We start from the raw sequence: 568,980 nt of genomic DNA on the forward strand, positions 1-568,980 counted from the left end.
ACACTGATGCAATTTGAAGTCCATGCATTACAGCTCATTGCACAGGCCCATGAAACGCATGCAGCCCGTGCCAGGGCATCAGCGAAACGAGATTTAAAGATGAGGTTTTTATTGCTCATTACGCGAACCGTAATTGCTATTACACGCACTTGTTCGACGATGAGCCGAGAGACCGAAGCAGGAAAAGCAGGTAGACTACGTTCTGTTTCTGTGTGTGCGTGTGTGTGGTAATTTGATTTAATTAATTCCGAGAAATGAACGATTTGTGCGATACCCGCCACCATTCTTACGCTACGCGTGCAAATACGTTGCCGCTAAGATTGTTGCAGTTTAGCAACACAGCGTCGCAGCCTCACTAGCGCTAACGTGTGCGACTCATTACAGATGCATCAGTGCTTTTATTGCAGTTATCAGTATGTTTGATCACAGCAATAAAGCGAGAAAGGTCGTGTTGTCATATAATTCATATACTCTTGCTTTCCATATCTTTATCTGTCATGCAACATTAAGGCTTGTATTAGCTATTACTTAAACCATTTCGAATTGTTTTTGGTTTTAAATAGTAGTAAGCACTGAAAATAATTATTTCAAATCACAGAAGAACAACAGGAATGTACACACAACACGAATGTCTTGAATAACGTCATAACTATTAAAGGAGTTCAGATGGTTAAGTATAGACTTATTTTGGCAGTTTTATCGTTTTGACGCAGAGTCCGTGTTAATAAAGTTATACAAGTTGAATATGGAAGTCACTCGAAGGATAAACTTACGTCTCAAACAACAAACAACTTCAAAGAATTCTTGCTTTTCCTCCAGGGAAACTGACAGTTGGCTAACAGGACTTACAGCTCAATTTTACTGCATTGTAAGGCAATAAAAATTTAGATTAGCGGAAAATGTCTTACGTAATTTTATAAGGACAATAGATAAACTCGAAAAAACTCCTTCAACTCAAATACAAAGGAACCAAAGGCAAAACGCATTGCGAGGATGATGCCTTTTGGAGGTCTATTTTTGAGTTCTGCCGAGCGCATGGTATAGTACTTTAGTACCTTTCTTTCATTCCATTCCCACTGTTTGTCTGCTATTTGTGTTATGTGTTATGAATGAATGAATGTATGAATGATTCCTACGATAAAGGGGTTTGGTATGGCATAGGCGAAATATCTTATGTCCTGAAAAAGGAACACACTACATTTTTGCAAGGACGTGTTGCAACGGTTAACAACTGTAGACACAGTAAAGTGATGGAAGAACACTGGATCTACATACCCATGAAAAAAAAACCGAAAAGAACATTCCCCAAGTATTGACGAGATTTGATGTCCCCGCACGATACCGAACCACGCTAACAAAACTTCTACGAATGTTGAGGACTGAATTACAATCAACGGATCGGCCGAACCCACCCTGAATAAGGTACCCTTTTACGGCTAGGAGAAAAAAATATCTCAAAACCAACGTGAATTGTACAGTATTTTGTCACTTAATTTTAAGCAATACGGTCACGCTGTCCTTAAAGATTGAAAAAACATAGATCAAACCTTTTCCTAGTTATGGTTAATATGCACAAGAAACTCTGCGCAGCCACAGCGAATTATAGTATCTTCCCATCGCAAAGCTCAAGATAGACCCGTTTAAAAGAATAGACGTGGAGTTTTGTTCTAGAAGAAGGACAGCCTGAAGACACCACCCGCAGAACGACATCCTACAAAAACTAAGCATAAATGTTTATGTTGCTGGCGTTTAGTTTTGAAGAATTGATATAGCAGCTAATACAACATCTATCTTTAACAGCAGTAACAGGATGTTGAATGAGGCGCGAAACACTTTCACTCCCGAGTTTGTTGAGATCTGCAACGCGGAGAGAGAAATCCTGTTTGCCAAGCTACTACTTTGCCAGACATCTGAACCTACATAAGCATACTACTGGTACATAAGATACCATACCAGGAGCAGAAAGCAGAGGACAACAAATAACAGCTTTACACCATCAATAAACGAAGTTATTAGCACCATCAAAGTGGAAGAGGAGTATGATCATAACTTTGAAAAATTTGTTCAGTAACGAAAGTTCTGGATTATCCAGTTACTATATACTCTACAAGCGCATGTGATCAAGAAGTCAATGCTCACGATGCACACAAATGCACTCGTAGATTTCGTGCGGTGGGAGAAAATGTACCACGAGCTAGCTGAGCTGATGTCTTGCAGCGCCTGATACCTGATCTTGACGATAGAAAAAGCCTGAACCATATAATGGTTAAGGCATGTGATGATGAAGTCGTACTCATGCTCTACCTGGAATGTGCTCGTGAGCAATCCGTGCGGTACAAGGCAAAGAAGAACACTAGTTCCACAACCACCACCAAAAATCTTAAGGTTTTTTCTCATAAAAAACAGGAACGATGATATCAGCGTATAACAGCACAACACTGATTTCATACAATTGCTTCAACACTTTTATTCTCCTTTAACTTTTTTTATTATTTTGTTTCGTATTTCAGCTTTCAACAGTTGTAATTAGTTTGCTCACAATCTCGCAGTCGATTAACCACAGCATAACTCTACTATTCATTCATGCCTGCAGGACACCAATCTTAATGCCCCACTGATCATCATCCTATCAAACTCTTATCACTGAGTATTTTTCTGGCTCAAAAGAACAGTCAGCACGAAGAACGGTCAAGCGGGATTAGTTGCGATCAGTGTTATAGCGCATAATTATTTCCGATTCGATTATTATTATTTCAACGCGGTAATCATTGTACGGTCATCACTTGCCCGCTTCGAATGCATTTCCTGCCTCCTGAAACCTCACCAGTCCTCCGGTTAAATGCTATCACTAGCAGCCAAAGTGGAAGAACAGCGTCGAGTGGCCACAAGCGTCACGCTTGCTCTGGATGTCATTAGTAACGTCTTATCGTGTGGATTCGCTCCGGGACCGCTCTAAAGGGCTATATGCGGAACACTCCTATCACCAGGGGGTCTTCCCGAATGGCTCAGTCGTTGCTACATTCGCTGGCTCGAGCATATACTGTAGAACTTGCATTTCCAAAACGAGCGAACCATGTCCATCGATCCGCACCGCCCCTTTCATACCATACCAAGCAACATCCTCGAACCGTGCACAACGGACATCCCGTGGTGAAATCACTAAAACCATCAAGCTGCCGGCATGCGGTAGAATCGATATTTCGGCTGCGCTTTATGAATTCGCCAATCATTCAAATCATCCACCCTCGTAATGAGCGGTAGATTGAGCGTCTCGTGGATATTATGCTTTAACTTGCGTCGCCACTACCACTCGCGTTCTCTCTTTTTCTCATGCACCGTTTGCCACTAGAATGCCGGATTCGATTAACAGTGGCGGAAATTTATGATCGGATCGTGCCGCCAGTGTCGAATGGAATTAATTGAACGTGGCGGGATATAATAATCCGCTGATTGTGGATAATCGTTGCGAATTAAGCGCCATTAACACTGCACAGTAGCGACACTGGAGACGACCGTACGAACCACAGCCTGAATTTCTCGATTGATCATCGACCGTCTGCAATAGGTAAAGTATGGAGCTGATGCTTTTTAAAGATTCGATTGATGGGTATTTTATTTAATCAACAAAAACAATCATTGCCAAATATAACCCCCATGAAATGATAACAGCAAAATTCATTTTCTCTTCATTTTTTCCTGTGCAGTAACTTACATTCATGTTCATCTTCTTACGAGTTATAAGCTTTAAGATGTGAAGGTTGTGATGATATCACAGTTTAATTAAATAACTTTTTCAAAGGCAGTTTTGTAAGGAAATCCTTTAGCCTTCCATGTACTCAAAGTTCACAGAATCGGAAGAATCTTCATGTAACAAATATCCCTTACAAGGCCGTTCGGTAAACCAACAATTAATAAAACGGGCACTGGCTGACGGATTATGGAGAAATATGAAAATGTTTTATGATCGTTTATTATTGTAAAAATAATTTTCGTTGCATGCAAGTATACAATTTTTATCAACAGTCGACAGCATGAAGTTTTTTTTTCAGTAGAAACGGCGAGGTATTGCTTGAAGCCTTTTATAATGGTAACATAAATAATACAGCATGTTGAGGCCATTTTAGCGTTAAAAGAAATTTGTAGATGGCGCCGTTCAAACAATTATTTTTTGTTAATTATTTATTAATGTATTTGAACTAACTAAAAGTATAACATCTTTTCAATTAGAATTCCAACAAATCATCAGCTATGACAATACGGCGTCTGGCCGTAATAATAAATTTTTTTTTTCTTCATAAAGAACGGCCTGGCCGTATTGCTATAATAAATAAATTAATAAATAAATAAATAAATAAATAAATAAATAAATAAATCATTCAGCTAAAGGACTTATCATGATATAGTAACAAATAAAAATATACTTTGGTAATGAAATACTTGCTATAATGACGAGCTGTACGGTGATCTCACCATCATGCAACGAATAAGACTCACCAAGCTCCGGACGACCCAGCCCCAAAAGTCCTGTCCGGCCGTCCACTCGTACAGAGAAGGCATGATATGCCCAAACTGAGATGGAATGATGGCGTTGAAGCGTCCGCCAGAACGGCTGGGTTAATGGATTGGCAGACGACGGCGCTAAACCGTAGCGGTATTGAGGATTGTTGCACCAGGCCAACACCACGAAGCGGTTGTAGTGCACGATGAATAAGTAAATAAGCACTAAATAAGACAAAATAACAAAATACTTACTCATGATTTACTTATAAATATACTTTACGCAGTTTCTGTGATATTCGAAAATGTTTCAATTCACAACAAAGTGTTTTCGTTTTTTTGTTTCTTCATTATTTATTGTATATATTTTCTTTTCTGTTCTTTTCTTAGTATTCTCAGTGTTCAAATCACCAGCATATTTGTATCTACCCTTACACACTAGCACTTACTGTTGCAAATGATATTCGTGCTTACGCATCGCTTTTTGCTTACCTTTTTCCTACGTGTTGCATTCGGCTTCGGGAAGCGACCAGTTAACATAATACACAAAAACTTCTCACCGTCCGTCTTCATTACAGATTGCCGTTTCGTTCATCGAATCTTTACACAAGCGCCCTGGGGTTTACTAATGCGAGTACGTCACTGGGTGAGTGAGTGCGTGGATCGAAGAAGACAATCCTCCAAGCTCGAAGTTTATCTTGTGCTTTGCCCTACACACTGCTTGCTTTCACACTCCCTCAGACCTGCCTGAACCATTTTCCATTGCTGGTGCCTGATTCAATTGTTTATGAGTTTAGCCTGCGGCTTCAAATTAACCTTGTTTGCCTTCCACTTAAGAGCGGGTTTTCGTTCGGTTCTTCGTCTCACACTCCGGCCTCTGTACAACTTTGGCAGCAATTGGATAAGTAATGATCGAGATCGGCACACGACACGCATACATCGGAGACCTCCTCAAAAACGGCACCTATCCTGTTAGCAACTCATATGGCGAGGAGGCTGTCACATTCAAACAAACGCCTTACTGCCGTTTGTAGCCGTAGCCGTGGTCGCCCCCTTTCCCGCATGCCTACTCGCACCACTACCACACTATATACAACACCTTCATTCACCTGATCAATCGATCGAATGGACGCACAACACTCCTCACTGATCGAAATCTCCATGAAACACTCTTCTCGCTCCGTTCTCTCCTGTTTGCCTTTTTAAGCTTTTCTTTCCTACCTCCCCCCTCACTAGTTGGCGTTCCAAACGTTTCGTGGCCCGCGTCCTCTGCGTTCGTGTGTCTCACATTTTGGGGTTGTTATTTACAAAAAATTAAGAAATTAAAACCGTGCACACTTGAGGGTTTTCCCTGCCCCATTGAACGCCTTCCTATCGAAAACGCTCGAACCCGTATTGTCCAACGGCGTTCACCGAAGCCGAATTCGTTACATTGTGCATGCTGTGCAGGGTGAGGAAAAGAAAAGGAACGGAGGGGCCGGATCGCCAGGATCCGCCCTGTGCACAAACAACAGGGGAAGGAAAGGGAGCAAATTGCCCGAAAAGCGTTTCGCACGCTCCCTTGGCACGCCAAATGCTTTTCGTGGGATAATATTTACAAATGGCGATTTTTGAGAGCGTTTTTGTCTTGCGGCACTCGGAGTGTTGTTTGGTCCAACACAACGCCCAACACACTCACTCAACCATCACCCTTGAGAGTACCGTGCCGTACCGTACCGCACCGAAACTGATTGATATTTACAAAATCTTGACTGACTATGACGAGACCTACGCGGTACTGTTGTCTGTGGATGCTGGGAAGTAAAGCGGGACTGTTTTTTTGGGGGTATGATACCAATAGCGGGAAAACGCGTCAGTGAATAAATAAAATTAAACTCTTCTCGCCTACCAGGGCGCCTATGGACGGGTCTGTGCCTTGGGTGCGAAACGTACGCAGACTGAAGGAGGAAGATAAGGAGGAAGAGGAGGAGCAGGCATTTGCTTTACTTTGGCAGGAAGACCGGAGGAATTTCGATCTCCGGGGCCTTCGAAATTGGACGAGTTAGGGGGTTGAGAACTAAAATAAATACCTAATCATAACCTCACACTTGGGCAGTACTATCTTAGGAGTATGCAACAGTCGTTTAGCAATAGACACTTAAATGCTAATATTCACAATGGTTGATTGGTTGGTAGGTTTTGTTGGTTTGTTGGTTTGTTGGTTGGTTGGCGTCCGGAGCCAAACTTGCCGGCTTATCCTAGGTGCATCGCACCCCCCATTAAGCTCGGGTGGAAGTAGCCCATGTACAGTTGGGCTCCCGGTGCCCGTCCTAGCGCCGCCATCTTGATCTTTTCAAGCTCCGCTTCCTGCAACCGCTTCGCCTTGGCCCGTCGGTTCTGGAACCAGATCTTCACCTGCGTTTCGGTGAGCCTCAACGAGGAACTAAACTCGGCCCGCTCCGCTATACTCAGGTATTGCTTTTCACGGAACTTCTTCTCGAGCGACAGGAGCTGCTGGGTGGTGAAGGGAGTGCGAGGTTTCCGGTTCGGTTTGTGCTTTCGTAGGTTGCACTTGATGCGGGGCGGTTCGTTATCTGTTGAAGAAACAAGCGAAACAAACGATCTGATCAGTAACATCCTTTTTTTGCGTACACCTCTTCCAACTACACGTGATTAACATGCAAATATTCAATCACCCGAGAACTTTTTTGCCCTCGCGCCACCATGGGGAACAGTCTGTCAAACACCTCAAGTAACCGGCAGGAACATAAAGCCGGGAGTCTTTCAATCATAACAACCCTTGCGCAGGGTTGGCCCCTCGTCCGAGTGTATCAAAGCAGTTCGACACTACATCGTAATCGCGTGCCAGCTGTACATTCGACCCACGGATGCACCCTCCATAACATGTGCTCGAACATCGAAAATAAAATGCCCTCATCATCGCGTAAGTGATGTATCTCGTACATCATTCCGTGTGCACGGCCCCGAGCGTCGTGAGAAAAGTTCCCGCCGGGTGCGTGTATGCGCCACAGACACATTACAATATTTCAAGTGACAGTTAATGAAGTTGCCGAAGACAGCTAGCAAAATACAAACACCACGCGACACAGATGTGGTCTCCCGGACCATCGTCATACTAATAAATATCAGAGGCCTATTCCGACTGCCAGGAGTATGCTGTTGAGAGACCATTTACTTCGACTCCTGCGTAATGCTCGCACTGGATGGATGTGTAGAGTGGAAAAAGATTTATAACGATTTTTAAATTTTCACGTATTTTATGAACATCGAATTCGAGGTTATGTCTGGTATTTACTTCCAGCGCGGCCGGGGAAACGATGCAAAAGTCTTTAACACGTATTCGACAAAAGACACGGCACCCCTCGCATAGAGTCACTCAGACATTGCCGCCCCTTCGAAATGCATGTCGAACTTCTCTAATGTCTCATTAGTCAAGTGTGGCTTCTGTGTACCGTGTGGCAGAACTGGTAGAAATTCTTCTGTTCCGTTTGTACCGCAGTACAAAGCGAACACCGGCAGGCACCGTGCTCAGTGACAGCGATATGTTTATTTTTAACAAAAAGACAACACAAACGCAAACGAACCAAGCGGAAACACGGAAGCTGAAGCTGGTGGTTGAAGTGACTCGCTCGTCTCCCCGAGAGGAAGCTAATAGTCTATTAGAGACATTCAAGCAATCGATACCGTCGGCCGGAATGCACACAGCGCAGACAGAACGAATCTCAGACTTGGTGCGCGCTGAAACTCCAACCCCATCCAGCGGAGTTAATTGATAGGAACGCGCACCGAAGTCAAGAGAGCGCACAATAGTCAAGTGGCTGCTGCACTGGAGCTGTTGGCAGCGGGTAAGTGACACATTAAATTATAACCTCAATCAGCGTTAATTGACGACGATCGACGCCATTGAATCGGCTTACCGGGCTCGCGACAACATCCGCACTCACACAAACTCAGCAGGTTTTGCTGCCGGAGAGTACAGATTCATGGATTTGTGTACTGCCATCCGATCAACCGCATAGGACATTGTAAAGTAAACCCAACTGCGGCAATATTACGAGTACACTTTTCAATTCAAATTGGTTACATACGGTAGACCCACGTAGACAACATGCTAATAAACCACCATTACACTTTGGACGTCCTCTACATTGCTCCCGATTCCTCGAGTTTTTTTTTTTTGCTGACCACACCCCAACCTTTGTAATGTGACGTTACGGTCACCGTGCTTGGAAAACGTGGCTATATTTCATGCCTTGTTCCACCAGCTAACCAAACACACTCTTACACACACACACACACAAAACCCACACCCGCCACTCCTTTTCCCGACACTTCCTGTTAAAAACCGCGTTCCGGTTGGTTGCATCCGACACGGAAGTTCGCATTGTCCTGTCCCGTGTTGGTGCCACTGCTCCTGTAGGTGGCGAAGCAGTAAATAAAGGTTTGACCCCAGTTCCCGAGCGCAAGCTGATAATTTTCGCCCGCACATACGTACATAGCACCACCAACTAGCAGTGTGCATCGATTCGCCGAGCGCACTGGAGCGAAACATTGAATGGGGCACACCAGTAGTGCTCCTGCTTGCTGATGCTGTTTGCACTGTGCGCCGTCTCGTTCGCACCATTTTGCGCAATGCGCGGTTTGGGACTGGTTTCGTAATGGTATCGAAGACGTGTGAATTGCAGCTTAATAAATTAATTTCATTCGTTTGTCCTTTTCCGCCACGCTCCAATGTACGGTTCGGTGCCGAGAAGCCCCGCGAGTCCATTCGATTACCTCGGCGCAGTACCTATCTGTTTCCTTTCGTGTTCGACGGGTAAATAACGCTGGTACAAACAGAGGTACCCGTATGAGGAGCACTTTGGCTGGCACTCTGCTTGCAGGCTTGCAGTGGTAGTTGTTTGGATGTTCTACAACTCGCCTGCAATTTGCAAATGCAATGCAGTCTCCTTACTGACCGACCGATTGCTGCCTTCGTCCGTTTGCCGCCCAATGGCCCCCACAGTGGATGGTATTCCAAGGGCACGAGGCGAAGGTTCACGGGTGGTGTGGTAGCAGCCGGCGGGTGTCGGGAGGACGAGGTACGAGCAAAACCTTGTGTGCTTTGCTTTTACTAATTTGTTTTGCACAAGAGAGCGAATCGATTAGTTCGGGTTCAGGTTCAAATGCGATTGCTTTTGCTCGGTGTTTGTGTAGCATTTTTATTTCACCTTCATTTTCCCTGCGCAGTAATCGACTCCTCTCTCTCCCCGACAAAGCACGTCGCGATACGGACATCACGGTACAGCCCTGGATGCAGTGTGGCGGTGTGTTATGATGAAGACGACCACGTAGGCAGTTGTGGGAAAATTTGCATTCCATTAGCGTCGATTAGTAATTGCTTGTTACCGTGCCGGGTGCGATCCGTTGATCGCGGATTCTTATACACAAGATCTAATCTTGATCGCAAACACTCGCAACGATCTGCACCTTCTGCGGTGATCCTTCCCAGAAAAGGGCATTGGAATACCGTTCCCACAATGAGAATAGCTTTGAGCGAGTCTACCTGGGCTAATGAACTAAATTTATTTAGGAGGTCCTCAAGTCGCGGTCAAAATTCCTCACTAAATTCCTGATGCCTGGACTTTCTAGATCAAGCACAAACAGTAACCAATATTAGTTATGTTCACTGTCTTCGGTCTAGGTAAAACATCGTATCATGCATCGCTTATCTAAATTGCTAATGTTCTTATGAGCATTGACGCTATCCGCTTGCCACCATCATCGCCACCGACCCATCAAGCCCTTGCTACCTTTGCTTGTGAAACGGCCAGCAATTCATTAACTGCAATCAAATCAATTTGCTGTTGCGCGTTTCACTACATTGGATACACCGTGACGAATTCCATCTCCCCGCCGACACACAAACACACACACTCGCTCACCGCCTACCTAACCACCTTTCGATCGCGATCGCTGTGCATAGCCCCAACCCCAACGACACGCTTTGTCACACACATGTTTCGCTATTCCAAGGCAAAGCACGCCGATTGTCGTGCCAAACCACACCGCGAGACCGGCTGAAAATCTCGTTCCCCGCATCAGGTTTGACAAATGGTAATAAGATAATCTTGGTCGCAGCCAGATCACTCGCCCCTACTACCTCCCAGCTTGTCTTGCCTTTGACTGTGGATTGTTCCTTGGTGTTTGTTACCGATACTGCTTCGGCGATATTTGGTCAACTTCCGTTACTGGTTGTACCAGAAATCACACCGTGCTGATACGAACACAAAATCAGCTGCGAACCGGCAGATCAGACGCACTGACGTTTGGAGGGATATACGGCTCGGGATGCAGAGACGCTACCGATTCCGTGCCGTGCGATTCCTACAGCCCCAGGAATTTCTGTCCCCAACCGGTGTGCGACGCAGTACGACGCACGAACTTTCCTTTGATGTCGCTCCGAAGCGCTCGCTTCGGACAAATGGGAAAATGGCCAAACGCAATCCGCTCAATCTGCCGCAAACCTCCGCCGCGCAAGAATCTGCCTGTCTAATGGTACCAAACGTTCTGCCAAATGTTTATAGCTAAAGGGCAAAACACAGGGTTACCGCAGCCGCAGCAGCAGCAGCGCGACAGTGTGAGGAAATAAAACAAATGCTCAATCAGACGTATCGGAATGCGCTAAATGCTACGACCAGCAGCACCCGGGCCGCACAGGCTTCCCAAACGAATTCATCAACAGAATGCAGGTTTGGGTTTAGAGCGGCAGCATTGTCGGAATGGCGTTCTTTTTCTCTTTGTCAACACGACGATCATTGGTTTGCAAATTTTGTACATTTTAATTTGAATTTTATTGAGCACTTCTGCACCACAGCAGACTTCGGTACACAAATCTTTTCTTAAAAAGGGATATAAAAAATCTTCATTGTTTTGGATTTAAATATGTGCTACACATAAAATCCTTTTATCGTTAAATGGTAAACGCCAGCATGATTAGAGAAAGGCCATAAACTGCTGATATGGGCAGGCAGAAACTTTTGTGATTTAACATTTCGGAGGGAATGAGGACTTCGTCTCAAAATTGTCACAAACCACAAGATTTCATCGAGAGTCCTGATCGCTGAACCTTTTTGTATGTTCTGGTGAGATTATAAAACTGTCTCCCCCAATCTTTCGGCCGCTTTTCATCACCAATTTAGGAAACTAAGCCTTTCAATAAAGGGACACCCATATCCGGGGGTCACATATTAGAGCGGCATAAAACAAGGCAGCAAGCAAAACACATAAAAAAGGCTCTAACAACTCCCCGGAAAAAAGGGTTCATCGACGTCCGTCATCTGGCCAACCAGCTTCAGCCGGTTTGCCATAAAAGCAAGGAAGCGGTTCCAGCAAAAGTTTGGTGCACCCGCGCGACGACGTGACCCCGGATGGCATTAAAATGAAACATTATTTGAGGATTCGAAGGCGCCTGAGTCACGGCGCTCGGCTTTATCTGCTGTCGATCGAGGTGAAAAAAGGATTAATTAACACCCCGGCTGGGGTCCTCGGGTCCTCGATTCCTCGGTGAGGCATCATTTTCAGCACCAATCGTCGTTTAGGGAAAGAATTATGGTACCTAATTGAATTAAACGGAAACGATTGGCCTTTACACCCTTTGGCAGCCCTTCGATGGAAACCAATTTTGAAGGACCGGGCCTTGCCGTCCGTCTTGGCCCTTAAGCTTCCGACCACTACCAGATGCTTCGTAGCGGAAGTTACGTCAGTGGCACCTCGAAAGAGGTCAAAAGTGACGTTCTATTTCTGTCAAGCCCTTTCCTTCATTGAGTTCTCGCCGGCTCTCGTACCCGATCGGAGTTCAAGCGAAAAGAAACAATATCTCTCTGTTCGCCTTTTCATCACGCGCATGTTTGAACGATTGCATACACGCAAGACATTTAATAAAGCAACCAGCACGACTCACGCACACATACACTCGCAAACTGCCGATACTGGCCGGTCGGAAGGCGACGAAGATTTTTGCAATTAATTAGCCACCATTTGCATACAAGCACTAATTGGGTTGAACTGGCCGAAGCGCGCTAAAATGAAACGCGCCTTTGCCGTTGCCTTCTGCTGTCAGCAGTTTTGTGAAATGAATTTTTAATTTTTTCTCCTACCGTACCAAACTCTAGATCTCGTGCCCTCGAGTACGAGTGGAGTTGGTTGTAATTCCTGTGCCTTTACTGGCGCGGTGACATGCAAACGTTGCAAAGGCGAAATGGGAGAAAAGGAAAATCATAAACATTGAACGACATGACGTTTATGTAACACAATAAAGAAAAGAAAACGTTCCCTAACATTTACCCGTTTGGCTAACTAGCGAGTCCTGCCTTGAAGCGGTCAATTGTGAGAAAAACAATCGCAATAAATTCGATTCGATCAAACCTAGCAGCGCCCTGCAATGGGGATGCATACAGGCCACGCAGGAGCTGCCCAACGTTAATGGACTAATTAAATCAATTACACCTGTGATAAACCATTTTAATGACTATATATAACTTATAAGCGCGTAATTTATTTCTCGTCCCCGGCGTTTTGCTTTCCCTACGCTCGATCGGCCTTGGCAAGTGGCCGGGAGTCTGAACGCACGCAAGAACCGTGCTTATCGCAAATGTCACATTTTGCGCGCGCCAATGCCACCGGTCATGGAGGAAAACCATCAGCCAACAGCTGACCACCACGTCCCTTAAGTGCTCTCGTGTGGGACGAGGATCTGTTTTTTTTGTTTTGGGACCGACTTTTTTAGGAACCTTGCGACCTTCCACCATTCACATCATCCTTGTCACGGGGGTCCGTTTAAGATTAGATAAGGACACAGTTTCCGATGGTTCAGCTGCATACTCATCCGCTGAGAGCGGCAACAGTAATTATCGCTGCTTTGCACTTGTCTGCCGGATTGATTCGATGCATTCGTGCAGTGAATTTCGGTTTTTTATGTCTCTCTTTTTAAGAGTTCCGGTATTTTTTTCCTGCTGTTGTTGTGTACGTGTATTCAGTTTGTTTTTGGCTACACATTGAAGGTTTTCGCGCCCTCGTTTCTTCAAATCGTCCAGTCCCTGCTCCGTGGTCGGTTGTGATCGTAGTATCTTAATCGGCCGGAATCGCTTTCAAAAAACGACACTCCGACCGAACGGAAGGCGTTATTAATTGGGCCGGATTATGTGACCGATTAAAATTTATTGCCAAAATTAGCGATTGACACGCAAATTTGCGTACTCGAGCGAGCACTCGAAAAAAAAAAACACGATGCCGCAACAGCATCACCATGCAGCGATTGTTGAGCACAAATTATTCAAACAAACCCGCGCCCAGCCCGTGATCGGACAGCTACGGATGGCTATCCGGAGGAGGGAAGCGTTAATCCTCGTTATATTGTAAATCTTCACATAACCACCATCATCATCATCGTCACCACCAACACTAAAGGGATGTGGTCGAGCAATGGAGAAATTTCTCTCCTTGCCTTATTCTCTTTCACATCCTTTTTCTTCTGGACCGCTTCAAACAACGGGAAATAGAAAATGATTGAAATAAATTTCCATTCCTCGTCCAAAACACGCGGTGAGGTCGATCCCCCCAAAGAGATTGCAACGATCTCGAACGGCCCATTGTCACCCAAAACACCCAGACCGGGTCGGACAAGAGAGTCAGAGAGAGAGAGAGAGAGAGAGAGAGAGAGAGAGTTATTATTAATTTATTTAAATTCTAGTTCCGGTCTACAATTGTTGTCCGCGTGTTGAACGACGCTGGTCCCACTGTCTCTAGCCTATCAGTCGTCTGGGTGTCCAACAACTGCCCCCAGAGTCTGGTTTCCATATGACTCTTTTTCTGCTGCCGTTCGCGACACGGAGGAAGATACTAACTCGCATCGTTCCCCTAGCTCCGCACAACCATCATCATCATCATCAACGGATTGATTACGCTTTAGGGCGTGTGCGTCTCAATCACGCTCGATTAGGTGTCGTTGTAACGGAAGTAATATAGTTATTAACTTTTCAAATAATCAACACTGCACCAGTTTCCGGAACGCCACACTCGACTCCGGAACGAGACCGAGCAAATGAAAGTATATCCGTTTGAAAATAACGACACAATAAGAATCAGTGAGGTTGGACCAAGTAGTCCAATGTTTTAGGAAATTCCTTATTGAATGCAGAATGCTTAACTGTATCAAGCATTCTTCTTAAACATGCGGGAAGCTTTTTAAAATGAGCAAACCCGTACACGGTTGGTGAATGTGTACAGAGATGCTGATAAAGTCACCAGGCTCTCTCGAATCCTACAGTTCAAATATAATTGACAAAGGAAGGAAAAAATAATTCATAGGCTCCAAAAGCAACTCTAATACACTGGCTGCAAATTACCTTATATCAGAACTTCGAAGAATTGATTGATTCTGAAATTGTTTCAAAAGGCGAGGCCATTTTTCGAAGTTCAGGATTTACCAAAAGTAGGGAAAACATCCACTAGTCGCGATCGAAAATATAACAATATAATATTTTCGAATAACACAAAACATCCGATAGAACTATCCTACTTAGTTGCCCACCTAAAAATTCATAGAAAAAATAAGGTTACCGACTAAAATCTCTAGATTAGTAGAAACAAACGCGTTCCGTTTTTGCTCCGTACGCACAAAACATAAATATTTCATTTCGGCCTCATCCGATTTTATCACCCAAAACGCTACCGACTGATAATTACCAAGATCCAACACGCCGCAGCGACGTACCAGCAACAGTAAAGATTCTTATCCGACCCGGTAAATGCTAGTTTTGTAATTCCATCCATCGCCCACCACCATCACAAAAACCGATGTGCTGGAACTGACCAACAAAACACCAAAAAAATCCCCACAACAACCAAAGCGACGAAACACAACAGCACTAAACAAATAATATCGACGTGCTTGCTTGCCTGGTTCCTTCTGGCCTATAGCACCTGCGTGTGAAAAGCGGCCAATTTTCGGCGGGATGGGACGGGGTCCCACACAAAAACGCTCACACACAGACACACACACACACACACACCCAGCGGGGCCACAGGGAATGGGAAAGAAATTAATTTTCAAATCATCACCGAGCACGGTGTACCTTTACCGGTACGGCCAAACGGCGCGCAGCTTTACACGGCGGCCACGAATCACGATGAGATATGCACGGTGCGTTCGCGGTGTGCGCGCCAAATTCGCCGTTACATAAAACAAATCTAAATTAACAGCTTCATTAGCAACGTCGGATGCGCGCAAATATCGTTTCGACATGCGCCTCCTTACCTTTGCCCGCCGCTCACCAATTTCTTGCCGTCCGGTATCGTTGCCATTCAGACAGGGGCGCAACATGGCCCGTACCGCTAGGCATCGGGGAGTTTGTGTTGGAACATTTGGGGAACAACGCACTCAACGTCACCCGGCCAGGATAACCCTTAAAGGAGCACCCTCGAACCACATATAACGTTGTTCTGTTAGCCTTTTACCTCAACATTCATTCGTCTCATTAATCTGTACCATATGGCTAGAAGTAATGGAAAAGAACCCTTTCTTTAGATACTTAAGCTTTATTCCGTCCCCATTCATCACTATCACTGTAAGGGTTCAGGAGCATCTCTTGCATACGTCCTACAGACCAGTGTCGTTATGGATTGAAATTTATTCATCTCATTTACACTGGGCTTCGGGTGCGTTCCTAATGATGGTTGTCATTTTATGGCATACCGGCAAACCCACCCGTTGCCCCGCGGGATATGACCCCAATGTTATGTTACTGCCACTCTGACATCGCACCACAGCTCGATGGTGTTTAATTGTTTTGAGGAAAATTGCATTTTGTGCCCACGATTCGCTTGCATTTTTAGACTCATTTGGCAGCACTCAATTGCCCGCAGCGTGTTCGAGGAATTGGCGTCCCCGAAACAGTGCCATCAACGCCGCATCAACGGATGTAGCATTCTTAGAATTGTTCTGCAGATCGTTTCCATTAGTAAACGCAACTCCCCGATAACTGGCCGCATCAGACGTCGCCGAAAGTGTGCGCGCCTAGCAAACACAAATGTGTCAAAAATTTGAATTTTGCAGCTGCAGGCAGCAAACAAGCCAACGGGAACGAAAAAAAACCTCATTTTCCGTTTTCTTGCTCATACATCCTCCAATAAAATTCTTACTCCATATAGCCATTCCAAAACACAAGCTCTGCTCGAGACGGTCGAACACGTTAGCAAGCAAGGAAAATGTGCTCGTAAAAACGGCTACATTATTATTGAATGAATTAGCGACCGTACTACGGCGTGGTACATGTGCCGAACGGTACTACGAGACATCTCGAGGCAAGGCGTGTTTTACCATCGGGACAAATTAAGTCATTTAAAATGTTGAACAGGAAATCGGTAGCCCAACCGGGGTCGGTAGTACATTTTTCAACCCACACCGACTACCGCTTTACATAATCCAATTTCTACATGCCTATGCCTCAGCAAATCGGTAACTACAGCGAAGTTATTCGTTCTCCCAATCCAAAACACCCAAAACAATCCTGGCTCCAGGATAAAGCCACGCGATAGAGACGACTGACCGGGGCTGGCAATAACAGCAGCAAAAACAAAAACGCCCAACTTTCCGACTTCCTTCCCCTGTTCGACTTCGGGAATTTGTTCGCGGAAATCACTCGTTTCCACGATGGATTTGCATTTCAAATTCTTCCAATCCAACCCGATGTCCATGGGTCCTCGTCATGGTCTTCTGGAACCTCGAAACACTTCTCCCCAAAGCCCCTGCTTTCCGAGCTTTACGCGACACACATATAAAAAAAACTACACAACACGAACAATAGTGTATATCCATAACCTCTCTTTTATGACCACCTTCGGGAGGGAGCTGCGACGACTCCAAAACATCCCCCCGAAGTAAAGCTCCCAGAGAAAAGTTTTGTATTCTTTTTAAAAATTTGCAATCTCAATCGATTGGCTTGCACCGTTTTGCACCGTTCGGCCGGATCATCATATGCACACAAACACACGCAGCGACTCACAACGGCTCACGGCGGTCAAGGATCGTTTACAATCAAATCATAAACCATTTCACCGTATTCACTTTTGCAATGGTGGCCGGTTCGATAGGGGAAGCCACCGAAACAATGGCGTTGTAAATTATTTTCAAATGCATCGCCACGACTATTCCACCAAGAGGACTTGCTAGCGCTCGACAAGACCGGTCGAACGGGCGAGCGAAACGATCGATCGTCACTGCTGGCAGCGGAGGTCTTGGCGCTGGTGCTATCGTTGACCTTCGGAACGTTAATAGAAATGTTTCAGCATGTCCGAAAAGCGATAGTGCCTCAAACGGGCGAGAAGTCATATAAACTTGCAAGCTTTACCAGGACCAGAGCAGACTTCGTTGGGTTAGATTTCCAGCTACATCTTCATTAATATTGATTACAATTAATGCGTAGCTAAGTGTTGCTTACGGTGGTTGGCCAGCCATCTACTTGCTAGCGTACATCTTGCATTAGCGAGAAGAACAATTTTTCCTCACCCAGAGTAGAGTTCCAACGCTTCCATTTTCCAAATAAGGCCTTTTAGTTCAAAGATAATTGAAACAGCGAAAAAGCTCACACAATCTGGGCGTTCGTTCAAATAAGGAAATTGAAACGAAAAGCCCAAATGGATCAAACCACGGCCACGCCGCAGTTAGTCGCTTTTATTTTCCATTCCTAGTTTTGTTGATTTGCTGTAGAAATTAATATTAATTAGTGGAAATTACAATAAATAATAAAACAGCTCACCGGGCCAAGCGAATTAACAACAAAAAAAGCCTAACTACTGTACACAGGAGAGCCGAACAAACTGCTTTAAGTGAAATGGTCCTTCGTTGGGTTTGCGTGTTGAGAATCTATTATCAAACCTTGCCTCCCCCAACTCCCTTTAGGACTCGCTTCCGTACTTGCGGCCCATGTCCAACCAAGCGTCTTCCGGTGCTAATTCATTCGCTGTCGATGGTCGCAACGCATCGCGCACGGGGGAATGCTGAACGCGGGGAAGTGATTTAAAATTATTATTACATTAATTTGATACTTGTTTATAATAAAAGCGAACATGGAAAAGTATTGTTGTTAATTTATTTGTTATTGTAATTTCACTGCCCCCGCGGGCTCTTAATTTGGCCCTCGGGAAGGGAGACCAGGAGTGGCGTAGATCCGCCAAGGGGCATCGAGTGGATCCACCACATTAACACCCATTTCGCCCGAAATGCTCGAAGAAAGGAGGTGGGATAATAAAATGCACAAGCTGTGGAAGCCGCGAATTAAGGCCTCTACACAACTCACCCGGACGCTCCCGGTGGTGAGCCTCTGCTGGCCGGGTTTGTTGGAGACTGGGAAGGAGGTTTCCAGTTTTTCAAGCCGGACCCCGGACGAGGTGATGTTATGCGATCTCTCAAGACTCATTAGCGATCGGACGTTTTAGGGAGCCCAGGTTGCAGCTGAGTGCAGCTTTACACTCGATTATCTTCCGTCCTCTCGCTCATTCGCTCGTTCGGTTACATTCTTCTCACAGCTCGCCTTCAAGCAAACACGGTGCAGCACACGACGTGGAATGGAACAGAGCACACTATAAAAATGTTTTAATTTGTTTTAAAAACCGTCTGCAACCGGCGTGCATCGTGCCAGCAAAACGACGCAGTGCTGAAAAATATAATTTTTCCGTTTTCGCAGTCGCTTTCGGTAGCTACTGTGCATCGAGCGGAGCGAGCTTTATAGCAGCAAGCATATCCACACGGTGGCATTGGGAAAGGTTGCGCACAAAACTCCAGTAGTAGTTGCTGATTGCAGATAATCACGACATGTCGTCTGAAGTTTCATTCGATTTTGGCCACCACTCGTATCCCGTACTTCTCGTAGCTCGGAGTTCTTGCCAACCTGCGCAAGCAAAGATTTGTCGTCTTTTTCTCTTGGTTCTTGGGATAGGTGCAAATCGTGAAGGTGAATTCCGCTTTATGACAAAGCTGTTAGCACCTACAATGATGAATGCATCAATATCCAGTGTGTGGGATGGTTGTAGAAAAAAGAAACAAACGTTTATGCGTTGCACCACCTATGTACAATTCGTGCTTCTTGCTTAGGTCTTAGATATCACCGCTTACCAAAAACTTTACCTAATTCATACCGATTGTAAATTTACTTTGCAAAGCGCTGTTGCTAATTTGTATTCTTGATGAAATTTTATGGCGAGCAAATGAATAGGGACAACAACTACCATAAAACAAACGGTTAGGTTTGAATCTTTGGGTAGAGTTGCAGGCTGTTTTTTTTTTGTAAAATATATTTTAAATTAATTCCCAGCCGTTCCCTGCCCTTGGTGTCCCCAACTGTTCCCGTTCAACTGCTGCTATTTGTTATCAAACGAAGCACTTTAAATACTTTTCTTCTAAACAAAATTTAAAATTATGCTACCAGAGTGCCTCCAGCAGCAAAGCAGCAAAAATAAACAAATGCGAATTAATTTCACGTCAGGCGCTGTGTTGTTGTGTGTAAAAAGTGAGCATGCGTTAATTTCTTTCGTCCAGTACCCAAACCAACGAACGGAACAACAGTTGACATAAAAATATATCAAAAAGGCGCCACACGAGCTAATTAAAACACTTATCAAATTTTCACCACCCCTTAGTCCCGCACACACAAGCACGAACTAGCTCCGCTGCAAGAAACCTCTGGCAGCAAATTTCCAGCTGCTCCATAGTCCGATAGGCCTTTCAGCGCCCAACCGCTCGTAAGCTCCCACCGGAACATCGGCGTGGTCGGCAGAGCGAACCGGGATGGGCGAGGAGGGGGCTGTTTTTGCTTCCAGCAGTTAGATCGCGCTGCCTTGTTTCCCTAATGACTTAATTTGCGCGCAACGTTCCGACTGCTTGGACAATGGCACACCGATGTAGGTGAAATGAAACAAAACGAAACTAAACGAGAACGAAAACAGAGTCGGATGGAGCAAAGCAGAAGAAGCACCAGCACGCACGAGTACCTGCAGCAAAAACAGCATCGTCAAATGCTGTTCAAATTGAAAAACTCGCAAGAAATGAAAGATGGCGTCAATGTGTTGTCCAAATTTAATTCACAAAACACCCTCGGTATGGGACGCACGACAGCAACGGCTAGAGGGTGAAAAATTCTCCCGGACTAATTACACACTCCAGCAAACGGCACCGTCAGCTACCAGTGACGACGTGACGACGTGAGTGGCGGACGCCGAGAAAGGAGAAAAATAAACAAACTACAACAACCCTAATCCTAAGCCACGAAATAATCCGTCGATCTTGACACGATCACAAAATGGTGCTCCAAGGAAAAATCCAGTGGAGAGAAAGGGAGAGATGAGAAGCCGGACAGTGTTACTGCAGAACTTCCAAAGAAAAAGGAAACAATGAGACCAGATGGAAGTAGCGATCGATAGAAGCTACGAAAAAGCCTCCGATTACGGTCTCGATCGCGACCCTACACGCCCCGGGGAGTCTAGTTTAATTAAATTATAGAATTTAAACGGTGAAATTATGATAATACACACGGCTAGATACATTTTAGCTCATTTCATCTACTTCCATCGTTTCGTTGATGATTTTCCTGGCTTCCTGTTTCTTGGGACAACCATTTCTATGGCATGGAGCTTTGGAAGTGGGCTGAGTGCTACAAGAACATCAAACAAAAACAGCTTTGCTAGATCTTTGCGATCGCTGCTCGCACACAAACACGCAAGCATCAAACAAAAAATAGTACAACGAGAACACAACAACAATAAAAACAACACACATAACGAAACGACAACACACAAAAACTAACCCGGTGTGTAAACTAATTACAAGTTAATTAACCGGCCATCACCGGGACACCGGTTTCACTTCCTGTTTCAGCTTCCTCCTTCAGGGTGTTGGTGGCAGGCGGCGGAGGTGAAGTTGGTGGCGGGGAGTACAAGGAAGGCAAGCTTCATCTTTAGCTGACGAATCGAACCCAACTGCCGAACAGGCGCGGACACACCGCATCTCTCCACGATCATCATGAGATGAAAATAAAGTCATGAAGACGTCCCTCAAATTGCCTTTCTTGTGTTGTCGTCGACGTCGGTTTTTTGTTTTATACTCCATTTCTCTTTGCCCCTGCTGTGTCGTGCTAGGAACCCGGTAATCGTTTGTTTTTCCCACGAAAACGATTCCTACTAAACTGCACTACTTTGATTCTGTTCCGATTTGTTGGTCCGATCTTCCGCAGCAGACCAAGGGTTGCTTCTGGGTGCGATCATCATCATCGTACGATCTTTCTCCCTCTCCCGCGGCAGGCGAGATGTATCTGAAATCTATTAATTAATCTTTCTTATCGGTGTACCTCCCGCCTATGCTTCTGCCCTTGCAGAGGAACCGATCGACCCAGAAGGCTACCAGAAGCAGTTTAAAAAACACCCATCGCAACAACCCCGAAACCGAGCCTAATTAATTGTTTTCTTGCCTCCGTTCGGGAGGGATTGATCGGGTCGGCATAGGCAAGACCCGTAAGACATTATAAGAGGCGTACGATCGAATGGGCCGAGAGAAAGGGAGCAAGAGAGAGAGAGAGAGAGAGCCGTAGTAAAAAAAACACCGAAGATGCTCAGGTCTCGGTCAGGTTCCAGGAAGTGGACAAAGTGATAGCCGGCCGAAAAGGGCCGTGATTAAAAGGAAGAACGAAAAAAACCTTCCACGACACGAAAAACTGAGCGAAAGGCGTTTGGAAGAACGGCGCAGAACTCAAAACATTCCTTCCGAAATTCTCCGTCCCTGCTGCATGTGCGCCCGCTCGGGGACTTCGGGGGTAAGAGCAACCCGCTTGGTGACCCGGATAAAATATGTTTATATCTTTCCCGACCGCTCGTTTGTCATCTGCGCTGCGATGACGTTTATCCGATGCCGACGCCTTCGCCTTCGATATTTCGTTGCGTCTACCATCCGTTTATTAGACATTTTTTCGAAGATCTCGTTCGTTGCTCTCGTTCACCCGATCGATGATTTATTGCGATTAGTGTTGTGCCACCGATGGAAGCGCACTAGAAACGCGATCGCAGAATCGAATTAGCTAGGCTTCCTTGTCGTGCTTGCCATTATCGCATTCCCCGCAGTGAACGACCGTGCTGCTTCATTAGGAAAGTATGCGTCCCAGTGCCAGGATAAAAGCATTGAAAATTGTATAAAATTTCATTTTTTATGTTCCCTGAGATCATTCCCGACCTAAATGGATGTCTAATTTGACGTTAGTTTTTTTCTGCTTCAGTTTCTGCTACGTCAACAAACTCAACCCATAAGTCTTTCATTGGCACACACATGTGCGAAATATCAGGCGTGTAATTATCCACGTACGCAACGTGACAATCGGACAGCGTTTTGTGTTTTGCTTTAACCAAAACCAAAAAAAAAAACGAAAGATCCTTCAGCATCAAATAGTCCCGATGTGATTTTGCTTTTGACACACAAAACGCCTTGTCTTACTAATTTAAACCAAACCAACCGCACCATTTCGCCATATGTTCACCGGTTTTTGCCGTCGGAAACGGGTGACACTTGCCAACGTTTTCAGCATCCAGCGTCAGGTCGGATTCATTTCAAATCGCTAACCAAATCGCGGCCGTCTTCCACCGTCTAACCACACGCATGTGTGACTTTTCGTCAGCTTTTTCGACTCTTCTTTCTTCCTCGGCACAAACCACGGCCGGCCAAAGTTACCAGGCTCTCAAATATTGCCTTCGTTTCATTCATTTCAATTCCTATTAGCGTTTCGCTCATCAACCAACTCAATCGCAGGGTGTATGGTTCGGTCGTGTCCCATCTTATCTTGTTTCCTCTTTTGTTTCTCCCATTCACCAGCACGCATCGAGGAATGAGTTAAATGTTTCTAATTTGTAGGCAGCCCACCGTGCCGGGTTTTGAGGTCCCAGCGCATCCGACCAGTGCTGTATCGATTTCATTTTAGTGCCCCGGTTTCGATTCATCCTTTCCGTTTCGATTATCCAACGATGCTATGCGTTTGCTTCGGAAAATTTGAACAAGACACTGGGAAAACTTTATTACACAAATACTGCTTGTAATGGATGGCAGGAATAGTCCAAGAACAAAACAAAACACATACGCGCTTTGCCGCCTATTTCCACATTAGTGCCATTGTACCACAACAGGGTGCTAAGGAGTTGGCGGCCGAAAACGCACCGAATCAAATAAAATGAGTAAGCACAAAAAGCGAAACATGACCGGATCGATTAGGTTGACCTTTTCGTCAACGCACATTGTTCGGCTTCGGGGTTCTTTCTTCTTTCTTTCCGGTGCCGCTCGTAAGATCAATATTTGCTTACTGGGAATTCTTTGAACTCTTGGGTGTCAAGTGATGGAAGATTTCGTTACACAAACTACACGTGTCCGTCTGTTGTTCGAAGCGCTAGGAACGAAATAGAACATCGAACTTCCAAATTATCAATGCATTGATAACTTCCCAAGCGCCCTAAGTCCAGCGGATCACCGCAATGCGCACAGCGACACCGAAAATCTGTCAGCAGTTGGAACAGAAATTCGGCGCCACAATTAACCTTCCACCTTGGCTGGATTTTATAGGCGCAAACATAACTCCAACCATGCGCTACATAGCAAACAAACACACACACACGCCAACCACGACTAACTATAGGCACGATTAAACGAAATTAATCTTTCACCTTCCGCTGTCACCGAACCTTGGTGCTCCACGCGTTCTTTGCCCGCCGCTCGCTCGGTGTAATCAGGTCGCCTAATTTCTAATTCGCCCCGGAACCAAACCCCCAAAATGGTACACGCGAAAACACTTGGGATGCATGTGATTAACCTTCCGAAAGAACTCGCCACCAAAACAACCGGTGCCGGTTGCCGGAACCGATTGCTAACTTATTGCTATCGCACGAAACTTACCTCCACCAAGCTGGCCGGCACCGAAACCCTGTCCGGGGAACAGGCCGGGTGGTCCGAACGGTGGCATCTGTCGGGCACCAGGCCACGGTACACCACCGCTCATGCCACCCCAGGCCGCTGCTGCCGCTGCCAGGGCACTGAACGGTGTGGGTCGGATTGGGACGTGACCGGCCGCTGCTGCTAGGGCGGCAGCCGGTGGTGATCCGTGCGGCATCCCCATCGTTGATGGCGATCCCGGTGAGCCGCTGCCTTTGCGACCCGGCTGGGAACCGCTTTCGCTCAGCTCGTGGTCCATATCCTCGATGTCCACGATCGAGTCTTCCTCCTCGTCGTGGTTCGAGTCGTAATCGTCCGATTCGAGCAGGCTGTGCGGTGTGTCGGCCCGATCCGCGTCGACGTTTTTCAGCGAGCTGCCATCGTGCTGGGATCGCGGCGAGGAGGAACTGGTCGTGTGGGAGGACAGATTCGCTGGCAGCAGGTCGCCGGACGGTGACGCACCGGGTAGTGCCGTCGTCGTCATCGTCACCGACTGGTGCAGCATACCGTGGGGACCATGCACCATCAGTGGACTGTGGGGGGTGAGTGTGGGCGTGGGGGTGGTCGTAGTGGTGCTGCTGGAGGTGATGATGGCATGGTGCGCGTTGGGCGTTTTGGGCCGCGTGTCCGCCAGCAGCGACGCGACGCTGAAATTGCTAATCCGAGAGTTCGTTTTCTGCTGCATGGGCACCGTCGGGCTGGTCATCGCCATTCGTACCGGAGTTACAGTCATTCCTGACGATTTTAGCATGAAGATTTGCACCGAACTACACCACCAAAGTTACCAGAGACACACTTTGCACTAGACGAATTCAAAATCGTACCAAAAGGGGGTTCGTTATTCGTGGTTTGCGCTGATTACTCTTATTATCCACGCCTTTCCGTTGGTGGTTCGTTAGAACAGAATGTTTTGCACACTGTTAGGCTTGTCGTCACACATCACCACTAGCAATTGATGAACAGCGCACACTGTGAAGGCAATCGGTGGCAACTACCATCATCTGACATAGTTGACCTCATTTGATACGTAATTTGACGTTGGAAATGACACTACACTTCGATCGACGGCGTGTATGTGTATGGGTGATTTGTTTTCCTTTGCAATAGCTGTCACGATTTTGCTAAACTATCACTAAACCGTAACTGCAAAACTGCACTTCTTTTCACCACAAATCATGAATAGAATCATGAATGGCTGCTAGTAGCTCAACTCACTAAAACACAACAGTAACCAATCGACAAAAAGCAAACGATTGCATCGATAAAATCCTTCCCGAATGATGCGTGCGTGTTGATAAAATACACCGAAAACTTCACTAAAAACACACACAATCACTACGAACGGATAACCTTCAACATCATCCCGAGGAACTCCGGTTGCCGGTCGCTTTTTCTTTACCGTACACGTTCGATTTCGAGAGGACACGTTGAAGATCGTTCGGGACGCGCGTGGACGTGCGTGCGTTCGAGTCTGCGTCTGTCAAAGAATAAAAATTGAATGAATTCGACGAACCGGGCTGTGCGCCGAGAGATGACCGTTTTCATTTCTTTTTCACCACAGATTTCCGCACGCGGCACCAAAAGCACCCTAGCAGTCTCTTTTACTCTAAGGTTCGCCTGCTGATGTGCACCACTGGTGCCATTTCACTTCCACCCAAACTGGTTTTGTTTACATTTGTGGTGTATATACCAACCCCTCTTATATACTTCACTGTTGCTATGGAAACGTCTTTAGTAGGCGGGGCTTACAGCACACACACACCACTCACAGCCAATGACGAGCAAAAAAGGGTCGAGTGCCAGCTGCGCTTAGAGAGGGGTGCAGCACAAATAGGGGAGAAAAAAATGAAGTTGTTCATATTTTATGATTTCCCTTCTCAACCACTTCACACCATTTAACCCCCTTTTGTAGACGACGACTCCTGTACCCGTTTCTATATACACGATGGCGTTCGCTCGTTTGGCTTGCGTTCTAGTGGAATATTTTCTGCGCTATGCACATGCGGTGACAGTGGCGGTAGCAGCTGCTAGCCTCTATAAAAGCTGTCCTTCTTCAGGACATGCCTCTGTACACGACACCACCCACCCCCTTTCAGGACAGTCTCCCCTCTTCCTCCCCAACCACCCCGGATGCCTTTCAGTGACCGAAAAACCAACAATGGAAACGATGAAAATCCCTCCATTCTCGGTCGCAGGAGACAGGCTGAGCTGAGCTCTCGCCGACCCAGTGGGACTATTCAATTTTCGTTCCATAATTTCTTATTTACTGTGTAATTAATTTTCGGACAAAACGGTCACCCGGTCCCGGTGCTCTATCGCGCACTCGTTCGTCCTCGGTCGGCGTGCACACAAAAACCGACCCGTAGCCCGATATCTTTCCACCATTTTGTGTGAGTAATTTTCGCTCGGTTCAAGGCTCATTTTATTCTGGTTAATTTTTAATGGGTTCACTCTCGCTTCCTTTCGCACAGCATCCACCCTCCATTGCTTGTGGCGTATTAAATGTCATTCTAGGCGGTAAGACACGTTCTTTTTTTTTCGAATACTTTTCAGCGCTCGAGAAAGAACAATCCTCGGACTAGGGATTTTCTTTGGTCTTGAAAAGCGACGGCAACCCATAAAGTTGGGGTTTGGATGTTTTTTTTCTGTGAGTGTGTGCAAAGAATTAACTTTTTTCATAGCTTTGGATTAGGAAAGAAAATGGAAAAAATAAAGCTATACATTTCACTGATTACTCGACTCTGATAACTAGTGATATACCATTGTCCGTAGCATGTGTTCGTGTTTCATCAAGTTCAACTAATTTTACCGACTCGATGTCTCATTTGCAATTGCATTAAATGTTAATCTAGAATTTATTTGATTTGGTTGCGTTCAATTATGGAACCGTAACAATTGTCCCTTGATGAGCCTCTGTGGTAAAAAACTGACCACATAATGCTGACAGTTACTGTGAAGTCAATCGATACATAAAATCCCACACAACCTCACTCGCTTTCTTTGAATATCCCACCAAACACCTAATAAGCAATTTTTCGCCTTCATTTCAACAAGATAAATTGAAACGGTAGCACATGTAAATGCATTAATGGCGAACTTTGGCGCCCACGACATTGCATCTAGCAAATCATGTCTATTGAAAACGGTACGTGTGTGCGTGTTTGTTGCTGGAACCGTAGAGAACATGTTTAAAACGGTGATCACACAGAAAATGTGTGCACCATGAATATGGAATATAGCAACATACACATAATTTATCCATCATTCGTTGTCATGAGTTGGTAAGAAAGGGAGGACCATCGTCTATTAATTGTAAACTATGATGTGAATTGTAATCAGTTGAAATATAATGCTAAATATTTCAATATTTTATGGAAAAAGTGATAAATTTTCCTTGATCTGGATAAGTCAGGCGATCAATATAAATAGCTTATTTTACTTAGCTCCTACAACACACGACTGAACTTTAACGCTCCTTAAAAGCCGCTTAACAGAAAATTGAAATTTTATAAAAATTTATGTGGATTCGAGGTATAACACGTACATCACCGGTCTCCTGCACGACATGACTGATTTACCTTTTTGGCCTAGCGACCTCTTAGAGTATACCTGCCAGTTCTGACTAACTAGCAACTAACTGCAACACTATCCGGATAGCGTTTAATCAAATCGTTTTAATTTTATTTGAACTTGAAGAACTATACTTATCTACCTATAAATAAACTTTCCAAAAAATACTTTACGGATAAGTGTAAGCTTGTTATTTTGTGGATGATTGTTTAATCCTGTACTGTGTCCGGTCAAAAAATATATATATATATATAGCAAAATAATGATGTAGATATTTGCTCTTTGATATATTCGTAGTGATGATAAATATTATAATGTACATGTGAAAACACATTTTATTTAAATCGTACACTGTAAAGTTGCATACAATGCCTTGTATCTAAACAACCGTATTTTACAATTCCAGTCACTTCCTTTCAGAACGTAAGAAAAAATATCCATTTCAAAGCAACCAGTCACTCTTACCTGCTAGCTCCTGTTTATCCCCGTTCCAATTAAACAGCGGGTCTATCTCGAGTGTATGCTTTAATAACATACACGGATCACACGCTCACTGCGCTTTTCCACAGTTTAATGAATTCTTCGTGTTCAGCAGCATTCAAAACCTCATAAACAACGAACACACCGTCGTACACCGAGTACGCACGCAGCCGAGTGCAGCGCGACGCCACCGGCGTAAAACCTCCCATTAGTGATCACATTATTAATCAACCACTTAACATGTAACAAACCGATTTAAAACGGCGCTCATCATTATGTGCCACTCTGTGCCGCACATCCAGTCGTCGGCGTTTTCTGTTCTCTGATGATGCCGTTGCAGCCGCAGCAGCAGCCGTCGTTCTTCGCACTTCATTTTGTGCTGTCCCAGTTTTCACGGCTCTTTGAAGAATTTTGACTACATTCTTGCTTCGCTTTTGTTTTCCTCCAGCCTGTGCGCATTTTCCGTCTCCACAACCTCCACTATTTGGATGCTGCGCGATTTACACAGCAAAGGGAGGAAAATGAAAAATTCTCTCTTGATTTTGGTTCATCTTTTTCATTCATTCTGCATCGGTTGCGTTACCCTGTATCGGGCGCTGTAAGTTGTTTCACCACAAACATTACACCAAACATACCGGTCCGGTCCCCATGAACGCACGATAGATGCATTTTGTTTCCTTCCTTCCGAAACTTCCGCCGAACGAGCACAGAAATCCCAGAAACTGTTTCGTGGACGATGGAATCATGACTTTACCAAAAGTTCAAGGCGCCTCTCAGTTCCAGCCGAGCGGACTGAAGTCAACCAGGAAAAAGGGGTTGTTCTCCAGTGTAAGGTTTTGGAGTATGCAAGACATAGCAAAACAGCAAAGGAATGAAATGGAAGAAAAAAAGCTTGAAAACGGAAATTGATTTATTACACCCGTGACACTAAATGAAAAGGAAAACGCTCTTCAAACATACCCGCTCCTATTGCCCCGAAACGATGCATGCGATGAGCATGAGGAGCAGGGACAAAATGTGTCATTAATTAGATCTCCGGTCAACTGTGACGTGTCTTGTTCTGGTCTATTTTACTTTCTGCTGTGAATCTCCTCAAATTGGCGCCATACATAGAGCATTGTAGAGGAAATGCCAGCGTTCTTGAGTTCGTAATTTTTTTCTCGCAATGGTGCTTCTCACACGCTTCAATAGACATATTTTAATTATTTTAAACTATTTCCTGCTTCCTGCAAGATGCACAGGACAGCAATATCCGCGTAAAAATCCACTCCAAGATATGTCCAGATATTCAGGAATTGTAGTAAACAGACTACAAGGCTCTTTAGACACGTCATACTCAACCAACTTTTTCAAGCAAATTAATTCTTCAATACTCAAAATTGCCCAAAGAAACTTACATTATCATATTTGTTAACGTTGTACAACGGTGTTCGAATAAAGACTTAATCAAGGTCCTACACAAACGATATTTGCCAGCATCACATCTCCAATATCTCTCCACTCCAACAACGGTATCATCAACAATAAAACTCCCCACTTCCCGGCCCGTTTTGTAAATTGCTGCGCACGTGCCAGATTTTGCTGAAAATGATATCCCGATTCCCTATTCTAACCACACTATCTCGGCCCCGACCCAATGATTTGGTAGGTGGTGGTGTTTGCTATTGCCAGAACTGAATCCTTGTCAGTGTACGTGTGAGTATGAGCATTCTTTCAGCATTGAGCAGCACGCAGAAGAGCATGGAATGGGTATGGGATGAACGAATCATAGCCGGCGAAGCGTACGCCAGTCGCAACCAAACGAATCGGTGTCACATAAATATTGGCCCTACAGAAACACTCCAGAAACACACACACACACAGTTCTAGGCTGAGCCAAGGCAGCACACAAAACGATGCTGGGAGCGATGAAGCCAAACACCATTTAGAGACTCGTTTATCTAAATCGGCTAAGGGCGATGGGAAAACCCATCGTGCGAATGTGTGTGATTTTATGCTGGGGGAAATCTATTTGCGGGCGATGAATTTTTCATCACACCCATCCCTTCTCACTACTCATGGAGGGAGAAGAAAACGACTCGTCGTCGTGCGCAACCGTACTTCCGGAACCGGTGCCATATCCTGCCAACGTATGCTCGATTTTCCTAGCATTATTTTCAAACAAATATTTTAACAAGATAAGTGATTGTAATTGAGCGTTGGTCTCGTCTTCCCTCGTGTCCTGTGTTTCTTTTTCCTCTCTCCCTCGGAGCAATCTTTCCCCAGGGGATGATTGAAGACGAATATACAGGAGTTTTTATTCGGACAGATTTTCTCTGCATTATTTTCACTGTTTGCTGGTTGGGATGAGGAGCTATGCCGGAAGGAAAGGTCTTGTAGAGACGTGAGTTTTAGAGTTGATTTAATTGTAGTAAAATCCGTTTTTTTTAATGGGTCTGTCATGAATGGTTGTTATATTGTGTATTTTATTTGTAAGAAACCAATAATCTTTTTTTAATGATGAATACAATAAGACATAATTTAAAAAAAACTTAAATCCAAGGTAATGGCTTAGATTTTCATTTTTATTTATTTATTAAGTATTACGGTCTGATGCCATATAGCCACAAATTCACGAAAAAAAAAAACAATTAAACAAAATCAACTAGGCTTTTCCTCCTAGTTATTTGCTATATCCCGGGTATGCTCGGTTGTGACGGAAGATGGGTGGTTGTTGTGCGAGCCGTTTCTATTGTGTGTGTGAATATGCATGTTGTTGTTTTTTTTTTTTTTGGTCCGGATCTATTGTTGTGGCTATGGCTTCGATGGGGGTTGGTTTGTTCGGGTTGTCTATTGTGGGACTGGACTGAAACAAACAAGCACAGTTACTTGGACAGTACAAACATGGAATTTCTGCGTGCTATGTTCTCCAAGTAGCCCAGCAATGACACAGCCTATGATCGACCAAGTCAAGATCGAACTAAAAAGCGATCGGCGGATTTCATCTCGCAACAGCAGGAGTGACTCCACAGTTTACGAGGCTGTACCCGCCAACCATTCCCGAGCCCAACGCCAGCACAGGTTGACCCGCTGTATCAAAGCTGGACTGACCTGCAGCACACATCTACAGATGAAAAAGCTTGCCTCCTTTTTACGGCAGTATGGAAATCGCCCTCGAATAATATTGCCCCATCAACGCCGTTAGCCGTTGGACAACATAAAACACTTAAGACAAAGACAACACAACGAATAACAAAAAAGGAATGGCGGATATGGATTGGAAGGATAATAGGGATGCGGAATCAAAGGATAAGACCGTTGTCCCTGGCGAATCGATAGATAAGCCTCATGTAGGCGAGGTCCCTAGTCGCTAACACTTCTATTATTTCTATACCCGGTCGTCTGCCGATGTTCTCGACTGCGCCCAACAAGGAGGGTCTTGCGGTTTCAAACTCCTCGCAGGACCACAGAAGGTGATCCACATCGAGAAAAGGAATAGCACCAGATCATCTGTGTCAAGCGAAGAAACTCTCGGGTCGAGATAGGACGGTCGTAAAGGGCGCCTTGTTGGACGCCTGTTTTGGCCAGTGAGTTTGCCTTCTCGTTGCCGGGAATTCCACAATGAGAAGGTACTCAAATAAGCGAATTCCTGAACGCCTTGTCAAACATTGAGCCAAGTTGTTCAATGATTTTAATGGTAAGTAAATCCTGACTCTTAACAGCCTTTGGAGATCTTAGTGCTTCAATAGCGCTAAGGCTATTCGTAAAGATGAAGTACTGATCCGAAGGTCTCGCTGTTATCATCAATAGAGCGTACAAGATTGCGCAGAAGTCTGCGGTGTAAACACTAAACGCATCCCGCAATTTGAAGAATGCTTCGGCGGACTCACTAAAAACACCGAAGCCCGTGCCCTCCTTAGAGGATGATCCATCAGTGTAATACTGGCTACTTTGGTCTAAATGGCCATACTTATCCCAGAAAATGCCCGGAACTACCATCCCGGAATGCCCGGAAACTGTAAGTCTCAGGAAGGGCAGCACGGTTTAATGCCTGTGGGGCGCTAGGATGCACTTGTAGGGCAACAAAATCTTCATAGATTTTCAAGATCTTGCTCTTAGAACCTGTCTCTAGAAGCGCTTTAAAATTTTCTTCGATCAAGGGATTTGATACTGAAGAACGGACTAGAAGGCGAAGCGACAGCATTTCAAAACGTAGTTTCAGCGGCATCACTCCGGTCATCACTTCCAGGGACATGTTGTGTGTTGATTTCATGCTCCCTAGTGCGAGTCTAAGACAACGATACTGTAGCCTCTCTAGTTTGAGGATATGCGTGATGGATGCCCAATGGAAACATATGCTTATGGATGCCCAATGGAAACATATGCATTTATTCCAACACGGATAGTACCGTTGTAATGGCTTAGATGTTCAACGAATAAACGTAGTATTTTCGTTAAACTTAGAAAATCTTGGGAAAAATACGATGTTATTAGCAATACGACCAGGTCGCTTCCAATGAATAAAAAATGACGATATTATTGCATTAATCAGGCAGTCAAACTTCATGGTGGACAGTGAAATAAGAACATTAATGAAGCTTAAAGTTTAATTTCGACCTCTCCTTCTTACACTGTGAAATTATTTCTTAAAAATTTTTAATATAAAATGTTCTTTTCTGGAACAATATTAATGAAAGTACTATTTACAGAGGACCATTAGCATCATCTCCTTTATGCTATTTTTCGAAAAAAAATACGCGATATCAGCGTATTGTAACAGATCTAGGAGATGAGCCGCTTATATTGGTCCTAAATGCTCACTATAGATTTGCTCAGCATGGGCAGCAAGTACGACCATTCATAAAATTCATGCGGAGTAAGGTTAAGAGAGCAGGAAGGTTATAACAACTTTTCGTGAAAATCAGTCAATTCATGCCAACATCATCCTTCAATGATATTTGTCGTATGAACCGGTGCGTCGTCAGCTTGAGAGTCTCAATCATCCTTTATTTGGAAGTCCTGAAATGCCATGCCCATAAACTTCTACAAAATCTCGATACTTAGGGCGTAATTTGTTAATTTTCGCATACATCTTGATACACATCTGTGAGGGCTTTCTATATATAATACGGCCCGCCGATCATCACCGATGTGACGTTATAAATCGCAATATTGGATCGGTGCCCTCAATACACCATTTTAAGCATGGCTCGATAAAGATCAATCTTATAAGAAAATACTAACTCCTAATGCGCTCTCTGACCTGGTGTTCTCGTCGAGGGTATCTGCACCGATCTCGGATACATGGTTCTCAGTCCAAACAGTCGTCCGGTAACAACGATTGGTAGTATGGATAAAATTTCGCATCATCCCGTGCGATTTCAATTGCCAAAATATTTCGCAAGGTATGACTCACCTCTGGCAAACAACATTCCTATGACTACAACAATTTAAATCGCAAGTTGAAAACCATGCGCGTTGATTTTCCTATATATGAGGCTAAAGCTCACAAAAATTTACCCAGAATGCACATGGTGCTTTCATACCTAATACAAGAATCGATAGCATTAGTTTCAAAACCAAATATAAAGATAGTCTTAGTGTTTTATTCTTCACAATATTTCAGTAACTGTAAATTTAATTTAAAAAAATACAAAATGTCAACCACATGGTCGTTTTGGCACGAGTCTTTGTCTACTTGTACTACTTCCTGCCATGAATCTCTTCCCACTTCACTGAACCATTATTCAATCTGCCCACCTGTAATTTTAAACAATGTATAACCTTTCCTTTTTTCAAGTGTTTCCATAAACGGATGGAAGTCAATTACTTTGTGATTTTCGACTCTTTTTTTTCCTACCTCCATGCCATCACCTTTCGCTTGATAGGTTTTTAAACGATTTACCTTTTCCCCAGATGTCTTTGCTTTCCAATAATGTTCCAGTTGATACCTTTTCTGTCTGAACCGGAATGTAAAATTCCTGGAACGTGTCCACTTCAGTGCGCCACTATCCACAGTTTGTGCTCATGCTGCGCTAACCTGCCTGCAGACTCGCCATAGAAACATGCTTAAGGGAAAAGGACGAAAACGGAGCGACACAGTTGGACAACGGTTGAGGTCGAGAGATTTCCGATGAATTTGCTTTAAATTTGACATTTGACAGTTGGCCATCAGGGGTAGGTCGGTATTTCCTAGTGCAGCAGTCCTATTTTTGCACCTTTATGCGATGAGCTTACATGCAATCGATATCTTAACATGGGTTGCGAGAATGAAACAAAAACTACAACGAAACCTACCAGGCAATAAGCGAGGATGCTTTGGCCAATTTGAATGAAAGCTGACATCGGTTTTTGCACCAAAGCGTTTCGGAGCTGTGCGGGTGGCGAACGGCTTTGTTTGAATGCGCATTTGTTCCTTTTGTGAGCTCGAGAGTGTATCGAAGCGGCCCAATTCCGCCCAATAATGCACATTTGATGAACGTTAATAACGTTCGTATTGTTTGGCACAAAAAAGGCACACTTACTTCATCAAGTGTACTTTAATCCTCTTTAACGACTTCAAACGGATGTAGAGCATTCTTTGCTAAAGCGATTAGAGGCATCGTCGCTGATGGAAACTTCAAAAGTTGACATTTTTATTCTTCATCCACTCTTCAACCATTTGTGCTTTATTTCACAATTGTTTGCTTATGCGTGCAGTTTTGCATTGCACAATAATGGAAATTTTATAAATAATTAAATGAATTCTGATGAATAAATTAAACGATTTAATGAATATGCAATGTTCCGTCCGAAATTTCAAAAATACAAATGTTAGAACTTATTTTTCTTGGCTGATAAATCGATGGTGATCCTTACAATACGGCATCAGTCCGTAATAATTAATAAAATTAATCGATGGTGAACACTGTAGCATTTCACAGTCGCTCAAAAGTTTATCAAGCGCCAAGTCCTCGCTTTTCACAAACCACAACAAAGATGTTAAAACATAATTTTACTACGCTACAAACCATCCGTGTGAAACCGATCCATCAAATAACATGTCATCTATACTTATAATCCAATCCGTCGCTCATTGGTTTGATTGATCGTTAAATTATTTAGTGCGAAAGCGATCGGTGGCTCTGTCCCACAATTATCACATGTTTCTGTGTTCAAGTAAACTTTTCTCATCGTTTCTGGCAATGTGCTGTATTTCGAAAAACCAATCATACCCCTTGGGATCCCTTTGTTTCTCTCTTTTCTCTGATTTATCATCTGATCGAGCTGGTTTAAACAAAGCTAATCCTTAGGATTTTTGTTTCATCCAATACTCTTGCACGAGTTGCATTCCCTTTTTCACAACACTCAAGGCTTTGCTAACTGAGGATAATTAGAGGGTAATTAATTTGTGATAGACTATCTCAAAACTACATACCACCACTTCAATCCCTTGTCTAGCTTCGACCACTGCAACACATGGTCGGGTTTTGCTTTTGCAATGCGTCATTTTTAGGAACCGTTTATAGGGTCAGGTAAACGAAACGCAACGCCATAAATTGTTGTCTATTCTTTACCCGTAGCTTGCGGTTTTGTAACCAACAATCGGCCTGGCATTGGCATATACGATCCCTTCCAATTAAAATGGTACAGCACGGGAATGATGGTTAGGGACGGACCGACGATTGAATCCGCACGAGATAGCTCCGATAGTCGTTTAACAACAAACAAATGACACATTCTACAAGGCCCCCGGTTCAAACACGCTGATTGGTTACGTTTTCCAAATCGCTGTCCCATTTGACAGCTGCTCAAAAACTCATAGCTCTCGGCGGTCGGAACGGTGCTGCCGTAAGAATATCGGCCTGCGACCTCACAGCTTCTTGGAGAAACAAACGTTGAAAAGCGTATCGAGAAACCGACAAACTGATTTGAGCACACATGACAAGAGCTTCAAAAATCAACCACATCGACGCCAGCTAAGAAGTCGATTTTTATGACCTTTACCGCACTTCAACGGAGATTCCTGTGCGATCCCTTTTGCGGAGATGAATAGTAAGGATCAGTGGAAGCTTGCAGCAAACGAGGACCACTCACAGTGCGACACGAATGATGAAGCCAACACCTTGAAGTCTCGTCCCTTACGGTATACTGTGGCCAGCAGCAGAACAAGAGACACTGTGACGATGGTAAATATGACTTTAATGAGTTGAAGCACTCGAAATGGCACAAAGGGCATGACAACCGTTGTCCCACGAGGGAATAAGAAAGGATCTCTAGGCCGATTTGACATGGCAGACACGAGTATCTGTTTTGCTGGTGCATTGATGGATCACATTTCCTTCAAATTCTCTGCACAAAATTGTGTGTCGTATACATGCATAAGCGTTGCAATAATCCCAGAAATCTCAGAACACGCATAGCTGTTTGTTACGGTTTGCTATTATTTTATGTGCTTTTTTCATTGTGTTAATAGTCTTTAACTAAATGTGTAATAAAGACTAAAACAGAAAACTCAAGTTTTCTTCTATTTCTTCCTTGCCACTACAACCTCAAGAATCGACCGACCATTTCTGGCTTTTCGTGACTTGTTTTTAACCATAGCTTCTATGTACGGGGAGGTGGTCTGGATGGTATTTGATCCTTCTTCTTCTTCTTTGGCACTACAACCTCGAGAGGTCTCGGCCTGCCATTTCTGGCTTTCTGTGACTTAATTTTACCCGTAGTAAAGTAGTCAGCCTTACGTACGGGGAGGCGGTCTGGATGGGATTTGAACCCCGGCCCTGCCGTGTGAAGACCAGCGCCGCTGTCGTCTCGGCCACCGGACCGCCCTTAGATTTGATCCTTAGTTCCCGTAAAATACAAGTATTACGATAATTTTAAGCACGCCTACAATTTCTGATCAAAAACACAAATATTTCTATACGCAAACAAAGCCTAATCTTTTTTAATACCCATTCCTACCTCGTCAGTTCTTTAGGATTAATTCTACACCGTATATGGTAAGGCAGTACACAGTTTTCTCTTTTATTTATTTAATGCTCACGCATTCCATATTTACCAGTCAGTTGCAAAGTTCTTCCCTTCAAAGACCGTCAGATAGGAAACACCAGCATAGGACCAAAACCATGGTGATTCGCGTGCTATCAGTAACTTTTATTTTCGTTCGTTATCAGCAGCACCCGATCGTAATCCGCTTCTAACGAGATGGTTTGTTTGCTACGAGCCATGGGACTCCGTCTGATTCTGTCCATGCTGGTGGACATTTCGCAAACGAAAAGATCTTAACAAACCTTTAATTGTCAAAACTCGATTTCATAACGCTGATTTTTAACTTCAGAACCATATGGTGGCTGCCTGATGAGCGAACAACTCTCCGATTGGGATAACCAGCCTGAACCCAACAACACGTGCCTCTACGGTAAACGGTAACCGTATCTCAAACGCGTTGAACCATTGCGACTCGCCGTTTGATCAACCGTTTGTTTATCATCGATCTATCTAATATGGATGCCGTTTGTTCGAACGTGATATGCTGTTTCGAATAAAACTGTAAACAATACACACACACACACACACACACTAGTTTGACCTCCAGCATTCCACGTCCTGATGCTGAGTGAAATTGACAGATTGGTTGATCAGATAAGGGTTGAGAAAGACGCCGTTCATTACGAGGATAATAATTGATGCTGATTAGGGCGATCCATAAATTAAGAGAACGTATAATAGGCACTCCCGTTACGGCTGAACAGATCGGAAATGACGATTTGTGCTACTTTATGCTAATTAGTGACGAGTGCGAGGTCTTGGAAAATCCATCCAGCACGTTATTGATGAAAACACAGCGTAATCTCAGACCCAGCCGACATATTCATGCGATGCGATTATCGTCCTGATAACTGTAAAACATCATTGAACATAGATGAATCGTATCATTGTTCATGCCATTTTATACAAAAATCACTACGCTACTTTACACTTTACTTTACTTTACTTTACATGAGTACGTAATACAAACGACACTTCTGCCTTCCATTGTCAAACTTTCGTGTTATCCTTCTACTCATTTCTTGTACCATGCCTTCTTACGCGTTCCAGAGTAACATCGAACGTATTGCAAACCGTTTCCATTTGTTTCGGTACATCATTACCGAAAGACGCGGCGGTAATTTGACACCGTACACAAAGCCCCCGAACACTTACGAGAAAGTGAGAATAGTGATTAATTGCCCACAGTCTTTGGCGGTATGTTGCCGCCCGCAACAACCTCATGCTTTGCAGATTTCGGAGAACTTCAAATTTACAACAAATTTGGTTTGAAATTGGACATCGATTGCAGCGAAGAGTATATTGACTAAATTATACACTGCGAGCCGTTTCCATATGTTGACGATTATCAATGAGTAATATACATTATCGAACACACCATATTGCGCTAATCTGACATTTGTTTGATGTCTCGGGTCCTGGTGGCCCTAGCATCTGCAATAACCGACCACCGAAACAAGCTATTCCCAACCGGCCTTGATAAACCGTAACGGACCGTTCAGTACGAAGGAACGCGTAGCTTCAAACTTTGACCAAACCTCCTGTTATACTGGTTTAGGAAAGCAAAAAAACATATGTTTTGACCGCAACATAAATCATCGGATCATCTCCGAGCTTGTTTCGTTTCTATGCCACCAAAAACCTGATAGCTTCAGGTTCCTAGCTCTTGGACACTAGCCCAAGTGGACCATCTAAAGAACCGCCACCATACGCTATTGCAAGGGAGCTAAGCAAGATGCACCAAATACCACAACGCTCCGCACAGTGACTTATGGCCAATGTTAGTGCACACTTGTTCTCCAGATCGTGTTGCAGTGTGATGTCCCTCGAGCGATGCAACATGAGTGCATTTACCAAAGGATGCTCTAGCATTCGTTGCGTCCCTTTCGGACGGTGATCACAGAGAGCGCTAATAAGATGCCACCAAACTTTACACACTACGCATGTTAGGCCAAAGCCTTTAGCGACACGAGGCAGGACACGCCCTTGGCGCCAACAAGATTCTTTCAGACACAAAGGCTATAGAATGCGGCAGTAATTATCCCAGAAGAGTAGGCTCACAACTCGCGCCACCATTTGGACAGCGCCGAAAGCCGTAGTCAAATCGTTAAATTTCACGGATTGTGCCTTTGAAGTGCGTGTTTTTTTTTTTCTCTAGCGTTTCTCGAGCTGGCATTTGTGTAGTTTTACTCATAGCTCGAGTCAAATTGGAAACGAGCCGGAGGCAAAAATTAGAAATGAATTATTGACTCCTTTTTGTGCGATAGTTTGACACCGTAGCTTAAACATTGCACTTCAAGTGAGTTGCTAGAACAAGCACAGTAAATGGCGTCCTCAGATGAAATTGTTGGAATCTGGGAAATCTATTTCGTTTGGTGAGATTCATAAGTCCAGTGACTTTTAAAAGGCATTCGCGAGTAGAACATACTATTAATTCCCACTGCAATTTGTTTCTATTTCAATTTTCTCCATCGCCCCAAGTTCTGCCAGAACGCAATTTGTTCGTTACTCTATCAAACTGCAAAGTTAAAGAAGAAGAAAAAAATGCAATCCTTCTTACCTCACCTCTGCTCGGCTGCGAATCCGCTAATTGCACCACAATAAGCCATAAATTATCATAAAAATTCGAAATTATTTAACGATGTCAGCAAATTAAATTTATGTCAAATTTGCATCAGCTCGCTGCTTGTTCCATTGCTGGGAGCTCGTGCCGTTACGCCTCGATTACTGGCGGTACGAGGATGTAAATGAACCGGCCACGCAGCCGGTGGACCGATGCGAGCAACCGGCCGATATGACAATGCCAAGAAGCTAATTCCGAACAGCGGAACGCGATTATCAAACACACCTCACCGTCCAGGAGATGGCCTTATGATATCCTCTCTTCCTGGAGAGCAGCAGTAACAGCATCGAGCGACCAAGAAGCTCCAAAAGCCGGTCAGCATACGAAGATGCATAAGCTACGGAGCCCGCGCCAGAATCAAATCGGCACGGGTGAAACGTTATTAATAAACAATAATTTATGGCACCTGGGGTGACTTAAATCGCTGCTGATCAATAAATTAAATTAATACGATTTTAAATAACCGCCCCACCCGACGGTTCGATTCCCGTTCTTCAGCTGCTGCAAGGGTCCTGCCAAGACAGCTGTACTATCGGTGGGCCCGAACTGCGGCGGACTTGGGCTTGGGACGTTTGTCATCGGGTCGCCCGGGTGCCGGTTGCTTTCATGGAGGCTTTTCAGAAGTTTGTATTGGAAATTGATTGCCCAAGCAGCGGGAGACCCTCCACGCTCGTTGCTGCCAAGGTTTGGTGGGCTCGCTACGCTCCGGATTGAAAACAAAAAAATCTGGAACACAGCATTACGGCAAACCCTCCCGTAGATTTGAAAGACACGTTGGAAAGCGTAAAGCAAAAAGAATGCCTGGTGCTGGCTCGCTTTATGGCGAATGCAGCCAAACGTGTGCTAAGCAAATTAGTGTACCAAATAAAACATTGGCCCATCCTGTATGTTTGTACCCGGAACGAATGACAGGGTGCTATTCGCAAAAAGGTGCCAGTTTTCTTACCCAATAATGAGGAACGAAAAGGCAGCCCATTGTCACAAAACAATGGGTAAGATGGGCAACATCCCGGGGCGGATACTTGAAATTAACCACGGGACACTTGGTCACCTTGCACCTCCGTCACCATAAGGAGTCGAGATTCCGGCAAATCGGTGCCTGTGGCACCTTTTGCAACTACGTTCCATAGGCACAAAGAGAAATCAAATGTGCCGTCCGCTCCAATTGTCTTCCATTGTAAACAAAAAATCGAGTTAAGGTTAAGGCACATTTACCAAAAGGAAAAAAGGAAAATATGGCCATATGTGAGGTCATTTAACCATCTACTCAAAACCAAGAATTATGACAAACTATTCAACAACTGTCGGCTTACACGTCAACTCCTCAATCGAACGATCAAATAACGGCGAACGATCGCAAACCTTGTGTGTGGCCGTTGTGTTGTGCTGTCGTCTGTGGACACAGCTCTTTAACACATTTCCACCCAGAGTCATTAAGCATATCGCGAGGCACATTCTACATTCGCTCGATCAAACGGTTGCGTTGTTTTTGCTGGCTGCAAATTGTCGTTTCCTCTGTGGATCGTGAGAAAAGTCACACATTGTGCAGATGCGTCATCCACTAACCCATCCCTCAGGTCTACCAGGTGCGTCCTTTTTCTTGCAATTTCGTGGGAAGTAGCTGCGCTGGACAAATAGAACGAGCTGTGTCCGAAACTTCAGTGAAGCCACCAGCGTACGTAGCTTTGTAGACAGATTCAACAAATGGTAAGTAATTCACTGATCAACGCTCGAGCAGGCTGCTGATCTAATGTAAATAAGATCTTTATTCTTTTTTTCACACTCTGACATCTGTTTCTGATACGTTCTAGAAGGCATCCAGTCCACTAACAAGCATTTTTGTTTGATTAAAAACTGCTTGATTTGAGGTGAAGAAACAAAGTGTCTCGGTTGGCAGCAGCTGCAAAATAAACATCATGCTTATGAAAACAAATCAACCGATTTGCGTGCAGAGACCTGTATCAACATCCATCCAGCAGCTTCCAAATTTAGTATTCCGATCAAATCTTCCGATTTGAAACAATGTTCAAAGAAATAACATCAACATCCGTTCCAAAACATCACAACTTCACCAATGCGCGCAGCGAAATTGCGTCAGTGTTTCATGCATTGCCAAACTCCAATCAAATCTCAAACCGTGCCTGTCATGTGATAGAGCGGGCGGCTTCTTTGCCGACTCATCAATTTATTGAACGTCCGATTTGCTCCGACAGTGGTTCACATCACCACATTTGAGCGGTTTTTTTTTAAAGTTTGGCAATAATTAAATGAAGCAAATTCCTGTCCACCACCAGCGGCTGCCGGCTCTAATCAAAATAACACGAGTCGGGATGAAGTCATCGTTATATTTGGTGCAATTAATAATTTTAATTTCAATCTCATCCCGCCGCGACCCCGGGGGTGCAATGATGAGCTAGAAGCTTGATAAGAAGCACGAACACAACCATTGTATCAGTGCTCAAAAGCAGCCCTCCGCTTAGCCGTCTCCCCAAGCTATATGTATGACCCAACAGGGTCACACGTCTTAATCTCCCTGTTCTCAACTCTTCGAACCATGTACAACTTTTCGTCTACATTTGTCTAATGGATGCCGCACTGCTGTTTTTCGCTCGGGTTGTTTGGTGTAGTTTCCGTTAATCATTCAAACGTGTGGGTTCAATGTGAGTCGTGGTCGTGTTTTCGCTACGAAGTGATAACATTTAATTGCTTGATTACCGGACCGTTTTCTGAGCTTTTATTTTTGGATCCGCGTCACTTTTCAGATGCCTTGATTTGTCTTCGAGTGTTTTGATTTTTTTGTTGCTTCTTTCGCCTTCTTACCACTTCTTCGAATTCATGTTGCTTCCCTCGTTCTGACACAATCTGACTTGCTGTTTCGTAATTATCGTCAGCACTGGTGTCCAACACTTTTTCACTGGCTCCTCGAACCGTTTGTACATTCAGCCGACCGCACATCGGCATGCGCTAATGATTGGGCTGCTGTTCTTTTATAAAAAGGTTGATAAGAGGCAATTTGAAGCTTACTAAACCCAAATGTACTTCACGCTGCAAAACTCACTGGCATCGTTTGGATCGCTTGAATTACTGGATTTCCGTTGTTCCGATGTTCACACCACACATGGCACCTTGTGTTTAGTGTGCGACGATCGCTTGTACAAGCGATGATTACATACTTGGCTTTCCGTTTTCCTTCAATCTCTTGCCGCGGCCTTCGTTTGAAAATGGGCCACTTCCGAAGAATTCATAATTTCCTGCACCTTATTTGACTCTAGTCTGTCACCATCGTCATTAGTTGCTTATCAGGCGCGAAAATTGGGAATTGAAATGCAAATAGCTTCCTCGGTAATCGGGACCCCAGTGCGAACCTCCTTTGGCCGACCATATTTCGCTCATTAATCTGGTCGTCAGAATGGGCTCCTGGTGTGGGTTAACGCACGTTACATCAAGACTCTTCACCGTAACGACTATCGGCGAGTGATTGCGCAAATCCTACGCATGTCGCCAATTAAACAAAAAGCACATGGGCGCAGCATGTACGTGCTGCTGCTGCTGGTGCTGCCTACGATCAATTAACAAATCGTCATCATTAACGAGCCCCTCTTTCACGAGCGTCTGCGCGTTAAAAGTGTTTTAATTGCGCAAAGTGCGATACGCAGACGCATCCTGTTGCTCGTCATCGCTGTGCTGGTTTGGCACATGGCAAGACATATTGATACTTTACAGCGACACAGTTTTTTGTGTGTGCTTCACACGTCGAGTTGATGAGAATTTTATTCTGGAGATGGACAAAATCTATATACAATAATCCTTCATTAATAATAAACATGAAACTTACTTGTTTAAACACTTTATTATAAAGCAAATAAATGAATTACCTAGTAAATTAAAGTCTTTTGTTTGCTAATATTTTAATATTTTGTAGGTACCATGTTTCTATAAGGCATGGGGTCTTCGAATTAAAATTTCTTCTTTTTCAATTTTATAACACCGTATCGCTCTCGAAAATTTCATTCTCGATATAACCAACTCTGCAGCCACTTTCATTAACGATCAATAAGCTACATGCACTTACGAGCTCATTTGCTCTCCCACATGCAATCGAGCCAGACATCGCTCCAGCGAGCTCCTCTCGAGTTTTGTGGCGAGTTTCCATGTATTTTCGTTTAACGAAGTATTCGGTAGTAAAATTGTCTTTCCACGCCCAGCATGTCCCGACTTCACTCGGTTGATCACTTTTGCGTCGTCTTCTACTATCACTACAGCTTCACGCTGTCCGGTATCCGAATGGGTCGTAAAAGACGAGAGGCACAACAAGCCTCGACACCGCAAACACGAGCGTCAGTATTTTTGCAGCACCAAAACCACCACGACGCATTATGAATTTTGTGCGCTTGTAGTGTAGAAGATGCAGCCAGGGAATAAATTGCGATCGCAACACTCTTTACCATCCGTCAGCGGGGAAGAGCCGACGGTTTGTCAGTGGTTTGGTGAGGAAGTTTCATGCACAAAGCTAAAATGCATCCACATCCTGGACCGAGTTCTTCTGCGTGCGCAAAAACCGTGCGGAAAGCGTAAAGCCGTGCTGCAAATCATCTTAATTATTCTTTCGGAACCGTCGCCCATAAAACTGAACGACGTTATGCTTCGCTGGTAGGGCAAATATCTTCATTACCGAAAGGATTATTGGACCCGGTATTAGCCCGAAGAAATTTCGACCGATTTCGCTTACCCAAGATCGGGTTCTGGTTTGATGATTCTCGGTAGCAGAACGGCCGACAAACGTGTTGTGCTATCCATTTGCGAGATGATCTGCAGTGCAGTTTTCGGGAAATGAGCTTCAGTTTCCCCGTTTTGTACACGACTCCACCCTTCGAGCATCGTTCAACCGGAAGCCAATTAGTGTGCGAATCGTCAAAAATGGCCGCTTTTACGATTGGCATGAATAGCACAGCCAAAACTGCATTATTCCTCATATGGATTGCGTTCTGTTTCTTTGGGCATGTCCAAAACTAAAAAAAAAAACCAGAAACACACGATCGTGTTGCAATCAATTCTGCTGCTAAAGTCGATTTTTATTAATGAGTTTTTAATGGTTCACAAATTTGCGTTTGCAGCGTGCAGTCTTGCAAACGGCAGCAAGGCGCCTAAAAAGGATTGATTGCTGCATCCTGGGAATGTCCGTTGTTGTGGCAGCTCGAGTGACCAGAGATAACGTACCGCGTTTTATAGCCCAATCATCTACGAAACATGGGAACGCGATGGGAACCGAAAAATTCGATCAACTAAATTGGATATTCTGCTCAGCAATAACTCTTTCCAATTTTTGGTTCTCATTCCAAACCCGGTATTAGTTTTAGTTCAGCGGAACTTTTAAAATTTTATCACCAGCCGTTTTCTTTAGAACGGATTAGATTGGATTTCTAAGCCAGTTTTATTATCTTCGTTAACTAATGCCGCAGGGCCAGAAACAATTGGATGCGGCGCTGACTGCAGCAGTCCTTTTGGTGGATTTATTTATTAGTTTTCCAAGCAGCGATGGTATTCGGACCATCCATCTACCCGACCAAACATCTGCTGCGATTTCACCAATTTCAAAAGATTAAACCAAACAGCATGTGTCCTCTTTTTCATACAAATAACAATAAAAACCAAACGCGACGACAACCTCGACTAAACGGCGAGTTCCCTAGCGTAAACGCTTCTAACTGTTGCTCGGTGCCTATTGCCCCCTCTTCCATTATCATCCAACAGTCTAGCTTACCAATATCGACAGCATGGCGTAGTTGGATGCTCCTTGAAAACGCTTCCAACTCTGCGCATCTTCTTTCCCCCGCCAGGTCCTCGTCTGACTCGTTGACTTTTGCGTTCGATATTTATTATTAGCATCATTAACTGGAAGCCTATTATTGCAATCGTTTGGTTCCTTTTTTCCCACTCTGTTCGCTTAAGGACCTCTCTCTTGGCATAACGCACACACACATAAACACACAGATATATGGCACTCAGCAATACCCCGGAGGAAGCGCACCTAACAAGATTAACTCTCAATTCAAGTATCGTTTTATAATTAACTACACTCGTAAACGCGTATCAACGAGACATTAAACGGTTTCGAGACAGTGGCAAGGATGGAACGGTCGGTCGCTACCCAAGGTACAGAACAGAGAGAGAAAAAGAGAGAACACAATATGTTAAACGTCGCCAGTGCCAAAGAGTCTGAAAACACAAACCCGATCCGCAACACTACAGCGGAACCGTGGCGATTGAAAGGGAAAGAAGTCCGGGTGCGTTATTATTTTGATTCATTTGAGGAAAATGAACCCCGAAACGGTGATTAAACGATGCACTTCAAAAGGACCTTCGCTTTTGTGTCACCCAAAATGTGTGAAACGAACGTGGCAGAGAACGTGAGGATGAGGACCAAAATCCGCCATTCACCTCGCTTAACGATCCTCACAAAAGAGCAAGAACGGTGCGCCGGTTTTCGTTCAGTCCGGCGTCACTTGCGAGCAGAAGTGGTTGAGCCTTGAGGTCGTGGAGTTGGGAGTGGGGTACGTCGTGTACAATTTATAACAATCAAACACCAAAAGCTACCTTCAGTGTCGAACATCGGGCCAGTTCTCCCTCTTCTCAGCTCACACTCCCTTGCAGACGCTGGTACCGTACCGATGCGTGCTAAATAGAGTCAAGTACGAATACATAAAGGCTGCAACATAAATGCAACCCTCGGCCAACATTAAGCTTGGCACAGGGAATGGCGCAGGCGAAACATGGTTGGCTGTAGTTAAAAAGCTATTTAAGGGTAATTTTGTTCAAATGTTACAAAAGGTGTAGCACTTGAGCCAGTACAAAACGATGCATGGTGACCAAGGGTAAACCTTTTATCGTGTCTGCGGGTAGGGTGCGAGTGTGTCACACCAGTTGATCGTGTCTTTATGTGATTAGCAAACGTATTGAGCTAGCGCTAACGCTGCTGCCATTCGGGAACTATGTACATTAGAGCTGAGGTGTATATGATGCCATGTTTTTTTTCCAACGCAAACGATTTATTTAATGACAGCCTGTGCTGGTTGGATCAAATCTTTGTGAAAGAAGTTTAAAAAGATTGATTTTTGAAAAGCTAAATTAATGAACTAAAATGTCATTTTCATCAATTAATGTTGAACGTTGAACATTATGTTTTAAACGATACTATAGTTATCTATTTTATAGAGGAGATTTTAAAGGGGCTATGTTGATAAAGCTTGGGGTCTTCCTCTAAGGTAATGTGAACTAGTTAAGATGACAGAATTAAGCAGAGAAAGTATGAGAAATATTGAAAACTGCTGGACTTCTTTATATAAGCATACATTAAAACGCAAGTTAAGTAAATTAATTTAATTAAAAAACCTTTTTGTAAGAATAAAACATGCTCATCCTTAAAATGCTTTACCATTATCGGGTTGGATGTTGTTCGAGTGCTAAAATTTTAAATACTCTGTTGACGCATACATTTGAGGAAGAACGTGACTGCTCCTCAAAGAGGGCTATGCTTTCAAGCTGTGGCATTTTATGAGACGAGACAAGAATAGTATTATTTATTGCGAATTCCTGAAAACCCGGTATATTATTACAGTAACACTACACCATACACTATGCATGCAGTTAAGTCGAGCATCAGTCCTACTTGTCACATTACTCTTCCTGGCAAAGTTCCCGGACTCCCGAACAGGTTTAAATTCTAGGTACAACTAGTCCGTTCTAAGCTAATTACCTAACAAACTTTTTAGAAACCTTTAACTTGAAACATTGCGATAAAACTCGAACAATTTAGTGACAATCTCTGTGAATAAAATTTCTATTTAAAAAACTGTTACAAATGCAATATAATCCTCATACTAATCAGCGACTCGTTAGTGCTGCTCATCATGCTATATTTGAACAACACATGCTTTAATAAGTGATTCATAAAATCGCAAATTGATAAGCTTTCATTAAACTACATTCACGCCATCGCCTCTTCCTACAAAGCAAACAACCAGTAATCCGTGCGCATGTTGAATGAATAATGGGGCATGTGCGACCACAATCAATGAACAGAACCAGCCGCATGATCTTGATTTCCAACATGTTTGTTTATTTTGACTATCGGAAACGGCCCGAAAGTCATCAGGTTGGAACACACTTGGCTGGTTCAAATAAAATGGAACTTTGTGTTAAGAATAAAAAATCACCTCCAATTGCTGCAACTGGTCAAACAAACAATTAACTCCAAATTTTCAATCTTCTCGACACAATGGTTCCTCATCATAGGATAGTTTGTTGCTGAGAGTCCTCTGATCCCTTCAATTCTTATCCGTCGCTAACCGACACCCTGCCGTGTCGGCGCAATCGCCCTTTCTGCTCCTAACCTTCCGCTGCTGCTGCTGCCCGGCTGGCTAGGCAAAATGGTAGGACGATGATTAACATTATCGTTATAAATGCGTATAGTAAACATTACTGCCACTAGCACACAACCATCGGTAACCCGTATCCGTGGCATTCTGTACGGGAGAGATGACCATCCGTCGAGTGAGAAAGCGAGTATGCACAGTTAGATGAAGGGGGAACATTTAAATGAATAGCATGGTAATGATCGGGAATTATCCGGGCGATGAGCAGCAGCACAGTCGGTATAGAATGGCGGTAGTAACGAAACTATCTTGCGCTATGCGATAAAAACCGTTGAGATACACGCTGTTTGAAAGCCCGAAAAAGGAGAATGGACGTGAGATTTAAAATTAAGATTGAACACACATGGGCACGCATATGTTCGGCCAAAGGATGATGGCACGAGCGTGTATAACAATTGCTCATTCGTTTGCTTGTTTGATAATTGAATAAAGTGTAAAATTCATTACTGAAGGAGCGATATTAAGGGGTAGACAACACCAAAAAAAGGTAAAAGTCAAATCCAGGCATTGATAAGAGAATATTTGTAGGATTTATGTTGATTACTTACTTACTTATCAGGCGCTACAACCGCTTTGCGGTCTTGGCCTGCTGCAACAATCCTCGATACCGCTCACGGTTCAGCGCCGTCGTCTGCCAATCCGTTATCCCGGCCGTTCTGTCGGACGCATCAACGCCATCACTCCATCTCAATTTGGGCCTACCACGCCTCCTCTGTCCTTGTGGACGGCCTAAAAGGACTTTACGGGTTGGGTCGTCCGGTGTCATTCTCATGACGTGACCAGCCCACCGGAGCTGGTAGAGCTCGTCGTAGAGCTCGTCGTTGTAGCGGTTCCTCCATTGTCCGTCCACACATACGGGGCCAAAAATCCTTCTGAGCATCTTCCTCTCGAACGCGGCTAAGAGGGCTTCGTCAGTTTTGGACAGAGTCCATGTTTCAGAGGCGTATGTGAGTACTGGGACTATAAATGTTCTGTACAGTCCCAGCTTCGTCCGTCGCGACATGTATTTAGAGTGGAGAAGTTTCCTCAGGCTGTATTATGACCGGTTGGCAGCCAGCACCCGTGCGCGTAACTCAACATCAATGCTGTTGTCGGTGCTGACTTTTGACCCCAGATAGGTGAAGTTTTGGACGACTTCGAAGGTGCGGTCACCTATCTGTACATCACCCCTGCGTAGATCAGTGTTTGTTAGCAGGGCCGCTGGGATTTATATTGATACAGATAAATAAATTATTTGAAGTTCTTATCATTCCTAGAGACATACACCTATGTGTTAAGCTTGCTAAGGGACTAATAATTGACGAGATACGAATGGTTTAAAATTTTATTTTATGCTGATTATATCCAATAACAGCAATGTATATTTCAGTACTAGAATATTCATAAAATCTAATGTTGGAAGTTGGCATGAGCATGTTTGAAGTTGGAGCTCTGAACAATGCTAAAATTATCTGTATACTTTAGTTATTCGCCAAATACCATTGGCATATTGACGGCCATTCTCTTCGCTGCATTGCTGAGTAATGGAATCCTCCAGCCTACATTGAAGTCCACCAACCAATAGTAAATAGTCGCTTCACTAACAGCTTAATTTAACAGCGCTGGTGTCGAAAGTAGCGCACCACCGAACGTACTGAACGGGCAACGCGCGCTCCACTGCAATCCGTTTCTCTCGTACTGTTTTTATTTGCCCACTTTGAGCGGGGGCACCTCACACACCTTGATCCTTAGCAGTGGCTGCATTTGCTGCGACTGCAGCGAGCGAGGATCGTTGCGTAGTGATGCATCACCGATGCGTTTGTTAAAACAATTAGCGTCAGTCGCGTTTGAAGCTGAATAATTATATTGTTTACCCGTGTTGTGTTGCGCGCTATTACAACAATGGCCATTTAGCACGTCATATGGCTGCACCTTTCGGGTACGGTCGATGCGATAATTGTGCCAACACCGACATCCGGCAAAACCCCGGTGCGTCGACTACGCCGACACCGCCGGAAGCGGACCACACACAAACCGAAACCAATACCAGCAGCGGTCGCCACCGAGGCTTCTACACCAGGGGAGGATGAGGTGCTAATTACGTTATTATGTATGTTTGATTTGAAATTATCCAAACGCACCAAACACAACAAGGGATAAAAGTGTTTTTAGCTACTTGGCCACCGCGACGATCCCACGCTTTGGTTTTACTGTAACCATCGGTAATGGTCAAGGTGAAGCTTCAGAATTGAAAATTTTAATGAGAACATCTTATTTGATGTACCAGATATTTATAATTTAGAGAATCAATGAGAGAATGGTCTCGCCGAAAAGATGGCCAATCTTCCAAGCATAAAGAGTTATCAGCGAAATTGCTTTCAACTAATTGCTAATTGCTTGCGAAATTGCTTTTAATAAATAACGGAAGCAGTCAACCTGAATCAAATAATAATGCTATATTCAACAAATAAGTAGTTTGGATCGAACATAGAGCGGATTTAACAGTAATTGAACGCCAAGGGCATCATCGCTCAATATAAAACCCAATATATATTAATATATATATATATATTTATATATATATATATATATTTATATATATATATATATATATATATATATATATATATATATAATTACAAGTCGTGTTTCTAGTTCCCTGTCTTTATTCGTTCGTGGTCGGACTAAGAATGATGGCCCGTCGAGGAGCCTGTCTGTGTGTAGCCGACTGACGATGCACAGATGTCATTTGGCTAAGGTTTTCTAAATAAGGTGTGATGAAATATTATAATGAAATATAATATTCATCACCTATCTATTATTTCTCCGGGGGGTAGAGATCGGGCGTCCTCGTCCGAATATTAACGACAGTATTCAAAAAAAGTTCAAATGGTTTCCTAGCCTAATTCCTTATCCTAATACAATTGACATACAATGAATTTGCGTTTCTTAATTTAAGTACCGTATACAAAAAAAAAAAAAAAATGGTTTCATTCGAATTCTTTTTACGCTATTCCTTACTGGTTAAATTTTTAACCTCTTAATCTTTTTCTTATGTCTCTTAACGCCTCTAGCATTTTCAAATGTTTTGTCCTGTACGTTTTTCACTAGTATTTTTGTTGCTCTAGGTTGCATCTTAGTTCTTATGTTAGGTATAACGAATACTGCTTGCTCTTCTGCTAATGTTGGAGGGACACATTTCGTATCGTTTTTATTAGTTTGCTGTTTGGCGGCTTTGCTCATATTCTTATACGCCTCATCATACAGCACTTGAGCGTTTCTAGATATTTCTAAAAGATTTCTATTGTTAGTGTTGTTAAACAACAATTCGTTGGGCGTAAATTTAGTTGCTGAGTGTACACTATTATTGTAAAGAGTTACAGCAATTTTTGTTAAGGTTCGTGTGTCCGCTCTTTCATATTTGTACTTATTTGTATTTATAATCTCTGTTATTGTGCAGTGTGTTTTTTCAATTTGGCCGTTAGACTCTGAGCAAGATGCATACTTCAACAAAACTCCTAACGATGAAAGATAACTTTTTAGTTGGACAGACATGAATGTGGTCTCATGATCTGTTATAATTTCTTTAGGTAATCCTATGGTAGAAAAGTAAGAAGCTAATTTTTTTTGAACTTGCACAATATTTTTGTTTTTAAGATACAGCATTTGCAAATGTTTAGAAAATGAATCAATGATAGATAAGAAACTACAACTATTGATTATATAAATGTCCATATGAACGCGATCTAATGGTTTCCGGGTGATCGGTCTAGGGGAAATCTTAATATTATAACGTTTTCGTTCATACTTATTACAACTACAAATTTCACAACTGTTCACATAACGTGTAATCATTTTAAGCATACAAGGAAAAAAATACGATCTCCTTAGCTGTTGCTCTACTTCGCATATGCCTCTATGGGCCCTATCATGTTCAGATGTTACAAGAAAGTTTTGTTTCTCAGAGCTTGTCACGTCTTCTACCATATGTGTTGTAACTACGAAATGTCCTTTACTAAAGGAATGGTTACTAAGTGTTTCTTGGATCACTTGCATAAGATTTTCTGGGGCAAAAATCGCAGTTTGCTTTCCGTTATGGTACATTCCTAAAAGCTGACTAACATTACATGAATCGAAATTATTCTTAGTGATTACAGTTCGTTGATAATTCGTGAATGGTGTTTCTTGTACAATAGAATCCGTGTCTCCCAACTTGAATATTAGCTGGTTACGATACAAATTCACAGGTCTTGTTGTGTAGTGGACGTAGTGATCGTTGGATCTATCCGCCGAATGAATCGTGCCACTACTTTGGTTTGTTCCACTTCTTGGTGAATCTGAAATGGAGGAAGCATTAATATCTCGTATTGGTTTGTCGGGATCAATCCTTCTACTCAACGCATCCGCTACTACATTAGTTTTTCCTTCTTTATACTTAACCTCGTAGTCAAAATTTTCCAGCTCTAAACGCCAATTCAGAATTTTTGAATTTTTAAAAGAAGTTTTTATGAATGTGAGGGGTTTATGATCCGTGATTAACGTAAACTTTTTTCCGTAAAGATAAGGCTTGAATTTTTTGACTGCCCAAATTATTGCTAAGGCCTCTTTTTCTGTGGCTGGATAGTTAGACTCGGTGCTATTCAGTGTCCTACTTGCAAATGCTATAGGCCTTTCACGATTATCCTGAATTTGAGACAACACCGCTCCTAAGGCGAAATTGCTAGCGTCTGTGGTAAGAATGAAGGGTTGTTCAAAATCTGGATAAGCGAGGACTTGATCAGAAGCAATAATTTGTTTTAATTCTTCAAATGCCTTTTTATAATCTTCTTCATCATAAGTGACTTTAGTGCCTTTTTTCAGGCATTTTGAAAGTAGTCTACTTAGCTTGGCATAATCTTTCACAAACTTGCGATAGTAACCAGTTAGCCCGAGAAACTGTTTAATTTCCTTTTGATTCGTGGGTATTTTCCAATCTAGAATTTTTTGAATTTTATCGGGGTTAGGTTTTATCCCGTCCTGAGTTATTAAATGACCTAAAAATTCCGTCTCTCTTTTTAGAAATTCACATTTGTTAACTTGAATTTTTAAATTGCAAGCTGCTAATCTTTTCAAGACTTTATCCAAATTTTCCAAATGTGATGTTAAACTATGACCTGTAACAATAATATCGTCCAAGTAGACAAAACAAATTGATCCTATGTATCCTGCTAATACGTGATTCATTGCACGTTGAAAAGTCGCTGGGGCATTTTTAAGCCCAAAAGGCATTCTCGTAAACTCGAAGTGTCCTTGTGCTGTAGAGAAAGCCGTTTTTTCGCGATGTGCGGGATCCATTTCTATCTGGTGAAAACCAGATTTGAGATCTAATGTGGAAAAGTATGTAGATTTTCCCAAACTATCTAAGATTTCCTCTATCTGAGGAATGGGGTATTTATCATTGATAGTTTTTTCATTTAGTTTTCGAAAATCTATTACGACTCTGATCTTTCTTTTTTGAGAGGCATCTGGTTTTTTGGGAACAACCCAAATCGGAGAAGAATATGGGCTGTTGGAGGGAACAATTATCCCATCTTCGAGCATTTCTAAGATTTGCTCCTCTACATCTTTTTTAAAATGATTTGGAAATCGGTACGTTTTGGAATATGTTGGTTCATCGTCTTTAGTTATAATTTTGTGCTTAACTACGGTAGTAGAAGAAAGTTTTTCATTGCTCTTGAGGAGTACCTGTTGATTTTTTAATATTAAATCCAAAAGGTTTTCTTTTTCATAAGGTGTCAAATGGTCAACCCTTATTAACATTTCTATTGTTTTTTTATCAATTGGTTCATCAATGTTTAATGGGATAGGGTTAATGGTTTCAAAATTATTTACATTTAGATGAAAACTTGTCGTAATAGTTGGTGCAATATGAGATTTGCTTATGATTTTTACGGTAGACTTATTGTTTTCTGATTTATATAATCCAGGCTCTATTATAATATTATTACAAAGAACTTGATGGCACGGAACAAACCAATCTCCATTTTCCAGAGTGTCAATTGTTACTATGTGATAAAACAATTTTTTAGATGGAAAATATTTGCGGAATGCAATCGAGTTACCAGCGATGGTTACTGTTTCTTCACTATAGCTGATAACAGAATCACATTCGGCTAAATATTGTGAACCGATAATTCCATCAAAAAACTTATGGAAGTCATATTCATAGTACATTTGGTCTGGAAATTCTGGTCCAAGCAAGTTTATTGATCCTTTCCGTGAAACTTTATGACGACCTGAAGTGTTCTTTATAACTGTATCAACAGATTGTAATGACTGAATTATACCCGGTTTCAAAATATTTTTATTTGCACCACTATCCAAAAGTAATTTAAATTGTCGTGAAGTTTTCGGATGTGTTCCTATTATGTATGGAAGAAAGTCTAAATTGGTAGATTTGTTTCCGTAGTCTCCCAAAAATTTACTGTAATGTCTTCCTCCTCATCTTCAAACGATCGAGTTAAGTTCGTATCAAACGTTTCGTTTGTATTTAAATTTTTCCTATTTAGTGTTAGTCTTGTTCTGCTGGTTTCAGTTTCCATTGGAACAGGGGCATTTGTGTTAGAAGAGTGCACATTTCTCGTGCTTCGGTTCATTGAACTCGATGACGATGCTTGATTTGTAGGTTTTGATCTATTGGCGTTATTATCAAAACGCTTTTGGGATCCTTCACTGTTTGAAAAATGCTTCGTCTCTGCAATTTTCCTAACATTCAAATTTTGTGCTGTCACCTCGTTGGATTTCAATTTGCATAAAAATGCATATGCCTCTTCCAAATCCTCAGGGCGTGCTGCTTGAACATGACCAAAATATGGTTCCTGCAACCCTGCAATAAATGCAGCTAGACTTGTTTCGTCTATAAATTGGTTTATAGCAGACCAACTCTCCTGATATTTATCGGTTTGCCTAGCTATCTGTTTAATCTTTTGTACTAATTCTTTTGTGTGTATGTAATAAGTTTTTAAATTTGCACTGTTATTCATCTTGTTATGCCACAGTTGGCTCATGTGCATTGATAGATCATATTTATCACTGAAAGCTTTCGTCAAAATATCTTTGATTTCTTGAAAATCAGCAGGATTTCCTTCTAAGCACAACGCATCTTTTGCTCGACCTTGTATTTTATTGCTAATAGCATCTTCATACATGCGATAAACAGCAGGATGCACGTTATTTTTAAAAATATTCAATACACTCTCAGCTGTCTTCAACCAAGCAAAAAGCTGTTTTTTGTTCCCATCGTACACTGGTACTGCCTTTATCGGATCTGGGATTTTATAAAAGGCATCCAAATTAGCACTAAGGTTAGCGCCATGCGGTTCGCTACTACTACTAGCTTGATTATTGCTAGACTTGTTCTCTAATGAGAGAATTTTTTGAGATTGCTGCTCGTGAGAGACAGCGAGAGTTTGCACAAGCTGCTTAAGCTGCTCAAGTTGCGCTTGTATTTGTTCCATATTATCTGCTAAGGATAAATTCTCGATAGGAATAACTACGTTTGTGGGTATGTGCGAGAGGCTACCGGAATCGTTCGATATGGAATCGGAATCCGAAGAAAAAGCCTCAGCCGTTGGATCTCTCCACATAAAAATGTGTCGGTTAAAAACGTCTCTCTAAGAACGCGTTTTTAATACACTCAAATTAAAGAAATCGAATAGCTCTATTCAATAGTTACTATTCGAAGCACGGTAGCAAAAGTTTTTTTCCTCTGTCACTCGGACAAACAAAAGATATTAAAAACTAAAAGTTTGCTTACCTGTGCGTTGGTGTTGAAGAACACGTGAGGATCCTAACCTCAATCCGACACTGGATGATGAAAGAGGGAAGAGGATGGTCCTTTCGATGAAAAGAAAACGGCGTTGCCACAAATCGTCCGCACTTTTGGAATCGCACGGAGATGAATATGAAGCCCTATCTGGTAGTAGCTACAAATCCGGACAAACTACGTGAGCTTTTTGTCACTCACTAGCACTGTTCTTTTTTCTAATCACCTAATACCGGCTGCGCCAATTACAAGTCGTGTTTCTAGTTCCCTGTCTTTATTCGTTCGTGGTCGGACTAAGAATGATGGCCCGTCGAGGAGCCTGTCTGTGTGTAGCCGACTGACGATGCACAGATGTCATTTGGCTAAGGTTTTCTAAATAAGGTGTGATGAAATATTATAATGAAATATAATATTCATCACCTATCTATTATTATATATATATATATATATATATATATATATATATATATATATATATATATATATATATATATATATATATATATATATATATATTAAAAGAACCTTGTCGTTCGAACCGTTCGTTTGTCTAAGAGGCCATATTGTCTTCCAAGAGATGTTGTAATCGAAAATTCAAGAGTATGTAATGTAAGAGTCCTCTGAATGTGAATTCTCAATTTTACTCAATATTCAAGTTATAAATAGGGTACCACGTTCAATAATAATCTTCTAAAATCACTGAAACTTTGTAAAAATAATTTAATACTTGGAATATTAAGCTATTATCATACTTTTGCAACCAACCTCCGATTCCGAACCTTTTGCTCCGATACCGATAACACGTCTTTTTGCGCAATATTCAATTTGTCGCTAACGGATCCAACGCCTTGTTTCCATAATGATGGTAATCGATCAACAAATTTGCTGATCAATTTACGCCGTGCTTTAGCTGCAGGCCTTCGGACTGCAGACCACTTTCCTATAGAGTCCGTCAAGGTGTGCGTAGTATGATGGGATAAAAACTCAATTTCAGTTCTACCGATCGATAATGATATTAATGACTAGGTACGGGAGAAGAAGATTGGCAATCAAACAGTGCCTGGCATTTTCGTACAACGAAGCGTTTGCTGATTTTATTTTTCTAACTGCCTGTCGTTTATAGGACATCTCTCGATCGATCCTCACGAACGCACGAAGGAATGCAAGAGCTGTACTTGCAACAACGATGACAGACAATATTTAACCACTTCGTGCTGATAAGGAACGATTGTGCGATCGTCGTGTTATCATCGCTGTGTTCATGCAGTTTACCATCCACCCAGCCAGATCTGTGACAACCAGTTCCTTGGCTCACTTTCAATAGCTTGTTTCAACATCCTGCTCCACACTTACACAGGCAACCCATTTCAACGGGTTATCGCTGGTGCATAAAACTGATAATTAGTGTCAATTTGATTGAACTTCAGGTCTTAATTATTCAATCGTGCCGCCAACTCATTCGTTGTGTTCGAAGGTTGATTCATGACCGCATCGAACCATTGATTCTCCAACGCTCTCGATTCGATTCATTAAGCTCCACGTTGTGCAAGAAACTCTTTATCAATCGGCTTTACAAACCAAAGCTACGTGAAGCGGACATCGTTTGGAGTATGTAGCGCATAGCATTCTGAAGGCTTCTTCATGTAGCGCTATTTAAAATTGACTGCAACACGCTACTTTTTTATTTTTGGAGTTGGATTTTAAATCTCTCCTAATTAGGATTTGACAATTTTACCCCCATCAAACGAAGGCCGTCGTCGCTGGTGCTACGCATTGGAAATGCTTTCGGATCAGCTGTAGGGCAATCGAATCTGTTCAATTAGCATTAACTAAACTTCCATTCCATATGATCGGCTTTTTACAAAGGTATTGCCTTATATGGAATAGATTGGAAGTATCATCGTTGTGTGAAATCAACAAATGCCATGTATGCCCATCATCACTGGTCCCATGCGGTTGACAAAAATCCAATCACCACCGTCAGAGAAAGCGATGACGTCATTTCACTCGTCGTAAGCCACTCGGTCCAAGCTTTGAAGTGCTCCGAATGATTAATTGAGCATGAGCCAATTAGCGTAAATTAGTGGAGAAATTGAAATTCGTCCATATTGTCGTCCGAAGATGGGCCGCTGGTTTCGGAGTTTGATAAGCTTGATGTGTTTTTTCGTAGGATTCCGTCAATTGCTAGATCGCTATGCTACGTAAAAAGGGTAAGCATTTTTTCCTAAGTTTGGCATCTTTGTTGACAGGAACCCGGCGGTTTGAATATTGTTTTCCTTTTGATAAGCGCCATTGCTGTGTTCCAGTTTTGATGACAGATTATTTTGTCAAGTATTTTTGCCTACGTAACCCGATCGCGATGCGATGAATGTACGAATGTACGGTATGAAAAAGACGGGAAGGCATCGCTACTGGCGGCTGCGTTTGGCGGCAAGCATAAAAGAAACGAATAACTTCCATTCACACTGAATATATTGACTAATAAAAGCTAGCTAAAATCCGGACCAAATCTCCAAAACAATATTGCCTTTACACCGACTGTTTACTCTATTAACTCGAACTAATTAATACCGGACCGTGGGCACGAGCGGAACAGACAAACATTTATGAGCCCATATTGGAGCTAATATGGCAATAAACCTCTGCCTTTAAAGTAACCGCAATAGGACCAGTTTCAATCAACAGGATTTTAAACGTCGTAAACATGCTCCCTTTTGATGAACGCTTTGACATAGTTTAATTGACAACTGATGCTTTTAGAAAAACTTCATTATTTGATTTGTTGTTGATCATTTTAAATCTTATCATTACTTCACTATATCAGCTACACTTTCCTATCGTCAATTGCAATTTCTTTCATTTGGAATTCTACTCGTAACAATAGTCCTCCGAACATAATTGATTGGTTTCAACAGTCAATCTGTCAATCAATTTAGATCGTCTTTTCATTTGCAGAACTTTGCAATCCTTTCATTTTCGTCAATCATCAACTAAACGGCTGCGCTTTTTGGAAACACGCCAAATCAATTCATAACGACTAACGATGAGCATAATTTTCACAAATTACTATTTTCCCTTAATTTGAACGAACGCTAACGCACGAATTTCATGCCTGAAACGTGTGTGAACCAATCGGGCTGAGTTGCCAGCGCGCGAAAGATTGTTCAATAACAGGTTTTTGGCGTGGCGATGGTCATTCAAGGCAAACGATCAATTTTCCCGCGATCACAAATTTAATAATGTAATTTTATGGTCGAAGATCACAAATTGCAACACCGCGTATTATTGATTCCCCCCTTATTATACTGGAGGTTGCTCGAAAAGTCTGCAATAGTATTTAATTTAATGGCTAATACGTGATTTACTCTGAAAAATGGAAAAACTCAGCAATTTATTTCTTCCATCTGATTTTATTTATTGCTCAGTACAACTTCAGAATTTAAAACAAAGTTAAACTACATATATTTATTACTGTTCAATTTTTCTCTTTCCAAAAGTTTGATGTGACTTTTAGCATAAATTTCCGCTCCGATAGAGTTATCCTCTTTTCAATTCTCCCTTTTGTTTCGAACCTCATCAATATAGTGCTTCTCACACTTACACCGTGCAAGTGGTCTCTTTGAACTTATGTTACTGGTTGACTTGAGCGACACAGCCATCATAACCAACATTCAATCCGTTATCGCAGGCCACGTTTAATGGACCAGACCAAAACTGTGAACCATCAGCAGCCCTGCCTGCCAACCTCATCACCACCATCACTACCCCTCTCGATCGCTGTTCTAAATTACTTATCCTGCACCACTCGACCCGGCATCAGCTCTCTGGAACGGCTGATTACAGTGATCAAAGTTAATGATTTTATATAAATTTTTCAACACATTTTTGATTGGAAACGATAGGAAAGGGCCGCAAGAATCAGCACCCTTCATCAGTACCGACATCACCAATATCTGAAGCCCGAACGAGCATCACGAACAAGGACATGGTGGCACTTGTGATAATGACGATAAATCGTTTGCTCTATCTCTCTATCACTACGTAGCAGTCATTTTTGAGTTTTCGCACTACAGCCCACAAACCACTTGGAAATTATCCACCGCTGAACGGTGCGGCTCCCTCGAACCGAAGAGAAAATTGCGGAAGCTGTCGCGTTTGCTGAGCCTCTTCCGATCGGTTCCCTGTGCCTGATTTCGGGTACACACACTTTGATTGGAAAATCGCTTTATAAGCTACGATTATCGTTATGAAGCATTAATGCACCGGAACTGGAGTATGAATAAAGCACGGGCAAGAAAAAATTCTTAAACACAGCAATTGCCCAAGAACCCAAGCCGATAACACGTTTGGAAGAAAACACCAACCAACCAGCGGAGAGTAAATCAAGTTGAAGATGCCAGAAATAGAAGGATACTTTGGGTATCATGCCAAATTGAATATTCTTGGTCAACCGACAAGAAACGAGTCCCCCATTCCTAACTCAATACTCAGTAGCTAACACAAAAACCATGAAAAACAGCAATCGTCCTCAAGATAAGCGAACACAATACACTATACAAATTATATTCTTGAGTTGCCTCCGTAGAAATGAGACAGATGTGGAATCCCAAGGAGTGAGTTGCTCTAACAAATTTGCTATAAATATTTGAAGATGGGCATAGAAAGGATGAGAAAACATATAATCGAAAATGTGTTACCACAACCTGAGCCATAAATCATCAATCCTTTTCCATTTCAGTTTCAAAGCTTCAGCATCTACCTTAAAAGTTAAGTCTTAATCTCACACAAAACAAAAAGAAACTCGTGTATGTGTCTTCAATTCCTCTTTTCGCACCCAGGCAACCCGTGCTTATGTCCACGGGGTGTCAAATGTTTGATTCTGGGAAGGCGTTACATCTAATTATTACATTACCGCCCCCGAAACATCGTTCCGAGTCACAGCACACACCATTTTCCCTTCCCTATTCGCTTACCCTTCGTACACGCTCTTGGACTAATCCGCTTAGCGATGGGATCCTTGATTGGATTATCGGCTGACCCGACTTATCACACCAGGAAGTCAGTAAGTCGGGTTATCACGTGCCATGTTGACCACCTTGGAAGAGCAAATATTTTGCATACAACTGTAGCCGATATCCGGACGAACAGCTAACGGTTCCAACTCTTACAGTTTGTGTGAAAGCCTTCGGTTGCGTTACGATAAAGCCAGGTAGCTGGCCATATGTAGGTAACATATGCGTGGAATATCTACACCTAATTATGAGTTATTGGGCACCATGCTCAAAACACGGCCATGTTTAAACAGTCGTAAATTAGCTATCTTCTCCGACGATCGATCGCACCTACTAACCTTCCAAATTCCAACGGGCTTCTTCAACAAGTAGCAAACGATGTTGACCATGCCTATGCACAGACTGCTGGATTTAATCGTGCGACGAACATCCAGTAGTCAAACAATTTCAAACTACCAAACACTCTGTTCCCAAATACCATATCATTCTAATGTGCGTAGGGGATGAATAAATCAACGCTTATCGGTCCCACGAAAAAAACAGCCTGCACAAACGGGTAGCCCTTTCCAAAGCTAAACTTCAAACAAATTAGAAATCAAAAATCCGAACCATTTTCTACCGGTGTTTCAACCGATGCGCTCTAGATTTTTATAGACCAAAACGATCCGCTGTCGCTGTACGCCGCTTAACAGAGCCACAATTGGAGAATGCTCATTAGCATCAAAATAGTGGCGTATCGGTTATTCATATGTAATAATTTATGATTTTATTATTGCACCCCCGGCGGCATTCGAAGCGACGATGGGAAATGTCCGTAGCCTTGGCCAAACCCGAACGACGCATGCGAAGCAGATTCAACGTATCCCTTCCGCTTGTCTTTTGATAACTCCAAACCGTTTGTTGTTCGCTGGTCGTGCCATGGGTCGTAAATCAATGAGAAGTTATTAACTTGCTGCTGCTCGTTTGGGATTGCTTCTGAACGAACACCCGCTCATTCGACTGGCTAGTCGAAGGCGCGTGTCCAAACGACTTTAGATGTTCAGGAAAAAAACCTTTCCCTTTCCAAGCTGTATTCAAAAATGCATTATCGCTTTCGAGAATCTTTCGAGAAACGACTCAGACGTACGGAGTGAAGCAATGACCATAACAAAAGACACTCACTAATGATCCGGATAATGTGTTTTATGTTATCGAATTTGTTCTTCCGGGATGATATACTAGCTGAGCTATTACGAAGATAGGAAAAAAAATGTGATTTTTTGCTATACCTTTTAGTTGTAAAAGTCAATGTGTGGTATCAAAGTCCAACATAAATTGTTCGTAATGTGTTTTCCTTTATATTTTTATTTAAGTGTAAAATTGTTTTTTTTTTTTTATTCGTAAGGAACGGCCTGGCCGTATTGCTGTAAAATTGGTTTTTATAGCTATAAAAAACGATATCAATAATTCATAAATTGCACTAATAGTAGTCAACTATCAAGCCGTCTCCTTCAAAATGGACCTTCAGTATTTTGTCGGAATCTTAGCCACAGCTTTAGCCTTTGGCTCAAAAATCTGTATTGCGCTGTATAATTATTGAATAATGTACCCCAATTCATGTCTATCCCCAAAAAACGATTGGTAGTAACTTAAGTACGTAGAGAGTCAATGCTATCGACAATGCTTCCACCATATTTAAATAATATTTTTTACACGTCGGCCGATGCCCTCATATTTCAAATGATTGTCACATGAACGGCTTCATATTGGACAGCTATTTTACAGGGATTTGTGTAACAATGTGTCCTTTATGTTCACAATGTTCATCTCTGTGACCTTTGAATCCAAGTCTCACGTCTATAAAGACACCAGATAATTAAACGTTCGTTTCCTCAGATGTTTCTGCTTCTCTTTATAAAGAGTCCTATCCTAGTCCTATAACACTATCGGGTGGCCGCAAACTGTCCGCTGTAAGATGTTTTCGTCTTTCGTTGGAAATTATAAGATGTTGCCAATCACTAGAACATAGAGCTATTAAGGTAACAATCAGATTAAAAATGGTAGAATTGAATATAATTTTAAGGCATACAATAATATCGCGAAAAAAGCCTATAAATATACTTCGATAGCTTCTATTCCGTGCAGTTCAGAAGCTAATTAATCCTAACCCTAACTATCAACGATTGCATCAGTAGCAGTTTTAGCAAACGGCGGATGTAAAACTGGATTATCAAGTATGTTACATTGTTACATTGTAATTATTACATGTTACATTGTAATTATTCATTTATTTTATACTGAATTCCTCAATCTTCGAAGCATAACAATTCATTCACAACGAGAAGAATTTCACTTCTCTCACGACCAACACGATTACACCTTCTATCGTGTACAAGAAGAGGATAGCTTGAACTCAAAATTGTTTCCTAACCCGTTCGCCCGCTGATAGAAGCCACGACCCTCAGTATGGTGGTTTGGTAAACGGCAATACTGCTCAATTGCAACACACCGCTATAAACATTTTGTATTCAAAAGTTTCAACAATGCTCCCCGCAATGCACTGCACTGCTTTTCGCATACACTTTAGGCTGCCGAGTTTACCCACACATTGCACTCCAAGGCCTTGTCAACTTGGCAGCATGACTGAAAATGTCTTTATTAACAGGCGATACCTTTTTCACCCGGTTTTCCAACCAGGCGTTTTTACTCGCAATTTATTTGTTTTCCATTTCTCTCCAACCTCACAGCCTCACGATTGTCACCCCTTCGCCAACTCAACAAACGGAACACTCCTTCGAGTTGGAAGCATTTTTGCCTACCGCAGTTGAGTGCCCTGCAAGCACTGAGCAATGTTTGAGCCTCTCCCAGTGCATAAAGGCAACTCTTCAGACACGGCGCACGAGAGTCGTTGTTGATCGAGCGGATTTTGTCGCCTGGTTATGAAAATGTGCCGCTTTTATTTGAATATGCAGCCGATATGTAACTGACCAGTTTGCGTTCTTTTGAAATTTTTTCAACATTGGTTTAGTTTATGTTGAAAGAGCTTAATGAAATGATAATAAAATAAAACATAAATAATTAATTTTTTCAGCTATAAGGAATCTAAATCGTTTAAACATTTATATACCTTTTTTAAGCTATTGACAAACTCCATTATACCATATAACATTGAATCATTAAAACATGTTTCCATTCCGTTAGCTCCGTTCGCTCGTTTGCCGAATTTTTGCACTTTCCGTGAATATCTACAGGCACCATTTTGAAAGCAACATTCCTTGGGCAGGTTTATGATTTATTGGGCACGACTTTGCATTTATTTCGTGTGTTGTTTGCTTCGTTTATGTTGAAGCGTAAAGCAATACATTGCTCCCTTATCGTTACCTTTTCTCTTCCATCCAGCATTGCTCTTTGCTCGCTTTCTGTACGCTTTTACAAGAGTAAAACGGCAGGAAAACTCCGCTTTTGACCACTCCTAAAGTTTATCTTCTGAATCAATTTTGAATGGACCGTCTTCATATGTATTTACGGCTTGTGCCGTATTATTGCTTTCATCTCTGCTGCCGTTACCAGTCACACCAATTGAGATTCTTCGTTAGGCGATTGGCGGTATTAAACAATCGTAATAACATTACCAAAAACGGGGTTTTGCATACCTCGCAGGAACTAGCCGGACAACGCGATATGATAAACACCCCCGGGCCCGGCGCGTTTGCGAAATAAAGGTGAAAACAATTTGCAAGCTTATTCATAAAACGATTGTTTTCTCGTTGACACTTATGCACGAATACCACAAAACAATGGCTATTATTGCCGCTTGTTTTCTTCAAAAAGGAAAGGCATTGATATTCTCGAATGCAAATCACGCTGCTGTTTCTTACACGATCATTCAATCTCAAGCTTGGTTCACAATCCGAAACATTATTTATGAAATTGATATGTTTCACTGTGATTGTTTAGCGCCAGAACGTAACCAGGATGGCGCATTAAAACGATGCATCCATAACAAATATTGCGAAGTTGTTAAGATCAAGTGGAATGTTGACATTAAACACACTGTGGTTGATATCTTTAATTAAGTTAAACCTAACGTGTAATGTTTGAAATCGCTTCACACTTGAAGAATGAGTCTGTCATATGCAGAAAGGCAGAAATAAAAAATTCAAACCAAAAAGATAACAGTCTATAAAACAACAATGACAGCTGTCGTCAAGCTGTCTCTACCGTAATCTTAGCTCATCATCCTCTTCTCAAACATAACCCGGCAAACCGTCGTAAAACCTTGCTCATTACGCTAATCCGCCTCCAGTACGAGGTTGACGTGATATTCGAGCTAGCACTGTCGCAATGCATCTTCATTGGACGTCTTCCAAATGAGACTTGCCACCCGGAGCAGCTATAAATCAATCAGCTCAGTACAGGCGACTTCAAAAGCAAATCGTGTCGAATCCTGAGACGAGCGACACAATCCACAATTTTACATCCCTAGCAGTCGCGTTCATTGAAGAACGGTGTAAGGAATGCTTCGTAAAAAGCATGTTTCCTATTTGTTTTGGATCTTCTTTCCAGTGTGTCTTAAAGTAAGGTCTCCTCATCTTTTGGTAAGGTGCAGGATAACCTTTCCATTGCACTGCACATCCCGTCAAAAGTCAGTCCAAAGTTTTCCGTGACTTCGTAGCGGGCTTTCTTTCGCTTATCAATGTTTGGTGTTCTTCTAAACCATAAGCAGTTTTTCGTTTTCTTTTCCTAAAGAGCAAGGTGTGGGAAATATTGAAAGAACCCAATCAGAACGAACCAACTCCGGACGCATCCTGTCCCTCCGTTGGCAAGTACTTTTTCATAAGAAGATTACAAATTTCGCTTCAGTTCGATTTTACAACAACTATCGCCCGCAACCCGTCGGCAGCAAAACGCAAGCGTACGACACCAACAAAAAAACGAGCGAAAAGGCAACACAAATCCCGGGTTGCAAATGGGTCCGGTTGTAGGCGAATGGTCCGTCTTGTGTCCTGGAAACGCTATGAAACGAGAGGCGACCGTAACGAGATAACAACAACAAACTTAAATTGGATTTAGTGATCGACTTAGGTTTAAGCCGGTCGTAATCCTGTTTTGCTGTTGATTTCAACTTCTTTTTTTCTTTGTTTCGCCTACACACTGCTCCCTGATGTTGAGCTCGTGGCTGAACTAGGTAGCAAAGCCATGAGCTAAAGGATTTTCACATCAAACGATTTTGATTTTTAACTACCATTTCCAATCGCGTGGAGGAATTCAATCCAATCCACCAACAAGAACAGAACAGTCGATTACGCGGCGCTACCAAAAACGGCGAACGTCTCCACGACGACCAGAAAAACAATCGACGAATTGTCCGAGGGATTAGTTGTTAAATCTTGGGTTGCAAATATTGTCTTGTACGTGATTATTTGAAGCGTGATACCCTTCGAGACGCAATTATGCTCTGACGATGAAGAGGGCGAAACAAAAAATCGTTCACTCGCTGGACGCCAGCACACGGGAAAGAACGGAGGTGGCCAACTCGACTCCGGAGGGTACAAATAACGGGCACGAACGAATGTCTTAATTTGATTTAATGGTTATGTTTATGGTACGGTTGTTATGTCAAGGTGTTTCAGTAAGAAGAGCAACAAACAACAACAATCGAGAATGCCAATCCTATGCCACTAGACCCCTTATGTGTAATCGGCCAGCACCACCGGCAGCTACGAATCGATCTCCCCAGATCGTGCACACACACGGCTGCCCAATCGTGGTGCGCCAGAAGCACTCCCTCTTCCTACGAAAGCTTCAAAGCTTCACACCACTAACGCCTTATATACTTCGGGCCGTATATTGGACTTGTTCCCCTCTTTGATGCACGTGCTTTCGATACGATCAGCATCTCGCGTTAGCGCTGTTGGCACCAACACACACACACACACACACCGACTCGCGCATCTGAACAGCGGCTCCGGGCGCTAGTGTGTACGTGGTGGTCACAGATCGATGCTCCACCCTTGTTACCACCCTACAGCAGCGAGGGAAGGAAATAAGTCGCGCTTATCACGCAGGGGGCGCACAGTTGCACGCTTCAACGCGATCGATGTTTCGGTGTAGGGCCGAGGTACAGCCGGTCACAGTAGGCACACGACGCGAAGGGTACGCTGGGGAATGATCTTCACGTCAAGCCGATGGCTACGGTGCTGGGCAGCAATGGCGCTTTAACGCTAAGAGTGCTACAAATTGCACCCTCTCCAACATACGCACTCACACACAGACACATTAGTGATCATGAGTAAAATTCACTCAATCGGACAGCCAATCGATGCACATCTTGCTAGGGTAGGGTAAATCAGAAGATACAAGGAATAATTCAGTTGATCAAAGTCTGAATAAGATGCGAATGTTTTGCGGCGATTATTCAAAATATTTAGATAACTGTCATGAAAAATAGTTTCTATGAGATGGTTTAAACTTTAGGATCTATGAAAAATGTTGACTTTTACTATATAACAGATATTTAGGATTTTCAGATCAAATTTATTGAAGTTAGAATATAGAAGAATAGAATTTGTTTTATTCCATAATCACACTTGCTATTTTATGTAAACTTTCTACAAAACGAGAAATTCAAAATATACCATAGATTGGGCGGTTCGGTAGTAGATGCGACTGTGGCACCGGTCTTCACACTGCATAACCGGGGTTCAAAACTCATTTGGGCCGTTCTCCCATAGTGAGGATTGACTATCCAACTCTGCGGTATCAATAAGTCTAGTGATAGAGATGTAACGGGCATGATCTAAAAGGTCGTTGGCCAAAAAAGAAGAACAAGCATACATTTTAAATCAATCGCAATATTTTAACATGAAATTTTATTTTCAAAAACAATAACTCATTTTTGTTGTAACAATAACAATTATGTTATTATAGTATTGAAATTAAATTATGTTTAATCGTAAATTATGTATCTAATATGGTTATTACTATGTACGGTTATATAAAGTTTGTTTTTAATTCTAATAAAATAAGATAGTCTGGTAAACTGGTTAACAATTATCGTTACAAACTGTTACAAATTATTTTGATTAAAACATACGTCTTATTATGCCTAAACTATCATCAAAAAATATAATACTCCAGGGCATTATACATTAAAAATTTGACATCTCGAGGAACCATCTAATTAAAATTACAATGAACTTCATTAGTACTACTTTTAGGCAGCAAGTTACATACAGGATTCTGTCAGACTGTAGATATATCATTCATATCATTTAAAATTGTATGAACTAATTTTACTTTAGCAACTGCAGAATAGTTCCAACCTAAATAATCTAAATACAAGTGTTTAGTATCAACATTATTTTGCATTTGTTACGCAGAATCTTCCGTCCTTTAATATAATTTTAAAAGATTTGAAGGTTTCGGAATGAAATAAATATGTATTTTATTCAATACAAATAATTAAATTTTATCAATCGCATTCGTCTCAAAACTCAAGGTGATTTAATATTGCAAACGCCCCTCTAGAATTATATTTTATTTTTTCTTTGGTACTAAAACGCCGAAGTTTAACATTACCTTGGCTGGGGGTTTCCAATAACTGGATAGTCTGCTCGCGTACTTAACGACGGTCCAGAACTGATTCAATACTCGGTCTCACGGACACCGCTCCCGTCTCCGTCGGGAACCGATTTTTTTAACCAATTTCCGAATTATTAGTGCCCTAAAAACGCGAGCAAAATATGCTTCATAACGTGGGCGAGATGTCAAATTTAAAAAAGTAAGGATCAACAATTTCTGTATTAAGTATATACGTAATATATATACATGGTGAATAGTATATAGTAGTATATCTTCTTCTTCTTTCTTGACACTACAACCTCGAGAGGTCTCGGCCTGCCATTTCTGGATTTCTGTGACTTAATTTTACCCGTAGTAAAGTAGTCAGCCTTCTACTTTTCTACGGGTAAAATTAACTCACAGAAAGCTAGAGCCCGAGACCTCTCGAGGTTGTAGTGCCAAAGAAGAAGAAGAAGAAAGTAGTCAGCCATACGTATGGGAAGGCGGTCTAGGTGGGATTTGAACCCCGGCCCTGCCGGGTGAAGACCGGCGCTGCTGTCGCCTCGGCCACCGGACCACCCCGATAGTAGTATATAGTAAATACATAAAATGATGTTTATTTATATTTTAAGTATGACGTCTGTCACCGAATTGTCACGCAAAATGATGTGTAAATCAATGTTTTTCTATGATCGTCGTTTTTCGAAACAGTTTTTAAGAATTTATTATAATTGTGTCTACTTGTTCAATATCCTTTGCTCACGCCCTCTCTCCCGCCAAACGGTTTATTTTTTGTCGATCACATTCATTGCAAAACTAAACACACCATTCTTGAATAGCTTTGTCCTCCATAAACGCCTTATTAGGGACCTACACGAATGATCGCATGAGAGAAATGGCATTCCATTCAACAGTGTCAATACACACTGATTGCACGCTTATGTAAAAATGTGAAGCGTACAACAATAACGCAAACCCCGGTCCCTCTACCGAGAGACACAAAACAATACACAGTCAAATAAAATGATGACAATTTCCCTATCTGCGCTGACCGATCGAATGATTTATTTTATTTTATTATAAGCCTGCTATTATTTTTACTAATTGGCATATTTATATTGCTTTATAATGATCTGCATGCAGTGCATACATGGTGCATGGTGTTCTCGTGTTACGCTCCGGTTTCATTTCCAGTGGAAAAACAAAAAAACGGTTCTCAATTCATCCGTTGCGACCGTTGGGACAGAGGAAAGAAAACAAAGGCCCTTGAACGATGGGCCCAAGACGAGCGTCAGCGATAAACGTGGACACTGGGTGTCACTCTCGGTAGGTCAACAATAGCGATGAAAACGATGAGATTACACGACTCCTGGCAACGGTGGGCCAAGTATTAACCACAGTCACCGAGATACTATTGTTATGTCTTAAAGCTGCATCCCAACGGATAAACACAGCAAGTAGAGGAGGAAACATTCTCGCATAAGTAGCATAAGTAGCGAAAGCGTTAACACACTGCGCACTACCTGCACTACTGTGAGAAGTTCGTTAGAATAATTTATGCAGCGGATCATGCGCTGTTTCTGTCACCCTTTTCCAACGTTCCGTTGCACTGGTGCACTGTCAGTGGTGGAGCATCAAGTTTGTTTTCTTGCTATTCCCTGTTAACAAAAAAGCCATTTGGCTCGACATAGCCATACGATTGATTGATTTCCTTCCAGGAAAACTTTGGTAAGCAAAGGTAGACAATTAAACTCACAAAACGCCATCCATTCGCAAACTCAGCGCAGCGTCGTCTCTGGACACTTTCATTCCCAGCACCGCGGCCACCCCTTTCGTGCGCTTGTACATAATCTGTCTGACTTCTCATCTTTGCAATACTTCAGCTTGGTTAGCCGTGCTGCTTAAATTGACTGTTGTTAATAAAATTCCAATCATATCTTTCTGCATACAGACGACCGGTAGTAGCATATTTTTCCTGGGCCTTCAACGAAATCTCCGATCATAAGCCATTCCGGAAGAAGCAGTGATGTGGTTTTTTGCTTAATAAAAGTATGATTGAATATCGTTTAATTTCCTGAACTAGTGTTCGATCCTGCGCTCAAAGTGTGTTGATGCGGGAAGCTATATTAAATCAAAAAAAATTACCAGAAATTACGCAACGTGCCATTAGAATCAACGATACAACAGTTCAATTTCACTCCATGTCAAATCACGCAACCATCTTTCTAGCTACAAGGACACTGCGCCCGTTTAATGAATTCCAAGAAGCACTTGATGGAAGGTCCTGAATCTCTAACGTCGAAGCGCCCCAGCACATCCGTTGCTCCGTCCCATGGCAATCCCTTTTGTTAAAGGGAATCCTTAAACCTACGTACAGCCGCGCCATTACTCTCGACATCTGATCGCCTTTCAGACAACCTCAAACACAACGACCATCAACAAAATGCGAGAATAGCTACATCACTTGGAAACAGCAGCAAACACACAAAACGGTAGCAAATTTTCAAACGCGAATCGACGCGATGAGATTTACGGCCACAGTTCGGAGGAATTTTGTCCAATTAGTGAAGGGATTGTGAATTTCTTGCCTTAAGTTTTTGCCTCGGTTTGCTGTTTCCTTTGCTTAAACTGTGAACTGAACATCGAAAACAGAACAAAAAGGGTCTCTCATGTCTTGGCACGTTATTTTTTCTATACAGCTAAGATATTTGGAAGGTTTTATATGTGGATTTTGAGTACGAGAATGATGCAAAATATAAGGCTAAATCTTTAATCTCCAATAAAACTTGATAGGAACTATTATAAGTTTTATTTTGTTTGATTATTTTAATTTTTTTTTTATTTTTACTTCGATGTAAATTAAGATATTTCATCATCAAGGTTTGGTTCAGTAATACTAAAGACCCCTCTTTTCATTTGCTTATTTTCCCGTATTCTTGACATTAACGGTTATGATTTAATTTGTTGAAAGAATCTATGATGATGAGCAGTCGAAAAAAGATTCTTCACAGTTTTTATTGAAGTGAATGTTTTGGAATGCAGTCTTCATCAAACGCGAAACATGCACAGTTTATAAGTATAAGTTTAGAAGTTTATTGAGAAATTATTAACTTATTGCAACGGCTTACTAGCCTTCGGACATTACCACGTGGTCAGATTCAGTCGATGTTAAGAAGGAATTATGTGTAAGAAGAGATTTGTTACGAGTACTCACGAGGGATTCCAACATGCTTAACTACTTTGCTGCTAAAACCTCGAAAGGTGTTGACCGAACATTTCTGGTTTCCTTACCCATCACTGGATAGGTAGTCCCATACACGGGGTTATTTCGAATTAAATTGTACGGCCAACCCTGCCATTAGAATAATCAGAAATGCCACCGAAACAACAAAAGATTAATTCGTAAATAAGCAGGGAGATGTAGTCAACAATCGAACAACACAAATTTCATACGTTCTGTATCACTCAAATCCATTACAACCCAGACTCACCCAAGACCAACTCTTGACCCACAAAATATAAGTATGTATGTTCAGTCACCTGAGTTCTTGACATACCAGCAGTGGTTAGAATCGGAATCACTGGACTTCAACGCACCACTCAAACAGAACGCCCTACAAACGTGCCAGTTTTCACTTGCCATCATACTTTTGCGCCCGACAATCTCATGGCCGACTGGTTTACGTTTTAGCAGCGCGTTAAGTCAATTACATTGTAAGCGTGTCGAAGTCGCATAATAAACCATCGAGCGGCACGCAATCATCGACACCATTAGCGTCAAGCTTTTGTCGAGGTGAATTGCAATGTTTGTTTTTTTTTGCTTCTGTTTTCAGCCGACTGTGTTTCGCTCATTCGCCCATAAAATGTGACTATGATATTAATTATGAGATAAGCGAATGTGTCATTCGTTTGCAGCAGCGTTTGGTCTTCTCCGTACAAGTACGTCAAGCGAGAGGTGGGCGCTGCAGCAGTACAGCACCAAGCACCAGTGTCGTTCGAGCGGGTGAGATATGCATTAAACGCTAATTAAATTATGTTAACCTAGCGACAGCATCATTAAACTTCTTGTGCACATCGGCTTCCATCGCGGGCTGCATTGTCAACTCATTTGAGAATTATTAATTAACTTTAATGAATGGCCCTCCCATACTGCATCAAGAGTCCGGCAAAAAACAACCTGGCCAAGCGAAGTACTGCACTGCACACTATGGCTAATTTACCATTGAAGGACTGTTTCATCAAACTGTTCTTCTTGGAAGTGCTTACTTTTCGCTCCGGGTTCGTGTTTTGCTTTTGCTTGTTTTCGTCCCATAACAGTGGAGCAACCGATTGGGAGGGTTGGTGCTCATGCGAATTACACAAATCGTTGCCATTTCCTCAACAATCATGACCAGCTTGTTCGGTTCGATGTTCTCCCAGTATATTAATGATTAAAATGTGCACCACAATCTCTAGCCAGCACGCAATCCCAACTGCTGAAAATGCAAAGCAAAACGATCGACTAACACGGAGATCGGTGACCATTTGTCAGATTGTTACGGGGCGACTGTCATTCTTGCTGTGCACGGACCTCGCAGATCGCGCAAGTCTTTCGACGCGCCGCAAAGCGAGATGGAATAATTTGAATATTTTATTATGCTCACCAGCGGCTTATCGCGATGGATGGTTCGCTGGAATGGTAGCTCTTCCGTGGCCACTAACGTTCCTCTCGTGATCCAATTAAGTGTCGCCCGTCCGAGCTCCATCCCTCAACAGTTGTGCCCCTCAGGCCAGTTGCGCGTGTTACGAGAAACAATATCATTATCCGACCTCCAACGAGCGAACGACCAACACCCTCCTGCTGCCACATTCTTTCCACGACCGAGGCTCCACTTCAAAAGGGGAACGTAATGAAACAACCAAAACTGAGCTGGCTGCTGTGCGGGACAAACTCCCGAAAACCCCAAAGAGGTTCTGAATTGGTACGGTTTAAGATTAACGTCCACCAAATCGATCGCGAAAGACTTTCGATCGCCGAACTCGCGTACACAGGTATCATGTTGCGCGGGTTCGGCGCATTGATCCATTCCGCTGGGCTGGAAAGCTGCCGGAAACGGGCTGGCAAACAGCAGGATGCCGGAGCGGTAAACAAGACCCACAAGAGCCGAACACATCGCCAAACGCCGAAATTAGCAGACCATTTGAAACTGTCAGCTACTGTTTTTGCTAATTAATAACAATGTTTAGAGCCTGTGGGACTGGCGGAATAAGCGATCGTAGCGCGCGAAAAGAAGCGAATAAAACGATTGTTTCGTGCTCGTTTTGTGGAGGAATGTCACATTTCGTTCGGCGGGTTTTGTATCCTGCTCAACGAAACCAGGTAAAACTTTATGCACTGATGTAAATTTGTTAATTCTTCCGCTGCTGCTGCTGGCTGGCGGCTGGGAACGGAATATTTGATGGCGTAGTGTTCAGGAATACAATCGTGTGATTGCAATTTGAATACAAATCTGTTGAGCAGTAAAGGAAAGCTAACTTTATGCTACTTTTTTTGTAATTCATAACAATAAACAAAAGCTAGATAATATTTAATACTAAAACTGAGATCTATTATCTAGTTCTATAAAAATAGTTTTAATATTACAGTTACAGTGTACAATGTAAATCAATCACAAGCAGAACTTTTATTATAAAAAAAATATCCTTTAAGTGATTAACTCAAAACTGTCCTGTTTACCAACAACAAAGCAACCAAAACGAAACAAAAGTCACAAGATTGAAGTGAAACACAACAACATTTTCCGAGCCGCATGGTAGGCTCGACGATCGTAAAAGCATCCTCAGCTATAGGAAAAAAGGCAGACCACATTAGCATTGTTCCAGGCATCACAATCTTGTGCTTAACTTTCGCAAATAAAATGTAAATTGAATTCACAGAATGTAATAAATTAAATCAATCGCCTGCGCTTCACTGTAAACGTTCCGTCCGCTGGTCATACGTTATCACACTATCGCGCCCAGACAGACGAAGGGCTCTGTTGTCACTGCCAGCTAGATGCCGGGAACTGTGTCGCTGTGTCCGTCGCCCGGCAGCCCGACGAGCGACACACAAAACCTCCGGAGCGAACAGCGAACATGAATGTGATAAACAATTATGTCACGATCTTTTTATAATTAAAATATTTCTCATTAGCGAGCCCCTGGGACCGAAACGGTTTACCAATTAAACTTAATTTGTAATTGCTTAATACCTCTGCACCATAGCGAGTGTGTATGTGTATTGTACTACTCCCTTCTCGGTAGGTGCATACCGGGTCGTGTACATATCGAAGTGATAGAGCAAGACCTTTTCTGCATTTCTGCACCGTAGTGCCGCTGTATGTGAGCTGCAAAACGGTAGCCAAGCGGTGGCTGCGGATGAGTGGAGCAGAAGACTCGAGGCAGCGGGTGCTAAAAGTCGTAAAAATGTAGTAAACGTGTGATTGGAAATGCAAAGCTCGGCATCAACTCTACAACCCCTAAAGGTCGGGCTCGGCGAAACGCGGCGCATGCATGCCTGGAGCCGTTTGCCGGAGCGTCGTGGAGGCATGAGATTATGTTTCGATTTTCCCATTGCACTTCTCATTTGCCTCATTTTCTTGTGCTAGCTCAAAACCCGAACCGTCTGTCCACTTCCAGGTAAATCGTTGCATCTCTGTTACCATATTATATTGGCTTTGCTTCCCGAGGCGATGCGGGACGTTTAACCATTTTATCTGGCGAGCTTGCCTGCCTGCTTCGTTTTGCGTTTGCACAAAAGTTGAAAGCTAGCATCAAATCGCAAATCGCACCAGAGAGCCCAGACGTCTTTCGTGACTGCTTCTCGCACGTTTGCCTCACTAACAAGGATGTCGCGGACCGTTTTCTCCACGAGCGTTTCGTTTTGACTGCAGACACTTCTTCCTTGCTTCTTGTCTGGCCCGTTCTGTTTCCCGCTGCAGGCGGGCATTTTCTTGGACCTCGGACCAGTCAACGCTACCACAGCCGCAGGATAAAAGCCTCGATCCAGGGAATACGGGACGACCGCGACGGGGCCGATGTTTTATTATTTTCACGCTCGATTTAGTCGCTTGATTACAGCAAACCTACCGAGCGCAGGAACTGAACCAAACGATTGCAACTTCGAATATACAACTTAACCTGACCAGAGATGAACTGAAGAGACTGACGGTAGCAAAAGCAACTAAATAAAGTGTAGTAAACCTTCCGGCCCCGCGGTACAAGTGGGGAACGCTTGGAGAACAAAAACACAATCATTTAGTTTATTGCCATCAAACTCTATCAAACGTCAGTGAGCTTGCAGCAGCTACAAATGTTGTGCTGTTAAATTGTGCCGTTAAATTTTACGATATTATCTATTCACAGCACCGAGAAGGATGTGTTTGCACGTGAGCACAGCTGATCGTGAAGGCGATCATGGTTTTAGCTGGCAGCACTTACACCACAAGTGGCATGGTATTATTAAATAATGACAACATGAATCGATTCACGGGTCAACTTTGTACTATGGTAGAAGGCAGAGAAATAAATGCACGATTTTAATTTCATTTACATTTACATTTACGATGTACATTTTCCGAAACTGAGAAGTGCCTTTCTCCTAAGTCTATATGAACAACTCAGTACGTTACGGACTGGCTCGTTTGGTGTCATTCTCGTGACATGATCAACGCTTCATGTCTCAGAGGCATATCAATGATTTACAACAGGTGTTTGGAATACAGCAGATACGGCAGGGTTTAATTTGACCGAAGGGCTACCAGTAACTTGTATATATCTCAAGATCTATATTGTTGTCGCTACGAAGCTTTGTCCCAGATACGGTGGAGTTTTGGGAGACTTCACGGGTACAATCTATTATTCTATCTTATGCAAAATTACAGGTTTTAGAAGTGTGTTTCAAATTGATTTTGGCCATCGATAATTTCCAATCTGAGGATTTCTGTCATCAGCTCAATTGTTTGACACGCTTTTACTATCTAGACATGCTATGGATAATTGATATCTAAATCAGCAAAGAATGTCATTATCTGAATTGACTTATCTTACTTTTCTTCAATTATTGAGTATCCTGCACGAAGCATGACATATGAGAGCTATCTTCCTGATATTAATTCTGGGAATCGAGGCATCGATCCCATCGAGGCATCGTGTATTCTACCTACATCTGGAATAGGATATTGATCATTGTATTTCTTCCAAGCTTGCTAGGCTTTACCAAGTTTCCAAAATACCACCACCACCGGGCCTCCTCGAACGGTGAAGGGGTATATTTTCTAATGACAGATAAAAGAAACATGATCTCCTGCTTGTTGAGATCGCCTGTTATACACACCACAAAAGCGCCGAAACAGAGCCTATCAGTCCCATTCAAACGCATAATTATCAGCAATCAACCGCAACGAAACTATCCCTGAATAGTCACACCAAGAAATGGCTCTAAATGATGTCGTACAACTGTGACACCAAAGCTTCACCGGACGAGCCTCACGCACGGACCGAATGTCCAATCGTGAAGCCGCCCTGCTAAACAAACCCAGTGTAACAAAAACACTTTCCATCCAAATCACCAACCAACCAGCGATCCACTGATGTCCCCGTCATCGGTACGGGTCAGTTGGATAGCGTACCTTAGCATTAATGAAGCCTGCCAGCCGGCGATTACGTTTTGCCCGAGCCCTTGCCATCGCCTGCTGGAGTTGTCATGCCCAATAGAGAAAATTTATGCACATCAAATACCGAAGCGAATCGAACAGCCCTTTTCGAGTGTGGTGTGCCGAGACAAATTTGCTACTGCTTCCCGGCCATGCCGGAGCGAACCTGCGAAACATCGCCATCAGTATGCGAATGTACGACACCATAGGTTTCACTTAATTAATTGTATAATTTTTATCTCTCTTACTTACCTCTCACACACCTACCGGTGGTACGGGGAACAGGGGAGGACGTGCAGGGACGAACAGTTCCAAATAGGTAAAGGGCCTTCCAACGTAGGCTACGGTGAAGATTGGCTACCGCAACGAATAGAGTACTTCAACCTCATTATCGTTCTCTCGCTGACCACTTTCGGCGTTCGGTTGTTGTCCAGTTGTGGCAAAGCGTTATGTGACAGCAAGCATCACCAGCGATTCAGCATCGATGAATGTCATCGAAGTGTACGAGTGCAGCTGCATATATGACGCTCCGGTGCGAAGGTTGATGTACAATCAGTGCTTGACTTGCATAAGTTTATTAAAAGTTTTCTTTATTCATGCACTTCACTTTTTATGCCTTACTTTACCTCTTTTAACGTTACTTTATTTGAAGTTATACTCTTAGTTTTGTAAAAAGTCCAAAGAGAGAACCTTAATGTCGTTAAGGCAATTTAAAAAACTCCCGCATTGGTATTCAGTGTAAATATTAGTAGCACACGAACCATTACTGACCTATTTGCAGTGACGCAAATGCTCACATTGTAATTATCTTTCCTAATTTTTTACTGCTCTTACCATATCGATAGAATACCCGGTAACTCATACCTAATGTCTACCGACTCTAGGTACAAAACTGTCATCATTAACAAACACGGTGCGGCCAATTATCGTCGCCCACGTCCCGACCAGTCTGACCACAATTAATCAATAAAAAGTAAAAATTGTGTTCGCCCGATTTGAGGCATAACAAGATGTCGTCTCGTTTTCCAACCACGATTAAAGCGAAGCTAATAATTTCTTCGCTCACTCTTTGCTCAAGCTCTCCGGTCCCGTGTAAGATCAGTGAGGACATAAGGAGAAGAAGGAAAAAACGGTAGAAACATTTTAGATCCAAGGTGACATAACAAATCGTTCCGCCAGGTAGTGCCATTCCGTGACAGTATTCGTTCTAACTGACATTATTTTTCCTCCATTAAGAGGAATTTCGTCCACGAAGACGTACAGGCAAAGGTGTGGTGTGGATTAAATTAATGAATTTTCATCACAGCGCTTGTAGGTTCCACACAGACCAACCAAGCTAGTGGCGCATTTCCCAAAAACTCATGTGACATGCCAATTTTGTGCCTCGAAAATGGTTGTGCGCTCTGCTTGTTTGTCAATTAACACACAACAAGAACAAACTAATCCCAACCCGGGACCCGGGAAACGAGCCAGAGACGCGATCACGTCTTCTGACGCCATGGGTTTTCGACCGTGATTAATTGTCCGATGTGAACACCGGCATACCGAGCGGTAGCTGTCGATATTTTCGAAATGTCAAGCATCAGGTTCTATGAATTATGATCTTGTTGAGAATCTTAAGGGATGATCTGGCTTCAATTCCCTAAGTGTTTTTTTTTTCTTTCTATCTCATAACCATCCTATCGTCCTCCAAGCTCATCCATGACGCTCGTCACGGGTCCTTTAGCTCGCAGCGTATGCATGTGTTTTCTGTATTTTGTTTTAGTTCTTCCTTAACAGCCAAATAACATCATTGCGAACGGACATCCTATCGATCAATTCGAACGATCGATCGATCGAAACTCTGACGCCACTAGCTGATTGGGAACCTGCAACTTCTGCTGCTTAGCGGCTCTTATGGTTGTCAGACAAAACGCAACGACAAACGTCCATTATTGAACGCCACCAAACCTTGCAGCGGCTGGCTATCACCCGCGCGACCGAGCTCCTGTGCACTTCCAAGAAAGAAAACCAAACCCTCCAACAAACATAACGCATCGACAAGCACCAGTTGACATCCAGCGTCTGGTGAAGAAACGTATTAAAAAACCTGTACCTTTTGCGGTGGAATGAACGAGAAAAACACGCACCACGCACGCTCGCACTCCGTTTGCCAACCTCCGAGGTTCCGAACGTACGGGAATGAATTATTCCAATTTTAAAAATTAAAATTCTTGGAAAATAACTGAACAATTAATTCCCGATTGCAGCTTCGACGACGCTCGAACGAGCCATGGGATGCACTAACGGTAAGAAAAACACCGCCCCAAGGGAAGCCAGGTGAACGTGAAACAAATGAGTCGTCGGAATCGGAATAATCGGCAGCGTTGCTAATTTTTTATTAATTTATGAAACATGTCCCACTGGAAATGATCTCATCAAACCGTTCGCCAGCCGTCGATGCTGCTCTTTGGCTGCTGCTGTTGCTGGATGAGAAAAAAGCTACGGGCGAAACGTCCGCTTTCTGATTGATGTGACGTTGGCCTCGTTCGCTTCGGCCAAACCGGGACAGTTTCCCGTTCTTTTGTGACGTGGCTGATCGATTTCCGCTGCACCACGGCAACCGGTGCGGTGTGCAATTGCAATGTGCGCGAATGTGTCTGCCCGGTTCCGCCTGCCAATGGCAAGCGCAAGTCTCGTATTAATTCCTGTATTAACTCATAAATTATTAATCCAATTATGGTCGAACATTTCACTAGCCGGTAGCAGCCATTTTGCACTCTAGGCATGGCGATAAAAATGCACTCGACCACTTCTTGTAATGTGATAGTGAGTGGCCTGGACGTATCTTACAGCATAGCTGGCTTTTGCTTATAACATATAAATTACTTGATAATAGAAATTGGGCTCACATTTTTCTTGGTGACTATAGCATTCAAATTTTGTCTTCAAAATTTGTCGCTAGGTCACATTCAGATGTCCTAAGTGGTTGATGCTGAGCTGATGCTGACCTTGAGGAAAAGTCAAATGCTACAACATTTGTCATACCCGGCACACATGATCAAATGCTCATGCCCCTTTCGCTAAACACTCGCAGAGTGAGTATGGTAAAATTGCTCTAGCTCTAACATAGTTTAAACCCGTTCGTCCATCTTTCCATCACGGACGAGAATTCAATTAGCGAAGGAATCCACACATCACACTAAACCAACACCCCGGACTAGTCATGATCATCACGATCGCGCATCTACAGATTTTCCCACCATTGCGCTCGGACACGTCTGGACGCTTTCCACATAATCAACCAACCCCATCACATCCCGGATTGCTTACTCGTGACTTTCAGATTCAGCAGCTGAACAACGGAACCGCAGATGGGCTAGAGCAGTGCGTGTGTGAGAGGGAATAATTTTCCGAAAAGAAAAGCTCACTCGCCAATCAATCGCCTGTCGTCCGTGGTGCCTTCCGTTGTGCCCGATTGGTCGATTTGACTGATCTGCTTCAGCCGGTCAGCCTGCCAGCCAGCCAGCGATGTACCGTATACTTTCATATTTCGCTCATCAGCAGCCATCCCTGTGCTTCATCTTTAATTCATACGCATTCCGTAATTTGTTCCGAAGGATGATGATGTGCCGACACCGGCCAGTTAATCTTCGACTCTTAGCAAGGGAAAGAAATCTTCGATTCGTTGCCATTTCCCAATGCTGATTGTTGCAGGCCCTCACCTGAGCCCTGCGTGACATGGCGACGTGACGCATTCAGCGGACGGCGTCCGCTCGAACAAATGAAACAACACATCGCAATGATGCTCTTTTGATCACTCTCTCGTTTCAGCGTCACCTTGCGTCACTGCCCTTTAGAGCAGGTTTTATCTATCAAATTGCGAAATTTTCGCTCAATCCTTCCCATACGCCGCTTCTCGGGAACGTTCCCGGTGGCAACGTTCGTGTTTTGTGATAAGTGAAGCCGTGTGATAGTGATCGTCCGGTAGCCGTAACTATGCACCACACGCACGGGAAAACTTCAGTACCATTCTTTACCGGACCGTGATCAGCATCAACCACTTGCAGCCACGTTGCAGCACACTGCTGCCCCACTGCAGTCGAAATTAGCTAATTACCACCGGTTAAGAAAACGGTGCACCTTCCATATCGTGCGTCTTGGCGCACAACGTTGCATCCGTCTCCGGGCCGCGTAGCCGCACCAACAGGTTCGAACGATTCGAACCGCAATTGCAGTTGCAATTAATTAAGGAAAATAGCTTTCCGTTGTCCAATGGTGCAGAGGTACATAATTGTGTGTGACGCTGGAACGAAAGTGCTCCGAACGGTGATGCGTTGCATTAAGGGAAACCGTGCGACAAGGCAACGATGGGCTACAGAAATAAATTAAGAATCAATAAAATCGACTACTCAAGCGCACCGCATTACGAGGACAGCCAATCGGCAGCTATGCAATTGCTCAATGAACCATTTGTTGTTGCGTGTCGCGTCATGCATGTGCAGGTGTACATGTGCTGCATGAAAACCATCATGTGCGTTTAGGTTGATGCGATAGTTTACAGTTTGCCAGTTTACGGAAAGGTGTAACCACCCGTGGAACCATATGCAATAGTACATTTGTGTATTAAAAATCACAAAAGTTCTCTCACACGTCAGACTGGTCTTCACACGGCAGAAGCAGGGATCGAACCCAAACCGGACCGTTCCCTCGTAGTGCGAACTGACTTTCAAAGCTGGACAAGGATCTTCAGTAGAAAATTATGACACTACAGGATTACACAGAACTGGAACGGGTGGTTGAGATGATTGCGGTGGTAACCGGATGTTATCACGGAAGGTAGTGATGGCAGACCAAAACCGAGAATACCAAGTTGGGTTAACAACAAGAAGAAAATAAATTTTGGATTGACAGGCTATTGGAAAACACATTAACCTAACCTACATATTTTCACACTAAATCAGACGAATTTTGTTTGATTTTTCGCATTTGATTCCATAATTTGCTCATGAATGGATTTAATTTTATGACTATTCTGTGCGTTAATTATTGAAAACAGAAGAAAGACTCTCTACATTATGGACATCAGATGTATCTCTAATCAACAGTTTGTACCTGTCACTGCAAACTAAATCATGTATTTTATGAATGCGTACTGATTTATTGTAAACTATTCAACCGGTAGAGGTTGGTAGCTCCCCAACCACCCCACAGAACAACGCTTCCAACGGACTAGCTTTGCATGTTGGTACAAGAAAAAAAGTTGTCCGATCAATTCTCCACTTAGGGCAATGGCGGAAAAATGGAAATTTTATATTTATTGCTTTCGCATAAGGAAAAACCTGGTGTGGTGCCAGTCATCACGTAAACTACTCACTTCCCATTCCCATCGCCGAGCCCGTCCGTCCGTCGCAGTTTTTACACCCGCGTTCTGTTCCTCAACTGTCACATTCGTCCGTTGCGTTTGAAATGAGTTTTCATGTGAATTGTATTAAGATGTTATCGATAAATTAGTGATTCAACCATTTCTATACCGTCCAACCGTTGGGTGGAGGAGGAGGAGATGGAAGGGGAGGGCAGAGAAGCGTAAGTTTGCGTAAGGCAATACCGGACAAGCCAGCTGAAAAGAGCCATTCGATCAGCTTCTGCCAGGAAGCTTCTGCCCCTTTGTAGATGAATGCAAACACGGCTACCCGCGGAACAGGCGACCGAGGAAAAACGGACCTAAAAGTAAACGGCATATGGCTCCTGCGTTGAAACCATTTGTAATTGTAATTTCTTTATTTTTCGCTACTACCCACCATCCCCATCCACCAACCTGCAAATTGTCTGCACAAGGCGCAGCAAACCAGTCGCACCGTGAGTTTCCCCGGTTGGACTGCTGGAAAATCAAGCAACCAGGACGAGTAGCCTGCCTTCCCCGGGGGACCGGCACTGGGCCTGAAGTTGTGCAAACTCGTTCCTCTACCGTGTTGTGGTTGCACCATTCCAAAAATGGGTACGCCAAATGAGATCTCACCTGTGTACCATTCTACCCGATCCTCGAATCCTGTCCCGAAATGCCCCTCGCTCGATTTGCCCAGCTCCTCGGGGTGGCCACGCCGCGTACGTCGCGTTCGCCACGTTCGGCTAATTACTCTCGGTAGCAAAATTTAAATTCAATAAACAATTAATTGAACCGCTTCGGTACGCATCTTCCCGTCCTGTTGCTGCAACGCTGCGTGGCCGTTCGCTCCTTTCTGGTAACTTTCCACTTTTGGCCATCCCATGCAAGGCCAGTGAAAGGGACCCTGTTCGTGATTGGGAACGAAGAGTGCGGCCCCAAAACGCAAGATAATGTCAATCGATAATAGAACCGAGACTTATTTGGCTTTAAACGCTGACGATGATGATAATACCAATGATGATGATGATGATGATGATCCCACTCCTGCCTTCCAGAAGATGATGCTTTCGTTATGCGGTACATCGCGAGACTGGCGCAATTACAGAAAACTGTTGTTCCTGGAAACTGTTGCCACATTCCCAAGCGAACTTGCACCGTTCGTATTCTGTGGCGGGCCCCTTCGGCCGAGTCTCGAAACTCCCGCCCGCAGTAGTTATTATTATCTCCAGAGGGCTATAACGACATGCGAATGAAGTTTAAAATGGTGATTGTGAATAGTTTCACACTTTACTAACTCACCCGTACCGGCGACGGCAGCGACGGGAACCGAGCGTGGATGGAATGTTGTACAGCTTTGTTCTTCGGCTACCAGTTACACGGTCTGCCCATGCGCACTGCGCATACGCAACAAAACCGGCGATCCGTCGTCGGTGGTGCTTTTCATCGCGATCATGCGGCCTGAATACGGGATACCCTGAGCGAACGCACGAACGAGCCAACGAACGAATCGGATGGACGGTTGTGCGTTAAAGTGCGCCAAAAAAGGACACACCGAGATAATCTTTGGTAGCCATTTATTTGTAACCTTTCGTTCGTTCGCTGCGCAATCTGCTTCTGCAATGGCAACCGGCAGAGCTCCTAGCCGCTCGCACGCACACACATACGCAGCCAACAAAACAAGCCTAACGGATACACGCATATTCAAAGGGTTCGTCGCGCACCGGAGGACGAGTGTGCAGCACTTACACAAATCGGTTTATCGGTTCACTTCCAAATACGGTGGCCCATCAATGATTTTACACATATTTGCACCCATTTACGGAGCATGTATTACAATGAGTCGTTTGCGTGGTCCGCAAAAATTATCCTGTGATCGTGTGCCTTCTTCGTGTGCCCCCTACCCAACTCTTCGAGCGTCCCACTTGCACCCACGAACACTTGCCGTTTGTTACGCCTGCCAGCGGCCATTGGTGCGGTTGCATGCGAGTACGCTAGTAAAATAAGTTTGAAAATTACTTACATTCCCTAGAGGGGGCACATTTTTCTCCATCTCGCCCGACTCGCCTGGATGTAGCTGCGGCTGTAGCTTGATTGAGCAACCGAACGGAAAAGGCTTATCGGGGATCACTCATCGCGGAGAACTTACTGCTGAATGATTTATTGTGCCTCAGGTCGGGTTGAATGTGTTTAACGAAACTACTGCGCGTTCGCATGTTACACCGCAAAAGATAAAAGGCTATTTGTATCGTAAACTTTAATTTTGATCTGTTTTACAGGGAGAGCTCGGTAATATTTATAAGAGTTCCACAAAAAATCCATGATATAAAATGGAGCTATGATGTCCTTAGATTTGGTTTCAAATGACTATTTTATAATATTACGTAGAAGAAAGCCTCGAAAATCCACACGTTCGCTTTATCGGCATCTTCACGATTTCTTGTAGAAGCCCAAAAATGGCGAATAAGGATAATCTCTTCACCTCTTTACACTAACAATCGACCAACGCAGGCTAACACCAGTAGTTGCTTCACACACACAAAAAAAACCTGCACAGCCGCAATACAATTATCAATACCTGCGACCTAGAGGAGATCGCTTCCTCCCTGCCCGTTCAACATCTCCTTTAAATCGCGATCGTTCCTTGCTACACCGATCCCAAATGCTTTCCAATGTTGCAGCCCTTAAAGAGGACAATTTATTATCCCAATTAGCAGCGATAAATCCGAATAACCTTTTTGCTGATCTCCTCGTACCGGTGCCAATTTCCAACTGCCGTTTTCACCATCCCCCCCAGATCGGATCCTCTTTCTCATCGCCCGAAATCTGAACGACGCTTCTCCGGAGGCTTACATTCTCCCTGTGCTGTGGTTCCTGTAGCTCGGTAGCACATTGTCATCCACCTTCACTCTCGAGGTGCAACGAGGTTTTCAATCCGGCACGACCTCTATTGGTGTGTCATCCGCTTTCAGCTGCGTCGCATGCCTCCGGTCCGGTGCTCCACGCCACAGGCGACGGCTTTTTCTTGCAATTTCTTAATACCGCATAACATCGCCACCGTTTCGCGAGCGATATCACGATCGCTCGATCGTTAATCGATGCTTCACAACTTTCAACATATTTCAGTTTGCACTTCACTTTTAACTACCATTGACTTTGGCTCAACACCAGCAGCAATTCAGCGAAAAACGTCATCACCCTTTGCTTACGAGCAAACAGCAGCAACAACAAAATCCGTCTCATTCTTTTAACGAAAAAAACACGCACACACACAAACACCAAACTGTCCATAGTTCCTGCTTATCGATAGTGCGAATGCTTTCGGGATACGTGAAGCAACACGGCACAGTTAGCTGCCTAATGATACCATCTTCATCCGCGCGAAGTAAAACCTAACGAGCAACAACCAAGCAAGTGGACGGACGCTGCAAAATCCTCCACTGTACGCCCAATTCCAGGAGCTGCCAGGCTATTTCAGGTTGAAACCGTTTTGTAAACGCTGATATCAACCGGCGCAAGTACACCGAACGCAGTCCTTTTAAAATGAGTGTTGAGCGGGTGAAACTGGCCAACACCACCAACCAAATCCCAACTGGCACCCGGTACAAACGAAGAAACACAGACGAGAAAGGAAACCGAAACGGTCTCGGCTATCACAAACTTCCAAATCCAACATCACCTACGTCTTCCGCTCGGTATAAGATCGGCTGCGAACAGTGGTAGCAATTGTTTTATTTTAATTTAATTGGATGCTGCTACCATGCGTTCGCATCCACTTGCTCCAAGGCTCGCCGGACCACGGTGTGTCTCGTGCAACGGCAGCCACGAATGAATGACGAATCGCTGAACCAGGGTGTGGTTTGTGCGGTGCGAGGCTGCGGTAGCCAAATAAAAGTCAAACGAGCGAGCAAAATTAATTGCCCTCGTCTGGGACAAGTCTTGGGGCCCGGGACTCGTCCCTATCCGGCGACTCCCCATTGGCATTCGGCTCCCGATCCAGGCAGCGCAGCGATTAAACGCCGAATAACGAGGTTCGAGGAAATCACTCGATAGCTACGAAACGAATCTCTCTAACCTATTGACAATCGAACGCCTGCCTGCCACGTCTGTAGGTGGCATACACGGACAGGGTGGGTCGAGATCGAGCTTTGGGTTTGTGGAACCCAACAACAGGAAATCAGCTTTCATTCAGCAGCGACGGAAGTGCGACTGGCGGTTTTAATTGACACCCAGCGCGGTCAGCACGCGGACCTTTGGATGTTTGTTCAATGTTCTAAAGTATAAAGTTATTAATCATCGTTTGCTTTTCGGTGATTAATTTGAGATTAACAGTTGTTAGACAACTTTTCACATGTTTGTATCTATTTGATTGTACTATAGAAACTCACGATAGACTACCTTAGAATGCTAAAATAGACCAAGATAAGGGGTTAAAATTTATCTCACTACAGACTTAACAAAATATTTTATAATGGGTTAGTAACTAGAAACGAGAAATTGAGTTAGGGAAGTCAGAAATAGCAGGCAGAGATCATTCAAGTTTGAAGTGAAAAATAAGATCAAGAATAACAGTAAGGCCGTTTGTGTTACGAATAACATTAAACCTTATGAAACACACAATTCGGGTAAAAAAATATAAAGATCCCAAACTCAAAGCTCAGAAACAGCTCAGTATTAAACACGCCTTGTCTCGGGTAAACTTGAAAAGTATATGAATTTGCAACTAACTTCTTTAAAACTTTCACTCATGCAGGGTGAAATGTTGAAAAGATTAATTATATATATTTTTTAATTTGGTTAAATAAATTCTTACTTATTCTGTTCCAGACTATCTTCTTCCTCTCCCTAGACACTACAACCTCGTAAGGTCTCGTCCTGCCAGTACTGGCTTTCTATGACTTCATTTTAACTGTAGCTGAACAGCGTACTTTATCTTAAAAGATTTAAATATTATTGTAGAACAATGTAAGACAATAAAAATATACAAGACACAAGCATCAAATACAATAGTTTTTTTTATATTGAAATAACATTCTAGGGATTGTTTCCCGTCGGTACCAGACAAATCAAAGTAAAAGTGAATAAAAGTAAATCATTAATAAGTTTTCTTTTGTATAGAAAATTTCGAATTTTCCTAGAGAAGTTAATTAGGAGAATCTTCCTGACACCTGAAGATTTTCGTATCTATTGTTTTAATTATATTATTTTTTCTACATTGCTAAAACATATTTTTACAGGTTAATTAAATTTCTTTCTTTCAAATCGGTTAAATCAAAATTTGTTTTTAAAACTATTTTCGTTCTAGATTATCCCTTTGGTAGTGGTTAACAATGAACAACATTTCAATACAGTCTAAAGTTAATACATTATTTACATTTATGTATGGTATTTAAATTAAATTAATTTAGGTATTAAGGAGGTACATTATACCATCAATAGATGAACAGTTTGAAAGCCTTCATTAAAAACAAGCAAAACCTCATCATCAAAGAAATTTTTGCTCCAAACTCAGACAACCCTAACGCTAACATTGTCTTCCTCTAGCGCATTATTAAAACATACGTACTGATCGACGAGCGTACCGTTCAATCGATCACAGTATTGGCGTTTGTTTGCCTTAAAAGCCAATTCTTTTGCAGCATCGTAAATCACCCTAGAACATGTTATTTAAGCGACATCGAGGAAAAAGTCTCTAGACAACTCGCAAGGAGCTGTTTCATGGACAATATTTTTCTCGCATACTTAGGAACATTGAGCATGGTCATCCATTACGAATGTCCGATCTTCTTCACGCGCTGCTAGCCGGACAATGGTCCGACCGGTCAAATCCGCCTTGCCAATACAATAAGAAACCTGAACCGAGATTCGGCCCAGTTGCAACGTGCTGCTATCTTTACTTTTCACACTCCGCTGAATGGGATTTGATTCAAGCTGCGTTTTCTTCGTTCGGCAACATATTTCATACCGTTCCACAACGTTCGCTAGATTGTGGGAAATTAATTGCTATCGAACTCATCACCAATGTCGTTCTGAATGAAGCCATGAAACTTTCTTTCCCTTTCCGTCCGTGTCCGCAACCGACTTCAATGGACGACCGAGTGATCAATGGATCATGCGTATTAAAGCGCTAAGCTAGCCATACGTAAACTAGAATGAGAGGCAGAGTGGGAAAAACTGTACCGTGAGCACCCGTTTTGGGTCGTTATGTGGCCGGTTATGAGCAAGTCGTAAATTTTTACAACCCCCGGAATGGGACCTGTCCTTCTACCTTTGGGTTGGGGTAAAGCAAAAGGCTCTCAAGCAGAATGGACGAGGGCCACACGACAAATCGGATTGTGTGCGTGTGTACTTTTTATTTATTTTTTATTGTATCAATTCGACCTCGAAAAACTTTAAAAATATCCTCGGCGACATTGGAATGAATGAAATCATTGAACATCGATCCGAGTGAATGATCGGCGATGCTTACGGTGTGAGAAATATGCGATCATAAAAGGAACTTTTTACGAAGCCCGATCCGTACAAATCGATTGACCATTAAAACGATTATTTCTTCTCTAAAGCTGCCTCTTCACGATCTTGGTTTTTGTCTTTCTTTTTCAAGCAGATACGAATGTGGAAATCATTCATGATGAATGAAATAATTCAATTCGTGCTCGCTGGATACCTTTTTTACGTTAATCCTATTTCCAATTGAATCACAAAGGGCGATATAATGCACCAGATTTTATAATTGTATTTATAGTAAATCAAATTATCAATAAATCAATTCAACGGCAGAGCTAAGGATAAAGTATTGAAGGCAAATACACTTGAAAGAAAATGTAACAGTTATGGTGTTCATAAAGCACTATTCGGTGAGTTAGAACAGTTTAGATAGAAAACTCGAATATGAGATGTCTGAAAGGACTAACATCTTCCTGTTATTTTAGCCCAAAACCATGAGCGGCGGGATCAGGTGATAGGTTGAACGAATTCCAAGCATCTTATGCCTTAATCTGACACAGTGAATAAAAGAGAAAAAGTTAAAAAATCGATACGAAACCTTGGTTTCTTACATCTTCTTCTTCTTTGGCAGTAGAACCAAGATACTTCATGACCTGCTGTTTCTAGATTCCTTGTCTAATTTACACTCGTAGCTAAATAGTTAGTTTTGCATACGGTAAGGCGGTACTGACAGGATTCCAAGCCGGATCTCGACTCCTTATGCGTGAAAAGACAATGTACGCCATTACAACGACAAGCTCTAATCAGTGATACGATGATCTAACTATTTATTACAGTGAATTGGACTCATAAGGCTTTGTGACCCCAAGATTCCTTTGGCAGGGTAAAACCGCTTATGCACTTGTAACCAGGCACGGATCCTAGGAATCTCGATCCTTTAGAGGGCCCCGAACTCCTCGTATCATATCTCTACTTGGACTTTAATCTAATTACCAGATTCGACGTATAAGGGTCCTCCAACTTTCGTTCTCCGTAGTGCCTTCTATGGACATATCACTGCTTATAGCACCTTGTAAGCAGCTATTTACTAATAGACAAACATTTACAAGTACATATCGTACTAAAAAAATGCATTCTGAAGCACTCTCGCATTGTCCTGTAGCAAAAACATTTTAAGGGCGTCACAAATTTCAATTATTTGTTTCTCGCTCCAGATCCAAAAACTCTTGAATTTTTTGTATTTTGCATTTGTTTTACAACTGAATCTCATTATTAACACAAAAGGTATATTAACCTTCATTTAAAAAGATTAAGGAAATAAAATAATGATTTTGAACATGGTATATTTCTATTTTATGAATAGAAGGACAGAGTCTGTTGTGCCCACACGCTGTAGTTAGCTAGTCGGCTATCGCGAGCAAGACAAACGATCTGTTTAACTTCCCCGAATTTCACCATCAGTAACAAAAAACATGTCCAACGCCAGCATATTTTTATCCTTCAGCATCTTTGCGCCCATTCGCTCCTGAATACCATCCAATTAACGCATACCAATAATAACAATTTTGTTAATCGTCCCGAGCCCTAGGACGACAGAATAGATCAGGATATCTGAATTTGAGAGAGTGCGCTTAAGAAAACAGAAACAAAATGAAACGAGAAACACACGCAAACACACTCGACGACTCAAAGTGACGTATTAACTAATAATCAAACGCTCGTTTTCTGGTAGCAACGAAGTATACGAACAGATTAGACAGAGAAGTAGAAATGCTACCGTTGTTGGGAGCAACTTATCAGATCATAAATTATCATAACAAGAACAATTTTCCAAAGCTAAAGACTACCTGTGTTCCGAGAAATAGACACGTTCTGGTGGAAAGGAACGCACCGGTGACGTTATCGAATTGATTTTAGTTATGTGGAATAACCTCGCCGGGGAAACGGCAGGATTGTGATCCGCCTAAGAAATATGTTAAGAAAATATGTTGGAGGTTGGGTTGGTCTTGCAGCCGTTCTCTCACCCACCGCCGAACCGTTCTACCGAACCGAAGCATGATTAATTAATCGAAAATGCCACAATTGGTGCCTCCGATTTCCTAATCCCAAGAAACTACTGTATCGCAAACCGTATTCCCAGCACCTTGCCACTCCGTGTTACTGGTGCGTTCGGAATGCGCTGATCTATCCCCGGAAAGCCTTTTTCTTAATATCATTAAAACTTCATTCCTAAAGATCTCAATTCCGACGAAACACTGGTTAAACGGCAATCAAGACCGGGGCTTAGTAGAACACCTCCCTTTCAGCACAAATACCCGCGAGCTATCGCCGATAAAAATGATCTAACTTTCGGTCGAACATCAAATATTCATGAGGTACAAATAGGAATATAAATTTTATGTTATTTTCCTTGCCTCGCTTTCGCACACCAGCAAAGGTCCAAAGGAAAACTTACGGCATGCTCGATGGTCCTCCCGATGGCGGGTCGATCGACAAAAACAGATCGGTTGATCGAGCATTGGGCAGCTTTGCGAACCGGAGTAGTGCTCCGCGCCAACACCAAGAACCATAAATTACATCAATCAAATCCGTCCAATCTATGCTCCTTGAGGTTGATGCTGCTCCCGCGTGTAGAGGGTGCTGATTGGACGCACAACGATGGCGCACAAAATGGATCCTCATCCTCATTAGCCGCACCGATCAAGCCGCTGTCATATCATTCCTCTCGGAACGATGAAAAAACACGGGAGGTTGTTTTGGGATTTGGGAAACGAGGTCCTAAATAAATTTCGGTAGCACCCAAATTCGTTATCGACTTGGAAACACTGAGGGAAACAACCGCATCTACCCTGCGCCGGGTTTATCAGTGCCAAACGATCAGCAGATCGCCTCTCTGATCCGTCAGGATCGTCAAGCTACCGTTTTTCGGCCTGCCGAGCATATCACGCTGTTCGCCTCGGGAGAATCTCGCAACGCGTTTACACCGGACGTGATCTTCCCAATTGAGCGCCGATTATTTCTGCTGATATTCGAATTGCCTTCACGAGGGTCCAATAATATATTAATTTAAATGCTGCCATCGGGGGTGACCCACGGTCACGACGAAGCACGAGAAAGAAGGAAAACACATATCTCCCGCCGTCCCTATGCCTATCTTTCCGGCACACGGGTGATGGAAGGATTTATGTAGAGCAATATGAATGAAATAGACTGTTGTATCACGGTGGCTCATTAGTTTTCCGAGAAATTGTCTAATTGGGTGACCGTGTTCCGATGTTCCTCGATGTCCGAGAAGCTTGTCCTGCAACTGATTGGTGTGTGACTTTGCCTTCTTTTTGACATGCTACTTGTGATTAAAACAATATAAACAGTGCTGACGATTATTTTAGATGAAATTTAATTCTTTAAAATTATTATTATGTCCATTTAAATATTTGTGAGTATAAAAAAATTGTAACTACTCACTTGTGCATTACTTTGTTTTTTTTTTATTTATTCATCTAAAATATTTAAAAATATATTACTTTTCTATGGTTTATGTTTTACCCCTTCTTTTTCCTCGGCACTTCAATCTTAAGAGGTATTCCATTTCTGCCATTTCTGGCTTCCTTGACTTGGTTGCACTTGCAGTTGGATAGGCAGAGCTGTGTAGACTTTTTGCTAGACAGATGATCTGGACAGCGCGAGGCCGCTGGACTGTCCCGAAATTGTAGTTTTTATTTCGCTATGTTCCTCCCGCTGTTTAACTGTTTAAAAATAGTTAAACCAATTTAAATAAGAATTGAAAAAAAAAACTTTAATGTATTCGTGTATGATGATTAGCTTTGCAATAAACGTGATCTGCTAATGAAAACAAAAAGCGCGACAAACGCAAATCTGACATAACCTCAATAAAAAAGCAAGCAAATCACAGCAAGATTCCCACTTAACCGAAGTCAATGGAAAACAAAGGATATCGTCATAAAATTATATTGTATATGGTCAACAAAACACATAGACAATCATGTCAGGGATGGGAAAGCTATGAAAATAAAACAACCAACCGTACCGCACTGCCAACCAGCCATCCAGCCAGCGAAGCACACCGAAAGGAATGAAGATTCGTCGAGACTCCCGCTTGTCAAACGTGCGATGAAGCCGTAAATTACAAGCAGTCACAACACAAAATCGATCGCTACCAACCGGATCGCTTCCGCGCACGAACGAAAGCGACAGAAACTTGCTTTCGGTATAATCGTCATCAGCACCACCATGGTCGAACTAAAAACCCAGGGACACACTGGGCTCGGGATGAATGGTTGGTTGATCTGTGAAACCGTTGCTTGTTAAATCGTTATCGAATCTTTATGATTATTGGCATACCCGCCCCCCTACTCTCCGCACCTTTGCCACCCCCCGGGGTGACGGGGAAAAGGTTTCGGAAATCGGGGAACAAAATTAACAATAAAGCCCCAACGACACAAAATTAACTCCTTCTCATCAAGATATGGATCTGGAAGCCTAACGGAGAACCCATCTCCGGAACTCGCACAAGGCAGGCTGGCAGCCGTATAGCAAATACTGGCTACCAGTTCAGGTTCGCTTCTCCACCTTCCGGCCGGTCCAACACCAGAAGCGAAGCGCTGAAAATTAACTGAAATCACCTCTACCCACTCAATCGCATAAACATCGAATCAAACCCATCTCTACACGCAACCTGTGTAACGCGTAGAAATTTGCCGTCCAGGAAAACGGAACGCACAAATAAACACCCCTCGCACAGGAACTTTCGCCCGGCGGACCGGACGACTTTCGGATGGGCGAACCGGGCGAACGAGCTTCTGCAGTAAATGAATTTCCATCGGCTCGTTACCTACTGCTCGACCTATCCGAGACAATTAATTAATGAAACAGTGCCCTATAGGCTTCTAAACTGTTTACAGCCCGTCGTAAATTACGGGCTCGAGTGGGTGACGCTCTGTGCGCGAAGTGTACGGAGGAGGAACGAGTACTCTTCGTATTTATTCGTTCTTTTTTCACCCATTTTCAGAACCCACCTCACAACGTTTTGGCCAAAAGTTGCGTGCCGTTTTACGAAATCATCGTTTAACGATTTGCTTCACTCTTCCCGTTACAGCGTTAAAGAGCAAACTAAAGCCTTACCTTTAAACGGTCTTGATCGGTGATAATTTCTTCATGTCTTGAAGACATTCTTTCCGTTTTTCTTATCTCGCTACCAACGTTCTGTTACTGTCGTCTGAAAGAAACAAAAATGATCGATTGCGTCGAGGAAAAACTCCAACGGGTTGTGCCTCATCATCAGGGCCAGTGGATGAGTGGCGGAACACTACGAAACAGAACGATGGTAGAAAATTTATTTTCCATCCATCTCTGCAAAATTGCACATTGCGTCCAAAAAAAAAGCACACACACACACCATTCCCAGCGCTGGTGTCTGGTGCGGTTTGAGGGACCCATAAGCCAGAGACAGGTTGGCTGGGATCGTTTTGTCGCAAGACATGCGCCCCATTACGGTACGGCCGGGAGAAACTGTCGAACAAAAACTATTAGGAATAACAAATCTCTAACCATGTGCACTGCGCAGAAACCATTCGCCGCCGCTCAATAAATGGTCACCGATCGCCATTTTGCTCCATTACGCGAGCGAACCGCGAAAACGTGCGCAAGATCCGCGCGGCAGATAAGCCGTCAAGCTATACCGGCGACACTCCACGCGGCAATCCATGCAATCTGGATGCGATGCACTAACGCGCAGGACTCGGCGGCGGCACAACCCAACAGCCCCCATGATTTCAGAATCGAGCTTGAGGTGAGATTTTTATCACCAATATTGTGTGGTTGATTGCTTGCTTTGACGGAAATTTATTGTGACCGATCGGGGCTGGTTGGATGGCTGGCTGGCTGGCTGGCTGGCTGGCTGACGGTGGTTCTTCGGTTGGCGTTTATGGTGACACAGATCGCGATCAAGCAAAACCAACCAGATATCCAGGTGATGCAACCTGTTCGTGTTGACTGGACAGGATCGTTGCAGAACACATACGGTGGCTGCGTTGGTACACCGAACAAACGAAGACTAATTTTAAAGTTGATCATAAAAAACGACATCTTTTTCAAGACTAAGGGAACGTTGAGAACTTATCATTCAACTTAACAATTCACATAATTTTCTACACACAACGTTGTCCTGCAAATCAGTATACGCACTTCTTTATTATTAAAAAAATCGGGTCTCTCTAATTTCTTCCGGGGTCCAACACATATAATTTCTCCGTAAAGTGTCTGAACGAATCGCGTTAAAATACATCAGCTTACACCCTCAGTTATATGCCATGTAATGTGCCTCATTAATCTCCACACATTCATTTGCAAACACCAATCCTCTATTGAATAGGCGCTGCCTGCGAAATAAGACTTCAACGCAAGCAATTGGATCGTGCATGAATAAATTCATTGAGAGGCTAAGCTCGATTTTGATCTCTTTATTAACAACGGTTTGGCTGTAACGATCGCGCATAACTAATTCTCCACCATGTGACACTAGCTTGAATTATTCCGCTATACTACGATTTCGATAGCAAAGACCCAATGTGTCGAGGGTTTCTTGCCAAGACCGAGAGCCAACCTTAATGGTCAAATAAATAAATAAGGCGAGTGATCGTGCAAGTGCACGATGGATACACATACACTCACTCTCAGGCACACAGATGGAGCTGATCGCAAAGTAGGCCGCAAAGACGGGAGGAATCAATTAAATTAATTTATATGCTCAATCTTAAACGGGTTCCCAACTACTACCAACACCCTTCAGCCCTTTGAGCCTCTCTAGCCAGGAAGCAAACTCTTTGTGTGTGTTTGTGTGTGTGTGTGCATGTACTTTTGTTTGTTTTAGCTGCACAGTTGCATCTCATCGTTCTGTTTGCCCAACGGCTCCCGGCCCGTCTGTACCAACCAACGTTTTGACAGATCGATCGGGGAAGATAACTCTGCTGTCAGATCGATTCCGTTCAGCTTGGTTTTATGCTCAGGTAATTCAACCGATCCCAATCCAATCGGTTGCTGCCGCCCGATCGCTCCAAAATCGGTTCCGATCGAACAGAAATAAATCAATTGGCCCGATCCAAGCAACTGGTTCCCTGGTTCGGCGCAAGCTGCGATAGCAATCGAACGTCATGGATGTGCTTCACTCTCGTCCATTCTGGCGTGTTTTGGTGATGCACGCATGTACGCGTACGCGCTTAGCGCACTGTGCTCGGGTCAGTTGTTGCAGAAATCACCGTCTAATGAACGTAACCGCATAAAACGAGTACTTGCCTTTCAAAGCGAACCATTGTTTGGGACCGGATGGATGGGCTGTATCAAAGCACGAAGAATGACGTTCAGTCGGGTTAGGAGCAAATTAGTAATGGTTTGTACATTTTCGCAACTCGTTATGGTTTGTGGTGCAACGTGCACGCTATTCGTACCAGTGTTGTGGAATGTCAATCGAGATACTGGAAAAGAGAGGAAACATTTGAAAATGTAAACGAGAGGAAAATGTTTTCTTTGATTTATAGCATTCATAAGCAGCATCCACAATTTCCCACAATAGTGTTTTGGCCCCACAATTACAGGGTTGTCGGGATGAGTTGGCCAAATTTATGTGCTACTTTCAGGATAAATTTGAAAAAAAAATTGCTAGAAGTGCAATGTTTTACGTTTTGTTGACATTTTTTCATGTTGAAATTGAGTGTTTTCAGGAATATCTGGAGCGAATAATATTAATCATTGCTAAACCACCAATGATTTGAAAAGTATCTGTAAAAAAAATGATTTAAAAGATAGACTTCTAAACAAAAAATACATTGGAAAAGAGTTGGAAATAAAGGGTTTATGTTTGACCCAAATCTGGTCTCTGCTCAGGATGAAGGTGAACAGTTTTTTTTTAAATAGAATTGAAATCAGTAATTTAGATCTAAAATGTCTAAAGCACCAATATTTATAAAATTCAAAACAGAAATAAGTAGAGCAAGCAGCAATACCGTCATTTTTCGAAAAGAGTTCATGTTTATGTTCGGGATAACGTAAAATATTTTCAGGTTGAAGGATTTTATTCCAATTTAAGTAACATGTCGCGATTCACGCATGGTTCTAGTTTTTCCTGAAAGTATTTCGATTAATCCTGAACAGAATGTAGAAATTGTTCCAAAATTGTAAACTTCATATCGCAAACCCTGTCACTTTCGCAATCCACTAGTTGCAACGTTTCGAGAGCAATTTCAAACCAGATGCATCCAAAAATTAACCTTTTCAAATAGTGTATGTTCAAAAATGTCCAAAAATTAAATTAAAATCGTTTAAATGGCTGAACATTTTTAAACAATTCACCGTCAACTTCACCGGTACACATCGGCCGCTAGTGCATCATTTCTGTATTGCTGTTGATATTATTATCATTATCGATCGTGCACATGAAAAATCGTGACGCTTCCCCCAGCCGATCGACCAAACTGCTCCTAACACTATTTTCCAGCCTTCGTCGTGTCTCACTAAGCTGCATGGCGCACGATATCGGCGGTACCTCCGGTAAATCTCCGGTGAACTGTTGTACCCATGGACACTCATCACCTCACATCAACTGGGGGAGAGGGGAAGAGGAACATGCAGGCCAGTGGTATCTTTTTATTTCATTTTTTTTCCTCTCCAGCTGCCCGCAGAACATACATGAATCAACCGAGATGACGATAAATACGACAGCGACGACGACGACGACGTCGACGACGTTAAGGCCGAAGCAAACGAACTGTCATGCCATTTTGTTGAGAAATAATCAATTAATAAATCATGCTTGTCAACAATTTATTCAAACATTTATTAGCTCATTAGTATATTTTAATTACCCCGGGCTGCAACCGGGTCCAACAGTTGGCGATTACCCCGATCATGTCGAAACAACTACTGGCTCCACCGCGACCGCTGGCAGGAGGCGGTAAGGTGACGGTCTCCGCACCATCGACTACCGGGCGTGAAAGAGTTTATTTATAGTCGAACACTAGCTTTATACCCTTTTATAACTCTGTGTATCAGGTGGGGTGGGGGAGCGAAGGATCGTGCGAGACGGAAGGGAAGCATGGTTCAGTTGGGCCCGTCCAGCGCGCATGAAGCCCATCAAGCAACCAATCATTACGAGACGTTGCTGCCAGACTTTGCGGGAGCGCCGTAGTGTGTTGCGCAAGGCTTGTGCATACCGACGGCAATATGTGAAACATTTATTGCTTTCCGTACTTCCTGCAAAAACTAACACTTTTTACGATGTAATTAATGTTCGTGCATTACGCACCGTTCAAGCCATGCTGCAAGAGAAAGCACTTGCTCGTTTTGTTGATTAGTTCTAATTAGGAAAATGCATAAATTTTACATCCTAAAATATTTTATATGATTCACAGCATATCAATAGCATTATTTTACTACTTAAAAAATGATAATTTCGTAAACTACAGCTATGCTATAAAATTACTTTAAGAATACTGTTTGTGTCCAGCCTGCAAAAAATACAATAAATGGAGCAAAATTTCAACGCGCATCAAAAAACAAGCACACAAAGTAAGCAAGATGCTGGGATCCAGCACAAGCGCAAAAGGGAACAACGCAAACAAAAACTTGCACTCCTCCTGAAGAAGCATGAAGCAAAGGGCAGGCTTACATTCAGAAAATTAGATTATAATATTAACATAAAAGTGTAAATGTAAATTAAATTTATCTTGTATTATAATTTATTAGTAGACCCCGCATTACCACGAGATTTCTTCGCTTCTTTGCGCCTGTGCTTCGCACTGTCCGTGTTCGTGCTGTTGGCGAATCAATCGCGATGCAGTTTCACGATCCGCTACCCATGGGAAAGCAGCTTTGCTGCTGCTGCTGGCTGACTACTATTTTTCACCGTACCCCTATTTTTGCCTGGACACCCTGTTTGGTTAAGCTCACGGATAGCAGCAGACGGCGAACGGATGGTGAGCAGACGGCTTCGGTGTTTTGTGCACCAGCTTAATATACTTGTAAAACGAATAGCTGCAATGCAAACGGAATGGTTTTGCCACCGTGGGTATGGTGATCCAGTGAGTATCCGTAAGGTGAGGCAAAAACAGTACACAAACAAACTCTGGGACTCTGTGAAGAGCTGCGAACCGAGGGACGAAACTGAAGTTGCAGACAGCCGTCGGTACGTAGAGGCTGCTGGCCATACATTGAACCCACGTCACACCTTGGACCACATCGATCGATCGAGCGATCGATCGGTCGGTCACTTGAGCGCAACCCCAATGTGGGCATAATTTATTTACTCTATCGCTAAGACGACAAGTCATTGGTCTCAATAACGTTAATGAATTCCAAATCGCCAACAGTGCTTACAGCAAAACACACACATCAAACCGTTCCGTTTGCTGCTGCTATCGGAAAATTCGATCACACACTACAAACTAAACACGCGATTACAATGTGGAACGAAAAGCTTCAATAAACAGAGATAGGTTAATCATTTCCATCCCATTTTGCATTATGCCATTTTTTATTTCAAGTGTTCCATTTTGATTTGGATATTTGGATTTTGGTATTTGGATATTAAAACGGGCCAATAAAATTTTTACAGTCAGATATCAAATTACAGAGGAGAGCATAAATAAAACAATTTATCAACCATATAATATATTCGTGCTGAATATGTGTATTATCAATTTGCATCAGAAAAATTAAAGAGTTTTTAGTAATAATATTAATCTAATTAATGAAATAGTATGTCACATACCTAAGGCATGCAGATTTTTTTAGATGAAATCTTTAAGCAAAAAAAAATGTTTAGATTAAGTTAGAGATAAAATCGAACATCAGACATTACTGAACTGATAATATATGCACTTCAGCAAACCAGAAATTTTGGAACTAACAAATCATGTTTGGACTCTGTTTAGGAAACAACAGATGGTTTAAAAATGAGCTTATTAAGAGCAAGTGTCATGCAAAGGACTATCTCTTTAACAATGGTGTTCCTTTCAACATACCTCCTAGTCAAAAGAACTCGTAGCCCAAAGCCCTTATTGCCCAGGGACATGGTCGACCAAGAGCTTAGTTAATTAGTTTAACACTTTTAGTTCATTACTTTTAGCTCTTTTTTCCTTATTTGTCTCGTTTGTCTACCAAGAGACCTCGATGGGGTTGAGTCGACTAAGAAATTTGTACCAAAAGATCTCATTGTATAATAGGCTTCGCCATTCACAGAACTCTGTCTAATAAGAGTCATCGCAGTCAAAGGGATATCATAGACAAAGAGGTTTAGTCATTATCATCTACCATGAGACCATGTCGACTTAAGTCCTCTCAATACTTCTTTTTCTTCTTCTTTATTGGCCTAATAACCTCTTACTCTTAGGTCATGCCTGCCATTTCTGGCTTATTAGATTTATTGATACCGCATAGTTGGATAGTCAGTCCTCACTATTGGGGGAATGGCCCAGATGGGATTTGAACCCAAGTGCTGTCGTGTGAAGGCCGGTGCCACTTTCGCATCTACTACCGGGCCTGTCAATACTAAAGTTCTGTAAATTTGTCCCGCCTGGCCCTAATTATCCTGTTGAACAATTTTTATTTATTCCGAAACTTCTGCACAACAATGTTGCATGACGTTTTAAAGAATTAATAGATTTATTTGTATATGTATTTTCTTTTTAAGCTGAAAAACGAAAACAAATCATTAGTGCATTTTTTAATTAGAGCATTTCAATTATTTAGTACAAGCAATAAGACCAGGCCAACCTACACGAATGAAAAAATCGTCTTCTTCTTCTTCGTCTTCTTCTTGGCATAACGAACTCTCAGATCATGCCAGCCATTTCTGCCTTGCTAGACTTATTAATACGCATAGTTGAGTAGTCAGCCCTTCAGGTGGTGGGGTCAGTCAGTCCAGGGGGAATGGTCCGGATAAAATTTGAACCCCAGTCCTGCGGAGTGAAGACCGGCGCCACTGATGCATATACCACCGGGCCGGCCCTAGTAAACATATGTATGTATAGTATTGCAACTAAATAATACAGAAAAGTAATCCTGTCGGTAGATTGGTTCTTAGCCATAAAGTAGACCAAAACATACACAAAGTGAAAGGAAGCGAGCTGCAAACTGTCATCGAAGAATCTACCATCTTTGATCAAAACGGAAGAAGTACTCGTTCCAATCAATATGTATGATAATTCTCTCTTTATGATCCAAGACAGCAGCACTGATTGGAGATTCTAATGAGTTGTATTTATTTCTTGTTAATTAAAAAACAATCAGATTAACTGATTCCTCTGTCACAAACTGCCATGCGAACCATCTCCGGTGAACGTCTCCATGAACGTCCATCCGCATGTAGGGAGTGTGAGGCGATAAGACATCATTCCGCTTATCATCAACCGTGGGGACCTACCGCAATGTATTATTTCCGTTGCTACAATCATTTATCGTCATCGACCCCATCATGACGATCGCCGCACTCCCATTCGATTACTCCCGATGGTTAAAAGCATGGCAGTTAATTAGGTACTCGCCAACAGCATAACCAGCGTACCCCCAGCCGGCCATGTTCTGAAATGGTCGTTCCATAAAGGACCCCTCTAGGGCTCCGGTAAATTAGGCTCCCACAGCTCTAACACCGCTTAATAACGAATGTCTCATTTCACACCTTGGCATCGGTGGTAGGCGCGGTGGTAGCGATTTTTCCAACGGCTTGCGATATTTTCGCAATTATCAGCAAACGGTCGCAGGATATCCTCAATCTACTTTCAATTAATAACGATGTGACGGAATGCGAACCAGGTGAGATCGACTCGATCACGAATTACGATACAGATATAATGCGAGGGCGAGGTGAGCCGTGCCGAGAGACCTATCGGATAATTATCTATCATCGTTGACGCGGACGCGATACAATGCTCTCTTTCTTCCTGTACAAAAGTGTGGAAAAGTGCTTTTTTAATAATTAAAATATTTAAAATTTAGTAAAATAAGCTTTTCGCCATCTATTTACAAGGCACTTATTCTCCAGCTACAAAAGAATGGTTTAAAGCCAAATGAAAAATATACGCAATTTACAATTTACCTTCCGAGAACATATCAATTCACAGCACACAAAATTGTCACCAACGAACTGAGTGCGACTGTGCACAACAACAACAAAAAACCATAAATCAAACCAACTAGCCTCAATCTGGCTGGCCAACCGAGGTAATGGGAACTTTTCCCACAAATCGCGTTTGGCCAGATGTGCTGGAATTGCAATTGCAAACGTCGCACTCGCTGGTAATACCTCATTTCGGCACGTTTGGCAGGACGAGGCCAATCACGCAGATACTCACGTATCGCACGCACCTAGCGACGATTAATGTCGTCGATTTTTAAACTTTAACTCCCTTCCAAATAGAGCTGTAACTAAGCGATCGATTATTGATTGAGTGACACGTAGGAAAACGCTCAACCATTCCTGGTGTGGTAAGAAACAAGGTGGAAACTGTTCTCGTTAGTGTACGCACCCTACTGTTGTACAATAATTAGAGTCTGCAGTAAACGATACGTGTGAGAATACTTGTAATTATTTTAATAACACTATTTAATGACATTGAAATAAGCGAAAACAAAAAACTAGCCCATTTTTGCAGTGCGTGCTACAGAGAGTGAGACCTATCACTATTTCTAGTAGCGTTTGAAATGATGACCAAAGCGGATCAGGAATTAAAAAATTAAAAGTTTGATCAGGCTTCAGAAAAAAGGTTCGCGTAGAAACGAAGGAAAAGAAAAACCTGCAAAGTCACACAAAACGACGGCTTCTGCATGTGTACACATTTCTTATTGTTCGAAATAAAAATAAACATCTTGTTAAAATTCCAACCATTTTTTGCGCACACCACACCGCCCTTCCCTCATTGCCGTTTTCCCGCACAGCTATTCATAGCCGGCACAACACAACGCTGTCACCGAAAAGGACAAAACGGCAAAACAGTTTGGTGCAAAACGCGAAATAAAATAATATCACCCCGCTGCACGGTAGCAAACTGCCGTTCAGGCAGAGCCAACAATTCCTGAATGAAAGACAAGGAAGCTTTCGCAGGAACATTTCACCATTCGCTCGACGGTCGGTCCGCCATTTTACACAACGCGTGCACACAGCTTCCGTCTGGCGAAGGCTCACGTGTTTTAACGCTCCAATTATGAACAACAACAATGTGACACCGGGACCGAAGCTGCTCAGGACATCCCAAATATAAGGCGAAAAGGGGAAAACAAATAGCGAAAGATCGCTCAACGTTGGTCAGCCGTAAAGGGAAGTTCAAACGCAATTGGTAGAATCTGCGAACCGTGCAGTAGCACAGCAGAGCAGATTTGATGAAACGGGACAGCGAACGGGAAACGAAAGCAACAAAAAAAACGCTTGACAAATTACGACAAAAATGCAACAATCACTTTGATGACGGATGCTGGCTTTCGTGTGGACCATAGCTTCATTTCCGAAACAACTCATTAGCGATGTAAGGCGTCGCTTCCATCCATCGAATGTAGCTGGAAAAATTGTTGGCTTCCACCAGAAGCGCCCGTTTTTGTCGCTCAGTTGCGGTTCCGAAAGCTGAACGGACGACGCAGGCCACAAAGCGCGATATTTGCGATAAATTGTTTCTATATTTTGCGCAGGACTCTTGCCCTGCAATGCTACGAAAGCGCGCAAAAACTTTATTGGAATTAAAATATTTTGATTGGTCCCCATGGTTGGCGTTTTTCCATTCTTTCTTTTTCATGTCTTCCCGTTACTGCATTACGTTTAGCCTTTGAGGTGGGGTCACTGATCCCTAACGCGCCAGTGTGCCAAATTTTTAACAAACTACTGATTGATTTGGAACACTTTTTGTGGACCTTCTAACTTGTGCTCGGACGTAAGAAGAATTGTTGGTAAAAGATGATCTTCTCGGGTTTTACGATCGCTGCTCTTATGCTGCTTCAGTGTCACCATACTACCACAAAGCATCACAAATCATCATTCCCGCTGCGTAAGATTTCAATCTTTTTCCTGGAAATCTCGACTATCCTCCACCCCCTTCCCGCCTCCTCTCCTACGCCGACACGTTTTTGTGCGGGGGCAGAGCTCAACGATACATAAGTCACATCACATGCGTACGGGGAGTTTAATTAAATCACATAAATTTACAACTCAATTGCGGCCTGCCGCTTGTCAGCAGATAGTTTTTTTTTAGTTTTGTCAATTTTGTTTTCATTTCACTCCCTTGTTAACGGATGTCACACAAAACGCACACACTACAAATGTCGGCTGTGAGGATCCGCGCAGCACAAGCACAACGATCGGCTAATTGTGTCCAATTGAAAGTTTATTACATTATCATAAATAAGTCACTTTAATTAATTGTGCAATTGCTACACCACTCCACCACAATAATGGTGTACATGGGCAGTGCTGAATGTCTGTGCAAAATCGTTGCAATGACGACGCAACGGGCTATGGGGGCAAAGAAGAACAACAACTGCAAACAATTCCCTCAGCCACAAATAGTTAGGGGGCAGCGATGCTTCAGTTCTGTAATTATAAGAAAAATGTACTGCTAGAATTAGTGTGCAAATTCACGACACGGGTTGAGTCTTGGAGCATGAAGGGGAGGGGGGGGGGGGGTAAATCTTAGTCCGATATTCTACTCATTGCACAAGGACGTCAACTGTTGGGAAGTGTACAAAAAGTAGTTGGCTGTACAATCGCATGGCAAACGTACCTTTCAGGGCTCAAGGGTCAGATTGTTGGTTTTTGCCAAGGATGCTATGGGACACCGGTGCTACGAAACTGCACATATTATCCCGAACCATCCCACAGCATCTCACGGAATGCAGGCACTGATCACTGCACTGCATCGCTGCATTGAAGCAATCAACTAATGAAAGTTATCAGTAATTATTTGAGTACTGCCCCATAACAAAGACGGCACAAAGTTTTCCGTGTTTTGAGCCTTTAACGAAAGGAAACCCAGGCAAAAAATGCTTTGAAACAAAAAAATCTTGGTGAATGCTCTTTTTAAATCAGCAACATTCAGAGTAAATTCCACTCATCAACTTACAACATCAACTGTCGTGTGCATGTTATTCTAAGCGTCAAGCTCTTAAAGTTAGAGGGAGATATTTTTAAGATTCCAATTTCAATATCTCTCGAAATAAAGAATTATACAGATTAGGACCTGAACTACTTAAGCCCACAAATCTATGGCCAAAACTTCATCTTGTCCATTAGCCATCATTAAGTCCTATTTGATGTATTCTCGATCTATTTCGAGGAATAGGAATTGCTGGGATTCTTTAAACATCCCTAGATACAATTCTTTATTTTTGTTAAAACTAGAGTCAAATAAAATAATTAACATTTTTAAGCCGTTAGACGCCACAAAGTCCAACACCATGGCACAAGCCAGATGGCTGGTTTGAAACATAAACTTTACTTTTTCTAGTATATCTTCCAGCTTTTCTGACAATATGAAACTTTCTGATTCATTATTTGTATTCGCTTTCAAGCATTTTTTTTTTTGTTGTTGATAATACAGATTTTTTTACAAGTATTCTACACAAGCAGCAAATTAAAATGGTGCGAAGTGAGATTAATTTATAGTGGCACATGGTACCCCAATGTTTTCGCAATTTTTCCTGCCTAATCCAGAAACGTGCATTCTAGAAATTACCCTTATGGAGCTGTTGAGTAAATTTTGAAAACTTTTATACAGTCTCTAAGCAGCTTATGCTGTGCTCGTTAAAACAACAAATTGAAAGGAAAATGATAAACCAAATTAAGATAAGCTAAGAAAGGCTAGTATATCATGCGCTTATTTAGGATGTTTTACCACTAGACCACTGGGTCTCTATAAGAAATAAATAATTTCCTTTGTCCTTTTTCCTTTGTTCCATTGTCAGAAAATATTAAGAAAACTTGAATAAAATAAGAAAACAGAAAGTAGTTGTGATATTTGTTTGTTTAATGCAATATAAATCGCTTGATGTTGATTTAGATGAAGCAAGACTGTGATATAAAGCAGCGTTCGAATGTCCAGTCACACATGAAATAAAATTCTATAATTGATTAATTATTAATCACTGGCAAGTATCTGTCTGGTTCAAATAAAACCACAGTTCGGACTCCTAATCCATAACCTTTTGCCGCATCAACATTCCACTCAAATCAACCGAAGAACATTATGTTTAAATTTATTTTTCCCCCATTTTAGGAGGCCTTAGAAGTTCATATGCGTTCGGTGAGTTTTCATACAATTATCATTCAAAATCAGCTACAAGTACTTGCAAACTGCTAAGGGAATCATTTATCATATAGGATTAACATTCCACCTGGTAACTCTTTCATTCACAAAACACTTTACACATTTCTTTCGAGCATGCATCCTGCCCGAGTGAGAGCGTGTCAAAGTTTCGAGGATTCATTCAACGATTTCATGGCTCAATGGGATAAAAATCTACATTCTCCTTCAGCGTAAAAATCATTGTCCTTTCGCATCGGAACTCATTCATGATATCCTAGCAGGTCATTCCGTTTTTTTTCGGCCAGCCGACCGCGTTCGACCACCTTTCAACAGGCCCAACCACGTTAGAAAAGTCATGTTCGGTCATAAATCTTTTTTCCCCTACCCATCAATGTCGGATTGCTCACGGTCATCATCAATCGAACAGTTTCTATACGACTTTGGGATCCTTTCGGAATGGATCAAGCAGCTCATTTATTAGTTTATAGTCGCTGAAGGACCCTTGAGAATTGTGACTGTGACTTTGTTACCCGCGCTTTCGGTATTCCCACTTTCCTTTTGACCGTGATCGCCTCTGCCGACTTAATTGCCCACCCTTGCTTCACACTCGACGGGCATCACTGTTGAGCATCTTGAAGTGGTTAATCATTAACAAATAAACAGCCGGTAATGATACGCCGAAATTTCATTCATACTTGACGACATGCCAAATGCCATGTGCGAAGCCGAAATTCTATTAGGAGGTCATTGTCATGAGTCAGTCAGTGCCTTCATTTAGATGCTAAATGCTTCTTCACTTCGGTGCACCAGCGCAACGGAAGGACCATACCTCACACCGGCCTACGCAAATGCAAAGCGAAGGACGGAAATTATGAACAGAGAGCTGAACAATGTATCATTTTAATCTCGTGTTATGGAACGAAGGGTATTAAAAAACGGTTGAGTAGTGTGGTTTCTTACCCGATGACTTGCCCTTCAGCAAGTATTTAATGCAACAAAACTGTTTTGAATGCTTGCTCTATTCCTGCTTATGATTCGAAAATATTCATAATCTCATTAAAGTTTCATTAGGATGGAGGAAAGCTTGATGAAATCAAATACGAATTATTACAACATCTCTTGAAGCAACTTTCTTCGAGGAATAAACGATTGGAAGAGTTATCTCAATAAAAGAACCAGCTATTCAGTGCTAGATATATTTTAAATTTCGGAGATCTGTAAAATATAAACATTCGCATATATATAATATAATCTTGTCGCAAGTAAGTTTGTCCCTGCCCGATCAACACGCTAACGACCTACGATGCGCGATAATTTCATCGCACCAAGAGATCATGTAATGAAGCCATTACTTCCTGACGATAGCGGCAATCCGTGCTACTGGTTTGCTTGTAACATGTCTATTATTTTCCCACAACCACACCTCACCATTCGACCAGCCAGTCAAGGACCAGCGTAGCAAAGATAGCACAAATCGCATCCTCGGAATAACAATAAATCAACCATTCCTAAATAACGCGATGCACACGAAATGGCCCAATGGTGTTTAACATTGTTAGAAACCGTCCGGGACCAACAGAACCAACCCTCAATGTTCCGGATAACGCCTCAGCGCTCTATCAAGCTTTCAGGCCTTCAATTCGTAAGTGATAGTGGAGCTATAGGTTATGGTGAACGATGGGAACGATTGCCAAAATTGGCTGGAAATTGAATTAAACTGCCATTAAGCGTGGCTATACGGTTGAGTAACCCCTCGTTTAGGGTCGTCCACAGTATTTTCGAACTGTTCGTATTTTTACTCGCATATTGCGCCACCCTCGGTACGAAAGCGCAAGACATGTATCACGTACCAGGGCAACCAGCAGGACCGACAGAGAAGGAGTCAGCACGATACGAATGGTTGAACGAGCAGCAAACGACACAACGCTGGCATTCACTCCAATAGGCAGCGAGTGTCAAATTTCCACCAACACGGGGCACACTTCCGAGTTATGTTTATATTTTATGTGGAACATTTGGATAACTTCATCAACAGACCGAACAAAACGGAAAGCTCATTACAGTTACACTAATTTATCACGTCCAAAATATAATGCGTAAAGTTTGTTTTATAGGCTAAGAATACGAGCGAAAGGAGCATTAAATCATAGCTGGGAGTGATTTTTTGGCCACGTTATCTATTGATATGGCGATTATAAAATATTTAAATTGATTTTAGTTAAACTGTTTGCAAGCTGAAAATTTCAATTCAGAATTTGAAGACGAATTTCTTTAAAACTCCCCAAAATCCACATTCTCGAATATCAGACCAAGTCGTTCCGCAAGACAATTCGTTTGATGGCAGAGAACAATTCCTAACGCACCATTATAAGTTGATTTATTTCATTGGCAGTTTCATGATTTACGGTCCTTTATTACCTTACCTTAACGGCGGTTTTAAATATTCTTTTAAGTACAGGCAAGTGAAAAAACCACCAAAAATGATGTCAAATAGATGACAAAGATTATTTAAAAATTCTCACACATTGTTATTCTTTGACCATGATGACTATCCTATTAAACTTGACAGCAAAATAGTTGATAAGAGCGCTAAATCGACGAAATACTTGTATCAAATCATCGATTTAGCACTCTTATCAACTATTTTGCTTATGTCATCAAATCATTGGTTATCTAAACTATCCCTCAACAACGAGTTCATGGTTTTAAATCAAATTGCCCAAATTCGCAACTGGAGTTGGAGAGCTAATAACTGTTCTTTACACCCCTTACGCCGAACTCTTGGTCATCTAACTCTCAACTAAGGAATTTATCACAAGGTGTCCGAATGCCTATGATGGAAATTGAGGATCCGTTACAATAAAGAGCCCTGTGACCTGTACGGTGCTCTCACTATTATGCAGTGAATTGGACTGGCAAGACTTCGGTGGGCTAGTCATGTTATAAGAATGGCACCGGACGTCCGAGATCTTTAAGACTTTCTAGGCCACCCATATGGACAGAGGAGGCGTTATAGGCCCAAACTGAGATAGGGTGACGCGTCCGTCAAAGCGGTTCGGAGGCCTGTGAACAGTTGCTGCCCGTGGTAAATACAACGCAATTTCACACAAGAAATTAATTAAAGTAAAAATGTCCCTATCATTTTTATGTGTTCAAAAATATGATAAATCAGTCAGAACTAAATGTTCGAACAAGACCAATGGTCTTTATCATACTTCAGTTCATCTTTGTGGTTGGACTCCAATCATATACCAATTCCAACCGATCATTGACACCTTAGCCGACCTTTGGGTTTGCATTCATTATTATGCTAATACGTGTCCCCTCACGACCTGTGTTGTTTGTGCAGACGAATTCCAACATGCTAATTTAAAAATTCAGCAGCAATCGAACAATCGTGATATTTATAAACTTATGCGAAAACAGAAAAAATGCTTCCAAAAACTTGCTTCCAACCAACAAAAGGTTAGTTACGCACCCATGGTTCGGTCATGAGCTTCGGAGCCGATTTTGATGATTTTATTCCATTCTTAATAACCATTTTAATAAGCATCGGTACAATTCACCCGCTTCGAAAGCGAACTGCGGCAGGCGTTGACCTACGAAACAGGAAACTGCACACCCGGTAAGGGTCAGGCCGGTTCAAAACTGGCGTATCATACGGCTTTCACCACGGCCATCACCATTGAGCCCCGGCTACTTCACTGCTCAGACACACTCACAGGGACACAGAGTTTGCCTTATGCGGAAGCAACTGACGGGACCGAGATGGACTTTCGAACCTCGCTAGAGCATCCTGTTGGAATCGTAATTGCTTCGCATCTAAGGGAATTGTCAGCGGACCGATTTAAACTGTCGAAAAAAGTACGACAACTACAAAAAACTGCACCGATTGCTGTTCGATCGTGAAGAAGAAAGCGGGACAAAATGTCGAACAATGTGTACGATCGCCTGTTGTCGATGTGCTCGTTTTCTTCGGTCGGCCGAAAACAACAAAAAAAGAACCCACCATCTCCACGATCGGCTTGAGAATGTTTTATAAAAAGAATTAATTTATATCAATTATAGCATCGGAACCATTACTGGCCGCCGTGGAAACTGTCGGCGAACGACGGTACGTTTTGCTTTGCGGAAGCGAAAAGACATGCCATCCACGTGCGAGTACGTCGGCCATCGGGTTCGGCCGATGATGGAAGTACGCCCGGGGGGGTTGAGATTCCAAAACGAAGCCTCTCCACATCCATACCGGGAGCAAATGTTCCTGCGGGGAGAACCCTCGAAGAACCCGTTGATCGTTCTGCCAATTCGTCCATGTTGAATCAAGCATCCGACCTGTTGAAGATGATTCGGCCCTGCCGTTCATATCACTTCCAAACCCGTACTCGGCAATAATAAATAACGAATGCGAGCGCATTGAAGTCACTGGCTCGTCTCGGGACATGGTTAACTACCAAGCATGGCCAACCTCCGATCGCATCAAGCATGACACAACGACTGATGGAAACAAATTGTTATAAGAGCGAAACGAAAATGCCACGGCAAGGAGCAGCAGTCGGCGCGTCATCAACAATGGACGAATGTTGCCAAAAGCTATTTTTGATGGCCTCTCCGGGTTTGAAGGCAGCACATCGCTACCGGACAGAAACACAAAAATGTCAACGACAGAAGCACACCAGCACACCGCACATCTGTTCCGCCGTAGCGAATATGTTCTCGTCAGCGCACCGTACTCTTCGAACATGGAAACCAGGCCAGATAGCCCAAAGAAGGAACGGTAGCCGAACAAGAATGGATCTGCCGGACAAAAAAAAGGGGGGGGGGAGGATGGGGGTTTAACACGCCCGTTTGCCGCAATGCCAGCAATGTAGAGTCATTAAAAATTAAAGATTTTCATTTTATAGCTTATTAAGCTGGACTCTTTTTTCCAATCATTTTCACCACCGAGTCCGACCGGTGTTTGGAAGAAACGAATGTGTCCCCTGATCGAACTGGAATGTGGAAAAATTTTAATAGGCAAAACGACGACGTCGCCGACGTCCTTCTTCCCCAACTTTGCTCCCTGCGCTTATCTGTGTCGCTCCAAGGTTCATGTTTTTACACCCTTTTTTGAAAATGTTCGTTTCCTTTTTTTGGTTGTTGAGCAATGAGCAATGGGGATGTATATGAGGCTGCAAAAGCATTCCTACAGGAGGCAACCAATAGGCTAGGAGGAAGGGAAAATTACTCAAACGCCCGCTTTTGGATTACAATAGGGACAATAGAAGTAGCGAAGGGATCGTGTGCTACCTTTGATGGCTTTTCAATTGGGGTTTGTTGTTTACTTTCTATCAAAAGTATTTACTGACCCAATTTTATTTCGCGGCCGTCTAACGGGCTTTGCGTTACTATTTTGTTCAAGGAATTTTAATGGTTGATACTGATTCTTGGAAAAGGAAAACCATGATGGAGGCGATGTTTGTGGGTTGTGGGATTTAATTTTCTAGAAAAACTAATAAACAATCTAACCAAGTCCAGAGTCTAACCAAATGATGTCGTCCGGTAATTGAGCCATCTTCATGTCGCAGCTCCAAGCAGTGTACAAGCACCATTTGACACACTTCACACTACTTTACGTATCAACACATGTTTTAATGTCGTTTAAATGTTCTTATGCTCTCATCCACACAACTTCCAATCCCGTATCAAACCCTAAAGATAAACAAAAAAGCAATCAATAACACGTCGGTTCATAGAAATAGCTATCGACTAACCATTAGCAGAGCTTGTTAGCGCGTTTTTTTCTGTTTGCATCATTCTTAACCATACTACACGATCAGATATGGGCATGCGTTTGATCTGCCTATCTGGTATCTAACAACCGAAAAAAGTTCCTTGAATCAGTTGTCGATGCAAAACACTGTACAAAACCAATTACGATTCATTTGCGCACGCTCCTCGCAAAGTCCTGCTTGGTTATTGGCCGATGGATTCTTCCGACTTAACGTCTTGCTATCAGACCGCAGTGTGGGGCGTCAAACAACTACCAAGTGAGGAAACGGCTTGGTGACCACATTGCCGTAAATAAATAATTGAACATAACAGCTGACCAGGTCCCATTTTTTTCCACCACGCTTTAAGTTGCGATCAGGCATTATCGTACCGTTCGGTTGGAGTTTTCATTGTATATCTGTATATCTATATCTTTACCCGGGGCGAGCGTGATTCTTGCGAATGACTCTAGTCCCCCTGGCCCCGACCAAATTGATACAAATCCCCATCAACCGCTTTCGCGACGATCCCACCTTTCTCGACGATCGCGGCGGCATCCACTTTAGATCCCCGAAAAAGGAACGCACAACAAACTCGCGTCTCTAATGCACACACTAATGTCTTCCTGTGCGGATGTTTCGCAGTTGAAGGAGAGCCTCGACCAAACACTGTACAGTCGCGCGGGTTCAGTTCATGAAACGTTCGTCAAACGACAGCGCTTCCATAAACGGCCGGAAGAACTGGGGCGTTGGTGGTGGTCTATTGACGATCGCCACACTACACGAATGGCAAGATGCGATCGCCAGCACGATCGCCATCGCGAAGCGGTTACCCATCGCAAGATTTCTCCCCGACGCGTTCTGCTGTCACTCAAGGTGCGCGCGCGCGGGATGACCGAGAGAGGTGATGCATGTGCACACGCACGTCCTCCTTCTTGCAATCGTAATTGGGTTTTTGTAAGGATGTACACCAACCAAAAACAAAAACTGGCCAAAGGACAACTCAGACTAAGTGTTGAAATCATCGACAGCTTTGGGGGTTGTCCTGCCGTTTCTGGCATAGTGGAAAAGAGTGAGGCAGTGTAGCCTGAGAGTGGCAAAGGGTTGACTAATTAATTCGACGATTGACAACTCACAACTCGGGCGTTGTCGGTGCCGCCGCGCGACAGAAAGCGATCGTCAACCAAAGAGACGTGCAGTAGTGCAGTATCGTGATGCTTTTCATCAACGAGCACCGACCTTTGCGGGAAGGTTAAGATGCGCTGTCCGCCCCCTCCTCCTGGTGGATCAATTGATTTCGAATTAGCCGGATGGGCAGTGTGAAATGGCGGCAAATATGCTACAAACTACAGCGTTCTAGCCTATGGACGTTAAAGCTATTGGCTACTGTGCTACTGGAACTGCTTCGTATAGGGACGGTCATGGCAAGGCATACAAATCGTGCGTCCATTTAACACCTTCACCAATTGCGTGAGCAATGCTACAGAGGTTAGGTTTCTGCATAGCCAGTTCGTGCGATCAGGTCGTGTGGCTGCTGACAATGAGCTTTTAATTAATCATTTACCTCTTTCGCGATGATGGTCAACCGACAATCAATGCGCGCGCTTGATGCTATCGTTTCGATCCACAAGTGGACACCATCAACAGGAATGCCCTTTCCGGGCTATCCAGAACACGATGGCAATCGTCCCGATTGATCGACAACCGAAAAAGGATCGGTCTGGGTTCCTTGTTCGAACTCCGTACCTTAGATTTGCAACGCTAAAACTGTCTGACTGCACATGCACCGATCGAGAGAAACATAATCAAAGCGGATCCCATCCTTTTTTTTGCTTCCAATTGTGATTTCCAATATGCTAATTCTCTTCTTTAAGAAATGTTTCAAAAAAAACCTTCACTTTCAACACATACACTCTGAAGACTCTGTTCCTGTTTTTAGTTTGACCAGTTAATTGGACAGCTCTACCATATAATGGTTTATTGTGCTTGTATTGGCCATTTAGAAATAAAGTAAAGCGCTTGCTATGGCAATATAGTATAGATCAGATTTCATGTGACGACCCTGATCATTATTTGGTTGACCATTGTATGAGATCATCAAGGGCCTTCGGACCATTCCATTATACATTTATTGCTGTATAATAAAATGGTATAGTGGTATTAAATAAGGATATTGCTGAAGATTTTTCGATCACTTTTAGTGAAGCATAGAGTAATTATTTTGATAGTCTTAACAAATATCCACATCTTTTGGTGAACTTATGGATATTGGCATGAGCAATCGTCTTTCACCCTATATTCCGTCCGTCGATTTCATTCGTCTTTGAATGGTTTAAAAAATGTTTTAACCTTATTTTGTGTCCTTAGCACAACATAACCAGGATATCTTGTTCCATCATTGCCGGGACTATCATTGGATAGTCAATCCTTAGGGTGTAAGATTGGATTTGATGACACCCGCTGTTATTGCTTTAAGAAAAGGCCTGTAAATAATCATATTCCATCAGTGAGCAATCCCATTTGAAATATAATTGTGTGAAAGTGAGTATGAAAGTAATCAGACGTTCAGATAACGTTTAATAAAATAAATGTTCTCAATATCATATCCTTCTCAACGACCACTCCTGTTACAAGATAGGCCCATTGTACGAACCACACAAAATGTTTAATAAATACCTGATTCTTCGTTTATAAACCACGTTCAGTTACAGTCAGTGTCTTATACCTATCTCACGTTCAAATTGTTCAGCCTTTAGAGTACCATCTATAGCTTCGCAGTTTTCATTGAATACACTGTACGCACTTATCTCGCCAGGTGCCTTCTTGGTGCGGGTATTAAAGTAGATACCGAACAGTGCCGAAAGCATCAAAAATACCACTCCGAAACGCAACTCTATCGCGATGGCGTATAGTGTTGCCCAGAACAGAAAGTACACGAGATAAGTTATGTACGTCAACCAGGAGGATCGTCGTTTTGCTTCGGGCTGCTCCGTCTCATTCGATATCGCGCTATCCGAAAGATCCGGATCCGAGAGTGTTGGTTCAGGGCTCGGACAAAACCGTACAGTTTTTACATTTGTTTTGGCCGGTTGATTAAAATCGTCTTTTTTCCTCTTGGATGGATTTTCTTCTGCCGGTGGATCATTCTGGAAATGTAAATACCAACGTTATCAAACACATTTCCAGTCGACACAGTCACACGTTTACTCACATCTGCCTCTATAATGACGTGGGATGCTTTCTCTTCATTGTGCACTTGGTGGAAGGACACCATATTGTAGATCCGATCTTTGACGTCGTTCAGAAGAGCTTGACGACGTTTTGTCTTTCTGTAGCTATCTAGCTTGGATTCCATGCGTGTTTGGGTGATTCAAAACATTTAATTCGCGAAATAAACGATTTAACACAGTTTCATACTTTCGCATTCCGGAACATTTTCACAACAAACAACACTGGCAGTTGTCAAGATCTATACAAACAAGGTATGGTGTTGTCATTCCGTTTTAGTACAATGGTTTTTTTTTCTCTAGAATTTAGAGCACCTAATTTTTCTCATTATATTTTGTTTCATAATTGTTGGGAGTAAGTAACATATTGAAGCACATTTAATCATATTTAAACTCTGAAAATTCCCATATTTTTTGCAGAATTATAAAAACAGAACGCTATTAGTACAACTCACAATGGAATCCATGTGTCATTCGTTGAAATGTCATCATCTCGCCTGCTGTCCAACACCAGCAAGGTGTATGTATTTAGAAGGTGGATTTTTATCGATTTGACAGGGCGACATTTTAGTCGAGTTATGTCAGAGTTTGTTTACAAAAACATATGGTATGGGGCTACCAACATGAACAAACAGCCTCGATTCTCAGTCCCTTGAGCAATTTCACTAATTTATGGGTCATCTTCGCATATTAAATGTTGTTCCACAGACGATTGACGATATTTGGTTGCATTTTTCGTCAAAAAATCGCAAGCGATACCACCACCGGCGCCTCCTCCGACGCTGCCGTCACTCTTCTCAATACCCTTCCCCTTGATCACCACGGAACTGTTATGTCAGGTCGAGAAATGTCAATTTGCTCTAAACAACTCTACCTTCTACATCCATATACCTTGAACACCAGCTGTCTCTACACAGTTGGCTCAATGAGAAAAAATAACACCAACGAAAACGTTTTTTTCTGCAATCCTGCTAAATTACGACAAATCGATCGAAAAACAAAAGCACCCATACACGAACGTGCTTAAAACGAGTGTAGATTAACCCAGTGTACAGTATGTTAGTGAAAAAATGATCCGAAATTGAACAGTGCGAGCGACTGTTGCCTCCGAACCGCGCTCCGAACTTGCACAGCTGTAGCTCCCGTAATGGAAGGCCCGAAACTGCTGCAGTGATGTTGTGCGGATCTATTCGATCAATTACTGCGAAACATTGTTCTACCCAGTCGCAGTTCCCCTCGGTCCATCGAAATATCCAAATTGTAAACATTCTAAAACCACCAGCAGTGGACCAACGGGTGTAAAGGTGGAACCAAAAAGTTAGATGTGCGTGTGTGTGTGTTTTTTTCTCTCCAACATTGAGTGCAAATAGTTCGTCACACAGCCCCCCAAAATGTCCGTGGTGCGAACGAAGGTCCTTGGTCTGGTGGACGTTATAATGCGCGTTCCCAGCCTGTTCATCATCGATGAAATCCTTAAGATGGGCATGGGCGTGCCGATCGCCCAATCCGCCAGTCAGGTTGCGAACAGCACCGCCATCAATCTCGACCCGCCAGTAGCCGCAATGCTGCCAGACGATGACCGAGGAATGCAGGACAGTATCGAGGTGTACAAATTCATCTCGCTCGCGGTGCTAAAGTTTCTCTTCTGTCTGTTCGGTAAGATACGACGACGACTGTCCGGGGACAGGCGCTTTGGTTTATCTTTCGCAAATTCTGCACCACCGTGTTGTCTTTTCCAGAAGACGACGTCTATACTATTAAAGAAAGTCACCGTCATCCATCTTACCTGCGGTTTATCTATAGTGTTAACTGTACTTCCTGTGCATTGCCACCGACCTTCCGTCGTCTTTCCTTCGCCGCCGTCGCTTCGATACGGTCAACCACCAACCTGTTTGCAAAGAATATGCGAACATCAGCTACTATTCCTCACCTGACAACCTTGCGTAGCCTTGGCGTTCGGATGTGGGTTATTTTGTATTGCCATCTCTCTCTCTCACACTCTTTCGCCACTCAAACGGCTCTCTGACCTGCATTCTGGTACACGGTGGCCTTCTTCCCCCGGCTGGCCAGCAAGGATGCAGCAAATGTCCCAACGTTTATCAAATGATTCTTTCATCCCATTGACGTCACTGAATAGTATTTTTTTGGTCTTTTTAACAAGCGTTTTAAAGGCACCGATCGGAGGAAGCAGTGCTCTTTATTTCAAAACGATATTTGGCCAAATGGTTCGAATCTAAAGCATCAAGTTCAAATGCGTCACAAATTCGCAACACCACGTCGGTTTTGTTTTTGCGACCTTAAAATTTCTGCTACAGAACCTGGAGGTAAAGAACCGCATCAAAACGAACTATTTCCTCGTCATTCCTTGCGGTACGGCATCATCTTCCGTTTGTGCGATCATCTCTATCAATGTGGTCGTTTTAAAACGGTTCCATAGTGAAATAACCCTCTCGTTTAGAGTATTCATCCTTTTAGAAACGTATGACCTACTTACAATATTTTCTTTGCTATCAATCAATCTAATACGATCGTTATCAGCATAATAGAAACGATATCATCCTGACTGTGTTGTTTGCTCATCGCATTTGAATGATTATTTATTAATTGTTATCTAGTTATGAACGTTGCGTGACAAAACACAAACGGTTGATCAAATCAAGGATTGAATGATTAATCTGTTCCTGTCCACGACATCGGAAAAGAAATTGAATGTTACGAAATTTTGAAACCTCCGTTGTGTTCTCACCGTGCTATACCGCATGTGTTAGAGAATACACGAAACTAAAACCCCTTTAATGATTTAAACGAAACGACAGCGACTTTGGCCCCGAATTGAATGGGCCGTCCGAATGTGCGTACAACGAGCTACTGTTGAATGATTCAGCATGTTTCCTGATAACGTTTCTGCCTGCCTGTCTTCTCCCCTATCGACTGCTAACCATACGATAGGTAGTTTGCTGATGGTAGATGGTTCCACGGATTACCACATTTGATTTGGCCTCACACACTTCTACACCGGTAGAAACCATTCGCAGCACAACTACTTGAAGCGGTAGAAATGTCCGCGACATTGTAATAGGGCATATAAGCAAACACAAATGTACAAATGTTAGCTTTGTTTGGGTTACGTTGCCGTATATTGTGCAAACAGTACGTAGTTCAACTTGTTTCTTGTATAAAAGGTATCGCAATAGGGAGGACAATGCTTTTGTTTCATTTTTAAGTCCATTCCGTCTATAATACGCACTCAAATTATGATTAAACGATTCTGTACGTCAACGCTCAGGATCTCATGTACAAGATGATGATCCTGATAGAATCCGAGTGATAAGGGGCTTTGAAGATGCTATGAGTTTTGTATCCTCATCACGTATCCCAATTATCTTATCGTATATTATTATCTTATTAAGCACACAACAATGTGTACGATCGTCAAGTCGATCGGTGACACCAGGATCAATGACAAGCAAAAGTATCCATGTAAAAGCAAGAAAAGTGTAAAGGCAGGTTCATTCTGAGATCGCTGAATAGCACAAAATTCTAGAACAAATAGTATTAAGTTGGTAAAAGGTTTCAGGCTCATTCCCATAACAATGAAGTATTACTGCACTACTAGAAACAATTGTTCTCATATCTATTGTGATTAGCTCTTTACTATATCGTTTTCCCTTATTTTCTTCATTCTACGACAGGTGCCATTAGTGCAGCTTGTGTTTTCATGCTATGGACCCGGCATTTAGTTATCGTGTACATGTACATCGTATCCGTGGGATTGATCTTCTTGTCCTATTGGAGCAACGTCTCCGCCCTATCGGTCATCTCCGACAGTCCTAGCTTGTTGGAAGATGTTCTGTCGCTCAATATGGAACGCTTGCTTGATCCTGGAGGTGTTCTGATCTCAATACTGCCACATCTGCTTGCCCAATGGTTGATGGGTGTCATTTTCGCCTATATTCATTTGGGACCACGGTACGCAAAAAAAGCAAGCAATCTATCTATAACACATTAAACTCGTATATTATCACTCTCTCTCTCTCTCTCTCTCTCTGCTGATTTAGGCACAAAATCGTCCAAAAGGCGCTTCCGTTCAGTTTCTTAATGCCACTGTTGCTTGCGATGCTGCCACTGCCGTCGGTAGTCCTTAAACATTCCCCTGCTTTTGCCGCCATCCTGCCTCTCGTGCTGTCGAAAATTGCGCTCTGGAGCTCCTCGTTTGATGTCGTGAAAACAATCCTTAGCGGTTACCAGCACGCTCGCAACTTTGCAAGCAACTTTGGCATTGCGACGTTGATCGAAAACGAATGGCAGCGCTTGAACGTACCGTGCGTGTTGCGCGTGTTTTGGACCATACGGCTGACGGAGCATCTCATCAGCTTGCTAATGTCCACGGAGGCTCCACTGCGCTTTGCTGCCACGGTGCAGAGCGTCCTTGTCAGCGGGTGCGAAACGCTAACGGCCGTGCTCGGCATGACCAGCATCATTTCACTGATTTGCCACTACATCGGCAAGATGTTTCAGCTGTTCCTGCTTTCCGAGGACTATGATGAGGATAAATCGATCGGTACGGTGTCGGCGATACTTTTCTACATTTTGGCCCTACAAACTGGGCTCACTTCGCTCTCACCGGATAAGCGCATTATTCGGTTGTGTCGCAATATGTGCCTGCTAGTGACGGCTTTATTGCACTTTTTGCACAACATTGTTGCACCCATACTAATGTCACTGAGTGCTGCCCGCAATCCATCACGGTGAGTACTAAGGACCTCCTTTCTCCGACCAGTTGCCACAAGCGCAATGCCATAACAAACACAATCACAACCATGTTTCCAGTCACTGTGTCCACTTAACCAAGTTTTTTTTTTCCTTGTTTTGTTCACTTGCCTCGCGTATGTCCGGGGGTATGTTTGCCGTTTCACAGCAAGCGTCACGCACGGGCATTAATAGTGTGTGCTTTCCTTCTTATTGCGCCCGGATCACTGCTGGCCGTACTTTGGGCCAGCCACTCACCCTCCACGTGGTTGTTGGCAGTGACAGCTTTCTCGGTTGAAGTGATTGTGAAGGTAAGTTGGGCATTGTTTTTATATTGAGAGAATAAGGTATCTATAAAAAATACTGTACTAAGTCTAGGTCAAAGGATAGAAAGGACGTACCAAGAAAAAGCGGAAGCATCGCATATTGAGGCAAAATTTAGCTGTATAATGAAAAGAATTGCTCTCCAGTAGCAATTAGCTACTGGCAACTGTCAGAAATATTGCATTAATTGTAGTTTAATAGGAAGATAGTATGTAGATTGGATGAAATAGATATTTGATGGGATATTCGTCAAACTAGGTAAAATGTTTGATATTATTAACACGACCTCCTTCGTTCCCTCTACAGGTACTCGTCAGTTTGGCAACGTACACGCTCTTCCTGCTCGATGCACGACGCCAAACATTCTGGGAGAAATTAGACGATTACGTGTATTACATACGAGCGTTTGGCAATTCGGTGGAGTTTTGTTTCGGAATATTTCTCTTTTTCAATGGAGCCTGGATACTGATCTTTGAGTCCGGTAAGCATGATCTCATTTGTTTGGAACCACATTTCCAATTATCTAACCTACACGAAAGGAGATGTTGTCTACTGCACACTTCCAGCAGACACCACCCTCGGCGCTTGAAATTTACTGTCGTTTTCCATTCCCGTAGCTTGTTGTTTGGTAGTTTATTTCCCTATTAAATTGCCACAAAACTATTGTATTTTTGTTGTTGTTAAATATCATACATGTTTTGTTTTATTTATTATAATTATTATCGCAATCTAAAAATATAGCTTTTATTTTTGCTTACACTAACACTACCTACAAATTTAGCTAGGCACTATTTATTCACCACGAAGAATTTTGTTGTAAAAGTAGACTATAGGAATTTCTACAACGGATACGTTTCATTTATGTATCTTCGGTTACTCGAATATTCAGACTCTAGCTATTTACATTATTATATGAAACAATCTATTTGGCGAAATTGTATGTACTTAAAATGTGACTACATGAAACCAAACATTTGCTCCACTTTTATGGTGATTTTCTTAACTTAGGACTACAAAAAAAAAAAAAAATCCTGACATCCTTATCTACATCTTCCTGCCAATTAATAAAACTCACAAAAATAATCCAAAGGCCAAAAGTTTATAGAAAGTCTTAGTTTTCCAAGCCATACAACGGATTTTTTTAATTGTTTTTATTGATTAAGAATTGCCTTTTTGACAAATGCAAATATTTTTTTGAGTTTCTTATAGTTTCTACTACAGCTTTTATGTATTTTGGAATTCTTTCTACATATGTTTAACGTATATTACCTGTGTTCGGCTGTTTTGAGGTTTGTTACAAGTAGCCACTATAATTTGGTCAAACATATTACATATTATAATTACCACATGCATATTCAATAATGATATGTGTTCAGGATGGTACTGGTACAAAGTCTTGGCATATTCTAAATGTCCCTACACTTCCTGAAGGACTCTTTTAGTCGGACGGGTACCGTAATTGAATAGGCTTTATATTTATAAAATTTATATTATTATTTTCGTTATTTGATAACAATCAAAACATTATTTATTATTAAAGCCCGCGAAGTAATACGTTCTTTTTGCTTTTAAAATGAATAACTGTGAAGTCTATCTTGTTCATTTCGATTTGCTAATTTTTACGGTAAAGACGAACTTTCTGCAATCTTTTAGATTGTTAAATATAGGCCAGATGGGAAGAGAATTGTTAGAACAATTTATTACCAGTGGTTAGTTACAAGCCTTATGATAATAAAATCGTCCTGTAACAGTCGAGCAACAATTCAATGAGAAGGTATCAATTCATATAATCATTGTAATTCCAACTTAATTTAATTTAGTAAACAAAACTAAACTATTTGTATTATTTTTCCTAACCATTTTTTCTTACATGACTCAGTAGCACCTCACTAGAATGATTGTTTTGTTTACGATTGTTTGTTGTCTGTTTTATTTACGAAAGTTTTCCTTTCTTTCTCATTCTTTCCCTCCTTTTCATTCTCATTTGTGCTGTGTTTGTGGCTTCTTTTATCTGGTTACTGTAATCATTCCCTATCGCACTAAACCACCAAACAACAATTATGGACACGACATTGGGGCCCACTGTAAAAAAAATATCCTTGCCCCTCCTACTTCCCAATACCTTTCTCCGATTCCGTCACAATGTCGGTTTTGTACTGCTTGATGGCTCGCTTACATTTAGAAATGATTCCAATAGGCGGTGCGATACGGGCACTGATGATGGGCATCCATGCGTACTTCAACATCTGGTGTGAGGCTCGAGCCGGCTGGGTAGTGTTTATGAAGCGCCGCACAGCAGTACACAAAATTTCCTCCCTACCGGAAGCGACCACTGCTCAACTGCACCAATTTGATGACGTATGCGCTATTTGTTATCAGGTACATAGTTTGTGTGGAGTTCGAGGATAGTCTGCGATATCTTAACGGTATGTATTTCTTTTATTTTCTTCAGGATATGACATCAGCCAAAATCACACGATGCAATCATTACTTCCACGGTGTCTGTCTACGGAAGTGGCTGTACGTACAGGATCGTTGTCCGCTGTGTCACGAAATTATCATGAATCAGGACGGCAACGCGGGAGACGATAGCATAGAGGAACACGCACCCAACAACATTGACAATGCAAGAGCCGAAGGCCGCATTGGTAGTTCCAACAATGAAACTAACAATCGGCAACCCCATGTTGCACCCGCTACCATCTTGCACGGATCATCCGTTGGCCAAGCAGATGAGCACAATCAACCGTTGTTTGATGATGTGTTTTTGGAAGAACAAATAACCAATCATAATCGTGCGACCAGTGCCAGTAGATCGTTGGGTGGAAATACAATCGGTTTGCAGGACGCACAGATGGAAACGTCGAGAAGATCAACTCTGCTAGAGCAACTCGCTGGGGAGCAAAGGTATAACCGTGAGCACATACGATTCGATCGGTCACAAGGTGGCAAAGTGACGAATCTTCTGCAAGCAACAAATACAACAGAAATGGAACAATCCAGTAGCGATTTGCTGATGCCGCTGCTGTTAGACAATGGTGCGGAGCTAACTGCAACACAGGGCGAAACACATCCGAGCGAAAGTGGGAGCAGCTATGCAAGCACTTCGGATAGCATCAGTAGCAACAATACGGAAGCTACCGGAGGTAGCAGCAGCAGTGGAAGTAGCAGCAGCGGCAGCAGCAGCAACAGCTCCGGAAGTGGCACTCTGTCCGGGCTGTCAAACAGTTCGCTGGTGTCGGCTGCTGCTATTTCATTCAACCTACGCCGACATCACGTACTTTTGCAGCAGCAGCAGCAGCAGCAGCAGCAGCAACAGCAACAGCAGCCAAATGCACCAAGAGAATAACAACCAAAACGGATAGCTACACACGCAGACGCACAATCGCGGAATGATAGATGCATACGAACGCGGTCATTTTCTATCGAATAATCAAGCTACACAGTAACGCTTGCCAATGATATGAGATTAGTTTGACCGGGCTAGTTAAGTAGGAGCATACACTGCGAATGAAACACTGCAGCAGAGGAATATGACCGATGACTATCCGTGCTGGAAATTTATGGACTGAACGAAAAAAAAAAGACAGTGGTAAGGCTTTATCGGGTAAGAGGTTGTGTATGATTGTACATTTCTAATAAGTGATGGTATAAAAATGTAGCGTGTATATTTATATTAACTCGTTTATAATGAACCGGAACGTGAGGGCTTACACAATAGAGGTGAGAAAGGAAAACGATCCTACTACTGAGCATGGTACTGTCTTTCTTGCCTCACTCACAACAACGGGTTGTTTTGGGAACGGAGTAAATTCACACTAACGAAAAAGGGGCTTACTGCTTGCTGGAAATGAAACGTGTACAGCAGGGAACACAGGGATTGTTGGGTGTGCAGGAAGGAAGTACACCCCTGATAGCCGCGCAAATAGTGAAAAAGGCCGGACACCGGAATGGGCAAAGGGAAAAGCTTTGCTTTTGTTTTCATTCATTCTTCATCCGACCGAGTTCGAATATTAAGCTGACCACCTGTTGCTGTGTATCGATGTTCTTTCTCTCGGCCAAAGCATATCGCAAACTTAAATGCACATTGTCTCGAATCGAGCACAAATAATCGTTCGGATCGTTTCGATTGATCGGGCGGGCGATACATTATCGGCGTTTGCAAATTTACGTTCCATTTGTTTCATTACCGTCCAATGTGGTAGTTGGTTAAAAGGGTTGTGTCCTAAAACTCACGGTGCAGTACCTAACTATACCGCAGGCTCTATCAATTGTACCGAAAGGCACAGAGGTAAAAACCAAATAAAACAAACCAATCGAGGGAAAGAAACAAATAATAGGGAAATTAAAAAGGGCACTTAAAACGATCAATTAGCCGATTTGCCGTGGTTTAATCGCTGCATTGCATAATACGGTTAACACAATAACCTTCCCGGTTCGGTGGTGCACAATGTGCACAATCCAGCAGGTTCGGAATGCACAAAACTGCAAACACATTTCCTACAACTATCCAGATGTAAAAAAAGATGGAACATACTCCATCTAAAGCAACGTCAATGCACAAAGGTACGGTTTTGTTTCGAGCTCGCATTCAACTTGATGATGGTGATGTGTTCATGTTGTTTGCATATTTTACTTCTTATGCTAACATTTCTGCTGGGTGCGCTAAATTTCACCGCTGAACCATTTTAACATTTTCTACTGTTAAACTGCAGTAGTATCAATTTTTTTATTTGAGAAGCAATTTCTGGGCAATATTTGTACATAGTTATGGTCTTTAAAACAGTTAACCAAAAACGACCAGACAGAAATCAGAAGAAAAAAAATCAGCTGTGAGATAATAAACAAAGTAGTAAAACTGTTGTAGGTAAATTCCTAATAACTGTGACCAGGCCAATGATCAATGATTGGAACATCCGAAATATTCATTTCCGTAGTAATAAAGTTCATTACTACGGAAAGACATAACATAGACATCATTGGTTTGAGGCTCTCCTATGTAGCAGAAGCTTAGCAAAGGACCGAGCGGGCGGCACAGAACCTTGGGTTGGAGATTAACGAGGCGAAAACCAAAATGATGGTGGCACCACCAGCGGCCCTGCTAACAAACACTGATTTACGCAGGGGTGATGTACAGATAGGTGACCGCACCTTCGAAGTCGTACAAAACTTCACCTATCTGGGGTCAAAAGTCAGCACCGACAACATCATTGATGTTGAGTTACGCGCACGGGTGCTGGCTGCCAACCGGTCATACTACAGCCTGAGGAAACTTCTCCACTCTAAATACCTGTCGCGACGGACGAAGCTGGGACTGTACAGAACTTTTATAGTCCCAGTACTCACATACGCCTCTGAGACATGGACTCTGTCCAAAACTGACGAAGCCCTCTTAGCCGCGTTCGAGAGGAAGATGCTCAGAAGGATTTTTGGCCCCGTATGTGTGGAAGAACAATGGAGGAGCCGCTACAACGACGAGCTCTACGAGCTGTACGATGATCTCACTATCGTACAGCGCATTAAACTCGCCAGGCTCCGGTGGGCTGGTCACGTCATGAGAATGACACCGGACGACCCAGCCCGTAAAGTCCTTTAAGGCCGTCCACACGGACAGAGGAGGCGTGGTAGGCCCAAATTGAGATGGAGTGATGGCGTTGATGCGTCCGCCAGAATGGCCGAAGATAATCGATTGGCAGACGACGGCGCTGAAACGTGAGCGGTATCGAGGATTGTTGCAGTAGGCGGTTGTAGCGCCTGATAAGTAAGTAAGTAAGTAAGTAATAAAGTTCAATTTAACGAGTATATTAAAAAACTGATATTCACGATGTGTAAGCGGATTATCCTAGGCGTCCTAGGTATTAACACCCAACCTTCCATTGCCTTTAAGGTGCAGCCAAAGTGTTACCGCGAGTTAAAACTTTTCTTTCTGAATAGATAGAAAGAGTCTTTTACAGTTCGGTGTCTTGAAATTAACTATTTTATTGAATTCAGCCGATTCCGTTATCGGCCCATAAACGGCCCAGCAGCGATCGCCGCATCAGCATAACTCGTCGCGTTGGATACAACACGACACTCCCAATGCTGATTTAGCGATTACCGACGCTCGTTGCTAACTCGCCCCCCCTCAGATGTGAACGTCCACGATTCACTGTGTTTGTTTAGGAAATGTGACGTAGTCGGGTGTCTGATTTGGTGACGAATTATGTACTGTGACTACCGTTTGCGTGTTTTTGCACCTCTTTGTAAACCAGTAAAGCAATGCTACTCCCAGTATAATGAGAGGAAAGATGATACCTCCGAAAATGTTTATCGTTGGCCAGGTTATTTGAAAAGAGTTGTTTTGTAAGCGAATGTGCTCCAATTCTTTACGTGTCTCGATGTGCAGATTATGTAAATCTTCCAGACTTATGTTCGAAATTTCCAGCTGTCTTTTAATAAACACTCCGTCGAGTGGATATAAGTTCAACGTTCCAACTAGATCGGTGAGTTTGGATGAGTATCTCACGTCGTTTATGTAAATATCGCATGTGTTGAAGCTTATTACGAACGATCCCTGAAGTGTTCTGTTGCTTATACCACAGTTGGAGACGAGTGTAAATTTCTCTACAGAGTTAATCAATATGGCGTGATTATTAATCTGTAATATTTCAGTTTTGGCTGGACTCTTCGTAAAGTTACATTCTGCTTCTCGACCTTCCATTAATCTTGGAATGCAATCTGATTCATCCAACTCTATTTCATTGATTTTATAGATTTTCGGGGTTAGAGTGCTAACACGGTATCTGATTGCTTCGTGAGTTATGAATCTGTCATACTGGAGGTGAATCTTGCCGTCGTGGTACAGGATTGGATAAATTTTTATCTTACGGAACGTTCTTGGGTCGAGTTTGGGTGTTTTTATGAGCAGCATTATTTCTTGGCGGTTGGTGGCGATAGAGGCGTCGGCGTAGGAAAGCGCTTCTAGAGTTGTGTCGAACGGAATGTTTTCTGCTGCCAGGTTTTTTTCCAAACAATTGATTTCATATTTTGACAATATTTTTTCGTTTAAAATATTCGCTTTCGTCATAACTATACTATCAACTATTTCCTGCAGTGTGTCTATCATCTTTTTTAGGTGGAGATAAATATTGATGGAATGAATTTCTAATGATTCTGATCTGAATTGAGTTATTACGTTACGAGTTTTTTCTGTTATTTCTTTAATCTGGTTGTTAATATTCCTATTGATTGTAACTTGTGCATTATTGTCATCGATGAGATTATTAATTGTTTTGTTAATAACACGAAGATCGTTTGCATCTGGTGTTCCTGCAATAAACTTCCAAATTGTTCCTATGGAATCCCAACGTTTGAATCTTTTAGTGGGAAGCATTCTTTTCAATATGGTATTCAGTTCTTCGAATTGGTTTTGGATAATACTGGAAAATTGATTATTGCTCATTTTTTCGAAATCGTCCTTAATTGCTTGAATATAACCCTTATACGCAGTTAAATTGTAATGGTGTATGTAAATATGGCTATCTATCCTTATTCTTGCCCAACCTTCGTCCATTGCAACTATAGGTTGGTTGTCTACCTTCAGAATAGAGATCCTCGGCTCAGCTAGGGTACATACTACAAATAGAAAACTGTAAGAAGAGAACAATGATGTTAGAATGACGGTATTGTTAGCTATCTTATTTTTATATCGTTTTTATGAATTTTTCGTGAATCATTTGTGTTTATAGTGCTTTTGTTTACTTTGTTAATCTTGATTTTCTTGTATCTCGGCTTGTGTTTTAATCTGGCTCTGGTTTTTTCATAAACTGTCATATCCTCTTTTATATTTATTTCCTTTTTTCTCTTATTGTAATATGAAATATCTTTCTCCTGTTTCTTTGTTAAATTTTTGTAAACATTTTCACAAATATCTGATGAACGGACAGACGGTAAAATTATCTCATAAGGAGTATATTTAGTAGTCGAATGAATGGATGAATTATATTTGTGAAGTGAAAGCTCGATTAGATCAGAAATAGTTAAATTGTTGTTCTCAAATTTCGTTATTCGATAAATTTCTAATATGGTAGAATGGAACCTTTCTATTACTCCATTCATTTCACTTCGACCTGTAGCTGTTAAATATATTTGGATTTGGTGAGTTTTATAAAAATCTATTAGATCTTGTGTACCAAAAGATTTTTCGCCGTCCATTACTAATATTTTAGGAGGATGGTATTTTGTAATTATTTCTTTAACTGCCGGAACAATATCTAAGGCGGCTCGCGATTGAATTTCTTTAATTTGAGCGAATTTTGAAAATTTATCGATGTAAGTTAAAAAATAATGTTTTTCGAGAAACATTATATCAATGTGTGCAATTTGGAAAGGGTGTACGGGGATTGGAGTTTGTTGTTGAGGATACCGGATAGGGTTTCGGTCATATTTGTTTTCATTGCAGATACAGCAATTGGAAACAATTTTTTTTATCTTGGCTAGCAGCTTTGGAAAATAGTATTTACGTAAAATTTGCGACTTATTTTCCTGGGCTCCACGATGTGCCCTATTGTGCTCTGCCGTGATTATTTCTCGTTGTTGATCTTCGTCTGTAATGTCTTCCAGAAGATTTTGAGTAAATCGAATCTTAAGGAGCTTCTGACTTCCAAAATACTTCCTATAAACCTCTTGAAATTTTCCCATTATGTCTTCACTCGTGAAAAGTCCGTTTACTTTTGATATTGTGAAATGATCCTTTAGAATCTGTAAAAGAGATGATTCGGTTATTATTTCGGAGTAAATTGTTGTACGTTTAAAATTTTGGAATGGATATTCAATTACTGTGTTTGGTTTCCCTTTTTTCAACACGATCTGGTTGTGAAAAGCATTAAGTGGTGCTTCTGTAGAGATAATGTAAAAATCGTCACTAGTTTGTGATGAATGTTGCGTACCAGTCATAGAGAAAACTATTCTGCTGAGGGCATCTGCTACAACATTGCCTTTGCCTGGTTTATACAAAATCTCGTGGTCATGCTCCTCTAAATATGCTTTCCAACGTTTTAATTTTGCGTTAGTATTTTTTTGGGAGAGGGCAAAAGTAAGTGGTTGATGATCAGTTAATATTTTGAGTTTAGCTCCATACAAATAATTGCGGAAAGTTTGTAGTGACCAGAAAATTGCAAGCATTTCTTTCTCAGGGGTGGAATATTTCTCTTCAGTTTTAGATAGTGTTCTTGATGCGAAGTGAATTGGTTTATCTTTGCCTAATTCACCTTGAGAAAGAACGGATCCAATTGCATAATCTGAAGCATCGGTTGTCAAAATAAATGGTTTGTTAAAATCTGGATAGATGAGAATATCGCTCGATGATAGTATTTGCTTCATTTTATTGAAACATTCGATTTCTTGTTGATTTAATGTAATTTTCTTTTTGGATGTGTCAGATCCCTTTCCCCTTAAAATGTTTGTCAAAGGTTTAGCAATTTTGGCAAAGTCTTTGACAAATCGTCGATAGTAGCCCATTAATCCTAGGAAGGCACGCAAATCTTTAATGGTTTTGGGCACAGGGTATTTATTTATAACTTCTATTTTTTTATGGTTGGGTTTTATTCCCTCTGTGCAAATAATGAAACCAAGAAATTCAACTTCTTGGCGAAGGAATTCTGATTTGTCTAATTGAATTTTTAGTCCTGCATTATTTAATGTTGTCAAAATTGTGTCCAAATTTTTCAAATGATTTTCTAAATCATCGCCAAAAACTATTACGTCGTCTATATAAACGTAACATATTTTTCCAATAAAATTTCGAAGTACATCATCGATAGCCCTTTGAAATATAGCCGGTGCGTTTTTTAAACCAAACGGCATCCTAGTAAATTCGTATTTACCGTTATTAATAGCAAAAGCCGTTTTTTCAATATCTGATGCTTTCATCTTAATTTGATGGAATCCCGAAGCTAAATCTAAAGTCGAGAAATATTTTTTTCCTTTTAATTGGTCTATCACATAATTTATCTCGGGCATTGGATATTTTTCGGAGATGGTTTTAGCATTTAACATTCGATAATCGATAACCATTCTAAATTTCTTTTGTCCTGATGCATCCGGTTTTTTTGGCACAATCCATACCGGTGAAGTCCAAGCTGAGCGAGACGGTCTGATTATTCCATCCGCTAATAGCTTGTCAACTTGCTTATTTACTTCGTCAGCATATGCTGCAGGATATGGATACACTCTTTGATGGATAGGTGTATCGTCTGAAGTGTGTATTGCACATTCCACTTTGGTTGTACATGTTAGTTTACTGTCTGGTTTGTAAAATGCATCTCTGTTTTTATCTAAAACCTGGTTTAGTTTTTCTAGCTCTAATTTGGATAGATGAGATGTTCGGATCAAATTGTGGGATGACCGATTATGTGGAGAATAGTATGAGATTGGGATGACGAATCTTTTAGAGTTTCTACTCAATGTGATTTGGTCATTTTCTAGATCAATTTTAGCTTTCAATGTTTTCAACATGCTATTTCCAATGATTCCATAAAAAAAATTGTGAAATTTGTGTAACAAAAAGCGATCTTCAAAATCAATTTTGGGATGGAAAAAATTTATATTAATTGCACTAGTAGGAGCAAATGTACTATTTGCACAACTTATTTGACCTACTGAAAATTCGTACGGTTTACTGATTTCATATGCACGTGCCAATTGTGGATGTATTAAATTAATATTAGCACCTGTGTCTATTAAAAACGGAAAGTTTCCAATGGTAGTTTTAAGATAAATAAAAGGAAGGCTGGGAACTACCAACTCATCTTCCACTCTAAAAAATGGTTCTGACCATCGCGACTTGATCCCTCCAACGGATCATGCTCGTGTTGCAAATTTATGTTTTGTAATTTGTCAACAAGATTGTTTTGCTCTGTGAGCTCAAATTCATTTATTGTTTGTCCGTGACAATACCTTGCGTCGTTGGCATTTTTATTCATTTGATGAGCATATAATGGGTGAGCTTGCCTCTTTACCCACGCTTCTTGACTTGATGGTGGTCTTGGTCTTTTTTCGCCATATGTGGGTCTGTTACCATAGTCAATATGACGTGAATTTATACTTCTATCTACCTCCATTGGCTCGGGCTGTTGCCTCTGTGGGGTATATTGCTGATTAGGCAGGTAATGGGAATTGTATCGTGGAGCTGGACGAGGCGCTGCTCTAGGAGGGGGTACTGGTTGATAAACAATTTTTCTGGGTGCTACCCTAGGGGGTTGAGGCTCGAAGCCTAAATCTCTTGGCTTGGGAATATTAAGAGAATTTTGATTTCCATATTGATTTTTAAAAGGTGCTGATCGAACGTCCATATTAAAGTAATCAATGCAAAATTGATATGCTTTGCTAAGGGTCTTCGGGTCAGCAGTTTTTAATAAAGTGGATAATGGTTTTTCTAAACCTCTAATAAACGAATCCAAAGCTTTCTCTCTGAAATAGTTTATGTGGACATTTGCATGCAGAGAGTACTTACTGTCAGTTTGAACTTGTGCTATTATAGCGGCTAACAATTGGTTAACCCTGCTATAATATCCGGCGAGGCTTTCCGAATTACCCTTACGAATACACGTCAATTCATAATCCAGGGTCTTCACGTCACGCTTATCTTTATAGTAAAGCATTAGGATAGATTTTATCTGATGCCAACTACATGTTGCATTATTTGCATTTAACACATCGGAAGCTTCTCCACGGACTTTCCTTCTGATTGTTCGTTCGATCAGATGGAACTGCACAGAGTCGTCAGGAAGATCTCTATACATGATAAAAACATCTTCCACATCCGAAATCCAATTCATCAACTCATTTGGGTTTCCATCAAAAATAGGAACATCCCTCAAAAAGTCAGGGGTTTTTCCCATCTCCACGAAAGATCGTAGAACCATTTCAGTGTTGGGATTGGTCATTTTTGTGTTTTAAATGCTCACTTCACTTAACACTTGTCACGATCACGATTCACCACTAACAAATTACAGCAGAAGCTATTTAATTAAACACCAAAATTTCACTGATTTCGGATTTTTTAGGTTTTTACTTACAGTATGGTTGAGTTAATTTCCATGGGCATCTGACTTCTTTTTCTTCGGGGGAAAATTGGGCAGCTACAGCAAGATGTTCCTTTTTATCCTTCTGATGACTGGGGGCTCGCTGGCAGCAATCGGGAATTAACCACGGTGTCCCAAAGTTCGCTTCGTTATTATGATGGCTCCTTCAACCACGAGATTAGCCACAATTTTTAAATGGCTAACTTTATAGGATTTTTTTTTAACTTATACACTTCCCGCTGATTTTTTTGTCAGGTCCCTATTCGGGCGCCAGTTAAAACTTTTCTTTCTGAATAGATAGAAAGAGTCTTTTACAGTTCGGTGTCTTGAAATTAACTATTTTATTGAATTCAGCCGATTCCGTTATCGGCCCATAAACGGCCCAGCAGCGATCGCCGCATCAGCATAACTCGTCGCGTTGGATACAACACGACACTCCCAATGCTGATTTAGCGATTACCGACGCTCGTTGCTAACTCGCGCCATATGTCGTTATCTAAAGCGAAGAAGTGACAAGAAAGGCATTGTTTTACAACACTCACCATCCATCATACCTAAGATGAAGCATTGCCAGTGACAATCACTCAAATAGCCTGACGACACTCAAATATGGCACTCGGGAAAAGTGTCTTCTCCAAGGCATTTCATTAAACTGATCACAGCAGCGCTCCGGAAGAGCCCAAAAAATGGATTAGTTTTACTACAGCCATGGCTAAAGTGTGCGGTAATTGCCATAAGGCTTCTCGGTACCGGGAGCGGGATATTATTGTTACAATACTTCCTGCACGAAGCATTCAAGCAATCTTTAGCCGATTAAGTTATATGTTAGGCATTTAATTGCATCCCTATCCAAAGTTGGTACATTTTTGTAATGCGTAATTTATATGCATTTTTTCTAAGTAAGAAAAGCTGTTCCTCTTTATACACTCATTTCTTTTCTAACAACATCTAACGAGCAAGACTCATTAGGGACTGATCTTGAACCAGTTTTATTTCGCGACTGTAACGAATTTTCCTTTTCTATTTGCAATTCTTAACCTTCCCTCTCACCCAGCTAAAAATTCAATTCAAACTGTAGCGCCATTTAATAACACCCAGTTTCGCGCCTAAATAAGGGAACTAGCCAACACTTCAGAAAAGAATGGTACGATGATACAGATAGGTCGTCGGTCGTGGCACTAAATAATGCGTTCCGAATGGCTCTGTTACAAACGACCCACGACGAAACCGACTAACGAAACCCTCAAACCCAAGACTCTGCTGCACTGCTCCTCTGTGTCTGCATTAAGATCACCGGAGCATTGTGTGACTTCTTGATCGTGTGCTTTTTAAATCCAGCACAGCATTAAAAAGATAGCTACATAGAGTACGCTCAAGACCTGACAGCGGAAAAGCGAAAAGGTACAAACACAAAAATTGCGTCCCCATCGAATCAAAAGCTACCCCACACAAAAACTCAAATGTGTGCCATTTAGGTGAAAATCAGATGCTTGATGAGGCACCAACCGTTTTTATTTTCCTTCGTTCGTTTTTTTTTTTTTTTTGTTGAGATTCCCGGGCGAAGCAGCAGGCAATCGCAGTCGTTGCATCAGTTACTCGGCGTACCGGTGGTGGTGACCTTATTTCACTTTCTGCACCCCAAACGTGTACGGTTCACCGACTCATTCCAAGGGATGATGGCCCACTTGCGGGTTAGAAGGTGGTGGTTCTTGAAATTTTAAATATGTACCTCATTCGCGCGGCGCGTTTGCCACCTTTTCTGTAACACCTGCTGCGAGCGCGAGATGGATCTTCTTCCGTTTGGCAGAAAGCTAGTTCTCGCAGCTGCCCCGAACGCTCGCTCTGTTGCTGCAGCACGCCACACTATGCAGATGTATATCACGGGTTTCCCACCTTCTCCCCCCAACACGAGATGATCATCAATGTAGGAAAGGCAGTTCATGAAAAAAGGCGGCAATTCGGGCAAACCGTATGCCCGGCTTACCGTTAAACGACGAGAGGAAATGTTTGCCAAATGGGGAAGGCAAATACATCCCCGCAAGAAGGCGGTTTCGCACTGTCATGAATTATAATTAAATTACAATCGACCCTAACCGTACTCCGGGCTTTATTAATACTTATTTTTATCACACATTGGCACGACTTGACACATATTTTAAAGCACCTTTTTGCCAATTCCGTAACCTATTTTGTTAGCATGAACTGTGTGCTACATTGAACATGTTCTCCCCATGCATTAGGTAGGAAGCTCTCCTGACAAACCTTTGGCCTTTGTACACGTTGGCTTTGGTGAAGAAGTTCTCGATACCGCTCATGGTCTAGCAACATTGTCTTGCAATCCAACTTGGGCATCACTGACCAAGTCCTTGATACCAATCAAGATCTAGGGACGTTGTCAATATTCTGGCATTTTTGGAGAGCACTTGAACGCCATAAATCATTCTTATCTAAGCGTACTCTAACAGATCTGCACAAAATAGGCAAGTAGTTTAGCTCATTCAATTCAAGATAGTTCGATCGTTCAGAGGTAAATGCTATGCGCCAGTCAATTTTTGGCACCATCAATCTCCTCACTCATAGATTCTTAGGATCATTGGAAGCAAAAGGGGTTCAAAATCTGTTTGTACAATTCTCCTGTATTTCCGACAGCAAGAGCAATATTGCAATAAAGAGCCACCTGAAACGATACAAAGTTTGCTCATGATCAAAACCATGATTTAATTGGCATATTTTATTAAAGATATATCGATCAATTTAGAGGGCACGATAAGCAATGATGCAATTCTTATTCGCACACGTAATTGTGCATCTGTCGCAACACTATTGCTTAATACACAAACCAACCACACACCTGTTGCCACATAGTTTGTGCAAATAATTGCAACGCTTAACACACCCAACCGATAACAATATGCATAATATCTGACAACGCAAGTGACATTGTTCATAGAGAATGATGATGATGATGATGATGATTACACACCACAAACTCGTCCTTCCCGCCTATTGTTACCGGTGAAAATAGGCGCAGCAGTACATTGGTTTGCTAAAATTAGACGATAATGCGACGTGTCGAATTGCTGCAAAACGAGCAGAGAAACGTGGCTGCTGTTTTCCTCTTTCTTTCGCTTTCAGATCTTCGTTGTGCTGCCACTGTATGATTCAAATTTTCTCTGGCACATTGTCGCCAGAGCCAGGCCAACCATACTGCATGGGGGCGCCAACAAAAGCAGGCAGCTTCAAAGCTAGCGAATGAGGTACACAACCCACACGGGGATTCTTTTACAACTCACAATCAGATTCACTTTCTGTCGATTTTTGCTGTTAGAGAAATGAATGCCCATTGTCTTGTTTTTTTCAATTGGAAGGCAATTTGTTTCGCGACCGTGTGTCTGTGATTAGCCACATTTTCGCCCTCCGCCCCTAGGGGGGGACCAGGGTCACATGGTGTCTTTCAAGCGAAAATTGGTACTCTTTTACTTTCCTATCGTTCCGGTGGCTTGACAGATGAACAGCTTCTTTTTCACCTGTTCGCTTCACGTCATGATTGTGGAAAGACCGGTAACACTCTTTATTTCCGCGCTCCCGTAATTTCTACATCTACTGGCGGAGCTACTGGAAAAACTGTTTGGTACCGCCACCGTGACGTGACCCCCAGGTTCAGGTCTTCCCACTTCGCATAGGCGTTTTTTCTTTCTTCTGTTTTCCCTAAACGCTCTTCATCGTCTCACGATTCCAGACGCTCTAATACGCGTACCAAACGATCACTCTGTCAGCAGTACACTGCTCGAGACAAACTGCTTGGCATATTTCTTGAAAAATTGAACATGTCATCTTAAATTATAATAAAGCTATTTCCGGTGGCTATATGATCATTCCTTGATGTAGAATAACTCCCAACAACAGGCATTCTGCAGCTATTCTCCAGGTTCTAGTACGATCTTTTTACACATAAATTCATTCTCCCATTTATAATCTTCAAATCAAGCATTTCGTAAGCCTTGATTGGGATTGGGATGGAACAAAATATCTCCTAAACAGTGTACCGTGGTGGAATTTTCTGCATAGCTAACGCTACTAATTCAACTGTAGCAATTAGCTTCCTTTTGCAAATATTAGAACGCGCTCTTAAAAGGATTACGCATTATTCAACACCCCCTCCTGGTGGTCCTCACTACGGGAGAACGTCCGCGTCCGCTCGGCTGTCGCCTCTACCGCAGGGGTCTATAGTTTCGGGTATTTTACATTACTTGAGCTGAATTCTTTCATTCGTAGCACAAAGGAAAGTATAGCAATACGGCTGGGCCGCTCTTAGTAAAAAAATGAAAGTACAACATTTAAATACTGTTTGCTGCTCTTAATAACTAGTATCATTTATCTGAGAAAATAAGTAAAAGTAAACTCATATACCAGATGGAAATTAATCTCATCCCTTTTTTCTTGTTTTACCTCGATCGTATCTACAAATTGCATTCGCATTGCATAAAGTCACGAACAGGCGTTAAAATTTTCCAGTCTCATGTAACCAGTCTCAAACCCACTAACGCGTCATTCACGGTGCACTAGTTAAGAGGTTACAGGGAAAATTCCCCTACAGCAGAACGACGCCACCGACAGTCGTCGTCAGTTTACTGATCCAAAACGAAACGAGAACCGGCCCGAAGCCGAAGAGTATGTCCAACCTAGTAAACAGCTATCCAAACGACCCATCCGGGCGCTAACACTCAGACATTTTTCCTCAGCATTGGGGGCGGAAGACGCATTTCACGCAACGTGAGCTGTATTCGGTTTTCTCTGCTCGTCTTTTCTTCGGTTGCCTACTCTTGATTTCCAGCAGGTTCAGCATTTCAATGCCAGCTTCGCTGTGATCGACCAAACGACCCGTTGCACCTGGCAGTTGCAGCAGCAAACTGGCTAAGGGAGAAGGCAACGGCGTCGCCAGACTGTGGTGGCGCTGCCAAACCAACCAAATCCCAGGCTGCCACATACTGGGTCCGGGTGGAGCTTGTCCTCCCTTGCAGCCCTAACAAAGATAATGCTCTCCCCCCCTTTGGATGGGACGGAAGATGTACCACAAAATGGAACTGGAAATAAAAAGCATACAACGAAAAAAAAGGGTACAACTGCAATCGCGGCCCCCATAAACGAGGAGGGCAGCCCATGTTAGGATGCAAAAGCTGGGAAAAGCTTTTCTCGTGTGGCTTTATGGCGGTGTGGTGGTGGTGATGGGTGGTGGGTGGTGGTTTGGTTTCGGTCGGAGGTGGCTTCCATTTCGGTTCGCAGTGCTTCAGTCTACCAATGACTTTCGACGACGAAACTCTTAGAGTGGTGCTTATGCGATTCACGACACCTGCTCGCGGTTTAACGATACACAAGTGTTTTATTCGCTGTATGACGCCACAATTAAATAGGACTGTAAAAATTGTTCGATCATTTCCCCTGACTCGGATCAGCCATCAGTGAAAAAGTGTGAACAGCATTCGGAAGTTGTACAGTGCATTTGAGGAGTGTTTTTTTGGAGTACTGAAATGTATCGTCCATTCTGGATCTTTCTTTTATGTTTCTGCACGTCTGAGTTAGCTTTAGGTGAGTTTCGCGTCACTGGACATGCAAGGACTGTGATAAGAAAGTAAAAAATGTGTCATTATTTTCTAAGGCAATATTGTAGTGCATGTGTTTTAAGTAAAACGCATAAAAACCCGGTTACTATAAAAAATCTATCGCAACAGATCTTTTTAAACTTTATGTTGTGTGTCTCAAATGGTAGCGAAAAGTGATCATCTGCGTTCAGCGCCCTGCCGCCCATGGGAAAGGAGTGATGTAATTGTGGAAGTTTGCTGCTCCCGTGTACTTTCGTACGGCCATTGTTTTAGTTTGGTTTGGCGGGAAAATTTGAGTGGATATTGTGTTCGTGAAAATTCGAGAAAAAACACAATCGAGACAGTTTGCCAGTTAAAAAAGCGCCAAAAGAAATACATTACGTAAAGATTTTTAAGAGATTCAGAAATTACCACAAATACCTTGCTGTATTTAAGTTTTCTGTTCAACACATACTGGACATACTGGTCAAAATAGTTTTTTAAAGTCCACCTAAACCTTTGAAAAAAGGTTAAAAAAAACCTTCCCCAATCTATTATCTGTTAGTGACCCCTATCAGTCCCCAATTGGATTTTTCGCAAATGTTGTAGAACTAAATGCGGTTACAAACGGTCATCAGGATATATCTCAATATTTCCTTACGCTTTATTTTTGGTCAGGGATTAAGCTCGTAGTACGAAAAAATCATCAAACTTCTTTGACTGCGTTAGCCATAACTCCATCAAATCAAAGGATGATGCAGTAATTTGTAGTGTATACGTAAAGGGCTTGTAACGATTTTCAGTAACAAAGATTTATAAAAAAAAAACATCTTTTTTAAATACATTAGCATTTTATGTATAGTTGATTACTTTATCAAAAGAAAGCGACGAGAGATTGAAGGATTCGTGTCTAATTAAAACCACACTTGCCAGAAACAGTGCTTTACTCAATTGTATAATTCAGCTAAACAAGCGTCTCATTAACTGATTTTGATGCAGCCATAACATAATAGTTCTATAAAATGAGAACCATTTTGAGAACCACAATATTCGTAGTTTTTTTAGTTCTTTGAAGAACAGCCAGCGCGTATACCTACATACATTCGTGTATTGTTATTCTACGTGTTTCAAATGAATCTATACTATTTCCTTGTTCTTAAACAATCAATAAGAAACAGTTATTTACTGCTTGGCTCTGTCCAATTTCAAGCGTAGTATTTAAAATTAAGCCCTAGTAGTAATATCAGTGTAAGGAATCGTGATAAATCTGTCAAATAATGACGTGAGAGCAATGTAACGAGCTTCACTTTTGCCAAAGGATCGTAATCTCGTAAAAGGGTTTTTAAATGTATGCACCATTCAAATAATAAGACTGCCACCTTAACGCTGCTATCGTTTAACAGTTACACCAGCAGTAACGTAGTATAGGGCAGCACTTCCCGTGTCGCGTGCGCGAAGCTAGCCTCGCGGCGCGTTTCTTTAGACAGGCGCAGGTCACGACTAAAGACCACTAATACTCAGACTCGTTCTGATGGTGAAATGACTATCTTTATTGAAACTTATTCGCGTTTTATATCTTATTATTGCTGACCGATCGCGGTCAGCAGTTCGTCGGTTGTCCGTTGGCGACCGATCGCGGTCAGTATTTCTTATTCTTATTGTACCGTTGTGCCGTCCTTTGGCGACAACCCGATTATACGATTTTAATTATATACGAATAATTTGATAAATTAAGCAATTTACCTTATTTTTTTAGGAAGCACAAGAGCCATTCGCAATCTTTATGGACAAAGATGTGCAAATCGTTTGGAAACGGCTCTTGACACAACACTCCGGCGAAGTCAGCAACGCTCCGGTTATAGCGTAAGTCCCACATCCTTGTGATCCTGCTTGTCGAGACGCACTTACGAACCGATTTGATTAATAATAGTTTTTCTTGCCTCACTCAATTACTCAATAGTCGATTATAGATTTTTCCGATAACGGACCACCGCACAGGCCAACCTTATTTGATGCTGCTGGAAAACGGTCACCATACAGCAACAATAATTACAACGAAGAAATTCAACAGATAGTCTCCGAGTACAAGCACAAGCTGGGCAACCCTTCTGGAGGCGGTGGAGCTTCTTCATCCTCCTACTTTCAACCGTCCACCAGCCCCACCAACTCATTGGCCGCCGCACAAGTTGAGGTGGCAAATTTGAGAGTGAGAATACCGCAAAACAATCACTGGGTCGTGGTCGACCGGTGTCAATTTATCGAACACAATCGCACATTGGACACGAAGCTCGAGTTCCCTGATCTACAGATAAGCGGACGCGTAATCATGCACCCATCGGGTGGCCGATGTGATATGATTTTACGGCTGCGTCGGGCAGGCATCGAATTTCGAACTATTCCGCTTATACCGTCGGGTGTTGGGGAACGAAGCCGACAGGCGAATGTGCGAACAGATTCACATTTCTCGGAACCAGGCTTCATTTCCGTGTTTGCCCACAGCTGTGAAGGGCCAAGTGGTATAAAGTATCGGATTAACTCGAAACGACGACACTTTTTCAACCGCCAGCCAGCAACAGCACCTTCGTACTATGGACGGGATCGACAGCGATCGCTCGACTACATCGATGAAGATCTGGTCGCCAACGATGGACTGAACGATGTGTTTAAGCTAAATGACGGCGACTCCCTTTTTCTATCCCCTTCCACGTTCGTCAACATAGACGGAGAAGATACTCAAGATGGTCCGAGTGCGAATCAGGATCCGAACAGCAGAACATTCTTTGCGGAGCGAAACCCATTTTCTTACTCGGCGTTCGGTGGTCCCGCGAACATTTACGCACACGAGCAAGCTAACCCGGACAAAGGGTGGCAGAATGTAGAAACGAACGAAGCACTAGATGATGCTTACTCGAATGAAATCGATAACCTCTTTTCGAAAGGCGTGCGCGGTCTGCTCACAACCTACATGCAAAAAGCCCTCCAGCCAGCGATCAAAGAAACACTGATGGAAAGCATGGGATACACGCTGTCGTACGGTTAACAGGCACAATGCCCCGTGTAGGTACGTTTATATGTAATAAATTATTTTTACTTTCTAACGAAGAGCTATTCTCGTTTTATTACGTTTAGTGCGTTGGGATTAATATTGGATAGTACAGAAAGAAAGGAAAATTATAACGAATTCTTTGTAAGCGTGAAATTGTAAGCGTATTCGTGAAATACACACGCAACATATACACCTCACAATGCGTACGCTATGGTTAGGTGCTTATCACAAAGCTTACAATTTACTTACAAATTTTGGATTCGATGCTAGAGAATGAAACTTTGCTCATTGTCCAAGTGGTAAGACACCTGCGAAAGACAATTAAAATCAATTTAGGGTCATGCAAATAACGTGTAAATACTTACATCAAATTCATTGTCAGTGCTGGACGCTACGTGCGCGGCAGCTGGTTTGGGAAGAGTATGCACCCGCGCTCTTCCACCGAACTGCTGAGTCGGATTATTCTGCAATGAGCCGTTGTTTACATGGACCGAAGCTTTCAGATTGGCGAGTTCGTTTTCCAGCTTTAAGTTTTCGCTGTTAACATCCTCTAACTCATCCGCGATCTTTGACACTTCGGCCTCGGATTGTACTGCTTCCTTCTCTTGTTCTGCGTTCTTGTTCATTAATTCACCGATCAGCTGATCCAGCTCTTCAATTTTCTGTTTGTATTCGTCAGACTTTTCAACGAACACACGATCAAGCTGAATCTTTTTCCCTTGAAAGTTCTGTTCCAATTGATTCATTTCATTTTGCATCTGTTGCGCCAGCTTGGCATTACGTTGCTGCATTGCAGTTTTGTCCGACACCATCTGACGGCACCCATGCATCTTTTCTGCGGCTTGTTGCTTTACAGCTTCTAACTCTGCCAGAAGATGTTCCAGTTCTTTTTCACCTTCTGCCAGATCAATCTTTATCTTTCTAACATTCTCCTCGCAACTATGTTTTAGCTTTCTGATTTGCTCCATTCTTTCGTGATTCTCTTCGCGAAGTTTAGCTCGTTCATCTGATACAGCACACAACTTTTTGTGCAATTCGTCTGCTCGCGCCTTAGTATCAGAGAATGATTGGCACAGAAATTTTCCTACAAAAGACAATGTTTTAAAATATGAACAGAAATAACGAGGATGTTTGCATGTACATTACTTACCTATTTCTTCTTTCTCGTGCATGTGTCTCTTGATATCATCGATGCCCGACCGGAAACCCATGAGCTCTTTCTTCAGCTGTTTGCGCAGCACTTCGTTCGATTTCATGTGCATACGAATGGAGTCCACTTTATCTCCGAGCTGCTTCCGGGTGGATTGATTCTGGGTTTCACTGTCGAATCGATAACGAGAAAATCATTTGAATTCATGTAAATGCCCAAGAAATTACCAGTAAAACCTAGCGAAAATACTAACATATTGCTCAGTAACGATTCCATTACCGGTTGATCATGCAAATCTTTTAGCATTTGGTCCGTCTGAACGACCGCTTCTTGCAGTGTTTGCTTCAGCATAAAGATAACTTGCCGTTGTTGGATATTCAACACCAACAACTCTACCGCCTTCACCAGAGCGGTGTTTTTGTCTTTGTACAACAATTCGCGAACGATTTGCACCATTTCGTTGGTTGTAGCCGACTGTTCTGATGCCGGTGGTGTCGGGGTTTGCTCTTGCTGCTGGTCGTCAGCCATTGTACTGGATTAAATACTTGCGTGTTTGCCCTTGTCTCACCGATTTACTGCGCTTAAAAGGATGATTGGATGATATTATTCTTATTTCAGAATCATCTACAGTCGACTAATGTATGGATAATTCACTTTCCCCAAAAGGGACGCCACAAAGCTAGATACGCACTAATCCTAAAGCAGGCATTGAATGAAAATGGCGCAAATCTATAGTTATAAACTCATGACCAAGGTTGAGAGTCCAACACAATTTGTATAACCTCGCCAAATAGGTTAATTTGTTATTTAATGATTTCCAAATAATCCAATATTAATATTGTCCCCTTTGTTTTGTTTTGCCTTATTTTTTCAAATATTTCTGGGGCGTGAAATTAAATGAAATGAATTATTACACCAATAAGAATGTTCTCGATGAACGCACCACCTTGCATATAGCTACCTTGACAGGCAGAGCTCTTCCAATGAACTAGCAACGCCTACTTAAAACTTTGTGCGTGCTGTACAGGAGCGTTCCCAAACTAGCAGAAGAATTTTCCATTCAGCAGGACGTGACGCGTTGTGCAAAAGTTTTATAAGCCATTTCCTAATTCCTGTACGAATTCCAATATTAGTATCAAAGGTAATGGCGGACAGCAGTCAGGAAACTACAAACGACAACATGGAAATTGAATGTGGTTCGCCCGAAGAACAGCCTTCGCAGAACGTGATTCAGAAGGTGATGGAACAGATACAACAAATGGTAGAGCAGAATAAGTTCACCGTGCTGCATCAAGTAATTCAGCAAAGCATCCAACACGTAAACCAGAAAAAGGAAATCATGAAGCTGCAGCATTCCATCAAGAAAGTGCTGGAGGAGCGGATGCAGACCAAAAGTGATCTATTCCTGCAGCACAATTTTCAGAAAAATGTACAACAAATGTGAGTATCTTTGTCCTGCCCTGTTTCATACACTTTAACTACCCCCAATGCAGTGTGTAAAATTTTGTGGGTGATGTAATCTCTTTACAGCGAGGATCTGAAGCACACCACTTCCGTGCGTGTACGCGAAAAATTGGAAGCCATCAATGCACTCATAAAATCGAACGAAGCGCTTCGCGCACAGCTTAAAGAAGACGATGCTATGGCCCGATCAGAAATGGAGGAGATAAAGAAACAGTTGGACGCAATAACTGAAAAAGGTACGTGTTTGGGTGGTGCAATAGAATAAACCCGCCTTGCTCTCTCTTCAACTCGCAACAAACTATTTCATTCCAGCCAATTTCCTGGATCAGGCGCTTAAGAGAGGGGAACAACGTTTGAAAGATTTGTGCCAACAGGTCCATAATGTTTCGGTAGAGAAAGACAAACTGCAACAAGAATGTAACGCAAAAGCATGTGAAATGGGTGCTGCACTATCGAGACAGGCAGAAGTTACGCAGAAAATCAAGAACGAAATTACGCAAAACCAGGCGAAAATCCAACAGCGCGTCGAAGAACTGCAGCGTGAACAGCAAAAGTTGCGCGACCAGTCGAATGCTTTCGATCAGCTCCAAGCCGAGAAAGAAACGCTTCAAAACAACTTCCTGCAGACGAAGCAAACGGCCGAAGCTGAACTGGCAAAGAAAAAAGAACACTACGCCAAACAAATCGAATTTTCAGAAAAATCATTGGATGATTTGAAAATGGAAAAAGAAAAGCTGATTGAAGACATGACAAACAGCGTCCAGAATCTTAACGCAGAAGGCAAAGCAACTGACGAACGCATCAAGCAGCTGAGCGACAAGCGATCCAAGTTGGCGGACGATTTGCAGAGCTCCAAAGAACGCAACAACAAGCTCAAGCAGGAACTTGATAACCTGAAACGGAACAAACAGCAGGACATGGAACTCGCACGACTGAAGGAATCGGTCAAATCGGTTAAGATTGAAGCGAAAGAGGCTGCTGCAGCTTCTAACAAGCCGAATAAGCTTTTGAATTGCAGACCGAAGAGGAACGTTTTCATCAAAGCAATGGAAAACCATGGCGAGAAAGGTGCCTCGTCGAAGAATCCACCGATATGTGTCATTAGCGATAGCGATGTAAGTTTCCCGTTTTTAAGGCACGGTGACACAATTAAAATGTTTTCGTGATTGTTAACGGATCTTCTCTAATTGCAGCAATCTGATGCTTTCGAAACTTCGGCATACTTTGACGGTAAATACTAGCTCGTATAATGCTCACTTTTCACTTTCTTGCTCATTACTCTTCATTTCAAAATAATCTACATTCATTATAATGTGCCATGCGCTTACATACACAGATATGTGTACCTAATGGCACTATTAGTTCATAGCGCGTATCATTGGCAAACTACTTGGGTAATAATAGATATACTGTATTCGTCGATATAAAGAACTCACGGTGTTTGTAACCAACCTTCTTCCTTTTAATGGTTGAATTGATTTGTATGACATGGGGTATGTTCCTTAGGTTTGAGAGTAGGGTACATTTCATCCCAATGCGTGATCAGGTTCCCTATAGACGATCGCTTTGATCGATGGCTTTTCTACTAAATTACTTTGCTCCGCGGGTATTAGTCGAGATAAATAGATCCCACCGGACCGCCCCAGCAAGAGTATCACATAACTAGAAAATCACATGTAAACTCACATTAAACCTCGGCTCGATCATGTTTTTCGAAGGAATATCTATTCACTTGAAGATATGTTAGGCCACACATACTCACCGACATGCATGTTAAAAAGCCTTAAGGCTTTAATTATCCAAAACATTAACAAAACTTATCCCAATTTAGTATTCCGCTCAGAAAATGCTACACCAGCTAGCTTTCAGAAGTTCCGGCCTACAAAATCATCGTGTGGACAAGGGTTGATCAGATGGTTTAGTCAATTAATGTTTGATTCAGCAAATATGTTCACTTGCACTAAAACACTGCCCACATTTGGCTAGAAAATAAAGGACCCAGAAACTAAGAGAATTTATTGAATCGTCAAGAAGGAAGAAGGATTAGGCCCAACACCACATTGGTTTACATTGGATGAGCTAATATCAGTTACTTTGCAATTATTTTCATTAATTCGATGTGTTTTAAGCATTACTTTGAAATATCAGCAAGAATTCTTGCATTAGCATTCTGTACGGAAATAGGTAAATGCTTCTGGCATTAAATTTTGGACGCCAACGGGCAAATACGGCTGATATGTAGCACGATGCGCAATCCTCTTAACATGCGCATGAGATAAAACGCAACCTAACAATAATCTTTTCATCCATTGCGTTTCTTCTGATACCACTAAACCTTAACTAATCTTTGAATCTTTGTATATGGATACATATGCTTCCATTGGGCAGCCAAGACGCCTCTGATCCGTCTAGAACGCATCCAGTATCGTTGTCTGAGAATCGCATTGGGCTGTATGAAATCAACCCACACGATGTCGCTCGAAGCGATGTGTGGAGTGATGCCGCTAGCGCTCTGTTTTGAGTTACTCTCGCTTCGCCTTTTCATACGCTCTACTGTCTCAAACCCATCGATAATCGAGAGCTTCAACACACTGCTTGAGATAGGGTCTAAATGCAAAATCATGAGCACATATCATGATTTTGCCTCTTTACATCGATTCCGAAGCATTTTTTCAACTACGCCGACCATGCTCAATATATATATATATATATATATATATATATATATATATATATATATATATATATATATATATATATATATATATATATATATATATATATATATATATATATATATATATATATATATATATATATATTTATAGCGGAGCTCGCCGCAATCTTTTACACCTTATTGATCATAAGTGCTTGTCCTCCAGACGAATATTTCATCTTTTCCGAAAGCTTAAGCGCTGTCGAAGCACTAAAGTCTGTGAAGGCAAATAAGATCCCAGACTACTTTATGAAAGAAATTTTAAAAGACTTAAGCTCCTAGTTTGAAAAATCTTTCCGAATATCTCTTGTTTGGTTGCCCGCTAATTGCGGTATTCTAGGCAATGAAAGGGCAGGACAATTGGCCAAAAAGGGTGCTTCGGTAGGGTCTCTTTTTGATAGGCTGATCCTACCTAACGAGCACATGCGTGCCCCACAATCTCTCTGCATGGCTCGGTGGCAGAGGGTATGTGGGACACAGATGAGCTTGGGATATTGGATAACTCCCCAAGTTAGCTTGAAGCCCTGGTTCCAAGGCATCTCAGGAGATCGTGCGTTCATGCGAATGATGTCTAGGCTTAGGTCTAATCATTTCGCATTGGGTGCGCATCTCCAGCGTATAGGACGGGCTGACTCCAAAACATGTGACTGTGGCCTCGGATACCATGACATAGATCATATTCTATGGTCTTGTCTGGAGTACGAGGCAGCACGACGCTCCTTATTGGACGCAGTTCGGGACATCGGTAGAACGTCCAACGTTCCAATTCGAGATCTGCTGGGAGGCGGGGATGATGCCTACCTGAGGACTATTATTGAGTTTTGCCGAGCGAATGGTATTTTAGTTTAGTACCTTACCTTCTTTCCTTCCACTTCTACTGTGTGTCTGTTATATGTGTTGTATCTTGCTTGTGTGTATGATGATGATTGAATGTATGAATGAATGCGATGAAAGAGATGGGCTTGGTATGGCATAGGCGGAATATCCTGGATGATCCAGGACCAAAAACTACACCGTTGCAATGGCGTGTTGCAACGGTCAATGAACGCAGACAAACCAGAGAGATGGAAGAACGCTGGATCTCGACACGCAGAATACTGATGATGGCATATCACAAAAACAAACGGGATGAATTAAATGAGCCCTCACGATACTAACCCTCGCTACCAACAAAACCTCGAATTTGGATGACGGAATTATTATTAACGGATCGATCGAGCTCACCCGGGATAAGGTGCCCTTTCACGGTTTGGAGAAGGAAACCATCGTGAATTGTATTAATTTTTGTAATTTAGTTTTAGCAATACGGCCAGGCCATTTTTTATGAATAAAAAAAAAATCTTAACTAAAAGTTAGCTTTGTACATGTGGTGTCCAGCCCAGTAACCATTAAGTAACCAAGTTAGTTAGTTTAGAAGAGTTTTCATTTAAATTAAGCCTTGGTGACGGTAATTTGCACACATGAAACTGTGTTTGCTCAGAAAGCGTCATAGAAGTCGCGACAGTGAACCGTTGAACAGTAACCTACAATTCAAACATGGAAAAGCAAAGAAAAGGGACCCGTCCCATAAATTAGCAACATGCGCCAGCAGTATGTTCAACTCTTGGCCGAGCGATCTCATGTAAAAACCCACCATGCTCCTCCGATGCTTTCGATGTATCGGCCAACGATGTGGCACGCTGATGCGATCCCGTTCTCGCGACCATAGCGCCAAAACAAGTTTCACTTTCACTGCGTGCGCCAAGCGCAATAGGCGATCGAGTGGCGTCGTGTGTGCCTGGCGGAATGTCAATTTGTGACTGGAGAAATTTCTTCCAGTTCCCCGAGTGGCGAAAGATCAGTGCTAGTCGGTGATTGACTCCGGGCTTATGTGGACTGACGACAGTGCTGTGGCTATCCGCTTCCCATTGCGACGAATACCTGCGACGGGCGAGGACGCGAGAAAAGACTTTGCACATCTACCGCTTTGCTGTTGAAAATGGCCACGCTCCGGTGGTGTATCGCGTTCGTCTGGGTCAGTTGTGTCGTTGGTGTGCAGAGTGCTGTGATTTTGCCTAAAATTCCGGATGTCCTAAACCCACCCGTACCGGACGGTATCGATCTGGTGCAGCAGTCTGCCTTTCTCGAGAGCACCGAACAGGATCCCGAGGTAACGCCGGGCCTGTTTCAGGGCGACATGGCGATGGACAATCGGATGTATCGATACTGGCGCGTAGGGCTGAACTGGGACGTGTTTCCGGAACGCGTCTGGCCGAACGGTACGGTGCCGTACGCGATCAGCCCGTTGTACGACGTGGATGATCAGGTGACGATTCTGCAGGCCATACGTACGTTGAACTTTATGACGTGCGTCAACTTCGTACCGTGGAATGGGAAAGACAAAGACTTTCTACTGATTTGGCCGATCAAGTATCCGAAGGGCTGCTGGAGCTATGTCGGTAAGATTGGTGGTACGCAGATCGTGTCACTGCAGCCGCCGGACGATCGCAGCCCGAACTGTCTGGGCAATGAGGGCCGTGCCATACACGAGCTGATGCACGCGCTCGGCATATTCCACGAGCAGTCACGTGCCGATCGGGACCGTTTCGTGAAGATCATATGGGACAACATCATACCGGGTAAGCGAAGCAGACAGCGCGGTCGAGCAGGAGAGGAGTGTTGCAGCGACGATTTTTACGGATATTCTTTTTACGCTTTGCATTGCAGCTTTCAAGTCAAACTTCGAGAAGCAATCGCTGAAAAATACCACCTACAGCTTCGAGTACGACTACAACAGCATTATGCATTATGGCAAAAATTACTTCAGCATCGGCAAGGGAAAGGCCACGATCGAGACGAAGATGCCTGGCATCAAGCTGGGACAACGTCAGGCACTGAGCAAGACGGATTGCTTGAAGATCAACGATCTGTACCGGTGCCTGGATAATCCTAAAATTAGCAAAAAATACTACAACTTGTGCAAGACCCTCGGCATCTAATGTCGCCACGATGAAGAACAGGAAGAAATGTCTATCCACTTCCGGTTTGTAGGGGGTACCATTAGAAAGTTAATTTATTATCTACATTTAACACACCATCACTCTCCTGTGTCTTTTCTTTCCGTAAGTTAAGTCCAATAAACGAAAAGTGAACGCAACACATTCTTTTGTAGTGTTTTTAAAATTAAAATATCTTTATTTTTGTATCTTTTCCTTTTTTTTCTTGTCTGATCTTCTGGTTGGACATATTTCATTCCCAGGTGGCGGGGAATCCGAGATAGGGATGGTGTGGGCAATCCCCATACAAATGAAGGATTTCAAAACGCCTCCCCTTTTCTCTCTTTGGCTCTCCCCGCTCGATCAGTAGTGACTCCCCCCAGCATTGGGGCATACACATTCCTCCTCCTTATGGGCAGCAATCGCCAACTGGAAGAGAACTTGTACCGCAAGAAAGGATCATCAGATAACGGGTCGATTCGAGGATAGGAAGAGATCAAGGGGAAAACGTGATTTTTTTTTTCGCGAAAGCCGTGAGTGTGTTAGATCGAGTTCGACGACGACAGCGCCAGCGATTTCTTTTTAGTCCCTTGTTTTCAATGTGCAATAATGTAATGCTGATGGGAAGGGGCGCCAAAAATTATACCTTACTCCTTCTTCTTCTTCTTCTTCTTCTTCGTGTGGATCGTGTGGACGCAACATATGCGCGCAGCACTGCGTAAGTGGGTGGCTTTCTGTTTTGTATACGTGCTCTTGCTAACACTTTTGTCATTTATCACAGAGTAATATAAGAAAAATTACAAACAAAAACCCTTCGCATGCTTCTGATGGCTAAGACAGAGAGGTGATAGCCCTTGTTCCTCTAGAAAATGTTCAATAATATTAAGAAATCGACCCAACGACTTCGCACACTGAGCTCTGAGAAAGTTATTCAAATGATGGTCTACTTTACCTTGCTTGCCTGAGAGAGATAGAAAGTAATGTAATAGTTCTAAATAGGTCGTTCTATTCTTCTGTGTTTGCTAAATTTCACCTGAAGTTGTTACACATCAATACCGATGAGAGACACTTTTCAATGATTTCTTCGATTTTTTTTTCATTTCTGTTGCGCGCTGCGGAAAAATGATCCTTTCTCTATACTTTTTCTTCTCCTGCAACAAGAGAAGAACTGGTGGATGCAAGTAGAGAGAGAGAGAGTTCGGTGTCTAAATTACAACGATCGTGTACCATACATACATGTAGGCGCTTTCCAAAGGAAACACTCTATTCGTCGATGTGTGAGTGTAAGTAGGTAGAAAAGGACAAATCACTTGTAACTTAGGTGGGGTGGTGGTTAAAACGTAACTTATGATACTTGGCGGGACGTGACGACCAACAACAAAAAAGGCTTGAATATGATTTATATAATCAAGGAATAGAATTGGGGGGAATAGTAATTAATCTTATCTTTCTATCATAAGGAATTAAGTGCAGACGAACGAATGCATTACAGATTCCACCGGGCGCATTCATTCTTCTCTTGTAAGTTAAAAAAAAAATGTTACGCCCCGATCGTGTACGTGGAGCGCGCGTACTACTACGGTCTTACTCTAACCCTATCTACTCAAGCTGTTCTTAGTCGTCGAAACGAGTGTGCTTCGTGGATCGGGAATCGTAACCGTTCGAACTACTGCTGGCAGCTCCGTAACCACCGCCGTTCGAGTAGCTGTTGCCGCCGCCATAACCTCCACCGTGGCTGCTGCTGTCGTATGGTCGTTTCGCACCCATGGCCGAGCCGCCATTTCGGTAATCGCCACCACCACCGCCTCCAAATCGGTTGCCACCACCATATCCGCTGCCTCCCCGGAATGATCCGAATCGCGAGAAGCGGTTACCACCACCGCTGCCGCCGCCGAACGGGCGCCACTTGAGCAGCTCCGGCGGTACGACTTGGTTCGCTTCCTCGAGAATGCCAATCAGCTCTTTGGCCATCTTGCGCTCGGCAAAGGTGAAGAAGGTGTAAGCTTCGCCGGTGGCGTTCGAGCGTCCGGTACGGCCGATACGATGCACGTAATCCTCCGTCTGCTGGGGATAGTCGTAGTTGATGACTACCTTTATACCGTCAACATCTGCAAGAACACCACACGCGCGCACACACACACACGTTCAGAGAGAAGGGGGAAATGAAACATAGAGCCAACAGTTAGTTAAGTTTGTTGCCATTCAATTATCGATAGCGTGTGTCGTTTGATTTCTTTTTAAATATTGAGCTAAAGATCAGAATAAAACAAGCAAATTCAAGCGCCCTACTAGCTAAATGTACTACTACCAAAACTGAGTATTGAAGGGTGTACGTTTCGACGGGGGGATGATAAGTGGATCGAAAAAGCCAGTTATGTATGGAGAAAAACAAAGGTGGTAAGGAAAAAATTGAACCTTTAAAAAGATTGCATTTTAAATATCAAATTTCGACGAGCATGGTCGATGTATCTTCTGCGATAAAAATATACGCTGCAACGACATCAAGATTCGTTGAGTTTTGTTTGGGCTGAAGATAGTAGGTTATTATACGAGTAAAATATTTTTAGCACTGGCAGAACACGGATGCTGTTGACATTCGTACCAGCGACTCTAAACTCGATCATGTGTGATAAGATTTGGAGACATTCGACATTCGAAAACCTACCACAAAAGGGGGGAAATAATGGTGAATGATTTGTGTGGCACGATGAAATTGGATGCATTAGCACGAGCAAAAGCATGAATAATGTGGATAATGTGGAATTTGCCCTGTACAAAACCAGATGAACCCATGAGACGAGACTACCACCTACTGCTATCCTTATTATTGCGCTATCGTTTAGGCAACATGATTGATTACGAGACTTATCACATGTAATCAACTATGTTAATAATCTTTTCTAAACAAAACATTTTGTCCAGAGAGACCATCTTTCGCATTTCTGTCTTTTCGCATATGTGATTAGTGGTAAATAACTCTAATATAGTAAAGGAACTTCGAAATTAATATGAACAGCACAAAATACAAACCGTCACTATGTATGTTTTTCTTCAGAGCCTTTCCAGAGTGAGTAAACAGATTTACTCCTTTCTATCTCTCTCTCACACACCCACGCAGATACACACGTAGTGCTCTTTCCACAATCCCCTACTTTTTCAACGAAATCTCGGTACGCGTTTCCCCGCATGTAATGAAGATGCGGGTTAGTTGGAAAACACACACGGGGATGAGATATCCAGACTACCCGTGACTACTAAAACACGCTTAACTAGGTAACGCGCGCGCGGAAGAGGAGTACTTGTTGTCGTGCGTCTTTCTCTAGGGTGCCGCCACACTACTACTACTACAGCTGCGATTCATACTGCGCGTTGTCGATCAGATACAGTAGCCCAGCGCCGCCAAACACGGCGTTCATTCACGGTGTTTTTAGTTCGATCGACGACTTAGGGCCACCTGGGAAGACGCGACACGTCGGTTTTGCTACTACTGCCCCCTCGTCAACACTATTTCGACGTATGAAGAAGGGGTATGCAGTATCGGTGTGTATATGTAGGAGGACACCAAGCGCGTTCCTCCGGTTGTCGTCTTCCAATCGTATTGATCTTGTGTCGCAGTATTCGGTGAGACCGCATGTTCTTCCGTACGCATTCCGGCACACGTGTATCATCGTATAAATAAGGACGACGGCTATTGTCGGATCCGCTGTGTACACTTCTCTTCTCGCAGTTTCACAGGTTCAACAAGTCAAGGATACTGAAGATTTGCCATTTATGCCGACTGATAAACTTATAGAGACTTTGAGTCATTAAAGACTTGCTTGGTCTATTTAACCATTTATGACGACCATCAATGCATTTCGAAGAGTAGGAAGTGCTGGTGGCAGCGGTATGCAGATTTTTGGAATCGTTTCCGATCGCTTTGCCATATCGTTGGCTTGTTGTCTTGGTACAATACATTAGAACCAGCAGGTGTGCGTCTTGGTTGCCGCGTTGCAATTTCCCATTTCAATCAAAGTAGCTTCTGGCAGATTTGTTGCACGCCCGCACACACACACATGGATGTTTATCCATACTGATATGGTTCATTGAAATAAAGCCTTTTCGTTCGGAGCTGACGACATTTGATACGTGTGTTTGCGCGCGTACGAAAGTACTGGTAGTAGTAGTAGTAGTCGAGTTTTTATCAGCGGTGTTTATGTAGCCTTGTAGGTGAGCTAACCTCTGCGCGAGTCATTGAATGGCTCTCACGCGCATAACAGCCCACCTACCTACACTGTGACCACCACCGCACAGGCACAACACCCGTGTTTTTTTAAGAGGCCGTTTGAGAATCGGTAACCTTTTGCACCTGGCGAGGATATTGTTTCGTGACATTGCATTATGCATCTCTCTCACTGTCCCCCTCCTTGTACAGAAGGGCTACGTGCAAGGCTCGCACCGTGTAACATACACTTTTCCCGTTCATTATTTTCATGTGTTTTTTTATCCATGAACGCACCACCACACACAGCGTTCCGCGTGCGCCAACCAATACCACCGGGTTATGGGTAGAGGCGGTCGGACGCGGGCTTTCTGCGAGTCGCGGAGTTGGTGCTCATTTTCATTGTACGGGCGAAACATATGTATAACAGCGGGCCGAGATGTACTTTTGCTCACTATCCCCACCACAGCAGCAAGATGGTCCGGCCTCTGTAATAGAAAGAACGACACGAGATCGGGAAGAAGAGAAAGCAGAAAAGTTGAGTAAAACATTCGTCCAACATGGAGAACAGAACGCTAAAGGAGAAATCTACTATGCGCGCACACACACTATGATTTAAATTCCATTGCTCTCATACACAAATGTATTCCGATGATGATTTCTCCATCACGCGCCCAAATGGCTTGGGATTGTAGTAGCAAGATGATCTAAATTTGCGGGAGAGGATACGAACATGGATACGTTATTGCTTTCTTTTCCCGTGTCTTTAAGATATGGTGAATGTTCGCGAAGGAACGGTTAATACCAATCAAGTAAACTAGACTCGCAGCGCACGCGGTTTCAGAGATAGGGGGGATTGGAAGAACAAAACATCTGCCGTGTGCACGAGCATGCTCTTCGGTTCCAAAGCCTGCTGCGCGCACACTGTGAGGAAAGGCTCACCACATACTGCACAACACTCCTCTGCTGGTTCTGGTTTTATGATTAGTGCTTTTTGCTATCATCCACACATCACGCTCACACACAATTACTCTTGCACTCAGTTCCTATCTTGCATTCATCTCACTCATTCACAAACATTACATTTACTATGCATTATAAAGCCGTTCATATACATTCAGTGACATCATTTATACCGTGCCGTTCTTCGTTCATAATCTCGGATATCATTTAATGTTTAAAAAGGGCAATCATTCAAAGCTTCGTTAGCGTCAAACACTTACCTAAACCACGGGCGGCCACATCTGTTGCTACCAGTATGCAGGAGCGCGCATTTCGGAAGCGGTGCAGCGCACGCTCACGTTCCTGCTGTGATTTGTCTCCGTGCATTCCAACCGAGTCGTAACCATAGCGACGGATTTGCATACTTATCTGATCGCAACGGCGCTTGGTTGTGGTGAAGATCAGAATTTTACCAGGGTTTCCACCACGGTACAGTTCCTCCAGAAGGTTGCCAAGTCTAGTGGGAGAAAGTGGGTAACGTAACAATAAAATGCGCCCTACCAAGCCCGCAGAAAAGCGAGCTCAAAGATGCTTCTTGTTGAAACTTACTCTTGATTTTTGTCCTTTTCTTCAACAACACGGACATGCTGCGTGATGTTGTGGTTCGCCGAAAGTTCCAACGAACCGACGTTGATCTGCACGTAGTCTCCGAGGAAATCGCGTGCCAAACGCTGCACCTCTTTCGGCCAGGTAGCGGACCACATCAGAATTTGACGGTCCGGGCGCACATGCTCGAGAATCTTTCTGATTTGCGGCTCGAAACCCATGTCCAACATACGATCGGCTTCGTCCAACACTAGGTACGTTACGCGCTGCAGCGTAGTCGTACCCGATTCGAGGAAATCAATCAAACGGCCAGGTGTAGCGATGACGATCTCTACGCCACGTCGAAGATCCGATGCCTGCGGTCCCTTGCTGGAGCCACCGAACAGACACGTGTTGCGAATGTACGACGACGAACCGAAGTCCGTGGCGACCTGTTGGATCTGCTGCGCAAGCTCACGGGTTGGCGCCAATACGAGCACCAGCGGTCCACGCACCGATGGGTCCGGCTTTTGATGATTGATGTGCACGATAGCGGGCAGCATGTAACCGAGCGTTTTTCCCGAACCGGTCTTCGCAACACCGACCATGTTGAGGCCGCTCAGAGCGATCGGCCAACCTTGGGCCTGAATCGGAGTCGGCGACTTGTAGCCCTGCTTTTCGATCTCCCGCATCACGTAGTCTGGAATGTCGATCTCGTTGAACTCGGTGATCGGTTTCGGGCACTGGCCGATCAGTGTGATATCGTGCTTGGCCAGGAAACGGTCGACATCTTTCTGCGACCGGTTGCGAACGACCGAATGTTCGCGGTAGAAATCTTTCTTAAACGGTGCAAGCGTCATCTTGCTCCAGTCTATCTTCTGGAGCGTACCGGCTTCCGCCCACTTATCGCGACGCCCACCACCACCTCCTCCGCCGAAGCGGCTTCCACCGCCGCCACCACCATATCCGCCGCCGCCGGAGCCGATGGCCCCGCCACTACCACCGTACCCACCACCACCACCACTGCGCGAACCGGTTCCACGCTTGAACTCGGTTCCGGTACGCTTCACACCGTTGTACGGTTCCTTCTTGTAGTCTTCTCGCTCGAATCTCGGAGCCCTTGAAGATAAAACGATAAAAAATACAAATCATGTGATATTTTCTCTCTCTGTCTGAAACATCTTTCGCTCGGTTACTGTCACTGATGGGTCTCTCTGTTTTGCTCTTTTTTGCGTTGTTGCGTGGTTGCGATTAAAGATCGTATGGTTTTAATTAATAGCTCTTGTATGGGGTTGGTGGTTGCAAGCTAGGAGAGTCGATTTACGCCTAATGGTCATGATAGTTAGGTCAGTGTACATGCGTGTGCGAATCAGAATTTCTAATATTATCATATCTTCCACCACTAGCAGCAGCAGCAACAACAGTAGCAGCGCATGCTCATTATTTCATCTCGACAGACTGTGCGAGAACTCGCGCGAACTGCTCGGCGGCACAGAAGAAGAGGACATACTTTTATCGCTCCCGTATCGGTGCAATCGCTGGTGAGGGGGTAGCTTCGCGAAGAACGGATGATCAAGCGCCTCGGCCAGCGTGATACGGTCCTTCGGCTCGTACAGGAGCATCTTCCCGATCAGGTCGAACATCTGCATGTGCTCCGGCGCGTCGGACATGGCACTGCGCATCAGTGGCTTGCAGTTCTGCAGCACGTATCGCGCCTCGGAAGTTTTCTCGTCCCAGTCCAGCTTCCCGTGCGGGAAGTATCGCGTTGGCGTCTTCTTCGCCATATTATACGGTATCGGCCCGAGTATTCGCTCCATCATCGCCAAATGTTCTCGGTTGTCGTGCGTTTGGAACAGCGTTATGCCCAGGTACAGTTCGTAAATGATACAGCCGATCGACCACACGTCACACGGTTGTGCCCAGCCCAGCTCCAGTATCACCTCCGGCGCCCGATAGTGTCTGGTCGAAACGATCGTGCTGTGATACTCGTGATCGAATATGGCGTTACCGAAATCGATTAACCGTATGTCGCTACAGTTGACGTGCCGTAGCTCGCGGTTCTTGCGTGTCGTTCTGCTAACTACCGTGGTGTATTCCGAGTTTACGAACAGTATGTTTTCCGGCTTCAGATCCGTGTGCGTGAGCTTGACGCTGTGCAGAAAGTTTACCGCATAGCATAGCTGGTAGGACATGTGCCGGACCTGCTCCATCGGAAACGGTTGGTATTTATTGTCCTTCATAAAGTCGTACACGCTCTGTCCCAGCATTTCGAACGCAATGCATATGTGCCCGTGGTAATCGAACCAGTCCAGCATCAGGATGCAGAGATGGCGACCGGACGGATCTTTCGCTATGATCTCTTCCAACACATTGATCTCCAGCTTGGCCGTCTTACGATACTTGTCTACGTTGCGTATGATTTTCAGTGCGATCGTGTCCTCTTTTTCCGTGTCCTTCGCCTTCACGACTCGCCCGAACGTACCTTCACCTAGGGTAGATAATAGTTTGTATCTATTATGTATTACATCACCCGGTTGGTAGATCAAATGCCCGTGGGAGTCGTTCTTAATGGGGCTGTGCTTTTTCGTCCCTTCCGTCCGATGCTCTCGTTCGCGTTCGCGATCTCGTTCGCGTTCTCGCTCCCGCTCCCTTTCTCGGTCGCGCTCTCTCTCTCGCTCTCGCTCCCGTTCTCGATCACGTTCCCGCTGTTCACGCTCCCGTTCTCTTTCGCGGTCTTTCCGGGATGTTCGATGCTCGTGGCGCCGCGACGTTTTCTCTTCCCGATACCTGTTCTTCCTGTGGCCGCCACTGGTGGAACCGACACTGCGCTGGTGGTGGGACTCTTCTGAACGCTTCCGTTTTCTACGGGACGAGCTTGTGTTTGATACCCTCGCACTCTTATAGCAGTCCCCGGACTCTGTATGCTTCATACGCTTCTCCTCGTACCGGCCGCCGACAGACGCCCTGGACCCGGACCTCGAATGAAGCCTGCGTTTTGAGCGTGGCATCGCAGTCTGTGTGATGGTTGATGCTGATATGTGGACAGATTTACGAGAACAAGCACCAAAAAACGTATCATAACCGACTCTGGACGGTTGATGGGTAATAAATTATCGTCAAAAAGTTTGATTTTACTCAACGCGAGTGGGGGCACTAACAACTACACTGCCCGCTCGGTCTGATTCAAGAAGCCAACACACTATGCCGCTCAAGGCGCAATGGCGCTAGGCCGCTAGGCGTACGCACGCATGCACTCTCACACACACAACTATCCATGATTCAATTTTTACCCCTAGACGAATCGTTTCATCATCATCTCACTAACACATACACACTCAACCATTCCATCTCTTCGCACGCACGCATGCACGCACACACACTTACGCGCGCAGTTGGCGAGCCAGCGAGCGAGCGAGAGAAAAACGTGCCATCAGGCAACACTGCCCTCCCTGCTGCATCAACACCACCATACCAGCTAATGACGCCTCGGTGGTGGAACAAGCAAACCCATCGACAAAGCAAAGATGTGTGTGACTAACGGGCCGCCATCTTGTTTCCCAACATGGAGGCCCAAGGCCAAATAAAAACCACATTTATGCTGCTTTCTGGCACCGTTCACCCATTTTCCCGCTGCAAAATACACCCGTGCACCCGAGTGCTCAACATTACCGTCAAGCATAAATGACCCAGCTAGCTTATTTTCCATTTTTCAACCTCTGTACAACCACGCCATTACCACGTGCAAACCACACACGCTCTGCACCTGGCCCATATTCCTATTCATGTTTCACCGATTGCTTTTCAGTTAATTCACATTTACTTACATGTCAAATTCGTCCACAAAACCTTCCTGGATGATAGGAGTCGAGTAAAATCGACTGCCACTGACGGATAGTGCCGTAGGAAGTAGAATATGCGAACGATCGCAGCGAGACAGATGTCGGGATGTAGTTGCTGCTGCGCTGACTTCCGGGATTCGCAAGCGACTACCGAAATTGGCCGATGACGATGATGTACTGCAAAACGAGCGAAGAACAGTCGTTAGAGACCGACGACACGCTAGCCCCAACATTTTGATGCGAGCTTTGTTGGCTTTTTCCACCGACGGATTTCACTATTGCACCATTCACTAGCACACCTCTCTCGCTAGTCCCAGGCACAACTTCCAGCGGAAACACACCAACCGAGATGCTTACCTAATCACGGTCAATATTCGAAAGAAAGCCACGCTGCTATACCATGTGAAGAAACCTTCCTGCTCGTGCGAGTGCAAGTTAAGACTCTTCTACACTGTCAAACGTCAGTGGCGCTGATTGTCAGCGATCCAATGTGATGTTTGAACAATTCGTAAAACGATTTTGCTTTTCTCATTTTAAATCGATGCATTTACTACAATCAAATTGTTGTTTTTAAATGTCCTTATTTCTTGTCGTGAACAAAGTATAAAAGGACTTGTTTTAAATAACTCGATTTTTGTCTCCCTTTTTGCATAGAACAATGACGAACCAATATTTCGGTTAAAAATGAGGCTAAAATGGCAAAAGCGTTATTAAAGGCGATTTCAACGATGATGTAACATGAGAAATATCTTAAACAATGTTCCTTTGTGCACAAAGCAATAAATGTTGCATCAAATTAATGGCCGAGCTTGCAGATCCACGTGTAGACATAGCTTATTCTTGCCACGTCCACCAAAAACGTAAACAATGCTGACATTCATGAAATGTCAAGCGGAAAAAACAAAACTTTTCCTATTCTTGTTGTACGGATCTGCTGCGTTTTGGGTGGTGCGTTTTATCGAAATTCTACATCACTTTAATTCAACATGGAAACACCGGAAGTTCATATCGATGTGAGCGGTGATATGGAGACACCAAAACAGGAAGCCAAGTCTGGATTCAATTTGGCCTCGTAAGTAAATCTTGGCTGTTTCCCATGAATACGTATGACGCATCGACAATAATAACATTTCCTTGTTCCTCTGTTCAAGGTTTTCCAATTTCTCCACCCGTATTCCGAGCCCGTGGGAGCTGCTGCGGCTAAGCCGGCAAAACATTCGTCCCTGGTCGGAATTCTTACAAACATCTAACTTTAAAACGGTGGCAAACGTATCCCGGTTGACGAACCGTATTATTCGCAATTTGGCCTACTTCCAAAGCAACTATCTGTTTGTGTTTCTTGGGTTGATCGTTTACTGTTTGTAAGTGCTACCTTTGCAATGTCTTTCCAATCTGAATCCATTCTATTAGCAATATATGTGTAATTGTGTTTTGCAGGTTGACCTCTCCGCTCATCCTGATAGTGCTGGGTGCTGTATTTTATGCTTGCTACAAAATCAAGCAGAACAGCACACCTGTAGCCTTCTTCAGCAAGCAGTTGAACACGAACCAGCAGTGCATTGCGGTCGGGGTTGCGTCCGTCCCCGTGCTCTATTTGGCCGGGGCTGGTGCCGTCATGTTCTGGGTGCTGGGTGCTTCATTCTTTGTGATATCACTTCACGCGGCCTTCTATAATATCGACGCAATAGTTACTGAGGACATGGAAACATTCCTGACCGAAACGGTGTAATGGGCATACATGGCCGAGATTTTCAAAATTGACTGTGAGTTCTTGCGCTCTTGGCTAATGTCGTAACAAATTGTACAGAACGATTAGATTTGAAAAATCAATCCCCTTTCCATAGCGATGCTTATGGTAAACGAAATCAAAGAACCTACCTACATCAATTAAAAACGAACCTAATATTGGAATATTTACTATACCTTTTCTATGAAACGCTATTGCAGTTAACGAAAATTGCAATTTGTCAGGTGGTAAAAAATTACTAAAAAGAACTCGTACACCAAAACTATAAGATCATTTTTTAGAATGAAGCTCTAGGTTAGCATGGCGGATTCGCTTAGATTAAATTACATCACCGAAACAGATCCTTTACAATAAGCTTTCTTTGGTTTTGTTACGAATCTTCTTTGCTTTTTGATTAATGGACTGGAATAATGCTACACCCCCGGGTCGGCCCCTTAATTTATTTTCTCAACGAGCTAGCTTTGACGATGCTAAAATGTTAGAGATTAAAAACAACATTTATTTCAACAATTTCTCACATAGTTTACAATAAAATGAAGTTTTTTCTGTTTCGAATGAACGAACTGCATCTGAAATTAGTAACTGTAAAAAAACACCGTCTTTGGATATTATAAGCGACAAAAAAAAACTCAATTGAAAACCAAATCGTTGTAATTGCTCAACACATGGTACGCCGACACACGACAGCTGGTGGTGGTGCGAACCACGGTCGTCCGGTCAGCACGTTCAAAGTTGGCTTTCACCGTTTCGTAGTAGCGCCCATCACTGTGAAAACAGAATGGAAATCACATTACTTCTAAGCCCCAACGGAACGTGCGGGACAGTGTCGATACTAACCTCAGCACAAGACAGCGGAGCTTCAAACACTTTACACGCAGTAAATCGATCGCTTTCTGACTCTTGTCCGAGAATCGTAGATTTTCCGGATCCCAACGAAGCTCCAAACGTTCCAGTTTGGTACAGTGCGAACCAATCGTATCCATCAGCTGGTCCACGTGTATGTTACCACCAAGCCGCTCCGTTGTACCCATCACGATGATACGAATGTTGGTCAAAATTGGCATGATGGTCATCCACAGCTGATCCGTGATGTGCGTCATGCCAGAAAGCACGCATGCCTGCAGCTGCGCACCGTAACGCGTGATGAACCGGGCCAGAGCTTCGTCTGACACATTGTCGGAAGAGTCCAGATCTAGCGCGATCAGGCTTTTCGGATTGCCACTTTCCATCCATGCCTTCAGCACGGAGTCGTTAAAGCCATTAATCTGACCAGCGCTCAAAAAGCGCAGCGTAGGGATTCTCGTCAAGACATCGATAAGACACTCGGTCGACAGATCGGTGCCCGAGATGTCCAACTCTTGCACCGAACATTTGTCCCACTCTGCTTGCATCACGTACTCCGACTTCAGGTTTGTACCGTTCATCAGTAAGCATTTCAGCTGCTTCGATCTCGCCAGCAGCGCCTTCAAGGTCGATCCAACGACCTTGTTGCAGTAGTTAACAGCGAGACACTCGAGCTGGATACAGTTGGAGCTGAATGCATCGATGTGCGAATCATCGATGAAATTGATGCCGTATAAATTGATCACGCGCAAGTTCGGTGTGGCAGATTTGAGCTTATGGACGTTGATGACCTCATAGATTTCCTCCTCTTCCTCCTCACCTTTCTCGTACGTGCCGATCAGATGCAGTACCTCGAGCCCGTTGATAAAGTTGTAAATTTTGCGCATGAAACCCTCCATGAAGATGACCTCCGACAGGCAGATGCACATGTAACGAAGCTTAGCCGGGAACGCTTGCATTTCGCTGAAGTCATGCAGCTGCATGGCTGAAAGTATTTTATCGCGATATTATTTTACGTGACATTTCAGGATATATTTCAATCGTGGCTTACTTACCCGTAGAGAAATCCAAAAGCATGTGCGTCAGATTCGGACATTTCGAGGACAGCTCATGCAGCACGGTGTGCGTGATAAGCTCTATTGGCAGCTCGATGTAACGCAACGATGATCCGAATCGCACCGAGATGAGCTGCAGCAATGACTCCAGCGAACCGACGTGCAGCCCCGAAACTTCCGGCCGCAGCGACACATTTTTCCAGAGCTGCGTGTTGTACGCTATCGTGCGCCAACGGCGGCATACCGTTGCCATGCGACATATCTCCAAGTGGCTCAGATAGGAAAAGATATGCAGGATGACCTTATCCGGAAGCTTCTCAATGGACTATGATGGCGGAAGAAAGAGAAATCAGCAGTTAGATGATTGACCAGTACAAAGTGATGCTGTGTACGAGCACGTCAATAGTAGTGGCATGCAGCAAATGTAACATATAAATGGGAAGGAAGATTTTTTTTTTAGCAAACCGTATTCGCGAACGGGCTTTTGCCATCTTCGGTAAAGTAGAGCTGCGATGCTTCCAGTGCCACTTGGTTCCACACGTCACTCGAAAGATCCATCCTAAATCACTTGCTGCAAAGTTTTAGCACTCAAAGGTCAAATTTAGGAGAAGAATCAGCTAATGCAGGGGATAGCAGCACAACGCACGTCCAGATTTTCCGAAAGAGAGTGAAAATTTTGACATTCGTAACGATGAAAGTGTGCGATCTTGCTGTTTTCTCGTGTGTGCGTTCGATCAGCATTGGGAAGCAATGTGGAGGCCTTGCCAAGCTCAGGTCGTTGTTGTCGGATACAGTAGAATATTTGAGAGATTCTGTGTGTTTTTAATAAGCATATTTGAAACCTTCAACGCTCTCCCACAAAACCCGAGAGCAACGGTATGTGTGTGTATGTATGGTATGGTATATGCTAAATTTAAACAATGCGGTGCTTACAGGAAAATCCTTCGTTTTGGTAGAATATTGCCCATGCGCAGTTCGGCTACAGGTTGTTACGATCCGGATCAGTCAGAAACTAGTTCAGAGAGTGTTAGTAAGGAACATGCGGTCCAGTTACCAGTTTACCGGTGGTAGGAAATTTACAAACAGTTATTGCATGGTTGTCATGGATACGGTTAGTAACAAATCTTCCCTAGCGCATACTAACCGTTCCGTCTGAAGCGCCAAAAAATAGCTAGAAAGGATAAAAGAAAGCTCTAAAGCATTACAGCGAAGCCAATATTTTACACGCATAAGCCTTAGTTTGTAACTCGGCTGTTAAATTAATCCCGAAACATTGGTTTTTGCTCGTGTGTATTAAACCGACCACTTACCATGCGGCTCTGACGAATACTTCCGCTAGAAAAACTATCACTATGAACCAGTGATGAAGAGAAATCGATCGCATTCCATGCTAGCATTCTTTTGGCTTTATAAAATAAATCGAAACTACGCTAGATTTAAATGATTTATTCCTACACAATCTACGGCACTACAACACTTGCACAAAAACTGTGAATTTTTCTATTATTTATTTATTCAGCTTAAAAATATGCACAGTATAACTCAGCGTTAAGTATTAGAGGCCAAGTACACTTTTGTATGTTCTGAATTATTGCACAAACAATTAGCATTCGTTAACAGTGTATATTTTTCTCTTCTCTTTCACATAAAACTGCAATTATGAAATTTCTCCACCTCATGAAGCACTACTGCAGAAGCACTTTATGTGCGAAAAGATTTATGAATGATACATCGCCGGTGCGGCATTTACGAGACCGAAATGATTTACGATCTGCCACATTGTACCATGTCAGCTAACGCTATCAGAACGTGACGTGTGATCACTAATAACCTGATCATAAAATACGAACAATTCACCAAACTCACCAGCAAACACTAAGTTATCGCGACGCGTACTTTACGCACAAGCTTGATGCCACTGTCTAATGTGATCGTGAGTTCCGACCCAACGCCAAACCGATGTCAGGAGGGAGTTCCGCACAAGAAATTATAATTAAAAGTGATACTTCCTTCGATGTATCGGCTCATCTTCTGCGCCTCTCTTGGGGAAACAGAGACAACAATGAAAGTGCTTTTTTGCTCTTCTGCTGCGATGTTATCTTTCTTACAAGCCATCCGTAACTTTTGATGGCAGAGTAATTTTCTACTTAAAAATATTGATTATTATGCCAAAAATATTCGTTTTCTTGCAAAGCAAACAAAAATAGTTATAAATCATTAAGGGTTTTACACCCCCAATGTTTAAGACCTTAATTTATGTTTGAATTGCGAAAATCAATTTCCTCAACCAAATTTTCCATACAGCCCAACACTTGCGATTTCGTAAGAAAATCTACGATTAAAAAGAAGCACATGTAATGTTCACAAAACATGTTTATTTATCATGCACATTTTTTCGCTCAACAGCTAAATCTTCTCGCATTTTATCAATTTTTCTTTGCGCGCTGTTTCATTGAAAACAAAAAGAAAACTCTCCCCCTTTGTGTGCGCATCACCATCATCGCAGAATTGTAAGTGTATACCTTACGATCATCGAAAAGACAAGATGTCGTCACGTCTGGTAGTAGTGCCAATTGATGTTTTCCTTTTTTTTTGTTTCTGCTCTTGGATTCAACACGTTGGACTTTCGTCAACAATTTTAATGGCGAGAGAGGAGAAAATCGGGATTCCCGCTGGCATTGAAACACAGTGCACGCTGTGAGCTCGCGGCTTTGCACGGCTACGAGTGGAGTATAATTTACCATATTCTTCTTTACTCGATCATATTGCCAAAAGGTATGTCAATCACCGGCATCGCGGTTCAAATTACGCCTAAAAATAGAACTCGCTTATTCGCCATCAAATGACAACACTTTTTTCATTCCTCCGTTTAATTGCTGGGGTATTTTGACGACATTAGCAGACTACCTTACGAACGTACCTGGGACGGGCGCTTTCGGAATGTAACCGGAAAAAGTAAATCCATTGAGAAGTATAGGAACGGAAGCACAGGATCACAGCTATTGGAACGTTCCGCACTCACTGATCGTATTAGTGTAAATTGATCTGTCACTCAAATGAAGAGCACAGCCGCTCTTCGGTGATCGGTTCGTTGATCGGTTTGGCATCCGATCGGTTCATCGCAAGCACACGGGATCGGATTACGAAAGACTAGATGTTTTGTTCGGTGACGATCGTGGCACGATAAAAATGCTGTTACTGGTTTGACGAATGGCTGCAGTAATGGAGATGCCTGGTGATTTGTACAGATTAGTACACCTTGGAACGTTATTTACTACTTCACTGCATGCACAAGTATTATTGTACAATTATTTTGGAAAAAAACGTATGTGGAAAGATCAGTATATTAAAACTCCAAACTCCAAACTTTGCATAGCACTTCAGTTTATAAGTAAACCAGCTTGAAACTATTCTATAGTCGAGAATATTCCTAGATAATTAGATTTCATCTGGTATGATCACAAACGTCACTGTTTTAAACAGAACCAAAAAACACAATCACTCTTTAATTAAACTAACTTGATTACTGGTGCATATATAAACACTTTGCGCTGCTGCTGATGACAAAGATGATCTGTTATCCATGAAACGGTCGCGGCTGCCGTGTGCAATCTAACAACCGAACACCGTGGGCTGTGAGCGAACAATGATATTTCTCACCACACTACTTACACAGTTCGATATGAAAATTGCTTTCCGGGCGTCTTCGTCATCGTTCATGTTTGTCCCCAACAACAAATTAGCAATGCTTTGTCGCTGTTTAAACGCACTCATTTTCTTCAGAAACTGTTTGGTGTCGTAACTGTAAGTTCACCAAGTCAGCAGCAGTCGGCAGGATCGGTTGACAGTGTTTCGCGTCCAACTTTACTTGAATCCGAAGCAATACTACTGTGAACCAAATTCATGCACCGTTGAAGATGGCCATACCCGATCGACGGGGATCTTTGCCACGTTTTGTAGAGAACGACACCCCGAACAGAATGCATTACAAATCCAACCCCAATCGCCATTTCCATCGATCGTGGTACGATGGTGTGAGGGCATAGGCGATCCTTTTGTACGATCGAAGAGGTGGTGAATAAGTATCATCGGCATTAGATATATATGTATTTATAATTATTAAACTCATCGCTATTTTTCCTTCACACCAACGGCTCGCTTGCTGTTCTACGGCCCTGTGCCGTTGGCAAAGTGTTTCACTGCCAAGGTGGCTTGTTTTCCATTATGGCATGGCATTTACCAGCTGCAGTATTGATCAGCGACACGTTGAAGGCTTTGACATGCTAAATTAATTGCCAACCTGGCATGTATCATGATCGTCGGTGAAAGGGTAGCTCTATGACCGTTGGATGACTCGTAATCTGAACGAAAATATGTACACCTCACATTTGTTAGGTAGCGTAATGACCTATCCTGTCATGCCTGCTTTGGAATCACATAACTATAGGGGATATTATTACTGTGTAGCCATCAGGATAAGCTGATCCGTATCAATCTATCAATATCAGTTATTTAATAAGGGATTTATTTAAAATAGTAACTTTTTAAAAATGTGTTTTGTAATTTTTTTGTGTTACAGCTAGTAATTTTCATCTTGTGTTTGATAAATTCAATAACTTTTGTGTTTCTTTGGGACTAAAACCACGAGAGGTGTTGTTCTATTATTTTCGGCTTCCTTGACCTAATATTACCCATAGCTGGATAGCTGGTCACAGTTCTGCGTATCGCGAGAGACGACCGTGGTGGATTAAGAATTTCGGTCCTGCCGTGTGAAGATCGGTGCCTCTAACACATGCACCATTGAACACCGATCCTACAATATTTTATTTCAGATGAATCCGACCACATCAGTCCTTCACTAGCGTGATGTAGCTAGAAAAGTACTTTATATCTGTATTCCAATTTGTTGCAGACCGCGTGCTTTGTAAAATCCTTTGAAACCTTCCGATAGCATTGATGGTCCAGTCAAAGACCATTTTTGATAACGGGTTAACTGAAATATACAGCTAAACAATAAAAAATTGTTTAAATGTGCAGATTTTTATGTATTATTAATTAAAAATTCACAAGTTATGTATTATTATTTTATTATTATTTATAAACTAATAGCAATGCGGCCAGACCGTCCTTCATGAATAAAAATAAATCAAACTAGTAAGATTGTTGCTATTTTTCTATAACATGTTCACTTTCTCATAACACAATTTTCATTCAGGAAAATTTGCATGCATTTACCCACACTGTGTGTGCTTTTTTTTCTACGGTATTGGTCACAACATACATAACGAGAGAAAAATGTGAGCTATAGAGTGAAGAGCGAACAGAGCGGAAATGAGAGAAACGCCGCACTATGGGTAACGGACAGGACATACCCGTACACGTCGAATTCTTGGTGTGAATATAATGATTAATTGTGGGTTATGATAGTTTGACTGTAAATTAATCATTTAACAGACAGAAAGTAAAAATATGTATTAACAACCATGACATAGTGTAACATGCAATCAAAACACATTATCGTCTAACATTATAATCGTCTATGTTAAAGTTTGGCTTCTTATAACTTGTAGTTAAAAAAACACCGTAGCAAATATTTTTAATAATAATTTTCTCAAAAATAAATTATTTGTTAAATATATTCGCCTTTGTTGCTTCTCCCAATAAACAGAGCATTGCCTCAGCAAGCGCACTTGGTTTCCCCCTTTGCGTGAGTTTAATGTTGTGATCACAAACGGTTCGGTTTGCTCGTGAGCGCAGTTGTTGCGCGTGGCGCGCGTTGTAACGGTCGTTTTTATCTGTCTCGCGCGTATATTGTTGTGAGGTGGTCGCTTTTTTTGATTTCTGTTTTGTGTGTCGTGGCGGTTCCGTTGATTAAAAGGGCGCAATAGTAAGGGTGCGTAAAGAGCTATAAAAATACGGTTGCTCTACATTTTACTTTTGACTTTTAACTAGACGTACTTCATGTTTTTGGGAGCTTATTACAGTGGTTGTTTTATAATGTGTAACTTTAAAATGCGGAAGAATACTCGTCTTTCTTTGCAAAGTGTATTAACATTACAGGACATCTGCCTACTCGCTTTCTTGGTGCATCTTTGTTGAAATAAACATGCAAAATAAACAGATTCATGCAGGTGCGTGTGTTAGGCAAACAGCAAACAGTGTTAATCTGGGTGTCGTTTTATTACTGCCGGTCGGAAGATGCAGTCGGGATGTTATGGATTTATTTGTGGAGGGAACGGTATACCAAACGAATGTGAATGTCTTCATACCAATGTAACTATTTGCCTTAAGCTGTTAAAATGGCAAGCTCGCACTGAACGCCTCTTGCATTTTCGAGGGGATCGTTTTGTAGAGGAACATCGGCTTTGTAAACAGCAATAAAAGATCACTGTGCGCAAGATAGTAACTAAAGAACAAGAAGAATAATGTGATCATCTAGGAAAATTCTTTCAACTTACGTTGTTGAGTAAATGGAGCCATATTTTGTGTCCCTCACGAAACTACTAATTGTATTCTTCTATTATAATCCAAAAAAACAGCTATTATCATAAAATTAATGTCCGTCTGTTTAGTAAAAGCTTAAAATGTTATAGCTTCCGCTAGTCATCTCCCCTACGATCGTATACCCGTACCCGAGGTATAAAGGCCCGCGGTTAACCGGTGTTGGAGTGGTTTCCTTCATTATGATATTGCCAAAAATGAGCCGAATTCAGCGAAACCGGTTTTTCTGAAATCCAAGCCAAGTTATGTGCGCTTGCCGGTTTCTTGTTGAAATCTTCGTTCTACCCTCCCCCCATTGACAGGCAACATTTTCGTAATGCCTTTTAAGCATATTTTGGTTTTTACATACATCCACACTTACACTCCAGCGCTAGCTGCCGCTGGTACGGTTTGTAGCGATCGGCAAAGCGGTTTTGAAGCAACTGGATGGATTGGATGAATTGAATAATTGCTAGCAAACTATCAGACCAAAGCGATTAATCAATTTATGAATCAGCAAAATGATCTGTTACTGCTGCTCGGAGAAGCCGGTGTTGAACTCGCGGAAGGTGTTAAAATAACCGTTTAATGAATGGTAACACGTCCAAAACAACCTCGTTTAGCTATGGGCACGTAGCACGGCGGAGCATTTTCAAGAGATATTAATATGGAAAATTTGCTTTATAGAACTATTTATTGCTCTGTTTGGTCTCTTATGTTCCGTAATACAGGATCTTTCACAAAACCTGTTTTATTAAACGCTCATTAAGTACAACAACGGGATAATTATCATCTTTGCTGTACTCATGTACACATGAGAGGTAACATTACACCGGAGAGGTGAATATTACATCCTTGATTATGTATGGAAATTATAAACAGGGAAAAAGTAGGTTACCAACCATAGTACATAACATTATACAGTGTCTGGTTGATAGTCTTGTTTTGCAGAATAGTGGTAGAGTCTGCGGGTCAAAATATTGCTGGTTCCATAACGCAAGCTAGCAAGATGATAGTATTTACCTCATGTTACAAAAAATGGCAAATTTTTTATACCAAAATTTGTATTCGTTGTCTTTAACCATTAACTGTCGTTAATAATAAAACAGCAGTTGTTTGGAAACCTTTGTGATTTTCTATTTATTAATCACAACACAGCCCATCTCAGGTTCCGTCTGTATGGACATTCATCAATCGTTCAGTTCCTTTTAATTTTCCTATTGCACATAATTATTACCAACCATTCAGCAATCCAGTTTATGGCGGCATCTGTCTTATTTTCCTACGTAATTTGTATTGACTCTTCCCAGTTTTTTTTGCTCGTCGGGGTTGTCTTTTTCCTCCAGTAACAGTATATGATGCTTGCTATTCAGATTCAGGGACAGGTGGAAAATAGAGCAGTCAATCATGTTGGAAATGGGTGAGCAAAAAAGAGGTAAGAAGAAATTGAAAAAAACACGAAAGAAGCAGTACGCGCAATAGAGGTTACGTGCTTAGGTGTTGTTTCAATTACTGGATCGCATCATCTGGCTAGAGGACGGCGTCGGGGTGGGGATGGGACCCGATTTAATGATGCTAGAATATAGATTGGCATAGCCGTAGAATTAATTATGCGCCAGCACAGATTATAGACCTGTTTGTTCTATTTCATTTCCTCCTGATTGAGCAAGCGAACCGCGGAGGATGGCTGCAAGTCGCAGCATATTACTGGCCCGAGACAGCGCGCGCGCGCACGCTGTGTTTAGGTGGCCGGATTTTTCACGTTCCGCTCATATGCATGCTGGTCGTCGCTAAAGGAACAATTTTCCTACGCTGCTGACCGATCAGGTGCAAAGACCCCGTGTGGAACGAGAAGCTTTCCGGTTTCCGGTCAAACTCGCCCATGGTTTAACCGATGTCCGCTGGACAGTTTGCTCGCTGTACATGGGGTTGGGTATGTGTTTTTCCCTGTCTTTAGTTTACTGTTCTTTCGCGATGATGCGATGTTCCCACTATGGTCGGTCAGCTTAATTGTGCTGGCTATCTTCTATCTGGTACAAGGGGTTGGGCACAGTCTTTTGCCGACATTTTTTTGTTGCACCCAGACGTGAGGGAAAATACATTCTACAATCCATAGCATGGAGTGAGATGATGCACTCTTTAACTATTAATAAAATAGAAAAAAACGTTTTTTCTATAAAAACGGTATATAACAAAATTGACGGAAAATTGAGCAAATGAGTAATGAGTAAAGACCCAAAAGTGATGAACACCATTCCATACCGGCATAACGATTTACTAAGTATTTATCTCAAGCATCTCGGCTACTCTTGCAGCGTCCTCCGTAATCATTCACATTTCAGCATGGAACAATAATTGTCACTCAATCGCTTCCGGCATTACATCTGAACTGGGGTAACAGTGACTTCTGATTTCATAACTTTTTCCCAGCCAACATTTGATTTGGAACAGCTCCACCGTGAAGTTCTCGGTAGTGGAAGAGTTGGAGACCTCATGGTCGATGCAGATATTCGTACAGCGCCTATGGCCAACTTCGTGAAGAAAATGAAGGTAGAAATGGTTTGCTGTTTCCACCGTACACAGGCCAGCTTATCATTAGCAGAGAGAGAGGAATTGCTTTAACATTTTTTCCCATCGTTCCCAACTCTCGGATTCAATTATTGTATTTAGCGTAGTGGCCGTCGTGCTACGGTTATGCCATTCGGTACAGGTTGCAGCAACGGCAGAAGAGACACGGCCATTATCATAAATCCTTCGGCTCTTCGGACCCAGAATCGACCTGGAAAAAAACACCTGCCTTGCATCACCCACTACCGTCAGTAAGGTCAGTTGGAGATCGTGGAAAATCTGGCCTGCACTGAATGTAATGAATTGGTCCCCAACATTCCCCACCAATCGTGGCGATGCGACGGAATGTGTTTCTATTTCGTTGAGAAACAAATACAAAAAACACTCTTCCAAAACACAGACATTTGTAAGTATTAGAAGCGGGCTCGTTTGGAAAAATATTAGTTGGATGAGTTTTGAGCTGGTGAGTTCAGGTTCATCAAGGGATTGCGCAAGGTGTGAAGATGATTTGACCGACGGAAGATGTGTACGCAATGGTGACCTTTTTCTCGGCCGCCGTCGGTAAGGCCACCATTTTTATGGCATACGTATTTTAATGAGCTGTGGGTAATAATGGGCCTGATGGTTGAGCGTTTCAAATTTGGATGACTTTATTCTGTGAACCTGCAGAAGTGTAACGGTAGTGGATTCAATTCAAGCCTACTGGATAATTTGATTCGAAACGGGAGTCGGTGCTATCACTAATGAATGACATATTTTTAAAACTATTCGGTACGGATGTCGGTCGCCTTGCCTAACGGTGGTGGGGTTTTAAATTTGAATCCGTAGAGTGGATTAGAAAAAAAACCTCTTCAATCGGAGAGCGCTACCAAATTGTGTAATTTTGCATCTTTAAGAAGTGAAGGTGTGCTGTTCAGAGGTAACAGTAAAATAGATATTTTTTTTTGTTAATTTAGCTTACAAAATTCACTCAAGCAACGTTGCTAGAAGACAATTTTCAACTGGTCCCTTTTTTTCTAAAATATAGGTTAGTTATGCAACCTCTCACGACGACTAAATCAAAGAACTTTCGCATCAGATGAGGTTGCTTCACCTTCATCAAAAAAGTAAACGCCGGATAGGAATGTTGTAACGCACTAACCATAAAACAAAACCCCAAAACTCCGACTCACTCGGTTCGAAAATATTCGGAACGAACTGTGTAAACAAACGAACTCAACATCAACCGGTGCAGGCCGGTGCAGTTTGTTGGGAGATGCACCGCTAGTGGTGGTGGTTCCGTGCTATGTGTTCCGAAATGTTTCGTTTACTTTCCGGTTGCCTTCCTTGTTTTTGAGCGCACAAAATTTGATTGAGTTACTGGACAGTGGTACAGTTCATTGGCCAGTAGGATGTTGAATGGTGGAAGAAGAATGGTGTTTAAAGGCTTTCCCCCCTTCATTATTAGCTTTCGGGTATGGTTATGGCCCATGAGGTTGCTTTGTAACCGGTATTGAAGCCATTCATCTGCAACTGACGGAAGCGGGCACCGTTGTGCTCCAAACGGTGTCACCAAACTCACCAAACATTACACTGCAATTATGGTTCAAGGGTTTCGACTGTTCGAGGTAAAACGAAAATGGATATTGTGCGTAATTGAACTGCACCTTGAGGCTTTCCAATGTTTGAAGATTTATAAAATAAATCGATTTTTTGCGGTTCATATTCTATTGGAAATATATTTGGGGCGATACGGTGGCTGAGGCGACAACGGCGCCGATCTTCATACGGCAGGACCGGGGCTCAAATCCCATCCAGACCGCCTCCCCGTACGCAGGGCTGACTACTTTGCTATGGGTGAAAACCAAGTCACAGAAAGCCAGAAATGGCAGGCCGAGACCTCTCGAAGTTGTAGTGCCAAGAAAGAAAAGATTCTATTGAAAATCTACTTCATAATTCATCAGGCTTTAAAGATTATTTAACAGAAAAAAATATTGCAAATTACTTTTGGTATCTCGTTTTACCAAATACGAAACAAACTATACCTCAAAGGGTTAATGTACGTTTTTCTTCCCCATTTCTACGGGGTAGATAATGAAGGTGATGATGATGGATGCACGCAAAGACCTTTCAATCGGTATAAAATGATACCAACACGAGATGCGAGATGCGAAAACACCTTACTCAGCACGATTGAGTTGCACTGTTACTTTGCTTGTCGTACGAATGCATCTTTCGTCCCGATCTTTTTCCACTTGCAGGAAAAAAAACACCGAAGGTGGCGAAGAAACTGCAGGTTACAGGTAGCTGCAGCAGGTGAAAAAGAATCGTGCCGAAGGATCTCCCGGTCAACCGTTATCGGACGAACATGATGATCAAGGGATGACCTTTTACTCACACACCAACGTATGGGTTTGGGATTGTGTGTGTGTATGAGTATGGTAGCACCTCGAAGAACATCGTTCAGCCGTGTTCCTGCGCAAAGCAACGGAAAAGTGAGATAGAAAGCAAAGCGCGCGAAAAATGTCTTGTGGAATGCGGAGAAAGAGATCAACATGTGCCCAGTTCCAGTGTGCCTTTTTGCACAGCCACTTTAAAGTGTCTGTTCCGATTCGTTAGAAGGTTTACTTGCGACCACTAATACCGATCTTCTCATAAGCGTTGAAAAGCGTAATAAGTCGTAACGGAGCTGGTTAAACAATTTCGCTTTTTTTCTGGTTACTGTACTGCCCTCGATCGTCATCTTGTTCCCGCTCGGAAATCGTAAATGTTTATGATCTTTGCAATAACAGAAAAAAAGCAATTCGGAACAGGAAAACTGTGTGGCATGTTTGACACATATTACCGGTTCGGGTGCGGGCTGCTGTGTCTTGATGTTGGTAACTTAAATCTACGGCAAAGAACCACAAGCAGGAATGGCAATTTGAGAGAAAGAGCCTACTCTGCGGAAGAGCTTTCAGAGGCCTTTCGTCGAGACGATACATCGCCGCAACTCACCTCGACAAATACATGATCTTTTCTCTCTCTCTCTCGCAAGACGGATTGGGCATAAGACGGAAGGTAAAATACCTTCTTTTCCCATTCTGGCTCGAGCCCAGACTCAACATCTTAAACGCTCTCTTCTCGTGGCCACCCGAAAGGGAAGACAGAACGGACGGCTTCTACCTGTGCGCGCCCTACGCGGTCACACGCATACACAAACATACCACCTTCAATGCAAGGAAGTGGATGCCCGTGGGAAAGGCGGCCAAAAGACGTGGCTGGTTCATGAGTTTCTTCTACGTAGTAACCACGGCCAACCAACCACTCGATCGGTCATTCTTTCCACTCCAATGTTGTGGACGCTTCTGAATGGAAAGGCAGCGGTCTCGTTCGCTCATGGTGCGATTCCAGTTTTCCATCGAGCCTGTCGTTGTTGTTGTTATTCTTTAGCTCATTCTTCTTCCCTGCAACCGCATTCTTTCCACAGATACGACACCCTTCTGCTGTCCTACCATTTGTGCAGGGTGCGCCAAGAATCGGGAGCTCCATCGTTGAGTCGTTGGGCGGCATGATCGTCAGCATCATCCTGGCATCTTTCCGGACATCGATCGCAGCAAAATAGACAGCTCCGAGGAAGCCGTGTTGTTAGGGCGTGCAAAAACGCTCACCACCAAAACCCGAACGGTTGCAGCATTCGAGACGTCGAGGATCGCGCCGAGGGTGGAAACCCGCGATCCCAATTCCATTCGACTGCTAAGACCGCGCGCGCGATCCACGCTCAACCCAGCCCGGCGGGAGAAACGCGTGACTCTCGCGAGAGACAGAACCAGTTCGTCTCGGTGTGTCGTAGTGGTCGTCGCAACGGTTCAGACTCCCTTCGAACGTGGTAGCTTCTTGTTGCGGCTCGAACGCGGTTGCTCCGGCAACGCTTCTGTGACGTGGTACATTTACCAGTGCTCGATCGGAACGGAATCTAGCGCGGCGTGAACGGCGAAAGAAGCGAAACCATCTCGGCCAAAGAAAAGTTCACAGTTGGTAGTAATATTAACACACCGATTAAGATGAGCGATAGGCCGTACGATTCGTACTAATTTGTGTTCGATAGTGCTGTGCTTCCGTGAGACGATCGATCGTGTGGTGAAATGAAGTGCTTCTCAGACGAGTTTGTGTGAGTGTACAGTGCCGATAAAATAGTTGATTTTATGCCTTTGGGGATGCTGAATTGATAGTGTCACTTTGAGTGCAAAGTGCTATTGGATGGTCTTTTCGACTCGTGAAAAGCCCCTGCCAGTTTCGATAGTGACAGTGGCGTATTGCAATTCAGAATCGTGAAAGTTCCGTTACAATCTGCCTACCAGTTCGCTTGGGAAGTTAAGGTGTTCTCGGGCCGTGTAATTCCACTGCGTTAATTCCATCTCACACACATTCGTTCGCTCGTTGGATGCTGCTCGAAGAAGCAAACAAGTCTCGTTCTCTCCGCTGAGATGCTACGTGTTTATCGCGTGCTGCTTCATTGGTGATTTTAAGTTATTTTGTGTGAGTGTTTTTTTGCTGTCTTGTTGCGAGTGAAATTGATCTGGGCAAAGGGAAGCAATTTGAGAAACCTACGCAACATAGCCAAGTTAACCGAGCAGAAGAGTGGTGTCCAGGATAAAACGATTCGTCAGTATATGACGATGTTGGTGTTGTTTATGCCCGCATAATATAAGCTAGAAATGTCAAGCGTTTATTGCGATCAAGGCCACCTGTGCATTTGTTGATCGAGCTATCACCCTGGAGAAAAAACAAAAATCACGGGCGATCGGTGGAGTGAAACAGTGTGCTAGTTTAGGTTTGGTTCCAGGTTCCGATTAGTTACGATCGGTATGTAGTGCCGGCCTTTGATGCGTGCGTACGTGACATCGCAAAAGTGAACATGAGCTTGCGATAGAAAAGCCGTCCAACACGAGCGAAACCCGGGGAGGCTACATTTTCGAGCGCCCGGACGGACCGATCCATTACATGTTCAATGCTAAAACACATACATACCGGGCCCGTAACGACGGGCCAAAACCGTTCGATGCGCGGTACGGCCGGCGGTGGTGGTGGTGGTGGAGGAGGTCTCGGTCGACCCATACCACCCCTGAACGTGTCCACCGTGTCGGCCAGCTCGGCCGCTACGGTCAACTCGACCAACACCGGGCCATCCGGTGCAGTCGGAACGAAACACATGAACGGCGGACCACCGGGACGGACACTGCTCTCATCCTCCTTCATCACACCGTCCACCGGCAATGGGACCGGCAACAACAACAACAACAACACCAACAACCTCCTACACAACGCGTCCGCCCTCAGCGGTTTGTCGGTTGCGTTGGGCAACGGTGCGATCGGTGGAGTTGGCGGCGGCGGCGGCGGCGGCGGAGGAGGAGGGGGTGGCGGTGGAGCGATGGGTCTGGCCGGATTCAATCACAACAACTCGACGACGAATAACAACATCCTCAGCAGCACGATCAACATGAACAAGGACCGGTTAGGAGCACGGGAAGCATTGACCAGTCTCGGGTTGCTGTGTTTGGGTATGTGTTATCGTACGCTGGGTGTAACTGTGTGATGATGCTCATGATGATGATGATGACGTCATTCTTTTCTGGAGAGGAATCCATTTGTTGGAAGCAACATGTTTCTCATGATGCTCCAGATGGTCACAGGAATAAGCTGACTCATAGTGCTTGTCGGCTAAAGTGTTCCCGCAAGCGCCACCAAAATGATTTCCCAGGCCTTAAGCTAAAGGGTTTTTTTCTTGTTGCTATTTTGCTTTGGTGAGCAGTGCTATTTTTGGGGAAACACAGTTGAAAAACGGAAAGGCAATAGGAAAGTGCAAATCAAGCGTGTCGTTGGAGATTGCAGAACAACATACACACACTTTGTTGTGTCACTGTTGGAACATGGTTCTGCCCAGTATGGAAGATGTGTTCGCTATATGCACAGCTGTTGTTTCGTTTATTACCACTCCATTCAAATGTTTGTCTAGTCATTTTTGAAAATTCTGATTGTTATGTTGGAAGTATGTGTTAGTATTATGTCTAAATTTTTGGGGCTCTTGAGCGCATATAGTGGCATCGTGCTTCGAAGTAGCATGTAGTTGTACGATATATTTAAAAAAGTATTTTTATAAGTAAGTAAGAAACGAAAAATTGTGTGGTATTACAACACTATGCAAAGAACAAAGAGTACAGGAATTAGTTTAAAACTCCCACATCGCTCCATATGATTCCTCCATTCGGCGAACAAGTATGTGGAATAATGAAAAAATGCAAGGACACGTCCTCTAACAGAGGCGTATTCTGGTTATATTGCACGTCAGCCACCTACGGCCATTTTTAAACTTCGCATTAGTGTGGGTAGTGAGCAGGAAGGAATCTGGTTTTTTACTTAACATCCTAGATTCAAATTAAACGGCACATGCATTGAGTTTAACTTATCAAATTGCACACAGACTCGATGGGGCATTTAGGCTACTTCGGGCATTTTAATGAAACATTTAATTAAATATTAAGGTGATTTCAAAACTGCAACGAACAAATTTGAACTAGCAAATGAGCTGTGAATGTCGGCTACGTTTTGTATATAGTTGTTCTCAACTTACAACAACTTAGCGGCTGACGTCCATAATAATGTGTTTTACCTAATTTGAAACACTCTATCCTTACTTGTGGCCTTATTATTATAACAGTTGCAGTAATGGCGAAGACTTGAAAAATTGAATCCCCAGGGCTCAAGTCAAGCAGCTACTTCCTTTCTAAGTACACTAACATCTCACGCTGTAAAGAGTTCTTGCAATTTACAATAAAGTTTAAGCGATTAGTAAGCATCAATTCTCAGTTTAATCATCGGAAACGTTACATTTATTGTATGCTCTTACTGTAGTAAAAAAGGATAGTTAAAACGATAAATGTTTACTGTATAATCCCCAAAATGATGCCATCGAAAACCTAAGATGTCATTGTACTTAAGCAAACGCTCAAGAGCCTTTCCAAACCGTCGTAAGAATTTCAAACTTTCCACTCACAGCTTTTAAATCAATTACCATCGATTATTGGATGTAGCGAGATCCTTCTCTTCGTCCGTTTGCTTTACCTTTTAGACATCTTACTGACATTAACCGTTCCCATTGCTCCTGCTAGATTCCGTTTGAGCTAATTGGTTTATGGTTCTTCCGATGGGTCAAAGATTTTATTTGTTTCGTTCGTTGTTTTTCATGCGGGATCAACAGCTTCAAGATGTAGGGTGGTGTTTTTCTTTCAAAAAAAGCATGTACACACACATTCACACACCGTTACCCACGAATAAATGGACAAACATAGACCGACGATACGACTAACGAAACTCATTCATCTTTTTCTATTTCATTTCATGTATGCTGGTTTTGTGCTACAATCGTTCCTACCAACCATCTGGACCTGGACCGGATGATTCGTACCCATACAGTGTCACTTCTGTTGGCTTTGCTTTCGTTGATATTTCTGCTGAAAATATCACCCGGTGGCCGTGATCCACCGCCACCGACAATCGGTCCCGCCGTCCTGGAGGATTACGCCATCGTGTACGACGTGACGTTGGCCCTGTGCGCGCTGTCGCTGTCGCTGAACCTGTGTTGCCTGCTGGTGTGTGCCATTCAGTTCCTGTTCGCTGTCAAGCTGGTCCGCGCACCTGCCACGACCGGAAGGTAAGTTGTGTTTGTTACAAACGCATCCCGAGGGGTGCATATTTGCTGTTGTTGAAGAATACAATCGTTAGCAATACGGCCAGGCCGTTCTATATGAATAAAAAAAAAAAAAGAATACAATCGTTCGAACATTCTTTTTCTGCGTCCTGTTCATTAGGTGTGTGTGCGTCCATGGCAGGAGGGCAAATATGTGTAGGGGGTTCTTAAGTTAGACCAGCTCGGAGAGGGTAAAGGATCGGTTTTATTTGGTTCCCCTTTTTATTGAGCACACCAGTCATCATGGTCCCCGGCTCGGTCAACAGGACATCGATAAGAAACTCTTTCTAGCAGTAATAACAATAACGATTCAAACACGTGCTGCATTTTCATCTTTTTTGAGTATTCCTTACAGAACATAGCTGCTCATCTGAGAGAAGATTGAGCTTCCATTGTTCCTCTCACTCGAAAAATACCCTTTTTGCTGTCCTTTTAATTTAGAAGTTTTTCGTTGGTTTCCATTAAGCGTGGAAAGGTGATACGACAAATACTTTTGCTGGCGCACGTGGTAGCTTTTTTACCATTTAACGGAAAATGTCCACCGAACCGTGAAAACTAAAGCTAAAGAACGAGTACAGAATGAAGGGAAATAAATTAGGCCCTTACGTCCTGGTGACGGTTAATGCACCTTGCACCACAAAAAAGAAACAAGAGGGTTGCGTAGATTGGAAGTTTGAGACAGTTTTGCCATTATTTTTTTTTGTGTTTAAAAGAACTTTTTTCGGATAGCGTGTGGCCGCCAAAAAAAAAAAAAAAAAAACGGAAGCACCACACTAGGCAAGGTTAATATTTCTGATGAATTTTACTTTACTGACGGCTGGGTCTGTTAGTCTGCAGCGCTAGTTACAGCGTTAAGCATGCTCATTTTCCCAGCGTATGGTGTGTTGATGCGTTGCGGGGTTTTATTTTCGCCTTCGCCATAGACTCCACATCCAATTGCAACTAACAAGCAGCAATCGAACAATTTTGTCTGCTTACCACCACCCTCGCGGCACCCTGTCTCCTGCCATGTTCTCGCCGAACCGAACCGCACTGAGGATTGAGGAACGAAATTTTTAATTTATTACCAGCAGTAAGCGCGCGTAACACCGACCGGCAAAAGTACCGTTTTGGTCGGCGTTTGTTTGGTTCGCGATTGTAATCTTTAATGAGACGGCACTGAGGGTGGCTGAGGAACGGAACCTTTAAGCTCGCTCGGTTTGGAGAGTTTGAACGAGAAAAAAGGCCAACGAAAGGGTTACATTCCTTGCGTTTTGGGTTGCTTTTTGGGAGGTTCTTTTAGTGGGGTTTTTTTTTTCTCCATTCTGTTTCGGCAACTAAATTTATCCCATGCGCCAGCATGCAGCACCTGCTGTACCTGAGATGATGCGAGATATTGAGTTGTTTGTGGTCGATCTAGGTACACACCGCGATAGGTATATAGCGATCGGGATATCGGGAAGAAGATGTTATGCCCGATTTGCTGGTGTATTTCTTATGGTTCGATTCCTGGTATGACACAAAACTATCTACAAAGTTGATTGAGTTTTCAGTTTGCTGAGCTAGATAGTCTACCAATTTGGTATGGAAATTGGTTTCAAAAGTGTTGGCACCCATGTTGGAAAATCGGGTCCACAATAAATCAAACCTGGGATTAACCTGTCGACCTACATCAACACCACACTCCTAGCATTTCACTAACAAATCTCACAACTCGAAAGCAATTTTATCAAGCTTACATAACTGACCTCGGATGTTGGCATGTTCGATTCCTTGAACACGGCATTACCTCTCCCGGTACACACATTAATTCGATTACCATACGTGAAAGGATTACGTTCCGCTGGTGTGATTGCGTAGTGCGCTCCTTTAGTAGAATGTGTTGCATTGTTGCATTACCCTTGATGTGATACGGTCGACCGGTGCAAGACTAATCCGGATACCAGCAGGTCCACCAGGGCCGGTTTTAGCCGCCCGAAGTTTTGATCCATGTTTATGTGGCTCCCTTTGCCCCGTTCACCCCCTATCGCATGCTCCCTCTGTATATGGGGTTAGTGTTTTCTTTGAAACTTGCTGTAGCTAGTAGGGCTTCGCCCGTTTCGTGTATTATTAGCACATTCCGAGTACGAGTACGAGCGCCCGTTTTGTTCGTTGTTGAACGTGTGGTTTTATTGATTCATTAGCTAAACGGTTCGGAACGGAATGAGATCGATTAAGACGGATCGGCAGCGAGCAGATGGCAGAGCGCCTTTGGGATTTAAGATTTAATTATAGATAAATTAGTGCGTTGCATCCATCCGTGAACGGATTGGTGTTGTTGAGGAATGTGCAACATAGGGTAATCTTTGTAAATGGGAGAAAGTTTGCATCAGTGTAGTGTATTTGTTGCATTTAGTTTTAGCAAGGTATGCACTGAAAAAAAGAAATCAAATAGTAGAGCGTCGTAGATAACATTTTTGATCGATTCTAAAAAATCAAATGGTAGCTGCTGAGGTGTGTTCTAAGATCTCTTCTATGAACGACACGCTCATTGTCAAAAAATATGTTCGAGCACCATTATCAGCTACTTTGGTAGGTCCGATGGCCGAGATGATAGTGGCCAAGATTATCACACGACAGAACCGGGAATCAAATTAATCAATCTTTCCGTAAAACTAAGTCAAAGCAAGCTACAAATGGCGGACCGAGGCCTCTTGAGGTATTCATTATGATCACTTAACACATGGGAAGCGAGTATTCTATAACAATGTCTGACTCCTCCAGGGTAGTCTGCATCGTTTAACTGGATGCTCTAACTATATGATCGGGGTAGCCTGGTAGTAAATGCGGCTTCGGTGCCGGTCTTTACACGGCAGGTCTGGGGTTCGAATATTTTGAACATAACCGCTCCAAATCTACTTATAAGGCTGTAATATTTTGTCTGTATTCGTTAGAAGGAAATTTGTTATTAAAAGTAAAAAGAGTTACTAGTTCTCGTTATTGTTTTCCATTTTTACTAATTTCAGTTTCTTTCTAATTTTCCAGGGGGAACAAGTACTTACAGAAGTCCAGCGTTAGTCGCGTGTGTGCCGTTGGTGGATTTTTTATTTCGATACCAATATTTTTGACCGGTAAGTAATGTTGCGTAAAATTGAAATCGCTAGCAGTCTATTGGTTTTTCTGATAATTGGTTTTCCCCTTCCTCTCCATTATAGGTATCATCCTGTACACATTCACCCAGTTCCACTCGACGCCGGCCATCGTGACCAGCATACTAATCGGCGTTGGGATCGTGTTTTGCGGTGGTGCTATGGTGCACAACGTGTTCGTCTGGCAGCGGGAAAAGACGATCAGTGTCCGGCAGACGCCGCTCAACCTAAATCTAACCCTTTCGCCACAGATAAGCACGATATCGGCAACAGCTGCCGCGGCCCACCAGTACCAGAACGGCCATGCACCGGGCGCGCATCACCACATCAGTCTGAACCACGTGTACAGCAACCACAACCACACGCCGCTCACTCACAACTCACAGACGAGCCACACGACACCGATCACACAGCTAACTCCGGTGACGCCCCTGTCCGGGAACCATTCGCACATCAGCTTCAACCATTCCTACGTTCCGCCACCGTATGCGGGAGTACGGGCAGCCACGGCTACACCACCGACGCCGAAGGTCATCGGTTCGTTGCTAAACCGGGATGCGTCTGGGTCGGTCAGTCCCGGCATGCCTGGCAGCGGCGCTAACAATAACAATAACCTAGACATGAGCAATGTTACAACTGCCAACTCGCCTCACGAACTGTCGACATTGGTTTGACCGTTGTGACCCACCGCAATAAAACCGTTAATAAACTGTTGGTCGATGTATGGAGATAACCACATAGAACACTTGGCGTATCGGCGGTTTTTGCGATACGTTTAGTCCGTTGTTTATGTACCATGTAAAGCGCAATAAGGACGATTCGAAGTTGGATATTTTTTTCAAAGAAATATTCTTGCTATCGAAAAGACTGCGAATCCTACAGAAAAGCTATGCGAATTCAAAGGAGCGAAAGATTCTGATTCGTTCGAAGACTGGGTTATTCCCTCAGTTACGTTGGGGAATTAAAAGAAGAGACAAGTTTTACACGAAACCTCCGAATTTCGTTAAGATTATTTTAAAGAACGCGTTGCAGCTCGTCTTGTAATGTGCTAGACACGTTGCACAGAAATTTGTACAAATTATGTTCGCCTCAAATTTGCCTTTTTATTTAGTAGGAAACCATGAAGCATGTAGGGCAGATACTGCTAGATATTTCGGGGACAGAAAATGCGCTCAAACGCCCCTTACCGGACCGGCGAGTGGTAAATGTTTAAGAAGAGTATTTATTGTAGCTGTGCTTAGTTAGTTGAAGAGGGAACAGAGTCGATGATACTGTTGGCACTGCGCGGTGCGTATTTGTGTACCTTAAACTCATGAAAATGTGTAATCAGCTTCGTATCAAACGGCAAAAAAACAATTCGACCGTTTTTAATACATTAATCGACTTCCGAAAGATGCGATTAATGTATAGAGTTATTGTAAGTTTTACTCAGTGCAGCTGCACAGGCTGGATATTAATGTTGTTTCGGCTGTTGTGGCAAAGAAGGGCTAGATTATATTATTTTTTATCATATAGAAATACAAACCTGTCGTCAATCACAAATGTCCATAAGTTGTTGTGTTTTCTGTTGTACATGATTGAGTAAATAATGATTTAATATGAAGTTGTTACTGGATTCTCTCGTAATATTGAACAGAAAAGCGCCATCTAGAGTTATTAACAGAAACTATTTGGCCGAGTGAAACATTTCACGTGAACCGAACCTGAAATATTTCACTAGCATATTTGTTTAAATGGCAGGGATTTGCAATGTTTATGCTCCTTGTATGTAGAAATATCGAAATACACCTTTGTATTCAATGTTTATTATGTTGTGAATATTAGTAAACATTAAAAAATTAAATCTGGCGGTCTGGTGGCCGAGGCAACAGCGGCGCCGGTCTTCACACGGCAGGGCCGGGGTTCAAATCCCATCCAGATCGCCTCCCCGTACTTAAGGCTGACTACTTTTCTACGGGTAAAATTAAGTAACAGAAAGCCAGAAATGGCAGGCCGAGATCTCTCGAGGTTGTAGTGCCAAAGAAGAAGAAGAAGAAAAAAATAAATCACAATCAAACATAATTAAAAGAATAGTTTTTAATGATTCACGGGAGGAGAGCTAGTTTAATTAGTACATGCTGAACACATCTGTATAATTTTTACTTTACTACGTATGCAGTTTCCAGAATGTAAATTTTGTTGTGTAAATTATGCATTGAATGAATGTTCGAATACTGCTTGACAATTCTTTCATATTTTAATCATACCTTAATCAAAAAGGCCATGATTTTTTTTTATTCATTTAGGACGGGCTGGCCGTGTAGTCAAGATTTTTTTTCAGTAAAAAATTGTTTCCAAAAACTAAGTACATTAAAGATAGCGCAAGAGAAAAACAACTTTAGAAAACCAAATTTATAACAAAATGTTTTTACGGCAAAAAATAGCAAACGAAGCATGTGAATGACGTGTAAAAATTGAGATTTTATTGTGTTTTTTTGTAACATCATATCGAAACACACATTTTTTTGTACACATTAGATTTCTGCTCCTCATTTTTACGATGATATAAAGGAGAGAGACAGATTTACAGCATATTGAAGTTGAAATATATTACATTCCAGACAAAATGATGTTTGCATAGTTATACTACACAATTGTTTAATGGCGATCAGTTGAGTTGGTAGCTTAGTTAATAGTTGATATAACCAGTGTTAGATAAAATGGATCTTCTTACATATAAAAACTTTCTTACGCTTATCTTAAACAGAAAAGATCTTTTTAATGCACTCCTTGCATCGCAAAACATTCCGATATCGCTTCCTCAATTTGCAACAGGTCCGACAGGATGACCAGAAGATGCCATCTTTACCTAGTATTTTAACAACAACCAATAACAGAAGTTTGAAGTGCTTTTAGAACATTGTGGTTGGCATATTTACACTCACGGACACTTGACTGGAGCGTAACAAATGTACTGGTAGATGTTTAAACTTTTAGACACACGCACATCGGAATGCGTGTTTGTATTAAATTAATATCTACTTTCTCTCCCATCTCCCATGGTGCGTGTAATGGACTTCAGTTCTTCTCGTCCACCAAATCGTCCAGTATCGCGGGCAGGTTGTTTATGTACGATCAGATGAAACATCAGTCCATCGCTGACGTCAGCTCGCGCACCACGGGTATTGTGGCAAACAATGATGAGCACGAGCTAATGATCTGTGGCACCATAAAATGCGCCATTGCCCCAGCAGGTTGTCGCGAAATGGATGCAGGAATCAACAAGATGCGGAGCGCTGGAAATCTTGCGTACCCGACTTCCGCACACGGAACATGGCACACAACACCTGCAGATAATTTCGGACTGTGACTTCATGTCAGTGGGACCTGTTTTACACATCATTTAGCACCAGGTTTAGTGTGTTCGAATTCGGCTGTTTGAGCATTCGGAACGAAATTAGACGTAATAGCTAGCGGCAATTAATGACCATCAATCGTACGCTGCGTCGATAGGCAAATCACTTTTCGGTTCGTGACCATTTGCTGCGTGCGATTTGCTAATGGGAGCACGCTTCCTTAGCACCCGGGAGGGCTATATTCTAATCATTAAGCAGGAACTTCATCTCGTGCGATTATCTCGTTCGGGCGGTTTGGCGCTGCTGGATGCAGACAGTAGACTTTTACTACTTAATAGGCTTATAATTAGAAATCATCGATCTGCTGCCCGTAGCCGGCGCTTCGGCGTCACACCAAATCAAACGTCACGTCCCAGCGCTCCGACTGCTTGCTGATGGTACCATACCAAAAACCATTAGTCTCCCGTTCTGAGCGCTCCCCGGAAGCGTTTAGCCGTACTGATTAGAAATCCGGGAGACGCGGATTAGGTCGGCGTTATCACTTCCAATTTCGCCGGCCCTTGGCTCGACCCCTGAAACAATGTCATTACATGCTCCCAGTGGGCGGTAGTGGGAGCACGTAATGAAATCGTGTGAGTCACGGTCCGCACATCACAACACAACTGTCACTCGTTCATGTCAGCCACAGATTTTACTGGAACAATCCGGGCGTAAATGGTGGTTCCCGACAGTAACTGCGTACGTTTGTTTGTTTGTTTACTTGCTACCTTCTAATGCGCTCATAGACCTCCTCCAGGGAAGATGTTACATTTAGTTGCAGAATTGCGGTGCAACCGTGGAAGCAGGAAGGTGTGCTCTCCGTGTGGAGATTGTTTGACGCAATCAATCGCCACCGGTTGGCCGCTCAAATCAATCAGCCGCAGTATTCCACCACGATTTAGCGAGCATTCCGATAAACCTGTCTGGAGCAACGGGGCCGTTGGGAGGACGCTGGGCGAAGGAAGGACGGAAGGACGGATAGCGACAGTCCACGACCACCACGAGCTCAGACAGGCCTCCGTGTCCGAAGAACTCAGGGGGCTGATAGCTGAGGTCTTCGGCTGTCGGACGAGGTACCTCGAGAGCTGCGGTGTCTCGTGGAGTGTTCGAGGTATCGCCTGGATACGGCACGCGTTTGGCATTCTTCTGCGCTCTTCGCAGAAGCGCTCTAGAATAATCGCCAAAGTTTTTCACCCGCGTCATACTACTAGTAGTGTGGGTGCTGGTAGGAGGTAATGCTATTTGTTGATCGCAAGATGCTTTAAATTTGGGCAAGTGTATTTATCTAGCCGCTCTAGTTCTGTTTGGTTGTCCGTTGCCCTCATGCAAGCAACACAACAAAACAAATTAATATTTACAGACCTCTGGTTCGCTGTGGCGTTGGCCTCCGTTCGGATGGTTTTAGAAAAAATCAAAACGCTCCCGAGCAACGGAAGCGGCAGGAGGACGCCGGGAGGCCGTCTCTCAGACGCTCGCGATTTCGATGTACTTCTCCACCATAAATCTGCCCTCGTCGACGGCCGGTTCCTCCGCTCATAAGGCATCCGCGTTCGATGTGCCGTTCCCGGTGGTGCGCGTAGTTTTGGTTTGGGCGGCAGGTGGGATGGTTGGTGGCGGTGGCTTACCACACCATACGACCTGCGAACGTGTGTGTGTGTGCGTGTGAGAGAGTATGGAACAAGAAACATTTTCTTTAGTTACCATTGTGAAAAGTGGTCGAACCGTTTGTTTATTGCCCACGGTGGCCATGGTGTTCTTATTGGCTATAAATCACGCGCTGGGATGCACGCGTATTGAGGGGCAAGCAAGTGGCAAGGGGGTGCCGTAAATGAGTGATGGGGTGCGAGGAAACATAGTGGAACATAAAATGAAGGCTTTAACTTTTTTACAAAAACACATAACATTCTCAACGGAAAGCGATCGAGACGATCGTTATCGTAGCAACCGAGAACGGAGGATGTGAAAGATGATCTGCAAGAATCGATAAATCATTTCGACAATTGACGAACTCCAAATGGCCAACAACTCAAACTGGGCTAAACCGCAAAAAGGGAACCTTACCTTGCGGAACGCTTTCCGGAAGTTGTCCGACAGAAAGGCGTACAGTACGGGGTTGATGCAGGAGTTGGTGTAGGCCAGCACGTGTGACACGATCTGGAAGATGATGCTGGCGTGGGTCAGATCGTACAGCTTCAGTGACTTCAGCAGCAGGATCACCTGAGCACGTGCAAACCGAGTACAAGGTTTTTGTTCAATTAGTTTTCCCTTTCAACGGGTTACACCTATTCCTCCACACCCCATTACCTGTATGGGACACCAACAGAAGGCAAAAACCAACACCACAACAACGACCATTCGGGTTACACGCTTCTTGCCTCTCCTGCACGGGGAAGAAGGAAAGGATTAAATGAATGTCGGTCGATGCAAATTGTCTTGGGGAGAAATGTGGACGGAAGTGGCTGCGGAATGAAAACGCCGGGTGAGGGAAATGTGCGTCAAGGTATGTTTGCACATACATCACACGATAGACATGTTTCTATTTGGAAGGCTTCCTTCCAGGAGGTACGGAACGGTAGCATCTCGTTCCTGGGAGAACTAGTGACAAAGTGATTAAGTCAACTCGAATGCGTTATACTACGTCGTTACATTTTGTTGAGTAGGTGCTACTTTGGCGAGCGGAATGTTGGGTGTACCAGAAAGTCGAGTGTATTTTAAGTCGCTATGAATGGGTACTTTTTGAGTAATTTTCATGTCAAGGACACATGAGTAATAACAGGACATAACATGTACATGCACATAAGTAACTAATCCAGGTTTTATAATAAAATTGAAGTATTGAACAATTATATAATCCTAAAATTTTTATCAAATGAATAATAAATGAACAGTATTTTAATCCATTACTTTTTTGCAAACCCTCCGTAATTTCGAAAACTGATGACCAAGAGCAGATGTTAGAGATACCGAGGATGTCTGATGCAATCGACTGATGACACTGAGCGATTGGAGTAAACCGAACCATGCTGACCTAGATCAATTATTGTTCATTTGTGTGGTCGAATGCGTACAGTTTTTCTCAGCAGCATCAACTCGTTATGCAACTACTAACGATGCCCGATGGTCCGATCTGGTCTGGTCATATATGGTAGTTTCATCCTGATAGTGCCGAACCATCACCAGGCCAACTTCATCCAGCTCTCAGATACAGAGTTATAAAGTACGTTTCACTGACCACAAAGTTCCGTAGGCATTGTTTAAATAATTGCCTGGTCGGGTTCGTCGTTGTGGTACCACTCTCGAGCTGCAAACTGAATTTCCGTCCAGATGTAAAAATAGGTCGAAAGCATCCGACGTTGCCCCCTCCTTGCAAACAAACTATCCGACCTCAAAAGAGTCATCCGAGGGTGGCCAGCGGGTTTGAAAATAGTTCCGTTCTTGTACTTGTGGTAGTGGTAGGTTTCGTTCGCAAGCCTCACATATCATGCGAGAAGAGTCCACTTCGACGGTGCAGCAGTAGTCCGTGTCCGTGTTGGATCAGAATTTATTACTGTTTCGAATTGTGCCGGTGCTGGAGCGTAGCATCGACACACCCTTTAACGGTTCGATATCGCTTTCAATTCAGCAGCTCAACATTCTGCTGGATGAAAATTGGCCCAAAGCCAATAGAACGCCAACGAATCGCCTGAAGGCAGCGGCGCAAGAGGAAAGGAAAGTGATGTCTGCTGCGTGCTCTTCCGTTCACACTTTGCAAACATACAACAGGTGACCCGTGGTTGTGATTCGTCTGGCCTTTTCTACTGGGTATCCGTCCAGTATGCAATGGTGTAAAAGTATCAGGGAGTAAGGGGCTTGAAAATAAATTAGTTTATGACAGGAGGGGATGTGATGCGGATGCGGATATTCAGCACGTGTACGTGATTTGGACGCTTGCTGCTTTCCTTCAAAACTGTCCGGAATGAAAACAAATAGAACCGGTGCTAAAACATACTAAAAAAAACGTTCAAAAACGAACTGGAGCATATACATGTATTAAACATGTTGAAATTGAAGCTGCACTTCTGAGCAAAGGCACTTCCACTTGCGTACATGGAGGCGCCTGGTGGTTGACGCTTGCCATGACCGTTTGAACATGAAAGAGTTCGCGCTTGGCCTCACATAACGGGCCATGTATTCTAATGGAAATTGATAGTTAAATACATTTTGATTCACGGCAATCAATGATCAAAATGAATGGAGCTTCGAGAGCCCTCCGTTTGTCGTCTTCCCATTGGTGCTTGGACTTTCTTAACGATTCTTTTACTGACGCTTTTTACGTGGGTACGCTGCTCTCTGAGGGGTTTTTTATTTTCAACTATCTTTGTAAGCGTCAGCCTGCGTTGTGTTATTTTTGTGTACTGTTCGTGTTTCTTTGACATTGTGCAACATACGGCTATCAATAAATTGAATTAAATTTCTATTCCTGCCGGTGATTGAATCGAGGGGCGCACTCGGACACGGTCATGCCAATTAGTTACAATAATGGCTCGAATAGCCGTACACCATTTTCCTTTCTGTTGTTTGGTTCGTCGCCGTCGAATAGCAGCTAGTCTTGTGTTGTCCATGGGCAAGATTTTTCCGCCTGCGGGCCTTTACACTTTTCGCACTTCAAACAACAATTCCCAACCACAGCAAAACTGATGGCAATCAATGTAATGCAATCAGCAAGAACCCTGAGCATTGATGGACAGAAATTTGCTGGGTGGTGGAAAAATTAATCTTTTATCTGTTGGTAAATACGCTGGAAAAAATCGATCGTTTGAGGAAATTTTTCTTCATTTAATTATAAATGGATTTCTTCTTTGCATTAGTTTAGCATAAACATCTGATAATTGCCATATTTTGAGAAAGATATATAAAAATATGTGGGAGGATTTTAGTCGTATTTTATATTTTTTTATAAAGATTTTATACAGTTTTGAAAGTCTTAAACCATTTTTTTGTAATATTAGTAGCGATCTATCACAAAATAGGATACAATGTAACTTGAATTTTGACTTTCAGCTCAAAGAAGTACCAAAAATGACCTATTATGATATATAAAAAATTTTCACCTATGATAGTTTAACACCAAGAGCTACTTTACTTAGCCCCGAACGACCGCCGTATTTCACATCAAACGTGAACCATGTGGAGTAATTTAGCGGGTTTTTTTGTGTGCACCCATTCACTAGTATCCATCTTGGAGCAGCTAAAATTGCTCTAATGAAGACTCATAAACATGCTCATCTTCTGAGCAACATCCACCCATCGCACTGCAGCCTTGCGCGTCTGACGGACCTTCACGCGGCCTTATGTACTGAGCTTCGTCCTTTTAACTTTTTGATGGCACGTAAATCAAATTGGTGCACCTAAATACACACTTCAGTGGCAAGTGTAATGGTAATGGTGTTCTAGGTCGCTGGGAAGCCGACGTTACGTTGGCCCTGCACATCCAAAGAGCGAGTGAGTGGCCGCTGCGCTAAGGATGCTAGGCAGGAAGGATGGTACAATAACAGCATGTTGAAAAATTAAAGATTAAACTTTTAAATATTTAAACAGATGATGGAATGCTATTACCGGTTACTTCAGCGTATCGCATCCCAGGCCAAACAGCAATTGCCTAGCATTGAGGGTAAGTGGAAGTAAGTAAAGATCCGTCTAATGGTACTAGTACGGTAGACAAGCGCGAAACGGCATCAGGGAGCTCGATTACGGAGCAAGAGGGTAAGGCCGCGAGGACAGAAAATTGAATAATACCCAAATTGGTTGATCAGCCAAACGACAGTCCTAAATATGCTACAGGTTCCTGTGTGTCTGCTGATGAGAAAGAAAACAACAGGTAGGCAGCAAGATTGATGTAATCGGGCCTGCAGCGGCCGTGTTGACAGCCACATTAAATAGGGCAGGCCGGTGGCTTTGCTGACGCTTCGCAAAATGTCCCCAACAGCATTGTGATGATTTTCTGGCATTATGGCTTGTCTCGTGGGAAGATACCGTCATAACGGTTTGTTGTTGATTTTTTTCCGCTCATATATTGCTGACATATTCTTCAGGAGGTGCGCGTGGCTTGTGGAAATGTAAGAAGAAAACAAAAAAACAAGCTGTACTGTACACATACCTGGATTCGGCTGATGCACGACCTCCGGGGGCACCTTTCCATAGGCGTGCCAGCATGCCCATGTACAGGAACGATATTAGTGACAGAGGTACCACGTACGATGACAGGAAAAATGACACCTAAAGGATAGAGGAAGCAGAAGAAACGGAAAACTCAGTCATGAAAACAAACGCGCCACAAGCAGAGCGTGTGCCACGCGTACACGGAGATGATGCGTGCGCGTCCGAGAAGATGGCAGGTGAAGTGATTACACTGGACGGGTGGATTTGACAAGGGCAAATACAGGTTGATCCCAGGAGGAGCAAATGTGATGGTGAGCAGGGGAGAACCATTGATATCGGTGGAGACTACGAGCAGGCGTCTACATTGCGTTGTGCTACGTGGACGCTAGGACACTGATTACTTGTTGCGAATGTTTCAATCAAGTTGGGGTAATAAATAATAATATAAATGTAAATGAGATTAAAAATAAAAATCTAAACTTGAGTTCTGGTTTGCTCAGTGCATAGATTATTGTGGGTCAGTTAATAGTCAATATGTACCCTTGATTTGAAGAGCATTTTTTAATAAAATTCTTGAAACATTTGAACAGTTGTGAAAACAATAAGATTAGCAATTAATACGCATCATAAGAATTAATGCGTACAATCGTTTTGAGCAACATATGTTCAACTTTGAGTAGGTTTTGGCACCTGACATCATTGCTGTTTGGTTCAAACCCCCGAGCAACAAATGAATGAACACAGTAAGTCAATCTGTTCAGGGAATTTGTCGTAAAAGATTATGGCATGATCGTGGCAGCAATTACGTTTCCCTTTCCAATCGATTTGTGAATTTGATCCGCAAAGGGCGAGCGTTTGAACCCGAAGAAAGTTCCATTGAATGTTATGTCGATTTTCAAATAAATAAAGGTAAAGATAATTTTATCTAACTCTCACTCCCTTCGCAAAACATCAAACAAGTTTTATAGCGCGCGAGCGGTTGAATTGAGCGGAAAATCGTGAGCCTGTAGCTGAAGCTTGATATTGAAAATGTACAACCTACACTGAGTGGCTGAAAGTTAAGAGTTAGAAAAAGAGAAGAACCTTAATAGAATACGGCAATTGCTTCGAAGGGGAGACGTTTGGATGGCACTTTGCTGCCAGCGTGCGTGCCTTGCCGAGGCGCGCTGTGCGTTCGTAGGGGTCTATGTTTGTTCTCCTGAAGCTTAAAATTTAATCATAATTTCTGAGTAATTAGCGTTAAGCGGATTTATAAGAAACATGTTTAGTGAAGGCAGGTGGAGGATTTGTGTTAAGCTATTTCGTTTGATTTTACGGGTGTTTTGTGTAAAGCTGTCGATGGAAAGTATTTCTTAGTAATATTGAGTGCTAAATTTCCAAGCATACAGTTTTTTTTAATTTCTATAAATCTGATCTGTTTCATGTTTCACATTCATTTAAAGTCTATGTCACATAACAAAAAATGCTCTCTTAGAAAACGATTTGTGCCATTCCGATGAAACGACGTATTTCTATGTATGCCGATGGTATACTTTTACTCCACATATCGTTTTACACTTTGACTTTTGAATCAAATCAATACGCCAGAAGTGCCCACACAAGAGGATAGGTTATCGGAATAAATGATATTTTTTTCCTGTACCGAGAGAAGAGTTTTTGCACCTTTGTACAAATGGAAGCTCGGTTGGGAAGTAATCGCACCAAACATAATACAGTCACATTTGATCGGTTTCTGTACGTATGGCAGGATACATGCATGCAAATAGCGCTACGTGCTGAAAGTGTAGTTGGCTTCGATGGTGGCAGAAATGTGAATGTTTATGTTATGGTACTTATTTTTCAGTACAAGTCTGTGCATCAGGCTCGGAAACAGTTGGTTTACTGAACCGTGTAATGTTAAGATCACATTATTGTATCTATTTTATTTTTTTGTTATGTTGAATTGTGTGTATTTTTAAATATAAATATTTATTAAAAAGAGCGTACAGGTTCAAATCTTTTTTTTAATAAACAGCTTAACCTAATTGAAAATGCATTTTTTAATTTGGTACATTGTTTTATCTTCTTCTTCTTCTTTGGCACTACAACCTCGAGAGGTCTCGGCCTGCCATTTTTGGCTTTCTGTGACTTGATTTTACCCGTAGTAAAATCCTGCCCTGCCGTGTGAAGACCGGCGCCGCTGTCGCCTCGGCCACCGGACCGCGCCCACATTGTTTATAATTACTAATAAATATATGAAATGAATAATTGGAAGTATTGAACTCAATAACATTATTTTTAGAGTTGAAATACTACACACAGTTTTATAAAATTCTTTCCCGAAAACATTGCCATAATTCGACAACAATGCTTCTCCCATTCCACGCAGCATGTACACGTGGTACATGATAACCGTGAATTGTAGAATGCGCATAAACGTTTAAATAATTCTCTCCAGTGTACCCATTTTATCGTAATACAATTAAATTTCGCAAATCATCATTGGTTCATTTTCTACTGGCTCCGGGGAATTGTTCGTTCATAGAAAAAACGAAGGTACAAAACGGAATACAAAACAAACTGTAACCCAAACCACATCATTCGCCAGTTTTGTTTACTGCCAGTGGTATACCTGCCCTAGCTAACGAGATCAGTTTGTTTTGTTATGCCATTTTGAGGATTATAATTACACCCCATTTTCCTTTTTTGCGAGAGAGAAAATGCTGCATGGTATTTAAGTCACCACTAAAAACACGTTAGTGAGAGGTACATTCTGAACGACTGATTAGGTAGCAATTTAATTTTAAAGCTTGAGCAGTTTGTGGTGGTATAGAATTGCTTAATAAAGTAAACCACAATTACAGTCGAAAATTTACTGTTTAACGCGAGGCAATTTTTGCCCTGACAGTAACTATTTGGTGAAGAAAGTGCCAATGAGCGTATCTTTTAGTATATTATTATGAGTTTCTTTTTAATGGAGAAAGTATAAGAGTATTATTCCTTTGCGAAGAATTTTGAAATAGCTAGGCACCAGACGACCAGTTAACTCCACTTCGAGCTTTGCAATATGTTCTCACTTCTAAAAAACGTAAAAATTTAATAAAGACTAGATTCCAAACATCCTGTTTACAACACAGGGACTGTTTAATGGACCAAAAATGTTGATAAATCCGAGACTTTCACGACAGATGGCTTTATCATTGTAGCTCTTTCAGAACATTCCTGTCAGAACATTTGAAAAATATGCTGAACAATAAGGTCATAGTTATACAAAAATCGCTGTCCATAGCAAAATCATGACCAGCTGCCGGCACTTGAGTGAAATATATTAGAGTCCGAGGACGTGACGTCGATCGAAAAGGCTCAGAAAAATATTGTTTTTGGATAAACTTCATCAAAGAACCATATCCAATCATTCTGCATAGAAAGGATTGACTCATTAATTTAAAAAAGCCACCTTAAAAAAAGCAGGTGGCTCGATTTTTGTAGAATGTTTATTGGATATAGGATTCCAGAAACTTTTAATCAAATAAGTTATCTGTAGTAGTGTTATTTGCATTTCCAACCTAAGAGCCATACCTTATAAAGCAAACAGGTACGCAATGGTAGACTGACTGTTGGATAAATTATTTGATGAGGAAAATACTATTAAGTCAGAGATTTTTAGTCAAATCAGTTCATGAATTTTTATTGGTATTTAATTCATGAAGTACGTTTATCTGCAAAACCACATAATTTTTGAACATTTTAATATAGTTAACTTAATAAACTTTGCAGCGAGGACTCTTAAAGTAAAAATATCATCTAACGTTGAAAATGTTTGTAAATCAAAAATCGATTCGTTCCAGTTGCCAGTATTGGTTCAATCAATCGGTAAAGAATGTTTTACTCTTTTTCGTGAATTTCTAATAATTTCACCAACCAAGATTTAATAAAAAATATCCCCACCCTGTCGTATAGACCGATCTCAAGTCATGCTTTCTGGTACGGCCATCCCGGGGATACGAGCTTCGGTATCAAAAAGAAACCAATGATGCAAAATCATTCCGGTTTCCATGAAACACATCTACAGGGCCAAAAAATTGACATGATAATACTGCCAGCCGGTACTGGCGGAAAGGTCGGTGGTTATCCTGTTCTGGTTTCTAGCTTGTATGTGAACATTTTTAGGAAATTTGAAAATTCGTCCCAATACACGCCCGAAACTCACTCACTCTCTCTCTCTCTCACACACACATACACGCACGCACGGTCGTACGCGGCAGTGTAGCAATGTGGAAAATTCGTTTCCATGGACGGATGGAATTTGCGCTAATCCGGTAAAATGTGGTGCTTGGCTGTCCGTACTCATCCATTCCAGCCACACTACCACAAGCCGCCGTGCCGTTCATAATAGATGCATTTGATTTGGAGTTTTTTTTCGCTCACACTCTCCTCTCACTGTCGAGCTTTATATTAGCACGTGCAGCTCATTCGAACGGAAAAAAGGCAGGCCCATAAACCCGAGAATGAACGCTAAACGTACGGCCGCGGGACGAGAAAAAAGGGAATAGGTTTGTGTAGCTTAAACGTATGTGCGTGAGCGACAAACTTTACCGTGCCGTGCTTTGAAAGTCAAAACCGCCGAAAGGGGTTTGGCTTTTGTGGTAGTACGTACATGTGGCGTCCAATTTACATACATTTTTCCCAACCCACAACATACACGAGCGGAAAAGTATGCTCATGTATGAAAAATGGGTGTTATTTGGCGAAAAGGATGAGTATCGTTTCGTCTCACGCTTTTTTTTTGCCTGGATGTTAACACGCAAGGCGAAGATTTTTCCATGCAACAATTTCACGCCATCGTACACATTACCTTCGATAAGGCCGTGTGTTCAATGATCGATGCAAGCTTATACCGTTTATTAGATTGAGCAAAACGAACGCGCAAGATGTGCCTGATAAGGCGAATCAATTAACCTTCCAGCCATGTTAAGGATGCTTCGTGTGGGTTGTGTACAGGGTACGGTTGTTTCTGGCTAATGATAAGGTAAGGTATGCAGGATGCTAGATGAGATTAATTCCGTTGATTAATTTTGATGAATTCTTCATGCTGGAAGGATCTCGACGCCGTGTTGTGTGCGTTGATCTACGGCTAGTTTTGGTCTATTATTGCAACTTGCAATGTAGAAAGCTTTTTTCTCCTTCAGGTTGTAAGGCGGGGATTATTTTTGTACACAGGGAAAGCTTAAGATAAATGAGTTGGAGTTAACGTAAATCTTTGCTTGTCAAGAGTCAAAAGTGATAAAATATGCACATTACACCAATGGAACGTTTAAGCGCTGATTTTTACAATTTATTAATGAGATGATGTATAACTCAACTTGTTGGAGGGAAGATAAGCCGCTATTAGCTTTGTGATTTTATGTCAGTTTATGTCGGGTTGGGTTTTTTTAAAGTCAGTAAGTTGAAGCTAGTATTTTTAGACTCCACAAATACCATGAGAAGTGTAATTGAAAAGTTGAAAGAAAACTTTACCCAACAAAAACCCAATCCAACAGTTCCATCAATCAATAAAGTTCATTTCAAGGATGTTTTATTTTTAGCATCAATCGCACAGACACACACACACAACGAAAGAACTTTCCAAAGAAACCGTAAGCACTTTAAGGCAAACTAATTTTGTAGAAAATCTTGAAAGCCAAGCTAACATTTGTCCGGATAGCGCTGCCAAAAAAAGGAAGAGTTACGAGCAAAGAAAAACCTCAACGTTCTAATTTGCTCCATCCAAGGACGGGAAAGAATTACCGTGCGGTACGCAATTTGCCCCGCTGTGTAATTTCGCAGATGACCGAAAAACTAGAGCACAACTCATGTCTGATGGCACCGTTATCATTTCACCATCTCCGGGCAGGATAATTTGACACTTCGGAATGCGTGATGAAAGCGCACGAAAGTTTCGTCAGAACTCTAAAAACAGGCGAGCTAATCATCCGACCCCGGTCTCATCCGGTCCGGGGCAAAACTTTTACCCTGACAACGAGACAACAGCAGACAGGATCTTCGGTTGGTTCCAGAGTTCGTAAAGTTTAGATTCAAACTTTTTGCCCTCGAAAAACCCTGGTGTGCAAGATTTTGGTGCGACCGGCGCAGCGTGGCCCCTTTGGGATTTGCTTATTGCAGTGACACGCAAGACAATCTCCGAGGCCAAACGCTCAGAAGAGAACTTCCTGCAGCACAGTCTGCCTCTGTGCATAAGTGTGGATAAGTCGGATGTTGGCCAGGAATGTTTTGGTAAAGATTTGTGCGCATCGAAAGGAAGTTTTTTATGTGTTTGATGTGACCACCGGCGAAAAACTTCCAAACAGTTGATTGTGTTGAGTGGCACAGTTCTGGTGGGAAAACACTTTAGACAAGCAACGGTCATGGGTAGGATCGTAGGATGTGGTTTTTGCCAGCGGAAGCACACACAACCAACAATCGAAAGCGAATTGAAACAGACGTTAGAGAGGAAGGTTTTAGCAAAGCAGAGAAACAATTAATATCGTATGCTGCACGATACGTCAGTCACGGTCCGCAAGTGTCCCGTACGAGTTTCCTTTTGTTGCTTAACAGATTTAAACCCGCAGGCACTTTCTGTCGTCCCAAAGCGTGTTTCTTTTCCTTCTCATCTCTCATTCCCAATTCCTTTAAATTAACTTTAAAACTTTTGACAGTTGCATGATTTGTTTTGTTTTTATTGTGCAAGAAACATGGGACCCAAAACCATCCCGTTGCTATGGAAATGTTGTGAAATGTTTCTTTTTCCAGAGAGTTGGAACACTTTTGAGTGACGACACAGACTACTTCGTGCCAGACGTTCTGAAGCGACAACGAGAGCGAACTACGCACGAATTAAATAAAAAGATATCCTTCACAATTCGTTCCATTCCAGCTACTATTCAAACAATACTTGGCAGGGCTTCACTTTCCCAACATACGTACATTATCGCCAACAATGGTGGATAATAATCATCGCCAGCGTCGGAATTCGTTCCGAGAACACAGTGGGAACACAAAGCACCGACATCCACGGTTACGTGACCTTCCCGGTAGGTCAGCATCGTTTCATTTGGCGCTAGGTTCATTACCGGAAGCGCGCATCGATAAATGGATTAAAATGTGCAAGCATACCAGGATGCTTGAGACGAGCTGCGCTGAGTCGCGCGAACGGACAGTCCCGGAATATCCCGGCGGTCACATTCCCAAGTCCAGGGCCACGTGTGGGGACCTATTAAAGGCAGTGCTTTTTGTGGTGAACCGTTCATTTTAATTTTCATTCGCACACTCCTTTCGCGGGTGCTGTCGAATCGCATCATGAACGATGCACACTGGCAGCCATAATTACAAGCTGATCTAAGAACGTGCGCTGGATGAAGTAGGGCGCCGGACGGAAGCGCTTCGGTGGAACCGGATATACCGAGAAGGCACTTTGCTGAGATGCGATGCACTTTAATTTAATTAACGTTACTGTGATCGTTGATAAAAAAGTATAGGTTCTAACCTTTTTTTCCGACAAATACTTGTCCTTCTACCTTTTCTGTGTTAATTAATGAACACATCAAGCTTGTAGTGCCACCCCAAAGCCTTTCCTTGAGAGTGTTGTTGTGATATATTTACTAGAAGTATTTCAAACGAATTTTAAAGCATAAAAAAGGAAATAATGCTCTTTTTCTGCTAACTAACTCCAACTCTAAGCGAGAGAAACAAATTAAAATTTCAAACTATTAACGATTACCACTAAAGTGTAGCTGGTGTAAATTTCCAAATAACTTGCTGAAGAATGTTTGGAACAGTAATAAACTGTTGTCCAAAACATGGAGCACTTGAGACGAAGCTGGGACTGCATAGACTAAAGTTCTCTACACGCCTGCAAGACATGGACTTGGGCCTTTATGTGTGGAAGGACAATGGAGGAACCGTTACAAGGACGAGCTCTACGAGCTGAACGATGATCTCACCACTGTGCAGTGAATTAGAATCATCAGACTAGGGTGGGCTGGTCATGCCATGAGACTGACACTGGACAATCCAGTCTGTAAAATCATATTAGGCCGTCCGCACGAACAGTGGAGGTTCCTGGTAGGCCTAAACTTGGATGGAGCGATGGCGTTAAAGCTTCCGCCAAGGATAATGGATTGGCAAACAAAGGCGCTATACTGTGAGTGGCATTGAGGTTATAATAAGGTTGTATCGGCTGAAAGATGAGTAAATAGTCTAGTAAAGTAGTCTGTTTTTCTCAAAAACAAACTTTTTCTCCTTCTTTATGTATGGTTATTATGACTTCCTTGACTTAATTTTGCCTTTAGCTACATAGTATGCTCCGAGAACGGGGAGAGTTTCCAAATGCTATTTGAAACCAATTCCTTCATGTAAGCATTTGGCACCGCTACTACTTGGACTACTGAGCCATGTTTCTGGGCTAAGCTTGTATGGGAAGAATTATTCATACGACTGAGAATTTATTCCGTATCATTAAAGGAATAGTAAATTACAAAAATAAAAAATGTCTTAATAGTTTAAGCAAATATTGGAAAAATAGGAATATTTTAAAACCATTGATTTAAAATATCATTAGAATTGAAATTTTTCCGTCAATTGTCAATGTCATTCTTCGCTTACCCTGTATCATACAGCCATGTTTGTGCCATGAAACAAAATGAAACTTAACTGAAAGCGAAACCCACATGTTGTGTCATTCGTAAAACTTAAATTCAATAGATAGCAAATGAGAATATTGACACTCAAATCCTTCAGTGACATTTGTCAATTTTACCCATAATGTGACAAGTTACATGATTACACGCTCTAATATTGCAGACAACCCTCTCCCCACCTCCTCCCCCCAGTCTATTCCCCGCTCCTTCCGATCCTTCAAGCATTATCTGTTGCAATCATCTGGTAGTTTTGGAGCTTCGAACCGGCGATTCGGGTCATGAAACATGGATCCTTGCGGTCCGGTTGGGACTGTTCGATAGAAGCATTCCAAGCTAATCCTTCCCAGAACGGTCATACCATTGTCGTCTCGGTTAGCTCCACCGCACTCAAGAGGTTCCATGTGAAAGTGTAGCAAGCACTTGTCTCATCTTCTTTGTGTACTGTCGGACCAGCAGCAGCAGCAGCAGCAGTTAAGCTTGTCCAAATTTTGTGCCACCTCTTGTGAATGTATCAGACCAACGTACTTTATGGTGGAATTTTCCAACCGTGACAGGACGCTGGGACGAAGTGGATTGACTTTTCCATCCGGCCAATGGATTGGCTCCTTAAAAATGGAATGTTGTTGCCTGGCAACGATGTAAATGTTGTTACGCTAGAGACGGTAGTTTGTGTGTTTGGTTTATGGTCGGGGTTAACCACAAGGTTAAAACAGGTTTTGTGACGTGATTGAATAAAAAAAGGGGTTAGCAATAATTTCATAACTATTTAATTTTTATTGCATAACCATGCAGACGATCGGGTCCGAGAGAAAGTATCCGATCAATTACCACTTGATGAAATTTAATATTCACTTTTTGTTTACGTTCATCAACAATCGCTACCATGCAATTAAAGTGTTTTAATTGAACTCACTTGCATACCGACAGTTAATATGCATTGCAATACGCAAGGCACGAATAATGAATGATTAATGAGCAGCCGTACATAACATTGTAGCGCACTACTGAAACAAATTGTCCCATATTTTCCACCTAGTTGAGCAGTGTGCTACATTGATAACAGCACCGACAATTCATTTGATCTTTGTGGTGCAAAATTGTGTGCCTTCCGGGGGTTTTTGAAGGTACAAACAGCGTGAGAAACACTTTCCGGCCGAGGGCTTTTCCCACGCTAAGCTGGGAGATTTGGAGTGACCGGATAGGCGCAGCATAAATTTTCCATTAAATTTTGCTTAAGTAAACCAAAAAAACAGCGCAAATAAAACGATGTAAATGTTGTTACGCTAGAGACGGTAGTTTGTGTGTTTGGTTTATGGTCGGGGTTAACCACAAGGTTAAAACAGGTTTTGTGACGTGATTGAATAAAAAAAGGGGTTGGCAATAATTTCATAACTATTTAATTTTTATTGCATAACCATGCAGACGATCGGGTCCGAGAGAAAGTATCCGATCAATTACCACTTGATGAAATTTAATATTCACTTTTTGTTTACGTTCATCAACAATCGCTACCATGCAATTAAAGTGTTTTAATTGAATTCACTTGCATACCGACAGTTAATATGCATTGCAATACGCAAGGCACGAATAATGAATGATTAATGAGCAGCCGTACTTAACATTGTAGCGCACTACTGAAACAAATTGTCCCATATTTTCCACCTAGTTGAGCAGTGTGCTACATTGATAACAGCACCGACAATTCATTTGATCTTTGTGGTGCAAAATTGTGTGCCTTCCGGGGGTTTTTTAAGGTATAAACAGCGTGAGAAACACTTTCCGGCCGAGGGCTTTTCCCACGCTAAGCTGGGAGATTTGGAGTGACCGGATAGGCGCAGCATAAATTTTCCATTAAATTTTGCTTAAGTAAACCAAACAACAGCGCAAATAAAAAACGGTTGAAATTTTCGGTACGAGTCTTGCCACCGGCTAATAGAGGAAAGAGGATTATTCGCCAACCCTTCATGCCCCAGGCCATGAAGAAGAGGGAGTTTTCAACATGTCCGCTTGTCTAGCGAGGTAGATCGTAAAACCCTTTGGACGGAGTGGTTTATGGGCTGTGTTTATTGTGGATGTCTTTTTATTCCATAGTTAGGTTTGGGATACAAAGTGTGCGAACATTTTTATGATCTATCGGTTTCGCTGTTGAAAATATTATTCCCATATATTATTTTTTCCTTCATCAGGTAGTCCTTCTTAAACTGAACTTCAATAAAAGTTGGTAATTTTTAATGAGCATGAGCTTGTGGTTTGTATATTTGCCATTCAAAACTCAAACGACGACGACTGTTCCATTATTTATTCAGTTATGTATGCCGGAATAACATACACCAACTTCATGGGAAACTGGGTGGAAACCGATTTTATTGGAACTATTGAAGTGAATCATTCCGTATCGGGAAATGCAGCCATAAGCAATCAATTTGTTTTTTGACAACATTGTATTCGATGTATGAAACGTGTTTTTTATAGAACTTGTTTTTCTACGGATGCATTTCATCAAAACACCGACTTCTTGTGAATACAGCACGTTCGAAGCTTGATCTGCTGAGGCACTCGTGTGACAAAGCGAAAACATTACCATGCCAAAGTGTGCCGTTCGAACCCCTTTTTTCGGAAAAGTCACAATGGAATATACAATGCAACTCTTCATTTTCCCATTCATTTCACCATTTTCGATTCGCTTCTTTCTCCCACCGCCCGAGCGAAGGCTAACAATAAAACGGAATACAAACGTTCAAAGCTAATAAAGTGGGCTTCCCATTCCACAAACGCCAGACTCAAAAACTCCAATTGAGGGTGAATAAATTTACAACTCATTGCACATTTTGACGATACTTTTGGCATCTTCGGTTCCTCGGTGAGCGGTTCTGTGAATCGTTCCGTCGCCGGTGGTGTCAAGTGTAAGAAAATAATATCAAGCCAGCGCTATCATGACAAGCTTTCTCCAGAAATGGGAAACCAAAGGCAGGCAGGCAGACGGAAATCCTTTACCACTTGTGCCATCCTCACGAACTACAAACAAGATCTTTTAAAATTATTTTTCAATCGCGACCGAAACGTGAGCCAAACTTTCAGCGTAAGAATGCTAGTGCTAAGCCGTTCGCTGCACGAATCCTCATGCTCCGGATGGAGACAGATGCTCGTCGCAACACAGCTTAGTCAGTTTTTCGGATGATAAAAATAATCTTTACCAAGCTCCAACCGAGTTCCTGCGAATTGTCTGCACGTGGGCGTTTTATGTGTGTGTGCCACTTTATATTCCCGCTAGTCTTTAGTTTTGTGTTCTTCATATGTTGGCATGCTTCTTACCAGCCGCTGGGTGGGCTTGGCTCCATTTTGAATGCACCACGTAACGATCATAATGGTCGCTGAAGTATGTGTACGTGTATCTATGTGCTTTGGAGGAATATCCACAAGTGAGTGGATTTTTTGTTATACTTCCAACGGCATTCGTCTTGGGACATTTTTCAGCAGTATTCCTATTTCGACAGTTTTTTATGGAAGTTTTATTGGCACAAAATTTCACGCACCAATTGCCGTAATGTGCGATGTAATTTTATGGTTCGTTTTTTTTCTTTTTCATTTTGGAAGGACAACGATGATGGAGCAGAACCCGATTTGATGATTACAGTTGAATGGGTGATGTAAATTGCTTTTCGAGGAAATTATTCTCTCTGCAGTCTACTTGCGTATTCTGTGCATAATTTAGCAAAATAAAATTATGGTTTCCAACCGAGGGCTTAGCTGGATTTGCAAATATAGTTTAGTGTATTGTTTGTGTGGCGGTGGCCTGGTTTTTGTCTGATGATAAGGAGAAAAAGTCCTAGCATGTCACTCATGGTAAAAGCATTTGCGCTAAATTCAATAAGCGGGCGCACCTGCACAACGAGCAAAAACCCCTTTATTTTGCTACTGTTGACGAACAAATTCTTCCGATTGTGCGTGTGCACGAGTTTGCGGGAACCCATTTTCCCATAAAATCGAGGAAAAGTCCAATCAATCGGAAATGCATCGAAGTGTGTTAACGATGCTTCTATCTTCTCCCAGCCGGGCGCGCTGTGCTTTCTGCTTCAGTACCATTTAGTATCGTTCTATAGCCTTCTATAGCAGCAAATGGGGATCGTTTCGGTGTGACCACGTCGACGCGTGCCTGGTTTTTGGTCAAATGCTGCTGCTGTAGCTATGGTAATGAATGAAACCCTCGGTCCAAAAGGTCCGAAAGATTCGATCCAATTTCATTTAATGGGTTTGAGAAAACGGAATCCCGCGCTGAGATCATCGAGTTGCGATTTGGTGCTGGTTTTAATGAGCACCGCCATTACCTGAAGTTGCGATACGGGTTATGCTCAGCTTGCTGCAGGAAAACTAATCATCAACGGTAGTGGAAGAAGCTATACTGGCGCATAATGAAACGGCGAGCTTCCCGGTACGATCCTTACATTGAGCCACGCAACATGTACATCCCAAGGATATGTGGAACGTGTGATACAAGCGTGTTTTTGCGCTACGCTCTTACACTCAATGGGTAAACAAGTTTGGTTTCAATAAATAATAGCACATCGTTAGGAAGACTCTTTATCGATCTTCGATACAGTTAAAAAACTATGCGCATGAAACGAATGTTGTTTGAAATAGTACACACGAATCGTACCGTGTATGAACGAAGAAAACAGACTGGATTATTTCTTATGACCATGTTCTTAAGGTGGTTTATCGTGAGCAAAAAAGAAAAAAAAAGATATTGCTATTCAAACAGTGCAACGGATATCCACCGTCGATGGGAATATGTGGCGTGTTTGCAATATCGCTTGATGTCCTACGATCAAAGGACTACCCACGGGTGGCTTTTGGTGATGGAGATACAAGGTTCCTCAACATGGCAAACAAGGCAGGCAATTTTTTACCAACGAAAAAAACGCCTTCAAGTATTCTTGAAAATCGTTTCTTAAGGTTTGCGTTACTTTTTTTTTATTAATCATTTTAGCAGATTCTACGGCAGTATCATATTTCTCAATAAATAAGACGTGTAGCTGGTTTTCAGTTGAACAGTAATTTTATATAAATAAAGTCCACAATCGAAGCCAGTTGTGGTGTACTGTCCTTCTAAGTTATGCACTCTACCCGGTCAGGTTCAATGGTCTAGAAACTGGACCGTTCAAACCGTTCTTCCCTAACATGGATTAACTATGCGGTTACATGATATTCAAGTAAGTAATTAAATGGCCATCATGACCTAGCAGGTTATTTAGCCCCAGAGAAGAAGTCGTGTGCAAACGAACATGGAAGTTGTGCTTCATTTCACAACTCTTTTTTTGCGCAATAATGCACAGCTTTGATAAGACAAGATACATTGCTAATATTGGATTGCTAGCAATGAAATAATGACCTCCATCTTCATCGAATCCATTTCGCACAAAGGTCACGGTCAACGTAAATTTGTATTACGTGCTGAGACAGGAAATATGCAGCAAAACTTCTTTTGGTTTGCAATTAGGACACGTATTTCTTAGTTGTGTCACAGCTGTTCTCTTTCCATATCCTTCTGTGAGTATGGTAGAGTGTTAGTGAGGTTTATTATAATTTCATCTTATCTTACTTTTCCACTCAAAATACTTGGACCATTAGATGAAACTCGAACGGTATAGAATGTTTATAGTAATAACACTTGTCTCTAAGACATTTCTCCTCTGTTTCTGCAACTGTGGTTCCGTCGAAAACTGAAGAATTCCTCTTAGTTGTGTTTGAAAAAACTGATTTTTGATCCTATATGTATAGCATGGGGACAAACTGCTACAATGACGCGCTCTTGAATGATCCCACTTTATTTGCAACTAATGAGAGTCACCAGGTCATGTCAAGCGAATAACTATAGAGGCCATCCACTTTGATAGAGGTATCGTGCTAGGCCCAACTTAAGATGAAGTGATGTCGTTTCTGCGTCCTTCAGAACAATCTAGACATCCGAATGGTAAACAATGCTACTAGACCGTGAGCAGTTAAGAGAATTTTTGCAGCAGGCCAAGACTGTGGAACGGATATAGTTCCGAATTGCTAAGTAAGTGGTTTGAGAATTAATTTACAATGTTACTCATATCACAAATACTATCTGTCAAATATCTTATACCATTTGAAACCCTTAAGACGATAATGGCTGTACCAAAAACTTTCATCTCAAACAACGAAGATAAATGACGTTCGCAATCGCTTCGAACCGTGAACATCCATTCCTTTACCGATGGTATTAAAATTGACATGTACGAACTGAAGCATGAAACCGCTCACCGGCATTGGTTTCACTACACTACACGTTCAGATTGTGTAGCGCGATGTAACTAAGCATGTCCCGGAGCTTAATGTCCGTTTCGGGGTGAAGTTCAACCACACCGCGGGACCGGGAATGCTGTGAAGCTGATTTTATTTTTTATCTTTTTCTGTCCAGCAAAACCACCCTTTTCACTCCCTTTACCCTATTTTTGTGGCGATTTTTGCCTCGAAGTTGTGTGTATGGGGCCAGCTAGTATGAAACTGCAAAACGTGTTTATCTTGTCGCAGCGTGTTGAAATAGAAGCACTTTACAGGGAAGGAAGCATGTTGTGCTATATTTGCTTCGTGTGTATTTGTTTACATGCAGTGTTTGTTTTGCAAGGGGAGGGAGAGCACGAGCGTGTACTGGTGGGCAGAATGCATTCCATGTATGGGTCTTCGGACCACATTCCAAGGATAGACAGCCGGGACGGACGCAAGCCTAGCGAGCAAAACCGTAGGAGCATTGTTTATTTTCTCATTTTCTCAGAGGTGTACTAATTCGGCGACCTAGTGGTGTTGCTGCCGCCAATGCTTGCATCCCTGAAGGTCAATTTGGTGCGAGATCACAATAGCGCTTGGGGGCCGTGGTAAACCGAACAGGCTTCTCGGGTAATGGAGGCCATTCACAATGTTGTGTCCGGAATTTCTATCGGGAGGTCTTTTTATGCTTTCCGTAGATCTCCTATTCGTTGCGCAGGATGAATATTGCGATGGTTTCTTCGCTTTGTCCGAAGCGAACTGACTCTTTCCCGCCCGAGCATCAGCACCGAAGTATCGTTTTATGAATATTTTGCTTGACCTAAGCAGGAAATATGCTTCCTCCGTCGCAAAGTGCGGATGCGCATTATTGCGGATACTATTTGTTCATTAAACTGTTACACCGGACGAGCGATAGCGGGTAAGGCTCATCTGTGGGGATGTGTTTTTTCGACTGCCTGGTACACTGTGCAAGGATGCAGGAAATGGGAAAATTGCGAACAAAACGCATGGAAAATTGAGGGATAGAAATAAATTGGATCCATGATATTCTATAAAAGTATTCAAGATAACGAAAGGTACATTCAGTTAAGGTATTGTGGTTTTTACTCGAGAGAAGGTAATAGTAATCCATACAAAAAATTCGATTCATTATCAATAATAGGAATGGAATTTGAACTAGTAATAGAATAAATAAGAATTGATGGCGTAAATGCAATTTTATATCTTAATTATTACTTTTTTTTAACCCTCATCGAAGCCATAGCCACAGCAATAGAACCGGACCAAAAAACCTACAACACACACACACACACCCACACAATAGAAATGGAAAACAACCAACCATCTTCCCTGCACAACCGAGCATGTCCGGGATATGGCAAATAACTAGCAGGAAATGCCTAGTTAGTTTTGTTAATTGTTTTTTTGCGTGAATATAATTCACAGTCACCACATGCGGTGGTGACAATACGGCATCGGACCGTAATAATTAATAAATAAATAACAAAATAATATTACTTTTTTAACCAATAACCAAATCACATTCAACTGGATGGAAATGCATAAAATTCAGCATGAAGTTCATCTCACTCTATACCATTGCAAAATCATCTTACGTATGTAGTGAAATATGTATTAATCGCATATTACACATCAAAACCGATCGAAGAATAATCCAATACTTGTATCCACCATAAACGTCTTAAATGAATGAATGAATAAAATATACGGAATTACTTACATGAAAGGCAACTAAACTGTATCCTTCATTGTGCAGGAAAAGGCATGCAGTGTAGTATCCACCTTGTCTTGGATAGAACAGCACACCATGCGAGATGGCCACCGGTATGGCCGTCGTCAGGATAACAAACCACGTCAAACAGATAGCGCTGTGCAGTAGAGGAAGAAAAAAGAAGCGTAACAGAAAATCGATTGAGTTAACCATCGAATGTTAAACAAGAGTGAATCGAAACGGATTGTCATCGTTTGATTGCTTTTGGCAACACGTAGATACTATCGTACGACGTTCTATTAGTGATGATGAGCATTATTCATTATGCTAAGTTGTAGCATGCAAGCGAAGCAGAATTTAGCAGCCTCAAATGGACAAGGAAATCAATTGAAGCCGTCAATGGAGCACGAAGCAGACGTATTAAGCTCATAGCATTCGTTTCGAGGACGAATGACACGTGCCAAAAGGAAAAAAAGGGACCATTTGAGCAGAGCAGATGATTACTTACATCGAAGCATTCCGTTCGGTACGAATCGACATACTGGTAATGGGATGTACCACGGCCAGGAACCGATCCAGTGACATCAGGACGAGCGTGTACGCGCTGGCATGTGCCGTGACAACGATCATGTACTGGACCTGTCGAAAAGCGTGGGAAAGGCACAGAAACAACCAGAGGCTATTATACACCGCAGTGAACGCACGAGCTGAGGGTTTGCATATACGTCACGTACAAATTTGCACCAATATTCGCCAAATGGCCACTCTGGCAAGACATAGTCGACAGCGGTGAAAGGCACGCAAAATACGACGAACAGCAGATCGGCGGCAGCTAGGTTGATGATCAGCAGGTTGGTCGTCGATCGCATACTCTGGTTTGCGGCAACCACTGTTCAGATTGGATGAGAGAGAAGAAAACTCGTCAGATTAGGACAGGGCTTTGAAGTATGTTTTGTAAAAGTGATTATTGAAGTTTAATTATTTTATAATGATACACTCCAAACGGTCGAATTTGGTATATTTTGCAATAATAGCTGCTTAATTTGAAAAAGAAAGTTTTGTTACAACATAATACTTGCAGAATGCTTTATACGCGAGAACCTAAACACGGTTTTTTTATGTTATACTTCGCTAAAAATAACTACTCCACTTTTCCTTCGGCCGTCAATACGTGCGCATGAATTAAGATATTATTCGCACCTCAAGGGATATTGAGCAAGGTGGCCTGTAACGAAAGTGATATTTTGAACGCTCCTTCCCAGCACCATCGAACGATCAATCATTTTTTATTATACTTTTCCCTTCGGCGACATTGGAATAAATTGAAAAACGTACTTCATCCCATTTGGTGCACGCTGCGATGCGACCGTTCCGGGTGTTCATTTTCTAAAACATTCGCGCAGGGAATTTTGCACGGTCGAATATTATCTTTCGCTACCCGTCGATGGTTTTTCTTCCTTGTAACAAAATGCTCGTAAGACGAGACATCGCTTTCAATTTGCATGTTCTCCACGGAGGTAAGTGTCCAACCAACCACCGGTGGGAAAAGTTTTATCCTATGTCAATGCAATAAAGTAGAGCAAGTTAAATGCAGATTAGATCACGGTCCCTTTCGTTGGATGGTGTGTCAAATGGAAATGAATATTTGCTTACTTATACGGAAGGCTGCGAGGACAGGAAGCTCAAGAAAGTGGTGTAAGCGAGATAGAGGACGCCATCAATAGGTAAAACGACAGAAAGTAAACCAATCAACGGTCGGTGGATGTGTTCGGGACATGAAAGCAAAGTAAATGGAAAGTTTCTGTGAGTGACGGCGTCGTGAGAGGGTAATTCATCAATAGCTAATCGGTTTGCAGTAGACAAAGCTTGACTTTTCGGTATTGGAACATTTTACCGAGCTTTAGTTGGAAGGGTGTTGAGAGAATAAAGGTTGTTAGGGAACATGTGGAAATAAATTTATCGATTGATTTGTAAAAGATTTCTAGAAATTACAATCCAAGCCTTTTTGAGCTCTGCTGACTCAATGGCAAAATTGAGACATTCTAGAAGATTAATGTTCCTCTCATTTCTTTACTAAACTGCATTGTATTTTCTCAACGCACATGTTTGAAATAGCAATGGAGACGCCCAGTCATTCTTGGATATCATACCCAAGCTTCCCAATTCTGTACGTTCGGATTCTCATGCCAACTATGAGCTACGGCAGAAGCTGCACTATTTTCCAGCATGTGATACTGTGAACAAGATGTTGCCATTATACTGAAGTACTGAACTTCTGTTTTCAATTTGAAATGCAATGATTGTGCACTAATATCATACGAGGTTCATGGTACGGTTCCCGGAATTTCCAGACCTTGCGTGGAAGATCACATAGAGAAGAGCGCTTTGGTAACAATTTCTCATACTTTGCATCCCATTTTGAAAACGGCATTAAGCACATACGAGTGTTGATGTATAGTAGTGTAAGGCTAGGGGAAAAAAGTATACACACTTGTCATAGCAGTGGAATCTGCTAGAATGTTTCAAATGCAACATAGTTGAATGTAAGATACTTCTACGCGCTGAATAGTATGAATAACCACATTCTCTGCTTTAGTTCAGTCAGCAGTGAAAGATTCCAACTGCCTTGTACCCGCGATTTCATTAAATCATACCAGCATCCCACTCTATGAATATTCTTCGCTGGAGATTGACCTTCCGTGTTTGTTGGGTGGAAGATAATCTCCTCCTTGCGAGAAGACCTGCAACCATTTCCCTTCGATAAAGGGTTGCCGCAAGTGGAATGGTTTTCTTGCTCGAGGCTTTTGTTGTGCGTCCCATCCTGCGTTGGGAGAGACAACTTCATTCATCACTGTGCCGTGAGTCAATGGGCCCAGTTGGATGAGATCAGCGAGGTGCCAACGATACTGTTGGCCGGCCATCATTCATACGCTCACGTACGGACACCACTCTAGGGACCTGGCAGTATACGTGCATGCTACGGTGAAGGTTATATGTAATAATACGCCGTGGAGCGTTCGTCGAGGGTTAAATCAACCCCGGTACGGGCGCATTCGAACAAGATTAATTACCCTTATCATACCGTACCGTCGATCTTCACACAAGCTGTGAACGAGCGTCGAGAGGCGCTAATGGTGCGGCAGAAATCGGACGTGTTTGAATCATATGCAAAGAAAATGGGAGGAACAAAAAATGAAGCAGGAAAAAAGGCAACAGCATGTTCATAAGAAGGCGGGTTTGAAGATTGATAGGGTACCGTAATGTGTGTTGTTTGGTTTCGAGTTATCGGTTTCCCGTGAAGTGTAAGTTACACGAAGTGAGCTTAACAACACACATTCACCATGATGACGATGTTGTTTTCTTAACAAAACGAGCTTTGAAGAGCCGTGAAAGAAGATCATCGCTCTGGGGTTATTAAAGAACTAAGAGGGATTTCTTTAAAGAGCATAATATATAGCTTTGTCTGCACTTCAAAGATCTCTTATTTTAATATGCAGTATCGCTTTCGCTGGGGGGCTCAAACAAACTTTTGCGTTTTTTTTTTTTCTAATGTATCGATTATCCTAAGAAATCTGATCTGTCGATAGACCACTAGGAGGATAGGAGCGTTGCATCCAAGAGTTCTTATGTCAGCACTCGTTGTTGGTAAATCTCAATTCGAAAACTCACCTCCGTCACGATGTAAAAGATTTATGTTTGCCCCGAATGGGTGTGTTTTAGCTGTATTGGCAAAAAATCAACAAGTCTATCAATTGATGGCCCGAGAGCTTGCACCGGCCTGGCTGAGTGGGTTTTTGAAAAAGGCAATGAATTTCATTCTACTTGAAGGGTCGATTTTATAGTTTCCGTTCTATCGGCTCGCCAAAGCCGACCGCTGTTTGTGCTTCGGCAACATCAGTGAGATTGATTTTTAGTATATGGTGTCGGGTTTCGTTCGGCTGAGCCTGACGGAAAGCACTTGCGGCATCGAACACTGATACGCCCATACGAAGGCAAGATGGATCGGTTTCACGGTGCTGCCCGACGGCACCAGCTTAGCAGGGGTAGTGAGAAAATACCTTCTTTTTTTCGTACCCATACTTTAGCTCAGCGATGGCACCGATCTTTAAAGCTCGAGAATGGTATTGAATTTCATTACTGGTACACGGTCCACGGGGGGTACAGCAACTCGCAGTATCTGGTAAGGTATTTTTTCGAATTTTTCACCATATCTTCGGAGAATTGTTTTTCATGTTGGGGCGTGTTTTTGATAGCAGACTAAATTAACATTTCAGCCCAACATGTGGGGGTGTTTTTTGATAAGCTTGTCGAAAGCTTGCTACATGTATTAGCCTTCAAAACAGGTTGATATCTTACTTGTTTCGCCTTTTACTCGAGATGTCCGCATTGCCGGCTGGATATTAATCACAGCATGCATGAAAGCCGTGTGGGTGATGAGCCAAATTACTATTCATAACAAAAATTGACGAAACCAACCGTCTAAACGGCTCGTAATGCTGGTGTGAATGTTTTGTTCCTAGGCGAGCAATGAGCTTCAATATTATTGAAACATTGTGTCAAATAATATTTACAGTAACAGAAATCGTAATATTGAAGAATGGCTTGAGTTATTACTCATTCGTATACCACTAGTCGTACAGACTTTGTGAGAGATTTGACAAAAGAGGAAGGAAGAATCGAATTGACTCAGTTTTTTTTATAAGAACATTGAGGATTTGTGGAAAACGATCCTATTATAAGATCCATTAAAAATCGATCCTGAGTACCTTTTTATCATTGTGATGAAATTATGGCCAAAATGTATTGTATATTAAAATTAGATTATTCATAAAACTTCCAATTTGATGCATTTTTTCCTTTTTTTCAACCATTTTGGGCATATCCTCTGTCACGGTTTCAACTTTTCAACAGTCCAGTTTTGTTATTAAAAAAGTATGTTTTGTTTTTGTTTTTTAAATAAGTACGCATGAAGTGCGACGCTTTTGCATATTTTGGTTTGATTGTGCCTAGAAAACTACTAAAACTCGAAGTAGCTCCAAAACAAGCAGTTTGGCTAAATCGGATATAACAGCAGTCTTATTCTATTGTCCTTATTTGTATAACTAACTGAGTTATACGGCCAAGAACCCCTTAAGGCCTACAATATTTAAAGCTCGATTTTGATGAAAATAGTTTATTTTATTAGCAAAAACTATTGTAACTTAAGCTGTAAAAAATCTTTCAAAGCAAAATGGGACTAAAACTATCCAGCTACGGGTAATTTACAGTGTTCTACAAATCATACAGAAAAGGATGAAAGAATTTGGGTGTTTGGTTGGACGAAAAACTACCGGTTGACGAACATGTACCTATGTTAGCAACAAAGCAAATCGAACTTTGGGTTTCTTAGCCAGGATGGCCTCTGAAATTCGAGACCCATTCTGTCGGAAGGTATTGTATTGCTGCTGGGTTCGTTCCGTCTTGAACTGTGCAAGCGTCGTGTGGACCCCAGCCGGAGTCACCTCTATACAGAGAATCGAGAGGATTCAGAAGCAGATCCTACTCGCTTTGCTGTGCGTACATTTCTTCATGGCTGCTCTAACCCTGTACCCACTTATTACCTCCGTTGCCGAATGTTCGGTCTGTCTAAAATCAGATCCCGACATTCACACACCCATTCCTACTTAGACTTCTTGATAGACCCCTTTTCTGAAACCCTTCCCATCATTCGGTTTATGGCCAGAATGACCGCTGGTTACGAGCATGTTCTGCATTTCATAGTGTGCACCATTTTTTCGACTACAATCTATTCCTTTCTTACTTCTGTTACAGACTCCTCAATTGTTCTTCACCCCCTTTCACAAAGTTTTTTCTTCCTTTCATAGTAATTATGACAACCATTGTTAAATCCTTAGTAGCAGACACTTAAAAAAATGTAATGTTTTGTAGCTATGTGCGGTTCTAGATGCAACATTAATAAATATTAAATAGCTTAGATTGATCAATGAATCTAAATCTTAGATAGTTTTGAATATGGAGAATCATGTGTGTTAGTATTAAGCCGGTAGGTTAAGAAAGAGTGTGTAATAAAGGAGTCGTTAAGTAGCAGCCGCTGTGAAAAGACTATCAAACTCAGTTTTTGCACATGTATTATGACCCGAGAAGTACTGTGAGTCAAGAAACGTGTTGAACAGTACAGTGGCAAACAGACGCTTTTCGAGATTATAGTGCTAAAGCAATCTTTAAAAAGTAACGAACTTATTCTTCTTTCTCCTTGGCACTACAACCTTGAATGGTCTCGGGCTTCTGGCTTTCTGTGACTTGATTTTACCCGCAGTAAAGTAGTAAGCCCTGCTTACGGGGAGGCGGTTTGGATAGGATTTGAACCCTGGTCCTGCTGTGAGAGACCGGCGCCACTGTCGCCTCGGCCACCGAACCGCCCGTAAGTAACGAACATGTTTTCATAAATTGTTTGGGTTAAGGGTACGATTGAGATGATTTCTAATAAATTCTTTTTCCCAGTCTCTTTTTATAAATTTTACTCCATCATGCATTGAATGATTGTAACATAGGCGACATATTAATCGCTGCCACAAGCAATATAAACTATGAAAATAGATGAAAGTTGCGTACCCTGTGAGAGAAAACCAAATTCTTTAGACCCACACAATTTAAAATGTTATGTTGTATCTTAAACAAACCTTTTAAATTGTGTTAGCAAACAAATTTTAACTACCACGCAGGCAAACATTTTAACAAATGCTTGCAAAAACACTGTAGGCTGAAAAGTACTAGGCGCCTCCATCGATATCACATTTGAAGTGTAGGTATAACGAATGTGGCTGGATCATATCATATCAAATGACTACAGGTGCACAATACTTGCTTGCTTAAAAAGCAGTCACAGTGACGAAATATTCATCAATCTATAACCAAAATCAACAATTGAAATTCTTGTTTTAACTTAAAAATACTGTTGTTAAACTTGAGTCAATTAATACATTAATACGGTAAGGAGTTTTCCTACTGAAAGATAAATATATATAACTAAAACAATTTTAAGCTGTATTCAATTAAACTTTTACTTTAATTTAACTAGCTTATATTTTTATTTACTCATATTTCTAGTTAGACGGCTTGACGCCGTATTGACCCAACTAGCTAATACTTAATTTTATTTTTCGTCTTCTGATTTACACTTGATGTAAAGCTATTAAAATCGTGATTAGTGTTTATAAAAGATATGCAACAACATAAGAAGCATTATATTGTACATAAAATTAAGAGTATCAGTCGTATTGTGTCGTATTAGAAAGTGACGATACGACGATACGGGCCCACTTCTATTACCATTATGCAGGTAATGCTTATTTAAGAAGCAAAATACATATAGCACGAATGTTTTAACGAATTCAAACAAAGTTTGCTTACTCGAAATGATAAAATAAATATTAGTTTCATTAGCAAATGGTTCACTTACCCAACACAACTAATCCATTACCGAGTAATCCAGCCAGTCCAATGAAACCAAAGAACACCGGCACCATCATAGAGACGATCCGCTCGATGGTCGATGTGTTGACGTGGTAGAGCGCCTCATTTTCGAAGGTGTAGTTCAACAGATCCGACCACGAGCTATTGCTCATCGTCCCATCCGACATTAGCATCGGCAGCTGATGATGCAGCCCGGGTGCCTCGGTGGACGTAATTTTAGAATCGTTCATCATCGCCGATGTACGGTGCGAAGATTTATTCGAAACAATCCGCAGATTATCTGGTTCGTGAAGAATGCACACCACCTGCTTTCGTTTGGCACGGTGGTAAAAAATCCGTATTCCGTTATTTATGTTGCGATCATTCACTTTTCTCTACACTGCCGCGGAACACTATAATCCGCGAATCCGGAACAGATGTTTTTAGGTGTTCTTATTTTTCATCACAACAGTCGATACTGCATTCGATACAATTGCACCCATTTTCACAATGTTTTTAACTACGAAAACATGAACTCGTAGTCGTAGCTGCATTTTCACTGCTATGGTAAATAATGGCTTAAAGGCGCTTGTTTTCTGTTGCTATCTACGTGATCTTGCGTTGGAATATTTTATCCCGTCTTCTCTGTGCTGCCATGACGGTGTTGGTTCAATGTATTAATGAAAATAAACAAAGCACTAGCATTTGCTGCAAATGCTGGGGTGATGTGAAGAACTGTTGACAATGGTAAAGCTGTTGTGGGCCTGCAAGATGTACAAAAAAAGTGTTTCACATTAAGCTTGTTGTCCTAAGCAGAGCACAAGTGTTTGGTGCAGCTGAGAATTTGGACCATGGCTGCATTTATTCTTGTAGATTCCAACGCTCTCGTATTGAATAAAAGATTTTATTTCCATTTGATGAATATTAATTCATTCGCATTTGATTTTTAACACAGACTCTGATTTTGTTTTATAATTCAGTGGTTTTAACGTTTCTCCAAAAAATCACAATCTGAACAACAACATAAAATTAAATTTGTCTGGTAGCTATGTCAATGACGTTAGATATAACAGGCTGTAACGCAAATCTGTATGATTGAAATGCGCAATCTCTCGGGTGATCTCGTGTAAAAGAATAAAAGGTATGGCAGAAAATTACTGACTGGGATAACAATCACTAACAACAACGTAAGAAGCAACAGTGAGAATGGGCCAGTTATCTGACCTATGAGCGATTATCATACATGTCAATCTGGTTGGCATTATCTGACAATGCTTCATGATGATTGATGACTATTAAATGAGAAACATCATGAAGTGAATAAAGTCTCGGCACCTACTTAATGCGGTGAAACAGGTTATATTGACCCAATTAATTTAAATATTCGGAATGGAAATAAAATATACATTTTTCCTGATAGAATAACCAGACTGTGAGTGAGAGAAAAATTAATAACAAGAGATATTTTATTGCATATTTTCTGGTTGATTCAATAGCATCGAAAGGATTTAAAATTTCTCCACTTTGTTGAAAAGTATTTGTTTAGCATGATTTACAATTACCACAGCCGTTTGACGCCTGGATCTCTAGAATCAAATAATACTTCTTTAAAGCTGACCCCTCAAATATACTTAGAAAACGGCATGACTTAAATAACTCTTAAAGCTGAAAATATAACATTGAAAATACTAAAAGAACGATATATTTCAAGGGCACTTAATGGAATGTTTCCCGGAAAAAGCTATTTCAAATACACTCAGCAAGCTTGACGAGACCTAAATAGGCGGCTACGGTGAAAGTCCTGAAACTTTCAACTGAAAACTATTACGCGATATACACCGGCTTAACTTTCTCCACCAACGATCACCAACGATCAAGCATTCGCAAGAAAACTCCATTCTCCAACCCAGGGTCGATCTCGAGCTCGAGAGCAAAATGTAAATGAATGTAATTGTACTTGTTGAGCAGTTTTTGCCATGAACGCCATAAATTACAACCCTCATCAATCAAAGGCACCGTCCCCGTTGTGGCTTCTTGCTTGTTGTGTGTCGCAACATATGGAGCGTGATGATTGTGATTGGTCCTGGGCCGGTATCGGATTTCATTTCGTCGAGAGCCTCCCGTTGCCCGTGGTACGCAATTTGGCTCACAGTTTGCTCAAAACGTTTGCCATCGCATCGTTTGCTATCCCGTGTTCACTGGTGTATTGCTTAATGGTGGTGTTGCTTTCTGCCCTTCCATCTCGCACAAATCCGGTCCGTGTCTGATCGTGTTTCCGAACAAAACTTTCGTTCGATGGAAACGTGAAGAAATTAGCTGGCATCAAAGTGACGCCATAGTTGGTGGCTGATTGAATATTCTGAAGCTGGTTTCGCTCGTTCATTTGGGTGTTGAGATGGCGTGGCGGATAAAAGGGTGAGCAGTGAGCATAAGCAGGGATAAATTAATTGCGAAAACCAGTAAGCAGTAAGCGATTGCTTCCGTTCGCCCGGCGGACACCCGTGCAACGTGTGAAAAGTTAAAGTCTGTTTACTTTGTATATTAAAACCGGGTAGCTGCTGATCTTACGCGAACACGTATCCGAAAGCATTTGTGGCCTCGGTTGGTGGTTAGCGTTCGGGAGCTTTACTGGATTATGCCCAGCCCTCACCGTGAAGAACCTAGTGAGGTTTCGATAAAGCTTCCTTTAGGTTAAAGTTGATGGTGGCGTACTATCAAGACCGTTTGAAAGCGTGTGTTCGTAACAATATTCCTCATTAACAGGCTGGTGAACGCAACGCGGTAAAATGTATTAAATAGAGAAGCGGGGCAAACCATTTTAATGAGATGAGGGGAAATATTGGAAAGGTGCCAGCGTATGTCATTTTAGCATGAGAAAAGCTGGTAAGAACTCTACCCACATGCGCAAAAGTATCCCGAGGGCATGCCGGAGTCGCAACAAGGGACGCAAAATGCAAATTGTGTCCTTTTCCGTCCAGGGTTTATGGTTGGCACCACACGCAACTAGAGAAAATAAGTTTTGTGCTGAAAGGTTTTCATTATTGTGAAGAAAATTTAGAAATGCTATTCCAGCTGGGAATTCTTTTTGCAGACGGTTAAGGAATTCAACGGTGCTGAGATGTAACTTTTTCGCTGTGAAGATTACGCTTATGTTGTTTGTCTTGTATAAAAATATTGAAGCTTCATTGAATCAGAGTGTTTATTTATTCACTAAATATCGATCCGATAATGCCGTTAGAGCTGTAACAGTATCTCTGAACACCACGGAAGTATACAAAGTTTCGTGCCTGGAGGTGACAGTTGGAGATCGTATTCAATTCTACGATTAATAAATACACAATAATCTTCTTCTTCTTCTTGTTTTCCCTTGGCACTACAACCGCGAGAGGTATCGGCATGCCAATTTCTGGCTTTCTGTGACTTGGTTTTACCCGTAGTAAAGTAGTCAGCCTTACGTACGGGGAAGCGGTCTGGATGGGATTTGAACCCCGGCCCTGCCCCGTGTGAAGACCGGCGCCGCTGTCGCCTCGGCCACCGGACCGCCTCGCCGCGACACAATAATACAATTGAAAAATAAAAATCCCCCAAAAAAAATATACACAGCGATGAGTTGTTAAAGTAAAATTTAAGACCTCTTTGAAACAAAACTGATAACCTAGTTACAACATTATTTTCTGTAGTTAACAACAAAGCAAAGCACAAATCAAGACTCCAAAGACTCCATCAAGATGAGATTGGCACCGGGTGACCCAGCACGGAAACTCTTTTAATGCCGTTCACATTGACAATGGAAGCAATGTTGGAAGCCAAAAGAGACAGAGTAATGGCGTTGATAACTTCGTTCTCCGGAAAAGCCACGATAACAGCTTGGCGATGATGCTCGACCATGAGATAAATTATGTCTGACAAGACTTCAAAACGGTTTTTAGTGGCGGATAACTGAGTTCAAAAATAGTAAAGACAGTAATGGGGGCCTTAGGCTCTGGTCAGCTACGGATGACAGTAAAAATTAATGTTTGCATATTTAAAAAAAAAAAATCTTTCAAGCCCTTAACGATCAACTGTTGTTTCATCTTGGCAGAAAAATGATTGGTCCGATAGTCTTCGTCGACAAAATACCGTCGGAAAGGTTTAGGCAACGTCAGTCGCTGATTTCGATTGTGGGTCACATGGGTAGGTTTTGCCTAACACACATACAAACAGCACGTTTTGTATAACAAAGTTCATATTGTCCAGGACCGTGTCAACAAACGGAACTGAACCACAGATCAAAGTTTCACAACGAGCCAACCACCAGTCTATAAAGTCTCGGTTTTCTTCCTCGCTTTCTGCTGCGCAACACTATTGGGTATACGGAATCTGTCTGTTTCCAGCAGTGAGAAACTGGAAAACTCTAAAAGCTCGAACTTTTTTCAACTTTTTTGCTCAGGTTTAAAGCTGGTAGTACGGAAAACTCTTCGATCGTAGTTCCTTGATTGTTTTGGGGATAGTTACCGCAAATCAATTGATTAAGTTTTTAGTTCTTTGCAGTAAAACCTAGTATAAAAAGCGTTTGACAGTTGGACCCAAGACCATTGAATGGAAAATCGTTAAATAAAATTTAAATTTTAATGCATTTGTTATTGGAGAACAAGAACAAACCTCTTTTCAAGGCAATGAATTAAGAACACGAAAATTAAAAAAAGTAAATAATCTAGAGAGTAGGGGTTAGCACGAGACACAAATGCCTCAAGCATCTAGTGAGCGGTTTCATTGATTGGTTTATGACGACAAATAAGTTCCTTTGTGGACGAAAAGAGTATAAGAAACGATGCATTAAATTAAAAAATTAGGTCTTAACGCTTTAATTGTTCATTTTGTAGTTGCCTACTACCTCTAACGTTATGTTTTGGGCAACGGAGCCTAAATCATTCCAAGCACATTCTGCAACAAGTGTGAAAACGACATAAGTGTCCTTGCCCACCTATATACTCATTGTGTCATCTCAATCGTACACTGATATCGATTAAATGATTACACTTAATTCAACCCAAAACAAATGACGCAGTTTAGCAATCCGGTCCATTATCAAAAACTCCCACCCACCCCCCCTAGTGCTTTGTGCGTGTGCCAATAAAGACGAAGCTACATTTTTGTTTATAAAAGGATTAACATGGCTGCTGTTTATGTATATTTATGTAAATCACGTTTTCCTTCAGCGTCGACCTCGAATTTATTTCATGTTGCAGGTCGTCTGTGCCACGTAAGAAATAAAGAGCGACAGACTGCGAGTAGGTGTGTGCGTGAGGATTAATCCTTTCAGGGTATCGGAAGCTGGAGGTAAAATTTCTTCATTACGATTATGTCACCTATCGTCGGCACAAGCGCCCAAACGCTTCCCGGCACAAGATGTTACAGCGAGTTCGCTAGTGTTGCAAAACTAGGCAACACATACACGGTTGGCACGTTCGGCACTGGTTCATATGGGAAAGGCATAAACCGTTACGTGAGCATATCCTTGGCAGCTTCCACCGAATGGGGAGCTTTTTGGTTGATTGCACAAATGAAAATAGAGTGAGCAAGCCGCCTCATATCGATGGAATGGAAGCAGAAACTTCATTGAAAGGTGTGCCGCGAGCAAACGAGTACGGAAAGAATAATAATAAAGGAAATAATTAGACGCAGCTGCTAATCGGGCTGGTAGGAGAAATCATCCGTTTCCCCCGCGTTACCAGGTCCATTCAGCCTGAGTAGTGAATTGTTTTCCCTCGCGGGAGGCCCTCGACGCTAAGAGCACATTAAAGGCGCTGGAAGCAAGTTTTCCAGATCAACCAGATAAGGCAGCTGCCGGGGTTGCGTGGCAGAAAAATGAGAAATTATAGGTCGTGTCCATTTCGTAGCACGGATGGGGTAGATATTTTTACCGTCATACGGCAAAAAAGCATCGAGCCATGTCAGCTAGATTTGAGGTAGGCAAGAGATTCAATGGCTTCGTTTACTACAAGGGAGCGAGAAGGGAATTGAGCGGTGACCCCACCACACCGGTAAAAATATTCCAGTTCAGGACTAACTAATAAATGAAGATAAATATTTGTTAGTAGCTTTCCATCCAACGAACAACGGCGTGTGGACCAAGGGACAGGCAAAGAAATGTCATTTTTGCTTCACCGTTGTCTTGGAAACGGCACGCCAGTACGCAGCTTTAAGGAAAGCTTCTTTTCCAGTTTCCGTTGCGGAATAGAGTCTGCTGTGTGTGCGTGAACTGAAGCATCGGTCGTGAGTGTATTTGAAATGGCTGGAAGCCATCTTCCGGTCAACGTTCGACCAGTGTGAAACGAATTAAATGATGAATGTGCCTACCAGCGGGCAGGCAACTGGCACTGTTGAAGCAATAATAGTCGACAGCGTGTCCATCATCATTAATCGGTCTCCATCCCACCGAACCGAAGTAGCAAAAAAGACCTCACAGCCACTTCCGACAGAGCGTAAGAGCAAATATGTTTGTTTGATTTGGAAGGCTTACGGCAAACACACTTCAAGCAGGGATAAGAAAAAGGATTACCGCTTGATTGGGGACGATTTTTCTTTTCCGTGAAATGGGGCTAGCGTGTTGCAGGTCACAGGTTTTCTACCAGCAGGAAGTCTTTACAGGTTGAATCTCCTTTCCGACAAACGGTTGCCCAATTTGCCCGGAATACGAGTACTGATTGAAAATTGGAAAGCGCGTTGGAATTGGGGTGTCTGTCGCTTGACACACTTTCATCGACTTTAAATTCATCAAAAGGGATAGGATGTGTGTCGGTGTCGACCCTGGTCTCCTAATCTCGACACCCGGGATCGTGATCCGCAACCGCACGGATACGACCGAAGCGATGCGCCGTAAATGGGTTGTGGAAAAATTAAATCACTTAATGGAAAAAACGGAACGACAACGATTGTGGGGAACGAGTCCCTTCACACGTAGCCGTAAATCATTCCGTATCCATTACGGTTGATAAGTTGAACCGGTAATAGAATTTGTCACATCCTGAGTGAGTGTCTTCCGATAGCGGCAGCCAGAGCCAGCGCCGTTTCAATAATAAATGTTTTGCTCGCATTCCGGTGCTTCGGGAACGGGACATTGCAGACGCTTGAAACGCTACCACCATCAGCGTGGTGTTGAAAGGGCACAAAAATGGCAAAGCAAAACAACCGAGAAATGACCCAATCGATGATGATAAGGGTGCGTGTGTTGTGAGATAGGAGAAAACCCTATGGTGGGGAAATGATATCGTATGAAATGAACGCACTGGTAGGAAAAGTTGGTTGCACAAATTCCACATCACACATGGTCGTGAGGACACGAGTGGGGTGGAGTCGAGATTTTTCGCCACGTGTTACAGCGCTCGGTGTGTTATCTTACACCATCGGGTTTCATCGACTGAGATTCTTTTTCCTACCCGATTACCTACTACGCTCCAGGTGCTCCTCTGCTCGCCGTGCTGAGCCCTTCCATTCTTCCGAGCCTAAGTAATTTATTGTTCCAAGCCAAGCCAACGCACTGTAGCGAGTCCAAACCAAGCCGAACTCCGTAAATCACCGAAAAGCCGGTGGAACACGGTGCTTGCTAGTTGTTTACAAAACACTTCACACATTCTGCCATCATTTTCACCAACTTCGCACGGCCTTCACTAAACTTAGACACACACTGGTTTTTTTGTCTTCCTGTTGCTTTGCTTCCTGGAAAGAAAACCCATCATTCCGTGGGTGGGTATTGTTATTGCATTGTTTACACAATCGAATCGAACATTTGCAATCACTCACATGGAAAGCGCGTCGTTTTCTGTTTTCTTCTTTTTTATTATCAAATTGCTTTTTTCTCCCGGTACGATGCAAACGAAAGAAATGTTCGGTAAACACAGCAGTAGACAAACACACTCACAAACTGCAAAAAAAGGTTCCCGGCACTGACTGAAGGCACAGCACTTGAGCGGGTTTATTTATACACCGAAAAACTGAACCACGTTAAAATGGGAAAAGTTTTTAAATATACACTGCAAAAAAACTCATAAAACCCAAACAAAACTTTCACATTGTGCAAATATGTGGAAGCCAATAAACCGCAAGATATGCACACACACGAACCGAGACGGTAGTCACATTGGTAAAGTTTAAGGACAACCTCAAGCTAGGTCAAGTCACTCCGACGGTTGCTTAGATACTAAGCAATGTGCATGCAACTGGTGCGCTTGTGTGTGCGTTTGGTGGTACAAGTGGCGTACTCGCCACCCGAGAAGGCCGACTAACAAAAGCTTACCAGCGAGTGTGGCGCTACCTGCTGCCGTTTCGTGAGAGGGAAAACCGTCTCGTTGCCGTTTTCCGTCCCGACTGATACGAAACACAAACGCAAACTGACACCCGGTCGGTTGTGACGGATCCGTGGCGTAGCGTCCGCAAATGGCGTGAACACTCTGCGCTCACCGAATGGCGAACGAAGCGTTCCGGCCTCGGTATCTGGAGTGGGACTGAGCGTCTGTCTCAACCAGACATGACAGTGAGGACGAGTTCGAGTCCGTTCGGTTTCCAACATGATTCGGAGTCCAAACATGATAAAGAAGCGTATTACTGTGTCTGGAGAGAAAATGTGAGAGATGAAGAAATGAGAAATCTGTATTGTAGTCGTAAGCTGTGAGTTGGTAAGATATTCCTGACGATGCGTAACGGTAATGTAGAGAAACGTGATAGGATGGAAAATTTAAAAGTTCTGAAAATCCTACTGAGCAAGAGGCAATTCGGAGCAAGATTGTGGAGAAAACAAAAATTCGAAAAACGCACTCAAAACAACAGACAATGGAGGGTTTCTTGCGGACTTTTTTCCGTGTATATCACGTGAGCAAGTTAAGAGTAACGTTCGCGTAAAGTAAGGACCAAAGGGAGAGAAAGCTTTCGGTTAGGCTAGATAAGATAAGAAGTATGGTTGGTCTTACTTCTCTTTCAGACAGTCCGAAGTGGAATCAACAGGTGAGAGAGCGTGAGCAAATTTGAAACTGTACCAGGCTGTTCCATGTTGTAGCTCTCACGAAGTTATTTGCGCGCTCTACTGTAACGTGTATGTAAAATTATTTAAATGTTGTTTAATTCATAAAAATATCAACCTATAGGCAATTAGGCTCGTAAAGTTTTTTTAAGAGAGCTTATTGAAATTTAATAAAACGCATCACAAGTTATACCAAAACTCTCTTCGAACACAGCTTTAAACGCGTCACTGGTTAAACACATGTGATTCTCGATCAAAGCCACATCCTAGCAGCCGTTGTATACGGTGTCGCAGTAATTAATAATTAAATTAAACCAATTCTGAACACCAGTTTAAAGCACCAAATGAAAATTATCCGAACAGTCTCGGTAATTTATTGAAGCATTCATATTTTTTAAATTCTAAGGGAGTGCTCATTGCAAACGATTCAATAGCAGTGCTAATGAGAGTAGCAGTTTGTAAATTAATTTTAAAAAGAGCCTTTTTAGCTAACCCATTTTGGTCATCTGCTACAGTACATCATGCGTGTGAAGCCCGCGGTATAGAACGGACGACCTAATGATATTAACGTAGATCGTGTTTATTGAACGAATTCAATTCATTCGGCTAATTGCGCTCCGAAAGCTCACGTTCTAGTGGCAGGCAGCCATACCCGGTTCGAGGTAAATGCAGCAACTAACGTGAGGTACTCCCATTAGATTTGAATATCAAATGAAGCTAATAGGTGTGAGAATGAATTTATGTACCACTCAAATTATGCTACAATTTTACGCTAGTGGTTTAAATTATTATCAAGTCACTCGACAAAGAAAGCAGTTATGCTTTGATGATAAATGTTAGGGAATAACATACCAAATGATAAATTATATGAAGCCCTTTCTAATTGATTATCTTGAGGGATGAAAATTGGTTTCACATGTAAATTTTTCATAAAATCTCCAGTTACACTTGTAACTTTCTCTCTCTCTCTCTCTCTCATCATGGCCTACTGGCCTCTTAAAGGTCATGACTGCCGTTTTTGGCTTACTAGACTTAATGATAGCACGTAGTTGGATATTCAATTCTCACTACGGGGTACCGATCCGGATGGGATTTGAACCCTGGTGGTCCTGCCGTATGAGGACAAGCACCGCTGTCGCCTCTACCACCGGGCCGCCCTTGGCAGTTTCAAGTTATATTTAATATTTTACAACAAACAAGCGACGAAGGCTTTGATGTAATAATAAAAATTGAGCAAACAGGTGATATGCAACATTTAATTTCGTCATAATGTGTTCCAGGTTCCAGGAAAACGCTCTCCAATTCCTAGACATCGCAGGCAATAATCCTGTGGACGGAAAATGCATTAATATTCTCATTATATCGGCCGCTGGCGAACCTGTTTGTTGAGCGATGATGTATTGGGAGCCAGGTCATTGCATGTTTAAATGTAGTCGCGTAAAGCAGAGACGCATGGTGGGCGATTCTTGATAAATGTGTTGCAAAGTTCAAACCCGTATAATGTACTGCGGAAAAAATTGCATCTGTGTGCACTGTTGCTCATTTCAGCATTCGTTCAATTATTGTGAAATGCAAACAGTTGTGGGAAATAGTAATCATAGTCTGCATCTGGACTCGTTGCAAAATCCTTCGGTTGAAATTAAATGTGAGCTATTTCTCGTGGGAACAGTGAGGATAATTGGTGATTCCGAATGGTAACACGACGTTTGCACAACATCGTTAATAAACATTCCAAGGATGCTTCTTGATTTTTGCAGTTGGAGGATGAATTTGAGGAAAAGCTTCAAATACATCCGTTAGCATGAACATATGGTAAGAACAAAGAAACAAAATCGAGTGAATATAATTTCAAAATTGAACAAATCATTCTCTGGGATTGGTTTTACACACGGCAGGACGGATGAAATTCTCATCCGAACCGTTCTCCCGTATGCAATATAAACTTCTTTTTTTCTTTAACTTCTTTGGCACTACATATTTGTAAGGAATAAATGTAAAGCTTTGTAAGGACATGTTAAAGATGTGTGATACCGGACCACCCCGAACTAATCATCAAAAAAGAAGTAAATAAAATATGGTAAAACAAAGCAACTACACTAATTTTTAAACGGCAGGACAACGGGGATCGAATCCCATTCCGACCTTCTGTCCGTACGCAAGGCTGACTGCCTAGCTACGGGTAAAATCAAGTCAAGGAAACCCGGTAACGGCAGACCAAGTCTCCTCGAGGTTGTAGAGCCTAATAAGAAGAGAATATCCTGACCGGAAGTAAGCATGATCGAATATTAGTTATTATTCTTACACCATTCAGTAACTCAAGTAAAATTCATCTAAAGGTGTTTAAGAGGGTAATTTCTTCTGATAAAAGTACAACAACTAAAGTTTAACTCTAATCTTCTTTCTTCACGCAACAACTTCCATTCAACAACCGTTTACCATTTCAAAATTGGGGTAAAATATGACAACATTGACCACTGTGAACAACCCCTGTTAAAATGGTTTGTGCAGCGGCTTTGGAACAGTGGAACGCGTTCATACAATTAATGGTCTTACGAAGTACTTCAATAATTATAAAACTATTTTCTTTATTTTGCTACTTCAACACTGATACTGAATTCTGATGATTTTTTGCAGGTTTCCCGCAACAAAACAATGCATCAATAATATTTCATAACGAATTTTCCACCCAATTTAAAAATGTACACACGTCAAACTCAAGGTTTATACAGCTGCCATGCGCTCGTCAGATCAGATTTCAATAAACAATTGCATGCACATTTCCCGCACAAAACACTCGTCGTGCGGTTGCGAAATTCGTGGCACAGTTTTTGCTCATCATTTGTAGCACACACACACACGCTCTCGTAAAAAATGTGCATTGTGCAGTGGTAATCAATTGTTTGTGACGATGGTACGAAAGTAAACAGAACGGCTCTGTGTGTGCGAATACGAGTGTGCGCGCGTGTGTGTGTGTGTAGTTTGATGGTCGTGTGTGGGTGTGGATTCTAATCAAAATAGTCGCGAAACAATGGACCAATTGTTACGCCGTCTCAACCTTGTGATCGCGCAGAGCATTGTTTAACCGGAAGCGACCTGCTTCGGTCCCGTAGGTGACGAACTGGTAAAACTGGTGCATCCTCCAACAATTTGCTCATCAAAGCCGATCGGCTGATGGTGTGGTCATTCCGCACCGACGTGATTTTTTCGCACTGATTGAGATACTGGGAACTGGTTGAATGTTTTGTTTGGCTAGCGGTCAAAAGTGTCGCGCAAGTGTTGACGCATGATTTTAGTGAATTCTGGAACCCCGAAAAAGCATAACTCCGTGTGAAAATTGTGCGTAAAGTGAGATAACTATCGCCGGTAGTGCCCTGTCCATCGTGTCCAGCCTAGTTGAAGCGCACACTGTTGCCGGTCGCTAAATGAGTAGAGCGCTTTTTGTCATTCCGCAACGCTTGCTATCAATCGTCCGATGTAACCAGGTTTCATTGATAACGCGCCATTCGAGCAAAATGAGCGAACAAACGGAGAGTAACATTGTGAAGGGTGCTGATAGTTGGTTCAACAAGTAAGTACAGACGGTGGATTTTGCAAGCGCCGTAATCCTTGGAGGCCACGGTCTAATAATATCGTCATGGTTGTGTATTGTTTACTGTGTCAATCCCATTCCGCCGCAGATACACCACGGTAGAAAGTTCTCCCGAGGGCACGTTTAAGGGGGTGAAGGATCGGTTCAATGGCATCACGGTTGACTCTAGCATGGAAACCTGCAGTCTCGATAGTTTTCCAACCGTGCTGAAACGTAAGTCGGGTTTACGACACGGTGTTACAAAACAAATGACCAGAGCTTTACCTTGAGTTTTTTTATATTATCTCTCACCATACAGGTTCCCTAGAGCATTGGATTGAAGGTAAACACCGAGGCATTTGGTTCAAAGTCCATTTGTCCGCCGCCAGTTGGATACCGGAACTAGTTGATGTAAGTGAGTTTTTGCTGTGTCGCATTCATGATTTCCATTTCATATGTTATTATGTTTTATCGTTGATCTATTAGAATGGATTCCAATTCCATCATGCCAAAAATACGTTCGTGATGCTGTATCGCTGGCTGCCGACGGATGAATCGGCAAACATTCCACCGTACTCGCATACGATGGTCGGTGTCGGTGCGCTTGTCATGAACGATCGGAATCAGGTGCTGGTGGTAAGCGAAAACAATGCCTTAATTGTCGGATCATGGAAGCTACCGGGAGGCTATGTGGAACCCAGTAAGTGTAAGACGTAAGTGGAGGGGAAACGCAAAACGATCCACTTAATCTGCATGTTTACCTTTTAGATGAGAATTTTATCGACGCCGCTATTCGGGAAGTGGCGGAGGAAACGAACATTCGAACCCAGTTCGAATCGGTCATCTCGATTCGACACGCACACGGGGCCGGTTTCGGCTGTTCCGATCTATACATCGTAATGGCACTGAAGCCACTATCGGAAGAGATAACCAAGTGCAATCGCGAGATTGCCAAATGTGAGTGGATGGATGTAAACGAGTACTTGCACCATCCGAAGGTGCATGAAACGAATCGGAATTTCGTCCGTACGTACCTGGAGTACCAGCGGCTCGGTTTACGCATCGACTGTACCGAGGAAATGCACCAAGTGCTGAGAAAGCGGTACAACATTTACTCAATTGCCAAAGTACCCGTGGGTGGACAGGCTGACAGCAGTGCTAGCAGCAACAGCACCACCAGCACGTTAAAGTTATAGCGATCGAGGAAGCGATCGATGAGCAACGTTAGCCCACACCGTTGGTGGAACAGGTATGTTGTTACGCGATGGCTATGACGCAATGCAATTCAGTTGGTATGTCCTTGTTTTACCAAAAATTATATCTGCTGCTGCTGTGGATATGAATTTTCCGTTTTCCTGTTTCCACTGTGCTCGAATATCACTCTCACGTTCTTTAGTAGGGTCTCTCTATCGCGATATTTTTTATTAGGGAGAATAATAACAAATTAAACATTAAACGGTAGCGATCGTACTCGTGATCCATGAATTGTAGGATGCCACATTAACGTAAACACCCGGAATGCCGTTTGCACCGCAACCGATACCCCACGCAACCAATCCTACCACATACCAGCGTCCGTTCAGTGAACACACCAACGGTGAGCCGCCATCTCCGGTGCACGCATCCTTGCCCAGCTCACCGCCGGCACAGATAAAGCTGGTTGTATCGAGCACAAAGCTACTACCGAGCCGTGTCGTTCGTAGTGCCGTTTGACAGTTGGCCGCACTTACGATCGGTACGTCCACCTCTTTCGGGATCGATTGGAAAGCACCGCTTACGAAATCGTTCTTACCCCATCCAGACACCCAACAGCGGCTGCCAACAAACGAAGTGACGGGCAGGCAAGCGGTTGCAATCGTTGGCGTGGTTCCGAGCGTTACCGTCCCGGAAAGGCGTAGTATTGCGATGTCATTACGCAGATTAGCAGAGTTGAAGCTCGGATGCACAAAGTAGCGTGCCACATTAAACTCCTGCACGGGCAATGGTTCGGACGTGGATGCTGCATCCCACTCGCCAAGACGCACCTTCAGCGTTCGGCTACCTGAACTGAGTTCGGGAAAGACGGGTAACAGTGGAGGTAATTGGGTGATATTTCTTTGACCCCCACACACACACACACACTTACGTGTAGTCGGAAATTTTATGCGCCGCTGTCAACACGTGTAGATTGTCGATGAGCACACCGGAACCGACGTAAACGTCGCCCGGACCGAGCAGTACCACTTGCCAAGGATATTCCCCATAGCTGGCCTGATTAGCGGTGACGGCTGGCGAGTTTGCAATGGGTGGATACTGTAGACCACACTGGTAACTACCGGCCAGGCAGCATCGTTCCAGTCCCGATTGACAACTGGCCGGTGAGACGATATTGACCGTTATGACTTGCGCGATTGTGCTTGCGGTGGTGGTTGTTGTTGTTGACCCAAGCGTAACTCCCGTGTTGGCACTTGGCTGTTGGTGTGGAGGAAATATCGTTAATTATGGAAACAAAATTATTTGCTAGCACTTGCACTCACATTAGATACAATTCTAACGTCTAACTGGCCGGCACCGTCGGTTGTGCCACCTCCGGTGGATAACGCATTACACCGGCCAGTGGGCACACAGATGCACGTCTGCCCTGAAGGTACGCCTGTGTTAACAATATTCGGTAGTATACCTTGAAGAGGCACCATTGCGCGTGGCACCAAAAGCGGAAGCAGTTAAAAATATGGCTGTACGTGTTGGAAATGTGGGGCAAAAGAGTTTAATGGTGGCAAACTAACCTGTCTGCAGTGGTACGACACCCGTAAGGACACCGCTTGTAATGCCATTGCTCACATTACCGGCCTGTCGTGTGAGGTCTTGGCATGTGGTAAGCAATCAATCGTAAAGAAAGGGGTAAATAATAGAAAGGCAAACATAGGAACGAACTTGCGGAAGCATTTGAACATGGTTTATTCTATTACCATTGCCTGGTGTAGCACCATCCTGTGGGAAATTGAACGCTGGACTACGTTCAACGGTGGAAAGGGCAGCAACGGTATAGACACCGCTAGCCCAAACGATCACTTTAATGAGACTTGCAACCATCACGTTCGGGACTCTGTGTTTTTCAGTTCTCTACGTGATTGTCTACGGTCATTTACATGAAGGAAGTAAAAACGCTTTAATAAAGCCCGCTAACTAGTGCGCTAGCGAACGAATCGCGTGCACAAGCGTATTATTAACTAAACACGAGCGCGCGGACGAAAGTGAAGATAGGTTTGCTTTCGTAGATAATTGATGGTACTTTTCTAATCAATGACAGTATTGAGGTTCCAAGGGTTAGCAAACTTTAGTGAAGAAAGCACCACCAGTTTTGAACGATTACTCTTTAGAATATTTGAAATCACACTCAGTTTTTTATTGCAAATATTCCAAAATCGGTTGACTGCTCTGTAATTTAATTTTGCACTATCAATGACTATTGTTAAACGTCTACAAATCCTTCACACAGTTTATCTGTTTGGTTAGTCCTTCCATCAAATTCACGGTACGGATCGAATATGAAACAACTGAAAATCTTCACTTTCTTCGGCCCGTCAGAATCGAAGTATCTGCTGCTTCGTGTAACGAACTTGGAGCCACTGAAACGTGCTACGGTTTGCACGCCATCCATTTATAGTAATTCGTAAGGCTGTGTTTCGATGACGGATGACCAACCAGATTCAATTACACCTGTCTATGCAGTTGCGCGGAACAGTCCGTTGGTTGTTTTGGACCGTACCGGACCGTCAGACGTACAAACCACCGTGTCCGGGGCAGGGGATCCAATTATCCCGGTGAAGTTGGAACAGAAGGGAAGGCAATTGGGTGCTTGGTACGTACGCAAACAATGGTCCCTTTTTTATCAACTTTGTCGACCAGTTTTTACCATTTTACTAATGTGATTGCAAGCAGGCGATAAAAATATGAACCCAAATCTTAATACCGAGCAACACCCCATTCAAACGGATGGGCGAGCAGCAGATTTATTGAACTTTGTTTGTGTTTGAAGATGATGCTGCTGCTTGCTTGCAGCACTGTTCGTTCGTTGGTGGTAGGTTGTGTGTTGCGCACCGCCACAAGTACCACCGGCCAATGGTGTTGTTTTCATATTACAAAGATAAAAGAAAGAAAAAAAACGAATGACACGCATCAAAGGTTTTATGAAAAGTTTGCATTCGACCGACCAACCTGCCAATGCTCAATTTCACTTTAACCTTCCGGAACTTGCTTACTTACACGCTACTATCTGTATCTGTATGTTGCTTGTTTTCTTTACGCACTAGTCTCTAATTTCGCTAATTCCGTATCCTTGGGCAGGGGCGATAGTTTTTGTTTTGCTTTTCTTCCCAACCAATCGTTCGTGGTAGGTGCCCAACGGTGATGAGCCCTTGAGAGTTTTTGTGAACGCGATTGTTCAAAAACCGGCGCACGGTTAGCGCAAGGTTAGCGTATTGAATCGCATGTGCAAGTCCTACTTTACAATGGCTTATCGTGTACCCCTTCCCAGGATGGCCAATTGTTCTGCAACGGTGTGGCGTGGTATGTACCATTTGATCAAGATAAAAGGGGGATTTAAAAAAATATATTAAGACAAAGCTTGTACAATGATGCAGGCTGGCTGCTACCCAACAGGTCTTAGGAGATGCTACGGTCCGTAGTACTCGTCCCACTGGTTTCGCTTCCGTGCGATGCAGTATCTGCGCCACCGCTGCCACCTCCCTTCGAGATTTCCCACAGCACGTTCGCCACACGCTCCTGGTACTGCAGCATGTTCTCGTCCCCGAACACGGTTGCCATCTGTTCGAACGTTTCGCGCAGAAAATCGTCCCGCTTCTGGCGTGTCCTTAGCATCCGATCAATCTCGCGCTTTATCCGTTGCCGCAGTCGGTTCTTCGTTTTTTCGATCGTGACGCGTATGTCCTCCTTGTTCTGGCGACGCCTTCGATTCAACTCCGCGTTGCGCATCCGACGTGCTGCCTTCTGCTCGGGCGTTTCGTTCTCGCGCTTGATACGCTGTTGCAGCGTATGTTTGGCGCGTATCAGCTGCTTCACGGAGAGGTTCTTGATCGATTCCTCGGGCACGTTAGGTGAGTGTTTCAGCTTGAACGACGATGAATCGCTGGACGAACTGGTCGTCGGGGTGGTAGGTGGTGCTTGCGATGATTCCTTGCTGTAAACGTCCGGTTTCTCTTCCTTCGCAATTCGCGGGTTGTGCACTTGCTGCGGGGGATGGCCTGATACGGGAGAGGGTTGTTGTGGCTGTTGCTGCGGATGTGGATGCTGCTGGTGCGGCTGCTGATGCTGTTGCGGATGCTGCGGATGCGGATGTGGCTGCTGCTGTTGTTGGTGCTGGTGGTGCTGCTGCTGGGGGTGTTGCGGTTGGTGCTGTTGCTGGTGTTGCTGTTGCTGCTGCTGCTGCTGGTGGTGCTTGGTGTTGTGGCCTTTGGACTTGTGGGTGCTTCGGGAAGTGCCGTTCGGGAACATGGTACCGGACAGCGACAGATGGTTCATGTACAAGGCATTCTTATCGTAATTCATGTGCGGTGGATACCCGTGATGGTGGTACAGGTTAAACTCCTCTATGCTGAAAGGTGGCGGAAACTCAATCGGCGTCGGATGTTCCTGAATGTCCACTTGCAGATAGCTGTACGGGGGCTCCATCACAAGAACCGAGCGATATGAATCAAACTTTTCACTGTGCCGCTGATCCGCCCGATCCTATCGCATAATCGCACTTGCAGTACCGAATACAGATACGCTGGTTGCTTTTGTTGCCAATTTGCGGGGCTTATTTCGCGAAAAAGGAAAACATAATTTCCGAAACTGTAGCAATTATTATTGTTGCCAAGTATTGTAGTTGACAACTTCACGTTTTGCTTGGGGTGGAGCTCTACAAAGTGAGCGTGTCTTGCGGAACTGTACAAAGTCATGCCATCGCAAAGTCATGCCCAAGGTTTATATGACCACCGTGTTTGGTGTGCGTGTTTCACCAATATTAATATAAATATACATTTTTTAAATTGATATCGACCAACATTTTTGGTGGATAAAGTATTATTTAACTGATCAAATTGATTTTTAATTTATTTTTTTTTTTTAGCTGAACGTGTTGAGGTGAATTATGCCCGGCGGTTCAGCGATACCGTGCAGGTGGAGAAAGGTAATTGTAAAATAATATTTAAAATTCAAAAATCATATAAAAATCACAAAAATGGCAATTATTTATATAAAATATGATGTGCTTGTGATGAGAAAAGGAATGTCGTTGAAAGGAATATGCTGCTTTTATATGTTAATACTTACCGTACTCAACACCAGATGACGCTACACACATTTCGGAAAGCTCATTTTACTTTCCGTTCGTGTTTCGGCTGATGCCTTGTTCTGCCACCACTCCGCCTCATGAGCAGTCTGTTAGGGTGTAAGTTGCTTATGAGAGCCGGCCTATTTTTCAAATTATTCCTCTATCCTGCACCACGTTTGTCCTTCCTTTATCTCCTGAAGCCACGTCCACCACAAACATTGAGGCTTTTTTCTGTCACGGTCAGTTCGCCATGTCGATCGGCCATTATGGATCACTGATTTCACTCCAAATTAGATCTTCCTCGAATAGCCTTTGAAGGACGGCTTCCCAGCTCCGTCGCTCGCGCCAACGGATTACTCTGACTCGAATCGTTTAACGGCAAGTAGTTGGTGTTGCTGGCGGTAGGCGATATTGGTGATGTTGGAGGCCGACCAATCCGGTGTTCCTCTCTGCTCGTCGCACTCTTTCACCCGCCTTTATTGGCATTTTATCTCTTACGACGGTCTTAGCGCACAGCTAGATCCGCAAGATCCAGACACGCGCTATAAATATTGTTAGATTCCGATCTCAACGTGTTCGAGCCACCATAGCCGAGAAGATCGACTCGAACGCCAGCGAATCGGGGATACTCGAACAAAACGGGGACGACATGAGCTCTTTGATGCTGAGATACGAAATGCGAAGAGAAATCATGTGCCGAGAGCTCCTGAGTCAAAGACGGGAACTTTGGGCCATTCGTCTGTAAATTTTCTTTCTGTACTAAACGCATTATTTTCGTGAACTTGTGCATCCAAAATAGTAGCTTAGTGCAACAGCGTCATAGTGTCGTTTTACATTGACTATTGATTTTATTGTCATAATTGATACGAAAGTAAACGAGTGACAAATTATAGCTTAGTTATCTGAGTCCCTTTCTGGTGCACCCAAGCTTCGGGATGTTTGCTGTTGTTGCTGTTTAGTTGCTATATGGTCATCAGAGTTTTATTCAATCTTTCTTCCTCTTATCTGGGGTTTTCCCGCTTTCTAACATATCGAGCGTACTTAGTGTAAAGAATTGAAGACCATCATAATGGGCAGTTAGTTGAATCGCGAATGCCCCTCCATCATCCGTGGTGCTTACGGAGGAAACAATTTCGGTCATTAAACACAAACAAAAAGCTTTGCAAAAGGATTAGAATATGGCGAGTAACAAAACTTTGAGATTGGGATTTTCAATGAAATCTGTACGAGCGCGTGGTGTCTAGCTTGCACTTGTCCCTTGAGCTTACAGGATAAGGGTGATTTATCTAAACGGAAATGAACACAATCGTTTGTTGTGCAGAACGGTTTGTCTCAACCTGACTTCAAACTGGATTTGTGGAAGTGTGTTCACTGCACTGTGTTTGGTCGTTACCCATTACATTTCTTGGAAGTAATTATAAAACAACATATTAGAGCAAAATAATATCGTACGTGACACGAAAGCTGGCAGTGCGAAAAAAAAAAAATATATATATATATATATATATATATATATATATATATATATATATATATATATATATATATATATATATATATATATATATTATACGTACACGTGTCCGGGTTTCTCTGCACGTGCACAAGCGGTCTCTCGCGGTATGTGAAAATGTCCGCGAGATGTGCGGAAAGTTCAATCTTGTTTGTTTACTATAATCCGGACGCCGGTCAAACGCGATTTCGTTTTCGTTATTGTTTTGTTTTTTTTTTTTTTTTACATAAATACTACAATTATTTGGCACATTCGTTGTTCGTTACTGTACGCGTGTTTTCCGTTCTTCGTGCACATTTCTGCGTTATTAGGTATACGATACAGCTTTCTTCTTTTTTTTGTAGTATGCATTGTTTAATATGTTATTTCACTGTTTCACTGTTGTTCGCCCGTCTGTGTTCTCCATAAAAAGCATCGTTGATTAGTTTGTGACTTGGCGCCACATCCAAGAGTGAACAGTTTGAGGGTCATTTCTTTTCCTATTTTTTTTTTCTTGCGTGGAAGAATCGAATCGAAAGCTGCTTCTGCTGCTCGCGGGAAGAAATGAGTTTTACACTACGGGCGGTTCCGTTCCTAGATTGGGTCTGCAAATTGGGATGGAAGAGGGAGTAAGAGTTGATTATAGTTATAGTATCAAGAGAAGCCCTTCCTTTGATCAGTTTGGTGTTATACCTAGAGAGTTTGTGTTTTGATTTTCGTACATATGTTAGGACTAGAAATTAATTAGACTAATTTTTACATTAAGACTGGTATCTTCTAATTTCGATATGTAGTGGTCGTATATCGTTAGTGCACTATTTACATTCGTTGCTTATTTGACTATTGTGGGAAAAGTGTATGGAAAGTTTGGGAAAAGTAAGGACTTGGGGTTTTCATATCGATACAAATGGTGAAAACAACATCTCTGGTATTGTTGGCAGGATATACGATGCGTTTGCTAATTGACTGTCTTGAGCCACATAATTGGATATTTAACTGGCTCAGTTACAATGACAATAATAATTTCAAAGATTTAAAGCACACTATTTGTGGCAATTCTTTATGAAATTGTCAAACAGATAGTGAATTTTCTGTTTTTCTGAACTTTATCCGAAATAAAACTCAAATGATCGTAAGGCAAGATTCTAATGATGTTACCAAAGCATTAGAGAATGGTATTGTATGACACATGAAACGCCTAATGATTGCTTATATGTACATCTTTACCACATAACATTCACTGTCATAACTCTCTGGTCCATCAGTCTGGGTGGTTGTGCATTTGCGAGCCCGCGGACCTCGCCCTCGATAACGTGTGATTAAAATATGATTAGCTTATATCTCAACTGTTCTGCATGAAAACACCGTCTTTGTTTCGGGATAAACCACACAGAAACTATCCCCATTTGCCTTTAAACAGAAAACAATCGCAACAGGACAAACCGAACAGCAACGATGATCAATCAAACAGGTCCATAATGGCACGTGAAGGTAAAATGTACAAACTGTTGCTTCCCTCTTTTTCGCGCGCGATGATGAATTCGTTATGCATTAGAACTAGCTAACACTACACAACGGAAACGGTTGCCCTTTCCTGAGCTTAGGATCTTTAGGCGTTTCATAAGATATGGTTTGGCGTTACGTTACGGGCTAGTAAGAATATCGTAAGTTGCAATATAAGAAAGCTAGCAATGCAGCCCGCTGACGGGGCCCCAAACCGGGCACCATTGTATGGACGGGGATAGATTATGTGCACTGGCGGAGGTTCCTCAATCTTATCAAACTCATACGGACCGAGCGAATCGCCCAGATCATCGAAATCGGTGTAAAGAAGCGAGGACGGTATCCAGGAGGGACTGGATTAATATGGGTTTGTTTGTTAATAGTTACCAAATTTCCGTACGATAGCATGTGTGTATAAGATGGAATCTTTGTTAGACAAGCGATTTAGATATGGACAGGATGAGCTGATAATAATCATAATTGATTGACTATAATCGTACTGTTTATAACTCGGTGTTAATTTTATAAAAACTTTAAACCAAAATAGCAATACTCACTCATCGCACACATCCACGTTTACGGTGCGGATGGCATAGTCGCGCAGCTCGATCGACTTGCTCTCCTCAATGTTCTCCACACTGAACACACATCCGTTGAAGCTCTCGTTGTACCGGTTTCCGGTGATACGTTCAATGTCCGGCACACCACCTGAAAATAGGTGTTTTCGATTAGCACTGAGCATCTGAGCTGAACTGCATGCTGTCTCTCTGCTACTTACCGACATAGATGCTGCCAGGGATCTCCATCGTCTGCTTGCCGGTCGGACGCGTCTCACCGTGCACCGTCATCGAGTCAACCTGCAGATGGAACTGGTTACGCTCACGGCGAATCAGTGCCACGTGCCGTTCGTTATCGACGACATATACATCGCTGTTGCGTACGTTCGATTCCTGTCCATCCATTCGGATCGTTAGCTCGACGAAGCCATTCTGTACGGCGAGAGCAATATAATCATTGCCCAGGAACTCCTCGTCGTTGCGCTGTCCGTACCAGATCAGCAAACCGTTCGGTTCGTACGCGCTAAACATGATCGCTAGTTCGGTGGTGACTTGGTTTTCGCTGTTCTTGAACGCCTTCGGATTGATCTCGATAAAACCATTTCCGCTGAAGCGGGATGCAACGAGCGTGTTGTACTGCACCTCGCATCGCAACCCGAGATAGCCTGCCAGACAGGTGCAAGTATAGTTTTGGCCACCATGGTGCGTTTGACAGAGCGCTCCATTCTCGCAGGGACGCTGATCGAGACAGATGTCGGTGATGACTTCGCAATCGTATCCACCACGTCCGGGTCTGCAGGTGACGGGGCTTTCGTCGTCCGATGGATCTGGTTGGGGTGCGCCTGCGTGACCACAGTGGTACACGTTCGCCGAGTCTCGAATATCGTCAATCATGTTCAGCTTGTTGCCGGATGTTTCGAGCTAGTAAGGACACAAGGTATTGGTTAGTAGACAGTAGGCCGTGAGGGTGATCGCTCCACCAACTTACCTCCGCTATGCAACCCTCAAAGCCACGTCGTACTCCAATTTCTTGACTGAGCAGCAGCCGCTTGTCGTAACCACCGGCATACACCTTCGTTTTAAGCGCGATTGGTGTGTTGCGGTTGGACATTTCATTGTTAACAGCTTCATCATCGACCTGCAGGTATCCGATGCCAGCCTTGCTACGTCCTGCCGAAACCGTATGCCACTGACCGGCCTCAACCGGCACAACCGAACGTACTATGAGTGGTTTCGTTTCTGTGGGCGAACGATCGTGGTTAGAAATGGTAATGATTGAAACGCACATGTTTTTAACATACTTCCGGCCACACTGTAGCGCAGCTCGACGAAACCATTATTAAGGATCACTGCCATAAAATCGCCGTACGATTGTTCGTGTTCCGCCGCATAGAACATGATACCATTCTCCAACGAGTCTGGCTTGAAGCGGAAGCGAATGCTACGCTTCAATTGGAATTTGCTACAATAACAAAGAAACGTTAGAAAAGTGAGCTCATGATTCAGCCGCATGTGAAATGTGCTACTTACTCGTAAGCTGCGTAACTACCGTCCTTGAAGGCTAGCGTTGCGTCCGTGTAGTGCTCCGTGTACTGGCAACGATCGCCAGTCTTGTGAATTGGGCAGTAGCACTCCGTTCCACTGTCCGTTTCCTCGCAACGTCCGACACCGCACGTGTCTTCGCTACATCCGTCACCCTCATTCTGACAGTTCTTGCCCGTATATCCATCCCGGCAGAGACAGCTGTAACCTTGGGCCGTTTGTGCTTCCAGACAAGTACCGGAGTTCTTGCACGGATCTTCTGCACACGGTTCGCACGTTGTTATGCCGACCGTTTCCAGCGCATCCTGGTACAGCTGCACCTCCTTCTCGTTCAACTTCAGCCGGCTGATGCATCCGACGAAGCCTTCCTTGTACTCCAGGGCTGATGCCGGTACCTGATCAAACTGTGGCACACCGCCAATGAACAGATGATCGTCCAGGTTGAGTCCGTAGAACTTAAGCTTCTCCGGGAAGTTGACCGGCGTTTGATCGTCCACTAGCAGGAAACCATTGTTGCGTACGCGATTAACCTTCACCGTGTGCCATTTACCCATGTGCACCGGTTTCTCTGGCTGCAGCACCACCTGCTGGCCGTCGAAGTTGAAGCGGAACTGTGGGTATCCGTTGCGCAGCGACAGTGCAATGTAGTCCTGGTTAGGGCGACGCTGCGAAGCGTACAATATGAGACCGTTCATCTTTTCCGGTTTGAAGGAAATCTCGAAATAGAACTTGGAGTACACATTATCGAAGGACTTGAACTCCATGTAGCTGCGGGGTGATTGTGGGAAGAACGGGATCACGTTGTTGACGACCAGCGTGATGACGACGTTCACGGATTGACCGCCGTGTTTGGCCGAGCAGACGTACTTTCCGGCATCCGAAGCTTGAACGTTTGTCAGCGTTAGAATAGACTGTGCGTGTGAATGGAAAAAGGCAGAACATAAAGTTAGCTTGTTTGAAGCACCAAATCAAGTAGAAAGCAGTACGTACTCCGCGCGTGTCTCGATCGGATGGCAGATCTCCGTCAACACGAGACCACTGGTAGGATGTTGGGTGGAGCTCGGTGTTGCACTGCAACCTCACCGTACTTCCACGTTCGACAAATTCCAGGCGCGATGTACTACGGGGCGGTGCATCCGGGATTGTGTTTTCTTCCACATCCAGCTGGAAGTCAGTAATGTATCGCAACCCGTCATCGGTGTAGCAGATGCAGGTGTACAAACCGGAATCATCTTCGCGGGCATTTTGAATGTACAGACGGTTTCCTTCTTGCTGTTGGGGTTCAAAGAGTATGGGATTTGTATCGCTATTAAATGACTTTAAAATACTCGCCGTGGATGTTACTTACGCGAATGTTGTACGGTAGGGACGATCCGTCTGATTTCTCCCACCGGATCGGTACGCCCGTACCGTCAGATGAGCTACAGTCGACTACGAGTGATTCACCGGGCCGCACCGTTGAATACGCAGGTTCGAGCTGTAGATAGGGCAGTGACTCTGGAGCTGTTCCGGAGCGAAAGTGTGAGCGTAAAGGAAAAGTTTATTGAAACGTTCCTCGTGCAATTGAGGGTGCTGTGGGATTTTAGGCTAAAAAGCACCCTCCGAATTTGACAACTGATGTTACTAGGCTGTTCGATACATGTTGGTTTTATAACATTCACTACTACTGGCTTGTTGCATTTTCTGGCATAATTTAGCTGCATTTAACTCTTTGGTACGAATTGAATCCTTTTGCTCTACCACCTGTTATTGATCTTAGATTAGCTTAGATTAGACTAGTATAGGGTACACCACCCCAGCTGGATATTATTAGCACACCTTTCCCACCGGTTAGTACCACAACCTTGCGATTAATGTCATGTTTTTTTGCAGGGATAATAAAACTAGGTTACGATGAAGACCATTAGCACGGACGAACACTAGCTACTGATGAGGGTTAGCAGTCAGCACAGTTTTACAATACGGTTATAATCGTTTTGAAGCAAGCATGGACAATATTCTGTCCTTTTGGAGAGTTGTTGAGACTTGAGGTCTCACTCATGTCATTATTCTTTAAAGTACTTAGAGTCGTCAATAGCAGTCTTGGTAATACTGATTTAAAACATTCACGATCAGAGTCTGTTGCTAACAAACAGAGCAGAAGGATTATTCCGTTCAGAAAAAGAAGGCATGAAAAAGTTTTTTTTCGTAAGGCATGAAAAAGTACAAACATATAATGAATGCAAGAAACGGAACCAAAACAGTAGAAAAAGTCAGAATCAATAAAGAAGAAGAAAAAATAAGGCGATACCTGGAGGATTATCCTGTTCAGAGGATAACAAGTAAAAGATAAGCAATGGCGCAAAAGTAACAGAAACGAGAAAAGGTCTGTAAAAAAGTCGCACAAACACGTAAGCACACAGCAAATAACAGTAGACACACAGCACACACAGCAAAAGCATAGTTTGAAAAATACAATATACCTTTCGCCAGCACAACAGTACACTTCGGTACCGTGAAACGCACACAGGAAGTACACAAGTAAGCACACAGAACGGATAATTATAATGTTTTACATACCCTCGGAGATCGGATCATTTCATGCGCGCCATTTTGGGGAATGTTGGGAATAGTTATTCACAAGCGTTTGTTTTTTTTCGGCTTCTGGCGCTAGTACACAGATGCGCTCATTTTTGGCGGCTCACAAAACGTGGAGATTGGTGGTATCTCCTGAACATTTGTAAAGCATTTAAGAGCAAAATTTGCAAACGAAAGACGCTAAAAACAACGTACAAAAAGGGCAAAACAGAGAATTCTAGTGCTATAGCTGCTTGTGACCACGAACGAACGGTGACTGTATGTGGGTTATTAGTCGACGTTGCTTACTTAAAAGTTACAGGACTCATTTTACCTAACAGCTTTAGCAGACATTGAGCGAGACGTTAAGACACTAGGAAGTGAAACTATCTAGAACACTCAAATATATGCTACTTCGGTGAACACAGACACAGGTGGAACACATATGGGTGCTTAACACAAGAAATGACGTAGATACTCCACTGAACTGCTCAATGCTTATGCGAGGTACTTCGATTGGGAAAAGCCTATTGGAAAACCGGACCAGTAGCGATCATACCGATGTAGACGATCAATTTGGAATTTGGAATTTGGAACATTCGACAGTGGAGCGTGTAGCGGAGTAGCTGTCACGAGCTGAATCGACGATGGTTGTTTTGTTTAAGGGAGAAGATCTGTAGTGACACTGACAACGAGACTGACTAACTACGGCGTCTACTACCAGTTTTGCTATAATTGCTATAATTGCACGGTAAATATATAAAAATGTATGGGATAAGTAAACGCACTATAGTAGGGTACACATGGTACATATGTGAACTAATACGGGGGACAGACAGACAGTGAAGGAGAAATAAGAAGTCATATGCATAACAAACCGAACTGGTACGTTGGCAGGCGGTTCGGACGCTCGGCCCCCGCGTCTATAACCGCCAACGCAGCATCCTTAACGGTGGGCCTGTTGACACCGGCGACTCGGTGTCTCCATCGGGCGTTGCGCTTTCGGCCGCGTTGCATTCGCGGCCTGTCAACCCTGATGCAGCAGATAACGAGCTCTAGACAGTATTTGGGCACGGCGGGACAAGGTTCTAACGTAGGTCTCTGCACATCGGTTGGACGGCCTGCGTCACCGAAGGGATTGTTTCGTAACAACGACAAATAGAAGAAGATGGAAATGGAAATTGGTTCGCAAAACATTCGCGCACCAAATAGGTAAAAGTTGAGGACGGCTTTGATTGCGTATATGTGTCGATCGCGTTTCGCGTACTATGTTGCTACTGGTAATTGCGTTCAAAGAAGCGAAATGCATTACACGCACTGACACACACACACACAAAATACTGTTCCGGCTTGAGATTTTGAATTTGCATCGCGTTCGCTTAGCGTACTGGAGTGGGAAAACACAGTGAGGATCGAATCATGATCAGCCGAAGCATTGGCGGTGGCAGTATTCGCAATGTGTGCTAGTGCTCCCCTACGAGATTGCGTGTAACTCTTCCCGAGAAGAAACTCCGGAAGCTCTAGTGCTCAGTAAATTTGAACAACCAGCACGAAAGAGATGAGATGAAGTGCGAGCGATTGATTGTCTGTTGGGCTGTGAGTGCGTTTGTGTTTGTACGTGTGTGCTTGGGTGCATGGGCTAAAGGTGCAGGTTGGATCGCATATGAGGCACAGGTGCCAAGTTATGTTGCCTACAAGCCGTATGAAGTTGAGATGAGTCAGTGGCAAAACAACAACACACACGTACGTATAGCTCTACACACAAACAATCACAAACGAATACACATACACTCACATGTAACGGACAGGCACATGGAGGATGATAAAACAGGACATCAGTAAACTCTTGCATCTGCCATGGAAATGGTTGGTTTGGCCTGTGCAAATTTCGTTAATGATCACGTTCAGCACAATGGTGAAGAAGCGCAAGTAGAACAAGGCAACGACAGTGGAGGTGCTAGTAACAAAACTACAAACTGAGCTGTGTGATTTTGTGCCTTTGCGCTTATCGTCCAATAATGGTGGTTATAAGACATATGTGTTGTAGATCGTGTCCCATGACATGAGCGGAAGTGAACAATATGGATGAGCGTTGCAATTAACACACACACAAACACACTGGGGTCGAACAAGTCTTGCAAGTGGATCGCGTTGAGGGAACAGGACTAGCAAATGGTTCTAACGCCAGGCAGCTAATAAGGTGTATTTTGAGTTTGGCTACTAGAGATACTAGCGTAAATAGAAACCACTCGCAACGAATGGTGCTTCAGAATTGGTGTAAGCAAATGACGAGAGAGATTGGAAATGATTTTACATTAGTACATTGGTGTTTGTTATTTTATTTTCCCATTTTGTGTGTGTGTTTTTTTTGTTGTATCTACTATACTACTCCTGTTACCCGGTTGGTTTTCACTACACCTGTCAGAAATCCTTGTGTCTCAAACGGGGTCGGTTAGTCATTCATAACATAATGGATATATGGCGCATATGCTTCAACAAGTACACGTGTCAGTATGTATCGCTAGTGTGTTTGGTGTGCGTGTGCATGTGGGTGGGTGTTTGTGTGAATGTGTGCATGACAGGATACAGAGTACGGATGCGGGATGCAGTACTCGTTTGCTAGTGACAATGTTCTACATTAGGGCATATCTAGTAGATACAATGTGCCAGAGCAAAGATTCGCAACCTTCTGTCTACGGCGGATCTTCGGCTGGCACAACGGAACTAATTAACTCACTACTGCTGAAAGAATTGCTACGTGCACTCAAAAGAATGCTTTTTTGCTGATTGAACATGCGGTGGCTGAACGCTACATACTACTGTTAATCACCTCTAACATTTACTGACAAACTGCTAAGAACACACCGCACGAGTATGTCAGCCGGCACTAGGCAGTTGCTTGTTTCTAACGATGTGTACTTATCGTGTTCAGTGTTTGCCATCGGTTTGGCATATGATTTTGGGTGGTTTTTGGTAGTGTTCTGTTAAAATGTTTCTACGAGTGTACTATACATTGGCTGGTGGCAGTATTTTGTTTGTTTTTGTATGTTCTGTTCTAAGTATCTTATACCATTGTTATGTGTCGTTCCGAAACCAAAGCAGAAATATCAGAGACTTGCATGATGCATGACCCTGTACGTTGCATCACTACGAATGGCAATTAGAGAGTTATTCGATTCATTGCTTTTTCCCACTTTCTTTGCTGGTCTCCACTGTAATCTATTAGCTTCTAAACATCTAAATACTTAGCGTATGCCGCGGATGCCATTTGTAGCGTTCCGGCATACGTGTGTCGATTACAAGGCTAAAGTGTCAAGGATCGACACCATCGTCGACAATTCGGGCAGTGAAACATAATGGTGTCTCGCACAGTAGAAGGGGCCTGCTAATGTCTATGTACATTCACTGGGGGTAAAAAATGCAGCCTCTAGCAAATCGTGATCGTGATCGAGCAGATGCGATAAATATCAACAATCGTTCTATAACATGTGGCTCAGCAAAATGGTTCTAATTTTCTACAACAATATATTATTTCCGGATTCGTGAAAACGAAGCATTAACTTTTGTATGTTGCTCTACTGTAACTACCACTACTACTTTCTTTGTGCTAGTAGCTTACTACTTCAATAGTGCTGTTGACCAGAGGAATAAAACTAAAAGAAGCAAACTCTAAATACAAAAATATTATAGGAAAACTGATAAGAGTTTCGTCAAAAGTAAGTTATCGTTAACCGTTTCTCTCAACTTTCCATGAAGATAGGAAACTGTTTGCTGAATTTGGCTTTCCCTCGGCCTGCATTATTTGAAACCTCTACTAGAAGAACACTTTGCCTGTTTGGGTTTAATTTTGCTTAAAGCCCCCGCCACCTCATTTTCTATAGCTTGTTCAGGCCCCCGTTTAGCTTCATTTTTTCCTATAGCTGAAATGCGATGCGTCAACGCTAATACTTACCACCGATAGTGAGCACTATGGAATCATTTACAACGGTGCCGTCCGGGTAGGTCATACTGCACTCGTACGTGCCGGCATCATTCCTGGCCAAGTTTCTGAGGTGCATCACCTTGCCGTTCCTTGAAATGTACGTGCTTGGTGGCAGACTTTGTCCCCGACGGTGCCAGTTGTACTGTTTGTAGATATAAAGTTCACAACCAACCACCATCAGTATTATTCAAATGCTTTCACTTGCATGAAATAGGTAGCGAAGGTTAGTATGTTTAGTGGTATTTGTTAAATCACTTACCCGAACGTTTACGTACGGTGCACCAGGTGGTAGCTTACATTCCAGCTGTATCGAGGAACCTTGCGCCACGTTGATGTTGCGGTTGCCTGAATGCGAAGGATCGTGGACGAGCGCTGTTTCTAGCGATGTGAATAATTAATCAGTTAAAGTTTGTCTTACTGTTTGCAATACCTTGTAGATAACACTTTACACAAAAGGTTTAGGGAATGAAAAGTATGCTTACTGTTAACGATCACTTCCGCAGCCTTCGTAATGGTTCCATGTCGATGCGTTACGTTGCACAGGTACCGACCGGCATCCTCAGGCGCGATGCTCGAGAATCGCAGATAGTTTCCGTGCACATCCACCGTCGGCGGTAGTGGACGTTCATCCTCGCCGTGCCAGCGAATATTGACCGGACCTTCCACACCCGTTATGTTGCAGTAGATATCAACCATGTCGCCCGGTCGCACCGTCATCGGCATCGATGGGCTGAAGGTAATCTTTGGCATCGCAACGACTTCGACCATGATGCGTACCACCGTCACTGGTAGCTGGTTGGGCAGCGGGTACGCTATGCAGTCGTACATACCTTCCGCATCGTAGCCCGTATTTTCGATAGTTAGATTGCCTCCCCTAACAGTGGAACCGTACGGCAGTGGACGTCCGTCACTGCGGCGCCATTCCGTTCGTGCACTTTTCAATTCTTCCTGACACAGCAGTGTGGATTCCTCTCCGTAAACAGCCTTATACGTGTGGACGAATGGAGGCTGTGGGTTTGGACGAGGGTTTGGGCGGGGAGATTGTGTTGCAGTAGGACGTTCGTAATCATCGTAGCTACCAACATCACCACGCTTCATGTCAACCTGCAACGTCAAGTACTGAGAGTCCTCGCCGGCCGCATTCTTGGCGGTACACTCGTACGTTCCAGCGTCGTTCAGTTCGGCTCGGTGTAGATGGAGCGTTACCTCACGCAAACCTTCCGTTTGTTGGCCAAAGTGCGATCGCATAGCACCGCGTGGTGGCGTTAGCATAACCATTGGTGCCGGCTTTCCCGTCGCAGAACAGTGAATGGTAAAGTCGTCGTTCTCCGTTATCTTGTGGTACTCGTTCGGCTCTAGTCTAATAATTGGAGGCTGCAATACTTCGATCGTTGTTGCAATCACGGCCGTACCGGCTACGTTCTCTGCACGGCATTCATATTCACCCGCATCCTCCAGAGTGGCTTCCCGCAGACTGGGGGGATAGTTTTAGTAGATGATCAATTGTGATAAAGAAGTGAGTGGATAGTTTAGGATACTCACGTTATAACTCCTTCTGCATCGTTGGTGAAGCGAGAGGATAGCGGCATACGATCCTTACGGACCCAAGTGATCGTTGGGTACGGTACACCAGCAGAAGCACGACAGCTAAGACGCACCGATTCTCCAACCTTAATCGTTTGCGGTTCGCTCGGATAGATTTCTAGCGTAGGTCTTTCTCGACCTGGAAGATAGGTTGAAGAAGAATTCATTATTAATTGGTACAGTTTTCGCTGATCGTATGGAATAAGTTTTGGTGAACTATTGTTGCAATGTTACCCGTTATTGCCTCGAGTGCTTGCAATGAAAATAATCGTTGTATAGAAAATATCTTATCCGCTTATTACTTAAAACCCTCTTAATCAGTTTATCGCTTTTGCTTTAATCAGTTTAAGTAAGCCTTTTTTTTTTTTGAAAACTTACGATCAATTTCTACGACAGTGTAGGATCGATCCATGCCCTCCTCATTGTTGGCCACGCAGATGTAGACGCCACCGTTGCTCGGTTGAGCGTTGAAGATACGGAGCACGTTGCCACTCTGCTGAACGTTGCTTTCGAACGTTTTGCCGCTCAGTGTCCACTTGATGGTAGGGAAAGGAGTACCGGTCGCTTCGCAGGAAAGCGAAAAGTCGGCTCCTTGCAGAACGACGTAATTTTTGTTCAAAGGATTCACCCGCGGAGCAACTCTGCAATGTGAAGAAACGTTAGTATCTTGAGCTTTAATGGAGAAACGAGCAACAGCTTGACGTACTTGTTCGATTCAGGACGCACGTTGTTATCGGTGATCAAGACATCGACGGTAGAAGTCTTGACGCGTCCGTTCGGGAAGTACGCGGTACAGCTGTACCGACCCGAATTCTCTTGCGACGCATGCTCGATGATGAGTATCTCGTTATTTACGTCCACATTGTAGGGCAGCTGAGGTTCGCCCAGCTTGGTCCAGACGACATGTGCGGTCGGTGAGCAACGGCAGACGAGTCGGATCTTCTCACCCGGCTGTCCGTCGAAGCTGTTGGGCGTAATTTCAATGCGTTCGACTTCCTGCGAATCCGGTGGAGGAATCGTCGGTCCAACGGTGGGACGTACATACACCGTCAGTATTTCGTCAACATCACCAACATTGTTACTGGCACGGCAACGGTATGTGCCAGCGTCGTGCAGTCGCAGCGAGTTGAAACGGAGCAGGCCACCTTCGTTTACGATGTTGTAAGGTAGCGGTTGATCGGCACGTTCCCATGTGATGGTGGGAGTGGGATAACCGGTGGCCGAACAGCGTACCTCTGCCGAGGAGTATTCGTCCTGATCGATGAACGGCGGAGACACTTCGATCGTCGGTCTGACAGGTTCTAGCTTGCTGACGTTGATCGTGATTTGCGAGTACACCACCTCGGTTCCACTGCCCGCCTTACAAACGTACGAACCACCGTCGGTAATTTGAATGTTTGTGATCACTAGCGTTCCACGGTCTATGTATGCTCTTTCCGGCAAGCGTCCATTCATCCTGGTCCATTGTACATCGATCGGATTCTGCGATAGTATAGGAAGAATTTCCATTTCGATTGTTGGTAATGTAACAAATCAGAATATTTTATTTTTCTTCTCTTACCTTCGTAATGACGTGGTATGCCTTACAGTTGGCACGGAAATCATCACCAACTTCGACGATCTTGATGGAAGGTACGCTGACGCTTATTTCGATTACAGGATTTCGGGGTGGTACAGTCGGACGGGTGTCGATTTCTTCATAGTCGATGCAGAAAGATATAAAATAAAATTCGTATTAATTGTGGTCGCAGTGAGACAAATGAAAAGACGCATTGATCATCTTTTTTATTGCTACTGGTAGTACTATTATGATTTTAAGCGCTGTGATTAGTCACTGCAATATTTTAACAAAACATCGCCATTGATCCATACGATTGTCAATGTCGAAATATGATTACACTTCTCTATGTGTTAGTTGAAGCGCCGTTAATAAATTATTAGGGAAGGAAGCATTCAGCATAGTTCATGATTAACACAACAAGTATGATTCTATAAACGAAAAACAAAACCTTCATTCGATCGCTTGCTTTTGTACACTACGCCAACCTCCACGCCGTCAACATCACACTTGTGGAAATAATTGTAGCGACCGTTGTTAAGCGTGTGTACGAAGGCATTTTTTGTGCATTCGACTCTTGTTGGAGCTCTACTGTTAGCCGGTTTCTCTGGGTGATGTTGAGATGATTCCATGCGTATAAGTGTGTTACAGATGAGAGATAAGTGTGAGATGAAGGCATAATTAGGATAGTTCGTGAGAAAATTGTTAAACCCATGAATTTACCTTAAGATCATGCAAAAATCTGTAAAGGGTGTATATTTTTTTGCACGTAGCATTTGATCTTGAATTTAAATGATTAATGGAAGGCAAATGATATTTTTTTATTGCAAAACGCTGCTTAATATCTGTGCGTTCTAAGGGAGATGAAAGTGTGCAAATAGGTAAATGTATCCCAATGTTAGACAGAAGTAAAGATTACCGAAGAAAACAAGATAACGGGAGGGATACCAGTTCGTTTCATGATCGTGACCAATGGTAGGCATTTTCACTACTTACGGTTATCGCAATAGTCGCCACTGAATCCTTCCCGGCAGCTGCACACTACGACACCCCGATTGTTCATCTGGCAGGATTCGGCAGTGTCATGGCTGCATGGGCATGGCTTGCAAGCACCCAGAAGACCGGCCGAACGATCGTAAATATCTCGGTAGTGCAGGTCCTCGCATTGCTGAAAAAAGTTGAAAGAAGATGTGTTACTGTCTCACGCATATACTCTATCAACGCGACTTATCATTGGTTGGAATGCTTTCCTACCTCACAACTGGTTCCACGATAGCCCTTCGGACAGCGGCACATTTCCACTTCTTCGGCGGGCTCGGACGTTCTTGTAGGAATAGCCGTTCCAAGTGCAATATCGCTCAACTTGGATACTCGAGTAGATTCCTTGGTGGTTGCACGAATCAAGATGTTTTTCAGATCGGATAACACGGTCAGCATATCGCTTCGCGACGCCGGATACGATGTTCGGCGGTTCGTCACCGTCCATCCACGTTCGAGCAGCGGTACAGTGAACGTCTGAAACGATTGGACAACAGCTTTATGTATGCCTCTTTTTGCTATCCAAGTTCCGTATCCGATACTTACACCATCGTCATAGTAATCGCGAGACCATGCCAGTTTCATACCGCTCGTACCGATCAGAATAATGTCCTGGTCTGGCAGTGGACGACCTCCGTCGACGTGTTGCGTGAGGGTGAGATTAGCACCGTACGAAAGCACCTGATTGCCGAGCACTATGTGCGGTAAACTCCAGTAGTATGTTTCACGATCACGGAACGTGTAACTGATCTCGTTGATGCTCGGGTTGATGTTGAAGTTATCTTCTACCAGGACCGTGCCTTCACGATCGGCCAATCGGATCGTGTTGTCAAACGCATCCACAATCACTGGCAGCTCCTCGCGGTACAAGTTCGAGCTGCCGCACGATTTTGTCACTCCCGAACAGAAACACTCCAAACATCCGGTTTCGTGGCGCGCGCTCAGACCAAACGAACCTTCGCGGCATTGATCACAGCGGCGTCCCTCGACAAGCTGCTTACACTCGCAGCCCCGTTGACAGCTGCCAGTGAAACCTCGCACATCACACTCCCGACAATCGAAGGTTTGATCAGGTCGGCTGAGCGTACAATCGTACGGTGTACCGACGGTTGCATTGCCCGCGTAAGGTGGCCTACACAGTTCGCAATTGTTACCGTACGTGTTATCACGGCAGTTCATGCAAACACCAGTCTGAGCGTCGCACTCTTCCGAATGTCCATTGCAAGAGCAGGGCTCACACAGTCCGAGATAGATGCCCTGATCGCCCTTGTAATAGCCGGGTGCGCAATCCTCACACGACAAACCAATGTGACCGGTGGGACATTGGCACTGCTCGACTGGCCAGGCACGAACTCCCGTTCCGTACGGTGTGTCCCTGGCAATGTCTAAGCTCACGTGGGAAAGAGCTGCCTCGTTCGAAATCGTATTGTACGTTGCCTTGATGAAGATATCACTAACGTTCGCTAGTGCCATCAGCAGATACTCGCGGTTGACGGTGTTGCCATCTTCATAGTTTTGCCATTCATCCTCTACGATCGCAACCGAATGCGTGCTGGAACCGTAAGGTGAGATGGCGTTGTTGGTTCGATAGTGATGCAGTTTAATTTTGTTGCCCTGCAGGTACACAGAAGGGTTAGGATTTAATAAAAGGCATGAAACGCTAGAACAAGCTGATCGATGTCTTACACTGTGCAGTACGACGTCTGGGGAATTGTTGCGCGAAATACCGCCCGACGAGTGGGGAGTGTAGCGCAAGGTGTAGTTTAGATATCCACCAAACGAGGTAAGCTTGTTGCCTAAGAACCTGAAAGGAGGATTGAGAAAGTTTAATCGATACGAAAACTACGAAAGCTTTGGTCTATCGTAATTACGTACTGGGTCGGAAGCCTCCAGTAGAAGGTACTTTCACTAGGACCAAAGTTACGGTACACGATCTCTCGGTTAAACGCTGGCAGTGCTTGTGCAACGACCGAAGGATTGATGTAGTCCGAAATTAGCGAGAACCCTGAACGACCGTCTGCAAACGAAGCTTGGATGCTGTCGCGGGTCCAGGTAGTACTGCTGCACTGGTTCACAACACCCATGCAGAAACATTCGACACAACCCTTATCATGCATGTAGAAATGTTGGTTGGCACAACGATCGCAGTATGCTCCTTCAATGCCCGGCTTGCAGTAACACCGACCATCAGAGCCGACACGCTCCGTTCCCTGAGAGTTGCAGTTAGTTGGGGGCCGAGGGAAACATCCGTCCCCGAGCGCATTACCGACGTAACCCGCTTCACATTCCATGCATCGTTCTCCGGTATATCCACGGTCACACTGGCACACCACATTTCCTCTGCTGTCCAGATAGCAGGAACGGGCCCTGGACTTTTCACCAGCAACCGGGCAAGGGCATGGCGTACAGGGAATGCCTCGGTTTGGATCACCATAGTACCCGGGACGACACTCTTCCGCTCGTGGCACACAGCGTCCTAACCACGGTCCACTGCTTTGTCGCACATAACCGTGCTCGCAGCTTTCGCAGGATAGACCCCGGTAGCCTGGTGGACAACGACACTCTTCAACCAGTGAAGCAGATCCAAGTCCGCGATCGTCATGTGCCGCCGAATCCATCATCACATTGACCAGCTCAATGTTACGCTCAATGCCTTCTACATACTGCATGCGTATCAGAATACTTTCGATGCTGGCTAGCACCATCATGATATCTTCTCGGGTCGCTTGTGTACGATCCGTGCGCACCCAGTTGTTGGGGAGCAGGCTGACCGATATGTGGTTTTTAATGTCCGGGTAGATCGAGGCTCCGTGCCAGTACAACAAGGTCATACCATTGCCCTGGAAAGCAAAAAAAAAACCGCTGTAGAAACTTTCCGTAATTGAATAATCTATTCGCAAGTACCTTAAGAATAACGTCTGGAGCATTCACAGGACGGCCGGTACCATCATACTCAACGTCATACCGAATGGAACCGCCGTACGACTTAAGCTGATTGCCTTTATATTCTTCTGGAAGGGAATAGTAGGGCACGCGACGACCTGGGACAAGATTGGTTAGACGCAGTTGTACGCCGTGGCGTTGTGCTGTGAGGTTGTGATTTTCAAACTCGCCAACAATCAAATCGCGTTGACCAGTCCATGGTCCTTCAACTCCGACGATCGTCAGAGACGATACTGGGGGTTTCAGCTGCAAAAAACGCGAATATTAGTCAAATTTGAAACAAGCAATATCCGCTGCCGGATAAAGCTACTTACAGCGTAGGTGTACAAATCGGCACTGTTGCAGGTGGTCGACACGCCGAAACAGAAACAGTTGATGCAGTCCGTCGGATTGCGCGCCTTGCTGTTGAATGTGCCCTGCTGGCAAACGGGACCACTGCCGGTTACGATGACAATCGTGTCGGGTGACACGAAGTGAGTTCCCATCGTGTTAATGATTTCGCACGAGTACGCACCGGAGTCGATGGGTTGCATATCCTCGCAAGTCAAGCGTCCCAATCCTTGGTCGCTGCGTGATTTACACTTTTGCGGCACGTGTCCCCAGTTCAGTCGCCAAACGATCAGTGGCACCGGAACGCCGGTAGCACGGCACGTAATGTTCAAGATGCCACCGGCAGGGATTGTTAGCGATGGTGGCGGTGGCTGAATCACCGATGGAGCCACTAGTGTGGAAATGGGAAGGAAATACAGGTACAGTCATATTGCTTTGCATAATCGTAATGTAAATAACGTTTACTTACTGCAGCCAACCTCGTCCGATTTGTCCTGACAGTCTGGGTGCGTATCGCACTGGAATGACTTCGGAATGCATTGACCCGATCGGCACTGGAACTCGTCGTAACGGCACGGTGCGTCTGGGGGCAGTGTCGCACAATTTTCCTCATCCGAACCATCGCCGCAGTCCTGTTCACCGTCACAGAGCCATGTCTTGAGCACGCACTTGCTGTTGCGGCATTTGAACTGGTTCGGTTCGCACTGCTGATACGGGCTGCAACCGGTCTCGTCGGAACCATCAGTACAGTCACGATTACCATCGCAAATCTGTGTCTTTAGAATACAGTCTCCGTTCATGCAGGTAGCTTCATTCACTGCACACGCTGTCGGTGGTCGTTGGTAGTTGTCTGGTGAGGTAATGATGTAGAAGATGTTAGAGGGTAAGAGTTGACAGTATAATACACGATCTATGTGTATTTTTTTCTATATAAAAGTGTCCTTGGGGAATATGCGAATCTTTGTACTAACCACGTTCCCGTACACCACGAATAAACAATCGTGATGAAGGAAGCATGAAATGAAATGGTGTTATGTTAGAAACTCCATATGTATAGCGTTCAGTCGTTCAAACTTTACCTGTACCGTAAAATGTAAAGCCTATATGAGGCACTGTGCCATACTTTAAGGCGCTGTACCAAAGTTTAATGTACTTCACATTCCAAGCTGAAGCAGCGTTGATGGAAGGTTACAAATGAAGTTTGATTCCAAGAACAGATTTGACAAGAGTATGTACAGATTGTATTTTGATACAAACTCAGGATGACACACTTTTGAAGGTTACTTACATCGTTCAACCGTAAGATGAACCGTTTTGCTGCTTCCAGGGGTCGATTTCGGATAACCGACAGCCTCACAAACGTATTCACCGTTGTGATCGATCTACAGAGGACAGTGGGCAGAAGATGATCATTGTCAAGAAAAGTAAATTCAGCACTAGTTAATAACTTACCCGAATGTTTGGTATTTCCAGACGACCGTTCATGTCTCGTGTGCCGGGTGGTAAAGGTTGTCCATTTCCACGTACCCACCTAACCTTGGCGTGCATTGGGCCTTCATCGCGACATTGGAACACGACCTCATTACCTGCAATATCGTTTAAGCTGTATTAGTAATTGAGCAATATGAGTGTTTGTTTTCACCCGGTTAAAGTGCATTTTATGATATTATTTGATAAGAATGACTTAAAATATTTGAAAACCAGTTTATCATGGAGCTATTTACAGTCAGATCGGATTGAAACAGACGTCAATAGTACAAATGATCATTTTTTTGAAGCTGAAGTTTAAGTTTTTTTATCATTTCAAAAAAACATTAAATAAAAATTCAAAATGATTGAATTGCAATATGCACGAGGATTAGGTAATGTCAAGCAATGCCAAGAAATGTCAGGTATGGCGATAAATGATTTGGATTTACAATTGAACGTTTTCTAGTTTAAACTTTTTTCTAATTAGATTTTAAATAAATATACGCATCACCTAAAGAAAATAATATTTTACAAGAAAACAACGGTGTTCAATCTAGCATAGAGTGGTGAAAATTATTATTATAGAGGGATCATGAAATGTTAATCGATTTTATTGCTAATAAATTGATGTTGTTAATTGTTTGATTAAAGTAAATCAAAGTGATAAAAATAATTACTGTGCAACTTGGTCCATGCAATAAGATCATGCAATAAGAAAATGATCTTGTTTGCTACTTGAAAGTCGGCTGTACAACTTACCCTCCACAATTTCCTCTTTTCATTGCAAGCAAGTTATTAGAAAGCGTATAAAAATGGAAGAAGATAGCGTTATAGTAAAGCAGAGGTAGATCATAGTTTGGAAATAGGGATAGTGTTGGAAACAAGGAATATACAGCACATCAGAAACACACAGAGCACAGGTTGGTAAATTGAAGCACACATAAACACGGCCATAAAACCATCACTCTGTATCGATGGAGCTTTTTGTGGCTTTTTAGCTGCCGATCTCATTGCTTGTCTACTTACTTTCCTTGATGGTCTGTTCATCGGGGTAGGTCTTAAGATTCAGTCTGGGTTGATCAAATGGCGGCGGAGGAACGTCTATTTTCGAAGTTAAGGAATAAGAACAAACAAGGGAGTCATTAATATCATTATATTAACAACTTATACCATTTCTCGTTTGGCTTGCAAATTAATGTTCGTTCTAGGAAGCAATAAGATAAATTCACACAGAAAACCAATTTGTTGTTGTGGTTTTAGTTCTAATTTTGAACGCAGACCAAAACACAAACGAATCGATGGTTAATGAAAACTTGTTGCGATTGGTAATTCTTATTTATTCTATTAATTAATGATGACGGTCCGATGCCGTATCGTCAGGATTGGTAATTCTTCAAGATAGTTTTTTGGTGTATTGGAAGAACAATTGGGCTACTTTTTCGATAAATAACAAGTCGAACAATATCTTCAAGCATTATGTGTGCTGATTAGATATTAAAAAGATATTAATATTGTAGTGTCGGTGTACTTCTAAAATCAGAGTATCGTAATCACAAAACGAGTCAACTCTCAGTGGAGTATTTAATCACGACATTCCTCAGTTAAAATAACTCATTTTAGTAGGGGTTTAAAAGTTGTGTTCATAGTTAACTTAAATAATGTTGTTTTACCAACTAAAATTAATTAAACGCTGTTAGGTGGAGGTGAACGCAATATCCCGAAGCAAAAAGCATCAAACCCGGGCACGCGCAGCTCAACGCCGCGGCACTTACACTGGAATTCATCGGTACAATCTAGCTCATCGCTAGTGTCATACGGACAGTCTACCCTGCCGTTACATTTCAACGCCTGTGCAATGCAAGGACCGTTCTCGCATCGGAATTTGTTCGGACCGCAGCTATCTGTATGGGTTGCAGGATGAGTATGATGGAACCACAAGTGTTTGAACCGATCGGTCGTGGATGGTAAGAAAACAGATAGAGAGATTTAATTCAATTCTCAACAGATCTCTCTCAATGAAAATTTCTCCAACGTAAAGTACATGGCTAACGTCATGTGCCGGAGAACCAACAGAATAATCAGGAGTGGACGAAATACTAACAGATCAGGATTGGGATAGGTAGTTATAAAAATAATAAGGGACATTAAAAGTGGGAAAGAAATGAAACAACTTACAGCAACTTGACTCATCACTACGATCTACACAATCGTATCGACGGTTGCAACGCTGGTCTAGTCGGATGCACTGACCATCGTTACATTTCCATTCGTTGGATCTACATCCAACCGGCTCTGTAATGCACCGTTTGGCAATGTGGCGACGCGAGTAAATGGTGGATTTCCGTCAATATTGATTGACGATGGTATGATGTTTGCGAGTGGATGAGGTGTATGAAAAGAAAATGATAATTTAAAAATAAATGAAATTAAAGGGAAAATCATAAGATTGTAATCAGTGCCAGCCAATCAAAGCCGAATACATGGTAAAACTTTTTCTGTATCAAAATTTTGCACATTCTGTTCTGTAGAACTGCAGGGTAAACAGTTGTTGACGTTCGTTTGGCGATACTTACTGCAATCTCTTTCGTCAGATCCATCGGAACAATCGATACGCTGATCACAACGGCGACTGTTATCGATACATTGGCCGGTACCACATCGGAACTCGTCTCGTGCACAGGAGCCTATAGATACAGAAGCAGCAATTTACGTTGAAAAATGTAAAATGAAAGCGAAAAGATGGATACATACAGTTACGCTCGTCTGATCCATCGGCACACTCAGCGCGCTTGTTGCACACTTGAGAGCTGGGAATGCAGTGACCATCGCCGCAGGTGAATTCATTCGATCGGCAAGCTGCAATAATGAACAGGGGTTTATATTATGCTTCGTTATCGCTACCGTTTGTTACTTAAAGGGGAGATAATAAAAATAGGATACTAATGATAGAAATAAAACACAGGGTGTTGCAGGAAAAAGTGCGATAATGGTAAGTTGGTAATATTATATCAATCAGGTTCGAAAATGGCTTATTTTAGTTGACAAATTTGAATTTCATAACATTCTAATTATTTGACCCAAGCCGTCGATGCAGTCGATGTCGGCAGACTACGAACTTTGTTTCGGACAGTGATTTAAAAACTAATAATTTTCGCATTTTTTTCCTGTTCTACCCTGTAAATTGAAAACAAAATGGTTGCTGAACATTTCTAGAAAAGCAAACAATACGCGAGGGACATGCTAACACAAGCAGTATTAATTGGTGTTGTACGTAACATGCATGAACTGTCTACATTTTTCCTCATAAAATTTTTCTTTAAAATACTGATAAAAGAGAACTTAAGTATTGAAAAGCATTCATTCTAACGAATATAATTTTCACTTTAAATTTAAGTGACTTAAAACCCAAAAGTCTAAGGATTTAACTGAAAAATTCGTCTCATACCTACGAACAGGAGTTACACCACATGCAAACAAAACCGAAAAGTCTTAAGTAGTTTGGGTAGTGCAAGGTTATAACGAAACTACTGAATCTCAATTGTCTAAAGACGAAAACAGAGAGGAGGATAATAACGTGTAGGTACTATTATTAACCGAAACAGTTCTGCTCATCTGAGAAATCTTTGCAGTCGTAGAAACTGTCACACCGCAGCGAGATGTCAATGCAAAAGTGCCCATCTAAGCAGGTGAACTCAGTGTCATTGCAGGTGCCTGCACGGGTGCATTTAGTGCCGGAGCGAGTGCGATGGTGAAGTGCAGATTGAGAAGGTAGTAGTAGTAGTAGTAGTAGTAGTAGTAGTAGTAGCGGTAGTAGTATTGCAGCGCGTGCGTGCACACGTACAGTGCACGAAGTTTGCATGTCAATATAGGGTTAGTTGGAGTCGTGGTTTGGTGCGTAAAAGATAGAAAGAAAAAAAACAGGATTGGAAGCTGTTAGTCTCTATACTAGCGGACTGTAGTAGCTTCCGTTGCGAGACTAGTGGTTTCCAACAAACGGCTAGCAATTTCAACTACTCGACTGTGCTAGTGTACAGTGCTGGGCGATAGTGTCCCGGGTGGACGTAAAACTATGGATATATAGTATATGAGTTAATGCGTAAATAACTTCACTCTTAGATACTTAGATCAGGGGGGCAAGAAAAACAAGGTAACGTCAAGGAAATACTTACGACAATTCTGCTCGTCGTAAGAATCGAGACAGTCGCGCACTCCGTCACATCGCTGCGAGTGTTTGAAGCAACTACCATCCGGACACTGGAGCTCATCGCATCGCTGAAAAGGGGTTGTGCGTGGCAATTAGTTAACTATTATTGAAATACCAATGCGGGATGGAATTTACCTCTGGGGGAATGTCACATTCTTGTTCGTCCGCGCCGTCGATACAATCCTCAGTACCATCGCACCTACGGAAGTCTTCGATGCATCTTCCATCACAGTAGAACTCATCGTCGCGGCAAATTTCGACGGGACGTTCTTTCGAGGCAGAGTTGTGTGAGAGAGAAAGAAATGATACAGTCAGTATGGTTTATTATTGGTTAAGAACTCCCAAAAAACCCGATATTGCTTATTTTCGGATTGCTTATGTCGTTGACCGTTGGTTTCGGGCCGGAAGATGGGAACGGATGTTTCGTTAGTTAAAATTGGCTGCAACAATTGCACATAGTTATTCGAAACAAAAACTCCTAAATAGTTAGCAAACGTGTGATTTGAACTGCGTGATTAGTGACTAAAAGCGAACGAAAGCCGCCATGTTCAATGTTCGAAAAGGTGGTGCAATTGGAACGCGTGTACTTATCCGAACTACCTGCATCAACTATGCCTTAAACTTGTTTGCACAGTATCATCGCTAAAGTAACTACAGTTAGTGCAGTTGAAGCGTCACCTACCTGGATAATCGCAGCCCTCTTCATCGGAGCGATCAGTGCAATCGTATGCCTCATCGCAGCGGAAATCCTTGTTTATGCAAAAGCCGTTTCTACACTGCCACTCGTACCGATTGCAGTTGGTAGTGTTGTCTGCAGATGTAAAGTGCGTCAAGAACGGAAGAAGCGAATGGGTATTGATGGACGTTCGAATGAGAGCAGAGAAAAATAAATCAACAGCGTGTTAGAGAATGAAATACGGCGAACACTACAACACGTCGGTCAGCTTTCAAACCTATTATAGATCGGTTCGGTACTTGATCGCGGTAATAAATCATGTTTGTTAAGATTGATGCATTGGTTTAACTACGAACGTATACTACCTGCTATTATTATGCGTAATCCTACACCGAGAACGGGATCCCTTTTCGAATACACACTAGATTAGTTTCACACTCAATTCACGCGTATTACAGAGTACTTAACATACTTAAAAACCAAACATTTACATAAATCCCATATAGACACTTACTACAGTTAAGCTCGTCACTACCGTCGCTACAATGAGGCTCCCCGTCACAATAGTGTTCCGAAAGGATGCATTGCTTGTTCTTGCAACTGTTTTTTAGGCGTGCACGTGTGTAATGGTCGATTGTACAATGATAGGTGGTGCAGCAATATTTACAAACATAGATATATGTATATGTACACAGTAACAACGGTGACAGTAACCCAGGATGCAAATACCAGGGACAGAAGGGTTCAAAGATAAGTCGGAAGATATGAAGGGAGAGAAAAGAGAACAGAACACGTCAGCAATTATGTACAGTGTGTAGCATCCTTTCGATGGCTGGAAAGGCAACTTCCTTACGACCAAAAAGGAATGGCGTCGATGCGCTACCCGTCTGGGCACACACTTACTGGAACGCATCACCGTAGCACATGATACACTCCTGCTCATCACTGCCATCCATACAATCGGGAATACCGTTGCAGGCAGCCCTCATCTCGAAACACTGGCCATCGCACGAGAACTCGTCGGAGCTACACGCATCTATTCGGTTCGGTGATATCGTGTTGTCGTTTTCAGAAACGGTCAGAACATTGATAAGATCAGAAAGGTGTGAAAGTGAGTGGTGATGGATTTGACGCAGATAAAACAATTTCGGTTGGCATCACTGAAAACTGAAAGCTTTCACAGTTCAATTGCGTGTGTTTTTGGGTGATGTTATTTTATCTTCAGCGAGAGTTAGCTTAGGGAGGTAACTAAGCATTAGGGATTGTTATGCTTTTGGTGAATTCAAATGAAATTTTCTATATTATTATTGCACAGAAGTGGACTCGGTAGCATTTGGTTAAGTCACTTTGAAGCTCAACGATACCGTAAGGCACAAACCTGCGGTTATTAGCGCTGTGGTTGTTGTTAATTAGTTAACTAGTTGTTTTAGGGATTCTGCATTAGTTTTCATATTGTTCCCAAGGTTCTAGGTAGGTTCAGGTAAAAACCAGAACTCTTAATATTTTTCGATTAGAGCCCGAAGTTTGCTTAGTATGATGAGAATTTTAATGCCCTTTACTGACAACAATGTGCGTAAACATGCTGTAACGAGGAGGTTATCCAATCCAAACTACCCATCAGGTTAGGGTTTAATCTTTGTTCCTACAAAACCGTACTGCAGCTAGGATTTATGTTTACGTGTAATCGATACCCGACAACCAAACACTATTTGTTACACTAATCACCCATGGTAAAACATTCTCAATTTTAAATTATTTACGCTCAAACGCAACGGTTTGAGAGCGAGAGAGAGAGAACATACATTTGATTCATCTATGATTAAAGTAAGGTTTAACAAAAGAAAAAAAAAAGTTTCTTTTATACCAGGGTTGCAGCCAGTTTCGTCGGACTCATCGTGGCAATCAACGATACCGTTGCAGTGTTTGTAATCCGCAATACATATGCCGTCGTTACATTCATACTGGCCTTGGCCACAGCGACTCAGTGATTTGATCGATGGGGTATGCTCTACGGAAAGATGGGTACGGGGTGATGAGTACTGATTGGTAACAGATTCGAACTACCCTGATACAGCTTAAGATGTGCACAAGTTTTAACAAGATGGGGTTGTTTGTTTCCCTTTTTGTTTGTTCCAATTTCAAACGACATTATGAAGAAAGGTTTTCATTGGTAGTTGTGTATCGCTCACTCTTGGCAGCATGTTTTGCTCTATTTTTTCTATTCCAAAATTGTGAATGATGCAAAATGAAACATCGATGATAGTATTTTCTTACAACTTACACAATACAAGCGACACAGAAAAGCCAATACAACACGTGTATGCGCATTTAGGAACGAACACAATACGGACGCTGATTTTTTTAAGCATTCAAATGTGTACAAGACATACAGACAGACACATGATAAAAAAATTGGACGTACAAGGACGAACAAGGACAACGCGTGCTAGGACGGGCGTTAGGATTTCAAGTTTGCAGTTGATGCACATTGCATTGAAAAATGCATTTGGTTTTAGCCGATTGGGGTCAACATTCTGCTGGCGAAGTACCCTCCCATACTTACCACAGTCAATTTCGTCGGTACCGTCCCCACAGTCCTTGCGCCCATCGCACAAAACCGATCTCGGCACACAGCCACCATCGTAGCAAGTGAACTAATGCGTTACAATAAAGTATAAATAAAGGACAGGACGAAAAGAAAACAAATAACAAAAGTAAAATAAAATGGTTTGAGATAAATAACGAAATGAGAAACGAAAAACGCAACCGAATAAAATCAATCTCTCTCCTACCTCTGACGGCAAACAGGTCAAATCTTCACAGTTTGCATCGGTCTCATCGGAATTGTCGCCACAATCGTCGATATCGTTGCAGGTGTAATCCTTTGGTATGCAGCGGCCATTATTGCAAAAGAACTCATGCTCACTGCATCGACTGACTGAGTTGTTAAAATAAAATGGAGGAAATAAGAAATAAATATAAAACTGGTATAGCAACACCCGCAAAATTTATATGGATACTAAAAAGTACTAAAATATTTAATAATAAAACAGTAAATAATTAAATAAATGGGAAGATTGTCTTGTGCATATGACAATCTTAAACCGAAGGATCAGTTGCAACAGGCAATCGTCACATCTTCAACAACTTCAAGCCAATTGTGGATTATGCAGACAATTCCTTAAGATGAACCGTTTCGCTGAAAACATACTTATACATCCCCGTTCATCCGACATGTCATTGCAGTGATGCACGCGATCGCAACGCTGCGACTTCGGAATGCAGTATCCGTTATCACACCGGAACTCGTGCTCGGTACATTCTGCGGGCGTTTGTTCGTTGGTTGGTTTAGGGGATCGTGAGAGGTTAACAGTTACATTCCCAAACCCGCCGCCCATTTTGTTGTCGGTCGCCCATGATGTACGGTCGAATGTTTTGTAGATGATTCGGAGTTTTTTTTTATTTTGCGTAAGAAAACATGCGGCATGCAAAGAAGTAGTTAGCAGTTACCAAGGAAGAAGGGGGAAAAAAGATAAAATTCAACACTCTGATTAGTTATCAAGTCGTAGTAAATTGGGTTTAAACGAGTAGGGTTTCCGATACCAATCTCCTTGACCGATTGGTACCGATTAGAAGAGGTGTGGTTAATGAGAGTAAAGCGGACGGTTTTTATTAGTCACAGAACAAGTGATGAAGAAAGGAGACAATAAAATGATCTTGATTTTGTACAAGAGAGATTGAACTAGGTTTATCCAGCAAATCTCGACGGATAGCAGCTACTTTTAAAGTGATACACGGCACTTCATGGGACAACTGTGGGGAATCCTTAGTGTTGGGTGTTGCTGTTTCAAGTTTAATGTAAATTTATTTTTGATCTTTTGCTTCTTTCAAGTCTTATTTTTTTAGATTGATTGTTAACTTTGTATAATATTCTTTAAGCAGAACTTCTCATAGGCAGTAAACCAAGCTAGGCTCAAATGTTGAAGCAAATAATTTAGCAAGTTATGGTTCATATTGCCTTCACCTTCAAATAACAAACTAAACATTCTACATACTTCTATTCTTACCGTAAATGAACTACCTTTACCTTCACCATGTAGCGCAGTAGCGAATATAAAATTGTCATATAATAAGAGTCCCCTAAAATGTGTATTACACAAAACAATCACAACAATCGGTAAAAACACACAACCATTTCGTACACGCAACAATTACAGTATACAAAACACAGAACACAGAGAGAGAGAGAGAGAGCACATGAATACAAGAGGCACGAGGACAAGGACGAACGCTTGCACCGTACGGCAGGGATGGAGGAACGACAGCGGGATAAAAGGAACCGAAGGGCTGCACCCGGGATGCACTTACCACAAACTTGCTCATCGGTTCTATCACGGCAATCAAACACCTTATCGCATTTCTTCTCAATCGGTATGCATCTTCTATCCCACCGACACTGAAACTCGTGAGGCGAACACCCTAAAACACGTGAGGTATTAGTTGTGAAGCGTCATGCGTGTGTTATGGAGCGGGCCAAAAATTGACGCCAGGCAAAATTTGGCTTCTGTCGATCGCTTGGTGTTGTGTATTCCCGTGGTTATGTTTTTAGTCGAGGGAGTTGTTCAATAGAAATAAATGGTACGATTCCGTTAGACTCGCTGGGAGAAAAAGAGATGGAAAATTCCAACCCAAACCGGGTCGAGAAATGTGTTTGCATGCCGGAAAAATGCCGGCCAGCTAGCAGAAACTCATTAAACAATGCGTAGTATCAAACGTCACATTTCAATCAAGCTATCTTGCTGCCCCGACTGCGAGGGAAGGCATCAATCGTACTTCTCTCCACGATCATCACAGTTGCAATGTCACGCACCTGCGAAAACCTATTAGTCCCAACACGAAAGTCAATTAATGTGTTTTTGGGGGGAATGTTTTTTTTTTTCTTTTTTGCTCACCGCTGCAGATTTAAGTAATTTTTTGTTTTGTCTGACATTGCAAACATAAATTTATTCGGGAATGGATATAAACAAAAATCATTGATGGAACACGGCCGTGCACCAACGATTCCCAGCCAAACGTACACAAACGGCTAATCATATCGCGTGGAAAACAAATCAAAATTTGAATCCCTTCAACCCTGAGGTCCTAAAGCCGTTCGATTTAATCATGCAACACGGAGTCCCTGGAGGGGACCGATATTAAATATTGATCGAAGCAAAGGGAGCATAAGGATGGGAAGGGGAGTATCCGCGGGGAAGAAGGGAGGGCACTTCGTCTGGACATGGTGCTACGAGTATTGCGAGGCAGTTCCTGGCAGTGCTGCGTCAGTAGCGTTTGAGGCATTGGAAGTAAGCGTATGGAAGCGGCGTTATGTGTCCACCAGCCAGGCCTGTGAACCTGTCGCAAGTATATGTTGCAGTTGCTTACTTTTAAAATTGTTGTAACTGTTGTCCTGCTTCGGTACGGGTCACCAGATTAGAAAAATCAAATCCACATGCATAGAAAACGGAAAATGATACTATTACTACGCTACACAAGGATATAATGCATGGGTCATGCTTCTTCACCCGGGGTCATGCTACCGATACTACGTGCAGTGTGGTTAATGCAATGCTAATGATAGTACATCCCAAAGGCAATCCACCCCGAACAACCCACCAAACCTTTCTACTACCAATTCCATTTTCACCCCCCCTCATTGCTTACTGGGACAGTTGCGTTCGTCGGATATGTCGTCCGGACAGTCGATGTTGCCGTCACACTTTTGCTCGAGCGGTATGCACTGTCCATAGTCACACTGCCAGGTGTTCCTGGGACAGGCTGGAAGCGTTGACGGGAAATGCATTCATCCACCGCATCCGGAAGGCATGAGGGTGAACGAGGACACATACATACATACACAGATTTAACAACACGTTTACTAGTGAGCACTTTAACTTAATAAAAGTGCTGGCACGCGAAAGAATAAGGGCGAAACACCTACGACATTCATCCTCGTCCGCGTGATCCCGAGGACAGTCGACCTTGCCATCGCACCGACCCAGTATCGATACGCACGATCGGTCCCCGCAGGTGAATTTCCCCAACGGACAAAAGTTGGCTTTTCCGCCCTTTCCTTGGAAGCAATCCCGATCGGGTTTCGGTTAGCAGCATGCAAGGGGGATAAAGTTACCAGACGTTATGTATGGGTACGTTATGCGTTTTGTTCGTTGTTGTCCGTCTATCATGTCTGTTATCATTATCATCAGGACGTCGGTGTGCGTGCTTGTGTGTGTGATGGGAACAACTGTAAGGGCTGTTAATCTTTTGATTAGTGCATTAGATTTGCTCTTACCTTCACAGATTTCATCCTCGCCATCGGAACAATCGTTTCGACCATCGCAAACAGTATCCTTTTGGATGCATGTATTATCCGCTCGACAGAGGAATTCGCGCGACTCGTCACATTCCGTAGTTTCTGTGTTGCAGAGAGACAAACATTGAGCAGAAGTGTTCCTCGCTGGTCCAAATTAATAGACTATCAAAACTTACCACAGTCCTGTTCGTCTTCGCCTCGTCTACAATGGGGCACACCGTCACATTGCTGGTCCTGGTCGATACACGTTCCGTCCTCACATTCGAACTCATTGGGTCCACACTCTGTAAGCGAAAACCGAAAACATGTGGCTTGGTTAAAAAGTAATGCAATGGTGTAGAGTATTTGCAGCATAAAAGAACAACATCCTAGCAAGAACGTTGCCCGTTTCTGTAACGTGCTAAGGATCCACGCTCGTGCCAGTCTTTAGACAGCTTATGGTTGATACCGTTTTGCCACCCGTTCGTTCGTTCGTAGTTCGTAATAGCAAACGGACGAAACTGTTTAAATCGAACCGGAAAGCTACAATCAGGCAGCAGCGCAAACATAACCGATTATAAATTCAGTTCAGGGTAATCCGGTGTAGCAGCAGTAAGGAGGGCTGATTTCGTCGCGAGTTGATCTCATCGTTTTGTGGTTTTTGCTCAATTTAGTCGTTTCCGTTTTGCGAATGGGGTAGCAAAAAGGATTTTCAATGTGTATGAGTATGGAATAGTAATAAGAAAACATGAGTTTTTTGTTGTGTTAAGTGCAGTCACCCTCAGTTGAGTTCACTGTTGTTGTATATTGTGGATGAGAACAGCTTGTACCATTATTATTATTTCCATTATTTCAGCATTATTTCCTTTCCTAAATAAAAAAAACAGTTTTTAAGAGGGGGAGCGCTGGTGTGCTGGTCATGTCATGAGTTTAGCACCCAAGGACCCTTCCTGTAACGGCGCATAAGGCGTGCTCGAGCGGGTTAGTTAATTTCTGCATTTGCTACAAGTACACAAACCAAAAGCTTGTTATAAAACTTTTATTTGTGCCCCTTAGTAGCGAACTTTTCGCAAAAAAAACTATGGCAAAGCATCCCATAAAAATTGGTTGTTCTATATTTATAATTGTACTCCCCGCTACTGACGTACACTATGTCACAAATCAGAACGCCATTGCATCATCGAAAGTCGGCAAATTGTAGTACAGTGAGGAATAGAAGTCAACGATTATGCTTCCATTGATGCACCCCTGACCCAATATTTATCGAAGGGCAAGTTCACGCGAACCTACAACACGCTAATTGTAGCTAATTGAGGCTTCGATCGATACCATCTCTGTGATTGTGATCACTGCCAAGATGACTTCGAATGCTTCAATGAGACACTGTGGTGTGCAGCGCTTATGGCATAGGTTAATAATATGGTTTGATTTACATATTTTAGATTCTAATACTAATATGGAGTTTATTGTTTTTCAAAATATAGAGAATAGTAGATGATTTTCGTACATAAGAAGTCGTTCTTCCATAAAACTACTATAAAAAAAATCTTCTTACAGCTACCCAAGCAGCAAACCATTAATCGGACTTTAATTCATAAAATCTAACGCCAGTATGTCTTTCGTATTATCAATGAGAGACTATATGTACGTTTATTCTAACACCGTGTGACACTCGATCAATCGAATCCAATCGCGACGATGTTGTCGTCCGGCACTATTCGGCGATCAAATGACAGTTACTTGACAGGTGACACACTACCCGACAGCCAGTGGCTGCTGCCCTATACCGGTGTTACCTTTGTAAAGTGTTTCGGGACTACAAAAAAGCACACACACACACACACCTTCAGCGACTGCGAAAAACTCTCGTACATCCGGCCACAACTTTCAAGTGGTGCACACTTTTCACGTGAAGTGCACCGTTCCACTTTGGGAGCAATTCGACCCCGGGGAACGATGGGGATCGTTCCGTGACGCAGCGCCCTGGCAGCGGAGTTTTGCACCAGTTGCCTATCTGCCTTAGCCTGTTGTGTTACCATTGATATCCGATCCGCGCATTATCTTTCACTCTTCGATCCGGACAATTTCGTGTTTTTTTTTTTTTTTTTTTTGTTTTCATCAGATCGGAAAAAGAAATCAGCACGGAACACGCATATTGCTGAAGGCTCTTGAACGTGGGGGTAGCGAAATTTGGAACATTCCAGAGCGATAGAATAGCTCCTTCGAATATGCTTCCTGACAGTGTGGGATTTTTCGTTTCTTTCATCCATTGCCCCGAATCCGTCTGGATGTTGCAAAATATTCTAAAGCCCTTTTTTGGCCAGCTCGGCAGTCCGCCGATATCCTCCGAGCCGACCTGAGCAAGTGTGTGCTTGCAGCGAACGGGCAAACTCCACATCGATACATCAATGTACCGAGTAGTTGGATGAAGGTGGCTACCTGCTGCTGCTGCTGCTGCTGGCACAGTACGAACCATGCAGCGATGCAACGAAGGAACACATCCAACGTGTCTTCAAATTTCGTTTCATGAAGCTGATGCAAGTACGGCGAACCGGACACCAAGTGAAAAGTTGTTTTGCTTGCTCGGAAGCTCGGTATCGAGTTTACCTTCATCATAAACAACATCAGCGATGGGCATTAGCAGCCAATAGATCCTGCTATCTATCTGTTGAAGCTTTAATGTTTGAAGAAAGAGGAAGCAAAAGCATAAATCGTTCACGAAAGGTTTCGATAACCCATCAAAACGGAACCATTGCGATGCTGCTTGTGGTGGTCAGGAATCCTTGTGAACCGTGTTAAACTGCGACCGCAGAATGGGTTGTTTTTTTTTTCCTAGGAGGAAGCATCGTAATAATTGACGGATAGACGAAGGTGTGCAGCGAAAATCGTCTCACATCCACCTGTTGTTTGGTTATTCACATTGTTTTGAAGTAACATGACCTTCTAAATACGGTGCCGGCATCACGGGCATCCACCGGGAAATTCGTGGAAAGTTTAGGCTAATTCACATTTGTCATGCGGAGGGTAGCAACTTGCGTACGGTACCGAAAACTTCCCCGTGCACCGCGCATGAAGGATCCAATGAAGGGAAGCTAGCAACCAAAACCCGGCCAGTTTCCCATTTCAGCAGGAGGATACGAGTGAGTACTTGCATGAGCTGCGCAGGTACGGGATCTTTGCTTTCTTGCTGCCTTGGATCCTCAGAAGTGCTACAGCATTCAGACCGACCCATCAGCAAAACCATCAGCATTAGATAAATGCAGAGAAAGGAGCAATTCTAGGGACGATGTAATATAATCAAGCCAAAAAACGGAAGCGATGAACTTGAAAATGCATCTCTTCTCACTCGGGAAGGATCTCATCACTGCTAGTGCCTTCATTTTTTGGAGTTGGCCAATGTTTAGCCGATGAAGTACAGTTGCCCTTTTGCTGCGTTTATTTTTCGTGAGATTTTCCCCAAAACTACGCTCCAACAACCATTTCCGATTGCAGGTGTACTATGGTTTTGATCCGTCCAAAACCGAAACTCCTGTTGCAAAACATAGAGCAGTAATGCGATATTCATCGAGAAGAGTAGCAGCAGCAGCAGCAGAAGGAGTCAGCGTTGCGCTCTAAACTTTTGATCAATTAGAGAGGATTCCAAGGACTCATGTTACGCCCGTTCCGTTTCCGTACGTTCTGAATACGATTGTGATGTGTTGCAAACAATTTGACTCGTGTAAGCGCTTGTTTTTTATGTGCACTTTTACATTCGAAGCCTGCGCTAGTAGTCTTGTGGTAGAGTGTTACCAAAACCAGCCTTTCGGGAAGTTCTTACCACCAAAACACCCCGAAAAGGAACAAAATAATCCGGGATTAATAGAAAATATTGACCACGGTGAGAAGTAACTTTGTAACCGCAGGCGTGAAATAAATACAGGAAACCAGGAAAAGCGCATCCATTAGCGAGAGAGGAAACTTGACAGGATATTGAAAAATGAAGTTGAAGCCATTGTTGCGGCACAACATGGTTGAGCTAATGAATGTGAGTCATGTGGTTGGCATGATTTTCAAAAACTGCGGTAGATCTATTGTTGCTGTTTACACAGACGATTGAATCGGTTGACACAGTGTTCTACAGTGGTACGCTTAATATTAATAACGACACGTTTTTTTCTTGCTATTGTTGTCATGCACGACGATGCACCATTGTTGGGTAGCGGAACCTTCGAAGTTTTTGTTCATCATTTCGGAGCTAAAAATAAACCTTTTCACTACTTAGAAATGCAAGATGGTTCATAGGTTCTGCGTGTATGCATGAGATTAACGGTTACATTTGCTCTCAGCATTCATCGATAAGGATCGATTGACGCATTTAATATTAATATCTCGATTGTACGAAGATAAGCTACGCCATAAGGTTCGTTTCTTATCATCGATTGCGTTGAAATAAATCTCTTCCCACGAAGAACCGTTTGATGCTACCAATATCGCTCTATTAATATCAAGCTGATTGGTATTCAGAGCATCAAGTGCAAACAAACTTTCAAGTAGTCTCGCGAGCATCGCTGGCGAGTGTGGAGTGCGAGACTAAAATACGTCACTCGGGCTTTTTTCCGACTCATCATCTTTTGCTGGCGCGGCCCGACATGGCCCGATGTGTGTAGCTTTACTACGATTACAGCAACATTCCTCGGCACGCTTTAACACTAAATTTCCACACACAGAGTTGGTGTTCATGTTTGTGGGCCTTCTGCCACTGACGATGAAGTGTTTGCCGGGAACTGTATATACAAAAAACCGTTGAAAAAGCAGATTCCTTCTTGGTTGACGGAAAGGAGTGCAAAACGGTAAGGAATAATTATCGCATTTGCGCGACCGCTTTGATCTAGTTTCTTCCCGCTAAGTCGAGCCGCGGGAATGGTTCGAGCACGGGGACGATAAAGTTTGCTGACATTTGCATATCCATACCGCTGGAGTCTATCCACCTTCACGTAAGAGTGATGCGGCCTGTGTGGCAACAGATGGCAAGTGCTTTGACAGATAGTTTACGAGCGAACGAGTTGCACTTCGTGGCTTGTGATTAGTTTGCAGGGAGGATAATTTTTTTACGATAAATAATTTAGCTGAGAGATTTATCTAAGTGTTTGAAACTTTACTCAGAACTGTAATTGATAGGAGGTGATCAAAAGAATGGCTACCTCTGAAAGTCCGTTGTCACTCCATTTGCACTCAAAAAGCTTAAAAATAGTAACAAACTGGTTAATAAGAGAATCACCAGTTATCAGAAACATAAGAACAAAGAATTTACTCTTAAAATTGAACATATTGTTTGCAAAGAGCAAACCCCTGAGCAATCCTGAAACGGAAGTGTACAAAATAAATGAAAATAATTATTCCACAATTCCGCTCAACCAATTGCTTCGGAAATCTCTTGATTGAACACAGGATCAATTTATGAATATTCGTCGTCCTGACGTCATAACGACATTCCTAACGAAAGACACACACACACGCACACGCACACGACCAGGAAAAACGGCTAACCACTCATCAATCCTGCCTATCGAAAAAAAAATCCTCTCCTTTATTCGCTAAGTGCTTTCGTGGCGTGGGCAAGCTTAAATGTCTACATTTATAAATCACATTACCGTACAGTGTGTCTCGCGAGCTGAAGCTGAATTTTTGTCCAGCGATGCTTCGCCACAACTCGGGATAAAGGATACATAAGTGAAGCGCTTAGTTTAATGTGACCCTCCGGAGTCGAACAAACGGGCGAGGTAGAGAGGGAGGAAGTCAAACGTTGCCACAGTGCGGTTTACTTGCCATGGATTTGCGTGTGTCCATTGGGGACAGAGACAGCCGATGGTAGGTTAGTAATGAGCAGCCTCAAAGTCGAACAAGCGAACAACGAGCAAAAAAGCCACGATAAACGAATCTCTCACGAACACAGGTCCGGATCGTGGACCCGATGGTAGCAACGGTTGGATAACGTGACTGTAAACAATTTTAGAGAATATCAAATACATTTGTTTATTGACGACTAAATGCAAATCAAAACGGATTTGTTGGTGTTCTCGGGGAGGCTATATACATTTTTTTTGGTTGGTTTTTGTCTCCAAACGTCGCTTCACGTCGATCGGTACGCCGGTACATTAAATCGCCCATCTCTATTAATCGACCTACAATTGTATGCATCCGCCCGCCAGCGAGTGTGTCACAAGCAGGGGTAAGCTCCCACAAATCATCAACGAGCGAAAGATTAAGGGCGGCATGGTTCGGTAGGTCGGCTCGGGCAAGTACTTTCGTTATTTGGTAAAAGTTGGATTGGTGGGAAGGGAACGAGCATGATGAACTGTTTACTATTCTGCTCGGTAATGCTGACTTCCCTTGTCTAGACGTGTCGGGTGAGTCCTTGTCAGGAAAACATTTTAATGAGTTTCATGTAGAAATGAGAATTTTTAAAAGAAATAAATAGACGCGCAGGGAAAAAAATAAATGAAAAGAAACTGTAATTAAAACGTAGAAGATATTCGATGCAAAAACTGATTGTAACCCTCCGAAAAGGCAAATTTGTCTTGTCAAATAAACAAACCGTTTTGGTCAAACGGTTTTGGTTTAGCCAATTTCATCAAATTAAACTCTGGAAAAAAGGGACTCCTATCCCTATCCGGAGGCGAGAAAGTAATTGGATAAAAATTTGTCCAACCATGTTTGTTGCTGTTGTTTTGTTCTGAGTATTTCTTTGTCTGTTTGCTTCTCTTAGCAACACCTCACTAACAAACAAACGTGGTGCCCAGTACAATAGCTTCTCGTTCACTGCGGATGTATTCGCGTTTATAAAAGTGTGGAATAAATATTAGATCATTATTGATAGCTTCTGCACGGAAAACCGGGCACACGACCAAGCGGCGAGATTTCGTTTAGGATGAGGTGAGAAAAAACTCCTCCAACCAACCAGTCGACAAACACACGGATTTCTTTAAACCCTGCCACTGTGCCTGTGTAGCGTAATGGGACTTAGAACTGCATTTTCTATTAAATACGTGACTGAGTTTGGTCACCAGCCGTTTTCGACTTCGGCTCGCATCGGAACACAGGGTTCAGCCCGTGTCCTCTGAGCCATTGGGGGGGAACGGTGTCAGTACAGACAGGTTGTCTATTATTCCACTCTTCCGAAGGGTGAACATCATTTGTATCACCTTCTTCATCATCATCATCATGCACTCTCCCAGCTGAACCGTTTATCTCATGTTTCTTTCCCCAGGATGATTCTGTCTGTTGTGTTATCCCGCTTTTAGTCCCTGTTTTCCCTCGTCGAGCAGGAGCATTCTAACCATCTTCGCTATTCATTAGCTTGGAAAATTGATTCACACAATGGAGGGTAGATGTGATGCTATTTCAAAAACAGGATTGGATGTTGTTTTGTCTGTTATCAAAATTGGGTGAACAATTGAAGTCAAAATATGTGCCTCGGCTAAGAGATGTAATGTTTCAATTTTAAAATTCTCTTTCGTTAACTTTATTCTAACGAAGCGCGTCAGGTTCGCTCGATTTCGATTGCGATCATTTGATGAGAAATCCCTAAAACAGCAATTATTTGCTTACCAATCCAACCTACGATTCGATGGAACGTGAGGATAGAACTGGAGCAAGGTTTGAAGCATCAAGGGATGTTTACAGTAATCTGATACAATATTTTTACTCGACTCATTAAGATTTGTTTATAATCATTATTCTCCGTCAACCCTTTCGTTTCTTGTTGGAGTTGAAGAAACAAAAAATCACATAAATAATACAATTCTCAAAACAGCTGATGGGGAACCCGAGAAGGGAAAGTGAATACCTACAACAAAGACTCTCTGGGTTGGGTTGGGTTGACTGCTGATTAGGATTGAAGTATAGTCAAAAAAAAATCGCAAGATGATTATAAGGATGCAGCAATACTTGAGTGGAGTCAAAATGAAATTATTGTTAAACGATGAATCGAAAAGATTCATCAAACAAAAATTGTGACAAACCTAAAAGCCAATCGAAATCAATCCATCAACGGAACAAAAATGTATTTAATTTCATCCATTTCTCTCTCCAAACTTCCTGCCACAAAGTCAACTGATCTTCAACTAATGAAGAATTATTAAGCATTGGGAACCTCTTTTGCGATGCGACAGGGTTCCGTTGCATCCGTGGGTGTCGATTCGGAATCCATTAGCGGTTTTGACCAACTTCCCAACTAACCCCAAAGCATCAAATGATGAGAAGATATTCTCCCCCCCCCCTCCCCCCTGGGGAACTGTCCTTCGCCCCTGTGTTCTTCAGCCACACCTGTCTCCTTACCGTCCTAGAAACGGTGGTGGGAAGTTTTAGCGATGGTCCACAGTGAAGTGAGAAGTTCGAAATTAGATCACGATGCACATTTTACCACCGGGCCCATCACACCAAACCAAAGCCAATCCCATCAGCTTGATCCCTCCCGTTTGCATCGCTCGAGGAATCTCCAGAACGCGGGTGTAGGATAAAGAAATTTTTTCCTCCTTGATCTCCTTCCTCTCTTTTTCCTTCGCCTTCTCACCAGTAACACCAGTCGTGTGAAAATAAATATTTTCCCCACGTTTCACCGTGACCGTTGCGGAAACACAACGGGCAAATACCAACGAACCAAAACGGTGATGAAGACGTTGATGACGACGTTGAGTTCGGTGGCGCGAAAGTTAATCATTTACTCAGCTCACCGCTACGAGAGGGAGAACACTACCGTCGCGGTAGGATGGTGCATCCTACATGTTGTTGTTTCAACTCGGGCTACTCGGGTTTCGTGGCGTCGAGCAGAACGAAACGGAACCGAAATAGAAAATGTCAATTAGTTCCAAAATGCTACCGGACCGGCCCAAACCCGAACCTGGCCGTGTTTTTCGCGGAGGAATTCAAATGTTCGTGGGGATCATGAGCGAGTTTTTTTTCTTGTTGCTTTACATTCACTCTAGCCTAATCGAAAGTTATGGTCATGAGTATGTTGGCGCCACATGGGGTGGGATAAAACGGGGAGCAAACAGTCAGGAGAAGAAATGTTACAACACTAGAACAACAAATCTCTCCGGGAAAGAAACGTGTTACCGGGCTTTCAACTATGTGCCCGGTCATATACGATTTTAATGAAATGCGACAAATGGCGCGTTGAATTGGTATCGTTAGGTCATCAAATTGGCCACACACACACACACTCACACGCCATCCCACTTCCAAACTTCTTTGAGCTCATGTAACACTCTACGAAAAAAAAATCGACGGCTAAATCTCTACCGAAAGGGGAATCGAAAATCGATGAAACTCAAAAATCCATGTAACGAAAACTGTCATTTTTGGAGGGGGCATAACAACGGCACATACTTTCGCTCGATGGCAGACCATACAGCACGAACGTAACGCCAAGGGAGAAGGCACAGACTTAATCTGAGTAATGCAAGAAAAACAATAGTCAACCGTGCAGCCGAGCTATTTTGACAGCCGACGCAACTTGGGTAGCAAACGTGCGCGCGTAACGGTTACAGTATGCACGTGCATCAGTCACCGAGGAAATAGAATTCCAGCAGGATCTCACCTCCACCGGCCGAATAACTCAGCAACGAAAGGATTTAAGCAAAAAAGCGCGAGGCACATTTTTAATTGAAAACGGCGTTTTTATGCATTTCGGGTCATGCGTGCCGGGTTGTCGTTATTAATCGTGTATTGGTTGCATCCGGGGAGGAGGATTTTCTTTTGATCTACAATTTACAACGTGTGACATAAATGATTCTCCTTCGTGTGGGCTAACTGTTTTTACCATAACAAATCGACCAACCTTTTAGTGTGACAATTGTGTGTTGGGGGAAAAAACTAACATTGATTAATTGATTGTTTACTGGAGGTGTTTCGTTTTTAATAGCTTACAGAACAATACCGAGATTGCTTAAATATACAATTATCTTAAACTGTTGAACATTAGTGTGGAAAAAAGCTTCCCGTTACACACAGCTTCGCGAGCATGATGTGCTTCGCGCACCACTGAATTATTCATCGTACGTACGCGAGCAAAGGAATTGAACGGACACTGTGGGACCCGGTTCGTTCGTTCTATTTTGTTTGGGTGTTTCATTTGGCGCACAGTTTACTGGCATATTGCACCCCAAAATAGGAGGCCATTCCAAGTGACGCCGTAGGTGTTCGACAGTAGTGATGCACATCCAGAGTCACGCTGCGCGTGTAGTGGCGCCGAGATTAGTGCAGTAAAAATTGAACACAATCGTTGGCAGATGTTGGCCGAATGTTGGGTGTTGGTGTCGGAAAATTCCCATTCCGCACCTTTGAATCGGTGCTGAAAGGATCCCGCAATCCTTAAAATAACCCGGAACGAAGCTCACACCGCATATGCTGTTACTCGTTGGTGTAGGAAGTTTGAACTGGAGAGTACAGCACAATTTGGTTGTTATGAGGAATGTCAAATATAGGAACTTTTACATGAAACAGAGACTAACTTTATGCGGTGTTGAAAATAAAATTACAGAAAACAATTCAACAGATTGAATTTTGGCTCAATTCTTCATTCACGGAGTTTTCTTCAGAAATTTAGCCATTCGAGTGCCCTTACTGATCACTCGACCCAGTACCTGACAGCTGTTACTCTGCCATTAGCACAGTATAATTGAACAAGGTCCTCTGATAGTTGATAACTTTCTCAATTTTTATTGAACTATGCTGAGGTCTATCTATGCTAGAGCGGTCCGGTGGCCGAGATGACAACAGCGCCCGTCTTCACACGGCAGGACCGGGGTCCAAATCCCATTCAGACCACCTCCGGTACGCAGGGCTGACTACCTTGCTACGGGTAAAATCAAGTCACAGAAAGCCAGAAATGGCAGGTCGAGATCTTTCGAGGTTGTAGTGCCACCGAATAAGAAGAAGAAGATACTGAGGTCAGTTGGAAGTATCTTCAATGCAATGATATTTTTCCCAAGTGCATTCAACTGCTTATTTTGAGTAATTTCAGTATGGAGAACATGGTGTCAGACATTAGAAATGAGTTTTGTATTACAATGTCCAAATTGTCCAGAAAGAATACTGTTTGTTTGTCTGAAAGATGAAAAGATGTCAAATATCTTGAATCGGCTTTAATCCATCATTAAAAAGTGCAATAAAATTTTAAATTTTTTGCTTAGAGTTTTGCCTCAGTATTTAGTCATAACTTATAGTACAAACAAATCTTCAATTGCAGTATGTCGACTGTTATGATCAAATGAAGCTATTTTTCATTTCAATTGAATCCCACAATTTTAATGGATAGTTCCGGCAAGCGTTACAGTTTGGCCTTTTACTTGAAACTAGAATAAATTTGCTAAAAATCTTCAACCATCAATCACACTGACCCGAAGAAACCTAGCTTTGTGTGTACCTCTTTTGCACACTAAACAAACATCTTACCTTGTCCATGGGCACATCCTGCTACTATTAACAACACTGCCAGCCATAGGGCAGCTCGTGAATGAACAGCGAGCATTTTGCATTCACCGTACTGTCGTTGTACCGCACTTTCAGATTAACCAAGATTCTGTAAATTTCGATGATTCACGGACACTGATTGCGATATGATGTAGGTGTAACAAACACTACTGTCGGGAGCGTGCAGGTGTCCCGTACTGCTGTACTCCTACCGCAGGAGTAACGGCAACCACACCACAGCCCTTACTGATTGGCAATGTTCACTCTGCGTTGCCAACCGTTTTGCCCACCCAAAACTCACTCACAAGCGCGCACACACACACACAGGCTGTTTTCTTCTTGCTGTTACCACCACCTCACACCTTCCGGTACATTCTTGCCAAAGTTACAAGATTTGAAACGCTCCTAAAATAAACGGATGCACATGCTGAACACGCTTGACCACAGCCGTACGTATTGAGGGTGGGCTGAGATGGTTTGACCTAGCCCAGAGCAACAGCGCACGATGAGGTAATGCTTAGGTCCTCCCCTCCCAACGATCACTAATAGTTCCCTTCGGTGCTTTGTCCTTTAACGTTGCTGGGCACGATGCTGGGTTGCCACCGGTAAATTAATATTAATAGTTTCCATTATTTACACAATTTTTAAGCGCACCAACTCCGTCCTCCCGGTTTTTTCTAACCCATCCATGCCAAGATATTGTTTATGACATGATGAGTTAGACACGGGAGTAGTCAGGTAGGGGTTTTGGTGGGAATGGTAGAGGAAATTAAAGGGGACTTGTTAAGACTCGCCTAATCCTGGTACGGCTTGGCAGACCAATTATGCTACACGCCCAAGAAGGAGAAGCCATCCGTAATACTCCCAAGGCTGGTGGATAAGCATTAAACGTAACCCCATGGTACATAAACGCACAGCGCAGCTTCCTACGGGTGAACGGACATCCGTCAACTCGTCAACAGTTGTCAGAAGTGTGGCCTCCCGGAAGAAACGGATGCCTGGATGGAAGAGCAACCACGCGCATCTAGATAATCTGTATTAATTTATCAACAGGCTTTCGCTACGTCAGCGGCCAGTTGAACAAGCGTGTTCTATTCATTCTTCAAAGCACAAACGTAACCAATAACAGCACACTCGGCGAAGAAAAAGCTATGAAGCCGTGGTTCAGCCAACTTCTATGCAAAGCAGGGTGGCAAATTGAAAAGTATTAGTAAAGTTTACATTGCTTCTTAATTGAGTAATTTACGATCACCAACGCTGTGTTGGGTGCAAAGCGATCCTCGGCCCTGGTGTCTCGTTTTGTTGCTATCCAAACGATCGTTGGCAAAGTCCTCTTGGCTCTATTCCGGCCATTGACTGACTGGCGGGGATGTTTATGATCTCAGCAGTACCGTTGGTGCCTGAATTGCAGTATGCACAGCGCACACTTTGTGCTGGGCAGTGCAGCATCCGTTCTAAGCTGACGGTCGGCGGCACCAACCAGCGATGCATTTCTGTCCGTGAACGTGTCTGAGACAGCAAAACAACACTTTACGGTGGCGCCCGATCGTCAAGTCCCGCCGTCAAGTGCGTGCTGAGTGATCAGTGCAAAATAACGCCAGACGCCAGATCCATCAGTCTGCGTAAAGCCGTTGTTCCCTGCCGGAACACTTTTACGAGCGAATCAACCCTACGCAAAAGACTACGCCTAAGACTCCCATATTGCTAGACAAGTCCTCCTAGACTTCCTGGTGGATTTTTTTTTGCACGCTAGCTTGCCACTCTTTTAAAGTTTATCATTCACAGCTTAAAACAGTGAAAAATCTTTGTTTTCTCCCTGGTATCGCCTCGCTGGCTTGCAAGGGAACCTTAAAGTCAATTAGTGTCCGCACGACCATTAACTTTTTAATGTCATTACTTCCTGCTGCTGGGACGTCTCCGCGCGCGCGACAGTTTTTCAAGGATATATACGCCACGCTTTACGCGCTATTTTGGGGGTTTATACCCATTTGGATGCTGTTCACGAGGAATTTTTGTATTCCCGTATCCTTTTCAGATTGAGGTGGTCCGTTTTGAGAAAGTTGGGGTAAATGTTGGCGTACGAGCGAGTGAAAGCTGATGGAAAAATAAAAAAATCAGATTTACACTCACTACCCTTTGTGTGTGTGTGATGAAAAATCTTTGAGCTTAAAGGAAGTACAAGTCTCTTCTTAAAAAATTCGTAGCATAAAAAATAGGGTAATTTTTTTTAATAAACCCATCGAAATAATCGCTAAGAATCGATTATTTACGTGTGCGAGGGACTTTGGACACATCATTGCGAGGTACTTTTTAATTCGTGAAACCGACTACTGCACAAAGAACAATGTTTCGAGTCAAGCAATGTATCAGTCAAATTACCGAAGTTTTGTTTCTTAAATGCTGCTTTTTGTTAATTAAAATGAAATAACCAGCAAAACACAAGTTTTCCATTATATGGTTGCAGAAATGCATGAGCCGCACTCTGGATAAAGATTGATGATTGATGGAAGCGACATTATGCAACTTTTTCCGCTTTTGCACATACTTTTCATTAACTGGAACACCGTAATTAAACACTTCACGATATGATGTTGTTACATTGGTCCATTGTACTTGTGCCCACGCATTAAACTTTTGTGCCAAGAGCCTGTTTTTTCGTACAACCTGCTATTGGGCATGGGCTAATGATGTAAGGATCTATTTTTAAAATCGCCTACTCTCCTGCCGTACGAAGTATGAGATGGAAGGATAATTTTTATTCAACCTCATGTGTTGGTTTTTTTCTACCGTTGGAAAACAGGCCACCCGAGCCCTAGAGCGAGACCTCATTGGGCCGGAAGGAAAGGGCGAAGCTCACTATCAGCTGTCCGTGCGCGTAGCAAGTACATTCATCATTTTAAGCGTATCAATGCACACTGTTTGACGAGTTGGTATTGATTTTAATGGAGCACAGACAACATGATTCGGCTGTCGGCTGCAAGACCTTTACGCACGGGGGTACGGGATGGTTGGGGGAAAGGATGCGACCATAATCGTCAGTTATGTGGCGTGAAAATAAAAATAATAATCTTAACATGTTGATAATGGTGGCACTATCAAGGGCTGTGCGGCAGTACTAATGTGCGTTCGTTCATTGAGAGTTTTGTGCCGCGGACCGATTGTAGGGGCTGACCGGGCCTGTGTAGTCCAGGCTTATCGAGTGGCGGCACGTTGTTTTAAAAATTTGCCCATTTTAACGACCATGTCCGACCATGATGCCGGTAACCCAGTAGGTTATCGGCATACGGGGCGAGGACAACGAGTGTCGGTTTTTGTTGTTGCTGTAAGATTCTCATCTTCAGCGTTCCAATCTCCAGGGTTCAAGTGATTCTGCCTTGTAACGCATGCGACTGAGCGTATTACAACTCTATGTATCATTTTCAAGGAAGTAATCTGATTTATGAATGTAGTGCTCTCACACCGACAAATTGGGTTCAATTTGTTAGGAGTGATTTATATCACCAGTAGAGTTCTTTAATCCTTGGAAATTGCTCACTTGTTTCTGACGAAGCTGTACGATAGCCAAGTTATTCAGCGTCTAGGGATTCAGTTGAGAATTCACACACTTTTTGCATTTAAAAACCATCATGACGGTCGTCGAATACGAATATTTCATGAAGTTAAAGCGCATGTTTTGCTTACACGCATATGTCTTGTGGTTGCTTTTTTGTTGTTAGCCAGTCAATCACAACTAAACGAAGGAGCCATTAGCGAGAAATAATGGTGGGAAAAATCAAATTTCTTTCCCCAATTTCTATCACCCACCGCCCTGTACCACCGAGACTGTAAAAGCTTTCAGAGTGTTGGAATGTTATGCTTTCCTCGCATTTCGGTTGTTACGTTACGTTCTTGGTTTGGCCGCACGGTTCCTAACGATTTCGTCGTACTTAATGTAGGAAAAAAAAAATCATATTCTACAGCCAAAACAGTCTATCCTAGACATTCTGTTTTGTCGCGGTTGTTTTTGTTGGTGCAACGTATGCTTTCGCCTTCGTAACGCTATTCTTGCAAAAACTCATGCATGCACACATACACAAAGCTAATTCAGCAGCGTAAACAAATTGACAGAAGATTTAATAATTTTTTATCCAATTTTTTTTCACCCCCAACTGCCTGTTCGAGTAAGTGTGCGAACAGATGGATGATCATTCGTCGCTCATGACGGTCTCTACTTTAGAAGATCGGAATGCTTTTTCCTCATTTTCTTTGGCACAAGAATTACATGGACGCTAGGAAACAGCGACTAACGTAAGAGACTGCTTTCGAAAGAGCTTTTCGAGTGCAACGATAATAAAGTTTAACTTTTATCTTCCGGCTGGAGCACGGTGATGCTCGTGTTGCAAGGTTCTGTTGGTTTTTTGATGATCTGATGAAGAGGCGAAAAACAGCCTCGGCAGCCTGTTTAGCGTACCCATTATTCGTGTTTTGACAGTTTCGCTCTGCGTTTGATATGGATGAAGGAGGGTTTAAAAAATCCAAACGGCAGATTCTTGTCACGCCAGGATCGTCATCAACACCTTGCTCGGCTAATGAACGTATAGGACAACGTTAAGCGATAATGCAGACGACACGGGCGAAGGCTAACGTGGATGAGCAAAGAGTAAACAGTTGCACTCTGATAATGCACCAAACGCATACACTTCAAACAAAAAAACACCGGTGCCTTAATCGGAAGAACAAGAGCAGCAAATGATGCTAATTTTTTTTTTGCTCTTCATCATCAAAATTAGCACATTAATTTCACGCGTAGTTCGCGGTTTCTTATCGAAACCCAATGTTAAAAAAGCGTTTCAAAAATGATCAGTCTGCACGTAGGAGCAACATTAGTACTAAAATCTCAAATGGTTCGTTTTGATGCACTAGTCAAACAAATGGCCTGACGACATAAATAACCTTGAAATAACAATACTTATTCACAGCCGCTTAATCCACACATGCGTTGGTCTAGTTTTTATAAGGAATTTCACAATCGCAACTACGCTACAAATATTATCGCCAGCGGTAAAAGGTCACTGCTGGCGATCCGGGGCTGCGGTCCATTCTTCATTTTTGCCGTCAAAACACAGGTTTGGGTTTTCGACAATCACGTATTTAAATTATGATAACGGATCCTAAGTAAGAGAGGAGCATTCAACAGGAACAGGAATTTCGAGTCGCGCTTAGAAATCAGCACTGGAGGTTTGTGGAGCAAAATTATGGTTTCGACCTTAGTCCTCGTCAGTTTCTTGGAATTGTTTGGCGAGAATTAAATATCAATATGATTTTTGTTAGCCTGAATTCTATTGTACTCGTAGAAATCTTATGATGACATCATTGATAAACGTTAAAACCTTGTACAGAGGGATTTTATTGCCTCACTATGTAAAACAAAAAAATCTTGAAGCTCTGTAGCAAACAATTTGTTTATTTCCCAAGTGTAACGTATGTCCTCAAGGGTCAAAAACTTGTTCCCATTGGAATGCTCGATTTCTCAAGCCCGGACACAAATGCAAACGATCGGCCGTGAAAGAAATTGTCGGTGTAAGCGCAACACGATCATTTCGGAATGTGAAGTTGTCTGAACCTCGCCCAGGTTCTTACATTCCATGATTTCTCGGAAGGAAAGCGATCTGCACGGCTTCGGAACACACTTCACATTTTCGCAGATGAAAATGTAAATCAAACATTAATTGTCCTCCACCCGAACACACGAACCGTACTCCAAACAACGATGAGCTAAGCGCCGAGAAAACAGTTTGCAGTTCGGCGCCATAAATATCGCGCTTGACAAATGAAGTGTCAGCGAAACACCCCCTGCGATCGGTGACACACGCTCAGAGCAGCAAAGCTACAGCTTGCAAGCCCAGGTTACAAGTCCACCGGCTCGGCAACACCAGCAACACGATCAGCAAAACATGCACCACCGCCACAGTATGAAACCACTCGGCTGGATAGGATGATAATCACCGAAAACTCAAACTGAACTATTAGAACAACTGTATTATTGCTAGACACACGATCACTGCTTACACATACACGCTTGCACACCCGAGGTGTGCACTAGCACACACAAACACACACACACAATCGCTGTTGTGGAACAATGGCACGGCGCGGAAAATCGTCCTCGAGAACTCTCGGGGATGCGTCCGCACTGTTTCGTTTTCCGGCACCAACTAACGTACTAGCAAGCGCCCGACTTGCCGACTCGGTTACTATCGCGTTTGAGCCGGGAGCAGCAGAATGCTCGCGAGAGCGCCCGAGCGAAGAAAATGCGTTTATGCCAGCGCGTTCTGGGTGGAGCAGTGTTGCTCGCCGTGCTGAGCGCCGATCCTAACGGAAACGGAACCTTGTTGGGGAGGGGGTTTTGATTGTTACACCGACCGTGTGGAGGATATTGTTGTTGTCGTTTTGTGAACTGCTCAATGAGCTATTAGCGTTAAATCTTGCTCATCGACAGGCGTGCAGAATTATTCACCGGTGTGGATGATTTGTTTGTTGTATGGGCAAATTGCAAAAGAGTCCTATGGCCGCTGTGCTTCATTCGTTGATAGATTCGCTGTCTCGTCGCAAAGCATGATAAGGAAATGGCAGAAGCATCTTCGGATGCGCTCATCAAAAACGATCACCAGCAGAAAGAGAGCAGGCACGTTGGTTGATTCATTGATTTATGTTTGCTGATTCTACAGGCTCGCGGGAAAATCCGTGCAGCAAATGTATACATGGCTTTACAGTACAAACACCGGTTCTTTCTTCATCGGAAAACTCAGACACGGGAAGATGCACACAATTCCCGCAAACAAGAATGTCAAGTGATCCAATCACACTGCCATCCGGAGCGCCACGCATCTTGGAAACCTTGAACCACCCTCAACTGCATCGGGCATTTTTTGCATGCCCGTGCTGATCCGAATCGAAAACCGCCGATGGTAGTAAAGCAAAAATAAAGAGCACACACAAACACACGGACACACACACGGAATGTGTAAACAAAAACAATAAAACAGTGCCTCTAGCGATAGATGAGTGCGGCACATTAATCATGTGTGTAGTGCATCAAGCAGATGCAGCAGAGGAGAATGCAAATAGCTTCATGCCACAGTTTCAATTTGTAGTGTAATTTATTCCGATGTCATAAATTAAGCTTTCTGGATATTTATTCTTAATGGGATTGTGTATATAGATCTTTTGTATTGTACTCTTTCGGCTGAGGACTTGCTGTTGCTCCTTCAATTGAGAGCTCTCGTCACGCAAAACATTATAAGTTTATTCAAGTTGCAAAAAGACATCAAATATAGAACCTCGCACATCAAGCCCGCGCATCATCAGCTTGATTCAAGGTAATAAAGCATTCCTCTACCAGATGGCTCACAGAGAAAGATCCTCTAATTGCTCTTCCATTGTGTTCCCCGGTTGGGATGCATTACTGCCTTTCTTGGAGCGTCCCGGGAGGGAACGAGTTACGATTGAGTAAGTCATAAAAATCAAACCCTTCAAACGGTGTGTGTCACGCGCCGCTACTATAGCTAAGAATGTCTAACGGAACAACTGCACCAATGCATTGGAGCTAGGGAATTTGTTTCAGGGACAACGGGCGACGTTAAGACACACGCAAGGAGGCAAGAAGGTCATTCCCAAAGTTCGGCGATCTAATTTCTGAATCGAAACCGCTCGCTGCCCCATCCTGACTAGACCCCAAGCTGACAACAGCGGTATTTAGTTTAGTTAATATTTTCGTTTCACCTTTCGCTTGTCTCTGCTCGTCCACACGCTGCAAAACGCGCGACCCAGAGTTTTAATGTAATTATCGATTTAATAAAAGTCCATCCACCCGGGGAGTGGGGACAATTCGCTTCGCGACAACAGTTGACATTCTCACATGGGACATGGGAGAAGGAGGATGATTTGGAACGATAGCGCTTGGTGGGTCAAATTTTTCATCCAGCTCCAAGCAGCAGTTCGTTTATCAGTTTAGCAAATGAACAAAACCGCAGACCGAATATCTGTCCGCTCTCTCTCTCTCTACCTCTCTCTCTCTCTTTCTCTCCCTCGCTCTCTCCGTTTGAATGGGTGTAAGTGCGTTGTCAACAGCGATCGTGACGACCTGACCAAAGGACCGTGTGGGGCCGCCGTGTCCTTAAGCAAAGGAACCCATAATGAATGGCAAAAATGTAGAACCACAGCTAGAGGTAGCGGCGATACGATTGTGAAGGAATTGATCAAACTCCAATTCTGGTCCTGTAGTTTAGTATCAACTTTTGCAGCAGATATATGTACGGTCCGTACTAGCGGGTATCCTGGGATGTCGTAGCAAATTTGCACCATCATAAATTATCACGCAACATGAAGCAATCAGGGGCGTCGCTGGTCGGGACGGGAGACACTCTTCATTTGGGAGCGATTTCGCTTTGAGTACTGTTTTAAAAACGCTTAACACCAATTTGCTCCTGAATCACCCGATCGGTTGGCATATTCGGGTGTGTTTTTTTATTATTTTTGCTATCAATTTCGAAAGAAAGTACCCGTACGGGGTTTTTATGGCACTGTCGGGTCACGCATTGACCCGAACGGAGCGAACGGACGGGCGGGCAGAACCCGTAAATGCGTAAGCTGGTGTGGCCCGACACAGGCAGACTAGATTGATTTTAGATCCGTTTGCCGCGAGCGAGCAATGCGCCAAATCGAACCCAATTGAACCAATCAGTTGCCAATCGAGGTGTTAGAACAGGCGCCTATGATAACCGTAAGCGATGGCGAGGGTTCGGACCCGGCAACGCGCCATATCAATCATGCGTCAGGCACGCACGATTCCCGAAAGAACAAAACCTGCACCTCAGAAATTCAGAAATCTTCCTCCATACACCGCCAACACCGTCTTGAACGCTGGGCGACGGCGTGAAGTATATGTGCACCTTTTTGGCGGGCTCAACTGTACGAACCAGCCCGCCGCCAGAAACCGGGAGAAGAAACATTCCAGAGCGACACAGTAAGCACTAAAAATAATACTTCATCTTGCGCCCTAGTAGAGCGCCCGTTTGCGGCGTTCGGTATGCACAGCGCGCCTGTGATCAGTTGCGAGATCGGCAAGATCGTGTCATTTAATGTAAATAATATGCAGTGGAAACAGTGGTCGTCGATGATATCAACATATGACACGATGCAACAAGCGCTGCCGTTTGGCGAACAGAATCAACACAGCTTGCAGCATGCAGTGCCCCGTGCTCTAGCTGAAAGCTAGAATAAAATGGTCTATTACTTTGATTGTTGTCGACATGCTGGGTGTGTCAGTACTATCAGGATTTCTTGGTAGTTTTGTTTAGATTTTTTTTCTCTCTGTATAAGAAGGAGCACGCAGCACAATTTTACATTGAGATAAAATTGTAAATCAACACTTCAACAAAAAAAGTTTATTAACCTCATTCTATGAGCAAATCATTAACTTAGTTGTGTTGCCATAGAACTGTTTTCGATTTGAGTCATACACAATCTCTTCTTAATGAGGATGGTGGTGTATTGCTGGTTTATTTGATATAGCATTGGAAGTGATGGAATTCTCTGGCATTCTCATTGAATTTGTCGTCAATTGTAAGAATGATTTAATACTAATAGAGGGTATTGGTTATTTTTGATATTTTAGTGACTTGCATGGTTTCGAAGATAAACTAGTAATATCCCTGTCATTTCTGGACTCTACTTAAGATGAAATGGACAATTTACTGGTAGAACGAAACAAATTTGGAAATATATCAAACCAATGGAGCCAGCAATGCCTAACGTACATAGCACTGCTACGAGCTTAGATGTGAAGTTACGAGTTATTTTCAAAGAATTCTCATGTTTACTATTTATTGGAGCAGGCTCTGGCACGAAAAATATTGTGTCACAAGCAATAGTCACGAATTTACTTAATCAAGCGATTTAAAATGTTCCAATCTAAGCATCGCACACACACACACACACATATCCAACGGTGGGAACCCGAATTGCGTGCAAATCGTTACAGAACAGCAACTCAGACATGGAGTTGCACGTCGTAATGAGAAAAAACAACCTCTCGACGTTTCGTCGAACATCCTGTTCCAGCCTACCGTCGGTTCATTTTGTCATTCCGGGATCCATAAAAATGAGCACTGACTGTTTTCGTTTATCTTGCACTAAAACTTGGTGAAACTTACTGTTTTGCCAACGGATTTTCCATACTAACCCTTCGTCATTCCATTCCGGCGGAGGTTAGTAAGCGAAGGAGTTTCCCTTAGTGTTTTGCTTATGAACCATCGTCGAAAAACGTGCGCGACATGGCCACGGCAATTCGTTAGAAGTTTGTGTGCGGTTCATAATAAATATTTGGAGTCACGCAATCGAATTCGGATCGTCGGGCTGGAAACAAAAACGAAATCCGGCTATCGGCCACCCGAATGTGCTATCTGTTTATGTGCGGAGTTTTTAAAAAGCGATTGCCACCGTCCAATTTGTAAGGCTTGTCTGCCAAATTCGCCAAACGGATTGGACCGGGAGTAAATTGTTCGTTGAGAGAAAAAATGGTAACAAAACAAAAATCCTATCGTGATTGCAGCAGATTGCCATTTCCTCCGCATTGGACTGTCGAACTGTAGGTCCGATCTTTGCCGTAAGATAGTGGTGCCATGCTTACATTTTATATGATGACATTTTTATAGACTTTATCCCCCTTCTGCTCAGGTAGCATATTTGTCGACAAGCTTATCTGTTTAAAGTCATGTAAGGGGCCACGACTAATGGCTACCCGTATTTTATTGTTCGTTTTTTACCGCGCGCAAGGCAAAGATTTGAACATTTCAAACCGTCTGACCAGAAGTAAACAAAAACTTCATCCCGCACCATACCAATCCACCTGCGAAAACGATACGATAATGAAATGCTGGGAAGCCTCTCTGTAGGAGAAACTTCTTCGCTTATGTAGGCAGGAATCAGTGTGAGGGATAGCTGAGCACCTAGATATTACTGGATGAAGCTCAGAAAATCTCCCCTTAGGTCAGTTACTGCTAATTGAACGCCGCTTATATTCATAACGGCTAGTGTACGTTACTGTGCCGAACGAGCGCATAGGAACAGAAGAACCAACAGAGTGTGATTTAAAGCAAGGGAAAATTTAATCATGTTTTGCATTTTTAGAGCTGCCCAACTTTTGCAAACATGCAGTAGTTCCGTAGGCGTCGTAGGAAGCGTACGATAAGTGAGCATTTCACAATACATCATGAACGGTTAGTTTATCTTCTACAAGCTCGTATTTTTATCGTCAATACTTCAAAATTTTTCATTTTCTTTTAATTCAGAATTTCGAGCCTTCCATTTATTTAAGACTTTGAGTTTTACTTTTCATTACGATATGTTACTCAATGTCGATTTTGTCTGCCAATCTAACTTTAACATCTGTTTTAGTAGACTACATTTTGTTTGTGGATCAAAAATAATTACTTGGGATTATGAGTAAACAAAATGTACCCAACACTTTAATTATAATTCTCTTCTCAATGCAATAACCGTACTTGAAGCGTGATGGACTTGAATACAATAACAAACCCTTCGCGTAATGAAACACAAACGAAGGTTATGTTGGTCGCACTTGTTGAAGAGGCACCCTGAGTAATATTTTTCCCCTTAATTCTATATCTCCTTCCCTGACCTACTTCAGGTTCACGTTTAACTTACTGTCATGATATTTTATACCTCGTAATGTCATTAATACCTTTTGCATGAATTATACGGATGTTCCTAGAAACCATTCCGATGGTAAAAAGAGAACAAATCAATTAGACCATATCTTCAGCGAGCATTCAGTGGCGATTGCATTAAAGACACCGCCGATGTGTTGATTTGTATCTGCTTCCCTGTTAGCCGAGAAGCATAATCCCCCATTCGCATAAACAACAACCAACGGCTCTCGGCAATTTTTAAATCGCTTTGATGAGCAGTTCGATGTTGTGCGAACTTTTAGCTACCGGATTCTAATTCCTCGCCCGAACCCGAGTTAACCTCAAACTAGTTTCACTTTTATGCTTTCTATCGTTCCGACAAACGCTGTGCTTTAAGTGGTTCTCGGCACGATTTACAAGATGCCAATACGCGCCATGTCCTACATACAATCTCGCGGAAACGCAGTGCAAAAGGGCATACCGACGGCACAGCGCAGCTAGTAATTAGATTCGAGCAATTAGCAATATGCATATTGCACTTTGCATTTGCATACATTCATGTTGGGCGCCTGGCAAGTCTCAAAGAAACGTCCCAAGAAAAGTGGCCTGCATTCACATGGAACTCGCGGAGGAAACAGATGCCTTCGAGAGTAAGCTGGCGAAAATGGCGGATAGAAAGTAAAAATCCCTGCCTACTGCGCTCTCGCATCTCGCATCTAAGCGCTAGCGATCGCATCACACTTCCGGGGCATCTGCACTCAACTTGACGAGTGTTTCTGTGCGTTCCTTGTCCACATACGTTCGTTCGGTAATGAAACATGTTTGATCTATAAATCTATAGGGCACAGATATCGCTGTTTCGTTTTTTTTTTCGTCCGTCAATCTTTTTGCTGCACTTTTTGTTTGTCGAAAGCATCCCACCAGGAACCAGCTGTGGAAAGGTGGATTTTTACACATTTGATGACATGCAGATGGGTGTGTATGTGTACACGGTGTCGTTATTCATTCGGTTCGGTTGCCTTCGGTCGGGAATACCTGCATGACCTTCCCCAACAGTCACCCACTTGGCGCCGGGGACTGTGTAGTGACGAGCGGAATCAGTGAAGCGAGCCAAATTCTCACGTCGTACCAAACATTTTTCAAACCAACATCGAATCCCTTGATGCCTTCATTCGGGTGTCAAATGACTTCGTGCCGGTGTGCCGAAGGATTTATGCCAACCCGGTGCAGCATCGCGCAACACCCCAGCTGGTGCCGACGCCTCACCTGAGAGGCCTCTTCAAGGGGAATTTTAAATTGCCACTCTTTTTACGCTTATGCTCGTTACGTGTTCCATCCTTTTTGCCATTTGCCAAACATTCTTTCGCCCGCTCGGTGTGAAATGACAGAGTGAAAGAGTGAGAGAAAAAAGTGCCGGAAAATTGAGATTTAGAAAATCCCGCTTCCACTTACGTCAGTCATCCACGTAAAGCTGATAGTGCTGGAGCGACATGACGTGCTCAAACCATACGCGTGGACAGGCTGCAATCAGATTCCTGTAACGCCGGGCTAATCTGATCATCCAAAAATCAATATGTTCCGGGTTTTTTTTTATTACAACATATTTCAATAAAACCGTTGCACCGACTAGAATTCCTAGTTCGCGATTCTAGTGTGCTTTTAACAGCGCCAGAACAAATGCAAGCCACAATAATTCAATTTTCTGGGGTGTAATCTGATCAACTTTCATCCGACTGTCCGCTTTGGTGGTTTGGATGTCGCTGTGTGATCTTTTCACCCAAACAAAAACATCCATTCGCAAGATTTTCACTATGTTTCGATAAGGGTTATCTTTCTTTCTTCTTCGAGTGAACGCCGGATATGGCTTATGGACAACAAAAGTTGTGAATACAATAGAATGATATCAAAAGCAAGACCATTTTCTTGTAGTAAGATTTTGTTTTGCATTGGCAATTTCACTTAAGAAATTATTTTAAATTGAAATGTTTAACCTTATCTAGAAAAAACAAGTGTGCAGTAATGAAATGTTCGCACACGAACGCTATAAGAGCTGTTAGGGCGAACACAAGCTGTACACCAACCCGTTAGTTGTAGCAATCGGCGTTCGCTCCACAAACTTGGCACGATTTTGATTTACGACGTCCGAAAGTAAATAAATTCAAACCCCTAAAACCGGGAGTAATATTTGTTTTCGCTGCGGTTTCGATTTAAACCGAATGAAAAACCTTGCCTTGAAGTAGGGCGTTTCACGTGGTGTCACAATAACACAACTAACCCGCTACAGCTTCTCTACAGCAAGAAGAAGAGTGCTATGCACACACACACACACATTCATATAGTAACCTAGTCCCTAGCGGAAAAGTCATTCCTCGGCGGTGGTGAATCCCGAACGAGAGCATACATTAGTCGCTCGGCAGGGGGTTCTACACCGAGCTTGTCTTGAAGGGTGTCCGAGCATTCCGGCGCGGGAATAAAAACATCGATGAAACCGACCCGACTGTGAAAGGAATAAACGAGTCCTTACAGGGACAGGGCTACAGGGCAAAACGGAGACGAATTAATCGACCACGGCACAGACAGTGGGAAATCCTCCAGCGAGTGACTTCTACTCTCACGCCGGAAGGCTGTACTGCTGGAGAATTGTGCGTTTCCCTACCAACCGAACATAAATGATAACGAACGCACAAAAAAGCGCATTATCCGCTCACGGTGGCCAGACATCAATGGTGTACCCCACAAAATGGGGCGTAAACTTTTGCGCACTCGAGCATGAATCTCGTGAACATCGTCGTCCTTGGTGTACGTGCGTTTCGTTTTGCGTGGGCACATGGAACTGGATGTTCATTCCTGTTTCTTATTCTTGCCTTCTCACTTGAAGTTGCCATTACAATACTCCAATAGGGATATACACTACGCACAGATTATGTGCTCGAGAGAGTTGGTGTTGTAACCACTTGTTCAAAGTCTCATTTGAGACTTGCTTTTCGTGTAACCAAACATAAATGGAGGTATCACTTACCCGACAAAGGACAATCCGCTTCATCGTGCCCATCGCTACAGTCCCGATGGCCGTCACACTTCTTCGACAGCGAAACGCATCTTGTTCCATCGCAAGTAAATTCATCCTTCTCGCACTCTGGAACAGGTTGCAGCAAACATGTGGAAAAGAAGGTTAACAGTAGTAAAGGGCATTAAAAACGGCCTCTATAATTTCCGTGACTCGACTCGAGCAATTGAAGGCGACGAAAAACACCGAATGATAAGCTTGGAGCAATTAAATTTTGTTACACCCTGCCGAAAGCATAGTTCTCACAGTAGCTCACAGTGAGTGCGTGATGGATGTTGATGTTACTGCTGTAAGTATTAGGCTGGGGGAAAAAAACACGCTGACAGAGATTGCTGTAGAACTCTGCGATGATTTTATAACAGACATAACACACAAAAAAACACGGAACAGACGAAACAAAGCTTAAAATAGTGTCACGCAGAAGACATCGAATAAATGCACAGGAATGTAGAACTCTTTAAACTTTAACCGTTAAATCAAACTATCGTTTCATTTTGGTGAGACATGTACTTAAAATGTGGTGAACGTCCTTGAACTCTTTCAAGCTTAAGGAACAGAGATTGCATGAGGTATTAAGTCGTTGATTCAATCGTAACTATTAAACAACTGCGAAGTTAAAGCAAATAAGTTAAAGCAAGATTCATATGATAGAAAAGTGATTATAATTTTTCAGAATAGTTAGTGACGAAAGCCTGTGGTGCTCAATGGCACAAAGAAGAAAAGAGAGCTCATGGAATGATTGAAGAAACGAAAAAAAACTATCTTATTAAAGGATGTTAGTACCGTAGAATAAATGGAGTAACAAAAAAGAAAAAGTAATTTAACTCATAAACTATGAAGAACAAACAACAAAGGATGAAATTAGATCAGACGAAATCCCAAAACAAACAGCCAAAAACGGGATCCACAAGACACAAACGAACAAAACAAAGCCTCAAACATGGACAAGGACATGAAACTCCCACAGAAGCGAAACAGATGATAACCGAACTCAGCTAGCAAGCAAATATGCGCCCACAAATGAGAATGTTAAGTTGAAAACATAAAAACAAAACAAAAATAAACCAACTCTGACACTCGACTGCATTCTCATCTTCGCCGTTCGGACAGTCCGGGCTGCCGTCGCACCACTGGACGGCACAAATGTACACGGACGTCTTGCCGCACCGTACTTTATCGTCGCCGCGACACAAATCCGTCGTTTCCTCCGGGTACTCGTTATCGGCACTGACACGGTTTCGCACCGTGGTCGAGTCTAGCTCATTCTCATCCAGCCGCTCCTCTCCATCAATTGATCGATCGGTAGCGTAATCCTCATCCTCCTCATCGTCCTCCTCCTCGTCACCCTCATCGTCGCGGCCCGAGATGTGTGACGATCGGTCCGGGAAAGGATCGAGAATGACTTCATCCTTACCGTCTAGCTCAGTGTCTATGGTGAGTGTCCGATGTACCGGGAATATTGTAGGATGAACAGGGCAGGATTAGGTAAAGCGTTAAAAGGGTCTGATTGAACGCGGAACTGTGTGCGTGTGTGGTGGTGGGGAAAATATATACTGTTGAACAGGTTTACACGAAACAGATTGCCACGTATTGTCAAGTAGTCGGAACACATGAATCGTGAAACGCCGCTCATTACTGCTGGGTACTACTGGTTATATGGCAGTGTGCTAAAACCAACGACTGCGTGGAACTAGGCTAATACACACGTAAACGAAATCGTTCATTCATGGCGGGGGGGCACGCTGGGGGATCTAAAACGGCACGAGAGTGGGAAAACCTAAAACGAGACACTCCATATTTACCGGCATCATCGGCAAGCACCAGCGAGAGGCCATCGGCACGCAACTCGTAGTGGCCACTTTGCAGCTGCGAACGAATTCTGTCCTCCATCTCATCCAGGTTGAAGTCCTTCGGTGCATGCAGCTCGAGCGTTACGAGAGTTAGCTGGTGGTTCGAGGGATACGGGCTGAAAGGTTGTTATAGAAAAAGGATCAGTATTTGGGTTGTAATAAACTTTGAATTTTAATACATAAAACAAAAATTAAATCCTATGCAATTGAGGCACGTGGCTTGAGAGAGACAGTGAAATTGCGCCAAATCTACTGTAAGGTTCACTCACGCGGTCAATGAACGAGAAAGCGTGAGAGCAGCAAACATCAAGTGAGAATGTCAATTCATTGCTGCAAACTCTTGCTCATCCAACGTGAGCTGTGCGTAAATCCCGCGGATGAACCCTGCTTGCAGTCTAGCTCGCGGATGAACCAAAAGCTTAGCCATGCAGCGCATACAACATTGCATACAACGGTGCAACGGTTGTTCATTTCAGCAGTTCGGGTCTTTTGCGTTCGGGTTTTCCCATCGGCTGTTTTTATTCGTTTCAAACGTGGGGCCGGAAAACCTTGGCGTTAACGGTGGATTAGTCTTTTGCCGACCGTAATCCGATTGCAATGTGTTTTCTAATCGCAACCAGCAAGAAAAATGAAGAGAGATGAATTTCTTTACTTACTCAAATCGTTTCGCTGTTACTCCAAAGTCCGTTCGTAGTGCTTCATCGATCAGATTCTTAACAAGCGTGTTGATGTGCGACAACTTTTCGGAGTTTTGGCGCGGATCGCGCATGCTGCTCTGAAACGACTCGTCCAGCGTGATCGTCATTTTGTCTGCAAATGTAAAGGTAAAAATCCAATAACGTATCCTCTCGGCTACTGCGTGCCTTGATGCATTACTTACAGAACGTCCAAGTTTCCTCGCCCGGAGCTGATTCTCCGGATCCGTCGAAACCACTGCCTTCGGTGTCGAGGAACGTAGTGTCGAACTGTCGTTTCGGACGAACACCAACAAACTTGCTCGACTTTCCATCACTCGTCGAAATCGAATTGTGAGCTACCGGGACCTTGTGATGCACCCCAGTACTGGACCGACGGGTAGTTGACGTTTGCGACATCGTATCGATGCTAGCTCTGCTAGCTTCCTTCTGTTCGCGTCTTTTCTGGCGTTCCTCCTTCGTCAACTGCTTCTTCTTGTTCTTCAATTTTCCTGGCTTTTCCAGCTCGGAAGCTTTCTTCTTGTGCTTACCATGCTTCGTTCCGTTGTGTTCTCCTTCCAGCTTTGTATCGCTTGGCTTTGAGCCGCTCCACAAATTGTCGAGACTACGTTTGATACGTTTCACGTTGCGCACCAACCAATTCTGGCTCTGGTCGTCCTTTTGTGGCTCCTCGTCCGGAAGAGCAACCTCATTGTCGGCCTCATCTTCGTCCTCATCGGACTTTTCGGCGTCGTCCGCCATGTAGGATAGTTCATCGCTACCGAGCGGTTCGCCAATGTCCACCGACTCGTCGGAATGTTCAAACGTAGGCTTCGAATGGGCGGCAAATAACCGGAGATTTTCTTGGTTCTCAATATCCATTAACCTGTCAAAGTTTGATGAGTCCGATGGTTTTTCATCTTCGAACACCAAATCGCTGTCGCGCACATTCTGTGGAGGGCAAAAGACAAAACAGTATGGTCAATGGGCGGGCTTAAAAGTTTATAATTACACATACAATGTAAAAAAAATACTTGAATGGAGCCCATGTTTGTTGTTATTCAAAAATGTTAAGTTACATTAAAGCCTCAGGTTTTCAAAGTGTAGAAAGTTTTTTGTAAATCATAAAAATCGATCGACAGAACATTCCCTACATTCCGCTAAATGAAACCGTTCTAACCGTTCCGAAATCTTTGCTCTTTTTTTTTGGAACTGCATTCAGAATGACACAATGTGCTTCTTCCAAGAATCGCCGCTCCTTGCCGCATACCGAGCCCAACCCATCGGATGGGCCAAAAGTTGAAGAACCTATTTTGACTGATACTTGTGCGGTCACTTTCGCTGTACATCCATTGCTTCAGCCCCTCGATTTGGGGAACACGGCACGAAAAAAGGCGTCCAAAATCGCGTTTAATCAAATATTCCGAGCACGCGACAGCAATTTTAACCACCGGCATCACGACGCGCTCATTTTTCGCTCGTTTATTAGGTGTTCTTTCTGGTGGTGGCCTGATGCCTGGCAGTAGGAATCGAAAGGGCAACCAAAGTAATGTGAAACAAAGTGAGCACGAGCACGAGCAGTCCATGCACACCGCCGTCATACAGCCACGAGACTGGTGGCAATGAACGAGATATTTCCTGTCCAGGGGAAGGTTCATTTGCTAGCCATATTTGGATGGCAGGATTCCCTGATGCTGGTGCTGTGAAGGTATGGAAGTGTGCAGGCTGGCACAGCTTACGGTGTAAGAATCGAGCCCTTGGAACCATGAGCAAGAAGTATGCGCAGATGATAAACAACTCTATTATGTTTTCAACGCTCTGCACTGGACCAATTCTCTGTTCACGTAACAACGTCCGCGACATCTAACCCAATTCTCTCCCCTTTGCAAGTGTAGGAATATTGACCAAATACTTCGCAAAGTTTTTTTTTTCTTCTAGTTAACTAATTCAAAAATTTCTTTGCAAGCTAACCATTCCATAATCATAATTTGAAACATCAAACTTAATGTCTCATCTCTACTATCCTCCTGTTGCATCACACGCCGTTGTTTGTCTGTCGAATAAACAATCAACATAAAGTGCATGAAGCATAAACACGTGTCCGATCATTGGTATGAGTGATAATATCAAGTTCTGAGCCTGCTTCATGGTGTTCCATCTTGAGCGAAAGTAGAAGAGGGAATGTGGCCGCTTGATGAGTTTTTCATTGTGTTGTTTTTGGTTCGCTTAGCTTTGCTTCAAGACAGGAAAAGGAAAACAACAAAAACCAAAGACAAATGAGGAACGATAAACAGCATCTTGAAATGGTCGTTTTCGGATCATTAATACACATTTGCAGTGCTATTCATCTCAGTATTGCTATCTCGTTGGAGTAAGAGCTATAAGTATCTTGTAATCGGTTGTTGGAAAAAGATCTTTAACTAGCATTGCCCTACACAAGAGCTGAGCAATATTGGAAAGCTGATTTAAGTACATGCATGAAATCGTACGACTTAAAGACAATTAGTATATATGTATTCTAAACAGAAGCCATTGAGTGCAATACTTAAAGGGTAGTATAAGGATTGTTGAAATATAAAATTCAATAAAAATAATTTTTAAATATGCTCAGAAAATTCAGACTAAGCTTCAACTAATCATTTTTTAACATACTTAAAGAAATAAGTTAGTGGGGCGATCCGGTGGCCGAGGCGATAACGGCGCCGGTCTTGACACGGCAGGACCGTGCTTCAAATCCTATCCAGACCGCCTTCCCGTACGCAGGGCTGCCTACTTTGCTACGGGTAAATGCAAGTCACAGAAAGCCAAAAATGGTAGGCCAAGTCCTCACGAGGTTGTAGTGCCAAGGAAGAAGGATCTACCATTTGTATCATTTGCTCTAATTATATAAATATTTTGGGACTTTATGAATTGATTTGAAGCAATTTTCAATTCCTTCACCTCCGTTCTTCGAGACTCCTAACTTACATAAAAAGATTTGTTACATAATTATTCTATCATTCTTATCAGGTGTAGTAACAGCTCAGCGTCAAGGGAGAACGGAGATCAGGGAGTGCGAATATCTATCTAAAATTGTGACCAACTTTCCCTACGATATTCTGCGCTTTACCAGTAATTCCTTTGTTGCTTACCTAAAATATAGCTATATCAAAACTTATAAGTCAAATTTGAAGTTTATCCGATTTCTAACTATTTGAGTTCCGTACACGTGCTGTAACAGATGGTCAAAATAGGTCAAACATGGCATATATGGTCTGCGCGCTAGAGATCAATTGTGAAACATAAAGAAAAATCTCTTTGCCGCCCATAAGGGCTACGGTATGATCGTGTCCGAAGTCAACGCTTTACTTCTTGCGCCTCAATCCGAAAACACATAATGGTTGGTGCAAATGGCGATGTTTATAGTTTTAATTCCAACTCAACCCAGCCCAACGATCCCGACGGCCATCCGACCGGTTCCCTACGTCATTCTTGTCGATTCCGGGTAGATGGTCGGGTTGTGCGCATAAAGTAATCTCACATCACCGGTGCTGAAAACAGCCGCACTTTTACGATTAGCATTTGTTGGCCCATTACGACTCGTGTTGCACAACGGCAAAAAGCTTTTCCATGCAGTGATGCGGACAGAGTAAACCACCAGATTAGCATGGAATGGCTTTACTTGATGCGCTGGGTACGCAAGTACGGTTCGTACAGTGCGGCACGAAGCAAAGCAGTTGATAGAATAATTGTTCGAGTGTAAGAGATCAGGACGTTATTGTGGCAGTAATGTAGAGAATCGATATAATTGAAGTACAAAAAATCGAACAAAAGAAAGTCCCTCACGTGTTCTTATAAGGCTTGGGTTGGCGAGTAAAACTGAGAACATGATTAAACCAATTAGTGAGAACCGCGAGCAATAATTTCAAATTGATTAATAAGTCTCTTTCTTTTACTTTGAGCAAAACTGTCTTTTTTTTCTCGACAATCGTTGGTCATGATTGCTTAATTGTAGTAAAGAGCAATAATTAATAATACAATTTGAACATGATGTAGACATGTTTTTGTCTACCTGGCCATTTCTGTCTCATTAGCTGCGCCCTGTTTCTGATCCGCACTGTATAAAACGTTCCGGATCAACTCTCGGCTAACAGCAGGAATGGCTAAAATGAAGTCAATGCACAAACTCCTCTCTCCCTCAGCCCTCCAATGCCCAGTCTAACAACTGACATACGATCATCATCACTATCGCGCCGTGTTAGAATGATATGTAAATGAAAAACGCAAACAAAACGCCACTGTGTCCATACACACAGGACGGTTGCCGGTTGGCGCTGCTAAGAAAGCTGCGTGGTCTGCAAGTAAATTGACACCGAACACAATTTCCCACCTCTCTGGCAAGCGGGGCAGCAGGCTGGGCGAATCTTTTGCCCGGTTGCCGGTCATTGAAGCTTATGCACATTCACATCGTCCGTCCATCCATCCAAATGCTAATGAAATCGTATGGCAACACTTTTGACCACGCAAAGTGGTATGATATCATCCCGCGGATTAGGAATCTGCCTTTCGGCGTCTCCTATGCTGTTGCTGTGGCTATCGCTCGCTGCCCATGGCACGATCATGCTCGTGCACCGGAAGCGAACACTTTGTCAGCGTGAAATGGAGATAAAGTGCTTCAAAGTGATCGTTTGCGACGTCTGCGCGTCAAAACTGAGAATGGTGTAAGCGATTTGGTCTCGTGTGGGCATCACGTGTGATGCACCGATCCTGTACAGTCGCCGTTATGAGAATCTCCGGAATCTTCCCCAACTTCATGTATTCCAAATATGTATGCGGAGTCGTTGAAAAGGTTCATCAAATCGAGTCCCTCCCGTACCCGGATATCGGCTCGTGCTGCATCCAGAAAAAAGTGCCAATCGTACGCCATGGTCAAACATTAGCCAGACTCTACCTCGACGGGGTAATACACCGAGACGACGAGTTTTCCGGCATGTTTTAGTATATGTAGGGCGCATGGATCGAGCTATAAATAGTCCCGGTCCATCCATTTGCTATTTTAAACAGTCCGGGAAATCATGGGTGACCGCATGACATCGTGCATCGTGCAGCTGCAGGAAAGAGAAGCCCAAACAAAACCGAGAAACCAAGAACAGGAAAAAAACACCAACCCAAACCCGGAAAGGTTGAAACACCCATCCGGTCGAGAGCCGACGATTGTGCTAACTTGTCTGTTGACTTATGAGGGGCATCAGATGCTCCACCTCCGCAACGTTGTCTTAGCGGACATGCACAGATGAAGCAATTGTTTTTGTTTTCTGTGCTTGGTTCCTTCTCGCTCTTCTCGCCTGTGAGCTATAAACAATCGATATTATTCAATAGATGTGCAGATGATAATAGTGATGATCTGCTGTGGACCTTTCCGTATCGAACGGAATGATGGGAACTGTGTCGATACCTACCCAGAAATGTATCCAACTCAGATGTGATTTGTCTTTTTTTTCAACATAGGAAGACATTTTTTAATGTTATCAATTGCAACAGCTACGCTTAATTATAATTTAACTTCTATACTTGAATGAATACAGCACACCAACATCCAGGCTAGTGTCACTTGCAGCAACGTTCAGTTAATAAGGTGATGTCATGGGTGGCTTCCCTTGTTCATCCGGAGCGACACTTGATATTCGTAATTTATTACTATTGACTTCTGTCATCCGTGGCCCCAACACTATACACCCGTGGCGTTACTATGCGCCGTGCCGCTTCAACGAACAGCAGCGCTTGCACACCCATATTAAGCAGGCTCAACATTTAAACGAGGCATAATTAAGACTAAACCGCTCAACTCCCAGACACGAATGGCACACGTATAGCACCCAGCAATCGTTGACATGCTTGGCGAGCGAGGCGTTATTACCGACATTAATTCACCGTGCGCTTATAAATGTAGCTTCGCGGGTGCGTGAGAAATGGATACGAGATCTCGGAAAAGCCTGCCTGCGATCGCGAATGGAAATGCAACAATCCAAGAAAAACGGAGGAAAAATTCTGCTTCCAAATTTGAAAGATCATCCGCATCTCATATTTCACGCAGCGTGCAGAATTGAGCTGCGTTGTGTGGGTTTAATCTAACGCTGATGTCATTTGGGCTGATGAAACGTTTGAATATTACATACATGATTGATCCAAGATATTTCATCTGATGAAATTGTCTTCACAAAATTGGAAGTGGAAAGAGAAAAAGCGATCTTTTCATGAAGAAGCAATCGTGAGTATAAAATGAAGTTCTCCGAAAAGATTGCAACACGTTCAAGCTATAGTTTGCTAGAGCACAACGAAAATAGAGCGATCGTACACTCAAGAGCAGGTTTATGAACTGTTACACTGTGCGCCTCCACCATCATCAGACCAGATTTTAAACATCTGTTTCGATTGGAAAACAACCGAAACTTCACACCAGCGTGCGATAACTATTTCGATGTACTTGAGCTGCCAAAGTGTGTGATATCCATCAATACCTATTTCGTTAAGCGAGTTTATTTATGCTGTTGAAGGACGATGATTAGTAAACATAAATCCACACGTATTGGGCTGGTAGTGTATTGCAACGAAGAGCTTTGTGTTGAACCTTCAAATGTGGAGAAATTCCGCCCTTTTGTGGAGGACCCATTCTTTAGTTTTGAATAAATAATTTAATTTCATTCAATACATCCTCATCATCATAAGTAACTTGATACATAACATTTGCGCTGATTAAATTGAATTGATAACAAACACCGGAAAACCGGTGGATATTGTAGGTTCTATGAATTATCCGCCAGACAAGAATTTCATGGATTCATGTTTTAAATACATTATAACCCAAAGGTTAGAACCCTAATGCCGCAGGATTAACTGGATTTATGATAACCGCTATTTAAATGACGAACCCAGTACATCACATAGAAAACAAATGACCATCGTTCCGAACAACTTATCTCATCAATTCTCCATCCGCTCACAAACCTGTTCGCGCGCCACCGAAATAACAAAAACAGTGGTTTTATTTGTTTCAAGGTTAGATGACTGTATTTGGGATATCGTAGAGCCTCCGATATCTGCTGCTGCTGCTGGTGCTGCTGCTGCTTTTCGGTCACTGCCTAACCTGCCGAAGAGATTAACCACCGTCACCAGCGTCGCTTAGTTCAAACGTTTGTGTCACTGGCATGGAACTCCAATCGACACGGAACTATGTAAAACAGCAAATTTATGATAATTTTCTCAGCTTTCAGTGTAGTACACAGCTCGGCTCTTCTTCTCTTAGGCAAACACCATGAGGAAAACACACACACTCGCCAATCAAGTGAATCATTCAGTTCGATAATCGACCTTAGTACACTCATGGAATGTCAAAGTTCGCCCTGTTCGCCGCCGTCCATGTGAGTGGCTTTTTTGACCAGATTTTTGATCACATTTTGCACGCTCAATCTGAAGCTTCGGCAGACTCAAGGGCTCCTCAAGCTACCAAAATGACTGTTCATTTATCGAATTGCTTTTGAGTCTAGGTGTTGTGCGTCTTCTCTTTTGCCTTTACCATTCGAAACGATACACCACCGAAGACATTCAACACCGTGAGCTCATCACAGTAAGGTGCTTAGGCTATCTCTTGGTGCATTTTATGGCCCTGAGGTCAACCGAGTTTAAGTAGCTCCTCAGCACCTCATTTTCATGTTTCAACTCCCGGACGGAAATTTGCCGTCGGTGCGTGCTCGTATGCGTGTGTTTGAGTGTGGTATCGACGACGTGCAAAAGAGCATGATGCTGCAGCCGAGAAGACAGATTACACCGCCATTCCATCAGCCAGCAAACAGATCCGAGGCAAACAGCGAATCGGTAAATATTTGCACCATCAAAACACCACACTAGCGTAACGTATCGTTGTCGGAGTGAAAAGACAAGGAAAAAAATACGTCATTTCCCTACTCCAAGAGGGAACCAGCGACAGCCATTCACGGTTGACTCCACTAATTAGGATCACCCCGCGCTAGAATGTCCGCGCACTGATGCGCCAAAATGAATCTACCCTTGGGTAGTGTCGGGTAGTGTGAGACCTGGATGCATTAGCCGCATCGACCGGAGGACCAGTGCTATATGCTGTTGATAGGGATACATACACTTCGCAAGCACACAAACACACACACCATTTGGTTGACAGTGGTAATATTTATCTACCAGTTGCTAAAAGAGAGCGCTTGAAACGTTCGGCACAGGTTAACGGCTAAGGCTGACGACCATCAATCTATTGATTGGTCGTAAAATTGACGGTTCGGTACGCCGGGACGGTAGGGTGTTTATTTTCGATACCACGTTGTTGGTTTAGTTCTCTTCCAACCGAACATAATCTTCACTCTCAAGGCAGCTGCGTGAAGATCGAAGATCAAATTTGCCAAGCCATCATAAGCGATGGCTGGAAATCATATCACAGCTCCGCGGTGCGATGCGAATACTTTACGAGCTTGAATTGCAAATCTGTGCTTGTTTTGAATACATCTCCAGATAAGCGCCGAATGGGTGCAAATAGAGAAGGCCGAGTCGGTCAATATTATCTTTATCGTGCTTGGAGGCTTGACTGTTTTGATGATGTCCGCTTTAGCCAAAAGCAAAAAGTATTTTACGATTAGATTTGCCTTACTCACAATATCGCTTTACCGCAATCTTGCTGAGTGTTTGTCGTGCAGATTTGATATGACCGTGTGCCATTTGCTGTACGTCACACATAGATGATAGATTTGTAATCAAATTATTGGCTCAATCAAGTTGCATCTGTTGATTGATTTCTTCTTGCATGAATAATTTGTTGATAGCGCAATTATCTTTAATAAAATAACGTTGCCCTAATCAATTTCAATTGAGGACAATTATTAGTATGAAGGTGGCAATGCAATTATAATGCCAATCTTCAAACATGAATCCTGTGAACGACGTACGATTGCAAAAGCATAGCTTATATTATTACCTACAAATTATATTATCAGTCACACAGCCATAATCACTAGGCGTCTCCATAATGTAGAAAAGACCGTGCAGAAATGATAATTAATATCAACCATATCAAACTTTTTTCGGGTCTTTAGGAATATTAATGCTCATTTTATTGAATAATATCGTATTTAAATAAGATTAAAATATAGATGTTTTACATTAAGCACTGTCGCTAGCTTATATGAAGGAACAATTATAAATTTCAACCCGGCTTCTCCCACTGCCCAAGTCCAGCTTCGGTTAAATTAAGCCTAATAAGTCAAAAAGGATAGACTACCCCTCGTTTGGCATCAGGGAAAATAAGGATTGCTCTAAAATGGTGGGTTTAAGATGATGTTTCTTCCTAAATATGTCTCAACTGACATCATCTGAGCATTGCGATAGTTAACTGAAAATACAAACATAGTAACTATTCGTGATATCTTACAAAGTTACGTGATATAGTCAAAGTTACTTGGAATCGGTGGGCGTTTGTTTTGCGTTACTTGGTTACTTAGAATCAGAAATTATTCATCTTAAAATCCTCCGTCTTGGCTTAAAGACCTCTTAGGTCAAGTCTGCCATTTCTGGATTAATTGACGCATTGATACCACATACTTTTTAACAAGCCTTCAACAACGAAGGAACGGCCCACATACGATTTGAACCTCGGTCTTGACGTGTGAAGACCGGCGCCACTCTTGTTTCTACCACTTGACCCACCTTACCAACTACGGCCCACTTTACGTAGCTTTAATCCATTTTTTGTAGCACATAAACGATCTGGAAGTGAACTGAACTGCAATTCATCAACATTATTTAAAGCAAATTTCAAATACCACCTCAAGTGCTTTATAATCACCCAATATAAAGCATTCACTCTACAGCAGTTTGAACCACACGCTCCGTAGCTTAAACGGCTTACAAGTGGCATAAGTGATCACATCATTACGCACTATCATTACAACACTCAACTGCAGTTCTCCTATAAAACTATGACGAAACCGCCAAGCGTTCTTCGCTTGCTGATGCAATGAAGCTGTCAAAGAGAGCTTAGAACTTAATTTTTCTTCCACTAACTACCCGAAAGTGGTGAACTGTTGAACAAGATCATGCATTCGGAGCCACTTTCTTTGGCCATTCTACATTCCTCGTTCGTCTCGGTACGCTATTTGCGACGTTGACGGTCCCAGCTGAACCGGAGTTGTTCGTACTGAATCAAGTTCAAGTTGGTCGAAATAAAAATTTATTACCCTCTATCCATCGACCCACTCTCGTGAAGGCGAAGGCTCACGACTCTCTTATACGACAAGTGATGTGGTATTTCAACAGCACACTCTTAACAGTTTGGAGCAGTTCCTGGTGGAAATAGTTGTTATAGTGCAGTGTTTGATCGACTTCACCTACGGCTATTTGAATGTTCATCTGCCGATTGAAAAGTTTGTTGGGAGGAATTTTGTAAATTTGCTTCAAGATTTTTGGCGAGCATCAGTCTGTGGATTCAAGCTGCTTCAAGTTATACTGTCCCGCATTCGGTAACATTATTAACTTTTTTGCAAAGCTATCGGAATCTGGCACACGCCAAGACACAGCGAAAATGTGCTAAAACCTCAAACGTTCGATCGATCGTATGCATTATGCATTGTTATGGTACTGATGCTGGAAACTCTGTTGGTTAAAGACCTGCCACCGACGATGATGGTGTTTCCTCAATATATTCTCACTGGTGCTCACCATTTTGTCTCGGTCTCTACCAACGGTGAATAATGATAGCTACCAGCGAAAACGAGCTCAATCAGTTCCCAACCTGTGGCAACTCCACAGCTTTTTTGGGCACATAGACCTTTTTGCAATCTCTTGGCCGTTTGGGAAAGCTTGGGACAACGCAATATTGCCTACAAATACGCGGGGTACGAAAGTATGCTATAGCACTTGCCACCACTAGCAGCAGGCGTACGGCCAGGAACGAAGCCGATGAAAGCACGGAAACACGCCAACACTCAGAACCCTAGCGTCAACCCAAAATGGTTAGCTTAAGAACTTAACAAGAGAAACGTGACCAAAATTACGATGCTACCACCACCGCAACCACGAAGCGTACGTCAACGCTCGTGTCGAAATCCTGTAAAGTTGGTTTGCGAGGAAAAAACAAGTGGAAACATTACACGGCTTTAGAACATGGTACGGTCATCAAGAATCTGTCACCAAGCATCGCGACTCCAGACGCGTGCATGTGCCTATACCCCGAGCTCAATGAAAAACGTGAAAATGGTTACTCTGTAGCCCGCAAAGCTCACTGTTCCTTCATTCTCACTCCAATTGTAGCCTGACAAGCAAGTGGTTTGCAAAAAACAAAACGGTGAAGAAGTCGAGCCTCCAATTTGTATCCAATGAATTTTGTTTTCTCACATTTTCTACTTCACGCGGCATGAGCATGGGCATGGTGGAGAATCGTCCACGGGCTTGCCTGATCCACTATTCATGAGGGTGCTCGACAGAATAACAACAAGCAAATTACATTGCGCCTCATCCTAATGGTACACTCCGCGATGATTAGGGTGAGAGGAGCAGGTCTTTTACATATAAATTTACTCCCAGGACCAACAAAATCAACACAATACAAAAAAAAGCAGAACTCAAGCACCCACCCAGAGAAGAAAGCCTGTCCTGGCCGCACATGTTTTCACGCATCAACGGTTGCATTATAAGTGTTCATTGTAACCCTCGTCTTGCAATAATGTTGCCAACACAGCTCATTAAGTGAGATTGATGAATGTGTTTTTGTGGCGCTAGCAGAGAACAAAGTCGAGAGCATCTGCCTAGAACGAGTTGATAGTAACGAATGAAGTTGACTGTTGAGGAGCAATTGCTTTGAAACTAAAGATGCCTTTATTTTATTGGGTTATTTATTATATCTTCAATAAATAAAGCTTTCAAAAAGCAGCATTTGGAACCAACACTATCAATAAATGATATCACTTTTATGGCAAAACTACAGCCCTTACAGCATCCCGTACCATCCATCCAATAACTTATATGACACTTATGAGCAAAGCAATGAAAACACACTATTATTCATTGATTAGTAAACATTCAAATTCAGTTGGCGCCCGACCCGAGCCCGAGCCATTTCACAGATCAATATGCAGATATTTGCTTCTCGAGCGCCCCCGGCACCAATCAGCACGAATCAAATCCAGCTATCAAGCACAATCTTCACGAGTGACAAGACGCGTACATGCGACACTGTCATGCGATTGCTGGTGAACGTGTTTTACGAGTTCTTGTCATTGGTCTCGTACGAGTATCGGGGTGAGGAATGAAAAACTCATTACAGTTTCATTTAATGCTCGTTAAACAGGCCATCAATGAAGCTTCCTAAAATGATTCTTAATGGTTGCATCTATCAGCGAATCAAGTTTAATGTGCCCAACCGTTACTGGTGACCCTAATGATGATCAAGCGCGGATGCTTAGTTTATGGGAACGATTGAAGAACAATTTGTGCTTACCTTCTTCTGCAATTCCTACATATTCTGGTGCAACGGAGGTTATGTTCATTTCATTGGTTATGTAACATTTTCCAAACCGCAGTCTACCCATTTCTTAGCTTGTAAATCATTCTTTGCATGAAAAGCGTGACTTCAAACTAAGTAAGTTTTATAGCATTCTAAACTTAACGCCATTTAAGAAATTAGTCGTGACGACTGTGCAAGTTGCAAATGCATTGAAATGAAATGCTCACAAGGAAGTGAGCTAGTCGTGATAAAAAGTCATTCCATTACAATGACTACTTTCGAAAAACGTACCACGATTAATTGCAAATGCAGCGTGTCTTGATCTCAACTCTTGCTAAACGCATCAGAAATCGTTTTCTGAACGTCATAAAGAAACTCGAACGATCGAAAGAATACAAGCTCGCTTTTATATATTGCGAAACTGCGCTGTGTTTGCACATTTTTTTAAAGATAAACAAACAGATCCCCAACACCGAAAGCCAGTGAAAACTCTCTACTCGATGATGCAATCGACAGTTCGCTGCATGTGCAAAAATGATATCATACAAAAGCGTGTTAATATTTTACCCCGACACAAGAATAACAACGAGCTGGTATGAAAAACGAAGCTAAATTTGATGATTTATTGATCCACCAATTACTAGTGATCAACATTCGGAGGTAGCAGATCAACGCGCTCGATTCTCGCTTCCATCGTCCGGCCTCGGGAAAGGTAGGCAGGCAACGAAAGCAAGAAAACTCCATTCCCGTGCAGAACACGGAAAGGAGAACAACAGATACCAGCATAAATAAAGTGAGGCATAACACATTCAAAAATCGAAAGCCACCTCATTCCTCACTACCACACGACTTGACATTAGTTACCTGCCAGAAGCAGATTCGGCCGGCCCAGCAGACGTTTCACAATATTCCGAAACGAGTTCTAAAAATAACATGACCACATTCACCAGAATACTTCTTTCGCCGGTATTCCAACCGGGGTACAGAGACGTCAGGAGATGGGAGGCCCCGGGCGGGTGGTGCGTGGGCGCACTGGACAGGCGAAGAGTGAAAGAAATTAATACTCCTCCAAAAAACCCTGGCGCGCGAAACGCAGAGAACTAGGGAGGGCAAACCCGTTCTCCTTGTGTTTGCACGAGCGCGATTAGCAATCACGCGAAGCAGACGCAACGCAGACACGGCAAGACACCGGTAACTCTCGCAACCACCCCGGGGGTGGCCAGTTCCATGAATTCCGTCCCGTGCAAAGTGAAGGAACGTCCGGGCCGAGACGGCAAAGGATCTTGCGGTGGAGGACTCGCAGAACGTCGCGTAAAAAATGAACCTCAAGTTACACGCTTACCCTCTGATCTCAGACGATCGAATCCACAGGCAACAGGGCGTGCAGCTGAGTTCTTTATTCGTCAGCAGTGCGTCGCGAGTCTTGTTGTGACTTGGGCTGACCTTTATGATGCTTTAGCAAGATGATGGTGATGTTGAAAGGAAAGGATTACACCGTCTTGCAAAGGCTGACTTGAACCATCCGCAAGCGACGAACACTTACGGCAGGAGCATTGATTGATTTTATAGCAAAAGCACAAAGCGCGTTATTAAGCTGAACTTTAGGTGCTTATTGTTCAAACTCAATGAACCATAAATTGGCCACCAAATTCCCCATTTTTTGTTCCACCGAAGCAGCTGGCACCAAATCAAGATATTCATTCCTTTTTTTCGTCATTTTAAGATTATGCTATAAAAATATCCTCCTGGCTTAATTTTATGGAACGTGCTACTCAGCCATTTGCATAACTTTCACATTACTTTTGCTTTTTTATGGGCGGATTAATTCTTCGAGTTCGTGAACTAATTGAATAAACAAATTAGCGTTGCATATCGAATTTATGTGTTTACAATGATTTGACTAAAATCATTTGGAGGGTATCAAACTCCATTATAGCGAAACCGACTCCAAACTCCCTCGTAGCACTTAGTACGACAACAAAGGTTTATATTGGACCTCGCGGCCTAACGAATGTCCCCCAGACCAAGAAACCGGTTCGACGCGGTCACAAGGGTTCCTGGCTTCCCCCAATGGCCGCGGACTGCATATAACAGTAAACCATCCTTCCTTCGCCTACGCGTAATAGACGGCTTCTCTTGTGGCATAATAATGTTCACTCGCCGAGAGGTTATTTTTTTATTTTACCGGCAATCGTCGTCCGGCCCATGTCTGACTCATCCAACGCTGACATCGGCTGCTCTTTAGCTAAATTAAGCGGAAAAATCCGCACGCTGAGGTTGTGTTTGCCTTTGTTGTTGTTGATGATGGTGCTGCCTGCATCTTAAAAGTGGTCTCTGCGGTATGACACAGATATCAAGAAAGTGATTGAGGATGCTTGTAGCCTGGTGCTGCTTCTTGAGCAGAACCATAAACACACCCATGTCCTTCCCCCTTTTTTGGATTGCTTTTGCAAACTGCAGCGAACCCAACGAGCGATGGTGTAAGAGGGAAAGGGCAGTTTTAAAAGCGTTTTACTTTGTTGTCTGGCTGATGATCTTCTTGGTGGTGGTTGAAACGAATGCAGTTTTTGCATGAGAATGTGTGCAGCTTGAGGTGTCTGATGTATACAATCAGTGAGCAATTCTAGAACACGACAATGTTGTTTTTGAAAGAAATTCGAGACACTTTTCTGAAGTAATATTAGTGTGATGTATTCTATAATCTCTTATTTGAGTGCGACGGAAGCTACAAACCATCCCTAATTACTTTTGTAAACTTCATATGCCACATTTGATGCAGTCTACAATATTCCGTAGTTCATTAATCTTCCTTCTGTTCATTTAAGTAGTATTATCATTTAACATGTATCTGTGACATGGATGCAGCCTGGTTTGCAATAAAAAGTCCATTTATGCACACACACTACCATGCCACCACCCTGATGCTTCCTTTTTATTAATACTCTTAAAGATACACTTTTTGCTCTATCTCTCTCTTTCTGTTATGATCTTTCAGAGCCATGTCCCTCGGCCATGTCCTCCGAGATGTTTTGCGGTTTCTGTATAGTAAATAGTTTTTGCGTGCGTATCGATAATGCCACCAACGACTCTGCCAACACTTCCAGAAATCTCAGGAACTTTTTTTCCCGAGATGCACTTCCCATTGCACTCTTGAGCGCTCCTCAGCGCTCTTCAGCTCAGTCAGTTTTAAAAGCAAACGCGACGGAAAGGGTGCGACTAATGAATCATACGATTCGATGCGGTTCCGCGTGCTACGTCCCTTTTGTGCTGCCGCTTCGTGAGCTCTCTTGCCTGAGTGTTTCACGTGTTCAAGGCCAGCTGTAAGTGGCGGTAGGCTTCTCCCGTCACATCCTCGCACCCTGGCTATCGTTTCCGTTCGGCAAACGCCTCGGTGGCAATTCGGTGTCCACCACCGGCCAATAGCAAACAGAGGGATCCTATATTGCTTGGTTCGGATAAATCCTGCTGGCTAAACAAATTCTCCAGCACAGTACAAACACGCGATCACACATACATCACCACGCAGCTTGATCGGACCATTAATGCTCCTCATTTGTTCATTCATTTCCCCAATCGGAACGGGTGGACCCTCTTGACTAAATTCCTAATCTTCACCCTATATCCTCACCATGGTAAGGGTGGCGTCGGTGGCCGAGACGATTCGCGTCCGAAGGGCGCATGTGACAGCTACGGTACAAATTACAATACGTGCCCGTACCATGTCATACAACACTGTTGCACGCCCCGCTCGCCCGTGCTCTGTGTGAGCAAATTTGTTCTCGCGAACAAGAAACCAGAGCCAGTTTTGGGTTAGGAGGGGGAGGGGGTGTGGCAGATGGGGGTTAACAAAAAAACATAGATGAAAAATAAAACATAAATCCACATAAGAGCATGGTTTGGCGAGTGTAGTTCACTTGCTGTCCCAGCCAATGACATCATGTCTGCTTGTGCATGTGTACTTAAGCTTCTTGTTATTTTGGCCAGTTATGGTTGTATTGAAAAACTGCAAACATAGCAGCCGATAGCAAACAAGACGATTTCACGTACGATTAATACACGAGCGAGCGGGGACCAATCGCTGTGTTTCATTGACCATTCATCCGGTGTAGAATGCGCATACGAATATTGTTTGTAGTTCGTCATTGGCAGGAGTTCTTGGAAGAGTGTCATCCGACATTATCATACTGGAAGCACGCCATCTAATCAACGATAAAAATAATCGTACACCAAAACTTCAAACTCATTCAACGCTGCTGGTACCTTCATTGAGCAGCTTCTACAAATACAAATAAGCGGGGTTTTGTTGCTTCCTTACCAATGTCCCACAGACGTACTGCGTCAGCCGATTCGAGGTTGGCGCGTCGTACTTTGATTGCATTGCACCTCACTCACTTGAATAATTATTTTGGCAAAGTTTGCCGTTTTGTTCAGGTATGCTTCTTTGTTGTTTGTTGATCGTACTTTAACACTCATCGCTTCACGTCGCCCGCGCGACGGCGCATGTTGCACAAATGTTGCAGGTGTTTTGCATCTGTTCGGAATGTGCGTACACACATACACAGACAATCACTAGGAGACAACGCGATCGTACATCATGCAAGCGGTGTCACAGTGTAGCGCTTTTAACGAGCGCATATGCTAAGCACATTGTGTGATGTGCAATAAATTAAACAAAAACGTGTAACCACCACTTTCGGAGGTACTTCACTGTCGACAGACTTGGTGGTGTCTCTAACGAAAGAGTTTTGACCGTCTTGATAGCTCTAGACATCTTTTCACGGATAACAAATCTTGCTCAGAATAAAGACATAGTGGAATATTCTTCTTCTCTTGTTTTGTATTAAGCGACACGTTAGAATGTTAAGCATATTAATCAATCTGACATTCGCATGAAACACTACACTTTCAACGAGCTTGTTTCTGCTTATCCAAGAGAAAATGTGTAAGAAATCCATAAGATGACATATCAGATCATATCAAATGTTCTACACTGCAAATACAAACTCCTAAAATATAATATACACTCATCAGGGAGCCTCTAAATTGCCCCAGTTTCGCGTTTGCTCCGTTTCAACATGTGTATCATTTTGCTCATTGTTGTTCATGGGCTGTGGAACAACAACACACAAAAATAAACGAATCTGCTTTCAAAATGCCTCTCTTCTCCCAAGACTCTTCGCCCGATCACCGATCAAGATCGCAGCAAAGAAACAATATCCTGACCCGACATAAATTAAAATAAGACAACACGACACATGCTAAAAGCATCGCCAGTTGAGAGCTACCGTTCTATAGCCGCTATCGTGTGACGAATTCCTTCCGCAATTCGTGAATCACATTTCTGTTGGTGTCTCACTGCCTGGGACCAACCGACCGACGTTTGCAATGTTTCGAGTATTTCACAACAGCATTCTTTCAACATTGATCCTCGATGCCAAAAAGAAACGTAGAAATAGATGAGTGAGCTTGATGATCTGCTACTCGGCTTCCTAACGAACTGTTTTCATTACCCATAGTTTTGATAATGGTGAGCATGTCACACCAGCATAGCTGGAACTCTAAGATCTTCAACTTCAACAAAATTTCCCCCAAAAACCAATATAAAAATATATCACAAAAAAAAGGAAAAACCTGAACCTCCCCATCATAAGCATATTTTACTCCCGCACGCCAGAAGTAAACCATCCCAGGATTATCCTATTTTTCATCCACTCACAAAACAAACAACCACTCACACACACACACACACACACATCTTTCGCAAACTTTGCGCGCCGACCTCCCGGCGAGTGTTGAAGTTGTTAGAGGAAAAAAAAAGAAAGGGAAAACCAGCTCAACAGGCAAAAACTAACATTGCCGCATACACACACACACAAATCTCGTATTCTGGAACACTTTTTCCTTCTCAGTTTTACACCACCACCACCAGTCATCGCCAATGTTGCCCTCGTTGGATGTGTGTGTTTTTGTACAACACCACTCATAGCACGATCATAAAACGGATCGAAACGGGTTTTCTACTTCAGTGGAAAATATGTTACAAAACCGTTCACAAAGATAACACGGCTGCTGTCACGTTAAGAATCTCATTCATCTACCTTTACCCTGCTGGATCACGATTGGCCAGAGTGTTATGTTGTCATAAAAATTACCATTAGCATCATCAGTACACGATTCTGTGGTGTGATGGTGATGCATGGCTGGGAGATAAATCTATTCCAATACATCACATTTTTCGTTTGGCGAGGCCGTGAGTGGGTTTCGGAGGCTAATGAGGTCCAGAATGTAAACTGTTTACGACTTGTTGGTAGGTGTTACGAATTGTATGATATATGCGCTGTGAAATGACGGCAAGAATTATTGATAAATCTCGTTGGTCATTTCAATATCCACACCAATTATCTTTCATTTATCAGATAATTTGTAAAAGTACACCACTAACTCTCCTATATCATCGAGTTCGAACCCGATCGTCGATGGAGCTGCCTAGTACTTCACAGCGAAGGTACAAACGAACGGAGAGCAAGCTAATTAGCACTCGCCCGCCCAAAACTGTTCAACTTCATTTGAATCGGCTTTATCTTTATCCACTCTCAAGAATGGCCCCCAACTGCGATGACGCATCGCCGTTCTAGTATCATGCTGCATATTTTTCACGATCACTTGTCAGCGAGGCACATGATCTCATAGCCTCGCTGCAACCGACTAGCATATGCCTCGCAACCGACCGTTCACATAAATTATGTTCAGTGACGAGAGCAATGCGTGTGAAACTGTGCCAGTCGGCAAAAGGCCCCAAAAAATGACGGTTGAGTTCTTTCCGCCGACCTTCTTCTTTCGGCGTGTTGTCGAGGAAAAACACACATGTGCATTAAAGCTGAAGACGCACAGACACACGCTCTTACGAACGGAATGTTGGCGTGAAAGAACTAACAAACAAACGGGGTGGAAAACTCGGTGTCGCAAACGACTGATGTATGGCACGGTATGGGCGAATATGACTGTCGAATATCTTATGACATCATCGTGAAACGCCATCTGATGGACCGCAAAAACGAGGCGATGTTGTGTTGATGTTTAAAGTTCATGTTATTTCAACAAAATATTTAAATTAGAATCTTAATAACTTATGATTAATGATATCTATCTCTTACGCACTTTACATTCGATAAAGAGAGTATGCTAAAAATCATTTGCTAAATCGTGACTCTACAATCCTTTTTTCTGCCAAATAGCCAAGATTTTGTGCAAAGCTTTTCCCAACTGTTTTATCTTCGCTTCTCAACAACTTCATTCATCTCTTAACGTGATTTTCGATCGATCGATCGATCGATCTATCGCTACACGCCCCATAAACAATGTAGCTCACGATTGCCACGATTTAGCGGCGGCTTGCGATGAATTTAGCCATTAGGTCATCGACCAAAAGACCGACTGCAGCTTAAATCAATATTATCTTCTCTACTGCACCGAATGGGCATTGGAAAATTTGGCCCGGGCTTAGTCATGCTCCGGCCCGCTAGTGACCAAAGCATGCATGCTCAGCTGGCGATTGCGGCGACGACTGAACGATTGTGCTGCTGCTAGAACTAATAAACAAATGTGCAATGCTTTCGTACGATTTCAGTGCTGGGTTAAACATGATTCGCTTGATGGGTGAGGGAGGCGCTCGTGCTCTTTCGAACGGAGAGTTTGAGTTGTTTGAGTTTTCCTCTGTTGGTTGTGTGACGCTTGTGTGGCATTTCCAACCACACGCAACGAATTCCTTTCCAACACCTTTAGAACGTTATGGGACATTTGCACTGAGGTTTGAGATGTTTCACTTTTGGCTCTGTGCCTGTCCCTCAATCATTCTTTATCTCTCTCTCTTCCTCTCTCTCTCTCTCTCTCTCTCGCTCTCTTTCTTTTCTTTCATCCTATTATGATTACTTAAGAATTGGATCCTAGTCCACTCGTCAGCTCGTATAATGTAAGTTATATAATTTCGGCCTAAGATCTATCTAAATAAATATAGTGTGGAATTAAAACAACAACTACCTGTGGCTACTTTAACTAGGTTTCATATACTGTTGAGATATCGCTTGACAAACATGCAGTTCATATCCGCAGAAACGAGTCATCTATCTGATGTTGAAATGGTCATTTACAGAGATGTCCTGCTTAACTGTTCCCGGAATCATTGGGACTTTATTTGTTTTACTACATGTATAAGAACTTTATTTGGTATCAAGTCAACTCAAGGGAACTCAACCCTTAAAAGCCTCTTTTACTTAGGTGTCGTTAAGCCTGCTAAACAAATGACTCTCTTCAAGTGCTTCAGCCAGCAGTGCTCTTAGTTTTATGTGAGGTGGTCACATTCGTCACATACATTAACTTCACTGATCGCTCGAAGAACGAAACGAAAAACTGCTGAAGAACTCTTGCACCCTGTTTTACCAACTCCCTTCGAACGTTGTTGTTGATTTACGCTCTGTGGTTAAATTTCCTTTTTTGGATCAAGTCAACCGCCCTTCCGAAACTCCCCGAACTCTACTCTCCCGTCATGTTGCAACAGTTAACAGACGACCGAACTAAATTATTGTCATTAATTTTATCGTTCCGCGCATTGTGTCGTCGCCTTAGCATCGGCGCGACGGCGCAAGCCGTTAATAAACGATTCGAACTCTGGGGACTGTATTTTTTGTTTGGTCTTTGCTTCCATCCATGCACGCATTGAGCGAACGCTGCACCACCAGAAACGCACTCGGAAGCGTTGCAGATTGCTCGATGACGTAAACCATGACTCATGTGTCTGCCAGATCTTTCTCCTTCCCAAGACGGGGAACGCGAAAAACACAGAACCAAAACTATGTTAACAATACCGCGCTCTGGCGACGTTCATGGAATTGTATTGTCTTACAAACGGCAATGTGTAGCATAAACAAAAAGCATGCATTTGAAGCTTGCAGTACATTTATTGCACACACCACCCTGATGCCAATGGTGATGAACCTTGGGAGAGAAAGCAAACCGGTTAGCTGCAGGATCGCATATTTAACGTTCCATACGCCAGGGTGCAGCACATTCGTGCGCTAATCCATCGGCGAACGGGCGTATAAATATTTTATGGTACATTTAAATTTGCATAGAAAACAATCGTATGCCTTGATTTGTTACAGCAGGCAATACCGTATGCGTGGCGATTCCATTATAGCGCTGATTTATGCTTTAGCTTGTGTTGCTGATCCTATCAGGAATCGTGATCCATCAATTCTTAGATTAAAACAATCTTCTTGGGTGGGAAGAGGTATGAAGACACCGTGAGAAAGGATCAGGGTTTGCAGCAAATGTCCAACGCTAAATATGGAAGTTTATTATTCTAAATGTGTTTAAACTTCATACTGAATACTCTCAGTACGGCTCAGAATGCTCTGGTATCATCGCTCAGTATCTACCCGTATAAGAAAACTCGCAATGTGTGTCAAACATTTCCGAAACGCTCCACCATGCGTTGCGTAAAACACTGATGGAATAATTAATTTTTATATGCCAGTAAACAACACGAATAAACACCAATAATACTGATAACAATCTAATTGACCCAGGTCAATTGTGCACGCATTGAACCAATCAACCGAGCAGCTGCACACGTCCACTGTGCCGTGCCGGAAAACAGTTTTCCGAGTGATTTTCCCCGAACTAAAAGTCGAACCCTTCCCGAAACGTAACCTTCCAAACCAGAAACGCCAATTGGCGGCATCGATTGTATCAATCTAATGGCCACCCGTGTCAGTCTCGTGTCTAGGGGGATCGGTTCAAATGCAACCTAGTCCCTCTCTATCTTTCTATCCATCTCGCCCTTTCGTTCGGTTGGCTTTCGAGCATCACTGAACAGAACGCAGACAACGGCAGCCATAAAAAGAGGGTTTCATCTATAAACGATCTCATGTTACTTGGCGGCAGGATGCATGTTTTGTTCGCCGCTTGGAAGACTCAGCACCAGGCGACCTAGGAGGATTGCAAGCCCTACCTGACTGACTGGCGTGAAGACCTGGGTGCTCCCAGAAGCCCCTGGTTGGATGCTGCACAATGCTGCACAAACCAAAACCCCAAGCCCCAACGACTCATCGGCCGTGCAGCAGACGATAATCTACTTTATCAGCGGCCCGAAACCAGAAAATTAATTGATTCTCACCGCCACGGCAAGACGAGAACTTGCCGACATAAATATGGCAAAAGTGGTGGGTAGGTGAATGGTGAATGGCCCGTCCCCGCCTTCTGCTCGGCAAGAGTTTCAATCCCGCCTGTCTTCGGCCGACGGGCGACTGACACACCGACACCTAACCTAAGCACCTTTTTCCTGTTATGGGTCCTAACCGTGCTGGAACTGCGTCAAAACACAGATTGTTGTTGCTACTCATGCTAGCCCCGATAGAAAGGAACGCAAAACAGTTAAACCTAGGCAGGCACAACCAACCCAAGGAACGGTGGGAATGAGTACGGGGATTGGTCCTCTCCACTAATCCATCTTCAGTGAAAAAGACGCAAGAAAAAGTTCATCTATCACCCTAAAGCCACCGTGTGCGGTAGCTGCAATTATTAAGAAAACAATCTGACAGTAACTTCTGTAGGTGTTCGTGGGGCCCCAACGCGATATTCTCGTGTCTATGATTAATGATGCTAGTGCGGAGTAGGAGAAACAAAGTTGTCAAAGCACACTGCACAGTGGTGAACCAACAGTTATGAGTACGTTTCTGTCTATGGGATGAATTCATAACAGCGAAGTAATAATGAAATGAAACATGTTAAGTGTCATTTCTACTGTGATTAACCAACTCATTATCTATCACAACTCAAACACCTTAATTACATCGTGTGGTGAAACGATATAGGCATTCAATTATTTGAAAAAATATCTTAAACGAAACCCGTAAAATATATGAAAAATTAAGTCCAGCCGAATCCATCAAAATTAGACGACGGTTGGTCAAGCAACTGTTCATCTGTCACACTGTTCGCTCTAATGGTGACGTCAGGCATAGGAAATGTCTTTGCTCACTATTCCTTCGCTACGTGTGGTCCAAAGTCACTTTAAAGGCACAGGTCATAACCATACACGCGGCTCAAGTAAACAAATCTCGTCCTATTTTGTCTATACCGATTTTCTTTTGGCTCATAAAATGGTTCGCAAAATTCAAGCAACTGAAAACACGGTCCACGCGCCAACCGTTTCGTTGTGTAAACAATGATGTATGGGTTTTATGATTTTTTTAAACGACTTTTGAGTTTGCAATCATTTAGTGGCATGCTTCAAGCGGGTTTAAAAATAGATTATCATTTGCAATATCAAATGGACACAGGAATCGAGTCATACCACACATCTTGTAAGCTAATGGAAACAGATTGTAAATCATATTTCGAGGAGATATCACTATCTCTAAGACATCATTTATAGGATTCACTCAATGAATCTTCCTTTATGATATGTACATTTACAGTGCTGGACAATCTAGTATGGTTATACTAAACATACTCAATAAATTCATATAGTTTTGTTTTAAAATTTTATTTAACATCTTGAGGAAAAGAAGTATATCTTTATATCTTTAAAACAAACTATACTGATATTTTTTTAAATCTTTCTTTCGAAAACAGCGCCTATATCGGTAGGACAACGAAATCAGCAAATTAATTGAATTGAGAACAAAAAACGTATTTGAGGGCTATAATCCACCCTATTTTACACTTTAAACATCAACATAGGCTAGCACTAGCATTGTTTAAGTTGGGGTCTAAAGTCACACATGTCTGTCTTTATTCCAGATGTATTATTGAAAAAAAACAATAATTCATTAATTTAGAGTGGTCTGGTGGTATAAGCGATAATGGCGCCAGTCTTCATACAGCAGGACCGAGGTCCGTAGTGAGGACTGACTATCCAACTACGTGGTATCGTTAAGTCTAGTAAACCAGAAATAGCAGGCATGACCTAAGAAGTCGTAAAGCCAAAGAAGAAGAAGAATTTAGTAATTTCTGAACGGATCCATAATTGTCATGAAAATTTTTGAAACCGCTAATATTTTTCTCATTAGCATTAAAAGTATCGAAAAAAGCAGTTTTTTTAAACAAACATCAAGGCTGTCTTTTAATTTTGTCCAGCACTGTAAGAGCGGCAAAAAACCCGACTCTTAAAAAAGGGGTGAACGTCAGGAGCGAAACGAATCGCGCTTAATAATGTCGCCTAATTTATTGTTATGCTGTATATAAATTAGATCCATGCACATGCAATGGTGCATCTAAAAAAACTAAGAGAAATGAAGCGAAGCCATCCCATTAGAATGCTCTTTAAAATGCATTTCTTTTCATCGTTGATTTGCTTCAAGATTAAGTCAACTTGATATATCTCCCAGACGTACAACCGTTGTGAGCAATAAATTCGGCTTATATCCCGTAATCGAAACGGTCACCGAATGAAGGGTGGTTAGCGAAGGTTTAAATGAGATTTGAAAATTAATTCATAACTTCTTGCCTGCTTCTTGTCCAACACGCTGGTGGCGGTAAGAAAATTAATGATTTAAAAATATCTTTCACTCGCATGGCACTGCTGCTATCGCTCCAGTGTGGATTGTTTACAAGCTTGCACCTAGCAGTTATCACCACACGTACCACAGGTCTGTTCTTTGTAGCCAAAAATGTGCCCGACCAAATAAACAGTTAAACTCGTAAAACAAGTCCCCATCTTGGCGCACACCTTTGCCCTTCATTTCGTTGGTAACAAGTGATTCATAAAAAAAATGTGCACCACAATGAAACAGTAGTCATCCCGGTCGGCACCACATCCCGTTGGGTCGGGTTCTAAATTCACCTTCGCCCATAAAATAGCGCCGAATTTCAACACGCGCTTTACGCTGGGTTGAAACAGAAAAGGCAGCCGGACACAGCCGGTCAGTGAAACATGAAACCGACCGAAAGAGGCTAATCCGTCTAAATGCCGGGCAAATAAGACATAACCTTCCATAAAAGAAATCCGGACAGCAGCGCAAAAAAAACAACCCGCAGGCAGCGTAATTTAAGAGTGATTATAAAAAAATTCATCATAATATCACAGCCGCCAGGTTGCTCTACAGGGTTGTGAGGTGCAAACGAAAGGAAACTAAAACGATGCGTTTGTTCGTTAAATCTTCCCGCAAACATTTGAATGGTGGTAGTGAACGAAAGTGGGGGAGAGCACAAGCAGCCAAATTAGGAAAAATTAGACGAAGAATAAAAAAGTAATTATGTGCTGAATAATTCATCGGTCCGGCTCAGAATTATTACCATCCGGCCTCAAACGAGAATGAATTTGTTCGTTTTATTCGTCAAATGTGTGCTTAAAAAATTAATCGAAATTCTTAAAGTGAATATTTTATTCTCGCAACACCCTTTAATTCTAACCTCTAAAGCAAGAACAGCAATTATAATTTCATTTATCTAAACTATTTTATTTTCACTCAATGGATGCCATTCATTCACAGGCACTCTGCTTACCCTAGCATCCAGATCCGCATTCAACCAAAAAACCACTCATTGAAAATGCTGAACCTGAAGCGGTCAAATCCATCGAGCGCCACCTACGGACAATGGCATCATCGCACCTTTCAGCTAAGCTTTTGGGCAGTGGGTTTGTTTTGAAATGCGTTCCATAAATTTTCCACCATTTCTTTATGGATGCTTATGGATTGAAAAGTAAGTCACACACCGCCTGTGACATCATCGAGCGGTATTAAAATAAAAGAATTTATTATACTACTGCTCATCTCCAAAACCCACTCGTGCATGGAAAATTATTATTCATAACGTTATTAAATTAATATATTTTCATTCATTGAGTCTGCAATATATTACCGAAAAGAGTATTAAAATTTGTAAAAAATCGGTCTTTCTCATGCTACAATATCCTATGGCTAGTTGCTGACAGTATGTTAAACTTTTCATTCATTAAATACCCATAATGTGTAGACCAGGTTCACCATTCTTGAACTGAAGCGCACCGGTCTTCCGTAGCCAACCAAATCCATCGCTGCCAGTCACATTCACTTGCCGTGGTGAAGGTGGCAACAACCTTCCTAAAGCGGATCAACGTTGTTTCATAAATTATCAAAGTGTGAAAGATGTTAATTATTGCCGGTCCTTTTTAGCTGCCGAAACCCGGTGGCTAACATTGTTCGCGGTATACGTCTAATTTCACTAATCTCTTCCCTGTGTTGCTCGCTCACTCACTGACCGTAAGATGGGGGAGTGGGACGGTGGGAGCAAGATGTTTACTAAATCTGCAACTTTTGCCGGAAAATCCCATAAACAGGCAGGCAACATATAGATTAGAGGACTGCTTGTCGTGATTCATGCTAGGCAGGCTGGACGTTATAAAGTTATCTGGTTGGGTATTATGAGTATTTCAAATTAATCATCACTACTCAGCAAAATTAAGATCTTTGGTGTGTAGGCCCACACGTCAAGGGACATCTAGTAGTAATATTAAATTTTGTTTACTTTTCTAAAACACTACTGTTTTTATAGGAATGCCGCTTGCAATAATGTACATAAAACACAAGTACAATAAATTAATTTGCCGCCTTCTGCGTAGGATGTTTTTTACATTTCATTTGATAACGAATGCTATTAAATATGACCGTAACAAAATTTACGACTATATATGCTATAAAAACTACGCTAATCACCATAAAACACGTATGACAGGTCGTTGCAATAAAAATGATTGATATTTATTCGCATTAATACAATCACATCTTGCTCTAATGTAGTGGTCTCGAGAAGCTTTTGAAACATAACATATTATTCATTTCCGCCATCATACTTTAACAAAACTCTTGAAGATGACATAATTTCAACATGTGCGATCACGCACCGAGGTTGAATCAGCTACAGCAAAACAAAAAGATGACATCAGCCAAAGTGTGTCACTTTTTCAAGTGCATTCAGTAGAAATACTTATAGCAGAAGGAAAGCCTGTCGTAATTCATCCCATTCTGTACAAACCGTCGCGCGATGAGACACACAACCCGTGCCTATGCATCACCTACAGAAGGCGTGACAAACTGTCACTTTTGGGCGCGTAAAAATTGAACAAATTGATTGAACCTCAAACCCTTCGCACTGGCCCCGCCCGGGGTCCCTCTCTCCCGTAACTTATCGCGTAGCTAAACGGTGTGGATGCCTACTGGCGGCAGTGGCGGCGTCAATAATATGATAATTAAGCAATCGGCTGCGCTACGAAATGAAAGACACCGGTACCGGTATCAATTCCGAAAGGCCAATGCCAACACAAAGCAATACAAATCACAAGCCCATGACGAGTGCGAGTAGCACGAGCACGCTGGACTCACGATCGCCCTCGGCAAAGCCCTAGCTCCGACAAGTCCACGACCACGACCACTTTTGGTGCTATGCGCCATGCGCCATATACGGCACACAAATGATCGGTTTCGGTTTTGTAGGTTTTGTCTGCCGACCTTATCCATGGCGCAGTAGAGTTGCTCGAGTTTCGCCTTCATCCAAAACCGAACCATGGAGAAGATCGCTACGAAACACACCAAATAAGGAACTTCCCTGTGGACCTATCCGAGTCAGTCCCACACGTTCCATCAGCATCAGTATATCTGTCGATCCGATAAACTCGCACTGAGTAGCTTCTTGATTTCAAACCCACCTCTGCAGGACCGTGGCCGAATCATAGCAGCCCCTACATCAATAACCGCAGACTGCGATATGTGTAGCTAATGCCCGATTTCAACAGCTTCTTACTCGTGACTAAGATTGATCTGCAGTCTACCTCATGCAAATGTAACAGCCAGCATTGGGACGAAAATAGCTCACAGAAAGACAACTGCCCTACCAGAAAGAGCTCCAAACGTGGGGTGACTTGCTTCCCGTTTTGCCGGGGATCCCAATCTTCGCCGGTTGAATGCAATGACCTCGGTTGGGCCTCGGAAGAAGAAATCTTATCCTTGAAAAATCTCGAATTCTGTTCCACCCGTTTCTTCCGCCAAGCCTTTCAGTCCGCAAACCGCAACGGCACAATTTCTCTCGACCACAGAGGGTTTTTTTTTTCTTTACTGACACGGGACCTCTCTTCATTTTATGGTGAAGGAAGCCACAGATACATGGTATATCCTAATGGAAGGGGCTGCGTCTGTCTGGAGCAAATCGCTCGAGCTCAACTTGGAGAGCGGGCCTTGGTGTGTTAATTGAAAACAGGTTCTCTGGCTCTTGAAAAGTGTGCGAGTTTTTAGCACAAATAAATTCAACCACCAAACGATGTGGCCCTTGATCATTTGCGCTAAGCGAAAGTTGCATCGAAGAAGAGTTCCGCAGCAACATCAACATCTTCAGCTATAAAAAGCTGTTTTAAGAACTACGCGGTAGAATGATGAATAGCAATGATTGCGCGAGTTCTTCACAAGAGTCTTTACCTGAAGCGGTGTCTCATGTCAGTTGCAATCGATTGAGACGTTTTTTTTACATTTAAATGGAGTTTGAAGTTTTTGTTACGATGCTCTGCATAGATCTTATGGTAATATTTCAAACTTTTATCTAATAGCCCTTCTGTCAAGGGCATTCGCACATGTGTCCTTCATTCACGTTTTGCAAATCTCGCGATGAACTCGAATTTTGCGCAATGCACATTTTAACCGGATGAATGCGCTAAACACAGGCCCATCGCGCGGAATGTTTAAACCACATTCCAAAGCCGGCACCGAGCGCAAAGCTTCAATAAGCCCATCTTAACATCCTTGAGTTCGTCTAAGCTCGCGGCACAGCAAACACGGTGTCCAACACAATCAACCTTTTGGAAACACCCGCTGTCGCTTTATCTTCTTCGACTACAGCACGCTTCTTATCGTGGCCGGCCGTGCGCGATACGGTGATGCGTCCCGCGTCTTACAGCGTTACATCATGCACAAAAATATGCACCAACGCCAGCGCTCCAATCGCCTCTTATCAGGAACCCCGGTCGTCAGCAGTGCCTCGAACTACAATCTGTGGTATTTTTTAATCAAGATCGTAAGACCCAGTAGGGTATCCATGTTCGGATGACTCGCAAGGGCCAACAAATTGGATCACCACGTTAAACGATCGCACTAGAGTGCTTGGCCGTTAGATACAATGTAGCACAGTAAGGTTGCTCCCGGGTTAAAATACTCGAACCCAATAAACCGTACACCGCTCCACCAGACACGTGGAGCAACTAGCAACAGGTGGGGTATGAAGCGATCTGATAAACTTTTTACTCCCCCCGTGTAATCACAAAGAATCTTATTCTTTACTCCACATTCCGGGTAGGTTGGTGCAGGAACCGTATACAGGAAGGACCAGGTAACACACACACACACACACACACAATTGGCTACGAAAAGTAGTCCTCCAAATCCGACGCCAGAGTGTATGCATTTCGATGGACTCTTGGCCTCGTACACACATCGCACTGCAGGCGACCCACTTCAGCTCTCCAAGTGTTGGCTTCGTTTGTCAACACTCAGTACATTGTTTGTTCTACCCCGAGTGTCGCGACACGCACAGTGCGTGCAGCCCAGCCCACTGCAGTGTTCTCACACTCACTTACCTCGCTTTCAACGATGGACGGCTGTTGCCTGGCTGCATCCGTTCCGATGGCGGCTAGAAGTAGCAGCAGTAGTGCCGCTACCCTGCACCGTGCGGCCGCCATTGCCGATGCGGCAATGCGATCACTTACGCTGGAGTATTCGGCGATCACCAAATGGCAACAATGTTGTCAGCTTACAGTTCCGGAAACACGAGGATCCGGCTAGTATGGTTTCCGGGAACCTGAACACACTAAACTTGTCCTCACGACACTACCACTAAAGCGAACGACCAGTTCCCTCACCAATACGCCACTGGAGAAGAGATAGCCGGAAATTGTATTATAAAACTGTTGCTAAATTTAACGGACTTAAAGAATGTTTTCCAATATCCGAAATCCGGGATATCTTATCCCTCCAAAATATTCTTTTACTCTACCGTTCAGAACATCGAACTTTAAACAAGGAAAAGAATAGTTGCGTCACGAAAGATCACAGGAACGCGATCCGGACGCGAAGGTGGCCTATGCCAGACGATAGAAAAAAAGGCCACAACCATAAGGTAAATATTAGCAACAGCTCAAACAATGCAGCACAAACTAGATGACGACGATAGCGGGCGCGATACTGGCCGCGGCCTACCCACCATCTTTTTATCGCGCCCAGTGCGCGTCGGTGTGGTCTCTGCTCGCTTTCTTGCACGGGCCGTTTCGAACTGCTTTTCGAAACTATTTGTTGCCTTTTTGTTCTGCGTGCAGGTTTCTCCGTCTTCTTCTTTATACCGCGAAGATGAGATCCGGCCCCGAGTTCGTTCGATCTATGCGCGATAAGAAGGGGGAGAGCATTCCAATTGATTTTGATTCAGCGGTGGTGGTAACCAACCCCCGATAGCGCGTGTTATTACCGGCTTCCAAGGGGGTTTGAATGAAAATGTTCACACATACACACGCACAAACACATGCACGCACATATTTATATATTTATAAACACTCACGCTCATAGACCAATCGAACGAGGCAAGCAGAATCATGCATCTGTTGTCATCTAAATTTGGACTACATCACGTTTCACAGTGCTCCCGTTGCGAGTTGTCAACAGGAACGTCCTTACACTATTCCGATCAAACAAATGTAACGAAACAGCCGTGACGTCAGACGACCGTGATCGAGAAAAGTTTGACTTCCAATTCAGTGATAAAAGCAGCCGTGATCGTCGATCACCCCATCATGTGCAACGATCGTTCGTACTGGCAAGGTTCCTGGTGCAACAACATGCTGACAATTCAACAGGCGAACATGATCCCGTGCGCGTCGGAACTGTCAGATTTCGACCCCTTTTTTCTGCTGACGAAAGGCAGTGGAGTCGAAGCCGGTGCCATCGCACGGAAACAGCACCCAGCCCAGCCAAAACAGCCCACGGTAGGAAGGAAGGAAGAAACCTCGTAAGAAGTGGCACAGGAATCGGACACTGGTGCACTAGCAGCAACCGCGGCTTACATACACCCGCACACGTCGGCATACAACTCAGCACCTTCCCCACACCCGATCGATCTATAAAAATACACTCTCGCGGACAGGCAGACACAACCATCTACACAAACGCGCGCGCACACGCACTCACTCACTCACGCAAACACACACGTGTAGAGCCAGACGCGCAGACTTCTTAAAACCTACCGTCTGCGAACGGAAGACCGGGGACACGGTGAGGCGGACACGGTGGGGCGCCCCTCACAACGCACAGAGCAACAGAGACGGAAACAGATAGTGCGGGAATCGAAGGGAAGAAAGCACTGCCGAAATGCCGAACCACACTGGCTGAGCCGCGGCCACGAACTGAACCGCGATACGCAACCGTCGGGTGCGCGAGCCGAAAACCTTGCGTACCGTCGTCTGACAGGCGAGCGAAAATGAACCACCGCTGCTGATCAACGTCACTAAGCTCCGTGACCTCGACCACCGTACGAGAGTTTTATCCATCAGCCGGGTGGATGAACGCTATCCGAAAATTACAAACGCCCAGCTCATCTCCCCAGCAGCAGCTCATATTGGATGCGTTCATCGTTCATCTCACCGGGATGTGGGGTGATGTTGCTCCCGGCACGGAAGTAAGAAAAATCGTTGGGCCCGATGATGATTGGTCCACAAGTGGGCCCGACTCAAAGCCCGGCGAGAAGGTGGAGTTCTGTGATAAGTCCCGAACCTGTACGGGGCAACCGATGCTGCCAGGTGATAACGCTCCGTGCGATGCCTAATGCGCTGACTCGTGACTTTGGTGCGTCTCCACGTGGTTGGCATTTCTCCAGGCGCGTTCATTTGCACCGGCTAAAATGCCGGTTGTATGTACGCGGGACCAGCTGTTCGCTTGTCATGTTCATGCCCAATAACTTGAGTCGGGCGTGTTGCATGCGAAAGTTGCTTTCAACTTCCAGGGGTGCGCTTTTCACCCCAAATCTCAATGTCGCTAAAGTTATTTTTTGCTGAAATAAAGACCAGGCGAAAGATGAAGCTTTTTTGCTATGCTTTTTGCACTTTACGCCTTTCTGTTACTGCACAGGGGGGGGGGGGGGGGTGATTTTTAAAGAAAGTAAGCGTATTTCCGTTTGAAGATTGTCTACTAACTTTTGCATAAAATATTCCAAGCTAGAAACTATATATGTTATAAATGTGTGCATATCAGTATGAACGCATTTGCCAGTTGGCAACAGCTTAAGATTTTGTAATAAGGTTGAAATAAAAAAATATTGTTTGGAAAACCATACGATAACATCGGAGCGATGCAGCTGATGCTACACTTTTACTTTGGGAAAAATATTGAATTTGAGCTTTTGCAGCTCGAACTATCATCTTCCGCATAGAGGGCGGCACTAGTTTCCGCATTATTTCAAATCTTAACGGTTTACGAGGAAATCATGTTTTTTCTGGTTGCTTGCTTGCTTGGTTATGTATTCACATCGGCACATTGAACGATCATCAAAAAGATACAAACAGTAGATAAATCAGTGAATTATTCATAAGGAGAACTGACGGTCTAGCTTACGTTTCAAGCAAAAATACAAATAATGATAATATTTTTACTGGCGCGATACAACAATAAAATATTCTCTGAGGAAAGCTCATTCTTGACAGAAACCACTTGTTAAGTTCAGTACACTCACGAACAGTCAATGTTAGTTCTTACAGTGAATTGAATTTCAATGAGATGAGATGAATTTCATGTTGGGACAGTTATAGAGAGGATTTTCAGTAAGTACAATTATTGCTTGAACATTGTGCAGATCTATGACTATAGATCTATATTGTATATATATACAATCTACGCGATACAATAGATCTATATAGATCTATATAATAAGAATTAGGCTTATAAAATTTCTTTTTCTTGCTTGAGATTACATTTTGGAGAGGCTAATGGCATTTCTGGCAATTTATTGCTCTTAGTATGCTCAAAATTGAGCACGTCGGAATATCACGGGCTGATATCCAATTCGTTTCATTACACTCAGTTCAGAGAAAAATTCCTCTACCCACGGTTCTATCCAATCTCTGACAGGTTGGTCTCTGCTTGATCCTTCGTAATCCGCTAGGCCCCCATCAGGATATCTGCACCATCAGGCACTCAACTGGTTCATGATTCTTCAAGCATCCTTCACCAGTATTCTCAGTGGCGATTGAAGCACTTTGGAAGCTTTAGACGGAATGGAAATTTAAAGCCCCTATCTGCTATGCTATGAGACTTGCTGGTCTCAGATCTGGGGTGTTAAATTTTGAGAGGACCAGCGATGTACCCTGTCGAAACTTCCATACATCCAATTTCATGCAACAAACTTCTTCTCCTTCTTCTTTTTTGGCTGAACAATCACTTGGCCTGCCCTTGGTTCGGTGGGCTCTCTGTGGACCGGGAATTCATACGCATGATGTCTCGACTTATGTCGAAACATTTCGCGTTGAATGCTCATCTGCAGCGTATAACTCTGGCTCAGACAAAGGTGTGTGGCTGCGGTGACGGATTTCACGATGTGGATCACCTTCTGTGGTCGTGCGTGGAGTTTGAAACCGCAAGACCCTCCTAGTTTGGCGCAGTCGAGAGTTTCGGCAGACAAATTAGGGAAGTGCTAGCGACCAGAGACCTCGCATACATAAGGCTCATCTACCAATTCGCCAGAGACAACGGTATCCTTTGATTCCGCATCCTCATTTTCCTTCCAAACCACATCCGCCATTCCTTTTTTGTTATTCGTTGTGTTGTCTTTGTCTTAAGTGTTTTTTTTTTTGTTTTGTAATGCCATGGGTGATCCGTTGACGAAACAACAGTATCCGGGGTCAAAGTCGATACTGTCGTAAGAAGAGAGGCAGAATTTTCTGTAGCAGTGTTCTTCATCTATGTCGAGCCTTGATGGGGCGAGTGCGACCTTTCTGGCGTTGGGTTCGGAGGTGGTCGGCGGGTTCATCCCCGTGATTAGCAGAGACCCTGCTGTTACGGGGTGGAGATCGCCGATAGCTTCTGATTTCGGTGCTGGCCTGGTTGAGCTTGGGATATCAATGCTAGGCAGTTTGAGGAACACTGTACGCAGGCAAATGTTTGTAATGTCCAGGTTACTGTTCTCTTTTTGTATTGTTACAGTCCAGATCCGCTACACGGAAGGATGTTCCGTTCCACATACCACACTACCATCAACATATCAACAGAAAGCAATAGACCCGGACCAAACCATCGATAGAACCTCCACAATAGACATGAACAACCACACCGCAATCTCCACACACCGACAACCGAGCATGCCCGGGATAAGGCAGAATAACAGGGAGGAAATGCCTTTTTAATATTTGTGAACTTGTAATCGTCAACACATGCGGTGTTGACAATACGGCGCCATGCCCTAATACTGAAATTATAAATAAATAAATAACCTCTTGACCTGCCATTTCTGGCTTCTTGTGAGGCGGTTTGGATGAGATTTGATCCCCGGCCCTGTCGTGCAAGGATCGGCGGCGTAATAAACACTCATGCATTTTTTTTTTCTGTGCAGAGGGGCCGGGGTTGCAATTAGGCCCGTACATCCCGTAATTGGGACCTCTGATTTTTTACAACGTGTGCCAGGACGAGCTCTAGGTGGCCGCCTATTTCGCCTACCATCTGATTCACTGAATATAGGAGTCCAGCGTCCGAGTCCAGAACTCTTTTTTCGTTTATTTACAGAGGCTTTGAGTTGCCGAGACCTCTTTCGCGTCTTAAATAGAGTCCAGAATTCGAGAAAACTTAGAAAACAAACGATCTTATCAGCAATAGATAGCGCGCATTGCGTGTGTCATCAAAGTTTTCCCCTATACTCTAGCGAATTTACCGATTACCTAAAACAACCTACTTTGCATGTTTTAGGCAGTTTAAGATTCCGCTGTCCAGTTTGACTTCTCCCTTATACTAGACTACTCCTACATTTTAGTTCCATTTTTTTCCATTTTAGTTTAGTTTCTTGTGTTCTCTCTGGCTGTAAAGTGCGTTTGAGCTAGATTTAATGTAAAGGATTTGTTTTATGGTTTAATCTTTTATAACCCGAAAGAAAAACTATCTAAAACATACGAAGTTTAAACTGATCTGTGTCAAATTTGATTACACACGACTCGTGTGATTTCACTCCATTTACTCTTGCGCGAATTGTGCGTATTGTCCGTGTATTTTGAGGTTTGCAGGCCTTGCGGTAACGCTTTCCTCACTTGAAATCCTCATGCAACGGGACAAAAACTTGTTAAACCCTCACCTGCTCTACCTTCCCGTGCGGCTTCTCCTGTGACGCAGATGTTGCCTCAACAAAAAAAAAGCCAAAAACAATAACTTTCCAAACTCATGCTTCAGGAATCCCTGCAAGGGTCTTTTTGTCGCTGGAAATGTCGTACAAACCTTTCCTTCTCCTCTTTCACCTTCTACACCCGAAATGGAAAGCTTCCCAACGTACATAAGAATGCAAACTGCTACCGCACAGAGCATACATTTTCAATGGAGCACATTATGCCCATGGCTCGCGTGAGTATCTGGTCACCTTGCACCGATTCCCAGCGCCCGGTACCGCACTCGCACTCGCTACCAGACCGGTTTTGTTTTGCGCTTCGTGTTCATTGCAGTTCCGGTCGCTTTGTAAGATGGTTCCTTCGCACCGGAAGCCTTCTTGTGCTAGTGGAGGCGCCTGGTTAGGGCACTGCCAAGCACTTCTCGCACTCTGCCACAAAGTTCGGCACTCTCCGGAGTTCGGCACGTGACGGTACCTGTAGGCAGGAAAGTTGGGTAGAACGTTGCCGCTTTGTCTCTTGTACGGTTACCTTCTTCAACGCATTACACGTGACTGCTTGACGACTGGTACAGGATTCAGGTGATAGGGTATGCGTTGAACCGTACGGGAACCGGTGGCAAATCAGAACGAAAATGGATAGTGAGAACGTTAGAACGCTTCATACGGAACCTGCGTTCGTCACATTTCTAGTGTTTGCCATTTGTCTATAAACTCAGGTACAAGTCCTGCGAAACCTCGGAGTAGTGTTTTCACGGGTATGGCAAACGTTCCAATTCGTGTTATTTTGATTCGCTTAGAGCTACGACTAGACTGTAACGATTTTAATTGGTTTTAACATTTTTATTTCTGTATTTCAATGTATCAACCAAAGTTGAAAATTATTTTACTTGCAAGTTGCAAGAATTTAACTTCACAAATAGGGCAAAGCTCTATACAATTTAAATGAAAAACTAATAATAATTTATCACCTTGTCGTATCACGACTTTCTAGATCAATCGTTTAACGACGTAATCTCAAGAGAAAAACACAAATGTTTCTACCAACTTTCTGCAAGTTGGCCATATTCTTCATATTCCAGCTAACTCACTTGCTTCCTCCAATATTGACAGCTCCCGAATGTGCGCAGCGTAATATGAACTTGTTGCCCGTTTTTTCCGATTTGGCATGCTATCAAACCACCTGCTGAGTTGTACTGTAACATGCTTCTTGTTTGTTTTTTTTTTTTGCTTGCTTACTTTCTTTCTTTAAATACCACAGTGTGCTGCTTTCGCTTGTGTAACGCATTGCCCTCGACACACGCTTGGCAAAGTAAGCTAGCTGGCGGGAAAACAGTGTAATACCACCATCGGCAACTCTCACCTGCCATTCCAGCTATAATGGCAAATTAAATGACCATAAAACAATTCGAAGCTTGTCAGCAACAGGCCGTCAGCACACCGACGCATGCCGGCACAGCTTTCGTGTACACATTTATTAGTCCACTAGCCCGTCGAACTCGGGGCACCGGGGCTTACGCCTGCCAGTGCTGCTGCCGTATTCGTATGCTACCCAAACTCCGAAAAGTTACTGCTCGTAAAAACGCAAAGAAATCGTTTGCACACCGCAAGCTGTTTAGCTCTGTACCCACATACACCAAAATAGCTTCATCCTAGTGCTTGGTACGGTTGCCGACCGGACTGCCGCCTAAAGGTCCTTGCAAATCGGAACGGATAAATGACAGCTCGCCGAAGTGGAAATTTTAGCGATGAAAACATCTCAATCACATCCCATTTCACATCCTCCGCCATTCGAACGATGGTCAGTGTTTGTTTAAAATGGTATAAACCCCGCCGCGCACACACACACACACTCACACTCACACATTCCTACTGTCCAACGGTCTTATCCTTCGCTAGGTGAGTGCAACTGACGATTAGCCACATGTCATTTTGATCGATCATGTGCAAAAAATGTTAATTATTGCGATAGACACGCTTCGAGGCGCTTTCCAATTACACTGATTGCAAAACCCGATGGCACTGCTGGATGGGGAATAAAATTACCTCCAGGAACTCCCGCTCACACCACCCACCCCCCCTTCCCTTTCCGCTCTTGCATATTCGCATAACATTTGCTCACGTTTTCCCATGGCATTCGCCGAGAAGATTTCGTACAAATGAGTCGAACTTTGTATTCGCACCCCTGCGCTCAGAGTTGGCTACGAGTGGCTCGGTAGGCACACGTTCCATCCACACAAACTTTGCTGCCACTGCTCGGGATGTGTTTCATGGTCAGGGGTGAAGCATAAGTTGCGCCAGGAAAACTATTTCCTCCCTGCCTTTCCTAAAATAGTGAAACGTTCACAAACATTTTCGTCACACCTCGCTAAAAGTCATTAGCAATCGTTTATTCATACCATTTCGCTTTCGGAAAGGGTATATACTCACCGCACAGCCAATCAACTGGTTGTCAAGTTATTAATGTCTACATCAAATTATAACACTGGAAATTAGCAGTCGGAGAAACACTATCCGCATCTAATTACCTTTTCCGGAAGGATGAAGTTGGATGAGGATATTATGGCTATCTATTTCAGAACTCTTCGAATTATAAGTTTGTCTGCAGAAGTACAAATTGATCGAATTACTGTTGTATGCTTTGACGATTTGTGATTTACAAGTAAGAATGCTTAATAAAGAACTTGATTTCGTTTATCTGTACGCATTCAAAGCCGTTCCAATGTATTAGCTATTTTCGATCGAAAAACATTACCTTTAGCATAGAGTGCTTACTACCATCCAGTCAGACAACACTCGTGACGCACATTCTATAAATGTATAAAACATTTATAATCCCAATGCTCACAACGGTAAGTATTTAGTTTCACACTGATGAAAATCTCTCCGGTGCACTCGAGAGATAGATGTTTAGAAGTATTGGAGTTCGTCGATTTCTTTTGCAACATTATGATCATGGAGTTCGTCGAGTTCTTTTGCAATATTATGATCATCAAGGCTTTGGAAGAATTATCATGTAATCAGAGTGGCATAGCTCTGTTCCATAATGAATTTTGGATATCTATATGGACACAGAAGAAGCAAGACATAGTTTGTGCTACAGCGGGAGCTATGTCAGAGACTGTTGGGTGCCGGATCGACTCCCCAACGCTACTCTCTGAGAACGTTTCGATGCTTATGATCCCTTTCTCCGTATGTGCCGTAGATATAACTATATTAGTAATCGTCACCAACCTGACATGCCCCGCGCTGCACTTATGAACTGTATTCAAACCATAGGCCATAGGAATCAAGGGGGCCTTCCGTCGAATTTTGATACAATAATCAATAACCAAGATGAAATGTTGTGTTTGCCGGAGAAGTCTTGACATTAGCTGGGAACATGATGGCACTATAGAGTGAGCGATATCAAGGAAAGAAAAGACCACGGAGTAGTGGAAGCATCTTGTTTTAAAGTAGATAAGAAAGGTTTGGGCTGGTCCGAGGGCCGAATTCACTACAGCGTCGGTCTTCACACAACGGGGATCAAATCCCATGTGGACCTAATCCGCGTGCTCGCCGAACTGAATTACTCACTACGGGGAAAATCGTGTCAAGGAAAGCCATAACTGTGGCAGGCTAAGACTTCTTGAGGTTGTAGAGCCAAATACCTATAATTATGCAGTAGGGATTTTTATTTTTATAAAAAAGCAAATCTTTCGAACCTAACTTTGTCACATGTTTGTTTGTTATTTCTTTACAATGTTTCTCGGGTCAAAGAACCAGTTTCTCCCAGTTGAAACAGTGTGGTTCGAGATCTTCGAGATCAGTATTTAAAGTCTTTTACAAGTTTTTGTTTTGTAATTTATTCGTTTTTAGTCGACTTATTTTAATAAAACACAAACGGAGTCAAACCAAAGGTTTGTAGAAGTATAGCGTAGCCTTATCTCACTACGCCAATCGCCTTTAGAAATAAAGCCACAAAGTTCGTAATCCAACCTGTAGCTAATACTAGGTATTCCACGTGCTTGTTGCAGGTACTTCCACTATCTCTAAGAACCGTTCTGCCAAGAGCTTTGTTCTGGTCGGTTCTGCTAACGATTCAAAACTGTTGTTCGGTAATTTCCTGCGATTTTATATCTCCAACGCTTGAAGAATATCCGCTTGGTCTATGGTTGAGATTAGCTTCCTGTGATGTGATTTGTAAATTTGCAGCAATATACTTAGTACGCATAAAATGTCTCATAAATAAAAGACTATAAATGTCCTGGATAATTTTTTTAAATTCGTTTTTCCTATAGTTGAGCTAATTTTGTTGTCGTATGCTGTTTTCATAAGTTGAGACCACATTTAAGATTGATGTCATACAGACATTTATGAAAAAACCAGTTGCACTTACGGACTTTTTAAGCCAACAACATGTAACAAAGTCGCAAATATGCCTCATTGATTGCCTATAAACCACTTCTTCAATTTCATACCAATTCATCCCATGTTCAATTATCTTGCCGGCATACCGGCATATAATTGCAAGACCCGATGTCTTGCCTCCTAATCCTTCATACCAGCACACTGCATGCCTCGCAATGATTTTTACATCATCAAAAGGAACATAAGAGCCTCCTTCTTCCTCCAAACGGTCGTCTCGGTACGGTAGGCCGGGACGCAGAACTACCGCATACCATATAACATTTTATCATTCAACCGCCCCACTCAAATCCTATTGTTCGCGACTAACCGAACTAACTGAAATCCAAACACCCACAGGAAAAATGGTTGCACCAGCCTCGAAATGCGCTCGCCGGCGCGTACGGTTGGGTGAGCCGAAAGAAAAGCCTTCCATCCATTCACCGGAATGTCCGGAACCGTAATAGCGCACCGTAGTAAAAGCTGTCATTATGTGCCTTACATCAAATTGATTTTAATAATTGATGAACGATTTCATTCTCTTGACATCGTACCGAACCGTCTGTCCCCCGGCAGAAACAACCTTCCCGACTACGGAGGATGCAAAGGCAAACGGCGGATCCCCCAAAAAAGGGAAAACCTCCGGCAATTGTTTCCCTCGGCACAGTAGCGAAAGCTCATTCGGCAACAACGAGTAAATGCTTAATTCTACAAGCTTCATTTTTCATCCAGCCGTCACTGTTTGCCAACTATCCGCATATTTTCTGCACACCCTGTTGTACGTCACTGTAGTCGCCAACCCAGCGGTAAATCTATTTCTGGCCATACTCCATACGTTGGAAGCTGTGCCTGGTAACGCAGACACGTGGTTGTGGTTTGGACCACGCTGGTGCGTGAAAATTATTTACATCGTCATTGATTTATCATTACGTGATACATCGCGACCTTCCTGTAACGTGTCTCCGTATATATAATAAGCCTATCAAGGTTATTCAATTACCTGAGCAGATAGGCCACCGTTATCACACTTTACAGATCAATCATCCCTAATCGAGTTCTGCGGAGGTTCAGCGAGAAGTGCGCCAAAATCCGCGACGTACAGCTTGTCGTACAGCCTGGTGTTTTTGAATCACGTGATGCAACCTGCTATCAAGCAACCTCGGCACGCCATCTCGAGTGCCCGTGCTCAAACATCGGGACGTAACAAGTTCACAATGAACCAAAGAGTCTCGTGCAACATGCGTACCTCGATGTCCTTTCCTCTATTGACACGGAACGAAACTTTTCCAATATAACACCAGGTCTCCCTCTGTGTGCCTCTCTCTTTCTTTCTCACACACACACACAGTCTCTCTTTGCGCCACCACTCTTAGTGGTCCAGTTCCTCCTTAAGGAAACTTTCCACGCGAGTTACTCTCACGCTAGCAACAGCATCGTAGCAGCAACAGCTGCCTTCCGGCAAGTACAGCCCATTGTTAAAAGCCAAAAGATTTCCATCGTTCCATTCTCTGCTGCCCGTGATGGCTGACCCCAGCTGAAGCACAGCCACAGTGGAAGCCAATCCTCTTTCCACTGCAATCCCGGCGGTCCTTTCGAGAAAGGTCAGTTCAAGAAACACTCCAAACACGCAATATAAGGAAAAAGAAATCACTACACTCCACTAGACCGCACCGAACCTGAACCGGCTGCTCGTCCTCCACCTCCCACCGGACTCGTTCCAGTTTTCGGTCGAGCATTTTGTTCTGCTTTCCACCCGGCGCCGCCATCGCCTTACGGTGGGATACAGCGGCACATTATAATGTTAGAGAAGCCTGGGAAACAAATTTTCCCTGTTTTCCTCCCAGCCCTCCTGATGGCGCTCCACCGACATCCCGGCGATCCGTTGGGCAGTGACGGATGAATAAAAGTCGGTATGGCCGCAGGCCGTACAGGACAGGAAGATAGAATGCGCGCCGCAAGTGAGTGATTTTCCAACGCATAGTGTGTGTGTGTGAGTGTGTGGTTGGTGGCAAAGGTGGAGAAGAAAGTTGATGCTGCAGCAGCAGAGCGTCGCATCGGCGAACAGTAAATATAAAAAGGAGATTATTAAATGAAAAACATGCTCGAAGAAAAGGATCCATCCTTCAAGGACCATTGTAGTCCGGTGGTTGAATGCAAATGACACAACTGTTCAAGTGTATATGTCATAATCAAGCGTCCGTTGGTAGTAGGTTGACCGGATTGGAACCCGAACACATTCCAATATCCTGAAATAGTGGAATCAGAAAGTGAGATTCGGTTTTCTTCGCACACAATCACTCTTACTGAAATCAATTAAGCTATTATTTAAACCTTTTTCTCGGTGCCTAAAAAATGAAATGCAACAAAACCCCGAAAATGCCACAAAATCCTGCTGGTAGCTTTTGGGTTCACCTCTCGAAATGTTGGTAACCGAACCCGAACTTACTACCAAAGACCGGACAATCAGCATCATCATTCGGCTAAATTATATACCGGCCCGGGGTTTTAGTGGACAAGCTCTGGTGGACCTTACAAGCGGTAATGATGACCAAAACCAAACGCGCTCGTAAGGACTAAAGTAAGCACTCAGAAATCAGAAGCATTCGCAAAAAGGGGGATGGCTTTCTCAAAAAAGAAGAGTGTGGGCCGGGTTGATGTAGTCCCCGTAAGAAAGACATCTGAATGTGTCTCGCGTCGCCTGTTCCGCATCCCTTGGATGGTGTGAATATGAGTGGTAACAATTTTTGTGGACGCTCCTAAAATCGCAAAGAAAGAAAATTGCTTGTACACAACGGGGCGGTCGGTCGGTCGGGTGCCAAGAAGGTTGCCTTTCTTTCCCAAAGTGTGACCAACGCTTGTTATGTAATCCGTCCATTCTTTCGTTTCACGGCTATCATTTTCCTATCACCATCATCATCAACATCATCATTCTATTCCACCGTCGGTGCCCATTGTTCGGTTTGACCGTGCCGGTGTGCTGCATCTCCGTTTGAGGGACCAGGCGTCTCCATTTCCGGTGCGAGCAATCATTATCGGGCGGTCTAACAAAGCTGTCCCACTTCTTTTATAGCCCTCATTAATCTTTAATTGTTAACCTGTTACGTTCGGTTGGTAACGGACGGTTGATCATTACTGCCACCCTATCGCCGAGCGAAACTGTGAGACCATCTGGCAATTTTTTATTGTAGTTTTCAGGTTGGGAAGGCACCTGACGCTGTATAAATATTCAGTTTATTGCTCGGGAGTGTTTGTAGTGAATGCTAATTATTCTCCAATTTGTAATGCACATAAAAAGTTTAATTGTAAACATTTATGAGCTTTAGTTTCAATATTTACTTGCTTGAATTTCGGAGGAATTGTTAAACACGTAGTTCCAATCCCTTTTTTTGTCCCGTTCCGACATCACATCACATGTTAAGCCGACATACAGTTAATATCTAGGAGCGTAAGCGCGCGTAGAAACCATTTTCGATACATGTTACCACAATCAACTTTCCACTACCTACTCAACCCCAGTGCCAGTTTCCTTCCGCGACCACCACGGGTGGCGTTCTAAAAGGAATATGCGTTCTTTCTCATCAATCACAATCTATATTGATTACTCTACGAAGCGAATAGGATTATCTGTGCTACGAAACCACCAAAACCCGCACACAACCATTCGCGGACATTTTGCAATGACGATTCACTCAGCGTCGTACATCGTTTCACGATGCCGTTCGTTCATACCGTTTTTCTAAACTTTTGAACGATTTTCTGCGTCAGTTTAAAGAGCCCCAAATAGGCACAACAACAAAAAACACTTTCAAAACCAAATTCTCTGCAACCCATTTGCTGCAGGGCACCGGGTATTGGGATCAACAAATTTGCTCGATTAAATTGCATTAGTGAAGGGTTCAATGGCGGATTCTGGGGGCGAATAACGAAAATTCGCAAAGAAATGCGAACGATTCCAACGGGATGATCTTTTGCGGTTTGCGTTTTCATTTATTGTTACCATAATGACTACAAATTAGATTATTGTTCCGGTGAGCCTTAGTAGATTTTTCTTCCTTCCATCGAATACAATATTTGCTGTTTAAGGTGGTATTAAGTAAAAAAAATGTATTTTGCATTAATTAAACCTAAAGAATTTTTTTGTTTTTATCTTACTTCTTCTAGATGATATAAGCCTTCTTTAGCTCTCCAATGCTCACCAACTTCAAAGAGTACGAAATATACTGGGAAGTGTCCTGGGACCCCTATTTTACAACTGCTCTACAACTGATGTACCTTCGCTGTAAATATATACTCTCCCATCAGTCTGTGCTAGCAATAGTATCAACTTGTTGAACATCGATCCTTTGCATTAGATCATTTGAAAAGCTAACGAGGTTTGATAAGTACATAAGCCATCTTAGGGACTGTATAATTGCAGATTTTAACTTTATGTTTTCTAGTCGAGTCCCGTAGCTATACCTATTTTAGTTCGTAAAGAACGAACCCTTTACCTGACTTGATGGTACCTTTCGCTAGATAGTTTTTACGGTTAAATTGCATATCATCTCTAATGTGTGAACGATCTATTCCTAGTATTGTGTCAAATAGCTTTTTTACAATAGAGAGCTCATCTGTTGACTTGTATGTGAGGCTTTCAGATAGCATCGCATTAACTGGGGTCAAAGAGCTTGAAGAGTGACTGGAGTTATTTTGCAATTTTATGAGGACAGAATTTATTTCTATAGTTAGATCTATTTTGTGAGATAGGAGCTACTTTCAGAATTACATTCATCAACCAAGTAATTGCGTGAGGCGAGTCGGTGGCTGTGTCGGTAGGTACTCCGGCTGGACCGGCTATCGAATCCCTTGATAATTCGTCCCTTCGTATCAAGTTAAGGAAGCCAATAATGGCCTGCCAATACCTTTTGCGGTCCAAGAGCCAAAGAAGAAGTGAAAGCGTGTTTTGAAATCGGCAACAATGATTTGTAATAGAGCACAATATCAGGCATTCTATTGATAAGATTGTACACTTCATGTCAAGCTCACATCAAGCATAGACAATGATTATCTTTGAATGCAAATTAGGCTTACACCTCAACCAAACATACAATTTGGCAATTGAAATGATGGACTATAAACAAAGAAAACGAGCAGCCAGATAGTATTCCTTATCTTCTGCTGCCTGATGACGAGTTTTAAATTGGGTGGGATTGTCCACATTCCACATGAAGTCCACCTGCTTAAAATGTGGACCGATCTTAAACACTTTTTTATATTCACAATTAATGCCATTCTCAAAAAAAATAAACGCCACAAAGTTAAAACTAAGGCCTTTTCTTCTTGGGCTTAACTATCTCTTAGGTCATGCCAGCCATTTCTGGCTACTAGGCTCAATGATTCCAAATAGTTTGATAGGTAGTCCTCACTACGGGGGAACGTTCCGGATGAGATTCAAACCCCGGTCCTGCGGTATGAACACCGGCGCCGTTGTCCAACACCACCCGCCACATAAAACAAAGGTAAACTGATTAACTTTAGGAAGGTCAACTCAAATTATCATACAAAGGTACAATAAATCGGTAGTTACCGCTACATTTTTGTACATCAACCAATAACAATCGGCTACAAACGAAACGAACCAAATACCGTGTCTCTAAATGAATCACTGCCCATCGGTATTGCAATAAATTGCATTCACTGCTTCCGTTATTGAACGCGTACGGAACGTACCACTTGCGGTGAGCCCGTTATTCACTGGGATCGCTCAAAAGCGCGTCACGGTAATGCGGCACTATAAGGCACACAACTCTTTCATCTCGCCTTTGCGACCGGGGTTTTTTGAAGTGTCCGTACGCTACACGATGAAACACATTTTTGTTGTGGAATTTTAATTACACCATTTTGTGCCATGGTTTGTACTGGCTGCGTTATGAAGTTTAAAGTAGAAAGAGAAATTAACTTTAGCCGTTTTTGTAGATACACACATCAATTAAAATTTTACACTGAGTTTAAAATTACAATATTTAGCGCAGCAGAAAGCGAATCAATATTTAATCTTCACTCTTTTTTGATAAAACTGTTGTGTACTTTACGCAGACAGCTTACCATTATCGTCAGGCTAGGATTATCCTAGTGGATAGGAAACATAAGCCGAACCGTTTAAGTTCGTTTTTAATCAAGTTTCATCCTAAACCCTTTCCAGCATCTAAATACGGTAGATTCACGTCCAATACTACACAGTTGAAAACTACTATCGTCGACATGATCATGAAAGCAGCTGAAACCTTGAACAGTCTGTTAGCAATGGGCTGTTGAAGAATTTATTTAGTTTTCCTCGCACCACAACCGTGCAACTGTATTGATTTGCGCCACTCAGCGCTGGAAAACGATGTGCGGCTGCTGGATAGTCTAGAAAGTTTGGAGAAAACTCGCTGATCTGTTTATTTGCTCAAACGATTCGGGCAGCAGGCTGTTTATGGGAACTGCCGATCAAACAGTATTATAGTTCATCGTGGCGACTGCCAGAAGATAGGCCTGGGCCCGTTCGCACTTGCTATATTTGACTATACTTGACAAGTTTTACCATCGCTCAGCAGCGCGCGAGCAAATCTTTTACAAATAAAACACCAAACTAACTTTTCGCAGACCATTCCCGACTAGACGGTGTTTTGTGCCAAGCCCGAGCACAATGAGCGCGGTGTTTATGTTGATTAAGATTCACTCGTCGACAACATGCGCATTGTAGAATGAAATTGTTTGTTACTTCGTGGCCACCAGCTGCCATTATCAAGTCTCATGGGAAGAAAAAATAAAAACCGCTCAAACAATCGAACTCCGGCGTAGCGGCCGTGAGGCGAGGCATGTTGGTTTTTGGGGCAAAAGTTTTTGCTTGACAGATTTTTCCTTCCTGAATAATTCATAATCATCCGAGTTCGGTACAGGGAAAAAGTTGTACCAAAAACTGGCAAAGCTGTCATAATGTCCAAATCATTCTGCCATTTGTTGGAAGGGATAGCATTTTGCATTCAAAATGCCTGCAATGCGCAACAAAAATGAGCCCATACGTAGTTACAATTACATTTCTCCAAACCATTGGATCCCCGTTTGCACCGATCAAGCTTGACCACGCGGGACCTGTGTTGGACCCTTTGTATTGCGACGCACACTATTCATGCTATCCTCAAGATAGTTCCAATACAAAAGACGGTCGGCAAATCAAGTAGCCGGTTTCTTACCAAAACAATCGCTAACTTTTCCCATCGACTGTGGCATCAACCTGTGGCATCAGTGGCGAGCGCACCGTAACGCCTCGAACCGGGTCGGGATTTGAAAGGCGGAAAATACTATAACAACAAACCCTCTCTCTCTCTCTCTCCCTTTCCATCCCCTCCTTCTCCATACCGACCGGATGCACCAACGAAGAGGATGCCAAACGTATGCCTCTCGGTTACTCTCGTCAGCATGAATATACCCAAGCCGGGGCCAGCATCCAACTCCTGGCGGTGGGATGTAGGAGGATGTATAAAACATTCACGAAATCCGAACTGGCGAACCCGAACAGCGAAGCCGAACCGGTTCCGGTGTCGACGGCGACACGCGGAAAAGCGATCTCACGGCGATCCATTCGGCTTGCCGATGGGTGACTTGCCGGTTAGAAAATCCGAACTTTTCGCTCCGATAAGATGACTCCATGACGATGCTGCTCACGCTGTTGATGATGATGATGCTGATGATGGTGAGGTTGAGCATCAGCTTTCCAACGGCTTTCGCAGTGTATAGAGCATCGCGAACGGCCGTTCCGTCGTCAGTCAGCTGCCGGCAGTCAGCGCGAGCACAGCACGCGTCATCATCGTAGCGTCGCCGGACCCGCCACACCACCCTGTCTCGTGCCCGTCGGTCGGTTATCGAAAAGTACGTTTGATTGGAGTCCGTGTCCCGACGGCTGTGACACGTCACTTACAACTCGGTTCGTCACGCACGCAACGCGCCCGTTAACGGCCAAATGAGTTACGGGTTACGGGCGAGGCAGGACTGTTCCAAATCGTGCCAGCCCGTGTGATGTTTGCCGGTCTCCTAGGTGGTCGTCGCGGTGTGATGAAGCACGTTCACCTGGCAATGCATTGCTTGAAACGTGCCGTGCTGCCCAACCGCGTCTAGTGCCACCGCCAGTGTTCCCGCCCGCATTGCGATCCGTTTGGCAAAAGTCCTGGAGTTTCTTTCTTACACTTTTAATTCAACGGTGGGAAGTTTCCTCGCAATAGGCGAGGCATCCGGGGAACGTAAGGCCGGGCAGCGAGTGAAGTTTCTCATTACGAATCTCGAGTGTGCAATAGTGTGAAGCGAGAAAAAAAATCCCAAAAGTACACACCCGAGTACGCCCGCGATACAGTGACAGGATGGTGGATTCGCCGAACCGAAAGTGAGATGTATAGATGAAGAGTTGCAAAGTTTGTGCCGCAAAGTCAGCTATCCCGCGGACGGACGGAACTGAGCGTTGCGTGTGCAAATAAGCCCGAAGACAACGAACAAAAGTGTGCAGTGAAGTTAGCATAAGCAAGAGAGCAACGTGCGAGAAAAAAAAAACCGACGCCAAATAGCGAATCCGGATCGCTGATCAATTGCAGCGGAAGTGCGCCCAACAGTGTTAGTGCCCCCGACAAACCTCGCGACTGTGCGCGGACTTTGTTTTGCAAACGATAGCTACGATAGCTATTTGAAGCAAAGAGATCATCGGGTCTGCAAAAAATCGAGAATCGAAAAAAGTGGTTCACAAAAATACAACCGTGTGTGTCTGGTCTCAAGCTCAATTCTGCGATACGGATACCGTACCGTACCGAATGGATAACGTAGATCCCGGTCCATAGGAGCATGTGTGGTTCGCGCTGAATTCCTAGATGCTGTTAATTAAAGGTGGTGGTGCAGGTTAGTACGCATCCATGCCGGTGCCAGGAGAGTATCAACCTTTGCGAGTCGTGTGTGTCCAACATCGTATGATGTCATGGTATTATTGCTTGAAACGTTCTTAAGAATAGTCCAACTAGATATACTCCGGGTATAGCTGTGTTCACCTCGAAGGCAATGGTACCCGTTAGCATCCGGGATTTGTATCTCAGCTGGTCTCCGGTTAAATTATTGCATCGCCATCAGCATCTCAAGCGCACTCGTTGCGTTGACACTGATCTTCCGAGCTCCACAAGTCCTCCCGGTGCCTATCGTACGGTTCCAAACGATCTCCGCCCCGTCCAGAAATCCCCGTTTCCAGTTTCTGCTTTCGAGACCATGCGATTGTTGTGATTGCATAATTAAAACCTGTGGTTTGTCCGTAACGCAGAAAACAATAAGCGTCTCCCAAGTGGTGCTCTAGCCGGAAGAAGGCGGAAGGTTGCTTTTGCAGCTTGGCACCGCACCGCACCGTGGTTACCTGGCCGCTTAACTTAACGTCTGGGCTTATCCAATTTCAACCCTCAGCCCGATAGAAAGCCTGCCAGTCCATCATTGGCCACACAGATCGACCACAGATGTACACCGGCACACACACACACACACACCGCACGTTAAGCCGCAACAACTTGCCAGCGTGCGTTACGTAGCCACCCTGGTGCCTTACCGCCAGAGACACACGCACAACGCTTGTATGCCAGTTAATTGTGACATTTGCACGCGCACAAATCTTCCCGATGCACTGCGAAAACATTCTCAGCCACCGTACCGTGCCTGTCCTGCCCTTGCCCTTTGCCTGTGTGGGTCGTCACTACTCAAACCGCTGCCGGGAGATAGGATTACTCCCATTGTGACTGCATCCTGACGGTGTGTTGCACGGGTACCATCCGAGAGCGTTTAAGATTACCATAAGCCCGCGATTCGGACTGAAGCTCGCCCCAAAAGCTTGCCTACTACTTGTTGTTGCGTTCTGGCGGAATATTGCGGAGGTCGTAATTCGACCGCATACCTTCATGGGTTAGTGCGCGCGTAGCTCGGAACGTGCCCTGAAGCATCTTTCGCCTGTTGTAGGGTTGTATTGATTCAGGCGCAGCAACCCCTATCGACGTCGACGCGTTTGGCAAATGTCACCGACAGCCGTCAGTTGCGGAAAGCAGCACTGCCACCGCCTGTCCGGGGAGTCAAAATTCAATAAATCCATCTACACCACTCGACAAGCTCGAACTCTCCTCCCACACACACACGTACGCAGACACGGACGGATTACTGTAGCTACATTTGCCTAAAATTCTAGGTGATACGGGTTTGGGCAAAGGTACGTACGTAACCCGAAGTGGCTTGCCGCTCACGGCGTAGGTTTGGCAGTTATGTAGCAATAATATTAACATACACGTTCAGCGAACGCACGATCGACTTCGTACCGTAAAGCATTCGAATGTTCTCAACCACATGTGATGCGACGCCTCGTTGAGCATTTGAATGGTTCTCAACTCACGCAAAAAAAGGACGAGCTGGGCGAAAAAAGCAGCTTCCCCAATGTTACGGCACGTCTAACCTTTTCAAACCTGCTATTGTTTCAATCGCGCGACGTTACTTCGATGGCGCTTTTGTACGTGAATATTCGTTGAGTTTCGATAGGAGATAACTGTTCGTTGGGCTTGAGTAGTTGCAAGGCTCAGTTCTTACCAGTGTTGCCAATGTTGGCAGGAGTACAAGTGAAAAAAATTGTTTCAATAGGATTCTTTTCAGACAAACCATTCTTAAAATCCGCCCCAGTTACTGTTACTGGATTGCATCTGACCGTTCCGTTTTCTATATCCTATCAGTGCCCAAACATCGTGGCCGTTTGCACCCACAGTGGAAAATTGGGCGATGGTGAAAAAATAAACAACATACACACACACACATACAGACGCAACAAATCCACAGCTGGCGGAAATTCACTGTTGTTCGATGCTGCCTCCCCCTTTATCATGCTGCCCCGATGACCTGCTTTCTTATCTGTACAATCAGCGGTTCTACAGCATCTTTCACTTGTGTGTTTGACAAATTGTACTTTCTTTTTCCACGTTCCTTGATTTTATTTTGTTTGTGCCCCTACACATTTGCCGCATCGAGACCTTGGTCGAGTGCTTCCAAGTGAGAGGCAAAATGAACTATTGACTCTAAAGCATTTGCGCTCGTTGTTTACCGAAATTTATTTTTATATCTATATGCTGGTTAAGATTGTTTGCGTTCCGTTGTTTTCTTGACCGTTTATCTACTTTGGATGTGGGTCTATGGATGATTGAATGGTTTACATTAATTGTTATGCCATTTATTCTTGTCAATTGATAAAATTCGATACGTTCGGATACGATACGATACGGGTTCCTTACAATATGTTTTCTTAAAACGCAATTAGTCATGAGCGTAACACATTTTTGAGAAAAATGGGATTTGATCCCTGGTCCTGCCGTGCGAAGAGCTATTCATGGTTATTTTAAATTTTTATGTATTCCGCTTGTTCTTAGTCTCATTCTTAGTTGCTACTCCATCTTGGATACAGCATTATTAGATACGAACCTCAGATTTGTCCAACAAATACTACCGGTCTCTTAGGGGGTCTGTTGAGAGTCTCTTCGATCGAAAATTTGCTTTCGGTCATGAAAGCCGAAATGTTTGAGGTCACGCACTTTTTTGACATTGTTGTGCTTCCTGGGAGACTCGGTAATTTAGAGAACCCCATACTCCACAAAAGGCTTCGTATAATATCGATGAGGTAACAATAAGTCTAGGAAGCCAAAAATGGCAGGCATGACCTGACAGATCGTTGGGCCAAGAAAGTAGAAAGAGATAATATCTCCGCTTGGCCTTCGATTCTAGTCAGCTCTTTCGATAAGTTAGGGGAATCCAACTTTCATTCTGCTTAGGACCTTGAAGGGACTTTACCCGCCACTGATTGTGCCTAACATAGACGGTGGACTTAGCGTATCAATGTTCATCTTGTCTAGTTTTATTCTACCATTTACACTGCTGCCCGAAACTTTGTACCCTAGACTCCTTACTTACTTACTTACAAGGCGCTAAAATCGTTTAGCGGTCTTGGCTTGTTGCAGAAATTCTCGATACCACTCAAGGTCTAACGCCACTGTCTTCCTATACAATATCCTAGTCTTCTGAACGGCCTAACAGTGTTTTACGGGCTGGATCGTCCGGTGCTATTCTCATCACTTGACCAGTTCACCTGAGCCTGACAAGTTTTATTCGCTGCATGGTGGTGATATAGCGCCTTCATTATCGTTCTACTCACAAGGGTCAAAAATCCTTCTGAGCATATTCCTCTCGAACTCGGCATAGTCAGCCTCAACAGTTTCAGACAAAGTCCATGTCTCAGAGGTGCATATGAGTACTAAGACTATAAATATTCTATGCAACCTCAGCTATATCTGCAAAGAAGTTATCTCAGGGGATCCTAGAGCTTTGTCTACTAATGAAACAAACATCCTTGGTTTTCTCGTAAGTTTTTGGTGGATTAGGAAGTTAAGGAGGTTAGGAAGTTAGGTGGAAGGATCCCAAACTACTCTTGTGTGACAATAAACCCAATTCGACGTTTAAGTCTTTCTCCTGAACGTATAACTGATGACCTGTTTGAAATTCCTTGCTCGGGGATATAACTCATAGAGGGAACATTTATAAAAAAAAATGTTGATCGCTAGCCCACAATGTCTTCGATTGAAAAATCATGAACCTTAAATCATTTAAACGTTTCCAAGTATGTAGCTGTCATATGAGCTTTCAGTGTGACTTAAGTTTTACAAAGCCGGCCGAACTCGCCCGAGTAAGGTATAAAAAGGCTTGCACGGTTCGGAGAAGCAAGTGTCTCAATACCTTGTACTACTCTACTCTGTAACTTAGTTTTAAGCATTACGGCCAGGCAGGCCGTTCTTGTTGAATAAAAAAAAAACAGTTTTCCAAAGCGAGTCACGATACAACTCACATCGTTTAAAACATACACACACATCCTTCTGAGAATCGTACAAAGGCATCTTAATTTCATTCCATTAAAACCAACATCAGATATGTGGCATCCTTTTTCATACACGAAAAGGATACATAAAGTGCAAGGGTTTTGGCTTTTTCATATCTCCAATCCGTTCTTTACAGCTCATTTCAAGTAGTGTATGGGATGAAAATGCAATCTCCAACCAACCTTCAAAGCATTCCAGTGCACAAAAGTAAATAGTTAAGCACATTATTATTACTATTGTTTTCTTGTTGTTATTGTAAACAGTCGGTTCGTTCAGCGCGAAATCCTCTGTTATCCTCAGTTATTCGAGGCATAAGGTCTCTTTTTTTTCGTTCCACAACCTCGACTCAACATCAGAACCGCAGTCATAAGGAAGCCTAAGTAAGCAGGCTAGATTGTTCACGTTTGGCAGTAGAACGTGAAAGCAATCAAAACGCTTTGGCAAAAGTTCAACTATATGTTTACAGCCCCCCAAAAAAGCTCATCGTTTCCCTTGGTCACTGTAAGTGAGTATGTTAGCCTAGCTTCTAAAACTGAAAAAAATACTTTATATGGTCTGGCTAGTTTTCATCAATTTTAAAGCACAGCTCTTCCAACGAATGAAAAGTTTGTATAAATGTTCTATGTGTTTACTATGTAAACTTCAGAAATCAGAGGCCACCGCTGGGTTCAAATCTCAACTGGATCGTTGCCGCTTACAGCCAGCACTCACTAACTGTTAAGTTCAAGGATTTGTGTTTCAAATCATGTAAAGCCAGTCATAAAGCTAGTTAGAAAAGAAGAAATAAAAACGTCGGGAAAAAGTATCGAACAGGCAGCATATTTAAATATACAGTCCAAATACGGTTCTACTAAACACACAAAGTTTTGCAGCGCACCGAAAGGTTACAACAATACTTTGCTCACCCGTGTTACCATATGCGAATGATTTGATTTGAAAGTTTAAACCTCAACCTTGGCTGTGCGCCCTTTGCCCAGCGTTTCATTAACCGGGCTGTTGCGAAAGGATTCGCCACTACCTTTATTTTAATGAAATTTTAAACATACTTATCTTTTGTGACCGTCACCCACCCGACTCAGATTTCTAAGAGGGAGAGAGAAAACTAAAACTGCCATATCTGTCGTCGGCATAATGTCAAGACGATGGACACCTTTTCTCGAAGCATATGGCCTTAATGAAATCAAATTAACTACAACCACTACTCGATACCGACCGTTTGAGATTCTTAGAAATTAAGAAACACCCAACACATCCCACCGTTCCGTGCTTCCGTGCTCCGGGTGCGTTTGCTGTTTGGGTCGACTGGCACCGGGGCTGAAATCCAGCTAACGCCACCGTGCCCACCACGGGGATATTACATTTCCCACATTCTTTGATCTTGGAAGCGCATTGCAATTAGATGATGAGATGGCAGCTGCCATTGCTGATGCTACTGCATCGGCAACAGCAACCTCCCCGATGACATTGAAGGCTGCCGCTCTCCGAAATGATAACCGACGATCCGTTGTAAAGCGTTGCACCAGGTTGCAATGAAAACGGTGCCGAAGGTCAACCCTAATGCTGGCAGGAAGGAAGTGAACATCTCTTTTTCCGTATCCACCATAATGCGTCATTTTGATCCAATGACACAAAGTTTATGCGTTTTGGATTTTTAGTTTTTTTTTTTTTGTTGGCCAAAATACCAAAGATCCTACCGTCAGATCTGAAACATCCGGCAAAGGATGAAACGATGGAGCAGTTTATGATGATCGTTCAGCAAAAAATCGCATAAATTTAGTATGTGTAGGAAATGTGCCAGGTGCACTAGCCATTCATCATGCCGGCATCATGCGGCAGCCATAAACAACCCACAAATTCCTCCATTTTTCTCGCCTTGATGGACGTTTTTGAATCCACCGTTTTTGTGTTCTGTCTACATCCCTCGCTCGGGACAGAAGAGTTACGAAAAATAAACAAACATTAGCAAAAATCGCGGTGGCAGATTATGCTGTTGCCCACCCCGCCCGAACAACGGAATGGATCCGGAATGGATCGATGAGACGATCAGATTTTAATACCGATAACAAATGAATATGGAAATTTGGGGCGCTTTATCTGGTGGCCCCGTGCTGAAAAACATAATGGATGACACGGCCGTCGTACCGTAAATCACAAAATTCTGAACACACACACAGTTTTACTATCCAGCGCTCCAGGCCAGGATGATGGACGTTGGAGGCCACCGGTAACGGACAGCCGGGCCATGATAACATTTAGATTTACATCTTCGCGTGGTTGGCCGCGGCTGAACTGTGCACAAACTGCAAGTTCTTCAAGCGTCGCCACGTGGGAAAGTGCTGTTCGGTGTCGGACACATTCGCACACACCGGCTGAGGGTGTTTATGTTCGCGCCTGCCAGGCGCTAGCAGCAATCAATTTCAAGTGTTTTCCGGTCGGAAGAAAGTGGAATTTGTTTACACGTTGTCGAATCGGTCCGGGTGGTGGTGATGGAGGGATTGGCTGATTTGTTCCATTAAACGTGTTCACACATAGTCATCATCGTCTGTGGTCCATCCAGTTTGGTGCACACGCGTTTGAGTAGCAAATACGCGAAACGAATGAATTTTCTCGACGCCACACGCAGTCAGAACGGTTCCCTTAGGATTTGTGACTCATTCAAAATTTTCACCAATATTTCAAAAACCATTTCTACTGCTTACATCCTGCTAACGTGGTGTAAATTATCTGACTATAACAAGAATCAACATTATCCTCCAGGGCCTTCGTATTGGTCCGCCCCAACAACAAAAAAAGGAAGGCACCACAGACAGTATCTTCTCGCCAACGCCTACAGCTTTACGACCCGAGCAAACTTGGGCCGCAAACTTTTTACTTTAACTCGTAGGTAAACAGAAACGCGATACGATAACTTTTTTCCAAATCCATCCGTGCCAGTGACGGGACAGTGCTGGATGGTCTAATTTCGGAAGGAAAAGAAGAAATTGCTCCGCCGAAAAACAGCAACATCCATCCGGTATTTACACCCGAAAGGGCACTTGATTCTATGCACTACATAAGCTTTCCTGCACGGATGAATGAGATTAGATTAAGTGAACAGTTTGGAGTAGATTAAGCGAACCTTTTTTTTCTATTATCAGCAATAATTGTCTACTAGCGAACACTTTTCTTTCATAATTGTCTTCAATTAAATGACAGTTTTGATGTTTTTTAGTAAACTTGTAATGGTTTTATTTTCCGATAATTTGTTTGATTTTGTTTTTTTTCCAAAAAGTGTTTTGATGGCCCGAAGATCGATGGATCCTTATAGCTAAAGCTGGTTAAGTATTAATTAATCAATTTACAATCTGATTGTAGTCGAAAGCAGCAAAAATAAAATTATAATTCAATTGTGGTGCCTTGTAATACACCTCGGAAAGAAGTAACCTATCTATTATTATGAAACATTCATTATTATGAGTAAACTTTGGAAAAAGAAGCGATCTGTTGAATTCTCCCTTTTTCAGTTACATCTTCTTCGATACTAGATCCTCCAAAGGTCTAGCTAGAGGTAGCTTTTCGGAACGGTCTTGTGGCTGTGGCGATAGTGGTGCAGGACTAACTATCTAGCTGTTAATAAAATCAAGTAACTGAGAAACAGAATTGGTGGCAGCCCAACACCTGTGGAGGTTGTAGAGCCGCGTAACAATAATAGCTTCTGTGTGCAATATCTCAGATGTTTGAAACATGTAACAATATTGAGATTACTAAACTTAATTCTGGTTGTTTTTTTTTTTCAATCATGAATGACGGCCTGGCCGTTTTACTATTAATGCTGCTTGTAACTCGATATTATATTTAAGGAGCTTTAAGGAACACACTTAACAAAATTCCTCAACGACAAACCATACATTCGATCAAATACACAAGAAAAGACTCGAAATTTGACACGAAAATCGACCGAACTCACGACAAGTTAAACGTGCGATGCTATGAAAAGTGAATGAGCAGATGATTTAACATCCTCTGTAAATGCGGCCTTAAAAGACGCATGCAACATTAATGTCATTCTCAATTTTTCGCCCAAATAATATTTAAATTCAGATGAAAGCAACGAATTACGCTGTCCACCGTAATGCCGTGAAAAGATGCAGAGTTTTTGCCAAAGATGTTTTTTTTTTACACGAAATAGTGACTGGGTTTCAGCTCATGTTTGTTTCAGTAGGGGTTTTTGCACTGCCAAAACAAAACTGAAGTGGTCTTTGGATTTGGTTGGAAAGCGCTGTTTATGTTGCAAAAATAGAAAAGCTTTCTCGGAAACGTTTGACTACATCTTCGTTGATGTATAGCTGTGCTTGTAGTAACGATATAGACGGTTAGTACTAGTAAGCCCGATATGTTTAACCAAACCATCAGAGAGAGTTTTTGTTAAGAATGGCCGAAATCCAAAATAAGCTATGTGTAAGTCTTAAATGAAAGACATATATTTTTAACATTTCCTTTGCAAAAAGGAACTATAAAATGTGGTTCCCATCGCCTTAGCTTAGTCATACTATATCAAGTCGCGTGACGTTAAATGCAGTCTGTATAATCCCATGCTCAACTCATTATTCATCATTCACAAATACAAAACACAAAAAAGTTGTGCAACAAAAAACACTCCTCGCGTCTCTAGAGCGCGGGTGTACAAGGTTTGGCTTTGAAATTTACAAGTTTGGTATCGGTATTATGCAAGCCAACATGAAATGAGGTAAACAGTTCTTGGAAATTATAATTACAACTGCAAGCAGCAAGCGTTCTAGTCCTACGAACAAATTTACCATTTTGTTCCAGTAGATAAGAAAGTTGAATTACGGATAATATACTTATCCTATGCGAGGTAAAATTGTCTTAGTAATAGAGCTTCGTTTATTGTGTTCTTAACAACATAGCTTTTAGAAACGGAACCAGTACAGCGAAATATTTTGTATGATTTTTGTTTACAGTTTGAAACAAGTATCGATTTTAATACACAACAATGAAGATGTCGAAGCTTTAATTTATCAGAAAAATTATAACAATTTTAGCGAATCAACCACCACTTTGTAAAATTCTCCCAGCACATTGCTCATTGCTAATCAAAAATTCACTTACACAAGTACCTTGTGCATCGATTGCGGTTCTACATTCTTCCACACAATTCTATTGAAGGTTTTCGCAAACGACACTCTTTACGTTGCGATTTGCGTTGGAAAGCTCTTCTGAGAAAAACACCAAGTAAAACGTCTGGTAACCATCACCCTAGGGCCAATTTGACTATTTGACTACTAATTAAAAGAATCTAATCAACGCGATGGTTCTTCAACGCTCACTTCTTCACCAATATTCAACGCATAAAGAACCAATCTGTAGTAATTAGAAAAGAAGAGGAAGTAATTTGCAATTCATAATCGTTGTATGTCACCTGCTGTGTACTGCGGCATGCAACCTCGGCTGCCAAGTCTAGCTCATGTACCAACCATTTCACGTCCATAATTTATCGGTTGCGGCATTGTTCAGCTTGAGCTGGCAAGCCTACTCTAGCTGCATGTGTTGCTGAGCGAATTCTATTATTTCCCCTTGGAATACGAGCATTTCAAAGCCGCAACTACACGTATGCATCGTGATTTCGACTCTCAGTTCTCGACCAAGAAAATATTCATAAGCGTGCACTGTTTGCCCACCACCTGTACCGCCAATTAGACCAAATTGCATGCGTTAACTTGGTTAAAACGTGCAAATTAAAAATCAACCAAGTGATACCTAGGATTGTTGTCGGGAAATCCATTTATAACCTTCTCAAAAATTACTTGGAAATATCGGTAGAATAAAGTATTTTAAAATCAAATATATTCGCGTGCTAAACAACGATCTTTATAAAATTCCTTTCCGGTTAGACAACGACTGGCACGCGATTCGCACGCTTTAAACGTAAGCGAAACGTATATTTAATTACAGAAATTGTAATGCATTTCAAACGTAAGCGTGCTACACACAGCGCCACGTGCTTATTCGATGGAAATAGGTGTGTTTGATCAGTTCTACACCTGTCTTAAGTCTGATGGATGGATGGATGGGTTTGTAAACTAATCTTAGACTTGCTCGCAAACATGTATATCTATAGCAAACGGTTAACCTGGGAGACCTGCGAGCTAACCCCATTCCCGGGCAGCTTATTTGCATTGTTAATCATCGTTTACGTTCTTGTTGAACTGTATCGCATATTGCATCGCTAATTGGCTACGGTATATGTGTGTCAAGTAAATTAAGGTATTCAAAGTTATGGTATATGCTAGAAGAGAAATTAGGATGAAATAAATCCACCGATAATGGAGAAGTCCCAAAACGGGGAGCTACCGCTTTAAAAAGAACATTTCTATCGATTCTTTAAATTGTTGCACCATAACTTGTGTGACCAGCATTTGTTTGTCTCGTAGAAAGAATACGTTAGAATTCATTACCAAATGTCGCACAAACTGTCGCCATCGATCTGTGTCACTGGCCCACGCACGCCACTGCACAGTTATGACCGGTCAGGACCGATCAGTTTGTTTGCGCCGTTCCCTTCCGTAGCGTTATGTGAAGCGAGAAACAAAACCGAACCCGCCAGAGCGACGCAACTGCATTGGCAGATTGATAAATATTGTTTTGCAGCTCGTCAGTCTCAATACTTTTGACGTGTTGGCTTTGAAAACTCGTACCACCGATAAACGGGAGTCCGATACCGAGTAAAAACGGTGGTCAATCGGTTGTGTGATTGGAGTAAAACATAAATCCGACAGCCGAACACTTTCTGCACCCTGATTGTAAGTCTGACGACAAGTTTGAGCGAAATTGCCAAGATTGCTAACGGCCTTGGAACAACATTGTAAAATTGATTGCAGCGAAAGTGTATTTGAATCAAACGGATTACAGTTGTAAGCTGAAGAAGCCTTGTGAAGTGTTATTAAAAGCATGTGTCTTACTGATTGAACAAATATTGTATGCAGTGGTGAGTTTAATAGAGAGCGGCCGGAGTAGGAGGAGTCGTCCAAAGTGTGCCTTGGAACTTTCGAAAGACCTTTTCCTCGAAGGGAACTTGTAATCCTAAGTGTCTGTCTTCCAACGAATCTCGTCGACCATGGGAAATCAGCTTCCATCATCGTAGTCTCGGTACTTTGGCGTCGAGCACACAAGGCCCAAACAAAATAGTTGCAAGAGTGTCACGCAGAGTCATTCTTGTCACAAGCCTCCTGAAGACTGTTCTATGGAGATGGGAAATAATCGTGTCATCACGAACCATTAACATCGCGTACTATTACAATGAATATGGTTTATTCACTACGGAACATCTAACACCTTTGCTCTCTTAAGATTCGTCACCCTTCTTCTCCTAAACCGTATTTTCCATCTGTAGCAAAGATCGCCTCATTTCGTAAAGAATTACGCTTAATGCTGATGCTGTGTTAAGACTTTCAATTCCATTCGCTAGCGGAATGTGCGCCACAAACTTTCGCTCCCGTTCTCCTTCCTCTCCGCTTTGCGTTAGCTGATGAATGAAGCTTTAAAAGAAAACAAAAATATCAGCAATATGTAGCCTAAAATAAAATCATCTGCAACCTTCAACCATACTTACGTCCTAATGTCTTCGCTCACTCCATACGTTTCGCCCCCGATTACCAGCACCACATGATCCGCACAACCGTAATCGATCTGATCATACTGTTTCCACTGGAACCCATTCCGCTCATCGGTCGGTTTCTTGTTATCGGCCACCACAAAGATCGAACCGGCACGCGTATGCTCCGGTAGCTGCTGGTACGCTTCGATCGGGCCATAAATAGGGACGCGGAAGTGTGCCCCAGCACCGCCGCGCAAGCATTTCAGATCCCACGGATGGGCACAACCTTTTAGCAGAATTACTTCCTGTACGGACACGGCAGCACAGCTGCGTATTATGCTGCCCAAATTATTCGGTTCACGGATGTTGTCGCAAACCACCGTCACCGGAAGTCGTTTGCTGCCCCGGGCGTTACGGGCAACCAGCTCGGTCAGGTTGGCAGGTTCCGAAAAGATGCCTGGGATGAAAGGGAAACAAACAAACATCATAATTACGCGCCGATTGTCCCGACTGTCGTTTCGTTTCATTCAGATTTAAAAGTGTACTGTTCGCTTTACCTATAAGGCCCGGACTGGTTGTTAACGATGACCACTCCATCATGGTTTGCCGTTTAACAAGAAATATGGGACAGTTTTGCTTCTTGAATTTGAGCCCAAGGTCGGCCAGCAGCTTCACATCACTCGTCACGATCGCTTGCAAGCGCAAACCGGCCGCGTACCCATCCATTATCAAGCGTCTACCCTCCAGCACCAGCATCTTTTCCCGCTCCCGGTATTTGCGGGATCCGAGCAGCATCATCAAATCCCGGTGCCGGTCATCATTCGACTGTAGGATGGTGTACCGTACCTTCAGCTGCTTGTCGTACCGCTCCTCCGATTCACGCGAATCCTGGTACCGGTGCTGCAACATCTGGAGTGTATCTTTCTCGATTGCGGTTTTCTTGTGCGCTGGTTTTACGCTCTCCTTCAATTCATCACCCGCTTTACGTTCCGGTTTCAGCTTAGATCGGGGCAGCTCTTTCAACAATTCTGAAACTTTTAAATTCGGGATACTTTTGCGATTGTTTAGCAACTCATCTTCAGCACCATACTCCACAGACGCATCACTGTGTTCGACTATCGGTTTCTTCACCGGATTGGGTGATGATTGTTGTTCCGGCGACGGTTCGCTTACTGGCCGAGAACCACGCGGTACAAATAATAGCGGAGAAAGTTTCTGCTGCACACAACTGCCTACGCCGAACTGTCGAAAAAGCCGTACACTAGTGCTTGTTACTGCACAAAAACGCATCACTTTCCACGTTCGAAACATTTTAAACACTAAGGCGTTGTTGCTGCGCCGCCGGTACGCGAGTGAATGTAAACAAACGTAAACAAGCTTCACCGACAGGCAGAGTAGCGCACGTGTGCGTGAGAACTGTCAAAAACATATGGTTCGTTTCCCGTTCGTGCCTACAGCGAACTCTAGCGTACAGTATCGGCAACACATGCACGAAACATTACCACGTGGTAGTGATGCGGTTTTACTTTATAACGCGTATACATTGTTTCACACATCGCTATTTAGTTTGTAATGAAATGTAATGAAAAGCTATTTAGTTTGTAATGAACTGATTCATTTTATTGAATTACCCCATTTCCAAACATTCTCAAAGCTTTTGGAGTATTTTCAATAGGCAGCTCCGTAATTTAAGGAAAATACGATGTAGCTTGGACATAGAAGTTTTAAACACTCCAAAACCATTTTAATTTTTTTTTTGTATTAAGTATATAGAAGAATATAAACAGCGTTTAGAATATATCTCTAGGAATTCTGTATGAAAACTACAGTATTATAGAAATATTTGTCCAAGAAATCGTTTAAAAAATCCCGATAAGACTCTTGGAACAGCCGGCAACCCGACAGTATACTTAGTGGCCAACAGTTGTCAACCATTGTCAACCCGAAAGGACTCGCTTAAAATTATTAAACTATTAGGACTATCTCCCTGTCCTCTGGACTAAACCACCATCAACCGGTAAATCAAGTAAAAAAAAAATCACAATCGGCAGACCAAGACCCGAGGAGTTATAGAGCCAAAGAAGAAGAAGACACTACCGGCTTGGAGGTATCGGAGACCTGAGTTTTATAGTACTAAGTGTAGTTCAAATAAAACTAAATCAATGTTATCATGTTGGTCTTCTAATCATTACATCAGCATTTTGTAACCCCTATCTACTTCTTGGCTTAATAACCTGCTAAGCCACATTCGGTAATGTAATGGCTTACTAGATTTAGTAAGCCATGAAAAAACGGATGACCAACATCCGAAAAATTATCATGTTAGCCGAGCAAACCGCATTTTTGTACATCCTCCGTTTGCCAGATTGAGCAGATTTTGTATGAAATCAGCTTCCTCACACTCCTTGACAGACCGCGACGTTCGCGCCAAACGCTGCCGTCCGAAACTCGCACCACCCTAGATCGAGGACTGTTCCTGGTATCGCCTGATCATATCGAGGTCATTCTGGTGACGGGAGAAAATGAAAGTTCCAGCATTAAATTCAATTCAAAACAAAAAATAAGCACTCATAATTTAAATTTTCAACCTATTATCAATCACTTTTGGCCGACAGACTCTGCCAATTTAATGTCAAGCCTTTAAAAGAACAATCCGACGTCACCATACGTTCTTTTCTCTGGCTGTTCATCAATTCTGGTGGATCGTTTCATCAAGAACGCGTTCTGACACACTTATGCATGAACATGCTCATTTGTGGCTGCTCATCGATAATCAATTTAGCCGGATCCCTATGATAGATGATCGAGAGAGAGAGTGTGAGAGAGAGAGAAGGAAGAAGAAACAAAGCCAAGGAGATATAAAGCACTCATGTCTAGCTCATGGTTAATGAGCTTTTCACAGTGGAGATATCTCGCTGACAAGGACATTTTTACGTTCAACGAGTATGGGATGGGCATGAATGAAAACGGCAACGGTATGAATGAAGATAAGCTTTAACATTTTTTGCTGTCTTTCGGTAACGCAGTGCCGTGAGTCTGGGTGGGAGCGAATTGTGAAACTTAATATAATTTTATCTAAGGATAATATTACATTTTCGAAATGCATTCGTTACATTCAATCTAATTATTAAAAGCAAAGATCATCTGTGTCGTTCACTGAGGGGGAAAAAAGAAGAAACTTAATCCTCCGTATCCTTGATGCCAATAAAGCATGAACCTTCTGGCCGAAAAACCGCAGCACACACAAACCAACCAGGAAACTATTGATTAAAGAAGTATTTTTCTCAAGTCGTTCCACGCTTTCGCTCCCGTTCCCGTATCCCTCGTCTCCCATCGTCCCTCTGCCACTTCGCCCGGCTCCACCCCGGTTAAGTTTCAATGCACCTTCCGGTGCTTTGCTTACCATCGGATTTGGATTGTGACGACCCTCTCTTGTGCCCAGCGCCAGCGGGGAGTATAATAGCAACTGTTGATGACACTTGAAATCATACTTCAAAAAGTCCTGATTTTGCAGTTTCCCTTTGCAGCGAGCGACTCTGGACGCTCCTTTGCGAGTTTCATTATCCTCTCCATAATATTATTCATCGTTGCCTTCCGAACCACACAATGAGCCGGAGCGAATGGATGGCAGTGATGTGAAGGTTCGCGGCCAGTTACTTACCATTGTGAGCCCGAGCCCGCATCAGGAGGACTTGGGCTCCATTGTTGGTAACCAGTCAATCTAAAAGGCCACACACAAACACACGCGAACACACACACACGATGGTAAACGGGAGGCCGATTAAGCGTGTTGAACGAGGCTTACATGAGGCCACCGATCCTTGGCGCGGACTATGGCGCCATTTTGTCTCTGTCCTCTTAAGTCTGCGAAAGGCTGACAACTTTCACTGGCAGCAGCAGTGCCCCCTACAGCGTTTCACTGGAACAGGCATGCAACTATGCAGTTGCACACCGTACATTTCTTCTCACGGTCATCGCTGCTAGCCACGTGCTTTTCTTTTTTGTTCAACCCCATTCCGGTCGAGGTCGACAAGCATTCGCGAATGGATTTAAGTATACACCACGAAAGAAGCACCACGAAAAGCGCACACCGTGTGATAAGCACGGGAGGTTTCGAATCATCCATCCGGTGGATGCATCACGATGGTAATGATTTTTTCGCCTCTTCTCTATTCTCCCTTCTTTAATTGACACAACGGCCAGTCTAGACGTACGGAACAAGTTGAGCACTCTCGGCCGGTGATCCGCAAACAAAAAAAAACTCCGAAGCAACAAGGACCTGCCATATCGCGAAAGCGCACCGAGTTTACGAGCTTCAAAATTGCGGAAATCATTCACACGAAAGTTGTTGGTCGCGGTCCCGGTCACCTTTCCTAGCCAGCGGGAGCCAAAACCGAAGCGGAAAACCCAGTCTTGACCCCAGCCACGGGAGGTGTGTTCCAAAAATTGCCGAGATATGGTCCGCCATGGTGTCAACAATCGGTGGTCCTTCTACTGTCGCTGCTGCTGCTGCTGTGGCAGGTGCTGCGGGTGCGGCAACCACTATCACCACCACTGATGCGACACAACTGTTCATCAACACAACGCTTGACTCATGTGCCCTTAAATATGAAGAGTTCGTTATACCGACTACAGGTAAGCAAACCATACAATGTTTGTGTCCCATCCTTTATGTGAGGTTATTTTCTCTCACTTTCTTACCGTTAGTTCCTTACTGCAACTGGACCTGGGATAGCATACTATGCTGGCCCCCAACGCCAGCCAATTTGACAATAAGACAGCGATGCCCTCCAGCACACGGAATCGATACCTCAAGTAAGTGTCAACTGCGGCGAATTTGGGGGAATTTGTGGGGCGAGAACTCTCAGGAGTGAACCCCAAAATCAGGGACACACTTCCACGCGGATGAAAGCATCGTAAAGAATTACTCCTGGTTTGTGACCTCTCTTGGCAACCATTTAGGCGCCATTTTGTTGGAGGTAATAAGGGAAGGTTGTTATGTGGGAAATGTTTACCCTAATCAGATTTAAATGTAGCCAATATGATACGCGGCAAATGGGGAGTGGGTCGTTCTAATATGCTAAGTACATTAATCCTTGCATTCAAAAGGGCAACAGTATCTGGGGTGGGATGTATCCCACCACCAGCTCAAACCCGGCATCATTTTCCCAAGAATAAACGAACCCGGTCCCGACCCGACACATGCTGATTTCCCCGATGCTCCTCAATCCAATCCGATGGCAACCATGCTGAAATGTAAAATGGCATTAGCAATAAAAAGAAAACCGGGCACCAAAATGGGTGCTCCATAGTAATAAACAAAACCTCGCGCGGTCTGTGGTTTTAGGCGCAGGGAGGGAAGTTTTAGGCAGATTAGAGTCCCATCCTCGAGGCGGCGGGGGAATGAGATTTTGTTTGTCAGCCAAACAAGGTTGTGGGGGGGTTTTGAACAAGGTTTGGGATCCCGCGAACAGGAAATAACAGCGAAAAACCTCAAACGCGCTCGATATGCGCTTCTCCTGGCAGGCGTACGAACGGATGGATACATCCGCTTTGTCGCTTTCAGTTTGATTTAACGTAACCCCATTTTGTCGTATGCAGGCTTAGAGAGAGAGAGAGAGAGAGAGAGAAAGCGAGGCATAATGCAGAAGAAAAAAATGGAAGCTCAGCACAAGGATATTTGAATGCAACCCCACTCGTTTGCTCGAACATTGCGCAACCAAAAACGCAATCCAACCTGTTGCCCTCCCCAATCCCTACGGGGGACTCTCCTGAGGACTAGAGGTGTATAGTATTTCGCTACACGCTACCGTACACATGTTCCGTACAGTCGTTGCGTGACTACGCCGGCTGTTGGATGCTGGAGAGGGAAAGATACAGATCCTTTAGTCACAGAATGCTGGGTTGGAATAAGTTGGAGTGGCTGGTCCAGGGTTTTTGTGGGTTCTCAGCCAACAAGTACACACATTCACAGCATCAAAAACATAATCAACCGATCGCGGTCATTGATTATCCTCCCGGAAACATCAGTGGGATCGGTTTATCGGGACCAAACTTCCCAAAAGGTGTGCCTGATTAATTGAGATCATTCGCGGGGTCTACGTTTTGCCACAACGGCGGTTAAATCGGGTCGGGTGGATGGATGTGCGGCTTATCATTTAAGCCGCTATGATGAGCATCGTTACGTAAACCTTTACGTAAGCTGATTTCTCGTCCTGGCGACGTTAGTACGGATGCTTTAACAATAGCCTTAACAGCAGTGTGTGTGTGTGTGCATGTTTGGAGCGGTGGAAATACCACTCAGCTCTGCCGTTCGTTTGCGTTGCGTTACTATCTTACGCAACCCGTTCCGATGGGGAACTCTGTCCGATTTGGACGACAAACATTACGAAACAATGTAACGTGCAGGTATTCTTAGCCGTTACGCTAGCCTAGATGGATGGGTGGAAGGCTCTCCACCCTAACGATCATGGTGCAACCCGGTGCGGATATGAATAAGTTTACCAGGTACTAACAAACTTTTCCCGGCACTAACATTGGAAGGATTTCTTTTAGTACACAACTTACGGGCGGGCACACGCGTTGCGTACTCTACACGATTTGCAACAGCCTTATACAACCGAACAACCGGTAATACGTATGGCCGTCTTCACTGACTCTTTGCTTATTCTATTTATTTTCATCCCCACTCGCTTCACCACGCGCGCCAGAGTTTGCCGAACGACGATGCAGTGCCGAGGGACAGTGGGAAGGTAAACCGGGCTCCCCGTCGAACCTCCACGGATGGACCAACTATACGCCCTGCTACAGCCCGGAAGTTATACAACTGTTTAGAAAGCTTTACGCCGGCGGGAGCGACGATGAAGCGAATGTACGTACGCGAGCTTAGTGTCTCCCCGTGCTAAAGACCCGCAGCCCAACCGTCCGGAACACTAAATTGTTCCTTCCTTCCTGTTGCGATTCTGACCACCCCCAGCACATCTATTCCTGCTATTATTAGCTTCCCTGGATGAATGAATTTTGAATTTTAATTCCCTCTTTTGCAGGACAAGATTGACATTGCCGAGCGGACGCGTACGCTGGAGACGGTGGGATTCAGTCTTTCACTAGTAGCGTTAATTATTTCGTTAATAATATTTTGTAAATTTCGGTAAGTACCGCACATTTGGATAACAAACATTCTTTATCTTCAAGTTATTTATTTAAAGGCTTTTCTACACTTCTGGAATTCATTTGAGACATTATTATTCGACAGTTTTGAATTCCTCTTACGTGGCTCAACAACATCGAGAGGTATTAGCCTGCCTAATCTGGCTTCCCATGACTTGACTTTACCCCTTAACTAGATATTCAATCCTGCGTGTCCGGAACCTAGAATAGTACGGGTCGTATTCCTAGATACAACGAGTTCGAGTTGACACGTAGGTGCAGCAAAGCAAAACCGTAGGTTCAGATCGACCCATGGCTGCAAAAGTAGGGTCAACCTGGGGATGCAGCGAGTTCGAATCGACCTGTTCGGTCTAATCCATGGGTCGTTTGGAAATTGTTGCACCCATGTGGGACTACTAACAGCTGTTTATTCATTCCTGTGTACGAGGCATGCTCTTTAATGTTTTTGAATGAGACCAATTAACCAAACGTTTGAAAATCGTGCGGTGATATCTCACTCACTCAAGTATCAGGTGATACTCAATCAGGTGAATAATATATTCACCTTAATCCACAATTGATTGCCAAATTCAACAATTGTACGGCCTACTCCGGTGTTTCGGTTGGAAGATGGAAGGAAGATGGTATAAACCCGGGGTGGTGGTGATGGGTGATGAGTGGTGGTGACCGGGAAGAGGACAATAGCGACCATTGGAATATGCCGAACTATCGGAGGGAGGGATTGGTCCGGGCTCTAGGTCACGCCGAACAAGCCACGTCCCCAGGGTTGGAAGGGTATGGTGCAGATCGTCGGGCAGTTCCAAGTAATCGCGTACCAGATGGGAAGGTAAGGGCGGAAGGCTTGGGAGAAGACGGAAGGAAGGCAACGGAAAGTTAGACTCACTGGAGAACACTGCAGAGTGTCGGAATGTCGAGGACTCCAAACCGATTCTGTAGCTGAGTGGTCTAGGAAGGCTTAAATAAACCGCTCTTCTATCTCCGCTACAGCTTCTAACCTTTCTCTCCTTATTGGTCTCCATCGGGGGGTACAGCCAAACACACGATGAGTTTCTGTAGCGATGTCCAGTAATTTTTACATTTCTGATCTTTCCTCCATACATCTGTTTGCATACTCCCCATGCGCAAATCTTGCCAGTTGGTCAGACAAACTGAACAACAATCACATTGCAAATTTTCCCTAATTGTTTACATGATTCCAATATATGATTGCAAAGCTCCAATCTTCCACTTTTCAAGTTTAACAATTCAAAAATTTCACCAACTGGAAAAAACCCCTGTATAGCAGCAGAGATAGGTTAATTGTCCTATAATTGACCAACTTTTACAGTAGGTGGACAGTCTCCTTTGGAACCCCATCTCCCGGTACGTCAAGTCAAGGAGGCCAGTAATGGTAGGTTAAGACCTCTCGAGATCCTGGTCTTGTAGCAACATTAGAAAACTTTTAATTACTGACTTAAAGGATGATGATTCTGACGCTGCATGTCGTTCTAATTATTTTACACCTCAAACACAACGCACTGGTCGGTCCAACGATTAATCGGATGTATCTGTCCTCTCGTCCCCAGCGGTCTTCGCAACAACCGGACAAGAATTCACAAAAATCTGTTCGTGGCCATGGTGATACAGGTGGTGATCCGCCTTACCTTATACATCGACCAAGCGATCATACGCAGCGGTGGCAAAAAGTTCGGCAACGAAAGCTCTCGCCAAGGAATCGATAACACTGTAAGTAAATCCGCACGTGTGGACTCCACACCCGTCACGCATCCGTAGGCCACGCACGGGGGGCCGTTTGGGCAAACATTTTACAAATACGACAACAGCAACAGCACAGCACAAGTGGCAACGTCAAGAACACAAAATATGCATTGGCCCGTTCCAAGTCTTCCTCTCCCTGGTCTACCATTCTGGAATGCTTCCCTTTTTTCCCCGATACCCTTTTTTCCCCAATCCCTGTGCCATTCTGTGTTTGTCCGCGCGCGTGTGTGTGTGTTTGTCTGTTTACTATGCAAATTTGGTGTGACTTTGAGCTCTCTTTTGTGGGAGAAAAAGAAAAGATCAAACAGCATAATCCGGCCTCCTGTTGCAGCATACGAGTTTGCATTGATACATGTCTTCTGATTTCTTCTACCTCTTTTACCGTCCAATCCCCAATTTTCTCTGTCAGCCTTTCCTCTGCGAGGCGTCGTACGTGCTGCTTGAGTACGCCAGGACTTGCATGTTTATGTGGATGTTTATAGAGGGATTATATTTACACAACGTAGTGACGGTTACAGTATTCCAGGGACGGTTTCCACATACGCTTTACGCCATCGTGGGCTGGGGTGGCCCGGTCGTACTGACCGTCATCTGGGCCATCACAACCGCGCAGTACATCCGGCAGCAGAAGTAAGTAGCGGGCGGCCGGATGTGCCGGCCGAATGGGCCCGGCGCCTCCGAACCGAGTAAAAGCGCAAACAATCCTACGCACGGTCCCGCATGGATTGTGCCGTCCTGTCTGGACGCTTCTCGGAACTCGGAACTTCAATTTCGTTCTTGCCTTTTGCAGATGCTGGTGGGGTTACAACTTGACGCCTTATTACTGGATTTTGGAAGGTCCAAGACTAGCAGTAGTCGTGGTAAGGTGCCGGAACGTGCCCAACGTGCTCGATTGATTGATTGCCCCATTTCCACTAACGTCCCGCGTTCTCCGTTACAGTTGAATTTCATATTTTTACTTAATATTATAAGAGTACTGATCGTGAAGCTGCGCCAAAGCCACACCAGCGATGTGGAGCAGGTGCGGAAAGCGGTCCGGGCGGCGGTCGTCCTTGTGCCATTGCTAGGAATTACCAACATACTCAACATGACCCAGGCACCGCTCGACAAGACGGCGCTCGAGTTCGCTATCTGGTCGTACGTGACGCATTTTCTCACCTCCTTCCAAGGATTCTTTATCGCACTGCTCTATTGCTTCCTGAACGGCGAGGTGCGTACTACTACTCCCCACCCATGGACCGCTCCGACGGACGATTTTACCTTTAACACGTACGCATCCCCCAAACTGTCTCCCCAGGTACGGACGGCACTTATGAAAAGTATCAGCGTATACCTGTCGCTGCGCGGCCACCACGACTGGGCGGTTCGGAGGCAATCGCTCTTCTCCGCCGGCTATCCTACCGTGCCGGTCAACGAAGCACCACCGAACGCCGCCGGGGACACAAATCGGTTAGCAATTTACAGCCCGTACAGACCGTCGGACAGTCATCTAATACCGTGTCGTGTGTGTGTGTGGGTGTTTTTTTCCTTCTTCCTTCCCGACAGCAACACCAACAGAAATGCCGCCAGCAACAATCTGCTGGCAAGTGCCAACAATCATACCGCCAACGGGGGCATGGCCGGCAGCAACGCGAACGGTTTCCGATGTGGCTGGTTTAGCCGCTGCTTTTTAGTACAAAAACACACCAACAACCCGTCCGCTCCGGAGCCGGCCCCACCTGAGTCAGTTGTGTTCGATATTTCCGACTAGTTTAGCCCCGTCCACGTGTTATTTTGATTTTTTTCTTTCGTTTACTTTGGTTGAGTTTGGATTTGTACGTACCTTTTACTTTTACGCACGATTTTACCTTTCGTTCATATCGCTCCTGTGCAACAGTGCTCATCAATTACCCGTGTTTTATGTCTCACTCCACCCGCATTCATCGATTAGCCCAATCAATCTAACGGCCCGTTCTTCATTGCAGAACCAGCGTGTGATGGCGGCTGTCGGAGCACGTGCGTAATACACCGATCCATGAGACTATAAGTAACTAGTAAAGCTTTACCCCGATGACCGTGCGTCACCGGAAACCGGAACTGCTATCAGGGTAGCCACGCACCAATTGCGACACGACTGTCACTAGCAACTAGTGGCAAGCGGAAACAACAATTTAACAAAAAACCAAGAGAATGCATAATTTTATATAAACCGACGAGAATTGCTCTGCGCGAGGGAACACTTTACTAAAGCCACAGCTACTCTGGGAACTGGGAACAGCAGGAGCAAGAGCGTATCAAATAAGCGTACGAATCGAATTTACCCGAGTCGGTCTGAGTGTGGCATAAAATGTTAAACTATGTAGAGAGGGGGGAACCTGTGGGGGACTTGGGGAGGGAAAGAGAGAGAAAGTATAAGTGTTGGATAATTAAAATGGTTTAAAATGTTGCTGCTCGCGTCGTTTGATATACATAACGATACATATATATATAAATCTATATTTTATCAGGATAACAAAGCGGAGGAAGGGAGAAAAATTAGGGGAAGCGCCCTGAAAAGCTACTGTAATGTCGATTGTTTTTTGTCGATTTCGTAACTGTTGTAACGTTGTAACGCGTGCCAGTGCAAGCATGCTGCAGCGATGGATCCCTGCGAACCAGCAGCCAGCACAGCACAACACAGCTAAACATCAACGTCAACATGGACGATGGGGCACCCGGTACCAACACACTCTTTAGATTGAATTTATGTGTAACAGCAAATTGCAAATCTAAAACGCATGAATGAATAAATGCAATGTTGTCGTCTGTTTTTGTACCTGTGACTGTGGGTTGCTTACTTTTAAAGACGTTTCAAACTTGTTGGGAATCACATCAACGTCATACCTTATCCAACTCCAAGTTAGTACGACTACAATTCCAGCCGTGGCCGTGCTGCATAATGACCAAATCGTACAATCATTCATACTTATCTAGCTGAAATAGATCGTCCCCTAGGCGTATCTATACTTGACAACCTGACCCCTTGACCGATGTGGCCTTCTCCGCCGACAATATATCCTGGTAGATGTAGCACCTTAGACAACAAAGACTTTTGAAAGATAATGCTCCTTAGTAGTCAGGCCTCTTGGAGGATATGGCCCCTTCAACAAATAGATATGATACGGGTGGATGATGTTCGTTGAACGACAAAATGTTATAGAAGACATAACACACAATGTCAATGGTAGGTGAGTTTTCTTGGAAAATGTGATCTTTCATTATTATTATTATTATCATTATTATTTATTCCAAGGGACCGCATGAGGCCCTCTTGAACCGGGATTTGACATAAAATTACAAAGTGCACATTACATGAATAAACGCGGACAAAATAAATTGAGTGGGTCGCACACCACGAATGCAGTTTAAAAACGCTGTGCGCGACATATCCGGTTGGTGACGATCACACGCGACGTTAAATTCGCGGCACATGCATAAAAACGGATCAGAGGCGCCAAATTGGGTACGACGATTCCACGTCGAGCAACGATCTAGCCCGGAGCGATCTCGGCGGGACGTATAGGTTGAGGTCAGCAAGAAGCCCCGGCGAGTTTGTTTAGTAATCCCGCAACAAACAGCCTCTGGGCGTTGCAGTTCCGTTGATCCAGCAATTCGAGGCCCAGTAGCGCACAGCGTCCAGCGTAGTCCACCTCCACCCTCCAGAAGCGCAGAGCGAACCGAGTGAGTTTGCGCTGGATGGATTCCAGCCGGGCCAGCGGACGAGCAGCGGATGGCCACCAAACTACTGAAGCGTATTCCAAAACCGACCGCACCAAAGAGCAATATAGCATTTTGATTCATACCGGATCAGTGAAATCGCGAGCTATTTGTTTTAGTAAACCGATCAGTTGGTTGCCCTTAGTGACGACGTGCTCCAGCTGGTTGTGGAAGATCAACTTCTCGTCAAGGAGCACTCCCAAGTCCCTGACACAGCTATTGCGCTCAATGGTAGCACCATTTAACGCATAATCGTACACTAAAGGGCACCGCTTTCTCGCAAACGTAATGACGACACACTTCTCGACGCACAATTCAAGACCATTCTTCGAGCACCAGGACAACTGGTAGAACGTGCACAGAGTGGCTTGAAGGCGGAGTTGATCAGACCGGTTGTGGATCGGTAGGAATAGCTTAGTAGGTGTCCGCGTATAGTAGGTGGCTGCCAGCAGGGAGCACCCGGGTTACGTCGTTGACGAAGATGACGAACAACAGCGGTCCAAGGTTACTTCCTTGAGGCACCCCCGAAGAAGCATCGATGCGGCGAGACATATGCGATCTCACTTTAACGCGATATGATCGACCGGCAAGGTATGATCGCATCCAGCCCAGCAGCTGACCGGGTAGACCAAGCGTCTGGAGCTTGGCGAGCAGCAATGAGTGTGGGACGCAGTCAAAGGCAGCTTTGATGTCCGTGTAAACCGCGTAGATCTGGGATCCGGCATCGATGGTTCTGTGGCAGAGGCTGACGAATTCAACCAGGATCTTTCATACGGAACGTTATAATGGTTTCAATCAGAAGATGTGAATTCTTGCAACACGAGTTCTCTCGGCAAATAGGTCCATTTAAAACTAGATATTTTGAAACCGTCTTTTGACCCCTTGGACTATGGAATCCTTCAATGACAAGGTTTCTTGGTAGAAGGGAACCTTCGACTATACGGCTCTTGGCAAATGCAGTCTTTTGGGCGACTAGACCCTTTAGACGACAACTCTTATGGTATCTGAAGGAGGCTCTTGGACGACAAGTTCTTTGGGAATCAGACTCATTGGATTCGGAACTATCGGTAGATGAAGCACGTGGGATAATAATGCCTGTTCTATTACGAGGACTCTATCTTCGAAAATAAGGGTCCTTGCATCTTGATTCATTAAATTCCTTTTGATGACGGAGCCCTTTATTCTCTTGGAATACAAGAATTCTTTCATTTCCCTTTGGACAATAGATTCCTTCGGCGATAAGATTTTTTGGAAAACGAAATAGATTTGGTAGACAAGGTAGTTTAGACGCTGAATCTGGCAAGACCCTACTCTTTACAGGATCAAGTGTTTTAAAAAAGGCACCTTGAAGGACAAGGTCACTTGGTAGAAGACTCCCCTAAGATTATGGCTTTCAGTAGACGAGATCCCATGAACGATCAAATCCTCTTAAGCCGACAATATATGCTGTTAGATGAGGCTAGAATAACGAGGTCTCTTGGTACTTGTGATCCCGTGAAGATCTCTTGGAAGACAAAAAGCAAGCAAACCTCTGTAGGCGATGGAATGTTTCGACAAGTTCTGGTTCCTTTAGATGTACTGCACAACGTCAGACTAGCTAATTCTACAGATATAGTATAGAGGAGACTTGCCAGGATTAATGAAGCTTAAGCACAATTGTTTTTAGAACATTCCACCTCTCTATCCTAGAACAACCGCTCATTTTTGGTTGATTTTCAGATCATTTAAAAATCGGATACTTTCGCATGCTTTCGTTTATTTTCCTAAAAAGGACATTCACAATTACCCACACCCCGACTGTCCACTCATGGATTGTTTTTTTTTGACAAAAGTGATGTGTTTATATTCTTACGTTTAACAACAAATTCAATGTTTTTTTTTTTGTTTTCTGCCGTTTAACAGCAACTCGTGTATGGCGCGTTTGGTGCGTTTGGTTAGTGCATTTCTGTTTCTTTTTCCTTAAGCCGATATCCGAATTTAAGAATTCTTTACCGGAATACGGGTGATGACGCTCTTCACCTCCGTGTACGCCTGCAGTCCGTACTCGCCATTCTCGCGACCATGGCCCGACATTTTGTACCCACCGAACGGTGCCTGCGCCGAAAGCACGTTGTACGTGTTCACCCAAACCGTGCCGGCCCGCAGTCCCTGCACGAGATAGTTCACCTTGTCGATGTCCTTCGAAAAGATGGCCGCCGCCAACCCGTAATCGGTCTTGTTCGCACGCTCGATCACCTCGTCGAGCGATTTGAAGCGGATCAGCTGCTGTACCGGGCCGAAAATTTCTTCCTTCGCGATCGTCATGTCGTCCTGCACGTCCGCAAACACCGTCGGCTGGATGAAGTAACCGGGCAGGTCCTGCACCTTTTCTCCGCCTGCCACCAACCGTGCTCCCTGCTGTTTGCCAGTGTCGATTAGTCCCAAAATTTTGTCGAACTGATCCCGGTCAACCTGAGGGCCATGCTCGGTAGTCAAATCGAACGGATTACCGACCGTACGCTTCTTCGCCCGCTCGGCACTACGCTCAACGAACTCGTCGTAAATTTTGTCCTCAATGAAGGTACGCGACCCGGCACAACAGCACTGACCCATGTTGAAGAACAGCCCAAAGTGAGACGTTTCGACGGCGTGCTTCATGTCCGCATCGGACAGGATGATGTTGGGGCTTTTACCGCCCAGCTCGAGTGTGGTGCGCTTCAGATTGCTCAATCCAGAACCTTGCTGAATTTTCTTGCCCACCTCCGTCGAACCAGTAAATGCCACCTTGTCCACATCCGGATGATCGACCAGTGCGGCACCAGCATCACCGTACCCGGGCACAACGTTGATCACGCCGGGCGGGAATCCAGCTTCTTTGGTCAGCTGTGCCATGTACAGTGCCGTCAGGCTGGTCTGTTCGGCCGGTTTCAAGATGATGGTATTACCGGTCGCCAGCGCCGGTCCAAACTTCCAAGCCGCCATCAGTATCGGGAAGTTCCAGGGGATGATCTGTCCGCACACTCCGACCGGTTCGTGGCGCGTGTACACGAAGAACTCCCCATCCATCGGTATAACCTTGCCGTGGTTCTTATCTGCCCAGCCAGCGTAATAGCGCAAGTTGCTGATCGCCATCGGGACGTCGACGTTGTACGACATGAAGTACGGTTTGCCATTGTCCAGCGTTTCCAAGCTCTGGATTTAAAACAAGTTTCGAAAATTTCAGTTTGAGTTGACTTTCGTGACTAAGTGCCAAGAGGTGTATGTGTACAGACCGCTAGGTACACCCGATCGCGCTCCATCAAATCCGCCAGACGGTACAGCAGTTGGCCACGCTTCGAAGCATCCATACGACGCCATGGTGAGCCCAGCCTGTGCGTACAACAAATCGATATCATTACATGGCGTGCAATTAAAATCCGCACCCTTGAAACTTACTTGAAAGCATCTCTGGCCGCTACAACCGCCTGATCGATGTCGGCTTTGCTGCCCTGCTGGATCTCCGCGATCACCTGCTCGTTGGACGGGTTGATCGTAGGAAAGGTCTTGCCGGTCGAGCTTTTGTGCCACTCATTGTTGATAAAGATCTGTGGAAGGGGGAACACACACACTGTACCGTTGACCTCCGCCTCGGAATGTCACCCAAGGACACTTACCCCTGTGTAGAGAATCTCGGGGGATGATTTAGGTGCCGGCACCGAATAATTCCGAACCGAGGCGGCCAAAGCACGGAAAATGCTTGCTGATTTCACGACACGATGCATAGCGGACACGAAATTAAGACAAAATATGCGAATGCTCACACCCTGGCTGGACGTACACTGGGTTGCAAACAGTCCGTTTATCTCTCTGCTGTGTGAAGCGATAAGAACAATGGTTGTGATTGTGTTATTTACGGAATACGGCTGCTTTTAATGGCTGTGATTTTGCAGTTCGACTTTTAACGATCGTTACCACTGGCAAAGTTCAGCGAAGGCTGGGCTGCTTAACGATCGTTGTGTGGTAATTTAGATGCAAAAAAGGCACGCTATTAATCAAGGGAACCGTATATACAAACCGCGTAATAAAACAGCACGGCAAATCTGGAGATCGCGATGTTTGGCTTTACTTCCCACTCTCACTACTATTATCACAAACACAGCCGGCGATGCGAGCGGACCCGACTCCAGCGTGTGACAGTGCATTTGATGCGCCTATTAGCACAAACTGTTTAACGGTGCGTAAAGATTTCATATGAAAAGTTTCAAACCTATCGATTTGTGTGAAAATTTTATTCAATTTTGCAAACAATTTATGTGGATTGGCATGGTAAACTAAGAGAAGGTTTTGTGCCTGTTATTGTGCATGGTTACTGATTAACTAATCTAACACAACGTACATTTTGAAAACGAAAACCATAACAAGAATCGTGGCGCTTCAATCACAGAGCTCCTGTGTGCACTTTTCCTGCTGGAAATTTTAATAATTATAATTTTCCATACAACATGCTCAATTTTAAGAATCATTTTTTTATTTTTTTATTTTCTGATTTTTGTTTTTGAAAACACCCTATTGCAAAACTGTCAAGCTTCGTGACCGCGAGAGCTCCCATCTGTGCCGCTGCCAGACGAATGTCAAAATGAAAAAACGAGAAAACGCCGCTTTTGACTTGTATTTATTTGTTCGCAGCATAGTTGCAAAAAATAAATAAGCGGCTTTTCCGATATATTTTAGTTATTTATTCACTGCCCGGTATCCGAGTGTTGCGCCGATCCTTTTGCACCCGAAACTGCACGCAACTGTCGGGCGTTCATCATGAAGGTTGCGCTAATGGTGGCAGAAAAGCCATCGCTAGCAGCATCGCTAGCGAGCATCCTGAGCAACGGGAAGTGTTCGGTGCGAAAAGGTAACGTACTAGGCGGTGCCCTTAGTCTGGTACGCCGGATGGATAACCTCCGCCCATTTCTTCCACCGTAGGTTCGAACAGTGCCTGCTCGGTACACGAGTGGGTAGGTCAGTTCCGGGGCGAGACCACCCGTTTCAAAATGACTTCCGTGTGCGGTCACGTCATGGGGCTGGAGTTTGTCGGCAAGTACAACTCGTGGGATCGCGTGGATCCGGCCGACCTGTTCACGTGCCCGACGGAGAAGAAGGAAACCACACCGAACCTACGCATGCCATACTTTCTGGCGCAGGAAGCGCGCGGTTGCGACTACCTCATTCTGTGGCTCGATTGCGATAAGGAGGGCGAGAACATATGCTACGAAGTGATGGCCGCCGTGTCCGACTCGATACACAACGTGCATTCCAACCGGGTGACGTACCGTGCCAAGTTTTCCGCCATCACCGACAAGGACATCAAGTACGCGATGGACAATCTAATCCACCCGAACGAGAACGAAGCGAAATCGGTCGACGCACGGCAGGAGCTCGATTTGCGCATCGGCTGCGCGTTCACCCGGTTTCAAACCAAGTTCTTCCAGGGCAAGTATGCGGATCTGGATGCGTCGGTCATATCGTACGGTCCGTGTCAAACGCCGACGCTCGGATTTTGCGTACAGCGGCACGACGAAATACAGACGTTCAAGCCAGAAACGTTCTGGTACGTGCAGGTGTCGGTGGGCGAAAACCCAGAGGTCAAGCTCGAGTGGCACCGGGTGCGGGTGTTCGAGAAGGAAATTGCCTGCATATATTTGGGCAAGGTGAAAGACCACAAGGAGGCAACGTAAGTAATTGCGTTGTGCAACGACGCTGCACGCTGATACGGAATGCGATCACATTATCAATTTTGTTTATAATTTTGCAGTGTCGAAGCTGTAAGCGCCAAGGAACAGGTCCGCGGTCGCCCGCAAGCACTAAACACTGTTGAATTGATGCGCGCCGCCAGTGCCGGGTTGGGCATTGGTCCACATACAGCGATGCAAATAGCCGAAATGTAAGCTTTGCGTAATGGCGGGAGGAGAAGATGTTTCCATCGATATCAATTGTTTGTTTTATTTGCCGCTTCGCAGGTTATACACGCGAGGTTACATCAGCTATCCCCGAACAGAAACCACTCAGTATCCTACAAACTTTGACCTAAAGTAAGTGGCCACATACACACCTCCGCACGCAGAAGACTGTATTTTAATCGGATGTCTTTCCATCGCTTCCAGTGGAGTCGTACGACTGCTTCAACCCTCGTCCGAGTTTGGTGAAGAAGCGAAAGCGATCGCCCGCGACATGACCCATCCCCGCAAAGGTAACGACGCCGGTGACCATCCTCCCATTACCCCGATGAAGCTGGCGTCCCGTAACGAGTTGGACGGAGATAGTTGGCGCGTGTACGATTACATCTGCCGTCACTTTCTCGGTACCGTTTCGCGCGATCTCAAGTATCGTACGCACACGACCAAGTTCCGGATCGGAGGGGAACTGTTTACGGCCACCACCAGCGCACTGATCGATCCCGGCTTTACCAAGGTCATGACGTGGCAAGCGTTCGGGAAAAACGAGCTTGTACATCAGTTTGCGGTCAACGACAAGGTGAAAATCAGCGACGTACGGTTAGTGGAAAGCCAAACCGGTCCACCGGACTATCTTACCGAGTCGGAACTGATTTCGTTGATGGAAAAACATGGTATCGGTACGGACGCATCGATCCCGGTGCACATCAACAACATTTGCCAGCGTAATTATGTGGCGATTGGCAGCGGTCGTACGCTAACGCCTACCAACCTTGGCATTGTGCTGGTGCACGGATATCAAAAGGTACGGGAACCGAGCCCGGGTCGGATTCCTTCGTGTAAAGCACCGCCGTTTATTAATGTCCTCCTTTTTTTATCTGCCGCTTCTAGATCGATCCGGAGCTGGTACTTCCGACGATGCGATCGGCCGTCGAGCAGCAGCTGAATCTCATTGCGCACGGTTCCGCCGACTATCGGTTGGTGCTGAAGCATGCGGTCGAAATATTTCGCCTCAAGTTTCTGTACTTTGTGCAAAACATCAGCAACATGGACATACTGTTCGAGTCCACCTTCTCCTCGCTCAGCTCGTCCGGCAAATCGCTGTCGCGCTGTGGCAAATGTCGCCGCTACATGAAGTACATCCAATCCAAGCCAGCCCGTCTTCACTGCCCAACGTGCGACGAAACGTACACGCTCCCAGTCAAGGGTTCGATCCGGGTGTACCGCGAGCTAAAGTGTCCGCTCGACGACTTTGAGCTCGTCGCCTGGACGAACGGTGCGATGGGTAAAGCGTTCCCGCTCTGTCCGTACTGCTACAATCATCCCCCGTTCAGGGATATGGTGAAGAACTCGGGCTGTAACAACTGTCCCCATCCGACGTGTGCCCATTCCCTGTCGCTGTTGGGCGTTTCGAGCTGCATGGAGTGTGAGCGGGGCGTGCTGGTGCTGGACTGTACGATGACACCGAAAACGTGGCGTTTGGTGTGCAACGGGTTGTGCGATGTCATTGTCAATTGCTTTGCGGATGCGCTGAAAGTGACTGTCGAAGGTAGGCGCCAGTAAGGCAAAACGATCGTGACGTATTTGTGTATGATCATTTTGTTGGATTTTTCAGCCGACTCGTGTGAAGAATGTGGCGCCCAGCTGGTGACGACCGTGTACAAACAGGAAAAGACTCCGTTCAAGGACGACGTAACGGAGAAAAAGGGATGCATTTTCTGTTTCGCCGACTTTATGCCTCTGGTAAGGGAATGGGACGCCAAGAAGAACCGGTTTTTGCGTTATGCTAACGCTTGCCTTTGCTTTCAGGTTGAGAAGCACAAAGCGGTCGAAATGCGCCGCAACCATGCTGGTGGTGGCCGTGGAGGACGAGGCCGAGGTTTTCGTGGCCGGGGTGGCAAGGGTGGCCGGGGCCGGAACAAAGCGCCCAAGGATAAAATGACGCAGCTTGCCAACTATTTTGTGTAGCTCGTTTTCTTCGTACAACTCGTGCTGCATTCTCGCCCTCTCCGATTGTGGGCCGTATTCTCGAAAGCAACTGAATCAATAAAAGGAGCGACCGGCCAGCATCGAAACTACTACTGCATTTCAACAGGAAATTCTTAATGCCCCGTGTAAGGGTCGCGGTCGAGGGTCATGTCGAAAGTGTTTGATTTCAAAAATCATCTATCTTACAACAACAAAAACTAGTATTTGCACCCACAGACAGATGAGGTGTGTTTCTGTGTGTATGTGTTCTCTGTGTACGGAAGGGTTCATAACGTCGCGACAAACAAAAACACATTCTTATTCCGCAAAAAAATAAAATAAAAATCTGTACAAAATGTTAACATTACTCACATGTAAAGAGATGTTTGTACTGTCAACACACAAGTCTAAAAGGAGCAATCGTTGTTTTTTTTTCGTTACGTACCATTTTATTTTTTATCGTAAACTACATCCTGAACCTTTGCACTGGCTCGTTAGTACGAATTGTCCATTTCCTCACTATCGTGTACTTCAATTATTTAGTCAAATAAAAGTACAATTTTACAGTTCATTCTTGAAAGATAGCTTCATGATCTTTGAAGTGCTTCAAGCCATATATGCACTTAAAACGTAGACTAACTCAGGATGGCGAGGGACACTCTCTTATTAGCTTCTTATGCACTCCACAATCTTTCAACACTATTTGCTTAGCGCAGGACCTGGTGCGATCGGAAATATTTATTCCTTCACGAAACTCGCGATCTTCAACTTTGTCGCTAACGGATAACACTCGTACGGGAGTACGAACAACTCTTGATTTGCTGTTCCTCGATTTTTTTTAAACAGTTGGTCCAATTCAATTGATAAAGCTGCACTATGTAGCTGTAAAAAAATCATAATGCAAAATACTGTGAATATTTGGGTGGCTCTCAACGTCATCGCAGTCATCGCATGGAAAATCATTTTGAAAGAGTTTGGTTATATTTTTAAAAGATAAGAAATCTGTTAATACAATGGGATGCACCTCTTATTAACTACGTTTGACTCTTTGCTCCTAGAAGTTTGTCGACCGGCTGGTGTAGACAACTGCCTGTTAGTCCATGGAGCCATAATTATTGCTGCATTGGAAGAGGCATCACATGGTCATAGTCTTTTTGTCTTTACTTCGTTACGTCTTTAATACTTTCTAATACCACCGAATTCATACCTAACTTATAACAAAGCTTACAAAGCTGCACATGCACACATTAGTATTCGACAGGCATATCGTTCCCGCCCGTAGCTGACCATAGTTGATCGATCAAGCGCGTAAGCGGAATTTTCGCCGAGAACCGTAGCAGCGAGGCAGTAAAGAAGTACGTCAGCCCCGACACATCATCCACCTGACGGCGAACTAGTGCTTCCGTTTCGCGCAGATTCAAGTACAACCGTCTACCGTCGTGGATTGTGGGGTGCAGTGCCGTGCCACGCACAACGTCGTTCGAGACCAGAATGGGATTGGAAGTGTTGCACGTAACATTTGCACGCTCCGGCTCAAGAGCCTGCACTGGTGTGCAGAGCATGAATGCTTCCCTCGGCAGGACCCGTTCGATTGCTTCCAACAGCAGTGGCGTATTGACGAAGAAACTTTCGTTGACGAACAGTACGTACCGTGCGTTGATTGCACCGGTTTCACGATGCTGCAAAGCTTTAAGCCAAACGGACAGTTCGTCCCCTTCGGTTGGTTGGTGTTGAGTGCGCCGGCTTCCCGAACGTAGCACAAACCGATGCTCCACACGAGAATCCTCCCGGGCCCAGGTACGTCGTATAGTTCGTCGCAATGCATAATTATGTTTTGACGCTCGAATGATCATCGTCAGCAGTGGAATTTCGGTAGCGTTCCGCGCTTGGTCGTTGTACAATTCAGACGCCCTTCTCGGTGCACCTATTTCTTGCAACAGTTCAGTGTTCTCTCGATTGATGCCATCTTCCAGCCGGTACATTATTTGCACCGTCGCTACCAGTATGACCGATACGGACGCGATCACAATCACCACACAGAACAGAGTGAACTTCTCGAACGAATCCATCAGCACCACCGTGGACAATCAAACTGAGCTGCTAGATACGTGCGATCGGTGGGAGCGATCCGTATCTACAGACTGTCGTTCCGCGTCCGAACTGAACGTAATCCATTCTACGCGAACGCACACGTAGTACGCGTGTTTGTGCATCCGCGAGTATTGGTGACACAGCGCGATGCTTTGTGCTTATAAAGATACGCGAACAGCAACAACAAAACACACAGTATAATCATCAACGCTTATCGCACCAAACAATGCCAATCTTCACCAATTATCCACCGAACTGCCGACAGACACTTGTGATTAGCGATCGTGTGTCTAGTGAGGGAATCCAGTGGGCTCCCGCAATAGCGCGAAGGGCTTTTCCCAGGTGGGCATCTTGCGCTGCTTACACATCCATCGAGTATCTTGGTAATTGTGTGTTGCTATGACAACTATGCGCTATTAGATTAGCGCATGTAAAACACGGAAGCACAATATTCATACTGAGCAACGCGCTTTATCAATGAGTAAGTTGCAGTTTAATGAAAAAAAATTAAACGCTAAATTAGATATCTATGAAGCAGATTACATTTTCACTTATCTTGTTCAAGTTTTGTACTTTTCAGAGTTTTATTAACTCAAATTTAAAGGAGATAATGGATATCAATTTCTAGAATGCAGCTCCAGCACGGGTTAATCTAATGACAACGAACATTCGTTTGAAAAATGCATAGCTTTGCCATCACAAAGCTACGTGGAATATTGTAAAAACACGTGTGAAAATGTTCACGAAAGGGGGTGGTTGTGATATATTTTGAGGATTGAAGTGAGACTGTGTGCACTCGTATCGCTGGTCGGTTTGCAACTGTGTATTCGTTTGTCCATAATGATTTACATGTAATTCGAGTAGTTCGTGTAAGTGTATAACAGTCGAGTAGTCCTAATCTTAATCCTTAATTGTCTACTGTTTAATTCGTGAAATTTAAATGCATGCTCGAAAATTGTAATATTAAATCCTGTAGTTCAAATGCAGGCAAGATTATATAATTATTCTAATTCCCACATTCCCGGCCACCAAAGAAGGAACTTCTTTAAATTTCATGCAAATGTGAATTCAAAACTAATCGTGTACTCCTGACGCAATGCTTATCTCCTATCTGCCTGTTATCATGTGTGTGTGTGTATATGTGGGTGCGTGTGGGCGTGTGTTTGTTTATCTTGATCCGTGATTGACACTTGTGAATGTAAACAATGTAGCGTGGTTTACAAGTGCGCATTAATCAGTGCATGTGGTTTCCGTGGTTTCAAGATGACTTAGCGGGTCTGGATTTGGTAGAACAGCTAGACGATTAGCTGCGCGGACGATATGCTTCCCTGAAGCAGTGCGCAGTGTAACAACGCGAACTACCCCGTCCTTTCCTGGATGTACTGCAACGATGCGCCCCATGGGCCAAGAGGTAGGATGAACATTGTCTTCCTTAATAATCACCAATTGATTTTGTTGTAGGACGGCTGCTTTACCGGAACAATATTTGGCCCGGGCTTGTAACTGTTGCAGATACTCCGGATACCATCGGGCCCAAATCGATTGGAGATGTTTTTGTACCAATTGGTATTCCTTCAGGTGATTGCTCGGCGTATTGGTGTAATCGATGTCTGGTACCGCTTGCATATTGCCACCGACAAGGAAGTGGCCCGGTGTCAGTGGTTCTAAATCACACGGCTCATCGGATAAAGGTGTTATTGGCCGTGAATTTAAACATTGCTCTACCTGGGCAAGCAAGGTAAGCATGTTCTCCTGCGTGATGCTTGTAGTGCCGATGGTTCTAATGATGTGTTTTTTAGCTGCTTTCACCGCTGCCTCCCATAAACCTCCAAAATGCGGCGCTCTCGGTGGGATGAATTTCCACTTCATCTGATTCGTCGCGCACCAATCAAATATTGCAGCTCGATCGTGTTCGTCGCATTTAAGCATCTTGTAGATGCGATTCAGCTCGTGCGCGGCTCCCTTGAATGTGGTTGCATTGTCGGAGTGAAGTTCCCTGATTTGACCGCGGCGTGCAACCAAACGACGAAGTGCATTTATGAATGCTGTTGAGGTTAAATCGCCAACCAGTTCGATGTGTACCGCTCGTGTTGAAAAACATACAAAAATAGCGATGTATGCTTTGATCGGACTTCTGTTGCGGATGGTTGGTTTTAGGTAGATTGGCCCGCAGTAATCCACTCCGCATACCGAGAATGGCCTTGTTGGTGTGACGCGTGATGTTGGCAGATCGGCGATAGTTTGTTTGATGAGTGTTGGTTTTACCTTAAAACACGCGTGGCAAGTGTGGTACACGGATTTGCACAAATTGCGACCACCAATAATCCAAAATCTTTGGCGCAGAGTAGATAGCAGCAATTGTGGTGCAGCATGCAACTTTTGCAAGTGAATCGAAACAGCTAGTAGTGCGGCAAGTGGGTGCTTTGAAGATAAGATGACCGGGTGTTTTTCTGCTTCTGTTAGTTGTGCGTTAGTGAGCCGGCCACCGATGCGCAGGATCCCGTCGATGTCGATGAAGGGTGAGATCCACTTCAGTTTGGAGTTCTTTGGAATCTCTTTGCCCTTCTGTAGGGCTTGTATCTCCTCGAAGAAAGTGTCTCGTTGTGATAGGTAACACAGTTTGAGTTCTGCCGCCTTGAGTTCGTCCGTAGTGAGAGGTGGTATGTGTTTTGAATGTGCCGTATTTCCCTTGTGAAGCTTCGCGTTATGAATAAAGCGCAAGCCGTATGCAACAACCCTTTGCAGTGTGTGGTAAGCCGAAATTCGGGAAAACAACCTGTTCCGAAATTCGCAGATTGTAGATGTTGTTGCAACCCGTGGTGAAGTTAACCTCTCCTCCTCTGCGCTCTCAGCCTCGTTTGGTGGTGAAGTGTTTTGTGGCCAATCTTCAGCGTTGCGTGCTAACCAATGTGGCCCGTGCCACCAGCGTTCACATGCCAATAGTTTCTCTGGTGTTAAGCCACGCGAGATGTCGTCTGCTGGATTGTCGGTGCCTGGAACATGCTTCCAGCACTGTATGCCGGAAGTTTGCTGGATTTTAGCCACCCTGTTGGCTACGAACGGCTTCCAGCGATTTGGTACGGAGTTCAACCAGTGAAGTACAGTCATTGAGTCGGTCCAACAGATTGTAGTAGCAGAAACCTTCAGTGAATTAATCACCTTCTCGTGTAGGAGTGTGGCCAATCGCGCTGCACATAATTCCAACCTAGCTATAGAGTGTGAGTTAGATAATGCGACGACTTTCGACTTGGCTGTTAGCAGCTGTACGGTGACTCCTTCCAAGCCTTCAGCGCGGATGTAACAACAAGCGCCGTATGCTAGTTGTGATGCGTCAGCAAAGATGTGTATTTGCAGACTTGTGGCCGTGCGTTGAGCTATGTACCGTGGTATTCTCAGGTTGCGCAGTGAGGATAAGGTAGAGTGGAAGTTCAACCATTCTTGCTGTAGGTGCGATGGTAGCTCGCTGTCCCAATCCCACGATCTTCCGTTCTGCTTTAGAGCCCACAGTTGCTGCATGAACATTTTGGCGATGATGATCGTTGGACCCAGCAACCCGAGGGGATCGAATATTTTAGCTATGTATGACAAAACTAGCCTTTTTGTCATGCGGGATGGTGTAGGTGGTATATCGATCCGAAAACGTAGAGTGTCAGCAGCTGGTTCCCACATGATACCTAACGTGGAAACCTGCTTCGAATCCTTCCATTCATGCGTTAGTTGAACTGCTACATCTTCAGACGGCACGGTTTGCAATGCTTCGGTGCGGTTTGAAGCCCATTTCTTCAGTGTGAAACCAGCTGAATTTAACATGCCTGATATCTGCTTCTGCATTTCAATCGCTTCATAGATATCATCGGTACCCGTTAACAAATCATCAACGTAGAAGTCGTTTAGGACAGCGTTCACTGCCAGCGGGTACTCTTCCTTGTTGTCAATAGCAGCTTGTTTCAAGGTCCTTGTAGCTAGAAAAGGAGCTGATGCTGTGCCGTACGTAACCGTCTGTAGTTCAAAGGTTGAGATGGGTTCAGCAGGATCTTCTCTGTACCGGATGCGCAGATATCTACAATCATCGGGACTGTGTAAAATTTGCCGATACATCTTCTCTACGTCGGCAGACAATGCGATGGCACGAGAACGGAACCGAAGGATGATCGATAGGAGATCTTCTTGAACGACTGGTCCCACCATGAGTTTGTCGTTCAACGAGTAACCACTCGACGTTTTGCACGATGCATCGAACACGACGCGAACCTTCGTGGTTGTGCTCGACTCTTTAACAACGGCATGGTGTGGAAGGTAATAGTGATCTATCGAATCATCTGCAGGACTGGTAAGTCGTTTCATATGCCCCAACTGTTCGTATTCTCTCATGAATTTGGCATACTCCTTTTTCATTGTAGGATTACTGTTCAACCGCCGTTCCATACTACGCAATCTACGATCAGCTATTTGTTTCGACTCTCCTAAAACGACATTAGGATTGGGGTTAAAAGGCAAACGAACGACATACCTTCCACTTGTAGTGCGAACAGTTGTTGCAGCGAAATGCTTTTCGCAAGCATTCTCCTCGACCGATAGCACAGGATCCTCGGCTATGGTTTCGCTCTCCCAGAATCGATGCAGGATCTCCTCCAATGTGGCATCGTGTGCAGAAAGATGACACAGCCGCGGACCGGCTGATATATGATGAGAGATGCCGCTGACAACCCAACCGAAACGGGTTTCAATCAGCCACGGCTTGCCTCTGCCAATAGAGCGCTTGCGACCGGTGTGCAGCTCCCAGAACGTATCGCCTCCGATGACGATATCGACTTGCCCCGGATGATTAAAGGTGCTGTCCGCCAATGCCACATCCGGCATTTCCCATGAAGAGATGTCCGTTGGTGAAGTAGGAATGTTTGTACATGGCGTGTCCAGAACCAGGAACGCCATTTCCGTTGAGAAGGGTTGTGTCTTGGAGTGAACGGTGGCGACGATCGAACCCTTGACCAGCTGTACCGAATTGCCGATGCCCGAAACAGCGACGTTGACCCGTTTGCGACTGGTCAACAGCCTTCGAGCTAGGTCTTCCGCGATGAAATTCGATGTGGAACCCGAATCCAATAAAGCCCTTGCTTCGTGGATGTTGCCGTAGTCATCCTTGATTTGGATGTTTGCCGTTGCAAGGAACACATTGTCGTCATCCGTTTGAGCAGACATTGTAACCGTTGTGGGAGGAGTGTAGCGTGGAGTGTGATGCAATAAGCTGTGATGACGCTCCCGACATATGCGACACGAAAATTCCGATTTACACTCCCTCACCTGATGATTGCTGCTCAAACAATTCCAGCACAGTCGATTCGTTGCAACAATGTCTCGTCGTTGCTGAACTTCTTTACCTGTGAACACTGGGCAGTTGCGCAAAGTGTGACCTTCGGAACACTCCAGTGGACACTTTGGCGGTTGGATGAGGGCAGACGAAGGAACAGGAGCCGGGCGAGAAGTAGCTGCATACGCGATGAACCGTCGTTGCACTGGCTGCCGACTGTTGCCGGCCACCTTGGTACCACCAGCGCTTTGATCCATCACGAAAGTGTTGGTCGATTTCAAGATTTGGATCCGATCTTGAACAAACTCGATCACATCCTTGTATTTGTCCCGCGTGAAGTGTACCGAATGCTTTTCCCAAGCCAACAGCGTTTCCCGATCTAACTTCATAAGCAGCATATTCGACAGCGGTGTATCCCACGAATCTACCGGTTCCTTTAACTTCACTAATCCGTTCACGAAGCGCGTGAATTCATCCACCAAGTGGGAAAGCTTATCCACGCACACCGAATGCACTCCGGGGAGATAGTGCATTTTCCGATAATACTCACGGATTAGTAGACGCGAGTTGTCGTACCGTTTAAGCAGAGCAGCCCATGTGATTGCGTAATTGTCTTCCGTTAGAGGTGTGTGCTCGAAGGGTAGTGCAGCCTCTCCTTTTAGCGATGAAAGTAAGTACTGCAGTTTTGCGATGGACGGAAGCTCAGGCGAAGCGTCGATCATAGCAAGGAAGCGATCGCGGAACGACAGCCATTTCGTATGATCTCCATCGAACGTTGGAAGCTCGATTTTGGGTAAGCGTAGGTTTGGTGCGTGCGGTCGACCAAAAGCGAGTGTCGACGAAGCCAAACCTGTCGTATCGTTGACCGCTCCTTCTTCCTTGGGTTGATTTGCACGTAAAAATGATTTCAGCTTCCTGCAACGTTCCTCGAAGTGGATTCTCTCCATAATGCACGCTTCGATTGTTGCATCACTTTCGTCGAGTTCCTCCAGTTTAGAAATAGCGGCGAAGAACCCTGCCTGATGCGATTCCAAATTCTCTAACACCTCCGGAATCTGTTGGGCGTCGTTGGGTTGGAAATCCGTCTGGAACCGCTCCATGGATTTAATGCTTTCCACAGCAATCCTTTTCTTCAACTGCACTGCCTTGATTTTCTTATCCATTGCTTCTCGAAAATATCACACGAAATATCACACGACGGTAACGAACAACTCGTTGGCGCGAAATTCGAAATGGTGGAGTGTAACCGACCGTTGCCCTTGACGCGGGGCCGAATGCGATGGCGAATTTGTCACGTAATGACTTGCACAATTTCCGTATACCGAGTTCCACTCTTGGTTGCAGAATGAAACTTCCTCTCCGTATATCACGATCCGGTTCGAAGGACCAACAAATGTGAAAATGTTCACGAAAGGGGGTGGTTGTGATATATTTTGAGGATTGAAGTGAGACTGTGTGCACTCGTATCGCTGGTCGGTTTGCAACTGTGTATTCGTTTGTCCATAATGATTTACATGTAATTCGAGTAGTTCGTGTAAGTGTATAACAGTCGAGTAGTCCTAATCTTAATCCTTAATTGTCTACTGTTTAATTCGTGAAATTTAAATGCATGCTCGAAAATTGTAATATTAAATCCTGTAGTTCAAATGCAGGCAAGATTATATAATTATTCTAATTCCCACACACGATAACACAATATTCATACTGAGCAACGCGCTTTATCAATGAGTAAGTTGCAGTTTAATGAGAAAAAAATTAAACGCTTAATTAGATGTCTATGAAGCAGATTACATTTTAACTTATCTTGTTCAAGTTTTGTTCTTTTCAGAATTTTATTAACTCAAATTTAAAGGAGATAATGGACATCAATTTCTAGAATGCAGCTCCAGCACGGGTTAATCTAATGACAACGAACATTCGTTTGAAAAATGCGTAGCTTTGTCATCACAAAGCTACGTGGAATATTGTAAAAACACGATAACACCGAGCATACTGAATGATAAAGCTGCCAAGCCGAGAAGGGTTTAAATTTGTAACGGATGCGTACTTAATTCAAGTAAAGAGTTATTCCACAAAAACAATACGGCCGTAATTAAAAAAAAAAAACAACTAAAAACAGCAGAAGGGTAATACGGCATCGGTCCGTCATCATTAATTAATAAATAGAAACAGCAAAACTAACAACTCATTTTTACTCATCTATTTTCTTTTACATCACTCTAAGTAGTTGTTGTTTTTTGGTGTTAATATTTTTGAATAAGATTATTCCAATACTGAATGAACTATACGCGTCCTTACACGTAAGCCAGAAATAGCAGAATGTTAAATCACGTGCTTCGCTCCAAACATTAACTATCAAATGCATTAACCGCCATATTACAATTGTGTGGCGCCAATTGGCAAGAGCGCTTTCGCACAGCTCATTCGAGTTCTCTCTCTGTATGCTCCTATTAGTTCTACCAACGCTAGCATTCCATCTCGTACTGGCAAATGGACCAATAGCGATGTTTTGATGATTTGAACGAAAGCTTAACGAAACGTCACTGACCGCGATGATGATGCACAGTGGGCGACTGCGCACAGTTGTCGAAACACGTTAAACAGGACACAATTTTAACGGGAATTAAGCCCATTTTTACTTTGTCTTTTTCTTAGAAAATTGTGGTTATTTTGGAGCATTTTTAAAACAGAACTAGTCAATGGAAGAGAGAACTAGAATTCAGAACTTTTCAGAGAAGAATTTGGAGAATTTTATGAACAAAGTTTTTTCTTTCTGTTTCTATCCATCATCCATTAAGCATCAAACTCAAAAAACAGTGAAGTAAAATTTCAGAAATAACTATCACAAACATATAAAATCCTCCAATGAAACATAATTATCAAAAAGTTATCATATATTTCGTTGCTCAATCCGATAGATTAAATATATAAGCATTATTTCAACATAATTGAAAATCATTTTCCAAACATTATCATAAATAAATAGAAAAATCCAAAGAGAAAATATTTTTTAATTACACTTTCCTCTTATAATTTGCATGGTCGTTTCCCATTGTGCGGTGGTGATATTTTGGTAGAGGCACGACTACTCTCTCTCCGAGGGCCGAACATTTCATTCATTCATTCAAAAGGCGACCGCGTGCGCGGACGTTGTACGTGATCATCGCTGCCAGTTGCCCACTAAATGCCGGCGCGGCATTTCTGTCGTCCCACACACACACCCATACCAACACAGGTGTGAAGTGAAGTGCGTTCTTTATTTTGTGTGTGTTTACGGTAAGGCTTTCTTTTTCGACTACGCGGCGTGTACGCGTGTGTTTGTGTGCGTGCGTGTGTGTGTCCGACGATCGGATCCGTCGCGTTATACGTGCTGTGTGTGCTGTGTGTTTTGTTTGTGTGCCCATCCTGCGGTGGTGGTGCGTTACCTGTTTGAGATTGTAGGGGGTCGAGCCAAAAGGTAAATGGCTTTTGCACATCCGTGTTCTACCCGAATGCATTTCTCGACTGCGTGTGTTGCTGCTGCCGTCCACGACCAGTGTTTCTGCCTGTGATAAAATGCCAAAATAAACCCGCCCGCCTACTGTATGTGCGATACGTATTGGGTGTGTTGTTTGTGTGATCGAGCGCATGCGATACGGCGGAAGAGTTTATCACCACGTTCTACGGCGGTGGTCTGAAGATCGCCGTATTTCCCACCAATACACCCGACACGGTGCTGCCTTCCGCACATCAACCTGCAGCATAAACCTGTTTTCGGGGGGGTGTTGGCCGTTGGTTTCGATAAACATTCAAAAGGTGAGTGAAATAATTTAATTTCCTATACTATGCTGCACACCATTTAAATCAACGCCTGAACTTCATGTGTGTGTGTCGCTTTTTTGCGACCCTTTCTTCTACTGTATGTGCTCCTTTTAAGCGTGTTTGGAGGAGGTGATAGGATGGGAGGGGGAATCGGAGGGGGTTGTTTTCGTTGCATCCTATCCCGTTTTCATTCCGGTTTTTCTCAAACAACGACGCAACATCGCAACTTCCACGGTTTCAGCGCCTGCGAGACAACCAAAGCAGCAGGGCCAACAAAAACACACCACCCCAAAACGGCGATGAAAAAAGACAAGGAAAATAAAATAAAACAAAAAACAAAGCAATCTCTCCTGCGCCATCGTTGCTTAGGAGAGGCTGGCATACACACACACACAGCAGGAGAAACCGAAAATCTTGGGTCTCGCAGCAGCAGCAGCAACCACCAGCAAAAGACGAAGAGAACGAACTCCAGGTAAAGAAGAAAGCGCAAAACATCAGAAAACCTGTTTGGCTCCATAACACCGCCGCGTCTCATGCACGTGTGTGTGAGAGTGTTGTGTCGAAGAACAGAAGCACCCTCCCAAAAACCCTCCCCACGACTCGGTTGGCCCCCCACCACACGCGACGACGACGACGAGATGGAATAAGGTTCTTGTCCGTTGAGGTTTGCCTGCGCGTGCTCCTTTTTATGAACAAGAGAGAAGAAAAAACAGTATCTAAAATCATTATGTTTTGCCTCCCGGATCAAACCGAACGACGGATCTGATCGATCGATCTCCGACCGGGCAGGCTGATCTCTCATTCTGCGATCCTGCGTAATGGTACCTTTCGCAATGGTTGTAGCATTTAAATGGTTACAATTGTATTGTACTGTTGGTGTTTTGTGATGCCAACAATATTTTAAAAGTTTTTTGTGTAACTATCAGTCTTTCGGAGGGAAGATAGAGTGTGTGATTTATGCAGTTAAAATACTGTGTTAAAGAGGCATCTGCATACAGATCCATCATTATTGAAGTATTTTGAAGATATTCAAAGCATAATCCAGATCAACACTTGCTGCTCTGGACTTGCACAAGTTATTTAAAAATGAGAAGGAATCCAAGTGTGTTGCTGGATCAGGTTCAAGGAAAAAAAATGGGGAAATCCCTCCTCAACGCGAACAAAGGATACACGAAACATGTGCAAAAGCAGCCACTAAGATCGAACGCAAACACTAGAAATTCGCCTGATCGCGTTATTCGTAAGCTTATCAGTTACAGTAAAGTAGCTCGTAAGTACCAATATTACAACATGGCCAACATAACCAGCCTGGCTAAATTTGTTACGAAGCTTACCGATAAATCCTAAGACTAATGAAGAATGGTTCTTTGGACAGTTCCGAAATTGGAACGGTTGAACGCACATAGACAAGATCGTGAGTGATGCAGATCTATTGAGTTGATCTTCAATCTAATCATTTCTTGTCTAATAAATTCTCAATAATAGCCCTTCACAAAACCCAATTCGATTCGAATTTGAATTCAAAAAATTCGATAATTTGATGAGAATTGTTGACGCACAATTTTATTCAGTCAATGAAAAGTATATTGAATATTTAAAGTACGCTTGGGATGTATTAAATGCACAGAATACGTAAAGGTGATTAAGGGTGTATGTACAATTGAAAAAGTCATAAAGTTATTTAAATAAGTATAATTCTTGAGCCAAAATTAAGTGGGGCAGTACAATGACCGAGACGAAGGCAGCGCCGGTCTTCACAGGGAAGAACCAGAGAATATATGCTATCTAGACCTTCCACCCAGACTTACTATCCATGGAAATCAATTAGTTTAGAGAGCTATTAGACGACCGGCTTTACCTAAGCCAAGAAGAAGAAGAAGAAGAAGAAGAAGCAGAAAAAGAATGAATGAAGTTAAAGGTTGTTTGTGATCACTTTGATCCTTTCCAATTCAAATTGATCTATTTGAAAGATGCTCTCCTGATCCTAATTCGTTTTACGATACGATCGAATAAATTTAAACGATCATAATTTCTTGTTCTGTTCATTTTTAACAGCACATCATCGCGCTCATTCAATCATCTCTGCTAGCTAACTAGAACATCTTGATCGATTGATCGTTGCTGGGATTTTGAAGATTAATTATATTCTTAGCTTTACAAATACGCGTGACGCGTTAGTAAAGAAAACAAATCTTAAAATAATAGCATCTTCGTAACTGCACACGTTTATTGAAGTCACTAATAAGAAATCTCACCAAACGAAGATTTTTAGACCTTTCGTTGGCGTTGGAAAACTAAAAATAAGAAAACCATCAGCAGCAGCACCATGCCTTCGTTTCAACACAAGTTAGAATCTGTTTCACTTTCAGTGTTCTACCCCCACATGGGAGGGGTCGTCGATTGCGTTTGCGTATGCGTTTCCTCGGGTTCGAATTTCCTCCGGTTGAGTACACGAACGACGAATGCATTCAAGACCAACACGGCGGCGCTCCAACAAAACACAGCCGTGTCGTTGTCATCATCATCATCGCCGCCGTCGTCGTCTTCGTGACGTTGGCCACCCTGTTTGGCCCAACCGGTTTTTCTGTGCCCGTTTATTGTAGGGAAGGTGGTGGGATGGGGCAGGATGGCAGGGGGTGGCGCATCAGGCGACGGCAGCAGCAGCAGCAGCGAACATAACACAAACAACGCACAAAAAAGGCATAATAAAAATAAAATAAAACCACATAACAATGGTGTGGCCGCCCGTGTGTGTGTGTGTGTGTGTGTGTGTGACGGATGGAAAAGTGCAACTTTAGCACATCATCGATCCACGCACCTCGCATGCTTTGTGAAGTCAATCTCAGACGCACCATCGCACGCCGCGGGGAAATTGGAGTGGGCTAGAAAGTGTACGAAGCGAAAGGGGAGGAAGCAATGGCAAACGGATGGGAAGTCGAAGGAGCTTCAGTTCCTGCAGCAGTGTGTCTCTATTGTCGTCGGCCAAAAAGTTATCAAGCTCGCGACACTCTCCCGCCCGTACACGTACACAGATGCATGGGTCGTCCGGATGGCAAAACGTGATCGGTGTCATCCTGTTGCGAGCGCTGTTCAGCCTGAGAAGCCTGCCCCTCGCGATCATGCAAGACGCCAGACTGCTGGAGAAGGGGGAGGGAGCGTGGGGAATGCCACAAGGAAGGGAGAGAGAAAAAAATCACGGCCGATGTGAAAGTATAGGTTTTCATGTGTATTTACTCACCACACTATCGCATCGTGGGGCTGGGTGATATCTATAAAATTTATCGCGAAACAAGCGTTCCGTTGTGTAACTGATTTTTTGTTTTCATTTGTGTGTGATCCTCAAGAAACCATTGCTGTAACTCTGTAATGGGCAGGCAGGGCAGATAGAAAAGATTCTTCTGATAAGAAACCCTTCTAATAGTATTCAAGTTGTTAAACAGTCCACCCATAAAGTAGTCCTGTGTTCTAGTGATCCACTCAACTGATCATCGTATTTTCTATTATGTTTTTCATGTACAGACTCACTTGTTACAATGCTATCACTTAACTTGGAGAGGTCTTGGCTTTCCATTTCTAGCTTCCTCGATTTGATTGTATGCGTAGTTAGGCAGTGAGTCCTGCGTATGGAAAAACGTTTCTGGACGGGATATGATATCCAAGATTTGCCACGTAATAATCGGCGATGCTCTCAGCTCAGTCACAGACTCAGGGGAATCCAACATTGGTGCATGTAGTGGCGGGATAATGGATTCTATTGGCTCTAAGCTAGGATATTCTTTTCGTGTTCCTTGGCTTCGTTTTTATAGGAAGATCTGCTTCTACTTCAAATTGAAGGCCTCTTATCCGCACGAAAAACATAGAAAAAAGCTGCATCAGTCCTACGCAGCAGTGGGCTTCGCGTATCGTTTGTTTTACTTCTAGAAAACAGTGGCTTTGTCATCAAGCGGTAGCCAAGAATGTATTTTCCAATTTCTATACAAAACTCGCCTCGTAAACGTCTGAGACAAAGATGTCCATGTAACAACAAACTACCCTTAATTAACAGCTGCCGATAGTTGTTTTGAGGGTAAACCTCGATCAGAGACACTTTCCACTTAGTCTATAGCCAAGAAGGAATAGCAACTGATCGTAAAGATCCAAAAAGTGTAAAAAATCAAAGAATCAGACGAACGGCAATATGTGTAAAAATGCTCAATGGATGTTGGATTCAAGCTAAAAATTAGTGCCATTCGAGCGAACTTAAGTAGTTTTTTTTTCTTTTTTGTCATTCGAAGATAGCTACTTTTTGAAGTGCCTATGTATCACGAGCACCGTTAAGATGGTGCATTCCCATACCCGGCTGCATGTGTGCACATGTATGCGTGAGTGCTTGTCGTGAAACCCTTCAACATATTCCACGGCGGAATTGGATCCGATTGGTTTGATTGAAGGTACGGGTTTCATCAATCTGGGCAGATACACTTCTATGCATACATCCATATCTAGGCGAGCGTCTTAAAAGCTTTCTTATCGGGCGTCTTACGTTATGAGTATCGTTTCGCAACAGCTGTCTAAATGTGTAATGGTTGTGTTTGCAAGCCACTCCGTACAATTTGTAATCTACCGAATGGTCCGAACTTGATCGATGGGGGTGGAGGTGAGTGAAGCCGACCGATTCGCTCGTGGACCATGTTTATCGTGTAAACCTGTTTTCTCCTGTCAATAATTACACCGAACGCACCGAAACATCATGCACGGCGAAGCGTTCGGTGGCACTTCCTGAGCATGATTATTTCTGGCTGCTGGTCCCGGGGGAGTTGTCGCTTTTCTCGTTGCTCACTCTTTTTACCGTTCAGTTTGTAACCGGCTGGCGGCGGATACCTGGCCGTGGCTCGTTTGATGTGACCGTGCATCTTACAGAAGATGAAGATGAACGCGTCAACAGGTAGCGTCGAGACGATGGCAAACTTCATACCACAAACAAGCAGCCAATCATCCAACAACAACGACTGGTTGGTAGCTTAAGAAGGGGTCGATGCACAGTGTACGTACGCATGTGAGGAATCTCGTCTTGACGACTCCAGTTAACACTTCACACGCGTTTACGCGTTCTGCTTAGAAGACTGCTAAGAGACGTGCTTTCTGTGAGTGGAAAGTACTCCTTTGCTTCCTCTCAAAACAAATCTTCCAAAACTGTTGTCTGCAGTGAAACTATATCATATGCTTTCTTGTGCGTTGCCACTTAACTGAACGGCCCTTTTTTCAGCATGATGGAGCATTCTTGGAGCATTCTCGCACTCACTCATTACATTCACAATAGCGCATGCATGCAGACGCCGATTATGCCACGATGGAGCTTGCAACCAATAAGTAACTTCCATGGCGGTGTGCTCTGGTCAAGCCCGTTCTTGTGTGTTGCTCTCGACTAACTATAGCCCGTTTGGTGGAGGGAACATATTTTATGGTTCGCTTTGTTTTAAAACGCGAGATCCATGTTTTGGTGCGCAATTGATGCTCAGGCACCACACCTCGACTGTACGTTGTTCTTGTTATACGGTACATAGAACTTGAAGCGAGATGAGCTTAAGATTAACTTGGAAGGAGGGAGCGTATGCTTGGATGAACGAGAATAGCTACAGCAGCAAAGTTAACTAGGAGGAAAGATATTTAGAGGATTGTTATTTAAAATACAGATGAAAATAAGAATACGCTTTTATGTTTTTTTTTATTTATACTAACTTTATAAGTTAAGAATATTGTAGCATGCTTCAATACTAGTTGCAACAATGTTGTGGTTTAATGTTTAAGATAAAAACACATCGGTTACGACACATAATACCACTAATTATTGATGCAATACGTTCGATCGGGTATGCGACGTGAAGTGGAGAAGATGCTACAATTTATGCAAGGCACAACCCCGTTTGTGCTCAGGACTTATGGGCAACCGGTTTCCATCTGCAAAGGATGATGTATTCCATTATCATCGATAACCAGTTTGGTGATTTTGCGAGCATTGGCATTGGTGGTCGTTAATAAAGCACATCCGTCTGATCCAGTTTTGCCCGCTTCCATGTTGCAGGATGGAAACTTGCAAACAAAGAGAGCACTTTAAGCTGTTTGGGGTCTTTGTTTTTCCTCCCTCTATGTAAGAGAAGTGTCTTCTACTTTTATTTTACTTACGTACATTTACAACACTTGTCACTGAAGGGCTTCCCACAAAATCCCACCAAATGAACCGATTTAACTATTCTTAAATTTAGTTCACCGACGTGTGGCAACAAAGTTCTAGTCCTTCTCAAGTCAATTGTGCTTGATTCCAAACGAGGCGAGAATGGGGTCTCAATTGATTGCGATTGATCTTAATTCATTTGCAATCATTTTTATTGTCACTTGTTTGTGTGGCCTTCTTTTATGGCTGCAGAAAACCAACGGCACTTCAAGGAATCATGGCGTGTAGCTGAATGTATCAGTTGTACCAAAAACCCATTTCCCGAACGTTGTCAATTCTGTCCAATTTGCTGAACTTGTAGGCGTTTTTCGAATGCCTTAAAAATGGCTAGCTACGGTTGGCAGTAAAAATCAATAAACTATACATAACTCAATGCGTACAATTGTGCTAAAATTCTATATCCTAGAAGAAGGGTTCTGGAAAAATATTGCCACTTCTTCCCGAGCGTCAATCACGCAGTTAGCGCTGGCTGTTATATGAATTGATATTCGTAGTTGTTAAGTTTTTACCAACCATGATGATCATTTGCTTCTCCGTATTGACTACATAATGCTGTGATCTCATGAAGATTTATTCAAAAAGATGTGTTGGTAGCAACTTGCCCCAGTTGACAATTGCTGTAAAACAATGCCCATGTTGCTCAGGACTTTGTTCTCCGTTTGGACTCTGATACTTCTTCTTTGGCCTAACGACCTCTTAGGTCATGCGTGGTAATTCTGGCTTACTAGACTTCATGATTCCACGTAGTTAGATAGTCAGTCCTAACTACAGCGGAACAGTCCGGATGGGATTTGAACTCCGGTCCTGATCAGTGGGGCTGCCCTCTGATATTCCGACTCCCGAATACAAGTTTTACAATTCAGGTATTGCCGGAATCCGTTAGATTTATGATTAGAATCATAAATCGAAGTGATTTTAACCAGTCGTCAGTTAGTTAGGCTTGGCTTAAGTGTAGAATTCATTTTTTCTATTGTGTTTTCATAATGTAGTATCTTGTTTTTCTACATCTTGTTTTTGTTGATTGAAAATTATGAACGGATTTTATTAAGACCCTGAATTAAGATAAAATTTAACAAGCGATGCTTTCACTAAATATTTTTCATTTTGCTCTTTCTCTTTCCAGATCAAGTTTGCTCCAAAACCCGATATCCTACACGCATTCTTAAACATGAAAAAATAATATATAATCAGGAGCATATGTGAAATATTACCCGTAGCAACTCTTCAACGGACCGAAGTGAATAACAATTTTATATTGCGTTTTATGATTTTCTTGTATCTTGTTATCCGCATTATTTTTCGTTATAAATCAAACTATTCTAGATGTGTTTGCCATGTTAACGTATTGTATTTTCCAAATCCAGCACCATCAGTACCATCTTTGGATTACTGATTATTTAACAGTGCTTTAAATATATTTGCTTTATATATGTAAATTAGTTTCAATTATTTTCAAAGCGATACAATGATCGATCTTTCTAAAGAAACAAGCTTAACAAATTTTTGAAATAGATTAGCGAGAAAGGAGGAACTGTTCGTGGTCATTTGTGGTTAATCCTTTGAAGGTTAAAAGCCAGATCTTGTGTGTTAAAGGTCGCCCGCTGCCAAAACAAAGCGCGCAACATAAAATAGAAAGGTACATAAGCTCAATGTCCTCTTAAGTTTTAATGCGTTGCTCCAATCGAGAAAGCCGAAATCTTGGCCTGGGCCAGGAAGTGGTTGTGCTTAATATATCTGTCCGATGTACAAAAGTAGTTTCACGGATGTACTGACAAATGAATATGTAGGAAAAAAACTCGAGGGTATGTGAAAGTGTAAAGTGTACCTAGTTCTAAAAGTGATATTTTTACGTTACTTTAGTTTTACTCGTTTTTTTATTGGCTAAGTTCATAATACCGGTTTAAGTTCATAATACCGGTGAATGTGTGTAAATTTAAACAAATATTTATTGCATTTGTTTGTATCTAAATGGCAGCATTCTTAACATAAAGTGCAGTGTATTTGTGTGCAGTTTGTATGTAGCCCACTCGACTAAACGTATCGAAACAGCTCACCGGAGCCGTTAGTGCGCTATTCGCATTGCTCGGTGTTCGTAGTGTGTGTGTGTGTGTATAGTGTGACATTTGAAGTGACATCAGACAGCAGACGAATCGAACGTACGAAACGCTCTTCCCGGGGATTTTCCGACGAATATCGGTACCCCGCAACATACCACACCATGGGCTTTTCGTCCGCTCTGCAGGGTCGGGCGGCGCACGATGCGCTGCTCAACCGGCAGGAGGCCGAGCTGAAGCTGCTCGAAACGATGAAACGGTGCCTGGTGCAGAAGGCCAAGTGCGATCGGGAATATGCCGTGTCACTAGCAGCTGTCACTCAACAAGGACTCAAAATCGATCGTTCGGATGATCTACAAGGTAAGTGTGACAAGTGCAAGCGATTAATAGAAGATGCAGCAGCTGGATACTGGGCGCCTCCATATGTTTATGTGCATGATCTGTTTTTACATGCCAGTACTACCTCTAAATGTTATTGTGATCTCAAACAATTATTAGAAGTTAATATAAAGGAATCGTTCGATACATCGCTACTTATACTAGATCTAATGACATTAGATGAACGAAACTGGTCGTGTTGAAATCAGTCGTAGAACTTCAATCGCCCAGACGTCAATTAGACACCTAAAAGAGATCTAGCGCTTACTTTGGGTAGCAGAAGTTACATAGCTTTATTTTCGGAGTAGCCGATCACAAGTTATTTTTACAGAAGGATAGGGAACCTCAATGCTATTTAAAATGCATAGAAATTAAGTTGGGATCGAAATTCTCCAGTACTGTCGGCCAGACGAAATCACATTTTTACAAATATCTGAACCGTCAAGGGTTATCTCGCTTTACTTATAACCTAATTTAGCTTTCTGTTTTAGCCTGTTTTCCCAGGGCTTTGCCAAGTGTCGAGATTATATTCTTGTACAGCTTAACCTTTCTTTATGGAGAAGTACTTAAAGTTCTTGTCGAAAACAAATGTCGCGTGTATGTTATCTGATTCAAATTAAGTCTCTTCATACTAGTTTAAGGTTTGCACAGTCAAATTATTAATATCAAGTAGATAATTTGTCATGATTCGTTAGATCTTCACCGGTCATTTAAAAACAAAAACTGTGATAAAAGCTAAAATTGTACATGCAGAATTATGGTAATTAATGAATACACTTGATCCTTTCTGTTCAAAATCCACATGAAAGACCAACATTAATCGGATACACCTGACCAACTCGACACCCCCTTTCTATCTCCACAACGGATGAATGTGCCCATTATTCATTCACATCAATCGGAATCGATCATTCACATAAATTCTTCCGGAAATGGGTGCTTACCGTTCAATCTTTCCGTTCGGGGGGCTTGTTTCGGGTAGCGCTAACTTACAAATTCCCACGTCCCAAACTAAGACACTGGCGCAGTTTTTACTAATGCGGGACATTTCGCTTTCGCTTCTTTGGGTGGCAGAGATTGTTTTATTTGATTTTGGTTTTCTTTCGCAAAACGACGATCGTTCCTTTTTGATTTCGCTTTGGACCCAAGTCTGCGTGTGCCTAAGGTCTTTTTTTTTATTCACCTCACCTTTTTTTTAATGGCACCTTCCATCACGCACCATTGCGTGGAATTCATTTTAAACTATTATCGACACAGCGAGCAGCAGCGAAATGTGTCCGATGCGTGTGCTGCCATTTGCTGGTACTTTATTTCGTCTTCCCTTTTCTGAGATGTAAAATGTAAAGAAGCTGCTGAATGGGAAACTAAGTCGTGCGCCACTCTGAGAGTTGAATTGGGAGCAAAACCTTTCGATCGCCATTCACTTGCAACGGGTGACTGCAACGCAGATTCTTCGGTTAGAACTGTTAATTTCGTTCTTCGGGCGAGACGCACAACTTTTGCACAAAGCGTTTCGTTCACCTCTGGAATGGTGGGATTTTATTTACGTCTGTTTTTATTTCCCACCATATTCCTTTCCCTTTTCGTTTGTTTGCATCTTTAATGCGTACAATTTCATCCACGCGTACATCAGTTATCTCACCGAATTCCATGCCACACGCTTTGGGCCTGTTCCGAGGCTATCTCGATGCCGTCGATTATTGGGGGGATGTGTTATTTTTATTTTTATTTTTGGGGATGTGTTTTTTGGTGCCGGTTGTGTGCTGGTGTGCGCGTAATTATAGAAATTTGCGGAAATCGAAATTAACAACAGCTCGATGGACTTAGGCATTTCGGGTGAAGTTGGAGTTGTGTTGTGGGGCTGTCGAGCTTTTCCTACCTTATGTTTGTTTCTAATTCATAGCACCGCGTTTACTGCGCTTTGCTAGATTGTAAATGTATTTTATATCGTTGTTTTTTTAGTTTTACGTAAAAATAATTGGACACAAACAATTAAACAACAAAGGAGAAACTGCCGATGCGCTGCACAATGAAGACAAAAAACTGACACTTCTATTCGTGTTACAATTTACCTGACAAACGTTCAAAGAACCCTCATTAGAAAGAAATTAGCAAATGGGTGAGAGGAAAAACCCCACCACATGCATGAGGGGTTCACCAAAATTCGGCACCGCAGCCTCTAATGCCATTGTATCAGTTGAATTTGAATTCATTGTCCGTTTTGAAGGTTTCTATTTCCGACCTGTTGATTTAGCGCGTTACCTCTAACAGGTTTTTGTGGTGAATATTAAATGTAAGCTAACAGCTAATCGAATGTGTTCTGTGGTGCGCACACGAAAATCGCAAGCAGCTTCCCACCAGCCCACCACCACCCCAATTGAAGGGTAAAGTCAGGGGCAAACGGTACCCCCCCGAGCGAGCAGCATAAATTTATGCAACACGTCAAATTAAAATATTCATCGGCACCGGCTTTATTTGCGAGGGAGTTGTTTTTGTGGCATTTGCCAAAAACGCAATAATAACATGACGTTGGACCGTAGAATCGTGTTATTTGTTTTGTCTGGAAAGGTCTCTTACCATCAGGAGATGTTCATGTTCATGTTTCAGGTTTTCTTTTCAATCGCAACGTTTTCAATTGATTTCCTAAACCGTTTTTTTACTTACTTTTGAGATGCTACAACTGCTTCACATTGGCCAGTTGCAGAAGTCCTCGATACCTCGAAGGATCCAATCGTTTCTGGACTCATCAATGGCTTAATTCCATTACAAATTTGGTCCTACCATGGCTTATTGGTCCATGAAGCCAGCTTACATATGACAAGTCCTTTGACACCTGGCGAGTCTAATTCGCTGCATGATGGTGAAATAATGTTACAGTTCGCGGAGCTCGTCATTGTACAGACTTCTCTTAGCTGAGCATCTTCTTCTCCAACACAGATAAAAGGATTTCAGTTTTAAATGCAGAGGTAGTCCAAAGTCAGTTCTTCCCTAGATATAGTCCTAACTTCTTCCTGATCAGTTCCTGGCCGATAGGTGTTTTGCTTGAAAAGAAATTCTCGATCATAGTATGATTGGTTGGCATGCACTGTTTACCTCAACCTTGTTGGTTTTTCACCCAGAGATTTGAAGTTTTGAAGAACTTCAAACGTATGATCTCCTATATGTTCATCATTATTTGTGCCACTTGCCTGATCCTTTGGTAAACCTGATGATCTCTATGCCATCAGCATATATCGGGATTTTTTATACCTTATAGAATATGATTCCCGGAGTTCTTACTTGTGTATCTCAGACGACTCTCTCTAGGGTTAAGCTATCTCCTATAGGCAAACCTGTCAGACGCAGGCGTGTGATGTTCTAACAAAAAAAGACTTTAGAACAACAAGGGGCAGTCCGGAGGACGAGGCAATAACGGTGCCGGTATTCACAAGGCAAGACCGGGCCTCAAATCCCATCCAGATTGCCTCCCCATACGCAGAACTGACTACTTTGCTACGGGTAAAATCAAGTCACAGAAAATTTGAACTGGCAGGCCGAGACCTTTAAAGGTTATAGTGTCAATGAAGAAGAAGAGGAATAACAACAACCTGACATGTGATGTTGGTCTTGGTTATTCTAACAAGCTTGGTAAAATCGGGCAGAGATCCATAGAGTTCGATTTGTTGTATAGTTTACCCTGGCTATACGATCACATCCTGCTGTTTTTTCTCCAATTTTCTCCAAGCTATGTCACATAGATAGTTGATTGACTGTCTACTCCTCTAGTTCTCTGATAGTTTCCAACTATCTCTTCCACATATGAGATATGTCAAACGTGTAATATTGGCAGGCAATTTTGTAGGCAATATTTAACATCGGAATAACCCTGTAATAATTGCACTCAAGCTTATCTTATTTCTTGTCTATCGCGCTATTTCAAGGATATTCCAATTGCTAGGCTTCGGTTCGGCTTATATTATTCGTGTATTTACAAGCATATTCGTACCCGTCCAGTCGTTAACCACTGAGCAGTAACGCACTACAAATATTACACATTTTTCCCCCTTTCTTTCCACAGGAAGTCACATAATGCGAGCGTGGCGAAGCTTCATGGAAGAATTAGAGCATACGGCCAAACAAATTCGCACCAACGCGGAACAGTTGGAAACGGTCTGTCACGAGAAGCTAGCCAGCCTCTACCAGGAAAAGCGACGCGTCAGAAAGCAGTACCAAGAGGAGCACACCAAAATAGCCACCCAGTTCAGCCATGTGAGTAGCGACGGCACAACAAAACAGTATTTAGCAATTGTAAATCATTTACTCTGAACCTGCTTCTTTTGCGTTTGCATTTGTTTAACGAAATAAGTGTGCATATCTACGTTCGTTTGCGATAAGTGGTCAGGGTTATTTTTTTTAACTTGCTGCAACCCTTCTGTCCACATCGCACAACAAACAAATGGTCGCCATTAATAAATCGAGTAGAACACATGTTGACCTTTTTATGTCGTTTCAAATGATGCCCTGTCAGGTCAGTATCGTGCAATTGTCTTCGTGTATTATTAGCACGCAGAACAGAAGCAGACTAGTAAATGAAATACGTCTGGAGCATGCAAAAGTGCGGTTTGTTGATGATGGTGACGATCGATGAGCCCAGCAAATTAGGTCAGCTCTATAGCGGCAGCTTGTTGCTTAATTTTTATTCTAACGCCTTCTCAAACGCATCGGACCACAAAAAGGACCACAAACGAATGAATCTTATTCCTTGTGCAAATTGTGATCACCGCTGCAAAGATTAAATTTACTAAAAATTATTCACAATGTATGTACAATGATGCTTCAAGCCGTCATAATTAAATAATAAATAAATAAATATGTACAATGAAATAACATTTAACCATTATTGCTGCAAAAAATCGTATTGGACATACATGTAGCAACCAATATATCTGTATCTCTACAAGTTGACCTGGCAAAAGTGTTGTAGCTCGGTGGAAATAGGGCGTTGTGTCATTGCACAAGTATGCCCGACCAACCGAACCAACTCCCGAACACACGGCAAATGAACGCACCAGAATGAGGCCCAACAGACAGCCGGTCGTGTTTGTTGTGGATGACGGTGGGTTGAGAAAATGTTGTTAAACTTTGGTAGCGTCGTATGGTCACAAACACTTACACACACACACACACCCATATAGACGTACCTATGCACACTGTGTAACTGGTGCAGATGACCGAGTCATGTAGAACACGGCCCACTATCAGCATACTCTGGTGATGCTACAGGGGGAAAAAACATGACGATATTATGGGTGTCTTTCTCCTTTTTCTCACACACGATACTCACCGAGTGGAAGGCAACTGGAATGCTTGGCAATTGTTTTATTAAGGCTTTTTATGGAGATTATTTAATTTTTCTAGAGTTCACTATAGACTGTGCAGAATCAAAACAATATTACATTATGTATTGTCTCAGATTTTCACATGCATCAATACAGCTTAATACAATTAATATAAATTATTATATGAGGACTTACTTTAAATACGTTCTTTAGGCTCATACATTGATCGATAAAATCGTTCCAAAATAGAATAAAAAAATTGAAATAAAAATTAAACGTTAGTACATTTTTGTCACAAGCGATATAAAACGATACGACTTTTGTAATGTATATCTTCCTAATATTGTTGTTTAAATATCGTTGCAAAACATTAACATACACTTCAACAGTCATCAGATAGATTTATACTTTGGTCGTTCTAACGAAAATAACATTTAAATTATTTAATTTAAATAATGAAATGAACTCAACAAAATGATAATGAGGGCAGAGAAAAATTGATGAACATGTGACGTACATCGATTTATACGGGTTCCCAAAATCGAAAACATATTGTAAAAATCCGCCAATACACTTTTCAGATACAGTGACGGACCAACACAATTACTCGTTCACAAAATCAAGAGGTCTAATTTTTTGGTCCGCCGCAGTCTGTATCCAATATGAGAGAGTACTATCCAGAATTGGATCTGAGACTAAATCTAAAGCAAAATTAAATTTAGGTCGCATATGGTTTGGTTGAAGCTGTCGATCTTGGCAGACACTTTGCGGTCCGAGCTGTGGAAACAATTTTGCTATGCTTGTTCAATGCATCCTCACGATTTATCATCTCTGTTTACCTCTTAGAATTTCTCTGGGTTAACGATTGTCATGCTCATGCTAATACCCGCTGATTATCACAAAGTAAATGATAAGTAAATGAAAAATTTGTATATTTTTTTAAGACTTATATTGCGTCGTTAAACTAGTTATTTTTGGTCTTGAAAAGTTTTTGTAAATGAAGACCATCGCAGTTCAAACTCTGAACAAAGTCTCCCTTATGTTCTCGTTGAAAATTGAATAATTTAACCAAACTAAAGATAGTTTGACGAGCACAATGCAAAACCCGATGGTGCAACGTTTTATTACAACCAACGATGCCTAGCTGTCGTGTGTGTATGTGTGTGGCACGCATCTTGTGCTACTATTTTTTTTACTCACCCTTTTAACGAAATCAATTGTGCAGGGCCAAAAGTCAAACAAGTTATCATCGTTCGAATCACGATCGTCCGTTTGGGGTGCATGTGTGTAGGGATAGCATTTGTTGGTCATTTTGAGTTTGAGGGGGGGGGGAGAGGTTGGAAAAAGCGAACAAACAAATGCATAAATCGTATGGTAACAGCTGCCAGTTCGGTCAAGAGAGAGAGAAAGAGTGAACGTAATTCGTCATCATGTCTTCTAATTTAAAACAAAACATACGCCATCGGTCTTTTGTAAGCTGGCAGTAAGACAAATGGGAGAACGAAGTACGCGGGTGAGGTACGAAACGTCATCTAATCATCAAATCAATTAATCCATCACTGACACCGGCCATGTCTATTATGGTTCAAGATGCTACCATTTTGCATCATTTGAAATTGCTGTGCAGTGTGCTTGTGTTGACAAGACTTAATGATTAAGTACGGTTGCTCGTGGTGTCAATTTGTATTATTTTCCATCTTTTACCTTACTTTCGATCAGTTTACTTTTCTGCAAGACAATGGATAAATTAAAGAAAACCCCTCAAAGAAACCGAGACGGGCCGCGCGCTCGAATTTATTAGCGCCAATTATAGGTCAACCGGAGTTGTCTGTCCGCGAGGGTGGCCATGGTATACAGTGGTCGTGCTGGTCTGGTGTGGTCGTCTGTCCCACCCTATAGCCCACTTTGTGCGAACGCACACAAACGCAATAGCGATCCGTCGATCGGCTAGCGCCGCCGTGCCTGTTCGCCTCACTTCACGTGCTGCGATATCCGATTTTCGCGCTCCACACCAGGCTTCCCAATGCTCCCACCTCACTAATCGTTCATGGTTAGGTTTTTTTTGCCTCTTCCTCCATCGTACCTCTCTTAACCGGTTTCTAGGCAAATCGGCAGGCAAATCGAATCTTTGCTTCCTCGAGAGACAAACCATCGACCGTCGGTGGTTTGCGCAAGACACGGACAACTCGGTTTGCCCCGCACGGCTCTCGAGCTCAGCTGCAGATTGGAACGGTTCGTTGGTTGGAACATGGCCAAATTTGAAACGGAGAAAGAGACTCGCCAGGTTTGCCCAGTGTGTTGCGATCGGGTGGGCATGCTCAACGACGCCCTATGGGTGGGAGTAAAACAGTGAATTAAATGAACAAAATCGGCAAGCAACATCAGCAACAGCAGCAACAGCAGCTGACTGTATAAATAAACAAACTGAGCCAAGCCACAGGTTGGAAGGAGAGTGTACACGGCCGCTTGTGTACATTGTATTGGGCAACATTGCGGTACACGGGAAACACGTGTTAGCTTGTGAATGAAAGCAATAGATAGAAAAATCCGGTTCCGGTTGATGAAATTTCCAGAAGGTATATAAGATCACCCACGGTCACATGCAGCAGGGGGACAGACATTGGAGAATGACGCTCCGTCTCTTGGCCAAAAAAGAAAAATATTCAACCATTCATTCAAATTACAGCTGTTATTCAGAAATATTTCACCCTTTTTTTTGTTTTATTTGATGCTTCAAACGAAGCCCACCACGAGCAGGATAATGGCTACCGGGGGGAAAGTGATCTATTTGATGTGGAATGGGGCTACTGCTAGCCATGATAGCCAATTACCCAAAAATAGATGATACCTCCAATAAGCTTAGGAATGGTGTATGAGATGGTTTTCTTGGAAGCAGCAGCATCATCATCTACCAGGATGGCAATGTAATCAACCGAATTACCCGCACTACAAAGTGCTGCCAATACTGGCTGGCACAAACGGTCACCCCCTAATGCAGAAACTCTTACGACAAATAGGATCGTACCATTAGGGTACTTGTCGGGTAAAAGCACTCCGAGTTGCCGAGATATGGCCCTTTTAGGCAACGGAACATATTCCTGATTTTTATGATATTAGCTTGGTGGTATATTGATAGTGTCAAAACAGGAACGATCCCTACATTCAGAAGAACCCTTCTCATTTGCAGTGACTAGCTCCTGCTTGATCATTTTTATCTCCAATTTTGATTGCTTCAAGAATAATCTAAATCTGTCAAAATGAAAAATCCAAAAATACTTTCTTTCGTCTACCTACCATCACTGTTTCACACCGGGTGGACTCTAAATGAAGAAACATTGCAAGCTCTGGCCATGGGTGAACCAACACCATCCATATCCATTTGTCCGAGTGCTGTACACCAATTGCATTGATGTTGCTCTTAGCCGAACCGATCTACATTCCAACGATATGGTACATCGTTTATTCGGCCAATGCGGTAGATTCCAAACCCGTAACCCAATGTCGGAAGAGCATCGAGAACGAAACCCGTTTTGGGGTATAGGTGCGAACGAGCGGGACTGGTAAGACGGAATGATGGCCAGACGGAATGCTCCAGAACAACAATTGCCATCAATTATCGCAGAATTGATATTAATTGGATTTTAGTGGACTCGTTGTTCGTTGCTCGGGGACCGACCGTTTGGATCGAATCTGTTGCCCTGTCTGCGCTGACCAGCGGCTGACCAACGTTCACGAGCTGTGAGTGGTAGAATGCGAGTTTGAACTTGGCTAGACAATGTCAGGAACCTGTGTTCTGTTGTTGCAAAAACCAAAAAGACGCGCATCGGAACTAACCACACAAATCGCGATGAGTTGAAAGAGGAAATTGGTAGCCCTGTTTTAGACAGGCAGGGTGTAGTTTAAACTAGTTTCTTGCGTTGTTTTTTTTACTCATTATGAACTAGGGCAAACAGTAAATTGTAACATCGAAAACTTTTTTTTCGTCCCTCCGCCCAATCCCAAAAAAACATCTAAAAACAACACTTCCTCCAGTGCGCTTGCGTTTATAGTTTATCTCATCGGCTGACAGCTGAAAAACCAGATGCTGCTAAACGCTTGCTGGAACTTCCAAGCCAAAAGCCGCTTTTTAATACAGGAGCAGTGTTGAGAAATTAGAGCGAGGGCATAGAAAAACACACCACATCTATCGTCATCGTTATTGAGGAGCATTGAATAATGTTCGCTCCACATTCACCCTTGTTTTCAGATTTTCCAGCCCAGCTAAAGGAAAGCAATGCGGCTGAGCGAATGGACCGGCTAATCCCCCCGTAGCATTCAACACACGAAAAGATGCGCTTCGGAATGGGGGCAGAAGAAGATTGAGGGGGAACTAGTTTTCGATAACTCTTTGATTTTTGAAGTGGATTTTCTCTCCCAAAAGAAAAACAGGGAGATTTTGTTCATTATCGACACATCGACTGATTTACTAGTGTAGCCCTTAAGTGGCTATATTAAGGGTAGCTCCTCTGTTGTTCTTTCTTTGGACTGCTACATCGCGAAGTTTAGGAGTTCCATTTCTTGGAATAACCCATATTTTATTATAACATTCAAGTTAAGCTCGGAGTTTTGCTAGTTTTGAGAATTTCAATGAATGAATAAATGTTTTAATGTATGTCCAATAAATCCATCTTTAATTCTCTACTGAAGAACTGCAATCCAGTCTAGATTGGCGTCATCTTGGACTTGAGGATCAGTTGGTCAGAAGAATAGTCAGAAATCCACCCAGTTTTATTCTGTATCCTTAAGGACTACTGTTCTATTGAAGACTCGTCTAAGCATCCAGTCGAACAGGATTGATTTCAATGATGAAGAAATTCTAAAAATTTTGCTTGGATGTCTATTCTCTCGGCCTAAGTTTATGTTTCTAAAAATACCTAAAAATATCCCAAAAAAGTAGTGTAATTTGAAACATACTTTATGGCAACTTTTTGCCGGAAAAGCAGGATAGTCAAGTCCAACGGACAGGGAGATGACCCGTATAAAATTTGATATTGGTCCCATCTTTTTCGCAGTGGACATCGCAACCTATCATCTCTACTTCATTTCATTTCTTTAACTTAGATAAGCTTAATATTTGCCATGCTTCAAATTTTCTTATTAAGCTACCACTACCACCACCAACTTGCATGTTCAAATAATCCGGTTTATTCGCATAGGAAGTGTTAGTCGCGGTAATTCTTTGTTTATCAAGGTTCTCCTACGTTGTGACAATTTTATTTTCGTCCCATCTTCTCTCATCGATAATCGATCAACTGCTCTATGGATGGAAAGATGGAAACCTAACACAGTTAAGTAATTTAGTTAAAAAAATGCCTCGACCGTTCACAATTTGCTCATCTTTATTCCCGCCCCACTATCATACAGGCAAACAAGAAATAAGAGCAGTAATTGTAATATAAATTACTATAATTATTATTTAAGATAATTGAACTTTTAATAAAAAACAACAAAGCCTGAGGGTTAACCAATTACCTCACATCCAGTACAGTCCAGTACAAACTGTTATGAATTGGATACCATATTTTATTCAACACCTTCCATTAATGGGCAGATCGTGTGTAGTCGATGCAGTCAGTATTGAGGCGAAATCTCCCACGCTAGCCTAAATAACGTACCCCGCACCCTGTGCCCACTATCACTATCAGTAAAACGTATGAGAAAACTAAACTGGAAGCGTGTGAAATGTTGTTTTATTTATTTTTCCCCGCTCATACTCGTCTCACCATCGGCTCAGTGAGTCCGGTGAGCAGGAATAGATAACATCGGAAAACATTAAACGGTGTGATAAAACGCTACAACGAACGGTCACATTAATGATCGTTTAATTTCAACACTTAATTAAAAGCAACAGCATAACACTCACTTTCCACGTGGCCGAACTGTGAGGAGTACTTTTCTGCTTCGATGATTTCGGTGAAATTGCTTTGGGTAGCAGCCGCAGGGAAGGAAAAGCGTGAAATGTGCATACATTTCTTTGGGGCAGTGTGTTAAAGTGGTTATGTCGGATGAATACAGTAAAACCCAGGATGGTACTGTTGGTAGGGCAAGAGGGATTATTTTCAACAGCTCTTTTGTCGTACTCAATGGATCTCTCACTTACCCTTGGGTGACGGTTGACGTGTGACGTGCCGACAGCTGCCCGAAAACGTTTGGACGTTTGAAGAGAAGAAAATCACACAAATACAGTAGCCAGACGGTTGCGATTTAGAGCCGTTGATTAGCGGAAAATTAAAGATGTACTCGTGGGTATGGATGGAGAAGGTGACGGAGAAGCTGATTTAATAATTTACCCCAAAATCGTCTCTCGAATTAACCACCGGCAAACTCCGGCGGGTACAGTCGGGCCACGATAACGTGAACCGTATCTTCAGAGTAAATCTTCCACCGTGCCCCTGAACCCCATCGGTGGTCGATCAATTTAGTCAATTTTATTCAATTATTCACTTACAGAAGTGTGCGCCTGAGTGGGAAGAAGTGCCGAGCCATTTAAAATGGGAATGGGTTTTCCTCCGTTTATGGCAACACAGTAGCAAGAAAATCTCAAAAAAGAAAATGGAAAAACTGTTTTTCCACTCGTCTTCTTCTTCGATGCTCCACAGTATCTACCGCTAAAGCTGAACATCTGGTTTTGACAAATTTGCCATCCACATTTTCCACAGGCCGTCGCCAGGTCGGAAGATACGAGCGAGCGTCTACCCAAATTGAGCTAACGCAAACCGATTGCACCGTTGGATGATTCGCTTGGGAAATTTAGTTTTTCCTTCGCTGGTTGGGCAGTTGGGTGTTTTTTTTAATGAAACGTTCATGATGAACGATAAACAGAGCCTTCATTATTCATCCTACCCATACTGGGAGTCTTGGAAGTCGTGTCTGGAGCGGAAGCGACAGGCGTTAATTGATCCACGAAACAAGAACGTGCTGTGGCAAGAGGGGCAAATGGCGGAGTGTAGTTATTGTTGCAATTAAACGTAGCACAACACGTTAAGGTTAAGCATAAATTATCCTTTCAGCGATGTTTATACGGGTAAATGTTTGTAAACCATAATTATGTTGAATTCATCATGGACTTTTGCGACAAAAAATGAACTACGTGTTTATGGTAATGTTGCTGTATAGCCGGCCATGTCTGAGGGTTTGGCGCTTTTTTTTTGGCATGGATTAACGAATGATGTGCCAATTTACTTTTTATTCATCAGGGATGCGACAGAATTCTGGAACGTACTCCGCTGCTCTGGATTAATCTTTACTTTCGAGTAATCCTCAGAAGTGATCGTCAGAGGTCAGAGGTTGAACAATATACAAACCTCAGAAAATGTTCACTAGGTCTAAAATATTCCTGTCTTCCAGATAGAGTCCTCCCAAAGTATTCAATTTAAAATACATATTCTGTATCTTGCTTTATACGCAATCATTTATGTGATATGAAGCCTTCTAAAATTAAAATCGTATTCTGAGTGTGTCCGATTTGTTGTAACAACGTCTTTGGTACCACTTCAACAGCCGGACACATCGGGACTTGGACTTGGAAGCGAAAATGCAACCCAGATGCCAATGGAATCGCTGATTAGGTGACCCGAATTTTCCTCTCCACCCATGCCTAGGAGCTAATAGCGTATCAACCCAGCTTCCAAAGAACCGGTCAATATTGAGAGTCCGCAGCTAAAACATAGAGAAGCAACATCGTCCCATAGCTTTGATCTTCACCTTGCAGCAGTCGATTGCGTGTGTGGGGCAGGTCAGTGCATCACGGGCGCACTGCACTGCCTGGAAGCACACCTTGTTCGATGCAGGTTTTCCTTTTGCTTGCTCGCAAACCAGTTCTGCACTTCTCGCGCAACGTCATTCATTGCTGGCTTGGTGCACCGTGATGTACCGCTACGTTTAGTGCATTCACATGGACAGGTTACAAAGGACCGGATCAAACCGTCCGTTGGTCGACCTACGGTTAGCTAGCTACCGAGGGGGTTTTTCCGCGAGCTCATTTCAAGCCCTGCATGAATTGTGTGGCTGGATTTTATTTTCAACTGTCCAAGCAATCGTTTATACAATTGAAATATTTACTTTATCACCATAATTAAAGCATATTTTTTTATGTACAAAGTAAACACAAAGCTTTCAGCAACAAATTTAAGCATGCTGTCTGTTAACTTTCCGTGCGTACATTTCTTCTCCCAAGTCCTGTCCTGCCTGTCTCATCGATATTATTGCACGATTTTATGCCGAAAGTTTTCAGCACCTTTTGCCCATTCTTTGTGTAGTAAAATTTCAATTTTACGACCGACGGAACTGGCTTCATAGTGGAATTATTCTTCCACCAGTCGGTGTTTTACTCCACGGAAGTATCCATAAAGTTTGCATTATGCGTCGGCATAAAAGTAACAGCCTCGAAGTAGCTTGGTGCAAATTTTCCCTCAGTACCTGCAACGCAGCCAGTACAGCCAGCCAGCACGACTGTTTCGACCGGTTTTGCGAAAGGATTCGGAAGCCCTGAATAAACCAGGCTCGGCACCAGTTTGTGCATGTGAAGTCCGTTTTTCGCTGAGTGCAACATGTCCTTTCCTTGAAATTTAAAGGCAGAGTTGGAAAGAAGGTTATAGCGTATGGCATTACTTTCGTTATGGTTTTCATTTACTTTATGCAAGATATTTACATTAAATAATGTTTGAATATTAACATTCCTTCGTACATCCAGTTGTTGAAAATATTTCTTTTTCGATACTCTAATCGCAGACCATGTTTTCGTGGTAAATGAAATACAACTGCTTTGTAGCTCTAAGTTTTTAGCTCCTTGTTCGATACATTCCCAAAAGCACTCATATGCTACTGACCTCTCTGTGCTAATGTCACCAAACATTAGCCGAACTCAGCTGTGTCAGATGTCATCGTTACTTACACGGGAAACTTTTTCCGGGACCCGGAAATCTTATACCTATTCCCGAAACCAAAAGCAAAAACTAACTTGCTGCACTGTTATGACTGCAGTGCACAGATGCATTTCCCGCGGTTGATTCAAGCTCACCGGAGCAGCGGGTTGTCGCCGGCGGATGATTTATGGATTTTGTTGAACGAACAAATTGTACTTTACAACACCTCTGGGCGTACAATTATCTTCATTATCAATTATTGCATTTATTGCATTTAGGATGAATACCTAGGTGTATTAAGGCAAACGCATCTTACATGCTTTCGTGATGATTCACACGAACGAACTAGCTATGCTATCGAATCACATCTGAAAGCTCCGATAGATCCTTTGAGGCGATGGATTCTGGATTGTAACTGGTAATTATAAATATAGAATAAGAAATTAACTACCGAAATATGTAAGTATGTCCAACTCAACCTGCATACTTACTTACTTCGCGGTCTTGGCTTGCTGCAACAATCCTCGCTACCGCCAATACTTCGTCTGCCAATCGATTATCTTCGGCCATTCTGGCGGACGCATCAACACCATCACTCTATCTCAGTTTGGGCTTACCATGCCTCCTCTGTCCATGTGGATAGCTTAAAAGGACTTTTTGGGCTGGGTCGTCCGGTGTCATTCTCAAGGCATGACTAGCCCACCGGAACCTGGCGAGTCTAATTCACTGCACGATGGTGCAGCTCGTAGAGCTCATCGTTGTAGCGGCTCCTCCATTGTCCTTCCAAATTCTTCTAACATCTTCCTCTGGTTTTGTGCAGAGTCCATGTCTCATAGGCGTATGTGAACTCAACCTGCATGAATCCGCTTTATTTTGAAATTCTCCAACAAGAGTGACATATTCCAGTTCGAATTGAAAGTGATCCACGTCATCCTGATCGGGGCCGAACGTTGTTAATTCGAATCAAAATGAATCTTGATGTGAATTAATATTGAAGAAGAATTGGGTGAAGGTGATCTCTCGAATCCAGCTGTGTGCAACTATTACACATGTTTTTGTAATTCCTGTCTGGAAGAATGATCAATTATTGCTGCAGTCCTATTTACAACTTTTGATAGCTACAGTCTTCAAATAGCATCTTTACTGTGGACTCTCTCTACGCACTGACTGGCTAACCATCTATTTGAACATGACTAATTCAAGTCACAAAACAGCCAGTATGGCGTTGTGTGTGTATGCAATACAATTTTAAGTGCAGAACATCATCTTGGGAATGAGCATAATTGTGACTCTATTCGATCATTACAAGAGAGCGCAATCGTTTCGCTTCTTCTATTCAAAGCTTTCAACTGAGCCATTAAGGCGAAGACGTTGTTATTCCATGTTAAACAAAAATTAATGAAAGATTTTACGCATTGAATCATAGAAAATTTGGGCATCGAGATATGTCTCACTCAATCAAACAGGATGTGATACGACTGAAGTCCGTAATGTTTAACCGATGATTCACACGGGATGTACGAACGAACACAGCTGGTTATTTTCTTCTGGAGCTTACTCATCATCGTGTGCAATTACCCGGTGGAATTGGCAGCAGCAGTAGCAGTAGCATCAAATTGAAGCATGTGCCAAAGAGGTGCCACACAGTGCCATCAAAACAGACCTTTAACTTCTTCGTTCTGTAATGCGTGTCGTCGGATGACGCATCGTGATGTTGCTTATTATGTTGATTGTATTATTTTTGGTTAAGTTGAGGATTTTTTAAATTAAATTTATTTTAACCAAATATGTAGTCCTCCAAAAGTGTAGTCGAGATCGGCCTCCAAACATGTTTTACATCTCGCCTTAAATGGGCACACGGGAATGACTGCAGTGGAAGCCCAATGGCATGATTACGCTGCCGCAAAACTGCATTCCTGCTGAAGTGTCTCACCAAATGCTATTTCTTGCAAGTGGGCCTAACCCGACAAACCGGAACCTAATGTCCCATCCTGTGCACCAAGAGCTTTGCTGTGCTATGTATGTGTGTGTTAAGTGTTTAAAGTTACATTACGATGTGTGCGTGTGTGTGCTAGTTTTGGTTTTTGGTCTCCGTTTTTCTTGCTACGGTAAGAGAGTTTCTTTCAATAACAAATTGATTTGTCGTCCAAACGAAGGCGGTTTTCCTTCGCCCTCCCCCCCAGGAGAATTGTGTTGGCATTGTGTCACATTCAATCACATCTAAAACATAATCCCATCTCGCAGCAATGTAATGGATACCGTCGCTTGATTAAGACCTCCAGGAGAGCGTGCACACTGCAGCGCTGTCGTCTGTCGATAAAATTATCTCTTGCTTTCGGAAATATGCGACAAGGATGCAATTTTCTACCGGATTGGAAGGGAAAAGGGTTTTTCCGTTTCTCGAGTGTATCACTGTACCGGGCGTGATACAGCACAAAGGATGGACAAAAAAGATTGAACGATTCCCGGAAGAAATGCGATCGAAAATCGTGCCTTTCCCAGCAAAGGATGGTGTGTGTCGCTTTGGTGCGCTATTTCTGGAGCGTCCCAATAAAGTCTCGAGCTCGGTGTTAAGTTTGCACTTTCCTTGTTCCTTGGTCCCGATATTTGGTGGCTGTGTCCTGCGGCGCAAGCAGCGGCGCTCCATAAAACAAATCCTTCCGGTCACAACGCGAACTTGGGTTTGTAACCATTTTTGTGTGTGTGTACTCCGATTCGTTTTTGCTCGTCTTTTCATCGCTGCTTTTATTTGCTACTAAATTTTGTCCCTTTGTGTGTACCGCACGACAATACACCGGGGAAAGCGGAAACTCGTGAACGGAAGTGCGGAAATTGTCGCCTCTCGTTTTCTGTGTGGAAGCTTCCAATTCACAACCAACCACTTTCATGTTGTTTGTACAAAAGTCGCGCTTTTGCTGCTTGAGCATGGGACACGTCCTGCCATTGGGTTGGTGTTATTTGATGAGTGAGACAACAACTTTAATAGTTAAACTTCCACTTGAAGGACTTTTGATTGTGCAGTTTTTTTTGTTCTCCTTCTTAAGAATGATGCAACCTTTTCTGTTTTGTTCTGAAGTGCAAAAGAAAATGAAACGGAGCTAAAAAGTTTGGCGAATAGATCCGATGCTTAAGTTCTATTTCCCAACTTTGGATGGGTTTGATCAGGCACAACGAAAATTTCGTTGTCGTAGGTCAGTGACTCGTCTTCGCGTATTTAGATTGTGAAATGGGTGTTTGGCTTTCTATTATACCAGTTTAATATATTTGATTATAAGCATGATACGATGATAAGATTTTATGCATAGTACAGGAAGGATATTAAATAATCTCCCATTAACGATAATGATAATGGAATTTGGTTTCCAGACTCTAGACTAGTTTAAAATAAAACCTACCACCCGTATGGCACCAAATGTTGCGCCGGGCATCATTCTGCCAGACACTCTCCCGAAAAGTGCACAAATGCCAAAAGCTTTCCGTGACTTCGTTTGACTTCACTTGTGCAGGGCGAAAGGAAATTCACCTTTTCTAGACCGAACCAAACAGACAAAGCAAAAAAAAAGTGCGACCAGAGCTATAGAGGTGTCCGCGCATGAACGTGACCGTCGACAGGATGAACACGCGGGCAAACGAGCTTTTCGTACCAAAAGCATGCCTTCGCTTCCGGAATAATGATCTTTGGCCCGTGTCTGTTCCGTCTGGTCGCTGCATCTGCTGTTCAGTAGAGAAAGAGAGAGAGAGAGAGAGAGAGCGCACGATTGGCTTCATCCTTGTAGCTGGAAACTAACTGATTGTGGGTGAAATTACGAAGGATGGAGCTCCCGGATGGGGACCAACGGATGCATGCGCCGTGTGGGAATGAGACTGCGAGCTGATTTCTTCGAACTTTGCCAGACGTCGTCTGGAGCGAGATGAATGACGGCGATAGAAGAAATTCCTTGCTGTGTACAATGCGTTGCATCTGTACTTGGTCGACCCCAATCCTGGATTCCCCGCTGCAGCACCCACGGCACGGCATCATTTGATCGTGTAGCAGGCGACGCTGTAATCGATTTGGTCCGTCAGAAGGAGGACTCGTCGTAGTAGACTCGATGCGAGACTGGTTCGACAATTCGGACGATGCACTTCCCACACCACCAGTTGTAAGGACATTCTTCGTCTGAGCATGCAGTTATGACAGAGACAGTGGCCTGGCCGACGAGATGGAAAACGTTTTTGCTCATTTCAGTACTGAAATCACCGATGGAATATGCTTTAAAATAGAAAAAAGAACTTAAAAATCGCGTTTTTACCTCACGATTTACTGCCAAAGGCCAAGCAGAATTCAAGAGCAAGCAGAAAGATGCATCCAGCAATAATTAATGCCAACCAAGGAACAAAAACAACATTGTCTGCCCGTGCACCAAATCGTGTTACTTTAATTATTCTTCCCCAAAGAACCATCCATCTCCAGGCAGGGTGCGGGAGTGGATAAAAAGAATCATTATGAAACCTTCGCTAAATTGCAATCGATCGTTCTAATCGCTTTAGCGTCATTTATCTTATTCAATACAATGTGAGAAACGTTGGAGGAACGAACTGCATTGATTATACCTAGTAGGACTGTCATCCGCGCGCTGGTGTATAAAAAAAGGGTAAGGAAGGAAGGAACTGGAAACTTAAACTTCTCATCAAGCGCTTCCTCGTAACTCGGCTCGTGATTGACGTATGGTGGAAGATGGTGGTACTATTTTTTACTCGCCGACGAATGTCGATTGTCGATAGTGGCGTTGGTTGATTGGCAGCAAAAGCGATGAATTGTTTATTGTTAATTATAAGTATCATTGATGATCTTCCGTGAGAATACCGTATTCTTGATGTTGATGAGCAGCAACAACGTTGGTTAGTTAAATCTTGAACATTAGCTCATAAGGGTCTCTCTAAATTGATTTTTAGTATGTGCTGCTTGGTTGTATAGTTAAAACAGTGACCTAGCTGTCCACGTTCAAAATATGGCAACGTTATCAATTGTTTAGGAGCAGTTATGGTTAAAACATTAGAGGAAGTACAATTAAAGATTTGCTCATGCGATGAGTTGTGTCTAATGGTCACCTCAATTCTTGTCCAGCTTCTCGAATGCAACTTAAATTAAAGATGTTTATTCGCTTTTTGGATGTATTGTTGGGAAACCTGGTTCCAAATAGATCAGAAAAGCCATGAAAGCGATGAAGACTAATCATGCCGCCAAACTCTGAGATAAAGTCGTCCATGTCAATATCACTTGTAATGAGCGGCATACGGAGGTCAAGCTTCTTACATTTCTTGACCATCTTTACGCCAATCAAAGAGTCTTTCTTATGACCAATAGAATATTTGTGGATAATTCTCTTTTTTTGGACATTATTAATTTATTTTATAGCCGTGGCGGGGTAGTGTAGATCGGATCGGTAAGGCTCAGGCTAAGAAAGAGCGAAAACTTAATTTTAGTCAATTCTAATGTTCTTATGGCAATTGCCGAAGGACCGCTAAGGAAGAGGAAATAATATTTTTGTAGAATTATTTTTGGATCGGTCCTGGTGGCCGAGGCGATAACGGTGTCGGTCTTCACCCGAAACCGGCAGGGCTGGTGCCCAAGCAGATCCGCCTCCTGGGCTGACTACTTTACTTTGGGTAGAATTAAGTCACAGCTAGCCAGAAATGAAAGAAGGAGATACTTGGACCAAGGATTTTTTTTCTAAAAGACTTCTCTTGGTGTAAAACAAACGAACTATTGATTTCTCGGTTTATGCATCACCTTAAAGTAACGTCAAGGTTTTCATCAATCCATTACTGTGTCTAATGGGTACACAATGCAGTACAGTGCAACTGATGAACCTCATGTAGGCTGCTAGCTTTAATTAATGGTAGAATTAAATTTAATTACGCTCTCCCTAGGGTCTGTGCGCTAGCTACTAGTACATGGTTCCCATAAAAGCTGACAATCTGGAGACCATGTTCGGTGTCACCCCCTGGAGAGCTCTCCATTCGCCAAGAACCCAATGAGTCGTGTAACATGGGAAGCCGGGCTTAAATCGTTATGCTAACCGTGGCGGACAATGCGTTACAGCAGTACACAGACATGTACGGCACAATTAAATGTTGGTGAAGCGTTTGTTAATAATCACCGTGCTGATGAGATGTATCAGAGCCAGAGGGCTTTGGTCGTACGGAACGCCGGTGCGCATTATGTCACGTATTATTTGTGAGCTCTTTTTTTATCCCATTCGAAAGCCCGCTTCTCAGTGCGCTGGGAATGCAAGAAGATGCATAGTCTGTAAAGTATTACGAACCCATCGGTAAGCTTTCCGCTGAATGAAATGAATAAACCAAAAACCAACTCTGTGTGTGAGCTTATGGAAAGCTTTCCCTTGCAGCAGAGCATCACAACCGACTCCAAAGATAATTATTATGCATGTGCGGTGCTTATCGTAAGACTGCTGCACCTCCCGTGTGCATACGCGCACGTAGCTGAGAAAATGTTGCGCTGCACGCATTCATGCACAAAATTAAATACAACCAACAGCAGCAGCAGCAGCAGCAGCATTGCACCGCCGGCTTCAGTCTGCTGCTGCTGCTGCTACACCGATCAAAACAAACAAGATCAACCCGAAAAGATGCATCAGCGCCGACCCAGTTCAATGGCTTAACTCGCATCGGGCGATGCTGTGTGAACTGTGTAATCTGTATGTTAATGTTCCCGGCATCCCTGCTACGGCTCGGCCCGCGGAGGATGGCCGGGAATGGAAAGCCATTCCAGATAAACACCGGCATCGTGTCCCATCGTGGGCACTGAGAAAACGCACCTGCAACAAAATCTGTGTCAGAAATGGGATCCAGTGCACAAGTGCATTTACCGTTTGCATACGTACATACATACATATATGCATGCATGTTGTTTTGTGTATGCTTTTTTCTGTTTTGTTTTGTTTTGTTTTGTTTTGCCACCCCGTACGCATTATCTCGCCTTTGTGCTTTCCGATCAAACCACTGCTGCAACTGCACGGTGTGCTGACATATTTTCCACCTTCCCTGTTCACAACCGGACATGGACAAGAGTGATGGCTGTTCTGGGTGAACTAGAACACCGCCGATGCGAAACTGCGAGCTGAGAAGCAGGACGTACCGATTTTCTCTTTTGATCTACTTTTGGGTTGTTTTGTTTGCTAGACAAGTGAGCGTTTTATTGATTTGCAGTCATGATTTGAGTTTAAGTAAATAGCTTTGATTCAATCTTCAGCATGTCATTTTGTGATGCGTGATACCGAATTGTGGGTTTACAAAGGCAAAGTGACAGCTCGGAACGGTCTGGGAATTGATCCCTGGTCCTGCCGTGTGAAACCCGGTACTGCTATCACTTCTACCACCGGACCACTCTATACAATAATATAAAAAGCTCTAAATGAAAAGTTCACATTATCACATGATAGTTATCTCGCTACCCGGGTACATCCACATAACATCCTCGGCTACGCATTAAGAGTTGGGAGAGGTCACACCGAATTCGGCGCAGCCTTTTGTCTGTTCGCTTTGGTGCAGCGTAATGCAATTTGTAATCAACTCTCAGCGAAGACAGCGGATAGTGTGTGGCGTGTGGCAAAGCAATTGCATCCTCAAGCTCCAAGTTTCGCCACCGTCGAACGGTGTCTGGCTGGCGTGCATTCCCGAACTGCTCCCGCATACCTACCGGCGGCTAATAAGCAAAAGTAATTAAAACCCGTCTTTGGCGCATTTCACCAGAACAACGTAATCAGCTGCAGCTGATTTTATCATTTATGTAATGTTTATTAGCGTGGAGGAGTTCGCTTCGGATGATGGTACCTACCTCGTGGGTTACATGCTAGGGTTAATGTATGAATTTGTTTAGATTTTGTCCTCTCATTAATAAAGTAGTTCTAATTTAGATACTTTAATGTAGCTTCATCTGTCTAAATTGTATATGCATGATTGTGATACTTTCTTACATTTGTTGGCAATATAACCTCGAAAGGTCTCGGCCTACCGTTACTGGCTTTTTGTGACTTGATTTTACCTGTATTCAGTCCTGCGCGCGAGGAGGCGGTCTGGATGGGATTTGAACCGTTTTCATACATTATATAAAAATTCTGTCACCCTTTCCCAGGCGACCATTCGGAAATTGGTTGTTAAATTTCGCATTTTTAAGCTCTTTCCACGCCTTGGCGCTTAGTACCTATCCCTGTTTGACCACACGCTGGATGAAATCTCAAAATTCGTTGGTTAAATAAAAGTATTGACCAATGCTGAGGTTTGATGGGAATTTCGTTCACCGGCTAAAAAAAAGAATGGTCTTGATTTTTGGAAGACCGAACGACTTCATGTTCCTTATAAATTTTATCGTTTTGATCGTTTATCGTTTATAGTATCGATAACTGACTAATTGTTTCATAATGATGAAGCTACCAGGCAACAAAGCCTTGTCTTGGTGCTGTCGAATGGTCAGAATTGGTCCGTTATTAGCGATTATCGTCAGACAGTGACTCACGATATCCAGCATAGCAGCTCAAGGATGGTACTTATAGCACTATGAATCATCAATAGGATTTCCTCAATTAAATTGTCTATAGCTGCTTTAAATGACGATTTCTAACGATGTCATATTTTGTCCATGTTTTGTATGATACATGATACATGATACAAAAGTCAATGGACAGTTAGGTGGATTTCTAGAACACTGGGTCATCATTCAATTTCTTAATGCATACGTTAACGGGGTGACACAAACAGTTTTCCGTCGGATAAACTTCCCCTTTCTTAGAGCAAAACCCTTGCCACACACATCGTAGGACATCTAATGCACGAGTTGGCTCGACTCCAAGATGGTAACCCCGATTCGAGTACCATTACTCTGGCCGAAGAGTTTAAAATTTATAGCTAAATGGTCAACAGCGAAATAAGGTTTCATGTCTGCAGAACAAACGACAAACCAATATCGGACCGCTCCGCTCTTTTAATCGGTTGACTGTCATTGTTTCCGAATAATAAAAAGTTCTACCCTGCACAGCGTTCCTGCGACGTGCAGGAAACAGTACGGGCAGACAATGTAATTTAAGATCGCGTTTGTCCAAATCCAATTCCAAGCTAAGTTCCGACGTTGAATCATCTATCTTCGTCACAAGTAACGTGTTGAAAATCACTCGCGCCCTTTCCATTCCTTCTTTTCCAACCCCTCACACTGCCATTAAGTCGAAAGTAAAAGAAAAAAAAACAACCATTTCAATCACCAGTGCATCACAACCGGCTATCGAACGACCGACTGTGGCATCCGGGGTTGACCGCAAACCACCATCACCACCAGCTACTAGCTAGAGAACGGACCTCCTGCTATCGAACCGCGATTTTCCGCACTAACAAACTCACACACTCTCGGCCCGATGGGATATCCTTTTTTGATTCTGGTTCAGATTCAGGCAGGGATTGGATCGATAGGTGGCAACTGGGTTGGCACCGGGAACCACCGTTTTGTGCAAACTGCATTTGGAAATTGCATTCAAATGGATCCCAATCACGCACACTCAAATTGATAGCCTGGATTGTGGAGGCAAAAATAAAACACGGACAACGGACGAACCGCCCCTTTTCCTGGCTGAGCAAAGGTAAAGGTCTGGGTGAATCCAGCGGCGAAAGGTTAAATCAAATCTCCTCTACGTGACATCAATACGAGGGCGAAGTTTGCACTATGATTTATGGTACACCGGGGACAGTTTATTGTACAGCACTCGACCGGGTTGGCCGGCTAGGCTATCGTTGGCAAGGACTGTTGTGCATAGATTTGCATAAACTGGAACGATTTGAATAGTGCCAGAGCTGTTGTAAGGAAAGAGATATTTATCTGTTAAATAAAATAGATTTGTATGTTTCTTCCGCCAAACAACGGATTAAGATATGCTAAGTTTTAAACTTATGGAAGTAAGGAATATTTAAACCTTCATAATTTTAACTTTTCTACATCATCTTCCATCGTTACAGCTCACAGAGGACGTTGCACGGAAGAAAAGCGAGTACCAGAAGCATTTAGACTACTACAAACTGCTGCGGGGCCGGTTCGAGGAACACATCAAATGTAAGTCAGTATGCTGTGTGTATCTCTCCAAAACGCGGTCACTTGCAGGCATGCTTGACAATGTCACAGTCCTGCCCGCCCACGGCTGTGGATGTCTGCAAGCAGCACCCCCAAAGCAGCCCTGTTTGTTTATTGTTAAAGTTGACCCGCTTGCATTTGCTACGTTTCCCACCCACATTTCAGCCGGTCGATCCGGACGAAAGCTGGACGATGTCATAGACAAGTACCAGAAGGCCTGCCGGAAGCTGCATCAAGCGCATAACGAGTACGTCCTGCTCATCACCGAGGCGGTCGAGGTGGAGAAGGACTTTCGGACGATACTGCTGCCCGGACTGCTCGAGCACCAGCAATCCCTCCAGGAAGGTTTCATTCAGGCGTGGTAAGTAATGGTACGGTGCGGTCCATTAAATGCAGACGACGACTAGCCAGCTAGCCCAGGCCCGCGCCCAAATACACGCGCACCGGTAGTACGACCGGAATTAGTCAGCAAATTATGCGCTGCCCGCGGCACCGGTGGTGTCGGTGGTGCTCGAAACCTGTAGAAATGGCCGCCCGCCCGAAGCGTAATTTGGAATTGGGATTGCCTGGAATTAATTTGATTAACATCCGGTCAATGGTGCTGGATGATGATGATGCTGTGCGACTGGAGGAAGTGTAAAAGGGAATCGGTGCGGCCGGAAGCTGGCGGTATCCCTGTCATGTTTACTTCCTGCCATTTCCATTCGCAATACCGTCAAATCATGCTGCAAGCAATCTAATTTATGAAAGTCATTCCGGTACGCGGGTTTGGTCCTTGGTGTAAGGGCCCGGAATAGTTCTTATCTCATAAATGCTTCACCATTGCTTCGGCCAGTGATGAATTTGAATAATGTTTGTTTTTTCACGCCTAATCGATCGTTATGATCAGGAGCATGATTTATTAGATTGTGAGTAGGTTTTGATGAAGGCTAGCTCTTTGGTTTGGTTATCGTTTTAAGTTTTATGGTCAGATGTATGGGTAGAATTTACAAGGTTTTACGCTTGCTGCACAAGACAGCCTAACCGCACGAGGGCTAGCGCCGTCAACTGCTAATCTAATAACTAGATATTTCTGACGAATTAGGACATCAATTTACATAGACGACCTAGAAAGACTGCACAGGCTTGGTCGTCCGGTGTCATTCTCATGACCTCACCCCCTCCCCTGACGAGTCTAGTTCGCTGCACAATGGAGAGATAGCTCGTCATTTTAAAGGCTCCTACATTGTTCTTCCACACATACGGGATAAAAATTCCTTCTGAATTGGACTAGTTTTTAACATCTCTTCAACGAACTGGATAAGCCGATATTTATTCAATCTAATCCCATCCGTACCGCCTCGCCGGTTGTAAGGCCAACGGAGCAAAAATCAGATCTTGTAAGCAATATTCAATACCGCATTTAATTTTCACATGCCACCTTTTCATCTTTCCAGGAGCAACCTGCTACAAGAGATTGCAAAGCTGAGTGATATGACGTCGGAAAAGTACGTCGACATACAGCAGCGCATCGAGTGCAGCATAGCGGGAATAAACTCCACCGAAGAGTATCGCGAGTTTACGGAGAAACACAAAACCTCACCAACGGCACCGGTCATTTTCCAGTTCGACGAGACGCTCGTCGAGGATAGTCTAGGTAAGCTGCAGGCCAACACACTCACCGTGGACAACCTTACCGTTGACTGGTTGCGGGGCCGACAGACCGAGCTCGAGGGTACGATCAAAGATCTACAGGATCGGCAGCATAAGTTGTGCAGTGATACGAACGGAACGAATGGCAGCAGTCCAGCGGTCAGCCCAGTTAGTACACCGGGTACGAAGCCATCCACACCGATACTGAACGGTTCCAACGGTAACGGTGTGCTGGGAAAAGATCAAACCGCCAACAAGTAAGTACAGACGCAACGAAAAAAAAAGCCAGAAATGCAGATAAATTTACATCGCCCCTTTTTTGTTTCGCTTACAGATCGTCAAAGGAACTAAACACACTGCGGTGCCAAGAACGACAAACGCTCAAGCTGGTCGACATGATCCGTTCGGCGCTAAATGAGGTGGGCTGTGAGGAGCTACCGTCCGGTTGTGATGACCTTTCCGTGGAGCATCTCATCGAGAACAAAAAGTCTGTCAGTCAGGATCTATCGGTAAGTGTATCCTCAGCAACGTTGCGCGTTTTTGTAACATGTGTGATATGATTTTTGTATAATGTCCATCGTTTGGAAGCATAAACCAAAAATGTAGATCACTTGATTACTTCTGTCCCATCCTTCCTACCATAATGCAACGTTTTAAAGGTGATGGTTTTTTTGGCGCGGGCTTTGATTTTTTTCGAAAACTAACGTATACCCACCACTTTCTGTTTCTTGCTGTTCTGTTCCTCATCTCAATCTCTCTGGTCTTTCATGTTTGGTGCTTGATATCTGCCATCTATCATCATTTTGTGTGGGAAACTTGTTTAGGTGGACTCACTTCAGCATACCTCCACCGCACTGGGTCTCTTCTCCTTGCGCACTGGTGGTGGTGGTAGCGGTGGTGGTGGTGGTGTGATGTCGATGCTAATGGATCAACTAAGGCGCAAATCTGGGCCGCCAACCGTTTCAGGATCGAACGCTGCCGGTAAGACACCACGGTCAGGACCGACCCCGGCACAGACGCCCAAACCGGGCCATCGAGGAACGACGTCAACGGTAACTACTGCCGACAGTGGCGATCTTTTGTGTTCGTCCATTGCGTGTGATCGTGTGCAAGTTGCTTCCGGGGGTGATGATGATGATCATGCACGGCCCGCTTCTAACCCAATCCGGTCGGATGAGACCGGCGGTGTTCCTACGTACGCGGAACTCCTTCCCGACGGAAACGATTCCGACCATCGACTGTCGAACGTTTACGTGGACATGGAGGCGTGTCTGTTGCAAGAACTCGATGTGGGTCAGTCGTTTGAGTATACTAACATAAGTAGCTGCAGTCGCAAGCAGCCGCTGCTCGCATCCGCAGCGGACGAAAGCTTTGGCGAGTCCGATCTACCTAACCCCACTAACACGGATCATCGCAATGTGGCGCAGTACAGACGCTTGCGCACGCAGGGTAGCAGTGAGGACAGTGAGATGCATTTGCTTAACCAGCGGTACCACCATTACCGCGCGCCGGACGATCGGTATGATGACGATGAAGGTGGCAGTTGCACCACGGCGGATGACTTGAATGATTCGAAAAACAATCTGCTTCGGGAGGAAAGTTTCGATGACAACCAAAGACGGGAATTAGATGCAGCTATCGATGGTTCGTGGGCACAGGGATCCGCGGAAGAAATGGACGCCGATAGCAAGTATCTCACGATGCGGAAGGAAGGATCTTTACCTACCCTTGAATCGAGTCCTACGAAAACGATGGAGGATCAGTGGAAATCGTCGATCGAACGACATCTGGACAACATCGATGCGCTTAACCAGAAGCTCGACGAACATCAACGTTTGGCTGCCCGCCTGTCCGAAGAGTACGAATACATTCGCGTTCAAACGCTGCGCCCTGGAGCTGGGGTGCAGCAGCCGAACATTTCCAACCCCACCAAACCGCCGATGACGTTCGAGAAGATGAACAGTTTCCGGGAGAAGATCAAGCGTCGCATCAAAGGCTCGAAAGCGGAAACCGATAAGGTGGACCGTTCCGTGTCTCCCGATACACCGGACCAAGGGGAAAGCTTCTCGGGACGGCTGAGAAACCGTATCACAGCACACCACACTCAGCGACAGTTTCGTCTCATGAAGGACACGGACTCAGCCAGCCCATCCACCGATCGATCGCTAGCGGAACGCGTTACGAACAGTTCGTCTTCGGCCGGTCGCAAAAAGAAGAAACGCAAGGCATCGAAAGCGAACCGTACCGCCCTCCAAAGGCAGCAACGTGGCAGCGGTGGCGATGCACAACAGCGTCAACAAACATTCAATCCTCAGCTAGCATTTTCCGAAGACGAACTGCTAGCTGAAGAACATACCGGACCTTCGCCCGAGCATAGCAGCGGCGGCCCTAGAGCTGGTGGGCTCGGCACATCTTTCTCGCAAACAGTCCGTGCAACTTGGCGCGATCTGATCCATTCCACGAACAAGGTGAAGGATTCTTCCCTCAACCTTACCCTTCGATCGGACCGCCCGGAAGAAAAGCACGATCTGATAGTGGATCAGGATCGCCAAGGTTTGCTCTCGATACGGTTCACATTTTCCGATGGTGAACGGCAGCAGCAACTAGTTGATGGAATGACAGTCGGAACCGATTTAAATTCCACCGGGGACTACTGTGTTCCGCTTATTGCATCCCGCAAAGACGATAATAAGGTGCAAGATTCGGCGCAGGAGGAATCCCATCCGGAACCGTTGTCTACAGCTCAACGGGGTAACAAAGCGGCGGGACCCAGTAGTAGCTTGAAGAGCAATCTCCGTGATAGGCTGACAAAACTGGTGCACAAAAAATCCCCCAGCAGTTCATCTGTTCAGGCGGCAGGCCGGTGGACCACACCGGAAGTTTGCCGTACGTGCTCGAAAAGAATTGTGCCTCGAACGGGTGGTGCTGGTATGCATCCCAGTCGCACGGTGTTGGACTTTAGGAAAGAATTTCCCGAGATTGACATCTGCGAAAGTGGCCACGACGAGGGGGAAGGTGGTGGAACGCTTGACGTCCTGCAATGGCCGCTTTCGGAGATGATCAATCTAGAGTACGAAGATATCGATGTGCTAACGATCAAGCCCCATAAATTAATCAATCCCTCCGAGGGTGGCGTCAGTGTGAGTGTGAGTATTGTATGTGCATGTTGTTAGATCGCATGGGAACGACACTGCTTGTTAATGTGCATTACTACTGTCTGTTGTAGATTTTGGTTTATTTAATTCATCGTTATGATCGTAGTTTATTGAACGCTTTCTCTTCGTATGCTAGTTGCTTTCGAATTGTACTATAACTGTTAATTGTAAGAGCATAAAACGTTTCGATTCTGTTTATCTACTACTAACACGTTCTGTTGAATTAGTTCTTTATTATAAGTTATATACACTTTTAAAAAATACGCTCTTCTTCAGCCTTGACTGTGTTGGTGGATAAAAAGCACTCATAGCATCCTTTCATCGCATACCAACGAATCATAATGAGGGTCTGCGTTTTGACCCAAATAATTTTAAAGGATCACACCTGCACTGCACTTTCCCTCATCGCCGAAAAATTGAGTCCAATTGCACAATTTCCCCCATTCCGACGAAACGCCGGTATTTGTTGAGGGCCACCATCCGCCTTGACCAACCAAACGGTCTTATAGCAACGTTAGAACGAACTTGTCGTATTGCGCACATTTCTCCGCAAGCGTCTCCACTACTTATCACGCGAGATCAACGGAGACGGCTAGCTACTCACTACCATGTGACCTTTCCCGGCGGTGCAATCATCATCGTCTACCACGTTGACATTCACAGCTGACGGTTTTATCGAGCTGCTCTGGCTAGGCCCTTTTTACCATCGGTTTCCGATCTGAAGGGCAGGTTCAAACATTCTCAATTGCGATCGACGCTTTTAGAATCGACGCCCGCCCGCCACCGGAATGGGCCTCCCAAGCGAGGAGAGCGAGGGGAAAAAGGGGAGGAAAACGCGAAACAGCAGTAAATCAGACGCAAACATGTGCGCGCCTATGAACAGAGTTTCCTCCGTATCGTGTAATGATTTAATTTTATTTTTAATATGTTTACCGAGGAGCAAAACAAAAAAAACGAAGAGGCTCATCTCAGCTCTCTCTCTCTCACGGAGACTTACTCAGGCAGACAGTAAAACGCGCGTGAACACTACTGGCGTGTTGAAATCTGTGGTAAAGACTGAATCAGCGCAGCGCACGACATTAGCATGCCATCACAGATCACTGTAGTGTGCAAAACGTGTTTGATGCTGCAATCCCATCACGACGATGGGAATGGCAAGCCGGCTATCAAGAAGCATCATCTCGTAAAACAGGGCTGTCCGAACTGTGGCGTGTGAAGATCTGCAAAATATGACTAGATTTCGCGTAAATTCACTTAAAGATTTTTTTTGTTTTTTTTTTTAGAAAAGAACAGTCGAAAAGATGATCTCTATCTTAGGTTTTGATTAGATGCTCTGATCAGTTTCTGCTCTTCTTTGGGACTCATCGAAACATCTCGGCCTGCCATTTCTGGCTTTTCATGACTCAATTTAACCCTTAGCTCAATAGGCAGTCCTGTGTACGGGGCAGCGGTCTGAATGAGATTTGATCCCTCTGCCTGCCGATCTTGCTGTTTGAAGATCGCTATCGCCTCGGCTACCGGACTGCCCCATAAAAACTGCAAAATATGTTAATTATGTGCGGTACGTTTTTGTCAATCATAATCCAGATCCTTAATTTTTTTCAGTTCATGAGTCAGTGTTATTCCTAAATATCACCTGGCAATAATGCTATCTCTTTAGAGTCCTAAAACACATAGTTTTTGCTTCTTCTTCTTTTTAGCCGAACGACCATTTAAAGTCATGCCTGGCTTACTAGACTTATTGATACCGCATAATTGGACAGTCAGTTTTCATTATGACGGAACAGCCCAGAAAAAAAATCAAACCTCAGTCCTGCCGTGTGAAGACCGGCACCGCTCTCACATCTACCATTGAGCTCCAATATTTGTTTGTTTATGCTTTACAATTGTAAAATTCATGTAAATATCAATCCGAATGTCCTAGAAGTCGGCTTGAGCTCTCGTCTAATACTCAAATACTGTTCAGAAAGGTGGTTAAAATTAAAGACCAAATGCAACTGTATCTGGATGGATATTTGGCAAGCCATCTGGCCATCTGACATAGAGCTGCCTTGCAGCGAATAGCTTGGAGACCCCTGCCCTACAGAAAAAGTGGCTTTCCTATTTGCTCTCTTCGTCATCTTTCTTGTAGTGGTACGAGAGACGCTGGTCTGTGTTTGATAATTTTACTTCTATGTTTTACATCCCAATCGTCACTACAAACTATCTAAAAGCGTCCCGTGTTCTGAAACCTACACCCAGCAATAGTAATCCACAATGTAGCGGATTTTCACGATCCGTTTGAAAATTCCCTCCGGTGCTCGCTCTTTTTGCATCGCTATTCGATCGTGCAAACCCACGCTTAAGCAGCTCACGATCACCACCGCACACAGCATCTCTTTGTTTTACACGGCACTCTCTTTCTCATCGCGCTCGGCATCACTTTTACACGTCCCGATCCAGAGCGAAAGCAAAAAATGCGCACGATCGTGTCACCCCCGGTTATGACGGTCAGTGAAAAATGAGCTACCCCCATGAATAGTTGTGCGCGGCCGCATACAGGTTGTCTGCTCGAGTTCGTTTCAGATGTGCCTACCCACCCCAAAAAGGGCTCTTGGTGCCGGGATTTTACACACAAATTGAAGAATTCTACCTGATGCAACCGAAAATAACGGTCAAAGTTGCAATTACTAGACGCAGTGAAAGTGACTACATAAACGATCGTGCATCGATCGTGTGTGTGTGTGTATGTGCGTGCGAGAGTGTGCTTGTATGTGAGCAAATCGGGAAAATTATCAGTGCCGACTGCAGACAGAAATCTTCTAGATCCTGCGAGAAGAGTTTGCAAATTGCACAAAAATGAGCAGTACTGAGATCAGCACAACCGCCTCCACAACGTCCTCGTACGAAACCGATAGCGTCTATCACAACTTCCTGTTCCCGCCGCGGCCACCGGTGCGCAAGAAACGCATCCGAACGCTGCTGATGGTAAACATGGGTTGAGTGTGGAATGTAGAAAGTCATCTGCTAACAACGTGGCTACCAGGGTTTGCAGTAAGCTCTTTTCGTCTGATAGGGAACATTTTGGTCCGGTACAGTGGCATGAAATTTAACAGTTATGAAAGATTTGTTCACCTGATGAAGACAATTCGTTACCAACTTTGAAGTGGTCTTAGTCCGATTGTCAGAGAACAAAGCAGTTTCATAAGGACTATTCTGTGGATCAGCTATCAGTGTTCTACTCCAAAATGAGGCAATGCCAGTACCGATTCTGTAGGAAGTCTTCAAGAGTACAAGAACCCTCAGGAGTAGAGCAGAATTCAGGATGGATATCCTTGTCTTGAAAAGCTTTCCATTTGCTGCCAACATCCAATACCTCTTTTTAATTATAGTCTAGACGAGTACTTTACATTAATATGATGCTGTAAGTTACTCTAACCGAAAAATACTTGGACAGTCAAACCATGTGGCAAGGACTTGGACTTTCTAGATAATTTGATAATCAAGTGAGGACATCTGATTTACTTTTCCCATCCCTACTATCATGAATATGTGCGGACCTGGATAGCAGACCTCCACCATAGCAGCATCTTGTGCAAACCTCTTAGAAAATTTAATAACGGAACAATTGAAGCATAGTCCTTGGTTTGGAAAATCTGAGTTAGAAGCTCACAAAAATATGACCCTTGGAAGCTGCATACCATTATTATTATCAAGGCCACAAATGCATTTCGAACGTCCCATTGGCCAAGCGGCGAAAGTCATGTAGATGACTTTTAAAACTGCTGCCTTACCTCACCGTAAAGTAACGATCTTCCTTCGCTTCGCCTTGTGGCCTTCTGTTCAATCTCTTTTTTCGTTCGATTTTTTCCATACCCCAAAAATACTCCCTTCGTTCGTCATCGATGATGCCGTCAATGGGTGGAACCGTGCAATGTACGTCACACCATGTTGTCTGTGGTGGCGTAAAATGTGTGATCCTTGCATTCGTGGACAAAAAACACTGTACATGTGTATACATTTGGCTCTGTGGCCGGTCTGATTTCGATTCGTACGCGGCTCCGACCGCGTGGGTGGACGGTTGTTGTAGAAACTGGGCGAAGTAACTAAGGCGATGGTAAGCGTTCCCAACTCGATAAGTGTGTTGACGTGCGTTTCGGTGCCCCATCATTCCGTACTTCGCACGGAAGCGAAGCAGCAGACACCATTAAACATAACAATCATCTCATCCGTCTGTATCCAACATAAGTCCTTGCGCTTTGTTTTTTTGGTAGGGAAGAAACGTGAAGCTATAAAGAAAAATATTTCATTCGTCCTTTTCATGGCGCAAAGCACTCTCCAAATTTTAATCAAAACGGATTTTTGAGGACTTTTGAGGCCTGCAAATACTCTGAACAAAGAACATAAAAAATTGACTATATAAGAAGGTCAATCAAAAGGATGTGTACTGCTTGTCCTAATCTTTCCACAAACAACGTACACTTCTTTTGATTGTTCCCTGCCCTTGACATCGAATCGGACACAGGAATCTCGATACACATAAGCTTTTCCTGCCAATTCTTAATCCCCTTTGTCCGTCCACATTAAATATTTAAATCCAATTAAGCATTGACCTGAATGCGAATGAACAACACGCGTGACGTCACACGGTCGGCAAAGGACACATGGATACAGGAGGGAAAACTGATGGAAGTGCTTTCTTAAAACTTCCCTGGCGGAGAATTCACATTCCGTTCGCAAGGAAAATACCTCCGATCGATCATAATCAATTGTTTGATTATCGAGACACTCGGCTGTATCATGTTCATCGTGTGCCAACTTGGCATCGTTTTGAACGCGATTCCTAGTCTAGCTATATGTAGCCGACCATTTATCGTGCCCTGTTGCTGTACAAGATCATGCTAATAGGTGTTGCTTATTTCACGATCACGATCCATAGCGCTGACAGGCTTGTACACTATGGACGTTAATTGATGACCCGTTTGCAGTCGGTGTTCATAGAGACGGTTTTTCACGAGCACGACCATGGTGTAAAATTGCACTACGAAGTGTCCATCTTGGAGTTCAAACACATAGATAAATGATGGTATGGATGGACGATTGGTATCAGTATATTTCTCTGACCCTTTGGAGACAAAAACAAATCACCCACCACTTTGTTTGGCGCGCAGTTTTGTGCTATTGCTAGAATATGGACCATCGCTAGAATATGGACCATATCAAAAATGGTAAAAAGTCAGCTCCGATAACTACAAAGATCTTGAGATACTACAGCCAGAGGTTTCTTCTCCTCCTCTACATTCAATTTTAAAACATGGACTCTATCCTAATCTGTCGAAGATTTTTCGCCCATAAACTGTTAACGCCAATTAGACTTGAGGTGAGCTGTACCGGACATGGGAAGAACTTCGCATAAACACAGAAGCGCTGTTGTAAGCCGAGGCGAAGGCAGACGACGGTGATTATGATGATCCATCTCTTAACCTTGCAAAGGACTCAGATGTGCAATTCAAATGCGGAATCTGAAAGTAAACAATCACGACAGGTTGCCTACTGGTTTGTCAATAGATCTGTAGAGATCAGTCAGATATATCTATATAATCAGCCTTAAAGTGTCAATCTCATGACGTGATCGAAGCTTGACAACAGGGTACCATCCATAATTGTTTGACTAAATTTTAATAAATTTACATCCTTAACTCATTGGTTGATCACTCAGTTTGCTTTTGCTATCCACCAACAAGTGCAATGTCTGTAAATTCTTAAATATTTCCACTTTAGCACAAACACACATACACACACCAATAACCCAAATTGCTATGGCTTGTATTCATGCCCATGTCCTTAAATCAACACTTCGCAGATGACTCTCTCGACAAACCGTCCGCTGCATGAGGAGGAATGGTTCCACGGTGTTCTGCCCCGCGAGGAAGTGGTCCGATTGCTGCGCAACGAGGGCGACTTTCTGGTGCGCGAAACGACCCGCAACGACGAAAGCCAAACCGTGCTGAGTGTCTGCTGGAATGGACACAAACACTTTATCGTGCAAACGACCGCTGAGGTAAGAACTAACCGCGTCTAGCAGACTTTATCTCTTACTACTCATAACCGTATGGTCCTCCGACAGGGTCACTATCGCTTCGAAGGACCAGCCTTCCCGAGCATACAGGAGCTGATCGTACACCAATACCAGTCGGAGCTGCCCGTGACGGGCCGTTCCGGAGCTGTGCTACGCAAACCAGTGCTACGCGAACGCTGGGAACTAAGTAACGACGATGTGATTCTGCTGGACAAGATTGGCCGTGGCAATTTCGGCGACGTGTACAAGGCCAAGCTGAAATCGTCGAAAAACACCCTCGTAGCCGTTAAGACGTGTCGCATGACACTGCCCGAGGAGCAAAAGCGCAAGTTTCTGCAGGAGGGGCGCATCCTGAAGCAGTACGATCATCCGAACATTGTAAAGCTGATCGGCATCTGCGTGCAGAAGCAACCGATCATGATCGTGATGGAGCTGGTGGCGGGTGGTTCGTTGCTGATGTTTCTACGCAAGAATGCAAGCACGCTGGGCCAGCGGCAGATGATGGGTATGTGCCGGGATGCAGCAGCTGGCATGCGCTACCTGGAGTCAAAGAACTGCATCCATCGGGATCTTGCCGCCCGTAACTGTTTGATCGGCAATGAAAATATAGTAAAAATCTCCGACTTTGGAATGTCCCGCGAGGAGGAAGAGTACATTGGTAAGAAAACACCGAATATGCTCATCTTTGTTTCAAAATTATCAAACCTGTTTTTTCTGTTCTGTGTTTAGTATCCGGAGGCATGAAGCAGATCCCGATCAAGTGGACTGCACCGGAAGCACTGAACTTCGGCAAGTACACCTCGCTGTGCGACGTCTGGTCGTACGGTATACTGGTGTGGGAAATTTTCAGCCGCGGCGATACACCCTACTCGGGCATGAGCAACTCGATGGCACGGGAACGAATAGACGAGGGTTACCGCATGCCAACGCCCGAAGGTGCGCCACCCGAGATGTACCGGCTCATGCTCAAGTGTTGGTCGTACGAGCCGGAAAGTCGGCCACATTTCGACGAAATCTACAGTGTGGTGGACGCACTGCTACTCTGCACCAAGGACTGACGGCCGGTGGACACCACCATCGGGCTGAGTACAGCGAAAGCGAAGGAAGTCATCGGTGGATGGCCTGCTGCCCGTGGGCTGTGGAGCGAAGGGCTCACAATGCTGCAGCGATTAATTAATACCTCAGGTGGGGTGTAGTCTGCTGCAAAGAAACAACAAAATATGGTGGAGGACCAATCCCATATTGCCAATCGGTTTCCGTACTGCGGCTCCATACAGATAAGGCCAAGTGCAGCGCCAATGCTTGCACGGTTTTCTGCCTAGCTTTACATTGCGTTTTAAGCATCAAGCACTTTGCGAAATGCACTGGGAAAGAGAGATAGAGTGCGGGAGAGTGGTTCCGATTACAAAAACTTAAATTCTAAGATCAAGGTGCTTTTTGTAGCAACGAGCAGAATCTAATAAGTAGATAGTGAGAGCATGCTAGAGGACAGCCAAGTAGGAGAAAAACTGTTGGAAATTGCTATAGGTGTGTAGGTTATTGTGTACAGGGGTGTCTTTAAAATTGTGTAAAACGGTTGGCAAACGGATAGATGTATATGGGGTTGAGGTTGAGCTGAGTCTACGCCGCCGTGTGGCAGGAAACGATACGAACATTTTGGTTATTTAAATGTGAAACCCACTGATCTTTAACGTAAAGCAATAATAGCTTTGTGCTCCTAAAAGTTAAGACCGGCCTTTCCAAAATAGCTCTCAGATATCGAATGCTAAGTCCCTGTTAAAATAGACTTCAAATTAGGGTGAGAAGGTGTGTAGACCAGTGCTTCGAAGGACACCAAAATTGGACCATCTGATATCGTTAAGATCTGCACTGGTTAAGGTGCAGACAATCAGCCATCTTTGGGACCCGAATAGACTTGTTAAATAGGGGGACAATCCTGTAGAAGAACTAAAAAATATTCGGCTTCGTCCCTTTTCTCGGAACATCCTCAAGTTTGTCTGAGGATAGTATGCCATCTATATGAGGCACCACCATGGATTTATTCTAGGCTAGCAAACCCACTCATATCTAATTGTTTAGCGAAAAATGTTCACAATTTGACCCCGCTGAACTCACTATTCACCATTTCCGCTTATATTCCTGCCGCACGCTATAGCGAAGTAGCTCCGTCAATAACGAAGAAGAAGCACAACAACACAAAATAGGGTAAGCTTTAGAAAATGAGCCACGATCAACGACGTGCAGGAGCAGATGGGACTCGTATTTGAATCGAGTTTGAAACTGTGGTCAACATTTTTAAGGTAAGTATTTGAAAGTGTGTGAATGCGGGCATGTCCACGGAGAATTGAATGGCTGACGGGGAAAGCACAGAAGCGTTGGGAACGATGTGGAGTTGTAGAACTGTGGGATTATGTGAGCAACGTGAGCTTGCAGCAACGACGTGTGATAGTTGGTTAGAGAAATCGAGATGGGTTTATAGAAAGCACTAGAACAAACGCAAACAGACAGACGAATGGGAATGGAAGGAGTGTGTGTGTGTGACCACCAAACTAAATGAGGCCTGTAAAGATGAACGAAGCTGGAAAAAAGCGTCTCACGACACCGGACGCGAGTGTGTTCCAAAGTGCTTGTGTATTTATTGACAGTATACTCACTAATCTCTTCCTAGCAGTATCGCGCGCATATTGGCCATCGCACACAAAACTTATACTCAGCTTGAGGAGGGCGCATTGCAATCGCTTATCGCGAAGGGAATTATCGACCGAAATCAAAATCGAAAACTCGCAAGCAAACGGCATTTAACGCAACTGCAGCAACACCAACCCAGACAGGCAGTTAGGAGGCAGAATAGCAGATACGAAGAATACTCGTAACTGTGAAACGATGGTTTCCACACGGCTCTCGCACTATTTCCGACCACAAAGCACATTGTGGAGCACATTTTCACGCTACAGGCATATACATACATACTTGCATACAGAACTCGTTCACTTTTCGTCACATCTCTCCAATGGTAGGGCCACTTCCTTTTGGTTTTCTCCCTGTCTCGTTAACACAACAACTCATGTACTCACTTACCCGGAATGTTTGTGACGGGCTAAGCTAAATGTATCGCGATATTTACATAAATTAAACGTATAAGTTACACAAAATAACCCCACGAGTGCGTTTTAATGCGCCAATGAAAGAAAAGTGCCCTCTTCAATCCTCAATACCGCACAAGGTCGATCGCCACCGTATGCCAATCCAATATGCCCGCCCTTGTTAGGGACTCATCGAAGCCATCACATTTTGTGCACTTCTCGATCAATATAAACACCTTAAGAAAACTTTTTTGGACTGGTTTGTCTGGTGCTTTTCAAGCCTGACCATCCTATCGAAGCGAGGTGAATCTAATGCTCGTGCCCAATTGTGGAAAAAATTAAGTCACAGAAAGCCGGAAATGGCAGGCCGAGACCCCTCGAGGTTGTAGTGCCAAGGAAGAAGAAGAGCTTGTGAACTGGAAAGAACTTGCTGAGATGAAGTTTCAGGAGGACGCTCAAGGTGCGATCAGGTTAATTGGCGGTGTCACTCGATAGTCCACCATCATCATTTTAATTTTCGCCTCGCTAATCTCCATCCCGAGAATTTGTGGCGCTTTTCGGTTCTTTTCTTAAGCTGTTGGTACAAAAGTGGAGCCTCAAACCAACCATGTGCATGTCTGTCATCAGCGTATGCTAGCATCTCAATGAAGGTATCTACAGTAATTTTATTTTCATTGCCATTCGGCATCCATATTGGAAAATAAAAGCAACCCTACAGATACAATTTAATCAATTCATCACTAACCGCTGACGGGGCCAGAATGCCCAGGTCGGTAAAGAGCAAAGTAATGTATCCGGGTGGCGTATAGTCAACCATGGGGTGTACCTTTGTCGTGTCCTTTAAATTTTTCTTGTTGTACTGTGTGTGGAAGAAATAAGGCGCTATCATATACTTGCTCCTGTCTGTCAGTCTTACCACTTACCTTATACTCATTCGGTAGGTCCCGCTGATTGAGTGGAAACAGTCGACAGAATTTGAAGCTTTCCACCAACGCGTAAAACGGTTTCTTCATCTCCTTGGCACATATCGCCATCGTCACAGTGCCAATACGGTTGATGATGCCACCACTTTCAACCACACCTTCGGCACCGACCAGCACCATGTCCACCGTTTCCATCACGTACCCGATGGCCGTGTCAAGGATTAGCGTACAGTCGATACCGGCATTCTCCAGCTCTTGCACCATTTGCTCCCTGGAATAGAATTGAAACATGAACGTTCACTGTTCGTATACACATACGGATCACATGCTCTTACCCATGCTGATCCGGTGCACTGTGAGTAACAAACACGTGAAACCGTTTGTTATTCTGTGCGGCCAATATCAGCGCCTCCCGAACTGTTCGCGATCGTGCGTGTGTGAGAATTCGCTGCAATACGAATAGAAGGCAGACAAAAATTATACTAAATGATCTAAATGCAATATAGTGCAACAAGTCTCAAAACACGTACACATCCTTCGCTGATGAACGTGATGGCCTGTTTGGCAATTACGTTCCTACTTTCCAGCAGCTTCTCGAGAAACATTTTGCCACGGTTTAACATAATTTCTCGCACTTCGTCCATCGTTTTGTCGTCAAACTTGGCCAACGTAATGAAGCGTGAGAACAGTTCCGTCCCCGACACGACCGATGTCATCGGTTTATCCGTTTTACGCATCGCTCCCACCGCTGCCTGAAGAGTCGAATGAAACTCCTGCACAGTATCAACTGCAAATGGCAAACGTAAGTCAACTCAGTGACGAATTACGCTTATGCGTACAGTCATAGGGATAGCTTACATTTGGTCTTCTCCAGCACCATCAGCAGCGTTTTAATGGCCGCAATGCCAGGCGATATGGTATCATCCTTCTCCAGAATGCTAACAAAGTGCGATGCCACATCTGTAGAGCAAGAGAGGGCTTTTCTAGATACCAGTTCCACCAGTTAGTCGAATCTATACGTACCAAATTGCTGGGTTTCGTCCTTCATGATCAACTAATTTTGCCGATACAGTGTAAGATGAGAGTAGGGTCAACCTTTCCGTAGATTTCGATGGATAGATATTTTAATACACAACTTCGGTAGTGGGCAAAATCGCACAGAACGATAAATTCGGTATTGTGCAGAATGTGGCACCGTTGCCGTGTTGTTGTGTTTTTGACAGCGATTTGTGTTTGTTATTATTTCAAGAATGATAAAGCTTTGGTCGCAGTGCTACAATTTCGACCCGAAGTAAGGGAATGTGTTACAATAGATGGCGCTTTGTTATATTCACAGAGGTCAATTATTTGGACGATTAGAATGCAGAACTGTTCCGCAAAACTGAAACTTTACACAATCAGCCTTTAAATACAGCGTTAAGCTAGAAAAATAAACAAATCGAAATAAAGATTCAATCAAACTGTTGTGAATGTGAAACTACAATGACAGCAATGCGTTATCAACGATCAAATGTCATCTTTTCATAAATTGTTGCTTGGGAAGCAAAGAGGCGTTACGCAGCGTTACATGACTGCTGCTTGGCTGGTGAGGAGAGGTCGCTGTCACACGCGAGCATCGAGTTTACCCAAATTTTGACAGTGTTCGTGGACGGAAGGTTTCGTGCTCGGGTTTGCCGTGTCATCAAATAAATTGCGTTTTGGATCGTACGCTGATATCAATTTCCAATCTCCACAAAACCAGCAAAGGTACGTACGTAGCAAACTGCAGCAATTGGTATTACAGCACCACAAGCCCAGTCACAAATCGGGGCCAAAGAAAACTCGTCTCTCCTAGCTAGCCTTCCATTTTGTGGGTCGAAGAATACGAGAAGGTAGATTTCAACATGGCGGCCCTGTGGCTCACGATAGAAGGCGTACACATTTTCTATACGCCCAAGGACGATACGAGCTGGCCTTGGTTTCACACCGTTTTGGGGCCAATCCGTACGGATTGGGGTTTTTGCTTGCTGAAAATTTAATTGCTCCTTGACGATATTGGCAATATTGTTTGTGGTTTTGCAACATCCTCCCGTAAGCGAGAAAAATCGTCATTCTCTCCCCTTCCCTGCCCGTATCGGGCTTTCGTCTACAAGATTGCCTTTTTACAACGGGAGTGAAAGAGCGAACCACATTGGTTCATGTGCGGTTGTACCGCTCTATCGCATTGCGTGTAGCGAGACAGTAATCGAATATGCTGGTCCATTTGAGAGTTTTTTTTTCTATTTTCCTTCTTATGGCACACACAAGAAAAACAAAATCCACTGTCGTGTTGTAAGCCAAGTTTTCGTGATTTTCATAGCCAGCTTTCCGTGCCAAATCTATCGCGAATTTAGAAACCACGATCGATAAGATTCAACGTTTATTGCCAACATTAACGTGCCTGCTTTTTTGGTATTTTATTAATCTGTTTTCCTTTTCCTTTTTTCGTTTCTCCACAGGTAATACACATATTTTAATTGACACATCCATTATGACGCTTTGGATTAGCCAGTTTTCCTATTTGTGGTTATCGGGATGACTAACGGAACTGCAGGTGCAAGTGATATCGTGTAGAAAGGATTAGCATAATGGGACTGTGTCATTGCTGCTATCCGCGAGTGCAATACAAACAACAAATTACTACCACACACCCACACATCAACAAATTGTGCAACTGATCTTCCTGTCTCTTCGCACTAATTTCCAATCGCATTCTCGAAGACTGGCAAGACAGTACGCGTGCGTTCTGCTCCCGTGTGCTGTTGCGTGTGTGTGTGTGCGCTTGTATGAAGTAATGTAGTCATATACTACTAGCACTACTACTGCTGCTGCTGCTACTCATCTGCTTCCTTATCGTCGACATGTGTGTGTTGTTCGTTGCTATGGGATAGAGAGAGAAACAAACAGTGTCCGTTGTGCGCGCGTCAGTGTGCTTGTGTGCGAGAGACAGTGACTGTGTGTTTATGTGACGAAGTTTTATGTTGGAAGTTGGTATTTTATAGAAAGTGTTGTTTTCCCCGTATAACTTGTTAAACAATACGTAAACCGTTCAGTTGTTAGTTGTGTAAGTTTTACATCGAAATAGAAAAACAGCCATGCACAACCTAGTGGATTTTGTCTGCCACAACCTACTTTATCTCGTTTGGATGCGTACATCCGCTTTAAGGCGTATCGCTTTAAGTACCCTTTATTCGTTCTAAGCAGTTCGAGTCGAAACCACAGGCAACGGCAACAGGACTGTCTCTCTGTATCAAGGGTTAGGAATCATGCCCCGTATATTTTCCTTGTTTGGAAAAAAGCATTTCCTTTCGAGCTAAATGAAAGGAAAAACTCGAAATTAATCAAATAGCAGTGTGAATGTATGCGTGAATAAGTGTGCCCAGTGAAACACCATGGCGCTTAAGAGGTTTGGTGGGACATGCGCGCCACTTGACACCGTTTTTCTTCGTTATCTGATTTAATAGCGTTCATCGGTGAATGCGTCTCGTGTGTGTATGTGTGCTGTGGCTGCAAGAAACAGGAACGTAGAGGGAAAGGTCGAACGGTAAAAAAAAGGGAAAATACAGAGCAGCACACAATATTTTTGATGGTGGTCCCAACAACCTCCAGCCAACCCGCTGATAATGCAACAGCCCCTCCTGGGTAGCGTTTGACGAAGATTGGTGCTTTCTGTTTTTCTTGTAATTTTAGCACACCGATTTTCGATACTCTTCATTCGAAACCACAAGGAAACGCATTAATCCCCTACCAGGGTCAAACCAAATCCTAATCGGTCTTATCGCTCTTACCGGTTGATGTGGCTGTGCTTGAAAACCTCGCAGACACAGGCACTGTGCTTTTTCTTACGATAGGTGCATTAATTTTTTTCACGCAAAGGGGATGATAAACCGAAAGCGGTGTGTGGTTATTAAATTGCCTAGCACGTTTCAATAGCAAGCTGATTAGGGAGCACAGGAAACGAATGTTCCCTTGCAATTGATATGGTTCCGTTCAGCTGTGCTTGCTCTGCTGCACCTGTCATCTTGTCCCATGTGATTGCACATCACCACAGAAATGCATCGCGCGTCTGGTTGGTGTTGGCCTTGCGTAGATCACGTGGTAAAAGCCACACTCTGCACCGTGTGCTGCATTTGATCAGGCGTTTGAGTTCGCGACAATGGATATTTACTTTTTATTATTTTATTCATTAACTTAATTTTAACCAGTCGGATGCAAAAGCAATTGGTTACAAACTCGAATGGATAACGCTATTTAAAAGCTATTGTTTTTCAAAAACAGCCATAGCTGACATAAATGTCAAACCATACGCACGTGGCCCCACGCACAGCCGACTGAACGGCGGAGTCGACACGTGCGAATGAATGTGCCAGGACGGGGATAAAGCTACCATGTGCGTGTGTGTGTTTGTTGAAGTTTGGTAAAAAGTGTTGGAAATTTTCCATTTCCCCCCTAAAGCATTTCTTCCACAATCACGTGCCAACGCTTCGTGACCGATACAACCGTTGGCGAAGGCAGAAAAGTGACACACAACAAAAAAGTGGAGCAAAAATATGTGTTTAACTGCTTTTATTTAGCGACTTCATCGTGTGAACCCTGTTTTGCGAGGAAAATGTTTATCATCTCCTTCGACTCTGGCTGTGAACAGTATCGTTTAATAGTTTTCTCCTCTTTGATTTTATAGTGGGCGGTGTAGTTCTGTTTTCTGCCATAAACTTGCCACCCCCCCCCACCCCCCCAATAACATGAACGGGCACTTGTCTTAGTCTTCGAATGGCACAAGCCACTGAAACGCACGTATATGCGCAGCAGATGCCGCAGGATCTGACGATGGTTGGAAGAAACACGAAAAACTATGTTTCTGACATCGCATGAAAACAGGTTCTCTTCCATTCCCCCCGCCTAAGGCGCGTAACGATGACCCCTCTGCCTTAGGAAGACGCGAATGTGTGTGGTGCCATATTATAAAAGCAGCAACCTTCTTCATCAAGCCGCTCGTTAATCGTCAGAAACACACGTCTTCCTTCGCTCAGGGGCTGCAGGATGGCCGACTCCGCGATAATGCAGTTTTTTTTTAAAACGATGCTCGCACATTGTTTGCCGTGTGCCTTGGCTGCTCTGCATTAGCTCTGCATCACCGACATAACATGGCGAAGAAGAAATTAGTTGGTCCGGAACGAAAATTAATATAGCAGCAGTAGAATACGACCCGTGGCGTGCATACAGGCAAGTAAGCAAGCAAGCAGGCCAGACGAAGATCTTGCCAGTGTGTGTATATCTGAGATGCACAGGATAGCGATAGGGATGAGATATAATATAATAATTTCTTCACAACTCACACTCCCCCTATACTATAAAGTTCAAGGTTTTCTGCATACACGGCCGTCAGCACACAGCACGATTACGGATGCATAGCGAAAGAGATGCAGGAAATGGAGCATTATTTGCTGAAAGAGAGATATCGGATGGTAGGACAAGAGAGAGATACATAACAGAAGAAGAACCGCAGTATGGAAAATTATTGAAAATGTGGATTTACAGTTTCATCGATTTAAGTTGCAGAAGATGATTTAATCTTCGTGTAGTGTATCGAAATATCTATCAGCATATCATGCCCGGCTGAGATTGCTTACATGTTCCTGTAAATGTGAAAGACCAGCGCTGCTACCTAGAGCCAGAAATTAATTTTTGAGTCAAGATTTCATCCCAGTGCCTCTACGTCCTGCCTGTTGCATTAGATTAAGGGACTCTGATCCTCAAGAAATCCTGGAGAAATGTATATACCCTGGGCTTGAGTTGAGGTCCTTTCGTTTGTTCTTTCCGTGATGATAATTACTCGATCTCGGTTTGTATGTGCTAATGCAGACATGGGAATAGAGTTCAATGTTGAAGTGTTTCTCTAAGCAAAGCATAAAAAACACAGTAAGGTTTACATTAACCATTCAGTTAAGTAAATGCATTAATTAATTACTGAATATACCATAAAATGGTAGAATTTCTCTTAAAATTTGAGTAGGAGGTTACCGAGCGAATCTCGTCGGTCAAATTTCAGTCAAAGCAGCCAGAAATGGCAGACAGACATCATTCCAGGATTTAATGACTATGAGACAAAAAAAGTACGGTAGGATGCAAAATGGTTTTGCGATTATAGTTAAGAACAGATGAGTTGGTAAGCCATAACATTTTACTTAAATGTTTCGCTACCACGATTCTCAGATCATTTGTTAGTATTTGTAGTAATAGAATTTTGCCACATTATTTCTTACCAACACGTGGTGCTGTTATATGCAAACACACACACACAAACACACACATTCCGCTTATGCTCAATAATCGCCCATGGCTTCGTTAGACGTGTGATTATCCTACCCTCACACACAACCGAACTCACAATGCGGTTAACTTCCTCTCCATAAAAGCGTAAAGCAGAAAGGACGTTATTTTGACTTCTTTTTTATTAATGGTATGTAACTCGCATTCACGCATTCGTCTAACGAATAGAATTCAACGACCTCTGAAGGTCTTTTTCATTTATTATAACCTGCCGAAAAAAGAGCTGATGTAGAGTGTGTAGTCAGTAGGAAGGAGTCGGCTCCAAATAGTCGGCTGTTTTTTATGCTTTCAAACAAAGTATATGTAGGAAAAAGAGAACCGATTGATGCGCGTTCGCCCAGCCATAAGTAAACCGAATCCAACACCACTATCAAGACGGTAATCGTAACCCCTGTCCGGGTGTGTGTGTGTGCTAAGGAATGGAAGAATGAAAAGTTAAAAATTATTCCACGATGCAGCCGAGTTCCACTGTCAGAGAATGTTCGTGCGTTTCCTCCGTCTGATGTACGTGGACGATCTTGAACTTGCCGGATAAACAAATGATGCGGTTCAGTTGATCATTAGAAGGGAAGGAACTTCGCCCCCATCCACCTTCAGCCAGAGAGTATAAGCCATCGCGCCATAAACCGAATAAACTAACGTGCACATTCGCGTAAGGAAACGGAGAATACGTCGAGTGGAAAAGGTGTGAATTTTAAAATACATGCACTGGTAAAGTGTAGCACACAAGCAGCGAACATGCAAGATCGCACAAACGTTAATGAGCCCCGTATTCTACAGTTTTTAGTCCTTGAAGCGTCACTCGTGTTCCAGCGAGCGAACGGTAGTTTAGAGACGGAAAAGGGAGTTTGATTCTTGCTTCCGTTTCGTTCAGGAGCCGTATTCGCATATCGGCAGAAAAATACCGTTGCAACAAGGAAGCAGCCAATATTCATGTCTTTCTTTTATTAATCCGTGTCTAATAAGTCCATGTGTTTCTAGTGGTGATCGGTCGATTGCCTTCAGGCTGCAGGCACGATCGGATCGCCCTAGGTTTTGTTCGTCACGAATCATGTGTTCATATTCACACTTATGTATTTAGACTTCCGCATGTCCAAAGAACACGGCACAATAGCTGTGTTACTAATACACTTTGTATGCATACGTAAACACGTTCACTTAAACGTTATAGATGAATCATTCGCTTACGCTAGAGTATACTAATATATTTAATTTATTATCATTAGCTTGTTTGCTTGTGCAATCGTCATCGATTTACTTACTTATCAGGGGTTACAATTATTTCGCGGCCTTGGTTTACTGCAAAGATCATTGGTGCCGCTCCCGATCTAATGCCGTCGCCTTTCAATCTTATTTCTCGGTCTAAGTTGCGGACAAATCTTCCCCTTCACTCCACCTAAATTTTGCCCAAATTGTCTCTTGTGTGGCATGTCTTAGGCCTTCCGACAACGAGCCGCGTTGTCCAGTACCTTTTTCATGACACGACCAGCCCTGCGGGTCTAAATCTCATTCCTGACACAATAATGAGAGCGTTTAATTCACGATCATAAGAGGACTTCGTCAGCTTTACACAGACTCCACCTCGTCACTGAAGCCTTGTTATCGGTTTGGAGTTGTTATCTCTGAATGACAAAGTGGTCAGTCTGGCAGCTGGACTACCAGTTATTGTACTTGATAGAGTTTTGAAACTAGCCATCATGAGCTCAGTTGAATTGCATTTAAGCAAAGAGCATAATTCGATCAGCTAGCAATAAGGCCAGGCCGTTCTTAACGAATAAAAAAACGATGAATATGATAGAGTATGTACAAGTGCCCATTTCGATTTCGATTAAAAATCTCCCGACCAGAACACGCATTTGCTTTTGATACTGAGTAAGTGTTATTTTGTCAATTGAATTTAGAAACCCCAAAACTCCCCTGAAATCCTGAAATCTTTATTCAAAATTTCTGAAACACATTCTTCTGGTTTCTTTTTATTTTTAGATTCATTTACAAATACTCCCAGGTTGACATTTCGATACGGTAAGCTTTAACAACGTTTTTGAAGCTAATCAACCACTTCTAAAATTGAAACCAAAACAAAATCATCCAACGGGGACTGGACCTGGTAGACTGGCTGCTGACCTAAATGCTACATTCTTTTGTGGACCAGTTACACATGCTAAGAATTGTCATGCCTATTCCGGAAAGCAAACTAACAACCGCACGACTCCTGCTACCCTCGGTCACTCTGTGCTCGTGTCGAAGAAGTTTGTTTGTGGTCTAACGGCTTTTAATGTTGCCACTCGCTCGCTTTTAATGCTGCTGCTGTTGCTGGCTAGCACAAGCAAGGTCGATCGAAGGAATTTTCTTCAGCATCGTGCGCCCACTGGACGTTGAGTGGTGGGGGGTCTTAGATTTTCTCCACCTCAAGTAAAACTATCCGCGCAATTCCATTTGTAAAACTTGCGCGCTTTGCGAAGAGGAAAAGCAGGAAAGGGAGTTGGAAAAAGTGGATGCTAAACACCAAACCCACACCAACGTCAGAATGGGGAGGGTTGTCTTTCCGTCCCCAATGTAGGCCGTCTTCAATCGAAAAATAATACTCTACATACCACACAACCACATAGATGCTTTTGATAGATGATGCACAACAACGTATGTTGCTCTTATCGGGACGTTCCTTCTCTATGGCTCCGCCATCCTTATCTATCCCGCCGACGTCGTCGCGAGAAAAACACGCGTCACGATCGGCGAGGAATAGCGCTTCGTCTAGGGTTCTCTTTTTGGTTTTTGCGTTCCTCGCCTACGGGGTAGGAAATAGTTGCCATTTGTTGTTGTAGAGGATGGAAAACGTGTGCTGAGATTCCGCAGTCAGAAACTAGCGGAGCAGCAGGAGCTGTCGCGGTGTGTTTGTTGTGGGGGAAAACAGGTAACACAGAACTCGCGATTCTCCTGCTCGCACTTGGCTGGTGCTGCTTGCTTTGCTATGTTGAGCCGCTGAAATGGGCTTGTTTTCTTTTTCGCTTCGTGTTAGTGTTCGCGCACGTCGCTGTGTGTACACCGTCTTCTCACTTTATTTAAGGTCATCTTGTCGCCCGGTCGATGGTAGTAGTAGTCGTAGTCGTATCAGTGGTCTCGCGCTATTTGTTTTGTCAGAGCAGGGCCGGATAGTGGGAAGACGCGACAAACCACCACGCTTTTGTTTCACAGCGCTCCTGCCAGCACCCTTGGAACTTGAACCGACGTCTCGCACTCTAGTGTCAGCTGGTTTTCGTTCGAGAATTCAACCAAACGGCGCAGTATTCTTTGTGGGACATACGAGAAGTCTGTGCACGGTGATCGGAGCGTGAAGCATCGCTGCCTCACACACATCGACATCGGCATATTGAAAATGCAAACTAAATAGTGGACCGCCACTAGTAGTAGTGATGATGGTCTCTATCCGTCTGTCGGTCTGTGCATGTCGTGCCCTTATCCATCTGTACATCGCACACACCAACAAAGTCCGCGCTTCATGTTCCGCGAGATCGATCCCATCTTCCGTTCGATGGCGAACCACCTACCGCCGTGGTCTTGTGGCGGCGGTGTGCTATAGCGCGGCGGAAGTACGATCGATGATTGGATTGCTTCTTTCGACGGCGATCCTCCACCACCCCGGACGAGGTTCTTTTCGATTCTCTTTGTTCCGCACAGCGCGCACAGTCGGTTCCTTGTTATATCGATCGTCGCTTGTGCTGCTGTGACCATATTTGTTGCCTACAGCAATGCATACCGCTAGTATGTAGTGTCATTAGATGGGCTTACGAGTGCGTCGCACCATTTTATCATGCTTTGATTGATGTAAATTGGTAGTTTTTGTTCGATTCATGGCTGGTGTTTGTTCAGGTTTTCGTTTGTAAAAAAGAACCGCTTTCCACTGGTATTCCTGTGCATGGAGCTAATGTTTGAACCTGCCTAATATGAAGTATGCCTAAGTTGTCGGGTGCGTGATAGTTTTTACCACATTTTTAGATATTCTTTTTTTTCTAGTTTTCAAGATATACCTTTCGATAACCATTTGATCTAGTGATTAATCATCGTCATAAATTGATTTGGAGTCTGGGATCAAAACAGAAGAAAAAATAAATTGAAGATTTATAGGCATCATCAGCATTATCCCTGAACGAAAGAGATAGATATCTTATTTTTGCAGAAAGCCTAAAATTTACAACGAGGGATAGACTCCATCCCGTTGTATTAAAGAATCTGAACTGCGGAAGAGACTGTTGAGAAATAACAATATTTTCAGTCCGAATATTCATCCATACTTTGAAGAATATTCTTGAGGAGACATCTTTATTTTATTTTTGTTTTTCATACTAAGTCCACCTTAACATTGAGAACATTATTTCATCGAAGAGACTCCCAACCGATTTGAGGTGGTCTGATCAAAGGAATGTTAGGTAAACTAAGGTAAAGGAGCGGTTCGGTGGCCGATGCGATAACGTCGCCGGTCTTTACACGGAGGCTGGAGTTCAAATCCCATCCAGACCGCCTCCCCGTACGCAGGGCTTTGCTACGGGTAAAATCATGTCACAGATAGCCAGAAATGGCAGACCGAGACCTCTCGAGGTTGTAGTGTAAAGGAAGAAGAAAGTTAAACCTCTATCGGAAGATCTTGCCCAATTATTTTGCAGCCAAGAAATGCAGGATTTGCGAAATTCAATTGTAATCAGTATAAATTGTCATAAAAGTATTTCCTTCCAACAACTTCACAATTTTTAGGATTAGGCTTACCTAGAGGATAGGACATTCTTCAATAATCTATCTGCATTTTCCTTCTAGCTCATATGCAAAACACACAATCGTTACTCTGTTCTGTACGACGGTAAAGAACTAATTGAGATTGCTGTTTATAGCTTTGTGATTAATGCGAAATTTATATCCGAACTGAACAGACTCCAGCTTGTTTGAACTGGCTTAAACAACCGCACTTGAACTGTAGCACCGACAATTTCCTTATTCCACGCTTTAAGGGAAATTTTCATGAGGTGTGGCGTGGTGTGTGTTGTGCCACGTTCTAACCATGACCTGCGACAAAGGAAATTAAATGTATCTGGCGCTCGCCGTTGTGTTGTCGGGTGGTGGTTTTGAGCGTTTAGTTACTCTGTTTGCTTCGCTGCAGACAAGAAAGACACCCATCCCATTCCGGACTCTCTGGTGGGTGGAAAAACTTATACCGGTGGAAAACGCATAAAGAAGTCTTTTCGAGCTTTTGCACACAGTGCTGCTAGTTAGCTCTTCTCCTCTCTCTCTCTCTCACTCTCTATCTTGCTTTTAAACAAGGAAATTCAAGAAGGCAACACCTCTGGGGGAGCATCTTTTGTGTCACTTTTCGAACCCGGAACAGTAATAAGATTGAAAGAGGATCTTTTCTATCCTAAGGAAAAGCTTGTTGACTTGGTTTTCATTATCCAAGTGCATTATCTTTGTGCGCCCCATAATGAGGAAAAGCAGACGTGTAAATGAATTTCCCAAGCTTTTCACTGCTATGTTAACTAAACAGTTGTAAGGTTTCGTTTTACAACTGTTGTGCTGCGATGTTTGCTTCCGGAGACACGACTGTCGGTCATCGTCTCCTTAATTTTGTGTGCGTTTGGTCATCATAATGATGGAATAGCCTTGGAATTGGATTGTAAGTAGCAGCGTTTGTGTGGGACGAAGGTTCCTTATTCAACTCTATTTGACAATCAGCAACACACTGTGCGCGAAGCAAAGAATGGCTGCATACCCTTTGTCAAGCACTTAAGCAACAATTTTTCCCTTCTTATGGCAGCGACAAAGAATTCGCCAGCCCCATCTCTTTCGCAGGGAAAATACTGCGATCGTAAAATAGGTTCACAACAACTACAAGAACGAATGGATTGAGGTTTTGAGAACGCAATTTAAATTCGTTCCGGATAAATTAATAACGCAGCTTATTAACTGTGACCGACGTATATCTACGTATCGCCTTAAATGTGCTCTTCTGTTTGGATTTACTGGTCCTGTCGTGTGAAAGTTCGATAGCTTTGCGGTCTAAAACTAAGAAAATCTGAAGGATAAATATGGCTGCAGTAGTTAGTTGTATGGTCTTTACTGCGCCATGCACGATAAGCTTGTGCAGGAAATGATTATTTCGGTTAACACCAACGCCAACGAAAGATAAGAATCATGCGTTATCGGTATCTGGTTTCGAAACTTCGGTTATCTTATCAAAGTCTCAAAACCCCAAATGAATCATTGCATTTGGGTACAAGTCACGCCCAGAACTCGACTTCTTCGTATGTTTACGATGTTAACTTTGAATTTGACTCTGTTGTTCTGTATTTCATTTTGCCGATATGATCCATATCCTTCTTTTTATGCATGAAGAGGGTTATAGTTCTCAACCTCCATTCAATATGGGATTTTCAGTTCGTCACTTGCTATTAAACAACAAACGGCTGGCCGTTAAAATAATGTTGTTGAAGTCTGCCTGGCTGCTGCCCGCCTGTTTTTCCTTGATGGCGTCGTATTCTCATCAGTCGACGAAGACACACGCATCTGCTTCACACTGTTGTGTGAACCATTTATGCGTCACAACCTGTTTATGTGTCGTACCCCATCTATGCGTGGACATTCCCTGTGGACCAGCGGCAACGGCAGTTGGGTGTTTCTATCTCCTTTTCTTTGTTTTTATTGACTATTTTCTCTGATAAGGTCCACTCTCCCTGGTCCTCGTCCGACTCCTGCCCCCTCCGGAGTAGGCGATTAGCCGGAACTGACGCCATTTAACGGCGGTCACAAAGCGATGATGATGAACCAACAACATACATTCACTGAAATCGTGATGTTGAAACGTAAGGCTTCTCGACCGTGAGCCAGCAGCAAATAGAAAGGGGTATACTATACCTTGATAAAAAAAAAGTTGCTGTTTTATGTTCGTTGCGTGTAAACCTGCACAAGCGGCCATCGTTATCATTTTGGCAGTTTTATTTTGCGAACACTTATCACGCCAGCATATTTGGCGTTTGTTGCGTTGTTGTCAACAAATTCATGTCTATCTCGCAGTAAAAAAAAAACGAAGTATGATGAAACTTTTTCCTTAAGGGTGGTACACCGTTTCAGATACCAGCTTTGAGTTATATACTTTTTTTTGTGTTAAAAAATAGGAACTTTCAATCTGTTTTTTGTTATTGCACTCGTTGCAAGAAGGTTCCTCTTCCTGCACTTTGTCCATTACGCACTAAATCGGCGGGTGATTATTACGCCTTTTTTGTAATGTTGTTAAATTGCGTTTCTCTGCGTGTTCAGGCAGCTTTGCTTCTTTTGTACTTTGGAAACAGCGCGGCACACGCGTTGTTGGTGTCAGCTTTAATCTTCGAACTGCGCGTCGCAGCCGTTTGTTGTGTATATTGGTTGGCATTGCAGCAGCAGCGCAACCGAACGAACCACAGCTCTTGAAGCTTTGAATGGAAGGGGCCGCGTGCGTGTGTGTTTGTGTACCGTGACGTAGTGGAAAATCAAGTTAATCGTGTCCCCCACAGTGTTGAAGCGCGCTGAAGAAGGAGGAGCACCCACGCACTCCACACCAGCAGCAGCCACCACCGTCGTCACAACGGGTCGTCGGATCAGGGGCGGTCAACAGTAAGCAAGAAGAGGAACAAAAAACAAACCGTCTGCAGCAGCAGCAGTCAGCAACCAGCACACACAAAGAGATCAGAGTGTGAGTGTGTGTATGCTGAACGGGGAAACCCATTGCACTACAAGAACGAGCGGCACAAAGAAAATGTGTGAAAGAGATAATGTAGATGAGAAAGAGAAAATGCGTAATTCTCTCTCTATCTCATTCTCTCGCACCAAAGAAAAAATACACACACACACCATAATACAAACATTCGTAAAAGAGAGCGTTCCCCATCTCTTTCTCACACATTCAAACCCGAAAAGCGAGTAAAATATTGCTGAGTAATACTCTGTCTGGTGGTGAGTCGTTTTTTGCTGGTCGCTAGAGTGAGATAGAAAACGCTAGTGCGATGGTAGTGTGCGCAGAGAGTGGAGAGTGGAATGGAGAGTGCCAACAAGCCGTTCAGCAGCAGCAGCACGGTTTGAGCAATGCAAACAGCGTAGCCAGCCTGTCAGTTGGAGCTAAGTTGTGAAATCGTTCGGATCTTTCGGGAAGAAGCGAGCCAGTTTCGTCGCGCGCGCTGTGTGTGCTGCTTGTCCGTTGCGTTGGTCGCAGTTTTTTGTGTGGCTAGTTTTCTGGTGGTATCTCCGCTGTGTGTGGTGCGCGCCCTGTTCAACCTTGGATGCACTGCGGATAGGTGTGTGCTATACGTAGAGTACGTTCTCGTGCAGAGCCGTCGCAGATCTTGTTTTCTTGTGCGGTTGCTGCCGTCACGTAAATTGATGGTAATAAAACAACCCTACTACCACTTGATGTCTCTTCAGCATAGGTGTGGAGATGATCCTCGAAGCTCTTGGAACAAAAAATGTTCAATCAAAACCGATGTTCATTGGTGTGTTGCAAAAATGTGGTTAGGTTACGCGCGGGGGGGGGCCTTAAGTGAAGCGCAGCAACAGCAGCAGTGGTCGTCATCATCATCATCGTCGTCATTCGCTCATTCCATCAATTCCATCCATCAGTCATGTGCTTTTTGTGTGCAGTGGTATGTGCGTGCGCGTGTGTGTGTGTCTCTCTGTGGAGTAGTAGTACGTGGAAGGTCTTGTCATTGCACCCACCATCCTCGCTTGTCCTTTCCTGCCCAATCTGTTATTCGGTGTGTTGGAAGGGGTGTGAATTCACTGCTCATTGCGATGTTCTTCTGGCAAATGTCAACTCAAGCATGTGCGTATGTGTATGTGTATGTGTGTGTGCGAGAGTGTATACGAGGCGAGCGAGCTACTTCCGGGATGTGTAATTGTGTGCGTGCGTATACTGTGGTATACACAACGGGGTGAAACAGTTTTTTATTTCCTTTGGATCTTTTTTTGTTCCGAATCCACGGTTTACTATGATCAATGATCAAAGTCACTCCCGCTTGAAAGAATCCGCCATTAGTATAACCAGTGTCCGATCAAGTTTATCGTAAAAGCCAACATGTTCAAAACACGTATAAATTGCTTACCAAATGGTTGCTAATTGCGCACATGTCGCTTAGGCATTAATGTATTTTCGTTTGCGCAATAGAGAAGTCCTCCGCATTGGTTGCAGCAGCGAGACGTATATCCAATTAAGAAAGCTCATCGTGCGCAAAAGGAAATATCAAGTGGGGTGTACCAGTACTACGGTCTTCTTTGTAAATTTGCGCTGCGTGTCGCGTCCTGTTTGGCCGTAGTATTGGCCGTGCCATTGCTAATAGCGTATTTTGTATTGCGACTTGGCTGAATGTGTGTTCATTGTAGGGCAGCGCACACACACGCTGATGTGTGTAGGTGTTCGCCTCCCCCTACAGTGTCACAATGAAGTGAAACTCGTTAGCCATCAAGTGTGTACGTGTGTGTGTGTTTGGTGACCGTAAGACCGTGTGTATGTGTGTTTTCGTAAGCCTACAGTCCCACAAACATCCGCGACGTGTGGGAGAGACACAAACATGTCTGTCTGAAAACAAAAAAGCTTCTTCGGGCTGTACTACTTCTTGTATCGTTGTGTTGTTGTTGCTCCTAGTTTGATTCCGGTTATTCGTCGAATTTTGGACAGATCCAGATCCGTTTCGCCGTCACTCCATCAATCCGTATACTATTTGTTGCAAGTGTTTTAATGGATGAAATGAAAAATGGTTAGAAAATAGTCCCGCACGGGGTATGCTTGCCATCCCGCATGCAAATTGAGCAACACCCTTGTGTGATTATGGGAGAGATAAATCCGGGACGAGGATACCAAGCTGCCAAGATTCGATCCCCGTGGTAGTGGTGATGATGATGCAAATGTTTTTGTTCTAACAGGACGTGATCGGCAAGTTCTGCGCGTGACTGTGCCTGCCGTTCCCTCAGCATACTTCGCTGCTTCTTTTGTTTAAGTAGCTCTAGTTGAAATTTATTACGGCGTTACTGGGTTCGCAGTTGTGTAGTGGGTAAAATGAAAATCTAATACAACATTTCGCTACTACTGCATCAGGGCGACAAAAAGAAAAACCGTGCGCGAAATGACTTCAGATGACGATAAAAATAATCGTCTCAGTACATAGAAAGGTGTTCCGAGAGAGAAGGAAAGGAGTACAACGAGCGAGAAACAAGATCCATATCATGTGACAGCTCGCGCGTGTATGCTGTGTGCGGTGCACAGTTGGTGTAAAACACACATACTCCAATTATCACCACACATTGTTATCATTAGCTGCTGTTGGTTGGAATAAGTAGCGTGTGTCGTGTGTTGTGCGACGCGTATCGCAAAAAAAAACAAGACAGCGCATATACACATATCTTTTCCTATCCATCTTTTGAGTTGGAGCTGTACAAAAAGACGTCATCAGCTGGTAATTGTCTACCACCACCCATCAGTAGTTCCACCCGTTTTCCCGTCTTCCGTGGGCTACTACGGTTTCCCTCCCTTTCGATGTGTGTGGCAATGGTTACCATCGCACCAGTCATTCGCTTCTAATCTTCGCACTGAACTACGTCGTCGTCTGCTGCTAGCTGTCGTCAGCATATACCACTACTACCAACAGATGAGCGGTCGCCATCGCAACTGTACATGTGTGCGTTAGTTGTGTTTCTACTGCGAAGACGGTGTGCTGCATGTGTATGTGTGCGCAACTGTTTTTTGTTGTTTGCTGTGTCCGTCTGCACGGACGTGTGTGAAACAACAACAACAACGTCTGTGACTGTGTTTCTAATTGGTCTCACCATTCGTCTATTGCGTGTGTTGCTGCGACCAAACTCTTCACTATGGACGCATCCTTCACTATGGAAACGGTGACAGGAGGGAGTCGTGAAGTTTTGTAGGGCGCAGCGGTAATGAGGTGATGTGCCATTTTTGTTGTTGTTTTTGTTTCTTTCACAACACACGCGCGGCGGCCCTGTCTCACTGTGTGTTGGCCTTGTGTGACGTATCTTCTTTATTTTGCCTTTCTTTATCACATCGTGAATTCCGTCCGATTACGTGAAGACGGCGAGAAGCGCAAAGGAGTGGGGGTTGCAGGCCAGACACGTGTCGTTTGTTTGACTCGCTGGGTCATAACGACTTGCACTGAATTTGTTGCTGGCCTGGCCGTCTGGTAGATTCTCGCTTGTTTACAATATTCTAGTTGTTTGAGCTACTTCGTGAGCTTGGTATGAAAAGAATCAGGAATTTGTAGTACCATAGTGCTCAAAAAACGCATGTTCATGTAATCATGTAACTTCAAGATCGATCTTTTCTATACCTACACACGCAGCAATTTCTCGACAGCAGCACTCGAACGCCTGCTTATTACGAACACACTCTCTCTTATCGTGTATTTTGCGCAAACGTTTGTTTTTAGTTAGATCTATGTTTAGCTACGCTCGCCGTGCTAAGCCCTACAGTGACATACCACGTCAGCCGCTAAATGATCGCGAACACGCTAGAATAAATACGACCATTACTCAAGCCACACACAGTTGTGCGTCAGCACGAGAAAGGAATTGTTAACCTTTCTACTTTTCTAGAATATCATTTTACCTTCTTTTAACAGCAATTCGCAATTTATAAACCTATTTATAATTCAATCAATCAATTCTCTTTCCTATTTGATTTATAAACGTTCAGTAAAATTTTAATAATTTAACTTAAAAAGGTCTTTTTCAAGTAGGATCTTATAGTTTGGTTATCGCAATTTAAAAAAGAACGAATCAGATACAGATGTCATGTTGGATATGTCCATTCTTTTCACTTTTCATATTTTGGAAAAACCCCCCGGAGTGATGGAGAATGATTGTCTGTCACGGGAGGTCCTCTCACTTATCGCACGCTCAAGTGCTGTACTCTGGCCAGCAGCATTGCCGTTCACAGGGGAATTACCTCCACTGAATTTCTCGAAATCGAAACTATCCCATCGAAACCGAATTCTACCAGCACTGCCAACAACCCTCCCGCAGCGCAGCTGTGGAAAACAGATGGGAAAGCAAAAACTACGGCGCACATAACAGAACAGCAGACCCATAACCCCGAAGCAACGAGATCCCCGTAAAGGAATCCCGAGGGACCTCTGCGCAACCCATCGACAGGGAGAGACGAGACGGAGAAGGGTTGTTGGGTTGGGAAAACTGTTGTTTGAAAGCATGTGTGTGTGTGTGCTCACTTTGAATGCTTCCGTCTACATTCACCTCCTTCGCATGGTGCTTTTCTTTCATTATACTCCCTTCACCCCTTGTGTGTGTGTATGTGGTTTCGTTCGTTGTTCGTGCCTCTTGGGGTCCTTGGCCATTTTCAATGTTATAACCTCCTATAGGCGCGGGCAGGAAACGATGAGAATTGTGAAACATCCGCACCAACACGCACGTGTTGTGTAGGCATACGATATGTACAGCACAACTACAGAGCTCTAGATCTGCGTATTACTTTCGTGCGGCCTTTGTTGTATACGCGTATGTGGGACGTTCGATTGCACATTTGTTTTGCGTGTGTGTATGTATGTATTGGTGTATGCTAGAGAGAGGTACCAGCATATTAACGACACATTTTTAATGAGTTTCCTACGCTCAAGTAATGCGAAGTAGGGAATAGGGAAATGAAAACCGCCACCAGCTGGGCATCGACGTATTCCCACCCCAGTCTGGGAGAACGGAAAAGCGCACCTAGCACATACGACGAGGGTGACAGCATGAAATACACCTTATGCTGCGAAAGCGCCCACCGCAAAGAGAGTGAAAAAGATCGACTGCTAAGACTGACGTTCGGATGTGTCATGCAATCCTTAGCAACGCATTCCGATGTTTCCTATGACTTCTATTTCTGCAAATTAAACTTCATAATAGGGTTTCCTCATCATTTTTGAGTGTGTGTGTGTGTGTGTCATAGTTCCTTCTAAATCTAATGTACTGACGGTTGTTCTGCTGACGCGCGGACATCTCTCCCTTTATTTTATCCCTTCTTCGATTCCAACATCGACCAGCAGCACGCATGTACTAGGCAGGCAGGCAGGCAAGCCGGAGGATCATCCATCCATCTATCCCATTCATGATGCGTTGGTTGTCTCCTGCAGGAAGAGAGCAAATAAAAGCTCACATTGTTGTGTACACGCCGCGTGCTAAAGTGTTGCGCACCGCAAATGGTCCGAGTCCATGCTCCCTCTGGCAGACGGCAGCACAAACAAACGCACACGGCCCAGAGTTCATCTGTGTAGTTGAATGACCTCAAACGGTCGCCGCCGTCGCCACCAACGTCTCGGTTCTGCACAGTCAAACATACACGCACACACACGTACAGGAACTGCGTCCGTATGCTATCACGGTTGAGTTAGGTTAAGCGAGAAGCAGCATTGCTGTACAAAGCCCTTCTCTCTTAGGTTGTTCGGGTCGTTTTGGTTTTCCCTTCGTATATTTTTTTTTATGTCAAGCCGCCCATATGCTTTGCTAAAGCTGCTAACCTGCCGTTTTATCCCTTTTTATAACTCTACTGCCGTAAACTACTTATCTGTTCTCATTCTCCTTCCTTTCTGTTTCACATTTTCCTGCACGTCGCAATGTTCGGCTATCGTCTTGTAGCTGTGTGTGTCACCAGCCGTTTTACGATTTGTTTTATTCTCCGGGTTTTTGGGTTTTCACGGACCAGGGGGTGGGAGGGCGAACAGACCCGACCGACCGACTATCATTATCACCTGCCCTTTTTCTCGTGATCGTGATTCACAGCTACGAAACATGACATTCTTCCTCTCCTCGGTTGATGGAAAAGAGACTGGTTCAATTTCGAAATCCGACACGCATTTTCCGATTTATGCGAGAAAGGAAGAAATTCGGAAGAGTTCGATGGGTGCAAAACCGGTGCGATTTCTGTCTCGGTGCATGGAGGAGTTCTGTCTCGATTTATTTGAAGCTGATGGTTTCTTTGGTCATCTTGTTTTTTCGTTGAGTTTCGTGCTGGAGAAGTCCTCACTAAGTTTGGATTTCTTCTCCAAAAACTAGACGGAATGTTACTGTTACGGCCATCTTTTATTTATGTACACTTGCCTAATCAGAACACAGCGAATCAAATATTGAGGATCTCCCGTTCATCGTACTCTGTTGCGTTGAAGTAAAACCTGAGGTCATAGAACACTCTGTTTTTAAGATATTTTCTATGCATCGCCAAACAACATTCTTTTCCCCGTTAAGAGTATGCTACATTCGAAAAGAATATATCTTTGTCTAATGATAAGAAATACCGGTTCCATAAAGAGATCAATCATCTTACATCAGGTGTAATCAGATGTCTTGAAGAATTAGAAAATCTTTATAGACAACTAATCCTTGGAATTACTTCGTAGTCAATATCCAAAGTACAAATATTTGTGTAAGAAAATCTTAAAACCTGAAACCTGAGAACTGGAACATAATGATAATTTAGTTCTCTCTGATGTTTCGGTTAATTCCAACATCGGATCAAGGTCTATTCAAAATCGTGCCATTCATTTTTCTAGATGAAGTGTAACTCACTTATGCGACCACTCCTTTATCATTTACGATCGCACGATTCTTCTCATAAACTCTGGCATAGAATGGGGGGAAGGAATTCGCCTCTAGAATGGAAGGAGTAGTGGTGCGAACATTCTCGAGCATATATCTATTACAACGCAGCAAAAACTAGCCTCGTATGTTTCTATGATTGGATGAACAAACACACCTCTTTTTATTGCAAAGAATTGGTTAACATTTCATGGTTCGATACTTCTACTTCTGGTGGTTCTAGCAAATGATGAAGTTCCAACTGTTCGTCCATTAGAATCGCATTCTTCCACGAGGGTTGGTTCATCCATAAAAGATCGAATGAGCGTCATTTTTTCTTTGAATTGAAGGACGTAACCTCAGCCTCCGCACTAAAGAGAGAAGTTTGTTTCGGATTTCTTAATGTAATCACTAATTACCTAAAGTTTCTTAAACAATCCACAATAGATTGACGAATTTCGATACGCATCCATTAAGCTGTAGCGCACGTGCTGCAAAAAGGGCAAACGAGACTAGAGCAGAAGGGTACGTTATACAAAATATCCACACTTCTACAACTCGATTCAAGGTTATTGGCCTTCAAGTGCGCTGCACCGTTGCTCTGTCGTGTGTAGGGCACAAAAGAACGGTGGATCTTATACTTCATTTTCAACCCCTCACCTTCCTTCCCACCTCTCTACATTAGCACGATCGTGCCTTACAATTTGCACTGACAAAAAACCATCGTGGTCAGCAAAGCAGCAAGTCGCGTTTTGCGAAGCAGGGCGCAGAATTGACCGTTCACAAGAGAGCTGTACTGTTGGTAGGTGGAACCTCCTTAGGCTAGACCCAACCCGTGCCCCGTGGTCAGTGGAATTAGAATTGAAGAAGATACACCACGAGCTCTCTAAAGGCAAAAGCACGCGCCGAAGAAGACAACAAAAATGGCCCTCGGAAAGGGCGTTCGCTGCTATATAAAGTTCAAGGTGTGAGCCGCGTTCAATATGGTTCTGGTTGGTTCGTAGCCCCGGGGGCAACCATCAGCCCCAGCAGAAGAAAGAAATGGCTTCAAAGTTCTTGCACACGGTGCACTTTTGTGTGTTGTTGCCGTCCGTCCCGTATGTCCCGTATGCATGGCTTAGTGCAATTTACTTTTTGCACAAGGATTTGCTGTGTTTGGCAGCCAACAGGGAGAAGGAGGACTGCAATGGGCAATGGGGATGGGAGGTTGATTCATTTATTATGCACCACCCCGTACGTGGTTTTATGGTTGAGAGAGTGTACTCTGTGCTTCTGGCTCGCTTGCCAACGGTCCCGCAAAACGGATGTTTTGGCTCGGTGTACTATACTTGGAGATTTTATTTTAATGCACAACGGTGGACCTGGCTATGTATAGCGACAAATAGAGAGAGAGAGAGAGGACTGAGAAGACTTGTGCAATGCAGTTTTATTTTTGTTATGGTTCTGCGTTTTTCCCATAGAAGAGGAAAAGGAAAAAAAGAAACAATGTTTATGGGAGTACTATATCCGTTTGTTTTTTTAAATTCTGCATCAGCTTTAGTGCAGTTTGCTGTGAAGACGTTCGTGATAATTTTCGTTTTTTTATGTTGCATAATACCAATTACTTGCACGAATCGAAATAACTTTGCGAAATGTTGGACGTCGCCAAACCTTTAATACCTTCATTTTGGCAAGTGGACCCCTAGTGGGATCATTTAAAAATCGACAGGGTGTTCTAAATTTAAACAAAAATTAAGATTTTATCAACTTAATGATCTAGCATTTTTTGTAATTTTTAAACCAAACTCAATTGTGGTCATTGTTGCGGACAAACAGACTTTTCACATGACTAGTTAAAACGCCTAAAAGGCAAGGCTCTTGGTGACCTCTCACTGTTCAAATCATCACGCTATTTTACGGATTTTGTGGGTAACCGCAGTATTCACCGATATTCATCAAAAAGCTAACGAATATTTAAAACTCCACATGCTCGCTATGATCAACAGTTCGCTAGTTTACATATGTATTTTTAAACACATTTCAACTTAAAAAATGTAAAAAAAATACTGCTAGTATGAGGGGATTTACTGCATTTCTTTTCCATTCACACGCTGCAGCGTTGTGTTGAATGAAATAAAATTCAGCTTATTTTTAAGTAGCATTTAATAAAAAAACATTTCAATTTATGCATCTCCACTTTCCACTGTTTCGTTTTTTAAATTGTCGATTCATAATGTCGTTTTCCGGGCAGTTTTGCTGTGATCCTTTGTACAGCCAACACTAATAAATCAGCGAACAAAAACTACCCAAAAATGTGAAACAATGATTAATACAATAGCCGAAACACGACAAACAAAACGACTTCACCGTGTAACCACGCATTGTTAACAGTGCTCGCTTCCCTGTTCTCACGGAGGGGGTGGTTGATGGCCACGGAAGGTGAACCTCATCCTCCACCTCTTTCTTCTCTGGACGATACGCGCTGTATGAGGAAAAACAGCCAAGACAAAACAGTTTGTTTACAGCGCAGCTCTTACGGCGCTCCTCTGTTTCGACCAAAAGTAGGTTATCGCGGTGGGGATTTCTGCTGCGTCTGGGAGTAGTAGTAGGGTGAAATAGAAAGAAGGTCACGCGACGTCATAATAAATGTAAACACAAAAAGCGAGTTGCAAGAAACCCCCCCAGTAGTGTGGCCTTAGTGACACACACACATGGATAGTCTTAGAAAGGCCAGTACCAGCACCTTAGCCCCACATACACACTTTCGTTACCGTTGAGAGGAGGTACCTCTATAAATGAAAGTAACTCTTACTAAGAGAGACTCGAAATGAAAAGTATAAGTTCCTGTATCATCAACAGAAAGTAAAGCTTTTTACTGTGGTTTGAATTTAGATGATTTTTTTTACAAATATTATGTAGAAGCCGGATATTCGTACCAATCTCAGCTATAACTTTTTTAATGCAATCCTCAACAATGCGGTAAAATTGCTGCACCCCAGGCTGGAATTCAATTTTTGATTTTAATTTTCTTGCTCTTCTCTTTGAAATTTTGTTCACTGTAGCTGTGTGTGTCTTTGGATCAACCTGTGATACGTCGTTGGTCCTTCGCTCCTCGTGTTTGACTTACTTACAGCGCTTCTAAAATTTACCACCCTGTACTCTTTCGGACTTTTGTTCTCTCGTCTGTTGTGTTTTGTCTGCGTTTTACCTTTTTCCTAAATTCCACCATCTCAGACGTCGGTATTGTAGGTATATACCCTTGACCGCAGGCGTGTATATTTCCGGCATATACGCTCACGGCGAGATGTAGAGGGAAGCATATGCGCTTAATCCCAGCAAAAGGCTGTATTTCATACGTCGAGAAGGCAAAAAAAGTAATAAAAAGAGGAGATTGCTGGCCGAGATCAGCTAACAACGATTAATACCTACCTACCCAGCCAGCAGCAACCCAGAAGAGGAGGAGGTGCGCAGACGATTGTGTGTGTGTATTGGTTTGCTACGTTGAGGAGGTCTGCGTTGAATTGGTTTTTTGGTATATTGCATTGTGTGGATACCTCTGGCAGTTCCACTCAAACACGCACACTCACACCGAAAGTGGAAAGCATTAGACGTATTATTATGGATTATAAATCACCTAATGGCAAGAGCAAAAAGTAGCGCAATGCTGCTGCTTGCTGCCGCGGAGCGAGAGTCTTATTCTCTTCGTCCTTATGCGCTACCCTTTCGAGCAGCATAAATTTCGAGACACCATCATTATTTGTACAACTACAACAAGCTCCCCCCCCCACCACTTCCTGTGCAGGATTTGATGAAAAGTTTTATTTAAAAACGCGATTGGCTTACAATCATTATTGCAATTCTTCCGAAATGCGCACCGGAACACGATCTGCCGCCGCCACGTCAACATTAATTCCTGCACACACCAATTTGCAATGCCCGAAGATCTCTCAAACTCCTCCGATCGACTTTTTGTGAGCATTGATTTCACTTTTTTTTCATTGTTCTCCAAGTTCCCCATGAGTCAGTCCCGCTGCTATGACTGATTCATCTTAAAATAATACAAGTCGTCCAGATAAGCTCTGCGTCGTCGTTACCGTGTTTAGGTTTGGCAATGTTGAATTTTCTTCGCACACATTTTATGCTATCGCTCCCATCGTTGGTGCTTTTAGATACTGTTGTTTGGAAATATGGTGGTGAGTCATCGGAAACATGGCAAGAATTGGCCCCTACCATGATGATTAAGGTTGCTTTGCGATGCAAGCTGCAATGGCCCGAGAGTTTATTCAATTAGGATTAGCCGTTTGAGAGCTGCCATTTGTGAAATGCTACGTAATTATGAATTCGAGTGAATTATTCGCTCACCCACCGATTTACTAATGATGAGACTAATTAATTAATTAATCACCTTTTTATGCGCAATTAGCTGCTGCGCTATCTCTGGTTCAAACAAACACTTCACATTTATTTAAATGCGAATGCTTTAAGAAATCTTTGTACAGCGTGACTTCAATGGGTATCTGAGGAAACCTTAAAGTGAAGTCGGAAATGCCTTCATTTTTTTTGACGATTTTCTTCGTCTATGCCATGAACCAGCCGGAAAACCAGACAGTTGTAGTGTTTGACTTTATAATGAGAATTCATCTTCGAATATGGTGTGATTTATTTTAAAATTTAGTAATGGAGCAAGAGTTAAAAAGTATAAGTTTATTAAAGAAATGCTTGTGGAAGATTGACCCATTTTTTAAATACTTAAATTTCAAATAAGGGTTTCGTTTGTATTTTACTGCTTATTTTTGTCGATTTCGGTCCCTTTCCTATTGGTTTCTCTTAAGCTTTTTTTTAATCTTAATAAGAAAACGGCCTAGAAGAGAAAAATTGTCCTCACTCAAAGTCATGCAAGTCGCCTATTTCAAGTTGTCCATATATCAAGGTACTGCATATTTCCGCATGAGGGAGACTGTACATTTGTTTTTGTTTACCTTCTTTTTGTTATCGAATTATTAAAACCCCCAACAAGGAAATATGCAAACACCAAAAACAAATGACGGAACTGAGAACTTAACGGTATTACGCATAGCATATTAAACGCAAATGGCGTACGATCAAAGCACAGCCACCGTAGCATAGCAACAAAGTATGGCAATGTATGTGTAAACGATACACAACGGGTTAAGAAGAAGAAGTAAGGCGTGTGCGCGGTGTGGCGGATTATGGGCATTTTTTTCTCTTCATTTCGTTCGTTTCGTTAGTGTGTAGCTCACTTCCTTACCACACTGCTGTGCACCATCCTAGGTAGCGTTTTCTTCCTATTTAAAACTATTCGTGCGTGCGTGAAAATGCATTATTATGAGAAAAAGGGGAGCAAGCATAACTGCCGGTTGGCTAGTCTTTATATGCGTGTCTGTCTGACTGTGCTGGAGGAGGGGGTCTAGTGGCGGCGTCGTGGTTACATAAACGATTTCTCCCTCGGTTGATTTTGTGTTGTATATTTCGCGGTTAGTTAGTCCGATTTATTTATGATTTTTGCCTTAATTTTTTTTTTTGGTTCAACAGTTTACGCGACGCCTAGCAGTAGCAACTGTGCCATGAAGAGTAATTATAGTCTAATTAGCTATCATTCTCGACAATGTATTGTGATTTTTATTGAAGTTTGTGTAATATTCGCTATTTGTTTGAATTATTAGGTTTTCTTACTACTTCGTAGGCGAAGTAAACGCCTTTTTACTACACCGGGAAGTAGCGAGAAGGTTTCACACATGATTAGAAGAAGTGCGATGCATGTGAAACGGAATTACGCTTATTTCCCATTTGCCAGGGTGTGTGCAAATGCGTGTTAAACAATAAAATTTTCCTTCCTACTTCGTTACTTTCTACCTTCTGCACGCTACTGAACGATAGTAAAAACGAACAAGAAAAGGAGGAAATCCATTTACCTGCTTTTCCATTTGGGTTCTTCCGCTATCACACGTTGTTGAGTATTGTGTCATCGGTTGTTATGAGAGTGGGCGAAACTGTGTAATTGTTAGAAGAAGGTCGCAGAACGCTTAGGATTGCAATGCAGTGGAATGTGCGAATGTGTCTACTGATTTTATTTGTAGTAATTATAAACTGGATTATTATCATTTTACTCGTTACTACACACAAATGATTGTTCTCTCTATGCCTTTTCACGCCCTGTTATGCGTACTTTGTTTCATAATTTCAATTTCACGTGAACCACTAACGTATTCAGTCAAGGAACTGTGCAAAAGAACGATTTTTATGCACCTGTAACAAAAGTTCATTTAAAAAAAAAAAAACGAGCACAAGATGATAATTATTTCCAAAAACGAGACACTAGACGCTTTTGCTCAATCAATGTTGCGCTCTGAAATGAGAAAAGTGGCTCAAAAAACAGCAAAGCCCGTCCCGCCTGCCTCCCACCGAAGTAGGTTATGTGCGTATTTTTCATTCGTCCGTTTTCCTGACCTCATTCGTACGATTTTCTGCTCATTGCTGTTGCTGCTGCTGCTCTCGTGTGCGGGGCACTCTGAGAAGCTTGCACTATCATCAACCAACATTTGGAAACATTTGCCCACCTAACACTTCACCTATGCTTCAGCTCCCTTCCCACATACACACACAGAGACTGTTCCATAGAATATTGCATTTGGGGGCGATTGGGATAGAAAAGGTTGGGTCCAGTGAAGCTGCGTGCAGCATATACATACATATTTTTCTTCTTAGTATAGTGCACTAGTACAAAGGCAACTGTAATCTTTAACCTGCTTTTCTTCTTTTTCTCTTCAGATCCAAACACAACCAATTCTAAGTGACACGACCAAACTCGAGACCTAACACTTTCGTCAATATCCCCCCGGATACTGTGCGGCATAAAAGTAAGTACACCCCAGTTCCACCTGACGACGACGTGTACGGGTTTTCTAACGACTTTTATTTCTTTTTAAATTTTAGAAACCTTCGGTAGAAAGAAGGCGCTACAGCCTACTAAAGATATCTTGCAAAAAGGTTGCCAACCAACGGCCAAACATAGAAGAGAGCAACAAAACACACGCATCGTAGTTATATGCGGTCTTAGGCGAAGGATCAAGGGAGCCAACGTCTCGCATACATCTGTAGTAGTAACGCGCTACGACAGGGGAAAAAAGAAGAAAATAGTCGACTGGACACGAGAGCATCATCGTGCTGCGATCTTTATTTTAAGTCCATCTTTCTTTCGGCTTGTGGTTTTTTTTTGTCGACCCTCGTAAACCGTAGACCGGCGCCGCCCAGAAGTTCTCGTTTGTCGCGGTGCCCTGAATCGACTGAATCGAAATTCATCAGTAGCAATAACGAAGTGTGTATTGGACTGGAAGAGCGGGCTGGCCTCTCTATAGCAGTAGCGGCAGCAGCATTAACACACATTTGGTTAGGAGAATACTGCATGTTGCATCCTAGTAACCATATATTTCACATTGCGAGTGAAAGGAAATTTCTAGTATTCACAAATCTTGTTTGAAAAGTGTTGTTTCCGTCGGTGGTCGTCGGTCGGTCGGTGTATTGTGCTGTGCGTGCATGTACATTGTGCTTACAAACCCGTGGTACACGGTTTGTTGAGGTCAAAATTGCGCTTTTAATCGTACGCGGTTGTCGGAGGAGTAGCTGCTGCTAGCGAGCACGCGAGAGCACGAGCAACAAGGAAATCACTGCTGCTGCTCGCACATACGAGAAAGCGTCGCGTGCAGTGAGGGCCACCAGAGCAACAGAATAACTGGTGTGGACCAGGGGAGGATGGAGCGCGAATCAAATGCAATGCAGCCGATGTGTAGATCTGGATGTGGATTCTACGGTAATCCGACACAGGATGGATTATGTTCAGTTTGCTACAAAGTAAGTGCCGATTAGCGGGGACGGGACTGAGCTTTGTTGCTTGTGAGACAGGAATCATAATGATGGTTTTGCTATTAACACATGATTTCTCTTGTACGCTTTGAACAGGACTTGCTCAGAAAGAAGCAACAGCCACCGGTTAGCAGTACGCCTTCCAGCAACAATGCACCTCAACCACCTGCATCTGGCCAGTCGGTAACAGCGTCCTCAATTAGCAGCATCCGTCCCGTCGTGACACCGCAAAGCTTTGCCAACAGCATTGGTAGTATCAGCACAACAACCACATCAGCCTCTGCTTCAGCATCGGCCGCATCGCCCTCGGCGTCGTCCTGTGCCGCTTCCGCCAACAATCCGGTAGTCTCCGCTACCTACACAGCACAACCTACCGTGCACAGTGCCCTATTCTGCTCGGACAAGGATGTAAGTAACAATGATCGATTTTGATAGCGAAGACACGACATTCATACAGACATTAACAAAATATGCGACAGATACGGGGGAACATTACAGTGAAACTTTTAAAACTGTTGCTTACCTCGATAAGAAGATGAACCTCCCTTTTATTTCGTTCAAACGCAATGATATGACTCATCGGCGCAGAGTTGCTGGACGATCGCGGTCAAAACGGTGCTGAGCAAAAAATAATATATAATTCAGCAATACATAGATTATTGAGCAAATATCAACACTTACCCAATGTACAAAGAAAAACTACAAATTTTCAACAAGCAAACGTCTTAAAAATGGATTCCTTGCATTAATTGCAGTTTTCATAAAATGGTTGTGGCTTCGAGTTGAACCTAGAAACGGGGCCATCCGCATATGAACCCTCTGCGGATGACACTGTTTCTAAGTTTATGCAGGAAATGCAGTTTCTAAGTAAATTATGTATTTTTGATCGATTCGCACAACTGAATCGATATACAATCGCAGGCACATTTGTAGGAAAAGGCTTCCACTCATTCTCACCATCCACAAGGTTCGTTTCATGTTTGCCTGTTCATGTCCCGGTTTGTTTTAACTTTATTTTGTTAAAGGATGCAAGTATATCTTCCGAAAATGGTATAGTCCACACAGTTGATGATAACTTATCCGATAATAGTATTGGTGAAGAAGACGACAGTCTTGATGAAGAAGATGATTATTTTTATGAAATTGAATTGATCAACGAAACTGCTTCCGCTTTGGGCAAAGAGCAACAGGTGTTGGATGCCGAACAGCACGATTTATTGTTTGGCACAGATACTCTCAGTGATGAGGATGAGATGAAAGAATCATCGCGGGTGATGTTTAACGTTTCGTTTGATTATGAATCGTCTGATGAAGCAGCAGGACATTCTTGCACTCGAAGCCATGAACCCAACATCGAAACACTGCCGGTGCAGAACACAAAACCCATTACGGCTGTGCCGGGTGAGGTGTCGAATGTTAGAAAACGGGTAAACAAATATCTCAATATATTTTTCGTGTTTTTTCCCTTGATGTTTGGATGTTTCCGGCAAAAGTATTCCTGCAAATGGGTGTGATCCAAAGCTGCTAGATTGATCGTAATGCTACATATTCAGTTCAACAAACTGTTGTATACACGTGAAAACGTGGAAGACATGCAAACATTAACATTCGTTTGTGTGTGTATGTGTCTTTTTTTTAGAAAATTAACTCTGAGGACAGTGGTAGCCTTGGTGGACATAGTAATAACAGTTCCATAGCTGATAACGAAGACAAAGATGGTGATAAGGACGATGCCAAGAAGAAGAAAAACCGTTGTGCAACTTGCCGTAAGAAAGTAGGATTAACCGGTAAGTATCCGTATCCTATTGTTTATTTGCAACTGTTTTGCGCAATTATTGCATATTGCACGCCCTCTCCCCGTGTTGGCGTGGCATGACGTGCGTTGCGGGAACATCTTTTCTGAGCGAAAGCTAATGGCGGATTTCACCTTTTTTTGCCCATCAGGATTCGAGTGCCGGTGTGGAGGACTGTTCTGCGCGATACATCGATACAGCGACAAGCACGAATGTTCGTTCGATTACCGGGAACTCGGTGCTGCAGAAATTAGGCGTAATAATCCCGTCGTGGTTGGCGAAAAGATTCAGAAAATTTGAACACCCTTCGTGCCATCGTATCGTAATAGTTTTCGTCACAAAACAGTGCAGCAGCATCCATCGTGCGGCGGCAGCGGCAGCAGCAGCACCGGTCACCAACAGTCGTTACAGTCACACCACCACCACCACCACTAGGAAGCATATGCAGTCATATGTGTCGCGTTAAATTCGTAGCATTTTCTTCTCGATTCGTCGCGTTTCCCACGTTGTTGTGTTAGTATTTGAACCAGAGAGAAAGAGAGATGGAGGACAGCAGTGATAGGTGCGGAAATTCTTATTGTGAAAGATGCTTCCGATAAAATGGTCATGCGCCCGCCCGGTACACACCGCTTCTTTCTCTCTTCGATACTACACGAAATGTGCATGTACACCGTCGTACGCCACAACCTTCTCTTTTCCGTTGCTTCTGCTTTTCGCTGTGAGACGCTGTTGTCCTCGAGCATATTTCTTTGTATTTTGAACCACTGACGAGCGTAACTGGATATCAAACCCAGCGCAAACGATTAAGAAAGCAGAACAGCGGCAGCAGCGCGAGCACGTGCAGGGAAAATGATAGCAGCATCATTCTGTGTGCGTGTGTGTGTGTGTGTTGCGTGCGTGGGAAAGAGCGCTGTCGAAATCGTTTCGTGTCCCGGTGTGCATGGAGCAAAAGGTTTAAATGTATACATGCCAATGGGGAGGGAAGAAGGCTAAGGCATCAAAACGCCAAATTTTAGTAACTAGAAGAAGGCGGAACACATACAGACATTTGCTGGCAAAAACAAAAGTAAATCCCACACGCGCAACAAACAAGGCAGAACGAATCAGCTAATCCTTCAACTCATCTATGAGCACGCACGCGCGGGGGTGTGTATCGTTAAGAAAAAATAATTATGAGAGTAGAATTATTTTACAACATTATTACAAAAACACACATACACCTACGGATACACAGCACACAACACGTCACACAGCTAACTTTACAATCTATAAAGATGAATTAAAAATGCGAATGAGACACATTGCGAACAAGCTATAACGCGCACACACACACACTCATCCGTGCAATGCTGTACGCGTAATACGCACACACGCACTTACGTTCCTGCTCGCCGAGGCTTGCGTATTGTTGTTTGCCTGCGTGTGTGCATGTCCTTTTGATAAACTACTTCTACACAATCAAATGCTGAAAATTTTATTCACGTAAAGATTGCAAATCAATATTTTAGATACGCGCGTGTGTCGTTGCAGCAGTATACACTCTCACTGTTGTAGCTGTGAAACTGATAAAAAAAAACGCTCGGAGAAGGAGAGCAGGAATTGCTGTGGGAGGAAGATATGGACACGCGTAAGATGCATGCACACTCTGTGTTGGTTTACGGTGTTGATCCGCAACATCCCAGCCCCTTGGTATGGAAAACATTATCACGCTTATTATTTTTTTCTTCCCTTGTTTTTAACACAAATGTATGATAGCCGTAGCAAAATAATTCAGTAACACAGATACACACACTTGCACGCGATGGAGATATCTATTGATTGGTTTGATAAGATGTAACACTTTTCGATGAATGAATGGTTTTTGAGCTCTGTTTTCTTCGCTTTTTATGTGTTGTGTGTGCGTGGGTGCGTGTGCGTACGTGTGCAAAAGGAAATGAAAGATTAGCTTTGATTAGCGATTAGCTAGTTGTCGCTGTTATATTGCGTGAAATCTTTAGGGCAAACTGCTGGTAGAGAGCTAGAACGAGCGAGCGAGTAGTATTACGTGGCAATTTCTTCGTGAAAGTGAACGGTCGACAGAATTATCTGGCTTTTTAAACTTCTTTGCCTAAAATCATTAACGTATAGTTTTATCGATGTAAATAGTAAAACATAATAATGCTGCTTCGTTTGGCCTTTCCAATTCCCCTCCCGGGTGCGTACCGTGTTGTGTGTGTGTGTGTTGGAACACGGATCGAATTAGTTGTTTTATTCCGTTTTTTGAAAAAAAAAGTTGTTTTATTCTCCTCGTAGCTGCGAATTTCTTTAGCTTTTTCCGTTTTTCTTCCTTGTTTGTGTAATCGTCTTTTCTGTAAACGACGTCACACCGTTTGTTTCATCCGTTGTTGCTCTTGTTAGTGTGATAAGTTTTGCTCTATCGTTTAAAGTCAACCTTGTTCTGGCCGTGGTAAATGATGCTTGCACACATCCATCTATCTTATCTAGCACAATTTCTTCTTTGTTACTCTTTGTGCACTCTTTGTGCGGAAGGAATTTCGTTCGGTGTAGTGTTTTTGTCGTGAAATTTGCTTCCTTAGCTCTGCTGCGCGGTTGGATTGGTAGTCACCTAAATTGAAATGTAAAAACTGTAATCAGGCTTGGTTTTGTTCTAAAATGTAACAATTTTCTTCTTTCTGTAATGAGACTTCTTTTTTTTGCAATGCACTGTAAAGAAGCACGAAATGATGGTAGTTTAATCAAAGAATATATGCACCACAAGCTGAATCAAAATTTTCCTCTCGCAACCAAGAACCTATTCGCCAAGAATGAGCGATGCTCTTACGACCAACATCTAAAGCGAACGTGTATAGTACAGAGTATTGTTTAGAGGTCGATATCGCTAAAGACTCACACACACAATTCATTGAAAGCGAACATCTTCCAACGACAACAAGCTATGAATGAAAAGAGTACCATTTAAATGCAATTCTTCTTTTGTGTTTGTGTGTGTGTGTGTGCGCTCGATTGAACAGCGTGCGTGTACGTGTTGTACGTGTGTGCGTGTGAAGTGTGTGTGTGTGTTGTGTATTTGTTTAATTTTTTTTTACTGGTTCTGCTTGAACTTAGTTGTAGAGAAGGGAAAGGAGTAGTACGGTGGATTGCGGAAACACGAATTAGATAATGAAACACGAGATATGACGATGATGATACATGGGATATATGAATATGAATGGATAAGAAGAAAAATCTAATTCGTATATAAATATACATATACATAAAAATATAAAAAATACTATACATATTTGCATATATATATATATATTTTACTAACAAAACGTGGAAAGAAAATATAAACAAAAAAACACACAAACAAAAACCATGCTTACATTACATCGGAACGAGAAAAATCACTAAACAGTAAAAAGAGAGAACTAGAATGAAGAAGCAAGCAGCAGCGGCGTGTGAGAAACCAATAAGCGAAAAGCTAACTACTGAACTTTATTCCTTAAGAAAAGAAAAAGCAAAACTTGACCACAAAATGCCGGATGTGTGTAAAAAAAGATGGTCACGTAGAGCGAAAGAGCAAGTGAAAAGTGGGCGACGCGACGAAAAAAAGGGATCATTAAAAAAGGCGAAAAATGCAACAAAAAAAAAACAAATAGAATATGAAAAGGTGAAAAGGCTTGACGTTCTGCTAAACACACTCAGACACAAAACCACACGTTTATTCGATTGTAATATAGACTAATAGACTCTTGTATGGTGTAAAAGAAACACACACACACACATAGCAAACAATTGAGAATGCGCGCAACCTAGGGACGGGAGAGGACTGTGAGTGTTACGGATATGCATCAGCAGAGTCGGTAGGCACAGCATTATCGTAGTAGTAGTCACGGTAAGTGTTATGACACACTTTACGTTCATAGCGCTAGTATTTTGCAATACATCATCCAGAAGAAAACGACCGAATTCAGCAATAGAGAAGAACCCCCCCCCCCCCCCCAATAAAGCATGCTGTTGTACACCTGCGACAAGTAGTAGTAACCACAGGCGGTTGTCAGTAACAACAACGTAGACGCGCACGCCTGTTGTCTCACACTACGAAGATTAGGCGAAGAGCTTTTTGGGACAGCAGTAACGAAGGCAACAAGGGAAGGAAAACTGTTCACTACGTTTATTCCTTTTTCCCACGACACAGGCGTATTGTGTATGGGATAATTGTAAGCCCGCTTATCCATCATCACTTCAATGTTTGTTCTATTTTTGTGTACTTTTTATCCTAATCGATTGTAGTATAGATATACATAGTGTTTCACTACTATTTTTCGTGGCGTATAGTGTAAAACTAGCTACAGAACAGGCTATTACTACTACTACTACTACAATCCGCAAGGTGAAGCAGAGCACAGCATTCAAGTTAAAGTCCACAACCACTATCAATACTTCTGACAGGAGGATTCCTGCCTGCGTGACGGAAGGCGGCCTGTGGGCCACAACACAAACAGAAGGGAACAACAAAATGGCAGTGGCAATTGCAAGGACATTGCTCATTGTTTTACCTACACTTGGTCGTCACTAAAGCAATTCGTTTTTTAGTCGAATATTTTCAATACACAGATGCGGAAAATGGTAATTGATTTTTTAAACAATAAAATCATGTTTGCATGATCGTCCTCACCGAGTGGAAGCACAATTCGGAGTTGGGGAGTTGGGATCACAAATTCCTTAGAAGCGCACAGATAAAGTCTTTCAGATAGTGCGGCATTGTCATATTGGATTGGATTATCAAGGGATATGATGTCCCTTCGTTTGGTGTAGTGTGGGGTTTGTTGCGTTTGGGCGTGTGTTTTTTTGAAGACAGGTTCCTTTGGATAAATCGAGCTCAGAGTGTGGACGGTTAACTACGTTTGCCACTTGTTCGTGCGTTCGCGATTATTTCGTTTAGTTTCGTATGCCTGTGTAGTGTCTCTCAACAATTTTATTAAGTTCTTTCCATGGTAGCGTTTAGTTGAATATGCGTTTGATTTATGTATTACACACTTCTTTCGTACTTTTTTTCACTAAGGCAATACTATGGCAGTATGAGTGTGCGTGTGTGAGTGTGTGTCTGTACGGTGGAAACAAGGGATAGATTTTAGCTTTTAAGCCACACTAGACAAATTGATATATGTTGTGTTATTATAGTAGAAAACCCTGTAAGAAAATTTTTACCTGATTCTATATAATCGTTTTTGTTTTATTTTTTTTCACTCTTCCGTTTCGCTACCTACTTCTACACGACCGGTGCACATTTTAGCCGATCGAGTTACAGTGTTTTGTTCTTTGTTTTCTTCCGCTATGCGCATGTTTTCACAATTGTTACAACCCTTCTTTTTTTTTTTTGTTCCGATATTTCTGTATCGAAACAATTTACACGCGGAAAGAAATTCGAATTTAACAATTAGCACTCGTCCTGCTTGCTTCGCTCTCCCAGTAGTCGACTATTCCTACCGCTTTACTACCGTACTAAACCGATTGGTGGTCACTGTCCCCTCATTCTTGCTCCAGCTCTTCTCTCTCTCACATGCGTCTATCCTTCCTATTTCTGAGCCGCTATACATATAGACTTTATGCATATAATCATCATTAATGTGTATAAAATGTAGGCTTAAGGTTTGGACGACTAACAGGCAAACTTACTGCTGCAGTGTAGCAATGCATCACCTTTTTAACAGTACCACCACAAACGGATTATAGGGCGCACTAACGGTAGATGTAGAACCAGGCAGAAGCAAGTGAAGCGCGCCACCTAAGAACTTGTAATTTTGGAGCGAAGTTGAAAATTTGCTTTCGATCTTGTTGTGCTTTTGGGGTGGAAAATAAACGGTGATAAACAGTGTAGATCCAACAGCAGCAACACATCCAGGAACCTCTAGTATGTGTGCGGCGCCTTTTCATACTTCATCTCCACAGTGCTCGAAAGCTCAAAAGTAACCAAAAGGGAAAACCTATTACTATCATCCCAATACACGCAAAGAGATGAATAGATCAGTGAAGTGTGTGTTTTACTTCTGTTCGGTTCGGTTTCCGTTTTTTATCAGTAAAGTAACGAAGGTCCTTGTAACATGGATGATGAAGCTTTTTTTTTTGTTCAATATTTCCTACTAATGCAATCAATATGCCGATTACCGTTGTGTCTGTAGAGTTTGCGTGTTTGCTTACCGTTTTTTGGACCGTTTCTCTGAGATTAAAGGCTTTCTTATAAAACAGAATGATGTAGGCATTGCAGACAAACAAAGAAAAGGAAAGGAAAAAGAGTGTGTAAAATGAGACGCGTAAACCGTAAGCAAAACGCAAGATAAAAGTGTAGCAGGCGAAAAAAGAAAGAAGGAAAAATTCAAGCTTTGCTACTGATTACTAACGATGCTAGCAAAAATTGTATTGGAGCGCCAACAGTTGCCGAAAAAAAAAGTTAACGATCGTGGCAAAAAATGAGCGAAGAAAACGAAAACCAACCACTAGCGCGCAGACTTAACAGTGAAGTTGAACAAATGAAGATCAGTGAAACAGGGATTCAGAAAGAAAGTGAGAGCGAAAGAGAAAGAGTTGGCGATGGCATGGTATCCATAGCATCTTATGAGAGAACAATAGAATGAGTTAAGAACAGACGCACGTTGCTACATATACATAGGATCGCGGAAGCGCGTGTCGTCCGTGCGCGAGTGCGTGCTTGCGTGTGTGCGGTGTTGGTGATAGGGAACGCGAAGTAACAAACTTCAACAACCGTGACATTGTGTTGTGCACAACACAACAAAACACACCACCGGTGTATGGATACAACAAGCTGCGCGAAGGGTAAACAATAAACTGTGAAAAAATAATTAACTTTGCAACGGTGTAACACTTCTTCATGCAGATACAGGATTGAGAAAATGTGTTAACAATTACCATGAAGTAACTCTGTTATAATATCTTTAAACTGCTCTAGAGGGCAGAAAGAAATAATATATAGGGGTTTTCTGTATTCCGTCCGTGAAAGCGGCGTATCGTTGATTGTTGTTCCATTCTCCAAATGTAGAGTTCTGTTTCTAGCTTGGGGTTCTAGCCGATTGTTCACCGGTTTCGGTTCAGGCACCAGGCAAGTAGTCGAATGGTGTACTTTTTATTGAATTTCAATTTATTCCCTATTTTAAGCTTTATAAGGAAGGTAATAGTGTTTTCATTCTTTCTCCAGTAGGAAGTGGTTGTGAATGTTTTCGTAAGGAACTATCGAGATCTTGATGGGGAATAAGTTCGTAGCGATGTCTTCTGAAGGTTTCATATAGTTTTGCTTATTCATTGTGATTTGGCCATATTGTTGTATTCATTCGGTTTCTCGTCCATGTAGCACATTTTTCATTTTTTTCATGGAAACTTCCTCAAGAAATGGAGCATTTTGTTTTGACTTCAACATGAATCTGGACCAACAACGCTTTACAGTCATGCTCTAGTAGACTATCAAAGCTGGATGACGCTGGATGACCCACAGCCCTCGTCCTAAGAAGTCCTTGATCTGGACTAATTTTTACTAATTTCAATAAAAAAATACAGTTGTACAAAAATGAAAGTAGTACAAAAGCAAGTTGAATTAAAAATGTAAAGAAAACACCGGCTCGGTGTATTTTTGTTCCAATTTAACTTATGCTGTACAAATTACATAAATCCTGTTAGGCTCAGAGAATTATATTGTGCAGCAAGCAGCACATGTTTATTTCTACCTTTGTACCATTTTTTCATAATCACACCACAGCACCATTATAAAAGTAAATGAGTTTCACTATTTGCTAAACTTCCATAAAAAGGGTGAGTACATTCAAATTAATTGCGCCATGGCTGCGTACGTCGTTTGTTTGAATTTGGGAGAAGTTAACCCGCGAAAGTAAACATAACCTTCCTTCACACAATTTTGACAAGCAAACAGAAAAAAAACCGACAAACAACACACGGAAGAAGAAAAAAAAAGCATTTCTTGTCGACGCCATTGACGAATCCGAGTGTAGAAAAGCGCACGGCCAGCGTTGTGCCGTGTTTTACCGCTATTTACAGTAAATAAAGACCAGAAAATCCATTTCGTACCCATCTAGCCATGTACGAAAATGAGGAAGGTAAGTGCTTTTCATCGAATTTTGGTCGGTATTCACCAAGCTTTTATGTATCAATATTTCACAACTTTCACCCGGTCCGCGGCACGCACAGATCATTTCGAGGAGGAAGATCCGGAGGAGATTTCGCACGAACTGTGGCAGGAAGCATGCTGGATCGTCATCAACGCTTACTTCGACGAGAAGGGTCTCGTGCGACAGCAGCTGGACAGCTTCGACGAGTTTATTCAGATGTCGGTTCAGAGGATTGTGGAAGATTCGCCGGCCATCGAGCTAACAGCGGAAGCGCAACACTCGTCGGGCGAGATCGAAAACCCCACACGCTACTTGCTCAAGTTCGACCAGATTTACCTTTCGAAACCGACGCATTGGGAAAAGGATGGTTCCCCATCGCCCATGATGCCGAACGAAGCACGTCTCCGCAATTTGACCTACTCGGCGCCGCTGTACGTGGACATTACCAAGACGAAGCTGGTTGAAGGTCAGGATCCGGTCGAGACGCAGCATCAGAAAACGTTTATCGGCAAGATTCCGATCATGTTGCGCTCCACGTACTGTCTGCTGTCTCAGCTGACGGATCGTGATTTGACCGAGCTGAACGAGTGTCCGCTCGATCCGGGCGGTTATTTTATCATCAACGGTTCGGAGAAGGTGCTGATCGCACAGGAAAAGATGGCCACCAATACGGTGTACGTGTTTAGCATGAAGGATGGCAAGTACGCGTACAAGACGGAGATTCGTTCCTGTCTGGAGCACAGCTCGCGGCCCACTTCGACGCTGTGGGTGAACATGATGGCACGCGGTGGTCAGAGCATCAAAAAATCCGCCATCGGCCAGCGCGTGATAGCGATCCTGCCGTACGTAAAGCAGGAAATTCCAATCATGATCGTGTTTCGTGCGCTTGGGTTCGTGGCCGATCGGGACATCCTCGAGCACATTATTTATGATTTTGACGATCCGGAAATGATGGAGATGGTAAAACCCTCGCTCGATGAAGCGTTCGTCGTGCAGGAGCAGAATGTGGCGCTCAACTTTATCGGTGCCCGCGGTGCACGGCCCGGTGTCACGAAGGACAAGCGTATCAAGTACGCGAAGGAAATTCTGCAGAAGGAAATGTTGCCCCACGTCGGTGTGTCCGATTTTTGCGAAACGAAGAAAGCTTACTTCCTCGGTTACATGGTACATCGGTTGCTGCTGGCTGCGCTCGGTCGTCGCGAGCTGGACGACCGTGATCACTATGGTAACAAGCGTCTGGATCTAGCCGGTCCGCTGCTGGCCTTTTTGTTCCGCGGGCTTTTTAAAAATCTGATGAAGGAGGTACGAATGTACGCACAGAAGTTCATTGACCGCGGGAAAGACTTTAACCTCGAGCTGGCCATCAAGACGAAGATTATTACGGACGGATTGCGGTACTCGCTGGCCACCGGTAACTGGGGTGATCAGAAGAAGGCCCATCAAGCTCGTGCCGGTGTGTCGCAGGTGTTGAACCGGCTCACGTTCGCCTCTACGTTGAGCCATTTGCGACGCGTCAATTCACCGATCGGACGTGACGGTAAGCTGGCAAAACCTCGCCAGCTGCACAACACCCTGTGGGGTATGATTTGCCCCGCCGAAACCCCGGAAGGTGCAGCCGTCGGTTTGGTGAAGAATTTGGCCCTTATGGCTTATATTTCCGTTGGTTCCCAACCGTCTCCGATTCTGGAGTTCTTGGAGGAGTGGTCGATGGAAAATTTGGAAGAAATTGCACCTTCCGCGATTGCGGATGCAACCAAAATCTTTGTCAATGGTTGCTGGGTCGGCATTCATCGTGATCCGGAACAGTTGATGGCAACGCTGAGGAAGCTTCGCCGACAGATGGATATTATCGTGTCTGAAGTATCGATGATTCGAGATATTCGTGATCGTGAAATTCGTATCTACACCGATGCTGGGCGTATCTGTCGGCCACTGTTGATCGTGGAAAATGGATCGCTGCTGTTGCGGAAAAATCACATCGACATGTTGAAGGACCGTGACTATAACAACTACGGATGGCAGGTGCTGGTGGCGTCCGGTGTGGTCGAGTACATCGATACGCTCGAGGAGGAAACGGTCATGATTGCGATGACACCGTACGATTTGAAGCAGGACAAAGAGTATGCGTACTGTACGACGTACACGCACTGTGAGATTCATCCGGCGATGATATTGGGTGTTTGTGCGTCGATTATTCCGTTCCCCGATCACAACCAGAGTCCGCGTAACACTTACCAGAGCGCTATGGGTAAGCAGGCGATGGGAGTGTACATTACCAACTTCCACGTGCGGATGGACACGCTGGCGCACGTACTCTATTATCCGATGAAACCTCTCGTAACGACACGCTCGATGGAGTACCTTCGGTTCCGTGAGTTGCCGGCCGGTATTAACTCGATCGTGGCCATTCTTTGCTACACGGGCTACAACCAGGAGGACAGCGTTATCCTGAACGCATCGGCTGTCGAGCGCGGGTTCTTTCGGTCGGTTTTCTATCGATCGTACAAAGATTCGGAAAGCAAGCGCATCGGCGATCAGGAGGAGCAGTTCGAGAAGCCCAACCGACAGACGTGTCAGGGCATGCGGAATGCGCTGTACGACAAGCTGGACGAGGACGGAATTATTGCGCCCGGATTGCGTGTGTCTGGTGATGATGTTGTTATTGGCAAGACGATCACTCTGCCCGAAACGGACGACGACCTGGATGGTACGACGAAGCGGTACACCAAGCGAGATGGATCGACATTTTTGCGAAACTCCGAGACCGGTATCGTCGATCAGGTGATGCTGACGCTGAACAGCGAGGGCTACAAGTTCTGCAAGATCCGTGTGCGGTCGGTGCGTATTCCACAGATTGGCGATAAGTTTGCCTCGCGCCACGGACAGAAAGGTACGTGCGGTATTCAGTACCGCCAGGAGGATATGCCGTTTACCTGCGAGGGCATTACGCCGGACATTATCATCAACCCGCACGCTATCCCGTCCCGTATGACCATTGGGCATTTGATCGAATGCATCCAAGGGAAGCTGGGTTCGAACAAGGGTGAAATCGGTGACGCTACACCCTTCAACGATGCGGTGAACGTGCAAAAGATCTCCACCTTCCTGCAGGAGTACGGATACCATCTGCGTGGCAACGAGGTCATGTACAATGGGCACACGGGACGTAAGATTAATGCACAAGTTTTCCTCGGCCCAACATACTACCAGCGTTTGAAGCATATGGTCGACGATAAGATTCACTCGCGTGCCCGTGGTCCGGTGCAGATACTGGTGCGGCAACCGATGGAGGGTCGTGCCAGGGATGGTGGGTTGCGTTTCGGTGAGATGGAGCGTGATTGTCAAATTTCGCACGGAGCGGCACAATTTTTGCGCGAGCGTCTGTTCGAGGTTTCGGACCCGTACCGGATTCATGTGTGTAACTTCTGCGGACTGATCGCGATCGCTAATCTGCGCAACAATACGTTCGAGTGCAAGGGTTGCAAAAATAAGACACAGGTAAAAGGCGAACCGACCGATTAGAAAAGAGACCGGTGAAGTGTGTGCTAACTTTTTTTTTTTATTTTACAGATATCTCAGGTGAAGCTACCATACGCGGCAAAACTTCTATTCCAAGAGCTGATGGCAATGAATATCGCTCCTCGTTTGATGGTACTGTAAAGCAAAGTGAGAGTTCAGGACATAACACCGCTGAACACTTCCGACTTCAGTATAGCCGTTGAATGTGCTGCAGAGAGTGTATTGTGTTTTTTTTATTTTCTTTAGAATAAAAAGTGTATTTAAATAAAGTATGAAAAGCGTTTTTATATGGGATATTCGGCAAGCGAGCAAACGGAAGTGTGGAACGGGGAAAGAAAACTAAAACCCGCAAAATTAAATTTTCCGACAAAACGGAACACAACTGCTCCCTTGAGGGTTATTTGAAACCGAACTATCGGATTGGGTGTTTACGTTGACAGCCGAGTTGTCAAACGGGCTGTCAGAAAGGGAAAAGTCCAAATCAGCCGACAGGTGAAAAAATAACCAATCAACCGCGTTTGCCTCCATCTCGTCTGCCGAAAGCAAATAAAAATCGCCTCGTTTTGAATAAAAATTAGCCCCAGCTCGAAATACTGCAGTCGGTGGTGGTAGTACAGACACGGGAGCGCTCACAAACATGGGGTACAGCGCCGGACATGTCTGTTCCCGTGGGTTCGTTCTGCTGCTAGTCCTATTATCGACCTGCAGCGGCTTATACGAGGACCAGATAGGTAAATTTGATTGGTAAGTCACCGCTGCACTACACATGGCTGCTTTGTAGCCACCTGTTTCCTACACGGCCGATTACCTTCTGCTTTGTTTCTTGCAGGCGACAACAGTACGTAGGAAAAATAGTAGACGGTGCCTTCGATACATCCTCCGTCGATCGGATAATCGTTGCGACCGAGAGCAACGTGCTAGCGGCTATTAGCGCCAAAACGGGTGATATTATATGGCGTCAGGTGCTTGAGAATGGTCCCCGTGGCACCGTAAAGCTGTTGCACGTGACAACCCCATCGTCTACCGGGGCCCGATTGAATCGGGGCGTAAACAGTGGATATGATGTGATCACTGTTACCGGCAACAATCCGGCACTGATACGCGGCTGGAACTCGAACCTAGGTACGCTCGAATGGGAATGGTCACTGACACCGACGGTGGCGGAAGAATCGGCAGCGGAAGCCGTTTGGTTCGAGTACGACGGATTGCTGTACCATGTGGTGCCTGTGTGGGGATCACACCTGGAGGTGACACCGTACCAGGCCGTTTCGGGTCAACAGGCACGATCAACGACGAGTCGTATTGCAGCGGGTTGGATTGCAAAGGATCGCTGTGTTTTGGCCGGTACATTCTACGCCTGTGGCATCAAGGAACAGTTGCTGGCGCTGGATCTGGCGGCCGATGCAAGCAGTACGGTCGTTTCCAAGCCACTCGGCTCGGAAGCAGTAGGCAGCCCCCGAGCGGTACGCGGTGAACCGGCTGTCATCCAGAACGGACGCTATTACTCATTGCGCAACGATCAAAAACTCGTATTCGGAGCACGGGATGCTGCGCTGGTCGATCGTATGGTGCTGGAAGGTGAACCGGTCCTGCTGCAGGGTACGGTTGATCGCACGAACAGCAAGCTAACGATAAACGCATACCGGTTGCGTGATTTGGTTCGTTTTGATCCGATCGAGTTCAGCACGGACTTTGGTGATGCGCTGGGCGACCCGGAGCTGGTTTCGATTCGTTGCAAACAATCGTCCGGCGGTGGCTCATCGAAGGTCGGAGCTGGGCTGGTATGCCGAGTGCTGCTGTCTACCGACGATGGTGCGATCGTGCTGGTGCAGCAGGGAAAGATTAAGTGGGTACGCGAGGAAGCACTGGCCGAGGTGGAAACGGCCGAGTTCCTGGATCTGACGCTTTCGGATGCGGAGGGAGCCATCGAAGAGGAGCTTAACAACAAAAACGGTAAGGACTATCGTTTTTCTTTTTCACAATCTTCCCTAATCCGTAATCTATCTGAACTTACTTTTTACTTCAAATTGTCGCTCACTTACCACACAACTTGTCGGAATTGTACGAACTGGTCGTACTGGTGTTTGTAAAGCAGAAGAAAATGGGCTGGAATGTGAGTGCAAATGCTCTGTTGAGCGCTGCGTATCCTTGCTTTGGTTTTCTTGAGTTTGTGTGTGTAATTTGGTGATCTCAGTTGCATTTGCTTAGTAGGTTATGTTGCCATGACTATCGACTGGAATCGATCATCGAAGTGATTTTGCTTTATCTTTATTTTATTATCTTCGTTACTATTTATTTCCGCTCATATTATAGACTTCACCAATGTTATAGCATTTTGTTTAATTTTTGCTCTTTTACTCCTTTTCTGTTACGTGATACTTACTCATACTGTCTTTGTCCGTTTCCCAGGGGATGTGTTCGGAGCGTTCCAGCGGCGCATTACAGCGCAAGTTTTGCACGTGAAAAATCTGATCCTACATGTCCTCGGTGTCGGACCGGCCCCATCGAAAGCTCAACGAGCCGGTCTAGTGAGGGATGATTTTGGACTGCACAAAATGCTCGTCGTGGTCACAGCCAGCGGGAAAATATTCGGTATCGATAACGTGTCCGGCAAGCACCACTGGGTGCGCTATTTGCCATCTTTCACTGGGTTCGGCAATGGGCAGCCGATGAAACTGTTAGTCCAGCGCACATCCCGCTTCTATCCGCTGCCGGCTCAGTGCGTCGTGCTCGGCCGCGAAAAGAGCGACGCAAAGAAAGGCTTGCTGTACATATTTAACCCCATCACGGGACTACCGGTTGCCGGCGGTGGTTTGATCGAGCTCCCGTACCGTGTCCAACAGGTCGCACTATTGCATCAAACTGGTCCCGATTTTCTGAAAGGATTGCTGCTGCTTGACTACAACAATAACGCACACGTCGTGCCGGAATCGCTGGCTGTGCATGCGGACAATTTCTATCTCTTCACCACGGACCAACGTATGGCGCAGATGCGTGGCTTCCTTGTGCAGTACCGGGCCGGTAAGCTTGAAACCATTCCAACGTGGCAGATCGATTTGAGCGGTGCGAGCAAAAGCCAGCAAATTATCGCCTGCGAAGGTAAGAGCCCGATCGAGCATGTGCACTCGCAGGGTCGCGTCATGGCAGATCGGTCGGTGCTTTACAAGTACATCAATCCGAACCTTGTGGCCATCGCTACCACCGGACCGGATAACATACACAAATGTGAGTATGGGACGGTAGAGAAATGCGACAGGAGTGCACTAATTCCGGTTTTTGTTATCACCCATTCCCTCTAGACATATTGAACGTGCATTTAGTGGACGTTGTGTCCGGTTCGATAGTTTTTTCCATGTCACACAAACGAATTCGCCCGCCACTACATATGGTGCACTCGGAGAACTGGCTCGTTTATTCGTACTACAATGACAAGGCACGCCGAACGGAGATAAGTAAGTACAGATGGTTTTCGGGCTGAAATTTAATGCCACTTCCGGTGGAATAGACTTCACCGTGTTTTACGTAGTGCAATCACAAAGCATCCGTTTTTGAGGCGGCGATAATCGTATTTCGGGGCGGTCCGGTGGTCGAGGAGACTGCGGTGTCGGTCTTCAAACGGCAAGACCGGGGTTTAAATCTCATCCAGACCGCCTCCCCGTACGCAAGACTGTCTATCTAGCTAAAAGAGTAAAATCAAGTCACAGAAAGAGGTTGTAGTGCCAAGAAAGAAGAAGATAATCCTTAATAAGGGTATTTTGCACAATTTGTAACGCAGTCTGCACTGATGAATCCGTACCAATGGAATTCCAGCTATGAGTAATTGAAGTCATAATAGCCAGATCCGACTCGTTTTGCCTCAACAAGAGAGTGTAAATTAAACCACTTGACAAAATTGAAATTTATATTCACTGAAACATCCATCTAATGATCAAAAACGTCTTCACGGATGTAGAAAAATCTGGTGACTGATACATTTTCTCCCGTAAGACAATGTGAACCCGGAGAATGACCTTGTTCATTCGATGCAGAGAGAATCGAGCGAAAGAGCTTGAAATAACTTATTATTACATTGTTTAAATTTAAACGACCACTACAAATTGATTTTTGCTTTTCCAGCGTCGATCGAACTGTACGAGGGTAAAACGCAAACGAACAGCACCGTCTGGAGCTCGCTGGACGCACCACCGCTTCCGATGGTGGAACGCCAATCCTACATTCTACCGATGGCGGTTGCCGCGCTGAAGGAAACCATCACCGAGAAAGGCATCACCAGCAAGCACATCCTGATCGGACTCACGACCGGTGCCGTTGCCGAAATGTCCTGGGCATTACTGGATCCCCGCCGGCCCGTCACATCGCCCGAGAAGGCACGCGAAGAGGGCATCGTGCCGTACATGCCAGAGCTGCCGCTTCCGCACGAGACTCTGATCAACTACAACCAGACGGTGGCACACATCCGAGGCATGCATACGGCACCATCCGGCTTGGAGAGCACCTGTCTGGTGCTGGTGCACGGACTGGATCTGTTCGTGACGCGCGTGTCGCCCTCGAAAACGTTCGATCTGCTGAAGGAAGATTTCGACTACTTCCTCATTACGGTTGTGCTCGTGGTGCTAACCACCACGTCCTTTGTGGTGAAGCAGCTTGCATCGAAAAAGCTCGTCAAGCAGGCGTGGAAGTGATCGCCATCACATCCAGACGCCGGTAGCAACCGGAGCGCCGAAGGAAGCGTGTTTAACAGTATGTGTGCGTGCCGTATGTATGGTTGGTATGTGGTGTTGATGGTGTAGGTCTGCGCCGTCATCATGTGTGCGTGTGTATTGTACAACCAAAAAGACATTTAAATGCATTTTCCCTTCAATCGTCATTTATTGCACCCGTTCGAACTTTTGTTGAGACCGGATCTCGGAATCTACCCTTTTCTTTGCGTAGCTCTTGCTAGTGTACAATTGGTGTCGTTGTGTGGGTGTGTGTGGATAAAGTCACAACAATTCATCACAAATTGAGTCGCTACAGAATACGATCGTTCATCAACATTGGCATATGGTGGTGTATGGCAACTATTTTTAACTTTTCCTATCGTTTCCAGTGCACACTGCAGGACGCAGCTGAGCGCTGCATTTCAATAAATGCATCATCGCTAGCTGGCGCCCTGGGGTGTGTAATTAGCATTATTTTGTTTTATTTTGTCTGCGGTAGTTTTATTTTCTAGACCAAATAAAACCTTTAACGGAAAAGGAACTTCCGTCAAAACGTGACCCACAGAGACGGGTAGAGAGTAGTGGTGTTCGTTCGGAAAGAAAACAAAAACAAACGCAAATAGCATCACAAAGACGAACAAACAGTTTGTTAAAAAACCACAACATCACATAGAATGTAGTCATATTTAATAATAATCAGTCAACATGCTTTATGCTACGTAATGCAAACGAACAGTTTTCTTTGTATGTCCTTTTTTTTAAACTAACGTGACAACACAAGCTACTGATTAACTTACAAAAAAAGAACGGAAAACAACACAAAAGATACTAATGGATTTAAGCAACTGTTCAATGATTCTATCCTCCAGGCATTCTAGGCAGTCTGACTCGAGAACTGCGGGACGATTGCGCTTCCTGGGGCGATGGATTGACAGCTGCAAAAAGACGGAAGTACGCGTTGTACATTAATATGGGATTCATCGAGCGCTGGTTAGGTCTCGATCAGATCACTTACGAGTAGAGGAAAGACGGCGGCGTTTTGCTTGTGGAGATGCACGAGCGTTTTTCTGCTGTTGCTGCAAACCGCTCGGTCCCGGTTCCTGCGAATCGCTAATACCCTGCAGTGGTCTAATGCGAGTCACCGGCTGTACTGAGCTGACCGAGGACGCTATGCTGATGTTGGGCGAGATGCTGCGGATGCTCTCGGACAGTGGTAAGATCGGATCGATCTCAACATCCTGCGAACTGATATTGACCGAACCCAACGAAGGATTCTGCTGGACGTCCTGCGAGCTAAGTATCGATAGAGCTGCCGATTGTTGGCTTTCGGGTAGTTGCAGCTGGTGCTCCGGTTCGTCGGTTAGAGATTGCGAGCTAAACTGTACCGTATTGGCGTCATCTACGTCACTTTCACCTGCCATGCTTGCTTGGTCCGATCCTTGCGAGCGCATCAAGTATGTATCGGTAGGAAAGATGTTTGACTGCTGGGCTAAGCTTCCCCGCGACCGGTCCCGTGCTGTTTGCGAGTGGAGCGGGGTGCGTTCAACCAGTATATCGAAATCATCATAAAACGGTCGGCTGGTGCTCGTATTGTATGCCACGCTTATTGCCTTGTACTTTCTGCGCAGCTCTGTGTACATTTCGGCCATCGAGCCATACTTTCGGGAACGGATTTGATGTACCGACGGGAAAAGTTGATACAGCTTCATCAGTTTTACCGCTTTCGGTAGCGGTTTGCGTGCGATGCTCTTAAAGTTGGAGTAGATTTTACTGAGCTCGGTAATGATGATGCGATTTTTTGTTGCAAATTCATGATCGTAGGGATTATCATACTCGTAACCTCGGAACATTGACAGGAACTCGTGATTATTGAACAAACTGCCGGGAAGATACAGCTCATCCGCATCATTCCCCGTCGACAATGGTTTCGGGAGGCAGTTCACGCAAAAGAAGTTATGTTGTGGCTGTTGGCGATGAGAGTGAGAGCCCGTGGAACGGAATTAGCAATAAGCAAACGGACCGGCACTGCAGCGCTCCTCAATACTTACGGGCAGTATTTTCGCCACTATGTCTAGCGCTTTCTTCGATACGACGTAAAAAATAAAAGGCGTATAGCACTGGCAAAGGCAGCATCTTACAAAATGCAGGGAGTCCGGGCCAATGTCTCTAAAATCATGCGTCGGGACAGTTTTGCTGACCGTGTGCATTTCTGCTGTGCTGCTAGCTGTGTTGCGCGTCCCTCCGAACTGATTTGTTTACCCTTTCAAACTTTTGGTCGCGCGAAAATACGTTACATGTTGACGTTTCAGCATTTTCCGACACGGTGCACACTGGGATAGTTTGCTGGACATCATCCGGTGTTATTTTGTATTTGGCGTTACTGAACCACGCGTCATAAACGAGCTAATCTGTCTTGTCGAACTTGATTTTGACAGCAGAACGGTGGTTAATTACAGGGGTTTCCAAGTTCTGCTGGACATTGTACAGCTGCGAAAACTTTAACTATTAAAAACCCCAAACGTCCCCATTTGGAGGAGTACAAGTAGAAATAAGGTGAAAATATTAAGTACAATTCATTTCCCTGACAGCTGATGAAATGTGAAGAGAAAAAGTAGCAGAAACAAAGAACAGACAAATGACTAACCGTGTCACACCTGCTTCAACCCTGTAAATCTGCATCACTCACGCACACACTCGCACAAATGTTGTCCATCCGTGCGTGCATATGGTACGAACGATCTGTCACTATTATTGTTCATTATTCTTTTCTGTTGCTGTCGATACGGCCGTTTCACGCGAGACCTACCAATTCTGCTGGCGCTGACTGTGTGAAGTGTAATCGTTGCGCTCACGCAAAGTGGGCTATACATAAGCTCCCGCCCGTGTGCCCGTGAAGTGTGCGTGTGGGCCTGTCGCGTGAATTTGTGTGTGAAGTTTTTCCACCCACTGTGTCCGCCGCCCGCTGACCCAAGAACATTGTGTTATGTTGCGTTGTCTTTTAGTATTACCTCACCAGGGAGCTTTACAGGACAGGTGAAGCATGTGTTGTGTGAAGTGAAGTGATTGTGTAGTAGTAGTAGCAGCAGCAGCAGCAGCAGCAGCAGTGCCGTCCGAGTCAAGTGGGAAACATACGAGCAGCGCTGCAAAAGAAAAAGTTATGGTCGATAGGTGAAAGGGGTGGAAGGGGTGTGACGAGAATTGCGATTGTGCACTGAGTTGCCTGTTCGTTTGTTCGTGCTAGCTGCTGTGATATTTCAAATTTTACCTCCCCCTGCCAATTGTGTTGCTTTCTGTGCGTGTGTGTGTGTGTGTGTGCCCGTGAGCGTGCGTGTGTGTGGCAAAAGGGGAGTAGGCAAAGGTTGTGTGGAGCGGCGCAGTCAGGACATTCCGGGACGTTGGAGGATTCGAGGTGATAAGAGGCTGCCGTCGTTCGCGAACCGACCAGCACCACCGGGGTTCTCAAACCGTACGCACCTAATCAGCAGTAAGTAGTAGGAACGTGTTCTGTGTTGTTTGCAGATGAAGATCCGATCCGAAGGGGTCCTCCTATTCGAGCACATGTACAGCAGCAGCTCCACGATCTTCGCGACTGTTATGTAAAGACGAAAATTTAGCCAACAATATTACTGGGGACTACTTTTCTGCAACCCCTTTTTACAAGAAGTTGAACCATATTGGCAAACAACACACCATCGTAGCAGGCAGGTGCTTCGAGAATGTTTTGTCGACTGTCATGTTTGGTTGCTCGCGGGAAGCTACTACGCACATTGATTCCGCACTATTTGTGTGCCAGTATTGCTTGAGAAAAATAGATAAAAAATACACAACTGTTGTGTATGTGTGCGTGAGTGAGTGTAGGTGTTGATAGACTCCTTTACGCCTAACCTAACCTAACCAGTAGGGGCCTTAACAATTCGATCTCCGGGTCATCACCATCATCATCGCCGTGACAAACAAGTAAATGCAAGGCACATTACGTTCCATTTCACCTTTCCTTCACATGCCTATTGTGCGTGTACGTCCATGTGCATGTTTGTGTGGAAATCATAAACTCCATTCAAAAACGGGGAACATCATCCCCTTCTCGTAGGGACGTTGTTTGCCGCTCAGTTCCATCGTCCGACTCACCACGGGTACGGGTTTTACGTAGCTGAGCAATGAATCAGCACGATTAGGTCGAACTAGTGTGTGTTCTCACCGAGCACACAGGGGTCGGCTTAGTGTTTGCGTTGTTGTCGTTCTGGCTCCATATTCTGGCCCGGTTACCGTTCTTGTGGGCACGAGACAAGTATCGCGACATTCGGCATATAAGAGGGGGCGGGGGACGGTTTCTCCCGGCGGCACGTGTTGTTGATGCTGTGCGTGCGCAGACTGTCTCTCTACCACGTGCTCGACTGTGATGAAGGTGGAGCAGACAATATGGACCGATCGGCAACTTGAACCAACGGAAAGATGAGGTGACCGATTTTCGGAAGGCGCTTCCTCATGATGATTATCTGTTGAATGAGTCACGCCAAAGCTTAATCATCGCTTGTTGAAATAAGACGGTGAAGGAAATTTATAAAATAAGCAAACTCCTGCGTAGGTCATATTGACCGATGTAGTAATTTCAAAAGCCCCATAATTCTAGAAACTACCGGAATTGGCATGCACTGTAATGCACTTCAAGTGCTTGTCTGCCGCTGTTCTTGTAAGGCTACCTTGCCGGACTAGGTTTTCATATCGACGGTGGCAATAAAGTGGCGCTTGCTGCTCAGCGGATGCTCTGAATTAAAGTTTTTGTTGGCTCCTCAACATGCAACAATCTTCTGGCTGATTAGTTATCTGTGGTTTGTAGTACCTTGAAGGTGAATAATCGGGTACTAAACATTGGATGTGTTGTTGAGTCATGTTCAACCAACTGTACCTGCTTTCGCCTTTGAGAAGTCACATTTAACAGTAATTTAATTTTGCGCAAGCCTTCACTGAAAAATCCTTCAAATCCTATGCTATATACTAGCCTAAGAAATGTACCCCACATCGGAGGAGTTCTGTAATAAACGCCGGTAAACGAGAGTTTTCTGTTTTTGTTTGCTAAGAAAAATTTTCCATAATAACGACGCAATCCATAAATCGACATCCCCTTTATTAGTCGGTCTGATTTCTCCATTATGAGGTATGAGTTGCATTTAATGGATAATTGCAATTTATCAACCAAGTGGCCGGCCCGTGGACCAAAGTACTCCGGTGGTGTGGTCGAGCACCGGTCGCGCCGAACCTCTTATCTTATCACTAAGCAGACTGGTGATTAGAAAATGGTTCGAAAATCAGGAACGAAACCTTGTTGTCATCAATTTTGCATTCCCGCCCTACTGATACGAGCCTAGGGGAGACCTTCGCGACAGAAGTTGGAAAAACTTTCTCTTTCTACAATAGCTTCTTTGTGCACGTGCTTCTTAATGCTCCGCGTGATCACTTGCGTTACCTCTTTGTTCGAGATCCGTCCAGCAGCTCGCGATCAGTCCAGCAGGCTTGAGGCTATTGATCTAAAAACTTCCCCTTCACATCAGGCAAAAGAACTCGCGCACACCTACTCATCATCTTAGGCCACCACCAATCGTTAGAAAGAGCGATCTGTTGGCGCGAAGCCGAGCAGAAAATCCCGGCAAGATCTGCTACAATGTAGACAAAGAGTGAGAACGTGTCGTGGCTTGGGTGTGAGACGGCGATGGCGAGGCTCTGTTTTGCGCAATCGGCTGTGTTGTGTTGCGATAAGTATCAACACACGCAGCTCGCGAGCTAGCTATCTCTGCGAGCGAGTCTGAGCGCGATGTTGGGTGTAGGGTGGTGAGCGTATACAGCGTCGTGTTGCGTGGTCTGCGGTGGTGCTCCCGTCAACATGCACACATGCGCTGCATCGGGCGCTGCTTGTTGCCTGTTGTCTGCTGTCAGCATGATTCGGCAAAAAGGCCGGCAGCAAAGAGACACCACCCCGACACCCTGCCTGCTGCCGCCACCTGTGGCTGTGCACACCACGATCCACGAGCTCGCAGAAACCGTCTAAATACCGATCGCGGCGTTTTGGGTGATAGTGTTGGTGCGTTAGAACGCGGGAATATTGCTCGTACAAATCATAAATTCTGGCCCACCGATAAAGGGCCTGCTGCTTCTTGCTAGTGCTAGTGGGGAGCGCAGCATCCGTGAGTTCATCGGAAGTGCGTCTCGCAGTGTAGCCGCTATTTTGTTGCTGCTATTCATTAAATTTTACCATTCTACACAATCGTTTCTCGATTGATCAGCTAAAAAAGGTGTCTGACATATTTCCAAACAAAGCCACAACACACACACATACATGCAAACGCAAAACCGAACCCTTTTACCTAGAAACACACCCCCAAGTTGCTCACTTGGCGTAAGAAATGATACACGCTAATGGAATTGGCGATTACGCATGACGACAGGACCTCGCACAAGAAGTTAGAGAAACAACAACAGACAACATCTAACCGCTCAATGGCCGTGAACATGTGAAGATGACGGAAACAAGACAAGGATTATCATCGGACTGCGGTTGTTTGCAAACGCAATCATCTTTCTGGTGACCGTGGGCAGTTAGCGATGATGGCGCTTCTATAAACTGCCGCCAAAAGTTTGTGCCAACAAACCCACGTGATGATCCGTAAAGCCATTCGGAAAGCTTCTCGTTTTTTTTTATTCAGGCCCGGCCGTGTATTGCTAAAAGCAGCTCGTTAATGCTAGAACTTATCCGTTGCGCTTTGCTGTACTGGAAGATGTATTTTGAACGGTGGATGAAGTGTGGTCACTCCCAATCGTGCAACTGGCGTACGTGATAAGCTGGCCCCCTAGGTAAACAGCAGATATAGCCCAACAACTGAGAAGGCAGGTCAAGATCGGCTGCTTTAATAGCCACGGGAAATAGGACTTTTTCGCATGCGTTTTTTCTATGGGTATTTCGATGTACAATAGATTTACTTGTCCATTGCCCCTCCACCATTTCATCAATTTTGGGAGCCAAGTCTCTGATTATAAATCAGGGATCAGGAATTATAAATGATCTTTGTAGACAAGTCTTCTTTCGAGAAGATATATGTTTTCATAGAACGGGATCTAATATCCGTGTTGGATGTCAGAATCCTTGCCCATATCTGAACCTGCTGTTGTCTTTGCAGATTTTAAGTCCGAGATAGGCGACATTTAAAGCGACTTTGGATATACGATCGTCAATCGTACATATTTCTCTTTTCGATCACCTATCTGTGAGTCTCAGATAGACTCGTCGTGCAGACTCTTGATGGTAGCGAAAGACTCTTAGAGTTTCCCATCAACCATGAATGATGTTCCAGTGACATACGATGTGGTCATTACAATCTAATGAGTTTTGTGTTTATAGATAATATGCTCGTATAGACAACAATTATGCAGTTTTGTGTATACAATATAAGGCCACAATACAGGCTTTCTGGCCAGCACAGCGGTGAGACATTTCGTTATTTAATGTTTAATGTTTATAAATATCCTATAGTGCATATTATTAGACCTCGGCCTAAATGAGATATTATGCACGAGATTCAATGTATTTAACACCAAACGCCAAAGAAGCGGACCATTTAAGCCATATGCAGCTATCGGTAGTAAAATGTTCTACTATCATTCAATACATGAAGAAGTCTGGTAGTACTGTGCAAAACGATTTGCTATTCTTTACAACTATAATTTGTGGACGACAGTTGAATCCGTTCTACTCTTAAATTTGTATATGACTTAAGTTCCACTGTGGTGTTAAAATGTCCCCTAGCTGTTGCGAGAGTCCATTGTATGATTGCAACTTACTGCAATGTAATTATACTTTTCCACTATACAACATTCCACCGAATGATTCAAATGTTCCATTTTGTGAACACAATGGTGATCCTCTCGAAAAGATGTCGGCATTGAAAATGTTCAACATACACAAACAATTTCGAGCAATAATCAACGTTTCCATAGAAATAATTCTCTACAAAACACTAAGCCTAACCAACCAACAAGTACACCAAAGAGCTCTGCGCTGGTCGTCTGATGAATGAAATTTAATTTTTGTCTTTATTATATGTCTGATAGTATTGCCTGACTGCTTGCTGTACCCAGTAAATGCATCAATCCTGGTAAGAAATTTTCCTACACCAGTTTTTGTCCTATGCTCTTCATGCCAATGACGTCCAACGCTGAGATTTGGCGTCGGTTGAGCAATCTCGACGTATGGCCCACCCCCCAGTCCTTTGCCCATTTGCGTTATTTTTAGCACACTCAGGAAGATTATCGAGAAATTATTACACCATCCGTCTATGCACAACGCGGGCACTACTACTACTGACCGTTTGGGAGATGTTGTTTCGCTTTTTCACTGGCTATTTGCAAAAAAAAGGTTCAGACCGATAGAAAGAAGGAAACGATTATGTGAAGCTAGATTATAATATGGGGCTTCAATGCACGTCCGGCTTTCTCTGTCTGTCAGGGGTCTGTCTGTACGCCACCCGACCGCGACTATATGAATGTTAATCGGATGCTTCTTGCTGCCCCGTGTAAGGGGTTTAAACGATGATCAAGTGTAGCACTAAGCGTTTAACAAGACTTGTTAAGTGTACATTATTACAGACCCGCATCTGTCGCAACGATCACACCGTTGTGTTGCCGGTTCTTCCCCTCCCCAGTGTGTCGGACGGCAGGACAGAATTTCAAACTCAGCATGACTTGCGCTAATAATTGGTCTGGCTGTTGGCGCTGGGGATGCAAACGAAAATGGTGCAATGGAGAGGAGTGTGAAGGTAAACAGTATTCTCTCCACCGTTAGGTGTTATCGTTTTGCATTATATTGCCATCCAACATCCCGATCGGGGTGGGATATATGCACGATTCTACATAAACTTGTTGAAAACAAATAAACTACTTGCTTGCTAACTATCAACATTGTAACACTTATTGGGGATCTGATGAGAACAGAGAGATTATCTAGGAAGCAGAACAGAAAGATTAATCTTTTAGGTGGAAGGGCCATACCTAACTGTGATATCATAGACCTCGATCGATATAAAAAAACAATCCGAAGAAGAACTTGCCAAGAACTTCCGGAAGGATTGTCAGACAGATTTCATTGGGCTTGGGGAAACAAACATGAGTTCGACAGTGTACACAATCCTTTTAGTTTAAAACAGAGTTAAAACAAGAACTATTCAGCTATTAGTTCTTAGCACTTTTTCTTCTTCCTTGCCAGTAAACTCGAGAGGTTTCGGCCATTTCTGACAACCTGTGACTTTATCTGACAGTCCTGCGGAGGCGGTCTTAATGGGATTTGATCCCTGGTATTGCCGTGTGAGGACCGGCGCCATTGTCACCTCTAACACCAGTAAAACAGGTTCCAATCACACAATTCCTCCCACATGGAACAAATATTTTTGGAGCATAGCAATAGTAGAATACGTAATTTATTACAGTATTATAGTTTAAAATTCTTTCACAAACACCCATTTCTCTTAAACTCCGAAACTCGTGCTGTTGATGTTACGGAATTGCGATTTACCTTACGGTATTATTATCACCGCATTCCTTCTGAAGGTATAGAGTGGCCCGAACCAAATTTGGCATCGCGCAAAGGATAAGATTGGATCGTTGCCAATTATATTGATGCTCAGCCTGATGATGTTGATGATGATTTGCACTAACAACAAAGATTTCTAAACGTGTGGGCCCCAACAAGCAACAGTTTGCTCTGAACACGGTGTGGAAATATCTTTCACTGCAGCTTCCCTGTCGCAGAGCTGTTCTCATTTTGCTAGCAGGTTTACCCGATCGAGTTGTCAAACTTTTCGGCACATCAATTTGAGCATTCGCGTGCTATACATATAACCGGTGGCCGAGGCGACAGCTGCGCCGGTCTTTATACGGCCGGGCCCGGGTTCAAATCCCATCCAGACCACCTCCCCGTGCGTAAGGTTGACCACTTTATTATGGGTAAAATTAAGTCACAGAAAGCGAGAAATGGCAGGCAGAGACCTCTCGAGGTTGCAGTGCCAAGGAAGAAGAAGAAGCTTTATCAAAACCCTACCCCAAGCGTTCAAGAACGTCATCGATACCCGGATAACCCGGATATATATATATATATATATAAATGACGGTTCCAAGGATCGGGATGATAAATGTATGGCGAAAAAAAAGCCAAATGTAACGATGATGCTACTAATTTAATTTCTCCAGCGTAATCGCGATCGAGCACAAATCTTTATCTCAACCCCTTGTCGCAAGCATATCGCGAGAGTGTGATAAAAAGAACCGTGGAGAATGGCGTTTGTTGGAGAGTGACGGTGCGCTGATACGCGGCCTCCAGAAACCTTACCAGCAGCAGAGCGAGTTCGTAACATATGAACGGACACTGAATGGTGGTTTCAGTAAGATACACCTCGTTGCCCAAGCACGTACACGAAGGACGCACAGAGTTAAAATCGGTCAGTGGCTGTGGGTTTCAATAACTTTATACCGGACAGTAAAGGTTCGAGTTTTAGCTTGCTTGCCAGGAACATTGGTGTAGTAAATGTGCTGCGAACGTCCTGCGAATAACTCCGTCGGTGGAGTTTCCTCGCCGATGTCCGCAGAGCAATGGATGTGGCCGGTGAGTGAATAGTGCTCCTCTTTAGTGTTAGCATTGTGTTGTCTAATGTGCACAGCCATTGATACAACATAAAAAACCTAACAAGCAAAACAAAAGATTTCATTAGTAAGTAATGTATCACAAGTAGTAGATTAAACGCATAGTTCATGAATGAACGGTGAATTTTACCGATAAGGCAGGCCACAAATCTTTTACAGTAAGCAGTCAAACAATCGACCAAAGTTTGGTCACTTTATTTCATTCCAATTGTTTCCGCAAGATTACTTACGCGATTCCTTTGGTTCCTCCTATTATCTGTGCGCCGTCCAGAAAGCCCCCAATTTCACTACCAGGTGGGAGGGGTGCATTAAACAGCCCTGAAGCAAATCATTGAAAATGTTGCAGACGCAACGGAATAAAAAGTCTGATAATAATTGTATGCTGTTATGTTATCAACTGATGCGTGCGTGTGTGTGCCTATGTGTGTGTGTCACTTATTAGTAGTCGCGCGACCATTACTTTGCGCCGTCATTACACACGGTGTATAAAACAATAAACAAAAAACGTTATTGCGCGTTCTCTCCAACGCGTTGTTCTTCTTCCCTCAAGCGCTGTGTGTCGAGAAGTGCGACAATTTTCGCAACCATTTGTTGGGTAGGGAAAAGATCGCGGTTTTGTTCGGATCGTGACAAGGCTGTAACGCGCGAGAGAGGTCGTTCCGGAGCGATAAGCGATAAGCGGAAGACAAGGAATGTTGGCCCACAATGTTAATGCATTTAGTGAATGTGTGGTGTGGTAGGGTAAGATCGAAGGGGGGTCAGAAAGAAAGGAGGCCGTGTGGCGCTGGAAAAAAGGACGTGTGCTGCCCATTGCTTAGCTTACACCCATTATCGTTGATCATCTCTCGCGCATATGGGATCGATAGGTTTTTGCTGATTACAACAAGAATCGACAAGAGCGATGATAGAGCCTTACCGAGGACGACTCCCCCGAGCAAGGGGATGGAGTAGAGGGTCGAAGGTATACGGGTGTACGCACTTGGTAAAGGGTTCCTCCTATCAGCAGTTTTGCACTCCGTCTGACCGTCCACATGGTTCAAGGCCGGTCCTCTCCCTCAACAACTGCGACATGGGGGCAGTCGGGCTTTTATGTATGGCAAATGCATTATTATCCGCTCCGTCATGGCAGCTGGAATATCGCCGGTGGGTTGTTGTATGCACAAGACGCTGCTGTCCTGTGTCGTATGCTAATCGAGTCCAGTGTGCATCTTAAGTTAAGCGATCGGACAACTTGTTCTGAACAACGATCTGGATTATTAATTATACTTTCCCTATCGCGCTTTTCAATGCAAAGATTACGCGAGACAAGATTGGCACCCAAAGAAAGGTTGACTGCGTCTGCTGAGCCATGGATGAAGAAGGTAGCGTAAATATAAAGAGGCGACAAAGGCAGAAGAGCTGCAATAACAACAACACAGACAAAAAAACACCTCATTGCGTACGTGAGCACACCAGTTCGCGCCGCGTCCTCATCGCGTCACCAATGACGCAGCGTAATTTTGTGTGTGTTCCTTCCTTAACGCTCAGTCCCCCACTCCACCCGGAATTTCGGTTGCCGTGTCTTCGTGGTGATGATTGTTTTTTTTTTCTAACGTCTGCACTAGCCGCTCGTGCACACTAACTACCACCACCACTTTGCCTGCCGATGTGTGTTGATGATGCTGGTCCATATTCCACGAAGTCCGGAATCCTCAACGGACGGAAGGTTTACTGATAACATGAAATCGCATGGTGCGCTCACATGTGTCTGACTATTTCGGCTGGCAGTAATTGCTTGTAGCTATCTAAACTTTGGCACATGTTTCGCTAACGAAGCATTTAGCTCTTTCGATGCTCTGGTTGATCAAGGCACGAGTCACTCTGGTCGATAGACTCTCGGCCCATATACTCCACGATTGGAACGAGAGCGGGAGGCTAAGGGGACGAGCATGCTCTGAGCCCATATCTGTGGACAGCATTACCTGAAGAATGTGCTCCACCGCAAGCATCTGGAATGCGGTGATCTATTGGAAACAGGCTATTACCAGAAAACTGTAAGACGACTGGAGAGTGGAGCGTAGGCGGCAAGTTACCGAGGCGCAGACCTTGAATATCCTGACCGCGGGCACCAAGAGACATGGCTGCGCATATGGTGGAGCTGACTTACGACGAAAGGTGTCCGTCGAACATGTGGAGCGATCGAGCCTTGCAAACCCGAACGGGATTTGCGGACATCGTCTGGGTATGCGACGTTTGGTTGCTCCTGCAAACAGTGTCACAAACAAACGTACACGGAGATTATTTGGGTAGCGGTCAGTAAGAAGCTTAACCCGAATGGTAAAGCAGAACTGGTAATCTTCTTCGAGCCCGTCACGTCTGGTTCATCTCTCGTTGGGGGGAACCGGTGTTTGAACGGCTTTATCTCTAGTTCGGGTAGGACCGCTTAGGAGCGTGATCCCGATGAGTCTGAGACATGCGAGCATGTAACGCACCAACTGGAGATCCGCCGGTTTAGCCATTCCGGGGATTGCAGTTGGCCTCTTGCCTATCATTCCTTTCGTGTTAATGCGAAGTACGAAGAAATCGACAGTTCGAGTTCCTCGACTGTTTTGGCCATAGTTGCTTCAAATAGAATTGAAACACATTTGAGGGACATTTTTAAATGCATGTGTTATTTCCAACGAGAAGTCTCACAGCCAAACTTGTTCAACAAACTTCCTTTAGATATGTTGTTTGATTCGAATCACCCCGTAGAGCATCGTCGCATGATTTAAGAGTGTTTGAGTGCTGTGCATGTCCGTTTGCGACTTTTCGAAGATGCGGCGAACAATATGCACGATGCGCACTTACTAATTGATGAACTGTTGCATACCAATCATTATTAAATGGGACATTCCAATTACTTTGCTTTGCAAACTGTCAGTATTCAATGGCAAAACTGTCTTTGAAAATTTGTTGTTGATATATTCAGACCTGTGTAAAGAATACTCCGAATCGGTTGTATGTCCGGTATTGATTTGTAGTAGATCTAAAATTTGATCATGACATGGGATTTTTTTTTTAATTTGCCTATCTGGTCCTATCAGCGGATTAAACTTTCAATGGTTTCATAGTTTGTTTTAAAATTTTATGCAATCAATACGCAGGTTAAGTCAAAATTGGTGCTCTTGCAACCACAGGCAATGGAATTGTATCAATAATGGTTAATAGTGTCATAGTAGTACCAAGTCGACCGCAAAGGAATTCAAGCAACTGTGGTCAAAATTGTGGACCGCCACTGTGGCCGCCATGGTGGCCGTTATGGCAGAGGCGATAAGGACGCCGGTCTTCACACGGCAGGACCGGGGTTCAAATCCTATCCAGACCGTCTCCCCGTACGCAGGACTGACTACTTTGCTTCGGGTAAAATCAAGTCACAGATAGTCAGAAATGGCAGGCCGAGACCTCTTAAGGTTGTAGTGCCAAGGAAGAAGAAGAGTAGTCAAAATTTAATTGTACCATAATGTATTGGGGCGATAGATGGTAGATGGTGGATGCGACAGCGGCGCCAGTCGTCACACGGCAGGACCGGGGTTCAAATCTCATCTGGACTGTTCGATGAGGACTGACGATGAGGATAGTAAGGACTGACTATCCAACTATGCGATAACAATAAAGTCTAGTAAGCCAGTAATGCCAGTAATGACTCTAAAAGCCAGGCTAAATGATGCGAGATGCCAAAAAGATTTCGCTCAAAAGGGGAGGTTATATATCTGTCAAAAAGATTTCGCCTCCTCGAGCTGAAATCTCTGAAAGATTTCGCTTCTCTTTAGCCCTCTCTGTCACTTTCCATGCGTTCCCATGGTAGTTTTCGGTTGAAGAGAGAGATAGCATGAAGTGCTCTAAACAACGCGGCTAGATGAACCGAGATGATTTTGACGGAAAAAATTCGCAAATCCCCCCCTTTTAAGCAAAATCTTTTTGGCATCTTCCATCATGTAACCTGGCTTTAAGAGGTTGTTTGGCCAAGAAAGAAGAAGAACAAGACTCAGGTTAAGTCAATATTTGTGGTGCTCTTGCAACCTCAGGCAATTTAATTGTATCAATAATGGTTCATAGTGTGATATAAGTACTATTCAGCCTATAGTGTATTTATCTGAGAATTGGATTGAAGTTTTCCAAGGCACTCGAGAATAACTTGTCTTCCACACGCACCTAAAAATTGTAACTGCCAAATCATTTATCATCTGCAAACCAAATTGTATGAAACAGTGCCTCATACAGATTCAAAGAGGTTTTTTTCATCTTTTGGCGCAGTCTTTACGACGGTTACGCGTCTAGGTTTTGGCAGGGCTCCTTGAGCCTCCTTGAGCCTGGTTAATCCTAGTAGAAAACCTTTATAAGGAACTCCGCAGTGCTCCACCGACACGAGTAGCCGTTCAAAGTGAGCACTATTATAAGACCGTTCACTGACCATTTAAATCAAAGACCTTCTGGATGTTCTCGGGAGATTCCATACGGCGCTGCCCTGTGGCAATATGGTCATATTGACGACTTATTAGCTGATTTGCGTGCTGAATTCTATCACTGTTCTTAAGCATGCGCCGGTCCGGTGTCCGAGACGATAGCGGCACTGATCCTTATACGGCCGGAGTAGGGATCAAATCCCATCCAGACTTCCTCTCCGTACGCAGCAGGACTGACTATCCTGCTACGGGCCAGAGCCAGAAATGACAGGCGCGACATTGGATATTTCCACTGGTACCTTATAAATTGTTATTTGGAAGTAAGTAGAGCTATTTGCTCATGATCACTAATGATGTTCTTTCTGTTTCTCTCTCTCTCTCTCTCTCTCTCTCTCTCTCTCTCTCTCTCTCTAAAGCAGCCTGCAGATTGGACACCGTACCGATTACCGCCCCCCAGCATGGAAGCGACGGCCGCTGGCTATGCCGATTGTTTCGGCAACGGCGGGCCGCATCTCGTTGGCATTGGCATCGGCAACGGCAGCGGTGGACCCGGCACGTCGTCACATCCGGCAACCGATGGGCAGGCAACGATCGGTGGCGGCAACGGCACGACCAGCGTCCAGTGGGTCCAGAGCGGTGGCGGACCCGTGTCGGTTGGCTCGAACGCCGCGAAGGAGGACCTCGGCGATATGGCCTTCTACATGCCCAACTACTCGCGGGAAGTCCTAAAGATGATGTTCATGATGCGCTCGCACCACATGCTAACGGACGTGACGCTCGAGGTCGAGCAGGAAACGTTTCACGCACACAAGGTCGTCCTGTCGGCCGCAAGTCCCTACTTTAAGGCAATGTTCACCGGCGGTCTGAAGGAGTGTGAAATGGCGCGCGTGAAATTGCAAGGCGTTTGTCCAACGGCCATGACCCGGATCCTCTTCTTCATGTACACCGGCCAGATACGGGTGACGGAGCTAACCGTGTGCCAGCTGCTGCCGGCGGCCACCATGTTCCAGGTGCCGAATGTGATAGACGCGTGCTGTGACTTTCTCGAGCGCCAGCTGGATCCGACCAACGCGATCGGTATCGCAAACTTTGCCGAGCAGCACGGCTGTGAGTCGCTGCGGCAAAAGGCTAACCAGTTCATCGAGCGTAACTTTACCCAAGTAAGTGTGATAAGCGAAGAAACGCGGAATGATCAGCAACTAACCGCCCGTGGTCTTGCCTGTTTTTTCTTCCGTAGATCTGCCGCGAGGAAGAATTTCTGCAACTGTCTGTGATGCAACTGATATGTCTGATCCGGAAGGATGAGCTGAACGTGCAGGGCGAACGGGACGTGTACGATGCGGTTTTGAAGTGGGTAAAATACGACGAAGACAATCGATACCCCAAGATGGAAAGCATACTGTCGGCCGTCCGTTGTCAGCTGCTAACGCCCAGCTTCCTCAAGGAGCAGATGAAAAACTGTGCCGTATTGCGCCGTGCGCCCGGTTGCCGCGAATATCTGGCCAAGATATTCCACGACCTGACGCTGCACAAACGCCCCGCCGTACGCGAACGGAAGCCCAACACCACGCGCATGATCTTTGTGGCCGGAGGATATTACAAGCATTCGCTCGACATGCTCGAGGGCTACAACGTGGATGACAAGGTGTGGCTCACGCTACCAAAGCTGACCGTGCCACGGTCCGGGCTCGGGGCTGCCTTTCTCAAGGGCACGTTTTACGCGGTAGGCGGTAGGAACAATTCTCCGGGCTCTTCCTACGATTCGGACTGGGTCGATCGATACAATCCGGTCACGGAACGGTGGCGCCCGTGCTCACCGATGTCCGTGCCACGGAATCGTGTCGGTGTGGCTGTAATGGATGAGCTGCTGTACGCCGTCGGAGGATCTTCCGGATCGGATTACCACAACACGGTGGAATAGTACGTATCTTTCCATCCCAGGCCGTGGGATTAAAACAGATTTCATAATAAAGGATCATGGCAACAATTCCTCACGCCTCCACACGCTCGATAATGGTCCCTTGTACTGATGATAATATTGTTGTCTATCTATCTCTCTCTCTTCAGTTACGACCCAGAAACGGATCGATGGACACTTGTGCAACCGATGCAATCGAAACGGCTCGGCGTGGGAGTGGCCGTGGTCAACCGGTTACTGTACGCCATCGGTGGTTTCGATGGGAAAACGCGCCTAGCCTCGGTCGAGTGTTACCATCCGGAGAACAACGCCTGGACGCTGGTGCCGCCGATGCGGTACGGACGTAGCGGTGCCGGTGTAGCTGCACTCCATCAGTACATCTACGTCGTCGGTGGATTTGACGGCACCAGACAGTTGGCGTCGGTCGAGCGTTACGATACCGAGCAGCAGTGTTGGGAGATGGTCGCGTCGGTCCGTATCGCTCGCAGTGCTCTCTCGCTGACCGTGCTCGATGGACGGCTCTATGCGATTGGCGGGTACGACGGGCAGGACTTTCTCACCATCGTCGAAGTGTACGATCCGGTTCGGGATGTGTGGGACGAGGGTACACCGCTCACGTCTGGCCGAAGCGGTCATGCATCCGCCGTCATCTACACACCGTCCTGCATCTCCAGCTACATGGAAGGCCTTAATCTTGGCAGTGGCGAAGACAAACGGCATGATTCGGCGGGAACGGGTGGAGGTGCAGGTCAAGCGCCACCGGCGGCACCATCGTCGGCCCCACCGCCACCTCCGCCACCATCGTCACAGGGAACAGCACCCGGCGGTGCGCCCGCTTCACGTCCAATGGAAGCAGGTGGAGCTGCCGACAGTCGAATGGCTACGGGCGAGCAGGAAGAGGAGGAGGAAGAAACCGAGGGCAGAGAACCGTTTGCCATGGAAACCGACTCTAGTCAAGAGGAATGTGATAAGGATGGCACCGTGCACGACACGGGTGTTGGCATCAGCAACAGTAACCACAGCAGCGTGCCTTTGGAGCGAGCTCCACCACCGGAAGTGTTATCGGGCGTGCTGGTGGAACATCCGGTACGTGCGGAGGTTCTTCCACCGTCGATGCGGCTCACACGTCGCATCCTTTCCTGTCGCCGGGGAAAGCGATGCCCGGGAAAGGAACGATCACCGTCACGATGCGCCAAACGGTCTTCCTCCTCGTCGGCCCGCTACACCCTCACGCTAGAACCCGTTCCATCCGCCCGGAAAGCTTCGGAAGCTTCAGTTGCAGGCGGTGGTGGTTGCAAAAGTAAGCGAAAAGCGCCCATCACAGGCGGCGGCGTCGGCGGCACCAGTGGAACCGCAAGCGACGATCATTGTCCGCTGGTACGGCTTAAAAAGCGCATCACCTGTTTTGTGTCCGCCATTGTTTCACCTACCTCTTGTTCGGCCGCATTGTCATTGCCAGTAGCTAGCTCGGTAAGTGAAGAATCCACCGGTGCATCGACGGCGAACGAAGACGCCATCGTGCCAACGGTGCCCGCCATCGTACTATCCACCCCGGACGATATGAATGCCGTCGTTGAGCGTGATGCTGATCGGCTGTCCGCCGGCGGCTGCAACTCGCCTACTAGCTCAGCGAACATCGTGCAGCAGCAACGCCACCAGCAGCTACTAAAATCACCGAACGCAAAGTTATGACACTCGTAATATCGTGCCCATCGTCGTCTGCTGGAAGACAACGGTCTCCCACTGCTTAGGAGAAAAGTATTCCAATCGTTCAGTAGTGTCTAGGTGAAAGGTCGTGGCAACTACTGAACAACCCACGATACCAAACCCCGTTAGCTGTCGATCTAGAATGAATCTGAGTACCAAACCTCACTTACATCCACGTGTGGGTGTTGATAGGATAGGGAGAGAGAGAGAGAGAGGGGGAGAAGGAGAGCTTAGCTTTCCTCTTCCGGCTCCCTGTGCGTGTATGTTTGTGTGTGAGAACACATTCCCTTGCAAGTATGACGACGATGACGGCCGCGAGATCGAGATATAGTGCCAAGAGTGACATACGTTTAGCCGAACGTCTCGAGTAGGGCGGCTCTAGGGCGAGTGGTTAGCTAGAATTATTTGTTGTACACACTCTACTTAGCGCAGCAAAACCTTCCTTTTTTACGTAATTTGTGGACCGGGAAGCTAGGAACCCGGATGGGGGTGTTTTTTCCATGCTTTTGTTGAGATGTGTTGTACGTCGTTCGGTCGGGAGTTACATTTCCGGTTTGTCTTATACCATGTATAAGACCGGTATTTGTGTTCGGGACCGTGTTTCGGATTAATCTCGCGTTCGAATGTTTGTGTTTGTGTGCAGATCAAAGTAAGCTTCGCGAACGTATTGTGTCATGGTAAAACACCAGGGCACACGCGCGCACACACAAGATTCCGGAATGTAGCTAGGAATGGAGCCTACTAGGATTGTGCTAGTGTTTTAATTTTATTGCTATTTTTTAAATAAACACAAAAACCCCAACTGTAACTTTATATACAGCAGCCCGTGCTGGTCGCGTACCAATCATCATCACCTGTCGTTGCAGAGGCGTCTAACTATGATGACCGTACGTCGGATGGCGCAACACGATGTACAACTAAATGCCAGCTTGGCACGTTACAGCTTCCTTTGCTTTCTCGGCCGGGGCGGATTCCAGGACACTGGTGTCGTGTCCGTAATAGAAACGATGTTCAGCCCAGCCATTTCGAGCCCTTTGATAGCAGACTACGGAGAAAAATAAAGATAACGAAAGGTATCATTGTAGTGGTGTTCTTTTGACTAAAGAATCTTGCTCATTAGTTTCGTAATATCACTGTGAATTCTGGATCAGATCAGTTTTACGCCATCCAACTTATTAGTTGAGGTTTTGGTATGATTAGACGGTTTACTTGCGAACTATCTGATCCATCATTCGTGAAATCTCTATATTGTGGTCATGGAAGACGCCGGCATTATCCGAAGTCCTACGGCAACCTTCGCAATCTCGCGTGTTCGGAGGGTACAAATACTTTTCATCAGCATTATATTTTGCAAAACTACTTGTTGTCAACGTGCTCCAGACCCAGACAGGGCTTCGCGATTTTACTTCAAGCATGTCACGCTGATCCGCTCTCCGAAATAGGATGATTACGCTTTGTATAGCCCGGGAACCGGGGACAAAAGGATTGACATTGAATAAATCAAATGAACAGTAAGGAGTTCGATCCCACCCCGCCACTGGCTACGCAAAGTTCATGGCATAGATAAATTAAACAAATCTTACCATCCGTCCCGGTCCGAGTCCGCGGACCGTCACGCGAACCGTTTTATAGCCTCGTTCGATCGCCCTCGTGCTGATGCTGATGGCGGTGGCCTGCGCTGCAATGTTTGTACCTTTGCGTGTATTTTTAAAGCCCTCGATACCGCACGAACGGATAAACTGCGGTACGCCCTTTGCATCCGTAATCGAGATGATGGTATTGTTCGGCGACACTCGAATGTGGCAAATCGGTATCTCGTTGAACGGCACTCCATTGAACAGGGCGGTCGGTGTGTTGGCATCGGGAAATATGCTAGTCTTTCTGCAAAGTTGATCAGACCACGAGAATAAATGAACCGCGGAATTCACCACGATCGTATGACTGCTACCTACTTGTCGATCATGGAATCAATATCAATCGACCGTTCGCCGATGGTTCCCTCGTCTTTGCTGGGCAGCGAGGCAAGCATTGCCTTGCGGTCCTCCACCTTGCAGAGGGCAGCTGTTTGGTGGAATGATTTAACGTTTCCAAAGATCGTCCGCCGCACTACACCGGAAAGTAGGTTTAGCTGCTTCAAGAGCGCCATTTGTCCGCCTGTAGGTTTGTTTTCCTTTCGCCGTAAACTGTTTTGCAACACCGGTCCGAATCTCGGTTCTGACTTTTCTTGTTTTGTAAGAGCATGTGTGGAACCACCATGTCGTGTAGTGGTGTAAGTGAGCTCGGTTTAGACTAATAACCCGAAGATAGCCGAAGTGTCGATCTGTCAAACGAGTTTCGAACATCGTTCGAACTTACATTTCAAATATTTGAATCGTTATTGTAACGCATGTTTGAAAGATCCATTGAAAGTAACGAAATGGAATTATGGAATTAACCCATGACAAGACTGTTGTAGTAACAATAAAAAAAATTAGCTATCACAAATGATACAATCATTCAAAGAATGAAAAATACTGTTTGTGTGGTGGACTTTGACACTTCCAGAGCCTTATTTTCACTCAATCTGTCCAACTCCTGGACATGGCTGAAACCATCGACATCTGCTTACGCAAAACTCTGGGCGTTCGGTGGCAAGCAGAGTATCAGTTGACGGCACGTGGTATTAATTCAGCAAGCATGTGTTCAGGAATACAGGTATGTTCACGCCTTTGTTCAGGAGAATCGGGCTTACTATGGACTCTACGTACTTTCCCAGGTTGGCGCACTACGTCGTCCAGTAGTCTTCTGCAGGTATGTGTCTTGGGTTAAATTCTTTAAGGCTAAGGCTTTAAGGTTCTAAGGTTAAGGCTAATAAATCACTGGGACTGATCATTAGGCTATCGTCCGAAATCCGCGATCCCCTCTGCTTGAAGTCCCTGTACCGCTGGAGGAGGGTGCGATCCACCTTGGAATACGCGGCCGTAGTCTGGTCTCCCCCAGGCTCCACTGCGATGGCCAGACTGGAGAGCGTTCAGCGTAAATTCACTCGTGTAGCTGTTCGGCGCTTCCTTTACGGTTATCAACTTGCTCTACCTCCCTATCCAGTCCGTTGTCGTCTTCTTGGGCTAGATACCATTGAGGATAGGCATTTCTATATCCGTGCTAGCTTCATTGCAGGTCTCCTGTTAAATAAATTTGATGTCCATTCTCTCCTGCCTCCTGATGTTCTCCCTTTATGCTCCTTCCCGTCGCCTCCGCGATAGACCTCCTTTTTATATCCCATCCCGTCACACCCGCTACGGTTCGAACGATCCTCTGCTATGAGCTTTATCGGCTTTCAACAAGTGCTTTCACCTGTTCGACTATAATGTTCCCTTGTCTCGTTTTCGTGTCCGTCTTCGTGAAGCCTCTTTCCTTGCCACCTAATCCTACTGTCATCCTCGCTTTTCCTTGAAGTGTTAAAGAAAATTGTTGAACCATCATTGGCGGACAATAAGAAATAAATAAATAAATAAATAAATAAATAAACTCACGGAGGACGACAATTCTATCAGCCAGCGGTGCAAAGGACCATATATGGCAGTACTCTACCAGAAAGGAGCTCATGAGCGACCCATTCGGTACGGGAGTTGTGGATGAGCAGAGCTGGATCAAGTGGAGCCGTCGATAAGGAGGAATGCACCCCTTGGATCGAGCTTCCTGGGATCGAATTAATGATCTGGTCATGTCTCATAGACAGGCGCAATAGAGCAGGTCAAAAAGAGTAGCCTTCCGTAACGCAGACGTTTGAAGTGCTCTCGGTATGCACGAATCCTAGGGGGAAGACGACGACTTACGTTTAAGGCTTCGGATGTGAACTAACAACGATACAGTGTGTAGTAATATCGCACAATCCCATCGCATCTTTTTACCATCGATTTACGATAATAGTTTTAATAAATGAAACTTAAAAAAAACTTGCTTTAGGGTAATAAAGAAAAAAGGAAAGTTTTAGACTAGCTAGTTTTACAATAAATAAGATATCTCTCCTCGCGCTCGCGTACACGATTTCTTGCCGTTTAGCACAGGCAACACTCTCTTTTGTTTCGTCTCTATCCTCGTAAGTGCAAAACGGTTAATCCAGTTCGTTTCTTAGCCTGAACACACACCTTCCAATGAAATATGATCTCGAACCAAAGAGAGATACAGAGAGAGAGAGCGAGGGAGGTACAATACAAGGAGGGGGGGGGGGGGCAATGACGCGAACAAGCTGCAACTGATTCAAATCAATAAAAACGACATCAAAATGAACGATTTAACGCGTGTTCGAAACAACTATAACACAACGAGCAAGTACATTCACCGTACGCGCTCGCGAAATCCGGAGCCTCTCTGGTAAGTCACTGTGTGCCCACGGGCAGAAAGGGAAAGAAAGTCGTTAAAATTGTAAAAATATAAACCTTACATCGATTGTACATGAATGTATGTGTGTGTGTGTTTTGCTGTATTCTCGGGTGTATTCGCAAAGATAGAAATGTAGAGCCTGTGTGTCCAAATCGACTGATTCGACCGTTACGAAGATTTACATTTCACTCACACTGAACGCCTCCTCTCGTACAGTGTTTTGCATACAGCACCATTCCATTCCCAACCCAACAACTCTGACCCTCTATTCCGTAAGCGCGTACGCCAAGTAAAGCATACGCTCACCCTTCTTCGCAGTCCGTCGTAAAATAAGTTCTATTGACGCTCGAATTGTTCAAATGAATTCATCACAAAGTCTGCTTCTCTAATCATAATTACGTGTGCTCTTTTCCATTTCCCTACCCCTATTCCATTCGTGACCCGCAATTCAACTCAAAGCGAACTAGGTTCCTTCGGAGACTTCTTCGGCCAGTCCATGGTGATGTGTTTCGTGATTGTGGACTGGCGGAGGGATCGCCCAACCCGCATCGGTCCTCAACTGAATCGCGGCAAGTAGGCAAGCAGCACGCAGTAAATGTTGGTAATAATGATAATAATTATAATGATAATGTGTTCCCAGAATCACGGTAATGGATTATAGGTGGATGATTAAACGAGGAAAACGAAACTTACAAATTAGAACAAATAGAAATTAAGGTTTATCGCTTGAACGTCGTTATTTCATTCGATCGAACCAATCAAGCGATCGACGGCATCCCACACCACACTGCCACAGATGCTTGAAGTGTATGAGCAATCGGTAATTTGCTGCTGCTTATCCGCCACTTATACTAGCACCAACTTTTACCAGTTGACCTTCCGTTTTCCTTTCTGTAGCCGTTGTCTGCCCCTTACCGTTCAATCTTCAATCGACACAGCGTTCAGCGGCGTCTTTTCCCCATCGTCTCCATCGAGACGCCCTTCCGGTTTGCGAGCGGAATGGTCCAGGTCGGTGCCCTTCCGTCCGAAAGTGGACTCTTCAGCTGCAGCACCACATCCAGGGCTTGTTACCAACTCTTTTGCTTCGTGTACAATCGCTTTTTGCTGCAGCTTGCTACTGTTACTATCGTTGCCATCTCGTTCGCCATCTGTGTTATGTCTTACGGCAGTTTGTTCTTCCGTTTCCATGGTTCCGGTTGCCATCTGCTCAACTGCTGACGAAGGCTGGCAACCAGCGCTGTGACTACTGCTAACTACTAAGACCTCGTCCCGCTGTTCCGGTACATCAGTTTGCCGCTTTGTCGACGTCGTACCCAGCTCATGCTTGTTGGGGAGAATGGTTGCTGGGCTCGCTCCCTTCGTGGCCGGATTTCTTCTCGTTTCGAGCTTCCGCTCATCTGTTTCGTCATGTGACGGCTTTTGAATGTTGGCCTCGTTGGTATTGTCGCCTTCATCATCATCATCCAAGCATTCGAATATTAGCTCAATATGGCTCTCGATGTCTTTCACTAAATTGCGAAGATATTGTTCTTGCTGCTTTTGCTGCTGCTGCTGCTGCTGCAGCTGGTTCTGGTCGCTTCCGGTTGTACCGGTTGCCATTACCGTTGGGCCAATGATTTCGCACGAGGTTTGATCGTCACCACCGATCTTCTCACTACCACTTTCAATGTTTTTCTCATTGCCAGTGCTGTGCTGCTGCTGCTGTTGTGCCGAGCTCGATGGCAGCTTGCTTTCCACCGCTCCTTGCACTCCCGAAGCCGGTGCTGTTGTTGCAGCACTCGTGGACGCCACGGATTCGCTTCGAGGCTCGGTATCCGAGCTAGGAGTTTCTGTGTTAGTGGGCGGCAGTTTTATCACACTGCCAGCACCTGGTGCGCTTTGTACGGTGATTTCGATGGACGGTGGTACACTTTCCTTGAGCCGTGTGGATTTTGGCATCGATCCGTCTGGCACGCTTGAGGAGGCCACCTGTACTGCTGCTGTCGGTTGCATACCCTCCATTCCTTGAGCAGCGGTAGCAGCGGATGGCGATCGTACGACCGGGTGTATCGTTATGTGGGGCACAGTCACCTTCCGTTTTTTCGTAGGAATTTCTTCTAGGAATAAAAATGAAAAATTTATCATCGTACACTACCCCCGGTCATGGGCTTTCAACGTCGCGTACTTACCGTCACTGTAGATTTCATCCTTGAACTTTGTCAAAACGGCGTGCAGCGAATTCTGTAGCGCACTCTTCACCGAGCTCGGTATTCCCGTGCGCTGTCCGATGATTCGAATCGCCTGCAGGTCGCCACAAATATCCTCCAGATTATTCTTGTCCGGCAATAGCTGACAGATGGATTCCAGCAGGCGTGGCACGACAAGACGAGACTTTATCTAAAACGAGAGTGAACGGGGTGCGCAATTAACCTTGCTGCATCGGCGCAACCTTTACCTTCCTACCTTGGGATAATATATTTCGATAAAATTCGCTATTATAGGATCATTTAGCGACAGTCTTTCGTCTCTCAATACGTTGTCGATGTAATCGATCAGTAGTGGATTTTTTATGAGCATTTCGGCGTATCTGTAACAGTAATGTGATGTATGTTAGAGTGAGGAGTTAAGACGGCGCTTGCTAGCTACTGCGACTTACCGGTGCGTGGTTTTATTGTTGTAAATTCCAACCCAAAACTTGGCAAAGATGTTAAAGTGCAGCACAACCGCCTCAATCCCGGTTAGCAGTGAGAGGTGAACTAACGGTTCACTAAAGTGGTTGGAGGTCACCGCAACGCGGAACATGATGTCGAGAAATTCGTGATACGGTCGATAAAACAGCTCGAGCGCAAGATCGAAATCTTTGTCCATACCCTGTGGAAAGAATGGGACAGGAAACATGTGAATGGTAAAAGTCCATTGCTCCTCACTTCAAACTTAATCGATACTGCCTGCCTACCCTACCTTTTCACATATCTGTGCCTGTGGAATGTTCATCTGGATCATTGCCTTCGGTGGACGGGGTGTATTCTTTGACACCGGCGGCCAGGCCGCCTTCATACCGCGCCTTGGAAAGTACGAACCAAGCGGACCGATGGATGATGATGTGGAAGCTGCTGAGGTGGCTGCGTTGGATGTTGTCGCCGCAACCGTTCCGGCCATGCTGTTCGCCGGATGAATCAGATGATGCACGTGCGGTGCATGACAGCTGGTCAGCAGCGGTACCAACACGGTCGTGATTATATCCGGTGGGGCACATTTTACCAGCTCCTTCAGCACCTCCAACGCCAGATTACGCATCTCCGGTGGATTGAATGTGTTCAGCAACGTTGCCAACCGCCGGACGGCGTCAGGCAGACCCTTCATCAACGCTGGCTGAGGGCGCTTTTTCTGCTCACGGCTGCTTGCGCGCAAAGTATTGATTAGTAAAATAAGCTCCGTCAGCAGCTCCTGCAGATCGCCGAAAACGTGACAAGCGGTCGCCTCGTGGTACATCGAGTGCAGCGTGTGCAGTGCGTCAAAGCAAAGCGTTATGCCACCGTTCAGCACCACATACAACCGATCATCATCGTTGTCCACGAGGATGCGCAGTGCGGCTATGAGCGTACCCCAGGACACTCTTGCATCCAGGCCATTCAGGTAGGCTGTTAGCGTTGTTCGACGGAAGATGGTCACGTCCCGCTGCTCGGCTTCACTTGCATCGGGATGGCGTTGAGCAAAGAGCGTCATCAGGCGGAAAAGCTCATCAACGGCCAGCGGATACTGCGTCGGGTGTGGCGTAATGTTTTTAAATGCCCACTGCAAATTCTGGTGCGCTGCTAACTGTCTGGTAAGCAGTCGACTTTGTTGGCAGCACATTCGTAGCAAACCGTAGTATACTGGCAACATGGCCCGATTGTACGTCACGATTTCCGTATCGTCATGGTCAGCTCTAGGGAAGGAAGCAGACATTTAGTTAGATGTTAGGTGAATTTAAATAAGCTACATTTTGTGTCGCTTATTAAGCCATTATACGGCCGAAATGTGCAATGAGATTGACAGCTTTAAGGAACAATTATTACAGCAAAACCGCATTAAGATGAATCTCTTCTTCTTTTGGCCGCCCTTTCTGGCTTACTAGATTTAATGATACCACGTAGTTGGATAGTCTGTCCACACTTCGGGGGAAAGGTCCGGATGAGATTGGAACCCCGGTCTGTGATCTATATCTACATCTACGGTACTTACAAAATGTAGTTAAATGCAATGTTTCTCGTTATATCTGGACAGTTTGCCACGAGGCTCGCATTCTCTGGACAGTCCAGGGTTGCCTGATACCAAAACGCTAGTAACGCCTGTTTGTTGTGATGTGCGGGTACAGCCGGCTCAGATAACCGCGGGTGAAACAGATCCCACAGAGATCTCAAGTGTGGTCCAACCTGAAAAAATAACACATCATTGCATTAAACGGTTTTTGTTCGCGGTTCTTTCGCTACCAAACAATTTACCATAAGTTTCTCCGTCTTCGAAACCAGGCAATAGGTGAGCAGGTTAAAATACGCGGTAAACTTGCTCGTGCCATGCAGATTGATGTCCGTGTAATTTCTGGCAGAGCGCAGCAGCAGCAGCAACATATTCAATATGGTGTGCAGGATAAGCTGTGCTTCGCAGGAGATTTCACGATGCTGAAACACGTGTATCGATAGCTTATGGTGTGAGGTGGCCCGATAGTTGTTCCGGAAGCTTTGCGAAGGCACTAGAGACACCAACAGATATGCGGCCGCATTTCGAACCCGTGCATTCCCGTGAGCCAGCAAAAACCGTTCCACCCAGCTGTCGGCCGACTGCAGGATCCAGTTGTGAACGATCTTGTTGCGTGGCGCCTGCACGGCTAACCAGTCCAGGGCGGACTGCGGACAGTATTCGGCAGCATCCCACACACGCTGCAGCACTAGTTGCGAAAAGCACGGAAGCCCGGGCGGACCGCCCGAAGATTCCGTGAGCAGGGTAATGAGCTTGAAGAACGGTCCGCACAGTTCCGTATGCTTGGTGACGGCCGTGAATAGCATTGCTATAATTTGGCTAGCCAGCCGCTCGTCGCAGCGACACAGTGCGTGTATTAGATGGCGCGTTTGTTGTGGATTGATGTTGTCCTTAATCTGCTGGTACAGGAACGGGAATCCTTTGCCACCGGCGATTGCGTTGTAATCGCGGGCGGACAAGTGCAAACGCAAATCCGGTCCTCGGGATCGTTCCACCAGTGAAGCCACCAAGGCGATCATCTTATCCAACGATGCTGGTCGCGATTTATCGACAGTGAGCGCTTCGTCCGACGAGTTTTCCTCGTTGTCTGAATTTGCATCCATCTGATAGCACGCCAATAAGGAAACTTATGACATAAAACCCGTCAGCATAGATGTAAAATTTGTAACTTACACATTCCTGTCCCTTGTGACCGAGGTAAAAATCGGCAACACTGCGTATCACGTTGATGCGCAGTAAAAACAGCGCTTCCTCTTCGCCCATACGAGAAAATTCGTACAGCAAACCGAAGAACTCAGACAAATGTCTCGAGTGCGCCTTCGCACCATGCTCCATCAGCATGATGAGCGATTTAATGAATCGTGTCACGCAGGATACATTTCCTATTATTTCGTTCCCATCCATGTCGGTCTCTGCCTTCAGATACAAACTGCAATGACTTTGTCTGAGAAAGAGCAGGCAAATATTAATAAATGGTCAAACCAATCGGCAAGCATCATCGACCTAAAGCCAGTATTTACCTTAAGCGCTGAATTACATGGATCACAAGTCGTTGGAACATTTGGCGAACCATTTGATTGGGGCATTGTATTAGTACCTGTACGGGCCACCAAGGTTCTGCTGACATATGGCTGAGAAACCATTCGCAAGCTTCCTGACTGGCATTAAACTGCTTCGTCAACAACTCTACCCACAACACCATGGTCGGCTGAGAGTAAGGTAAAAGGATACTTATTAGTAGCTAAAATTCTAAATAGTTTCAATAAGGTATTCTAAGTTAAAAACAAACCTTTTCCTTTGCATGTATAAATGTCTCAATAAAAAACGACACTGATAATTGTGCAGCAATACTCGTTATGTCCGGCAGCGCCAGCAAGCTTTGAGGTATGTGACCACATATTTGCCACATAAAGCTGCAATGGAAGAGAGAAGAGAGAGTTGATATATTGTAAGAATTCATAGTAAAGCCCAAAGCAAAGACTTACTTAAAGTACGTGTGCTCAAAGATGTTTCGATCCTGTAGAAAATGCCGATTATCTTGCCATATCCATTCTTCTAGCTCCTTGGACAAAGGCCGATGCCGCAGCCGTTTGATCGACTGGTTGATTCGATTTACCATCACTAATCCTGACCCACTGCTGCTGCTACTGCTACCACTTCCCGAACCACTACCACTTGAGCAACCGGGCGAACTCGACGACTGTAACACAGCTGCGTGCGATGTAACAGCACTGAAGGAAGAACCCGGACCCCCTGGCGTAGGTCCTACGACGGCTGCCATCGGCAGCGCTATGTTGCCACCGACAGTTGCTGTTAGCGCAGAAAGCGATGATATTGACGAGTACGATGAAGGTGCAGGTTCCGCTCCGACGCCATGATGCAGCATAGCTGACGGTGACGGTGCTGATGATGTCGACCCTTGGAAACCTATCACCGACGGTGGTCCTCCGGGCCCACTCAACGCTCCCACCATACACGATGATACCACCGATGATACAGAGGATGCGACGGAAGAAGATCCTGCCAAAGGCACGATCAGCGGATGCACCGGTGCGGACAAAGGAGCCGTCGGTACATTGATGGTTGGCGGTGGTGGTGCAATGGCAGCCGTGGACGCCGACGTGACGGATGCCGTCGATGCGGTGGATGCTGGCGACAGCGAAGCAGTGCTGGCAAGGGACGCTATCGTTGGCGCAGGACTAACTACTCTGGTGGATGTCACGTCAACTTCCTGCTGGTGTGATGATATCGTCGATGGTATTCTAGCAGTGCTAGCAAGCTTAGTATCTATATCACATTTACTTAGGTTATTACTTTCTTTAGCTACTTCACTAAGTTGTTGGATAAATTGTTGTTGTTCAGTCTCTTGATCGCGCTCATTACTTGCTGTTGCATCTTGTGTCGCTGCTACTGCAGACGCAGGTGACGGATGACGTTCCTGCAATGGCGGCTCCACATTTGCTGCCAGCTGTTCCTGTGCTGCAGCGGTGGAATCACCGTTTTTGCTGGATTCTAGCTGTTTCTCTTGCACTGGTATTGCAGCATTCTGGTTGTTATTCGATGTAGCTTTAAAGGAAGATCCACACTCTGCAGCGTCCGACGCTTGTTGCGGCGATGTCGAAGAAAATGATGCTTTTGCCACGGGTGAAGTGTTCGAACTCGAGAGCGTAATTCCTGTTTTTTTGTTTGCGATTTTTACAATGTCTGGCCCTGTTGGCAGGTTGGCCTCCGTTGGCGGGGAAAGCATTGATTCTGACTGCTTACTGGAAGCCTCTTTTGCAGGCATCGTCGCACTGGAGGATAGCATCGAACTTTTAATTGGTTGAGACTTCATTGAGGGTTTCGTGCTGCCAGGGAAAGATTTTTTCTCACTATCTACATTGCTGTTAGATGCACCGGCTGGTGGTGTGTCTGTCGAAGGCGAAGACGCTGTTGCTTGTTGTTGTTGATCGACTTGGTCACGCTGTACATTTTTACCCTTGTTCGAACGCCACTCGTAGAACAACATGTACGCTGAGTTAGTCTTTTCGAAACTAAAATCCAAATATTTCTCCGCTACCGAATCGTATGTTTTGCTCTGCAAAGGAAATACAAATCATACAATACAGCGTTAATACAAAACATAAAAAATAAGAGTTTTTCTTCTGTCTTTTCACATCCTAACTTACCGTCATTTCTCCGCCAAAACATTCCGCCGCGATTTGCGACGGATCGAAAAGTTTCACCTCGGCATCGTTAAAGAGAAACCAGCGTTCCTGGTGATTCGGATCGCCATCTTCATTCCTTTCCTTGATGAAGCTGTAGTAATGCCCACCGTCAGCATTTCCGGTGTGCACTGTAACACCCACCAGATCGTACTCATAGTTCTCGTTGAAATCTTCCGATTCCTCTTCATCCATCGTTTGCTGCTGACGCTGCAGATCACCATTGCTGCTGTCGCTCAGGTTACCGTTCGTCGTCGTTTCGTTCGTTCTGTCGGCCTCGCTTCTTTTCTCATCCGAACCAGCAGCACTCATCTCAACGTCTTCGGGTTCTTGCTTGTCCAGCGTCGTCGTCGTTGTTGCAGGTCCGTTTGTTTTGTTGACGTTACTGCTCGCCGCATTACACTCACTGCTTGTGCTCATGATGCCGGTAGTACTGCTGCTGCTGCCACTAGTATTACTGCTAGCACTGCTACTACTATTATCGTCATTCGACCCGGACGACGTTCCAGCCGGATTCCCCTCGCCTGTTGCTGACGATTCGCTGACGTTCCGGGAATGTGAACGACGCATCTGCGATTTCCGTTTTTCCTCCTGATAATGATGCGGCATCAGGGTTTTCTCCACGTAGCCAGACATATCCAGCCGCATGGGGAAAGAGAAGTGTGTGTTCACCTTCTCTTTCAGCATCGTGACCATGTTGAAGGTGTAGCGCATTGTGTTGAAGCACAGTATCTGGGGCAACTTCTTAAAACAGGCACGCTTTTCGGCACGCACCTTTTTGCCACACTGCGAGCAGGTGTACATATTGTCGCCCTCGAGCGTATCCTTCACAGTAACTTCGTCGAGCGATTCGTGCAAATTACGCATATCGGCCACCTGACAACGGACGGTATAAAATTCTTCCAGCGTTCTACTCACATGCCCACAGTCCTACAAAAGAAGGAAAACAACAACAAAAACACAATTATAAAGCCACTCCCCTGTACATGGGTAGGATGCACCGGTACAAGTCTTTAGTTCAACCGTTGGTCAAATATCAAATTCAAATTTGTTAACGGTCAAACTATTGGTTGGCTCGGTGCATTCCTTAGCCACCCCGAATGAACCCGTAGGGGGGGAAAGTGACGTGATCCAAAAACTCACTAAGGACACAACATTATTGCTGATGACTCCACAAAAGATGCGCTTCACCAAATTCTTCAGATCCGGCGTCATCTCCTCCAGCTTCGAAACAAGATCGATGAAGAACTCAGCCATATCCTTCTGCTCGCCCGTATTAAGCGGCTGATGATCCATCTGGTATACGCGGCAAAACGATCTTGGGCAGTACGCTTTCCGCTCCGACTCCATCAGATACGCAAACATGCGCTGCAATTCGCACAGCGTTGCTTTGTGCTTTTGCGGCGCGTCGGTCGAGATGGACAGGATTGCGTCGCGCGTCTGTGGTGTCATGAAAAGATGCTGAATACACGACGCCATGTAGCACGTTGCACCAAGGTTCGTCAACCCGACATAGCCACACTCGGAACGACCTTCCTCCTGTGGCCAGTAATCCCATGGATACGGCGAATGTGGCCCGGCACGGTGTTGCTGCATTAGCTTCCCGTGCAGCAGCAGATAGTTCTTCGGAGCGTTGCGACACATCTCAACCAGCAAATCGTACGCAGCTGCCCGTGCCGCATTACTCTTGCACTTCGGCTTTTCACGGTCCTCCGGGGACGGCAACTCGAACAGACAGCAAAACACACTGATCATAAACTCCTGTCCAGCGAGGCTGTACTTAAACCCTGGATCGAACTTCAGCAAATTGGCCATTAAATTCAACAGCCCGAACAAACCATCGTCAGGGCTGCCGTGCCGGCTTTCAAGATAGTCTCGTTCTAGGATGCTTCGAGCAACCTGCTGACACATAGCATCCAATCCAATTGCATCCCGTGGCTGCAGTTCTTCGCTCGCCGAGTTACCACCATTGCTGCCTCTCAGCAGCTCGGGCGAAAGGGCATCCACCAGCCGACACAACAGCCAGAAATAGTCTCTACACGCTGGCCCGTACGGTTCCTTGCCTTCGTCGCCCGCAGCCGCCAACAGCGCTCCATAGATACCGCAGCTGGTCGCACCGTTCAGCGATTGTGGTTTCATATTTTCTGCCAGTGGCAAAAGTGCCACCAGTTTGGACAGTAAGGGTGCCATCAACTCGTAGTACGTTTGTGCATTTCCCAGACACAGCCGGTAAAGGGCCGCACAAGCCTCACGCCGAACCGCCGGTTCCGGGTCATCCAATATCAAACGCTGCAGCCAGAGTGAGTTCGCCTCGATGGTCCACAGCAATCGGCGCACCTCCTTGCAGGAATGGGCATAGCAGACGAGCAGATTCATCGCGTAATGTATGACCTGCGGCCGGCCGAACATACCTGTTTTGAACAGGTTTGGATTTACAGGAAGCGATTCCTCGTTGAGGATCGATGCGATTCGTTCCAGCGTTGGCCGTGGTTCGAACAATGCCATCGTTTCACGATTCAGGGGCGGAATTAAAATCGCATTGCCTTCCGCTTCATTCGTTTTCAGTTCGTCCATCCCCAGGAGACACATGATTCGCAACAGAGAAGCCAAACAATCGTGACGCCATTCGTTCAGTTCACTTTCGTCGGAACCGTCGGTAGATTTCTGTAGCACACCGGAAAGAAAGATACGATACAGATGGGCCAAACCGCCGCATCGCATAAATTCATCGCTCCACTCGACTACGCGCGTAGTAGAACTGGTAGTGGCACCGGAAAGCTCGTTAGGATCGTTAGCCGACGTCGGTTCCAGGTTGATGTTTTCCTGCTTTTTAACCTCCTCCGATCCTTCCGATGATTCTTGCTGGGTGTTACTGGTGCCTTCCTGACTACATTCCACAGCTTGAGGTGGTACCGTCGTCACCGTTAGTTGCTCGTCTGGCTTTGATGAACAGGAAGCACCATCGAGGTGAGGTTTGTTTTCCTTGTTCTCCAAACTTCCATCCACTCGTGGCATAATGACCGTTCGATCGTCCTCACTGCACAAAGGCGTCGGTTTCACCACACCCGGGCCCGGCGAGGTTGGGGCAAAATCTAACCGTTTTCCCTTTGGCGGCGATCGATTGTTGCTAACACCAACGGCCGATTCCTGCTGTCGCGGGCTGCTTTGCTGTTGCATTTTTAATGACTTTGAAGAGGAAATTTTTAACTTCAGTTGATTCTTCACCGACAGCGACTTTGAACTTGTCCCGGAAACTCCGGGCGCACTACGGTGGTTGCTGTTACCGCCGTCGACAAACGGCTTCATCTGCTGGTGCATTGTTGCACCGGGTACACTACTGCCGCCACAGCAGTTTCCAACAAACTTTGATTTGCACAAACTCTCCACGATGTGCAATGCGTACATGAACTTTTGCAAGTTGTATGGGTCAAGAATTTCCTCTAGCGTGTAACAACCACCGCCCGACAGCAGTGGATCACCTTCCTTTGCCAAACATTCTGTTATGTCTTCACCACTGGCCTGGTTCTTGTTGCTCCCATTTCCTTCTTGCTTTTCGGTCGCCTTCTGACCGCTTGCAGTGGAAGGTAGACTCTTAAAGGAAAGGTTTTTCAGCGTGCTGTAAAAGGAGGGACACGTGGGCAGCATTGCAAGAATGTCCCACACACGGCGCGAAAGCAGTTGCGCTTTGGTGTTCGGTTGGCAGCGCTCTCCGGTGATGCTGATTTTCATATCACCTAACGTTTGCATCAATCGAAACAGTTGCTCAAAGTATGGTGGCTTCAAGAGTAACAGCGTCGGCAAACAATCCTTCGATGGTGGAGGTTGCATCGATGGGTTTTCGTTCTGTTCGCGTCTCCTGCCACTGCTACGTCCGCCCAGTGACACATACACCATTTGATTATCCTTAAAACCCACATCGGCCAAGCTGCGTTCATCGTACTCGGCCGTTATCTCCTGGCCCTGGGTTATGATCCGAAGCGGACCATCGTTCAACAGTATCCCAAGCGCAGGAACAACTGCCGGACTGCCTGCACTAGCACTATGTTCTCCACTGCCACCACTGCCAACGACCACGTTCGTAGTAGCGGTCTGGGCCTTCTTGGACTGAGGTGCTGATGTTGGTGGTACGCCGCCTTGATACTTTTCCCACCATTTCGCAATTTCCGCCTTCAAATCGGCAACCAGATCGCTCGCGTGCATGTTGAGGAACGATTTGTCTGGTACGCCAGCCGGTTGCAGCACGATCCTTATCGGAGGTCCAGGGCCTTCGGTACGCAGCGCGCTGTATGCCCCGATGTCTTTGCCTTCCAGAGCCCAACGACGCAGATGGTAGGCGTATCGCCGACGAAATGTATCGAGATGCGTATTCAACAGCATTAACGCACGCTGCACACACATCAAAGCATACTCCGTCGCCGGTCCATTGTTGTCAGAGTGTTGATTCAGCTCTTCGACTGCCTGTGACAGATGGTTCATACACTGGGCCACAAATTGATGCTCGTACTTCAGCTGCTTTTCCATGTAGTAAGTGTTGATGTACTGAATGGCCGACAGCGATACATCGGTGTTTGTCGCCCGCAGCGCTATCTTCCACAAGTGCTCCATGCCCACGTTGTCCATCTCTCGATCACGTTCAGCGCCATCGTTCGGCTGTCCAAAGAGCTCTTCCCGGCCGAGGGTGAACAGTTGTTGAAATAAACCCAAAGCAACCATCGATATTCCTTCCGGTTTTAACTCCGATAGCCGTTTCATGTACAGGTGCTGGATAGCGTTTAATCCGAGCGCATGAGTATCGCCACCCTTCACCTGACCCTGCAGCCAGGAAAATAAGCAATCGCTGCACTCTGCATCGTTGGCAAGGCATGCCCACAAGCTGTCGACTTGATTCAATGTCAATCGGAAGCTACGCGGCGATCCAACATCGCTAAACACGGACGTCAGGAACTGCAAGCGCACCTGGATCTGAGTCACATGCGAGTAGAGCGGTCCACCCAGATTCGTGCTATCCGTCGTCTGCACACTGCCAGTGGTAGCCGGACCATTATTCCGGACAGATGATGAATAGTGCTTCAGATTGTTGAAGAAGTGAAACATCATTCGATGCTGCCGTTCCGACCACAGCACAACCTGATGCGTCGTCACATCGCGGAACTGTTGGAACGAGGCAAACAACTTGGGCAGCAGTTTCAAGCTCGTCACCACACTACGATTTTCGGCCAGATTTTGCAGACAACCTTCGATGAACCGTGTGCGAATGTGCTTGTCCGTGTGGAAGCACAGCAAGGTACCGAGCACCTTTTCCGCTTCCAGTGCGATAGATTCACCCAACTGACCCTAAAAGGGGGGGAAAGATGGAACATTAAAAATGTAACGAATCTTTGGCTAATGAATTCACCGCTACTTACAATCTTATCGTCCTGAAGAAGATCCCACAGCAAGGTATTGCCGGGTTGGCAAACGTCGGGAAACCGGTAAGGATTGCCAATCATCATTGTTCCCACCGGACCCGCAGTCACTGCCGCAGCGGCCGTTGCTGCCAGAATATCCTTCGTTTTTGTAGACCCTCCTCCTTTGGCCATCTTTATCGCTCCATTGTTTGTGGCACCCCCCATTCGATGCATTCCAGGCGAGAGCTGCTGGTGAGGTGAATGTTGCTGTTGTGGTTGTTTCATCAAGCCCATTCCACCAGCACCAGCGCCACCAGCGCGTAATGCTGACGGTCCGGCAACGGTTCCGATCGAACGGGGCCGTTGGATGGGATATCCTTGATGCAGCGATTCGGCACGTGCTGCCAACTGTGCCAGTTCCTCTTCGCACGGCGAATCCTCGTCATCGAAGTCAGCCATGTTCTTTTCCGATTTGTTGCTCATTGGCGAAGAACAGCTACCGTCGTGATCGGCCGCATCCGCTGCGTTAAGAAAGTTAATCAAACGACCTTCGCCCATTGCGCCCATAAAACTGGAAACATCGTCATTCAGCGAAGCGGCACTCATGAGACTGTTGTTGTTTGCCTGGCCAACTACCAGCTGCTGTTCGCGATCGCTCATACCAACGATCCCCGGTCCTAACGGGCTACCGTGATGATGATGTTGATGGTGATGGTGGTGATGATGCTGTTGCTGCTGGTGCTGTTGTTGCTGCTGCTGCTGAATGTGGCGCAATACAGATGTCTGAAGGTTGTTATCACTGCAGTCGCTGTCGGGAAGCATCGCAGCTAGCAGATCGCTATCCTCCACGTCGGATACACTTTCCTGCAGCTCCTGTAGCTCTTTGCGAGTAAGTCCACTCACTTTACGGCGCTTTTTGCGAAGCTTTTTGCGTAACAAAAACGCTTCACCCACGTCGATACATTCGTCGCTGCTGGTAGCGTCCTCGTTGAAGGCAGTGATCGAACGTGTCATGAGAGGAATTCTTCTGTTGGGGATTTAATAATTATAATATTAATTCCATAATAAGTGGATACCACACTACTTGGTAACTTTTCGGTACAGAATAAAACTTACATCTTTTCTTTGATTCTCTGATGCACATCGTAGATGTCTGGTTCCACCTTGATGCTGTCTGCAATGTAGAAGACAAAAATATGTTTCATTCCACACAGATCGACGCACACATAACCACGCAACAGGACTTACCATCAGTAGTTTCATCACAACAAATTTTATGGCGTGCCTGCTTGCAGGGAGGAGCACCATTGTCCGATTCTCCCTCACGGTCTGGCCCCATTCGCAGGATAGGACCGGATGGTTTATGTACCCCTGCTACCACCACCGGCGGTACCGATGGCACATCCGGGTCGGAGCTATCATCCTCCGGATGCTCATCCTCGCTGTTCGTACCATCTACGCTTACGCTGTTCTCCGAGCTGGACGGAAGCTCGTTATAGTCCGCGCGTCCTGTCGCCATATCGTTTACAGTGGCACCGGTCGACTTACTCATATCGATAAGCGTCTGTCGCGAACAGTCACGCATCCAGATTAACTTCGTCAGTGCAGACGCAATGTAGATGCTTTGCTCCGTGTGTTCTTTTGGATCCAGCCGACACAGCAGCGAGTACAGATGTGTGGCTGGTTTGGGTGCGAGGTTTTTGACCAGTGACGGCAAAATATCGTATATCGTCTTGGAGCAATGTTTTAGCTGGGCCGCTTGCCACATCAGCGTAATGTGTTCCTCGGTGATTTGATTTTCAACCGCTAGGAAGTTAAGCACAATGTGCGACTGCTTGATAACCTCCACGTGCAGGTTTGGTCCGAACAGGTGAGAGATGATCTGGTTTTCGGAAAGCCAATTGGCCAGTTTTAGCCCCACCGCTTCCACCTCGGACACCGTTTCCGAGGTGCAGATATCGTTAAACATATTGATGTGTGCATTGATCTGCGCCATACCCGCCAACCGCATCGTCAGCGTGGAAGATGTGAAATATTTGAACGCCAGCGCCAATCCTTCCGTATCGAATGTAATCTGCGTGTCGAACGGGTCCTTGATAGCGGTCCACATGAAATCGGCCATCGATTTGGTGGCCGGCGATCGAAGATCCTGATCGGACAAACGGCACATGTACTGCAGCACCTTCACGCGCAGCGGAATGAACAGCTGCACGGTTGAGCGATAGTTAATCCACAGCTTAATGTTGGAGCTCGTAGCAGTGATGGCATGCGCGGTGGAGACCGGCAATCCGGGCTGATCGAAACAATGCATCATCGCCTCAAACCCGGCATAATTGCAAAACAGCGACACGTTTCGCAGCAGGAAGGCCGATATTTCACTTTCGTGCAAATCACAGAACAAACTCAACGATTGTACTTCCTGCGGTGATACATCTTCCAGCCGGGTGTGCACACTATGCTTGTAGGCCACGTATAGCGGGAAGTTGAGCAGAAACACCTTCGAAACCAGAATCAGCAGCTTTTCCACATCGAGCAATGTCCAAGCTTCGTCCATCGCCGGTTGATTGGATGCTGCTGGTACTGTCAACTGCTGCTTGTCAGCGTGCTTCGCGTCTTCAGCTTCTGCCAGCTTCGCGGCCATTCCAAGCTCACATTCTGCCTCCTTTGATGCGAGTTCCGTTTTCCCACCGTCTGGTGTGACGACGGTTGGCGGCCTATTCGTGTGCTCCTGCTGCTCATCTACCACCGTCTTATCGTTGGCATCTTTTGTATGGTCGGCTCTATCTGCTGCTGGGGTGGCGTCTTTAACCGATGCTGTTGTCTCCGGAGCATTCGGCCCAGCCTGCCCCCCTGCGCCTGCAGCACTCGTCGAAGCCTGAAGCAGATTTTGTGCCAACAGCTTCCGGATGTTCTTCAGCTGGTAGACGGTGAAGCATATTATGCCCTGCACAACCAGGTTGAACCGCTCAAAGTTCTTTACATCCCGGTAACAGCACATGCATTGTCTGTTCGGCCACGTCTGGATATAGTTAAGCACCACCTCCACCTCGCGCTTCTGCAGAAACACCGGTTGATCGGTGTCATTGCTTCCGTTTAATCTGGACTCATCTAGAAGGAGGAGAAAGACAACGGAGTAGAAAATGAATATTGTGGGGACCTTTTTTTTTTTCTAGAAAACGCGCCTCCCGCAAAACATGTTTCGTTGTTTTGGGAACGGCAACGGTGTTGGCCACCAGCAACGCGACCACGGACAACGACCAAGCTGCTGTCAGCGAAGAGTGTCTTGGACGGCGTGCAATATACTTACATGAAACAAGAAGATTTAGAAAACCGGAGCAAACATCGCACATTTTTGCTGCCCCTTGTTTTCTCCGCACGGAGGCTTGTTTCGAGCGTGTTTTCCTTCTCCGTCGATGGTCACCATCCGCATGTGCTTCTGCTTGCTTTTATTCGCCCACAATTCACATAGATTGCAATGCAATGTGAAATATTTTTTCACTCTAAACTAACTCGTTCGCGTAGAGCAGTAGTTCTTTCACCACTTTCTTTCTTCCTATTTGCTCTGCCTGTCATTTGCTGTCAAACTCTTGTTTCTTCCACAGCCGTTGTCTTCATCGCCACCGCTTTGTACACCGCCTGCTGCCACCGCTGTCTGCTTTCGTCTGTACCCTTCTTCCTGACGACGACGACGACGACGACGACGGAGAGCTGTATGTTGCAGGTTCCGCAAAGGTTGCCAACGAAAGACACTTTCGCAAAGTCCACCGCAATCGATTCTCCACTCACTGGCACCGACACTAGCCCCGCACAAAGTGCAACCAACACTTTATTCAGAAACGCACCGGAAAAAACATTTCTCACTCCACACTTGCATGCCTCTAGCGGTGGCAAGACATTTTTGTTCAAACCTTTTTTTTTACAACCCTGTATCTTGTATTCTGCTGATAGAACTGAGGTGTCTTCTACGTTCTTCGTGTTAGTTTCGCGTTCATAGTGTGATCTCTTTCGCGTTAGTGTTTCGCCATCTTCGTCGCACCACCTAACGGGATATCGGGAACTTCTTGATGTTTTTCTTCTTGTCAAACTAGTTGTCGTCAATGTGTCAAAACAGGCTACAACTTGAACGTTGCCAAATTTGTTTTCAAATTTGCTTTTCTCTCTGTACTACAGCGGTGGATTTTCAACCAAAAATATTTGGCTTTACGTTAAATTGAAACACAGTACGCCCCAATGAAAATAATTGTTACAAGTAGAATTGGTTAGTAAACACTCCATACAACAAAAAATAAATAAAATCATCCAACTGAAACAAAAGTTGTAACCGAGCCTGCGGTTCAGCCTGTGGTGCCATAGTGTTCTGTTGATGTCTTGCTTCGAGTGACGTTTGGCTGACAGTGGAGAAAAAAAAAACAATTCAAACACTTGTACATTTTGTGAGAAATTCGATTTCTGGCTCTTTTCACAACACATTTTTTGGCAAAATTTAAGGTGTGTTGCTGTTTGGTTTCTGTGCTGTTATTTGACTGTAAAGCCCTATTTCAGGATGAAGAAACTTTCATATCAGTTAAAGCAAAGGATAGCGCAAATAGCCGGTTCGGGCAAATGTACTTCCCAAGAAAATTCGCAAACAATGGCAGCAATTTGCATGTTGTTATCGCTGTGTACCGCAGGCAGTAGTCACCCGGTTCCGAAAGTGAAAATTAGAACCGGGGACTATTAGGTGGTGCTGATAGCGCGTTTCATATTGCCCAAAGACCATAACGCTATTGGATTGATAACACAAGTGGTTCATACTGTGCTTTTTCATATTCCTTCCTTCCAGTAGTAGCAGCAGCAGCAACTCCGGATACCGGTGTTAACTGGCAACGGTGAGGTGTTGATGACGTGCCAGCATGGTTCGGATACGACGAAAATTCGCCTTTATTCTATGCGGCGTTACTGTATTCTTCTTCCTAATACTCTATGTTGTGCTTAATTATTCAGTTTCCGAACGGACTGTAAGTATGAGTATGATTCTCTTTACAAACTGATGCTACATGTCCCGTCCTCGTTTACCGGTTTCAGCGCGTGCAAGATATAACGTTTCTAGAAAGCAAAATAAAACAGCTCGAGAGTGGGTTGAACAAACATCACCAGGAGTTTGGCGATATTCGAAAGCAAATTGACACGATTCGTGGCGCGGTAGACGGCGGCGGCGGTGATGATACGTACGTCGACAGCAAGGTGCTGGATAAAGCACCGTTGCTAGGTGACCGCGAGATGATGAAAGAATCGGTCATAAATGCCAACGGCGGTGGTGCTGGAACTTGTGCGCTCCGCACAGACATCATACCCCAGCCGGACGTGCAAATGTTGAATCTGTACGACCAGGTATCGTTTGAGAACATCGATGGGGGCGTCTGGAAACAGGGTTGGCCGATCAAGTATCATCCGAGCGAGTGGAACAGTCACCACAAGCTGCACGTGTTTGTGGTTCCACACAGCCACAACGATCCCGGTTGGATACAGACGTTCGATGAGTATTACGAGCGATCGACCAAAAACATTTTCGCCAACATGCTCCGGCATTTGGACGAGAATCCGGGGCTACGCTTCATTTGGGCAGAAATAAGCTACTTCGCGCAATGGTACGATAAACTTGCGGCCGAGCAGAAGGCCATAGTGAAGCGGCTGGTGAAGAACCGCCAGCTGGAGTTCGTTACGGGCGGATGGGTAATGTCGGATGAGGCAAACTCGCACTGGTACTCGATGCTGCTGCAGCTGACGGAAGGTCAAACGTGGCTTAAGACGCGTCTCAACGTAACACCCGTGTCGAGCTGGTCGATCGATCCGTTCGGCCAATCTGCCACCATGCCATACATTTTGAAGCATTCCGGGTTTGAGAATCTGCTCATCCAACGCACGCACTACATTGTGAAAAAGAATTTAGCACTGAAAAAGCAGCTCGAGTTTCGCTGGCGCCAGCTGTGGGACACGCGGGGTGATACGGACCTTTTCACGCACATGATGCCCTTCTATTCATATGATGTGCCGCACACGTGCGGTCCCGATCCTAAGATTTGCTGCCAGTTTGACTTCAAGCGCTTACCGGGCATGGGTCTCACCTGCCCCTGGAACGTGCCGCCCCGTCCCATCAACGATCAGAACGTTGCCGAGCGGGCAGAGATGATAGTTGACCAGTGGCGCAAAAAGTCCGTACTGTATCGAACGCGCAACGTGCTGATTCCTCTCGGCGATGACTTCCGGTACACTACCAGCAGCGAATGGGAAGCACAGCAGGTTAATTTCGAGCGCCTGTTTGACTACATCAACAATGAGCCGTCGCTGAATGTGGAGGCCAAGTTTGCCACTCTGCAGGATTACTTCGATGCGGTGCGGGCCACCAGTGGTGTCAATGGGATGGAACAGTTCCCATCACTTACGGGAGATTTCTTCACGTACGCTGACGTGAATCAGGACTACTGGAGCGGGTACTTCACGTCGCGCCCGTACCACAAGCGGCAAGATCGCATTTTGTTACACTACATTCGTTCGGCGGAAATGTTGCACGCCTGGAATGTGTGGGAACCGGCTAGCGAGTGGAAACCGTTGGCCGATCGGTTGGAGTACGCTCGTCGACAACTTTCGCTGTTTCAGCACCACGACGGCATTACGGGCACAGCCAAGGATCACGTGATGGAGGACTATGCGCAGCGCATGTCCCGATCAATAGAAAACTGTAAATTCGTCATGCAGCAGGCTGTGTATCGAATGCTCACAAAACCCTCGGTGTATCATCCGGATCCGTCATTTAGCTATCTTTCGATCGATGATTCACGGACGGTCAATGGATCGGACAGTGTGCGACCGACCATCATACTGGGGGACGAGTTACCAAGCAAACAGGTGGTTTTACACAACTCTCTGCCCCACACACGCTCCGAGGTGGTCGAGTTTTATGTGGTCAGTCCGTTCGTGACGGTGCAGGATGGCAGCGGAGGTACAGTGCCTAGTCAGATAGCACCGGTTTGGTCGTGGCACACGCGCCCAGACGGCATCAGTCAACCGCAACCATCGAATACGAAGTACAGGCTGCTGTTTCGTGCAAATGTTCCACCGCTGGGATTGAGCGTTTATACGATTAATTCTAAAAACAGTGCTGAAGAATCGCTGTAAGTATCGCAGGATTATCACCGGTACTAGCTTTAGTGCATTCACTAAATGATCATTCTAATACATTTTCAGTGGCGTCACGTTTACGAAAGCGATCATACTCTCCAAATCGCCGTTTACTGTCAATCTGGCCGCCGGATACCCGGAAGATATAGACCACGCATCGCCAATGGAAGTGTCCTTACGCTCCGAGGAGGGCGGTACAACAAGTGCCGCTTTCACCGCGAAAGGACTGCTGAAATCGCTTACGATCGAAAACAATCAGGCGATGGTGCCGGTGCATTTAGAATTCTATCGATACGGCATGCAGCTTAGCTCGGGTAAGAGCGGTGCATACCTTTTCCATCCGGCCGGCAATGCTACGCTGCTTACGTACGAGCAACCGATCGTGCTGGTTATGAAGGGTCTGCTAGAGACAAGCATTACTGCCGGCTTACCGTTTGCGGTACATCAAACCATTCTACGCGATGATAGTGTAGAAATCCGCAACCTGGTTGACATCGGGCATCGTGATAATACGGAAATAGTGATGCGGCTGCAGACAAACATCAACAGTGGCAGTACTTTCTACACCGATCTGAACGGTATGCAGCTCATCAAGCGCAAACGGTTCCAGAAGCTGCCGATACAAGCCAACTACTACCCCGCTCCGTCGACCATGTTCATCGAGGACGACTATTACAGGTTGACGCTGCTGGGCGGACAACCACTCGGTGGTTCATCGTTGAGCTCGGGCGAGATGGAAATTATGCAAGATCGTCGCCTGACGCGCGATGACGATCGTGGGCTAGGGCAGGGCGTTCAGGACAATCTGCCGGTGTTGCACCTGTTCCGATTGGTGCTTGAATCGCGAGAATCGTGCACCAAACCGGATCCCGATTACCCGACCGGATATCTGACGCTGCCGGCTCACTCACAGCTGCAAAGCTTACTGCACCCGCTGGATAAGCTTATCTACAACGAAAACTATTGGACGGGACTGCAAAAGGAAGGGTTCGGCGTACGGCACGAACCGCTGGAACGGGGAATCGAACTCGTCGCCATGCGTGAGCTGCCTCACGTCCACTTCGGGCGGACATCGGCAGGAGCGTCTCCCCCCGTAGGGCTGATCGTTCATCGGACCAACTTCGAAGACTGTGGCTCGGAAGCAAACATGGAAGGAATGGTACGAGTGTAATCGTTGCATGTTGTTGTGTATTTTACACTAAAATCAATCCTTTTTCCTGTATCTTTCAGTTGAACATCAAAAAACTCCTCAATTTGGACGACGGGCACGATATTTATTCCGCACGGTTGACGCTACTGAATGCGCTGGAGATGGTTCAGTCGGACGACATTAGCCTCTGCCCGATGGATGCCAAAGCGTACATAGTCAAACGATAAACTCCTTACCGTAGGGCAACAGTGAAAAGAAGAACGGTGCAGAAGCGCTACTTCGTAAAGGTGGTTCCGATTAACCTTATTGTGCAATAGCAATCGATCTACAATCAATCGATCGATTCAACATGGCTAACGAAGAATCAGTGTCCGGTAAAGGTAATTAATTCGTATCTTTTTGACTGGATCACGATTGTTTGTTCCCCCCCCCCCCCCCCTAATTAGCCCCCCTTTTTTAAAAACCACAAGGTACAAGGCGTATTTTTTCTGTTAAAAGAATGTCGCAACCAATGTCCTTATTTATATGTAGTTTTTGTATTTTCCAACTCTAGATGTTAAATGAACGAACGGGATGTCTGCTGCTGATAGATCAGTGGGCGGTAAAGAACGGCACATGCGCTTCAATGTGTTTAATTTTCAGGGGTTTTCTTTCCGTAACCTCCGGTTCCGGTTAATTTTATAGCGTGTGATATATCATAGATAATATGTTTGTCGTGTGTACGAAAGCATTAGTACGATGCGACGGGGGCATGTGCCCGCCGCTCAGTTGTCCGCACTAAATATCAAGGCTTTATCCAGGCGGTGTTCCAAACTTAAAAATCAGTACGAATCACATACATTCTTCGGGATTTGTTTGAGCAAAGTACTATGTATACACAAGCTATGCACTGTAGATAATTAAATAAAACTAAACACTACATTTGTACCTTCATGGGTGTACTTTATGTATAAAGCTTGCGGTTTGTTGTAGTTAATTTGTTGAGTGAACCCGTTATCGATAACTGCGCTAAAGATAACTCGAACATGATCGTTGTTGTACATCCTGCCAACATTACCAACGCGCGTGTGTTGAAGTTCAGGATGAACATCAGCGATGTCGAGTTAGTCAGGTAGCAGGTTGTACTACCTTGTATTCTTGTAGATTCGACTATACGGTCCGTTGGTAGACGGGGCACTTTGGACGGTGAGTTTCCTTAGACGGGAAGGTTTCATCCTTCGACTTTTGTGACATTAAACACTAACGTTATAAAATCCTTTCATTTCTCATATTACGAAAATCTTAAACACTTGCTATCGTCTTTGGTGACCTACTAATTGAGAACGATTAAGCGCAGAGAACTGGCGTGTTGCTCGTGGGGAATACAATGCATGGTGCAGTGAAGAATGATTGGTTTTAGTAAGCTTTTGTAATAATTGCAAACCTCACACGATTGATTGATTGATGGACACGCAGGCATTGTGAGCTATTTTCTTGACACGCCTTGCTGTGAATAAATAATGTTTCTTAAGCGAATATCTTCCTGGCATGATGGAGCTGTGTACAAGAGTGGTATAAAAGTTAACGCGTCCAACAGTATATCCCTACAGTCCTGTTACAGCTTGAGCTGATCGTGGCAAAAGAAAATGTATTCCTTCGTGCTATTACTTTTACAAACGGCATTTGTATGCGGTGGTAAGTGAGTCCCTCGGGCTAGGGATCGGGATTACCGGTGTTAAATTGGGTCCACCGGGGTTAAATTGGGCTTCTAATTATTTCCAGCTCGCAAAAATCTTATCGCTCTCAATGAACGATCTAATCAGTCCGGCATGATAAGAGGCATCTCGGAAATGGTGAACCTGCTTGCACCGAAATCGTTGGTAATTGTGGTTCAAAACGAAACGAAAATCGATCGCCTCGACAAGCTCACCGTGATGATCCATCAGCACAACATACCGACCTGCGTGTATTACGATCTGGAACAATACTTCAGCTTGATTAAGGAAAACCTCGTCAAGTCGCTGGAAATTACATCGCTTATATTCTGCCACCCGGAGGACATGCTGCAGGACATCATCGATCGACGGTTGGCACATCGGCTGAGTTTGTTTATCTTTTACTGGGGCGCTGCACAGCTACCGGCCACGCTGAACCCGAACCTGCTGAAGGAACCGTTTCGGGTGGCCATTATTACTAATCCGCGGCGCAATATCTATCGCATTTTTTACAACCAAGCCAAACCAAACAATCGTGGAGACATGTTGAGTGTAAACTGGTTCGATGGGAACGATATGACGTTCAAACGGGTACCACTGCTGCCGGCCCCGACGGAGGTGTACAAAAACTTTGAGGGACGCATATTTAGCATTCCGGTGATACACGTAAGCTATCCTTCAATTGAATGCCTTCTTTGTATGATGTGCCGTTTTTCCCCCCTCGTCTAGAAACCTCCGTGGCATTTCATCGTTTATGGAAACGTGAGTGGCAACGCGGGGGAAATGGCGAACAGCACCAACAGTGAGGCGGTTGGGTTCGAAATGGAGCTGGAAAAGAATGTTACGGTGGAAAGTGATGATACGTACTTCACGGTGAAAGGTGGACGCGATCACAATTTGATGCAGCTGATAGCAGAGCGGATGAACTTCAGCTTTCAGTACGTGGAGCCTCCGGAAAAGATTCAGGGAATTGCGCTCGGTTCCGAGGACAATGCCAGCTTTTCGGGCGCCCTGGGAATGCTGCAGCGCAGAGAGGTGGAACTGTACCTTGGCGACGTAGCAGTGACCTGGGAAAGGATGAAAGCGGTGGAATTTTCGTTCTTTACATTGGCCGATTCGGCTGCATTTGTAACACATGCACCGCGCAAGCTGAACGAAGCACTAGCTCTCGTACGCCCGTTTCAGATTACGGTGTGGCCGCCGGTAATTATTACAATTTTGATTTCCGGTCCTATCTTATATGTCATCATCTCTACGCCCTATCGATGGAGATGCGGTCATAGTCGGCGCGGAACCTCACGCAATCCCCCTGTTCACCGCAAGAGGTTCCGGCAGCGCAAACCAGCCTTCTACAACTTACGCTACATCGAGGAAATGAGCTACACGCGTGTCACGGCACGGCGAACGGATACACTTAACCAGCATCAGGAGTATCCTAGCCTAGATCGTTGCATTTGGTATACGATCAACGTGTACTTACGGCAGTGTAAGTATATTGATATAGTCTCTGGACTGTAGAGCGGGACAATATCAACTACCGGGTGGTCCCATTTCAGCGGCAAACATTCCATTCGATGGTCATCTGGCAAGGTTCTTCTCTATCTTGCTTTGGCTGTGCGCTACCTACGTACTCGGTGACGTCTATTCCGCACAGCTGACATCCCAGCTGGCACGCCCGGCACGGGAGAGCCCTATCAATACACTCGGTCGTTTGGAAAACCGTATGACCCGCGACGGGTATGAGCTACTAGTCGAACGACAGAGCGCATTCCATGCTGCCCTGGTAAATTCTACGGGCGTATTGCAGCGGCTGTACCGCCTGACCAGACAGCGAGCGATAAACGATTCCTTTCTAGTCAAATCGGTCGAGGAAGGCATTCGTGTGCTGCAGAGCGATCCCAAGCATGCCGTGTTCGGCGGACGGGAAACCCTATATTTCAACACCAAACGTTACGGTGCCAATCGGTTTCAGCTGAGCGAGAAGCTGTACACGCGTTATTCTGCTGTGGCCGTGCAGATTGGGTGCCCATTTTTGGACAGCTTGAACGAGGTGTATGTGTGTCATTCGAGTGCGGAATCAACGATTAACAATGCTCTCTCTCTTTCTGAATTTTCAGCATTATGCGTCTGTTCGAGGCAGGCATTGTGGAGAAAATAACCATAGCGGAATATGAGCAGATGTTCGGGCGCCACAAGGGAGGCATATCACACTCGGAGGAAACGGTGCGCTCCACGAAGTCTACGAATTCCGACTGTGATGCGGACGGTTCCGGGGCGAAACGAAAGACAGATTCGAACGATAAATTGCAGCCAATGAATTTACGAATGTTGCAGGGCGCATTTTTGGTGCTAGCGTGTGGCCACTTGTTGGGAGGCAAGTCCTAAGGTAGAACAATCTCTAAGGGGCTCTGTTAAAGTGAATTTTTTCGGTTTATACTGTTGCAGGAATTTGTCTGTTTGTTGAAAGGCACATCAAATTGATCAACCGATGTGGAGAAACTATCGGTCACCTAGGAAGCGAAACGAAGTTTGCGTTCGGTCATTTCTGCCACGGTGGCGATGATTCGCAGAGAACAAATAACCTTTTGGAATAGCGAGAATCATTTATTTTTTTGTACTTTCGTTATTTTTCCTCTCTCTCCCTGATGGAACTTTAACAGCACTATCGCAAAACACTTTCCGAATACATCTGGAATATGCTCACAACCATGCCATTACATTGTTATAACGGAAAGAAGTTTGAATTAAAAAAATGTTACAACAGACGTTTGAATCGGACGATAGTTTTGACATCAGACGTTATAACGTCGTTGACACTGGTTTGTTTGTGTACATTGTTTGAAAACATGCAAAAGATTTGGTTCGTTCCCGGAAAATAGACCTCCTCAAGCCACAAGGACGATGAATCCCGCCAAATTAAAGGATATTATTTTAAACACTAGCCATCCGCTTGTATTGTGCAACGTACATCCTCAGTGGAACTGCTTTCAGCAAACATTCAACGAGTGGTGTGAATCGTTCGACAATGTACACAAAGATTACGTACAATTCGATGGGTGTTCGGTGATGGGCGGTGATAGCCCTCAATGGGAATGGCAACGAACGAAGGTAGAGATGCAAATGCGAGACATTTGTCGACCCAATATGCACAGTAAAGCTGAACGTTGGAATTCCTTCAGTTATCGTAACATTGCACTTCTGCCAGAATCCTGCCGGCGAGGAATAAATTTTGCGTGCTTTGGTTTTCCCGAGGTCGATGAAGATATTACGTTTTGGATTGGATCGAAACAGGCCCACACACCTTGCCACTACGACACGTACGGATGCAATATAGTGGTGCAGGTGTTTGGGCGCAAATCTTGGACACTGTTGCCCCCGGAAGCAAAGTTAACACCAGTCCGGATTCCGTACGAAGAATCCAGTGTGTATTGCGAGGAAAATTTCTACAGTCCTGCATCGTACAGACCATTTACGAAGGTGGAGAATGACGTTTACCATATCGTTTTGGAACCAGGAATGGTACTAATTGTCCCTCCGCGGTGGTGGCACTACGTGGAAACATTAGAACCTGCGCTTAACTTTAACACTTGGCTCAGTTTGGTACGTAATGCATGATGCTGGTATGAATGATGGAATTGCAACTGATCGTTTCATGATTGATCTGCAGGAAACGGACGTAGATTCTCTTATCTCGGAATGCATAACCAAGATGATGGTACAAGATTTATGTCACGGCGTGGCAGACAATATGAAAAGGCGTATCATAAACCCGAATGAGGTACATTAGTCTTCGAACAGTTATGTGCCTTTTTAGTGCAATAAATAAAATCCATCTATTTCTCTTTGGCAGGAACTATTGGCAACAACAACTAATGTGAACATGTCGTACGATATATTGAACTATTTGCTAAATCAAAAGCGAACCAACAAACAACAACGTACAGACCTTAAGCGTTATCCCTGCAACTATCTACCCAGCGAAGCGCTCAGCCGACTAATAGCTGAAAGTGATTCCTATCTTAGGCCGGTGCAAAAGTTACATCAAAGCGATTTTTACAATTTTATCGCGTGCAATCATGTCCGATACAATTCTTCCAACGATGGCCTACATTATGCAGGATTAACTCCTGAGGAAACGGAAAAAGCGGTTAGATTAAGAAATTTGATAAACGTGTGTTGCAAATCCGATATCATTAAATCAATAGAAAAAGCGCTGTTGGATGAATATAGCGATTGACTTTAAACGATAATGCGATTATTTCGGTATAGCTCATGAACGAAATATTGAAAAGTTCAAGTTAATAGCTTGTCTTACCAACTTACTAATTGCTTGCCAAAACTATGAATAACGATTGATACTGGCATTTTTTTTATTTTTCTTTTAATTAGGCTTCAATTTATTTAATAATTTAATTCAATTCAATGTTTTATTAATTCAATTCAATTTAATAAATAAAGCAGACGTTTTTTGCGCCATTGAGACGCTCTAAAATGTAGCCACTGTCTGTTGTATAAAGAGAGGTATTACTAGTAGATAAGTAAAACATTGCGTGCTACGGTCAGAATAAATGCACTCTTTTTATTGTTTATTGAATTTCTAATCTTGAAACGCCCGCCACAAAATCCGATCCAAAAACCATTTCCATCGTAGAGTCACCCTGTTGTGATTTGTTGTGACGTTTATCTATTGTGACATTTTCCAACAAAACGTCAGATCAGTGCTAGGAAAGAAAAGGAAACAAATTAGATGTTTTTGCTGCTGTTTTTCTTGTTGCAAATTAGAAAAACATCAGCCATCAGCAAGGAAATGTACGAAGCGTGAATGCTTTTGTCTGTAGCGCGGAACCAGGACAAGCGTGAACAGTTTCATCGATCGAGCGATTGCGAAGCGCGAATGTTTGATTTGTGGGTGGTATACGACACGACACAAACGCGGAGTGGGTGTGGGTGTGTGTAGCCGTAGATCATAGTTTGGGGATTTTGCCAATGGTAATTTCACGGTCATTTGTTTGCATTCCGTCACCTGATAGGAAAGCAATTGTGGTTCGCTGTTACAAGATGAAACAGAGCTGAACTAAGCTATCTTTTTCTCGCGCAGGAGTAATTGAGGCAACTACGGGCTACAAGGTTGTGAGCAAGACGGTGATTTTCTAGTGGGTTTGTTGGAGAGTTGCGAAAGCAAAAGCACCTGTCAGCATAGCACTTTACTTACCTGACTGAATCCACGCAGTTTAATCGGAATAGCAGCTACTCCTAAAGGAAAGGCGATGAACTACGACGTGCTGTTAAATCGTACCGGATTCAACAAGCTGTCGATAACTCCGCAGCACTTCCGCAGTGTTTCCGAAGGCGACTCCCGACACCGTGAGCACGACGTCCCTCAGGCGGTTGCTGATCGAAGCGGCGATGGAACGAAAACTCCTGGAAGGAAAATATCACTGCCACCGCATGCAGCGCACCGGCATGAAACGGTTTCCGCTTCGTGCAGTCCGATGCGAGGCGGAACCTCCTCAATCCAATCCGTGGGAGGTCCGGGTGAAGAGTTCAAGGGCAAGGTCGAATCGAAACTGCTAACCATGTGGAACAACATGAAGTTCGGATGGAGCTACAAGATGAAAACGAATTTCAACAAAGAGCAACCGCTTTGGTTGCTAGGACGTTGCTACCATCAGAAGGTAACGCCCGGACCATCGATGGAAAGCTCGGTCGAGCTCGCGACATCTGGGCCCGACGGACAACTGATGGTGCTGCAGAACGTTTATTTGGCCGAAGGGTCAAACTCACCACCCGAAGAAACGGGCACGGATGCCATTGAGGACAGCAGTCCGGAAGCGATCGTGGAGGAGGAAGGCATTGATGCGTTCCGGAGGGATTTTATATCGCGCATCTGGATGACGTACCGGCGTGAGTTTCAAACGATGGACGATTCGAACTACACGTCCGACTGTGGCTGGGGTTGCATGATCCGCAGTGGGCAGATGCTGTTGGCGCAAGGTTTGGTGGCACACTTTCTAGGGCGCAGTTGGCGCTGGGACGTGTCAATGTTTACCGCGTACGAGGAGAGCATACACAGGAAGGTGATCCGATGGTTCGGGGATACGTCCTCGAAAACGAGCCCGTTCTCGATACATACGCTGGTGGCGCTGGGGAAGGAATCTGGCAAAAAGCCCGGCGATTGGTATGGGCCGGGAGCGGTAGCGCACTTGTTGCGCCAAGCGGTACGGTTGGCGGCTCAGGAAATTACCGATTTGGATGGAATTAATGTGTATGTGGCACAGGATTGCGCTGGTGAGTGAAGCAATGGATTTGATGCGATGCGAAACGCTAGCTGTCGTTGTTTGTTTGTTTGTTTTTTTAGTGTACATACAGGACATTTTGGACGAGTGTACCATTTCGGCCGCACCGCCTGCAGCACCCTGGCAGCAGAAGAGCGTCGGAAACAGTCGAAGTTCAACAAAGAAGGTGAATGTCGATAAGGGCGGCGCATCGCCGGCTGCGGAAGGGGATGATGAGCTGCAGTCCACTCACTGGAAGTCATTAATTTTGCTTGTACCGCTTCGGCTCGGTACTGACAAGCTAAATCCCATCTATAACGAATGCCTTAAGGCGATGCTGAGCTTGGACTACTGTATCGGCATTATAGGCGGACGTCCGAAGCACTCGCTGTACTTTGTTGGGTATCAAGGTAAGGAAAAAAGGGGTAATAACGTATGTAAAGCTTTCAAAAATTTGTGCTGCGATGGCTTTTTTTCGTAGCGATCCACAAAAATTAGAAGACAGCGATGGCTAGAGTCCCAACTAATTGCCATCATAATTCATACACTCTGTTATGATTTTTTAATCGCCATCAAAAAGTCTGGCTTTGCTTTCAAAATTTAAGTTAGCCGTTAATATTGTGTTAAAAATCTTTGCTATTTGCAGAGGACAAACTCATACACCTCGACCCGCACTACTGCCAAGACATGGTCGACGTGAATCAGGAGCACTTCCCGGTCGCCTCGTTTCACTGCAAATCGCCGCGTAAGATGAAGCTTAGCAAAATGGATCCCAGCTGCTGCATTGGGTTTTACTGTGAAACGAAGCGAGATTTTTACAAGTTTATCGACAGCGTGAAACCGGTGAGCGTTGATTCTCTCTTTGTTGGAAGTACATCTACAATACGGAACATTTTGCTTTTCCATCGCTTGCAGTTTTTAATACCCGTTCATCAGGGCAGTCAAGAAACGGGATTCGCGAACCCATCCGGATCATCAACCACTAGCTCTGTTAGCTATCCGATGTTTGTGTTTTGTCGAGGGAAAAGCAGCGAACAGCGTGCCGATCTGCCAGGACAACATTCTGCCCACTATCCTCACCCGACGGCTTATCGATCACCTCCGACGGCTATACCGCAGCAATCAGGTGCGACCAACGACGAGGACGACGACGAAGAGGAAGATGAGGCCATAGAGTTTGTCATTCTATAACAACACGTTGGGGACAGGAATACCGAATCGACATGCTTAGTCGCCGATTGGTGACAAAATTCAGCTTTCACCTGCATGTGCTATGTAGCCACATTCCACCCATGCGATCTGTTGTGTATGAAACCATCCCTTCTCGGATTTTGTGTACAGCACGAGCAGAACAAAGGCAGTCAAACAGGCACGAAACACGGGTTTCAGTAGTGGAGCTGGTGGAAGACCGCAAATGCAAGCATAGTAATGTTGATCGTAGAGCGAATGGATTATCGATTAGAAAAATGTACTTATATTGTGATTGTATCGCTTAAGATGTATGAAACGTGAAAACTGCGCCGTTAACGAGGACTACCTATACCTAAACTTCAGTCAGGTACTAGAACTGCTTACATATTGCAAACAAGTAAACCGATAGCTGTACCATAGGTATGTTACTACACACATAGTTATGGAAGGTTTTATTTATTATACATAAACACTTTTTTTCCGCGCTTATTAATTTTAGTTTGGTTTGATTTAGTCGTCACGCATCGATTATACTTTATGTTCCGTACTTATAACGTCGATGTGGAAGTCGCATGGCGAGCATATGCTACCCAAATAATGTACCGTGTAGGGTTAGAACATTTTTTGGTATAAAATAAATATAAAATCTTAAACGTATAGCTGCGAATAATAAAACCTTAAAACAGTGGATACAATGAAACTAAAATAAATTTAAATAGATACGCGTTACAATCAACGAGCGAAACCGTCTTCCACGCTACTGCTCATGATCGCTGTGAATTGCTTGCGCCATCTAGTGGAAAACAATTGTATTATTCTACTGTCAAACAAAAGCGGAATAAATTTCTCCGCCGTTTGTTTTGGTACAGTGTTTGGTGCGGTACGGACGCGTTTTATCAAGTTTATCGTGTTTAGCCGGCCGGTAGAAACTGGTGTGATTCCTGTGAAAAATTAGGTGCTTCTTTTAGTTAGTTAAATCGAGACGATGGCGCCACAAGATGAGGTCCAGCAGCAGGACAAACCCATCCTCAAGGGAGCGATTACAATATCGCAAATAAATGCCGACGAAATAACCTTCGTAAGTGTAGCCCAAATCCTCCCGGTCTGCTGATCCTGTTCCGAATGCATTATTAATCAACATTGTCTATTTTTCAGCTTGCGAACCGCTTTTGGGCACCGGATACAGCAAACGCGCATGAAGCGTACAATGCGCAAATAATAGAGGATATCTATCGGAAAGAAATCTGCGATTCGCGCCATTCGTTGCGCCGGATCATGATGCTGGAGTTTAGCCAGTACTTGGAAAACTATCTGTGGCCCAACTTTGACGGGCAAGGTGCGAGCCGTGCCCATCTTCTGTCGATCGTGGCGATGGTGAATGAAAAGTTTCGTGAAAAGGTGGAAGTGTGGCAAGTGTTCGAAAAGAGTGGTGAGCTGTTTGCGAACTTCTTCCAGCGCGTGCTGGAAGCATGCATCGAAGAGTGTCCCGTAACACCGGCCACGATGCGCGAGCAGACGGCACTGCTTGTTTTTTTAAACCATTGCTTCAACAGCATGGAGGTGGAGATATGCCGCAATCAGGCGAAGCGGCTCGTATCGCTGGCTATGTGGGCTTGTCTGCAGCCGAAGCGACGGGAGCAGGAGCTAAACCAAACCCCGGAATGGCGCAAGTTCTGGAAAAAGTTACAGAAAAGGGATAAGCCCGAGCAGAAAGATAAGCTTGGCTGGGAGCGTCACTTTTTGCAGAATCTAATGATCAAATTTATTCGCATCCTTGAGACCATTCCGTTGGATGGGCCGGTATGTGAGGAGGCGGTGCGCTACTGTGAGCGGTTCGTAGAGTTTTTGATAGATCTGGAGGCACTGTTACCGACGAGACGGTTTTTCAATACCGTCATGGACGATTGCCACGTTGTCGTACGGTGCTCCTTGTCGTCGCTGGTTCGCCGTGAAGAAGGAAATCTGTTTGCTCAGGTGAGTCGCTTTTTTTTACTCTACTGCTACTGTAACATGGGAAATGGGTCCGCACGAGCAATATTATTGAGCGATAGATTTATTCAACGTTGGGCAGAGAATTGAATTTAGCCTTATCGTAATATTTTGGTCTCAAGGGTTTATTTCTTTTTTAATCGGGCCTCATGCCTTTAACCAACCGCGGGTTGTTTGTATAGTCAACATTGTTGGAAATGTTATGAAAGCAACGTTCAGTTTGTCGAATGATAAACATTGTCCACGTTATGCGAGACGACAGCAATGCACTGGTGTGTGGAAAGACATGATTTTTATAGAAACGCGACTAACGTATGAGTCTTATTCATGAAACAACACAGTTGGAAATAGTTATGCACTGCCTGATGGCTCGATTTTGCATCATCTTCCTACTTCCGTACCAAAATTGAGCCCAAAATAAAGCGCCTAATGAAGATTTCGTACATCCGACGGTGTTGGAATCAGTTTCCTTTTTTATTTGATTTGGACGGCCGTATTACAGGTCCAAGCTTCAAATGCAGCAGAAATTGTGTGATGTAATTTGTAATTTTGATCCAAATGTCAGATAATTTGTCTGAAGGAGGACAAAACTCACCGTCCTTGTGAGCATCTGTCGGAAAGTACGTTTGAAGACGTTAGTAAAAAAAAAAATAAGTTAGGTGTCTCGTCAATGTCTAAGCGACTCCTTTGATGAAACCTTTGTTTTTAAGGCAGCAATGGCCAATGTGGTAGATAATTGCCGTTCGACTGCTTGGAACTGAGAGTCAACATTTTTGTAGAATGATTCTTGAATGTGGAATTCAAGCAACATTGAGTCCATAGCGATAACAGTTGGTACAATTTTATCGGCCATCCAAAGTTAGTCTATTTATTCCATTGCAAACGTTAAAAAAAACAAAGAGTTTCGGTCGGGATTTTAATGTCAACAGTGTTTTATAAGTGCTTTTAATAGCTATTCTCAACTTACTCAACTATTACACGGGATGCATCAATTTAACGAAATGTTTTATTTCTAAAAAAAACTCTTACTATTCGATACTGCGCGTTCTATGCCTAATTTATATGTAGACTTATACATAGCGTTATGCCAAAACACCGGTAAGACACTGTCGGTTGTGTTGAAGTACAACTGCACCAATTGTTAAATTTAAAAGTTTATCTTACTAATTTACCTTTTTTTACAAACTTTTCGATTTTACCTTATCTACGACTAAGCAAGCGTTCCACAATAAGCGCGTTCTGTCTTATCGTGCCGGAAGAGATTGCAGCTGCATTGCTGTTTCTTTGTTTGTTCGGTTGTTACAATTTATATGACTAAAAACGGTGCTTATTCTATCGTTGCGCGTATAAACTATGACTATATTTTGCAGCTCAATTCTTAGCTGTTGAAGACTGGAATTTAGAAGCCTGGAAGAGCATTTCTACGGCCTGAGATTCTGGTGTTTCGCTTGTCCATCTTACGCTCAGTAAAGTAATTTTTTGTGTTTTACACTTCAGTGTAAGAACAGCCGATGGGGACGGTGCAGGGGATGCATCTAGTGGACGTACGCTCTATTTGCTTACCTCCTCTATCTCTGCTCGACCTACTCACTGATGCGAATTATTGAAATGTCTTTCATGGTGTGCAATTAATATCAAACGCATTCATTCTTCTGAGGATCGTGTGTGAGGAAAGATGAAATCGAATATTACAGTACAGATTCATTTTACCGATCATAACCATTTACAATCGTCCGCGCAATACATTAACAATTAGTAGTCACCACCATTCATGTACGTCATCTCGTCGCCCCACTCAGTAGTTTGCGGTGCCTGATCTCGAAAGCATGATTTGACGAGAAACGTCACGTGCTTCTGGCGCAACACGCAGATGTAGAGGATGCAGGGTGCCTGCAGTGCATTTGCGATGATGTGCATGTACAACAATCCGTCAAAATGTAGCCACGATAGGATGAGAAACAGCCAGGCGACGCTCATGGTGGCAAAGATGAGCGTGAACATCACGAAGCTGCACCGTAGCTTGTGATGAATGCGTCCGTACGTATGCATTCGATTGATGAAGCGTAATGTTGTGACGAAGAAGAAAATGTTCACGATGATAATGAACGCAATCGGGGTAAAAAACACGGCAATGCCTAGCCAGCTGATGTTTTCCTGTCCTTCGAAAAAGCTTTCCCGCGTTGCGTGTTGGCTTTCGGCGCCATTACTACTGCTGCCGATACTGTTGTTGCTTCCGGGCAGATCGAGGAAGAAGTGGGCAAACACAGCGATAGCTGCCATTGTCCCCGTGCATCCCCAAGCGTACGCGGAGTACCAGCAGTACTTTCGGCCATCGCTAACGCGCAAAAATACATTCCGTGTCCGGAACATTTTCCAGATGTAATAGCCCAATGCGTTTAGCCAGAAGAATGCACCGAGCAGGCTGACGTAGAAGAACAGGTCCGCTATCAGGAAGCTTACATGATTGCTAAACTCGGTAAAGATGCGTACGAGATCGGCCGCCTGGCTCACGATCAAACACATCGTGATCGTTGTCACCATGTTGCCCACCAGATCGCGCAACGTTGGCAGGACGAAGTAAATGATCGACACGACCAGCAGAATGATCATCGCCAGTCCGTGGCAAATCGGGTTAATAATCTTTCGCAGCATCACATCACTGTCCGTCCAGTGGATCTCTTCCTTCGGCGAGCATACCTTCGCTATCAAACCCTCCATCAGTTCGCCACCCCCCTCGCCACCACTTCCGATGGCGCGATCCATACAGTACAGTCCCTGCGCATAGTCGTACTGTAGCACATTACTGTCACCGGCATCGATGTAGTCCTCATCGAGGTAGTTCCCTACGCTACCCTGCACCTTGTTGTGATCGTGTCGCAGAATCAGGTGCCGCAGTTGACCGTCCGGAAAGAGAATCAATTTGTCGTAGCTCTGAAAGGTGGGGCAAAAGCATGGAACATTGAAACAGTTAAAAAGAACGGAGCATCATCGGCACGACCTAGCGATATGATGGAACGATACCGTACGTCGTGATATTCGTAGATGGTGAACTTTTGCTTGGTACCACAGTCCGGCAGGCCGATGACGAAACGATAATTGTCGACCTGCACGTTTCGTTCGCCCTTTCGTCCGATGAACTCTGGCTTCCATACGGCTGGTGGTGGCAAAATGGGAAAAAAGAAAGGAAAGCAACATAAGTGTGTTGATGAAAAATGGGCCTCTTGGACCTGGGGAGTGTGTGTTGCACACGTTCGAAGTCCTCGTTTCGCAATTTAGTTCCGTCACGTACGCTCCGGCTGGCCGTCAGGTGTTCCATATATATATATATATATATATATATATATATATATATATATATATATATATATATATATATATATATATATATATATATATATATATATATATACATTGCAACAACCCTCCTGCAGGAGAGCTGCACTTGAGTTGCACAATTGAATGTCGTAATGTTGCTATTATTTTTTATTTTCACTTCCTCATCATAGAATCCTCATACGTCCTCTGCTCTTTTCTTTTCAATTGAACCAATTTTCTTTTCCGAAACGCAGCATCACAGCTTAACCTGGTGTGATGTAGAATGGAAAGCATTTTTGCTCTGCTCAAAACGAGTAAAAGCGTATCCCTTGTCTCTCCAATGTGAAAGGGGACCAACCCGTGTGCTCTACTCGAATAAAGCACACCAGAATCGAATGCAATCATGTACAAGTTAGCAGGAGGTTGGGATGAAATGGAATTTCGATTAAGCTATCGGTCTCTTCGGTAGCACTGAGGAGGGGGCTTTAAAGCTTTTCAGTTTTCCTCAACAAGTATTATCCCCAAGAGGGATACTAGCAGGTAGGGTATTTTGGGCATATTAGGATACGTGTCATTACAATAAGGCACACGTGCAAGAGAAGCACAAAGGAGCTTGATATTCATCCTGATCGTTGGTGTTTTGTTTGGAGTATGATTGAAATCCAGATATAAATCATACACCCAACGCTAAAGCTATTATTGGCGTCGGTGGTTTATTGATGGATGAATCCTACTGTCGGCTGATCACCGGTTGCCACTTCTCCATAAGAAGAAGAGTATTTTCAGAGTAGCTCTGCAAATCACTGTGGAAAGTAAGACGAACGAAAGCGGATGATGCTCGGAGTAATAGGGAGGAGGAAAAACTTCTTCATCTCACTCGACAGTGTAAGGAGCTACTTGTACATGCTCTCTCAACCGTAGATATCTATTTATCTTGTTAAACCGACGAAACAACAGAGACTATTCATCTTTCATCTGTCTGTGCGGTAAAAACCGGGGCGCCAAAAGTATGGTTTCCATGAAATAAGGAAAGCGGAGTTCTTAGAAAGGACGCGAACCGATTCTTGAATGATTACAGGTAAATCGTTCATCAGTAACCACCGATACCGCAACGTTTCTTTTTTTCCGAAATGTTGGAAAAAGCTGTAAGTTTGAGCATTGAACACGATTATCCTTTATTGCGATGCTGCCATTAAATGAAGGCCTTACATTCCGCTCCGCTGAATATAATTACATCCTTTTTTTGCGAAGGAAGATGATTTTATCGATCGTCAACGGGAAAAAATCGCGTATGCATCGATCGGTTCACGGATTATTAAAACGTTCAAGGAAACGAAACTGCCAAACGTTATCTTGTCCCCTACTTGTTCCGTTTTATGTTGGGGATTTAAGTTTGAGCCGTAATGTTACCCCAAAATTTCTATGGGTCCGCTTTAAAAACTAATTAGTGTGCTTTCAGCTGGATCCTTTTCCAAACACACATATAACCATTTGTTCTTTGTCTGGGTTGCAAGCGAAGTCGTGATTGGGGTTTTTGATTTTGTTGCTTTTCGTCCTGCATACTTACTCGCATTGACCGTGGCGGCGACAGTACACTTTCCATCGTACACAACCTCAAACTTCTCGCAGCATTTGTTTATCCGTACGGGCGAAGTGGTCGTCGTATGGGTGGACCCAATTACGGAGAGGACTATAATTGCAAAGGCTGTTCTGGCTGGTGTTGGCATCTTTAGCCTCTATCGGGTGTCTAATAGCTGCCAGCCAACAGGGGGGGAACACTAAAGGCACCTTCGAATGGGGATTATGCGGAAAGTTTGTGAGATTCACGTTGCTGTCTGAGAATGTTAGTGGCCAGCCGTTTGTTTGTAGATTGCTAGAGTGTTGAACGATTGTCCTCTCCCACGCACGCCTGTGAAGGATGATATGGTATGGACTGGGTGGAGCAGGAACATTCAAAACGATAAGATGTTGCATCTAGTGCTAGCTGTGGTGCATTGTCATTGTCGTGGAAAATCTAGAAGAAGAGACGGGGGAAAAACGGTTAAAAACAAAATCTGCTACATCTGCTAAATATAGGGTTTATCCGGTCAAATAGCAAGCGTCCACGTGTCTGAAGTGTTGCTGTTCACACGAAGAAAACATTTGTTGCTTTTGGTTGAATCCATAACTGATTCGCCAGCTTAGGGAATTAATCGCTATTTATTAAAGGGGACGCTTCTTATTTAACCTTGAATTGGATTAAATATCCATTTCTAGTAGCTCCTCATTTTTCTCTCAGACTGATGATAGCTGCTTCATATTCATGCCGGAACATACAACTTTAATTCTAGCTGTGACCTTTACCGCTCGCAACCGTCATATCGCATGAATCCTGGTAGTTCTTTCAGCGATCACGCACAGATGGATATGGAAACAAAAAACCCCCGACAGCTCATTAAACCCGTGTACCTTCACCCCCCGTGCGGACATAAATTTCTAGCAATACACAAACAACGTGCGACTGCAGCCAGTGCATGGGACGACATCATCCCCATGTTTGCTTTATAGAACGAAGACTGAGTTTTGCCTTTTTTAACCGCTTTTAACAGACCGGCGCGAGCATCAGAATTTCTCCTTTCATTTATACTGCCGAGACTGCTGAGACAAGGCAATGGAAAAGCAAAACAAAAAACTGCCGGAGAAGATGCTGCTTTTAACAGACACCAGGCCAGCAGCAGCTACTGGGGTGGTTACCACTGCACCGCATCAGGACGCATTCCCTGCCTGCCTGCCTGCCTACCTTCGGCGACAGTCAGTGGCGAGCGAGATCTCTGTGCCATCTTCAGGCTGTGGTTTGGGTGGCGTGTGTGAAGTTCATGGGTTGGGCGTGATGTTGCCTGACTCGCGTCGCGCTGCATGCTCACGGCTACCATCTCCCCGAGGGAGAAACAAATTGAGATCATTATAGAATAAGTGATTCACATTATCATCGTCATCAAAATAAGATGTGGTTTTATGGCAGAACACCAGCACAGATCGTCTCGGTGCGGTGTGGGTTGGTTCGATGGTGGCGAAAGGATTATACCTCTCCTCGCCAGCAGTCGCAAAGCAAATCTCGCCCGCTATGTGTGCATGTGTAGTCTTCCACCAATTCATGCAAGGGGTTATCGTGATTGTACGCCGATTTTGGTAACGAGAATGTGTGCTAAAAGCATCATCATCACGTCATATTCGGTACTGTGGAAGCAAACGATGGAACGAGCACCTTGTAATTACTTGACGCTCGAAAGGACTCGAAGCGGCCGGAATCGAAAGGAGGGGGTTCAATGAAAGGAAATCCATTTGAGCGTTCGACATAGCATATAGTTGCTGTTGTGGTAAGTGTCAAGCCCTCGAATAACGCCGGACATTGTTACACCGTTCGATTGTTTGGCTTTCGGTTAGATTTGCTTCACGCGCTTTCGTGATAAACTGATCAATGGCTTTTGACGCACGGGCACAACGATGTGCCCGCTTTATGCTAATACAAAGATTCGTGGCGTCGGATTTACTTGTACCAAAACACAAATCCAAATGTCCTACAGTACGTACACGCAAACTTAAACAATCGACCGGCACTCTACTGGTACGATTGTCGTCGTACACCAACCAAACGTTAACGAATGTGGTTTTAGTCGTTTGTGTGCCGTATATAAATGAGCTGGGACGTTCTCTCTGTGGATGGCCTGATTTGCGTGTCCTGTTTCTGGTTCCGTGTTTTATTAGTCGGCTTGTCGTTTGTCTAGAGATGATATCGTTCCACCAGAGGTGCGGGAATTAGCTGCCGAGGAAGCTGAGATACTCAACATTTAGGGACAAGAAATTACTTATTTATGTCCTAAGCTACGTTGTGCGCCCAAATGGCACATCTCTTCAGGGTGCCAAGATTGTGGTGGTGGACTATTAATTATGCGTTTCATTTTTCCTAGGTTGGTTCTGGAAGTGCGTATCATCCGCGTACCAAAAGGAGATGCCCATTTTGTAATTCGATGTCTTTTGTGCTCGCTCGCTGTCTCTTCCGTTGTCCATGGAACAGAATTTGTTTAGTATGTGCACCACAGCGCACAGCGCCGTGTGAAGAAGCTTTAATGAAGGGATGATATTGAAATACAGATATAAATCGATCCCGCTTGAAAGTCCTGCGCTGAGTAAGGTCCGTTATTTATACCACTTTCCAAACAAGGAATCAGTGCGCTTCCAGCCACTCAGAATACTGTCCAAACTGAGGACGTGCGCGCGCGCTTCAGATTCCGATCCGAACCTTGGGAACGTTGTGCTGCTGCTGTCCGGGGTTTTTATGTGTTTGTGGTCCCTTCGCACCGACCCAAGCCGAGAGTAGCATCTTGAAGATATTTTCGCATTCCGTTTTATCTTGCCAATACGAGGAGGCCGGTGTGCTTCATGCGTCCTTCTTCCGCGGTATGAATGAGGCGGTGCGCTTCCTTCTTCGCTTTTGTGACGAAAGATGCGTACGTGATGATAAGAACGCACCCGATGTCGTCGCCAATTGAATGTTTCGGACAAGAAGGAACCGTTTGTGTAACCGTCCGACCCACATCGACTTCTTTCGGAAAGGGTGAAGTTCCCGTTGGTGTTGTAGCAGAGTGTTTAAAGCAGTTGATGAGAAAGACGAAAGGAACAATGTTAATCAAACATTTCCTACTGGTCTGGCGGTATACTGGCCTGGGGCGGCAGTACCAAGCCTGGAACCGGTGTGTCTTTCCCGATAAGGTACAGAAGACAACTATCGGTACCGGCTTTGCTGCAGAAATGAGTTCGTCGATAATAAAAACAATAACGGGTCTCCGGGATTTGATCACCCTTACACCCTGTGCTGCACGTTGTGCCGGGGATGAATGGACGCACCGTTTTCTAACGCTTACCATGCTGCTACAGTGTTAAAGGTCCGTTTGAAGTTTTTGATTATTTTCAAGCGCAGGATTGATCAATATTTTTGTGCCACAATATAATATCAAACTCATTTGAAATCTTCAAAAGTTCAAAGAATGCCGTCTGGATAGAGGAGAACGCTACTTCGTTTGTAGTGTGCCCAGATTGAAATGGAATGGCAAACATTGGAAACAGTAGCTGGGGACCTCCCCTCGTCGTCGTCCCGTGTATGAATGCTGAAAAGATGAAAACCGTTGAAGGATGAATGGCACAACATTAATATTCATCCCGCAACACTTAATATGCTGCTGCTGCTGCTGTTTATCACAGATACACCACATCACAACATGGAGTGGCCACAGTGGAACTGTGCGACCGCGAGTCTCCTGGGAGACTGGTTGGGTGTGATTCTGCAAACCGAGCATCATCGGCCCTCGAAGGTCATAAATTCCAGCGCAGTTTTTTCTTCCTTCATACGCGTCCGTTGATTTACTTTTTGTTTTCGAATGGCAACGAATATACTGTGGCGCTGGTCTGTTGCTGATTGAAGCTGGATGCAATAATCTTTCTTTGGATTTCTAGCCGTCGTTGACGGCCGGTTTCGGTATATTTTGATGGCTAACGTCAGGGAAAAGCTCGATTCAATAGACTCACAAAAAAGGTGTTCTAGGGGAGCTTTGTATGCTCCGGAACACGACCGTTTCCTTGGTCCATAGAATATTTCGTCAACATTGGTGTGTTGTGTTCCTTTCTTTTTAGCTCCTTTTCCGTGTCCGCTGTGTCTACTGCTAAACCCCTGGGTGTAGTGTATGCCGGGTTTAGGTCGATCTATCCTGATGAAGATTAATTGTCCCCGGTTTTGCTTTATTACCGGCCGGCACGTCACATGTGTGTGGGTGAGAGGAGCATTTTGTTCTGTGCCGAGGTCTGTGATTATTAGTGACCGTTTATATGGTGCTTACTACTACTACTACTACCACCACTGCAGTCATGATGGGGACCCGGGGAAATCCGGGACGTTTTGTGTCAAGCACTGTAGCGTAGTAGGCAAGGGGATCCACTAGGTTTTAGGTATTAACCCAAAAGCATCAAAATCATTCGATTTATTCAGAGTTCAGTTGCACCAAGTGTGGAGTGTGGCATCGTAAAAAGTAACGACACGGAAGGATCATATACTCATGGATGAAGCCATTTGCATGCAAAAGCAGTAAAGCGACCAGAACATAGCGACAGGAAGACGAAGCCGTGGTCGAAGTCGGTTCCGCTTACAGCATACGACGTACCGAAACGCGCGATTGTTTCCCTGCGCTTTATTAAAACGATGATTTGGAAAATGTGCTTATCGCTTTTGCTTGCTTGCTTGCTTGCTGCAGCACGTTGTCTACCCACAGGACACATTTCCTATTAGTATAGTCACTGGTTGCTCCGTACAGCCAGCCCTTAGTTTCGATTATCGTTTGTGTGCTCTCAAGTAAGATATCGATTTTTCTTTTCATACCGCAAAATAGATCCATTTTTGCTTTTTTATACTAATTTTATCGTGTATGTGCTTGGCTTCTTATGGCCTGGGGACGATCCCCAGACGATCGATTTAACTAACGTAGAACGAACGTTGACAAAAAACGATGGACGAAAGAGCAGCAAAATTGGCAAAAATGCGTACGACAACATGTGCTTTATGGGATTTTGAATGAACCATTCATATTGCTCTTGATCACGTGACACCTCTGGCATGGCACCTTGGAACCCAGAACCCAAAGACTCTCTCCAAAGCAAACAAAAAAACACAAGCTTCGATACGTAAAGCCACATAGAGGCGAAAGGAAAAGCCCACGATTTTACTTTGATCCTGTGAAAGAGGGAACCCCTCACTTGGTTGGCTGGCAAGTCTGTAGAGTGTATTTTTCTTCATCTTTTCCTAGTCTTTCACGTTCCATGGCCAACCTTCCAAGCTACCATCCACGCAAGAAAAGGTGGAAATTAGATTTTCCGTTTTTTGGTCTCTTCCGGCCGGCCGTTTCAGGAGAGTAGCAGTATTATTTTGTCCTCGTTGACACCGTAGACTTTGGTGAGAGGGGTTCCTTTACGTTCCGAACGCAGCTTTAAGAACAGACAAACAGTCGATTCGGTGTATTAAAATACATATTTTGCGTTTGTATTCAATTTAACAAACGGGATAGAAAAAAGCGCGGCCGTTTACCAAATTAAATACACCATAAATAAATACACCGTTAAATTAAATACACCAAATTAAATACACCGTTCGCGGAACGAATGTGATCAGTGTTGGGTTTCATTCAGCACACCTACGTACGATCAGGTGGGACGACGCGTTCCATTATAGCTGCCGCCATCGGTACAAATTTATTATGCTTTACGGCGACGACCCAGCGTACGTACACGCTCGTGCAATTTTATTTCAACGCCCTAGAGTTATGTAGTATCACGTGTACTCACAGCGAGGGCTACCAGTTCTCCTCGCGTCTAAAGCATGCGTTTGGACTGTTTGCATTTTTATTTGCATTCCCGCATATAACACACACATATCACAGCGCACAGAGAGTACAACGAGAGGAAATTGGTTGCCGTTGGTTTTGTCGCCCGTGTTGGAGATGTGTGCGAAACGCCAGGCGGTGCCCTCTGTCTTATGAATAAGGTTATGTCACGAACTTGAAAATCCCGCCAGATTACGTTGCATTCCCGTTCCACGGGCGAAAAAGGGAAATTCGCATTGGTCGGTTGGAAGCTTATTGCCGGTGCGGTTGTACTGCAGCAGTGCGCTTGGACCATAAACAGGTGGATTGAGATGGATTTCGTCGTACGTAGCTTTGCTATTGCTGCTATTCGTTGTTTATTTATTCTTTAAACGTTGATTTAAAGTTCAGTTTCCATGAGCAATAAAAAACGTGCAAAAAGGGCATATTTATGACTAACAAACATCGTGTCGACAAAATGACAAGAAAATGAGGTTCAAATTATGCTTTGCCACATTTGAAATTTAAAATAAATTACATTTTATGTACAAACAGAAAACCTTGGAGCGTAAATTGGGGGGAAGAAAACACTAGGGATAAGTTTAAAAAAACATGGCCTCTCTGCTTTTGTCGTTCTTGGCAGTATCCGCACTTACTGTCCTGTTGCAGACGGAATATCCCTTTACTCTCCAGTCAGGATTGCCGCGGCAGGCAGAGGTGACACACAGAGTAGGCAAATAAGACAAAATTCGTTTACGATCTTCTTTGTAGTGTTACGTACTACCGGGAGGGGAGAAGTTCGAAACCAGTGGAGACTGGACCAACATGAAGGACTCGCATCCGACAATGCAAAGCACACACGCACACACTGCATGTCGATGTCGTGTGGCTTTTTGCTGTTTGCGGGAACCGTTGCGTCCGCTTGTGAAAAAGCGGAGGTACGAACACCGAAATTGTCGGTCGATTCCTTTCACTCGAGCGCGGGAACCTTCTTTTTTATGTACTTGCGAGTCCGCCAAGAATACGGCAAACCATGGCGAAGTTTGTGGTCAGGTTTTTGGGCAAATAACGATTGTTGGTGGCACCGCGGTGGCATTCCTCTCAACCTTCCCCCTTGGGTCTATTTTCACTAAACACACATGAACACTGCTGGCTGGTTGGCTGGCTGGTGGCGTACGATAATTTAAATACTTTTGCCATATGTTTGTGTGTCTGTCGCACCGTCCTTTAGCGGTTTCTCTTGATGTGGGTTTCGTCTTGTTTTTTTGTTGACTCTGTTTCTGTTTTGTAGCGTTGATAGTGTGTTTGTAACCGTCCCAACCTAGGGAGGAGATGATATTCCTAATGTATACTATTTTAAAACCCAAAAAAGTCAAGCTTGCACCAGCCAGCAGCAGGCAGTGGCAACATTTCACCTTTTTGCGAACAGCCGGCTGTCGGATGGCAATGGGGAGGACATCAAACCATTAGGCAGGTCCTCCAATGGTAGTTGCAAAATGAGTGTAAAAATATGCTAAATTGATAGTCTGCTAAATTTCTTTTTCATTCGTGCCGTACGCCGAGGGTGGATGAGAGCTGGTTCCACAAGGGACCCTTTAATTGATGTGGGTATTGTATGAATATTTTGTGCCTGTGGGTAGCGTAGGCAAAAGGGCTAGCGAGTATTTCATGAATGAAAGACATTCAAATGTAACCGGTTGGAAAAAAACCATTAAAGGGGAATGTTGAGTTTAAAAATAGTGGCACCATGTCATACTGTTACAAATATTTTAATCGTATAATAACTATAATCTGCATGTGCAATGCGAAAACTCTGCTCTAATGATTTCGAAACGAAAAAAAACGTTACTTATACAGAGCTCGTCATTTTATTGTTTGCTAACGTTAATGAAAGCAGGACTGACTGTCCAGCTACGGGTAAAATCAAGTCACAGAAAGCAAGAAATGGCCTCTCGTTGTAGTGCCAAGGCAGAAGAAGAACATTGATGAAATACCAGTTTACACTATCCAGAAGTTGTTAACATTTGTTTTAAACAAATCCTGATTTGTGGAGATGAAAGGGATATTATGATAAACTACTAACTCTCCAATAATTAAAGACAAAGAAATCGCTTCTAATCAAACGAAAACTATTATATAGGTGACACAAAATGCGGATTTTTGTGACTATAAAGAAGCGGTGTCTTGACCGATATCAACTTTAAACGCCACTGGACGCAGCACCATGAGCAATCACTGTTCAATGCGGCTTCATATTTGTCCAGGTGGTATCGACAGTCTTGGTCACGAATTCATGGTCTCTCTATCTTATTTAGAGTTTACGAGATTCATTCACACCTGTGTACGGAATGATGATCAGCCACTTAGTCCTGGCCGTTCAGAGCCATCAAGGACTCATTCACTTCGAAGCAAATATTACCGCTAACAAAGATAACCGTACTATCAGCGTAATGCTTGGTCTAAAAATAACAAAAAAATAAATCCTCTACGCAAGGATACCGCTCCCTTTGCTGAGCAGGTTCTTCGAAGAAGCCATTTCATAGCAGCAGCAGCAGCAGGCCTCTGAAAATTCGATCAATCGTTGCCCTTTTCTTTTGGCAGACCACCAGAAAAAGGAAATCCATAAATGTTGTATGCTTATGAGTACTAGCACGGTTTTCCGGCAGGTCGAAACCGTGGTCTGCTAGAAAATGCATCACTCGTCAACAATGTTTGTACCCGGTGCTCAATTCTGCTGCCATAACGTTCTTCGATGGAGTAGAAGCGGGGCACCCACCAGCAGTCATCAAACCGTAACTGGAAGCTTGGTGTTTTTTTTCTTTTTCGCTGGACGAGATTTGTGAGTGAATTTCTGGGTTTTCTCGCACACATTGCTTGAGGGCACACAAAAAATGCTTCGTAGGAGGTTTTGCATCTTCTGCCTATATAATCCGGTTCCGGTGCACATAGGTATCCATTAGGCCCATTCTCCCCGGCCCGGTATTATGCGAAAGTATGTGAGGTAAAAAGTTTGCTCGATCTAATAAACGTCATGGGTTTATGCTAACCAGGTCATACACAGCGGTGAGTTGAGCTGTGTGTTATGGTAATATTGTCGCTTACAAAAGCGTGAACATAAAGATGGAAAGAAACGCCGCATGATGGGGAGGGCATCTCGTAGGTCCAGGGTTGAAGAACCAATCGAAGATTGCATTATATAAATTTTTTTACTAATGTTTAGAAACACGCGCAACAAGCATTTTCAGCATTATGAATGATGATTTCGATCAACATTCTATGCCAGATATTTTTAAAAATCTTTACTCAGAAATCTATACTGTTTAGGGGTAGGGGTCCGTGTTATAAACAAACGTCTCTGCACTGATCGTCTAGGGATATAGTATTTTAACCCAAGAGTTCAGGGTTATATTGGTTCTCAAAATATCATTTTCTCAGCATGGGACAACATTTTCTTTGACCATACAGAGAAAAAGATCTTAGATTCAACGCTGTTCGCTGTTTTATCCTATATGTAGTGAAAATACAATTTAGCAGAGAAATTTTAAATACTTTTTCTTCAGTATCATAGAACATATTCCTAGCATACGCTTGTTATGTCTTGTCTGTGTAGTGAAGTAAAGTACCCGGTATTATTTTCTTCTTCCCGCTTGAACGATATACTAGGTCATATCGGCCATACAATGGCTTACGAGACTTATTTGTATCACGTAGCGAGATAGTCAGTCCTTGCCGCAGGGGAACGGTCGGATGTACTGCCTGATGTCCAATTTTGCTGTTTCAATGGCTAGCGCAATATTATACTATATTGCTATACATGGAAAAACCAGCAAAATACACTTTGATTCATTCTATGCGTGGTTTACAGTATTTAACATGGCACTTTGAACAGATTGCTCACCACTGCCCCGTTTTAGTTTGTGGGCGCAAATTGATTGCAGGAATCTTGAGGCAGATCGATCGAGAGTGAAGCTATTGCATCGATTTGTCACCAATGTTGCTCGCTAGTCGCTAAATCATTACTGGCAATTGATCTGCTTGCAGGACAGAGACATTGCGCGATCGGAATAACGATCGTGATTAATCCACCAACAAATTGTATGACGTCATGTTGTGGTGGTACGATCTGATATGACAAACACAACACCGGGTTCATTTACTCGAGCTTGAGCCTACAAAAAAGAAAACAATCTTATTCATTGCGGCAGGTGCACGAACAAACAGCCGGGACCAACAGCCACACAGCGGAGATTCATAACTACGCATGCTGTTCACCAGTTGTGCTTTGACGGCAAAATAATCCGCGCGCAACGCGATTACCGAGTGCATGCGTTTGCGTGTATGTGTGTGCGCGTTTGTTTGCACTCAACCGTGCAATTCCACCGGTTGTGAGTAGGTAACAAATACACATAACTTTTCGCTTCCTTCGCGTTGGCCACTGTTGTTGATACGGGGCACTCCTACGCCCAGCCCCGTCCGTGGTTTCTTATTCATGCGTTTTGTTTTCTTTTTGTCCTGCACTCCCCGGATGTTGGACGGCGGAAGCTCTCGCGGATCGCTACAGTTGCTATGGGGTTTCTCGCACGTTGTTTACGAAACACTGCGTATCGTTTACCGAGATCTTTGAATTCGCAATTGACTTTTTCTTTGGCTCAAGTAGGTGGCCCCTGATTTTGCACTATTTTAAGCATATTTCATCGCTTAAACTTTCTTCTGATATGTGTCGCATGCAGACAGCCATGTATTCCCGTCGTCGTCGTCGTCGATGCTAACACAAAACAGAACCGCACACAAACACAAGCACGGGAAACCAGCGTGAGCAGCGTTTCACCTGGACGCTTAGAGAGTCGCACAGCCAGGGCTCATTATGAATTTCCTTTCCAAAAACCAGATGCCCCACCATACACACACACACACATACACACACACCACACCACCAAGTATGCATGCCAACACTACGGAACGGAGGAGAAAAAACCAAAAACCGGTGCTACGAGACCGAAACCCATTTTGATAGCATCGTTTTGCTGCGCCTGCTTTACTCCCCGACCGCTAAGCTCGTTTGTAGTACGCTTTGCTCTTTCTGCGTCTCACTCATTTACACAGCCGGGAAATTACACGTCGTGGCACACTGCTACGAGATGGCTAGCTGTACATACACACACGCACACTTTTTCTGGCCATTCCGATTTATTTTCAAGCGCTGTTTGTTTGCTTTTTTGGCAAATCCTTTTACGAATGCCAAATTTGGATTATATATGTGTGTGGTCGTTTTATTAGTGCCACCAGTCACGGAACTGGCCGACCGCGATACCGCCGACAGCTAAATAACTACCGGTGACTCACTTGTTCCGTTTGGCCTGGGTTAAATGCGGTACCTGCGTTGGAAACACGGTCCGGATGTGTAGGTAACGGCGAAAGGCTCAAAACACACTCGATGCCGGCAAACAAGTAGGCAACGCACAAACCAGCGGCACGCACAAGCTTCATTCAAGATCGCAGGGTTCGTTGGGTCACTTCACGCATCGCGACGAATTAGATAAAAAATATCGAAACGATTTTCGCTGGCCAATAGGGTTTTTCGGTGATAAATCAATTTTTCTAAGGTCGGTTGAGGTCTGCGATACTTAATATCAGGATAAAGCTAGCAAATTCCCTCTAAATTTCACAAAATCCCTTATGATAATTGAAATAATTGATCAATAGCTACGACCGGACGAACCCTGTAAGCGTGTGGCGCAGATGGCGGTTTGATCGTAGAAGTATTGGACTCACGCCAGCATAAACATGGTGTACTTTTGAACTGAACGTCGTTTATAACGGCTTGTGCGGTTCGCCATAATTATAGCAATTTGAATTATCGGTTATATTTTGGAGGTTTGTTCGAAGGATAGAAAAATGCAAATGGTTCGTGACACGTTTATTGTTTTTTATTTTAAACTGTTCTTGGCATGATTCCTCAGTATATTTATAACTATCAATTGTGGTACAGTGTAATTTAAGTTAAAAGTTTGCATTCGGCCATGTCTTGAAACTGCAAATAATTTTGAAATTCAACCTTACTCGTTGAAAACAAACCGCTATAGTTTATCGAGCTTGGAAGACACTCTATCCAACAGCTATCGAATTTGAATAATTACATCGTGCGAATAATGTACTGCATAAATTGGAAGCCATGGCCTTGGATGCTGGTGCTGTAGAATTATTTGATGCTTTTAATGTTTTCCATTGAATTTGCCTCATGAAAACATTCAAGTACGTCGAGATAACTATTCCTGGAGTAACACGGTAATTTATTGATTTTATTAATTTGACCTTCAAATCTAACTTCTTTTACGAGCCACACACTGTTTGCTGAAGAGTTTATTTATTGATCAATTTTTGTTTGTCTGAAATAAACTGGAACGAATGTCCCGGACGGAAAATAATTCCATTTCATGTCGAAATACATTTAGCATTGATTTTTTTTTTATTCAGGTGTAGAGCCAGATTCAACATCCTTACCATTTAGTTGTTATGGGGCTTACGGATAATCGTTTAAATCGGGATCAGTACAGTGCAATCATTCCGCAAGTTGGTGGTTATTACTATGACTGTATAATGTTCCATCCAGCAACAAGGCCAAGGAATAAAAACAAAACAAAAATGTTGCATCCCTATCCTGTCCTTCTAGGATGGTGGTTTGCTTGCCACCTCACATCTACATCGAACGATTGGATGACTTTTTCGTCCTTGACATAGCGGATGATGATGATATTGGTTGGAAACATCTCTGCGCCATTGTTAGCTAACGTCCGGAATTGGTATCCCATCATATCCGGAGTATGAATAGCAATAGCGATCTTAATTCGGAAGTCATTTTCTGTGCAGGGTTAAAAATACGGAAAGGTCACCTGATATCGAACCAGCACTTTTCGACCTTTAGAAGGACTTCCTTTCGTCCTGGGAGTACTGTTTGTGATATTAGATCGAACACACTAATGGATGAAAAAACATTTTGCTGTTTAAAAGTTTATTGTAGTTCAAACTTTTCGCATTATCTAACCGGCATCAGTTGGCCCGTGTATAAATTCATTAACAGACTTAGGCATCACCTCAGTCTCGCCACCGCACACGGTGCAGTGGGGAGGTAGCAAGGCAGCAGTAGCAAAATGGATAAAGTAACTCCTGACGCAATTGCAATAACTAGTTTCACTGTCCCTCTCTCTCTATATATATTTCTGTGTACAGTATAAATTCATCAACGTTTGCAACATTGCACCTAATTCTAGACGTAAATCTACGCTTAACAATTTTGCTCGTAACTATATGTGTTTGCTGAATCACCGATACGAATGCGATAAATATCATCTCCACATGTTCGATGGGTTCTCGTTTGGGAAACCGCTTGGGTGTAAAATGATGGTCATCCGGACTGTGCGCACGTTTCCGCGGAATACACGCGCCGGGGTTTCTCTATCTCTCTCTCCCTATCTAACGACTCCAGCGTTCACTACCTAACCCTTTATGAATGAGGTCACCGGTGATGGTAGGTGCGTATGTCGAGAACACCTCGCTGCCAGATGGCAGGTGTCTCAACGATGGGTCCAACGGTGGTGTTTCGATGGGGTTGCGCTATTTCGTAAGGTTCTGTTGTTTACTTGATGATAAGATCATACTTGCCCGTATCGCGACCTGGTTTGTGTGTAAACGATAGAAAAAAAACGAGGTGTGTTTAGAGGGTCCTCCTCCTCAATCCTTCCACCACCTACCTTCCTCGTGCAGATGCTCCTGCTCGTCGTCTTTCAGTTCGGCCCAGCGTGCCGGTGCCCGGAAGCAGAACAACCGCCGGTTGGCCAGCTCGCGCTTGATGCGCTGCCGCCACACGATCAGCACGAAGAAGATTAGCACCCCGTGCAGGCAGTTGACTGCGTCGACGATAATCCAAAACCAGGACTGTGGCACCAAACCTTCGCTCATGTGGAACGACAAAATCTCAAACACCCAGATGAGGCCGGACAGCAGGAACAGCTTCAAGTACAGCATGCACTTGTATCGGAGCGATTTCTTCCGGTCCTGGCTAATGTCGTCACCACTCGCATGCAGATAAAGGCTCGTCCAGACGAAGAGGAAAATGTTGATGCTCAGCATCACGCTCAGCGGTAAATAGACGAAGTAGGACTGCTCCCGTTCGGCTGTGCGATGTGAAAGGAAAATAATCAGAGGCGAAGGGGCGGACGGATTCCATTAAAGGGGGCAAAAACTCACTACGGAACCAGCAGGAGACCTCGCCAAGGGTCGGATACCGGCTGTGATAAATGTAGACCATGGTCGTTAACGTCACGGCGACCGTGGTGGCGTAGATGTGGTTCAGGATGTACCAGGATCGCTCTCTGATCTTCCATCGGCGTGCACTACAAATACCAAGCGTCCCGAGTATGCCGACACGGAAGGGATGGATAAAACCGATTAATCAATGAGAACACGCCACGTGGGAGGCGGGATGGATGCTTCTCGGGGCCATACTTACACTGTCAATTTCCATACGTTAGCCATGACCATGTTCAACCAGGCGAAATAGCTGTTGAGGAAGAAGTACATCAGGAACGCTGTAAATAGAGTGAGAGCGTTGTTTAGAGCGGTGAGCTCGGGAAGGACGACATAATTGTCTCAAAGCGTCATATAAAAACAGTTTCCTCCCAAAGCATTTCGTCGAAGACATTAACCGTGGCACGGTGTTTCGGTTGAACGGAAGTGGAACAATCATCAGTTCGTCTGCCCTACTGGTACTGGGGCGAGCATTGTGCACTTATCTCATTATCCTAGAACAGTTTTGAACGGTTTTGTGGTCCGTTCCATATCGGATCGCTTGATGAGAACGATTGGATAGCGGAAAAACAAGTCCGGACTGTCCTGTGACCCAAATATGCAATTGCTGACTCTTCGCTTCCATGGCTTTTGTTACAATTCGATTCCCCAAAAGTGGGAAGTGTAAGCTGGAGAAAATAGCGGAACGTTCCGCCGTGAATCGCGTGCGCATTCTTCCTTCCGGCTAGCAAACCGGCATTCTTTTCCATCGTCTTCGACATGGTTCAGTGGAGAATCTTTTGGTGATTATCCCCGGCTCTCTTTACAACGTTTCGATTTGTGGTCTGAGATGCTGGAAAAAGCTTTTCCGTATTGCGTCCTTAATCCATCAGTATCTCTTAGCATCGTGAAGCATCGTAGAATGGTATGATTCCCTGGTACGAGGGTACGTTAACCTCCGTAAATGTGTGAGAGGAAAGCAGGCCGTCATGTTGGATGATGTTGGGCGATGTTGAGAAAGTTTTTTAATCTCAACACGACGACACCGCGAATGTAGTTATGGTTTTGTAATTCTTTTTGTCTCGCTTTCATTCTTACTGCCGAACCGAACCATTTTTCCGTCCAACCAATTTCACTTTCGCTTTTTGGACTGAAGTTTCTTAGAAAGCGAGAGTTTTTCGTCACCTTGCCCTGTACGTTGCTTTGCCTTACGTTTGTTCCTTTGCTCCTTATTTGCGCCTCAGTGCCGGCTCATTGCGTTCTCGTTCTCGTTAGCATGCTAATTACATTCAGTGCTGCTGCTGCTGCTGCTGGGTTCTTTTACGTGAAGTTCACTTTTCTTCTTTGCCTTTGCTATTTTGCAATCTAATTTTACCCATCGGGACAGCAAAGCGCCCTGGTGTTTTTTTTTCTCCTGGGGATATTATTCGGTCACCGGCTAACCTTAACCTTTGCCGTCAACATTGTGTCAGTTGTCGGATGACTTCGGTTCGGTTTGGTGTTTTTGTTCTTTGTTGGAAAGGCATAAAAACAGAGCCATATCTTGTGTTCGGTTTGTGTGGTAGCAACCCTTTCGGTCGGGAGAACATATGGGTCGGCCGATTTGATGCCACAGATAAAGCCTCCGTAGCACAGTTAGGTAGAAGAGACGCGACGAGAGCTGAAAGTTTTCCCCCAAACCGGAGACTTTTAATGAATTCTAAAATTTCCATTTCAATTTTATTAGCCTCGAAAAAAAAACGCGTTCTGCATGAACTCCATAATTGAATGGTTCGCGGACAGCCGTACTGGATCGATTTAGTTAGTGCTCATAAAATTCAATCTAAATCCGTATCTTTCCTCTGAAAGAACTGGATCAACAACGGTTTTCGGTGATGGTATCTAGTTCGATTAGTAGTAAATCGATCATCCTTTCATCGGCAGCTGCCAAAACCCGGTATCATCCAGTAAGGACAATTTATCCTTTCGGGGAGCTTTGAAGGGAATTTGAGCTGTGCTTTTCGCCATGCCACATGTCTCGGTACGGAACTGTGCGGATGCGTTTTCTGAGAAGTATTGCACTGTGCGCCCGTTATTGGTTCCATCGATCCGGAAACAACACGTTACGTGCAAGGAAAGGAAAAAAACTGTGCCAACAGCAAGCAAGCAAGCGAGTCCATCGAACGGTAAAATATGGTCCAAAGCCTTGCCGGTGGTGCACTGTCTGCACAATTGTGCAAGCATGGATGAGTTTTCAATTAACCGAACCAAATCGATTGTTTGATGGACCGCAAGGTACGAAACGCGCAACGCTTTTTCTAGGAACCGGGCGTTGGTTGTGTTTGCGTTGGCTGCCACCAATGGGCAACCGCTGGCGTTGTTTCGCATCTGCTGACTGACTGCACCAATCGTTGTAATCGATTTATTCTTGCCGCGGGCATGCGGATGTCTCGTCGGTTCATTTTACACCCAATTGGCGTGGAGCGCATTCGGGTGGGTTGTGGCACTTACCTATGACCGTGCAGAAGGGGGTGTGCGTTAGGGACCCCCACAGCTGGACCAGGCTGAGCAGGAACATAAACACCGCTAGACTGGCGACGGCCGCCGACGTTACTTTGTCCTGCGTTTCCCGCAGATCCGGGATGGTGTAGTAGATGTAGAGTGTGACGAGCAGAAAGAAGACGGAGATCAGCATCATGATGCCTTTGCTGACGAGCATCGTGGCTACCGTCTCCATGTTGGCCATGTTAAAGCACACCACAAACACCGGTTGCATGCCTTCCCCTTCTGCTTGGGGTAAGGTGTGCTGGGAATCCAGGGTGTGCGCCACACAGAAGCTAGTAATAAAGCCGGCAAATGGAAAGAGAGCCAAGGATACTTTTAGAAATGAGCCGTTGAAGTTCCCTTCGGGGAGTTCTTGAGCGAAGAAAGAAACACAAAACTCCGTCGAACAACGCCATGGCCAGGTATTGTTGCACGTAGACTACACTTACTCATTGCGCTGGATCCGGTACTGGCCATCGACCAGACTCCCGGTCTCATCCACGTACACCTCCTGTTCGATCTCGCGGTAGATCATGTAGCTGTGGGTACAGTTGAGGTGCATTTCCGTTGTGTAATTACCGTCGGTGCGGAGACACCGCTGTTGCTTGCCGTCCACCACGTACGATTCCTGGCAACACTGGTTAGCCTTCTGGTCGTTGGTTGTCACCAGCTCAGCGGCAACCATACCGCCTGCACCGAGCACCACCACGGCCAGGACCAACGTCACCAATGCCATTGTCCTGAGCATCACTTTACTGTCACGTGGCAGCCTGACCATATCTTCTATCCACAGGCAGTGGGAGGATAGCCAACGAACTTTTCAAAGTATCGCTATCCTGCTGTACACCACACACCCCAAGGGACACACGCAACAGTGTGCACTTTCTCCACCCGAGTTGTTACGCCAATTTTCACCGACCCGGCTGCCCAACACTTGGCACTAATTTCACTTCCTTCATTTAAACGACACGGCTTCGTGTCGTTTACTTACGTCTCTTTTGCTATACCAAGAACACTCGCCTTCCGTTTTTATTACCTCGCGGGTATCCTTTTCCGTTTTCGTTTTTCACTTCCGCTGCTTTCAACACTTGTGGCGCATATAATCACTGGACTTCATTTTGCACTGCACTTGTGGACCATCTGTCTCGCTCTCTCTCTCTCTTTCACCGCTTCACCCAAGTTGCACAATGCACACTTCCACTGTTGGCCCTCGGTTTCTGTTGGAGGTAGGTAGTAGATTTAGAAATCTGATCCACACCCGTTCTGGCGTCCTGGGCGTGAGGAGCAAACGGCAAACTGCAAGAAAAGAAAAACGCAATCAAAAAACCCGTCACCAGTCGAAAGGAACGTGCAATGGTTTTGTGTGTGTTCTTTGTTTGTTTCCCCCGCACTCAATTAAAGGGCCCGGGTTGAAACAGGGATAGCTAGTCTACGTCTAGCAATGTAATGATGAAGGAGCTAGTCGTTTTTTTGTGTGTTTGCTAAAACAATCTGCACCACCAAGAGCCGGGTTTGGAGCACGGAAAGAGCATTCTTGGCAGTTGTTCTTTCACGCCCATTGCCCATTTTATTCCTCATTTCCTTCGCGTGCTAATGCATTATAGGCGAACTTCACTGTGCGAACGTGGTTTAAAGTGCCTATGTTCCGCACCATGGCACAAGTGGCCGGAAAAGAGGGAAGACAAGTAAATCGCATCTTCCCTTCTCCCTGATACCCGATGCCGGAACTGGGACGGAAGGAAAAATAGCCACCGTATCACAAAAATATTGTTAATTCATTAACTCAGCCAGCGGTCCAAAGGATGATGAAGGTGCTGAAGACAGCAGACGACGCTAGACAGCGAGCAGCTATCAGAGTGCTAGACAATGTTTTCGATAACGGAACTGAGACGGTGGAGATGTGGAGAATGGTTGGCTGGTGAGGATCGGCAGAACCGTTGGCTTCGCAAAAAGGAATTTAATTAATGGTGGGCAACTACCTGCAACGCACCTTGACGCTTCTTCTTGGCTCACCGGTACACAGTGTGCAGCGAACGTTCGAGCACATGGACAAAAGTCCTGACGAAGGAAGCGATTAATGTCGAGGCTAACATTGAGTGTTCGTAGAACGATGACAAAGTACAGGAAGAGCGAAAAGTTTGTAAATTCTTTAAACAAGTTAAAACTTTATCATAAAAGAATTTCAATCAGCCAACATATTAATCATTTCCAGTGTCTGCAATATTCTTGTTGATGAATAGGGCAAGAAAAAATGTTTACACCGATCGAAAGTGGTAGCGTCTGAGGGCCGTGTGTTAGAATTTCACACGCGAATGTCAGCACCGGTATCAGCGAAAAGGTGCGCTGTTTGTCTTATCACGAGAGTCGATTGTTTACGTATTATAAATTATCTAATCTTAGTCTACTGATATAGAAAGCTTACGCGTGTATTTTGCCTTTAGCTTTTCTATTGCACATACTTGCTAACGGATTTCTAATCAAATAAGAGTGATTGTACGAGATTTGGATCCGTCGTTGAAAGTTGCTGAAGCTGACATTGAACTAACATTTTCTTTCTTTTCTTCTAAAACTTGTCCACCGCAATCGAGTATCCGCAAGCACTATCCGCATAGCAAAACGTGCAGATAATTGTTCCGAAATCCTTTCGCACTACTGCCGGTGCTACTGACGGTGAACTCGACCGACGGTTGTTATTTCGGCCCCGAACAAATCACACAAACTCCGCCGAGAGTCCCCAGGCGTCTTCTAGTGTCCCTTTCCACTTCCCGGAGCTTGCAGCCGGGTGTATTATAGCATCTGCACCTGCCAGCATAATAGGGCGCAGCACACTGCTAGATAACTTTTGATCGTGATATTACAAGAAAGTTATCTTTCGTTTCGTTCTTTTTCTAGCCATTTTCAGCTACGGGGTGTTCTGTTATTGAAATCAAACCTGAAATTAAGGTACTGAGATTGTGACAAATGGATGGTGGGAATGATGCAGTCCGGGCGAGACTGCAGAAGAGACTCGTAGTTGGCTAGAACTTTCCTGTTGCAACGTGCAAACAAACAAACAAAAATGTTCAATCAATAATGGAATGTTTGGCGCATTGCTCGAAGTTCGACAGTTTGGTGGTCCATGCGCCATGGGAACTCTTATTTTGGGAGGTTCCTGGCACTCCACGGTTATTTTGCTTATTTTTGCTGGACTTTATCGGAAGTGAAGGGGCGAACTGTATGTACCTGGTATGGTAAACTTTGTCATTTCCAACTGTCTCTATGAATGGGAATGTAATAATGCTACTTGACAACTGGTATATCTTATGCAAAGTTTTCAATAATATGATTTGAGTGTTTTATGAGCTGTCTTCTAGCCGGCGAGAACTGCAGCATATGCATGGTAATACTATTGCTGAAGTAAACTTTCTTCCTTCGCTCGCGAAGGCTAATTAGCGTTCTCGCCCTATGAAGCCTGCAGGCGGCACTTCTCGTGAGTGAGGTCTTCAGATGCCTGCCGATTCATAATTACATAGCTATAGCTAGAGACGCTCTCGCACTGCAAACGTTTGAAGCATCCTACAGAGGGAGACAGTTCTTTTATCCTATGTTGTTCTTCCATCAGCACAAAACACGAGCGTACAACAATGTCAATCGCTTCCGGGCCGACCGCTCTACACCAGTTTGGCAGTGTAAATAAACATGCACAATTCTGGGGCAAGGTGAGCCGCATGTTGTCTTTTACTTGTCTCTAGACATGGGAAACCCCCAACGGGGATTTCAGACGGCCCGACGTCAATGGACCGACTCACCGATCCAGCCTACTAAGGCTCAGTTCCTTCCTGGGCAAAGTTTGTTGTTGTCTTCTGTCGTGGTAACGGGTGCGCTTCCAACGTATCCCAAATGTCGCCGGATCGTTCGTTAAATGCTGAAAAATGGCCAAATTATGAATGGTACTCGGGCAGAATATGTTGGAAGTTGGAAGAAGATTTGAGAAATGATCTTCCACCGTGTTATCGTAGCGCTGGTGGAATAGCGGAGAGAGTAAGGCATCATCTGCATAACTCCCCCTCCCCCATCATGATCATGTCCTACGAGCGGAAGCTAGGGACGTGATCACCACGCCGCTTGGAATAATGAATTTAATTTATCCTTTCTGCTTCAGGCCATTACGACGTTGGAAGGGCTTTCCGTACCGTTGAAAAATATTGTCTCCCAACTGTCTCTGTGATGACTTATTTCGGTTTGTGACGCGGTATGGCCTTGAGCAGCGAAATCGGGTGTGCAAAAAGGGCGCGAGGTTCCAGACGCACAGGGTCAGACAGCGGGAGATGGATACGTGTGTGGGTGGAGAATCGGATGAGCCGGTTTTTATTTCTTCCCGTATGTCATCTTACCAAGAGACGTCTTTTAAACCCCTGGAACTGTGAGCATGAGTGCGCATTGCGTGTGTGAGTCGATAGTTCAAGGTCGCGAAGTAAGTGATTTATCTTCACGCTAGCATTGGGTAGACGGAACAGTCCAGGGGGGAACCTGCTATACTAGGCATATCGTAAACCGATCGGAACGGAACGAGATTTACCTCGCAAACAACAACTTCCTCGTACGCGGGTGCGTATCGGTCATGGTCTTAGTTTAAAGCAGCGGGCGTTACAATTGCTATCATTAATCGCTTGCTGACTGTGGTTAGGCTTCTTCGACGATTCCGGTTCCATTTCACTAATTCACCGCTGACTCACAGGCACAAATTCTCGCGAAAGGTGAATGTCAAGAACAAAAGAGTGTGGCCCCCGTGGGTTGGGAGCTTGTTTGGATTGGATGGATACGTGCATACATATGTGTATCTAAACCAATGTGTATTCGCTTGTTGCTTCATGAATCACATACGCTAACACGCTTCGGAAAGCGAATCATTCCGCTCAGGAGAAGGATGTCTTTATAAATTTGTCTAACCCACAACCCGCAAACGCAAGCACCAAAGCACTTCCGTTTTCCGGGGTGCACAAACCGGAAAGCGCGTTTCTTTTTCCTATTCTGTGTTTGTGTGTATGCTTAGCTGGCACAAATTCATCCATTCCCGCTTTTCCTCCCCTCAATTGGCCGATAGGAGTTCCACTTCTTGGGCGCTGATAAATGACACCGCACATTGGGTTAGACAGAGTTGAGCCGCTGGGTGTGTAACGTTAACGTGGTCCGATGGTGTACAAGAGTCTGGACGCTTGCGGACGCTTACTCCCCTTTGCGGAGGGAAGGCAAAATGGCAATCGATAGAGTATGCGAAATTTTTGGACTAAAAGCAGTTTTTTTTCTCTTGTGCTTCCGTTGCTGTAAGTAGCCTTCTCCGTGAGGGCGTTGTTGGGTTGTTAAAAGAGACATTTTAGAGTGCTGAGTGCTCTAGCTCTGTGCAGCGTAATGTGTGTAGAAACGGATTAAGCAAAATAAGCGAATTTATGTGTATGTGTGTTTCCTGCTTTTCTGCCTGTTAAGCGACACTTTCGGGAGTTGATACTTGCGGAGGTAGTATTATTCGTTTAACAATAGTTTCAAATTTATAACGAAACTTTTACTAACTAATAATTACGCTCTTACGAGGCTGGATTCAGTGTGGCAGTCGGATTATGGGGGGTCCTCTTCACTTCCAAAGTATCCTTACAGTTGAAAACATCCACCACCAGTTCCTAGTGTCCTAGTCGGCTGGTTGGTTCAGATCAAATAGGCATTATTTAAACCCATACCGGCTTTCACTGTTAAAAAAGAAGCATACTGTAAAGCGTTATTGTTTGTTCTGCCTTTTTGCTGCGGGCTAGCAATAATTTCCAGCCCAATTGCTTCTCGGGCTGGAACCCTATCGCAACTATACATCACGCCAATTCTTCGCGTTCGAGCAAAATGGCTGGAAGTTTTTGATGTTTGAAAATATGTTGTGCGATAAAAAATGGATCGCTTCGTTCCTTCGTTTCGGGAACGAGTTTTGCTACAATGCGTCTCAGGCATACAGCATTTCACGGTGGCAGAGAGATAGCGTTGCGACAAAACATTGTCCTCCCAACATCAACAAACATGCATTGCGTCGTTGTGGACAACTTCCGAACACTGGAGTACGGTTTTATTGATGTGGTTGTTGAGTCGTAAAAATCACAACCGACCCGAAAGCTCGGAACTCCTCCTCGACCGGAAGGTTATCATGTGACCGTGAAAGTAGAAAATCGAACAAGGCTACCTGGCACTGTGCCCAAGAAGGGAGAGAATGTTGTTGCTCGGTGCAGAAAAGAGTACAGCACAAACGTTCGGGAAATAACATCTCGAAAATTTGATTAAAATGTGTAGAACGCGCGCTGATGACTGCTGTGTGCTGCTCTAGCTCTCCTTATGCCTCTCTGGTGTACGATTGGTGCATATGCATCCGGAAATGCTATTTCAAAATCTGAAATTGTTTCCGGAATTTGAAAATTCCGCATCTGGAACGGGTTTGTCCGGATTGACGTTTTGGACGAGACAGCCTCAGCGATATTGATTGTAGCGTTGGGTTGCAAATTGAAATGAGCATGAAAAAAAGATGTTTGCTCTGTATGAGCATCCAGGCTGACGTATTTTGTCCACGGGGGGAAGAAAGAAAGCAGGAGCTTACACGAGTACTTTGGGCCAGTGCTGTCGTTGGGCAAACATGTGGGTGGGGCGTACCCATACGCGCCTTATGTCGAAGATGAGTGTTTAGTGCAAAGTTGCTAATTAATTTTTCATTGGATTCCCCTTCTCGATTTGTAGAAAGAGAAAAGTAAAGAGAAAAATAATGGTTTGTGTACATTAGCGAACTTTTCGCCCAGATTCATGTGTCATGCGGCAGGCCGTAGACACAAAGAGCTGAAAGTGGCGTTCGGTTCCTGATGGAGGCGACAGTGTTAACTGATGGAGCCGAGGATTGCACTATGGTGGAGAGCGAGTGGTTTGTATGTGTTTGCAAATTATAATAGACCGTTAATAAGTTAACCGGTACACAGAAAATGCACAGGGACTGGACTCTGTTTGTTTGTTATGTTAAACATGTATACAGTTTTTGGGAGCATTTTCAACCCTAGCTTTGTATGCAGCACATGTACTGTTCATAAATAGTCCATTTTCATTAAGGTTCCTTTTTTGCTGCAAAAGATACACATACGTTGAGTAATTGTTTGTGCAAAATCTCGCACATGACCAGACAAATAAAATGGGTCACGCAGCAAGGCAAACAGATTTAAAGCTTCTCCAAGGCTTATCGTTGCTGTCACTCAAATCTAATCCCGCCCTTCAATCTAATCCCTTTTTACTCTAGGTCAGGATCGCCGGTTCACTACACACAAACACAGTAAGGGACATCCCCTAGGGTTTCTCCTTGTCTTTTCTTCCCCCTCACCTCACCATCCCATAAGCATTAGCGCGTGTATGCTTTCGACAGCTATCATCAGCCCTAAGTTGACCGGCAAAGTTTGGTTCGATTTTAACTTTTACCGACCGACGCCATCGCGGAGTCATTGTACCTCGTTCGCTGCGGGTGGCGCACGCATCAGGGGTAACTTTCAATGATTGCAATACCGTATCAAAGTGATGTCAAACGTGGAGAAAAGTTGTCGTTCAATTATTTTAAAAATTAACATCGAAACGGTATGACTTTTAATTCTCGCGCGGATAGCAGAAGCATCTCGCTCGCAACACGTGCACATCAATAAATGATGTATTGATAAGCGATCGATTTCAAATGTGTCCCATCCACTTGCGCCTCCGCTTCCGGTAGTAAATCGGAACATAAAACAAACCTCCCCGCAGTGAAATTGCAACCATGTGTGGTCCTCGTTTTCTCCGTGAGGGGTGTGTTGGATGGGAGCGAACCGTTTTTCGGTAAACGGTAACCTTCTGGACGTGATGCATGATTCTCTTTGATCCTTGTCCGATGTGTTGTGTGTCTGTCCGGGAAAGGTCTGCAAGATACTGGCAACAAGCGAACGCAAAGAATTATTTAACCGGGCACAAACACATACGAACGCGTGATTGTTTGTGATCAGGTGCTTGGGAAAAGCTTTCGGTGTATGAAATATGTATCCGGACCAAATCATTTGCTCCATATTTTAAATGTTTAAAGCGAGGTTGCTCGAACGTTGCGTTTGTGTCCCTGTTTTTCGGTTGAAGGGACTATTACCAACGGTCTGTGAAACGTGTTACATAAATTGTATGTGTAAGTGTATGAAACATCCATAACTGTCTACAACAACAAAGAACAACCTGTCTCGATAAGGCTATGCGCCAGGTGTGAGAACCGATTAAACTTTCCTAATCCTTCTAACTGAATGGCCGGCGACACAGCACGGTGGTTCGTGACCTGCCATATAAACTTTTGGGCGACAATATTCATTTGCTTGGTCGTCTCTAACAAGCTCAGATCAAGCGGCACGTGCCCTCGCGAGGATCTCGCAGACCTGGCGGCGGCCGAGGAGTCAACGGCATCATATCTTGTGTTTGTGTTGCTGCTAATAAAAACACCTGATCTGGTGCGGTACACGAGACGAATGCACGTACAAACGCTTCACCCTGTGT

At 44.0% G+C, this 568,980-nt stretch overlaps 37 protein-coding genes and 3 long non-coding RNA genes across 121 annotated transcripts in view; 22 read left to right on the forward strand and 18 right to left on the reverse strand.

Moving 5' to 3' along the window:
• Positions 1–4,823: 4,823 nt before the first annotated feature.
• On the reverse strand, positions 4,824–25,991 carry LOC118507546 (muscle segmentation homeobox). The gene is made up of 2 exons (XM_036046126.1): positions 24,452–25,991; positions 4,824–7,070 (listed from the first exon to the last, which is right to left on the reverse strand). The coding sequence occupies exons 1-2, from the start codon at positions 25,236–25,238 to the stop codon at positions 6,730–6,732; spliced, it is 1,128 nt and encodes a 375-aa protein (XP_035902019.1). The 5' UTR covers positions 25,239–25,991; the 3' UTR covers positions 4,824–6,729.
• A 782-nt stretch (positions 25,992–26,773) lies between these two features.
• LOC118507547 lies at positions 26,774–28,295 on the forward strand. Its single transcript, XR_004905664.1, has 2 exons — positions 26,774–26,877; positions 26,959–28,295. It is a non-coding gene; the product is annotated as an uncharacterized LOC118507547 (long non-coding RNA).
• Positions 28,296–115,008: 86,713 nt separating this feature from the next.
• LOC118507549 lies at positions 115,009–115,939 on the reverse strand. Its single transcript, XM_036046130.1, has 2 exons — positions 115,672–115,939; positions 115,009–115,606 (listed from the first exon to the last, which is right to left on the reverse strand). The coding sequence occupies exons 1-2, from the start codon at positions 115,813–115,815 to the stop codon at positions 115,172–115,174; spliced, it is 579 nt and encodes a 192-aa protein (XP_035902023.1). The 5' UTR covers positions 115,816–115,939; the 3' UTR covers positions 115,009–115,171.
• Positions 115,940–116,587: 648 nt separating this feature from the next.
• Positions 116,588–125,642, forward strand: LOC118507548 (protein TRC8 homolog). 2 transcript variants are annotated; one of them, XM_036046129.1, is made up of 7 exons: positions 116,588–117,343; positions 119,380–119,656; positions 119,746–120,435; positions 120,606–120,747; positions 121,067–121,241; positions 122,958–123,139; positions 123,213–125,639. In XM_036046129.1, exons 1-7 carry the CDS (start codon positions 117,079–117,081, stop codon positions 124,107–124,109), a joined length of 2,628 nt encoding a protein of 875 aa, XP_035902022.1. In that variant the 5' UTR covers positions 116,588–117,078; the 3' UTR covers positions 124,110–125,639. The 2 variants fall into 2 exon arrangements, with proteins under 2 accessions (XP_035902022.1, XP_035902020.1); XM_036046127.1 differs by having other exon boundaries at positions 116,602–117,343; positions 122,943–123,139; positions 123,213–125,642.
• An 11,936-nt stretch (positions 125,643–137,578) lies between these two features.
• On the forward strand, positions 137,579–141,552 carry LOC118507550. Its single transcript, XM_036046131.1, has 3 exons — positions 137,579–138,408; positions 140,158–140,264; positions 140,362–141,552. The coding sequence occupies exons 1-3, from the start codon at positions 138,351–138,353 to the stop codon at positions 141,439–141,441; spliced, it is 1,245 nt and encodes a 414-aa protein (XP_035902024.1). The 5' UTR covers positions 137,579–138,350; the 3' UTR covers positions 141,442–141,552.
• LOC118507551 (putative leucine-rich repeat-containing protein DDB_G0290503) lies at positions 141,486–143,323 on the reverse strand. Its single transcript, XM_036046132.1, has 4 exons — positions 142,851–143,323; positions 142,598–142,767; positions 141,813–142,531; positions 141,486–141,755 (listed from the first exon to the last, which is right to left on the reverse strand). Exons 1-4 carry the CDS (start codon positions 143,123–143,125, stop codon positions 141,714–141,716), a joined length of 1,206 nt encoding a protein of 401 aa, XP_035902025.1. The 5' UTR covers positions 143,126–143,323; the 3' UTR covers positions 141,486–141,713.
• A 255-nt stretch (positions 143,324–143,578) lies between these two features.
• Positions 143,579–145,508, forward strand: LOC118507555 (titin homolog). The gene is made up of 4 exons (XM_036046143.1): positions 143,579–144,037; positions 144,128–144,297; positions 144,374–145,176; positions 145,255–145,508. Exons 1-4 carry the CDS (start codon positions 143,742–143,744, stop codon positions 145,300–145,302), a joined length of 1,317 nt encoding a protein of 438 aa, XP_035902036.1. The 5' UTR covers positions 143,579–143,741; the 3' UTR covers positions 145,303–145,508.
• Positions 145,509–148,627: 3,119 nt separating this feature from the next.
• LOC118507556 (astacin) lies at positions 148,628–150,327 on the forward strand. The gene is made up of 2 exons (XM_036046144.1): positions 148,628–149,395; positions 149,484–150,327. The coding sequence occupies exons 1-2, from the start codon at positions 148,756–148,758 to the stop codon at positions 149,753–149,755; spliced, it is 912 nt and encodes a 303-aa protein (XP_035902037.1). The 5' UTR covers positions 148,628–148,755; the 3' UTR covers positions 149,756–150,327.
• Positions 150,014–159,759, reverse strand: LOC118507552 (ATP-dependent RNA helicase p62). Of its 3 annotated transcripts, XR_004905665.1 has the most exons (6): positions 159,677–159,759; positions 159,305–159,496; positions 155,505–156,599; positions 155,177–155,412; positions 152,783–154,441; positions 150,057–151,860 (listed from the first exon to the last, which is right to left on the reverse strand). XR_004905665.1 is itself a non-coding variant. In XM_036046133.1 (5 exons), coding segments are annotated over exons 2-5 (1,827 nt in total). In that variant the 5' UTR covers positions 159,307–159,496; positions 159,677–159,759; the 3' UTR covers positions 150,014–151,366. The 3 variants fall into 3 exon arrangements, 2 of the variants coding, with proteins under 2 accessions (XP_035902026.1, XP_035902027.1); XM_036046133.1 differs by lacking the exon at positions 152,783–154,441 and having other exon boundaries at positions 150,014–151,860; XM_036046134.1 differs by lacking the exons at positions 152,783–154,441; positions 159,305–159,496; positions 159,677–159,759 and adding an exon at positions 156,991–158,277 and having other exon boundaries at positions 150,014–151,860.
• LOC118507553 (dual specificity protein kinase CLK2-like) lies at positions 156,724–159,765 on the reverse strand. Its single transcript, XM_036046135.1, has 3 exons — positions 159,677–159,765; positions 159,305–159,496; positions 156,724–158,511 (listed from the first exon to the last, which is right to left on the reverse strand). The coding sequence occupies exon 3, from the start codon at positions 158,486–158,488 to the stop codon at positions 156,926–156,928; it is 1,563 nt and encodes a 520-aa protein (XP_035902028.1). The 5' UTR covers positions 158,489–158,511; positions 159,305–159,496; positions 159,677–159,765; the 3' UTR covers positions 156,724–156,925.
• A 425-nt stretch (positions 159,766–160,190) lies between these two features.
• On the forward strand, positions 160,191–161,641 carry LOC118507557 (prenylated Rab acceptor protein 1). The gene is made up of 3 exons (XM_036046146.1): positions 160,191–160,391; positions 160,471–160,680; positions 160,757–161,641. The coding sequence occupies exons 1-3, from the start codon at positions 160,306–160,308 to the stop codon at positions 161,046–161,048; spliced, it is 588 nt and encodes a 195-aa protein (XP_035902039.1). The 5' UTR covers positions 160,191–160,305; the 3' UTR covers positions 161,049–161,641.
• LOC118507554 (F-box/LRR-repeat protein 7) lies at positions 161,545–166,987 on the reverse strand. Of its 6 annotated transcripts, none has more exons than XM_036046141.1 (5): positions 165,885–166,580; positions 164,109–164,135; positions 162,965–163,289; positions 161,904–162,894; positions 161,545–161,831 (listed from the first exon to the last, which is right to left on the reverse strand). In XM_036046141.1, the coding sequence occupies exons 1-5, from the start codon at positions 165,927–165,929 to the stop codon at positions 161,696–161,698; spliced, it is 1,524 nt and encodes a 507-aa protein (XP_035902034.1). In that variant the 5' UTR covers positions 165,930–166,580; the 3' UTR covers positions 161,545–161,695. The 6 variants fall into 6 exon arrangements, with proteins under 6 accessions (XP_035902034.1, XP_035902033.1, XP_035902032.1 ...); XM_036046140.1 differs by lacking the exons at positions 164,109–164,135; positions 165,885–166,580 and adding exons at positions 164,275–164,369; positions 164,831–165,110; XM_036046139.1 differs by lacking the exons at positions 164,109–164,135; positions 165,885–166,580 and adding exons at positions 164,275–164,389; positions 164,831–165,110.
• Positions 166,988–168,713: 1,726 nt separating this feature from the next.
• Positions 168,714–184,366, forward strand: LOC118507558. Of its 3 annotated transcripts, none has more exons than XM_036046147.1 (5): positions 168,714–168,857; positions 175,461–177,531; positions 179,444–179,681; positions 182,721–182,806; positions 182,891–184,366. In XM_036046147.1, the coding sequence occupies exons 2-5, from the start codon at positions 176,982–176,984 to the stop codon at positions 183,496–183,498; spliced, it is 1,482 nt and encodes a 493-aa protein (XP_035902040.1). In that variant the 5' UTR covers positions 168,714–168,857; positions 175,461–176,981; the 3' UTR covers positions 183,499–184,366. The 3 variants fall into 3 exon arrangements, with proteins under 3 accessions (XP_035902040.1, XP_035902042.1, XP_035902041.1); XM_036046149.1 differs by having other exon boundaries at positions 168,716–169,095; XM_036046148.1 differs by lacking the exon at positions 168,714–168,857 and adding an exon at positions 175,156–175,372.
• LOC118507559 (allatostatin-A receptor) lies at positions 179,648–224,948 on the reverse strand. 13 transcript variants are annotated; one of them, XM_036046160.1, is made up of 10 exons: positions 224,738–224,948; positions 224,130–224,160; positions 216,470–217,226; positions 209,745–209,899; positions 209,519–209,649; positions 209,020–209,167; positions 192,335–192,453; positions 188,503–188,578; positions 188,260–188,415; positions 185,261–187,836 (listed from the first exon to the last, which is right to left on the reverse strand). In XM_036046160.1, exons 3-10 carry the CDS (start codon positions 216,714–216,716, stop codon positions 187,732–187,734), a joined length of 1,137 nt encoding a protein of 378 aa, XP_035902053.1. In that variant the 5' UTR covers positions 216,717–217,226; positions 224,130–224,160; positions 224,738–224,948; the 3' UTR covers positions 185,261–187,731. The 13 variants fall into 13 exon arrangements, 12 of the variants coding, with proteins under 12 accessions (XP_035902053.1, XP_035902043.1, XP_035902049.1 ...); XR_004905666.1 differs by lacking the exons at positions 224,130–224,160; positions 224,738–224,948 and adding an exon at positions 179,648–179,770 and having other exon boundaries at positions 187,561–187,836; positions 216,470–216,716; XM_036046150.1 differs by lacking the exon at positions 224,130–224,160.
• A 3,237-nt stretch (positions 224,949–228,185) lies between these two features.
• On the forward strand, positions 228,186–230,368 carry LOC118507564 (nudix hydrolase 8). Its single transcript, XM_036046186.1, has 5 exons — positions 228,186–229,025; positions 229,135–229,259; positions 229,345–229,436; positions 229,512–229,725; positions 229,794–230,368. Exons 1-5 carry the CDS (start codon positions 228,880–228,882, stop codon positions 230,219–230,221), a joined length of 1,005 nt encoding a protein of 334 aa, XP_035902079.1. The 5' UTR covers positions 228,186–228,879; the 3' UTR covers positions 230,222–230,368.
• A 45-nt stretch (positions 230,369–230,413) lies between these two features.
• Positions 230,414–232,826, reverse strand: LOC118507563 (phenoloxidase-activating factor 2). Of its 2 annotated transcripts, XM_036046185.1 has the most exons (6): positions 232,576–232,826; positions 231,974–232,139; positions 231,791–231,868; positions 231,542–231,684; positions 231,151–231,476; positions 230,414–231,071 (listed from the first exon to the last, which is right to left on the reverse strand). In XM_036046185.1, exons 2-6 carry the CDS (start codon positions 232,095–232,097, stop codon positions 230,477–230,479), a joined length of 1,266 nt encoding a protein of 421 aa, XP_035902078.1. In that variant the 5' UTR covers positions 232,098–232,139; positions 232,576–232,826; the 3' UTR covers positions 230,414–230,476. The 2 variants fall into 2 exon arrangements, with proteins under 2 accessions (XP_035902078.1, XP_035902077.1); XM_036046184.1 differs by having other exon boundaries at positions 231,974–232,826.
• A 4,229-nt stretch (positions 232,827–237,055) lies between these two features.
• LOC118507561 (basement membrane-specific heparan sulfate proteoglycan core protein) lies at positions 237,056–327,759 on the reverse strand. 19 transcript variants are annotated; one of them, XM_036046166.1, is made up of 52 exons: positions 327,585–327,759; positions 325,932–326,223; positions 296,043–296,787; positions 295,819–295,972; positions 295,115–295,278; positions 294,382–294,741; positions 293,265–293,381; positions 267,302–267,409; positions 267,105–267,227; positions 265,142–265,252; positions 263,985–264,095; positions 263,566–263,711; positions 263,337–263,427; positions 262,638–262,781; positions 261,677–261,809; positions 261,288–261,373; positions 260,780–260,908; positions 260,233–260,366; positions 260,063–260,165; positions 258,645–258,749; positions 258,467–258,577; positions 258,069–258,185; positions 257,666–257,794; positions 256,920–256,994; positions 256,653–256,667; positions 255,876–256,009; positions 255,712–255,805; positions 254,893–255,273; positions 254,408–254,814; positions 254,055–254,339; positions 253,026–253,990; positions 252,837–252,954; positions 251,697–252,764; positions 251,367–251,627; positions 251,109–251,280; positions 250,564–250,719; positions 250,116–250,249; positions 249,261–250,036; positions 248,933–249,195; positions 248,513–248,693; positions 247,453–248,444; positions 247,230–247,342; positions 246,941–247,112; positions 243,867–244,109; positions 241,781–241,935; positions 241,423–241,704; positions 240,421–241,343; positions 240,192–240,352; positions 239,879–240,129; positions 239,112–239,811; positions 238,891–239,041; positions 237,056–237,435 (listed from the first exon to the last, which is right to left on the reverse strand). In XM_036046166.1, the coding sequence occupies exons 2-52, from the start codon at positions 326,031–326,033 to the stop codon at positions 237,402–237,404; spliced, it is 13,185 nt and encodes a 4,394-aa protein (XP_035902059.1). In that variant the 5' UTR covers positions 326,034–326,223; positions 327,585–327,759; the 3' UTR covers positions 237,056–237,401. The 19 variants fall into 19 exon arrangements, with proteins under 19 accessions (XP_035902059.1, XP_035902056.1, XP_035902057.1 ...); XM_036046163.1 differs by having other exon boundaries at positions 247,230–247,348; positions 327,585–327,758; XM_036046164.1 differs by lacking the exon at positions 327,585–327,759 and adding an exon at positions 327,347–327,361 and having other exon boundaries at positions 247,230–247,348.
• Positions 295,731–298,029, forward strand: LOC118507565. Its single transcript, XR_004905667.1, has 2 exons — positions 295,731–295,986; positions 297,059–298,029. It is a non-coding gene; the product is annotated as an uncharacterized LOC118507565 (long non-coding RNA).
• A 16,046-nt stretch (positions 327,760–343,805) lies between the features above and the next one.
• On the forward strand, positions 343,806–368,328 carry LOC118507566 (PDF receptor). Of its 6 annotated transcripts, none has more exons than XR_004905671.1 (12): positions 343,806–344,977; positions 360,803–361,234; positions 361,307–361,414; positions 363,310–363,470; positions 363,646–363,749; positions 365,335–365,494; positions 365,937–366,157; positions 366,318–366,387; positions 366,468–366,737; positions 366,825–366,976; positions 367,085–367,341; positions 367,492–368,328. XR_004905671.1 is itself a non-coding variant. In XM_036046189.1 (12 exons), the coding sequence occupies exons 2-12, from the start codon at positions 361,066–361,068 to the stop codon at positions 367,502–367,504; spliced, it is 1,605 nt and encodes a 534-aa protein (XP_035902082.1). In that variant the 5' UTR covers positions 343,806–344,977; positions 360,803–361,065; the 3' UTR covers positions 367,505–368,328. The 6 variants fall into 6 exon arrangements, 2 of the variants coding, with proteins under 2 accessions (XP_035902082.1, XP_035902080.1); XM_036046189.1 differs by having other exon boundaries at positions 367,073–367,249; XR_004905668.1 differs by having other exon boundaries at positions 343,807–344,977; positions 367,073–367,341.
• LOC118507567 (rRNA methyltransferase 3, mitochondrial) lies at positions 356,297–357,967 on the reverse strand. The gene is made up of 3 exons (XM_036046190.1): positions 357,157–357,967; positions 356,615–357,056; positions 356,297–356,540 (listed from the first exon to the last, which is right to left on the reverse strand). Exons 1-3 carry the CDS (start codon positions 357,908–357,910, stop codon positions 356,372–356,374), a joined length of 1,365 nt encoding a protein of 454 aa, XP_035902083.1. The 5' UTR covers positions 357,911–357,967; the 3' UTR covers positions 356,297–356,371.
• A 2,670-nt stretch (positions 368,329–370,998) lies between the features above and the next one.
• LOC118507569 (aldehyde dehydrogenase, mitochondrial) lies at positions 370,999–373,442 on the reverse strand. Of its 3 annotated transcripts, none has more exons than XM_036046192.1 (5): positions 373,296–373,442; positions 372,895–373,090; positions 372,677–372,825; positions 372,514–372,610; positions 370,999–372,433 (listed from the first exon to the last, which is right to left on the reverse strand). In XM_036046192.1, exons 2-5 carry the CDS (start codon positions 373,000–373,002, stop codon positions 371,240–371,242), a joined length of 1,548 nt encoding a protein of 515 aa, XP_035902085.1. In that variant the 5' UTR covers positions 373,003–373,090; positions 373,296–373,442; the 3' UTR covers positions 370,999–371,239. The 3 variants fall into 3 exon arrangements, with proteins under 3 accessions (XP_035902085.1, XP_035902087.1, XP_035902086.1); XM_036046194.1 differs by having other exon boundaries at positions 372,895–373,087; positions 373,296–373,412; XM_036046193.1 differs by having other exon boundaries at positions 373,193–373,347.
• Positions 373,443–373,838: 396 nt separating this feature from the next.
• Positions 373,839–377,546, forward strand: LOC118507568 (DNA topoisomerase 3-beta). The gene is made up of 8 exons (XM_036046191.1): positions 373,839–374,123; positions 374,195–374,942; positions 375,024–375,152; positions 375,229–375,300; positions 375,373–375,967; positions 376,054–376,711; positions 376,778–376,905; positions 376,972–377,546. Exons 1-8 carry the CDS (start codon positions 374,033–374,035, stop codon positions 377,128–377,130), a joined length of 2,580 nt encoding a protein of 859 aa, XP_035902084.1. The 5' UTR covers positions 373,839–374,032; the 3' UTR covers positions 377,131–377,546.
• Positions 377,547–387,647: 10,101 nt separating this feature from the next.
• LOC118507570 (tyrosine-protein kinase Fer) lies at positions 387,648–435,308 on the forward strand. 10 transcript variants are annotated; one of them, XM_036046200.1, is made up of 12 exons: positions 388,013–388,324; positions 395,665–395,778; positions 396,517–396,955; positions 401,031–401,221; positions 421,197–421,305; positions 421,474–421,669; positions 422,745–423,197; positions 423,275–423,449; positions 423,765–423,992; positions 431,938–432,135; positions 432,202–432,811; positions 432,883–435,308. In XM_036046200.1, the coding sequence occupies exons 3-12, from the start codon at positions 396,760–396,762 to the stop codon at positions 433,209–433,211; spliced, it is 2,685 nt and encodes an 894-aa protein (XP_035902093.1). In that variant the 5' UTR covers positions 388,013–388,324; positions 395,665–395,778; positions 396,517–396,759; the 3' UTR covers positions 433,212–435,308. The 10 variants fall into 10 exon arrangements, with proteins under 10 accessions (XP_035902097.1, XP_035902092.1, XP_035902091.1 ...); XM_036046199.1 differs by lacking the exons at positions 388,013–388,324; positions 395,665–395,778 and adding an exon at positions 387,654–387,986; XM_036046198.1 differs by lacking the exons at positions 388,013–388,324; positions 395,665–395,778 and adding an exon at positions 387,654–387,805.
• Positions 435,309–435,881: 573 nt separating this feature from the next.
• LOC118507571 (translation initiation factor eIF-2B subunit alpha) lies at positions 435,882–437,643 on the reverse strand. The gene is made up of 6 exons (XM_036046206.1): positions 437,183–437,643; positions 437,018–437,119; positions 436,690–436,946; positions 436,495–436,607; positions 436,160–436,430; positions 435,882–436,095 (listed from the first exon to the last, which is right to left on the reverse strand). The coding sequence occupies exons 1-6, from the start codon at positions 437,205–437,207 to the stop codon at positions 435,949–435,951; spliced, it is 915 nt and encodes a 304-aa protein (XP_035902099.1). The 5' UTR covers positions 437,208–437,643; the 3' UTR covers positions 435,882–435,948.
• An 81-nt stretch (positions 437,644–437,724) lies between these two features.
• Positions 437,725–473,582, forward strand: LOC118507572 (AN1-type zinc finger protein 6). 8 transcript variants are annotated; one of them, XM_036046209.1, is made up of 8 exons: positions 437,739–437,905; positions 444,491–444,529; positions 463,859–463,947; positions 464,024–464,938; positions 465,047–465,358; positions 465,976–466,377; positions 466,590–466,737; positions 466,895–473,582. In XM_036046209.1, exons 4-8 carry the CDS (start codon positions 464,840–464,842, stop codon positions 467,041–467,043), a joined length of 1,110 nt encoding a protein of 369 aa, XP_035902102.1. In that variant the 5' UTR covers positions 437,739–437,905; positions 444,491–444,529; positions 463,859–463,947; positions 464,024–464,839; the 3' UTR covers positions 467,044–473,582. The 8 variants fall into 8 exon arrangements, with proteins under 8 accessions (XP_035902108.1, XP_035902107.1, XP_035902102.1 ...); XM_036046214.1 differs by lacking the exon at positions 465,976–466,377 and having other exon boundaries at positions 437,730–437,905; XM_036046210.1 differs by lacking the exon at positions 444,491–444,529.
• A 1,106-nt stretch (positions 473,583–474,688) lies between these two features.
• LOC118504901 (DNA-directed RNA polymerase II subunit RPB2) lies at positions 474,689–478,651 on the forward strand. Its single transcript, XM_036039967.1, has 3 exons — positions 474,689–474,848; positions 474,940–478,358; positions 478,431–478,651. Exons 1-3 carry the CDS (start codon positions 474,830–474,832, stop codon positions 478,518–478,520), a joined length of 3,528 nt encoding a protein of 1,175 aa, XP_035895860.1. The 5' UTR covers positions 474,689–474,829; the 3' UTR covers positions 478,521–478,651.
• Positions 478,652–478,833: 182 nt separating this feature from the next.
• LOC118504903 (ER membrane protein complex subunit 1) lies at positions 478,834–483,637 on the forward strand. Of its 2 annotated transcripts, XM_036039971.1 has the most exons (6): positions 478,834–479,123; positions 479,209–480,332; positions 480,475–480,492; positions 480,789–481,604; positions 481,679–481,831; positions 482,496–483,637. In XM_036039971.1, the coding sequence occupies exons 1-6, from the start codon at positions 479,017–479,019 to the stop codon at positions 483,059–483,061; spliced, it is 2,784 nt and encodes a 927-aa protein (XP_035895864.1). In that variant the 5' UTR covers positions 478,834–479,016; the 3' UTR covers positions 483,062–483,637. The 2 variants fall into 2 exon arrangements, with proteins under 2 accessions (XP_035895864.1, XP_035895865.1); XM_036039972.1 differs by lacking the exon at positions 480,475–480,492 and having other exon boundaries at positions 478,858–479,123.
• LOC118504904 lies at positions 483,225–485,839 on the reverse strand. The gene is made up of 3 exons (XM_036039973.1): positions 485,128–485,839; positions 484,095–485,043; positions 483,225–484,014 (listed from the first exon to the last, which is right to left on the reverse strand). Exons 1-3 carry the CDS (start codon positions 485,284–485,286, stop codon positions 483,938–483,940), a joined length of 1,185 nt encoding a protein of 394 aa, XP_035895866.1. The 5' UTR covers positions 485,287–485,839; the 3' UTR covers positions 483,225–483,937.
• Positions 485,840–486,082: 243 nt separating this feature from the next.
• Positions 486,083–487,449, reverse strand: LOC118504906. The gene is made up of 3 exons (XR_004905368.1): positions 486,770–487,449; positions 486,554–486,668; positions 486,083–486,219 (listed from the first exon to the last, which is right to left on the reverse strand). It is a non-coding gene; the product is annotated as an uncharacterized LOC118504906 (long non-coding RNA).
• Positions 486,163–502,621, forward strand: LOC118504902 (kelch-like ECH-associated protein 1B). Of its 3 annotated transcripts, none has more exons than XM_036039969.1 (4): positions 486,163–486,563; positions 498,600–499,343; positions 499,421–500,103; positions 500,251–502,621. In XM_036039969.1, the coding sequence occupies exons 2-4, from the start codon at positions 498,642–498,644 to the stop codon at positions 501,791–501,793; spliced, it is 2,928 nt and encodes a 975-aa protein (XP_035895862.1). In that variant the 5' UTR covers positions 486,163–486,563; positions 498,600–498,641; the 3' UTR covers positions 501,794–502,621. The 3 variants fall into 3 exon arrangements, with proteins under 3 accessions (XP_035895862.1, XP_035895863.1, XP_035895861.1); XM_036039970.1 differs by having other exon boundaries at positions 498,603–499,343; XM_036039968.1 differs by lacking the exon at positions 486,163–486,563 and adding an exon at positions 493,406–493,721 and having other exon boundaries at positions 498,603–499,343.
• On the reverse strand, positions 502,551–504,078 carry LOC118504905 (28S ribosomal protein S11, mitochondrial). Its single transcript, XM_036039974.1, has 3 exons — positions 503,761–504,078; positions 503,392–503,689; positions 502,551–502,853 (listed from the first exon to the last, which is right to left on the reverse strand). The coding sequence occupies exons 1-3, from the start codon at positions 503,952–503,954 to the stop codon at positions 502,746–502,748; spliced, it is 600 nt and encodes a 199-aa protein (XP_035895867.1). The 5' UTR covers positions 503,955–504,078; the 3' UTR covers positions 502,551–502,745.
• Positions 504,079–504,393: 315 nt separating this feature from the next.
• On the forward strand, positions 504,394–505,583 carry LOC118503471. The gene is made up of 3 exons (XM_036036768.1): positions 504,394–504,502; positions 504,564–504,598; positions 504,684–505,583. The coding sequence occupies exons 1-3, from the start codon at positions 504,485–504,487 to the stop codon at positions 505,048–505,050; spliced, it is 420 nt and encodes a 139-aa protein (XP_035892661.1). The 5' UTR covers positions 504,394–504,484; the 3' UTR covers positions 505,051–505,583.
• A 663-nt stretch (positions 505,584–506,246) lies between these two features.
• On the reverse strand, positions 506,247–523,550 carry LOC118503460 (ubiquitin carboxyl-terminal hydrolase puf). 2 transcript variants are annotated; one of them, XM_036036744.1, is made up of 17 exons: positions 522,787–523,550; positions 520,728–522,587; positions 520,596–520,653; positions 519,498–520,506; positions 515,236–519,426; positions 514,057–515,022; positions 512,374–513,965; positions 512,178–512,301; positions 511,909–512,096; positions 511,562–511,832; positions 510,634–511,491; positions 510,374–510,564; positions 509,111–510,077; positions 508,806–509,020; positions 508,613–508,736; positions 508,339–508,546; positions 506,247–508,263 (listed from the first exon to the last, which is right to left on the reverse strand). In XM_036036744.1, exons 1-17 carry the CDS (start codon positions 522,827–522,829, stop codon positions 507,089–507,091), a joined length of 14,040 nt encoding a protein of 4,679 aa, XP_035892637.1. In that variant the 5' UTR covers positions 522,830–523,550; the 3' UTR covers positions 506,247–507,088. The 2 variants fall into 2 exon arrangements, with proteins under 2 accessions (XP_035892637.1, XP_035892636.1); XM_036036743.1 differs by having other exon boundaries at positions 506,247–508,266; positions 522,787–523,549.
• Positions 523,551–523,839: 289 nt separating this feature from the next.
• Positions 523,840–528,737, forward strand: LOC118503462 (alpha-mannosidase 2). 3 transcript variants are annotated; one of them, XM_036036747.1, is made up of 5 exons: positions 523,840–523,967; positions 524,305–524,476; positions 524,544–526,630; positions 526,704–527,796; positions 527,868–528,721. In XM_036036747.1, the coding sequence occupies exons 2-5, from the start codon at positions 524,372–524,374 to the stop codon at positions 528,012–528,014; spliced, it is 3,432 nt and encodes a 1,143-aa protein (XP_035892640.1). In that variant the 5' UTR covers positions 523,840–523,967; positions 524,305–524,371; the 3' UTR covers positions 528,015–528,721. The 3 variants fall into 3 exon arrangements, 2 of the variants coding, with proteins under 2 accessions (XP_035892640.1, XP_035892641.1); XM_036036748.1 differs by having other exon boundaries at positions 523,873–523,967; positions 524,302–524,476; positions 527,868–528,737; XR_004905186.1 differs by lacking the exon at positions 523,840–523,967 and having other exon boundaries at positions 527,868–528,167; positions 528,341–528,711.
• Positions 528,738–529,292: 555 nt separating this feature from the next.
• LOC118503463 (ionotropic receptor 40a) lies at positions 529,293–532,187 on the forward strand. Its single transcript, XM_036036749.1, has 6 exons — positions 529,293–529,461; positions 529,549–530,147; positions 530,211–530,967; positions 531,038–531,533; positions 531,599–531,855; positions 531,927–532,187. The coding sequence occupies exons 1-6, from the start codon at positions 529,413–529,415 to the stop codon at positions 532,073–532,075; spliced, it is 2,307 nt and encodes a 768-aa protein (XP_035892642.1). The 5' UTR covers positions 529,293–529,412; the 3' UTR covers positions 532,076–532,187.
• Positions 532,188–532,287: 100 nt separating this feature from the next.
• Positions 532,288–534,068, forward strand: LOC118503469 (HSPB1-associated protein 1). 3 transcript variants are annotated; one of them, XM_036036764.1, is made up of 4 exons: positions 532,296–532,589; positions 532,734–533,081; positions 533,149–533,259; positions 533,332–534,068. In XM_036036764.1, exons 1-4 carry the CDS (start codon positions 532,383–532,385, stop codon positions 533,716–533,718), a joined length of 1,053 nt encoding a protein of 350 aa, XP_035892657.1. In that variant the 5' UTR covers positions 532,296–532,382; the 3' UTR covers positions 533,719–534,068. The 3 variants fall into 3 exon arrangements, with proteins under 3 accessions (XP_035892656.1, XP_035892657.1, XP_035892658.1); XM_036036765.1 differs by having other exon boundaries at positions 532,309–532,589; positions 532,687–533,081; XM_036036763.1 differs by having other exon boundaries at positions 532,288–533,081.
• A 100-nt stretch (positions 534,069–534,168) lies between these two features.
• LOC118503464 (cysteine protease ATG4C) lies at positions 534,169–537,604 on the forward strand. Its single transcript, XM_036036750.1, has 5 exons — positions 534,169–534,470; positions 534,580–535,769; positions 535,840–536,166; positions 536,403–536,599; positions 536,672–537,604. The coding sequence occupies exons 2-5, from the start codon at positions 534,749–534,751 to the stop codon at positions 536,945–536,947; spliced, it is 1,821 nt and encodes a 606-aa protein (XP_035892643.1). The 5' UTR covers positions 534,169–534,470; positions 534,580–534,748; the 3' UTR covers positions 536,948–537,604.
• Positions 537,605–537,787: 183 nt separating this feature from the next.
• LOC118503461 (RNA helicase aquarius) overlaps positions 537,788–568,980 on the forward strand; it is a 41,533-nt gene continuing 10,340 nt past the window's right edge. The window contains exons 1-2 of the mRNA XM_036036746.1: positions 537,788–538,025; positions 538,103–538,921. Coding sequence (XP_035892639.1) covers positions 537,933–538,025; positions 538,103–538,921 — 912 coding nt within the window. The 5' untranslated portion in view covers positions 537,788–537,932. The remainder of the gene's footprint in view (positions 538,026–538,102; positions 538,922–568,980) is intronic.
• On the reverse strand, positions 539,923–555,138 carry LOC118503465 (probable G-protein coupled receptor Mth-like 5). Of its 9 annotated transcripts, XM_036036753.1 has the most exons (5): positions 554,977–555,095; positions 553,532–553,802; positions 543,819–544,265; positions 541,963–542,090; positions 539,923–541,867 (listed from the first exon to the last, which is right to left on the reverse strand). In XM_036036753.1, the coding sequence occupies exons 3-5, from the start codon at positions 543,976–543,978 to the stop codon at positions 540,689–540,691; spliced, it is 1,467 nt and encodes a 488-aa protein (XP_035892646.1). In that variant the 5' UTR covers positions 543,979–544,265; positions 553,532–553,802; positions 554,977–555,095; the 3' UTR covers positions 539,923–540,688. The 9 variants fall into 9 exon arrangements, with proteins under 9 accessions (XP_035892646.1, XP_035892645.1, XP_035892644.1 ...); XM_036036752.1 differs by lacking the exon at positions 553,532–553,802 and having other exon boundaries at positions 555,009–555,138; XM_036036751.1 differs by lacking the exon at positions 553,532–553,802 and having other exon boundaries at positions 554,977–555,133.
• Positions 556,626–568,980, reverse strand: part of LOC118503468 (probable G-protein coupled receptor Mth-like 11) — a 13,142-nt gene continuing 787 nt past the window's right edge. Inside the window, exons 1-7 of one of the 2 annotated variants that reach the window (XM_036036762.1) lie at positions 562,862–563,343; positions 560,889–561,735; positions 560,407–560,732; positions 558,140–558,218; positions 557,878–558,023; positions 557,382–557,804; positions 556,634–557,304 (exon numbers count right to left, since the gene is read on the reverse strand). In XM_036036762.1, the coding sequence (XP_035892655.1) occupies positions 557,267–557,304; positions 557,382–557,804; positions 557,878–558,023; positions 558,140–558,218; positions 560,407–560,732; positions 560,889–561,217 (1,341 nt within the window). In that variant the 5' untranslated portion in view covers positions 561,218–561,735; positions 562,862–563,343 and the 3' untranslated portion in view covers positions 556,634–557,266. Of the gene's footprint in view, positions 557,305–557,381; positions 557,805–557,877; positions 558,024–558,139; positions 558,219–560,406; positions 560,733–560,888; positions 561,736–562,861; positions 563,344–568,980 lie in introns of those variants that run through there. The other variant, XM_036036761.1, reaches the window with a different exon arrangement.

Source organism: Anopheles stephensi, chromosome 2, assembly GCF_013141755.1.
Source record: "Anopheles stephensi strain Indian chromosome 2, UCI_ANSTEP_V1.0, whole genome shotgun sequence".
In the NCBI taxonomy this organism is placed as follows: Eukaryota; Metazoa; Arthropoda; class Insecta; order Diptera; family Culicidae; genus Anopheles; species Anopheles stephensi.

What these genes read in the sequence shown, in the direction of transcription:
- LOC118507568 (XM_036046191.1), top strand. Translation starts at nt 374,033, where the DNA reads ATGAAGGTTGCGCTAATGGTGGCAGAAAAGCCATCGCTAGCAGCATCG. An exon ending in CCTACAAACTTTGACCTAAA is followed by an intron (nt 375,301 to 375,372) that starts GTAAGTGGCCAC and finishes CATCGCTTCCAG; the next exon opens with TGGAGTCGTACGACTGCTTC. An exon ending in GCTGAAAGTGACTGTCGAAG is followed by an intron (nt 376,712 to 376,777) that starts GTAGGCGCCAGT and finishes TGGATTTTTCAG; the next exon opens with CCGACTCGTGTGAAGAATGT.
- LOC118507552 (XM_036046133.1), bottom strand. An exon ending in GAAAAGGACAAAAATCAAGA is followed by an intron (nt 155,413 to 155,504) that starts GTAAGTTTCAAC and finishes TTCTCCCACTAG; the next exon opens with ACTTGGCAACCTTCTGGAGG. An exon ending in TGTGGCCGCCCGTGGTTTAG is followed by an intron (nt 151,861 to 155,176) that starts GTAAGTGTTTGA and finishes GTGTTCTTGCAG; the next exon opens with ATGTTGACGGTATAAAGGTA.
- LOC118503464 (XM_036036750.1), top strand. Translation starts at nt 534,749, where the DNA reads ATGAACTACGACGTGCTGTTAAATCGTACCGGATTCAACAAGCTGTCG. An exon ending in TGTGGCACAGGATTGCGCTG is followed by an intron (nt 535,770 to 535,839) that starts GTGAGTGAAGCA and finishes TTGTTTTTTTAG; the next exon opens with TGTACATACAGGACATTTTG. An exon ending in GTACTTTGTTGGGTATCAAG is followed by an intron (nt 536,167 to 536,402) that starts GTAAGGAAAAAA and finishes TGCTATTTGCAG; the next exon opens with AGGACAAACTCATACACCTC.
- LOC118503465 (XM_036036752.1), bottom strand. Translation starts at nt 543,978, where the DNA reads ATGCCAACACCAGCCAGAACAGCCTTTGCAATTATAGTCCTCTCCGTA. An exon ending in CGCCGCCACGGTCAATGCGA is followed by an intron (nt 542,091 to 543,818) that starts GTAAGTATGCAG and finishes TGCCACCACCAG; the next exon opens with CCGTATGGAAGCCAGAGTTC. An exon ending in CCATCTACGAATATCACGAC is followed by an intron (nt 541,868 to 541,962) that starts GTACGGTATCGT and finishes CCCACCTTTCAG; the next exon opens with AGCTACGACAAATTGATTCT.
- LOC118503471 (XM_036036768.1), top strand. An exon ending in CGTCCAGTAGTCTTCTGCAG is followed by an intron (nt 504,599 to 504,683) that starts GTATGTGTCTTG and finishes ACTGATCATTAG; the next exon opens with GCTATCGTCCGAAATCCGCG.
- LOC118507561 (XM_036046163.1), bottom strand. Translation starts at nt 326,033, where the DNA reads ATGGCGGCCGCACGGTGCAGGGTAGCGGCACTACTGCTGCTACTTCTA. An exon ending in TTACGACGAGCAGAATTGTC is followed by an intron (nt 258,750 to 260,062) that starts GTAAGTATTTCC and finishes TCATTATTGCAG; the next exon opens with CTTGCCGATCGAATGAATTC. An exon ending in TGGAAATACCAAACATTCGG is followed by an intron (nt 255,806 to 255,875) that starts GTAAGTTATTAA and finishes TGTCCTCTGTAG; the next exon opens with ATCGATCACAACGGTGAATA.
- LOC118507553 (XM_036046135.1), bottom strand. Translation starts at nt 158,488, where the DNA reads ATGCCACGCTCAAAACGCAGGCTTCATTCGAGGTCCGGGTCCAGGGCG.
- LOC118507558 (XM_036046147.1), top strand. Translation starts at nt 176,982, where the DNA reads ATGCTAAAACACATACATACCGGGCCCGTAACGACGGGCCAAAACCGT. An exon ending in TCTCGGGTTGCTGTGTTTGG is followed by an intron (nt 177,532 to 179,443) that starts GTATGTGTTATC and finishes GTACCCATACAG; the next exon opens with TGTCACTTCTGTTGGCTTTG. An exon ending in GCACCTGCCACGACCGGAAG is followed by an intron (nt 179,682 to 182,720) that starts GTAAGTTGTGTT and finishes CTAATTTTCCAG; the next exon opens with GGGGAACAAGTACTTACAGA.
- LOC118503462 (XM_036036747.1), top strand. Translation starts at nt 524,372, where the DNA reads ATGGTTCGGATACGACGAAAATTCGCCTTTATTCTATGCGGCGTTACT. An exon ending in ATTCAGTTTCCGAACGGACT is followed by an intron (nt 524,477 to 524,543) that starts GTAAGTATGAGT and finishes TACCGGTTTCAG; the next exon opens with CGCGTGCAAGATATAACGTT. An exon ending in AAGCAAACATGGAAGGAATG is followed by an intron (nt 527,797 to 527,867) that starts GTACGAGTGTAA and finishes TGTATCTTTCAG; the next exon opens with TTGAACATCAAAAAACTCCT.
- LOC118507550 (XM_036046131.1), top strand. Translation starts at nt 138,351, where the DNA reads ATGTATCGTCCATTCTGGATCTTTCTTTTATGTTTCTGCACGTCTGAG. An exon ending in CACGTCTGAGTTAGCTTTAG is followed by an intron (nt 138,409 to 140,157) that starts GTGAGTTTCGCG and finishes TTATTTTTTTAG; the next exon opens with GAAGCACAAGAGCCATTCGC. An exon ending in AGCAACGCTCCGGTTATAGC is followed by an intron (nt 140,265 to 140,361) that starts GTAAGTCCCACA and finishes ATTACTCAATAG; the next exon opens with TCGATTATAGATTTTTCCGA.
- LOC118507564 (XM_036046186.1), top strand. Translation starts at nt 228,880, where the DNA reads ATGAGTAGAGCGCTTTTTGTCATTCCGCAACGCTTGCTATCAATCGTC. An exon ending in TTTTCCAACCGTGCTGAAAC is followed by an intron (nt 229,260 to 229,344) that starts GTAAGTCGGGTT and finishes CTCACCATACAG; the next exon opens with GTTCCCTAGAGCATTGGATT. An exon ending in GGATACCGGAACTAGTTGAT is followed by an intron (nt 229,437 to 229,511) that starts GTAAGTGAGTTT and finishes TTGATCTATTAG; the next exon opens with AATGGATTCCAATTCCATCA.
- LOC118504905 (XM_036039974.1), bottom strand. Translation starts at nt 503,954, where the DNA reads ATGGCGCTCTTGAAGCAGCTAAACCTACTTTCCGGTGTAGTGCGGCGG. An exon ending in ATTGATTCCATGATCGACAA is followed by an intron (nt 503,690 to 503,760) that starts GTAGGTAGCAGT and finishes TCAACTTTGCAG; the next exon opens with AAAGACTAGCATATTTCCCG. An exon ending in GACTCGGACCGGGACGGATG is followed by an intron (nt 502,854 to 503,391) that starts GTAAGATTTGTT and finishes TTTTCTCCGTAG; the next exon opens with TCTGCTATCAAAGGGCTCGA.
- LOC118503469 (XM_036036763.1), top strand. Translation starts at nt 532,383, where the DNA reads ATGAATCCCGCCAAATTAAAGGATATTATTTTAAACACTAGCCATCCG. An exon ending in TTAACACTTGGCTCAGTTTG is followed by an intron (nt 533,082 to 533,148) that starts GTACGTAATGCA and finishes ATTGATCTGCAG; the next exon opens with GAAACGGACGTAGATTCTCT. An exon ending in GTATCATAAACCCGAATGAG is followed by an intron (nt 533,260 to 533,331) that starts GTACATTAGTCT and finishes TCTCTTTGGCAG; the next exon opens with GAACTATTGGCAACAACAAC.
- LOC118503460 (XM_036036743.1), bottom strand. Translation starts at nt 522,829, where the DNA reads ATGTGCGATGTTTGCTCCGGTTTTCTAAATCTTCTTGTTTCAT. An exon ending in GTTTTGGCGGAGAAATGACG is followed by an intron (nt 513,966 to 514,056) that starts GTAAGTTAGGAT and finishes TTTCCTTTGCAG; the next exon opens with AGCAAAACATACGATTCGGT. An exon ending in AACAATAAAACCACGCACCG is followed by an intron (nt 508,737 to 508,805) that starts GTAAGTCGCAGT and finishes TTACTGTTACAG; the next exon opens with ATACGCCGAAATGCTCATAA.
- LOC118507548 (XM_036046127.1), top strand. Translation starts at nt 117,079, where the DNA reads ATGTCCGTGGTGCGAACGAAGGTCCTTGGTCTGGTGGACGTTATAATG. An exon ending in GCTGCCCGCAATCCATCACG is followed by an intron (nt 120,436 to 120,605) that starts GTGAGTACTAAG and finishes GCCGTTTCACAG; the next exon opens with CAAGCGTCACGCACGGGCAT. An exon ending in GATACTGATCTTTGAGTCCG is followed by an intron (nt 121,242 to 122,942) that starts GTAAGCATGATC and finishes GCTTACATTTAG; the next exon opens with AAATGATTCCAATAGGCGGT.
- LOC118507555 (XM_036046143.1), top strand. Translation starts at nt 143,742, where the DNA reads ATGGCGGACAGCAGTCAGGAAACTACAAACGACAACATGGAAATTGAA. An exon ending in GGACGCAATAACTGAAAAAG is followed by an intron (nt 144,298 to 144,373) that starts GTACGTGTTTGG and finishes ATTTCATTCCAG; the next exon opens with CCAATTTCCTGGATCAGGCG. An exon ending in GTGTCATTAGCGATAGCGAT is followed by an intron (nt 145,177 to 145,254) that starts GTAAGTTTCCCG and finishes CTCTAATTGCAG; the next exon opens with CAATCTGATGCTTTCGAAAC.
- LOC118507566 (XM_036046187.1), top strand. Translation starts at nt 361,066, where the DNA reads ATGGTGTCAACAATCGGTGGTCCTTCTACTGTCGCTGCTGCTGCTGCT. An exon ending in GTTCGTTATACCGACTACAG is followed by an intron (nt 361,235 to 361,306) that starts GTAAGCAAACCA and finishes TCTTACCGTTAG; the next exon opens with TTCCTTACTGCAACTGGACC. An exon ending in GCCAAGGAATCGATAACACT is followed by an intron (nt 365,495 to 365,936) that starts GTAAGTAAATCC and finishes TTTCTCTGTCAG; the next exon opens with CCTTTCCTCTGCGAGGCGTC.
- LOC118504902 (XM_036039968.1), top strand. Translation starts at nt 493,644, where the DNA reads ATGTGCTGCGAACGTCCTGCGAATAACTCCGTCGGTGGAGTTTCCTCG. An exon ending in CAGAGCAATGGATGTGGCCG is followed by an intron (nt 493,722 to 498,602) that starts GTGAGTGAATAG and finishes TCTCTAAAGCAG; the next exon opens with CCTGCAGATTGGACACCGTA. An exon ending in TCGAGCGTAACTTTACCCAA is followed by an intron (nt 499,344 to 499,420) that starts GTAAGTGTGATA and finishes TTTCTTCCGTAG; the next exon opens with ATCTGCCGCGAGGAAGAATT.
- LOC118503463 (XM_036036749.1), top strand. Translation starts at nt 529,413, where the DNA reads ATGTATTCCTTCGTGCTATTACTTTTACAAACGGCATTTGTATGCGGT. An exon ending in AACGGCATTTGTATGCGGTG is followed by an intron (nt 529,462 to 529,548) that starts GTAAGTGAGTCC and finishes AATTATTTCCAG; the next exon opens with CTCGCAAAAATCTTATCGCT. An exon ending in TTGGACAGCTTGAACGAGGT is followed by an intron (nt 531,534 to 531,598) that starts GTATGTGTGTCA and finishes CTGAATTTTCAG; the next exon opens with CATTATGCGTCTGTTCGAGG.
- LOC118504904 (XM_036039973.1), bottom strand. Translation starts at nt 485,286, where the DNA reads ATGCACACGGTCAGCAAAACTGTCCCGACGCATGATTTTAGAGACATT. An exon ending in TAGTGGCGAAAATACTGCCC is followed by an intron (nt 485,044 to 485,127) that starts GTAAGTATTGAG and finishes CATCGCCAACAG; the next exon opens with CCACAACATAACTTCTTTTG. An exon ending in CCGCCGTCTTTCCTCTACTC is followed by an intron (nt 484,015 to 484,094) that starts GTAAGTGATCTG and finishes GTCTTTTTGCAG; the next exon opens with CTGTCAATCCATCGCCCCAG.
- LOC118507563 (XM_036046185.1), bottom strand. Translation starts at nt 232,097, where the DNA reads ATGGTTGCAAGTCTCATTAAAGTGATCGTTTGGGCTAGCGGTGTCTAT. An exon ending in TGGTGCTACACCAGGCAATG is followed by an intron (nt 231,869 to 231,973) that starts GTAATAGAATAA and finishes CCACATGCCAAG; the next exon opens with ACCTCACACGACAGGCCGGT. An exon ending in ACGTTAGAATTGTATCTAAT is followed by an intron (nt 231,477 to 231,541) that starts GTGAGTGCAAGT and finishes CCACACCAACAG; the next exon opens with CCAAGTGCCAACACGGGAGT.
- LOC118507567 (XM_036046190.1), bottom strand. Translation starts at nt 357,910, where the DNA reads ATGTTTCGAACGTGGAAAGTGATGCGTTTTTGTGCAGTAACAAGCACT. An exon ending in AACCAGTCCGGGCCTTATAG is followed by an intron (nt 357,057 to 357,156) that starts GTAAAGCGAACA and finishes CTTTCATCCCAG; the next exon opens with GCATCTTTTCGGAACCTGCC. An exon ending in GTGAGCGAAGACATTAGGAC is followed by an intron (nt 356,541 to 356,614) that starts GTAAGTATGGTT and finishes TTTCTTTTAAAG; the next exon opens with CTTCATTCATCAGCTAACGC.
- LOC118507569 (XM_036046192.1), bottom strand. Translation starts at nt 373,002, where the DNA reads ATGCATCGTGTCGTGAAATCAGCAAGCATTTTCCGTGCTTTGGCCGCC. An exon ending in CCGAGATTCTCTACACAGGG is followed by an intron (nt 372,826 to 372,894) that starts GTAAGTGTCCTT and finishes CCCCTTCCACAG; the next exon opens with ATCTTTATCAACAATGAGTG. An exon ending in GCGATCGGGTGTACCTAGCG is followed by an intron (nt 372,434 to 372,513) that starts GTCTGTACACAT and finishes TTTTAAATCCAG; the next exon opens with AGCTTGGAAACGCTGGACAA.
- LOC118507549 (XM_036046130.1), bottom strand. Translation starts at nt 115,815, where the DNA reads ATGGAATCCAAGCTAGATAGCTACAGAAAGACAAAACGTCGTCAAGCT. An exon ending in ACGTCATTATAGAGGCAGAT is followed by an intron (nt 115,607 to 115,671) that starts GTGAGTAAACGT and finishes TTACATTTCCAG; the next exon opens with AATGATCCACCGGCAGAAGA.
- LOC118507546 (XM_036046126.1), bottom strand. Translation starts at nt 25,238, where the DNA reads ATGCTAAAATCGTCAGGAATGACTGTAACTCCGGTACGAATGGCGATG. An exon ending in TGCCGGCCAGCTTGGTGGAG is followed by an intron (nt 7,071 to 24,451) that starts GTAAGTTTCGTG and finishes TTTCTTCAACAG; the next exon opens with ATAACGAACCGCCCCGCATC.
- LOC118507570 (XM_036046195.1), top strand. Translation starts at nt 424,200, where the DNA reads ATGGAGGCGTGTCTGTTGCAAGAACTCGATGTGGGTCAGTCGTTTGAG. An exon ending in TCGTGCAAACGACCGCTGAG is followed by an intron (nt 432,136 to 432,201) that starts GTAAGAACTAAC and finishes GTCCTCCGACAG; the next exon opens with GGTCACTATCGCTTCGAAGG. An exon ending in CGAGGAGGAAGAGTACATTG is followed by an intron (nt 432,812 to 432,882) that starts GTAAGAAAACAC and finishes TTCTGTGTTTAG; the next exon opens with TATCCGGAGGCATGAAGCAG.
- LOC118507557 (XM_036046146.1), top strand. Translation starts at nt 160,306, where the DNA reads ATGGAAACACCGGAAGTTCATATCGATGTGAGCGGTGATATGGAGACA. An exon ending in TCTGGATTCAATTTGGCCTC is followed by an intron (nt 160,392 to 160,470) that starts GTAAGTAAATCT and finishes CCTCTGTTCAAG; the next exon opens with GTTTTCCAATTTCTCCACCC. An exon ending in GGGTTGATCGTTTACTGTTT is followed by an intron (nt 160,681 to 160,756) that starts GTAAGTGCTACC and finishes TGTGTTTTGCAG; the next exon opens with GTTGACCTCTCCGCTCATCC.
- LOC118507572 (XM_036046209.1), top strand. Translation starts at nt 464,840, where the DNA reads ATGGAGCGCGAATCAAATGCAATGCAGCCGATGTGTAGATCTGGATGT. An exon ending in TATGTTCAGTTTGCTACAAA is followed by an intron (nt 464,939 to 465,046) that starts GTAAGTGCCGAT and finishes CGCTTTGAACAG; the next exon opens with GACTTGCTCAGAAAGAAGCA. An exon ending in TAAGAAAGTAGGATTAACCG is followed by an intron (nt 466,738 to 466,894) that starts GTAAGTATCCGT and finishes TTTGCCCATCAG; the next exon opens with GATTCGAGTGCCGGTGTGGA.
- LOC118507571 (XM_036046206.1), bottom strand. Translation starts at nt 437,207, where the DNA reads ATGAAGGACGAAACCCAGCAATTTG. An exon ending in GGACGAAACCCAGCAATTTG is followed by an intron (nt 437,120 to 437,182) that starts GTACGTATAGAT and finishes CTTGCTCTACAG; the next exon opens with ATGTGGCATCGCACTTTGTT. An exon ending in ACCTACCGAATGAGTATAAG is followed by an intron (nt 436,096 to 436,159) that starts GTAAGTGGTAAG and finishes TTCCACACACAG; the next exon opens with TACAACAAGAAAAATTTAAA.
- LOC118507559 (XM_036046150.1), bottom strand. Translation starts at nt 216,716, where the DNA reads ATGATGAACGATTCTAAAATTACGTCCACCGAGGCACCCGGGCTGCAT. An exon ending in TAATGGATTAGTTGTGTTGG is followed by an intron (nt 209,900 to 216,469) that starts GTAAGTGAACCA and finishes CAATCTGAACAG; the next exon opens with TGGTTGCCGCAAACCAGAGT. An exon ending in CGTGCATCAGCCGAATCCAG is followed by an intron (nt 188,579 to 192,334) that starts GTATGTGTACAG and finishes TTCCCCGTGCAG; the next exon opens with GAGAGGCAAGAAGCGTGTAA.
- LOC118504903 (XM_036039971.1), top strand. Translation starts at nt 479,017, where the DNA reads ATGGGGTACAGCGCCGGACATGTCTGTTCCCGTGGGTTCGTTCTGCTG. An exon ending in CAGATAGGTAAATTTGATTG is followed by an intron (nt 479,124 to 479,208) that starts GTAAGTCACCGC and finishes TGTTTCTTGCAG; the next exon opens with GCGACAACAGTACGTAGGAA. An exon ending in ACCGGATAACATACACAAAT is followed by an intron (nt 481,605 to 481,678) that starts GTGAGTATGGGA and finishes CATTCCCTCTAG; the next exon opens with ACATATTGAACGTGCATTTA.
- LOC118507551 (XM_036046132.1), bottom strand. Translation starts at nt 143,125, where the DNA reads ATGGCTGACGACCAGCAGCAAGAGCAAACCCCGACACCACCGGCATCA. An exon ending in GAATCGTTACTGAGCAATAT is followed by an intron (nt 142,768 to 142,850) that starts GTTAGTATTTTC and finishes TCGATTCGACAG; the next exon opens with TGAAACCCAGAATCAATCCA. An exon ending in GCACGAGAAAGAAGAAATAG is followed by an intron (nt 142,532 to 142,597) that starts GTAAGTAATGTA and finishes TGTCTTTTGTAG; the next exon opens with GAAAATTTCTGTGCCAATCA.
- LOC118507556 (XM_036046144.1), top strand. Translation starts at nt 148,756, where the DNA reads ATGGCCACGCTCCGGTGGTGTATCGCGTTCGTCTGGGTCAGTTGTGTC. An exon ending in ATGGGACAACATCATACCGG is followed by an intron (nt 149,396 to 149,483) that starts GTAAGCGAAGCA and finishes TTTGCATTGCAG; the next exon opens with CTTTCAAGTCAAACTTCGAG.
- LOC118504901 (XM_036039967.1), top strand. An exon ending in GTTGCAAAAATAAGACACAG is followed by an intron (nt 478,359 to 478,430) that starts GTAAAAGGCGAA and finishes TTTATTTTACAG; the next exon opens with ATATCTCAGGTGAAGCTACC.
- LOC118507554 (XM_036046142.1), bottom strand. Translation starts at nt 166,738, where the DNA reads ATGAGTGCGTTTAAACAGCGACAAAGCATTGCTAATTTGTTGTTGGGG. An exon ending in CAATTTTCATATCGAACTGT is followed by an intron (nt 163,290 to 166,636) that starts GTAAGTAGTGTG and finishes CCGCCATCATAG; the next exon opens with TCCATTGAGAAGCTTCCGGA. An exon ending in GCTTTTGGATTTCTCTACGG is followed by an intron (nt 162,895 to 162,964) that starts GTAAGTAAGCCA and finishes AAATACTTTCAG; the next exon opens with CCATGCAGCTGCATGACTTC.